General features: G+C 37.4%; 13 protein-coding genes and 2 long non-coding RNA genes across 26 annotated transcripts; 4 read left to right on the plus strand and 11 right to left on the minus strand.

Annotated features, from left to right (window-relative positions):
* Window positions 1-22,966: 22,966 nt before the first annotated feature.
* LOC120472363 (uncharacterized) lies at window positions 22,967-165,189 on the minus strand. 2 transcript variants are annotated; one of them, XR_005620956.2, is made up of 3 exons: window positions 164,973-165,189; window positions 151,208-151,313; window positions 22,967-23,161 (listed from the first exon to the last, which is right to left on the minus strand). It is a non-coding gene; the product is annotated as an uncharacterized LOC120472363 (long non-coding RNA). The 2 variants fall into 2 exon arrangements; XR_005620955.2 differs by lacking the exon at window positions 22,967-23,161 and adding an exon at window positions 78,419-78,880.
* A 13,824-nt stretch (window positions 165,190-179,013) lies between these two features.
* Window positions 179,014-203,336, minus strand: dtx2 (deltex E3 ubiquitin ligase 2). Of its 3 annotated transcripts, none has more exons than XM_039662390.2 (9): window positions 202,327-203,336; window positions 200,183-200,771; window positions 193,409-193,467; window positions 187,719-187,826; window positions 184,520-184,587; window positions 184,057-184,218; window positions 183,076-183,237; window positions 182,721-182,810; window positions 179,014-179,658 (listed from the first exon to the last, which is right to left on the minus strand). In XM_039662390.2, the coding sequence occupies exons 1-9, from the start codon at window positions 202,658-202,660 to the stop codon at window positions 179,398-179,400; spliced, it is 1,833 nt and encodes a 610-aa protein (XP_039518324.2). In that variant the 5' UTR covers window positions 202,661-203,336; the 3' UTR covers window positions 179,014-179,397. The 3 variants fall into 3 exon arrangements, with proteins under 3 accessions (XP_039518324.2, XP_039518323.2, XP_039518325.2); XM_039662389.2 differs by having other exon boundaries at window positions 187,719-187,856; window positions 202,327-203,335; XM_039662391.2 differs by lacking the exon at window positions 187,719-187,826 and having other exon boundaries at window positions 202,327-203,334.
* A 1,146-nt stretch (window positions 203,337-204,482) lies between these two features.
* Window positions 204,483-241,810, minus strand: gtf2ird1 (GTF2I repeat domain containing 1). Of its 4 annotated transcripts, none has more exons than XM_039662221.2 (27): window positions 241,410-241,810; window positions 228,398-228,524; window positions 228,172-228,313; window positions 227,114-227,293; window positions 226,816-226,999; window positions 224,944-225,239; window positions 224,702-224,797; window positions 223,092-223,175; window positions 221,734-221,917; window positions 221,183-221,208; window positions 218,495-218,618; window positions 217,497-217,540; window positions 217,297-217,377; window positions 215,932-216,018; window positions 214,263-214,313; window positions 214,114-214,179; window positions 213,774-213,957; window positions 213,600-213,661; window positions 211,062-211,127; window positions 210,601-210,868; window positions 210,456-210,484; window positions 210,307-210,354; window positions 208,914-208,991; window positions 208,614-208,806; window positions 208,484-208,521; window positions 208,272-208,387; window positions 204,483-205,599 (listed from the first exon to the last, which is right to left on the minus strand). In XM_039662221.2, exons 2-27 carry the CDS (start codon window positions 228,521-228,523, stop codon window positions 205,531-205,533), a joined length of 2,922 nt encoding a protein of 973 aa, XP_039518155.2. In that variant the 5' UTR covers window position 228,524; window positions 241,410-241,810; the 3' UTR covers window positions 204,483-205,530. The 4 variants fall into 4 exon arrangements, with proteins under 4 accessions (XP_039518155.2, XP_039518157.2, XP_039518158.2 ...); XM_039662223.2 differs by having other exon boundaries at window positions 214,114-214,176; window positions 228,398-228,527; XM_039662224.2 differs by having other exon boundaries at window positions 211,062-211,124; window positions 228,398-228,527.
* A 2,991-nt stretch (window positions 241,811-244,801) lies between these two features.
* Window positions 244,802-312,167, minus strand: clip2 (CAP-GLY domain containing linker protein 2). 3 transcript variants are annotated; one of them, XM_039661787.2, is made up of 17 exons: window positions 311,790-312,167; window positions 310,930-311,155; window positions 295,202-295,713; window positions 274,020-274,144; window positions 270,722-270,935; window positions 268,497-268,694; window positions 268,247-268,350; window positions 264,528-264,588; window positions 263,869-263,973; window positions 257,184-258,143; window positions 256,012-256,069; window positions 254,534-254,617; window positions 254,237-254,393; window positions 252,449-252,608; window positions 249,135-249,323; window positions 248,940-249,002; window positions 244,802-246,315 (listed from the first exon to the last, which is right to left on the minus strand). In XM_039661787.2, exons 2-17 carry the CDS (start codon window positions 311,042-311,044, stop codon window positions 246,304-246,306), a joined length of 3,117 nt encoding a protein of 1,038 aa, XP_039517721.2. In that variant the 5' UTR covers window positions 311,045-311,155; window positions 311,790-312,167; the 3' UTR covers window positions 244,802-246,303. The 3 variants fall into 3 exon arrangements, with proteins under 3 accessions (XP_039517721.2, XP_039517722.2, XP_039517723.2); XM_039661788.2 differs by lacking the exon at window positions 263,869-263,973 and adding an exon at window positions 259,920-259,970 and having other exon boundaries at window positions 311,790-312,166; XM_039661789.2 differs by lacking the exon at window positions 263,869-263,973 and having other exon boundaries at window positions 311,790-312,166.
* A 1,034-nt stretch (window positions 312,168-313,201) lies between these two features.
* Window positions 313,202-373,777, minus strand: rasa4 (RAS p21 protein activator 4). Of its 3 annotated transcripts, XM_039661791.2 has the most exons (21): window positions 373,278-373,777; window positions 364,046-364,102; window positions 362,284-362,397; window positions 360,391-360,452; window positions 348,972-349,104; window positions 347,191-347,272; window positions 346,979-347,113; window positions 344,132-344,223; window positions 336,938-337,055; window positions 335,857-336,010; window positions 335,662-335,726; window positions 327,842-327,954; window positions 327,555-327,747; window positions 325,315-325,452; window positions 324,551-324,695; window positions 324,104-324,276; window positions 320,777-320,914; window positions 320,470-320,605; window positions 317,022-317,142; window positions 316,727-316,785; window positions 313,202-315,246 (listed from the first exon to the last, which is right to left on the minus strand). In XM_039661791.2, exons 1-21 carry the CDS (start codon window positions 373,340-373,342, stop codon window positions 315,119-315,121), a joined length of 2,421 nt encoding a protein of 806 aa, XP_039517725.2. In that variant the 5' UTR covers window positions 373,343-373,777; the 3' UTR covers window positions 313,202-315,118. The 3 variants fall into 3 exon arrangements, with proteins under 3 accessions (XP_039517725.2, XP_088986022.1, XP_088986021.1); XM_089129896.1 differs by lacking the exons at window positions 360,391-360,452; window positions 362,284-362,397 and having other exon boundaries at window positions 373,278-373,776; XM_089129895.1 differs by lacking the exons at window positions 360,391-360,452; window positions 364,046-364,102; window positions 373,278-373,777.
* A 5,673-nt stretch (window positions 373,778-379,450) lies between these two features.
* On the minus strand, window positions 379,451-393,367 carry upk3b (uroplakin 3b). Its single transcript, XM_039661865.2, has 6 exons — window positions 392,003-393,367; window positions 388,087-388,230; window positions 384,820-385,054; window positions 380,710-380,792; window positions 380,499-380,628; window positions 379,451-380,135 (listed from the first exon to the last, which is right to left on the minus strand). The coding sequence occupies exons 1-6, from the start codon at window positions 392,064-392,066 to the stop codon at window positions 379,928-379,930; spliced, it is 864 nt and encodes a 287-aa protein (XP_039517799.2). The 5' UTR covers window positions 392,067-393,367; the 3' UTR covers window positions 379,451-379,927.
* Window positions 393,368-393,458: 91 nt separating this feature from the next.
* prkrip1 (PRKR interacting protein 1) lies at window positions 393,459-398,932 on the minus strand. The gene is made up of 6 exons (XM_039662556.2): window positions 398,763-398,932; window positions 398,554-398,632; window positions 396,560-396,660; window positions 394,588-394,673; window positions 394,418-394,479; window positions 393,459-394,157 (listed from the first exon to the last, which is right to left on the minus strand). The coding sequence occupies exons 1-6, from the start codon at window positions 398,886-398,888 to the stop codon at window positions 394,066-394,068; spliced, it is 546 nt and encodes a 181-aa protein (XP_039518490.2). The 5' UTR covers window positions 398,889-398,932; the 3' UTR covers window positions 393,459-394,065.
* Window positions 398,933-421,407: 22,475 nt separating this feature from the next.
* On the minus strand, window positions 421,408-472,400 carry vps37d (VPS37D subunit of ESCRT-I). The gene is made up of 4 exons (XM_039662098.2): window positions 471,985-472,400; window positions 455,058-455,229; window positions 432,318-432,400; window positions 421,408-422,286 (listed from the first exon to the last, which is right to left on the minus strand). The coding sequence occupies exons 1-4, from the start codon at window positions 472,150-472,152 to the stop codon at window positions 421,807-421,809; spliced, it is 903 nt and encodes a 300-aa protein (XP_039518032.1). The 5' UTR covers window positions 472,153-472,400; the 3' UTR covers window positions 421,408-421,806.
* Window positions 472,401-473,448: 1,048 nt separating this feature from the next.
* Window positions 473,449-485,952, plus strand: nup88 (nucleoporin 88). The gene is made up of 17 exons (XM_039662097.2): window positions 473,449-473,717; window positions 473,800-473,969; window positions 474,050-474,175; window positions 474,584-474,670; window positions 475,621-475,794; window positions 477,124-477,310; window positions 477,396-477,552; window positions 478,749-478,847; window positions 478,936-479,026; window positions 479,159-479,263; window positions 480,071-480,223; window positions 481,114-481,239; window positions 482,089-482,154; window positions 482,387-482,467; window positions 482,604-482,730; window positions 482,872-482,990; window positions 485,665-485,952. The coding sequence occupies exons 1-17, from the start codon at window positions 473,481-473,483 to the stop codon at window positions 485,726-485,728; spliced, it is 2,169 nt and encodes a 722-aa protein (XP_039518031.2). The 5' UTR covers window positions 473,449-473,480; the 3' UTR covers window positions 485,729-485,952.
* LOC148981615 (uncharacterized) lies at window positions 480,121-489,648 on the minus strand. The gene is made up of 3 exons (XR_016168228.1): window positions 489,514-489,648; window positions 481,088-481,213; window positions 480,121-480,259 (listed from the first exon to the last, which is right to left on the minus strand). It is a non-coding gene; the product is annotated as an uncharacterized LOC148981615 (long non-coding RNA).
* A 669-nt stretch (window positions 489,649-490,317) lies between these two features.
* On the minus strand, window positions 490,318-527,558 carry rabep1 (rabaptin, RAB GTPase binding effector protein 1). Of its 2 annotated transcripts, XM_039662055.2 has the most exons (18): window positions 527,398-527,557; window positions 526,081-526,209; window positions 522,074-522,277; window positions 519,466-519,626; window positions 519,213-519,332; window positions 518,670-518,805; window positions 514,449-514,627; window positions 513,444-513,551; window positions 510,469-510,927; window positions 506,602-506,706; window positions 506,398-506,514; window positions 504,509-504,607; window positions 503,873-504,013; window positions 502,231-502,420; window positions 496,679-496,734; window positions 495,325-495,423; window positions 494,992-495,108; window positions 490,318-492,819 (listed from the first exon to the last, which is right to left on the minus strand). In XM_039662055.2, the coding sequence occupies exons 1-18, from the start codon at window positions 527,441-527,443 to the stop codon at window positions 492,718-492,720; spliced, it is 2,568 nt and encodes an 855-aa protein (XP_039517989.2). In that variant the 5' UTR covers window positions 527,444-527,557; the 3' UTR covers window positions 490,318-492,717. The 2 variants fall into 2 exon arrangements, with proteins under 2 accessions (XP_039517989.2, XP_088986020.1); XM_089129894.1 differs by lacking the exons at window positions 490,318-492,819; window positions 494,992-495,108; window positions 495,325-495,423; window positions 496,679-496,734 and adding an exon at window positions 499,629-500,384 and having other exon boundaries at window positions 527,398-527,558.
* A 3,039-nt stretch (window positions 527,559-530,597) lies between these two features.
* scimp (SLP adaptor and CSK interacting membrane protein) lies at window positions 530,598-539,674 on the plus strand. The gene is made up of 6 exons (XM_089129897.1): window positions 530,598-531,009; window positions 531,993-532,064; window positions 532,156-532,267; window positions 536,475-536,535; window positions 536,626-536,705; window positions 539,175-539,674. Exons 3-6 carry the CDS (start codon window positions 532,156-532,158, stop codon window positions 539,375-539,377), a joined length of 456 nt encoding a protein of 151 aa, XP_088986023.1. The 5' UTR covers window positions 530,598-531,009; window positions 531,993-532,064; the 3' UTR covers window positions 539,378-539,674.
* An 80-nt stretch (window positions 539,675-539,754) lies between these two features.
* derl2 (derlin 2) lies at window positions 539,755-545,144 on the minus strand. The gene is made up of 7 exons (XM_039662038.2): window positions 544,989-545,144; window positions 544,512-544,577; window positions 543,472-543,545; window positions 543,274-543,367; window positions 541,785-541,980; window positions 541,558-541,648; window positions 539,755-540,180 (listed from the first exon to the last, which is right to left on the minus strand). The coding sequence occupies exons 1-7, from the start codon at window positions 545,079-545,081 to the stop codon at window positions 540,075-540,077; spliced, it is 720 nt and encodes a 239-aa protein (XP_039517972.2). The 5' UTR covers window positions 545,082-545,144; the 3' UTR covers window positions 539,755-540,074.
* Window positions 545,145-546,503: 1,359 nt separating this feature from the next.
* Window positions 546,504-548,715, plus strand: mis12 (MIS12 kinetochore complex component). Its single transcript, XM_039662039.2, has 2 exons — window positions 546,504-546,645; window positions 547,490-548,715. Exons 1-2 carry the CDS (start codon window positions 546,630-546,632, stop codon window positions 548,119-548,121), a joined length of 648 nt encoding a protein of 215 aa, XP_039517973.2. The 5' UTR covers window positions 546,504-546,629; the 3' UTR covers window positions 548,122-548,715.
* A 13,474-nt stretch (window positions 548,716-562,189) lies between these two features.
* Window positions 562,190-566,874, plus strand: LOC120472202 (serine/threonine-protein kinase pim-2). Its single transcript, XM_089129765.1, has 9 exons — window positions 562,190-562,214; window positions 562,455-562,631; window positions 562,744-563,022; window positions 563,442-563,618; window positions 564,396-564,490; window positions 564,622-564,672; window positions 564,890-565,271; window positions 565,377-565,556; window positions 566,226-566,874. Exons 1-9 carry the CDS (start codon window positions 562,190-562,192, stop codon window positions 566,273-566,275), a joined length of 1,416 nt encoding a protein of 471 aa, XP_088985891.1. The 3' UTR covers window positions 566,276-566,874.
* Window positions 566,875-576,716: the final 9,842 nt, after the last annotated feature.

Raw genomic sequence — 576,716 nt, forward strand, 5'->3', positions numbered from 1 at the left:
CAGGGAGGCTGGAGAGTTTGATGGGAGTTGGGGTCCTGATGAAAGCTCCAATGCAAATAAGTGTGGGTTATCATCTTCTCATTTATCACAACTAATTGATCCCTCAGCGTATTCTTGTATGGTTCCAGGAGAGACAGAGAGTGTTACACACTCAAACCCCCTGAACACAGACACAACATACTAGTACAGACATTTCATCAATTGCACTCAGAAACAAGCTCTTCATGCCTACATTTGAACATTATCTACTAAAACAGTACCAGAGAGTACCACATTGATTGTTTTATGTATGGCAATTCCATGATTTTTTGAATGGGTACAATGGCATTCTTTAAAGTAATTTGGAGTCTACAATGTTAATTTAATGTAATATGTATGTATGCAAACTGCAATTAAGTGAAAAGAGTATATTAGTTTTTTATATATATTACATACAATTTGATCTGATTGAGACTTGGATGTCTATGTGTGATTTTATAATTACGTCTTTGAAATTACTATGTACTAACAAAGATTTATAGTAAAATGATTTATATTGGAACTTGTGTATTTAAAGATATTACACGATGGAGTTGCAAGTTAGTACATTTAAAATATTTTAACATATGTAAAATATAAATAATGTTAAATAAGTGAAAAACAAAATAAGTGTACTTATTTAAGCACAACAAAACATCATTACAACAAAATAATTTAGAAATGTACTTTCCAGAAAAACTTAAATTGACTTTTACAAAGTACACTTTTTACATTCCAAAATATGATAAGAAACCCTATCATACACACGGCAAAATGCAGTGCCAGTCTGTTTTGGCGCTTTTCCACTACCAGTACCAGCTCGACTCGACTCGGCTCGGCTCGGCTCGGCTCGGCTCGACTCTGTTTCTGTTGACTCTCTTTCACTCCGTTTTCCGTTGCAGACAGTTCCGCCACAAATAGTATCCGGTCGTCATAGCAACGCCTTTCGTTCCTCGTTGCCCTATTAAGCTCTCGCTCTCCTCGTTTGACCACGGCGTATTCTTCCGCGTTGCCATAATAATAATAGTAGTAAGTTTAGTAACTATCTCTGTCCAAACTATTTAAAAATACCGGGGTTATTCTAGATACTCAATCTGGCGCGTGTAAGGATGACGCAGTGAATGGTGACGATTCACTCTGACCAATCAGCAGTCGGCATTGTTTTCACGTGACATTTTAGTATCGCCTTAGCTCGCTAAAAAAAGTACCCGAAAGCAGGTTTTTGAGCCGAACTGGTACTGTGTAGTGGAAAAGCGCCATTTTTTTTTTGCAAGTTTCAGCCCGACGCAGTTATCATTTTCACATCCTGCGCCACGTTGTTTAAAGGGTTAGTTCACCCAAAAATGAAAATTATGCCATTCATGACTCACCCTCATGTCGTTTCAAGCCCGTAAGACCTCTGTTCACCTTTGGAACACAGTTTAAGATTTACTGTAGTCCGAGGGTATTCTGTCCCTCCATTGACATGCATTGACCAAAGCAGCACTAATAAGTCAGTTTAAGTACAGTGTCTATATACGTCATTTAAGTGATGCTGCTGTGCAAGACTTTAAATGTTTAAATTGAGAACTAATTTAAATTATTTAAGGTACCATGAAACACTGCATGGAGTCTTAATTCAAGTCATAATTAAAGCAAAATTCGGGCCACTTCAACTAAGCCGTTCCAATATTAATGTAACAAGACGTCCTAAGATCAAACATTTATGCACAGACATAATTTTGCCACCTCACTCAGAAATCAAGGGGCTTCAGATATTTGATGTTAATACTTGACAAGAAGAATCCAGTTTCAGAGCTAAATAAGCTTATTATGTTAACCCTAAAATATCTGCAGTGAAGACAACCGCATCATGCCATATTCATATGTAAGAGATGATAACACAAGGTAGTTACTCTATATTTCAATAAACCAACCCTTCATTGACATACTGAGGAGGAGAGAAGCCAAAGTGACTGAGCTCATTTGCATAAGAAGCCAATTGACTGAATGCTTGACAGAAATTGCATTGAAGGAACAGACTGCGGATCGTCTTTTTATATTTGCAATGATTTATGAAATGTTATGACTCAGATGAAGACCATTCACTGCACATGTCACTCATATTACTTGTTCATAACCTCTTCCAGTTACGTAACCGTGAAGTTCCACTACACTTCCACATTCTATTTGTGTGTTACAGTTTACTAGGTTTACTAAGTTCCACCACAGATTCGTCAATTCAGACTCGTCAACTTAGTAACTTTTATTACTACATGATGATGTTGGTCTCATTGTATCACCTGTAATGGCAAAAGTAAAACAAATTATGGTACTAATTACTGCAAAAAGTTATATTTATTACTGTAATGGGTAGGGCTGTCAACTTTAGTCGTTTAGTCGACTAATCGGTCGATGCCGTCTTGGTCGACTGACATTCTTATTAGACCAGTTGCATTTTTTTTTACCAATAGAAAGAATTTTTCAATGATTTAGTCCTTGATATTTATTCCTTTATAAGCAGTTATTTATTACTGTATTCTAAATATAATTAGCCTATGTTTTGTCCCCAACTTTAAAATGCTTTAATTGAGGCTATTTTGTAACTGCGCCACATCACACACACATAAAACACTCGGGAACCGCACGTGTGGCTGGCTGCGCTGCTGCTTGCGCTCGGTAAGAGATTCATTCAGTTAGAACGCTGCTTGTTTTGGCTTTAGTCGACAAAATGTCCAGGAAATCTAAATCTTTTGTCTCGCTGCATTTTAAAACAAAGACAACAAGACTGTGGAGGTAGGCGATCGCGATGCTCCATTATGAGCGCGCAAGTCGCGCGCCTACATTTGAAATCGAACTTGAGCGCGAAAAAGACGTGAGCAGCCTTTTAACGGCTATATCATGCTGACTCAATAGACTGTGTTTTCTTAATGTTTTCGTTTTTAGTACACTTGACGCATTTGAAAATAGCCTAAATAATGCAACAAAACGAAAATAAACCTATACGCGTACAGCCTATTATTAGGATTGTTTTTAAGTTATTTGGGTTCTTTGTGTGTTGTTTAAAACGCCTTGATCGTCAGGACGAAAGTTAACCCATAGCTTTGAAAGTAAAGAAGAATATAAAGCCTGTAAAGAGCTTTTGTTGGGATTTTTCATTATGTGGTCAGGTGCGCGATTGTGACTGTTACTATAGACGAATCCGGCGAAACTACCGGAAGTAAGGGGGGCGCCATTACTGAGCTGTTGCTGGGTAGCGTTGCGCCATTGCCTCCTATTGTTTTAGTTGCAACTTGCGTCCACTGGAATAAACAGCCCGCGATTTACGACTGTCACTAACGTTACAACGTTATCCCTTGTATAATGTCGAGTGGGTAAACAGTTTCCGTTATAAATTGTTTCAATGGTGGCAGTAAAATTTCGATTTTGAAGAGAAAACATTGTGAATACCCCGGGTCGAGTGCCCCTGTCTGGTGCCGTACGGTTTACAGATTTCCTGGGCGAGTACAAGACGCGGACATTCGCGTATAATAACAATTATTTAATGACATAAGTAAAAAAAAATATAATAAATATGTGATATAGTGATCAGCAAAATCTCCTCTCTTGCTATTTTTTCTATTCAATTAACATGCTATGGTCATTAAATGGCTTTCCTGAGCTAAATGTAACGTTATGTGACATAATTGTTTTCCTGCTGTTATATTGACCTCTTTCCATGGTTTAAAAACACTAATTGGTCGATATTATGTATACTTTCTAGCTGTAATGTTACCTTACCCTTGCCTGTTGCAATGTGAAAATGAGATAAATAATGGACACAAATGAAAAACATGAATTTGTTTATTTGATTTCATTCATTTATTTATTTATTGTTGCCAAATGGACAGATCTTTTTATAGTTTCCTCGTTAGCAAACGTTAGCCTAGCTAGCTTTCCAAGCTATTTTCATAAATAACGTTAATCTGTAAGATCGTTTGTACCTTCATCTGTGACTGGAGGCCACTGCAGTCACAGATCAAACCAACAAGTCATTCTGCCTGGCTGTAGCTGTCATCGAGGGTGAGTTCGCGTTATCACCGAGGTTTGTTTACATACCGGTGCATATGTCTATGCCTGTGTAACAGCTCAGTAATGGAGTCGCCACAAGATGGCAGCCTACACAGAACGCTCGTCGGATTCGTCTATAGACCTAGGACAGAGCTCTTCATTTTTTGCAGTTAAAAATCACTTAATTTTCAAAGAATTGTATTATTATTATAGTTGTATTTATTTGTGATGTTTTTTCGTTGTTGTTTTATAAATGCTCAATGACAATTGTTTAAAAAATGTTTAATCAAAACATCACGGTTTTTTTTTTGTTGTTTTTATCGACTAATCATTGCCATGACTCGACTTTGGTCGACTAAGGATTTATTTGGTTGAATACAGCCCTAGTAATGGGTTACTAACCAGCACTGTTCTGGACAATACAAGCCTGTTCTCACGTAAATGCGTCTCTATAACACGCATTGTGTATTGTCGTGTAATTTATATGCGAAAATGAGTTTTTACGTGCATACGAGACGCAATTTTTCGCGTGCATTTAATACGCAGTTCATTTGCATGTAATACACACGCACCCCACACCACTAATTCTACCCAAACGTATAATACAAACGCCTAAACCTACCCTGACCAACCAATGCGTATCATGCACCTAACACTGTGCTACAACTAACCCTGCTGTGTATTACATATTTTAAGCCTAGCTAACAGTTGTTAGGAATTGCTGATATGTTTCAAAACGGTGCTATGTTTGAGCCAACAAGACAGCGATTAAGGCAATATAAAGTTAGATCTGGATACCTATAAACCCAACTCAGAAACCGAAAAAACCTATGATGAAAAAAATTACTTGCATGGTGTCAAAACACTCTTTGTCCAGTATCTTCACAAAATACTATCAAAACTTTCCGCAAATTTGCGGGAGACCGTCTTCTGGCAGCAAGAGAAAAAGAGCGGAAAGACAACCTGCTTTATCCTGACTAACTCCCCTGTTGTGATTGTCTATTTGTCTTTATATAGGCCTATTTTAACAGTTTGGGAATTGAATTACTGGTATATGAGTGGAAAAGTTTGCACAAATGCTTCCGAGTTGGCATGCACATAAGGGCATTTTCATGTCAGTTTTTGCCTTTATGCATTTATATGTGTTCCTCAATTTCAACATAAGAGGAAATCTAAATCTCTTGAGTGTTTTATCACACCCGTGCACTATAGAAACCCTGAAGGTTCATTTAAGCACAATTGCTTAGCTGAAGCCTCAAATCACTGTGTAAGTGAGCTTCATTTCATGTTTAAAAATAGCAACCCAATGAGCCATTTAAATGATTTTAGACATCGCAGTTTTAACTTGGAAATGAGCAAGTGATGTAACGTACTACTACAGACCTGATCAATACATCACATACACTGTTTGCAAAGAGTGCGAACAATCGGCAGGAAATTCTAATGTATAGAGATACATCTGTTTACAAGTGTGTATTTTACGCATAACATGGTTTCTCTGAACTTATCGATTCCACTAAAGATTTGTCAGACAAACGTTGGTTCAATCTTTCTCTCTATTTCATTAAACTTCATGCATTACTGAGTTTATTTCTCTAGGGATGCATAAGCCCACTGATTCAGTGAAGACTACAGTGATCTTCCTAGTCTTTTCATTTTTTAATAGGAGAATCGCAGTGTCAGGACCACATAAAAAATGACATTTATTGTACATTAATATGCCAAAACAGTGAGGCCGTTTTAACGGCAAAGTCATCCTTCCGCCCTTTAATTACTTGTGAGTTGTGGCTCACACTTAGCCATCACTTAGCTGCATATAAATCAGTAATTAATTAGTTCTGAGGGAAGTTTCCACGTCTAGACCAGTCTCTGAACAACTATGAAACTGTCAGACTAATCTTGCCATAATCTTGTTCTTATCTGTGATCGTAATATCATTTTTTTTTTCACAGTTTCCTATACTGAACTGATTTAACACATTTAGGATTATAGTCACATATTAAAGCTATTTTTATCTTGAGAAGTTTTGGGGAGTGACTGAGTAAAAGCTGTGATGCTACTAATACAACTACTTTCATACAACTACTTTTACAAAATGTTGTAGCTTTTCCAGAAATGAGAAGTGTAGCATTTTAGCATGACATTACCTGCAGGGGATTATATAACAAAACCTCCTCATCCATTTTAGAAAATATCGTTCGGATGCTTCATTTCAAATGATTAACTCACTCATTTTTATCACTCAGTAATGTGTCCTAAAGTCCCAGCATGTTATCATGTTTTTGGTGCAAAGTAAATATAAGCTACTTTTTGATTTTTGATTCCCTTATGAATTGTGTCATTTCATTACTTGTACTTAGTGTACATTTAAGTGTTAAAGTCACCATGAAATAAAAATGGACAATTCTTGAATATTGCAGTATTTATTATAAATTATTTATCTGTGCACATCTTTATTTAAAAGTCATGAGCTTTTGTACTCTTTAATTTAAAATAATTCTTCTCTGATGACCTGTATATTGGCATGAGGGCGGGACAGCCTGTCACTCACATGAGATCCACCAATAGGAAACCACAACCATGCAGTCATCCAATCAGTCCCCAAATGAACAAAATCAAGTCCCACCTACATTTTTTTTTCTTTTTCAAAAGTGTTTCACTCAAATATAGGTTACACAATGGCAGGAAATGACTTTGATATTTAACTTTTAATTAACTTTTTAAATTATTGTTTTGAGTCTCAGTCAGCACAGTCCTGGATATATCTTAGAATTTTAGCTGTTCTTTTTTTCCACAAAAAAAAAAAATGCTTTTCATTGAGTTTTTTTTAATTACGGTGTTTCCAATATTTTAACTCTGCTTTTAAATGTAATCATTCAAATGACCTTCAGAAAAAATACATTCAAATATCTTAATTAATTTTTGTAGCAAAAAAAAAAAAAAGACTGATTCAATTTTAAATCATATTTTACAAAAAATAGAAAAGAGGTAGGTAATTTAATTAGCAATCTATTTTGTCACAAGGGTAGCATTAGTTAATACTTTAAATTATGAGTGGCTTGTTGCATCATAAGTTATAGTTTCAATGTTGCATCTCCAACAATGAGGTACAGCACTCCTGCCATGACAACATGAACCATGTTGCTACAGTAAATAAGCAATTCTTAATAACTTACTGTATGTTTTATGCTCTCAAATAAATAAATAAATAGAATGAGCACTACATTTGTGTTGTAATCTAAATGCACAACCTTCTCTGCAGAGCGCAGAATAATGAGTCATTTGTAGGCCTACAATATATTCAGTGATATTTGTATTTGCATGTTTAAGAGAAAAAGAGTCATATATAGGACAACAGGACTGGAACATTAATTGCATCATGCTCTTTTTTATGCCATGCAGGCCTTGAAATTAATTGTGGCATGTACCTGGTTCATCTGAAGTGTATAATGTGTAACCAGACCCACATTTGAATTCAGAGACACTTTCAAAGTGCAGATAGAGGGCACGTCTGAATTTCACTGCTCAGGTGAGAGGTGTAGACCCGTAGGGAATGTCACTTTGTGAAAATCCTGTGGCTTATCTATGCCAACATCTGCCGGCACCCCAAGTTTGTCATCAGGGTGTACTTTTGGAGGATGTGGAGAGCAACATGAGACCTTTTATATCAACACACATGTAACAACAGGACACGAGGGCTCTCCATATGAACAGGAGAAATAATGATGGCTGGTGCTATACATGCTGCGTGATGATAGAGGCAAGAACAATTAAAAGTCCAATTACCCGCAGCACTCCCTCTGAGTTAAATTGTGGAAGCAAATTCACTTTTTCTCAAAAGAAAGGCTACGGAAAAGTGGACAAACTGAAACAAAAATATAAGAGTTATGTGCCCTAACATGCGCAGAAAATTAAATGTGGTCACATACGAGATCTGTTTTGAAAGTGGGCAAATATATTAGAAACACCGCTTGTCTTCATTTTCCGGTCATTGTCAGCAGTGTTGGGTGTAACTAATTACTAAGTAATTAGTTACTGTAATTTAATTACTTTCCCTTGAAAATGTAAAGTAAGGGATTACTCTTCATTTATCTGTAATTTAATTACAGTTACTTCTGACAATCCGATCTCACAGCGATTCGTGCATTTTATGAGGTGTCTAAATTGTACGATCGCACTCGTACAAATTCATATGAATTATTGTAAAATATGTATGAAAAAAGTGTGAAATGTCATGAGATCAGACATAAAACAATAGTGGGTTTAACATCAAAATGTATTGTCAGATGTTAAAAAGTAGCCTATGTATTTATAATGTAACCTTCTCCACCTTGGTCTGTTTAAGGATAATTCATGCAATTTTATAGTATTTATTTGAAGGAATTAAAACAGATTCATGTCTATCCTTGTATTATTCAGCTGGTTGAGATTGATATGGGATTTTGAAAGTAATTAGTAATTAAAAGTAATTAAATACTTTTTAGAGACAGTAATTAGTACAGTAATCTAATTACACTGTTGAAGAGGTAATTAGTAACTAGTAATTAATTACTTTTTTAGAGTAACTTACCCAACACTGATTGTCAGTGATAATGATGTGCTTAAACAACCCGATCTCATCCCAAGACGTCATATAACTGACGTTTTGGGACGTCTTTTGACCATACCATCCACCTTTTTAGGGCCCCCTTAAACGTCGGTAGATGAGGTTATGGGATCCTAACTCTACCCCATACCTAAACCTAACCCTAAACCTAACCCGTCACCTAACTGACGTTAAAGGTAAAGCGTCAGTTGTATGACGGCCCGGGATCGCCATCTACCGACGTTTAAGGAGGCCCTAAAAAGGCGGATATTGACGTATGGTCAAAATACGTCCCAAAACGTCAGTTATATGACTTTTTGGGATGAGACTGTGTTAGCTTAAAAGCATTAGGGTTCCCAGTCAGTCAGTCAAGTTCAACCTTATATCAGAACTGAACTGATGAACTGGGATCTCTCCTCTACGGCCAAATTTCAAGCAATCCTGAGACCCCGGCCTGGACACGTACCCAAAGTTCCCACCATTCCCTTCAGGGACCAGGTGGTGAACTTTCAAGAGCTGCCCCGGGAGGACACAGACCCAGTCCTTGCACTGCTGTGTCCCGTTCAAACTTTGCGCTTGTACATGGACTGCACACAGAGCTTTAGGACCTCAGATGACCTCTTTGTCTGCTATAGAGGCCAGCAAAAGAGAAAAGCTGTCTCTAAGCAGAGGTTGGCCCACTGGATTGTGGATGCCATAGTCTTGGCGTATCAGGCTCAAGTTCCCGACACTCAGACAGACATTTGTAGAGTGGTGGGCTGGGCGACACCTAACATGTTTGCGAGGTTTTATAATCTCCGTGTAGAGCCTGTGTTCTCCCATGTACTGGCTTCAAATTGCAAGTAAGAAGGACTGCTCTGTGTCTCGCTTGCAGTGACACTCCCCTCAAGGATAGAATATGAGTGCCTATCTTGAGCCCTGGATGGAGATCCCCCAGCATCCATGAGAGTCTAGCAATCGTGTGTATGTCCAGAAGGTCAGCCCTTGTGCTAGTCTAGGTGCCCTTGTGTTGTGATTCCCCTATAGGTGATCCCTCATGTGTATTCTTCCATGGTACGGCTTCGCTGTCAGCGAACCCGTGTCATTCCCTTGGCAGAGCTCACCATGTAGTCTCTGCTGTAATGACTTCACCCTAGCTAGGCTGGATCTACCATAGAGACCTTTAGAGAGTATGTAGCACTGCCCAAACAGTCAGTCCTTATGTGTAACCCCACATTATCCCTCCTACTGGCAGGATGTGGTCTCTGTCGTGTCCCTTTCTGTTTAGAATAGGCACGCTCTTCCCAAACCGGTCTCATCCCAAGACGTCATATAACTGACGTTTTGGGACGTCTTTTGACCATACGTCAATATTCGCCTTTTTAGGGCCCCCTTAAACGTCGGAAGATGAGGTTATGGGATCCTAACTCTAACCCAAACCTAAACCTAACCCTAAACCTAACCCGTCACCTAACTGACGTTAAAGGTAAAGCGTCAGTTGTATGACGGCCCGGGATCGCCATCTACCGACGTTTAAGGGGGCCCTAAAAAGGCGGATATTGACGTATGGTCAAAAAACGTCCCAAGACGTCAGTTATATGACTTTTTGGGATGAGACTGTGTTACTCTCCGAGTATTCTCCAAATACTGTCACATTGTTCAAAGAAGAGCAGTGATCGATGTGACTGACTGATAGGGAACCTCTAGGATTGGTTACAAGGTAGTTTGTGACGTCAAAAACACCTGTGATTTCAAAGCCTTACAAAAACCTCAAAAGCATGCAATGACTTCATTACTAGAGAGTTATCATGCTTTTAACTTTAGAATACTGTTCCAAATAATTAGTAATTCATTCCGAAGGATTTGGTAATACTTGAGTCATTACTGGTGGGTTACCTTATCTCTACTTTAGAATGAATTAAAATATTAAATTTGTTAAAAATACTAAAATATATTGTAGGAGCATACTGCTTTGGATTTGCTTGGCTAAATGCAAAAACTTTTAAATTTGTCTAATATTTCCTTGTCTAATAATGTGACTACATAGTCTATTTCAAGTTGTGAACACTCAAGAAATACTCATCATTATTCATTTTACTGCATCAGTTTGGCGGGACAGGAGGATGAGAAGAAGTTATGCTGTCAGAGGCTTCTCATCTTCTACCCAGCCTGTGTTCAGTTTCTATCACATCCACTAGATTAAACTTAGAGCTTTTGATAATACAACAATCACATTCTTTGGGCAATTGGGTAATTTTCCTGAAATTCCATCTCGGAAAATTGCTTGTCTAGTTATTAGTCTCTCAGATGCCTTCTGAGACATTTTCTACATCATATTTGTGTAATATAATATGACCCAGAATTCAGTTCTATTATGTATCTGATAATATTTCTAATGTTGCATAAGGGACAAACAGATAAATGCGATATAAATGATTTTTTTTTCTTTGGATGGAGAACATGATAGATAGGAACTAATTTCATTACAGGCGGGTGTGTCTTGAATGTCAGGCTGATAAGTGTTGTACTGGATCCAACAAGTCCATTAGGTTGAGATTTAAGCTGTAGCACAATACGCTTTCATTATGAAAATATTTTGAAGTTGTGGACAGGATCCAATGTAAGATTTTTTGAATTCTGTATAGTGTGTGAAAAACTTGTTGTGAACCTTGTTTTGTTTTCAGACAGTTGAATATAACTTTAAACAATCCTCCATATATGGCTATAGGTAAGAGCTAGACCTTGCAATTTAACAAAGCTCTGAATAAATGTGTTAGCCTATATTTTTTAACGTTACTCCGCTCTGTGTCGTGCCTAACAATGCCCCTTAGCTGTTCTAAATTAACTGTAAAACACGGCTTCATGGGGCATATTGCTTTAACAATGATGGCTACACAGCAAAATCCCCAGTGTTAAATTAACACTGAGAGTGTGGATTATATAAACTCTGAGCAGAGTGTTAAATGAACACTGAAGCAGTGTTAAAGTTAATGAGATAATTAAGTGAATAATTGAGCATTATTGAAGACACCTGATGGTAACAAGCAGAATCGCTGAAGGAGAAAAACAGAATTTTAAGTCACCATTATGGAGATCAGTGTTTGGTTTAGTTGGGCTCTTGACCCTTAATTCTTTAACTTTAGATTTTGTTTGGCTGCTGTACATGAGGTATAACAGCCAGATGAACAAATAGAAAAGGTGATCTGATGGTGATGGTTGTGTTTTAACACAATCATTTAACCTGAATCACTGAATTTATATAGATTCTAATTTCTGAGTGAGGTTTACTTTATTAATTATAGCAGCATTGACCTTGTGCAGCATAATATTCTCAATATCTACAGAATATTCAAAATAATTTCTTAAAAGCTTTTCTTATATAATTTTTTACTTCTTTACAATGTTAAGACACACAGACATCAATAATTAGCCTGTGAATCTCAAGAATGGTAAGTGTTATAAATCATGTTGCATTGCATTCTTGGTGCCACCAATCAAAACTCATTCATGGCTCCCATCATGCATTGCTGCGTGAATAAATAATGATCTTATGTTCAGAGGTGATCTTTTTGCCACCATTGCTGAGATTAGTGTGTTAATTCTTGATGTCTGTGTGTGCCTATATAAAATATTTTGGGATATTTTTTTTTTTATCATTTTTCATTGAAAACGTTAAAAATGTTATGTCCTAAAATGACCATGCTGCTAAAATCCTTAAGGTAATTTTAACTCAGAATTTATGCTCTTGACAAGTTCAACGACTCAGGTCAATTGATGATTGTGTTGAAACACAACCAACACCATCAGATCGCCTTTTTCATCTGGCTGTTATAAGTCACAGACAACAGCCAGACAAAATCTAAAGTGAAAGAATTAAGGGTCAAGAGCCCAACTAAACCAAACACTAATCTCCATAATGGTGACATAAAATGTCTGTTTTTCTCCTTCAGTGATTCTGCTTGTTAACATCAGGTGTCTTCAATGATGCTCAATCATCATTCAATTATTCACTTAATTATCTCATTAACTTTAACACTGATTCAGTGTTCGTTTAACACTCTGCTCAGAGTTTATATAATTCTCACTTCTCGGTGTTAATTTAACACTCTCAGTGTTAATTTAACACTCGGGATTTTGCTGTGTGATAGCACTGGTGTCGCGATCATGATGGTTAGAGACTCTGACGTGGTTGCTGTGACGATTGGGGACTCTGGCGTTATGGGTACCACGTGAATGTCACGTTTCTCCGCCACGACTCCCACCGTAAAAGCTGAGCCACTCAATTGTAATACCAGATCCAGCAAGGTTCTTGCAACAGGATGATTGAGCTCAGAAAGCCCCCCTCGAAAAAAGATCATGAGAGATAATTCCTCCATTTCGGCCAAATGAGTCAGCTCAACAAAGCTCTGTACATAGTCCTCAATTCAAAGTCCTAGCATAATCCTCACTGCTGGGTCCATTTGTGCTCGAGTCTTCTTTAATGTATAGGGTGAACTCAAAAACAAAGGACCAAAATGCAACAGGTTTAATAAAAGAAAAACACATAATAACAAATCCCAAACTTTTAGTATCCTAGTATTCTGTTCAATTACTTTTTGAACGAAGTCAGTGCTTGAAGTTGGAAAAACTAGTTGGTTCTACTGGTGCATATCGGCCCACTTCGATCACTGAGTTAAATAAATAAATAAAATCTATACACTCTAAAAAATGGGTTGTTTTAACCCAATTTTGGATCAAATACAGACAAACCCAAACATTGGGTTAAAAATATAATTAAAAAATGTAACCCTATTGCTGGGTTTGTCCATATTTGACGCAAAGTTGGGGTGAAACAACCCAGCATTTTTTTAGAGTGTAACTAACTCAAACTTAAAATTCAAAACGAAACCCAAAAACAGACAGATGACTAGCTATTTTATGCTTGGCATTGTCTTTGCTTATCTTTTCTTTGTTAGCTACAGTATAGCGTACTTCAAATTTACTGTAATAGGCTTCTGATTGTTTGATTCAAAGAACATAAAAGCTGGAGCACAAAAGCTAAAGATTAATGTCTCTTGCTTATATTTTCCATTATGAAAATATAAAGAAGCTTCATACAAGCCTCATACAGTGACTCTTTAGGTAGCATACAATGCAGAATTCGAATGCATTAGGTAATAAACGAAATTGCTTTGTTTTAAAGAAAACAATTCACCACAGAATCCTGTAAAAACATTTCAACATTAATAATATTAAGAAATTTTTCTTAAGCACAAAATGAATGATTTCTGAAGGAACCTCTGACACTGAAGACAGGAGTAATAATGCTGAAAATTTAGCTTTACATTTTAATATATTTAAAATTAAATTTTATATTATAAATTAAATGAATACAAATTGTATTATAAAATAATACTGTTAATCAAATAAATGCAGCCTTGGAGAACTTAAGAGACATATGTACTAACTGTATTTTATATATTAATTTCTATCTTTGCCTTCATATGTATATTGTTTACGAAAATGTGACCGTCATTATTTTTCATTTGTGTATGTGTCTGTATGTCTGTAGTGGAAATGTTGCGTTCTCAAAAAGAACATGCTGCGTTCTCAATGTGAAATTACTGAATATTTGCCATTACTAAAGGTAATCACCATGTGCATGCTGACATAAACGCACAGAATTAAAAATACAATATTATAATTGGCATAAACATATTATCTCAAATGAGCTTTTGATGTAAATTTAATCCAATATATATATATATATATATATATATATTTTTTTTTTCCATTTTTTAAATGTACTGAATTGATGGCTTATGTAAATTGGGGGTGTGCTACATCAGGATATTCATAAACTAAACACCTTAAATGATATTGCATCTAATTCATATTATTAAATATTCTTCACGCATGTGGATCTTTAGTGGAATTTCTGACTGGCAACAGCCCGAGTAATATTCAACTATAGTTCAGTAAACTAGTTATAAAAGTGATGTTTTCTGTGTTTAAAGATGAATATATGTACATGAAACAGAAAACATCACTTGCATGTGCTGTTTTATTAACACTTTTGTTTATATTATCATTTTCTTGTAGCTGAATGCATCCGTGTCTGAAATAACATGCATTTTGCTCAAAGAAAATTGTAGGTTGATTTGCTTCATTGTGTTATCCCATGGACTTGATAAAAGGCTAGGCAATTTCAACTATTCTGTATATAACAATCCCCATTTCCTGACACCAGCTGAGTGGCCTGCCACAGCCTTGGTAATCTACAATAGCATCATTATGTACAAAGAGTTTTTTCAAGCACTGCAACTGAAACTTTAGATAATAACCTTCAATTCTACTTCAACACACTATACGTGGAAACACAAAAAAAAAACGAAGATCTGCTTGAAGAAGATTTGCATGTTCGAGACAAAAAAATGGTATAACATATGATTGTAATGTATTATCTAAAAAAAATACACATTAAATCTATAGGTGAATACAAAATTCAAGGTCAAAGTCTATGGACTACATAAGCTACTTTTCTGAGTCAGGAAATTACTTAGTCTTAGAGAGCAATGGTAAAAGCAAAGTATCATGTTTTATAGATGTCAGATAATGTTACTTACATTAATATTTATGCATTTAAAGTGCAACTATGTGAGATGTTTAAGTTCATGGCATTCTACTACATGCACAATGAACACTTGCCAAACAAGTTCAGTTTTAGCATAAGAACACAGGCCCACTCTCATCCTACAATAGAGTGGCATTTGAAATGAATCATTTCACGGGGCTTTTGCTTTTCTTGGGCTTGACCTTGTGGGTTCGGTCACTTATAGAGGTCACTACTCACCATTCCTGTTTGATCTTGAACAACCAGTGTTATATTTTAAGCTAGCACGTATTTTAAGCTCTTTTCAGATATCCCTTTTATGCAAAACCATGACTGAGGAATATCTAAATGCCATTGTTGAACTGTGATGTTTAATGCCTGGGATGCTGATTACAAGATTCAGTTTAGACCATACAAACACATTTTGTCTCATGTAATGTAATGAGCTCAAAATATGAAATGAATAAAACAAAAAACTGACAGGCAAAAATCTATTTTGTTATTATGATTTCCTGGTGTTTTTAGTGCTTGGCAATATGAATAAAAACTTTGAGTATATATAACAATATGAATAAAAAAAGGTGGGGGTTGGGCGTGGGACCAGCTACTCCACCCTGTAAAAAGACTTCAGCTACGGGAACATCGATGAAAATCCTCAAGCCTTGGGAAGGAAGCCTCTGCAGCGAACCAAGCTAAAGAAAATATGACGACGTGCATGGAAAACCGCAAGGAGACTGCGTTTGAAGCGGCTTCTGACCTCAAAGCGACCCACCACCATAGCGACATGGAATGTGAGGACCATGTATGCTGGTGGAAAGACAGCAGTGATAGCAGAGGAGATGAGGAGGTACGGGACATCCCTCCTTGGTCTGGGACAGGGGCGAAAATTTCATCAAAATGTTGGGGGGGGACAATACACATAACAATTCTCAAGAGCAAATTTTGAAGGGGACACCAATAATACAGGCAAAAAAATACAGAGGAAAGCCTTACTACTATTATTAGTGTAGCATGGAGATCATTTCATTATACTTCTTAACATTTCTTTCTGGTTTAAGCCAGCGGCGAATCTGTTTACATACTCTCCTCACGCAGCGCAGCGATTTCATTTCATTCATTGACTCATTCTTTAACTATATTAAATGATATAAACCAACTAAATCACAGTGAAAGCGTTAGAATCTAAATGCACAGCGCACCCGGACTTTCTCATCAGTGTATGGCCAGCAATATTGTAATGTTTAATGACATGAAGATAGTGTCTGTTATTATTGTACTGTACAATTAAATACAATCGTTGCTGAGTCTGCGGTCTGAAAACTTTACTTCAGAGCATCCGTTAACTGAATGAATTGAGAATCTCACCTGAAAAATCCAATAACATCAGCAATTGTCATTCAAGCAGCTGATTTCTGTAAATAAATGCAAAACTAAATGTATATTGCAGCATAGGGCGAAATCAGGATCCGTCAGCACCGATTTGAGACAAAAATAATTTAAATTGTATATAAAACTACGTAAATGGCGCTCTGTGGCGCAGCAGGGTTTTGAACACGGTCCTGAGCCGTTGCTGGGCGCCGCGGACAGACGCCGAATGGCGCCGCCGGTGTGTGTACACTCATAGAGAATATTGTGTTCGAATTTTAAAGACGTGGCGCTGCGCGACGCGCCGCTACGCTTCTCGTTCGGTGTGCGACCTACTTTACTGGAGTTCCACAACTATTCAAACACTATGTTTTTCTCTCCCGCCACCGGAATGTGTGTGTCTGAGGTAAAAGGGACGGAGGCGGTGGACCAACGCACTGTGAGGCAAGGGAGGGGGGTCTCAAAATGTTTAGTACGCTTTTTTCGTAATTGCCCCGTTTGCATTTGTGTTATTTTATTTCTTAATTATTTTAAGAATATATCATTACATTATTTACAATACACATATTTTAATGGTTTTTTTGGGGGGGACAACCCTCAGATAGGGGGGGGGTTTTCCGCCTATGGTCTGGGAGAAACCAGGTGGCTCCAGTCAGGGCAGGTCAAGCTGGCGATTGGAGAGACCATACTCTACTCAGGACATCCCGAAGACTCTGCACCACACACAGAGGGAGTAGCTGTCATGCTGTCCAAGGAAGTGCAAATGGCCCTTCTCAGCTGGGAACCCATCAACTCACGGATCATCACTGCCAAATTTCAAATCACCCACAAGAAAATAAACCTCCAAGTGGTACATTGATACACTCCCACCAATGACACGGATGATGAAATAAAGGACCAATTTTACAACCAGCTATACACTATTCTACAGGCCAGGAATGACGTCATAATCTTGATGGGAGATATGAATGCAAAGATAGGGGGCAATAACAACGGCTTTGAGGCAGTAATGGGAAGAGAAGGACTAAGGGCCATGAATGAGAATGGAGAGAGTTTCGTAGCAGCTTGTGCAGACAACTTGGTCATTGGTGGTGCATTTCAACACGATGACATCCATTAAGTCACCTGGGTCTCTGCTGACCACACCACAGAAAATCATACAGACCACATCTGCATCTGCAAGTCAGAAGTTTAGACACTCTCTGCTGGATGACAGAGTCAGAAGAGGAGCAGATGCAGAATCTGAACACCACCTTCCCACAGCAAAGATCCAGCTGAAGTTAAAAGGCATGAAGCACAAGGAAGAAGGGGTTAAATTCAACACACGGTAGTTTGGGGATATAGGTACATCCATACATATGTACATCCATACATAGTGCCACTTTGTACACTCTACAAAGTGGCACTACACAATCGGTACCAAGCCCTAGAAATAGAAACCCCAAGCAAAGTGGAAGAGATGTGGAAAGGTCTAAAAACTTGTGGATAGACGCATGCAAAGAAACAACAGGGAGGAGGAAGACTGACAGCAAGCCATGACTATCCAGAGATACAGATAGCAAAGTGAGTGAGAGGAGGAAGAAAAAAAGAGGCAGTAAACAGAAATAAAACCAGAGCGACCAAGACGGCAGCACATAAAGATTATGCAACCACAAATAAAGAAGTGAAGAGAAGTGTAAGGGGAGAAAAGAAGAAATTTATTGAGGATTAAAGGCCATTGCACACTGAGTCCGAAATTCGCATCCGAAATTTCCGCATGTAAAAAAAAAAAAAAATTCGACCTCACGTTATGTCAATCACGCTTGCACACTGCCTCCGAAACTTTCGTCCGTCATAAAAAAATTCGGATTGGGTTCGATTTTCTGCGTTTTTCGCATCCACCGCCAGCATTTTGAGAGGTTTTTTTCGACAATTCAGGGCCAGGGGGAGCTCGTTACTGTCCATGGAGCTCGTTCCGCACATCATTGCACATATGCGCAGTGCTTTCAGTTTCAGTTTTCAATTCGATCAAGTGTTAATGTTCTCTTCTCTCGATTGGATTATGAAAGGAATAACCTCCCCTTTCAATCAGATTGAAATTTCAGATTGAAATTTCTGAAGGAACATTAATGTGTGATTAAGCAGCCAATTCGATAACTAATGTGTTATTTGGGTACAATCTATAACCTGTAGCCTCTACAGCTGTTCTGTCTGCCCAGCGTTTCCACTGGGCCGCGCGTGTGTGTCCATACCTTAGACATACTGACAGTCTCTGTTCAGAATCGATTGGTTCACATAAATTGATGGTCGTGTTTTTAAAATGTGGCTCCAGAATCGCAAGCAAAGCATCAAACTGTTCCACTGACATTCTGAGGTAAATTTTGAATCGCTCTGGATAAATTCGCAACTCCTTGATAAGGAGGTGCTTCCTCTCGGTGCAATTTCAGGATTGTATGGATGTAATATTTTCTCTTTCTTCTCTTTTCAATGAGAGAGGACAACAAAGTCATCCTCACTGCTTGACGAATCCATTTTGTATTTTTGCGTTTTTTCCCGCAAAGGTTTAATAAATACGCATCAGACTAAGTGTGCAAGGTTTCTGTGCGTGACGAATTTTTAGGCTGACGAACACGAAAAAATACATACGAAAATTTCATACTCCGTGTGCAATGGCCTTAGCACTAGGGCTGCAACTAACGATTATTTTGATAATCGATTAATCGGACGATTATTTTTTCGATTAATCGATTAATCGGATAAAAAATTATTTTATTTTTTGTTTATTATAACTAAATAAAACCCTAAAAAACACACTCTTTTGTGTGTTAAACAATCTACTTAATACAGACAACTTCATTATAAAGAAAAACAACAAATAAAAAATATATATATGACCATAACCTATGACAAAAAGCTATTGTGAACTAGATTAGTGGATAACTCAGCAAAACTTAGCCTAGAAATATCACAAGTGCACAATAATTTTATAAAATCTGAACATTTAGTGAAAAAAACATTCCTTAGTGGGGAACAAATAAGAGACAATAAGTGTAGCACTAACTCTGGTAAAACGTTACACATTGCTCTTTGTATTGTTGTTATACATTCATGAAAAACATCGTAAAAATCAGATGCACAGCTGTTTTAAATGTAAAGCACAGCTGTTTAGTGAGGAAGCAAAATATAATAGATAGGACAGAACAAGAAAGGCTATTAATAAGCTTTCATTGCGCAAAAGTATTATGACATGATCATGAAAGAGCTGCACAAAGTGCTTATGCGCATCGCGAGCGCTGAATGATGCGCTTGGAGCAACACGGAGTCACAGGGTGGCGCGCAGCTCTTCAGTGTCCGCCGCATTAAAGTTAAAAGCACCAAGGAAAGAGAAAGACATATTGACTGTGTATTATACAGTATCTATTCAATAGTTTATTAAGCCTTTTCTTTTAACAGTTTTAAATTTCAGTTAGGCTACTGTGAACGTGAAGAACAATTATACTGCGCCGACTTTACTATAGTGTTGTGATCTAGCAGACACTCAGTAGAAAGTGATTAAGTTACAGCAATAAAAGTCTAGCAAGTTAGAAAAACCATCATAGACCTTTATCTACGGATCAATTATAATAATAACATTGAATCATCTTGGAAAGAGATCATCATGTTAACTGTTGTAACGCGACGCGCTGTTTGAACACCGAATAGAGAATGACTGACAGCCGCAGTGGAGGGAAAAGCTTAGGTTAACTTGAATTTAATGACTTAAATATACATTTCTATCTCACATTATACTAAAGTATGGCTTCATAAAGTATACACGATTAACGTAGGTCACCTATTTTGGTTTCAAAACGGCGAATTTGCCGAAAGGTGACTGATTTTCGTGTATGCTGCATATTGATAGCGGTTTCCTGATGCCCGCAAATTAGTTCAAACTCACGGAATCAAGAGCACGCATGCGAGACAGAAGATAATGTGCTCCAAACCGTCCGTGTTGCGCGCGCGCGCGAGACAGGGTAGAGCGGCGAGGGAGAGAGACTGCGTGTGCGCCTCATGAAGACGCATGTAAAAGCGCATGTTCCATGTAAACAATCCCCGTGACGTAATCAGACCAACTAATCGATAATGACATTCGTTGACAACGATTTTCATAATCGATTATAATCGATTTTATCGATTAGTTGTTGCAGCCCTACTTAGCACTACAGGCAGAAGAAGCGGCAGGAAAGAACAACCTGAAAGACCTATACAGAACTACAAGAAACACCTAACTCGACACTGAAACCTCCACCAACATGCTCCACCACCTCATGAAAACCATCTGGGAGGAAGAAAATGTCCCATCTGACTGGAGAGATGGCCACATCGTAAAAATCCCCAAGAAAGGAGACCTCCGGCAGTGCAAAAACTAAACAGGAATAATGTTCCTTTCAACACCTGGAAAGGTGCTCAACCATATCCTGCTCGAGAGGCTCCAGAAGGGGGTCGATGAGAAACTGAGGGAAAACCAGGCTGGCTTCAGAAACAACAGATCCTGCGGAGACCAAATTGCATGCAGCATGAAGATCTTGATATCGCTGATGATCTGGCACTACTGGCTGACACACACCAACAGATGCAGAAAAAATCTGGAACACTGGAGGAAACAGCTGCTTTGCTTGGTCTCAAAATAAACGCATCAAAAACTAAGGTTCTGCGTATCAACAGCAAGAACAAGACACCCATAATCGTGGACCAAAATGCATTAGAGGGTGTAAAGAGCTTCACATACCTTGGTAGCATCATTTCAAGGGAAGGCGGCACTGAGGACAGGATCGGATAAGCAAGGACAACATTCAATATGCTAAAACGGTGCCTCAGACGCCTCCTAGAAATATACTGGCCCAACATCATCTCTAACGCCAACCTGTGGGAACTCACCAAAAAAGTCCCAATAGAAATGCAAATCCGGAGGAGGAAATGGAAGTGGATAGGCCGGGTACACGCCCAGGAGAAAGAAATCAATCCCTAAACATGCGTATCTTTATTGATTCATTCATGTTTATTTAATGATGGTAATATCACAAGCAAATAAATGGCTTTTTCCTTGCCAAAAATCAACATCTGTCATTGTTCATAGGGGTTGTGTGTGTGTTTTATGAGGTAAAATTTATTAGGTAAATAAATGTTATTTGAGAAATTCCGCAAAAGGCGTGATCTGCGAGCAGCTGACCGACACCTCCTATTGATTGTCTGCCCGGACGACGTAAAAACACAGATGAAAACCGAAAGCAGAATTAAAAACAGCACGGGTGGAGTCACTGGAATGGTAAATGGACTGCATTTATTTATCGCTTTCATAGACCTAATGGTCACCAAAGCGATTTACATATTGCCTCACATTCACCCATTCATATACCGACGGCGATGTCAGCCATGCAAGGCGCCATCCAGCTCGTCGGGAGCAGTTGGGTTAGGTGTCTTGCTCACGGTCACCTCAACACTTGGTCAGGTGGAACTGGGGATCGAACCACCAACCTTTCGGTTTGAAGACAACCTACATGAACCACTGAGCCACTGCCGCCACTAAATTTTCTCACTGTGTTGTGACAGCGTATGTCACGCGGCAACAACATGGCGCATGTAGTAGTACGTCCGGACTCATTCATACTACCCGTATTCATACTATATAGAACGTACGTTTTTAACGGTCGTGAAGTACGTTCTTATTTAAATATAGTACCTTCTTATAGTACTACACTTTCACCGAAGTCCATATCCATATCATATAAAATAATATTTATTGATCAAACTATATTTAATAAACAACAATAGCGATTTTAAAAGACATTAGGAAATAAACGCAAGCTAACAAGTCAGTCTAACTTACAATCAGCACTCTAGTAGCTATAGGATTTAAGTTAAATATATACTAAATATATATGCTAAGTTATGAAACTTTTTTTTACCCTTAACCAAAATCGATTTACTCTGGAACAAGTAATAGATTCAGACCAAATATTTGCCCATTTTATTTACCCCAAATTAATTTTATGTGATGTATAACCACTATCTACAAATGAGCCTGCGCCAAAAACCCGAAGGACTGGCCGAGATGACGCTCTCTGTGGGTACATGAGCGCTGACGGCCTAAATAACTAATTCTCGCCTAAAAAAACTACATTTCGTGACACAACAACAGTAGTAGTAGTATTTTTTAAAATGGTGGATTTGCTCGACCGCCATGACAGGCGCCCAAGCGGAGTGACACAAATGGTGAAATGGTTAGATTGCTGTTGCTGGGTGAATATCGCAAGGCTGGAAAAGGCTCTTAGCCAATCAGAATCGAGAACCAGAAAGAACTGTTGTATGTATAAATATGCATTATTTTTAAACTATTTAATGAATATTTTGTCAACAATATCTTTATTTTGTGGTTGAAGGGTTATTTTAGACCTTGGGACCTGTGATAGCACACACACGGACAAGGCTTCTGTATGATTTACAACCCAAGGAGCTCGCTGTTGGATCCCTTGATTATTTGGAAACCTCCCTGGAGATTCATCTCAGCTTGATTCAGAGCCCGTCACACAAGGTCCCGGCACATAAGTGGAGCCAAACTACCCCCTCTAGTGATCCTGCACAACACAAACAAATATGAGGAAATAACAGCTCTCTCTGACAGCTCCATCATAACACATGCATGATAGATGCTTCATTAAATCAATAATTATGATTTCAGCCATTAAACAAACACACACGGCATACTGTAATCACCTACTGCTATTTCTCTTCATTTGCTGTCAGGCATTAAACGCACAAATTTCAGCTGGCGTCAAACAGCGGGGTCTGCGCCTCCTTGATAAGACTCCCTGCCGATACAGTGTGGGAGACTGATTGAGTCTTTATCATTCATATTTCTTAGTGACAGGCTGATTGATAATCAAAGTTAAACGGTTGCATGCTTTGTGTCTCTTTTCCATATGTGCTGGTAGCATTTTGATCCTAGGTTGCTATAATGGAGAAAAAGGTTCAATCCCAAGTAGGGTTTGCCCGGAAACTGGAGCAATGCCGAGATCATGGACACGCTCTCCAGTGCGCCCTTGAGCTGGCAGGTATACCGGGGCTTGAAATGTGCTGGCTTTGATTGTAAAGTGTCTGTTAAGTGGAAGCTGAATTTGAAGTAGATTTTCTGTCAAGGCACTATTTAAAAAAAAAAAAAGAAAACTCTCCCACAGGCCTTGACTAGAACTTTCATTAAGAAATTTTTTAAGAGTTCAAGATTTCTCCCAGAAGGAAGTCTCATTGCTCGAAGGTTGCTCTTTCATTGCTTAGGAGACTTAATGAAGGTCTCGCTAGTTTTTATTTAAGGGAGATATGTGTGATTTTTGCAATGTTTTGAAAGGATACATTCTTTCCCAGTTCAAAATACATAAAGTCAAATATAAGTAAGTAAATGTAAAATGAACCATAAAAAATAGTCTATTTGGAAAGGTTATTTGTGGTTGGATTGTTTTGCTGGTATAATAGCTTTGGATGTTTATTTTTCTGTTATTATTATTTGAATTCCATTCATGGCTTTTCATCACAATCAGAAATCCCTGCTTTCTGCTGCGAATAACGGTAAATTACTAAAAGTTTCGTCTACTCTTTTATAAAAATTGCACATTGTTGACACTATAGCGGTATAAAATGTGTAGTCAGACAACAAGTTCATGCAAAACCTTGCTTCTACTACAGTAGATGCATGATAGATGAAAACAATTAGATGTAAAGGAACTGACTATAATAGATGATGTAGAGACTGTGTGTTCATGAAAAAAAAAAAAAAAAAAAAAAAAATCGAACAATTGGTGCGGTCTTGGATAGGTAGACATTAGCCGCGTTTCCACTGCTGGGCTAGGAACCCCGCAGTGCATCCCTAAACCCCGCCCCTAACACGCCTTTCTGGATCAAACGACATACAAACCCCACCCATTTCAGCAGAATTAGTGAAAGTCATGAATTTATTTATTTTTTTGTAAGTTAGGAAGATAGCATATTAACTCACCGGCCATGACTGCAGTAGTGTCCCGATTGTCTCGCGAGTCGCCGATACAATACAATACTGCGCCCGCAACTTTTTTTATTTTTCCTGAACTTGAAGCGTTGCTCGCCGAATGCTTAGCTTAGAAAGTTCAGCATCGATGTATTTTATAACGTCCTCGTTTCTTCACACGCCGTCACATTCACCTTGTACCCTTTCTTCTGCCCAAATGCTCAGAAAATCTTTGGTATCTTCAACAGACCAGTACAGGCGATTCTCCATTTTGAGCAGCGATTATTTTGCACGATATCAGACTGATCATGAAATGGCGTATGTACTGTATGACACGCCAATTTGTATTTCCATTTTTGGCGTGCTATCAACATGCATAATCGCTTTCCAGTGTGTTTATGAACGCCGTTGACTCAATGTTACATAACTATATAAATATAGGACCTATCCCAACCCCGTCCCTAAACCTACCGAGTCTATGAGTCTTCCCCTACTATCCTAAGAAAAAAAATATGGCTCCCCAAATGTAGGTCTACATTTTGCTTCGTTTCGCATTTTAACATTTTGCTTCGTTTCGCTTTGTACATACACGCGGAATCACTCGGACATTTAACGGCGTAGACATACATGCATACACGCGGATGGCTCAAAATGCAACACGCCACTTGACTTGAAAGTGGCATGTATGTTTACACAAAAGTCATGATGTTGGTGATATAAAAAAATTAAATGTGCATCTTGTTTCAGATCATAACGTTCCATAACACAGATAGACTCCGCCTTTTACTTTGAGCGCGTCTCTAGCCCGAGCTGGCCCGCTTTGGCCCAAGGTATTCAACGGGCAGTGGAAACCTTTGGCTTTGGCCCGGCAGTGGAAACGCGGCTACTGTCAGTATGGCCTGTACACATTATCCGCGTTTCCACTGCCGGGCCAGGGCCGAGACGCGCTAGTGCGTGCCAGGGCCAGTCGCGTTTCCACTGTCACTTCCGAGGCTTGATCGGGGCTTACTCGGGGCCAACAGCCAAGATTTCTGGCCCGTCTAATACCTTGGCCCAGAGCGGGCCAGCTCGGGCTAGAGGCGTGCTCAAGGTAATAGGTGGAGTTTATCGGTGTTATGGAACGTTATGATCTGAAGCAAGATGCACATTTCACTTTTTTATATCGCATAAAAAATAAAAAAAAAATAAAAAAAAATCGCTGATTGAAACGGAGAATCGCCTGTACTGGTCTGTCGAGGATACCACAGCTCTTCTGAGCATTTGGGCAGAAGAAAGGGTGCGACGTCAATTTGACGGCGTGTGAAGAAAGGAGGATGTTACAAAATACATCGATGCTGAACTTTCTAAGCTAAACATTGAGCGAGCAACGCTTCAAGTTCAGGAAAAAATAAAAAAAGTTGCGGGCGCAGTATTGTACAAGGCGATTAAAATGCACAATGGACAAAGCGGAGTTCAGAGAAGGATTTTTCCATGGTTCGACTTGATGGGTCACCGTCCCTCTGTTAGTGGCGACTCGCGAGACAGTCGGGACACTATTGCAGCCACGTCCGGTGAGTTAATATACATGTTCTCTTCCTAACTTTAAAAATAAATTAATTCATAATACCCGCTGATATGGGTTGGGTTGTATGACGTTTGATCCAGAAAGGCGTGTTAGGGGCGGGGTTTAGGGCAGCGCTGTGGGGCTACTGGCCCGGCAGTGGAAACGCAAGCCCGGTGCTTGAGGCCCGAGGCCACTGGCTCGGCTTGGCTCGGCTCGCTGTTAGCTCTGGCCCAGCCCTAGCCCAGCAGGAGAAATGCGGCTATTGTAATAGGAGTTGGAGATGTGTGGAATTAAGTCAGTCAAAGCTAGAATATATTACACAACTTTTGCCCTGTCTTCCAGTCTGGAATAGTCCACACTAGTTGCTGAAAGCCAGAGCCAGTTTGCAGATTTTGGGCAATTGAAGTTGATTTTACAGAACATATTTCACAGGATATCTGAGCACGTACATTTTTAGCTTCAGATTATGAGTCTGTTCATTTGGAGAATGTCAAACATGTTCGATTTTAGGACACATTGTTCTCATTCATCATCATTTTCCCAGCAACGCAACGTTTTACATGTTTGCGAGTTTGTTGTGTTCGGAAAGACCTAAAAGTCCTCAAACATGTGCATGACGCCCAGTTTTTCTCTGTAACTATTTACAAAGTGAGTGAGTGCTACAGCCCAAAATCTGCAAACTGGATCTCACTTTTGGAAACAAGCGTTAACTAATGTCCAGATTGTAAGGACTGGGCATAAGCCATGTTGTGTACTCCAGCTTTGGATAAAATTGGATAAATAGTGTCAGAAAAACTGATCTTTGATTTTTGGTTACAGACTTATTTGGGCAAATCTGAGCTCAGTGTGTGACACTGTTGAGATCTCTTCTGAAATCTTAAAGGCTACACATCATGCTTTTAAATCAATCCTTTTTACATAATCATACATTTGTGGTCTATATAAAGCGAAACTGCAATGCTTGGGTCTGAATTCCTCATTATTTTAGCTCCACAGGCCCCTTTTCTACCCCTTTTCTGATGTGCGTTTTGGAGCGGTCTCTTTAAATGCAAAGGAGATGTGTCATACCCCGCCCCCTCTCCAGGTCGCTGAGTTCAAACTCGGTTCAACTCCACCCCGTTCGGCCATTTTTGTAGTTTGATTAGAGATTTACAATTATATAGTGTCAAAGAACATTTTTATTCACACGTTAACAAAATGTCAACAACGGAAGACTTGTCCATCAAGCCTTACATGTTCGAGACAGAGCGAGCGAGTTGAAAAAGAAGACGTCAAACCTGCAGAACAACGTCTTCATAAGGGTGTAAATTATTGCCATGGTATGTAACTGTCTGTGTTATAAGTGAAAGTCGATTATTTCACTTGTTAAAACAAGAACACTGACAAGATAAATGACTACAGTCTAATTTTACCACTAAAAATCTGTATTGATAATATGATACGTTTAGAAAAGCATCAGAAAACACAGCAGCAAAATGACCATTGATGAAACTCAAGAACAATAATACTGCAGACGTGTAACGTTACTTCAAAACAAAAACAAAGAGAAAGGTACTGCTAAACCATGACCACCATGTGTTTTAAGAAAGTAAAGTACTTTATTTTTATTAACGATATTTTCAGCTTATCGAAATGCTCTGTCCGTCGTCTCCAAAGATAGAAGGAATTTACCTCTCATTCAGACGAAGTCGATCGGCAAATCCTTCTTTATACTGGCGGAGGTGGTTGAATTTGGAATCCATGAAAAGCTTCGGGTCACTACATCCAACAATCTAACATTATGACTTGCCCTCTCGTAACTTCTGCACCATTGAACTTGGACTACAAAATCGGAGCAAGAAATAATAATGGCGGATTGCTCGAAGTGTTGGGCCGGTAGTCAATGTCCTTATTTGGCAGTTCCGCTCCAAATACTGTTACGTAATTGTTCAAAATACGTCATAGAGAACAGAAAAATCTGAACAGGTTGAAAAATATGACCAAAACACAATATAAAGATATAAACGAAGCACCTGAAGAGAATAATTTCAACTTGTCTGTACTTATAAACACTCCAAATATACAACAAAATGCATTTAAGGCCTAAAAAATGGATTTTGCATGATATGTCCCCTTTAAAGGTGACACGTAAGAGCACAGGTCTTTTTCTCAGCAGAAGAATCTGTTTGTTCCATTTATTCTCCTCGCCGTCTAGTAAACTGAATTAAATAGAATTTGTTGTCGTTTTGCTTTCCAGCGGTCTGTTACTATTTAAAGAACATTTTCAAGACCAACAATTCTGACCAAAACTACATGCCACGAATTATTGAACAAAAACAGTGTGACCACTCTGCAACCATTTTTTGTAATTTGCAAGGCAAATATGTTCTAAATATCAAAGCTTGGATTTATTTTTATCAAATTAATATTTTTTGCTTGTGTGCCTTTTCCTCATATTTATGAGATCATTTTAACTGTTGACAGTGCCTGTTGACAGTGTTTTTCTTAATGAGTATTCACTTCCTAGATTTTAGATGAAATCTAAAAAGACGAAATGAAGGATCTGGGACTGTTTGTTTTCGTGCCAAACTAATGAATCATGCAGGGAATTTCTCAAGATGTTGAGCTTACTTTTATATAAAAAAATGTGTGTCCAATAAAAAGCCCCAACCTCCATTCACAGTGTAAAAATTCATTTGTCACAGGGTCCAGGACAAGGTTTCCAGACAGCAGTCTGCATACATAAAGAATTTTAATTATATAATTCTTTTTAAATGCCTCTAACCTGTGTCAGAAGTCGAGTAATTGACTCGATTTCAATGTAATAATGGCTAAAGAAATGCAATAATTTGTCTAACTAACCATAACCTTGTATAAGTGAAATTGAATCAGTTAGGAATGTCATAAAAAAAGGGAGAGCTGAACCGGAAAGATCAGGAGCTTTGCTTTGATGGAAGCTCTCAGAACCATGTCGTCTGAATTCAAAGTGATGTACATTTAGTCAACGCACTGCTGAATATTAAACAGACTAATCCATTGAAGTATATTTATAAGTTTCAAGCACCAATCTTACAGTTTCAACCGTGTGTCACATTTCATGAGAGTACAGAGATGCATATTTCAGTCAGTAAACTCCCACAGCCCTATATTTATAAAGCAAATGAAGGACAATAGAGAAATCTAATGATCAGATTTGAAGGGCATACGTGCTCAGGAAATCAGCCGACAGGATTCTGTCAAATCACATTACAGAAATGACACAATCACAAACATGTCTAGTTGTATCATCTTGACAGTTCTGAGAGCGGAAGACAACAGCAGCAATGGAATTATGTCTGCGTTATTCCTGGGTTATGTGGTATTGAACCCTGAATATTCCTGTGGTTTATTCTGGAAGTATATACAGTATATTTAAACATTATTCAAATGCTATTTTTATAATACTCCTATTCTTTTTTAACTATGTTTTTAAATATTCAAAATATTAATATTTTAATTAGAGAACAGGAAAAAAAAACTATTGGAAATGTTTATAATTAAAAAAAAGCGATTTTTATTTTAGAAGTTTCTATTGTCCATCACCCAGGGACATGACCATCTTTTCTAAAACTGCTAATATTTTATTTAATATGCATACAGAAACATAATTTGTAATCTAATATTTATATATATATATATATATATATATATATATATATATATATATATATATATTAGATTACAAATTATGTTAGCGCTGCATATATATATATATATATATATATATATATATATATATATATATTATGACGCCAACGCATTCTCATCCTAGGGCGTCATCTAACTGACACTTTTGCAAATAAATCCGACGCACGTGGCAACATTTAGCGTCAGTTAGATGACGTGGGTATGTTTAGGTCTGGGGTAGGGTTAGGGTTAAACCACTAGGAGGCGCATCTCATATTGATGCTAAAGGGTGCCATGTGCGTCGGATGTTGGCGGTCAAAAGCGTCAGTTAGATGATATTTATTAAATATCATATCATACAATTTATATCATGTACACTCTAAAAAATGCTGGGTTGTTTCAACCCAAATTTGGGTCAAATATGGACAAACCCAAATGTCAGGTTAAGAATGCAATAAAAACAATTTACAGTTGAAAGTTAAAGTTGAAGTTAGCTTAAAATTTAAAATTACATTTTTAACCCAACATTTGGGTTTGCCCATATTTTACCCAAATTTGGGTTAAAACAACCCAGCATTGTTTAGAGTGTAATTAAAAGAGAAATCGATAAAAACTGATCAGGCCACACACATGTAATATGTGCATAAATGCATTACAGTGAAATCGATATTCAAAGATAAATTGACAGATTCAGAATATATAACATACAAGAATATATTGTGTAAAGAAATATGTCTGACACTGCAGTTCTGCAGAGACGGTGGAAGAAGCAGCCCTGCTGTGATAGGATTTCTACATTACTCGGTAAATCAAAGATAAAATCCATGAAAAATCCAAATGTTTTGGGTAAATCTACTGTATGAGGCAGGCTGTCTTCTTTAAGGGGGGGAAAGTAGGCAGCCACCACAGACCTGATGAAGTTATTGCTCCCTTTGTCATAACAGTCTAAAGATAGTCCTGGTGAACTTCCCATGAAAATTTGGATTGTATTTTGGATTGATAAGAATTTGTTCCTGAATGAGTGACAAATGCATTCATCAAACCCACTGAGGTTTGTGATTCAAACTCAACGTAAATCAAAGATCACTCACTCGCTTCCTCCTACACTGAATATAAATCTTGAGTATTTCTTCAGTTCTGGAATTGCATTATGCTCCATGCCAGATAACACTCCTAGTTTATTATGTTATATCTGAGTAAGTTGAGTCTCCGGCGCAGTCAGCCTGGCTTCAGAGCATTAAATGATGTGCTTTAGGGATTGTGAGCTTGTGATGATGTTGCATTGGAGATGGGAGAAACAATCAATTTAGCCTTGACTAATATACAGCCTTATTCTCTGCAATAATATCTCTTATCTAAATCCGGAGGATTCATTCTTCTTAATAAGGGAAACAAAGGAAACAATGTAATAATGGAAATTCTTTCCAGCAATAATGACATTGAAGCTACTTCGATTTATTTTCATTAAAGGGAAGCTATTATGCTTTTTTTACATTTATAACTTTCTTTCTAGTGTAATGTTGCTGTTTGAACATGAAAATAAGGTCTGCAAAGTCACAAAGCACAAAGTATTCTCTATAAGCAGTGTTTCTGAACTTTCCAAAACGCCTTGATTGCCTTGAGTTTTCTTAAAGGAATGTTCACGGCACAAATCAATTGCAAATTGGTCGTGTCACGCATGTGGAGTGATGATAACTACTTTTAATGAATATGTTCGAGATCAAATTAATGCTAGATGGTTTTGCTATTTACGGGCATGGCATCTGAGGACTATTTCTCATTTTTCTCAGTTATTTTGCTTTATTTCCAGATTCAATCATATGCTCGGTCTGAAGCATGTGTGCAAGCTGACAAAATAAAAGACCTAAGCGACAATTGTATGTACAGGTATGTTCTGAATAAAATAGTGTATAGAAATTGTACTGAGTATCAGCTTACTTATTTGGCTCAAGATAAAGATTTATTGAGTCCACATGTCATGCAAACTATGCTTCTAACCACAGACTGAGAGCTGTCCTTCCAACCACACAATTTTGCCTTGCTGTTTGCGGATGTTAGTTGGAACTATATTTTCTGGAAACACAGACTCTTTGAGCTATGCTAAAAATGACGGAAATTGCGACCATAGTTGGCTAATGACGCTTTTTGGGAAACGCATCCCAGAGCGTTAATGACAGACTGGGAAGAGAGGTGCTGCAACTATTTAAAATGTGTGAAAAATATGCTGTTTTTAAAACATTCAGTCAGAAAAAAATCTATTTTAAAAGGACCCCAAAAACAAAATAAAGACTTTGTAAAAGAGGCCTATTTAAATGCAACACATCAAAAAAAGTCTCAAAATAAACGGTTGAATATACTAAATTTAGACTAAATTCTCTAAATATAATGAATAGCCCATCATTTTAACTTGTGTAAATAAATAAATAGAATGGAATGGAATGTAGTGACACATGGGATAAGTTTAGCTGGTTAGCATGGGCAGCTGCTGGTATTAGCTATAACTTCACCAGTATGGCAGTCTTCACCAGTACATTCATCTAAGGGAAAAGTCTGAAGCCACTGATTCAGGACCTGGCTCTACTAGTTAAAAAGAACAAAACAGTCCAACCCGGTCTCATCCCAAGACGTCATATAACTGACGTTTTGGGACGTCTTTTGACCATACGTCAATATTCGCCTTTTTAGGGCCCACTTAAACGTCGGTAGATGAGGTTATGGGATCCTAACTCTACCCCATACCTAAACCTAACCCTAAACCTAACCCGTCACCTAACTGACGTTAAAGGTAAAGCGTCAGTTGTATGACGGCCCCGGATCGCCATCTACCGACTTTTAAGGGGGCCCTAAAAAGGCGAATGTTGACGTATGGTCAAAATACGTCCCAAAACGTCAGTTATATGACTTTTTGGGATGAGACTGTGTTAAACAGTCATTTGAAAATGCCACTTGATCCATATCTGAGAGGTTGTTGGAGTAGGTAACATGATTTATTGATATTGCTTTTAAACAATAGTTCAAATCACAAATAGTGAGTAACTTAATTTAGACAAAATATTTCTACTTGTCTGTTTTTGCTTCGCCAGCTAAAATGATCCAAACAAAGCTGCCGCAGAATCCTTGCGACATTGAGCAACACACAGTTGTGGTGTCATTCAGCATTTTTGAAAGAATCGGTTGAATAAATGATTCAGTGAATCAGTGAACTCGTGCTTTTCTTCTTTTCTTTAAGACAAGCATTCATGAACACTAGTTTAATAGAAGTAACCATTTTGAACACTGTCTATTATTTTACCATTCATTCAAATAAATTCCACTTGCATTGTGTGACTAAACTGCAGAGATAACGGCAAAGTAAAGTGTGTCAATTGTTTTATCCTTTGATATGAATATGAATCTTTCTGGGACCACTGTTGAAAAACACAAATGTTAGGCTAGTTTTTTTTGTGAAAAAAACAAAGTTATTGCTTCAAGATCAAGCAGTTGCATACACTTCTTGCTGCTTTGAATATGAATACAGTCGTTCCTGTTTGGAAATATGTAGACCTTTAGGAACACGTAAAAACACCTAATGGCCAAAATCATTTTAGATGGCACTCTTACATCAGAAATGGTTGTCTTTAGATGAATATTTAAAACAATTACCGAAGTCAGACACACTTTCACTTGTTTAGGTTTTAAGAAAAATCCCTAAGAATCCCAGAAATTGTGTGCGGCTTGACTGCCTCCTATTTATTGTTAGTGTTCCCTTTGGTAATTAACTAGCACGCATGGCTAAGGTTAAACCATTAGCCCTAATAAGGCCCAAAATTACTTTCTATGTTTCAGACTCTACTGCCATTATTACTGTCTGATGTCATTAAGGGAATTAATTGGATGGCCCTGTGGTGTAAGAGCACATTTATCAAAGAATCCTTAACAGAGAGAACACTTTTTGGGTCTTCAACACATGCTTCAAATCCTCCAAAAGTATTTTGGTTTACACACTTCGATGCATGTTGAGATTTGTATTCCAATGTCTGAGACCTCTTTACATTTGAATTTCTGAATTTCATTATGGCTAATGGTTCACGGCCCACGTTTGGGTACTGCCTCCCATAGGTACAATTATATCTGACAAGAGACCTTTATCAGGCTGGCACAAAATAAAAATTAGCTCAGTTCTTCTGCTCAGGTCTAAATGCTGGCATAAAACACATGAGATAAGGATAATGTCAACATCCTGGATAAATATTTGTTTATTTGCTTCGTGCGGACAAAAGTGTAAACAGTCTCAGGGCTGGCCAATTTCCACCTATAATAATGGGTTGTGAAACAACAGAAGGAAAAACAGCACGGTGAATTCAAATACACTCAGCCTTGGCAGAGAAATAAATGTTACCTGTACCGCAGAGATATGAAATTACTAGCCAGAAAAATTGAGGACTGTTCAGTGGGATTAAACATGAAGTGCATTAGATGCGTTTATAATGCGGCGTCATGTATGTCTGTGTTCTCAAAATAAATTCCAAGTGAACACAGATTAAACTATGATTGTTCTTTTCTTTCTAGGATTATCTTTTCAACATAGTTCAAATCCTCATAATTCATAATCAGGTCTATTTCATTGTCAGTGGCTTGTTATATTTTTACGTAAGACTTAATCTTATTAAATAAATTGGATATTAAAGAAATGGCTTTATGCCTTTTAAAGGGATAATACAAACATAACTTTTAAAGTCCCCCTGTGGAGAAAATCAAGCTTTTAATCTTGTTTGTGTGTCTATGTGATGTTTTTAATATGCTTTAAGACAAAATATGTGCAAATTCATGTCAACAACGTTGTTGAATATTTGAAGAGTTCAGATGCAAAAGCCTCTAAATGCCATTTGAAATTTTCTTCTTTAATGATGATTTTTATCAAACTTGTATATTTAAGTTCAGTAATTTCACTTAAATAACAATTAATAGGTAATTATCATTGCCATTTAAGTGAAATCACTGAACTTAAATATACAAGCTTGATAAAAATGATCATTCTAGAAGAAAATTTCAAATGGCACTTAGAGGCTTTTGCATCTGAACTCTTCATTTTCTCTTTAAAACTGCAGTGAACCAAAGAACCAAAATCACATACCTTGTAACCAATCACGTCGACTTGTGAGTGAGTGGGGGTGGGGCCAATTTGCATGTTCATGAGTTAATAAGTCAAATGTAACAACATTTAAGTTACATTCAAGCTATTTTAAGGCATGAAGCAATTTATGATAATGAAGAATTATTTTATTTTTTTAGTTTAAATATGTCATTTTGGTGATCAAAGGTAAGTTTTAAAGGATACAATTTTTGAATTCTTTGATTATACTAAAGGGTTAATAGATTCAGTACACTCTCAGGAAAAAAGGATCAAAAGCTGTCACTGGGGCTGTACCTTTTCAAAAGGTACGCTTTTGTACCTATAGGGTGCATATTGGTACCATAATGGTACATATTAGCACCTAAATGTCCATATTAGCACCTAAATGCCCATATCAGCACCTAAAATGTACATATTAGCTCCTAAAATGTACATATTAGAACCTAAATGTACATATAAGCGCCTAAAATGGACAAAAGTTTACCTTTTGAAAAGGTACAGACCCAGTGACAGATTTTGTACCTTTTTTTCTAAGAGTGTATTATTGTCCTTGAGCTGAGTGGAGAATGTATTGATATACATGCATTGCTGTCTAAAAGAAACAATTAAGCTATTAAAGAGATATCCTATGTGATTTTACGATTGCGTCTACGAGTTGTTTGAAACATTAGATATGTATAGTATAGAACATATATTAGATATTTCCTCTAATGAGAAGAAGCTTATTAAGACAGGTGCAGTTGTCATCCATGAATTGTATTGTCTTTCTTTCTTTAATTAAACCCTCCGAGTGGAGACATCACTCTTCCGCACACATTCCCCTCAGCCTTCTAATGAGACTTTCTCAAGATTGTGAGTGTCAGATTTGGCTGTTAGACACCGAGTAAAAGTGTTGATCAAGGATGAGAGGTGTGAGGTGAAACACCGCATTTTGGGTTACTAAATTTATTAAAAAAAGAATACAACTTTAAATCGTTATCACTTCTGTGCTGTTCACTGGTTTATGGTATATGTCATATTTTAGTTTTATTGAAATATAACACTTAGTTTAAAGCTCAAACAGATAATTTAAAAAGCTGTTTTATTTAAAAAAAAAAAAGCTCCAAAAGATCGGTGTCCTCAAAAAATAGAGAAGATTTAAACAGTCTTCCTGCTCAAGTAATGTAGGGTAACACTTTATTTGAAGGGTTGTGCATAGACTGACATGACACCTTCATCATGACATGACATGTTTTATGTATGTTTATGACAATTGTCATTAAGTGTCATTGGCTCAATTATGACATTTGTAATGCAAATATGATATTTGAGATGTCTAACAACTTGACATAAACCAGGACATCATAACATCTTAAATGTCATAAACATGACATAGCAGATTAATTATCAAACTTAAGAAACCACTTAGCTTTATGGGTTATCATAAGCCTACATTAAAAGGTCATGTGGTTGGTTTTGACTTTGGCTGTCATGAAGCCATTATAACTGTCATGAATATTTTGCTTGACCTCAACTACGGTGGTACAAATTGAATATCTCATTAAAATGTTATAATGGCCTCATGACAGGCAATATCAAAATTTAATGTCATATTAACCCATAAAGCTAAGTGGTTTTTCTCACGTTTGACGTTAATCTGCTATGTCATGTTTATGACAGGTTGTGTTGTCTTAGTAATGTCAAGTTGTCATGACAAAGACACTGACAGGTTATAATTTATTGGTTTATGTCAACTTGTCATAACAAAGACATCTCAAACAATGTCATATTTACATTGAACATTTCATAATTAAGCGAATGACATTCATGTCTTGTGCAAACCCCTTCAAGTAAAGTATTATGTAGCAGAAGTGCTTTTATAAAATTGTAAAAGCACACCTTTGCTTTAACATTTTAACTGCCCCAACGAAACCATTTATTTTTGCTTTTGTTATTATTTTTTCAAAAGAAGTCGAGCATTATATTATAAATCATGTTAATTGAGCTGACTTTGTTCTGAACCTGAATATTCCTTCAACATCACTCAGTTCACACATCCAACTGCAGTGGTTAATCACTTAATGTGTGCAGAAAGCACACATGGGCACTTGTAGTGTCTTTACTTACTATAAAGAATGACAGAAGGAGTGAAAGAGATCAAAGACATGTTCGTGGATCGCTTCAAAGCAGAAAACTTCAGAGAGAGAGAGAGCGGGAAACTGTCTAACCAAGTCTGCTCTATCATTGTTGCCCATAGTAAACAAAGACCTTACCATGACAGAGGCTGCAGAACAAGCTTACCCCAATTTTAAAAGGTTAACTGTCAATAGCCACTTTTCCTTCAATAGACGAACGGTTTTAAGAACGGAGAGGAACGGTTATCATTATTAAAGCCTGGTGCAGCACGGCATGATTACAGGCGTCCATTCCTGCATATGGTCTCTGTACAATCTACTTCAGGCCCCCTAGCATGCTCTTATCTTATGTGATCTAATTCAAATCAAAAAGCAAAGTTTGTTATACTTAACTTTTTATATACTTTTTTCTGTAGCCTGACAAGTTCTTTATTGAAAAGTTTTTTTAAACAACTTCCTTTATTTGAATGTGTTAAGAGGAAACTTTATACACTGGTATGTAAGTAACATTTCTAACATCTAAATATGGATGTGTGTCTCTGAACATCAAGAATTCAGACACTTTCATACTTGCATCAAACTCAAATCATGAGTGAAATAATTCTGTGCAAGTTCTATGACAAGTTTTTAGTTCTTCAGTAGTAAAAAATGCAAGTTTCAGCATCAGAAGTAAATGGAAAAAAAAAACACTGTGAGAGAGAAGGTTCACGTTAATAAACAAGACAACATTTTGTAATGTTGGTTTGCAAGACTAATCAAAACTAAAGTCAAGTCAAAAAACTTTTAGAATTTAATTGCATTTTTGTTTTTGTTTTGGAGCTTAACAGACATGGTGACAATGAGGAGCTGCATCGATCCTATACATATACATATACATATATATATATATATATATATACACACACAAAGTATATATATATAAATATGAAGAGTTCAGCTGCAAAAGCCTCTAAGTGCCATTTGAAATTTTCTTCTAAAATTATCATTTATCAAGCTTGTATATTTAAGTTCAGTAATTTCACTTAAATGGCAATGAAGATCACCTATTAATTGTCATTTAAGTGAAATTACTGAACTTAAATATACAAGCTTGATAAAAAGGGTCATTCTAGAACAAAATTTCAAATGGCACTTAGAGGCTTTTGCATCTGAACTCTTCATATATATACAGTATATATATATATATATATATATATATATATATACTTGATATACCGTAAATAGGATTCAGTGGTTTAGTATTCAGTGTTTTGAGTTCAAGTAATAGGAACACTTTCACGTTTCATTAGTTATCATTATTTAATCTATTTACTAAAATGAACTAACTATGAGCAATACATTTGTCACACTATTTATTAATCTTTGTTAATGTTAGTTAATAAATATCCGGTTGTTCTTTCTTTGTTCATGTTCGTTCACAATGCACTAACTAATGTTAAACAAATACAACCTTGGATTTTAATAACGTATTAGTTAATATTTCTTAATATTAAGTAAGCTTAATAAATTCTGAAGAAGTGTTGTTCATTCTTAACTAATGTTAACTACTGAATCTTATTGTAAAGTGTTAGCATAAACTTACCATAACATTTATAGATTTAAAGGCTCAGTATGTAATTTTGCGAAAGAGTGTGGAATGATGGGAGTTGTCGTCTTCACCTCCATTGCCTGTGGAAATCTCACAAATCATGTTCATGGATGAGGTAATGAAACAAAGTTTTATAACCATTACATTTGATCACATGCTATTATTTTTATTCGAATGAATTAGCCACAAGTAACGTAATGTTTAATGAAATATGTAACCGGCAGAGTAAGGGCCGTATAGCAAGGTTGTCCTTCTGTGCTTGCCGTATCCCTCTTCCCCTCAGCCATGCCCCCTAGTTAGCTTGTAAGCGCTAGTTATTCGTTAGTATCAAAAGCACTTTATTTAAAACTGGCACATATGGGGAAAAACTAAGTAAAGCTTCACCACGTACGTCCTCTTTAAACTGTTCGCTGTGCTGTCGCCTATGAAAGGTATGTGTCAACACTCCATTTCAATCGAAAATCGTTCAAATTCAATCGTTTTTGTAAAAATAGGCTAAAGATTGCGTCATAACCACAGGACTTTCTGTCCCACAATAGAGACATTACCGTATAGACAGAAGGAGAAGCTCGCGGGCAATCTTTCACTGTCTATCAGGCAATCGGGGGGACATGAAGGCACAAAGTCAAGGTAGAAGCCATAAAAGCAACAGGACAAAATATTTCAACAACGTTTTTGAGAAAATAGGTGATTCAGATTTACAAGTGTCAGATTAACAACTGTCAGACTGTCGTCAAGCTCAGTTTGAGCCTGCGTAGTTGCTCAAACATCAGACTGGAAGTGCAATAATCGGGCTTTAGTCTTTTCCGTTGAAATCAATGGGGTCGCTCTGTCCATTTCTTTTACTGTCTATGGCTACCAAAGGTCTTGGCTGGAATGTAAGTGCACTCTGTCATTGCCTTTTGGGGTTTGTATGCGGGGGAGGTAACTGGAAACTTATTTCCGTCTAAGTGGAATGTTGCATCCATAGAGACAAATTGTCACTGCTGCTTTGCCTCTTGTAAATCTGATCTAATTGTTACTAATTTGTTTCCTTTATTTTTGTTATTTTGTTTGCCCGTCTGATCTGGTCTAAATCAAGCGTGCCACACAAGCCCTCAAAAGTGAAGCCAAGACGTTTCGATCGCCCCCCAGTGACCGGACCTAGTTTAGGTCATAAAACCCCACCTACTGTACCTATGTTATTCTACCACAGTCTCATCCCAAAAAGTCATATAACTGACGTCTTGGGACGTCTTTTGACCATACGTAAATATCCGCCTTTTTAGGGCCCCCTTAAACGTCGGTAGATGGCGATCCCGGGCCGTCATACAACTGACGCTTTACCTTTAACGTCAGTTAGGTGGCGGGGTAGGTTTAGGGTTAGGTTTAGGTATGGGGTAGAGTTAGGATCCGATAACCTCATCTACCAACATTTAAGGGGGCCCTAAAAAGGCGGATATTGACGTATGGTCAAAAGACGTCCCAAAACGTCAGTTATATGACGTCTTGGGATGAGACTGCGCTGGTTATTCAATAGGACGTGAGACCAAATAAACAATTCAATTACACTTCACATATCCTTTTTCTAAAGATAGTTTCTGCCATTTATTGTAGTTTCTATCACGTTGATGTAATTTCAAGTGTTTGTTTTTAAAATAAGTTTGGTTTTAGTTAGTTATGTGATGCTATAAAAACGGTGCTGTGACATCATGATTGACAGCTGTGATTGACAGGTTCTCTGTGCGAAGTAGTCACTGAAGCACCAGCGGACTTTTTTAAATAATGTTGATTATGTGGTTAGTAGTTGTATTTACCTTATTTTAACGAGGTTCTGCAATCAGCAGACATCATTGGAGAGGAACGAAGCAGACAGAGGCCACTTGTGCTTGCGTTTGATTCAGCAAGAGTGAGGGCGGGGCCTTGATTTTGCGGCTTTACTTCCTGCTCACGACTGCGCATGTCTGGTCCGGAAAACGCAAGTGCGCAGACTCAAGTTTCAAGATGTCAGCGCCATATCGAGACACTGGCGGCTTCAGTTCTCTCTGATTGAAACGACCGAAAGGGCGTCGTCCATCTTTTTTTATAGTCTATGGTCTAAACACAGGTGTGGTTGGTTTTCTTTTGTGTCCCTTTTTTTGTTGTTGTTGCAAAACTGTTATCCACTCACAGCAGTGGGCGTTTACTTCCTAGTCTTCAATGCGAGACGCCCATAAAAACCGAGCGTTTTTCAGCTAGGCTCAAAACTAGGGTAGAAAATAGCCTATTACTTATTCATTTTGATGTTTTTGAATGCAAAAACCAAGCGAACGTCATAAGTTGACCTCAGACAACAATATAAAAACAATTAAAAAGCCAGTTCATGACCCCTTTAACTGTTGCTTTAACACTTGATCTGTAATCTAATTTTAGCCGATTCCAGCAAATATGTACATCTGCGTCCGCTATCTCCATGATAGCAGTGCACACCAGGTGAGAAAGTGTGTGGCTCCTTTCTAACCATGAAAGAAACAGACTATGAAGCTCTCCGCTGGAATCCAAGTTATTCTGGCCGTGGGCGAAATATTTTGGTAGCTCTTCCTATTGCAAATTGGCTGTGGCTTTGGATTTTCAGTTACACAATGCCTGTCTAATACACAAGGCCTCGGAAGCTTATAATCATATATCCATCAAATCTGAAAATTCCATCAGCGCACAAGGCCGACCCTTCTCTTGATGCCTGACATTCAGTGTCGCACCCAACACTCGCCAGAAATAACAAAATATGTTTCTCAAAATAGTTGATTTAGAATAGCAGAGATTAGCCGTAAGCCACTGGGTAGAGATGGGAAATGGCAATAATGAAACATGACATGGCGGAGCCTGCAGACAAGGATTGTGTTCTGAAGGTTATGTCACCCTCAGCACTTCTCCACAGGCTTTTTTTGGACAAGTAAAAAACGTTATCTCATTGAGAGAGATGAATGTGCTATCGGGATGAGGATTGAATGCATGTAAATGACAGCAAAGCTTCAGATCAGGTAATGGAGCTGCTCGCTCTGGGCTGAGGAAATGTGTTGCAAAGCTGCAAATTATCTGATAGACTCACGGCTATGGAGGGAACGTGCAAAATCTACTGTTTCTACAGCCGTGATGGTCATGTCTAAGTTCCTGTGGGTGCACAGGCTGTTTTGCGACCATGGCAACCAGAGATGCTGGATTCATGATTGCAGATGCAGTCAGGAGATGACCAAGAGAATGTGTAGGTGTCTCTACATCAGAACCATGAGAATTTATGTGCAATCAAGTGAGCTATTTTATCTCCTGACGCACACTGTAAATTTATACATTTTTCTTGTAACAAATTACAGTTTTTCTGGATTACTAAAACACCATCACATTCTCCGAACCAAATTCTCAATATCCTAAACCAGTTTGTCGAATAAATCACTCTTTCTGTAAAACAAGTTCTCATGGTTAATGCTAAAACCGTATTCTGGACAAATGTGGGCAAAATAGTTTTGATTTATTTTTTAAAAATACTTCCCTTGATCTGAGCGGTACAAGACTTGGCTACTTTTCCTAACTTTGCCTCCCGAACACACACAATTTTTTTTTTGACTCAATTCATCCATAGAAATGAATGGAAAAAACTGTAATTTAGAGCATTCTAAAATAAGCCAAAATAAGACACCAGGTGACAGCAAAGTCACTTCATCTTTAGGTTTTACTCTCGTAAGAGAACTCACTGAATTTGATTTTGCAGTTGCACAACTCTTTTGAGTAATGCTTTTCAGTTAGAGTTGTTTAACCTTTATGGCTTTTGAGTTGGGTTACTGTATTTTCACAGTAAAGTGCTGAATTTACAGACATTCAATAGGCCCACTGTAGTGCACTGCATACAGTACACCATTTATTCAGCATTTATTTTATGTAATTGCAAAATGTGTTAACTTTGTTACAATACACTCTAAAATTGGGTTAAAATAACCCAGCATTTTTTAGAGCATAGGCTATACTTTTTTTCTGTTTGCTTTGGATTCTTTTGTCTCTTTTTCGTTTCATTTTTATCGTCTAATGAATGATCTGTTTATAACATTGACTCGTTGTGTGTGTGATAAAATGCACAGATAAAAATGGTCAAGGCAATTGTTTGATTCTCACAGAAGTGTCAGAGGTTTTCTGAATGTAGTTTGAATATTTGGTTTGTGTTTAAGGTTTTGAGAAAGTGGGTGTTGGTTTCAAGAAATGTCTACGCTATCTCACGGCCAATTCGTACAAATTCGACGAATGATTAAAAAGTGTCTAATTCGTAACAATTCGTACGACCTCACTCGTACGATTTGTCTAAACCCACGTGATGGGTAGGTTTAGGGGCGGGGTAAGGGGTAGGTCATTCGTACGAATTCATACGAATTGGCCAATTCATAAAATATGTATGATTTAGCAAAATCGTACTACTTCCTACGAGTGAGGTGTTACGAATTAGCCACTTTTTAATCATTCGTCGAATTCGTACGATTTGGTCGTGAGATCGGGTTGGTTTTAGCAATTCAGAAAAACTTAGGTTAGTTTCTTTATCAAGGACCGTAAGTTGCTGTGACAATTCATCAATTCTCACACACCTGTTTGCCACCCAGTTTGTTATCACAGTGTATTTAATTTAATCTTGTGTTACTGTTCAGTCGTCAGTTATTGTTTACGTTTACAGAGTTGACACTGTTACGTATGTGGAGTATTCTCTTTGAAATAAATTTTTTAACATAATACATGTTCTTACAAATTCTTACAAACGAACTATGTAGGATATACTGACAGATATGCAAATGCTACACATGCCAGAATAGCATGTTTACCATTAGCTCTTCTGTGTAGGGATAAAATAACAAATCTTAGCCATTATAGAAAGTTGCATAAGTTTAGAATGAGATATTTTTGCCATTTAGTTTAAAAAAAAAATATCTGGGGACTTTTGTCTTCTGAAAGTTACAGTATATTTCCATGTAGGCTACATGTTGTTCTTTTATCTAAAAAGATCAAGGGCAATTTGATTCCTTGTGATATATGGCCCCTTTGAATACATGCTTTGAATTAAGAATTAGGTTTCAGAATTTGTCCTCATAGGAGCAGGATTTTTCAGGACAACAGCCTTTTTTCCCTTTAGAAACAAAGGATAATCATCCACTGTTATTTATTCATAGAGGTCACTGGAGTTTGAGTTGTTCATTCAAAATCACTTTCAATGTTTGTAACAAATCTATTAAAAAGAGGAAAATGTTCAGACAACTGTAATTACTGCCATTCATTCAGAAGCAAGGATTCGGCTGGAGGACAATAGTGGATTAAATGAGGGAAAGTCTATATACAAAGCCACTCTGGTCCAGCCACTTTGTCTCTTATATAATTTCCTTTCCCAAATGATCCAAAAACTACAACCACAGTCCAAAGCCTGTATTATTAAATGAACAAGAAAAATTGCTCCCAGATCATCAACAAACAACTTCTACTGGCATTCTTTATAGTCTAGGCTCAACACAATAGCCCCAAACAATATTAACTAAACAAGACATTTTAGAAACTGTCATTGTCTATAAAGTTTGTAGACCGTTGAAAGCGAGCCTGTGTGTCTGAAAATGACAATGTTATTATTTTGTCATCAGAACACTGCAACCCAAATCCTTACATATTTCATGAATGAATGATTTTGATGGCGAGCGTAAATCCTAACCTGACTAATGTAGATTTCTATTACAGATTATAAATGGAATCCAGCTCTACTATTTATTTAATATCTTACTTTTGGCATGGGGCAATATGCACATTGTCTAACTATTTCAAAGTTATTTACTTACTAACTAAAACTATTTACAGAAAATGCTTTCAAGCTGTACCTTACACCAATATTTAAAGACAAATAATTGTCTCTCTGTAACTATTTATGTGGTTAAATACAATTAATTACACGATTTCCCCTATAATATAATTAATTAAATAAATAAATGGTTTTTATCACAATATTGAAAACGTCGCCATCATTGCCAATAGATGACATTTTCATAGCATGGAGAAAGTGAATCAAGCTTATCCCTTGAATGGCTTCTTATTTTGCAGTCTCATTCACTCTCAGCAAAGATTGCTTTTAGCTTTTGATTTTTAATACATGTCAAGAGAAATCAGGAAAATGGGCTAAATCTGCCACAAATCAACATTGCACACACACAAAATGCATACTTTCAGCTGTTTGCAACAAACAAATCAAACAAAAGAAATTGAAATGGCTCAACACAGAAAATGGTTTCAAATTCACCTGGGTAACGTGAAAGGTTGAACATAGTATGAACATTTAAATCACCATTACAAAATGGAATTCAACAGTCTTTTTCTGGCCGTGATGATATGATGCATAAAGACCATATGCTGTATTGTTTCATTTTCCATCATTGAATGAATGTACAACATGATATCACCCATTGATCTCCTGGTCAACCAAAAATCTATTGATTTTCAATCATATTTCCCGGTCAACTATATGTCGATGCATTTTCAATCATATTTCCCGGTCAACTATATTGTATGTCGGTAACTTTTCAACAACAGTGTCGATTCCAGGTCAACTATAAATCAATGACTTTTCAACACATTCAGCGATCGCCTGGTAAACCAAATATCAATGCTTAATCAATCATAAAGATAACTATAGATCAATGTTTTTCTAATATCGAAAACATCAGGTTTTCATCGACAGAGTAATGGTGATTCAACATTAATTTTGCATTGAAATTTCGATATCAACCATAATGATGATTCAGATGGAAAACAATGTTTATTCAATGTCTGGGCTGCTTGCTCTTAACTTAACAAAATACAACCAATAGTATGGTAATGTTAAGACTTACTTGTAAAAAGTCCTATTTTCGGTGGTTCGGCGATTAGAACAGGAAAATGCTCCACAATGCTCTGGCATCTTATCTGCTGCCACACAATGGAATAGGAATACGACCAGTTCAAGATGGCATCCGGATTTCTCGGTTTCCAGCGGCCAATAGGGTATCTAGTCTCTATCTATATGATTTCTATGGGCAAGACCGTTTTGTGTTTGAGCGCCCCCAAGTTTTACTGTAACTTCAGAAGCTCCAAACACGTGAGCAAAAGTGCCAATCTCATTGGTCGGATAGTTTTTGATGCGACGCATCAAACAAAAAAAAACGAACCCAAGGTGTTTTTTTTTAAATGACGCTTTTACGCATGGCGTTTTACGTGTCAGTGTGCACACTCACATTGGCGCCCTTTGTTTAGTCACAAGGCATTAAACGTTGGCGAATATAGCGCGCAAAATTCGACCCGGTGTGAACGGGCCTTAAGACTGGATCCAGTCTCTTATAAAGAGTTCAGATGCCCCAACACTATTGAATAGATGACTCCAACTCGTGTAAGGAATTCAGATGAAGCAAACTCTGAATCAACATGCAACAAAGTATATTTCCTATAGGATATAGAGAAAATATGGCAAAGGGGCTCAAAGTGTGCCAAGTGAAAATCCCAGTAACTGGAATACTCAAACTAGTGCTCTGATGATCTGTGCTACCCGCTCAGATTATACAACACCGGCCCGTCTGGCACCAACAACCATGTGTGTGTACGTACAAGGTCTATATGGGCAAAGTGTATTGTTATGTGCAACATTTTTAATATTGTATAAATGCATATACAACAATATACAGTATATGTATAATTTAATCTAGCTGTTCTTTAAAGTTGACAATATTATTATCAGAATTTGATGCAGCTCGTCATCACAAAGCCTTCTTTTTTGCCATCTACAGTACCAAATGCAACAGCAGACTTTAAAGAAATAAGACTTTCATTTGTGAATGAATATTTATTGATCCAGTATTACCTCGCATAGGGTTCTAAACTGGTTGGCTCCTTCATTTTGGCCACAGCCTTGTAATTGTGTTATCATGGAGTGGTATTGATTGTCTTTAAACCTAAAGTGCACATACAGTCACAAATTGATAATGTTGCCCTTGCATTAGGACTATTCAAAGACTGAATGGTTCTGCTTGTACCAGTAATGATAGAGGTAGTTACCGCTCTTAAATAATGTTTCCATCATACTTAGGAGCTCTACTGTTTAACTGCTGTCTCCTCCACATTATGAACTCAAGGCATTCTGGTCCATGTTCATAGGATACAGTCTTTCCTGAGGCCAATAACTTGATAAGAGCCAGCTCTTTATTTGATTGTAAGTTCTAAGATGTTCCTTAACTTTAAAATTAGATTTTAGAAAAGAACATGCTGCTTCTACTGTTGTTTTGGTTTTGTTTCTCTAACGAAAAAGTATCATGCCCTAACCTTGGAAAGATTGTGGTATTGCTATGATAAACAGATTTAATGACTTTTCTCAAAAGTCAGTTCTCTCAAAAGTTTTCTCAAAACTCCAGAAACTTGACTCAGTTTCTGGAGGGCCACTGTCCTGAGTTTGGCTCCAACCATAATTAAACACTCCTGAAACAGCTAATCAAGATCTTCAGGATTAATAGAAATATCCATGCAGGTGAGTTGGAGCAGTGCTTATTGTGATTGATTTAATTCTGTTTGACTAAAGAAATAAATACTGCCAGTTTGTGCACTAGTTCTATGGATTTTTGCAGTGATTCTTGCAGTGATTGCAATAAGTGAACATACCGTTCAGTCAAGAAACTCTATCATCATACAGGTACACCTGGCCCAATGCAGTGCCAAGCAGTGTTTTGCTAGTTTCAGCCTGACGCAGTTATCATTTTCACATCTTGCGCCATGTTGTTCAAACAGCAAATGTATTTGTGCCCATTTGTGTGCCCATGGGCGTGCTCGTCTCAAAACGACATGTGTTCTGGAGCATTGTTAGTACGTTGCTATTTTGAGGCAAGTGAAATAAACTGCACCATCGACTTTAGACCAGTTTTTTTTAATGTGCGCCTAAAGTATGGTGCAAGCGCAACTGGCTTTTAACCATTTGACTGACTTCTCAGCCAAATGGTTGACCACATTTTGAGTTTTGAGTATATTTTATTGAGAGGAGTACCTAACTTAACTCAAATTGATTGAGCCATCTCTATCATCTGGTTGAGGTATCTTATGCCAAAAAAAAATCCACTAGATTTCACAGTGTCAATCAACGGCACTTGTCACAACACTTCTTCTAACATGAATGTCAGAAACAAATAAATCACCCCAGCCATGTGAACTGTTTTTCGTGAAATTTTTCAAGCTAGCATATTTTTTTTACATATTACATTGTAATAGCCTTAACTTTACAAAATTATGTTACTTGGTGCTTTGAAAAAACTTAAGTATACTCTTAATAATTTAAACATGCTCAACCAAGCGGTTCATTTGGCACATAACCGTTAATTTTCACCCCCCTTTTTGAGAATGGACATTAACTTGGTTGTAATTCAAGTGTGCTTTGGAATAAAGACCTAAGTTTAGTCTTGTTTTAAAGAAACCACTCAGCAGATTATTGCTGAAGTAAAAGCACTTCAAAAAAATAAAAGTATGAAAAAAAGTAATGGAAGTTTTAAATTTACATTAAATCAAATATACTGTACTAAATATTTTTTTCTTTTATATCTTGGTTGTAATTCAAGTGTGCTTTGGAATAAAGACCTAAGTTTAGTCTTGTTTTAAAGAAACCACTCAGCAGATTATTGCTGAAGTAAAAGCACTTCAAAAAATAAAAGTATGAAAAAGTAATGGAAGTTTTAAATTTACATTAAATCAAATATACTGTACTAAATATTTTTTTTCTTTTATATAAAATATATATTTTACAAAATATTTTTTCCTATAAAATTACTATAAAATCAAAGCCATGTATCTAACCAAGTTGTGTTCCAAATTTGAAGTTGATATCACAAAAATTGAAGTTCCCATGAGATTTTGTTTAGGCGTAATACCAAAAATTCCATTGAATTTAATATGCATTCTGCTGTAACAAATTAATACATTTCTGTCCAAATATCACTTCTGCTACAAAATATGGAACCTTTCTGACAATGTGTTTTGTCAAGACTAGAAAAGGTTTTGATCATAAATTATGATGGGCAATGAAAAGTATGGCAAAGCATGTGTATGAATTCCAGTACCATTTATTACCATTAAGTGACATCTCAACCATTTGGTAGAGGCCGATATTTAAAAAATTATGGGATGTGTTGAAAAAAATACATTGAGTTTGGTTACTAGAAGGACATAATGGACATAAGAAGATAACTTTTTTTCTTGGTGCGGACTTCAAAAGAACGGGAAATGCGGTTCAGGTTGGTTTATTTCACTTTACACCCAAAACACACCCATTACTCATTAAGAGAATAAGGACAACCCTTTTAGACCATGCGCCAGGCCCACCGACCATTTTTCCTGTCGCTAAACTGCCAAAAGTGGATTTGGAAATGCTATAAGTGCAGGGCTCGAGCTGAATGGAGTCTGCTGATTGTGCAGTCAATGAGCTCAGCTAAACTTTTAAATAGTCTGGTCCTGTTTTGCAGTTTTGCGGTGTGCTGAGAAACCCTCCACCTCCCCAAGTTCCACCAATACAGATAATGCTATGGGTATTGTCATGTGTGAGTCATTGAATCATTTATTTAATCAATTCATTCAAAACACTGATTCATTTCTGAAAGAAAATAATGTCTGTCTTTATGAGTGAGTCGAAATACAGCATGCTTTTAAAGTGAAGCAACACGTTTTGTATTATGCCCATTGTATGGCTGCCTGGTAGGACCTTTTATTCAAAATATGTAGTATTTATATAAAAAGCACTGAATGTGATGGTTATTTTGCAAAAACTGGAGGCTAAACAAAAAGTGTAGCAACCCAGTAAATGTTAGTTCACTCTTTATCTTGAGTTTATTCAAATAGTACCTGTATTTTTATTAAGTTCACACAGCAATGCCTGCTGGTAATGCAATTTAGTCTTCAGTATGTGCATTACGATTCCAGCCTCAAAGTGGAACTCTATTCTGAGACAAGCAACACACCGCAGTGCTACTGGGACTGCTTCCTGGTGGCCTTTCAAAAATGTGATGTGAACAATTAATTATTGAGACAACTCACGATGACATATTTCATTAACATTCAAAGCATTCCCCAGTCTGCCAGTGCAGCCTGAGCTCCAGTAAGGATGGCAGGGGAAGGACACACAGCTGGAGGGAAGCCAAATCCAAAACCCAAGACAACTGTGTCTCAGTTTCATGGAAAAAGAAATTAACAAATACTAAGTCATTTCAAGGTCTATGCACTACAAATTAGACAAACACTCAAACACTCTGCGGCACAGGACAGTTGTTCTCAAAGAGGGGGTAAGCTAAACTTTGGGGGCTTTAAAACGGATGCAGGCTTATTTGTGAAGGATTTGCTTTAAGAAATGTGCAATAAGTACTGTAGCTTGACCTGGCAGGGGACCCAAGAATATAAACCACACTTAAAGATATATAAATGTCATTGTCATTGCAATAGATAACAAAAACACCAAAGCAGTGTCTCTACAAATAGATGGTTTTAAAGCTTTTTTGAAATGTGCTGTACTTTCTAAAGGTTAGATTAATGTAAAAGAAAGAAAAAATAGTTGATGTGTAAAGTTAGTTCACTATAGGCTCCACTAAAACAACACTTGAAGAGTTCAGATGCAAAAGCCTCTAAATGCCATTTGAAATTTTCTTCTTTAATGATAATTTTTCAGTTCAGTAATTTCACTTAAATAACAATTAATAGGTAATTATCATTGCCATTTAAGTGAAATTACTGAACTTAAATATACAAGCTTGATAAAAATCATCATTAAAGAAGAAAATTTCCAATGGCATTTAGAGGCTTTTGCATCTGAACTCTTCACTTATTAATGTTCAACAGTTTGTTTGTTTTTGTGTGTGTGTGTGTTTTTTTTTTTTTACATTTAAATACTTAAAACTTTTTTTCTTGTAAAGTGTGCTTGTGCTTGCTTTCTTTAAAATGTCACCTTGTTTAATGTGACATTTTGAAGCATAACTGTAGTGAGCAAATACTTTTTGAAGCCACCTTTAAAACATTGTCCAGTGAGCCAAATGTTAGAATATAAAGACTCTGGCAAGTTATTAGCTTATTTGACATTTTCAAATGCATTCATTTTCATCCTTTTCAAAAGAAGGATTGTTAAAATGAGGGACGTGTATTTATTATGCATGTTGTTTTTTCTAACCAGCATGACACTCAGTCACAAACACAGCATGAGTTCATGGATTAACACAAGATAGTCTTCAATAGTTAATTCTCCTCATAAGCATAGCAAGTTATTCTCTTAGCGTTCTTCAAATGAACAACATCAATCACAGCCGATAAACAAGGAGCAAACAACTGGAATTATTCTCTCTTCTACTTTCACTTTTTGCGTGAATATTTTAAAATTAACAATCCGTCACATATCAGAGATACTGCCGTTTTTGCCCAGACAGCAACTTTACAACTCCAACATTATACATGTCATAAAGGCATAATAAAAGTTATAGCGGGTTGACATAAAAAGTGATTCTTCTTCCTGTTCAGTAAGCAGATGTTAGTAATTCATGACCTCCGCTATAATGAACAAATCTATTGAAACCTTTGTGCTTGTGACCTTGTTCTTTCATTAGTATATTAACAATTTAACACTGCCTTAAATTACATTAACATTGCACTTTAAAGGTCTTATCTCTTTTGAAATGATAGATATAAAGATTTGACTTTTTGCAATTTTGGAGGTCATACATTTACTAATAAAATTATGGGCAGACATAGCTTTTAAAATGTTTTTTTTTTTTTCCCTATAGCTGCCGATTTAAGGGACCGTTCACACAAGAACATCAACATGCAAACTTCAGAGAAAGTAGTTAGTAGGTGTTAGTAGTATTAGAATAATTACATTTATTTATATTTATAAGACTTATAAATTTCACCATTTTATTAGAATTACAATATTATTTTAATTAATTAGTTAAAAGATACTCAACCATTAAACAAACACATTGTGTTTGTCCTGTAGGGCAGTGATAGGCTTATGTTAAATGATATGGAAATAAGATGCATATTGACAGTATACTTTTAAGGGGGCATATTATGCAAAATTCCCTTTTACATGGTTTGAACATAAATATGGTTTGGCATTGTGTACACAACCATCCTATAAATGGTAAAAATCCACCCACTCCTTTTTTATGTTCCCAATAAAACATGAACAGTCACTGCATCCGAAATTGAATCCTTCCGTACTAGACAGTATATGTAAAAACACCGAGATTCTGAAGTGCGCATTTGATGGACAACCCTAACCCTAACCCTAACCATGAGGACACAAGAGAGAATTTTTGAATGGAAGTGAATTGATGCAACTGGTGTTGGTAGGTCACATGACAGTTGGCCCATATTGATAGGACAGCATCTTGCAGTTGATGGAGATTTGTGGGATGCACATCCAGGGCACGATGATCCCATTCCACCACATCCCAAAGATTCTCTATTGGGTTGAGATCTGGTGACTGTGGCGGCCATTTTAGTACTGTGAACTCATTGTTATGTTCAAGAAACCAATTTGAAATGATCCTAGCTTTGTGACATGGTGCATTATCCTGCTGGAAGTAGCCATCAGAGGATGGGTACATGGTGTCCATAAAGGGATGCAATGCTCAGAAACAATGCTCAGGTAGGCTGTGGCATTTAAACGTTGCCCAATTGGCACTAAGGGGCCTAACGTGTGCGAAGAAAACATCCCCCACACCATTACACCACCACCACCAGCCTGCACAGTGGCGACAAGGCATGATGGATCCATGATCTCATTCTGTTTACACCAAATTCTGACTCTACCATCTGAATGTCTCAACAGAAATCGAGACTCATCAGACCAGGCAACATTTTTCCAGTCTTCAACTGTCCAATTTTTATGAGCTCTTGCAAATTGTAGCCTCTTTTTCCTATTTGTAGTGGCGATGAGTGGTACCCGGTGGGGTCTTCTGCTGTTGTAGCCCATCCGCCTCAAGGTTGTGCGTGTTGTGGCTTCACAAATGCTTTGCTGCATACCTCGGTTGTAACGAGTGGTTATTTCAGTCAAAGTTGCTCTTCTATCTGCTTGAATCAGTCGGCCCATTCTCCTCTGACCTCTAGCATCAACAAGGCATTTTCACCCACAGGACTGCCGCATACTGGGCGTTTTTTTTTTCCACACCTTTCTTTGTTAACCCTAGAAATGGTTGTGCGTGAAAATCCCAGTAACTGAGTGAGCAGATTGTGAAATACTCAGACCGACCCGTCTGGCACCAACAACCATGCCACACTCAAAATTGCTCAAATTCATTCCCATTCTGACATTCAGTTTGGAGTTCAGGAGATTGTCTTGACCAGGACCACACCCCTAAATGCATTGAAGCAACTGCAATGTGATTGGTTGATTAGATAATTGCATTAATGAGAAATTGAACAGGTGTTCCTAATCCTTTACGTGAGTGTATATATAAAAATGAACTAGATTAATAACTTTTTCACAACAAAAATTAACCATCACTGAACTTACTTAAGCTGGATTGTGATGCTATTTTCTTCTGGAAACAAACTTTGTTGCAATATTTTCCTGTTTTTGCTGTAAAGCTGCTTTGAAACAATCTGTAAAAAGCGCTATATAAATTAAGGTGACTTGATTACATAGTAAATAATAGAAAAGCAGCACAGAATGCAAAAATGTGTTCTGTGGAAAAAGCCCCATATACTGTTTCTCCTGTTTTGTTGTGTCCGGGGTGAGGCACGAGCTGTAAAGGCACAGTTCTCTTTGAGCTGAAACTTCACAGACACATTCTGGGGACACCTAAAGCCTAGTTCACACTACGTGATTTTAAGCCCGATTTATGCCCGATTTGCAAATCGTTGAGTCGCCGACAAGTCAGGGTGTTATCGCGTGCAAATCGCGGGCGATTAGCGGACGATTAACGCTCGCCAATCCGTTAGTGTGAAAGAGCCAACAACGCATCAAAGACAGCTCGCAGACAGGTCACCGAGCTCAGAAAAATATCTAGCATGCTAGATATCTCGAGCAGTCGCGCGACTCAATCTCAGTGATGTCATGAGTACAGCCAATCATAGCAACGCATGGGTTGAGGACACCAGGTAAATCTTACTTTTTCTTTTTTGCATTTTTTTTCTCAGAGCAGATCGTCGAGCAAACGGTGTGCAGCACTAGTTTCTGTCTGACGTCCATATTCGCGTGTTGTGTTCTTCTCTGCAGTTTCGCGTCATTTCTGGTTCGTTTTATTGCGTGGTTTTTCGTTACAAAACATGGTTTCTAGACCAGATAGAATCGTGTTGTCGTCAACTCGTTATTTGTTTGATTATTTTCAGGATTTAGACCGTACTATAGTACTGAAACAGCTCTCATTGAGTCACAAATGATATGCTCTTATCATCCGATCGTGGTTGTATCTCTATGCAGTGCGTTGTTAACTCGTGTAGTGAGTTACCTCCTGTTGTCGATCAATCACGTTGTGTTGTGTGGTGTGAACAGCTAAACAACTTGAACACTCATGATTTCACTGAGAGCAAGTCATGTAATGTGAACTGCACAGTTCAGCCCGACATTTTAAAATCATGTAGTGTGAACAAGGCATAAGACTATTACATCTGGTACAAACAGGCATAATAGATCCCCTTTAAAGTCACATTTTGTGTATTATGTTTTTTTCCCACTGTCTGCCATAATAAATTATCTTCATTTGAGGCTTTTCTCTGTAATTTTTGTGATCCCTGTTGGGGAAAAAATGAATTAGCCTAAGCTGGTTTCCTGGTCTGTCTGTAGTTGGTTTTAGCTTATTTAAGCTGGTTTTCCAGCATGGCCAATTTAAAGGGATAATTCACTCCCAAAAATTCTGCCATTAATTACTCACCCTCACGTCGTTACGAACACGTTTTGTTCATCTTCAAGACACAAATTAAGATATATTTGATGAAATCTGAAAGCTTCCTGTCCCTCCATTGACAGCAAGGCAACTACCACTTTGACGCTTCAAAAAGTTAAAGCCTAAACTCAACCTAAATTAAATCTGTTCATCATATACAGTAAAGCACTGTCTCTTTAGAAAATGTGAAGTAAACTGCTCAATTCACATGGATCAGTTGTACGATCTCTTTATGAAGTTTTTGAAACTTCATTGTCTATGGAGGGAAAGAAAGATCTCAGATTTCATCAAAAAGATCAGAGGATGAACGAGAGTTTTACAGTTTGAGTAATAAATGACAGAATTTTCATTTTTTGGGTGAACTATCCCTTTAAAAGTGTCCAAGTTTTTTTTTTCTTCAGGGCTGTAGATCATTTGCTTTGTTATGTAATTAGCTCTTTCCCCACCAGCATTTTTGAAGAAAGTTGCCAGCCAGCGGCAGAATTTTTGATAATTTTCACAAAAGTTTCATGAACCCCAGAATATTTTGTGGTATGAATATCTGAATATGCAATATATCAAAAGGAAGAACAGTAAAATATTGAGTATTTTCTTTGAAGCTGGCGCTAGATTACTTTATCATTTTGACCAGGAATAAAGTCTTAATTACTATTTCAGAACAATCAGGCAACATTTTAAAATGAAAAGGTCTCCAGATTAACCCACAATTCATTTTGAGAGGCATTAGCAAAACAAACACTGCTGCTTTCATGCAACGTATGCCTAAAGGACCCGAACTAAGGGAGAAAATGCACCAGGTTCTGAAACAAACGCTCCAAATGAAAATATAAGACCAGGAAACCAGCTTAGCTTTTTTTCAATATGTAATTAATTGTGATTCAGTTAATTATTCAGCATATTATGTAATTATATCATTTAAATTGATTGGCATCTCTTGATGTATCAATTAATGATTAAAGATAATTCCATTTTAAACAAGAGACTCTTGTGAATTTCTTCTTCGTCACAGATGGTTAAATGTGAATCAAGCGTATATCCATCCTCCTCAGAGGCAGTTATCTCTATCGCTCAGTGGTTCAGTAACTGTCAACTACCAACCTTGAATGACACCCTTTAAATCTCTTAGTAACAAGGCTCTACAGTACAACAAATGTCCTTTTCCACTATAGTAACATGACATAAAAACCATGATATATAGTTGACACTGTAACAGACAATAAACATTTGAGTGGGCACAGCCTTGGGTACCTGTTCTTCTGGCCCTCATTATTTTCATTTTTTTTTTTTTTTTTTTTTTGAAGGATGACTGGCAAAGAGACAGCCTGTGTTCATCTATCTCACATGGGTGTGATGTAGTGTGAGAACCTTGGTGATGGACCATATGGACCCCAGCAGGCCTGACACAGATCGTTTATCCCCACCGCACTTCATATCAAGCTGTGGAATGAACTAAAAATGCCTTTAATTATTCACTGTGATATTATGATCTTAAGTTCTTTGAAACACAAACAACTGTACTATTTTTCTGTAGTACATCAGTCTTTTATCATTGTGGTGGAATGAGGTCAGACATGTCTTTTAAAGCCTACCTACTTTTCCCCCCTGGAACCTAAAACGAGTTAGATAGTAAAGTATCCAGGTTGATCTTTTCTACACAATCAGAATAGTAACTGGGACTTTCAAGCTCCAAAAAAATGATAAAAAGGATCATAAAAGTAGTCCATATGACTTTGTGTGCTATATTCTAAATCTTCTGAAGTGGTATGAAAGCTTTGCATGAAAGAAAGAACTAAATTTGGAAGGACATATAGGGACCGATTTTCTAAACAGGTCAAATTAGCAAGAGAGCACAATTCCAACAAAAGCGGTGGAAAGTTCTGCGCGTGATCAACTGACGACGCTCAAATAAAAGAACACAGACACAGCCGGAACGTTTCCATAATGACCAACACAATCTACCAAGAGCAGCACACATTAGTGTCTGGTTTCAGACATGTTTTGGGGGCATTAAATAATGCCACGAAAACCAGTAAATTGTCTAGTGCAAATCTTAGTAAATCAATATTGAGAAAAAAAGACATGTACCACAGGAGCCTGAATGGGGGCGTTTTTAGACTTATTCTAAAACTTGCTAGTATTGTGCACAACAGGTTTTTGAGAAAAGTTTTCATTATGGTCATCATTTAGAAGCCTTAGCAATGTGTGTATCAAATATGACACAGGGTTTATGTGGAACATGTGGAAACACAGTCCAACAGCCGAGAACACGCCAAGAGAACTCAGTGTCAGAATTCCCAAGAGATTAAATAACAAACAGAATTGAAGTAGAAATGTCAAGATGTGAGGATTTGGGCTATTGAAACATTTCAACGTGATCTCATGAGAATACGTATGTATTTGTACGTAAAGTGTCGTTCTATCATACATCTATCATATAATTACGTTTTATATGCGCAGAAACGTATAATACTGGCGTATTTACAGAACTAAAACGTAAAATATTTACTTATTGACAGCACAAAAACTTAATTTATTTACGTATGAACAAATCCACCGACGTACACATTTGTACGCATCACAATTTATGCTATTATGTTTTGACTCTATTGCATTCCAAGTTTTCAGTCGCATTTATTGACATAATACTCATAAATATTAACATTTTGCTCGTTTTGCCTGCATGGTGTTAAACAATACACTATAAAACCTTAAAAATACATTCTTTAACGTAACTCGTTTAACTATTTTGTAATATAGTTTATTTACCGTGAGACACATAAAGCGTTTTCTCCTATTAAACACAACATAAATTCACAAAAGACATCAATTTTATTAGTTTGATGTAATCAAAATCTTTGGAATCCTTGTTTGCAAGAAACAACTCCTAATTCAGCCTTTTATCCAGTCGTGATCTTCGTCTCCATTCTCAGCAGCGACCGTACATGTCAAATCCCGCGCTGGTGATGAATTCAAATTCAAAAATTGCGCTCTTGATAAGCGATACATCATGTTTTACGGCAGTGATATCAAACGTTCATTGGCTCTTCCCTGTTTCGTCACAGATTGCGACATGATGGACTCAGTGACGGTTAGTTCATTTGAAATGGTGCGAAGCTGCGAACCAAAGACGGATTAACATTTTCATTGATTATTAATTTAAATTCTGCTCTGTACTTCATACAAAACTATTACAATACTGCCAGAGAGGACTGCGACTGCAACGCATCTTCATGTGAACGGCTTTTGGTATCGGTTTTGACATTTCCGCAATAAATACATTATTTTGATTTTACTTGTTTGTTTATGTTTAGGTTATGTTTTTCTTCATAATCGTAACGTTAGTTTACGTAGTTTTAACGAATTGTTATGGGTAGGTTTAGGGGTAGGAGTAGGATTGGTGGCTCAAAATATATTTTAATGCCATATTGTTAATAAAACTGCCATTTTTATCCTTTTTTATATTCTGTATAAAATGGGTGTTTAGGTTTGGGATTAGGGTTACGGGATCCTACATTTATCTATAAAATGGTAAAAAGGGAAATTATACAGATATCTTTAGGATATAGAATATACGTAAATAGTTCAAGTTTTGTAGCTGTAAAAACGTAATAATGTTACGTTTAAATGTTGCAGATACGTCCATATTATACGTTTCAGCATCTATCCAAACGTATTAAAAAGTACGTTTTCTATCTTTGCAAAAAACGTAAAATACCTGCGTATGAACAATGAGACCAGGCTGAAAATTTAAAACAGCCTTCAAAAGATAATTTGCCAAAAATAAAAATTCAGTAAATTTTCTGAATATTTTTTGTGTGTGTTCAGCAATTAAGGTTTGGCGTGAAGGTGAGTTAAATGATAAATGATTTTCATTTTGAGGTGAACTATTCTTCTCAGAGGACACCCTCATGTTTGATCTTATTAGCTTATATTAAATATCACATCTGCAAATGCAATTTTAACCCCTATTTTATAGAGTTTTTGGTTGTGTAAGCAGTCCTGTCGTTTCTTTTGATGGATACCCCACTAATGCATTATCCTCTATGACTTTGGCCTATTATTCTGCTGAGTGTTTCTGTTGTCAAATGTGTCTCATTTAAACTGTAGGGCTAATAATTAAGTTGACCCAAGCGTGAAAAGAAAAGAGAAAAGTTTCAGAAAGAGTATTTTTTTAAAGTATTTTTAATAATGAACTTGATTTCATCAAATATACTGTATTTTACATGTAAAAGTCCCTCTTTACTTCTGGAATGAACAAGCATTTTCAGAACACTATATCAGCTAAATACTTTATAGAAAAAAAATTGTTAAGCTAAGTTCAAACTAAGTTGCTAGAGTACAGCTTCTTGGAGTCACTCCAACCGATTTAAATCCAAACTGATCATGTATTTTTGATGATTCACACCGGTTTGTCTGATTAATTTATTTGTGAATAACAATAGGCTATAAAGTATCATTAGCTATCAGTTTGATGGACTGGTTCTAAAACCATAAATGTCCAATGTGATACTGATGACCTCTTTAGTCTTACCAAGCTCTGTGTTGCGGTTTCTTGGCTTTTGTTTTATATTCTGCTCTTGCAATGTGAAAAATATAGCCTTTTGCAGTCATCAATATCCCAATGAATTATCCCCAACAGCGTGTTTTTACAGGAGCATGTTAAAACTTCTTCTCCCCTTTTCTTTCATTTTAAACCCAGTTAGCATAAAGTCCCTGAATGTTCCTAAAGTAAGGAAATGCAATAGACCAGATACTCTATGTTGGCAATACTTTACATTAAAGGGATACTCCACCGGGTTTTCATATTAAACTATGTTATTCCCTTAATTAAGACGAGCTGATGCATACCTCTCTCGTCTCAGTGCGTGCACTATATCGCTCTGTATTGCCGCAAAACTATGTTAGCACTTAGCCCAGTGCATTAAATATGGGCCAAAAAGAGAAGCGACCAAACACTTCCTCGATCGTTTTCCCTATTTAAACACAGTTACTCGATTAGTGTAACTCGACCTAGGCTGGTGACACAAAATAAAACGTTGTGTTTTTCTAAGCGTTTAAAATTGATGACTATATTGTATGGCGGAATACCATAAAAAAGTGCTTTAGAGCACTTCAACTTGGCGCAATAATACCTTCACTCGAGAAAAGTCCTCTTACCGGCTCCCGCTTCCTCGCTCTCCCCCTCCCTCTTATTTCCGTCAATGCAGCCAACGTGACATGCGACAAAACGATCGAGGAAGTGTTTGGTCGCTTCTCTTTTTGGCCCATATTTAATGCACTGGGCTAAGCTAAGTGCTAACATAGTTTTGCGGCAATACAGAGCGATATAGTGCACGCACTGAGACGAGAGAGGTATGCTCAGCTCGTCTTAGTTAAGGGAATAACATAGTTTAATATGAAAACCCGGTGGAGTATCCCTTTAAGGTTGCATTTATTAAGAGTACTTAAATATGTTAATTAAAATGTTAAAAACAAAAGTTGTATCTGTTAATATTATTTAACGGCCCAGAGATAACATGACCTAACAATGCACAGTTGTGTTCTTATTAACTAAAGTTAACAAAGATGAATAAATTCTCTAACAAATGTCTTGCTCATTTTTAAAAAATATTAGTCACTGCATTAAGAAATGTTAACTAGTGTGAACTTATTGTAAAGTGCTAATACCTACATTTTTTTGTGTTAAAATAACAGAAAGTGTTTGAAATAATGTTTAAAATTCAGTAAATGGTAGACAATAGATGGTTAACCTTTGATGTACAAAAGCTCTAAAATTCCATGCATTTCTTTTTTTCTCATGATAACTATTTAATTTTCTTGAAATTTAACATTGTTAAATTTTCTCATGATCTCAAGTTGTTTTCTCATGATCTCGAATTAATTTCCTCACAAAACACGGCACTTACCCCTATCTCAAGAAAATAATAAAACTGAAAAAAAACAGCTCATTTTTTGTTGTTGTTGAACTCACCAGAAAAAGAAAAAAAAAAAACATGGTGAGAATTTTTAAGATTCTGTATGTAATATGTGCAGCAGAAAAATGCTGTCTAGATACAAAATGCAAGTGAAATCCTCCAACTAACTCTGAAAAAAAAAAAAAAACTAAATAAAGTTATAAAGTTAAAAAATAAAGTTGTGTTTGGGATTTCTTGGCAACAATCCCTCAATAAAAATGTGAGCGGATGTATGAGGTGCACCGGGTCATAAAACCTTACACCTGAACAACTTAGAGACCTCTGTGTGTTGCGATGATTGTGTCTGCAGAAGAAATCACGTCTCTGAGAGATAGTGCCTGTACCCTCAGCGGAGCTCATACAAACAAGCATCCACAGCTGTTACAACATATAAATCTGATTTAGAAGGTCGTTTGACTTCTTTTGTCGTGATTACAAGGAGCAAGAAATGCACCGCTGTGTAAAATATGTGTGAAATCAAGGCTACATCACTACCTCGTTGCCTTTTTTGATTAACCAAGCGCATCCTCGGGGCACATCTCAAAAGTGTGGCGTTGTATCTTCACTCACAGCCCCACAGCATGGAGAAAACAAGAGGGCGACTGTGGGAATGGAGAAGAGGTTTTGAAGGGAATGAGTGTGGAGCTGTGCCGTCAGTCTTTATTAGCAGTAGGCTAACGCTTCTGCACCCTGTCTGGTTTCATTACCATGACTCATTAGCTCGCACCAGGGTCACGAAAGCCAGGCGACTAGAAGGGAGGATGGAGGAACTTAGGAGGGAAGTGAGCTTTGTCACTTTGGACATTTATTGACCTGTTTTCACAGAGGGGAATAAGAAGGGAAAGAAAGCGGGATGCCCCTCACAGAAGTGGAGAAGCTCACACAGACGAGCTGTTGAAACCACAAACTGAAGTGTGACTAGTAGTTGAGGCTTTGGACTTAACCTCCATAAAAGTTAGAAACATAACATACTAATATATAAAGTATAAGAATCATATTATTTTCAGGGGGGTCCATTTCCAAACAAATTCTGATGTGGTTTGACTGAAATAGTAATGCGATTCTGACCACAGACATCTAAACTGACCAAAAACTGGACCCTGTTTTGTAACCCTTAAAGGAGTAGTTCACTTAAAAAACAAAAAAAACATGTCATCCATGATGTCCATGTATTTCTTTCTTCAGTAGAAAAGAAATTAAGGTTTTTTATGAAAACATTCGAGGTAACCAAACGGTTCAAGGTCCAAATGAGAGTTTCAGTGCAGCTTCAAAGGGCTTTAAACGACACCAGACGATGAATAAGGATCTTCTCTAGCGAAACGATTGGTCATTTCAAAACTTGATAACGAAGTTTAAGTTTATAAGCACAAATGCTTGCCTTGCTTTGTTCTGTGATGCGTGTTGGTGACTCTCCTGTTTGCACTCGTTCATCAAAATGAACAAATCTTTTTTCGAGTCATGTCGTTCCTTTCGTGGGTTGAGCCCTAGAGCCGCTGTGGTGTACTTGCACTGTCATAAATAACCATAACTCCCCTGTTACTACATAGTCTACTGAACTACTGATGATTATAATTATATGTCAAGTGTTAAACTACTTTATAATAATAAAGTAGCTTATCGCGTTTGCTGGCTTATAACGTTTTTACATTATTTGCGCTAAATCACAAGTAAATAGCCTATAGTGTAGGACTACTCTATAACTGACGTCTTGGGACGTCTTTTGACAAGGGTACCCTTAAACGTCGGTTACATGACGATCCCGGGTCATCATACAACTGACGCTTTACCTTTAACGTCGGTTAGGTGACGGGGTAGGTTTAGGTCTGGGGTAGGGTTAGGATCCGATAACATCATCTAACCGACGTTTAAGGGTACCCTAAAAAGGCAGATGTTGACGTATGGTCAAAAGACGTCCCAAGACGTCAGTTCTATGACGTCTTGGGATGAGACTGCACTGAACGGCCAATGTTATGAAATAATGCAACATACATTTAACTTTATTGATGTCATCTGACACTTTATAATGTTTACATTACAATAAAAAAGAACAATTATATGACTTTTTGGGATGAGACTGTGTTAGGCCGTTATGATTTCATTAGACATGATTATTACAATTTATCATAATAGTTAGCAAATTGTGCTCTATTACACTATTTACAATCATATATGTCCTAATAATTATGTAAGATATTGAATGTCCTCATCATAGCTGTCAACATTGAACATTGAAAATAAGGGAGTTTTCCCGGAATCCATCCCCAAAATAAGGGATTTTTTTTTTTTTGCACGATTCTCACCCACAAACTTTAAAAATAAAGCACAATCCTTAAAAGTCTAAGGTGTTCATAACTAGCCTATGTGTGAGAGAGAAAGAGACAGTGTCATTTAAAGGGAAAAAAATCTACATTTGGATTAGCATGTGTTGCTCTAGCATTTGGACAACAATTTCAACATTTAGCCTATCACACATCTTCCAAAATCCGCAAAATAGGGAAGTGGGCTGTGTTTATTTTAATTACATTTACACATTTTGTGTAGCTTTAAAGAGCCTATTAAGCCTGATGGTGGACCATCACTCAGAAGACACACTATCTTTATATCCTCCTGAGGCCCAGAACGTTTTTTTTTTTTTCAAGTTTTTTTTTCTTCTTCATGTAATCACATTGTTAAGAGCTTAAGAAACAAATGGAAAAAAAGAAAATATATTTTATTCATATATTTGAAAATCTATTTATAATAATTATTATTTGTTTAAATTACATTGATATCTGAATTTATGTAAAAACCTAGACTTTCAAACATCAAAATGTAATGTATTAATATGTATTCGAGTACAAAATTACATTCAGCTAGCCTAAACATCGTTTCCTATTTTTTATTTATTTTTTTGCCTGGAAACGCAAAGAAATTCCAGGCAAAGATACACGCCTGCCTGTCGCGTGAAAAATAGGTGTCAGTTCTATTTCTAGCATGCACGCGTTTTCTGGAGACGCGCGTGTCACGCAGGCAGCGTGCAAAAAACGGACACACCACGCAGCCAGTGTGTCTCCGGCCAGCGCGCGCGGCACCGCATCCGAGGATAAACGACTTCAAGCCGAATCTGTCCGAGCCCGTACGTCTCACACAATCAGAGAGTAAAAATACGGTATATTTTACGGGAAAATACTCAAACGGGAAGACAGCGGGAAAAGAGCTAAAATACGTGAGAAACCCGGAAAAAACGGGAGGGTTGACAGCTATGGTCCTCATGATAATCGCAGGAATCAACATCAACAGTGTCAAGATTTAATTGACATATAATCAACACAATTTGAAGTAAAGTTACAGTCATGAAGTGCACTATTAAAGTCTGTATAAGCACAGTAACTTACCTATGCCATAAGAAATTCGAACCAGACACAGGACTAACGTTGCGTGATAAATACACATCACAACACCCGAGTTCAGCTGGCAAACTAGCTCTTGTGCCAAGCTAGGCAATAAAAAATAATGAATAAAACAAAACTAAGAGAAATGACTGCTTGCTAGGAAGTCTGCTTACAGCTCTGGTAATCGAAAGCTAGCTAGACATATGTGGGAATTATTGAACTGGTCTAATTATCAACAACGGATGAATGAACAGAACCGTAAAAAAATGACATACTACAAGCCAGCGCAGTAACATACAACATAGAACACAAACAAGTTTACAAATAAGAGATATAGTCCATCAAAGTCCATCAAAAAGATCGCCAGGTTAGCGTCGCTGTTTTATCCAGTGCTGCTTTTAAGCTCGCGCCAACGAGTGATAGCCTGCCCGAGTGGGACTCTTGTCCGGTTTCTAGCACGGTCTGATTCTCTTTTCCTTTTTCTGGACATTTCTGAGTCTGACCGAGTTTTCTTGGATACGCTCAAGTGGCTTCATATGTTGTTGTTGATGTGTGTGACGTCGTTGCCGTAAAACATTTCGTGATTCTCGTGAGATTTGTCGGGGGCGCCGCTCTCAAACTTGCATTGCTGGTTTTTCCAGCGGCGTCCCGGCCAAGCTTTAGGATGATTCACCCTACTATGACTTTGTTTACCACCGAAACGACTTTAAAGCTGTTATATTAAGGTACAAATCTTGCATAGAGTGCCTTTAAAGGGTTCATGTTTGCAATGCTCTTATTTAGTCTTTGTCACTCTGCATGACAGTTCTCTGTCATACTCAAACCTTAATGATTAGCTGGTCTTGTCAGATTTACAATACAGCTTTTCTAAAATGTTTACGGGTAGGCTATATGATTATGTGAGCAGAGCAATGCGCTGAGGGAAGATAATCAGCAAATCTACCACAATCAGCGATGCCAAACATTCAGAAACTTTTGAGTACCTTCTTTTTTTCAAGAAAATGGTCTTTTTGCACCTCTGTCTGAATAGATTCACATTTATTTGGACCGTTCTCTCACTAAATCATCTGAAGTGGTTTTCCAGTATCGAGTGCTTAAGAACAAAGAAAATAAATAACAAACAACTGAAACAATAGGCTACTTTGAGTAGTAACACTGAGAAAATTCAGCTCCTGCTGGGTTGGTATGATGAAGTAAATAAGTGGCCATTCATAACAAAAGTCCATTTGTTGCATGCTGTTGTTCAGTTGTTTTCCTACGTGAATACGCACTAGATGGATTTCTTTTACCATTTCATTGATTTTTTTAAACATTTTTGTGTTTTATAATGTGTATAGAAACACCTTTGTTCAGGTGTTCAGTTGCTCTCACTGATTGTTCAGTCTGAACAACAGTCAAGTCTTATAGAAGTGCATGAATGCTAGACTAAAGAAAACTAAATGAAAAAAACAGTGTACGTCCAGATGAAATCCTGCAGGCGCCCCTTATATTTCCTGCTCTGGTAATGGCTACATACACGCAAAAGAATAATACAGTTAAGTGTGTAAGCTGCCCATTAACAAAGAGAGTCGTTCTTGACTCAACATTGGACCATTGGCAACATTGAGGTTTTGTATCCCTGAGCCTGTGACAGGTCAAGAGTTCTGCTCCCTGCTGGCTAAAAAAATGTATATGTGTGACGAGCCAATAGCGTATTTGTCAAGACCTGTCATGCCGTCAAGGTAAATGAATATCCACTCATCCAACACTGCTGAAATTTTAAATCTATTACAGTCCAGGGCACTCCTGGACAGAGTTTGAATGATACCAAAGCCTCAGAGCGGCAAATCATTGCTTATTGTTTTCTTTTCTTACAATATCAGCAAAATTATAATATTTTATCTTTAGGAATAGTTCTCTGATGATGATTATCAATGCATTTTGACTTTAATTCAGGCAGCTAAAGTTAACAACACATATATTGGGTTTTTGGTTTGCTGTGGTGGGAAACGATTCCATTAGACTAAATTTACTTATTTATTTGTCTTGTAATCTGATCTGTACTGAACTGTATGCCAGAAAGCTCTGTAAGTATCTTTGACTGGAAGGTCTCAGCCCCGCTAAAGTAATGCTCTAGTAATTCGAACACCGTTGTGGGATATAAAATGTTTACCTTTCCCATTAGTGTTTTTGGAGTTTTCATTTGTCCCAATGGTAATGAAAGCAGAAAAGTTTACAATATAATTATAGTGGATATTTTCTGAGTCTCTTGACATGCAGACTTGAACAAAAACAAGTTTTTTTTTTTTGTTTTGTTTTTTTGTCAGAGCCACCGTTTGTTCTGTAGGCTTCCCTTCAGGAGTTTCATTTTAAGAAAATCAAACGTAACAGAGCAAAGCTGTTTTGTCAATTACTGCTTGTAAGCTGTCACAACAGACATTTTTAAGAATAAAATGTCTCTTTTCCCATGAGCAGGAAACCTGGCATCTTTGCAGGCAATAGAGCATGCTTGTAGTCTCACTTCTAGTATCCACAAGTTTCCGAGGGGCGCTCCTGTAAAAAATAAAGTGGGTGAAACTTCCGGTGACGCGACGGAAGTAGCATTCCAATGCTATTTTGTGTGTTAGTTAGCGAAGATGCTAGCTGTTTTTCGGAGAATTATTTTACTATTTAAAGACGCAAATCTTTATGAGAGATGTCGTTACGGAGCTCAGGGACAATATGTGGTGTTCGCGGTTGTATGTATAACCGGACTAAACTAATCCAGTGGCTTAAACGTGATTGTTTTGAACATAAGCTGAAAACGAGTGATCCTGCCAGAGCCCGTCTCTAAACCTGCCAACGACTGTAACGTTAGTTTTCATCACCTCCCAAAAGACGACGAATCTTCCTGTGTACATTTTTTTTAATTCTTTATATTTTATAAACTCTATCAGCATGAGATTGGCTGTTCGCTACTGATGTTACACCTAAACTCAGGATCAAAGCCTGTGTTGACAGAATACCAAATGTGCCAGTAATGTATTCAAGCAGCACATTCATTTATAATTTTGAATAAACTCCAAAGCACAGTGACTAAGTGTGTATTTTTTTACTTGAATTGTTTGTCAGCTCGCACATCTGTCTGTCACCATGCCTTGATGAGTATTGATAATTAATAATGTTATTATAATACTCCCAATCAACGACTGCGGAGGGTAAAGGTACTGTTATTTCACCCTTTTTAATTTCGTTGAGGTTGTGTTCCCACATCGTTAGCTAGTTTGGATCGCTATAACTTGAATGACTGTCAACTGTTGAATGAACGAGTGTTAAGCATGTCAAGTCGCGCTTTGTTTACTTCCAACCGGAAGTCGCGCCCACTTTTGACGCAAGGCCTCATGGGGCGTAGGAAACTTGTGGATAAAGTTAATCGTATTCTGCCCATTAGACAGAAAGAGATATTTGATTGACCTGAAAAGGGACCAACCAGTTTAATTGATTTTACAATTGCCATTTGGACTGCGACAATCAGAACTATACATTTTACAAGTAGGCCTCTAATTATCCCGAAAAAAAAACAGGTCAGCAAAAACAAAAGAATGTAATTAATGACAATGCAGTTTCAGCAACAAAAGTTTTAAACTTTGCTATAGAATTCATTTACATCCATAGGTAATTACCATTTACTTCACAGAAACTACCATTCAAAGAATTAAGGTAGATACGATTTATTTGTAGTCTTTATTTATTTGTTGTCTCATATAGTTAAGTTTAGCTTTTAAGCAGCACAATTGTAGAGCATACCATTTTTAGCCTTTTCAATGAAATCCAAATGATTAAATCAATAATAATAATAAAAAAAACAATCAAGACAGAGACATCAAGAATTAACGTATGAATCTCAGCAATGGTGACAATCAGATCACATAAGCTCAATATTTATTCATGCAGCAATTCATGATGGGAGCCATGAATGAGTTTAGATTGGTGGCACCCAGAATGCACTGCAACATACTTTATAAGTGTCACCATTGTTGAGATTCACAGGTCGATACTTGATATCTGTGTGTGCCTACATATTTTTTTTGTTTTTACATAAGTTCCACTTTGTTTACTTTTTTGATATTTTGGTCATTTGGATTTCATTGAAAAGGCTAAAATGGTATGCTCTACAATGACAGTTCTACTATAATCCATAATGTAAATTTAACCCCTAAAGACCCAAGGGCATTTTTACAATTAAGTTTCCGTCTGGTTTTATTTATTAAAAAAACTTGTAAAACATCAACCCTATTGTGCACAGACAATTGACATGCCTCTTTTTTTCAAGACAAATTAGACTTTCAGCATATTTGTGTTGCATTGATGTCACCTGAATGTAAAACAAGTTATGGGACCATAAAGACAAATAAAAAAGTAAAACGGAAATTGAATCACTCAAATATTTATTGAAATCACACAAATAAAAGCTAAGCAAATTTCTTCTAGAAAACAGTTTGTTCATGTCTTTGGAGTCCTGTAACACAGGAATAAACATGATAACTTCTACAGAACCAAAACTATTGACATTTTTCCAAAAAAAAAAAAGTTTTGGCCTCATGATATTCACTGGTGCCAATCTTTTGGTTTATCCTTCAAAACAACTTTGCTGTGCGTCTCTCTCTCTCTCCTCAAAACTACTTTGCCGTGCATCTCTCTCTCTCTCTCTCTCTTTCTCTCTCTCTCTCTCTTCAAAACTACTTTGCCGTGCGTCTCTCTTTCTCTCCACAATATCAGAGCTTGGTTCATGCATTATAACGCACACCAACATGGACGACAGATTCGCCTGTCATTGGTCGACAACCTCACGCAAAGTATCAAGTGATATCCAAAATGGCAAGCAGCAAAAATGACGGAAAATTGATAAATTATGGACATCAAGTGGATAAATCTTGGATGTAAGCGTATTGGATTTATTGATACATATTTAGACATATCGAAATCGTCTTCCATTGCGTTTTCCCGTATATCTAAATGTGTTCAGTGAAAGGTAAAACTTCCGAAATCTCAGTGTAAACAATGCGTGACGTACATACGCACGCGATCACTTCCGGCGTCACGTTGGAGACGGTTCAGTTCTGTTCAGTTGGACATCTGATTCAGATCAGTTCGACGGCTGTTAACAAGAGGTAAAAACTACATAAATACTGTGTCTTAGGCCATCAATGTGTACTTACATTTACAAGTCATTAAATCATTTTTAATTTTGACTTCTCTGTGCATGCTTTTTGAGGTGGGCTCCATAGACCTGCATTATATAACTGACAGACAACAACGGTTTGACCAAACAATATCAAAATTGAAAATGCTGTGGAAACAAAGACACCTACATCTTGGATGCCCTTGAGGTAAGCTAAAACATACCAAAAATTAATTTCAAATTGAACTATCCCTTTAAGAAACAGCAGCATAGAGTTGGACTTTAAGTGGCTGAAATAAGTTGTCAAGTGTATGTTTAACATCATGACAAAACACACGCTATGGGTAATCCCTGAAAACCTGATATCCAATAATCATCTGAGCTCACTATTCTAGCAGGATGACAGCAAACATGGGGGACTGCATTGTTTTATTCGGCCATAATACCTAGGATTGCACAGCTCAGTGGATGTATTATTCATTGATGCAGTACAGTCATTTCAGATGTGCTGCATTGAGTGTGCTCAGCCCTCCTGAGTGTTTCATATTTTTGTATACCTCAGGGGCATTAGCAGGATGACACTGGATGATTAACCATTTTGGCCTGTAGATGCCAAGCTAAATGGATTCGATCAAGTTAGCTCTCGCTCCAAACTCGGTAATTAGTGCAAGGGATGGGGCACAAACCATAGTGCATGACAGCTTGTACGAGACTGCCAACACCATAGAGGCAAAATACTTTGCAGTAATTTTCCAGTTAATTGTCAGAAATTGCATCTACGAGCAATACAAATGGTAGAAAATAAGAATCATTTCACTGGATGAAATTACCTAAGATCTAAACTGTCAAACAGTAAAACAAGAACAATGGGGTATGCTTGCGGAAACATTTTATAATCTTTAGGCCTCAAAGATCCACTGTAGTACAACTGGAAACGTTGTTTATATATATATATGTATATATATGTGTGTGTGTATATATATATATATATATATATGTAAACAACGTTTACAATTGTACTACAGTGGATCTTTGAGTGGATTCTTTATATATATATATATATATATATATATATATATACACATACAGAATATATATATATATATATATATACGTATATATATACGTATATATATATATATATATATATATACACACACACTTCAGATCGACACGCAAGCCACATGATCTCAAGGACGTGCAGGATCGCTCTTCCCAGAAGAAGGTTGAGTTTGAAGTGGAGCACGCATTCCAATGACGTGATCGTCAGAGGTTATTTAAAACCGAGATTATTTGCGTGTTTGCCACACATGCTTTACAGCCAGTCACACAAAGATGTTCCCATAGTGTTATAAGCACAGCATTGATAGTAGCTTTTGATAGAAAACTCCATACAATAGCATCTAACACTGAAATGTAGCATAAATTAATTTAGCATTTCATTTTGCTATCCAAAGTCCAGTCCTCAGTGTCATATGATTCTTCAGAAATCATGCTGCCTTTGTAGTGTAATGATAATGGTATTGTAGCTCAGAAAATAAAACAAATATGTAGTACTATATGTACCTAAAACAAATTATGCCCTTAACCTTTTAAACTTTGATAAATCCAGCTATTATTTCTTTTGCAAAAGCACTCACTATAACAAGCCAATTCCTCAATAAATGTTTCCAGGCAGACTGATGTAATGTCACTCCCAAAAGTTTTGTAAAGCAAAACAATCTTATTCAAACTGCCAAATTCAGCCAATTTATTGCAATATTCATCAGATGGTCAGTTCACAGACTGTGAGCTACCTGTCAAAATTTTCCCCTCAGTATTTGATAATGGAAAATTGAAAACATTCCTTCAAGCTTACTGGAAATGTCAGAGAAACTGCAGCCTCTAAAGAATCATTTTCAGGTATTATATCTCTTATATGAATATATCCCAATTGCATGCCTCCTAACATGCTCCAAGTTACTGTAAAGGTCAAAAGACTGCTGTAGTTTAAATATGCATTTTCAGTACACTTCAAAGTGGGGCCTATTATGTGTGGGAATAGTGTCTTGATAGTGTACAGAGAGTAAAAGTACTGCACTGACATGAACATTTTAAGATTATACCCTTTGATTTGCTGGGAGAAAGTAAAATCGCTTTCACATGTTTACCCAATTATAAATTTGGTTCTATTGTATTATTTTTAGATTTGGTATATATTTTTTATATTAGGTGCAACTGTGCAGATGCAGAGTCCTCTCTGCATTTTACTCTGAATTGTGGAAAAGACAGCAAGTTAAGGTCACTAGATCATGCTAATGACTAATAAAGACAAGAGAGATAAGAATGAGAAATTCCAATATAGAGAGAGTTGCAAATACAATTACGGTGTATTTTTATTTTTTAGGACAGGAAGGGCTTTACGTTCACCAATAATCGAAGATGATACAAACAATATTTAACTACAGCAATTATTTGTTCATCAAACTTAAGGCTACTGTCAAACAGAACACCCAAATTCTTAGCAGACAACTACATAAAACATGCATAATGGTTACCATTAGCATTAATGTTTGGGACTCTTGTTACAATTATTATTATTATTTTTATTTAGGGTTTTGAAGAAATGTCTTGTATCATTAATCCATTTTAAAATTATGCTTGTAATTACTTGTTAAAGCTCAATGCTGAGGTATTTTAATGCTTCCCTGGGTAGGTATTGATGTTAAAGTAATGTGATTATTGTCCAGTTGATTGTTGTAAACACATCTATTTGAACAAATGAAAGTCACAAAGGTGTTAAACAGAATTTGGGGCAGGATTTCAAGCCACTTTTGTCTTATATTGACCTTCGCGTTGGCTTATTTATGCAACATTCAGTGCAAGGTTGAGCACCTAGTGAAGATTAATAGCCCCTTTAAATGCCTGTGGTCTTGCACTGCATGGAACAGTGTAGCACATTCTTATATTATGTGAATCCAGGGGCTCTGCATGAGCCGAATACATCTCCATATTAATCACTTTATTCTTAAGCACAGTTGATGACATTCTCAGACAAATTGGAAAAACATCTTTCATGTAGGCTATTTGAGTAAATAAAATACTTCTGCTTGATTGATGACAACTAATTGTGGCATGGCCTATGGACTTCCATAACATCAAAGTGATGTGAAATTCAATTCGATATCTGAACATTTGACAGAAAGAACAGCATTGTATGTCATAGTAACCAAAGCTCAGGGCTAGTAATCCAAGTTTGTCTGTTGAAGCTCCACAAGGAGCAAGTAATGAGCTATAACCATTGTTCCCTGGAGCAAGACACTTAACCCCTGGTTAAATAGGAATGTCCACATGATAAGTGTGCTGTAAGGCGCTAGATACAAATGTATGCCAAATGACCACCTACAGCCTACTGTGTCTCAGTCTCAGACATTCATAGAGCCTTTTTATGAAAAAGCAGAATTCATTAATTGTTCGAAATTGTTCATAAAATCATTATTACTTCAAATTACCCCATTGAATTGGCGCAACAATTTACTTTTCAAAAGTATATGGTTTTAAAAATAAAAGTAAGTGGTTTTCAAATCCTTCTGCTCATGTTTAATAAATTAAGTTCACTATGTAGCCTATCTAAAATCTTCTACAGCTCTTCTATAGTCTTGGTGTGGAGGGATGGGACTTTTTATTTTTCAGGTGACGGCTTCAGTTTCCACATTTCAGTCGGTCACACAAAAGAACAAAGTTGCTGATCATCAAATAACAGGGTCAAACAAGAAATCAGTTAAAGGGACACTCCACCCATTTGCATTAACATTTCCATTGTTAGAAATCCAGTCATACTATTAAATGGTCGTGCAACACTCTCTCATTTTCCCCTGAGAAAAGAGAAATCCGCTATTTACCGTTTTCACTTCCTCCTACAATGACGAAATACTCGTCATTTTACGTCATTGTAGGAGGAAGTTAAAACGAGGGATTTCTGTAAAGACTACAAGCACTAGTTCCCACCCTTTCAAACCCGCCCATAGGGGGTTGGACCTAATGCGCTAACAGACTTATCACAGATCAGTGCCAGTGCGTTTGATTTCACCGGCAGAAACTTTTTGAAAATATGGCCGAAGGTACTGAATACGCAGACGGGTGTATTATGGATAGGGTTGGGTACCGAAACGCGGTGCCAATAGGGAACCGGTTTCCGACGTAAACGGTAATAACCAGACCGAATAAAAACGAAAATTTCGGTGCCTGAGTCTCTGTGTCATGAGGTGCTCTAGATTACGGGAGATTTTAACTAATTTGCGGGCATCAGGGAGTCATTATCAATATGCGGAGACTCCCGGAAGGTCTGATAGTGAGTGGATTAATGAAGATGCCGAAGACAAAACGCTCCAAGGTTTGGCTGCATTTCATGTGTAAAATTACGTGTCAAGTGTGCCATCTGAAGCCCATAGAATCACGCCAATCCATTGGCTGATGGCGCGGGCGCCGGCTTAAACTATCATATTATATTAGCGCGCATTATCTGATTTCATTCTGCGAAATAATTTCCAGGCAGTTGTGTTGAGTGGAGCTCAACTCTAGTCTACATTGATGGGTGGAGTAGTGGGAGTGGCCTGCGGAGCTGAGCATTGCAATGCACTATGGGGATTGTTGTCTACAATCCACAAGCACTAAAAAGTCATTTTTTGCCTTTTATCAGCCAAGAAGGACCCAAATTAGATCCATATATGACCCACTTTCAATACATATTCATGTCTGGTGGAAATAGCCTTTAAGCTGGGAATCAAACCGTTGTAAACAATAGAAATATGGAAACATCAGTAAGCCCACAGGTTTAAAGGGATACTCCAGGCTCATGAATAGGCTCATTTTACAACTCCCCCAGAGTAAAACAGTTGGGTTTTACCGTTTTCGAATCCATTCAGCCGATTTTCTGATATTTAGAAGAAACTGTCTGGTTACTGAAATTCTTCTAAATATCAGAAAATCGGCTGAATGGATTCGAAAACGGTAAAACCCAACTGTTTAACTCTGGGGGAGTTGTAAAATGAGCCTATTTCCAAAAAAAGTGGAGTATCCCTTTAATATTCAAGACCAGGCTGCTATAGCCAAACCTTTAGTCACATGTGCCAATGCCAAATGTCAGGTTTCAATAGTGCCAGCAGAGCAAATCTTGGGTTGAGGAGAATGTGAATCATGTATTGTTCTCTGTTGAATGCATTATCACTGTCTTTCCCACATCCGTGGGAGTTATGGTGTAGAGAATGCCCAAAAAGGCTTACCCCCCAGACTTTCGAGTGCCAAGTATTAAACATGGGGGCGGATCAGAGGCCCAAGACTTGCTAGATGGGCATGTCACTACCAAGGATTACCCATAGACTGTAAAAAGTATGGACAAAGCGTCTGTGACATCACTCATAGACTCTCTGAAGAACGGGTTTCAAGCTGTTTATGGGGGGTATGGGCGGCGCCATACTGGAAAATCTTGGAAAATACAAAATACAAAAGTTTCAGAAAGGATACAGAGGTGGTATGATGCGTTGCGTCAGATCATGGCCGAGACGTCAAATTCACTCGGCGCAGCCCGTTATCAGCTGTCAATCAAAGTTAACCGCCCTTAAAAAAAAAAAAATTCACCCCCTCACAGTTGTCAGGCACGCGGAACATATTGAAGATTACAATAAAAGTCCATGGGACCAAACTGTAAACATTTATGCTGTGAAAACGGACATTATAACATGACGTCTATGGATATTTGCTCCCTTTTGGGACCGGCCTCTAGCGGATTTGAGATGTATTGCAGTTTATCGCACTTCCGATAGGCTTCATCTTTCAGATTAGAATGTTGCCGCTTGGGATTACCAAACCATTCAGGAGGACCATGTGAACCCAAACATTGTTACATCAATATACACAGCAAGATTGGTGACAGAGTGGCTGTTTTGGAGGAGCAAGTCAGGGAACGTTTTCCACCACTAGTATCACGTACTCAACCTGGTCGCTGTTCTGCAAGAGGAATGGATCAAAATCTCTTTGGCCACCGTCTCTCTATAATTCTCAAGGTGAACTGATGCTGTATCAGTCGCAAAAGGAGATCCTATACCACACTAATAAATTGTGGAATAAAATTTAGGTGATTTCTAGATTGGGTAATAAAATGTGTGTAACATATCAGAATGGCACCAAGCAGATCTCCACATCTGAATATACCCACTTCCCTACAATGTATTAGGTAAAAAGAAGAAAAAAAAAGAAAGAAAAAAAAAACACCAAAAAACAGCAGGCTATAGGAGAGTAGTATGTCTGAATTCACAGTATCCATAAAATGGTGGTTGAAAAGTACCTGGATTGGGATGACAATATTTTGTATCTAAAAAATATGTATCCAAAGGAGACTTTACTATCCCATGAGGCCTTGGGAAAGGGTTAATAAATGACGTGGAAGAAACACAAGGTCACCTGAAAATGCCAACATGGCGGAAGAAGCATGTCTGAATTCAGGGGCGTAGAATTTAGTAGGGACGTCTCTACACCAATATGCAATGACACTGATATTAGCCCGGTCTCATCCCAAGGCGTAATATACTGACGCTTTTGACATTTCGTCTACATCCAACGCACATGGACACAACACCCTTAAGTGTCAATATAAGACGCAGAAATATATGGGCAGAACCCTACCCCTACCCCAGACCTAAACCTACCATAACCGAAGCTCTGTACGTGTTATATTGATGGTAAAGGGTGCCATGTGCGTTGGATTTAGACAAAATGTCAAAAGAGTCACTATATGACGCCCTAGGATGAGAATGCATTGGATATATCTCTCGCAATAATTACAATCAAAACTTAAATATATTTATATATTGATGTCCCCGTCCCCACCAATTTCAAAATCAAACATACGCCACTGTCTGTATTGCATCTATTGCATGATATACATTCAGTATCTCAAGTAAAATGACTAAAAATATATATAATTAATGGGAGATAGATTAAGATATTTTACAAAGCTTGCAGCATACTTGTTGTGTAAAATGCTTTTAATTGCTGAATAAATATAATTTACTGAAATTAGCTAAATTTATCAAAATGATATGAATTAAAAACATTGAAAATGGCCTGATATTACATTGACCACATTATACCAAGGTAAAGTATTACTCGTTTAACACCCCTTATGAATAAATATAATTTCATTTGAACCCTTAAAAATTTGGAAGGAATCTAGGACCTTCTAACAATGTTAGGTATGTAGTTATATTCAAAAAAGATTAGTAGCCTACTACACATGTAAAACAAGATTTATCATAACAGATATCTAAACTGTACAGTTGAGTTGTATTATTTAGGTCATTTTTAAATGTTCAATAATAATAATTTTAAGAAAAATACATTTTTTCATTGGCTCCTTGGCTTGAAAGTTAAAGGGTTAAAAAGGTACACTGAGCTGTTACTATGAGTGCTTTTTGTGAAAATAATTACTTGATTGTGGAAAATAAATTAAATGGAACTAAACAATATGGTAAAATCAAGGTCATTATTATTAAAGTCCCCCTATTATGGATTTTTGAAAAAATACCTTTCATGCAGTGTGTGATGTAGTTGTATGTGAAATTAAACCGACTGCAAAGTTTAAAAGCTGAAAGTACATTATAAATAAAGTTAGTTTATCTCAAAAGAAAGAGTCGACTCTAAACCGCTCAAACGAGTTGTTTGGAATTTGGATCTATTTTCGTGAAGTAAAACTGATAATATAAAAATAAAAGGTTCTTCAAAATATGGATAAAAACTATACAGATGACACTGGGCAAAATTGAAAGAAAACACATTTGTGTTTATCGTTCCTAGCGTTTACCTCTAAAATGAGCAAATTACTTACTGTCAAAAAACATACAGATCAACCTAAAAAAGTCATGCCATCTGTACTTACAAGTTTACTAGTAGTACATATTGACATTAGTATACTACATAATGCATACTTAAAAATATATTGAACATTAGGCTTCATAAAATGAACTTGAAGCTTACTTTTTTCGTAAGGGTAGCCATTTTGTTAGCAGAATTTCAGTCATAAGCTTTATGTACAGTCATTGGAGAATAAGAGGAAGTTGGTGTGCCGTGTCGCTCAGCGGGAGGGTGTTAACTCCCACAGCGAACTCCCTGCTGTGTTAATGGTCCTTTTGACTCTAAGAGAGCATGCAATGCTTGACAATTCTGTTCAGTGTGCCAGGCTCTTGTGGCCTCAATGAGCTTCTATTCACACAGAAGAACTAACAAAATATTACAATATTATTAAAAGAAGGGCATCTATAATTGTAGAATGTATGATTAATTAAAATTATAAAATATATACAGTTTAACATTAGATTAATAAATGCTTAAAGGAGTAGTTCACTTTTAAAAAAAAACTTTTGCTGATAATTTACCCCCATGTCATCCTAGATGTCCACGTCTTTCTTTCTTCAGTCGAAAAGAAAGTTTTTGATGAAAACAGTCCAGGATTTTCTCCTTACAATGGACTTTGGGAACCAAACGGTTCAAGGTCCAAATGAGAGTCGGTGCAGCTTCAAAGGGCTTTAAACGACACCAGGCGATGAATAAGGGTCTTATCAAGGACCATTCGAGTCATGACTCGAAAAAAAAAAAGATTTGTTCATTTTGATGAACGAGTTTGAACAGGAGAGTCATGAAAGCTCATCACAGAACAGAGCAAGGCGAGCATTTGTGCTTCTAAAACTTAAACTTTTTTATTTATTTTTTAAATGACCGATCGTTTCGCAGGATTAAACCCTTATTTATCGTCTGGGTTCGTTTAAAGCCTTTTGAAGCTGCATTGAAACTCTCATTTGGACCTTGAACTGTTTGATTCTCATTGAAGTCCATTATATGGAGAAAAATCCTGGTATGTTTTCATCAAAAACCTTAATTTCTTTTCGACTGAAGAAAGAATGACATGGACATCTTGGATGACATGGAGGTGAGTAAATTATCAGCAAAAGTTTTTTTCAAAAGTGAACTATGATTATTTGAAATCTTAACATTTTTAAATTATTTAAAATATTAAAAATGTATAACGTTTTTAAGGCTCAAATTTTTCTCCCAAATTCAGTGTTTATTTCTTTGGATTGCATTTTATTAGTTTAATTAAATATTCAAAAGCATGTCTAATCAAATTCATTCATAGAACTTTAACGGTTAACAAATAATGTTGTCAATGTTGACTGTCTCTGTGGCTAAACTTGTTTTTTTTAAGAAAAGTTAAGAAATGTTTTTTTTTAAATGCATCAAAAAAACATTTTTTTTTTTATTCTTTTTATTTTACTTTAAAACTAGGCTATACATTTAAAATGTAACATTGTAAACTTTTCAATTTCTCTGAAAATCTTTATTATTGCCGTATCAGCACTTTGAATCAATCAACAATTACATTTATTTTTTGGCAAACAAAGTGCTGCACAACAGGCAGGTTTGTTAATATTGAAACATGGAAGAAAACAGCAGATGAAACCACGCCACTCTTTATTTTTGCACTTTAATATTCACTGACACTCCATGTAGTGTTTTGATTAGGTGTGCAGCCCTACATTTGATTTATTCATCCAAAATGTGTTAAATTCTGTGAAAAGTCACGTTATAAATTCCACTATAATGACTGGATTCTGCAATTTGTCTTCATAGAAAACATAGGGCCCTATACTATCGGCGGTTTCTTTTTTTTATTTTTAACAAAAAGAAAAAACACTCAGTAGATGTGACAGAACTGAACTAAAATAGAGTTCATCAGAGAAAGCTAATGGGAAACTTCCTTATCCAGGCTGATTAACACAATCCTTCAGTTTGTATTTACATTCATCTACCTCCCTTGGCATTGACTCCAAGCTGATTTTGCACTGTAGCAATGACATCTCGAGCCCGTTGTCCCTCAGAAGATCTGTGGCAGCTTCAGACTGGACCTCATGTCATGTCCACTTCCCAGCTAAGGAAACAGATAGACTACACTCAGTTCTATTCTCTTTATCAGAGCAGATTTTGTGAGATACTTCACTTCTTTGTGAAAGGCAAGCTTAAACTTTTATCCTTTTAGCATTTTTATAGGTCTTTCTTTCGGAGTGATTTATGTGGAACATTATGGCCTGTTTTTGCTGAAGCCTAGCTGAATCTCAAGTCATCTCACCCAGCTGATATATATTCTTCCTTGAAAAGTGTTAAATGAGACAGACGTTTTCAAAAAATATAGGAATTTCAGTACTTTAAAGATTAATAATTTGTTTCGCAATCAAACATTGCCTTGTTTGTTTGAGAATCCTGGCCAAAATTAGCTCAACCAATGGAGTGTTTGGGAGAGGGTTATCTGATCAATAGCAGACAGGGGAGTGTTCGGGAAACCTGTTCAAACAGTCTTTATAATTCTGTTTGGTGGTGCTTGTGGCTCAAAAATTACAGTTGAGCTCAAGCAAACATTTCCCTCTTGTCTATGCTAAAATCAAAATTTTATAAGATGTTCTTAAAGGGATACTTCACCTCTGGAAAGATGAATGTGTATCTAAAATAGGTCATTTATGTAGAAGAAATGTGAAATTAATTTTGAATTTGGAGCTTTCTAGACTGAGAAAAGCCAGAAAATCTATTCTTGGCTTATGTGGATGAAAGACAAAAACTCCCAGAATGCACGTGCTTCACTGACCTAAGATGCCACGCCTACTGGTAACAGAGTGCAGTAGTTAAACAACAAGTCTAGGCTAATAGTGAGTCTCCGTGATGAGTCTGCCCGAAAACGTGATTCGAGATCGCCCAAAATGTCCGGGATTCGGCTTTTGCGTTCTACAGTCGTCATTCATCATGTTTACTGTGGCGAGTAGGATGAGTGAGGGCCGCGGGAGAACAGTGCGAGGCCGGTGGCGTAACTTCTGTGAGACGCACCAATCTCGTATCTCTCACGGAGGTGCGGGAATTTTCTTAGCAATCTTAAAACGCACAACAACTGATCACTTGTTTAGCATTCATGTAAACACTACATTCAGATTCACGAATCGCAATGTATTCAGTTAGACTGAAACACAAGGTGTGCATGTAAACAATGAATGGTGCCTGCAGAAAGCAAAAGCTGAATCCTGGACATCGACAGCCGGACATGTCCTGGAAAAAGAGGATGGTAACCCCTACTACTCAGCTTTCTCTACAGAACAAGACTCTGCTAGCTTAGCTTCCAAAAAAGATGGCTGACACTGTGTGTTGATTCTGTGAGTGATATCCCGCCCTCTATGTGCAGGTTGAGAAAATGCGGGACAGCCCCTACTACTGACTGTAATCTTTAGCCTCTGGCCAAAAAATCCAGACTAAAATTTTTTGCCATGGGACAAGGGTTACCACAAGTGTTACCAAATGTAACCGAGACGTTCCTCTTCAGGCGGTTAGTCAATGCCACTTCGAGACCGACGAATAGGAATCCCTACCAAAGGGCCAAAGCTGCTGAACCCCATCCAGTGCACGCCTCTTGCCCCTTTTTGCCTGGAAGGATGATAGGAAAGGGCTTACATAGAGTAGATCTGTCACTGTTGTTCCATGATAACACATACAGTGAGATTATGAGGCATGCCCTTTCTGTTAGTAAGGAAAACGCTGCGGAACTCACATTCTTCCCCAAAGGAGTTATGTGTATATATATGGACTAAGGTTGTACTTCATATAAATACTTGGTGACTTAGCCCAAGAGAAAGACACAGGCTTCCATTTAGAAGCAGCCGGGGAAGAAATGCACATATCCCCGCTGGGTCACATATATTGGACCCAGCCTGGGCCCGGTTCTCAGGCTGGAGCACCAGATGCTCTGGCATTTCCAGGCAGAGGGTGTTGGAGGACTCAAAAGGTTTATCACTCTGGAGCAATAAGGGGAAGCCTCTCAGTGCTTCATCACTAGGATATCTCATTCGGAACATTGATTTTCCTATCACAGCTATGCTAGTGGTGATAGATATTAACAACAATTCATTTTTTTTCAATATCTCGATATCAATATTCAGACGATATTTTTGCAATCTTTCAAAGAAATGTGTGCAAACTGGCGAATAAGATCCAGTTGGTCTTTTGACTTGCTGCATTTGACCTATTATTGTATAGAATTGGCTTTATGCACAGCTGCACCACTTCCTGAACGTCAGCCAGCTCCTTGTTTCCGCCATTATTGGACAAACTTGATTAATCCACTGAGGTGACTACTGAGGTCAGACACACCTGGATTAATCAGTTTGTCCAATAATGGCAGAAAGGAAACAAGGAGCTGGCTGAAGTTCAGGAAGTAGTGGAGCTGTGCATAAAGCCAATTACTAGTACATAAAGATAGACATACATATTGATTTAAACATGAACCAAGTTACAGTACTAAATCTTTATTGTAATACAAGAACAGTGCTTTTTTCAGTACAATATATGTAAGTAGCAAACAGTACTCTATTAGTAATAGACATGCTTTTGAAATTACAAAACACTTCTTTGGTAAACACCAGTGTAAACTGTAAGTAACTTAAGTAGATCTGTATTTTATTTATTTATTTTTTGAGAACTGATTACTTTTATGCCTCTATATTTAAAAGATTAATATAATACTCTAATCTCTCCTACATTTTTCCAAAGTTTCCAAAGTAAAAAGCATTAAAGTATTTTCTACAGCAAGTAGAACAAGATGTACTTTTACTCAAGTATTAAATTATGTACTTCAAACAACACTGGTAATAAGTTTTGTATACTGCACTGGCTCTAAAAAACAAACCATCTCCAGGCTAAAGAAGCTGACCCACGTCTCACTGTTAGCTCTTCTGGCACGAAGCTCGTCACTTGAGGATGCCACTTACATTTAAAGGGCACCTATTATGGAAAATTCACTTTTACATGGTGTTTGAACATAAATGTGTGTTGGCAGTGTGTGAGCAAAACCACCCTATAAAAATCCACCCAGTGTTTTTTTTACAATCTCAATAAGTCATATGCACTGTCTCAGAACGAGCTGTTCTAAGATTCAGCGCTTTGTGACGTAGAATTGAGCAAGGGGTTTGATTGACAGTGTGTTTGTGGCATAGACCCCGCCCTCTGTGATCTGTACAGCATCCTCCATTGTTTCAACGACAGCCGGTAATGTCTCCTAGAATCATAAGTGTTCTGTTGTGGGATGGGATGTAATAATGGCATACATAGTAGTTTTCACTTATTTCCGACATCAGAGCCACTGAAAATAAGTTAAGTGGCTCTGAAAAAAAAAATAAGAAAAAATTTAAAAATATATATATATTTTTTTTAAATTAGAAAAATAAGTATATGTTTGAGCAAATCATTTTCTGACTGTTTTGTGAACATGGGTCAATTGAAAGCAGGTCTTGCTTCAAAGTTAATTCTCAACTGTGGATGGTCTTCTACTGTTCGCGATCCAACGACACCTCTAGCAACAGTAAGTGTTTTTCAGCAAATAGTCATTTCAGTCGATGTCAGCCAATTCAACAACAAATGTGTCTAAAGATGTTGTCGTCGTCTTCGTAGGATGTCTGTGTAGGTTAAATATAATTTAAACCTTGTTTGTATAGTGTGTAACCACACGTTTATATATATTTCTAATGATATTGTATTAAAAACTGCATATATGTTGTTGTTCTGTAAGTTAGCCATCTTCTCACATTTGCCACAGAAGCACCTGTATGACAAGTAAACATGACATACTCTGATAAAGTTTTCTACGTACAAGTGAAATTACATTTATGCGAGGGTCCTGTTACGTGTACGTAGTTTCAAAAAATTGTGCCAACGTTAGTGTGTTTGTGTGTGTGTGTGTGTGTGTGTGTTACACATCCATAATTTCAAAGGGGACGCGATTACAACTCTACAAGTACATAAATGTATCAAATAACCATACCGAGACGTCCTGGTCCATTCTCATTTGTGTTTATTCTGCTGGAGTCTCTTCGTCATCTGGGTCTGATCAGAGACTATTTATAGAGAGACTCTCTCAGCCCTTCTGCTTACCAACTGCCATAGGTATCAAGTTACGCCCTCATCCAAAGGCAGGGTGGGGATATGCAGCTCATTTGCATTTAAGGTCGTATACACCAAAACAGCTCATTTTAAAACACGCCCCAAAAATTACATTTTCAAATGGTTATAATAAATTAACTGTGGGGTATTTTGAGCTGAAACTTTACAAATACATTCTGGGGACACCCGAGACCAATATTACATCTTGTAAAAAGGGGCATAATAGGTGCCCTTTAAGGAAAACTTTTTAACTTCAGACTTCAGTTTTCCGCAAACAACACTATTTTGCCTTTTCTAGAAGCTATTTTATTAATCGTACATCTGCTTTACTCTTTACGTTTTTGAATTGTTTCTTCAACATAAGAAACGTCATAACACACAGGTAAGAACTCCGTAGTTGTATTGCAAATTAGTAGCAGGTAGTAGGGTTGGATTGTGCAAATTATGAAATATTCGATATCCCAATTTTGCATATCATCCAGACAACAATTTTGATATTATCGTCTAAACGATACATCGCCCACCTCTACTGATGACACACAACTCTACCTCTCATTCCAGCCAAATGTTCCAACGGTGGCTGCTTGCATCTCAGCCTGCATGACAGATATTTCTGTCTGGATGATGGACCACCATCTTCAACTTAAGCAAAAACAGAACAGCTTGTGGTCTCGTCCAACCCAACACTTCATCCCAACTTTTCCATTCAGCTAGGTTAATCACCCATAACTCCTTCCAGGACAGCCTTTGGAGTTGTGATTGATGATCAGATTGCTAGAACTGCCCAGTCCCGCAGATTTGCCTTATACAACATAAGAAAGATCAGACCCTTACTATCAGAGCATGCTACACAACTCCTTGTCCAAGCTCTTGTTCTATCCAAACTATTGTGATTCTCTCTTGGCAGGCATTTCAACATGTACAGTCAAACCTCTGATCCAGAATTCAAGAGTGGTATATAACTAGCCGTAGAGAGCACACATCACACCTCTCTTCATCAACATGCATTGGTTGCCAATAGCCACTCGCATCCAATTCAAGGCACTGATGTTTGCCTATAGAGAACAACCACTGGTCTGCACCCTTATACCTAAACTCACTACTTCAGACAGCATTCTGCAAGTGAACTAGCCTCGTGGTGCACTCCTAAAGTGGCACAAAATCACTTTCACAGACATTTTCCTTGACTTTTTCCTGCTAGAGGGGTCACAGGCAGTGAAGCAGTAAAGTTCTCTGTATTTTGACCGGCTAGGCATCCCCTGTAGTAATAATAACTCATAGGTACTTTTCAAAGATCTGCAGTCATGTGCTAAACCAGTGGTGGATGAAGTACCTAAAAGCCACACTTGAGTAAAAGTATAGATATCATACGAGAAACTTTGGTAGAAGTTAGTCACCGTTTACAATACTACTTCAGTAAAAGTTTTAAAGTATGTGATATTTATTGTACTTTGGTATGAAATGATTTTTTTTTAACGTAGTTAAAAATTGAAAAGTACAGGTAATTGCAAAACACAACAGGAGCAAATAAATAGTAATAAGATTGCTATATACTGTAAGTTGTAGCTGTGTAAGTCACTTGACATTTAACCTCTCCACTTTTTTCAACGCCATCAAAAAAAAACTATAGGGAAAGCAAAACAATGTCAAAATGCGAATTGGGTTGAGACTGTTATTTATTAAACGTAAATTAAACAAAAGAACAACACAAAGACGAGCACCTGGAAAACCAAGTTGACTCCTTCACGTTCATTTTGGCGTCCATTTAAATACGGGTGGAAACTTGATTGGCAGCGGAGTTTACATCACGCCATTGATAGAGATCGACAGCTCACTAAACATATTTAGACATAGGTAAAACTTCCGAAATCTCTGTGTAAGCAATGCGTGACGTAGAGATCACTTCCGGCGTAACGTTGGACACGGTTCAGTTCGGTTCAGTTGGACATCTGATTCAGATCAGTTCGACATAGCTGTTAACAAGAGGTAAAAACTATATAAATACGGTTCATTTTCTCACACAAACCGCTCGTTTCGTGTCTTAGGCCATCAGTGTGTACTTACATTCACGAGTCATTGAATCATGTTTAATTTTGAGTTCTCTGTGCATGCTCTTTGAGGTGGACCCCCTAAACCTGCATTATATGACTGACAGACAACTACGGTCATTTTTCTACCCTCATTACCCAAATAGCCATTTTACGGTTATTAAGGTCTTGAGGTCTGTTCTTCAGAAGAAATGTTCTGTTTGGAACAAAATTAGGGTGAGTAAATGACAGAATTTTCATTTTTGCGTACGCTACTCAAAATATCCATTTAAGGCAAACTGTCACCTGAATTTGAAAACTGACAAAACCTCAACACCTCTAGCAGGAAGGCTGTATTACAAACTTTATTAAATGAAGTGGAAAAACTCTCAGTGAAACCAGAGTTGTTACAGGCTTGACATTGATTAGAGTATGATAAATTGCTGGAGCTTTTATTACCGGTGGCCTTCTCAGATGTTACTGCAGTATTTAGCAATGATTTAAAGCAAATCTGTCAAAGCAAAGGTCAAAGGTTGCCACAATAATCACCAACTATCCTGTTCTAGGTTCTGAAAGCATGCTTGCTGTAATGTCTGGAAACAAATGTATCACCGTGTAAGAACACAAAGCCGTTTCTTACTATATCTTACATGCAGTGGATACAAATAGCTCACACAAAACAAAATTATTCTTAGGGTTGGGGTTGCTGTAATCACTAAGCTTGTCTTAATTCACCCCTAATGATCTAATGTAATGACATTCATACATTTTCTAAATATGAATTATATCTACAGTTCATGTTTACTGGAATACATGTGTAATATATTCACTACGCTAGCAAATTCAGACTATTAAAATGTTTTTAATGATTAAGAAAAAAGCGTTTCTTTTCCATTTAATTGAAAGAAAAGGAAGCTCCAAAGTGGAGCATATTTCATAATGCTCTGGTGCTCTAGGGTTCAGCTGTCTTTTTGAGTGAAGACAAAGATTACAGTGCAAGACATCGTACAAACACAATGATTATATTGTTCTATATAGACTACCCTCATTCTATCATTCAATAATGACCTGGCCATGCCTCTGCCACCCTATTTAGTTGATTAGAAATGAATCTCTTTAGACTGTCAAAACGTACTAGTTACCAATGGGACACTAGACAAGACTTTTGTTTATGCCTATAAGTGAGAAAAATAGCCAGGCAGCAAGAGCCAGAAAGAGCAGAATCCATACATTTCCTAAGATAATCTGAAATTGCCTCTGAAGAGGCAGAAGCCAAAATTCATTCTGATCTCCCCAAGAGCCTGACTGGCTGCTGGGACCATGACACTACACGATTTTGACAAGTTGCCAAATGAAAGCGTGCAGAATGTCACAAGAGAATGAGGCGGTCTGACAGTGCAATAGACAGCAGTTGTCAGACCGCTTTCAGACCCCACCTCTCAAACACTTCAATAAAGCCATCAGGGTCCCGAAGGGTGTTTTTTTCTCTTTAATACACGGCTCTCTGCGGTACCTGATGCCGGTTAGTTAATGGCACCATTAGCCTATGTGTGAGAGTCAAATATTTAAGGAGACTGTGGTCCATGGCAACATGCTGGTGCTACTTTCATGTCTCTCATATCACTCTGCTCTCTCTTTTCCCATATCAATGCTAATTAGAATAGCCAATCCTAAAATGTGGCACTCATCTCCAAATGGTAACCATCACTGGAGGGTTTCAGAATAAATATGGTGAATATAATGTGTTTGATTGTTGCCACATACAGTAGGCTTATTGGGGAAACTTGCCACTACGTACCTACATTTTTGCAAAACTCTAAAAACCTATACGTACAATTCACTGCCTCAACCTTAGTAATTGACTAATGAAGGGGCTGCCTGCTTGGGGACCCGAACTCTGGGGTGGAAGCCACTTTTTTGTGTGCACAAAATTTACAAAAATTATATATTGAGCGAATACATCATAAATCAATTTCCCAAACCGCGTTTTTGTCTTATCCCGAATCAATATGGTGCACCTATAATCAGTGTTTATATTTGGACTATTTTAGGCTGTTCGTGTTAACTGCTGCAGAGTAGCACAGTACCTGCGTGACTCGTCATAGACATAAGGGAGAAGTAGCTCCGGCTGGAGTGCCAAAAGTTATGGACTGGTGCTTTAAAATTCAACTGATTTTTTTTTATGATGTAAATGCGTTGGCGATCATGCAGGACAGCTTTCAAGAAATGTGTCTTTGCCGTTAGCCCTTAAATATATTAGCTTACGTGGTCCCACTTTATATTAAGTGGCTTTACGTACTATGTACTTACATTGAACAATAAGTACAATATATTTTTGTGTTCCTGTTGTATTGTAAAACACGTTTGCTGCTATTGAGGTGTGATAAGGGTAAGGTTAGGGACAGGTGTGGTGGTATGGGTCAGTTTAAGCGTAGGTGAAGGTGTGAGGGGAGGGTCAACTATGTAATTACAAGTGTAATTACATAAAGTAATTATAGCTGTAATTACATGCTGGCATTTTTAAAATATAAGTACAATGTAAAAACATGTATGCACACAATAAGTCCATTGTATCAAATAATTAATTTCAATGTAAGTACATAGTACTTAAAGCCACTTAATATAAAGTGGGACCGCTTACGTTAAAAAAATAGCGCGTCAGGTGCGAGTGATTTCAATGTTAAATCAATGCAAAGACACGTGACGTGCGTATTACAAATTTGTGCGACGTTAATGAGCCGTAGAGCATGGTGCGGTAGACGCGAATACACCTCATTCGTGCGAATGCCGCGAATTGTGCGTCTGGCACATTAACCGCGTTACGTGCGAATGATTTAATTAGTGCTATTTGTGCATTCACCCGTTTGACACAAATTCGCGCCTGCCGCCGTGTTCAAAAATCTGAACTTTGGTGTCAATTCGCTCCACGTTAACCAATCAGGAGCCTAGCTGCTTGCAACCAACATACATGTGCATAAGTTCATATCTGGACGTGAGAAAAAAAAAGAAAGAAAAAAAAAAAAATCACAGGACAGGTGGTTACAAGACAGGTTAATAACTTTTGAAGGCTGGCTCTATTTATCATCAAAAGAAAAATAAATGACAGATTAGGTGGATGAGGGCGAGGGTGATCCTCACTCTGATGCAGGACAACAGGCCATCAAACTGGGCGCGGGAAAGGCGGAAATACCACTGACAGCGTTCGTCCTCCAGACGCAGCTCCTGGAGCGAGCAAATAGTGACACTCACCAAACGGTTCGCCTCCGAAGGGTCCGGTGGACACAAATATGCCGACGATGATCCCCACGCCGCTGTTCTGCTCTCCGGAGCCAATACAGAGCGGCGACTCTCTCGATGAATGCTCGATCAACATAAAAAAGATGGCCGCCAACGGGTTTCGATTCTGACGTGCGTAAATTTCGCTTCAAACTTTTGTTTTTGCAAGCGTCAATTCCACTCGACACGTGTAAAATCAAAAATTTTAAGCGAAATAGATTTAAAGTGTTCAACTAGACGGGGTAGGCACGCTATTCGTCTGGCGTGAACGCAGAGTAAGTATTTAATTACTGAAGTCAAAGGTAAAGCTGTGTGTTTGTGGAGAACAGATACTGTAGCGGTGTTCAAGGTGGCCTTTTTGAATTGCCATTCCAAGACTAAACTAAAAAATAAAAAAGTGACAGATGCAGAGTGGGCACGGACATCTGAAGCGTTGCTAGCTAAGCTGCAAAAGCAGCAAGGACTTTATATTACCAAGCTTCACGGATCCAGGGATGCAGCAGGCAAGAGCAGCTTTGAGATATCCCACAAAATCACTAAAAACAGTAAGTCATTCTCTGATGGTGATTTTATCATGCCCTGAGCTAATATGCCCTGAGAAAAAAGACGCATTTGCGAATGTGTCCCTCACCACGCAAACCGTAAAGAGACGATTCGAGGACATCATGGAGAATCTGGAGCGTCGGCTCTAAAACAAAGCAGACAATTTTTACTTTTTCTCCTTGGCTCTGGGCGAGAGCTGTGATGTCAACGACACAGCCCAGTTACTTATCTGTACTTACTTTGAGATGACAGAGGAGCTGGCTATGCAGTCAATGAAAGGGACTACGACGGGGAGTGATTTGTTCACAGAGCCTACATACAGAGATACATTTATCCATAGACTAAAATGGGACAAACTGAAAAGTGTTACAACCGATGGCTGTCCAAATCTGACAGGGAAAAAAGTTGGACTTTTGAAGCAGATGCAAGATAAAGTGACTGAAATAAACCCAGAAAAGAAATTGATATTTTTGCATTATTCATCAGGAGGTGATGTGCAAGTCAGTGTTAAAAGTCAACCATGTTATTGATGTTGTAACTAAAATAGTTAACTTCATCAGGGCAAGAGCACTGAATCATAATACAGTTTGTTGCACTTTTGGAGGAGTAGAACCTGAAATAGTGACATAGGCTACCACAAAACTGTCAGATGTAGGGTTGGGTACCGAAACTCGTGCCAATAGGGAACCGGTTCCGACGTAAATGGTAGTAACGAAAATTCCGGTGCCTGACTTTTTTCTACCGCCCCCTGGTGTTCTAGCATCAACTTGCGTGACGTCAGAGCCACTGCTAGCAAGGGCATTAAGATGCCGAAGCTCCAAAGTTTAGCTGCATTTCACATATAATGCAGCAGACTCTGCGACATGCAACAAATGCCTTAAATCAGTAGCATGCAAGGGAGGTAACACTTTTATTAAAACATCTGACGAGGTAACACTTTTTTTAATAAAACATCTGACGAGACATGAGTGTACTTAAAAGCCGAACAATGCACTGTGTTTGAAAACCCAAGAGACAAAGAGGCAAGCACTGACTTTAACAACAGCAGCTAGCGTTGGCCTCGCCGCCGGACAAATTGAAGAGAGTCCCACTCCCAGCTTTGGCAGTGTGGTGGTGGACACAGATGATGATAACAGCAGCCGTTCCTCTACGGGTAAGTCTAGTAATTTAATACCAACTGCAAATCTTGCATATCAAGTAGGCTAGCAAGCACCATTGCCATTCAATGGTGTGACAACGTGTGCAAATGTTTTTGTTTGTTTTTTCGAAATGTTAAACACCTCTATATACGAGGCTATACTGTGTGTGTTAAATATTTCTGCTCAGTGTAAAAGTTATTGATACAAGTATCAGATATTTCTCTGCTTAAAGTAAAAGTCATAATGTGTGAAGATAAAATGTTGATCTTATTTTACATCAGTATTAAACGGTGCAATTTTTCATTTAATCAGATACGTTGTTGTTCGAGGCTACAGCCTACTCAATCCAAGGCAAATCCTATTTATCGAGTGGGAAGGGGAAGTGGGGGAGAATTGTTATGACCCGTTGAGCCGAATAGGCAGAATAGAGTTAGGTGTATATTATCATATTATAAACAATTTTGACAGTGGTGGAGGAAGTACTGAATCTCAGTACTTAAGTAAAAGTACAAATACCCAGATAAATATTTACTTTAGTAAACGTAGAAGTAACACAATGACAACCATACTTAAGTAAAAAGTAAAAAGTACTTTATTTTAAATGTACTTTAAGTATTAAAAGTAAAAGTACTTGCATAACAATTTATTATCTTAATGTCTATTTTCGAATGATTAATAAAACATTTAATTCTAACTCATTCAACCTAATAGCCTACTCCTATAATGATGTTCAATGATGATGGAAAAAAATGTCACCATTTCTGAAACAAGCTTGCAATTAGGCAATATACACATCATGCTTATCCTTACTATATGTTAATAACTATGTTTGGCAGTAAACGAGATTCATTTATGGTGTAATTCTGAACCTCTTGGCTTGCCATAATCCTAACCAAACCAAACATATATTACACACGGTGTGTTTCCTATGCACGTAAAAACAAATTTTCGCGTATGAGTTGCACGATAAACACACTGCGTGTGAGACGCATTTAGTGTGACCGGGTTGATATACTGTATCTATGGCAACCAAACGTCACTGGTGAGACAAACGTGCAACGAACGGACGGTCAGATTACGTTTTGGCAGGGGAAAAACTGATCAGAAAATGTAACGAAAATGTAACAGAAGTTGTAGAAATGTAGTGGAGTAGAAAGTATAATAATTGCTGCAAAATGTAACGAAGTAAAAGTAAAAAGTAGGCACAATTTATTGTACTTAAGTAAAGTAAAGATACGTGAAAAATGTACTTAAGTAAAGTAACGAAGTATTCGTTACATTTCACCACTGAATTTTGATAGTAATTTGTTTTATTCATGGATTTTAAGTTACAACAGTGACTCCTTTCACCATCCAAGAAGGCTGCACTAACCAAAGAGAAGGTGCAGGAAATCCACAGGGCAGTCACTAAATTTGTGGTGATGCATCCATTTTCCACGGTGGAATAACCATCTTTCAGGTGAAAATCTGGGCTATAATAGAATTTCCTTGATGCATGTGAATGCCACCTCTGTATCATGAAGACATTCTGTGTACAAGACTAACATATATCTTTTTTTTTTTTTTTATAAGGGAGATAAGCACTGCCCTCAATCATTGATACCAACCATCCAGGGATGACATGTCTGACATGTACATACCCGCGTGGTATTCTGTTATAAAACATAATGCCATCCAGGAGCTGGCACAGGTCAGCATATTGCAATTACTTGCGATGGATGGACCACTATCTAACAGTGACTGTCCATTACATTTACAAAGGCAGCATCCAGCAGAAAGTGCTCAGCACTGAAGCTGTGTATGAGTCCCAGACAGGGCCAGTGGTGGCACAGGAAATCCACTACATTCTTGAGGACTTCAACTTGACAAAAAAAATCATAGCTGCCACAGTAGACAACGCTTACAACAAGCATGTTGCCCTGAGAAACCTGATTTTTTTTAAAGTTGGGTGCTTTGCCCACACACTCAACCTGGCAGCACAGAAGGTGTACGGCATCCAAGCTGTGACTAGGTAATGTGCAAAGATTCACGCAGTGGTGGTTTGGCTGTAAATTGTCCTGAGAGAAACAGCGACTCCTCAGTAAAAAAAATATAAATACAACATGAAAAGTAATACTTTTAAATATAACCAGTTTATTGTAAATCAAATGTCTGTGCTTTAGATTTGCCAGAGCACAATATTATCCTGGATGTGAGGACTTTCTGGAATTCTCTATACCTCATGGTGGAGCAGTTTGTGGAGCAGTCCCTTGCAATCAAAGCAGCTTGCTTCGATCAAAGGCTAAGGAGGCTAATGGAGAGGGACAGGTGAGGTGATGGACAAGAGGGTCACTTGCAACAATCTAAATTTACCCGTTCTTAACCCTCAGGTGCTCTTCGTTTCGGAGTCACACTTGTTATCCTCCCCGTCAAAAGTGACCGGACATCTAAAAATTAAATTTCCTCCATCCCAATAAAACCAATGCAATTTATTTTTGTTCTATAATATTTATTCTTTGTAATTCAGTTTGAGACAATTTGATTGAATTTATTAATATTTATGCAATATTTATGGTCTATTTTGCCATGGAAAAATATATATATTTTTCTATATATGTATATATATTTTTTTTTTCAAAAAATTATTAATGTAGTATTTTAGTTTAATATAGAGTCTAGGCCTTCAGAAAAAAAAAATGAAGAAAATTAGGACCATCTGGTTACAGTATAGAGAAAAAGCGTAGAATCATGGTGTAACTACTAGATGGCATGTACAGTTCTCTATGGAGAAGCATGTGAATTCCCCAGATGTTTATGAACACATTTTTAGTTTTTTTGGTGGATTTGAATATATAGTTGAAACAATCTCAAAAACGATTTTTTTATTAAGAAAATGTAAAAAAAAAAAAAAAAATTTTTTTTGATTTTTTGTGTTTTTGTCAACTTCCCATTCATTTCCTATGGGGGTCATTTTTGACCAAAGACCACAAGTGTGACTATTTTTTTTAAGACCACTTGGCATGCTCAGATCATGACCTCAATTTTTTTATGTGTTCATATACATAATACCATAAAAGTCACCAAGTTTCGTAACACTCCGATGAAGCTGTGATTTTTAAAAATTCAAAACATACTTTTTGTAATCAAAATTTATTGGTGTGTATGTGTATAAAAGTGTGTTTGTATGTGTGGGTGGGTTTGTCTGTTTTGCACTCTAGATGTTGTAGAGTGTCACCCCTTTCCTGCGGTGTACTTTTTTTTTTAGAATTGTGGACGATTTGTAGATTGCACATACAAAAATTCAGAGAATTTTTTTTTTTTTTGTCAATTTCCCATTCATTTCCTATGGGTCGGTCATTTTTGACCGAAGACCACAAGTGTGACTATTTTTTTTACGACCACTTAGCATGCTCAGATCATGACCTCAATTTTTTTTTTGTATTCACATACATAATGCCATAAAAGTCACCAAGTTTCAAAACATTCCGATGAAGCTGCATGTGATTTTTATAAATTCCAAACAGAAAATTTTTCAGTCAGAAATGACCGAAGAGCACCTGAGGGTTAACATTGTTTATTTTTCACAGACTAGACAGGCTTACATAGAGTGATTTCGAGAAGGCAGAGGAATTCATGAAAATATTGTACACCTCAACCCTCTGCATGTTAAGTGACAAGTCCCCCACATGCAGCCAAATCATCCCAATCCTGACAAAGTCGAAGGCACATGCACACTATTCAACCTCCGATGATGACAATGTCTTTGTGGCTGCTATAAAAGAGAAGGTCTGGGGAGATGTCGGAAAAAGAGACCAGGTACTATCCATTTGCATGTTCACAAAGAAAGAAGGCAAACTACACCATTTTCATTATTAGACACTAAACCATGTTTTCATTACAGGATCAAGACATTCAGAACTTCCTTCGGGAGGCCACATTGATGGGCCCTCGCTTTAAAGGCAGGCTGGAAGTTGTAGAAGCTTGGGATAGGCTTGGGAAAGCAGTGAATGACAATGCCACAGCAGCTCAGCTCTGCACTGATTGCTCAACTTTGTGTCCATCCATTCCCATGTTACAGTTTCTGTAACTAAGGATAATTTAATGCTGTTTTATGGGCACTTTGTGTCCACAGCTTCCAATAGAGGAGGACCCTCATCTGATTGAGGCAGGTGAAGAGGAGGACCAAGCAGGCAGACGTGCAAGTTCAAACATTTACTATCTATCTACTGTGTGTACAATGAATAGTTTTTTTTTTTTTTGTGCTATACTGAACTTGTTCTTATGTACAAGATGTCAGCCTTGGGACCAGTTGTTTGTGGATGAAGACCGAGAACTTCATACAACTCAGACCACAAGCAGTGCCCTCTCCATCACAGAGCAGGTCCAGAAAGAGATCTTCAAAGGCCTGCCAGCCATCCCATCTGAACAACACCCTGTGGCCTGGTGGGGGTAAGAGCCCCCTCTGAGAGGGTTTTCTCATGTGCTGGGCATGCTCACCAAAGCTTCTTTAAATGTGCAATGCTGTGTAATATCATGTTATATCTTTGTTTCTAATTTAATATTGAAAGTGTTGCACTGTTCAGTTCAGGTCATTATGAAGAGAAGAGAAGATGAGATTAGATCACCCTGGTAGTAATCTCCAGTATTATTGCATTGTTAAATATTGTTATATTTGATATTATGTAAATGTAAATTTTTATTTTATATTGGTTTATTTATTATTACCATATGCTACTTGTATTTATATTGTTTAAAGATTTAAGTTAATAATAAAAGGGTATTATTTTTTTATTTTTTATTTTTTTTGACAAAGCGTGTGCGGTATCGAATAAAACCCAACCCTAGTCAGATGGCTCTGCCTGGGCAAGGTGCTTAAAAGGGTATGGGACTAGAGAGCAGAAATTCAGAAATGCAGGGACACACTAGAGCTCTCAGATGCAGACTGGATGGCAGATCTGGCTTTTGTTGTTGTTCTTACCCACATGCCAACACTGAAACACCGTCAGCTTATCACCTCCACAGGTACTCATCCATGTTAGGGGCACTGCATGGTGAGTTTAAGACGATTTGAAGACTTCAAAACAGTTGAAAATGAAATCCATATGATTTCTTCTCTCTTCACTTGCAGTGTGGATAATGCACCCATGATGTTCAGCTTAAACTCATTGATCTGCAGTCTGATAACCTTTTGGCAGAACACTTTGGGGCTGTTTACACCTGGCCACTTCATGCGTTTTCTCAGATCGGATAGCTATCTGATTTATCAAAACGATTCCATCTACACCTGGTCACAGAAATGTGTTTTTGCAAAACGGATATAAATCCGATCTTCAATTCCCACGCTATATGCGGATTTAATTAAGTGCATGTCACCGAAAGCAACAGAAATGAGCTGCATTTTATTGATCATCGGCTAATTTTAAAATCAGCAAAGACGGTGATAAGAGAGAGCGGCAACAGAACTGGTAAGATCATTCCGTTTCTTTACTTTTAATGAAGATGGTAGTGTTAAAGGGTTAGTTCACCCAAAAATGAAAATTAAGTCATTAATTACTCACCCCCATGCTGTTCCAACCCCGTAAGACCTTCGTTCGTCTTCGGAACACAAATAAAGATATTTTTGATTTAATCTGAGAGCTGTATCACTCTTCCATTGGCTTCCTAAGGGACTGGCTCTTGACGGCCCATAAAGTCATTAAAGAAAATGTTTAAATGTTCCATGTGCCTACAGCGGCTCAATTATAAGTTTATCAAGCGACGAGACTACTTTTTGTGCGAAAAAAACATAAATAACGGCTTTATTTGACTATTCCATTACTTCCTTATTGGCGCATGCGCGAGAACTGAGACGAGGACGATCTCCTTCGACTTGTTACCGGCTGCTCACCGCTTAGGAGTTTTACCGCCCCCTACCGTATAAGATGATGTGCTGTTATAGCTGGAAGTGCAAAACTTTGTTTACAAGCGGAGGAAGATGCGCGCTGTACATACGCTTTTCAATTAGCGTATTTTCCGCACTACAAGGTGCACTTAAAAGCCTTTAATCTTCTCAAAAAACGACAGTGTGCCTTATTATCATCTTATACGGTAGGGGGCGGTAAAACTCCTAAGCGGTGTCTATGTTAATGCGACACTCCTTCGCACAAAAAGTAGTCTCGTCGCTTGATAAACTTATAATTGAGCCGCTGTAGGCACATGGAACATTTAAACATTTTCTTTAATGACTTTATGGGCCGTCAAGAGCCAGTCCCTTAGGAAGCCAATGGAAGAGTGATACAGCTCTCAGATTCAATCAAAAATATCTTTATTTGTGTTCCGAAGATGAACGAAGGTCTTACGGGGTTGGAACAGCATGGGGGTGAGTAATTAATGACTTAATTTTCATTTTTGGGTGAACTAACCCTTTAAATCATCTGCGACTTACTTTCACTTTGATTTGCGATAGATTGCGGCGCGTTGGCTTGATAGGCGTTCAGCTGCTCATCTGAGGTGATGCGTGATGAGTAGCGTAGTCATATCTGACTAAAATAGCATGACATATAGCCTATAACACGCTTTCACGCGTTTATTTTTTAGCATTTTTGGGAGTAGTAACATTTACATATGTGGTTTCAAGAACCAGATGCATTTACACTTGTCCAGTTTCGTCTGGAATGCGGCCACAAATACATGATTTTAAAATGTCGGGCTGAACTGTGCGATTCACACTACATGACTTGCGAACCGGAAATGAAACGGCACACGCACCAATACCCAGCGAAGAAGACGAAGAACACAACACGCGAATATGGACGTCAGACAGAACTGTTTGCGTGATGATTTCCTCTTTAAAAAAAAAAAATAGAAAAAAGGAAAAATAAGATCTACCCAGTGACCTCAACCCATGCCTTGCTCTGATTGGATGTAGCTCATGACATCACTGAGGTTGAGTCGTGCGACAGCTCTGGATCTAATGGGATCGGCGATGTGTCTGCAAGGAGTCTGCGAGCATCTTTGATGCGTTGTTGACTCTTTCACACGAACAGATCGGCGAGCGTTCATTGGCTGCTAATCCCCCGCGATTCACACATGATAACACCCTGACCTGTCGGCAAGCTCAACGATTTGCAAATTGGATTTAAAATCATGCAGTGTGAACTACTGTAGGCATTAGCTTCCATGGGAAAACAATGTTGGGCTACAGGGTGATATGACTGCTGGCAGTAGGTGCTTAACCCTCACCCCTCAAGAGAGAATCAAGCTTGGGTGGAACAAATCACTGCGACTACACACAAATGTGCATTTAACCCCCTTGGGAGTTAAGTGTGCTAAAATCAAACGCCGTATTGTGTCAATCTGAAAGAATCATACAAGAACAGCCATGAATGCATCTCTAGAACTCCCCCGAGAGCCGAACGCACTCGCGCAAATGCTAACTGCTATCCCTCAGGAGAGAACAGGAAATACTAAGCTCATTACCTGTCTCTGTAGATTTTTTTGCCAATGCTCATCCAAGTGAGTTCAACTCAACTGAGCATTTTTATTAGCCTGGGTTTCCCCATGCTGCCTTGCCGCAGCACGATTTTATTCACGCTGCTAGGCAGTCTGGATATCATGAACCAAAATTTCCCCTGAGATAGGGAACCAATCACAGAACGGGGAGGGAGCAGCAAGATGATGATGACGTATATGCGACACACCGAAGCAGTTTGTTTATATCAGTGGACGCGAAGTTACCTTTTTGAAACAGCCTAATGTTTGACATTAAACATATCGGCTCAACTGATTTGCAGAGGGGGTTGATTTTACTTCATATAACGTTAGCTGTTTTTGCATGTGTTTTAACCAACCCGGTCTCATCCCAAATCGTCATATAACTGACGTTTTGGGACGTCTTTTGACCATACGTCAATATTCGCCTTTTTAGGGCCCCCTTAAACGTCGGTAGATGAGGTTATGGGATCCTAACTCTACCCCAGACCTAAACCTAACCCTAAACCTAACCCGTCACCTAACTGACGTTAAAGGTAAAGCGTCAGTTGTATGACGGCCCGGGATCGCCATCTACCGACGTTTAAGGAGGCCCTAAAAAGGCGGATATTGACGTATGGTCAAAATACGTCCCAAAACGTCAGTTATATGACGATTTGGGATGAGACTGTGTTATTTTAACAGCTAACATTAGATTGTGTTGCTATGGATGCAGTTGTTCACTCCGGTAATATAATCTTTTTTAATGAATAAACTCCTTTTTAAATCAATATTTTGTGCCAAATTATTGATTTATTTGGTAGGTAGCCATGTTATAAATGGGAAAATGTATAGCAAGGCGGTTGTTAGAAAATACAACCCCTTCAGGCTGATTCAAGACCCCTCCGCTTCGCGTTAGAGTTCGCAGGGTTGTATTCGCTATAGACCATTTTGCAAGATGTAAACAACACTGGTCCAGAAGCACTTCCTGTTTCAGTTTTTTAACACTACATAAAAGCTGGGATAAAATACAACCAACAGAACATATAAAACTGAATCAAAAAGTTAAACAAACATCTTTAAGATGTTTTCTTTACATGTGAAATAAAGAAAACAGTTAAAAAACGGAAACAGGAAGTGTTTCTGGACCAGTGTTGTTTACATCTTGTAAAATGGTCTATAACAACCGTCTTGCTATACATTATACCTTACTTTTATTTATTTATTTCTATGAGGGCTGACAAGACAAGTGTGTTTAAACAATGTGGTACAGCAACCAAACCAGTAGCACTACCATTTTTGCAGTGCTGAAAGCGGACATTTCACTGATGTAATGACGCAATGACGTGCACTTGCTAGCCTGTTCCATTTACGTGTTCTCCAAATGCAAAAGAGGAGCCTCGTCTAGCCTCTGAAGGAAATGACTTGGAAAGACCCGTCCTGCTGAGGAAGTATCCTTGACGTTGAGAAACACGTTTTGAGTATACATAAATCTCCTAAATCTCTGACCCATCGTCGTCTTCCTCGTTTCATTTTCTGTCGCTCTACACACATCATCTGGTATCATATTGACCCGATTGGCTATGAGCTACATACAGGCGCATTTGATAAACAGGTAACACTTTAGAATACGGTTCCTTCGTTAATGAATAACTACACAAGAACTAATGAGTAACACAATATTAACAATCTAGTAACTATTATTAACTAACAAGAAACTCTGATTAACGAACTAGTAAGTAATAGCGCACATATGAAAGTGGTAGTTCACTATTAACTAATCAATAACTACTATTTTTTTAATACTTCCCAGAGAACTACTGAAAAAGTTTATTAACAATCTAGTAACTACTATTAACTAAAAGAAATTCTTATTAACGAATTAGTAAGTAATAGCTCACAGATAAAAGTATTACTAGATACTTCTGTGGGAATTACTAATTATTTGGATTCGTATTATAAAGTGAAGATCATTGGAACTAACTAGTAATGACTCAAGTGTTACTAAAGACATTTTCTAAAAGTATACTAAAGTTCACCAAAAATCTCAAACGTTTGCACAAATCATGACTAGCTCATGTAACACTTGAGTCATTACTAGTTAGTTCCATCTTCACTTTATAATACGGATCCAAATAATTAGTAATTCCCACAGAAGTATCTAGTAATACTTTCATCTGTGCGCTATTACTTACTAATTCATTAATAAGAATTTATTTTAGTTAATAGTAGTTACTAGATTGTTAATAAACTTTTTTCAGTAGTTCTCTGGGAAGTATTAAAAAATAGTTAGTGATTAGTTAATAGTGAACTACCACTTTCGTCTGTGCGCTATTACTTACTAGTTCGTTAATCAGAGTTTCTTGTTAGTTAATAATAGTTACTAGATTGTTAATATTGTGTTACTCATTAGTTCTTGTGTAGTTATTCATTAACGAAGGAACCGTATTCTAAAGTGTTACCGATAAACATTCGTAGCACCCAATAATACGGCTCTGGGCATTCGTAAACCACGCCTCAAATACGAGAAAATGAACATGTGGTTTATGCCGAGTTCAGACTGCATGATTTTAGCCACGATTTTGGCTCGCCGACAGGTTTTGAGAAATCGCCGACAAATGCCCGAAATCACAGGCAAATCGGCGCTCGTTCACGCGAGTGACAATCACGCAGTGTGAATGAACAAAGACGCGAACTGAGAGAATCACCGACGAGTCGCCGACGCCCGTGAGATATTTGGCATGCTAAATATCTGGACCTGTCGGCGATTCAAAATCCTGCTGTGTGAAAAGTGTTTTGACTGAAAACTACATCGGCGATCACCGGCAGCCAGTGAGAGAGCAAGATACAGAGCAGCAGGGAGTTCGGGGAGGAGTTAGAGATCACATATCAACATGATATGGCATTGTTTCAACAAAAAAAGCTTCTTCTCGGTCTATTTGGACACAATAAATGGAAGAAAAATTAGTAGAAATTTGGCAGGAGCACTCGTGTCTGTTTCACCAGCTGTACCACAACCGGGTCGAAAAAAAAGTCTCACGTGAGAACTCCGGTCTTGCACGTGTGGTGTCGCGCGTTGTTTCCTTTTCATATCTCACGCGTGTTTGTTGTGAAATGTAGTTTGCGTGCAGCGTGCTAGACAGAGTCTGTCGGCGATTTTTCTAAAGTCATGCAGTGTGAAACCTTCTGTCGCCGATCCATCGTCCAGTGTGAACACAGCAGCGACTGAATGCTGGCCAAGATAGTCATGCAGTGTGAAAAGAGCAGCGACCTGACTACTTTGAAAATCGTGCAGTCTGAAAGAGCCATTACAGACCACGTCTCATTCTTAATGATACGTGGTCTGGCGTTAGCCAGGCTACATTTTTAAAAAACTCAAAATGTGCGCATTCAGCTCCCTCAAGAACTAACGCGTGTGATCCTCACCCTTGAACAGAGTGAACCAGATGCACACGCTTCCTGAGAACACTTGTTGGAGTGTTTCTTCATGATATTCACATGTCCCCAAACAAACATTGTCGCGTTTAAACACATGCTTCAGACACAGCCATGCTGGAGGCGTTACCATTCCATACCATTACCACAGGAATCGGTCCCATGAAACAAAGCATTGTTGCTTCATCAAATGCATTTTAATCTAATGTTGGATTAAAAATGCCTCTTTTCTTTTTTATGAATCGTTTACTACAAAAATAAAAATTAGCACATTGATGAGACAAGTAGTGACACCTGCTTTGTAAACAAATTGTTCTTTATGAATTGGGTTGTTTCGATGACTCGTTTCTTCCGGTTCTAAGAAGCAGTCTGAATGATTCGCCTTCAGAAATTCACATTCACTGTTCCACGAAAGAAACATTTTTGGAGCATTTTAAGTTAATTATTTCTTTGAAAAGCTCAGCTCAGAGAGAGCACCAAAGGGTGAACACAGCCAAACAACAGTGCACTGTTTCAGCAGACGTCTTTCATTCTCAGAGGGTCACGCATGGAAATAACAGGGGCATATTTCTCCGAATGGAAAACATTGCACGCAGATTTACAGCTTACTCTGCCTCACCCATCAAGGTCCTGCTTTGCCTCATCAATCAAAGCAGCCATCCATTGGCATTGGGAGTTATAATACTTCATTCGTTTCACTCTCCTTGCCCCATCTAGGAGAAGGTACATGGCTTTAAATTTGAAGTCCTACCATTAAATGCCCTACACCTCAGAACTGCCCGACCCTTTGCTCATCTGCTGAAAGGGCTGTTTTATAGTCATCCAGACCCATTATGTTCAGCATTGACTTTACAGTTACTATATAAGCATGTGAAACATAGACAGTCAGCATTTAAAACTGAAGCAATCTTGTTTTACTAGAAAACCAGCTTAGATTGCATTAGCAAGTTATTAACAATAACAATATGTCTACAACATAAAACATAATATGGGGATTCTTCTCTAGGTTACTTCAGTTAAGTCTTATATAAGATACTCTAAACCAGTCAATTATTCTTTATTTTACACAAGTCTGCATGATATGATCACCAAAAAAATTAACAGGCTTGATAGTTCAAAACATCAGCCAGATTATGATATCAAGATAACTTGATGCAGTTTCACATCATGTTGCCACTATAAAGCTGATTAATTTTTTTTTTTTTTTTTTTTTACATGTTATAAAATAGAGATGAAATGGTATTTTGGTAAACACCATAAATTGTTGTCTTTATAAAAGCTGAGTTGTTAGTCTCCTAAAGGCATCATGAGCTAAAAAAATGCACTAATAAATAGGGAAGGTTTCTGAAAAGTGGAAAATAAGGGAGAAATGGACTTGAACTGGTAAAATTATGATCATGATTGTTGCCAAGTTGGATTTGTTTGGATTAGATAAATGTTTTCCTGGACCAAAAAACTAATGATCCAGAGGAAAAAAACAAACAAACAAAAAAAACACATTTTAAAGTTAGGGTTTCATATACAAATGACAATTTCAATGGGCATTCTAGTTAAGATAACTATAGTAGTGCATGGCAATTTGTAACTATTTACGAATTGGCAAATTGGATTCCCATTAGGGGTGTAACGATATTCGAACTGAACAACCGCGATAGAGAACTCACGATTCGAATCGCAATACTCTCATTGCGGACCGAACAATGCAAAAACTGCCTTATGTTCAGTTTACATGTTTTCATACAATGTGTTGTGTGTTGATTATTATATCCAAAAAATAAATAGTATCTGAATTTAGGTTAAAAGTCTAGGCTACAACCTTTAATGTTATAGTAATGTGCGGCTCCCTATATAGTTTACAGCATAAGCAGATTTATTTTTTAATCCTTGTGAAACAGGGGAAGACAATTTTTTTCATTCAACCACTATTTAAAAAAAAAAAAAAAAAAAAAAAAGCAATTTTAGCTTTCTAAACCGAACCAAACCGTCAACACTGTGGGAAAACCGAACCGTCAGTTTTATGTATCGTTACACCCCTAATTCCCATTATGAATTCATATAAAATCGCCCCCTTGTAACATAGTTGTGTTTTCCTATGATATCATAAGTTACTGTACCCTTTACTGGATGAGTTTTTAAGCAAACTGTTCCTTCAATAGCTCAACACCTCAAACTTAAAGAAATTCATCTTTAAAACTCGTTTCTAATAATTTATTTATACAGCCTTGAAGTTATCTTTCCATTCTCTTTTTTATCTTGTTTGTCACTGTCAGATATGTCCTTATCTTTGAAGAGGTCTAAAGGCTAACCTGCATCCCTGACTGTTTTCTACACTGAAGCTGAGGATGAAGTTGGGGTCTATGGTGTTCAATGAAGCTTCAAGTTGAGCACTAGCGAGAGATTTCTCAAACTAGAGACTCTGATGTAGTTGTGAGCCTGGATTATCCTCTTCTCTGTCTGACCTGGTTAGATCCAGTTTGCTTTCTTCTTTCAAGTGCATGCAATAGCCTTTATCCCTCGAAAGAACAAACATCTGATGAATTTACAGAGAAATGCGTTTCCTTTTGGCCATTTTTAAAATCAGAATTTGACTTGCAAGTACAGGATACCGATATTTCACAGTATTCCACATTTCATTATGCAGAACAAGAAGCATTTTCATCTGTACTAACAAAGAGAAAGTTACCAAATTATGTTTTAACTAGAGTTATTTCAGAGCAACTATCAAAGGCCCCATATACAACAATTTCAGCATTTTACATATCAGTACAACCAGACAGTTTTAATTATAGACTTATACATGCCAGCTTATTAATATTGAAATATTGGTAATAACATTTAAACTGACAGTATAACATTCTACTCATTAATAGGTCAACTCATATTCTCGAAAGCTCAAAGTGAGTGACAGCAATATATAATTGTGAAGAGCACAAAATTAAATTGCATCTAATGATGGTTTGCCACGTTTTTGTAACCAAGGATATGTGCTATTTTGTAAAAAGAAGCACTCTGCAGTTACAGAGCGAACGGAAGAGTTCTCATATTTTTTATCCCTAACCTGTATGTCCTTTTCTCTTCTGCAAAACACAAATGAAGACATTCCTATGCATCAACACGGCTATTTGATTTGCAATCAAGCTCTGCTCATTTCATTCATAAGCTTTACACTGATTCACTTCACACACTCATTATTGTGTAGTGAATTTAGAGGTTTATGTATAATATTATGCTATCCCTGACTCACCTCTTATCCAGCAAACACAAGGGGTGAATGGTTCTGCCGAATATTCTTCCTATTATTTGGTAGAAATCATTATTCATTTTGAAGCCATTATCCATGCCTTTCCGAACAAGGTATTTGGCTTCAGGCACATCTCTACACACTATTAAACACTAGTCAGTGGACATTTCACTTTGAATGTGCCGTGAAAAATGCCACAGACAAGATGGTTTCCATGCATAGGTGTATCCCATCAACACAAATTCTTATACTTAAGAATTATAATAATTTATTTGATCAGGATAAACCCCTTGAGATGCAACATCTCGTTTTCGAGGGGGTCCTAAAGTACATCACAGCCATCACAAAAGAACACGAATCAAATAAACAAACAAAAACAACAACAATTACACTTATTTGACAAACAACTGCATACAGAACCACAAAAAAACACAAAAAAACAACAACAACAAAAACGAGATATGCAGAACTTTATAACCACTAGATCAAATTGGCAGAAATACATTGTATATACAGTACAGTAGTATATATATATATAAGCATTCTGTGTCAGCATCATACATTACAAGAGCAGTTAGTCATAAAATAAGAAGACAAATTATGCTTAAACATCCCAAATGAAGTGATGGATCTAATATTGGAAGGTAAATTATTCCAGTCTAAAGTGGCTTTAAACATAAAAACTCTTTTGCCAACTGTCTTCTTGGCTCGGGGGACAAACAAATAAAGCTGAACGGAGTGCAAATGATAATTTGAAGTATTAAGAACAAAATACCGTTTTAAATAAGAAGGGTAATTGAAGTGGATAATTTTAAATATTAGTTGAAGCCAATGGATTTGTCTTCTTGTATTTAAAGTTTAAAATTTAAATTAAAAAATAAATTAAAAATAAATTAATTTGAAACAATTGACAGACAAATTCCCATGACCGCAATCATGCTTTCTCGGTTTCTCTCTGAAATAAACGTTTCATGGAAGGAATGAAACAAAAGAGAGGAAATGGAACTCCAAAAACTTAGCAAATGCATTAAACGTCATTTTATGGAAGTTCTAACCTAATTTTTAGACTTATCTAATAGCATAAAACATAACAGTTTCACTTTATTTGGATGGTCCCTTTAACCCATTCAGTTGACTAAGAAACGTTGCACCTAAATCTCTACTAACTCTCACTAGAGTGTTGGTAGAGTATTAGTAGACTGGTAGGGTTAGGGATAGAATAAGTTGACATGTAGTTGCAAAGTTACTTATAGTCTCTCTGTTGGAGGAGCATCACAAAGTGTTGGCAGATATTAAACAGACAGTCTATTAATACTCCCAATGAGAGTTAGTTGACATGTAGTCACAAAGTTACTTATAGTCAACAGAATGTTTAAAAGGGACCATCCAAATAAAGTGTTACCATCCTAACATTTCTGTCCTGTTGTGTCAATTTACACAGACCATGAATTTTAAATATCCATTGAAATTCTCCCTAAATGTTAATCTTCTGCTATCATGTCGTTATTTCCTAGAAATGGGCTTCAATAGCTTGTATAGACCATTTCACAAGATGTAAACAACACTGGCCCAGAAGCACTTCCTGTTTCAGTTTGTAACTGTTTTCTTTATTTCACATGTAAAGAAAACATCTTAAAGATGTTTAACTTTTTGATTCAGTTTTAAATGTTCTGTTGGTTGTATTTAATCCCAGCTTTTATGTAGTGTTAAAAAACTGAAACAGGAAGTGCTTCTGGACCAGTGTTGTTTACATCTTGTGAAATGGTCTATACTGTAAAAAAAAAAAAAAAAAAAAAAAAAGATGGATGGATGGCGCACCTTCCATTGTAGAAAAGTAAAGCTGCCAATGCCCCAAGATGACGCTGACATCTTGCGCTAATTACATTGTTCGGTGCCTGAGTCTGCACAGTAGTGGGCGTGAAGTGGAGCCGCTGTATCAAGGTCCCACCCACACTCCCACAAAATCAATCACAAGCACACGCCCCTGAACTTTTTTTAAGTAGCCTGACTGCTCCAATTTTGATGTCTGCTGATTGTAGTACAACAGAAGGCATGTTTAAATAAGGGTAAATACACCTCCCGAAAAAAAAGCCTGTTGGTGCCTCCGTGAATACTTCACTCAAATAAGCCGTCAATCATTTTATTGCATCAAATAATTAACTAAAACCAAAATTATTTAAAAAAATTAACACTTGAAGTTACATCAGCATGATAAAAACTGCCTAAAATGACAAATCATCTTTGGAAAAAAAAAAAAAGTGTAATTTGATTATTTATTTTGGCTTATGTCCTAATTGTTCACATGGAGAAGGCGGGGTTTATGACCTATACTGCATCCAGCCACCTTGGGGCGATCAAAATGCTTTGGCTTTAAGGCCCTTGCAAACTGAGGGCCCTATCTTGCACCCGGCACAAATGACTTTATACAGTGACGCATTTATCATTCTTATTTTGCACCCACGTTTTGCACCGGCTTTTTTCCTCCAAAGACACACGTCGGTAAACTAGGATATAACCTTGCGCTCCCTGGGCGGGTCGGCGCAAAGAACCCCTGGTGCTATTAAAGCTAATTTGGGTGGGTTTGTCCCATCCCCAATGTCCCATCTCTTTCTTTTACAGCCCTGACGAGAACATCGATCTCCTCGGCTATAAACTGATGCTGAAGCGCGCGTGGTAAATGCGCCGTTAAAATAGAATTGTGCCATGGAAAAAGCGCACCTTGTTCATCATACTCTTGAAGGGAATGTGATATGACGCTGTTATTGGTTTGTTTCCGTTACGCCCAAACCACACCTATGAATAATGAAGCTACTTCAGACTAACCCCTTTTAAACTTGCGCCCGGCGCAAGAGTCATTTATCCCGCTGGTAAAATAGCAACAGCGCCCAAGACCCACCCACAAAGTTACTTGCGCTTTGCGCTTGCTACTTGCATTTCAGATCGTTAAAATATGGCCCAGAGTCCGAAATTCGCGTCCGAAACTGTCGTCCTTCATTAAAAAAATTCGGATCGGGTTCGATTTTCTGTGTGTTTCGCATCCACAGCCAGCATTTTGAGAGGTTTTTTGACAATTCAGGGCCGGGGGGAGCTCGCTCCGCACATCATTGCACATGTGTAGTCCTTTCAGTTTCGGTTTTCAATTCAATCAAGTGTTTATATGTTCTCTCTATCGGATTAGAAAAGGAATAAACCTCCCCTTTCAATCAGATCGAAATTTCGGATCGATTAAGGTGTGATTGAGCAGCCAATTCGATAACTAATATATTATTTGGGTACAATATATAACCTGTAGCCTATACAGCTGTTCTGTCTGCCCAACTGCTTCCATTAACAGAACTTGGTGGTCTGCTTTTTAATATGTGGCTCCAGAATCGCTAGCAAAGCATCAAACTGTTCCACTGACATTCTGAGGTAAATTTAGAATCGCTCGGGATAAATTTGCAACTCCTTGATAAGGAGGTGGAACTATCCTTCGTCTCGGCGCAGTTTCAGGATTGGATGGACCCAATATTTCTCTCTCTTTCTTCTCTTTTCAATAAGAGAGAGGGCAACAAAATCATCCTCAGTGCTTGACGAATACATTTTGTATTTTTGTGCGTTTTTTTACGCAAAGATAAATGATAATAAATATGGATCTGACTCAGTGTGCAAGGTTTCTGTGCTTGACGAGTTTTTAGGCTGACAAACCAGCGCAGTCTCATCCCAAGACGTCATACAACTGACGCTTTTGACCATACGTCAACATCTGCCGTTTTAGGGTACCCTTTAACGTCATTAGATGACACTATCTAATCCTAATCCTACCCCAGACCTAAACCTACCCACGTCATCTAACTGACGTTAAAGGTAAAGCGTCAGTTGGATGAAGCCCCAGGATCGTCATCTAACTGACGTTAAAGAGTACCCTAAAACGTTGGATGTTGACGTATGGTCAAAAGCGTCAGTTAGTTGACGTCTTGGGATGAGACTGTGTTAGACGAACACGAAAAAAAACGCATACGAAATTTTCACCAGCACACCTGGTCCATCCTGTTATACTTTGCATTGTAAAAATGTCATGTAACAGGCTGGACAAATTTCCTTAGATGACATATAACCAGTGTTGGGTGTAACTAATTACTAAGTAATTAGTTACTGTAGTTTAATTACTTTTCCCTTGAAAATATAAAGTAAGGGATTACTCTTCATTTATCAGTAATTTAATTACAGTTACTTCTGATGTAATTGAGGTAGCCTACCGTGTATAGATCAATCCGATCTCACAGCGATTCGTATGCATTTTATGAGGCGTCTAAATTGTACGACCGCACTCGTACAAATTCGCATGAATTATTGTAAAATATGTATGAAAAAAGTATGAAATGTCATGAGATCAGACATTAAAACAATAGTGGGTTTAACATCAAAATCTATTGTCTGATGTTAAAAAGTATGTTTTTATAATGCAACCTTCTCCACCTTGGTCTGTTTAGGGATAATTCATGCAATTTTATGGTATTTATTCGAAAGAATTAAAACAGATTCATGTCTATCTATCCTTGTATTATTCAGCTGGTTGAGATTGATATGGGATTTTGAAAGTAATTAGTAATTAAAAGTAATTAAATACCTTTTAGAGAGAGTAATTAGTACAGTAATCTAATTACAGTGTTGAAGAGGTAATTAGTAACTAGTAATTAATTACTTTTTTTAGAGTAACTTACCCAACACTGCATATAACATATATGGTCAGGATTAACCTTTTCCCCCAATCCTACTACCCCCATCAATAAAACTGGCAAAAAGAACTAATACAAAAACTCTTGTGACACTCATCTCATCTATAGTGATTCTGAATACTTCACTAAAGTATATAATAATGATAGTCTTGGGCTAGAGCTCTGGAATCAAGGCTAGCTTAAGGTTGAAGTATTAACTCAGCTTAAGCACCCTGAGGGCAAACTCTATCAAAAAGTAGGACGGCTAAACTCTATACAGAAGTGAGTGTCGCCTAGACTGGGCTCTTATCCCAGGTGTCAAATATAGAGACATCACTGCACAAAACAATGTTGAACCGTGCATCTCCGAAACCGTCAGCGGACGTATGACGCCGTACCGTCTTCCAGTGTTTGACACGATTTGCAGTCCTAGTTTCTCCTGAAGGACAAATGCATCATTGGCAGAGGAAACTTTTTGACATTTCCCTCAGGTACACAGATTTACACATCAGCATTTTCAACTGCTATTTTAAGTCCTATTGAATACATGTATAGGAGATATGTCTCATAAAAAGAGATGTACTGTATGTGCGAAGGACCTTCAGATCATATATTTTCACGAGACACCTTAGGTAAAACATGTTGATGCTGACAGAAAATGGTTAAAAAGTATCCTATTAACTGGTATACAATTGCGTACACAATGCTGAAATTAATAACTACACTAAATTCTCATTAGTAGCATAATTCTTACGTAACATCGGAAATTCTGATTCATTCTAATGATTCAGTTCGGACTAAACGGCCCTTACCTAGTCCAAGGATTAAGAAGATAGGTAAAGTAATTCAAAATAGAGGTGTTAAACAAATTGACTCGGGTAATCCAATAAACACAAAAGAAACCATGTGCAAAACACAAACAATACTGAACAAAGAACAGATTAAAATGAGGAGCTTAAATACACAATAATCAACTCAAAGATTAACAGATGTGATTGTTATATGAATACTCATGACAACTAATGACTGGCGGGGAAAAAAGGAACACAGCAAACTAACATAAAAGCACATGAAAGAAAACAGGGAGAATGTGATTCAGTATTCTAGTTTTTTACATGTATTATAGTTGTGTAGTTTTTGTAAATGTTTATTCACTGAAGAAACCTGTAATTGATTAAAAGTTTACACATTATTTTAAGGAGACAGTTACATTGTACTTACTCCAATAGATTCTGAGTAATATTAATTAACTTACTAAAGAGTTATAGGGTTAGGTTTAAGTTACCAAACGTCATGTTTCCCACATACATTGTACCCTATACTTATTATTACAATAACTAAGTACCATAAGTGGCACCATTTTAATTATACTTTTTGTTAGCAGCCTACTGTTTTTTTTTTTCAGAAATAATAATAATAATAATAACCATAAAATTATATTCATTTCTCTTATTTATATTACTGACCAACCCCTGCCATTATCAATCATTTATTGCATTTTCTAGCAGGGCACACACATGGTAAAAAAAGAGCAAACTCAGCTGTTTTCCCATAGTAGAGAAATATGAGCTATATCATGTTATATCCTCTTTTCCACATTACTTGCTGTTTGTTAACAATAAATTATTCTCTGCTTCTTAGTGATCTATTAAGTCTTGCAACACCATTAATTTAACATTGAAATGGATATTAAAGAGCAAAAAATATAATTCTTAAATGATTTATCATACCCGCATGGCTTGCAAACTGTAAGCCATGTTCAGCATCTGATTTCAATAATCAGGCGAATCAGAAACTGCTTAGTTACATTTCTCATCCATTAGATAAACATGCAATGTTAATTGCATTTTTTAAATTTAAATTTTTAGTTTTAGAGAATTATTTTTTCTGCAATGGTCTGATTTTAATAGTAAGCTTAACTTTTTTCAACAATAAAACCAATGCTGTCAACAGAATATAGCCCAGTCGCCCACCTATGATTTTCACAACAGATCTGATAATTGACCTATGGCTAAGCCACGCCCTCAAACGCGATGAGCCAATCACAGTGTGCAGCTAACCCAATACACAGACATTCTTTGCTTCCACGTCCATTGAAATCAAGGGGGTAATCCATCAGCCGGAAGTTGAAGCCTCGCGGGAGCCGCCTTTATAGCAGAACTTCACCTGCTGTTAGCATCCCATTGACTCCCATTCATTTTGGTGTCACTTTGACAACGAATAACTTTACATCTGAGGCGTCCAAAGACTTAATTTGTCCATTATTATTTCGAAAAGAAACACGACAATGTATAAAATGCTCCATTACTTTGGATCTTACGTTACTGCCCCGTAGAAGCCATTTTTGTACAAATAGGCTAAAGATTGCGTCATAACCACAGGACTTTCTGTTGCACAATAGAGACATTACCGTATAGACAGGAGGAGAAGCTCACAGGCAATCTTCCACTGTCTATCAGGCAATCGGGGAGACTTAAAGGCACAAAGCCAAGGTAGAAGCCCATAAATAGAGAGTCCATAAAAACAAAAGGACAAAATATTTCAACAATGTTGAGGAATTATAGGTGATTTAGATATGTCTGGGCACAGCTTCTAGAAGATATTCAACTGTCAGACTGTCACGCTCAGTTTGAGCCTGCGCAGTCGCTCAGACATCAGACAGGAAGTGCAATAATCAGGCTTCAGACTTCTCAGTTGAAATCAATGGGGGTCGCTCTGCTAAAGCAGATTTATTCCAAAACGCCAAGGTACTAGCCATGCACTAGATGAATCAGCATTAGCCATGGTGCTAACTTACATTAACTCACCAAGTCACTTGCCCTATTCGGCACTGGTTTTCTTGACACCACAACTTGACAACACAACAATCGTTACTTCCGGTTAGTGCATTATAGACGCGGAAGATATTTTATCACAATTTTTCTCAAAATATCGTTAATGGCTAAATGTATATTACTCCAGATCAGAAAATCTAGTTGTTTTATCATCAACATACACTATGCTATATAGGGGTGTCCAACCTGCATGTTGCTCTTTAAAGAGCACCTATCATGGATTTTTGAAAATGACTGTTCATATAGTGTGGAATTTAGCTCTAAGGGAATGAAAACATCCTGCAAAGATGTATATCTGAAAGTGCACCGTATATAAAGCTATTGTCTTTCAAAAGTGAGAGTCGACTCTGAGCTGTGTTTTACATTGCAAAGACAGTTCAGCCACTTGTTTTCATTGTCCAGGGTCGAGCATGTGAAGAATCAGTGGTCAGAGTTCATATTTGCAACGATACCACAACAGTATAGCCCGAACCTTGTGTTCTCATCATTTTAATGGCGAATCATTCGCAAGCCGGTTGTTCCTGAAGGAGGGCTCAGTATCCAGTGTATATGGATCAGGTTCGTCCTCCTCCGAATCACAATCTGTAAGTAATATTAATAATGTTTGCTGTTATTTTTTCTGTAGCATGCACAATATAGTTATAGTTATACTCCGCGCAGCTTCTAAGCGAGGTAAAGTTAGTTTTGTTTTTGATATTCACCAGACATTCATTGAAAAATGGCAATTACCTCCTAAACGACTTAGCCAAATATGACTTCACTCTATATAATAAGCACTGCCCCTCAAAAGCCGCCGCAATGCGAGTTTCGCGGGGAAAGCTCGCTCTTGGACACGCGAGTAAGGGACCGTGTGGAAAGTGCACTTTTTCTGACACGTTTGTTCAAACACTATATACAATTTTCAACACTTGACAAGCTATAATCCTGGTTATGGGCGTTCCGTTGCCGACAGTCTCTGCCTACTGTTTACCAATAAAAACTGACTGGGTCATTTGACCAATCGCCGCAGATTCGCATCACTCAAAGGAGGTGTTTGGGAAAATGAATCGTCCAACGACTCATTTGGGAGTCGTTAAGCAAATCAGTTAAAAATAAATGCATATTATAAGACAAAGTGTTTATCCTTGCATGTGCGTTAAACTGTTTTTAGGAACTCTTATCTCTTGAACGTTATCTTTAAAAACGTAGCGATAGGCTAACGTTAGACTAACATTAGAAAGCGTTAACGTTAGCTTCTAGCTGTGTTGTACATCATGTCACTTAGCTTCATTAACATATCTGTAAGTAACTGATATAACAAACGTTAACAATGTTGTGCTGAAAGATTAATGTAAATACTGTAGCACCAAACGGTGATGGCAACTATATGCGGTTTGGTTTATCACGTTTACACTTTGACCTGTTCATCGACCTTCTCAACAATAAAATTAATATAACCCTCCAATGCATAGTTAAGGCCCTTTAGGTCACTTTGAGATGATATATAATCTTTCTGTCTTCAAAAATCACCAATTGCCTCCTGTGAAATGTTATGCCATAGCGCCTGTCCACGAACGTTGACTGTTTGTCGGAGTGAGTGAAGGGGGCGTGGCTTAGCCATAGGTCAATTGCCCTAAATGGGTGAAACTGGTAAAAATCACTAACTTAAACAATACCACTTGGTCATGGTCACAATGAAATTAATTTCATATGAAAATAAAATGATCTGTGAAAGATCCAGTGAGCACTCAGCTCATTCATATCAAAATTGCACATTCATGTCTGTGACCTTCATAAGATCTTCACCATTTGATTACTAATAGAACACATACATTTCTTGATTTGATTCAATTCTCATTTTGATTACCCTATATCGATTCTTAAATCCCAAGAATTGATCTTTTAGTCAATGCTATTTTCAGTTGATGAATGAACACAACATTATTGCACGCCTCCCATCCAATAAATAGCACACTCAAAAAAAAAAAAAAAAGATATACTTCATTGAAACAATTCCTTTTGATTTAACATCATTGTATCAGGTTTCTGGTTCATGTGATTGCTTAATGTTAAATTGACTCGAAAGAGTAACTCGACTCAAATCGATGTTTTCATTTTGAAATAAATCTCATTCATTTACAAGCTATATCAGAAATCCATCTTACTTACAGCCATATAAATATCAGCAACTGCACCAAATAGCATATTTTTGCTCAGTTTGGGCCTCTGAATACCTCAAGTATGAGCTTCATATTCTCCCATGAGCCATAAAAGCCTGACATATCAAATATGACACTCAAACTTTTATTTAGAAAGCTTCAATAAAAGTTATTTCATATGTCAGGCTACAATGTAGATAACACTTTAGTTTAGGGTCCAATTCTCACTATTAAGTTTCTTATTAGCATGCATATTATTAGGATATTGGCTGTTTATTGGCACATATTAATGCCTTATTCTGAATGACCACATCGCTTAATCATACAACTACCTTACTAATATTAATAACCAGTAATTAGGAGTTTATTGAGGAAAAAGTCATAGTTAATAGTGATAATCCGGTCCAAATATAAAGTGTGACCACGTTAATTCTAATAACTGACTAGTATGTGTTATTTGAGCTTGTCGAGGGCATTTTGTAGACCAAAGGGCTAAACATGTGTAAATAGAAAAACACACTGTAAAAAATATTTTCAAGATTTGTTATAACAACATATTTTCTTTTGTCAAATCAACTTTATAATAATCTATTTAGTTGAGATAACTTATTATTTTGAGTTTCTGGTGGTTAAATTAATCTACTTCATTGCATTAACTCACTTTTTCCAGTTCAATCAACTTGAAATTTTAAGGCAACCCAGGTTACTTACTTTTTTAAGTTAAACCAACAATATTTTTTTACAGTGTAGTAATCATAACATTTTTTCTTTTGTCAAATCAACTTAAATAATTTATTTAGTTCAGATAACATATAATTTTGAGTTTCTGATGGTTAAATGAATCTCCTTCGTTGTATTAACTCACTTTTTCCAGTTCAATCAACTTAAAATTTTAAGGCAACCAGGTTACTTACTTTAAGTTAAACCAACAATATTTTTTTTACAGTGCACGGTAAAACTTTGAACCGTTTAGTGGCACTAGACCCCAAAGTTGTTCGGATTAATGTCCTGATGCTTCGCATTCAGCATGCTATGAATTTTATTTTTTAACTTTTAACCGCACGGTTCAATCGGCTGCATCAGACTCCCAGCCAGAAGTAGAATAAGAAGAAAAGTAACACAATTAGCTTCCTGCACAAGTCAATTCGCTTGGTCCCTAATTAATGTCCATGTACATTGTCAATCAATCCTAAGTCACACTAACACCTACAGACATTCACCCCACTTCAAAAGGACTAACACTCCATAAGGAGAGCTGACATGTTTCTTTTATCAAAGCTCCAATTAACTTATTTACTGGCAGGTCATTACTTAGAAGTTCATTAGCACGAGATAAAACCGATTTCTTTGTTGCGAACACCACGATTGTCTGTTAACAGGCATTTGTCAAGTGGTTTGGCAGCTCCATACCATCATGACACGACATTAAACCCATTTCTTGTGACAGAGGCATCTGCTAGTCTGCATATTAATAACAGCTAATTATTCAGAGACCTGCTGCCGTATTTCCGGTCTTCTCTGATTCTTTGACTCATTTCCTAGATCTAATTAAGGCGACGCAAAAATGCCATTGGCGCTTCTGGGGTGTAAACAAATCATTAGAACAATCCAAATCAACATTTCTTGTGACAGATGCCACAACAAAGTTTCAACAGTGTTACATTTTGTTTCACATCAGTACAAAGAGCATACTCAAAATGTCCGTATTAGAAAATAATGGACGAGCAATATGAAACCTGAATACATGCAATTCCTCAAACCACTTTCTTACTAGAAAAAAAAAAAAACTACACATGTTTTTGCTTAGGCGCATGAAGAGATATAACCTCACTTTGAGAACTGCATCATGGGTAATTAGCAGGCAAATGTGAATACAGGAGAACTGGTTTAAATTATTAAAAACAGCATTGGATATCATGTGTGCACCACCACATTTGAATATTGTGGTGTGAAAAGGTTTGTGGCATGGATATTAACCGTTTCTTTCGTTTGCCATTTTATTAATACAGATTATAATACAATGTTAAAAAAATAAAGGAGTTGTTTACTCACCCCCATGTCATCTAAGATGTCCATGTCATTCTTTCTTCAGTCGAAAAGAATTTAAGGTCTTTGATGAAAACGTTCCAGGAATTTTCTCCATATAATGGACTTCAATGGGAACCAAACGGTTCAAGGTCCAAAAGACAGTTTCTGTGCAAACGGCTAACTGTTCAAAGGGCTTTAACGATTCCAGACGATGAATAAGGGTCTCATCAAGCGAAACGACCGCTAATTAAACAAAAAAAATAACAAAGTTTAAGTTTTATAAGCTCAAATGCTCACCTTGCTCTGTTCTGTGATGCACGTTTGTGACTCTCCTATTCGAACTCATTCATCAAAATGAACAAATCTTTTCCCAAGTCAACTTGTTCATTTCATTCGTTGAATGAACCAAATGACATGAAAAAAGATTTGTTCATTTTTATAAACGAGTTCAAACAGGAGAGTCACAAACGCGCATCACAGAACAGAGCAAGGCGACCATTTGAGCTTATAAAACTTAAACTTTGTTTTTTTTTGTTTAATTAGCGGTCGTTTCGCTTGATGAGACCCTTATTCATCGTCTGGAATCGTTAAAGCCCTTTGAACAGTTTGCAGTTTGCACTAAAACTGTCTTTTGAACCTTGAACCGTTTGGTTCCCATTGAAGTCCATTATATGGAGAAAAATCCTGGAACGTTTTCATCAAAAACCTTAATTTCTTTTCGACTGAAGAAAAAATGACATGGACATCTTGGATGACATGGGGGTGAGTAAATTTTCAGCAAAAGTTTTTTTTTTAAAGTGAACTACTCCTTTAACAAATGGATAAACAGCCATATTCAAAGGTTGCATATTGAACAAAAACGTACATTTTTGTACATTTACATACATGCTAAAATGTACATTGATTAAATACAATAAAACACACCATTTTATAACTTCAAACACATGCCCTCTCTCAAAAATCCACAAACATGTCAGCAAAACCAAAAATGCGCATAGGTTCATAAACAGAGAACATTTCAGACTGCAGCTTTCTGATTGGCTAAAAAGTGCTTATCGACTCCTGCCTCTTTTCGCTGTTTACATTAGCGGTGTGTGATTTCTCTATTTCAGTTACATCTGACACCCTTGAGCTTCTAATCTCTTTCTTTTTCTTCTACATGTCGATATTAGTGGCTATTATATTTAACAAAATAACGGACAACTATAACATAAATGTGCAAGGCTGTCATTTGTTACAATATTGTTTTAATCTATTATCGTAATCACAAACAGACTGGTTTTTAGCACAAATAGTTTTCCGTTTAATGCGCTTTGTTATTCTTACTGTAGTTATTTACCTGTTGCGGCTAATAAATCAGAAGTCTCACACATTCGTGGAAAATAGCTTATACTTCTGCTTTGCATATGTAGCCTATTATTTTTCTACACAGAAGAAATGCCTAAAGGTATGTGAAATGGCAAAAATATGAAACCTGCAGCCACACAACAGTGTGTCTATACATTGAAACCTACTCCTGTCCATAGAGATTCCTCTGAGAATTTTGCCAAGTGAACACACACACACACATACATATATACAGTGGTGATTTATGGTAATCACTAATGTCAGTTTTAGGACACATGGCTGTTCCTCTCAAGCAACTGAACTGCATCATGGTGGCAAACGTGTTCGCTTTCAGAACTATTTGTTTCTCTTCAGAGTCTGCACATTGACACAAGCTATATCAAATGCACACATCTATGGGATTGCCTGTATCATTCAACCCTGTCTTGGCCAGATCTCAGCCTCTTATCTCTGGGAGATATATGGTGTTATTCCCGAGAAGGGAAATGAAGCTCCAAAAACTCACTGTGCTCCCATGAGTAATTTTCAAGCCAGTAAAGTCCATGCTAAAAATTCAGTGGAGAAGAGGGCCTTTTATTGTTGGGTACTGGTGTTTTCTTCAAAGCACATGACCATAGGTCCCATCTACTGCATGGGTTTCTCTTAAAACTCCTTATGAGATATACAAATATTCACAAATGAGTCAATTACTCACATACAGTATAGAGTTAAGGATACACAGTGATCATTTCCCATGTTTTTGTTCCTATAAGAAAAGTCAGTGGGTCCAATGTTGTTTAGACCCTACATTAGAGCCTTCACTGTCAACATGAGTAAATTACATTTTTGGGTGAACTCCTCTATAAAAGACCTTAATGTTTACTGTCATTTATATACAGTGCCCTCCACTTACATATGCACCCTTGATGAATATGAGCAAAGACTCCTGTCTTTGAAGATTTAGTGAATATAAATCGCCATTGTTTATCCTTTTGATCTTTCATTCCAAAAATGTACAAAATTCTAACCTTTCATTGAAGTAAAACAATTGAAAGTGTGTGTGTGGGCGGGGGGACTCACATTATGAAACATGTTTTCCTCAAGTTCACTTTGGCCACAATTATTGCTACCCAATTAATGCAACACCCATTTCCCAAGATAACAGCTCTGTTATATACATTCCACACGTCTCTAGTGCATTACGGCTCCGACACAGCCACTCTAGTCAAACACTCTTGTGTTTATCGTAGAAAAAAAAGGGTTCATTGGGGTTATATATTTGAAGCATACACTCTTAGAAAAAAGGGTTCATTCAGGTTCTATATATGTAGCATATGGGTTCTTTACTCAACTCCAAAGAACCTTTTATACTAAAAAAGATTCTATAATGACAAGAAAGAACCCTTTTGGCACAAAGCAGTGGCGCAAAAAGTGGGTTTGCGCTATATGCGGTGCAGCATCATGGGGGGCGCCAAAGCGATAGTAAAACAAAAAAATTATATATCTGATGTTGTGCATTTCTAAATCATTTCTGAATTTCCTCAATGTTATATAAAATTTTAGAGGACTAACAAGGCGCCTTTGTGGAGAAAGGGGCGGGGTAATATCGCGAACGGGCAGGGGTGCTGTGAGTGCTGAGCAAGCAACATTTTATCTGGGTTTTTTTAAAAATCTTTTTAAAGACCAAAATTTTATCTTTTTAGAATTTTGGGGGGACTAAAAATAGAAAAAGAAAGAGGGAAAAGGAGATGGCATGTCAATTGATGCGACAGCAGCTAAATAAGTGCATGGTGAACGCCAACAGGTAGGATTTAAAGTGTGACATCTACAGTAGGCATACAGGCTATTTCTCTGGCTGTCGGGACTACCAGGAGATTTCCGGTGGGCCGACGTGCTTTTTTGGCCGATACGTCTCATACTTTTTTTTTTTTTTGTCTTAACAGCCGATAAAATTCGTACATCGGCGGCCCATTCGTTTTTTGTTTTATTTTGTTTTGCTTAATTGGCGGCGCTGGGTTAGTGCCGGTGTAATGCATTGGTCAAAAAAAAAGTTAAACTGTTGTAGTAACTTAAAGGGGACATATCATGCAAAATCCACTTTTTTAGCCCTTAAAGGCATTTTGTTGTATATTTGGAGTGTTAGTACAGAAAAGATGAAATTATTCTCTTCAGGTGCTTCGTTTATATATCTTTATATTCTGTTTTGGTCATATTTTTCAACCTGTTCAGATTTTTCTGTTCTCTATGACGTTTTTTGAACAATTACATCACAGTATTTGCAGCGGAACTGCCAAATAAGGACATCGACTACCGGTCCAACACTTCGAGCAATCCGCCATTATCATTTCTCACTTTGATTTTGTAGTCCAAGCTCAATGATGCAGAAGTTACGAGAGGGCAAGTCAAAATGTTCGGTTGTTGGATGTAGCACTATAGTGACTTGAAGCACTTCAAGGACTCCCACTTCAACAACCTCCGCCAGTATAAAGAAGGGTTTGCCGATCGACTTCGTCTGAATGAGGGGTCAATTCCTTCTATCATTTAGCTGCTGTGTTTTCTGATGCTTTTCTACACGCAAGTTATTACAGATTTTTAGTGGTAAGATTGGACCGTAGTCATTTATCTTGTCAGTGTGCTTGTTTTAACAATAGAAATAGTTGACTTTCACTAATAACACAACATAGTTAACTTAACATTACATACCACTGCATACATATGAAGACATTGTTCTGCAGGTTCGTCGTCGTCTTTTTCAACTCGCTCGCTCTGGCTCGAATATGTAAGGCTTGAAGTCTTCCGTTGTTGACATTTTGTTAACGAGTGACTAAAAATTTTCTTTGAAGCTATAGTATATAATCGTATATCTCTTATCAAACTACAATAATGGCCGAACGCGGGGAGTTGAACAGACCGAACCATTATCGTAGAGTTCGGTCTGTTCAACTCCCCGCGTTCGGCCATTATTGTAGTTTGTATGAAAGCGACCTGGAAAGCTGGCGGGGAAAGACGCAACTCCATTTTATTTAAAGGGGCCGCTTTGAAACGGGTCGCTCACAGAGGAGCTGTAATAATGAGGAATTCAGACCCAAGCATTGCAGTTATGATTTATATAGACCACAAATGTATGATTTATAAGTAAAAATGAATGATTTAAAAGCATGATATGTACCCTTTAATACCACATTTTAATCATGCTGATTTTTGGAGGAGAAAAACTAAAATGGCACTCTTCGTGTGATACTGATTAACTACATAAAATGATATAAATATATACATTTTCTAACCCCCATATCTTGAATTTTGTTATCATTCACATGCATTTATAAATACATTTTAGGGTCTTTTCAATAATATCAAATATTTAATCCAGAAAGGACAAAACAAATGATAATGATTGAACCCAAAAGGTTCCATATAGAACCCTTATTGTTGAACCCTTAAAAGGGTTTATTTTTAACCTTTTAGGGGATCCAAATACGTAGCACTGATAGAACCTTTTCTTCTAAGAATGTAGGGTTCATTGCTCAATTCCAAAGAACATTTTATGCTTTTTGGTACAAAGGTTCTTCATAGGCTATTATTCATTCATTATTCTGCAGCATTTTGTAGTTGTAATTCAATTATTGTTTATTAAACTGTTGTAGTAACTTAGTATCACATTTTAATCATGCTGATTTTTGGAGGAGAAAAACTGAAATGGCACTCTTCCTGTGATATTGATTAACTACATAAAATGATAGAAATATATTAGGGCTGTGCAAAGGTTAATTGCGATTAATCGCATCCAAAATAAAAGTCTGTTTTACATAATATATTTGTGTGTGCTGTATATAATTATTTTGTATATATAAATACCTATGCATGCATGTATATATTTAAGAATTATTTGCGCTTAAATTCTGTAAATTTATATAAATACATAATCTATATTATATAAATATAAATATTTTATATAGGAATAACACATTTTCTTAAACATATACATGCATGTGTGTGTATTTATATATACAAAATAATTATATACAGCACACACAAATATACTATGTAAACACAGACTTTTATTTTGGATGCGATTAATCGCAATTAACTTTTGCACAGCCCTAAAATATATACATTTTATAAACCCCATATCTTGACATTTGTGATCATTCACAAATACATTTAGGGTCTTGATGTTTGTCAATAATATGAAATATTTAATCCGGAAAGGACAAGACAAATGATAATGATTGAACCCAAAAGGTTCCATATAGAACCTTTTCCTGGTTATCTTATTGAACCCTTTAGGGTTCTGTATAGAACCTTTTATGGGTTCCAAATACGTTGCGCTGATAGAACCTTTTCTTCTAAGAGTGTACTAGCCGCCACGCTTCACATTTCAGAAGCATCCCAGAAGCGACACTCCGCAGTCCGCACTGCTTTGCCAAAGATATGTTTCTAGCAAGCAGAACACCGCGTCCAAGCCGCACAGGTAAATTACAAAAGTTAATTATGTATTTTAAATGACTTAAACACCGTTACAAAGCTCTTATCCTTGCTGTTCATAACTGAACTTTAACTTTGTCTGTACGCTACAGCACAACAAAGTGCATAACATTAAACACATCAATAAACACAATTAAACTGGACAAAACATAACTATTTAGCCCATGTTGGAACCCCAAAAATGAACAAAAAACACAAAAAAAATCTAGAAAAACAACGTCAGACAGTCAAATCTTGTTATCTAGCGAATCCAGCTGCTTCGCTTCTGAAATACTCTTGGTGTGAGTTGGCACCATGCAGAACAAAACCTCGTCAGAGCCGTAATACGCCGCAGATGTGTGCATTGTAGATAAGGGGTGAGCCTTTTTTTTATAATGCCTGATGAGTTTGGAGAACACCTGACGAGAGATCAGAGACCGTTCCTCTATGTTGGATTCCCAGATCCATGTTGGTGCTTCTCTTCAGTTCATCCATTTACATTTATTCATTCATCCCACTCATCTTCTATAGGATGGTCATGGCTGAAGCATGTAATGCATTTTTGTGTTAATTTTGATGTTTGTTTTGGATTGTTGTCCTGATGGAAGATCCAACCAGAGCCCATTATAAGATTTCTAGCAGAGCCAGTCAGGTTTTGATTTTTTATCTGTTGGTATTGGCTAGAATCCATGATAATCTTGATGTATCTGATCAAGATTTGCAAGACCTCCAGCAGAAAAACAGGCCCACAACATTAAAGATTCACATCTGGTGGGTTTGCTGCCAAAAAGCTATTTTTTAGTTGGATCTGACCGTATGAACCTCATCTCATTTGAAGTTCGAGCCGTGTCTGAGAACTGAATATGCTGGAGTTTGTATTTTGATGAGCAGGGAGGATTTTTCTTGAAACCCTCCCACACAAATTGTGGAAAAGTAGGTACCGTTTGATATTTTTTTAGGCTTTCTGTCCCCCAAGACTCAACTAATCGCTGCAATTCTCCATTTGTGATCCTTGGAGTCTTTGGCCACTCGAACTATCCTCCTCACCGTACATTAAGATAATATAGACACGCGTCCTCTTCCAGGATTTGTAACATCTTTAGTACAATAGAACTTCTTAATTATTGCCCTGATGGTGGAAATGAAGATTTTCAATGGTTTGTTTATTTACTTACAGACACTTTCTACTGTATTTTGTGAAGCTCAACAATCTATTGCTGCACATCATAACTTTATTATTTGTATTTACTAATTATGACGAATGATTAAGGGAATTTGGCATTTGTGTTAGAAATTTTAATCATATATCATATTTATACTCACGTGGAACAGGAAGTCGTGGCTAGGCAATTTCATGTTCCTAGTCACCATGGTGTGCTTAACAAAATGTAAATATGGATAGGAATATATCAGATATACTCGTGATAATTTTATAGTGGTGGCAATAATGGTTTCCCGCATTGGCGAGGCCAAGAGCCGTGAGAGAACAGTCGAAAAAACTGCATGCAATTTTTAATATTATAATTTGTAATCCATTTTATCCATTGAATCCATTCAATCCATAGCAAAAAAGCTATCATATGACCTCAGAAGTCTTGGAATATAGCATGCAACATTGTTATAATTTCTTCAATGGTGCTTTTCCCTTGAGAAAAAGAAGTGTGCTTAACTGTATTGAATGTGCACGTAGCACGTTTTCAGAAAACTGTACTTGCAGATCATATATTCTACTCTTCCTTTAAACATGCTTGCATTCACCCAAAGCAAAAAAGTCAGATAATATATAGAGCTCTATAAGAACTCCAACTAATTCTCAGATGCTCTGAATTAATTCATCATGCAGCAGCTCCTGATATAAATGCAATTTGTTTTGCAGGGGTAATGTTCCTTACTGCAAATTTATCATGCCAAACTCCAGGACAGTTTGTTCAGCTCTTCCAAGATCTCCATATTTCATCTGCAGGCCCATTTTAGATGCCAGGATCAATGTTAAGAGAAATAATTTTTAATATGTTATTAATTATTTGGTTAATTTAAATCCCTTCATCACTGACTGATAGAAAAGTTCAGATATTGATTGACCTATAGAAATCTTTTCTCAAAACATGACAGTTCTACATGGCCTCATTATTTAAATTAAATTGCACACGAGTATGAGCATGTGTAATGAGTACATGATTATCATTCATCACAGACTATAGCGTGTGTAGTTGTTGAACTAGTTCTTGCGTAAAGTCATGCCTCGGCTTGCATGATTGCTGTTGATACTGTCAGTCCATTTAAAGGTTAAGTAATCATTTTCCCTCATTAAAAGGTTTTACATATGAAGAATATGTTCAAAATGATGTACACTCCCACACGCACAACCAGTCATATCAGTAGATTAATAAAGTATTTTTTAATTGTACATAGAGCAGGTTGCTTAATGGATGTAGTATATTTTTTCTCAATAACATCCCTATTATCAGTACATTTTTGCATCAGTTAATCTAATTTTTGTGTAATAGTGCCTCCACACCACTAGGTGTCAGTACAAAAAGAAGACCACTACCATATCAGCCAGCAGAACAAACTATGAGTGTACTGTGTAATGGGTGGATCTTTAAACATTTACCTAGTTAGTTAGAGTAAGTTGATTGTGTGTTTGCAACTCTTTTTTTTGCATTGAAAATATTTTGGCAGCCGCCAAAATGAATCTTTGTCCCGCCGAAGATTAATTTGCTCAAATAATGTGAAGATACCTGCCCTTCTGCAGTACCAGTACTCGCTGATATTCAGCTGCTTAAAAAGGCTCATGTGAGTGTTTGTGTAAGCACTTTGTGAAGAGCGTCAAAGGTTTTCTATTTACAAAGCGTTTTTGCAGCGTTGTAGCCAATCACGGACATATCTGTTGAGCATGTGAACGCAATGGCCAATCAGATTTAAGTTAGTCAGTTTTGCTTGCATATTAAAGCGAACACAAAGCTATTTGAAATACATGTCAGCTATATGTATAGCTATATTTTTTACCTCAGAAAAGTAAACTTTTCCAAGAATTCTTTGGAAACAGATGAAGAAAATTATATATTTCCTAGACAAGCTAAGGGAGTATACTAAACATTTCAAAAAGAATGAAAGCTATAGATTAGCACATTAGCATCGCTTTTCCTCTCAATGGTAGTTGCTTGTTTACTGCAGGTGAATGTGATTTGAAAAACATCAATTTTGAAATGTTGCTAAGGTTTAAAAGTTACCTTTACCAAGGATTACAAAATATATGAACCCAGTGTAAAGCAGATTGTGCTTTTTTTATTCTTGCTACAATATTAGCAAACATTTTATGTTAGGCAGCTAAAGTCGCAACCCTGCGACTATCCTCTATGGCCCAGTCCACACTACTGCGTTTTCGTTTAAAAATGGAGAATTAAAACGAATACGATCTCCATCCACACCAGCGTTTTGTCTGCGTATTAGAATTGATCTCCGTCCACACTAAAACGACTGAAAACGCGGATCACGTGACCATTCACCAACACTGGGCATGCGCGCGCCGGTGTAAACAGTGGTTGGCGAATCAGGGAAGGACACGTCATGACTGATGACACCCAATCATAGAGCCGAGCGTGAGCCTCTGCGTCATCGTTTGTAAACTCCTCCGTTTTGTCTCGTCCACACTAAAACGCCCTCCAGAGTTTCAAAACGCAAAACGCAGCTGCAGCGTTTCTAAACTTCTCCATTTTAGGTCTTCGTTTTTCCCGTTTTAGTGTGGACGGGAGGTGCAAACGTAGCAAAAGGTCTAACGCAGTAGTGTGGACGGGGCCCTATACCCCTTTTGCGCCGATGTCACAGTTACTTCACAGCGCTAACTGGAGGCAAAACAAAGTAAAAACTGGAGGCGGCCAATGCAAACCAGCAGCGATTTGGCTACATAATAAGGAGCTTAAATTGCTTTTATTATTATTAAATATCATCTTATTGTGTTGTTTGGTGCAAGTATCAATGAAAAATGAATATGCTGTATCTGGACTTTTTATTTCTAGAAAATATTCACACCTTAAATCGCACTCTTTACATTGTCGTCGTCTCGGTGCTGGCTCGGCAGAACTGCAGATCGTACACACAAGTCTTGTACAGGACCATTCAGCATATAGTTATAGGCATCTAAAGATTTATACGCCCTCAGTTTTTCTTTACGATCGGTTTCTCTATAAGGTAGGAATAGAAGTCAGGCCACTCAACCGAGGTAACGTAACGTTAATCCTGTCAGATCGTCCATGCGTGAGTGAGCTTCTAAAGGCTACGGGTCGGCCAATCTGGTTCGGTCCGTTAAAATTAACTTTTGAAAATAACACTCGCGGCCCTGGACACTGAGTGACCTTACACATCAAGATAAAATCCGATTTTCTTCAGTCATTGTTAAAAAACAAGCTAATAAAGCTTGCTAACTAGCGTTAGTGAAGCGACCAGAGGGATCGTTCTGCCTCCACCTAAGCTCCGCCCACATAAAAATGTCACCATGTTTACCAAGTGAAAAGGGGTCTATAGTTGGAGTGAGATTTTGATGACGTAACCTGAATAGGGCTGCAACGATTCGTCGACGTTGTCGACAAAAATCGATAATAGAAATAGTCGACAATGAATTTCATTGTCGAATTGTCGCCAGACATGTTTTTTTTTTCGACCGAGCACATTCGCTTCTCTGCTGAGCGATAATGGCAGTGTCCAACGCAGCAGCTGCACATACCAAAACATCTAAAGTTTGAGAGCATTTTAGCCTGGATACGGTGAATAAAAAGGTTGCCTGTATCATGAAAAGCAGTCCTTGCTATCACGGCAGCACCTCGGTGATGCACGAACATTTAAAAAGAAAGCACGTCGGACAGTTGAATAAAATGGAGTTTGACTCGCCTCGGTAAGATTTACTGTATTTTATCCAATTTAAGGCGAATTTAAAAGCCTTCAATCTCCTCAAAAAACGACAGTGTGCCTTATAATCCGGATCTTCTTATATATGGACCAATTAGTTAACAACGCCCCGCGTTATTAAATTTGCTCGCGAACTCGCGCTCGTGTCCATCTTATGCCTGCTTTGTTACACGGCCAGTTCAACCTCGTATAAATCAGGTTATGTGTGTCTCCCGCTCACGAGCGCTTACTCTTAACAGACACACTGTCCCCGGCGCTACTCGGGCGTCACAGAACGTTCATAAAGCGTTCCCCGTTCATAGTAACCGGGTCGTCTCACTCTCATTCATAACAGCCAGCTGTTGCTGACGGGCCGCCGCAATATATGAGTCCAGGCTGCGAAAGTTACGTGCACGCCCCAGCGCGCTCACACTAGCTAATAAACGCCTCACCAGCTCCGGCGCCGCGCACTACATTCCCTTTAGCACATCTAGTTGATGCATAACGCAAAGTCGCAAACCCAGTCAAACGTGTGACTGCAGTATCTTATGCGCCTCATAATCCGGTGCGCCCTATATATGAAAAATGTTCTAAAATAGGTCATTTATTGAAGGTGCGCCTTAAAGTGCGGAAAATAGGGCAAATAACATTAAGTCAATACGTTTTGTTTTGGATCACGAGTAGTAAAGTTATTTTGCAACAGATTGACCACTGAATGTATCTCACAAAATGCACTTAATATTTTTGTTTACTGTTTTATTGCTGCTAATGTGCCTGCCCCTGGTTTAGCTACAGGAAGAAAATGTTTACTTGATATTAATTTATTTTTTCTTGTAAAACAAATGTGCCTGGCCTTTATAAAAATGATAGAGTTTCTCTATTTATATATTTATGTCTATACTGACCAAGCACTCTGCCTAATTGGTTTTAGACAGGGCATTTTTTATTTACTTTTAGTATGAATCGGCCTATCAGCAGCAAAGTTCAATAAAATATGCATTTTTCATTGAAGTACCCCCTTCTTTCTTGTGTTTACTATCATTTTCCACAGAATTAAAGCAATTCATGCTAAATTTTAGAAAAATTTTATAATTATCCGATTAGTCGACTAATCGTTTCAATAGTCGGTGACTAGTCGACTATTAAAATAGTCGTTAGTTGCAGCCCTAAAGCTGAATTACCAGCGCATTCTCATCCCAAGGCGTCATCTAACTGACAATTTTGACCATGCTTCAATATCCGATGCTTTAGGCACCCTTTTAGATGACGCTATCCTAGGACGTCATCTAACTGACGCTTTACCTTTAGGTTTAGGTCTAGGGTAGGGTTAGGGTTAGACCACTAGGAAAGCGTCTTCTAACTGATGCTAAAGGGTGCCTAAAGCGTCGTATATAGAAGCATGGTCAAAATGAGAATGGGCTGAAATTACACACACCTTGCCAACAATTTAACAATAAATAAATATAAGAGTATAACAATTCAGTGAATAAATTCCCATTCAATAAGAAACTTGTGCTCTCTCCTGCTAGTGCACATTTGACTCTGATTTTCTATTTATTTACCTTTTAAATCTGAGATGTGAGCAAATCTGGCATTAGCGGTGTAGCTTTTGTACATTTAATTTGTGAGAAGTGGTGTAATGGTGATTTAAATTAAAATCTTTCATGAATCATTGCAGATTTCAACCGGGATAATTTTCGCGCAAGTTAAATTCACAACTTTGTATGGAAACAAAGGTATGGTATAGATTGTGTTAGACCAAAGAAATTAGTTAGTTAATTTAGCAACCCTATAGTTTATTTTACAACATTTATGTGCTTGTTTCTTATCAGCACTCCTCTTTATATTATTTTTGGAGAAAGAGACATGAATGCCCAAAGACATAAGGCCCAGCTTGATCCCAATGTTGGAAGTGACTTGAGCAGATAACGAAAGATCTGACAGCTCTAATTTGAAAAGACCTTAAGCTCAACAGGTGGGATATGGCATGTTTTTCAGCTAATCTGGATCACAGGAGCACGGCCACGGGCAATACATTTCTCCAAATGAGGCTGTGACCTTTAGTTACAGTGAGAAGATAACACATTGATTGACTTGTTCGATGATCTTAGCACAAGCTTAGAGCTCTGTCGGTGTGTTAGCAATAAAAGAGGACATTTTTTCTCACATATTGTCTTCAATTTATTTTTAGTCAGACTCAGAACATAACAGACTGATTGACCAATTTCCATGAATACAACTAATAATATAACTAGTTATTTAGCGCTAAATAACTAGTTTAGCTATTAAATAACTAATTAGCTGGAGTTACTTGTTATTTTCATTGCAAGCTATCTCAGCCCAAAACTGACAGTTAACTTGGAGTGTGAACCGCGGTAGCACGTTATCCAAATAAACTTGGGAAATTAACTGGATCGTGCTTAGTTAGTTAGAAAAGATAGTATTGAAAACTAAGAGGATTTGGTGGGAAAAGACAATGAACTATTATGGACTATATGGAGGCAAAGAAGATATTTGAGAAAAGATTGATTTGTTTGCTTTAGGATACGACAAACTGACGAATCATGCACAATAAGACTAAGAACATAGTGTAGACAGTACATTTTGATTGATTAATTCTGCATTCCATCTACATTCATTCTAAATCTGCATTCAGTAAATAATGCACTACCATCAACACCACAAAACTGGAAAAAAATAAAATTTCTACCAAGCAGGTTTCCCAAAACATGCCTTCATGTTTCAAAACTCACACCATTAGTTGAGCTAAAATCAACATAGGCTTATTGGGAGAAAAAAAAAAAAGGGCTGCAACTAAATTATTTCCATTAATCTGATTAAAAATCTAAAAAGTATTATACATTATAAGTATTCTACAGTATTAATATTTGTTAATTAAAATGTAATTTTAATACATTTGGAATAAACCATGCTATTCCAAATCCTGCCCAATGCTGTCCTCCAAAACAATAAAGCCTATATGAAAACAATATGTATAGTGAATGTGTAGGCTAAGCTCTATATTACAAGAGCATAACCTACATATACATTGATGATGATGATGATGATGATGATGATGATGATGATGATGATGATGTGGAAAACTGTATAGGCAGGCGACGAACATGCTGGCACACAAATTCCACATGTGCACTCCTGATGTTAAAATCTCACTCTTCAAAACCTATTGCACTTCACAGCCCATCTGTGGTGTAATTTTAGTGAGTCAAAAATGAAAAAAAAAAAAAAAAAAAAATCTTCACGTGGCTTATAATGATGTGCTGAGAATTGTGCTTAAAATTCCTAGGTGGAGTAGTGCCAGTGAAATATTTGTTCGCTTTTGGTGATAATTTACTCACCCCCATGCCATCCAAGATGTCCATGTCATTCTTTCTTCAGTCGAAAAGGGATTAATGTTTTTGATGAAAACATTCCAGGATTTTCTCCATATAATGGACTTCAATGGGACCAAACGGTTCAAGGTCCAAATGAGAGTTTCAGTGCAGCTTCAAAGGGCCTTAAACGATACCAGGTGATGAATAAGGGTCTTATCAAGCGAAACGATCGCTCATTTAAAAAATAAATAAAAAAAGTTTAAGTTTTATAAGTTCAAATGAGCGTTTGTGACTCTCCTGTTCAAACTCGTTCATCAAAATGAACGAATCTTTTTTCGAGTCATGACTCGAAGGGTCCTAGACAAGACCCTTATTCATCATCTGGTGTCATTTAAAGCCCTTTGAAGCTGCACTGAATCTCTCATTTTGACCTTGAACCATTTGGTTCCCAATGATATCCATTATAAGGAGAAAATCCTGGAATGTTTTCATCAGAAACCTTAATTTCTTTTCAACTGAAGAAAGAAAGATGTGGACATCTTGGATGACATGGGGGTGAGTAAATTATCAGCAAAAGTTTTTTTTTTTTAAAAGTGAACTACTCTTTTGTGATACTTTCGAATGCAACATTTAATTTCCGAACTGCTGCGAGATACATAAATTGTTGGCACATTCACGTTAATCCGTTTCAGATGAAATGGGGTGCATTTTTGTGCCGCTCACATTTCACTTGGAAAATATTGCAAAACAATATCATTTTGGAGAAATGCTGTCACATGCACATCTTTACATTGAGCCTGGATTGGCTAAATTTGCAAACAAACAGGACAATGCTCAAAGCACCACTGTTCACACTTTTCAGAAAAATCAACCTATGAATGGTTTGCTTATAACAATCTCTGTCTATATTAAACTGAAAAGAAAGTTTTTTAACATTGAAAAACATCAGCTTTAAATGATAAAAAAGTGCAGATTCTCATTTGTATGATTTCTTGCACATCCCATTTCTTCACCCTATTAGTTTTGATATTGGCAGAGCCCTTCCCCCAGGGTTAGCTTTCAAGGTTAGCTCAAACGTTAGCGTAACGGCTAACAGGGAGACCAGAGGCTGTTTTGTGTGACTATAAGTCAATGAAAGAGATGCCTCAGTACGCATAAACTTTTGTGCAGAAACAGCTCATTACTTAATAAACTGACTGACTCTCTGCTCGTTTTCAACACAATTGCACTTAAATTGGAGTGAGATGTCAAATATAGGTTAGGTTACAATCTAGGTGCAAAAGCATCTTTGTTTATTAATGGCCATTTACAAGTAACCATATTCAGACAAAATGACATTTTTACAAGCAAAGTTTAAAACATAAATATTTCATTATATTATATTATATATATCAAGGTCAAATTTATGTACACAGCACAGTAAAACAACATGAATGCTCAACCCGGTCTCATCCCAAATCGTCATATAACTGACGTTTTGGGACGTCTTTTGACCATACGTCAATATTCGCCTTTTTAGGGCCCCCTTAAACGTCGGTAGATGAGGTTATGGGATCCTAACTCTACCCCATACCTAAACTTAACCCTAAACCTAACCCGTCACCTAACTGACGTTAAAGGTAAACCGTCAGTTGTATGACGGCCCGGGATCGCCATCTACCGACGTTTAAGGGGGCCCTAAAAAGGCGGATATTGACGTATGGTCAAAATACGTCCCAAAACGTCAGTTATATGACTTTTTGGGATGAGACTGTGTTAGAATGCTGGCCAAAGTACTACACAAAAGACTATCATCATACAATAAAATTGAAATACTAATACAATATATCAGAAGAAAATCATCAGAACAACATACATCTACATATATAATGGATGTTTTAACACTGCCCTACTTCTTTCTACTACCTTTAACACCACTGCTCAGCACAGTACAGTTGAATAAAGTATAATGAAATAAAATAAAAAAAACATTGTAGCATATTGACCCTTAAAGTGATAGTTCACCCAAAAATGAAGTTGTTCCAAACCTGTGTCAACATTTACATTTTTTGGGTGTCTATCCCTTTAAGATTAATTGCAACCAACATGATGGGTCTTTCAGTTGTTTTCAATTATATTATAGTATATCCATTTTTCCATTATATTATAAGGATGTTTGTTTTAGTAATGCCTGATTTTTTCGCTCCTAAAATCGAGAAATGGACTTCTATTTTCTGCTGTTTGTGACATTAAATATAAGAAAATCACTAGTAAGTAGTTTGGAAAGGTGTGTATTTTTATGGTTGTATCAACCAATCAATCTTGTGGTTCCATCATTAGTCACATGACATTTACAGCTCAGGTGAGTACATGGCTCAAAACAGCCATTTGCAAACACTGCTAAGATATCAGATTTCAAATCAGGGTGTCCTGCGCCAGCCATTGAGATGAATGAGAGTGCAAATATCAGTGTTGTAGTACTCGAGACTCGGACTCGTCTCGGACTCGGTCTCGAGACCATATTTTAATGGTCTTGGTCTTGTCATGGACTCGTGTCCATTTGGACTCGGAATTGACTCGTACTCGAACATTTTTTTTTTAGGACTCGGAATTATTCCCGAGTCCACTCGAGTTCAATTAAAAATATTTTTCATGATGATTAATGTATGTTAATAAAATATTTCTTTAAATTGATTGACACATCCAGTGATTGGTGATTTTCTAGTGCGCAACTGCGCATGACAAATTGTAATAAAATTACTTTTAACACCACCTACTATGTGGCCTTTTTACCCTAAACTGATCATATTTTTTTAACTCCAAGTAAATTCAGTAAAAAAAAAAAAAAAGGATTTCTCTAAGTAAATAAAAGTAAATTAGGTAATCAACCCTCACTGCCCAGACAGCAAACTGACATTGAATCAACGTGGAAACGACATCTCTCATGACATTGAAACAACGTTGATTTGCTCATCGAATTAACGTTGAACCAACGTCAGACGCGGCATTCTTCAAAGCTAAATTAAATCGAAAATTGGTTTGCTTTCATAACGTTGAAACAACGCGTTGATTTCAAGTTGATTTTCCGTTAGTTTTGAAAGAATGACGCATCTGACGTTGGTTCAACGTTAATTCGATGAGCAAAACAATGTCAGATCAATGTTGTTTCGATGTCATATTTCCACGTTGATTCAATGTCAGTTTGCTATCTGGGTGGTCTCGGTCTTGACTCGGACTCGACCGTCTCTGGTCCCGGACTCGACTCGGACTCGACTCTCTATGGACTCGTTCTTGACTCGGACTCGACTCTCTCTGGTCTCGGTGTCGTCTCGGACTCGAGTGAGGTGGTCTCGACTACAACACTGGCAAATATAAAGCTTTATCCATGGTATTATAGACCTCCTTCATTTCAATGACACCAGAACCATTTAGTTTGAGACAGTTTCTCTTTTTTAAAGATACAGATGCAGAGATTGTGATTTTCACCTTTAAAAAAAAAAAATCTCAAAATCTCTTCGGTAGCAGTCATGTTCTCCAATACAGATTCTCTCACTAAGCACCACAGACACTTTACAGACGTAATTCAGAATTTCCCTCAACAGAGCAAAGGTTTTGTTTTGACAAATGTATATGAGCAGCTGGCAAAGGCTCACTTCCTGTGCAAGAGCGCAAGCTTTGTTAATGTCCAGAAGGGAGTGTGGCAGCATTGACAACTCTGTGACAGCGGCTGAGTCACCTTGTCGTTCATCATCGGAAGTAATGTTTGGACACGAATGTTTAGACAGCGCACGGCTATTGCTGACACACGGCCGGTGATGATTATGCTGTTTATGTACCACTGCTTTCCAATGCAACCGCTGGGCAGCGTAAAGATGAGGGAGTCTGAGATAAATGTAGTGTTTTTTCCCCCACCGCAGATTGCATTATAATGCAAACTCTACTGCAAAAATACACGAAAAACAAATAAATAAAAGGCCGAGCTTCATTTAATTTCGCATCATTTCCACATCCATCAATCAAAAGTCAAGCAACCACAAAGAGAATCTACTTTGAGTACAGTCACATCAAATCAGAATGACGATTTACAGTGGACTGTTGTGTGTGAAATACTCCCAAAAGCAAAGTCAAATGTACCATCACACTGTGAGCTGAACAAAAGAGAAGGGAGGGCTTCCGTCATAAAAATCTATTTTCATTGCGGTTTTGTTCCACATGATCAAATACAAACACGATCATATAACGCATGTACTGACAACTATAAAGCCCACCAGCACTTAAGGACTTACATCCCTGTCCCTGAAGCAAAAACAAAACGAAAATAACAACTTTATTCAACAGTTTGTGGAACCTGGAAGCCATGCACTGTGTTTATAACATGAAAAGTGTCAGAGACTGACAAGGAAGAGAAAATTAATTTATTTTAATAAATTATTTGAAATTAATTTTAATACTTACAAGAGGTAAAAACGATATAAATACTGTTCGTCTTCACACAAACCGCTCGTTTCGTGTCTTAGGCCATCAATGTGTACTTGACGTCATTAAATCATGTTTAATTTGGACTTCTCTGTGCATGCTCTTTGAGGTGGTGACCATAGACCTGCATTATATGACTGACAGACGAGAACGGTTTGACCTAAAAATATCAAAATTGAAAATACTGTGGAAACAAAGACACCTACATCTTGGATGCCCTTGAGGTAAGCTAAAACATGCCAAACATTAATTTCAAAGTGAACTATCCCTTTAAGGTTGAACCACTGTAGTCACGTGCACTGACGATACTGACGATTTCATCAAAAATATCTTTGTGTTCCGAGGATGAATGGGTCTGGGTCAACATTGGGGTGAGTAATAAGGACAGGAATTTCATTTTTGGTTCTGATAAACCTAAAATGAACTAACCCTTTAAGTTTAAGTGCAGCTTACGGATAAGGATTTTTCTAATTATATTCACAATTTTGCTTCATCTTAATGTATCTTGTTTTAGTGATATTTTTTTCTGGAAAATGGAATAAAAAATTGTATTTATTTTTTTGTTTATTTGAAAAGTGACAATGTACACTGACCAACATTCAGAACAAAATGTAAGCGTACGAATTCATGTAAGTGTAAAATTTTTACCTTTTTACACTACCATTCAAATGTTTGGGGGAGGTGAGATTTTTTAGTAACACTCTACAATAATGTTCCATTAATGCTATAAGTAATATTAACTAACAATGAGCAATACATTTATTACAGTACGTATTAATCTCTGTTAACATTAATTAATACTAACACAATTGTTCATTGTTTGTTTAGGATCATTAGATAATGTTAACAGATGGGTTAGCATGTAGTTAATGAATGTCAACAAACAAAACCTTAGTATTACCGATTGTGTTTGACAGAATTTATTTGTTCAAAATACCATAGAATCAGTAGTATTATTACAATTTAAAATAAATTGGAAAATGAATAACATTGCGTTTTAGAAATGTAACACTTTCAGCAGTCATTACTCTCTTATGGAATGTAGTTGGGCTTTTTTCAGAAAAAGGGGATTTTTAAATATTATTAATGTATATAACATTATTAAAATAACATCATACACATCGATTAGTTACATTAATATCATGTATAATAATCATAGAAAAACCTAATGGAATTAGTCTATTTTCCATACACAGTTTGTGTGCACCAACAGCATGTCACAGCTTAAGTTGGAACATTCGACACATTTGTTTTAAGATGTGTTGTTGTTCAGCCCATTGAGAGCAATATGACAGTCATTGCATTATTTGAGCATCAAACATCAGATTTCCTCCAAATCAGGTGGATTTATTTTTGCATTTCATGATGTTGATAACAGCATTATCTGTGGCAGGGGATTAAAAGATATACGACACTTGGAGGAGAAAGAGCAATAGTGTTTTATACCGTAAAAGTATATCATGTTATCTAAAGCCTTTCATCCGAGCAGGATGTTGCTCTTTCTGCCTGGTGAGATTGCTGCTTTGCAAAGTTTAATCTCAAAAAGCCATGACACATTTAAAGCTTGACCACTTAAGCTTGTCTTTGTCCAAGTAGTCAGACCTAGAAAAAAAAACTCTCTCTGCCTCCACATCTAGGCTATATAAGGCATGACACATTTAATGACACTCCCCGAATTTTCCTTTCGGTTTTGTTCCCCTATGCCTTCATTTAATAGCTTTATTAAACCAACGATCAATAAGTTAATTTAATTGGCATTCACAGCTTGAGGTGTTAATGGGCTGGTCAGGGTGATCAACATGACAGCTGTTTCGATGAGCTGTTTCTGTCCCCTTCTGCAGATTTTCCCAGTTAAACCTCACTGTGGATTCCCATAATGCTCAGCTCCTTAATTTATGATTGCACTCATATGGAGCACCTACCTGCAATTATACAGAGCAAATCCTCTATTTAAAAAGATTAGGGACTTAATTTGATTCACAGACCTGATTATGGGAAATATGCAGGCATAGAGTAACTAGGAATGAAGACAAATTTCAGCAGAAAATGTTATGCAATGCCATAACCACATCAGTCTATTACTTAGTCCTTATACTTTATAAAGAATCCCAATTTCTTCAGCAAAAGTTGCTACCGTGATGTTATACTGGTTCGAGAGCTGGATTCAAATGCGGAGAAAAAGAGCTGACGAGAGCTGGATTCAAATGCGGATTAGGGGCTGTATACACAACACCGAAAACCTTTTAATTCATTTTGGCCATTCATTTACACAACAAGGGTGTTTTGGTGGTCTGAAATCGTAAGCTTTTGGAAACGGGTTTTAAAGTGCAAGAATACCATACCGTTATTATTACCGTTTAAACTACAAAAACGTGAATTTGTGAAAATGGTGACTTCATGCGCGTGCATATTATGTGTTCAGTCTATAGGCGCGTAGGGTTTCTTTACAAAGTGACTTAACCAACTACTGGCCTGGCATGAAATGAACACTGAAAACACTGGGGTTAAACTATACAAAGGGTAACATTTTAACAAGATACCGAACAGGGGGAAACAATTAACAAAAGGACTACAAACATGGCACAAGGAAGAGGAAACGTGTAACACTATTGTTGTGGGTCATTGCTTATTTGGCCAAGATATCTATAATATCCATGATATCATAGACAACATTATTTACAACAGAACACAACGCTGAATAAAGTCATAGTTTTTGTTATTTTTGGACCAAAATTTATTTTCAGTTCTTCAAAACAATCAAACTTTGATGATGTTTTTATTTAATTTCTGGACAAGGACAGTATACCGTACATACATCTTCAATGGAGGGACAGAAAACTCTCGGACTAAATCTAAAATGTCTTAAAGGGGTGATGAACTGAGAAATCAAATTTTCCTTGAGCGTTTGACATCTAAGAGGTCATCGTATTATAAGAATATCCTGTAAGTTTCAGAACTGAAAACGTGCTTGTTAGTCCAATAAAAGCTTTTATTGACACCAGGCTCGGCAAACGACTTGTTTTTCAAAGCGGTGAACTATGACGTCAAAGAGGATAAAACACCACCGCCACAGAAGAAGATCAACGGCTACTTCAACACGGCCGGTTTAGCCCCGCCCACCGATTTGCGCATTATACGCAGAGCTAAAGATCATAGATGCCTACCTCGTGATGACAAACCGGATCGAATCAAATACGGATGCCATTTTACAATATTAGACGTTTCCAAAACAATTTCCCCCAAGTGCACTGACAAGTGAGTTGAAACTCATTATAATATGCAAAACTGTTATCCACTCACAGCAGTGGGCCAAGTCTTCAGAGCGCTATGCCCGTAAAAACCCAGCGTTTTTCAGCTAAGCACGAAACTAGGGTACAAAATAGTCTATTACTTATGACGTTGGCTTGGTTTTTGCATTCAAAAACATCAAAATGTGACCGTAGACAACAATATAATAAAATTTAAAAAGCCAGTTCATGACCCCTTTAAACTGTGTTTTAAAGATCTTACGGGCTTTGAATTACATGAGGTCGAGTCATTGACAATTTCCGTTTTTGGGTGAACTAACCCTTTAAGAATGTTTCATAAATTTGGCCTGTGTCCCTCCTTTAATGTACCGAAAGTCCATGCAATTTTTGATTTATCATCTACCTGTAAGTCAGTAAAAAAAAATGCTTTACAAAAGTAATAGTAGGCCAACACACTTCTGAACTAACTGCAACTATCATTTCAGTAACAAATGATATATTGAGCTAGCACACAGAATTCAGAAGCATGATGGTATGTTTTTTTATGCATGTATTCAGAACTCAATCAGCTGAATTTGGTGTATTCCCATTATTTTCAGTGAGGGGGGTAAACGATATAATGAGAGTTTGCAAACTGATTTACATGGGCTGCAGTCCTGGGGTCATTGAGCTGTAATGTGATTTTACAGCAGTATTCTGTAGGTGTATGACTATGATAACCACATCAACTAGACCTGTGTTTGGTGGGCGACCAATTGTCTGTGGTTCTGGATTTTAATCCGTTTGCTTAGATTATCATTTAAAAGCAGATCCAATCTTGCTTTAATCCCTCCGTCCACTTCTGCTAATGTTCAGAGATGACGGACTGCACACTCCTCCTGTCACCGTCAATAGAATCTGTAAGTTCTTTTAAAGTAGAGTGAGCTTTTGCTGTAATTCTTTTTAAATCTCAGACTACCTTTCCTCTCAGTCCATCTTTCTTAGTTAGGAGAGCAGCAGAGAGACAGAAGAAATATAACCAAGGAATTCTCCTGTTTCCAAATTCAATTACATGTTCTTAACTAGGAACAAAGAGACAAGCGATAAAAGCTTTTTCTCCAATACATTTGCATGACCAGCAATGCATGATACTACACTTTGTAATTGGCTTGATTTGAATTTCTGCCGCATCATATACTGGCTATCCACCAAACTCAAACCACAATGATGCTCTTCAAGTGTATTAAACCTCAAACATGGACAAACAGTGAGAGTGTAAGAGAGAATGCAAAATCATCCACAGGCTGTGATTTAAAAAAAAATAAAAAATACATACATATATATATATAAATTTGAATCACATCTGGAGAGGAAACAGTATAAAGAAGCATTATAAAGTGCCTGAGGCCATTGATTTTCAATGAGGGATGGTGAGCAACCTTTGGTCATGTGCTGCTGTAAACAAAGAAAATTCTGTTATCATTTACTCAGCTTCATCATGTTCCAAAAATGGCGCACTGCAGTTGTCATCTGCCGCTTTAAATGCTCAAGCTCTTTAAGGGCGTTTTCACACCTGAAAGTCCGCACCAAGGTCCGAACCAAAGTAGACGTTTTGATACATTTTATACTTTCAGAAAGTTTTGGTTTGGCTTCACACTGCAATTTTGCGAGCGTACTAAAGAACTTTACATGACATACTTGCGTTCTGTCATCATCTATGTGGGCTGCATCTTGACATTGATTGGTCTAGTAAATGGACGTGCATTTGACGTCAGCGTGTTGTCAATTCGCCGGGTAACTTTGACAACATGAACGTACAGATGCATATCGTTGCAACTATATTGTTATTTTTATGGCATAATTACCTGTAGCACCAACTATACACAAGGCTAGTTCAAATTCACCAAAAGAAAGTCCTCGTCGCACGTACATTTTATCGTCGCCGGCAGGAAAGGAGAAGAATGCAAGTTGACTTCTCATTATGTCATCAGACCATACTTCAATTAAAAACCTCGTCTCCTCATCTCCCCGTGTGCTACCATGGCTAATTTTTCCCGCCACCTTCTGTTTTTTCGGCTTTTTGGGAACCACCAGAACTTCCTGTAAAAGGTCTGAAAGTCTGAACCATACAGAAATGCTTTCACACTATAAAAGGACCAAACCTTTTTTTCCAGTTTGATCCGGACCGACCTCTTTTCGTCGGACCAAATTTCATCTGTTTGGTCCGTGGTCTGGGGGAGGTTTCACACCTGTAATTTTGATTCGGACCAAACTGAAAAGTCCGAAAGTCCGGACCAAACAAGTTAGGTGTGAAAGGGCCCTAAAGCAGTATGGATTCTGATTGGCTGTCATTGTTATTGCTCCTCAGCTGAAACAAAGCATTCAGAAAGTGATTCCAACAATATCACTTCTCTGTGCCATTAGCGTTCAAATTGTAGAGTGGCTATTCCTTTATATTTAGAATAACTATATCTATAAATAGCTCTAAAAATCATAGTTATAGTCCTTGGTGTGAACGGGACTTGATACTATGATTAAACCACTCAGTTCATGTTAAGTCTTTATTTACTCCTAAAGCTTTAAAATGTTACACTTTCAGATGGATAGACAAAAATTATGAGAACATTAAAAACATCTTCATTTGTATTCCGAAGATGAACGAAAGTCTTATGGGTTTGGAACGACATGAGTGTAATTCATGACAGAATTTTAATTTAATTTGAATTGTTCGTGTATCAAACTTGCAAACACACTGATTCATTAAAGTTAAATATGAGGAAGGGGATTATAGGAAAGAATGTTTGAATATTTCATCATTCAGCCATAAAGCAGCAGATGCAATAAAATGTGTTAAAAATACAGAGATGCATCATTTGGTAACACGCTACTTAATGTGGCTTTGTTACTGGAAGAGCGAAGCAGTTGAAATATTGAGTAACACTACTTGAAGGGGTGTGCATAAGACGGACATGACACCTTCACAGTCATGACATGATGTCATGAATGTGAAGGAGGTTTTATACAGGTTTGACAACGGTCATTAAGTATCATTCGCTCAATTATGGTATTTTTAATGCAAATATGACATTGTTTGAGATGTCTTTATGACACCTTGACAAACCAATATATCAGAACCTGTCAGTGTCTGTCATGACAACTTGACCTGCCATGAGGCCATAATAACGTTAATGACAAATTCGATTTGTACCACTGTAGTTGAGGTCAAGAAAAATATTCATGACACCGTTATAATGGCCTCATTGACAGTTATGACAATGTCAAAGCCAACCGACGGTTTAATATGACAGTTTAACTCTCTGATGGTCTTCGTTTAGGAGTCATGTCCTGAGCCTTCCAGGTCAGAAGTGACCGGACACCTAAAAATGAAGTTTACTCCATCCCAGTAAAAACCAATGCAATTTATTTTTGTTCTATAATATTTATTCTTTTTAATTTAGCATTTTGAGACAATTTGATTGAATTTATTAATATTTATGCAATATTTATGGTCTATTTTTGCCTTGGAAATTTTTTTTTTTTACATATATATTATTATTAATTTTTTTAAATATTAATGCAGTATTTTAGTTTAATATAGAGTCTAGGTCTTCAGAAAAAAAAATTGGAAGAAAATTCGCACCATCTGGTTACAGTATAGAGAAAAAGTATAGAACCATGGTGTAACCACTAGATGGCATGTACAGCCGTCTATGGAGAGGCATCTGAATTCCCCAGCTAAAAACAATTCCCCGGGGGGGGGGGGGGGGGGGGGGGGGGGGGTATATTTGAAACAATCTCAAAAATGATTTCTTATGGTTTAGATTAGAAATAGTGATAAAAAAAGTGTTTCCCATTAATTTCCTATGTGGGTCATTTCTGACCGTAGACCAAAATTGTGACTTTTTTTTTTTTACGACCACTTAGCATACTTGGATCATGACCTCATTTTTTTTTTTTTTGTATTCACATAACAAATGCCAGAAAAGTCACCAAGTATCATAACATTCCGATGAAGCTGTAATTTTTTTTAAATTCAAAAAGTTGTTATGACAAAGACAATGACAATATTTGTCATATTGTCAATGGCATATTTGCATCACATATGTCATAATTGAGTGAATGCCACTAAATGACAGTTATCATAAACATGCATAAAACCATGAGGTCATGTCATGGTTATGAAGGTATCATGTCAGTCTTATGCACACCCCTTCAAGTAAAGTGTTACCAAACTTTTGTCAGTCACAGTATTTTCCACAATAATCCAAAAGGCAAAGAAAAAATCCTGTTAGTCTTGTCGAAAAGACCTTGTTGACTTCCAGGTCACTACACCGCTCTATACTTCCCCCATTAGTGGCAATGTTGCTAGCAATTTTTAAAAAGTTTCTAAAAGTGTAACTTACAACTTTAAATTAAATAATAATGAGTAGTTTGTAGCTACGTGTTACAAGCTAGTAGTTATGAACTTGAGTCTTTTTTCCACCCACAGTGAGGTAGGCTATTTTTTAGCTTAAAAGTCTATCATTATAATAATGTCCACTTTTATAACATGAATTATAATAAAAGTATGGTATGAATAAATTATATTAAGTATAACACGAGTAGAAATTCTGTCTTGTTCTTTTTGAATGGGGCACTTGAGTCTTACTAATGGTGCTGTGAGGGTTTAAGGAGTCACGATTGCCGACAGCTCCCTCAAACGGAATCATTCAGCGAGACAGTATTTGTAATGAAGACACAGTTTTGACATGCTCAATCTGTCCGTGGACACATGGCACACTAACATGGGAGCTGTAAAATAGGAAGTGAGAGGAGATCAGGCCTGGATATTATAAGAAACCCAGGACCAAGGTCTTCATGTTGTCACTGTGAACGATGCTGAGACCAGGAGAATTTGACATCCCCTTAGAAACTTTCAGCATAGAACCTTAATGCGTTTGGACAGTCACAGATGTGTCCTTGGTCGCTGGAGATTCAGTGACTTTCCTCGCCTGGCATTCAATTGGATAGTGTCCATCCAGTGAGACGTGAAGCATGCGGGTGACTCGGCTCGGCTCAAATCCTCAAGACCTCTCTCTCCTTGAATCTCACCTGACGGCAAGTTGGCAAGAAACAATATTACCTTCTGCTTGTTTATTCCTTGGGTGATTTATCAAACCCTCCTCAATCTGTTGGCTAGGCCATATTAACAGCAGTTAAATTAGCATAGGTAAGTGAGGTGAGGCAGCTGCACACCATTCAAAAGACTATTTATTTAGTATGGTTATTACCAGAGCACTTTATATTGTATCCAGAACACTAAGTAAATGCGAGGGTTTAATAATATGAAAATAAAACAAAAACCATACTGACTTCTAAATGATGTTACAATAACGCTGTTGAATTACACTACTGTTTCAAAAGCTAGAATTGAGCAAGGGGGTTTATTGACAGTGTGGTTGTGGCATAGACCCCTTCCTCGGTGATCTGTACACCATCCTCCATTGTTAAGCGAATCATTTTCTGACTGTTTAGTGGACGAGGGTCAATTCAAAGCAGGTCTTGCTTCAAAGTTAATCCTCAAGTGTGGATCGTCGTCTACTGTTTGCGTATCCAACGTCACCTTCAGTAACAGTATTTTATGATTTTTGAGCAAATAGTTATTTCAGTCAAATGCGTCTAAAGTTGTCGTCGTCGTAGGATGTCTGTGTATGTAAATTAAACCTTGTTTGTATAGTGTGTAACCACACGTTTAAAAATATATCGAGATTTTTAAAGATACTGTATTATTAAACTGCATATATGTTGTTGTTCTTTAAGTTAGCCATCTTCTCGCATTTGCCACAGAAGCATCTGCATGACAACAGGTCCCTCACATAAATGTAATTTCGCTTCTACATAGCAAACTATCACAGTATGCGCATGTAGTTTCAAAAAAATTGCGCCAACGTTAGTGTTTGTGTGTGTGTGTTGCACATCCATAATTTCAAAGGTGACGCGATTACAACTCTATAAGTACATAAATGTATCAAATAACCATACCGAGACGTCCTTGTCCATTCTCATTTGTGTTTATTCTGCCAGAGTCTCTTCGTCATCTGGGTCTGATCAGAGACTATTTATATATTCCCATTCAAACATGTACGGCTGAATTCAAACATTCAAAACGACATTCAAAACAGCGGGTCTCTCACTCTCTCAGCCCTTCTGCTTACCGACTGCCATAGGTATGCAAGTGATGCCCTCATCCAAAGGCAGGGCAGGGATATGCATCTCATTTGCATTTAAGGTCGTATACACCAAAACAGGTCATTTTTAAACATGCCCCAAAAAGGACATTTTCAAATGGTTATAATAAATTAACGGTGGGGTATTTTGAGCTGAAACTTCACAAATACATTCTGGGGACACCCGAGACCAATATTACATCTTGTAAAAAGGGGCATAACAGGTGCCCTTTAAGATCACTAAATTCGAGGCTTCTGGTCATTCCTAGGATAAGTCCACTAAAGGAAGGAAACCGTTCTCACATTTAGCTCCTAAACTCTGGAATAGCCTTCCTGACATTGTTCGAGGCTCAGATTCGCTCTCACAGTTTAAAACTAGATTAAAGACGCATCTCTTTAGCCAAGCATTCACATAATGCTTACCTTTTATTACTCTGCTGAATCAGATCGAATACATTTAATATTATGAACAGCAGCTATGCTAATTATTTCCCATTTGCTTTTCTGCTGAAAAAAATGGCGTTCGTCAGCTCCAGTTTGTATTCAGCCTCTCATGGAGACTTCAGATGCCCAAACACCTGCGATGAGACGACTAAACGCCTGTGAGGAGACAACTCGACGCCGGCGATATGTTATGCCCTAAATTACTACATGATTAACTAAATGTATTTTTCCATGTACATTTCTGAAATGCACTTTCTGTAAAGCTGCTCTGAAACAATATGTATTGTGAAAAGCGCTATACAAATGAATTTGAATCGAATTGAATCTGAAGCTTTGCCATCACAGGAATACACTGCATTTTAAAATATATTAAAATAGAACATTGCACTAATTTTTCACAATATCACTTTTACTGTGTTTTTTTTTTTTTTTAAATGGTCTTGGTGAGCATGAGAGACTTGTTTTAAAAACATTAAAAATGTTACAGACCCTTACTCCTTACATGAATTAAAAGCAAACAAATAATTGTATTGAGTATTTTTGTTTTATGTATGTTTTATTTTCCAGTAAATATATAATAGTGTATCTTCATTTCATACCTTTTCTCAGCAAGCATTTATAAGTAAACTAATCGAACTAATGGGAATTTAATCAGTATATTAATTCATTGAATTTAAACATGCAGCCCTGGCTTTTTCATACAATACAGGCATATCTGTTGCCAGCTAGTTTGCAGTTTCACCAGACAGATGGTCAAATCAACAGAGAACAGCTCTGACCGGTCCGGTGCAAAACCAATCAACATAACATCCTTTAAGGGTAATCTAAATGAGGAGTTTAGTGAGAAAAGAGCAGTAGAGATGGCTGAAAATTAAGCATAACATTATGAAAGTTCCCATTGGGAAGCTAAATTACTGCTGAAGTATTGCTCTCGAATGACTGAATGAAGAACTTAACCCCTTTTCCATCTCTCACATGAAGCACAGAAGTCCCCCTATATAGCCTATACTTTTCATCATCACTGCTTATGTTCAAACTACAATTATAAAGATCATTGAACCATGACCAACCATCAAGTTCAAAGGGGTTGAAATTTTTGCACTGCCTATTTTTCTATTAATAGCTCAAATTTTATATAACATTCAGTGTATCAGTAAGAGCGCCACCTGCCGGACCTATGAATTTCCAGGCACAATACCCTTTATATGCACCCTTCCTTTATTAAATGTCATGAAATTTTTGACGTCTCACTTTAAATTCTGTTTTTATATCTCAGGGTGACTGACATGACTGTGTAAAAGTATAGGTGGAGCTTTTGAAATGTCTACAAGAATCACAACAGAGTCAGGATTTGGCACTATTACTACAAAAGCAAAAAGTCAATGTGAGGCACAGAAAGAGCTGGTGTGGATCTGGAACCTGATGAAAAACTTTAGATTTATAAAGTGTGAAATATTCTGTTGGTGTGAAAAACTGTTGGACAGCGATAGCTTAGTTTCTGGCATGATATAATAATATTCTCTCAGTGTCCACTGAGAGTCATTATGTTCACATGCAATATATTCCCTACAAAACAAGTTATTTCACTGTAGTTAATATTGAAGAGTTATGTCCTTGAGGGCTCCTTGAGTAATGGTTAGGCGATGTGGATCTTGTGAGGCAGGTGTCAAAGTAATTACATCAAACATCTTCATATCGCATAGTAAGTTTTGCTCAACTACCACTGCCATAAATATACGTGCACACATCAAGCATTTCTATGTTTGCTCTCTGTGCTTCTGTGTATTTCGCCTTCTCGACATGAAAGTGGCTTATGTATTTTATACAGTACCATCGGGAGATCTTCATGCAGGGCCAATTTATTGATGTCAGAAGGTCTCGGTTTGCTCCTCTCATAAATTCATCATTGTTTTATTCTGTGTGCACTTTCTGGTACAGCTTAAGTGCTTTTGAACTGTAAAACACGGCAACATCTTTTGACATCAATATTGCATTTTCTCCACAGAAGAAGCTGGGTACTTTACAACATTTCAACTTGGGCATCAAATTGCAAAATAAGGAGTAAATAAAAAAATAAAAACAGAAAGAGAGAAGCGCGTGGAAGCATGTTTCTGCCACAGAATTGTTCTTTTTTTATTAAACTCTGGCCTGGTTTCACAGACAGGGCTTATATTAAGCCAGGATAGGCCTTAGTTCATTTAGAGCGATTATAAACGTGCCTTAGAAAAAAGACAAAACATTGGCACTAAAATATTTTGAGATATGTCAGTGCAAGTAGCCGTCAGTTAGAAAAGCTCAGAGTTGCAACTTTTTAACTCACAATTTGAACTTTATAATTGGTTAAAAAGTTTATAGCTCTCAATTCTGACTTTTCTTGGGATTTCACACTGTAATCTGAAGGGAAAAGTCTGTACGCTGAAGGAAAATTTCTATATCTCAAAATTCTGACTTTATAAACAAGTAAAAAGTCCAGCTTCCAGCAAGGTAAAGCTTCCATTAGAGAGACTGTAGAAATGAAATACAAACTGCTGAGACTACAGGAGTTTATGAATCATGACCGATTGTTAAATCTGGTTTCATGCTATGAAAATCGTGGCACATCACAGTTATGGAAGCATGTTTCCGCCACTGAATAAAAAAAAAGATTAAATAAAATAATTGCGACTTTTTATCTCACAATTGCGAGATATAAAGTTGCAATTCTGAGAAATAAAGTCGCAATTCTGAGAAAAACATACAGAATTGCGACTTTTTTTGCGAGTTTACATTTCACAATTATGTTTCGCAACACATAATTGCGAGTTTATATCTTGAAGTTTACATCTTTTTTCAGAATTGTGAGACAGCCTATAAACTCGCAATTGTGAGACTAACTGAAAAAACCCTCAGAATAGTTTATATCTCACAATTCTGACTTTATTTCGCAATTCTGAGAAATAGTCACAATTGCAAGATGTAAACTCGCAATTCTGAGAAAAAAAAAGTCAGAATTGGGAGATAAAAAGTCGCAATTATCTTTTTTATTTTTCATTCAGTGGCGGAAACAAGCTTCCATACACCGTAGCCTAACAAGATATTCTCAAGATTAACATGCCAGATTTAGTACCTCACGGGATTTCAAGGGGAAGCGGTTACAAACAAAATCAATACATTGTCACGGCAACTTTCTGTATCAATAATTATTCTTTGTAGCAAGAAAAAAAACAAAAAAAAAACAGCTGTGCTGTTGCCATATTTCGACCAGCCGTTCCTCCATCTCCGTTACCCACCCGACCCGTAAAGTTGCTTATTGTTTTGCGATCGCCATTTCAAAAGTTCAGTCACTTCCGTCTCCTTGTAGATTTCTCTCATTGGCTGTTGTGGAAGTACTGATGTCAACATAATCATCTTGAATTAAAGGGATAGTACACCCAAAAATGAAATTCTATCATCGTTTTTTACTCACCCTCAAGTTGTTCCAAACCACTATGTGCTTATTTGTTCTGCTGAACACAAAGGAAGATATTTGGAAGAATGTCTTAATCAAACAGATCGGAAAAAATACATACTATGGTAGTCAATGGGATTGAGATCTGTTTGATTAAAACATTCTTCCAAATATCTTCCTTTGTGTTCAGCAGAACAAATAAGCACATAGTGGTTTGGAACAACTTGAGGGTGAGTAAATGATGAAAGAATTTTCATTTTTGGGTGAACTATCCCTTTAAAAACCTAAATGGCAAACATGTTTGTTATTGTCAGGGCGGCTCCGGTGTGTTTTATAGAGCAATACGATTAAAAATGGAGACTCTTGTTTATCTGGATTTTCTTCTGGGGAACGATTTAACCCTTGTGCCTCATTGTAAAAAATGTACACATAGCTCCATACAGGGGAAAAAAATTTCCACATCAAAAAACTGTCATAAAAATTAAGCTTGGGCGCAAAGACTTAAGTTTGGTATCATTTTAAAGTCCCTTGGCAGATTATTGCTGAAGTAAAATTAATAAGTCAATCCAAGTTTAAAAAAAAAAAAAAAAAATTTAGGAAAATTATTTATTAACATTAAATGATGTATAAAATATATAAATTTTATAAAAACAAGTTGAACTCAAAGCCATTAATATAAATAAGTTGTGCTCCAAATTTGAGGTTGATGTCTCCAAAAAAAATGAGCTTTCGATTTTTCGATTCTGAGAGGGAGTATTTTGTGAACCTAGTGCAAAAAGATTTTAGGAAGGAAATAGCGGTGAAAGAGTAAAATTTAAAATTTAAAAGACCAAAAATGTCCCTAAGGAGGCACAAGAGGTTTAATGTCAAAGTCTATAATCTGATTTTACACCAGTGCCATATTATTCAATCCATGCTATAATTTGTCATAATTTTTTTCCTACGTTATTTTAGGAAAAACATCAAAGATAAAGTTGATAGATATTTTTCTTTTCTTTCATTTTTTTTTTTTATACCGAGAACTTCATGAAAGAGCAACCTCCGAGCAATAAAACGTTCCTCTGGGAGTACAGAAGCAAACCTGGCATAGGAAATTAAACTTTTCGAAGGAAAGTGCAGAGTCATTCATCCAGTGCTGGTAAACACTTTTACTTTGGGGATTGTGAAGGTCTTCTCATGCATCAGTTGGGTTGTAATATTTCTTGAAACGATCGCAGTTTGTTTAAGTGCTTCCCCCAAGATGTTAAGAACACATCACGGGACTCATGTTGTGAAAAATGCCTAATTTCAGAAAAGCAATCTGTGACCAGCTGGAACGTTTAAAAGCATTTCATGGACATTAAACTCAGAACCTGTTAGAACACTTTGCCTTTAAACTTGTTTTACAACTTTTCCATAAATACTGCGCAAAAAGAAGCAACATTACGATCATTTTCTCAGTGAATTTTAATGACTAAATTACACCTAGCAGAAAGTGACAGCTGACAGTTAATTAACTGACAAAATATTATGAACTATAAACACTGTTGTGATTAATTCTAGTAGGTCTTGACAATTTTGACTGGACGTACTCATTAGAATAATTAAATCCTTTTTAGCAGATGTCTGTCTGATTTACAATGACAAACTGATGTACCATGTGTCAAGCCATGACTATTTCAGTTTAAAGAATTTAGGTTTTATCAAAAAGAGAGTTCTTGTCATTTCAATCTCAGTGGCATAACAAGTCATTATTCCTTCTTCACACATTGAATCATTGCGGTTTGCAGTTTTCATGCTTCACACATTTTACTTCCAAAACCAGTGCTTAAATTGTGATCCACAGATATTGAAGGGGGGCTGTGGCCTAAACAAAATAAATTAAAATGTTTCTCATAACATCAGTTTGAAATATATTCAAACTAATATTGCATTCATTATAGTGAGGTGAGATTCAACTGTATTCATTTAATTATGTCTAATGATTTCAGTCAGGTGAAAATTATCTGTCTCTTCCTAAAAGCATCGATGAAAGAAAAAAAAAGGTGAGCAAAACACGACATCAACCTCATTAATTACCTGATTTAATTACAACTAAGAGAAATATAGCTAATCTTCCAAATACCCTGAGCTCTCAAACAAGGGCAATGTTTCTGACGCAGTTTGCCTCAACGTGCTTCAGAAATTATGCTAATATCCTGATTTGGTGCTCAAGAAACATACAATGGCTGTTTGGATTTAAATAGGCAAATACTTGACTGGATCAGGACATGAATGGACTAGACGGAAATATTATATGGAATGAAATGGACTGGTTATGATTATGTTTCTAGCATGTTATGTATTTGGGAACAGTACTTTTAAGCCTAATCGATGGAGTGTGAAGCTTTTCATTGCTTAAAAAAAAACCACAATGTACGAAGGCACATTGTGGACATATTCCAGGATGACAATGTCAAGATTCATCAGGCTAAAACTGAGAAAGAATGGATACACCTCATGATGGAAATCAACATTGTGATGTTATTTCCATCAAGAAGTGCATACATTTTTGGTTAGGATCTTGTAAAACGATTCTTCATGCTCCCTCTCAACCATTCTTTCACAATTTGAGCCTAATGAATCTTGACATTGTCAGCCTGGAATATGGCCATGATGGGTCTTCCTACATGTAAGTACTATACACACTCCATCAATCATACAACATGCTAGAAACACAATCACAGCAATAATATATTCATACAAACACACACTGACCCTAAACGATTGGACGGAAGTGTATATTTTTTCTCCACTAAAAAAAAAGCCCCAAAAGAATCCAAAGTATCAAGCTCTGAATTAACTAAAGAAATAGAAAGTCATTCTATAACACAATTTCCATGTTTCAAGCGAGTTCTATGACTTAGTCATTTGTGTAGTCCAATGCATTTAACATCACAAAAGAGAAAATTACTTCATCGCGACATGCAAGTTGTTTCGCAGTCTAATTCTTTCAGCTTTTTGCAAGCTTATCATAATGACCAAAAAAATGACAATGGCCAATCAAATTATAATCTTGCCTATGAAAAGAACCCAATTTCCCCCCCAAAAAAATGTCCAATGCTCAAAAGAGAGCTATTAATATGTTCCATCTAAATAGTTTGAAGGCATAAAAGAATGGTTGGCCATTGTTTTTTTTTAAATCAATTTTAGACATAAACAAACGGAGTTTAAGAATAGAATAGATAGACTTTTTTTTTGCTACGAACAACCAAGAAACAAGAAATGTCCCAGACTAAATACACAATCGAGTGATAAATGTCAGGCTGTTTGTTCTAAAGCACCTGTAAATAGTTCCCTGCAGGTGAACGGCTAGGTTTTACAATGACTGATAACGGAAAGCATGTCCTCGAGCTCCTCTCTGCTGTCGAGTAAAGCGGCATCATCGAAATCTACAAGAAGGGTGTGCAACCCAACAAACAACAAGACCAGAAAAGCAGGGCAAAGGACAACACATTTGGAGAACTGAGACCACATAGTGAGCCGAATGATGTTTGCGTGGGAGAGAGGTTAGTACAAGAGCTACAAAAACAATAGGCCGATCTGTACATGCAAAACTGCAAAGGGAACCATAAGAAGTAAAAAAAAAACTCTTTTACAAGCATTTGATTGTTTTTTCAGATGAAATATGGCCTTTCATTCACTCTACCACCACTTTCTGAGGTGTTATAAAGCAAACACACAGAGTCAATGAACTTGAGAAGGTTGTTCCTACCTGTCATACCTCTTTAATGTACCCAAGATTCGTAGCGGCTCGGCACACTCTCCTGTGTTCATTTTTAGAGATGTTGTTTACAACGAGATGTTCTGATGATTAAAACCTGCAGGAATAAAAACAGACACGTTCCCTTAGAGTAAAAAAAAAAAGGTAGGCTCAGGCAAAGCAGGTCATATAAACATTATATAGGTATTCATAATGTACGTTATATCTTTTCATGAATATTTGTAACCAAAGATAAAATGCATTATAATATTACATAATATATATTGTCGTGTTTTTATTATACTTTCTAAAGTTTGAATGAATGCATAAGTAATGCATTATAACTGGTTACAATTCATGAGATTATAAAAGTCCAAAAAAAGAGATCGTAAAACGGAAACATGACCGGAGATTACACAAAAGCATGTTGGGGTGGATAGAGCTAATGCAGGAGAAAGAGTTCAGAAGAGACGCTGAAGTCCTGCTTTCTTCTCGGCAGGTAATGGCGGGCATACACTGTGCGATGTCTGTGCGATTTCAGCAAGGTACCTACTCGCACTCAACAAGTAAATCGCATGCGATGCAAAGCCAAAGTTTAGGATTTATGTGCTCACGCTGTATCGAGCTGCGAATTCACTGCTCACACTATACGTGTAATATCTGTGATAACCCCCTGGATTGCGCCTATTTACGTGTATGTATCCAGAGATATTGTCAAAACAACCATCTGCTATCAGTATCAAGATGATTTAGCATTTTCAATTTATGCATTTAATTATTATTAGTATTATTGTATTATCATTATTACTAATTTTATTATTAAATTGATCCGCTATAATAATTAATTTGCCACGCAATATTTTCACAGCACATAACCGCCGTGCTGTGAGGATAATAAAATATTACATAATCTTACTCCTCATTAAAAATTGTCTAAAACATTTAGGTCGATTACAATGAATTATAGGCATATAAAATAACTATTAACAGTCTATAATATGTCCGAACGTTGCCATAATTAATCATCAATGAAAATTAAAAACAGGTTTATTTCAAAAACATTGTTTGACAAATTAATAAGGTGTTACATCGCAGGTGGCTTGGAAGACGGTGGGTATTATCCATTTTGCAACACGAACTGGAGGTAAGCAACAGTAATTTGTAGCTAGTTTGAACTACAGAACTTAAAGATCTCCCTCTTCGTATTTATTTTAATTTTATTTTTGCTGCAGATGAAATGGTTAAACTTCTGTTTTCGCGCAGGTGCAGTGAGGGAAAAAAACACTGAGTTTAGGGCAATCGGTTCGTAGCTTTGCTTCAACTGTGCGATATAGTCACGAGGAGCGACCAAAATTTCTGACATGCCAGAAATTCATCCGACACCTGCCAGACCGGGGCTAGTAATTTAGCATGCTAATTCAGGTTAATATCTCGGCAGCACAATAACTTGTAATTTTTTTTTAATGACATCATCAACCTTATTTCTTCTCATTCTTTTGATGCGTATAGCTCATTTTTTGGATATTTTAACACAGTCTCATCCCAAATCGTCATATAACTGACGTTTTGGGACGTATTTTGACCATACGTCAATATCCGCCTTTTTAGGGCCCCCTTAAACGTCGGTAGATGGCGATCCCGGGCCGTCATACAACTGACGCTTTACCTTTAACGTCAGTTAGGTGACGGGTTAGGTTTAGGGTTAGGTTTAGGTATGGGGTAGAGTTAGGATCCCATAACCTCATCTACCGACGTTTAAGGGGGCCCTAAAAAGGCGAATATTGACGTATGGTCAAAAGACGTCCCAAAACGTCAGTTATATGACGATTTGGGATGAGACCGGGTTGGATATTTTAACCTCAATTTTTACACATGGCACCTTTAATAATTTGTTAAAGCATAAAAAAAGATCTAACTCTTGTCTTTACATATGATCTAATTAAACAATAATTTGGTTAATTTCAGTGACAATGAATGAAGAACTCTATTAATATACTAACAATGTAGAAACTACAACAAAACAAATAGTTTGCAAATAATTTGCAAGTACTTTTAAAGTACTTAAGCATTACCTTTAATATTTAGGGGTGTTACTGAACACAGATTCGCAGAGATTGTTAGTAAATTGTTAGTATTTTTTTTTTTTTTTGATAAAAAGAATTTATCAAAAGGTGAGTATATGTAAAAACAACAAATGAGAAGATGGGAAAGGATCAATGCACATTGCACCACAACAACCAGACAAACACCAGTATGTTGCTAAATACTTGAAGTAAGGAAAATGCTTACAGGTTTCTTATGGCAACACACAGGAATCAGGAGCAGACAATGGAGTGTGTAACTCGCAGGCTTATATGTGTTGCTAACTGATGAAGGTGATTGGTGGCAGGTGTGGGTCCGGTCTCATCCCAAGGCGTCATATTGACCATTTCACAAGATGTAAACAACACTGGTCCAGAAGCACTTCCTGTTTCAGTTTGTAACTGTTTTCTTTATTTCACGTGTAAAGAAAACATCTTAAAGATGTTTGTTTAACTTTTTGATTCAGTTTAAAATGTTCTGTTGGTTGTATTTTATCCCAGCTTTTATGTAGTGTTAAAAAACTGAAACAGGAAGTGCTTCTGGACCAGTGTTGTTTACATCTTGTGAAATGGTCTATAGGTCATTGATATCAGATATAGAGACTAGATGCCCCAGGGTTCTCAAGTTTGAGCAAAAGCTTGGAGTGAGATCACACGCGGTTAGGGGAGGAGCCATAATGAAGCCCCGCCCCACCCATCCCCGCCCCCAATTTTACCCATTGTTCATAATTAACCAGAACAAACTGAAATTATAACAATTAGTAAATCTGATCAATGACAGAACAATTCATCACATCAAATATACTCTTTAATGCAGTATTACAAATATAGATAACCAAAAATATAACAAATTGCTCCAAACAGTTTCAAACAAATCTTTAAAAAATGCATTTTGATTTTTGAATGCGTCTTCTAGACGAATGATTTATTGTGTGGTGGCACATTGAGAACAAATGGACAGATTAGAGTGCACCACTTCTTCCACTGTCTCCTCCTCTAATCTGGCAACGTTTTTAGGGGGCTTACCCTTTGGTGCCCAAAATGACAAAATATCTTTCTGCTTTTTTCCTGACATCTTTGAAAAATACAAATGCAACATTATGACAATGATTAAATATTACCCAGCAATCTGCTGTAATACATCCTTAATGTAACTAAAGACTATTAATATTACAGTATAATATAATTTAAAATAAAATCAGTAAATCTTCATTCCTTTCCATACCCACTAACAGTTCTCTTAGTTTCAGATAACGTAAGATAGCCAAACTGAGCCTGGTAGTTGTAGAGTTTTTGACTGCATCAATAATAATGTACGATGGGCTATATATTAAATGTTCTAGCCTAAAAATGTTAGACGAGCTTCTTCCAACGTACCTTCTTCTCCATCACGACACGTGTTCGCGCGATGTTGTTGGTTACCTAGTAACGAACGTAAGGTGGCCGAGGATGTTCCGTCCATTTCCGTGTGTTCGCGCTACTGAATGACATGTCATTGTAGAGATCAGTGGTGCACGCAGCGCGCATATATGTTGCCTAGTAACGAACGCAATCTGGCGGAGATACGCGCTGGCGGCAGGAAACTTCACTTTGTTTGCCTGCGCCTCGTATACAACGTTAGAAAGCTTTCAGCCAGGACAACTTGGTTGGCATTGCCTTTTCAGCGTGAGAAATACACAGTGTGGCATGTGAGCATGTGAACCGGTCGAAATGCGTGTGTCTCACGGCCAATGCGTGAGACTTGAACCCTGATGCCCTAGTATTGGCCGCTGGGCACTGAGAAATCCGGCCGCCATCTTGAACTGGTCGTATTCCTGTTTCGCATAGCAGCAGTAGATGCCAGAGCACTGTGCAGCATATTCCTGCTCCAATCGGCAGACTATCTCTCGGGAATTACTTTTCACAAGTAAGGTTTAAGATTTAACATTACCGTACAATTGGTAGTATTTTGTGATTAAAATGTCCCATGTGTCCTGTATCACACAGTAGCTACATTTATGACCTTTGCAGCTAAAAAAACCCATGTAAAAATCAGTTCGGTATTCAGTAATATATGATTCATTAAATACGCTGACAGCTGCCAAACAGATTACACTGAGTGGAGCAGATGACCAGTTTAAGATGGCGGCCCCACAGCTCGTCCGTGCCAATAGGCAGTAGTGGTCGATAGTAACACAGTCTCATCCCAAGACGTCATATAACTGACGCTTTTGACCATACGTCAACATTCGCCTTTTTAGGGTACCCTTAAACGTCGGTTAGATGACGATCCTTGGGCGTCATCCAACTGACGCTTTACCTTTAACGTCAGTTAGGTGACAGGGTAGGTTTAGGTCTGGGGTAGGGTTAGGATTAGATACCCTAAAAAGGCGAATGTTGACGTATGGTCAAAAGCGTCAGTTGTATGACGTTTTGGGATGAGACTGCGCTGTCGATAGGGCGTCTATCTATATGTCTATGATATAGGTGACGCTTTTGAAATTGTATCTACATCTGACGCACATGGCACCCTTTAGCGTCAATATGAAACGCAGATATTAGACCAATAGGCGCCTCCTATTGGTCTAACCCTAACACTACCCCAGACCTAAACCTACCCATAACCGAAGCGTGTTATATTGACGTGAAAGGGTGCCATGTGCGTCGAATTTAGATGCAATTTCAATAGCGCCACCTATATGACACCCTGGGATGAGAATGCGTTGTAATGGCATAGTGTGTGCAGGTTGGAGCCAGGGAGGATGCTGGGAGATGTAGTGCTGGAGACCGTTACAAGGAGAAGGGACAATGGGTCTCATTTATGAAACATTCGTAAATATGAGAGTGATTTGCACGTAAAGAGACCTTCCTGAAAACTTTTCTCCTGATTCACAGACACTTCGTAAACGTTAGATGTGATAGTGAAATGTGTGTGTGTTGAATTCCAACCAGTCGTAAATGGGATGTGCGTGCACGTTCATTCTCAATTACCATAAATCGCGCCCATTATATCCAACCGACATCTATATAGAGGCATATAATAACATGAATGCGAATGAAAAAGATTTCTCGGATGCAGAAATTGAAGTTTTATTATCAGAAGTTCATTCAAAACGCCACATTTTATTTTCAAGCGTACATAGTGGCGTATCAGGTCCTAAAAAAAAGAAAGCTTGGCAGCATATTACAGATGGAGTTAAAGGGTTAGTTCACCCAAAAATGAAAATTAAGTCATTAATTACTCACCCCCATGCTGTACCAACCCCGTAAGACCTTCGTTCATCTTCGGAACACAAATAAAGATATTTTTGATTGAATCTGAGGGCTGTATCACTCTTCCATAGACAGCCTGAGGGACTGCCTCTTGACGGCCCAGAAAGTCATTAAAAGAAAAGGTTTAATTATTCCATGTGCCTACAGTGGCTCAACTATAACTTTATCAAGCGTCGAGACTACTTTTTGTGCGAAAAAAAAACGTAAATAACGACTTTATTCGACTTTCCATTACTTCCTTATGGGCGCATGCGCGAGAACTGAGACGAGACCGTTCTTCTTCGACTACTTTTTGTTACCGGCTGCTCACCGCTTAGGAGTTTTACCGCCCCCTACCGTATAAGATGACGTACTGATATAGCCGGAGGCGCAAAACGTTCGGTTTACAAGCAGTACGTCATCTTATACGGTAGGGGGCGGTAAAACTCCTAAGCGGTGAGCAGCCGGTAACAAAAAGTAGTCGAAGAAGAACGGTCTCGTCTTGTCTCGTCTCAGTTCTCGCGCATGCGCCCATAAGGAAGTGATGGAAAGTCGAATAAAGTCGTTATTTACGTTTTTTTTTCGCACAAAAAGTAGTCTCGTCGCTTGATAAAGTTATAGTTGAGCCACTGTAGGCACATGGAATATTTAAACCTTTTCTTTTAATGACTTTCTGGCCCGTCAAGAGGCAGTCCCTCAGGCTGTCTATGGAAGAGTGATACAGCCCTCAGATTCAATCAAAAATATCTTTATTTGTGCTCTGAAGATGAACGAAGGTCTTACGGGGTTGGTACAGCATGGGGGTGAGTAATTAATGACTTAATTTTCATTTTTGGGTGAACTAACCCTTTAATGGAGTTTCATCTGTTAATCGAACAGTCCCAAAAGTGAGAAGAAATTGGTTCAACATTAAGCTTTACTATATAAAATTGTTTTTTTTTCAAAATGCTGTATAAATATGTACCCATTGGTGAATTAAAATGCAGCCTTTATTAATGAGCAAAACGTTCGGATGTGAAGCGCACCATTTATACGTGGCTGGAGTGTAGATTTCTTACGTACCAACTAACATTTGGAAAATACGAACATTTTAATGAATCCGAAAATTTACGCCAGAACCACTTTACACACGATTTACACAAAAATTTGTTCTGCTCGTGTTTCATGAATGAGATCCAATAAGAGTATTTTATTGGACGGAAATCTGTATTTCCAGTGCATTTTCTTGGACGAGAAAGTACATTTAAAAGGGCGAATATCTACTAAGTCTTTTTTTTTTTGGCCAAATTTTAGACATCACAGATGGAAGCTAATAGACTTGGACACACTCTTTACCTGTTCAACAAGCTTTTAAGAATTTGTTACACATCCTCAGTCGGATCATGCACTCGGGGGGCAGATTTATCCATGTCTCCCTCTCTCCATGTTTGATTCAGTTAGCACATCTGGCTCAAGGAAGTGTGCGGATTATTTGGAAGTATTTGATCCGGCTGGAGTAGTCAGTACAGTGACAGGCACTAGTGCTTCTGCACACTTCACATATTTCAGCTTATCAGCAGTGGGACACACGTGGCTTTACAGTGCAGGAGTCAAGCTGATGATTCATGGGCTATACAAAGGCAGTATTTTGCTTTAGAGACGTATTAAAGAAAGGAAAATGGACAGAGACAGCAAGACGTCACTGAAAAGAAGAGTACGGTCGCAGGATCTCTCCACCAAACCAACACTAAACAGTATAAACTACAAAAGGATGGAAATTCAGGCTGAAATACAAATGTGAAACTTCAAAGGATATTGAACAAACATACTGGATCAAAACTAGAATAAAATGTAACCGATTTGCATTTATTTCCTTAAAAGGACACATTCATTTAATCAAAAGTGAAAAGTCAAACATTAAAAATGTCACACGTTAATAAATAATTTCCATTTCAAATAAATGCTGTTCTTTTGAACCATCTATCCTTTGAAGAATCTTAAAAAAAAAAAAAAAAAAAAAAATCATAATTATAAAATGTTTATTGGTCATATTAGAATGATTTCTGAAGGATCGTATTCCACTCAACAATAAAGTAATGAGGCTGAAATAAAAAAAATAAAAAATACGTACAGACCCTAATGTTGTCAAAAATATTGATATTTCGATATGTAACTAACGATACAAATATCTGAAACCGTTCCAGTAGACCTAATACACTTGATACACTGGATTGACTGCAATTTGTCCAGAATGCTAGGCTTTTGATAGGACTAGCAAGAGGTCGCACATTACTCCTGTGCTTAATGGTGTGTTCACGTGCTATGGAAAAGATGATATTTTCCACTTGTGAACTGGTATTTACCAGTGTGTTGCGTTCAAGTGCTTTTGTTGTTGTAATGTGGTAAAAAGATGGAGATCCAGACCTGTTATTTAGCTAAAACTTTAGATCGCTTAAGTCATCTGCTACAGAAAGAAAATGATTTATCAAAACTCAAACGGAGCATAATATAATGTATATTTTCTAGATCACGAAAACTACATATTTTTACCATTCACGACTCATCTCGACAATTCGTGCATCAAAATATTCTACGAGCTGCCCAGTGGAAAATACCAACACAGTCTCATGAAGATACGCATCTATACCACGAGTGTCATTTCTCGTGGCATTTATACGCCAAAAGTGTTTTTTTCGTGTATATGGTACGCACTAAAAAACCCTGGGTTAGGTTTAGGGGGGAGGGGGGTGGGGAGTTCGTGCGTATTATACGCAAAAAAGTGCGCATCATATGTACGCGTTTTTGGCGTATAAATGCCACGAGAAATGACATTCGTGCCATAGATACGAACTTTCATGAGATCGGGCTGAAAATACCACACGTGGGGGGTGTTCGTGTGCATTTTCCACGTTGGCTTTTGATATTTACCATAATTACCATAGCACGTGAACATTAGGCCCTTCATTTGCTTCCTATTGGTTTCATTTTAAAATTGTAGTCATTATTTACAGAGCCTTGCATGGTCAAACACACTCTTACTTCCAGGATCTTATACATGCAAACACCCCTGGTCAATCTCTAAGCACCAGTTCTGCCCTAAAAATAACAACTTGCTCAACTTCATGGCTGAGAGAATACATGATTTCACTTACTAATTAAACTGCGTTAAAATACAGGATAAATAAAACTCTTTTGGATAAATGGATAAATACTTATCTGCTTCATGGCACTAATAGTGTCAAGATCAAGGGTTTGATGGGCAGAGAACACAAACATTTACTGGCAAAAATGCATATCAATTCCCAATGGATAAAAATGTCTGCAATGCAAATGCATTAAAGGGCACACAATGTTATTGAGCTATAGGAGATTGATTGTCTCTGGACAAAAAAGGGTTGAAGTTTCACTCAATTATGTCAACTGGAACATCTTATTACACTAATGAGATCTAGAAAATGGCTCAGCTGGATGTAAACTGCTAGATGTAAATGCGTGAAATAAATTTTCATCGTTTCATCAATGCGTTTAGCACAGCGAAGCTTTATAGCCTATCTGCAGTAATACCCCAGGGCGGGAGTTTTGTTATTAGTTTATGATGAGACAATCTTCAGATATCCGCAATAAATTTGGTGGCCCAACTTCATTTACTGAGACGTTAATACAAGAATTGGTTCTCAGTTTTGATATTATTCTCAAACAAATGTTTGCAAGACCTTACAGCTCTTTAATGCAATCACAAATAATGACCACTGAACACCATATACAAACACAGCTCTACTCATCTAGTCACCGATAACTACCAGAGAGTAAATAATTCTCACAAGACCAACGAGTCTAAATATCTCAGTTTCTATGGAGATTTCCAGAGACAAACGAGAGCACGTGTGCTGGTAAGTATAGGCACAGTGTGTATGCAAATGTGAGTGAGCATTTGATTTGTAATGATGAATTAGGGGCCTTCGTTGCTCATGCTGATTCAAGGCAATGCATACGGCGGAATAGAGCAAAGAGCTTCTGAAATCAATAAGCTCCTAACCACCGAATGAGCAAAACTCTTGTGGAACTCGTTTCTCACCCTCAAGTTGTTAATGAACCACTCAAAAGCCGAACAGCGCTTTTAGAGTCTAAGGTGCGTGATAAGAAACGAGGGCCTGGAGTTCCTTCTCCGCAGTCCTGATTGGATTTGATTTGCCACTTTTTCAAAATACTCCAGCCGTTATAGCTTGCACGCACGCATAAATCACGCTCGCAAGGTGTGGAAATGCTACTTTGCATCGCGAAGCAATGCATTTTCTGGAAACGTAGAGAGCGTCTGAGTCATCCATTACTACAGTGCTCCGTCTGGGGAGCATAAGTCAATTACTCGGTTTAAATTTTGAAAGCTTGTTCATTGGAAGGGAAGTCGCTACCTGCCACAGCGTTAAATTCTCCCCAATAACCACGCTGGACTGGCGAAGAAGCCAGCATGTTTGATTAATGACTTAATATTTTATTAATACTATTTTCCCCTTTCCAAATGGAACTTGCAGGGGGGGGGGAATGAATCTTGTCGGAGCATGAGAAAACAAAACAGGCCCCGAGGAGTGCTTAAGATTGCAGGATTGAAGCGTGTCAGCACCGTGTCCCACTCTAACCCCGTTTGCTCTCGTAGCGGATGGGAGGGGGGCGGGGGCGCGGAGTTGTTTGCTTGAAAACACAAGCCCAACCATCCACTGTTGATTTGCCATCTCTCAACAGAAGCACTATCTGCAGACGCAGTGAGAGAGAACTTGCCTCTATCTCTCTCCCATGTTGATGAAGCAACCAGAAAAGAACTGTGAGAAAGGTCAAGACCACATTTCAGCTGGAATGAATGAGCCAATGGAAGTTCTTCTCAACTTCCGAATTTCCATGATGTCCTATTGTGAGGATGACAGTGGATCCAGTTCGGAGCCACTTAAGATTTCATTCATGCTGTTTCGAGCACAAGGTACGGACCAAGTATTTTCCAAGGCAATTCACCAAGACACAAGACTGAGGATATTTGGCTGTTGCTGCAATCTAAAGGGTTATTGGCCAGAATCCATTAGCCATCCATTCTTCAAGACACATTATCTAAGTGTTTTAGATGGACTTTTGCACTGTCTATATTCAGTGAAGCTCAATGTTTCCACTGTGTTCCATCAGGGACACGCTTCAAGTCTAAGACACATTTAGCAATGGGACACATACTTGCGGTCTACTCAAAGAGGGGAAAAAAATATATCTATTTTATTACGCCTACATTAATCCAGATTTTGTTTAAAGAGTAACTAAACACTAAACCAACTTTTTTTAGTAAATGATCTGTAAGAATGGATCTTTATTAATACACTCTCAGAAAAAAGGTACAAAAGCGGTCACTGGTGCTGTACCTTTTCAAATGGTAAATTTTTGTCCATTTCAGGTGCTAATATGTACATTTTAAGTGTTAACATGTACAATTTAGGTGCTAATATTTACATTTTAGGTGTTAATATGTACATTTTAGGTGCTAATAAGTACATTTTAGGTGCTAATATGTATATTTTAAGTGTTGATATGTACATTTTGGGTGCTAATATGTCCATTTCAGGAGCTAATGTCCATTTTAGGTGGTAATATGTACATTTTAGGTGTTAATATGTACATTGTAGGTAGGTGCTAATATGTACGTTAAGTGTTAATATGTACATTTTAGGTGTTGATATGTACAGTACATTTTAGGTGCTAATATGTCCATTTCAGGAGCTAATATGTCCATTTTAGGTCCTAATATGTACATTTTAGGTGGCAATATGTACATTTTAGGTGCTAATATGTCCATTTCATGAGCTAATATGTCCATTTCAGGAGCTAATATGTCCATTTTAGGTCCTAATATGTACATTTTAGGTGTTAATATATCCATTTTAGTTGGTGATATGTACATTTTAGGTGTTAATATGTACATGTTAGGTGTTAATATGTGCATTTTAGGTGCTAATAAGTACATTTTAGGTGTTAATATGTGCATTTTAGGTGCTAATATGTACATTTCAGGAACTAATGTCCATTTTAGGTCCTAATATGTACATTTTAGGTGGCAATATGTACATTTCATGAGCTAATATGTCCATTTTAGTTGGTAATATGTACATTTAAGGTGGTAATATATCCATTTTTGTTGGTAATATGTACATTTTAGGTACTAATATGTACATTTTAGGTGTTAATATGTACATTTTAGGTGCTAATATGTACCACTAAGGTACCAATATGCAGCCTTCGGGTACAAAAGTGTACCTTTTGAAAAGGTACAGCCCCAGTGAACGCTTTTGTACCTTTTTTTTCTGAGAGTGTACCAGTCATTGATTCGAGTAACTTTTTTGACATTTGTGTATAAAGTGTTTTATTTCTACAATATATGGTGTAAAAACTTCTTAGTGCTGCCCTCTTCAGGTTGAACGGTGGCTACTGCAGTTGAATTTTCCTATTGGATGTTCCACACTTCATGAGGTACGCAGGTTTCTGCTCACCACGCGAGCTACGCCCTTGGCAGTAAAAAAAACAGATTGTTTCGTCAAAACCATGGAGCGAGTCAGGAGTTAGAATTGCAAGTATTGAAAACGATCAGGATAGAGCGTTTTAGCATCTATTTCATCCCCTCTATTTCCGCTGGGGTCTGCCCCCTTTTTCAGCATTTTTCAAATATTGCCAGTGGGTGGAGTCAGGCTCTGACCAGGGGTTTAGTTACCCTTTAAACAAAAACGAATCGGCCATGGCACGAGCGCAACTGGCTTCTAAAGGGAATGGCAGATGAGACTCTGTTTGGTTTATTGCACGTTACGCCCAAAACACACCCATTACTCATTAAGAGAATAGAGACAACCCTTTTAGACCATGTGCAGACGCTGACCATTTTCCTGTCATTAAACTAGCAAAAGTGGATACACTTGCGCCTCACAATTTAGACCATGCGCTTAGATCGTTAAAATAGGGCCCATGACTTATATGTTCATGATTGTACAACTTGCTTTAAATTTTATTATTACTATGCTGATGTATTATCTTTTTTGTATACTTTGTAAAGCACTTTGGTCACCTCAAGTTGTATTTAAACAGTGCTATATAAAGATGATATGCGCATAGACGCGTCTATAATGCATCACATGCTGTTGTGGCATAATGGTTAGAGTCAAACTGGTAACCCAAAGGTTGCAGGTTTGATTCTCAATGACAGCAAGAAATGACTGAAGTGCCCTTGAGCAAAGCACCTAAACCCCAATCGCTTCCCGGGGGCACAGCAAAAATGCCGGCCCACTGTTTCGAGATTATGTATCCACAGTTTGCAGTCTGTGTTCACTACTCACTACTCCTAATGTGTGTGCTCTAACTTGGATGGGTTAATGCAGAGAACAAATCCTGAGTGTGGGAAAGTTAGTCACTTTAACATGAGTAAACCGGCATCATTGTTATTGAATTCCTTCATTTCCACAGTCCAAAACTACAACACAAAAACAATGATTTCAAATTCATCCTTTTGGGAGAGCGTCTTCAAAAACTGGACGAAAACACTGTCTCGGTATGGATGGAAGGCTAAAAAGTAACAGAGAAAAAGGTGCATTTTCAAATGTGTCCAGATTAATGTAGACGTAACGGACTCTGGCCTGGGATCAGATCTTAAATGTCCGTGTAGGACATGGAATGCAAATGTTGAGTGGCTGCCCTGAAGAATATGAGCTGGGTGGCAATTTGTTTCCTTTCATGAACCCACTCATAATAATTGTATGGAAAGCATGTGGCACACAGAAGAATGAAAGGGCATTGCATATTTATTTATTTATTTATTTTTTGGGGAAAAACTAAGTGCAATCTGCTGGATCTTTTCCTCATTCATTCAAGACATGATGAACGGTCGTCGTGATCCTCTCTAGAGATCAGAGTATTCATTTCAGCTCATTGTGTTGTGAAACTGCATCACGCTTTTGATACTAACATCTTAATGACTGTTCAATGTGCTGTAATCAGTCTATTTGGCAGTTTGCTCAGTAAACCTGTCAGTGTATGATACTGGGTTATCCATCAGGGTGCTATTTACTCCAAAATAGAAATTAGTGTTAAATAAAGCAATAAGTCATGAGAGGTTATTGTTTGTAAAACATCTTGAACCCTTAAACCCAGAACAGAAACATTACAGTGCAAACCTGAGCGGCTTATTGCTTTTATGAAATGCTACCAAAAGACACCAGCAGCAGTTAATCACAACTGTGCTGATATTCAGACCAACGGCAAGTGTGATATTATACAACTTTTAAATTAACAAGAAGTTAATATGAAGTAACTTACATTCTAAGCACAGTTACTTTGTCTATTTGTTCTCTGTAAACAAACAACAACAAAAAATAGCTCCAAATGGGAGTTTAAAATAATTTGGAAAATAATAACAAAGTATAGGCAAGTATAAAACAAAACTAATTAAAAAAAAAAACACCTAAAAAAACACTTACCTACTTTCATGCTTGTGGCTGCGTGAGGCACGTCGAAGCTGACTCAGACAACAGGAATTTGATATAAAAAGAAACGCACCAAAACTACAACTCAGTGTTGACGAGTACTAACCGTGAAAAGAGAACACTGAGGATGTATGAGAACACAGATGATATATGAAGACAATGTGACAACAGCTGAACGTGGTGAGTGATGATGATGATGATCCCTGGCAGGTGCGGGTAATGGTGAAGCGCGAGTTTACGTGTGAACCGGAGAGGATGATGGGACATGAACAGGTGACCGTGGCACCTTAAAATTTGAATAAATGTAAAAAAATTTAATACAAAATATCAACAAAACTATAGTATTGTCACCGTCCCGGGACGCCTAACTTTACTTCACTATATTTCTATTAAATCCTAATCTAATTATGACAAATTACATATCGTTGAAAACGTTTAAGACTAAATAGATATTCTACCCTTGTTTTGTGTTACAAATTATGTAGGAAGAGTAATTGATGAATTTATGACAAGAGTGCACCTCAAAAAATCTGCATCATAACAGGAGTTCTGACCTTTGTCACAAAAAGTCGATGCACCCACTTTTAATCATTGAAACTTCTATTTTTTATGCTAAAAGTTCATAATAAAACATATAATGTAGTATTTTTCCATAAAAAAAAATATAGTATAATATTATTTTTTATTATATCACATATTTTAGTAGTTATCATAAATTAGGTATCATTTGAAAGCTTATAAACTCAGAATTCATCGTGTGAAAACCGTTTTACAATTTAACGTTGCGACAGTACTTATTTTATCAGGCTCCTCCCCTTTTGGACATCATTATGTTTCATAATTTATGATCAAAACCTTTTCTAATCTTTACAAAACACATATTGTCAGAAAGCTCTGAGTTTCAAGGTTCCAAATTTTGTGACAGAACTGATATTTGGACATAAATGTATAGACATAATGTATTTGGACATAAATGTAACTTTAAAGGAGAACTCCGGCGAACAATGAACCTTTGGTCTAATAAAACATCGGTACATAGTCAACCGCTCTCTGACATTTGTTTTCATGATAATCGAATGTGAGAGTTTTATCTCTAAAAACTGTTTAGCGTATAATGCTAGTAATGGGGGCATTGACTAAGTAAAAAGAAAGCGCTAGTTTGTACCACTAGAGATTTAGACTTTATAACTTGCAATTGCGAAAAAAAAAGTCAGAATTGCGAGACAAAAGTCAAAATTCGCAATTCTGAGAAAAAAAACAACGCAATCTCCCGGCAATTCGTATGAATTTTACAATGTGGCTAATGCAAACAAATTCATAAGAACTCACTCATACAAATTTGTCCAATTTTTGCTAAATTGTAGGCCTACATATTTTACGTGTTTTCCAATTCGTATGAATTCGTACGAATGACCTACCACTGACCCCGCCCCATCACATGGGTTAAGACAAATCGTACGAATTTTTACGAGTGAGATTGTACAAATTCGTATGAATTGGCCACCTTTTAATCACTCGTATGAATTTGTATGAATAGGTCGTGAAATTGCGTTGGAAAAAAGTCAGAATCGCGAGAGAAACAGAAACTGAGAAAAAAGTTAGTATTTTGAAATTAAAAGTCCACAGTTTTTAACTTTTAGGTGGGATAAGACTTTATAGCCTACGATTGAAAAGTGAAATTACTCAAGTGAAGTCTTAACCCAAGGATAAAGGTGTAGTATAAAAAGTCCTTATAGTGGGGATAATCTTAAAGTGTAAAAAGCCCTATAGTGGGGATAATCCAATGCATGGTTTCAATTCCACGGAAAAGAAAGGCAACATAAAGAACCAGGTAACAGCTCTCAATTATACTGAATATTGCTATTCATCCATCACTGCTTGCTGAAGGGCAGCATATTGATGGGTGCTGTCATTATTACCGTTTCATCTTCGCGCAGACAGAAACTCAATGGACAGCATTGGCAAGAAGGACAGAGACACTTAAAGACACAAACCCACACTTTCTCACCCGTGCATACCAACTGGTTATACAGTGCTTGTACATGACTGAATACTTGTAATCTTAGATGCATCATGTATGCAGATCAAAGCCTGCCTTAAATCAGGCTCATTTTAGTCTGGGGTGAAGGCCACCAATCACTGCTGTCAATTTAAACCAACCGCTGATCACAACTGTTATCCATCATTGTCATTGTAAAGATCCCAGTCTCTTACTTTTACCCATTAAAGTAGAGGAACAAGTGAACGCCTGTGTTTGGAATACAGAATCCTGTCCATTTTCCAAATGCCAGAGATCGATAGGCAATTCGATGGATGGCTTCAGGAATACGAAGATCCCACCATGAGAACCCTTAGCTCAATCTAACAGGACTTGTGTAAATCAGGTTAACATCAACCTGAGGCAAGAAGACATGTGAGTAGACAGAACATCCCTGTCTGTAGCCGGAGGATAGTTGTGTTACTATGACAACAACTCTTGTTAATTCTCTGTCTGATTTTCTGTAAAATGCTGTTCAGGCTTCAAATCAAACAGCATTTCAAAAAACAGCATTTATATATTAATGCAGCAGCATGTGCATCGAATTTAGAGTGATGACGGGCATGAGTATGCACACTTGTGTATCTCTAAAGAACTTTTACACTGACAGTGGTTTGCAGTTGTACAGTGACCCAAAGAGATGAATTTTCATGATTTCTGGCGACATGCTAACAGACACTGCTGGCGATGTGAAGAATGCAAGTGATATTCGATGCGATGCGAGCATATGCAAATTTGTGTGAACCAAATAAATCTTTTTCATCAGTGTCAACAATGATTGGCCGATGGCACCACAAGAACACTCACAGTCCAAGGAAAATTTTCACTTTTTTTTATTATAAACGAAGGCTGCACTACAAATACAGGATTTGATCAAAAACAGTAATATATTGTAAAATATTCATGCATTTTAAAAAACGTTTTTTTTTTCTTTTTTAATATATTTTAAAATGTCATTTACTCTTGTGATGGCAAAGCTTAATTTTCAGCATCACATGATCCTTCATAAATCATTCTAATAAGCTGATTTGCAGTTTAAGAGTTGAAGTGCTTTTTTTCAGGATACTTTGACAAATAGAAAGTTGAAAATAACATGATTAATTTGAAATATAAATCTTTTATTACATTATAAACATATTTACTGTGATTTTTGATCAATTTAATGCATCCTGATTGAACTAAAGCATTTTTTCAGGGGAACAATTTCAAGTCTACAAGGAAAATCAGGACAGGCGGAGTTAAAATGTATATTTACAAAATGGAGGAGTTAATAAATTTGACTTGTATCTTTCTTTGTTTTCATACAATAAAATGCTGTATTTCCATGTAAAAGAATGATAACTACTAAGTTTACCCGTTTGGGTTAGGATATTCAATTAGAAAAGATGTATTTAAGTATTTATCTGGAATTTATTCGTTTGAGAAAAGTGGGCGTTACATCCCAGAAAAGGAAATACGGTTGGATGAGTTGAAAAAATAAAGTCTGTTCAGAGATATTGCAAATTATTGCACTTTGATGAAAAGTTACAGAGGAAATTGTTTTGCAATGATATTTCACCGCACAATATGACCACAAGCTATGGTAATTTTTGATTTCATGTTGACTTTTCAGCCGCAGCATATGTCTTCAGGTCAGCCATTCTGAAAAATCCTTGAATGCCAGTAAATGAATTAGGCTACTCACAAAAAAAGAGAGAGAAAAAGGGCATGGTGCAATGTAAGAACATCAGCACTCAGTCTCTTAGACATCAAAACTCCCCGAGCTACATTCTACACATCTCACAATTAATTACATGTCATCTCATCAAACTTTGAGAGACAATGGAGCCTGCATTCATTAGCTGACGATGATGAACTAATAGCGGCGTGACTGCGAGAGAGAAAGTGAGTTGCATAGTCCCACACCAGAACAAAGGCCACTGCGAAATGTGCAATTAGGCCGTGGGAATTGTGAACACACTGTGTGTGATCAGCCGTTTGGGCGAGTGGAGTGCCAACACCTCCAGATGAGACGTGACACACTGATTAATGGTGAGTGCCACTGAGCTCAGGAGATAGATGGACCGGGGTTTGGTTTGACTTCACACCACTACTGCATGCCACAGATTAATGCTCGTCCTACTCTGGGATCTCGGTTTAGTTAGGCGCAAGCTCTTAAAAAAAACATGGATTGACAAATTAATATGTCACCAGAACAAATAACGTTGATCTATATGTTTGTCTTACCTGTTATAGAAAGTGTCATTTTACGCAATCTTTGCTGTCTGGTCATGATCAAAGATATAAAGAAAGTCTATCTATCACAACTAACTAGAGTAGCCTATCAATTTAACTCGTTATAGAGATCAAACGTCCCCCAAAGGCTCGTTAAAAAACACACACCAATCGGATTTTGGAGTCCGTAAGATTTTTTTTACACTTTTATTCAGCAAGAAAGCATTACATCGATCAAAAATAAACAAAAAACAAAAACAAAACATGATGTGACTAGAATTGCCATCCCAGTTTTGAGTGGCTATGGCAGGAGTTATTCGTCAAATATTAAAATTGCTCAGCATTCGTAAATATTTAGAAATTTGAAAATATTTTTGTACAAAACTATGGGTAAAACACCCCCTTTCTTACCAACCAGTTTGCTTCATAGATCAACTGTGCGAAATTAACAGAATATAGTTTTTAATCTCTAAAAGTAAAAGGCATAATGTATTAACATGCATATATCTTAATATTTATTTCAGGAAAGTCCAAAATTGACAAATTTCTATCAGTGAGCTAACTGTGCTAGCTGGCTAGCTAATGCTCACTTGAGGTAATTTGTTTTGTTCAAATATGTAGTTATACTGGATTAGCCTATGTGTAAACAAAGGATTTGATTGACAGAAATATATTCTTATAAATTATGATAAATTATAAATAAACTATGCCCCCTGAGGGGCGTTTTACCCCCCAGCGTGGGTGTTTTCAACGCGTCGCATTCTCATCCCAAGGCGTCATATACAACACTTTTGCCAAAGCGTAGACATCCAACACACATGGCACCCTTGAGCGTCAAATGAGACGCTTATGGTAGGTTTAGGTATGGGATACAGTTAGGGTTAGACCACTAGGAGGCGCCTTCTGGCCCATATGTGTCTCATTTGACGCTAAATGGTGCCATCCCAGATAGCAAACTGACATTGAATCAATGTGGAAATATGACATCGAAACAACGTTGATCTGACATAGTTTTGCTCATCGAATTAACGTTGAACCAACGTCAGACGCGTCATTCTTTCAAAACTAACGGAAAATCAACTTGAAATCAACGCGTTGTTTCAACGTTATGAAAGCAAACCAATTTTCGATTTCATTTAGCTTTGAAGAATGCCGCGTCTGACGTTGGTTCAACGTTAATTCGATGAGCAAATCAACGTTGTTTCAATGTCATGAGAGACGTCGTTTCCACGTTGATTCAATGTCAGTTTGCTGTCTGGGATGTGCGTTGGATGTCTTTGGCAAAAGCGTGGTATATGACGCATTGGGATGAGAACGGGCACATGTTTTACCTGACTCCAATCTATGGTTATTTTGCGAAAAATAGGTTTACCCCACTGAAGGATCATGTGACACTGAAGGGGCTTCTGAAAATTCAGTTTTGCCAGCTTTATCTAGGCTATATTAAAAATCTTCGCCACGCCAAAATTGGGCCATTCCACCGAATGGGTGACATTTGCTTGTTGTAGGCTAACTCATCAAAAATAAACTTTATTTTTTATCCTTTTCAACTTTGAATCTAATACTACACATATTTAACTATTCAAAATGCATTGGTCAATGTTAACCAACTTTATTTATGTATTTATTTTTTTTACAAAGTTTAAGCAGAAGACGGGCGCATGTTTTCTCAATCCTGTTACCGAAAATCATGTGTCATTTAAAAAGCAAGTTTAAAAGCATGTCAATTAATTCCTATGTTTTCCCCACAAGAGTGTTTATTTTAAAGAAATTGTTGGTTCTATATATGTTCAAAAAAGTAATATTTGTGCCAATAAAAACACTATTAAAGCAAGGTGTATTTTGATAAAACACACACACACACACACACACACAAAGCCTTTTTTTTTCATTAGAAGGCTTTTTTTTTTCATTTTAAAAAAGACAGAAGCCTCGAATTTATATATATTTAAAATTAATTCATTAAATAATTGTATAAATTATGGGTGGTAATTAATTAGTGGTTTAATTTTTTTTTAGAAAAAGAAAAAAAAAATAGTAACAGGACTGAAAGTAACAGGATTGAGTTTTTAAGCAAAAAGCTATCAAATATATGGCATATGTCCACATAGCATTGATGCTAGCGTGAGGACACTGAGCCATTTCTAGTGCCTTACCAAAAGTTCATATTTTTTTTAAATAAAAAACTTAAATCTACACTCTAAAAAATGCTGGGTTGTTTTAACCCAATTTTGGGTCAAATATGGACAAACCCGAAATGTTGGGTTAAAAATGTAATGTAAAAATTTAACCCAACGGCTGGGTTAGTCCATATTTGACCCAAAGTTGGGTTAAAACAACCCAGCATTTTTTAGAGTGTAAGAAAAAGTTTAGGTAACAGGACCGTAAATTGAGATTGACCTTCTCAAGGTACAATTTCATCAAATGTAAACAGAAATGAAAATAAGAGGACTGACTTATAGTCGCCCCATTGCCTTCAGAAGATGATGCAACTTACTGTTGAAAATGTGTCTTGTGGAATAGTCTACGTTTAGCAGAGGGGGTGGGGGGGGTGGTGTGATAGAGTAACAGGACTGAGTGAAAATCCAGGGACATGACTAAAATGTGTATTTTACCTTAAATTTTTTTTTTTCCTTTTTTCATTTTAAAGCGGTGGATGTAAAGTCACACAACAATGCGAGAAAAATCCGAATTCTGAAGGATTTTAATCATAATATTTCATGGTAAAGTTTAGAGATAGAGAGTTGGGACATGAAGAAAATGCTATTTTTTAGTGTTCTGTGTCGGTTTTATTAATGATTTTAATTATACGTTTTAAATTTGTAGTTAGCTTAATGTGCATGACATTTTGGTTAATAATAAAATGTATTTTAGAGTTAATTTCCTTGTAATTGTATACATATAATGTCATGGGGACAGAAATGTCACCCTTTCGGTAGAATGTCTCACTCTAAAATTGGGTTTGCGCTGATGCTAACTAAATAAATCTGACATCGCCAAACGACATAACGCTACAAGCATCTACAGAGGCGGCAGCCAATGAGCGTTGGGATTCTCTACATTTAGTGAAACAATTTTGAACCTTATGCTAACCTTAATGTAACATTCCATCACTGTTATGATAGCCTTAGGATAACGTTCCAGCAACGTTTTGCTAGCCTTAAGATAACGTTCCAGCAACGTTTTGCTAGCCTTAAGGTAACGTTCCAGCAACATCATGATAGCCTTCAGATAACGTTTCAGCAACGTTGTGCTAACCGAACGATAACATTGCGCTAGCCTTGAGATAACGTACCAGCAATGTTATACTAACCTTAAGATAACGTTCCAGCAACGTTATGCTAACCTTAAGATAATATACCAACAACGTTAAGCTATAACATCTCAGCAACATTATGCTAACGTTCCAGCAACGTTATGCTAACCTTAAGATGACGTTCCAGCAACATTATACTAGCGTTCCAGCAACGTTATGCTAACGTTCCAGAAACGTTATGCTAACCTTAGGATAACGTTCCAGCAACATTATGTTAACGTTCCAGAAACGTTATGCTAACCTTAAGATAATGTTCCAACAACGTTTTGCTAACGTTCCAGCAACGTTTTTTCTAAACTTAAGATAACGTTCCAACAACATTATGCTTACGTTCCAGCAACGTTTTGCAAACATTAAGTGACTGTTCCAGCAACGTTAAGCAAACTGGACATTTCCACATTTTTAGAACATTTCAAATCAACGTTCCAACAACCAAAATGGAACGTTAGAAAAACGTTCTCAGAACCTAACTTTGTAAGCTGGGATGTCATTTAGGCATTTAGAGTGTATATTCAGATGTCTCTAAAACAAAATTTACTTCTGTTAAAAAAGTGATAAATTTGCACCGAATGCATCTTGTTTGCAAGTTGTTTAAATGACTTTTGAACATCTCTAATTTTAAAGCAACTGTTTACATTTCTGTTCAGACTCAGAAATAAGCGAACACTCTACCGCAGACACGATTATCACATTCATTTGCTAACTTAACCTAATTAATATTTAAGAGCCATCAATTTGCCATGTCATGATATCACAATCACTTCAGTGTGCTACCTAATTTTAAAATAAAATTGACGCCCATGGTCATGGTTACATCAGAGCAACATTAATTAAACCAAGCGATATTTAGCTTATTTCCATGCAAAATGTAATATGAAAGTAAACAGGGAGAACATCTTAATAAGAATAATTCTTTTCATTTCTTCCAGAAACTTCAGCAAGAGCCCATTTTAGGAGAAGATGAGCCTGTGGGCATGCGGCGGGACACACTTCAGTGGAGGAAATTCATCACAGCACCCTTCGCTCCTTGTTTTAATTACACACAACAAACAGCATAGATGTTTCCTAATAAGATGGAGTCAGAGAGGGTCTCATTACCAGTTCTGAAGGAGAAAGTGGGAGCGCTTTCATAAGCAAAAGAGAGGATTTCTCATGCATACAGAGGAAGCGAGTACAATAAACTGAGTAAATCAGTACCAAAATGAGCAGGCTTGAGAGGTGCTGTGTTTTTAGAATATTTGTTCAGTGTGCAGCGGCAATACATTTTTATTAGAGTATTGGTTCATCTACATCATATATTTGTGTGATTCAAAGGCAATGCCAATGAAACATTTTTGGACACCTAAAGGCATAATTCATCCAAAAATGTAAATGTTGAGTTCCTCACTCTCACGTTGCTCCAAATATATCTTTTTTCTAGAAGACATTAAAGTAGTTCACTTTAAAAAAAAAAAAAAAAAAACTTTTGCTGATAATTTACTCACCCCCATGCCATCCAAGATGTCCTTTCTTCAGTCGAAAATAAATTAAGGTTTTTGATGAAAACATTCCAGGATTTTCTCCATATAATGAACTTCAATGGGAACCAAACGGTTCAAGGTCCAAATGAGAATTTCATTGCAGCTTTGAAGGGCTTTAAACGACACCAGACGATGAATAAGGGCCTTATCTAGCGAAACGATCGGTCATTTCAAAAATAAATTAAAAAGTTTAAGTTTTATAAGCACGTTGCAGCCCATTCTCACCCCCAAGGCGTCACTTAACTGACAAGCATTTGACCATGCTTCAATATCTGACGCTTTAGGCGCCCTTTAGCGTCAGTTAGATGACGCCCTAGGATCGCGTGTACCCTACCCCCACCCCACACCTAAACCTAACCGCGTCCTCTAACTGACGCTTTCCTTTAGCGTCAGTTAGATGACGGCGTAGGATCGCGTCATGTAAGTGACGCTAAAGGGCGCCTAAAACGTCAAATATTGAAGCATGGTCAAAGGTGACGCCTTGGGGTGAGAATGCGTTGGCACAAATGCTCGCCTTGCTCTCTTCTGTGATGAGCGTACGTGACTCTCCTGTTCAAACTCGTTCATCAAAATGAACAAATCCTAGATAAGACCCTTATTCATCATCTGGTGTTGTTTAAAGCCCTTGCACTGAAACTCTCATTTGGACCTTGAACCGTTTGGTTCCCATTGAAGTCCATTACTGTATATGGAGAATGATTTCATCAAAAACCTTAATTTCTTTTCTACTGAAGAAAGAAAGACATGGACATCTTGGATGACATGGGGGTGAGTAAATTATCAGCAAAGTTTTTTTTTTTATAAGTGAACTACTCTGTTTTTGGACCCTATTGACTTTCATTATATGGACACAAACAGTTCTTCATATCTTCATATCACTAACATGGAAATATTCCCAAAAAGTTGTTCCAAACCTGTATGAATTTCTTTCTTCTGCTGAACACAAAAGAAGGTTGAAGACTATGGGTAACCAAACAGTTGATGGACCCCACTGAAGTCAATGGGGTCCATCAACTGTTTGGTTATCGACATTCTTCAAAATATCTTCTTTTGTGTTCTTTGTTCAGCAGAAGAAATAAATTCATACAGGTTTGGAACAACTTGATGGTGAGTAATAATGACATATAATTGCTATAAACGTCACGCAGTCGCAGTATCTGTGGTTATTGTGGCTCAGTAGTAACAAGGACAATATTTCAAAGGAGTTGCATTGATCTGAATCAACACACCGGAGAACAAGTGTGTTATCATTTTGTTTGATCTTCACATTTGCATTAAGCATCTTCTAACAGCCTTACCACTTACCAGCGATAGAGTATTCTTACCTACAATCAAAGGCCTCTTATTTATCACGCGCGTTTTCTCAAAGTCAGTTCATTTTGAGCATTTACGCAGTCAAATGAAACCCTCGGCAAGTTTGCAGCTGCTGTGGGCGCATATCCGCTATTCAAAAGCAGAGAAAATAAGAAACATGGTAAATGATTCTAAACAGAACACATCTGATCCGCTGAGCAACCAACACGATTGTGACAGTTTTCAGCTTTAATTTCATGAGGGAAGAACAGAACCTCACTCTACAGGTGAAAAGCATTTTTCTTCATGAAGCAGAAGAACAACAGCAGCTCTGGGATGCGGATGTCCTGCAGATCACATGGAGCAACACTGCCCTCTACTGACTGAACGATAGACTCCGGCTGGGAGGATTCGTTCACGTTCAGCTAAAATCAGGTACAAATAGGAGATAATATGGTGAAAGCTTGACTGTTTGTCAAGGTCACGTTTCTTCCCCAAATCTTCATGAGAAAGGTATATTTTATGTGTGTATATACACTACAGTTCAAAAGTGGGAGTATATATATTTGAAAGAAGTCACCAAGGCTGCTTTTATTTAGTCAAAAATACAGTGAAAATATTGTGATTATAGTAATATTGCATAATAATAATATAATTAAATATATTAACAGGTTAAAAATAACAGTAACAATTACAATAAGCCTTATTGGTTAACTACTTGAATTATGAACAATAATTACAGCATTAATTAATCAGTTAATATTTCAACATTTAATACATTATCAAAAACAAAGGTTGTATTTGTTAATATTAGATAATGCACTGAACTAACATGAAGAAAAAATGAATAGCTGGATTATTTACTAACATAAACAAAGATTAATAAATACTGACAAATGCATAGCTCATTGTTAGTTCATGTTAAATAATAATACATTTACTGTTGACTAATGAACCTTATTGTAAAGTGTTACCATATATATATTTTTTCAAATGTCATTTATTCCAGTGATGCAAAGCTGAATTTTCAGCATCATTACTCTCCAGTCTTCAGTGTCACATGATCCTTCAGAAATCATTCTTACAAGCTGATTTTCTTATTGAGAAACCTTTCTTAAAGGGACAGTTCACTTTGAAATTAATTTTTGATGTGTTTTATCTTACCTCAAGGGCATCCAAGATGTAGGTGTCTTTGTTTCGGCAGTATTTTCAATTTTGATAGTTTTAGTTCAAACCGTTCTTGTCTGTCAGTCATATAATGCAGGTCTATGGTCACCACCTCAAAGAGAAGTCCAAATTAAACATGATTTAATGACTCGTAAATGTAAGTACACATTGATGGCCTAAGACACGAAACGAGTGGTTTGTGTGAGAAAACGAACAGTATTTAGTGATCTGAAGGCACGGGCGCTTCTCTCTGCGCATGCGCCGGAAGTGATCTCTCGCGCGCCGCGTATACGTCACTCGTTGTGTTTACACAGAGATTTCGGAAGTTTTACCTTTCACTGTGAAGATCTAAATATCAAAATCGTCTTCAATTGTGATTTCCTTTATATCTATGTTTATAAAATCCGAAATCTCTGTGTAAACTCAATTAGTGATGTACATGCATGAGAGATCACTTCCGGCGCATGTGCAGAGAGAAATACAATATATAAATACTGTTTGTTTACTCACACAAACCGCTCATTTCGTGTCTTAGGCCCTCAATGTGTACTTACATTTACGAGTCATTAAATCATGTTTAATTTTGACTTCTCTGCGCGTGCTCTTTGAGGTGGTGACCATAGACCTCCATTATATGAATGACAGACAAGAACGGTTTGACCTAAAAATATCAAAATTGAAAATACTGTGGAAACAAAGACACCTACATCTTGGATGCCCTTGAGGTAAGCTAAAACATACCAAAAATTTATTTCAAAGTGAACTATCCCTTTAATATGAACGCTGTAAAACAGTTGTGCGGCTTAATATTTTTGTAGAAAGCATTATATATTTATTTTCAGGATTCTCTGATGAATAGAAAGTTTGGAAGAGCAGCATTTATTCAAAATAGAAATATTTTATAACACTCTAAATGTATTAAGTGTTTTACAGCAGAGTTCTCATTAACAAGTAACAGAAACCAAAAAGTATTGTTATATGGAGTAGTTTATTGCTGATTAGAAGTTGAATATATATTTATATATACACTTGCATACATTGTAAAACCAAAAATCCCATTCTGTGAAGTAAGAGAAGATGAATGAATGTCTACAGACTTGCAGTGGTAATGAACTGTAACTTAATCAAACACTGCTGATTGTCTCTGTGGCACCATCTAATACTGCAACCCAATAATAATAATGTGAGATTGCATTTCTACACCTATTCTCAGGATCTGGACTAGAATTAAATAAGCAATGACATTTTTAAAAAAAGCATTACATAGTGTTGCTGAGCTTTTAAAAGTCTTGCATTTTTAAATAGCTAAAATGTATGTATAGTCTAAAGAATAAAAATGGTTCATTGCAATAGAAACCTATAGATGCTTAATTCCACAACTGAATAATAAAAGGTAAATCGGTAGCTTTAAAGGGATAGCTCAATTTGAAATTAATTTTTGATATGTTTTAGCTTACCTAAAGGGCATTCAAGATGTAGGTGTCTTTGTTTCCGCAGAATTTTCAATTTTGATATTTTTAGGTCAAACTGTTCTTGTCTGTCATTCATATAATGCAGGTCTATGGTCACCACCTCAAAGAGCACGCACAGAGAAGTCCAAATTAAACATGATTTAATGACTCATAAATGTAAGGACACATTGATGGCCTAAGACAAGAAACGAGCGGTTTGTGTGAGAAAACGAACAGTATTTATATCGTTTTTACCTCTTGTAACCACAGCCAGGTCCAAGTGATCTCACACAAACAGGTTTTCTCACACAAACCGCTCGTTTCATGTCTTAGGCCATCAATGTGTACTTACATTCACGAGTCATTAAATCATGTTTAATTTTGACTTCTCTGTGCGTGCTCTTTGAGGTGGTGACCATAGACCTGCATTATATGAATGACAGACAAGAACGGTTTGACCTAAAAATATCAAAATTGAAAATACTGTGGAAACAAAGACACCTACATCTTGGATGCCCTCGAGGTAAGCTAAAACATACCAAAAATGTATTTCAAAATGAACTATCCCTTTAATCTCACAATTCTGACTTTTTTACTCACAATTGCTAGTTTACAGCTCGAATTTGACTTTTTCCCACTCAGAATTCTGTGATATAAACTCGCCATTGCGAGAAAAAAAGTTACTTTTTTTTTTAACTCGCAATTCTGGCTTTATAACGTGCATTTGCAAGTTTATATTTTTTGTGTGTGAGAAATTTTTTTTTATAATTGTGAGAATTTTTTAAAAAATTCTGTTGTGGAAATAAGCTTCCATAGGAACCTTGACAAAAATTAAAACCCTTATGTTCAAAAAAAAAAAAAAATAGCAGCAAGTGAATGCCATCATCAAATCTGTCAGATTAAAAACCTCATAGCTGCAAATTGTGAAAAAAAAGTTCCTTGAATTTCTGAAGCAGTACATTTTACAGTACCAGTGAAGACATGATTTGCATTGATGTGCAAATCTTTGTTTTCATTGATGCTTTTAAATTAATAGTGTATCGATTCCCAGCAATAGAATGAGCATCATTGTGTTCTACTGTAATGCAGTGCGTCATGAAGGACATCACGGCCCTATGATGAATCATATTTTGAGATGAATGAGGCGTCAGAGAGCGAGTCTCCACTTGGCTCGAGATTCAGGGGTCAATCTAAGATGGAGCCATTCGTGCAGAACCATCTATAGCTGCCTTACAATACGGTGAAAGTACAGATGACCACGAAGCCAGGGACCCCATCTAATATTCTAGACTCAGCCAGATGAAGGAAGTTGCCGCCAACCCTTGCCCTTTCATCCGAACCTCTCGCCAAAACATCATAACTCTAGTTTTCCCTTTTTCGTCAAGCTTTGTTAGATCTACAGTGGATGGAATGGTCAGTTTCACATGCCTGAACTATGAGCCCCTTGGCTCTGAGCGTCTCGTTTCAGGCAGTCCTCCGTCACGCCCTGTGAAGCCAGTTCTGAGAGCACATTGTCCAGGTAGTTGGGGTCGGGGTAGCCGTGGCCGGAGACGTTGGACATCATCTCCGTCTTGTGGTGGATCTCGTTCCAGATGACGGTGTCAGGCTCCCCTGTGGTGCTGGAAGTCCCCACGGTGAAGATGAGGCGTCGTGTCCACGCCACCTTCAGCAGCTCCAGCACCTGAAAACCACATCATCAAGACCCTCAGATTTACAGGAAACACAGTTGCTGGTTTTCTCACAGAGAGAAACGCAAACCAGAGCATTGAGTGCTCTGATTTGCATTTAAAGGGACAGACAAAGGGTGTGTGTTTGCTCACCCTTAACAAGTGACAACTTTTTTTTTGATCAGTCTTTTTATTGTATTTTATTTATACAACAAACAACAACTTAACAACCAAGAACCCACCCACCCACATCACACTACAGGTATGATAGCAAAAAAACAAAACAAACAAAACAACATCATACAATGTCATTAGAGTCCATTTGTTCGATTAATGTAAGAACAGGTTGCCAGATATTACTGAATTTAATGTTATTACCCTGCAAATTATAGCGAATTTGCTCAAGTGTTAAATAGTGCATAACATCATTAATCCAATGTTTAAATACAGGTAAGATAATGCGTCTGGCTAAGAGAGTTACAAATGCTATCACGGAACAAGTGACAACTTTAACATGCTATGTATTAATACATTCGGGGTATTTTCAGCTAAAACTTTACATACACACTTTGGAAGATCCAATAAAAAGAAATGAAAGAGGAGGAGGTATATCAAGTTCTGTTGATGGGTCTCCTGTATCTGCAGTTGCCATGTTATCTTTTGAATGGCTGTAGCGAAGTTAGAGGAGGTTGAACATAGACTCGCAGTACTTTTTCTGCTTGGCACGCCGACAGGATGGGGCGTAGTAGCATCGATAATTCCATTTTTTAATTCGAAGTGTGAAATTGTGACTTAATTTCGGTCAATTTCAAATCGAAATATTGACACCCTTAATATATACATATATATATATATATATATATATATACACTACCGGTCAAAAGTTTTAGATCGGTAAGATTTTAAAAAAGATTGATAAAAAAAAAAAAAAAACAGTATATTGTGAAATATTATTATAATTTTAAACAGCGGTTTTCTATGTGAACATATAGTGAAGTGTAATTTATTCCTGTGATCAAAGCTGAATTTACAACATCATTACTGTTGCTGATTACACATCAGTTTTCAGTGTCACATGATTCTTCAGAAATCATTCTAATATGCTGATTTTATGCTAAAAAAAAAAAAATATATTCTTTTCAATGTTGAAAACAGTCGTGTAGCATTTTTTCCCCCAAAATGATGAATAGAAAGTTCAAAAGAACAGCATTTATTTAAAATATAATCTTTTTATAACATTATAAATGTCTTTACTGTAACTTTTGATCAATTGAACTCATCCTTGATGAATAAAAGTATTTTCTAATTTCTTTCCCCCAAAAATAAAAACATAAAATTCTTACTGACCCCAAACTTTTGAATGGTAGTGATTAATGTTACAAAAGCTTTCCATTTCAGATCAATTCTGTTCTTTGGAACTTTCTATTCATCAAAGAATCCTGAAATAAAAATGTAAAAAACTGCTTTCAACATGGATAATAATCATAAATGTTTCTTGAGCATCATATTATAATAATTTCTGTAGGATCATGTGACACTGAAGACTGGAGTAATGATGCTGTAAATTCAGCTTTGATCACAGGAATAAATTATATTCACATAGAAAACCGCTGTTTTAAATTGTAATATTTTACAATATTACTGTTTTTTTTTTGTTTTTTTTTATCAAATAATTGCAGCCTTGGTGAGCAGAAGAGACTTCTTTTAAAAATACATATACATATTAGTGGTGTTATTAGCTGTATATATTAGTGGTGTAACGGTAAATGTATTCGTATTGAACCGTCTCGGTTGGAGGCCTCCAGTTCGGTACACATACAAACCGAGCGATTCCTTGGACCATTTTTCCTGCCGACAAAATTCGCACTGGTGCGGCCACCAAAACGTTGCACAATATCAAATGGCAAGCATAATGAAAGTGGAACGAAACTGCGCTACTCGTTATGTGCTTCACGGACCGTTTATCATTTCGGACCAGCAACATCTGTGCAGCGCGAGCCGATCTCGATCAAGCAACACTGTTACCACACAGCGCTAAGAGATCCAGTAAAGAAAGTTTCAAGATGTAGGAAAACTCAAACTTGTTTAAAAATATTTTTTCTTTTAAAAAATAGGACATTTCTCTGGCATTTCTTTCTTTCTGCTGTGTGTACGTATGAAACATTTCCCTGTGCAATTTTATAATTTCTTTTTTTTTTACAGCACTGACCAACAGAAAGATGATTGGTTTGAAAGTGACTTCTAAGTGAGTGTTGCTTCCTGCAACACTTGACCATTTACAGTGAACGCACCTTTTTTTTGAGACAATGAGGTTTTAATTAATAGCATTGTGGTGCATGTGTGTGAATGGTAGCAGGGAAAACCATTGCTTGTCAAGTCATATTTATTTATATAGTGCTTTTTACAATACAGATTGTTTCAAAGCAGCTTTACAGAGATAACAGGAAAATAAAGTTTGTTTCCAGAAGAAAATAGCATCAGTCTAGCTCGAATAAGTTGATGAACAGTGATGTTTAGTTAATTTATATATATATATATATATATGAAGAGTTCAGATGCAAAACCCTCTAAATCCCATTTGAAATTTTCTTCTTTAATGATGATTTTTATCAAACTTGTATATTTAAGTTCAGTAATTTCACTTAAATAACAATTAATAGGTAATTATCATTGCAATTTAAGTGAAATCACTGAACTTAAATATACAAGCTTGATAAAAATTTCAAATGGCACTTAGAGGCTTTTGCATCTGGAGAAAACCGTGATGTCATCATCCAACTCATATAATGGTGTCAATGCAAGCAGATCAAAATTATTGTTGAAAATTAAATTAAATGTTAAATTTAACGTCCCCAAGTAAGCAAGCCAAAAGCCAATGGCAACAAAGGTGAAAAAAGGCACCAGTGGCAAGGAACTGAAACTCCACCTTGTTTAACACACGGCGCTGGAATGGATGATTCATCAACTGAACGGTACTTAAACAGGTTTAATGTGTGAAAGTGGCAAATGATTTCATATTGTGACAAATGACAATGGCATGAATCTTTATTTGAACTGGGTCAATTCACTCTCTTACCTTTCTGCCTTTGTCATTGTCAGGAAGGAAACAGAAGCGCGGGAATCCTCTGCACGTATACGGCTGTCCTGGGTTTGGGTGCTCAGGGCCCTGCAGACAAAGAGTGCATTAGAATATTGAGTGCTTGGTGCAGGCCAAGGCAAGGACAAAACCATCAGCACACAGAGTCAGTTAACTTATGCCCCCAATAAATGCAGATGGAGGCCGACGTCAGTCTGCTGGATGAAAACATTTGGCTGGTTCTTAAGGACCTCAAGCACTTATTCTAAAAGTTGAAAGCACTTTTCTTATTGGGGAATCATGGAGCAAATAAATATAAAACAGTCCAGCACTACATTGGTTTGCCAAAACAGACCTGTATTCCGGGCGGGATGTTGTAAATGATTTGTATAGTGCCGCAGTCTGGGTGTCCAGGCAAAGACTGAGGAATACTATAGATATCCATGTTGCCCTTTGGTTGGGTGCCGGTCTTCTCTCCATAAATTGTCTTACATGAGGGGCACTGCAGGCTCCCGTCCTATGGTGTGACAACGAGAGAGAAAATGGGTGCAACAATCTTTTTAATGTGAAAATAAGTATTTTGAGCTAATAAAATCAATTCTTTTAATTTCATGCACCTATTTTGTCATCTCAGAGTAATTCCAGGAATGCATGACGTACACTACCATTGAACATTTTGGGGTCAGTATTTATTTATTTATTTATTTTGAAGAAATAATACTTTTATTCCGGATGAATTGATCATTAGTGACAGTAAAGGCATTTATAAATGTTACTTCTTTCAAATCAATGCTGTTCTTTTGAGCTTTTTATTTTATTAAAGAATTTGGAAAAAAATTATCATGTTTTCCATTAAAATATTAAGCATCAAAAGTGTTTTCAACATTGATAATAATAAGAAATCAGCATATTAGAATGATTTCTGAAGGATCATACAACACGGAAGACTGATGATCCTGATGAACTCAGCTTTGCCATCACAGGAATAAATTACATTTTAAAATATATTAACATAGAAAACAATGTTGCTATCTTTACTGTATTATTATGATCAAACAAGTGCAACCTTGGTGAGAAAAAGAGACATCTTTATAAAAAATAAAAAAAAAACACTTGGCATTGGAACCACCAAACATTCGAATGGTAGTGTAGAATAGAATGCTGTTAAATTAATACTTCACCCAAAAAATAAAAATTCTGAAAATATTTTTTTTTTCAAACCCATGTTTTTGGGTGTATTGCAATTTCTGTCATCCATTCTTGTAATTACCCTAAAATACATATTAAATAGTTGTATACAATTGACAGTTAAAAGTGCTGATAAGATATTGCACACCTTGGTTCCATTGTTGTACATGGCCAGCATGCAGGGCATGTGGAAGGTGTGTCCACATTTAGTGAATTTGCCCACAGTGTTGGGCTGAAGAGTCTGAGAGCACTCAGCTGGGACCTCATAACCAGACGGGCAGGCCAGGCGCTCCATACAGATAATACAGTCCTGAAAGCACACAGCCAGATGTCACACATCTCATAGGGCAGGGCATTAAACATATGGGTGAATGTCATCAAAATGTGTCCAGGTCATGTTATATTTTGCATACAGAAATTCAAATCTATTTTAGGACCATTACAGTTTTTCACATTGTTACATAAAGGTGCTTAATTGTTATGAAAATATGTAAAAATGGTCATAAAACAGTCTTCATTATCTTTAACTAATATATTTACTAAAATATAATATTCTTTTAACTCCGGGGTGAGAAAAATGTACAGATTTATGCAAGTACATAAAAATATACCTCATCTGGAACCACAGGCACTTCCTCCATGTATTTCTTGATGACTTCCTCTGGTTTCTGAGCCGGAGCTAAGGACATACACAAAACACATTTTAAAATATATGACGACATGAAGATTACATTTTCTTAGAGTCAATGAAAGCTTTTTGAAAGAGAATAAAAGAGTTTTGTGGCTTGTAATCCTTGTCTGCCTGTTCAACTGATCAATTGTAAATTATTCATGTACTACATACATTTTTGGCCAATCAAATGCTCTCTATAATGAACCTGTCTCTGAAGTCAGCATATGCATTTATATATATATATATATATATACACTACCAGTCAAAAGTTTTAGATCGGTAAGATTTTTCATGTATTTAAAAGAAGTCTCTTCTGCTCACCAAGGCTGCAATTATTTGATAAAAAATATAGTAAAAAAAACAGTAATATTGTGAAATATTATTACAATTTAAAACAACGGTTTTCAATGTGAATATATAGTAAAGTGTAATTTATTCCTGTGATCAAAGCTGAACTTACAGCATCATTACTCCAGTCTTCAGTGTCACATGATCCTACAGAAATTATTATAATATGATGCTCAAGAAACATTTATGATTATTATCCATGTTGAAAACAGTTTTTTTACATTTTTATTTCAGGATTCTTTGATGAATAGAAAGTTCCAAAGAACAGAATTGATCTGAAATGGAAAGCTTTTGTAACATTAATCACTATCATTCAAAAGTTTGTGGTCAGAAATTAGAAAATACTTTTATTCATCAAGGATGAGTTAAATTGATCAAAAGTTACAGTAAAGACATTTATAATGTTAGAAAAGATTATATTTTAAATAAATGCTGCTCTTTTGAACTTTCTATTCATCATAGAATTTTGGGGGAAAAATGGTACACGACTGTTTTCAACATTGAAAATAATAATTTATGTTTTTTGAGCATAAAATCAGCATGTTAGAATGATTTCTGAAGGATCCTGTGACACTGAAAACTGATGTGTAATCAGCAACAGCAATGATGTTGAAAATTCCGCTTTCAAATTACATTTTAAAATATATTACAATAGAAAACAGTCATTTTAAATTGTCATAATATTTCACAATATTACTGTTTGTCATTTTTTTTTTCATCAAATAAAGCAGCCTTGGTGAGCAGAAGAGACTTAATTTAAAAAAAAAAATATATATATATATATATATTTGTGAATTTCTGTAGACAGTTAAATTATTATTATTTTTTATATAAATTCCTATTACATCATTAATGCAGCGAACCTGGCAGAAGTAGAATGCTACATTTGTTATGGTTTCTAAATGAACAAATACATTACGGAAATTGTTTTTTCTGAGAAGCAGTTAGAGATGCTAAGGCATTAGTATCCTTGTCTATTACCAAGCCACAACCAAATACCTAATGCATTAATACTTGCTCTTGACCTCCTGAGTCACAGTTCATTGTTATGCATTATCACACACTGATTATATGCAGACACATATAAGCTCATGTATACACATTTAACTATTAACATTTTTTGGTTACAGAGTAGGTCGGTTTTGCTTTGCATGTGAATACCGTCAGTTCGTTTTAATATTATATCAAGGCAATTTTCGCAATTTACTATTGTAAACAGAAGTGTGCAGCATATGTGCCTAAATACGGAGTCTCTAAGGGGACATGTTGATGGAAACATCATGTTGAGAAACTTTAGATTCTGTCGCAAAAGTCCTGCGTTCCCCTGAGAAACTTTGCATTCTCTCTTAAAGGCATTAAAATATAGTTTTTCCTCCCACCTCATCATATATTCCTTAACCAATTTTGCGACAGAATGCAAAACGTTTGAAAGAACGCAAAAGCTTTGAAATATAACTTTCCTCCAATCACCATGTCCCTTTTGGGGCTCCGTACCTAAAACCCCCTTATTACGGTAAAATCTTGCAGCGTGAGATTTACAATTTATCAAAATAAAATGTACAGATCTTAGCTAAATAAATTTGCTAAATAGTTATTTTCGAAATATTCTTATATTTTAAGTCTCAACAGCGTATTGTTCTAATGAAAATAATTTTGTTCCATTTTATAATTAAATGTAATAATAATAATAAAATGATAGTTTATTAGTCTAGTAACATATATAGAATTCAATTAATGTGATCGTGCATCAGCCATCTAACAAAGGCTTTGAAAGTCGCTCATCCAATCAGAATTTAGAGTCAGAACTGTTCGTTAAAGAGATACTCCACTTTTTTTGGAAAAAGACTTTTACAAATCCCCAAGAGTTTTACCGTTTTCGAATTCATTCAGCCGATTTTCTGATGTTTAGAAGAATATCTGTAACCAGACAGTTTCTGGTCTCATTGACTTCCAAGTCAATGAGACCAGAAACTGTCTGGTTACAGATATTCTTCTAAATATCAGAAAATCGGCTGAATGGATTAGAAAACGGTAAAACTCAACGATTTAACTCTGGGGAAGTGGTAAAATGAGCCTGTTTCCAAAAAAAAAAAAAAGTGGAGTGTCCCTTTAAATATGGCCTCTTTTAATAAATCAATGTTTGATACTTATTCAGCATTTAACATACCATATAAAAGCACACAATGTCCGTATTATAAAACCTTAGTGTTAGTTTTTAGTTTTCAGACAACACTTAAATAGTTCAATACGGAAAATGTGTTTAGGATGTTTTAGTAAGCCGATATTAAAGCAGTAAACTAACAGCGCTTGTGAGTGTCAGTCTGAACCTAATATCATCTTCTGTATGAAAAGCATTAACCACAACACAGGTTATTTAGGGTTAGAGAAAGTGAAAAAAAGACCAGGGAACAACTTGTTATTCGATAAACCCCCCCAGCAGACATCTGTCTGCAGTGTCCCACGGGTGAGCAGGCAGGTGTCAAGCTGAATACCATCAATAGTACATTCATTATGTGATCGAGAGGATGGAAGCAAGACAGCGTGACAGCATAAACAAGAAATGGGTGAAAACGTGACGGCAGAAGCAAACGATAAACAGCAAAACATAAACATCCCGCAATGGCTAGACGGAGCATGTCGGAATGAAGCTACAGTGCTAACCCCCTGGGGAAAATATAATTTTGAAAGGAGAATGGTAAGGAAAAGAGCAATTAAACAAAAAGGACAGCAGAAGTTTGCAGGCCAGTGGAGGGCAGGTTCGGTCGGGCTGGTTGGCGGTGCTTAACTACCTGTCCTGGACTGTCTCTTTGCCCTCTTAACGGAGCTGGCCTGGCCTTTGGTGGGCCTGCTGGAGCCACGCTGGGAGAAGGGGGCGGTCATGAAGCGAACTCCCAGTCCTGCGGCAGACATCAAAATGGAAGCCATGCCTGGAACGGCCGGAGGCCATGTGGAGACATGCAGGAGGAAGGGAGGAGGAGGAGTGAAGGAAAGGAAGAGTAATGAGCCAAGAGTGGAGAGGCCAACCACAAGTGGGGCATGCTCTGATGAAGTCAAGAAAAGTTTAGGGTCCTACTCACTTCTGCATCTGATGCAGAGGAAATAATATCGGGGACAAAAACGTCCATCTATAGATGCTGACTACAATCCTACCTGTTATTAATATTCGTCTAGGGCTAAATGAAGTACACGGGATCCAATTCGCTTTGGAGACTAACTGTGATCCAATCACTCAAATTACCTTCAGAGGAGACATGGGACACATTGGTCTCACAGAGTCAGACTTTTAACTATTTGCATAACGTCTGGTCCATTTTGACAGGAAGAGACCATCTGATTGACATCTGATGACCAAACACAAAACGTGTTGCTTTTAGGCATCCATTACAACATAATAAAACAGCGTGACGAAAAAAGCTGCAAGCAAGCAATGCTTCCGGATACATACACACCAAGACATATGACCAAACCTAAGCATTGCGTTGTTAAACATTTAGGTCTGGTTCCACAGACAAGGTTTAGTCTAAGCCAGGATTAGGCTTTAGTTAAAGGAGTAGTTCACTTCAAAAAAAAAAAAAAAAAAAACTTTTGCTGATAAGTTACTCACCCCAATGTCATCCAAGATATCCATGTCATTTTTTTTCAGTCGAACATTCCAGGACTTTTCTCCATATAATGGACTCCAAAGGTCCAAAAGACAGTTTCAGTGCAAACTGCAAACTGTTCAAAGGGCTTTAAACGATTACAGACGATGAATAAGGGTCTTATCAAGCGAAACAATTGCTCATTTAAAAAAATAAATAAATAAAGTTTAAGTTTTACAAGTTAAAATGGTCGCCTTCTGTGATGCGCAATTATGACTCTCCTGTTCGAAATCGTTTATCAAAACATACAAATCTTTTTTCGTGTAATTTGGTTCATTCAATAAACGAAATGAACGAGTTGAATCAGAAAAAGATTTGCTCATTTTGATGAACGAGTTCGAATAGGAGAGTCATGCATCACACCCTAACCCTAACAGAGCAAGGCGACCATTTGAGTTTATAAAATTTTATAATTAAAAACTTGAGTTTATTTTTTTTTTTAAATGAGCGATCGTTTCGCTTGATAAGATAAGACCCTTATTCATCATCTGAAATCGTTTAAAGACCTTTGCACTGAAACGGTCTTTTGGACCTTGAACCATTTGGTTCCCATTGAAGTCCATTATATGGAGAAAAATCCTGGAATGTTTTCATCAAAATCCTTAATTTCTTTTCGACTGAAGAAAGAATGACATGGACCTCTTGGATGACATGGGGGTGAGTAAATTATCAGCAAAAGTTTTTTTTAGAAGTTAACTACTCTTTTAAATAAAGAGCTTTAAGTAGCTTTTATAAACGTGTATTAGGAAGAAAAAAACGTTACTGGAGAGCATCATGAGGCAAAACAATGACACTGACATAGTCCGGTACTAGCCTTAAAGGGTTAGTTCACCCAAAAATGAAAATTCTGTCAGTTTTTACTCACTCTCATGTTGTTCCAACCCCGTAAGACCTTCGTTATAAGATATTAAGATCGCTCCTCCATACTAGTCCATAGGCTTCTTGAGGGACTGGCTCTTGCTGGCATCGAAAAGTCATTAAAGGACATCGTTAAAATAGTCCAAGTGACTACAGTGGCTCAATCTTAAGTTTATCAAATGACGAGAACACTTTTTGTGCGCAAAAACAAACAAAAATAAAGACTTTATTTCAACTATTCCTTTATTTCTCCCTCTGCGCGAGTCAGGTTACTTGTTTTATAGCGTAAGCTTCTGTTATTGTACGTCACACGCATCACACACATGACCAGCGTCGGCCAATAGTGAGCCTACGTGTGACGTAGCTCTACGCAATCACACTATGTTAACTGACTACAGGCCCATGGAGAAGGAAGTGAATAGTTGAAATAAAGTCGTTATTTTTGTTTGTTTTTGCGCACAAAAAGTGTTCTCGTCGTTTGATAAAGTTAAAATTGAGCCACTGTAGTCACTTGGACTATTTTAACAATGTCTTTAATGACTTTTCGGTGCCAGCAATAGTCATTCCCTCAAGAAGCCTATGGACTAGTATGCAGGAGCGATCTTACGGGGTTGGAACAACATGAGGGTGAGTAAATACTGACAGAATTTTAATTTTTGAGTGAACTAACCCTTTAAGCCTCGTCTGTGAAACCAGGCACCCTAGAAGTCAATAATATTATCGCGTAAAACTCATCTTTGATGATCATTGATCACAATTTCTTCATGCCTTAAAATAGCTTAAATATAACACTGCACCTTACTTCATTTGAATATGCAAATTAGCCCCCGCCTCTACTCAAAACAGATCGGACTACCTCCACTCAGTCAACTATAGTGGAAATATTCAGCCATATAAGCATATGCTAAGCAACCTCAAATGAAAGCAAGAGCACCCTCAGTTGATACTGTAATCATATAATTTTGACAAAACAGATTTGGTAAATGCACCAGTGCGTATTTGTGTTGGCGTTCTAGAAACCGTCCGATGTTTCTAATTACAACGTGTTTTTACAGCGGTGAACAAAGTGGCCAATCAGAGGAGTTTATTCAGTCAGAATTCACTCACTAGTCAAAAATCTTGCACTCCCGCGAAACCTCTTATTAAGTGTAGACAATTATAAAGATGATATTCATTGTGCAATGTAGACAACTTATTAATCAGTTCCTTTATTATAATGGAACTGATTACAAGAGGATTTTTTTGGACTTCTCTGAATAAATAGTGCATACTTTTTACTTTTACTTCGTTACATTTGGCAGCAATTATTATACTTTCTACTCCACTACATTTCTACAACTTCTGTTACATTTTCTGATCAGTTTTTCCCCTGTCCGTTCGTTGCACGTTTGTCTCACCAGTGACGTTTGGTTGCCATAGATATATCAACCCGGTCACACTAAATGCGTCTCGCACGCAGTGTGTTTATCGTGCAATTTATACGCGGAAATTAGTTTTTATGTGCATAGGAAACGCACCGTGTGTATTATACGTTTGGTTAGGATTATGGCAAGCCAAGAGGTTCAGAATTACACCATAAATTAATCGCGATTACTGCCAAATAGGGATGGGACGATAACCGGTTTCACTATAAACAGTGATAAAATGTACTGACGGTTAGTATTATCGTTTAAAATTTAATTATCATTAAAACCGTGTTTGATTATCGCGATTTTGATAACTCACTGAATCCTGTCGGCCAGTCTGACGCAGGCGCGCAGCACGCAATATTTTTTTAAATTACTATTCGAGAAGGAATGGCGGAAGGCAGTGACCGTGCTCAGGAGGTTTTTCAGCCTTTTAAGAGGACCAAATCTGAGGTGTGGTCATATTTTGGGTTTTACAAAAGTCCTGAAGGAAACTTGATCGAGGATGGTCACCTTGTCTGCCGAACAAAAAGTCACTACAATAGAAACTTCAAATCTGCCGAGTCGTCTTGTGTGATCATCACCCGAACGCAAGGCAAGTTAACTTTGACCTCAATACCAAAACTACGTCTGGGAAACTATTGGGCACGAAATGTTGTTTTGAGTTGAAACATTTTATGTCACTCACTTGAAATAGACGTCAAGCTTCCGCGAAGAAAAGTTCGTAACTTTGAGCCAAAGACGAACGAACAACTTCAAACAAGACTATTATTAAGAGTGATATTTTAAGGGATAGTAAAGTATAGATACATCACGTATTAAACCGATTTTATTTTTACCACATAATTACGGGGACATATTGAATTGATAATGAGATTAGCTAATGTTTTAAATCTTACCTGTTTATGAATTTATTTTGTAAAACAATCGTCCAGACAAGATATATCGCACCAATATTATCAAACTATGTAAAAAATAAATCAACTCTGATTTCATTTTTGCAATACAATCAAAAACCGGAGACGCAAGACGGCAAGTTGTATTTGAATGAAACAAGAGCGCACGTCCGTTGTGAATGTTATGGATGTGCGCTGTGTAATAATGCGTTGCTATTGACGACGGGCATTATAAAGAAGCAAATGCCATAGAATAGAATCTTGCTTAAAAAACTGCATAGAGAGACTTGTTTTATTTGTTGTTTGTTGATTTTCAATTATAAAATGACATGTTTTCATTGTGAGCATCAGTTCTTTTTGAGCACTTTCATAAATTTTTAACAAAAACCGTGATAATATTGATAATCACGATTATTTTGGACACTATAATCGTGATATGAAATTTTCATACCGTCCCATCCCTACTGCCAAACATAGTTATTAATATATAGTAAGGATAAGCATGATGTGCATATTGCCTAATTGCAAGCATGTTTCAGAAATGGTGACAACAATTTTTTTTTTTCCATAATTCTTGAACATCATTATAGGAGTATTAGGTGGAACGAGTTAGAATTAAATGTTTTATTAATCATTAGAAAAAATGGACATTAAGAGAATAAATTGTTATGCAAGTACTTTTACTTTTAATACTTAAAAGTACATTTAAAATCAGGTACTTTTTACTTAAGTATGGTTGTCATTGTGTTACTTGTACTTTTACTTAAGTAAATAATGATCTGTTTATTTGTACTTTTACTTAAGTACTGAGATTCAGTACTTCCTCCACCACTGTAGATGACTGACAGACAAGAACGGTTTGACCTAAAAATATATCAAAATTGAAAATACTGCGGAAACAAAGACACATACCATACCAAAAATTAATTTCAAAGTGAACTATCCCTTTAACTTCGACAGTTACCTCTGACGACATAACACTGTAAATTGTAATATGGACTCATGCACTTTCTGTAAAGCTGCTTTGAAATGATGTGTATTTAAATAAACGTGAATTGAATTGAATGAATTTATATATAAACACGGTTACGGTGTATTCAGATTCAGTATTTGTTTTTAGCATATAGTTGTTTTGCATTGATCACTTCATTCAAAACCCACCCAAAAATCTCCTCACCTTCACTCTAGTGAAAATTATGTTAGAGATGTCACTTGGCTCCAGATATGTCTATATGTTCCCCAAATGCCTCATTCATCTTGGTGCTGCAGCTGTCAGCAACAAGAACAACAGATATTCAACATCCCCAGACACGCACCATTAGCCTGAAACTTGTTGAAAGGCGAGCGCTTTTAAGACACACCAACACAAAACCCACAAGCTGGTGACTCAGTGAAGCCGCTAATGTCATAAGCTGATTTGTGACAAGCAGCCGACAAAAGACAAAAACAGGGTGGAAACGCAAGTCGGTGGCATGAATCTACTTGTGACATTCACTGAAGGATGCTAAAGCTAACTTCACTTACTCACTGCTCTGGGAAATAATTGAGTGGTTCAAACTGACACTCCCAAGAAACAGTTCAGCTGCTACTGCAGCATCAAACACCTTTCTGCAATGAGGAGGAGACCCCAGTGCATCACTGGAAGGATTTCCTCCTGTGTGGCGTGCGAGGACCGTACCTGCCAGCGCCGAGTTTACAATACTGGATCCGTTCATGTGTAGAGGGATGGTTGGGATGCTGTGGAGACAGAAATACACACTTTAATGCATGAGAACAAGAGCGTTTGACAATGGCCTTAACTCCCATTACAGGTGTCATTTTTTTTTTCTTATACAAAAGAGAAAGCAAATTTGAGTGGTCGAGATTGTTGTAGATGACCTAGTTAAGATAAAACGAAAGCAAGATACTTTCCAAGGAAATCCCCTGGCTTTCTCAAGCTGTCATGGTGTAATTCATGCTATGCCATCTGATCTGACTTTTTCATAAACACTCCCGAGTTTGGGGAGTCAGTAAGATGAAGAGTCAGTAAGATGAAGTAAGAAGTATTTGAAATGAATACTTTTAATCAGCAAAAAATTATTTAATTGATCAAAAGTGACGGCAAAGACACTGTTCCTTTTTTCAAAATTGTCTGATTAATAGAAAGTTTACACACAAATATTAAGCAGCAGAACTGTTTTCTACATTGCAGATAACAATGATTCTTGAGCATCAGCATATTAGAATGGTATCTGAAGGATCATGTGACACAGAAGACTGCAGTAATGATGCTGAGTGAAAATTTCACTTTGCTATCACATAAATATTACATTTTAAAGGGGTTATGAATTGAGAAGCCAAATTCCTTGATCTTTTGACATATGAAAACCAAAAACAGTCCAAAAACAGAAACCAAGCTCCGAAAGACAGACGCAAACACAGGATTACTCTGACAGTAAGAAAGAGATAAAGATGCCTCTGACTGATTACAAAATATTATGAAGAGCCAAGTTGAGGAAAAACATTTCCACATTCTTTGCATTGCCTTCATTGTGATCCGAAGCATGGATGAACTTTATTTTTAAAGGAGTAGTTCACTTTTTAAAAAAAACTTTTGCTGATAATTTACTCACCCCCTTGTCATCCAAGATGTCCATGTCATTCTTTCTTCAGTCAAAAAGAAATTAAGGTTTTTTGATGAAAACATCCCAGGATTTTTCTCCATATAATGGACTTCAATGGGAACCAAACAGTTCAAGGTCCAAAAGACAGTTTCAGTACAAACTGCAAACTGTTCAAAGGGCTTTAAACGATTCCAGACAATGAATAAGGGTCTTATGAAGCGAAACGATTGCTCATTAAAAAAAAAAAAGCAAAGTTTAAGTTTTATAAGCTCAAATGGTCGCCTTGCTCTGTTCTGTGATGCGCGTTCGTGACTCTCCTGTTCGAACTCGTTCATCAAAATGAACGAATCTTTTCCTGAGTCAATTCGTTCATTTTGTTCATTGAATGAACCAAATGACACGGAAAAAAAATATTCATTTTGAGGAACGAGTTCGAACAGGAGAGTCATGAACGCGCATCACAGAACAGAGCAAGGCGACCATTTGTGCTTATAAAACTTACACTTTGTTATTTTTTTTTTAAAATGAGCGATCGTTTCGCTTGATAAGACACTTATTCATCATCTTGAATCGTTTAAAGCCCTTTGAACAGTTTGCAGTTCGCACTGAAACTTTCTTTTGGACCTTGAACCATTTGGTTACCAGTAAAGTCCATTATATGGAGAAAAATCCTGGAATGTTTTCATCAAAAACCTTAATTTCTTTTCGACTGAAGAAAGAAAGACATGGACATCTTGGATGACATAGGGGTGAGTAAATTATCAGCAATTTTTTTTTTAAAGTGAACTACTCCTTTAACTAAAGTCCCTGTAAAGTCAAATTTAAGTATGTGTTCTGAGTCTGTCATACCACAGAAAAATGTGTTATTAGCCACCCAGCCAAATTCGAATGATAAAAAAAGCCGAAAAGTACATAAAATAAGCTTTCAAAATCATGAAAAAATGAGCAGATTCTCTGCTCTCAAACGCTGGGGGCGTGTCCGCTGGCTGCGCTGAAACCACGCCCACTAGCGGGAAAGCTGTTGACGGTGATATTAGCTGATTAGCTTTTGGAGACGGGAGGATGAACACTGAGGTGGCAGATAGTCGTTTCGGCCCCGTTCACCAGTAACAGCGGATTATCAGTGAATCCCAGTTGTCTCTGAGGAAAGTTTATAAAACGATCCAGAGTAAAACGATCACTACAGAGGTACAGAGGCTCTTCATCAAGGTATAAGCTCTCTAAAAAACCTCTTCTTGATGTGATCGTTTTTAGGGGAATTTAAATGAAGATACCGATCTGTTTTGTACATGATCGCATCCAGGTAGTAGCCCATGCATGTCCGTGTCGAAGGCATAGCTAGCTAGAAAACTCTAGGCTCAGCTGTAGTAACTAATAGTACTGACAGACACTCGCGATTGAGCGGTGAATGCGAGATCAGACTCTGTGCGTCATCAAATAGGGGGGTGTCCAGCAGCTCATGGGCTCCAGTGCGTCATCGAGCCCTGTTTTAGCCCCGCCTAATTAATCCGTAAAATTGCAATGGTGAAAAACTGTTTAACGGTCTAACTCCACATTTCAGTACTTCACAGTTCACAGTCTTTGTAATATGTTTTAGCAATACATATGTAACATTTATAATGTGTTTAGAACTTTTTTGTAGAATTGCCTTTACAGGGACTTAGTACCAAGGCAAGTGACTTTATTTGCCACAACCAAGACTTATAAAGCATATGAAATACACATACATGTTTCATCTATGTAATGAGATAAAGACCTTGCTGTAGCGTCTTTGTTTCAACACTAAATTAATGTCATTAAAAAAATACTTCCTAAAATATTATAATAAAATACAACACCACCTCACAAATGTATAAGATATATAAAAATGAGTAATTACCATGCTGTTGCAGACTGGAGTATCCTTGGTATTTATTTGATGTCTGATTTGGGACGTGTAGGCTATAGCGAACATCGCACAGTTTCAAAACAATTCCAAATGTGTAATAAAAAAAATGCAGTTCATGACCGCTTTAAAATATATTAAAACATATGTTGAGACCTAAATTGAGACGTAAGAGACTTTCAAAACGAGACAATTACAGATCCCAAACTTTTGGGGCAGTGTAGAATAGATGCATATAATAATCTACACTACCTCAAAAGAAGATGACAAAAAGAATAATGAATGCACAAAAATTAATCCAATCAAAATGCATTTCCATTTTTGCAAATATGTTTCACTGGTTGATTTGATCGTACAATGTTTTCAGCAACAGTTTTGCTTAACCAATTTCCCACAATGACAAGTGTTCTGCAAACTGGGTCGTGGATATAGAGTAAATCCCTCCTATTTTATCCATATGACACAGATGTTTCTGCTACTTACATAACTGCATTTACAGCTTTATCTCAGTAGTGGCGTTACAATTCGCAACAATTACAGCTCACAGTACACTCCCACAGTCATCTGAGAAGCGCATGACACAGTCGGGTGTGATGAGGCCATATGCCAGGAATTATTCAGCTCTTCACTCGGTGTAAAACTAACCACCATAAACTGTGCATGAAAAATTAAGCACCGAAATGTAAACTTAAGTTTAAGAGTTTATTCAAATCATCATATCTGGAGATGTAACGTCACTTTGTCCATATGAGGAGTATATAAGGAGTGAGAAAAAAACAAATGTCTAAAATTTCCTGGTTCCCCTTTCAACCTAGTTTACCAGAAGAGAACAATGACTCAAATCTGGGTCTTGCCCTTTCAGTCAGCACAGACATGCTCTCCTCCATGTGTCCTAAAGCAGACCTCTACTCCTGTAGATCCAGACAGACGAGAGGATATGACACCATTACACAGAGGAAAAGACAATTATAGTAGGGGGACAAAAGGGAGGATGATCCTTATTCCTCTTGAAGCAAAATTAGTCCTTAGACTGAGAGAGGAAATTATCATGCTATCATAAGTTATGCTTATGCCAAAAGTGCATAAATTCAAAAAATGCACATAGGTTTATGCGCTCAATTGAGTTGGATAAACTTTGTATCTGATAAGAAAACATGCGCATGAACTATGATGGAAACACCTTTACCGAATAAATCCCTCGATGCGCATCAAAAAATGCATGGCTTTGCGATGGTACGGCACTGAAATTATACTAAACCACTCACCAAAGCGGTTTAGCATAATTACCTTCCACAACAGTCTCCACGACAATTTGCATATTTTAAAAAACTCAAAACAGACGTCACATCCCAAACCGCACATCAATTGACTTTATGCACAGCTGCACTACTTCCTGAACTTAAGCCAGCTCCTTGTTTCTTGTATGCCATTATTGGCCAAACTTGATTAATTCAGGTGTGACTGACCTCAGTAGTCACGGCAACAATAATCAGACACACCTGAATTAATCAAGTTTGTCCAATAATGGCATACAGGAAACAAGGAGCTGGCTTAAAGGGTTTGTTTACCCAAAAATGAAAATTAAGTCATTAATTACTCACCCCCATGCTGTACCAACCCCGTAAGACCTTCGTTCATCTTCGGAACACAAATGAAGATATTTTTGATTAAATTTGAGAGCTGTATAACTACCACATTGGCTGCCTAAGGGACTGCCTCTTGACGGCTCAGAAAGTCAATGAAGAAAATGTTTAAATATTCCATGTGACTACAGTGGCTCAACTATAAGTTTATCAAGCGACGAGAATACTTTTTGTGCGAAAAAACAAACAAAAATAACGAGTTTATTCGACTATTTATTTTCTTCCTTGTTGGCCTGAAACGAGACTTCCTTAGATTTCCACGACGCATGCGCGAAAACTGAACTGAAGTAGTTGAAGCAGAGATCGCAATTCTCGCGCGTGCGTCGTGGAAATATAGTTTCAGGCCAACAAGGAAGAAAAGGAATAGTCGAATAAACTCGTTATTTTAGTTTGTTTTTTCGCACAAAAAGTATTCTCGTCGCTTGATAAACTTATAGTTGAGTCACGGTAGTCACTTGGAATATTTAAACATTTTCTTCATTGACTTTCTGGGCCGTCAAGAGGCAGTCCCTTTGGCAGCCAATGTGGTAGTGAGACAGCTCTCAAATTTAATCAAAAATATCTTCATTTGTGTTCCGAAGACGAACGAAGGTCTTACGGGGTTGGTACAGCATGGGGGTGAGTAATTAATGACTTAATTTTCATTTTTGGGTGAACTAACCCTTTAAGTTGAGGAAGTAGTGCAGCTATGCATAAAGTCAATTGGCTGCTGACCGCATTTCCGCAAGCAAAGGTTACCATATTTTACTTTTAACCAAAATAGCACCATTTATTGTTGAAAGTGAGAAAAAATACATTTTATTTAATGTTGCTTGAGTTAAATGTAGCCTGTGTCACAATGAAACACCCCTCTCCTGAAAATGGTTTGAGTAGGCTATTTTTTGTTGTACCTAACGCAAAGTCAAAACGGCAGTGCTTCGCGCGAGTTCGCGGTCAGCAGCGAAAGAGAGTGACAGATTATGGAGTGCGTGAATTGACGCGGTAAGACCATAGACAATAAAAGAAAAAGTGACAGATTGCTGATTGAAGCAATCGATTGCCTAAAATCGTCCTGTAAATTATCTAATGAGGCCTTATCAGATGCAGGAGGACTGAGAGAATATTTCATGTCATTTACAGCAGCTGTCATGTCCGACTAAAACTACTCCAACATATTGAAGATAGGATGGAATTTGCTTCTGCAGAGTGGCAGCCTTAAATGTTGGACAGCTCATGGGAATGGGGTTGTTTCATGACAATTTTCTCTTTTTTTTTCATTGGTTGTTGCGTTAAATTGCATCCAGATACAATAGTGCTATTTTCTGATTGGCTTTTGTGTAGCTCGACTAACAACGAACATAGAACGCGCTTGATACCTGCCAGTCCAAAGAAGACATTTTGGGCGCTGCAGCATATTAAATATATTATAAATCATTTTTCCGCGTGAATATACAATGTGTGGCGAGAGTGTGTGACAAAAGACCGAAAAGAGTGACTGTCATGCTCAATGCGTGACACTTGAGGGCCAAATATTTTTACTCATTTTCAAGTTGGTCACACAAACTCAGACTTCTGTGTGAACTGTGCTTCAATCCACTATTGACAAAGGCCTTTTTTACACGTGAAATTTAACTCTTCTTCTCCAGAACACGAAAGAAGATATTTTAAAGAATGTTGGTATAGCTTTCACTATATAAACAATCAGACATTTCTCAAAGCATCTTCTTATGAAAATCACAGGTTTGGAATGACACTAGGGTCAGAATTGATGGCAAAATTGTCATTTTAGGCCAAATCATCCCTTTAAAATGGGTAAAGGTTAAGTTTGGTTCTTGCCTGGTTATTACACAATAATTACATACTATGTCATGAAGAGGAAGAACTATAAAATAAAATGCTTTTTTTTTGTAAGTACTGCAGAAAATAATTTTGGCTCGGTTATTTTTCAAAATTATGCCACGAATGGATTCACAGAATGACTGAGCTTACGACTACAAAAAATATATGAGAACGGACACAATGGCAGGAAGGAGAAGACCACAGTAGATGATGAAATACAACCTTTTTTGACCTTCGGTGTCATTTGAAATATGTGGGTCAAACATCTTGTTTCCTTATGACCAAAAGCCATTAAGTATTTTTAAACTGCTCTCTGTAGGAGAACTTCCATGCTTGTGTGCAAAGTCCTTGAAAATATGGCTAAAATACATCTCTCTTTCCCTTATGGGAAACTATGGTGGTACCATGACAGATTGAAAGTATCAGATGGCAATTACAGAAGTATTTTAAAAAAATATGATAACCTGCATTTTCCACTTTTGAACTAGGCCCAGTAGTCTTACCTTAAGCCATTTGCGTGATGACCAAAAGCCTGCGGCTGTCCTGTGGGATGAGCCACTGAGGTGGGGGTGCTCCATGGGCTGTTCCATAACAGGTTCCCCATCGAGAGAGGTCTTCTGGGGTAGGGCGAGTAGGCTGAAGAGGAGCTGGTTCCAGGAAGTCTTCCAAGTTGCGTCTGAAGGCTTGGTCTGCTGGCTTGCCCCGCGGAGAAGGAATGTCGTGACCGGCTCAGCATGGGTCCGGCGGTGCTGCTATTGCTCACGCACTGGTGACAGGTACAGGCCGGGCCCGAGTGAATAACGGACCCAGACGTGAGAGGATACGGCATGCTGCCTTGCCGCCTGACGCGCCGCCTGAAGCTAGAAGTCTTGTTGACTTGCTCTAGAGCGGTGAGGTCCACAATGTAGTTGTAGCCCTGTGGGCTCAAGTCAGCTGTGGCCTGTCCTGCCTGGTAGCTGTGCTCCAGCAAAATGGAGGTTCGGATCTCGTACGCCGTCCACCCTCCCTCATCATTGGCCCACTCCCAGAGAACGCCACTGCCCAGGGCAGAAGACTGCGGGAACAGGGATCGCCGAACGGTGCGCATCTTTCCTACAGAGGGTTCAACAAAAAAAAAAATTACAGTAATTATCATTCCAGAGAACATTTCTCAATCATAAAAAGTGCTTCTCTTCTAAAAACATATGCAAGAAAGAGCTGTTATTTCATCCAGCAAATACGCTGTGCATCCTGTCGAAATCTGTACGCTTATTTCCTGAGATTATTTTGGCACCTCTTTCCTGTTCTTTTCCATTGAGACCACAGGTGTCGAAAGTCATTCAAACATCCCTCCAAAACAAGCCTAATCTCCAGCTAACAGACCAAACGCCCATGTGTCCTACCGCAGTGTTAAACAGCAGGCTTAATGACCTGTTGTCAAGAATGAAGCATACATATCATACATTCGGAGCAACTGAATTAGTTTCAGCCAGCATTCACAGTTCACATTAAGCTTATTTCGCTCTGTAGATTATGGAAGCACTGGTAACACATTTACTTAATCCAAATGAGCAATAAGCATACATTCTTAACACGCCGTTAAAGTGAAGTACTGTGGCGGCACTAGATGGTAAAACCATCACTTAATGGGTCATTAATAAAGACGTCCAAGATATATTAAATCCAGTCTAAAATGTTAATTAGATTGAAGTCCTTAAAAACTTACCAGATAATAATGCAAATTAGATCTTTTGAAAAGAAAAGGTTTCTGGAGAAACAAACAAAAAAAAAAAACGTTTGATATATGACCCTAAAAGTGTCAAGTGTAAAAGTAAACCAAAAATAACTTAGGCCTATACCATAAATACTTACGAGAGTAGACAAAAAATAGCAAAATATATACTCATCACATACTATCATACACATATTTTTTATAAAAAAATAATACTTTTATACAGCAAGAACACATCAAATGGATCAATACTTACAGTAAAGACATTAATAATATTACAAAAGTTTTCTACTTCAAATAAGCGCTGTTCTTTTGAACTTTCTATTCAACAAATAATCCTGTAATAAAATGTATCACAGTTTCCACAAAAAATATTAAGCAGCACAATGGTTTTCAACATCGATTATAACAAGAAATGTGAGTAACAGCTGCTGAAATTTCAGCTTTACGATTAAATAAATTCATTTTAATTAAATAAATTACGTTTTTAAAATATATTCAAACAAAGTTATTTTGTAATAATAGTTCACAATTGTACTGTTTTTACAAATATCACAACTTGTTTTGAAAGTAGTCAGGACGTTTATTTCCTATATGATGTCTATGGTTTATTTAACGTTAGGCGTGTCGTTTTTTAACGTTTGACGTTTTCACAAACTGAACCAATCTTCTGGTACAAGTTATTATCATGTTATTTAATGAGATATTCTATAACAGAGTTAAGTGTTAACAAAAAAGTACCATGTTTTTGATTATGATTATGTACTGGAGTTTGATATGACTGGAGTTCTAGACGCTAGCTACACTGATATGGTAACGATTCATATTCAGTAGCTAGGTTACTATTAACGTACTGTACCATGAGCATGATTAATTTTTTATAAGTCACCATAAGTAGCCTAGTTTAGTGAACGGGCTGTGTGAGGTCCCACTCACCGGTGTCCTGTCTGAACTGTTTGAGGTTGGGGATGTCGATGATGTAGGCAGACAGGCTGGGGTCCGCCTGAGCCAGACAGATGCTGATGTTGTTGCTGCTGCTGCTGGGGGTCGATGCTCCTCTCTGATGTTGGAGACACTGCTCGATAAAGCTGCTCACCTGTCCAGTGTAAGGCCTCCAGAAGCCCAGATCATCCTGCCATTCCCAAACCACCGCCATCGGCTGAGCCTGTCCTGGCATCCCAGAGGATGAGGAGGAGGAGGATGGCGATGCGAAAGATGGTCCGTTTCTAGACCCACTCCCTCCGGAATGAAAACTGGAGCCTGTTGCCATTTTGTCAGATAGAAAAGATCCCAACCGACGAAATAAGCTGGAGTATAAAGCAATGTGACGAGTTGGCCCGGCTAACAACAACAACAACACCCTTTCAGTTTCAGTTGCACTTGATTTACAGCCAGATAGCCCGCTAACTAGTCGTATTCTGAAAGATATTAACCTATGTCGCCACTACAGTGTTTTATCCAGTAGAACACGTTAATTCAACCGCAGATTTGAGTAAAAACCACTGACGTCGCATCATCTTGTTCGGTTGCTAGTCGCAGCTTCAGACTAACGTTAGCCGCGTCGCTATTTTCTTCGCCATTCAGTGCGTTATTGTACGGCTACCAGCCTCATAAACCACTATCAGATAATATAACAGCTGCTATTTTGTTGACAGCAGACTGAAGTTGTCAGGTGGCTTATAGAAGCACACTGATGGACATGTTTTTTTTAAAGTACGCAAGGGTTGTATAGTTACTTGCTCGCCTGCTGTGTGTTTGTGTCGCTGGTGGTGGATTCCCATAGATACACACTCTGTGAAGCCTGACACAAAACACTCCCCTATGGTTTTTGTTTTTACATTTCCCCTTTCATTTTACAGGTTTAAAATAAATTAAAGTGGCTATTTGTTTTAAATTATTAGCATTTCCCAGTGCTAGATGAAGTTTACTTGCTCTGGACGTTATCATATTTTGTCTCTGTTAGTTAGTGTCCGCATTACCGACTTTTATTTTGAAAGTAGTTATGGTAAGCCAATGTGACAATCGGCAAAATAAAAGTCCCTCTGTATATTTATTATAAACAAGTACAAATACACGCAATTTGCAATATACTAGTTTGTCCGAAACTGAAAATGATGCCATCATTCACTGGTATTTTTTTCTTTCCAATTTGCAGTCAACATATATTCGTCAGGATGAATTCGGATCAGGGAGCTGAACTGTCTGGAGAACTAGACGAGTCTGAGTTGTGAATCAGTTTTTGTGAGTTGAATCAACTGAAAAGATTCAACTCAAATGAATCGATTTCGTACGTTAGGGCGTTCAGTAAGTAATGTTGTTTATAATAATGCTTCCACTATTAAAATTATGTCACGCTGAACAGGGAAAATTATTCGCATCAATAACAAATGACGATTTTGGGGTGAATTATCCACTTAACCCCATATCATTCTGCTTATTAAATTTAAATAATTGCTTGAATTTCAAGTTAATAGTAAAAACTACTCTAGCAAAGGTACCAGCAGTGATTCAACTTTCATCTCCTTATGAAACACTGCAGACATGAACAGGATGTTTGAAAATGTGGGATTCAATTTAAGATATTCCACTGGTTTCACGGGCAATGATTAAGTTTAGTCCCAGACAAAAGCCGTTTTAACTGAAAGCAACTTGCACTGACAAACCTTAAAATATGCCTGTCAGTGCCATTGTTTTGTCTCAAGATGCACACTAGTAATGTGTTTCCCCCCTTAGGCGCGTTTATAAGCTACTTAAATGTCTTAATGAACTTAGACCTAATCCTGGCTTAAGTCTAGTATGCGAAACCGGGCGTAAAAGTGGTAAAATTGTAATTAAAAGTAAAAATTTCTGCGTCGTTGAAAATGCGATGTTTTCATCAATGCGATCTTTTGCCCAGCAGGTAGTGCTAATGTGTTCGTAACGTTATTCTTTCTTCATCATTCGTCTATTTTCCATCTTAAAGTTATCATATATCAGAATTCTTTAACTACTATGCACTAAGGGCAGGCATCCTTAATACACACGTAGAAAGGTGTTCACTGCATTACATTATCGTGATAAAAAAGTAAAACAAACAAACAAGCATAAACAAATGCAAGGCAACACATTTTATTTGAAAGGCCTAAATGGCATTAGGGTACAGCATATACATACTGGCGATTCCAGAGACAGTCATTACAGGATAACATTATAGCATTCTTTCCTTTACAAACAATACATTCATGATGTTTTCTCTGTGAAATATCTCACTTTGCCTTACTTTAACGAACTAGAGTAACTTACAAAGCTAAAATGATACAAAAAAAAAGTCTCTCAATTGAATATAAGTTAGTGCTATCATGTTAGGGTTCTCCAACTTGACGTACTGAAACCTGAAGCAGAAGTTTCTCTCTGAATACATACAGTAGCTAGCTGTTTTTAGCATCATTAGTCGTGTTATTCAGTACTTTATGCTCTATACTGAATGTGGTAGTTTACATTCCCTGCATATACAAGTTTTTATTTAAATAAATAAATAAATAATAATACAAACATTTGCAAGGCATGAGATCCAGACAACTACACGCGTCATACAGTAAGTACATATTGTACGAGCTCTCGGCACCAAACAAGGCTGTGTATCCCAACAGTGATTATTATTTGGGAAAAAAAAATAATACTAAAAAATAAAAATCCCAAATCTCATTCTTACTGCTCTTTACGAGATGGTTATTTAATCATGATTGTGTCCAGGATCTGCTGTCACAAATCCAGGTGGCAAAGCAATATAGTTCATCTGATACTCAAATAACGGCTACTCCTTTTACAAACAACCTCTTAGAGAGGAATAGTCACCCTCATGTCATTCCAAACCTGCATGTTGTTCTTTTTTCAGTTAAAAAGCATTGAGGTTTGGACTGGCAGGAGGATGAGTACTATTCCTCTTAAGTAATAGAGCACTGGCCGATTGATTTACTGCTGTGTTTTTCCATCATTAGCACTTCATTGCATCCAGCAGTACACACTCTTTAACACACAGGTGTCTCCATGCGTGAGCCGCCCGATCTGCCACAGCTCTGGGGAAAGCTGAATTTAGCATTCAGAAACATTTAAAAAGATCCCGTAATGGTGAAAGTCTTCCGTACGGCATCAGAAAGTTATTTAGTATTTGACTTTGCCAGGAACTTGAACATTCACTCCGCTATAGTCCACCATGTACATGGGCCATTGCTGGAAAAAAAGAAAAGAAAAAGGAGGAGGGCATTTTAATAGCGAAAGTAGCAATTTTTGAAGGTTGACATGAAAGTTTAATAATACAATTGACCCAATTTATGGTCTTAAAGGGATAGTTCACCCAAAAATTTTAATTCTGTCATCATCCACTCACCCATAGTTGTTCTAAATGTACACATATAATAAATACTATGAAAGTTAGAAGTCCAAAATATACTCTTTTGTGTTCAACAGAAGAAATAAACTCAGGTTTACAACAACTAAGGGTGAGTGAATGATGACACAATTTTTGGGTAAACATTTTTTTCCCTTTAAGAAAAATTCATGTGTTTGTTTTAACAGCCTTTAATTATTTTTTTTTAAACTATTTCTTAAATGACTTTTCAGTTCATCTAGGATGCACAGGGAATTGTTGACACTACCATTCAGATCCAACAGTAATATTGTGAAATATTGTTACAATTTAAAATAACTTTTTCTCTTTTAATATATATATATATATAAACTGCATTTATGTGATCAAAAATACAGTAAAAACAGTATTATTGTGAAATAGTATTATAATTTAAAATAACGGTTTTATATTTTAAAAATGCAATTTATTCCTGTGATTGCAAAGCTGAATTATCAGCAGTCAGGTTTTTTCTTTTAGAAATCATTCTAATATGCGGATTTGCTGCTCAAGAAATATTTCTTAATATTATAAATGTTTAAAAAAGTTGTGCTGCTTAATATTTTTAGTGGAAACCATGATTTTTTTCAGAATTATTAGAATTTTTACATTTGTGCATGTGTATTGGGGCCAAAAAGTATTCAGTCAGCCACTGATTGTGCAAGTTCTCCTACTTAGAATAATAAGAGCGGTCTGTAATTTTCATCATAGGTACACTTCAGCTATGAGAGACAAAATGAGAAAAAAAAAACATTCAGGAAATCACATTGTAGGATTTTTAAAGAATTTATTTATAAATTATGGTGGAAAATAAGTATTTGGTTGATAACAAAAGTTCAACTCAATAGTTTGTAACATAACCTTTGTTGGCAATGACAGAGGTCAAACATTTCCTGTAAGTCTTCTCCAGGTTTGCACACACTGCATCTGGTATTCTGGCCCATTCCTCCATACAGATCTCCTCTAGAGCAGTGATGTTTCGGGGCTGTCGCTAGGCAACACGGACTTTCAACTCCCTCCACAAATTTTCTATGGGGTTGAGGTCTGGAGACTGGCTAGGCCACTCCAGGACCTTGAAATGCTTTTTACGGAGACACTCCTTCGTTGCCCGGGCGGTGTGTTTGGGATTGTCATGCTGGAAGATCCAGCCACGTTTCATCTTCAAGGCTCTCACTGATGGAACGAGGTTTTGGCTTAAAATCTCACGATACATGGCCCGTTCATTCTTCCCTCAACATGGATCAGTTTTCCTGTCCACTTTGCAGAAAAACAGCCCCAAAGCATGATGTTTCCTCCCCCATGCTTCACACCATGTAGCTATGGTGTTCTTGGGATGCAACTCTTCATTCTTCTTCCTCCAAACACGACAAGTTGAGTTTTTACAAAAAGTTCTATTTTGGTTTCATCTCACTACATGATATTCTCCCAATCCTGTTCTGGATCATCCACATGCTCTCTGGCAAACTTCAGACAGGCCTAGACATGTACTGGCTTAAGCAAGGGGGACAAGGGGGACATGTCTGGCACTGCAGGATTAGAGTCCCTCTCGGTGTAGTGTGTTACTTATGGTAGGCTTTGTTTGTTTTTTTTGGTCCCAGCTCTCTGCAGGTCATTCATCAGGTCGCTCCGTGTAGTTCTGGGGTTTTTGCTTACCATTCTTATGATCAGTTTGACCCCAGATCGAGGGAGATTATCAGTGGTCTTGTATGTCTTCCATTTTCTTACAATTGCTCCCACAGTTGATTTTTCACACCAAGCTGCTTGCCTATTGTAGATTCAATCTTCCCAGCCTGGTGCAGGGCTACAATTTTCTTCCTGTTGTCCTTCGACGGCTCTTTGGTCATGGCCATGGTTGAGTTTGGAGTGTGACTGTATGAGGCTGTGGACAGGTGTGTTTTGGACAGATAACTGATTCAAACAGGTGCCAATAATACAGGTAACGAGTGGAGGACAGAAGAGCTTCTTAAAGAAGAAGTTACAGGTCTGTGAGAGCCAGAAATCTTGCTGGTTTGTGGGTGACCAAATCCTTATTTTTGACCATAATTTACAAATAAATTCTTTAAAAATCCTACAACGTGATTTCCAGGATTTTTTTTTCCTCATTTTGTCTCTCATAGTTGAAGTGTTACTTTGATGAAAATTACAGACCTCTCTCATTATACTAAGTAGGAGAACTTGCACAATCAGAGGCTGACTAAATACTTTTTGTCAATTTTGAATCTACCCGACACCAAACTTTTATACAGTAGTATAATGTTAAACTACAGAAATTACTATTTAGTCTGGCTCCATTCTGTCCATAACACCCACTTTCCAAAATACAATTACTTCCTGTCTGATAAAATCGAGTCCCACCCTACATTTCTTCCTCATTGAATATCCTGTTCAACAAAATGTTGCATTCTGAAAGTAACCTGGGTTTAAAATGCCTTTTATGATGACAAAGTATTTTTAAAAAGTGTAAATGGAAAAGCGCTCCTGTAATGTGTTTGCATACCATGACAGGGATCTGATTGGTTGATAGTGCCGAGTCTGTTCTAGTGGCCATGGATGCTTGACTGTTGTCAAGTACTCGTTTACGTTTGCGTCGATTCGTAGACACTTCTTTACCTTCTGCAAAAGAAAATGTAAGCATTTGCACACATTTCTAGACATTAAATTTTTTTTCAAAAGTACATAAAATGTTTAATAACAAATAAAGGCTCTTACCTTTATTACAAGTTTGAGTACACAACTCTGTGAAAGGCCTAAACAAAGACAATATCAATCAGGTCAAACAACACCTGCAAGCATTCTTCATCCAACATAATCACTATAATCACATCCGGCAAGCACTTACTGTAGGGGGGTTTTGATATTGAAAGTAATTTCATCTTGGACCTGCAGGATTTTTTCCAACCGAACTATGTCATAAGTATTGGGATTCCTGAAAGGGATATCATCCGGAAGTCCACACACCTCCAGCGAGCCTGGATTGGCACGGATTAACTTGTACGGAACAATGACTGAGCGATCTAAATCTAAAGCTTCACCTGAACACAACAGACAACACATTCACATATGAAGCACTGGAATATTTTCAAAAGGACAAAAACACATTTGCACAAAAGAATAAATCAGTTTTTAATGATCAACGTACCATATTTCTTATTGAAGAGCTCTTTGACTTGTTCCCTTAATATCACTTTCTCTCCCATTCGGTTGACCTCATCTTCTTCTGTTGGACAGTGATACAAGAAGTGTAAGGATTTTTAATATAAGTTCACTGACAGATTTAACATTAAAATAACCTGTTATGATTGACAGACAATCAGATTCAAGCTTGAGGCAAGACTTTTATTTTTTCAAAGGAAATACCTTGGATATGGGTTATTTTATAATTTAAAAATAAATATATATATATTTAAGAAACATTTTTATTATGCAAAAGTGAAAAGGTTGCTGTTATTTTTTAACTTTATATTTATCAAAGAATCCTGGGGAAAAAAAATTATTACAGATTCAAAAAACAAAAAAGAAACATTGATAATAACAAAAAATGTTTCTTGAGCAGCAAATCAGCATATTAGAATGATTTCTGAAGGATCATGTGACACTGAAGACTGGAGTAATGATGCTGAAAATTGAACTTTGAATCACAGGAATAAATTACTTTTTTTTAAATGTATATTAAAATAGAAAACAATTATTTAAAATTCTAATAATATTTCACAATAGTACTGTTTAACTATATTTATCAAATACATGCAACTTTGGTGTGCATAAGAGATTTTTTCAAAAGCATTAAAAAAATATGTTTGTATGGTAATATATTTGCAAGTGCAGTAGTAAATTTGCAAGTAAAATCAAGTAAATATATATATATATATATATATATATATATATATATATACAGTATATATATATTGTAAATAATTATTTATATTTAATATATTTATATATATAAATATATTAGTGCTGTCAAATGATTAATCGCATCCAAAATAAAAGTTTGTGTTTACATTATTTATGTGGGTGCACTGTGTATAATTATTTTATATACATAAATACACACACATGCTTGTATATATTGAAGAAATATTTTCATGTATATACTTATATATAATTTCTATTATATATAAATATCAATATTTTATATATAAATAATATTTTTCTTAAATATACATGCATGTGTGTGTATTTATATATATAAAATAATTATACACCGTGCACCCACATATATTATGTAAACACAAACATATATTTATTAGATATTTATATATTTAAAGACAAACATAAATAACATTTATTTTGGATGCGATTAATCACGATTAATCGTTTGACAGCCCTAATATATATATATATACACTGTATATATAAAAGCTGAATGATTGTGATAGCTGAGCAGCCCAACAAAAATAGAAATGGGACATCAACTGACAGTTCTAGATCTAGTTTTGTTGCACCACAACGCTCTGGACGTCCAGAGTAGACCTGAAGTGCAATAAATAACTACAACACATAGCACATAGTAAATGATTCTGTATTCTCACCGCTTATTGGGGTGTAACCTTTCTTTAATATGGTTATTCTTCGTGGTGCTGGCAAAATAAAAATGATTTGATTGTAATTTCCATGAGTAATTCAGCAAAAATATAGACACTTTTAAATAAAGATGTGCTATTAAATTTCGACTGCTTACCTGGCTTGGGAATAAGCCCTTGGAAAGGCCTGAAAAGATAGAAAAGACTTTGTAATTCTTAAACAAACCCAACATATTGCACAAATGAATCCATGTTCACTTTTTTAGTTTGAAAGCTTTTCAAAAACTTGGCGCAGTGCTTCACCGTGTAATGCTGAAAGAGATCTTGTCAGCCACCGCTAATATCCTCTCTAGATTCTGTGAGCCGAAGGTACAGGGTTTTCTGAAGGGGATGCCAGGGGGCAAGCCCTCGATAATCACTGAGCCAGGGTTACTCTTGATCCTCTTGTAAGGCACTTGCACAGGATACTTAATGCCCAGTGCCTCGCCGTATTTCCTGTTGAACAGGTCTTGGACCTGCTCTCGCAGTGTGTTGGCCAAGTCGATACGGGAGAGCTTGGCCTCTAAACTGTCTGAGGGCAGAACAATGGTAGAAAAGCCAACGGTTTAGTGATAGCATATTGGGAATGACGTTTTAAACATGAACTGGGATCCAAAAGACAGACACGTGGCACAAGGATAAACTGAATCTTTTCATTCAGTCCGGATGCAATTAAGTCTCAAACTTACTATGTACAACACCTGATAACTTAATCACGGTGATACCTGAGAATCCCGGTCTTTTGGAGGCAGGTCCTGGGTCATCTGATTGGTCTTTAGAGTCGGTTTCTGCTGAAAATTTCATCAAAAGGAGCATTATAGTAGATTAGTAAGTGATATTTTGGATAAAACAAGGAATACACACCAAATGAATAGTTCTAACTAATCAAAATGACCATATATAGGACAATTGGTCTGTAAAATAAAATAAAATTAGGACTATCACTAACGATTATTTTGACGATTAATCGAGTAATCAGTTTTTTTGTGGAACTAAAAATAGACCAAAGTGAAAAATAGCCATTAAAATGACTTAAAATACATAATAACAACGAGGCAATAATTATATGATTGTATTAAACAATACTGTTAAAATACAGTAATTACATAATATAAACATGATCAACTTACAGTAAGTCCATTATATATTATAACACATGCCTACAGAGGGCGCCAACGGCCTGGTGTGGAAGTTCCTTTACAGCAGTTCAAATCCTTGTTTAATATTGCCGTTATTATCAATTAAAAAACATTTAACCAAAATTTACATTTAATCTTTAATATTTGGCCAATTATTTGCGATAAAAATGCTACAGCCATGGTCATTTATTAAAAAAGAACATGTGGATATCAAAAAATGCAAACTGGGCTGATAATTTACTCACCCCCATGTCATCCAAGATGTCCATGTCATTCTTTCTTCAGTCGAAAAAAAATTAAGGTTTTTGATGAAAACATTCCAGAATTTTTCTAAATATGATGGACTTCAGTGGGAACCAAACGGTTCAAGGTCCAAAAGAAAGTTTCAATGCAAACTGTTCAAAGGGCTTTAAATGATTTCAGATGATGACTAAGGGTCTTATCAAGCGAAACGATCGCTCATTTAAAAAGTTATAAGCTCAAATGGTCGCCTTGCTCTGTTCTGTGATGCGCGTTCGTGATTTTCCTGTTCGAACTCGTTTATCAAAATTAACAAATCTTTTTTCGTGTCATTTGGTTCATTCAACGAACGAAATGAACGAATAGACTCTGGAAAAGATTAGTTTATTTTGATGAACGAGTTCAAATACAAGAGTCACAAATGCGCATCAAAGAACAGAGCAAGGCGACCATTTGAGCTTATAAAACTTTTTTTTTTTAAATGAGCGATCATTTCGCTTGATAAGACCCTTATTCATCGTATGAAATCGTTTAAAGCCCTTTAAACAGTTTGCACTGAAACTGTCTTTTGGACCTTGAACCGTTTGGTTCCCATTGAAGTCCATTATATGGAGAAAAATCCTGGAATGTTTTCATCAAAAACCTTCATTTCTTTTCGACTGAAGAAAGAAAGACATGGACATCTTGGATGACATGGGGGTGAGTAAATTATCAGCAAAAGTTTTATTAAAAAAGTGAACTACTCCTTTAATTTTGAAATCGCGATGAACAACAGTTCAAATTTTTAGAAACATATTGATGTATTCTCCTGTGTTGGCGTAGATTTATAAATGTTACAAATCTGGTGAAATGACGCACAATTCATTCCCAGATCAACATTATAAGCAACCCAAACATATTCATAGATGGAGTGTGTTAACTGAGCTGCTGAGTCGCGCTCCACGCATGTAAATGATAACAGTCCAACACTTTGCATGAAACAAAGCCAAAACAAAGAGTTTGTGTGGAGCAGCATTTACTGAGAATAGACCTTATTCAGAGCAACGCCATGACAGGTATGAAAGTGAGGCTGTGAGGGATAGACTTACTGTGTTTCCAATGGCATCCGCTCTAAAAAGCTGAATAAAGCGGCTAGATTACTTATAATTTTCCAAAGCTTACATTGTCGGGAGTTTTTTGTAAACTGACATTTCTTTGAAAGATATTTTTCCAGTGTTTCATGAGCAGAACAATCCGAAAACACATTAAATAACAGTACAGCCCATTGAAGAGATGCAAGTCTATCCCTCACAGCCTCGCTTTCATTCTCATTAAAAATCAAAGATGGCGCTGCCGTGAATAAGGCGTATAGAAGAAACTCGTAACCTGCAGAGCCTTCTAAATAAGGAGCCGCGCTTCACCCGGTAACACGCAGCGCATATATATTGAATTGAATGGCAGCCTTTGTGATTCACAATAGCACTATTCTATGTTTTGATTTTTAAATTGTTAAAATATTCATGGATTCTCGTCTGTGGAATACACCACTTCTGTTTTTTTTATATATAAATAAAAAATAAAAAAATAAAAATAAAAATAATAATTATATATGTACGTATATATATATATATATGAAGAGTTCAGATGCAAAAGCCTCTAAATGCCATTTGAAATTTTCTTCTTGAATGATGATTTTTATCAAACTTGTATATTTAAGTTCAGTAATTTCACTTAAATAACAATTAATAGGTAATCTTCATTGCCATTTAAGTGAGATCACTGAACTTAAATATGCAAGTTTGATAAAAATCATCATTCAAGAAGAAAATTTCAAATGGCATTTAGAGGCTTTTGCATCTGAACTCTTCATATATATATATATAGTAAAAAAAAATGTTAGTTTACCTGAATCAGAGGTCGTCTTAGAGGCACCTTCATTTTTTACTTGTTCTGTCAACAATTCTGGCCTGACAAACACATAAAAAAAGGCACATTGTCAAGCAGCTTTCTGAAACATCGTAGCGTAGTGTTTTGTGTCTTTTTTAATGTGTAATTTGAATGTGTTCTGAATGACTATACCTCTTTATAACAAATGTAATCTGACTACTGGCAGCAAGAATCTTTCGGAGTTTTGCTGCCCCAAAACAGTTCGGCCTTCGAAAAGTCATCCCTTCTGGCAGCCCAGTGACATACAGGTCATCCGGGTACATCTGGAACTTGGAGTATGGCACTTTAGCCGGTTCAGGCAGACCGAGAGTCTCACCTACAATGAGACAGATAGATGATTTGACAAACTATTATGAATTCTGCAATCTATTATTGGTGTATATTTTAAGCCAGAGGAATCTGTAACTGGCAGATTTGCAGGCTGCCGCCACAGTTGATTGTAAATGATACGGTGAGTAAGTCCATGACTCACTGTACTTGGAGCTGAAAAGGCTCTCGACTTGCTTTCGCAGCTGAAGGATCATCTCTCCGATGTCTTCTGGGGAAAACGGAGGACAATCACACCAACAGCCCATAATATCTGAAGACAAACCTGAGTGATTGTTCAAAATGGAGTTTTACCTTCAACAGCTCTCTTGAGCCCTTGTGGTGTAGACTTCGGCGTTAAATCTTCTGCAGAGATATAAACAGAATGATATTACCATCAGCGTAGCACATGGGAAGTATTCCTCTGTGTATGATTTTATCAAAAACACATTCTTCTTTGCTGGAGATGTTTTGATGATTCAACTCACCTTTGGTTTACTCCAGTGACCATTTGTGTAATGCAAACTTCAACATAATAAATCCAGTGTTATTAATTATGAGTCAAAATACTTAATCTGTGAGTCAATATGTACGCTTCAACAACACCAGGTTTCTACACCTGACTCGTGTGCAAATTATTTATTTTTTTTAATGGTAATTTGCGAATTAATTATTGTTTGAAAATCTTTAAATATATTAAAAAAATAAAATGTAATTCTATTTATATCATTATATATAAAACATTAAATATTAAATACATTTTGTATGAAGCACACTTTGTGTCAATAAATTTCCATGACTTTTCCATAGTAAAAAAAATAATAATAATTTAGATTCAGACTGATTCGCTAATTAATCATTCAGACCAATTTGTGATCCGATTCATAGAAAAGAACTAGCATTTCTATTGTTAACTAAAAATTTAAAATCTTTTTTTATTCATTTAATTTAAATGAAATATAAATATTAGATTAAACTAAACAGAAAAACTTAAATAAACTAAACTGATAAAGCTTAATAGAATTATACTATATAAAAAAATAAAAAATGGCAAAAGCAGACAACAAAATTATTAAAACTTGAAAGAATATTAGAACGAAAACTAAAAGACATAAATAGAATATTAGTATAAAAATAATAAAATAGCACTGAAAAGATCCAAATCAAATGCAAGTTTTAATCTACAAAAGAGCTATAAGTGACATCATATTCTACAACATAAGGAGTTTTTTTTTTCTAGGCCAGGCAAAAGACTTTAAAATTCCCTAATTTTCCATAACCAATGAAACCTGTTAATACACATGACAGTGGTTAAGCGTTCATATCAACTCACAGTATATTTCTATATATTAGGGGCACTAACACTGGGAGTCTATTTCGGGAGTTCTATTGGATGTGGGTTTACTGTAGTGGGAGAACTAGCACAGCATGGGGAACAGGTTTCACATCGGATCTGACTAGGGCTGGGACAACTGTTTGGGTTAAGTCTGGGGGTTTTGGGTTTGGTGTTAAAATAAGAAATGTAAAACTCTTGTCTTACCATATTTCAACCTATGTTATTATCACTGGTAAAAATGTTGTTGTTTTTTTGTACATTAACTGCCGCTATCCTGTTTCGATCTTCACAGAGGTTCGTACTCATGTACAATTCCTTTTGAGAGATTCGGACATGGTTTCTCCACACAACGCAGTGGCTAAATCAGCATTTAATATCTCTGTGTTAAGCATAAGCTCTTACAAGAATGGACTTGACGGTTAGTTGGACTGACATGTACATGTGCATATAAAGATTATGAGACGGGCATTAAAGCTTGTAGGAGGGCAGGTATAGAAGGGATGGAGGGATTTGTAACTGGATGAGAGATTGGAGAGGCTTTGATATGTCATATGTTTGGGATTATCAATGTACCACTGGAGGCAAGAGAAAAAAGATGGAAATGGAACTACATTCAGATTTAAGGTAAGAAGGCTAGTATGCTGTTACCGGCTTCAGGCTCCTTGGGATGACAGAGGTCAGGGGTCACCCGCTCCGCCTGAGGCTCACTTGGCTCCTCTGTAGAAGCACTGGACTCTGAGAGTAGAGGATGAGAGAAAGGCGGATATGGATGTAAATTTAAAAATAAAATGCCACTCAAAATGCATTCAATTTAGATAATATGATTTGTTCACTTGAATTTGAACTGTAAAAAGTAGAAAAAGTTAGGGTGATAAAATTGGTTAATTTTTTTTTTAGAAAACATTGATAACTTGTGTACTATGAGGCAAGTGAAAAAGAAAAATATGCTCACCAACACTACGTTTATTTGGTCAAAAATACCGTAATATACATTTTTAATAATATTACAATTTTGAACAACAATTTTTTATTTTAATTTATTTTTAAATTATTTAATTTCTGAGATGGCAATGCTGAATTTTCAGCATTTTCTTCAGCGTAACATTAAATTCTAATATGCTGATTGGGTGCTAAAAAAAAGCATTTCTTATTATTATTATCAATGTTGAAATCAGTTGTGCTGATTAATATTTTTGTGGAAACCATGATTCATTTTTTAATTAAACACAATACATTTTGCTGTCACGTTTGATCAATTTTAGTGCATCCTTGCTATAAAAAAAAAAATACACATTTCTTTTAAAAAAAACAACATATTTTTGAATGGTATATTTTGTATAAACCAGCGACATTCATTAAGAAAGTAAATAGGTCCCAATTTGATTTCAGGATGTTTTTACATTCAACATTATGCAGCATTCACAATCGTTCCATAATACGACATATTTCCAAGTGAAATAGGATACACTAAAAAACAGAAAAAACAGTCTGGAATTGATTTTATATATCAAGGATTGATTGGGTTTGATTGACACGTGTTTGGAATTCGATTCAGAGTGGTTTCAGAGATGGAGAACATATTATATTTAGCCAGAATGATGTTTTTCAACACTGTTAATGTAGCACTTGAGCTCAAATTTTCAGTTTATATATGATGTTCCTTCAGTGTTTAGCCAATAAATGTGCCATGTAATGCAAAATGCCCTGTCTGTCCTCAAATGCTCAGATCACTGCACAGCAGGGTGGAAAATGAGAGCAAATATTTTTAAATCAGAAGGCAACCATCAAAGACAAACTTCCTCTCTGTGAGTAAGTGGAATATGCTAATGCATTCATATCCAGTAGACCTAGCGGGATTTCATGCGTTCAACTCAAAACTTTATTTAAATTTCTGCACAGATGCTTGTTGTCAACTGACAAACGCCAAAAAGAGAGAAAAAAACTTGAGGTGCCAAGGCCGAAATATAAAAAAAAAACTCAGTGTGAGCCTTCTGTGGGACTGGGAGCCCATACCTGGCACTGTCACCTGGATAATTTCACCATCTGGGGGTTCTGTTTTGATCTTTTTCAAAGGCATCAGGTCTCCAGATGGCCCTGGAAAATAAATCCTAATGAATTATTTTGAATTTTACAGATATAATAAATTACAGATTCATAAAACTACAGTGCAGAAGCCAAAAAAGTTGTATTAAAACAATGAGCAGAAGATCTACCTGCTTCACACTCAGCCAAAGGACTGACACAGGAGCTTGTCGATCTGAGAGAAAAAAATAAATAAATAACAAGATTTTCATCCTTATTAGTGTCTTTTCTACTTTCTTCTTAATAACAGGGGAAAACAATGATGCCCCCAAATTAAATTTCTTGGCCTAAAGCAGAACTTTTGACACACTAGTTTTTGAAGACCTTTTAGCCTATACATTTTTTAAAATTAAATAAATATCTGCAGAAAACCAAGAATTAAGGCCCACTCATGCAAGAACGATAAATGTAAAAGAATAGCAAAGTCTACACCAACACTATAACAAAAACAGCACAGAGAAATGATATCAGTGGAATCACTTCCACAAAGGTTTTATTTCCCCAGGCTGATGAACGATAAAACATTGTCAGCCAATCAGAATCCATCCTCCTTCTAAGTGCCAGAGCATTTAAAGCAGCAGATGATAAAACTGTTTATCATGCTTATAATAAACAGAACGATATTGTTCATTGGTGTTGATGCTAATGTATGCTAACGTTATTAGAGTCATTATTCTAGGTATAAACAGGCCTTTACTCATTAACACTAACTCATTTTTTTTCTTTATAATATAAGCACAGCCTAACCTCTCTCACTGTCTGTGTGCATGGGAAGACGTACATGATTGCAATGTGTCCGAAAAGCGCTTTTTATTAATAAACCAATATCCATGACAGTTATTGCTTATAAGGAAAATGTATGCAAATACGGTTGCTTTGTTTTAATAGGGAAAATGTATGAATAACTTTAAATTAATTCATTTATTCGTTCAATATATTTAATTTACTGTAACATTTTTGGGGTATTTTTATCAATGTCAAAGTTACCAGATCTGTTTCAGTAGTTTTGGTTCATATTTTTAGTCAAAACGTTCTGTCAGTGTATCATTACAGGAAAATACAAATGCAAACTATCTAAGAACATAGCAATACTGTTCTTCTGTGGTGACAGAGCAAGGTAAATTGATACCTGCTACTGTGAGTATTGCTGACCAGCTCTAGGTAAGAGCTTGGCATCCTGAGGCCATCTGGGAAACCGTCCTCGAGGCCGACACCATCCTGTTTGCCCTCCTCCTTAGCTACTTTTCCTGCAGCTTACAAACAAAATGTGAAAAGACAAGTTTAACATACACATACTGTATATTACATAAAAAACTTGCCATTTTTTCAACTTGATTATCACTTTTGGGGTAGAGATAGGGTAAAAAATAGCTCCTTAAGATAACAACAACTCAGCATGTGCTACCCATACTCAAAGTGTTACCCATAACTTTGTACCCTTTCTGAACTGTAAGAGAAACAGTTCAGAAAGGTTCCAAAGTTATATGGTAACACTTTATTTTACAGTGTCATTGTTACACATTGTTATGTAGTTACAAAAGTAATAACTACAAATTATGCATAATTACATGAAACTAACCCTAAACCAAATCAAACCCTAATCCTAACCCTTTAGTAAGTACATGTAGTTACTTAATATAACTCGGTACTTAAAGCTGCAGTCCGCAGTTTTTCCCTCTTTGTCGCCATCTCTGTTCAAAATCTGCACTTGCAGTCATTCAGGGAATTATCAACTTTACGTTGTACTTTGACACGACACAGCGTGGATGAACACAATGTTTGAGGAGAGTGTGTGTGTCTGTCACCGCGCCGGTGTCGATACAGTCATTCAAATCACAGATTATTTTTCTTTTTGGAAGTATGAACAACATAAGAATTTTCACTGGAAAATGTCATCTGAACTAGTATGAAACATCCACCTTTTCATCCAACATCCAACAATCGCTTATAAGTTATCATATGACGCAAAATGGAGCAAATTATACTTTGTTCTCAAAATTTTAATGTCAACAACGTGAGCATTGCGTGACTACATGTAATGTCCTTTCGATATGCATCCTTGTTTTCGCATGGGTCCGGTTGCAGTCTCTTTTTTTCTGTAGCCGCCCCAAAGTCTGAATGAAATCTCTTGCATTTTACAACGGTTGTTTGAACCTTTCTGGATCCGCAATCAAACTGATAAGTTTAATTATAAATCTCCACCTCCAGGATCCTCACACACAATATAGCTTATACTAGCTTCTGTTAAATTCCCATAGAGTCAGGCAGATTTTTATTTTTAAAAACCAGTTCTTTCATGGATCCAGGATAATATGCATCCTGATAAAGTTCCCTTGGCCTTTGGAATTAAAATATCCCCACATCATCACACACCTTCCACCACACCTAGAGATTGGCATGGGGTACTTTCCATAAGATCATCTTTCAATGCAAATCAAACCAGCTATTAGGCTAACTGAAGTAAAACCATGCCAATCTCTAGGTGTGGTGGAAGGTGTGTGATGATGTGGGGATATTTCAATTCCAAAGGCCAATTATCCTGGATCCATGAAATAACTGGCTTTTAAAAATAAAAATCTGTCTGACTCTATGGGAATTTAACATAGGGGTGCCCTGACTTATGCACCCTGTATTTTAAGGAAACACATTTATTTATTTATGATACATTATTCATTCACAAAGAAAATTTGTGTCCTTAAAGGTTGGAGTTTTCCTCATTTTTCTAATTAAGGCATTAAGATCAATATCCAAAAGATGTTTTTTTTTATTCCTCTTTTTAGGCAACTTTAGCATGGGTGCCAAAACTTATTCACACCACTGTATATCTTATACTAGCCGAGACTCCTTCTTTGTGTACAGATATGACGTAATGACTCAATATAGCTTATACTAGCCGAGACTCTTCTTTGTGTACAGATGTGACATAATGACTGAATATAGCTTATACTAGCCGAGACTCTTCTTTATGTGTACAGATGTGACGTAATGACTCAATATAGCTTATACTAGCCGAGACTCTTCTTTGTGTACAGATGTGACATAATGACTGAATATAGCTTATACTAGCCGAGACTCTTCTTTATGTGTACAGATGTGACGTAATGACTCAATATACTGTAGCTTATTCTAACCGAGACTTATCTTTATGTACAGATGTGGCGTAATGACTCAATATATCTTATACTAGCCGAGACTCTTCTTTATGTGTACAGATGTGGCGTAATGACTCAATATAGCTTATACTAGCCGAGACTTTTCTTTATGTGTACAGATGTGGCGTAATGACTCAATATAGCTTATACTAGCCGAGACTCTTCTTTATGTGTACAGATGTGACGTAATGACTCAATATAGCTTATACTAGCCGAGACTCTTCTTTATGTGTACAGATGTGGCGTAATGACTCAATATAGCTTATACTAGCCGAGACTTTTCTTTATGTGTACAGATGTGGCGTAATGACTCAATATACTAGCCGAGACTCTTCTTTATGCGTACAGATGTGACGTAATGACGCAAACACATGCTCCAATCTCCCACGGAAATCCACCAGTACCACTGGAATTAAATACATTATTACAAGCTTACCGCTTTGAATCGAGCTAAGGCAAGCAGAGAGTTTTGAACACTGGCTGGTTATGTACTTGCTCAAATATGTATTTTGGATAGTTTTTAACCCCCCAAAAAGTTATGGACTGCAGCTTTAAATGTATAATTACAGTGTAACAACATCACCTTAAAGTGCAACCAAGTTATGTTATAACAATGCTATCACAATGTAATAAGTCAGATGGATTCTGGTTCAGGAAATACCTACCAGTAAAGATCCGCTCATCAAACATTCTAAGAAAAGAAAAAAGAAAATTGTTAGTTCCTGTAAGGCCAGCTTAAACATATTAAAAATCTGAAATGCTGTCTACGTATGTCTGGTGCCGAACAGCAGGAGATTTCCTCATTATGCCAAATCAGCGGCTCCACGCTGGCTCATGTATGGCAGTGGTTACAACCAGCATGACGCTCCACTTTGGATGCCTAGTGCTGCTCAGCCAGATGGCAAAGACGGCTAGACTTTCTCTTTTTTTCAGATGAAGCCAATTAAAAACTTAGTATATCCAGTATCAATATCTGGATTCATTTTCAATGAGCCCCACAGTTAATTACAAGACCAAAAATGAAAGGTTATCAGTAATTCAATCTCTGACACCGCCATCACAAGTTGAAATTGGACGAGCTACAAATCACACTGCCGCTGTAGCAGTTTAACTATGTTGGTGATGTACTTAATTGAGCAGCTATGTCACGTAAGGAAATCTCCTTAGGTCAAGATTAGTTCTCAAAATAAAGGTATGCTCAGATGGAGTCTCGAACCTTCTGACAACGAAGCGGACAGCATGCCTTTCCTCCAGGATCCGTTTGAGTTTAGGCACACCGTAAGTGCATGGTCTCTTGAAGGGAATCTTGTCTGGAATTCCAATGATCTCCACCGCCTCAGGATCACAGGCGATTTTCCGGTACGGCACAGGAACCATGTGATCCAGGCCTAATGCCTCAGCTAAAATGAATTAATTATGTGATGAGTTAAAGCTGAGGCATGTAATGTCTGCGCTGCCGGTGTTCCAAAACAGAACTGAAAAATTGTTTTTAAAACCATTTTTAAACAATCGCCCAACTGCCATTGGTCAGCCAAAAAGGTGATCCCACCCTAAACGCACACCATTGGTTGAGCCAATTTTGCTTTGCTGGCTGTTTTTTTATATAGCACCACAGAGACTAAGCTACTAATCAAGCTACTAATGGTTCTCTGCATATTAAGCTGTGATAAGAGAGAATATAAGAACCCTATAAGGATGCAGTATCATCTTTGATTTCTAAGGCCTATAAACTATCAACGCGATCAAAACTTTGCTGAAAAACCTGTTGTACAAAATCTACTACATGTCTTCTGTCATCTGATTGACAGTTCATATCGTCACTCGTCTCTCTTCAGGTTGTGGTTCACGTCATTTTGCTGTGAAATCTCTACTGTTTGTTACAAAGTAAAATGTAAGACATGTTATACTAGTAATTTTTCAATATGAACACTGGAAAACTTGCTGACTAAAGGAACTTAGGTTTACTTGATTATCCATACATACAAGGTAAAATGAGTATCAAATATGATACATCAGACTTTTGAGGAATTGCATTGCATTATATGATTTGCCCCCACAATGAACTATAGAGTTTTTTTTTTTTTTATCATAAAATTATAATAATAATTGTATATTATTGATATTTGTATGTGTAACTGATATTTGTGCATTACTAGCCTGCTATACTATTATAAAGATATCAATGATTTATATTTAAACAAGCTATTCGATTTTCATCTTATATTTTGGTCATATAAATATAAACAGCTGCACCAAATAGTATATTCTTGCTCATAAAATGTAGGTAATTTTTCCTCCTCAATTATGAGCTCCAAATTATCCTATATCATACTATAAGAGCCATAAAAATCTGATGCATCAAATATGGACTCAACAAAAAAAACTTGTATGCAAACTGGATTGAGTCAAGGTTCAATAAAAAGTTCCATTTCAGAAAAAAAAGATTATTCCATATTTCAAACTTTTAAGGGTTAAAAAGTACACACATCAGCTCTACACACTTTCTCAATCAATATGCATTTATTGCAATTATTGTATAGTGGTATGGCTGTGAATTGTGCACTGAGAGCTCACCATATCTGCTGTTGAAGAGGATCTGAACACATTCTCGAAGGGTGTTGATATCCTCAGTCTCCCTGATGAACGAGTCCCATTTTTCTGTGCATGTAATACAAAACAAAACTCTATCATGTAACAATCTTTTCCTAACTGTTGACATTTTCTGAAATGTTTTTGGGTGCATTGAGGTTTCCCTCTGTTCGTTTTGATATAGGAGACAATTAAGGCAGGTCCTGACACTCTGCAGTGACTGAAGATTTCACGCTGATCTTTAGAGAGGAACAGACTTCGGTAGCCCAGGTGACCTGGCCAAACTCCCATTACTAATGCTCACTCTGCCAAAACCAGCCCTCTTTATGTCTCATTCGCCGGGAGCCATATCTAAACAAATGCCACCGATATATAAAAGAATACTTTGTGGATCGTTAGATACGATTGATTTATTTACAGGGAGTGTAAATTATACATTCACTGTGTTTTCTTACAGGAGGGAATTCTGCTGTTGTTTAATCACTGAATCACTCCAAACCCATATGCTGTTATTTTCTGAAGAATCGTCATGCTGCTTTTTTTTTTAAAAACTAAAAAACAGTTTATAAGTAAGCATGTCAATATGTCAAGCTTAAAAAAAAAGACTAATTTGCTAACACACCGTATATACCCTCTATCAACTCTCTGAAATGAACTAACAAAAATGTTTTATTACACTTATTTGTCTTACATACACCAAACTTAACAGTTTTATTCTGTATTCTGAAAGTTTGAAACTGGCTTTACCCAATGTTCAGATTTATTTTCTAGAAATGTATGCAAATGAGTGCATTCGATAATGCCTCATTTGTATTTACCTGCAATGTCTTGCTTTAAAAAGGATGGTGATCTTGTGTCATTTACGTCTGTTACCTATATATGAAGAGTTCAGATGCAAAAGCCACTAAATGCCATTTGAAATGTTCTTCTTTAATGATGATTTTTAACAAACTTGTATATTTAAGTTCAGTAATTTCACTTAAATGGAAATGATAATTATCTATTAATTGTTATTTAAGTGAAATTACTGAACTTAAATATACAAGTTTGATGAAAATCATCATTAAAGATGAAAATTTCAAATGGCATTTAGAGGCTTTTGCATCTGAACTCTTCATATATATAATTATGGACTTCAATGGCATGTTAATTTGAGCTCTATAGTGAAGAGGAACATTATTGGGGAATAATAACAAAACAATTATTTTCCATTGTCACATGTAAAGTTATCATGGCTTCAGAAGACTTTGAACATGGTGATTTTTGTCCTGTCTTTTCAGAACACAATGAAATATTGATATAAGAAACTACATTAACATTCCCCAAAAATTCTCCTTTTATGTGCCACTGAAAATATAGCATCATACAAGTTTTAGAATAGCATGAGGCTGAATAAATAATGGCAGAACCTTGATTTTTAGGTGAACTATCACTTTGTAGTGTTGTGAAGATTCCTTGTCTTTGTATTTTGGGGTGGAAACTAACTATTCTAGCTCTATTAGACGCACTGCTTGGGACCCCATAAAACCCACTGAAATGAAGGCCAGCTTGTCCTTGGCCAGACGCTGTAATGGCGAGTACAGTCTGTCGCCCACCTGATTTTTCATGCACTATGGAGAACAGAAGGCGCTTGGAGACATGGATGCTGGGAGGGCTCTGGGTAAGATCCGCTGCCAGCCCTATTCGCTCGCCTGGAAGAGCAAATAAAAAAGGAGAATATCCACATGGTTCAGCATCTACACGTGAGATATCACTCATCATAAGTGCAACAGTGATTCATTTCCATAGAAAGGTAGTGGAAGCCAGTGTATATAGAAAGACAACAGGAGGCTCTAACCATTGTCAGCACATTCCTTGGCCTGAACCGCTTTCTCCTCAGCGGACGCCCACATGCCCAGCCGCTCTTTACCAACGCAGTGCAGTGATGTGGGCTTCAGGTCCAGCTTGCTGTCTGGGTGGGGCTGGGAGGACATGGGCATGCCGTACAGGAAGCTGGAGAGCATGGAGTTGCTAGCAGACACTTCCTGCATGGAGGGTTTGACGGAGGCGTGGTTGCTTACGGTCTTTGAGGTCGAAGATTGATGGTTGACTTCCGGACAGGATTTGACATCCCGAGAGGGTTCCTCTGGTGTTCTATTAAAATACATACAAAATTCACACCAATGAACCTCATTTAGTAACATAAAACTTTTTTTTTTATGAAAACAGCCATTCATATGATTAATTTCAAAATACAACCCGCCTGACAATAGATTCAGTTATTATAATGTAAAACAAACACACACACACACATATATACGTATACTTTCTTTATTACAAAACCCATAAAAGACAAATCATGCATGTCTAGATTATATATATATATATATATATATATAAAATGCAATGCATACAGTAAAGATTTTTACATAATTACAAAACAAATCTATCAATAAATGCTGTTTGTTTGAACTTTCTTTTTATCAAATAATTCTGTATAGTGGTTTTCACAAATATAATAAGCCGTTTCCAAAATTTAATAATAATAAATGTTATTATTAAACAATAGATTCAGTTATTATAATGTAAAACAAACACACACACACACATATATATACTTTCTTTATTACAAAACCCATAAAAGACAAATCATGCATGTCTAGATTATATATAGACCATTTCACAAGATGTAAACAAGACTGGTCCAGAAGCACTTCCTGTTTCAGTTTGTAACCGTTTTCTTTATTTCACATGTAAAGAAAACATCTTAAAGATGTGTGTTTAACTTTTTGATTCAGTTTTATATGTTCTGTTGGTTGTATTTTATCCCAGCTTTTATGTAGTGTTAAAAAACTGAAACAGGAAGTGCTTCTGGACCAGTGTTGTTTACATCTTGTGAAATGGTGGTCAATATATATATAAAAAATGCAATGCATACAGTAAAGATTTTTACATAATTACAAAACAAATCTATCAATAAATGCTGTTTGTTTGAACTTTCTTTTTATCAAATAATTCTGTATAGTGGTTTTCACAAATATAATAAGCCGTTTCCAAAATGTAATAATAATAAATGTTTCTTGATCTCCCAAACAGTATATTAGAATGATTTCTGAAGGATCATGTGACACTGGATATTGGAGTAATGAAGATGAAAATTCAGCTTTACCATCACAGGAATAAATTAAAAATGTTAAAATTATGTAAAAATCTTTACTGTCACTTTTTAACAATTTGGTGCATCCTAGATTAATATAAAAAAATCTAACTTTAGACTATGTAGATTATTTCCATTTTTTCAGCATGTTTTGACATTTTACTTTTTCATTCCTCTTGTTATTTTTGTTGCTTTTATCCATGTCCGTGTTCTCTGACAGCAATAACAACCTCTAACATCTAAAATGGTAAGAGACACCTGACCAAAACAGAAAAGAAATTCACATACCCTGCGAAAAGAAAGTTAAAGGTGGGGTGTGTGATTTTCTTTTTTGACAATTTTTTCAAAATCACTTGAAATCCTATTTCAAAGAAGGTAGGACCTTTTGAGTTGTATATTTTCAAAATCTGTCGGCTGTTTTGCAAATCCTAAACCCTACCTTTAAATCGCCATAGTTTGAATTTTTTATGTAGTTCAAAGTTTTTTTCCATTTAATTTTACAATCTTTTGTGCAGAAAAAAACAGGCATTTGCATTCTTTCCACTGTAAAATAAAATCAACTAGAAGACTGACCTTTTGACTACGAAGCGGATGCGGTTGCTCTGCTCTAAGATCTTCATTAAGGTCTTGGTGTCATATTCCGAAGGCTTTCTCAAAGTCACACCATCAGGCAGGCCGTAGACAACCACTGAGCTGGGATCTTTGAGAATCCAGTCATAAGGCACAGGGACCAGGCTGCTCTTCCCAACAGCCTCACCTGAAACATTACATTTAAGTGGATAATGATGGTTTTGCTTTTGTGCCAAATACTGTACATCCATTTTTTTGCGTTTCATCCCATAAAAATGTGAAGAAACTAGTATCAACTTACTATAAAGCACGCTGAACACCTCCTCCACCATCTTCCTTAGGACGAAGATGTTGGAATGAGTGTCTGTTAAGGCTCTCTGTCTGCCCTGCTGCCCGCAGTCTTTGCCAGTCCTGCTGCAGTCTACATCAGGAGCTTTGGCGTGGGAGTTCATGGAAGTTAATGCTTGCAGACAGGACACTTCTGTGGAAAATAAATCTGTTATTTCTTGAGGAAACAGCACAAATAGCCTCGAAACACCTGTACTGTTATATGCGGATTGCATACACGACTGTTCAAATCTTTCATAATCAAAAATACAGTACAGTAGAAACAGTAATATTCTGAAATATGATTGCAATTTAAAATATTTTTTATTAAAATTATATTATCTTTTGTAACATTATAAACATCTTTACTGTTACATTTGATCAATGTAATGCATCCCAAATTGCAAAATAAAAGAACTAAATTCCTTCAAAAAAAAAAAAAAAAAAACTAAAATATCTCACTGACCCTAAACATTTGAACAGCAGAATAGGTTATAAATCTTCATGACAATATTGCCTCTGCAGTGGTAAAAATATCATATAAGAACGATGCAGATTTTTATATATTTATTTTATTCATGCCCTGAGGATGGTCTTTTGACCAAAAGCTTGGTGTTTAAATTTGCGTGTGTGCGGACTAATTTTCTAGTCTTGTCTGTCTGGCACCTTGTTGTATCGTGAGTGCGGTGAAACTCCTTCAATTCAAATATATTTATTTTATAAATTATGTGTTGACTTTTGAGATTATTCAAATGTGTTTTTTTTTTACAGTAAAACATTTATCTGATTTGACATTCCAACTGTTTCATTCTGATGGCAAGACCAAACATATGAAAATAAACGTTCATTCTATAATAGTTACATTTTTCAATGAATCAAGTGTGCTGAACCGTGGTCTATACGGATCACGGATTAACTACGACCCTAACGGTTACATTTTAATTGCCAAGACAATTTGCCATGGAAACCATTTTTCTATAGAATAACATACACATGTATTAAGGGTCAATTTTGGATTTCATGTTGACTCACTGCAGAACTTGTGAAAGTCCGTCTGTATTTCCTTTCTGGAGTTTAGGAAGATTCTTCCCTTCTCTGTTCCCACGGCGATCACGCTGTCCTCGTGCACAGTGACACAGGCCACCTCAGCATTCAGTTTAGACATGGCAGTGCACTGCAAAACACGCTTTGATTCAAGTCATCCAGCACAAATAAACTGCATAATACTCTCACTGTAAGTATCTTTAAACAGTCTTACCACAGAGTCCAGAGCAGACACCAGGCTGGTGAGGATCTCTTGTCTGGCTGACACTTGGGGAACTTTGAGCTCTGGCCGAGAGTTGGTCCTCATCCCATCACAGCCCAGCTTCCGTATCTGTGCCATTCTTCTGAGGGAAAGACACACCACATCAAACATAAACTTAATTACTCACTAAATAACACATAACAACAGTTGTGCCAAAAGTTGTTCAAAAACAGATACCATATTTAATTTGACAAATAAATTGATGCCGTAAGTAAGTGACAGATGTACAATCTACAAAATAACGGTCAAAACAAAGCATCTCTTGCTATTGAGTTGACATGTACAGTAGGATACACAGAAAAACAAATAGTCAGTGTAGTCAGATTCACAAACATATGACTCATGTCAGTTATCCTTTTAATTTGCAGATTTGGTGCACATTATTATTATCAAGGTTCTGCTGCTTCACAATATTCTGAAAAACGTGATTAAAAATAAGGATTCTTTGATGAATCGACAAGTTTTTAAACGGAAATCTTTTGTAACATCATAATTATAAGTCTTTAGCTACATTTAGGCACAACAAGTTGCTAATTTTTATATTTTCTTATAGCATGCCTATAGGAAACTCTTTGCACATATTAAAACCTGAATTTTTTTAAAAAAAAAGCTTTTAAGGAAATTTTAAGGTTTTGTGGTTTGTTTGTTTATTTATGTAATTATCATTAGCCTTTTCTGGGTTTGTGTCATATATTGAAATGAACTGTATGAACAAGAGGTCCTACAACAGATGGGATGGCCGCCATCTGACCGTCATCAAATCTGTCTGATTATATTTAAAGACAGACGCAGCAAAGTAGAAGAACTGTGGCAACTTCTGCGTCCTACCTGCAAACTGTCTGTAAATATTGTAAATAGCGTACCAAGGATTGATTTAAGAGAAGCGGGGGTTGATTGCGATTTCACTTTTTTCATTTTAAATAGTGTGTAATGTTGCTGTTGGTACATGAACAGTATCTGCAAAGTTGCTGTGCTGAAAGTTCAACGTAAGCAGAGATATCGTCTTTTAAAAAGCAGGAAGTTTAATGCCTACAAAAATGACTCGAATGAGACTACAGCTGGGTTTTAGACGTCACCCATACATTTACATCAACCCTCCTTCCGGAATATGCAGAAAAGGGGGCATGGCCATATTTCTGCGGCTTTGTCAGAGGAAGAGTTGTAGCCATGTCGTCAAAAGTGTGTTATGTTCACCCAGCTGTCATGTTGTCTGTCTTCGGGCTTCCTACAGATGCTGTAGTTCGTCAACAATGGCTAAAATTAATGTTTGATTATGTTCCTGAAAATTATAATCGTAATTTAGCTCTCTGTGCTGCGCATTTTACTTAAGACAGCTTCCAGAATCTCCACGAACTCAATGCCGGATTCAACAAGAAACTGTTATTAAAACATGAGGCAAACTTTAAAACCAGGGGCAGCAATTGTTGGGCCACAACCTCTAAGTAAGACTTAAAGGGTTAGTTCACCCAAAAATGAAAATTCTGTCAGTATTTACTCACCCTCATGTTGTTCCAACCCCGTAAGACCTTCGTTCATCTTCGGAACACAAATTAAGATACAGATATTAAGATCGCTCCTGCACACTAGTCCATATAGGCTTCTTGGGGGACTGGCTCTTGCTGTCCCCGCAAAAGTCATCAAAGACATCGTTAAAATAGTCCAAGTGACTACAGGGGCTCAATCTTAAGTTTATCAAACAACGAGAACACTTTTGTGCGCAAAAAAACAACAAAAATAACGACTTTATTTCAACTATTCTTTTATTTCTCCCTCTGCGCGAGTCAGGTTACTAGTTTAATAGCGTAAGCTTCTGTTATTGTACGTCACACAGCATCACACACACATGACCAGCGTCGGCCAATAGTGAGCCTACGTGTGACGTAGCTCTACGCAATCACACTACGTTAACTGACTACAGGCCCATGGAGAAGGAAGTGAATAGTTGAAATAAAGTCGTTATTTTTGTTGTTTTTTTGCGCACAAAAGTGTTCTCGTCATTTGATAAACTTAAGATTGAGCCCCTGTAGTCACTTGGACTATTTTAACGATGTCTTTGATGACTTTTCGGGGACAGCAAGAGCCAGTCCCTCAAGAAGCCTATGGACTAGTATGCAGGAGCGATCTTAATATCTTAAATATCTTAATTTGTGTTCCGAAGATGAACGAAGGTCTTACGGGGTTGGAACAACATGAGGGTGAGTAAATACTGACAGAATTTTCATTTTTGGGTGAACTAACCCTTTAATCATTTTAAATGTATTTGCATGTATAATTTCAGACGTAGTGTTTTAGTTTTATCAAGGACGTAAACAAATGTCAGCGCTGGCTTTAGTAGCCACTTAGTTATGCTATTTCGTGTATCTATGACAAATGCGTATAAACATTTTGGACTTGAATTTGTAACTATGTACTATTTTCCATGTATACTTTATGATGTCATTTTTTTATTTGATCAAGAACGTAAACCAATGCCAACGCTGTTTGTTTATAGTAACGTTAGCCAGTTAGTTCGATGCTATTTTGTGTGTATAAGACAAACGTGTATAAAGTTAAAAAAATTATATGTAATCGCGAATAGATAAACGGTTGTTCATTACATCGATAAAACAATAACTTTTAAAAACATTTATTCAGTTATAATAAATGTTTAATCAGGAGAAAACCGTATCTCAAAAGCTAACAAGCAGCAGTAGCATTTTCAAGTAACAACGTATCGAAATTCTTATAATAATAGTAGAATAGAATAGAATAATAATATTTTTTTTTTTTTAAATTGAAAGTACATTGCCGCTTTCTGGGTCTGATTCTGGCTCATACTGATACTGCAGTATCGACACCATTATTTACATGCACATGCAACTTTCGCCCGTAAAGGTAATGGGCGTGAAGTTTCCGGACAACGTGCACTACACAGTTTAGCCAATCACAACACACCGGCCCAAAGTAACCAATCTGAGCCCACTGCCTGTTTCTGAGGGAGTGGTTTCATAGTCAACCGGTCGTTCAAATGACACAGGAGAAAGAGGCTTACAATAAAGGGGAAATTTATGAAAAATAAGGCTTAAAAATTATTTTATTGCACCCCATAAACACAATCACGCAAAGAAAAAAAGCAGTAAACCACCCCTTTAATATATAAGCCAGTGTTCCCCAACCCTGTTCCTGGCGGCACACCAACACTGCATGTATTCTTTAGGCGTTTCTCAATGTCAAGGAAGGATCCTCGGAAGCCGGAATTTCGAGGATGCTACGTCATCGACGTCCGTCGAAGGACTGTTCCAATGTCGAGGATCCTCAGAATTTCAACCAAGGACTGAGTCCTTCGTTTGGAAAATATCCCATACACAGGAAAGGATGCGTAGCCTTCGCGCTCTTAAATCACCCACAATCCTATGCGCAGCTTTGCTGTCTTGTTCAAAAACTAAAAAATGTCGACCGTTAGCGGAGTCGGAGTGATAACGGCAATATGCTTTCAAATGTAAGAAAGTATTATTTCAGTTTAGCCATTTATTTGATGTTTGTTAAACTATTTAACATATCGGCTCAAATTTGCTGAGGGGATTTAAAGCTGTTCCCTTTTACTGGTGATTATAACTTTTTAATTTTTACTTCATATAACGTTATAGCCTTTTTTTGTTGGTCACATATTTTACAATTGCATGTTTTAACAGCTAGATTATGTTGCTATGGAGGTAGTTCTGTTCACTCCGGTAATCGTTTTTGAAAGAATAAACTCGTTTTTAAATAAATATTTAGTGTTAAATTATTGATTTATTTGGTAGGTATATATGGGAAAATAGCGAGGCGGTTGCGAATAACCCCTTCAGGCTGATTAAGACCCCTCTGCTTTAGAGTTTGCGGGGTTGAATTCACTAAAACAACTGCCTGGTTATACATTATCCCTTATACTTTATTTATTTATTTCTATGAGGACTGACAAGAAAAAAATAACGACTGTCAAGTGTATTTAAACAGTGCAGTACACCAGCACTATGATTTTTGCAGCGCCGAAGCGGACCTTTCACTGATGTAATGACGCAATGACGTGCACTTGCTAGCCTGTTCCATTTACATGTTCTCCGATATGCTAAAGAGGACCCTTGCCTAGCCTCTGAAGGAAATGACTTGGAAGGACCCGTCCTGCCAAGGAAGTATCCTTGACATTGAGAAACACCTTGTGTCTCCCTTATCAAACACACCTGATTCAACCCATCAGCTCATAATCAGGTGGGTTAATGAGCTGATGGGTTGAATCGGGTGTGTTTGATTGGGGAGACAAAGAAAACACGCAGTGTTGGTGTGCCACCAGGAACAGGGTTGGGAAACACTGATATAAGCTATATCATGGCATTGTTTTGAAAAACATCTTCACTTTACAGCACTTTAGTTTTTTTAGCCCAAACAACATAGGGCTTCATTCTACTGCAGTTTCCAAGTAGACTTCTGTATAGTACTGTATGCATACTAGATGTATATGAATTGAGAGTTTTAGTCCCAAAAGTCCCAAAATCAAAAAATCTAAATCAAAACAAAATTGGGTCACTGAGCACAAAACAAAGCATCTGCAATGGCCATCCCAGTCCCTGACCTGAATCAAATGAGTGGGCAGAACTGAAGAAGAGAAGCACCGACATGGATCTGGGAATATGAAGGATCTGGAGAGATTCTGAATGGATGAATGGTCTCTGACCTCTTGTCAGATGTTCTCCAAAACTCATCAGGCAGTAATTACCCCTTAGCAGATTAATAGTGTTATAATTATGTGCAAAAACAAACCTTTTTTAATAAACTAAAAAGAGTAGAAAGGTTTCAAGTTCCCCAGTAACTTTTTAAAATATTTTCGGCTGTACAAAACGTATTGAAGGATGGAAAAACCTATAAGAAGCTTTGGGAAGTGATAGTAATACCCTCTCCTGTGCTAATACACCAAAATCCGTCACACACATGTGAAAGTAGCTAATTACGATAAGCCTTTGTCAACCAATTAAAGCTAGCTCAGATTATTGCCTTAAAACCCTTCATCCTTAATTTGTTCTCCTTGGAAGCAAGACAGCGCCTGGAAGCATGAGACCCCTAAAGTGAAGTACTTTACCCGGCCCTCTCGACAGACGCCCCCTGACGCCTCCAATCTCGATTTCAGACACGTCGTCTCTAAACTACAGTGCTGTAAACTTAAGTACGGACGAGACTGGGTTTAAATATGAGCGCTAACGAAAGACAGTTTAAAGATGAAAAACAAACAAAAACAAATGTGAGCTGCAAAACAAAATGTGAGCTGTAAAACAAATAAATAAATCAAGAACACAATCCTAATTCCGGGCCTTGTGTTCACATGGCAACCACAATCCGTTTCCTTGGAAACTAATCTCGAGGCATGTGAACAATGCAGCTCTGGCCTTTAATCTCTCCAGACACTGGGAGCCATTATCCCAGCCTCCGGGCAAAGCCAAAACCACAGACTGCACAGAGAGAGAGCCCAGTACTACTATTAGTCGTCTGAAAACCTCCTATAAATCCTGCTACAAGGCAAAGCCGGATGCCTCGGCCTGAGTGTAATATTACGTACAACACTGAAATGGCAACAGCAGCACCTTCCCAGATAGATGTCTGTTAAAGATCACTTCATCTGGAACCCAGATAGTACAAGTCTATTTGATAATGTTTTACATCTGGAAGACATATTTTTAACAGTGTTTGCTCATCTGCAAGACGTCTATAGGACGTTTCCTGTCAGATGTCAAATAGACGTTTAGAAGATGTCTTTAAGATGTAATGATTTAGAATGTATGTTAAACTGACAACTTCTAAACAAACGTCTATTTGACATCTGACAGGAAACGTCCTATAGACGTCTTGCAGATGAGCAAACACTCAAAAAAAATATGTCTTCCAGATGTAAAACATTACATCAAATAGACTTGTGCTATCTGGGAAAGCATCTGCTGTTTACTAACATCTGATATACATCTTTAAGATGTCAGTTAAACATACATTCTAAATCATTACATCTTAAAGACATCTTCTAAACGTCAATTTGACATCTGACAGAAAACGTCCTATAGACGTATTGCAGATGAGCAAACACACAAAAATGTCTTCCAGATGTAAACGCACTAGGGATGCAATGAATATTCGGCCACCAAAAGAATTTTATCACCGAAACAATACGGCCGAAATGTTGTGATGACGCAAACAGAAACCGCGACCTGCACGTGTTTGTCTGAAGCAACATGTCTGCGGAGTCAGAGCCCGTCTATCGGAGAGCCTTGGCACTTCCTATTAGACCCATTGTGTATCACCTTGGTTGCAGTTCCTTTAGAATTCCACTGGAGGTGATCGAGGGCGAGTGAAGAATGAATGGGAGTCTATGGAGCTAAACGGCTAAATGTGTCTCTTTCTCCTGCTTGTCGTTGAATCAACATAGATTTTATCGTTGATTCCGCAAGTTCAATATAGGCTACGTCCACATTAATCCGGATTGATTTTAAAACGGGGTTTTCGTTTAAAAACGCTCTCCGTCCACACTAGCGTTTTCAGGCATTTTCCGATGTTTCAGTGTGGATGAGAAACTTCTAAATTCACTTTACTGCGCATGCGTGAAACTTCACAAAAGCTCACTGAGATGATACAGACGGGAAAATAAATAATAATGTTATCGCACAATAACAGGATAATTTTATTTAGCAAAATATCTCACCATCACTGATGCGTCCAGGTCGCATTCAGTCACCATATGTTTGGTCTAAAACGCAAGGACAGCAGGTCTGTTTTGCCGCAGGACAGCAAATGTAAGTACGTTTATCTGTCATCTTTGCAGTACTGTGCTATGAAGAATAGCACATATTAAGTAACATAGAAAGTAACATATTTTAGCAACAGTGTAAAAATGAATAACATAATAGGCACAATACAGATAAACATGAATATCTATTGGTACTACATGGATCACATGACTAAACTTACGTCATCGTTTTGAAATACCTCCGGTTTCACTGTCCACACTGCAACGCGAAAACGGCGTTTTCAAAGTTATCCACTTTGGAGAGCGTTTTCCAAACGATACGTTTTTGTTGACTTAAAACGCTGTCTCAGTGTGGACGGAAGGCCAAAACGGAGAGAAAAATATACGTTTTCAAACGAAAACGTATTAGTGTGGAGTGTGGACATGGCCATAGATTATAGGCCAAAAGTCGAATGACGAGTACTTATGTCCTTTCGATTTCTTACAGGTTCGGCCGTTGTTGGCTGGAACAAGCTAGCATTCTGCTATTGTGTGACGTCATCACATTTTTAACGGATTTTTAGAACAGATAAGTGAACTTAAAAATGCAATTTTCAGCTGAGTGTATTATCTTAGCCCTCCCTTTTGAATGCAACTTTCAAATTACATCCTGAGAAAAGTGGATTTCAGGGGGGTAAACCCCATAAACTCCCATTCATTCTGCACTCGACAGCAAACGCCCCCGCATGGACAGAGACGTGTTACTGCAGCCAGTCCAAAAACCAGAAGTAACCGGCCAGTGCCAATTCTCTTCAATTAGACATTCTCTGGAGGTGTGGACGTATTTCAGTATATGTGAACCTGTGAGGAGACGGAAGCCTTGTTTATACTTTTGCCTGCCTCCGCAGCGCGAGTCTCCTCAGACAGCACTCGCACCTCTCCAAACGGTTGAAAGCTGATAAACCGCTAACACTTGTATTTAGAGTCAACCACTTGTGATCAAACTGACCAAAACACATCTTGACTTATGAACTTCTTATGCATTTTGCCTACTCATTTACAAGACAATGAGCCATAGGGGCCTGAAAACGTCTTTCATAGTGTGTTTTTGAAAACAATACCGTTTTGGGACCCTATTTTAACAATCTGAAACACAAGTATCAATCGCTGTTGCTATTTTACCGGCAGGATAAATGACTCTTGGGCCCGACGCAAGTTTAAAAGGGGTTGGTCTGAAGTAGTCTCATTATTCATAGGTGTGGTTTGGGCGTAACGTGAAATAAACCAATCAGGGGTGTGTTTCCCGTACAATTTTATGCGTTTCCCGATTTATTACTTCCAAATGTCATGAAATATAGAAACGATGCTTCTAACCACAGGTCGAGAGCTGTCGTTCAAACCACCCAACTTTGCGATGCTGTTCCCAAATATTCGTTGGAACGATGGTTTCGGGAAACACCGACTCGTTGAAGTATGCTGATAACGACGGAACTTGCGACCATAGTTGGCAAACGATGGCGGAGCGTTCACAGCCGAGGAGACCGACGTTCTTGACAGGGCAGTGAAAGACAGAGAAGTGACGTTATATGGGGATCGAGAAACCAACCAAATCAGCGTCGGTTAAACATTATATAAATATGTTTCTTGCCACTATTGGGCAAACCGGTCTGATCCTTCAGTACTACAATTAGCCTTAAAAAAAATGGGTAATTAGGTTTTTTTCATCTTCATGTAAACCACAATGATTTCCCTCGTGTGTTAATATTTTTCCTTGTTGTAATGTATGATTAGCAAAAAATAAAAACTGCTGCATCTGTGTTGATGAGAGAATCAAAGTGTATGCGCGTTGTGCACCGTGCACCGCTACATTATGGCCAAGCATGCGCGCTTAAAATAGCATTATGAACAACACGCACCGCGCCACTGACTTTAGACCAGGTTTTTTGTGGTCAGTGGCGCAATTGTTTTCTGAAACTGTAAAATAGCACCAGGGAATGTTTTTGCGCCGAAACACGCCTCCTTTTTGCGCCGATCCGCCCAGAGAGCACAAGTTCATTTCCTAGTTTACCAAAGTGCATCTGTGGAGGGAAAAAGCCTGCTTTGCGCGGGTGCAAAATAAGAATGAGACATGTGTTAGTGTATAAAGTCACTTGCGCCGGGTGCAAGATAGAGCTCATCGTCTCTGTGTAAGCAACACAAAAAGTAACATGGATGCATACGGTGTTTCTTTACAGAACGTTACAATCATTACAAAGTAATAGCGCCAACTACTGGCCTGACAGCGTTTTTAGTCAGTTTTGCGGATCTGTGGGGTCGCTTTGACAATGCTTCGGTCTGTACGCGAAAAACACAAAGGAAAAACTTTCCGTTTTTAGTACATCCATCGTTGTAATGTGAAAGTTGTTTAGTGAATGTGTATGACTTTCTTTCTTCTGTGGAACACAAAAGAGTATATTTGGAAGAATAGTAACCAAACAGTATTGGTTACCATTGACTTCCATGAATTTCGCAGACTATGATGATGCGTTTCCTCAGTTATTAACATCATAAATCCAGTTTTTCCTCGTTTGCAAAGTCATAGAAATACTATCATGGATTTTTTCTTTTGCTATTGGGGAAAATTTACACAAAATTCATGATTGGGTGAAATATCCCTTTAAGATTTTGAGTTAATATTGAATCTTACCCGCCTTATATTAATAACTATGATTGCCACAGCAAATGATTTTGTATGACAAGGGTCACGGCCATTTAACAGCTTCCTCTTGACACTTTTATGTTTAACTAAACCCTTTGAAGACAAATAAATTGTTGAAACTTCCTCATTGAACAGGCTTATCCTATCTGCAAGAGAAAACACACCTATTTGACACATTAAGCTTCATCTATAAATGACTTGTTTTGTTCTCTACACTAAGCTTTCTTCGCAGAAGTCAAAAGACATGAGTTAACTATAACAAATATGTTTTTATAAGATGAAAAAAAAAAAAAACTGAAAAAAAAAAATAACTGGTGACACTCCTAAAAGAAATTGCAGGAAAAGTAGGATCCGGACTGACATGCTTAAATGCTCAGATTAATGACTTCCTCCTTGTTAGGAGCCCACCCTGCCAAAATACTTCTTTTTTTTCATTCACGCTATCTGGAATCATCGGCTTTCGGGGAAGCATAATGTAGCTGCACTTTTACTTCTTGAATTACTGCCTGTTTGGTGCTTAAAGATATTACCGGCATCTCAAGAAAGGGTAACGTGGGTTTTATGAGCGGTTTTGCCCTAAGAGGCTTGTGGTTCTGCCATTGATACACAATACTTCTGCTAATAGCCTTTACACAGATTCATGCTCACAGATCCCTTCAGAAACATAACTGTATCTAAATCGTTCAGCTCAGGGGCTGATAATTGACTTTTAATTGGTCCTAACTCCTTTCACCCTGGACATTTTCCCCAAGGCTACACAAACATGTTGCATCGTGCAAACACAAAGAAATGCGGCCTGCTGCCTGCATGGGAACATATTGTCCAGACAGAAAAGACTTAGTTACGACTTACTTTTTGTAGTCGTAATACATTTTGTAAAAATGTATTACTGTCAACTGTCAGGAGATAATTTAGCTAATATGGGAAATTGTTGAATGAAAGACCCGTTTCAAAGGAATATGATCATTTCAATATTAAGAGCTAAAGTTTTTTAAAGCATTGACAAATGTCAATATTTAAACCAATTCATCTTTAAAAAAGTACTGAAATCATTCAACTTTGATATGATACAAAATTAATGCCATATTGGATTCATATGCAAATTCATGTCCATAAAATATGGCACTTTTTGTCAGACTCAATAGTTCTCAACTAGTGATTTGCAGGTCTGTTGAAGTAAAACAATACTAAAATGCAACTACTAACCATATAATCATGTAAACTTAGGCTCAATCCCAATTCACCCCTTGGCCCTACCCCTTGTTTTCGAGTGTACCCTTGGCCCTTAAAGGGGTCATGAACTGGCAATGTCAAAAGCTCAAGAAAAATTTGATTTCTCAATTCATCACCCTTTTAAAACAGAGTTACAGGGGCCAAGGGGTTGAAATATTCCCCTACGAACTGGAACAACCCTTCATAAATCCGATACATTATCAGTCGTCCTCGATGGCTCTGTCGTTACACAGTTTTTACAGGATTTCTCCATGACAACGACTGATAATCAGCGCAGCTGCTCTTAGCTTTGAGGAAACATGATGATTATAACATTCCTTCCTCAAAATGTATGACTTTTCTGATTCGGAAAGGTAATTTATTATACCATTTCTTAATTTAAATGACTATAGTATTATTATAAGAGTAAATAAAGTGCGCTAAATTTAAATGTTTAATCATTTGCGAAGCCATCTCGCCGGTGATTTGCGATGCATTCTGTGAGCTTTCTCGTAGCCCCCAGTTTGGAGTGTGCCTCTAAAAAAATCTCCATTTTGAGGGCTATGTAGCCCTACCCCTTTCGCCCTACCCCTCGATCTCAACAAGAATCGGGACACTCTACCCCTAGACGTGAACGAGCAAAATGGAGGGGTATTGCCAACGGGTGAATTGGGATTGAGCCTTACGATTACAAAAACATTGGGCTTAACATCATCTTAATGGGCCCAAAAAACTAGTTCTGCTATTTAGCATAATATCCAACATATGGGACTTAATGGATTGAAAGACCTATTTCATCAGAATGCAATCGAACATTTTGAGTTGGGAATCAACCAGGTTTTCACACCAATTTCATAGTAGCTAGAGCTTACAAAAAGTGCTGAAATCATGATATTTTATGATGATACCTTGGTACTGAATGTTTGCCATATAGCATTGTAAGGTCAAATAAGCTTAGCTTAGCTATAGTTAGGAATTCGAAATAAATTTACCACAAGAACCAATGAGGTTTGCTCTCATGCATCAAGCAGGTTTGGTTGAGCTTCAATGAGTGAATATTGAATAACTGCCTAAATTGAATCTGTTCATCATAAAGCAATGGAGTCTCAACAGAAAATTTGGACTAAACCACTCAGTTCATATGGATCAGTTTTATGATATCTTTATGAACAATTTGAAGCTAAAAGTGGTAGTTGTGTAGCTTTCAATGGAGGGTCAAAAAACTCTCAGATTTCATTAAAAAGATCTTTATTTGTGCTCCGAAGATGAACGAAAGTCTTAAGGGTTTGAACGTCATGAGGGTGCGTATTTAATGACAGAATTTGATTTTTGGGTGAAATATTCCTTTAATTCATGGAAAAATGGATATGGAATGTTTTTTTTCCATACAGTTTAATCTCAGCCTACTTCATAATTTCCCTTAATGCACTTCATGGCAATATATAACACTCAATATTTGATAATTTAGTTGTGTTCACTAAACAATCGAGGTATTGTGTCAGATATAACATCTGGGTGAAGAAAAACCACAGAGACAGCTACTGTTATTCAGTGCTTGACAATGAGGCCCAATCCGACATAAAGTCATTCTGGGATAGTTCATGTTTCAGTTAGAGACTCATAGTGGGACAACAGCATGACATAAATCATAAACTCTCATGAATGGATCTGACAGTCGAGAAGTCCTTCGAGGAAAACTGAGCAAGTTTAGAGACATGTGATATTATTGCTCAGCCGCAAACTTAACGTTACTGGGACACATCCAGTTACGCATAATCCACTAAAGCAGCCTTCATATTAGACATAGATTAGCACCAACTGATATGTGGATTTGACATTGTAAACATGACCTTCTCGGGTCGAAAAACGTGTCCGTGACCACGCCAACGACGATTTTCATCAAACTGTACGAAATAAACACGACTAACTGTATTGTATCACCCTGCCAACAATGCAACTCGCTAGCACTCAAACTGTGTTGCCATTTTTACAATACAAACAAAACAAGAGAATTACAGCTATTGTTAGACAAAAAAGCGGAACGCAAAAGAAAACACAAAAACGCGGAACGCTTATCTAACAGTTACCGCGTATTATAACGAGTATTACTTTCAGAAAAGCGTATAAAACATTGCGTTGAGTGCCATACATTCGCGTTAGCATGGTAGCAAGTATGCTAACACTCCTAGCCATCCTCCTCCCCCTAAATTATAATCTGTAATTTCACTTTTTCAACATCCATAAAAAGTCACGTGCTCAAGAACGATCCTCGTAAATGTTTTTTCACGTATACGTATACAGAATTATCTTTAATCCGTATCAAGTTTAATTACCTTTTGCTGTCAATCCCGGATAGGTTTATTCTCCGTTTAATCCAACAGTGAGAGCTGAATTCCCATCTAAAGAACGGCGATAGCGACTTTATTAAATGTCATAATCTCGAATGGTTTGTAGTCTGTTGAAATGCAATCGACGTGCTTTATTTGATCAATATGCCCCGTTTTCTTTCTGTTTTCTTTAACAGAGGAGTGTGTCCCCTTTCCCCTTTCTTTGTTCTGTAATCCAGTAAAATTGAAAGTCATTCGCCTCCGCTAATCCCAGCCCAACTCAACAACAGCATCTATTGGCTGTCATTTACATACAGGATTAAAGAACCGCTGGACCAGCAACACTCGCCGACACTCACAGGACTAATGTGAGCAACTAACTCTTTTGACATTGTGACTGTAACGTGTCTATTTTTCTCTATGCCCCTCGCCACAGCCCCCCTTGTGTTATTGTTGCTTTATTTTAAGATTAACTAGACCGTTGCGAATAAACGCAAACGGTTTGACTGACAACCTGTACCCTGATTTACAGATGAGTTTTGGAATAAAACAGACTCCATGAAACTGTAAATACGGTTCTTATCATACGATGAAGATAAGGTGGACATATCCATGATGCCCTCAGATGCCCTGTGCAATGAATCTTTAATATTACGAAGAGCTGATTTTGAGAGATTTTAGAGATGTGGACTTTTTTTAGCATGTAATTGCATGCTATCATTAAAGAGTAAATGATTCAATGAATGGCATTGTAATTTTATCGTGTGTTTTTTTTTTTTTTTTTTTTTTTTGATACAAACACACACACAGATATACATAGTATATGAATAAAACGAATACAAATAACACAATAAAGTTGCAATGCCATTCATCTAATCATTTATTCTATAATTATAGCATGTAGGCTATGGAAGAAAAAAATCATAACCCTCAGCTAAAGTTCTAATAAAATTAATATTTTAGTAGAATTATTATTAGCTATTTACTATTAGGTATCTAAGTACCAAAGGTGGTGGAACCATGCTATTTTTTTTTTTTTAATATTTTTTTAAGAAAAAAGGTGATTTTTTATCAAGAAACATTAATAAAGGTTACTAAATGTTGTTCCATTTTATTACTTATTGTTAGTTAATACATTAACTAATGTTAGCAAATAAAACCTTTTTTTTTTATCCATGATGCCTTCAGATGCCCTGTGCAATGAATCTTAAATATTAGGAAGAGCTGATTTTGAGAGATTTTTTAAGATTTGGACTTTATTTTGGTCAATTTTATAACATGCAATTTAATTATGCATGCTATAATTAAAGAGTAAATGATTAAATGAATGGTATTCTATTAGGTATCTAAGTACCAAAAGTGCTGGAACCATGTTATATATTTTTTCAGCATTTATTAATCTTAGTCAATATTGATCTAAAAATTTACGACATTTTTTAAGATCAAAAGTTTTTTGTGTTATGAATAATTTTCATCAAGAAACATTAATAAAGGTTATTAAATGTTGTTCCAATGTATTGCTCATTATGCATTAACTAAACCTTATTGTAAAATGTAAACAATATCAGAGACCCAAAACTGGGATGGTTCCAAACACACATATTGGTTTAACGCTAGGTGGCGCTTTAAGAATATTATTTAAATTTTTTTTTCAATAATTCTGGAACTGTATAAACATTCTCTGAATGCCCAGGTCACGACAAAGAATGTTTCAGATTTAATTTTGATCTTTAAAGTAGTTAAATTAAAAAAAGTTATTTTCTAAGAATTAAATCAATGTAGTTTCTGGGTGTGGCCACTGTTATGTTCACAAAGTGCAACCTTAAAAATGAGAGTATACTGACCAAATTTCAACCAGTCGTGCTCATAGGATCCAACAAACAAAAACAGTTTTACATTTCATTTATAGCATTATAAATTCATTCATTTAATACAACATTGATATAGGCCTATTGGCTACACATTTCCAATGTAGTATTAATGTAGGACTAATACTATTAATTTCGCATGTGACAAGATATTAAGGCACCATGATGCAGAATTTGACCACAAACTGCTGTCCAAGAACAAAGACCATGAGGCGCAGAGGAACAGCTTCAGTTCACACAGGTTGGCTGATTTGAAAAGAGTTTATAATGTTATAGCTCCCTCTAACGGCATAGCAGTGTAATGCGTTATCCATCAACTCTATAATTCTGTAGTGGCTGGTCAAGTAGAATATATGTTGAAAATCATATTCTTGCTTGTCTTGCAGACATGTATACTCACTTGGACCTAATACACTGCCCATGAGTAAGCTACTTTTTTTCTTTTCTTTTTTTTTTCTCGGATATTGCCTTACACAACATAAAGGCCAATTAGACTTGAACGTTTACACACATCTTCCAAACGATTTGAGGAATGAAGATTCCTTTGATAACTTTTTACTAAGCATGTCTCTTGATGAAATATGGGATGACACCCCACCACGCCACCATTTAAACGACACCAGACGATGAATAAAGGTCTTATCTAGGACCCTTCGAGTCATGACTCTAAAGAAAGATTTGTTCATTTTGATGAACAAGTTTGAACAGGAGAGTCACAAACGCTCATCACAGAACAGAGCAAGGCGACCATTTGAGCTTATAAACCTTAAATGTTTTAATTTATTTTTAAAATGACCAATCGTTTCGCTAGATAAGACCCTTATTCACCGCCTGGTGTCGTTTAAAGCCCTTCGAAGCTGCACTGAAACTCTCATTTGGACCCTGAACCATTTGGTTCCCATTGAAGTCCATTATATGGAGAAAAATCCTGGATTGGTTTTATCAAAAACCTTAATTTCTTTCCGATGAGTAAACTATCAGCAAATCTTTTTTTTATATAAAGTGAACTACTTCTTTAAACAAATTAAATGAACCAGTGAGAGTATATTTTGTCATAAATTTCACTTTTTTTTTTTTACATATGTGAGCTGGATTAAAATTGACACTGAATAACACCATTTTTAATTTGAATAATCTTTCCAAAAGATACTAGAAAATTATTTTCAAATTTATTTTCTGAAACATTTCACTAGTAAATACTGACACCTTTTAATGATTTACATTTAGGATTGGTTGTAACATTTTAAGAATAAATCAGCAATTGAAAATTCTATATTTGTTGACTACTAACCTGGTTATTGCTGCATCCTGACATGGTACTGTAGTAAAATGACTTTTTAAGATCAACAGTAACCTTTATAAAAATGCTGAATTCAAAAGTATGACATTTTTAGTTACAAATATCACCATTTGATTTTTTTTTTTTTTTTTTTACATTATGTATATGGTGTGTAGTGGTGATTTATGTACAAACCCCTCCCTTTGAAAATGAAAGGAAACCATTTGTTACAAATAATACACAACAAAGTGTTTCTTTAGTTAATGTTTAATTACTGATTCTTGGAAACCATTACAGCAAGTGGCGAATGAAAAGTTTCCCAACAGATAAAAGGCATTTTTATCGAATCCAGCTGCAATCTAAAGCAATTTCAACTGCAAAACTTGGGGCCAGCCCTATCATTTTCCCTATTCTTATTGAAAACAAATGCTTTCTTACTTCTAATGGCAATCACATAAGTATAAAGTTGCTTTATGAACAAACTTGACCTAATTGCACAGTGTTTCTGTTTCATCCACATGATTTTTCAAAGGAGAGAATCAATTCTGGAATACCATTGAGCAGATTTGTGTTTGTACTGTTAAATCAGATTTGTTTTTAGTTCATAACGCAAAGATCTGTTTAGACAAACAGAAATCTGATCAGAGAGAGAAATGCCAAACAGTCTTTTGTTCTTTTAAGGGGAGGCACTACAGGTGATCCTTTCCTTTTATCAAAACTAACTCACTTGCATATGAGAAAAATATTAAAAATGCACTTTTGTCAAAAGGTTCTTTCCATCAAACATTTAATAAAAAGTTGTGTGCTGTGCATGTAAATAAACATGCTTCTTGCTCTTTTATTGAGATCAAATGAAATCAAAAAGCTAAATGTGTGTTGAGTGGCAAAACAGGATTATTGTATTTGCTATATGGGCAATAAGTCACTTATGCATGTAGTACCTCCCCTTAAGATAGTCCAATTACAACTCACCACCAATCAAAGACAAGCCAATCAAATGACTCAAAACGAAAAACGAAAGCTGTTGGTTCATTGATCATTTGAATTGAACTACAGGTTGGGAGTTGTATATTTTATAATATAACAGAGGTATGCACTAATATTGACTGAAACTGCAATACTGGTTCTTGAAGCTTGCACCTTAACTTCCTAATTCGTTGCTGAATACTGTATAATTCATACATTAAACCTTATGTCTTGATAAAAAGAAGGAAAATCAACACAAGAATGAGCAGGTATGGAACAAGGGAGCCTGTCGGTTTTATTTACTTGTTTGCTACAGAATCTAGTGACCAGACCAAGTCCTTCAAACCTTACGCTGAGAGTTTATCACTTTAAAAAAGGTGAAAAGCATAGATGGCAAATAAATTAAACAGTAAAAATTGAGGCCAAAAATGTTTTCTAAACGGCAACTGGTTACAACCAACTGGGAGTATAGCAGGGTTTTGTTTGTTTTCCTGACCAACACTCACTCGTTTGTTAAGTCAGACATCGTTGTCCATCTCGGAGGTAGTCTACAGGATCGGTGTGTTTGTCCGTGTTGTACCATCGACCTTAAAACCACTTCCATATAGCATCTCGGATAATTCTAGATATTCTTCAATTTGTGGTTTCTGTTTGTTCATTTATAAAGTTGTTGTTTTGGTGTTAACTGTAAGATGTCCAGTGAAGCATTAGTCCAAAGATCTAGGCTTCTTCTTTCCCATTACACCTCCATTCTTCCCTAAACATCCATGAACTGTTTTAGCCCTCATCAGTGTTCTTCCTAGAAAGAGAAATAAAGTTTAGTCATGATAAAAAAAATATTAGGATTCTCCATTATTATTTGAGCAGAGTAAAAAGAAATCTATTGTTGGTAGTTTAAAGGAGTAGTTCACTTTTTTTTTAAAAACTTTTGCTGATAATTTACTCACCCCCATGTCATCCAAGATGTCAATGTCTTTCTTTCTTCAGTCGAAAAGAAATTAAGATTTTTGACGAAAACATTCAAGGATTTTCTCCATATAATGGACTTCAATGGGAACCAAATGGTTTAAGGTCCAAAAGACACTTTCAGTACAAACTGCAAACTGTTCAAAGGGCTTTAAACGATTCCAGACGATGAATAAGGGTCTTATCAAGCGTAACGATCGCTCATTTAATAAATAAATAACAATGTTTAAGTTTTATAAGCTCAAATGGTCGTCTTGCTCTGTACTGTGATGTGCGTTCGTGACTTTCCTGTTCGAACTCGTTTATCAAAATGAACAAATCTTTTTCTGAGTCAATTCGTTCATTTCGTTCGTTGAATCAACCAAATGACACGAAAAAAGATTTGTTCATTTTGAAAAAACGAGTTCGAACAGGAGAGTCACATAAACGCGCATCGCAGAACAGAGCAAGGCGAGCATTTGAGCTTATAAAACTTAAACTTCGTTATTTTTTTTTTTAAAATGAGCAATCGTTTCACTTGGTAAGACCCTTATTCATCGCCTGGAATCGTTTAAAGCCCTTTGAACAGTTTGTAGTTTGCACTGAATCTGTCTTTTGGACCTTGAACCGTTTGGTTCCCATTGAAGTCCATTATATGGAGAAAAATGCTGGAATGTTTTCATCAAAAACCTTCATTTCTCTTCGACTGAAGTAAGAAAGACATGGACATCTTGGATGATATGGGGGTGAGAAAATTATCAGTAAAAGTTTTTTAAAAAAGTGAACTACAAAGGGGGCGCTGCTGAGCACATTCAGAGCGTTAAAATACTAAATGGGACGGCCTACGGACTCGTACACTCGGCGAGCATGCGCAATTTAAAGGAGTAGTTCACTTTGCTGATAATTTACTCACCCCCATGTCATCCAAGATGTCCATGTCTTTCTTTCTTCAGTCGAAAAGAAATTAAGGTTTTGATGAAAACAGTCCAGGATTTTTCTTCATATAATGGATTTAATTGGGTGCCAAACGGTTCAAGGTCCAAAAGACAGTTTCAGTGCAAACTGTTCAAAGGGGTTTAAACGATTCCAGACGATGAATAAGGGTCTTATCTAGCGAAACGATCGCTCATTTAAAAAATAAACAAATTTTAAGTTTTATAAGTTCAAATGCACACCTTGCTCTGTTCTGTGATGCACGTTTGTGACTCTCCTGTTCGAACTTGTTCATCAAAATGAACAAATCTTTTTCCGAGTCAATTCATTCATTTCGTTAAATGAATGAATTGACTCGGAAAAAGATTTGTTCATTTTGATGAACAAGTTCGAACAGGAGAGTCACACAGAACAGAGCAAGGCAAGCATTTGAGCAAACAAAACTAAAACTTTATTATTATTTTTTTTTAAATGAGCGATCGTTTCGCTTGATAAGACGCTTATTCATCGTCTGGAATCATTTAAAGCCTTTTCAACAGTTTGCAGTTTGTACTGAAACTGTCTTTTGGACCTTAAACCGTTTGGTGCCCATTAAAGTCCATTATATGGAGAAAAATCCTGGATTGTTTTCATCAAAAACTTTCATTTCTTTTCGACTGAAGAAAGAAAGACATCTTGGATGACATGGTTTTTTTTTTAAAAGTGAACTACTCCTTTAAGTCCATGAGACCGAAAGTCCGTATGAAGTGCGCCATTTGGGACAGGGCCTCAGGGAATGTTTACACGACAACAATATGCTTAAAACGGAGATGTTTTTTTGCCCACTGACAACACAGTCAAAACAATTCACACAGATCTGCGAAAGCGACTAAAACTAGTAGCCTCTAAGTATACACGACACTGTTTTCAACTAAAAACGTAAAACTTTTAATGTGTTTTGGGCGTTCATTTTCACGACAACAGTGTTTTAGAGCCATCTAATGGCCTGGCAGCACAATACAACGTCTTTTTAGCGGATCCGTGTGAATGAGGATCGTTTTGACGATGGTGTCGTCTGGAAAAGGAACCCAAAGGAAAACAGCATATCGTTGTAGTGTAAACGTAAGCTTAGTTTACACTTTCTATGCTTTGAGCTGTTTATGACGTAAGTAGACTCCGCTGTGAAGCAATCAGTGAGGTTGTGCTGAATACGCCAACATTACTGCAGTGTCAGCCCTTGTGCGAAGCCCTTCTCTGGATGAAGACCAACTCAGGGAAAGATCTGTGATTCTACCTGCACGAGTCCACCGAGAAAAGACACCAACAAGACACGGCAGGCTGAACGAAGTATCCTTTTCTTTTCTCCCTTTCTACTTTCTTGTTTGCCTTTGCAGTCAGTCACAACTCAGTGTTCTGGCTTTGACTGACTGAAACCTTCCAACATTTAGAAAAACACAAATACACCTGGCATTGTATGTTGGCTCCTCATCAAACTGCTTTTGTTCCTCTCACTCTGGATAAAAAAAATGTAAGCTAAATGCATTTACAAGTGTAAATCTAATTAACCTCTTGTGTGAAGGAAGTGTCTTCTTGATGAATTCCATTTGCAGAATTTGCACTAGCATGTGCCTGTGAAGATGAAGAAAGAGTGAAACCATTTCAATAGTTATTACTGTTGGAGTTTGTTAGTGTACAAATTATAAATGGGGACAAAACCTGCTTGTAGTTGAAGAAACACCAGTAGTAGGTGGAGGTGTTTACCTGGTTCTTGTCTGGGCGAGTACGCATGGCCTGCACGAGCTGGTCCACGTGTTGGTTGTGTTCCAAAGCGTTCCTCAGGGCATCTTCTGTGCTCAGCAGCCTTTGACGCAGACGAGACACCTCTGTGTCTGAAGCAGACGGGTCCATCATAGAGTATCGGCGATGGTCTGGAGACGACCTTTCCCGACTCTGAAATAAGGAAATTGTACGAATTAAAAGGGATGATTAATATATCAGTGCACATATCAAGTGTAAATGGGAAAAAAGTGAGCTGAAAACTAGTGACTGTAAAGATGCTTACATTGTTACAAAAAATCTATTTAAAATAAATGATACCTTCAGTTCATCAAATAATCCTGAAAATTTTCATGTTTCCACAAAAATAATACTCAATTAGACATGTTTCTCGAGCGGCAAATCAGCATATTAGAATGATTTCTAAAAGATTGTGCGATACTGAAGACTGGAGTGATTGCCGTCACAATAATAAATTGCATTATAAAATATATTAATTAAAATGGAAAACGGGTTAAAACTTACATTTTTAAAAATCGTACATTTTAATTTAAGGGTGCTTTCACACTGGCAGTTTAGATTGAAACGGGACACGGTTCGCATGACAAATTGCTAACGTGAAAGCTGTCGTGCGCACCGGGGTACCAAACCTGAGACTTCCTGAAGAATGAGTTCTGAGTTTGGTTGCACTCGACATTCACGTGAATGTTAAAGCAACACGGACTCGGGTGTGCACTTGTTCAGGAAGAAAAGTAACCTGCGCATACCTTTTAGCCAATGGCGATATATTTAGTTCAATAAAACACACGTAAGGGATGGTAGTATTGATGATTTACCTTGGATACGAGCGAGAGTGAGCCTGCAGTGTAATTGCACATAGCGAGTGCAATAAAGGCAGAAAAATCTCCTCTAAAGATTCCGTTTGCAAGCAACAGAAAGCTTCCTTCATGTGACACGCATACAGTAAACCCAAGTGTAGTTTACTGCGCATAATAGCTTGAGATTAAGAAAAAACACAGTATATTGACCGTGTTCTGTTTTCTATCATGCGGAGTGCACATTTGTAATGTAAGATGAACGTAAGTGCACCAGGGTTCGATAGAATCAAGTTAAAGGAGTTCACTTTAGTTCACTTAAAAAAAAAAAAAACTTTGCTGATAATTTACTCACCCCCATGTCGTCCAAGATGTCCATGTCTTTCTTTCTTCAGACGAAAAAAAATTAAGGTTTTTGATGAAAACATTCCAGGATTTTGGACTTCATTGGGTACCAAACGGTTCAAGGTCCAAAAGACACTTTCAGTGCAGCTTCAAAGGGCTTTAAACGACACCAGACGATGAATAAGGATCTTATCTATCGTTCATTTAAAAAATAAATAAAAAAGTTTCAGTTTTATAAGCACAAATGCTCGCTTTGCTCTGTTCTGTGATGCGCATTCGTGACTCTCCTGTTCGAACTCGTACATCAAAATGAACGAATCTTTTTTCGAGTCATTTGGTTCATTCAACAAATGAAATGAACGAAATGACTCGAAAAAAGATTTGTTCATTTTGATAAACAAGTTAGAACAGGAGAGTCACACAGAACAGCGCAAGGTGAGCATTTGTGCTTATAAAACTGAAACTTTTTGTATTTATTTTTTAAATGACCGATCGTTTCGCTAGATAGGACCCTTATTCATCATCTGGTGTCGTCTAAAGCCCTTGTACGTTGGCCCAGTAGTGCACAACACAACTAAATTTAAAAAGGAAATTCACAACACAAATTCACAACACAACGGAAATGAGCCACAACAACACAACGGAAAAACTACAACACAACGAAATAAAGCCACAGCACAACGGAAATGCTTCTGACCACTAGAGGGCTCTCGGAACGCGGTAAAGTTAGTTTTCCTTGCTATTGTTCTATAGTCGGTACTAGCCTTAATATACCAATACCACGATTAGTTTAAAAGAATGTAACCATTGTATATCGACATAAAATATACTTCAAAATCACCTACATGAATTATAGCTGCGTATTTATACACGAGAATGATTTGACGCGCTACCACAGCGCATGATCCCTAAGGGAACGTTTCACCAAGTGGTTAAAACGTACAATTTATTATAATATAATTTGAAAAATATAAATAAAAACCATTACAGGAAGGTATTGGCACAATTTCACCTGTAATAAGTCAGGCTGGTTACTGGGAACCTACCAGCTTTGGGACATGAAAAAAATCTTTAGGTGAATTGCAGTAGTCCTAATGTTTTTATAAAAAAACAAATTGTGTACTGTGCATGCAGGGAGCTATTGGCACAATTTTGTTGTAAGTCAGTCTGCTTAATAGGAGCTACAACCTTTGAAACATGATAAAAGAAAAAAAAGTTTATTATATAACAGAAATTTCCTAAAAAAGATTTGTGTAATATAAATAAATGAAGGGAGGTATGGGGGGGGGGGAAATCAGCTGTAGTAAGTCAGACTACTACCAGTCCAATCAAGCTTTGGATTTTGAACATGTCTGTTTTTGAATGTTAAAAGTGATTTTAATTCAAACAAATTATATGTATTAAAAACTTGGAGGATTTGGCAGACGTTCCCTTTAGGGATCATGTGATGTGGAAGCGTGTCAAAGTTATATGCACGTAGGTGATTAAAAATTAATATTGTCGATGTACAATACATCCTGTTAAAAACTAATTGTGGTGTTGATATATTTTTTAGACTGCTGGTGACTATAGGCAAGGAAAACTAACTTTACCGCGCTCCGACAGCCCTCTAGTGGTTGGTAGCATTTCCGTTGTGTTGCGGCTTTATTTAGTTGTGTTGTACATTTTCCGCTGTGTTGTGGCTCAATTCCGTTGTGTTGTGGATTCATTTAGTTGTGCTGTGGCTTAATTCTGTTTTGTTGTGAACTTGTGTTTGCTTTTTAAGTGTCATTGTATTGTGCAGTACTACTGGGCCACCGTACCTTTGAAGCTGCATTGAAACTCTCTTTTGGACCTTGAACCGTTTGGCACCCAATGAAATCCATTATATGGAAAAAATCCTGGAATGTTTTCATCAAAAACATAAATTTCTTTTTGACCGAAGAAAGAAAGACATGGACATCTTGGATGACATGGGGGTGAGTAAATTATCAGCAAAAGTTTTTTTTTTTTTAAACTGAACTACTCCTAAGTGTATAACCAGACCAACGCTGTTTGGACTGCAGCAAACATGTCCAGTGTGAAAGCTCTCTAAAAGTGTCAATGGCATTAGATGTTTGCCAACAGCTGCAGTCTCTGGTTTCTGCCCATGTCTCTCACCAGCAGCAAAAGTTTCTCCCGCAGCGTTTTAATGTCATCCTGTAGTTTCTGCTCCTTCATCCTCCACTCCGCTCTGTGAACTTCACGGCTAATGTCCCGGTCCACTCCTGCAGAGTGGCGCGGAGATTCCAGCAATAACACCCGAAGCTCATTTAGGCTCCTGATACGCATTCCCATTCACACACACAGGAAAAGACAACATATTGCATAAAACTAAATATTTATATTTAAAAAAAAATGTTAGACATTAAACCAATGCACCAATGCAAAAAAAATGTCTATATATCCTAATCATTTGTCAACAACGTATTCTTTACCTCGATGAGCTCATTGTTTCTGCCTTGAATGAATACATTATTAACTAACTGTGTGATTTGTATATGTACATAAAAGAAAATACATAACTACATATGTAGTTATATATGTACAAATACATATGTACATATATGAAATACATAACTTGGACAGTCACCTCTGATAACAGATCACTCTAAATTGTAATGTAGACTAGAGCCAGACCGATATATCGGCAGGCCGATATTATCGGCCGATATTAGGCATTTTACAAATTATCGGTATCGGCAGTTATAATGGCCGATAAATTAATATTTCAAAAATAAAATAAAAATGGATGAAACACGCTTCAACCATGTCATGTTGGAGTGTTGAGTTGTATAAGTTTGTCCACCAAAGGGCACTCTACACCATCTCTGGCCTGTTTACACTCGTTTATAACGCGCAACACATTCTAGCAAACCACAAAGCTAGCTAATGCCACTATCATCAGTGGAATTTAATGAGTTTTGTTGATTAATTAATGAGCTTTGGTGGCTCCACTGTTCTGTTGCGACGATAAAAGAAATGAATTTCTTTTTAAAATGCATTATCATATTATTTTAATTAAAACTCATACATAACTACAAATAACTAATGTTAGGGAAATCTGTTAATGTTTTGTTATGCGTTCCTGAAAAAAATATCGGCCGATATATCGGATTTTAAAAGCAACAAATATTTGTATCGGTATCGGCCTTCAGAATCCTTTATCGGTCGGGCTCTAATGTAGACGCGCATTATCTGTAAAGCTGCTTTGAATCAATGTGTATTGTGAAAACCTCCATACAAATAAATGTTATAATGTGAATTAAAAAATTAAACGGTGGATTTATTGAAACATACGTTATAATGAAGACAACAGGTGAAGTAAAACAATGAATATGGTATTTGAATATTTAGCAAAAAAAAAAAAATCTAGCTACGAACATCAAATGGTACTTGAGGTAATGTTACATGAGATCGTTTACAATTGTTTTGTTGGGATTGTTTTATTGACACAAAGTAGTTAGATGTATAATTCGTACTATAAATAGTAGAAAAGAGAACGAGCAGAACCGCACGGTTTGAACTGAGGATGATACAGCAAACAGGATATTCACTGTCAGCATGTCCCATTGACTGAAAAGGCTTAATGATGTTTAGGTCACAGTTTTAATCAACGTAATTGTCTTTAACTTAAATTGCTCTTGAGTGGATTACAATCAGCGATGGTCCATGGGTAACCATTTATCCTGGTGTATTGGAAAGCAATACAATCCAGATGATGGTTGCTCATGACAGGGATAAAACAGAAGGTGGACTGCTAATTTCAAGTACATACTAGTTTCAAGTTTCAAGACTATCAAAGAATATTAACTGAGATGATAATTTTCCAGATGGTTCATGTTGTCATTATCATGTGTTTTTAAAAAAAACTCACACCTGTCATTAAGTCCATGTAATGCTCTTTACCTCTCTTTCTTCAGAAGCTCCTGGCTAATAATCACCAGCTGGCCTGATGCATCATGGGATTTCTTGGTCATGGACTCCAGCTCCGCCTCCAAACGAGTCTTCTCCCTAAAGAATCCTTCAGCCGCATTCTCTCCCAAACGAACCTTTTCCTCCAAAGCTACACAAAAGAAGCAGTTGATTTTATAGTTAGAAAGAGAACAAAATACCACTAACATCATCCTATGTTATCTTAAATATTTATGTTATAAAAAAAATATAATGAGAATGTCAAATGTCACTCTTTAATTTGATGATTACCAGTTATTTGGGTCTTTAGGGCGTCTACTTGGGTTGTTAGAGTGGAGACTTCTTTTTCCCTTTTTGTGAGTTTCTCCAGAGTTTCTAATAGAAAGAATGAAGTTATAAACACAGGCATAGAAAACATTTTTCACATTCTGAAATGCCTGAGTGAAAATGTTTATTATTACCATGGTGATTCACTCTGTTTTTCGTTATAGCAACTACGGTATAATTACAGATTAAAAGAAAAATTAAACATTATACCAGAAGGATTTAGTAAACCACTGTCAACTTAGTTATGTACACTAATGTTCAAGTTTTGGTTTTCGTTCCTTGATGAAAGACATACATACTTTTAATCAGTTATGATGCATTAAAGTGATCAAATGTGACAGTTAAGACATTGAAAATGTTATAAAAGATTTATATTTCAAATAAATGCTGTCTTTTTGAAATTTAAATTGATCAAAGTGATCAAATCTTTTAGAACATTATAAATGTCTTAACTATTTCAAATAAATGCTGTCCTTTTGAAATTTCTATTCATCTAGTAAAAATATTAAAGGGCTGATGAACTGAGAAATCAAATTTTCCTCGAGCTTTTGACATCTAAGAGGTCATCATATTATAAGAATATCCTGTAAGTTTCAGAACTGAAAACGTTCTTGTTAGTCCAATAAAAGCTTTTGTTGACACCAGCCTCAGCAAACGAAAGTGGGGAACTATGACGTCAGAGAGGATAAAACACCACCCCCGCAGAAGAAGATCAGCGCCTACTTCAACACGGCCGGTTTAGCCCCGCCCACCGATTCGCGCATTACACGCATAGCTAAAGAACATAGGCCTACCTCGTGATGACAAACCGGATCAAGCTACCAAGCAATACAAAATACTGTGCAGTGCCTGGTTGTGGAAGAAGACAGTCGCTGCATAAGCGAGTGAGTTGAAACTCATTATAATATGCAAAACTGTTATCCACTCACAGCAGTGGGCGTTTACTTACAAGTCTTCAGTGCGAGACGCCCATAAAAAACCGAGCGTTTTTCAGCTAGGCTCAAAACTAGGGTAGAAAATAGCCTATTACTTATTCATTTTGATGTTTTTGAATGTAAAAACCAAGCGAACGTCATAAGTTGACCTCAGACAACAATATAAAAAAATTTAAAAAGCCAGTTCATGACCCCTTTAAGCAGCACAACATTGATAACAATAAGAAATGTTTCTTAAGCACCAAATCAGCAAATTGATGAATGATTTCTGATAGATCATGTGACACTCAAATAAAAAAATATATATTAACAGTTATTTTAAATTGTGATTTCATATTACTGTTTTTACAGCGTTTTTGCTCAAAAAAATGCAGCCTTGTAAGAATCTTGGCAATCAAACTGACCATCGGATCAATCTCAACAACCCCAAACCTTTGAACAGTAGTGTACATTATTTGTACATTAGTTACAAGATACAACATCATTTGTCATAATTTGTACACGTACCTTCCATATTCTGTTTCAGTTTAATCTTCTCTTCAGAGTTGTCATTATTTTCGATCATCTGGATGGTGAGAAAATATTGAAAAAAAAACATATTTAAGTTTACCCCAGTCAACAATTTCCAAAGTTTGAACAGGATTCATTTTGTAATCTGTGCTATAATTTGGAACTAATATGATAGGATTTCAATGTGATCACATAAGGATCATCTAGGGCCAGTTGTTCAAAGGTAAGCTGATTGGATTTTGGTTATCGGATTGGATCAAATCTTGAAAATGGGTTGTTCAAAAGGGAAAGAAGGAATCTGAAATCAGATTAGAGCAGGGAATCCAATCCTAGTTTTAATCTGGATCAAACCTTCAGTTTGTGTTGTTCAAAACTTGTCAGTGGTATTTGGATAACTTTGATCCAAAAAAAAAAAAAAACAAAAAACAGGATTATCCTGATCCCAACAGGGGGTAGGATTTCAAGGTGGATTTCAGGAAGAAAATGTAGTAAAACTTTAAAATTGGTCAAATAATACATTTGTATCATTTAGTGTATATACTTTTATTTATATTTTGCACTTGACTTGTGTAACCATTGTAACAGTGATAAAGTAGACATAGGCTAACAATTAAACTATTCAGTATAGTAAAGTAAAAATAAACTAAAAATTATCTTGTCCCCATTTGTGTTTTGTCTCAAAATAAGAAACACTTACAGTGACCCCATGTTGGCTCTTCTACCTGTTTTTTACATAGCTGGTAGCCCACATTGTAATATGTTGTCCCATTTAGAGCACTGGTAATCTTGAAAACTGTGCATCTGGATCAGGGTGATCCAGTCCAATGTTGCTTTGAAAAACCGGCATAAAAGTAAGACAGATTACCTGATCCTGGATAGGAAAAAAATGGGATTTCCAAATCCGAATCATTTTGATCCAGATTAAATGTTTTGAACAACTGGCCCCTAAGTATCAAATAAGATCCCAATGGATCCTAATGGAAATTTCACACTATATTTTTCAGGTTTATCCAGTAGGATCTTCATGTTTATTAATTCCATTTGGATCCTTTCGGACTGGTTTCAAAGATTAGATTTTTATTTAATCTACAAGATAGCATTAATTACAACTCTACCCTTTTTTAATGATTAAAAATGATAAAATGTGTACTGTCCCAGAGGTCACTGACATTAACATCCTGGGTGTTGTGATCCGCCTCCACAGCTTGCAGTCGGTTCTCAGTGACCCTCAGCTTCTCCTGCAGAGAGAGGATCTCTGCTCGGCTCTGAGCCTCAGCCTTCTGCAGGGCTTCATAATCGACCATCTTCTTCTCAACCAGCTCCAGCTGCTCTTTAAGAAGTAGGGTGTCATTTTTATGCTCTTCATGGGACTTATCCATCTCGCTGATCCTAAACTCTGCCTTTTGGAGCTTCTCTAAAACCTCCTTGAGCTCCAGAGTATGCTGGTTGCTTTTGGTTTCCACCTGGATCTTCCAGTTCTGCTCGCTCTCCTCTAGCTGGTCCCGCAGATCCTGAAGTCGGGCACGTAGGTCTTCGCGCTCTTTGGCCATCACGGCGGCATCAATCTCATGCTTGGCCTTCAAGTTTTCTAGCTCCAGTTGATGCTCCATTTTTAAGCTCTCCAGAGCGGCCCTCATCTCAGGTGTGGTTCCTTCACCCTCTCCGTTTTCACTGGCTCCACGATCTCCCGTTACTGAGGATTTTAGTTCCTCCAGAGCACGTTGATGGTCTCCAACCAAAGCGTCAAGCTTGGCTTTCCAGTTGTCCATCATCTCCATGTTTTCACGAGTGGCCTGCTGAAGTCTTTGCTTCAGGTCAGAGATCTCTTGGCCCTGACGATCTGTGGTGGCTTTAAGGCGTTCAACTTCTTTCTGGCTGGTGCTCAGGGACGCCTCATACCTCTCGCGCAACTGGCTGCTCTCTTCGCGGCGTTCGCGGCCTGCGGAGAGAAGCTGTTCCCGCAAGACCAGAGTCTCCGAGTTTAAGCCTAGCCCGCAGTCTCCAGCATCTGTGCCTGGGCCGGAGGAGCTTCTCTGAAGCCGAACCTGGAGCTCCTCGACCTCAGCCTTGCGCAGGGCCAGTTCCTCTTCCAGCTGCATAACGCGACTCTTCTCCTCAACTGTAGTTTGCTAGAGGACAGAGAGAGGGTCATAAATCTTGCGTCATAAACCGTTATTATGCCAAAGCCTCCAGTTCTTCTGCTGAGTGGCAACTCTCAAAGGATTTAGTGATTTTTCAATAAGACCTTTGACCTTAGTCTTAGGATTTAATTAGTGATTCTAAACGCAGCAAACTTTTTGGAAAAATCATTTTAATGACAAAATAGTGATGAAAATAACATTATAAACTTGCACTCTGACATTATTTGAATGACAATTACAAATTTTCATTATTAAAGTAAAAAGGTAAATCTGTAATATTGCAATGAAAGTAATTTTAGTCCAGACAACAATTTTTTCCCTTTAAATACAATATATTTCCATGATGCACAGTTACAAATGAACTTTACAAATTTTGCATTACAGTAATGAGATTTTTTAGAGTATATCAGACTACTGAGAACTGTGTATTATAATACTACTAATAATTATAATTATTATGATTGTTATTATTATTATTATTATTATAGAGGGAATGCATTGATGTCACTTTCCCCCCCGCATAACCCCCCTCAGCCTGACTGAGTGGCAAAAGATCTGCTGCGTGACTGGATTTAATAGGGGAAACTGCGAAAATGCGACAAAAACAAACATTTTTTATCAATTTAAACTAAATGTTGGACTCAGTATTGTTCCTTACAACTTACTAAAGATCCAGTGATCCATGGATATTGACATGCACACTGTAAAAACCTGATGAGTTAGTTCAACTCAAACCGTTTGAGGAAACCGATTGCCTTAAATCATTTAATTTTATTAACTCAAACAATTTAAGCATAAGAAAATATTTGATTTTGATTCCAAGTAACTCAATAACTTATTGTTAAGATAACTTGGGTAAATAAAGTTAATATATACCTCCGATTTTTGTCAAATCTAGATTGTAGAGTCAATCGCAAAGCTCTTTCCCACTTTATACGTGTTGTGTTTGTTTTTCGCCGCATTCACGCTGAAAACAAATACAGCTGCTCAGTCTTTTTGCCACTCACTGTGGGTAACTGCAGGCACTCCGGCCGACGGTGACGTCACACACATACCCTCTATACTGGAAGCAGATAATAAGGAAGTATTTTTTCCAATTAAATTTAAAAACAAAAAAAATATTAATATTGTCTATCTGTAAAAGCCAATGTTTAAATATTGTGCATTCCTAAATAAAAATTGTAATGCTGCTGATAATCCGAATGAAATCTCTTAGAGAGTTGCCAACTAGAGATTTGCAACTGGAAGGCATGAGAAGCAAACAAAGCATTCTGCTTGGCCTGCAAACATTTCAGTGAACGACCATTTCTTGAAAAATGGCTCTCGCATGTGCAAAAAAGCAGATATAGTGCAACCTAAGAAACTACACCAGCATTCTTGTTGAATTCAAGGCCAAGCAAGCGTTCCTCAATCTGTCCATCAAGAAGCAGCCAGGCAAATATGAAATGGCACAGCACACAGCAAGTCCAAAGGAACACAGGCAATTACAACTATGATTCAAACTATGTTCAAAGAAAATATATATTTCAAGATGTTTTTCATTTCATAGAGCACACCAAATATAATGTTAGTCATTGTGGAGTCATCTGGAAATGTGATATTTCCAAGGAAAGAGGTTATCAGAGATCAGATAATACTACAAGAGTTCATGAAGTCTCAAACCACAAGTGAGAAGTGAGAGGAGCACGCATCTAAATATAATGTTCATCTTTAAAGAAGAAGGTCACTCTAAAACCACACAGTATGTTACTCCCTTTATATCACCTTGACACTCTTGCCCAGCCTCATGGGTGCTGGCTGGAACCTGCCTCTGACCTGTTAATGATAAATGTGAAATCCTTTTGATTAGAGTGCCTGGACTGTGCCGGATTCACTCACCATCATTCACAATGACAGCCAAAACTACACTTTTACATTTACTGAAGTAAATGTGTCTGGTGCTTGTCCACGCAAAACTACCACCACATTGCTAGGCCCTTGCTAGGGTGTTTATGGTGGTTAGAGCCCGTTCTCATCCCAAAGCGCCATATAAGACGCTTTTGCAAAAGCGTAAATATCCAACGCACATGGCACCCTTTAACGTGAAATGAGACGCAGATATATTTGGGCAGAAGGCGCCCCCTAGTGGTCTAACCCTTACCCTACACCATACCTAAACTTAACCATTAACCGAAGCGTCTCATTAGACGTTAAAGGGTGCCATGTGCGTTGGATATTTACGCTTTTGCAAAAGCGTCCTATATGGCGCTTTGGGATGAGAACGTGTTGGTGGTTACTAGGGCATTTGTGTTTCTGTGTGTTTGCTAAAGCATTGGTAACTAGTTGCTAGTGCATTGCTAGTCACTTACCGCTCTGAATCGGTTCAAGGAACGAAAACAAAAACAACTACATTTTAACAGGAACATACAAAAAAATTAAATCAAGTTTAAAAATTCTGAACAGAAACACTTATTTGAAATTACGACTAACTGGTTAATAACGGTATTTTATCGTTCGGTTCAAGAATTTAATTTGGCATCATTCAACAAATCATGAATTCAAATAGTACGGCCACTATGCAAATGTGACGTTGGATGCGTATCCAACGTGAGTGAAATGACCGCGCTCGGCTGTAAATTCATCTCATGTAAGTCGCAAGGCAACGTAATGGCATTAGCTGTAGGATCGCAGAGTTTTTCCGAGGATAAGTCATCAATGGCAGGTTATATCCAGCGCTGGTTAGTGTAGAGCCACTACTATTTAGGAAATAATAATATTTTTTTAAGCCCTGCTTACTTGAGTGTTAATGATGTTGTTGTTGGTAGCTAGGGCATTCCTATGTGGTTGCTAGAACATTTTTAGTTATTTCAGGTGATCACTAGGTTGTTACTAGGAAGTTTCTATGGTATTCTGGGTGGTTACCACGGCATTGCTACAAGGTTGCTAGCATCTTCTGGGTGGTCGCTAGGCATTGCCTGGTGGCTGTTAGCAACTCTGGTTGGAAGCAAGTGTGTTGTGAGGGTGTTCTGGGCGTTTACAAGAGCATTGCTAGTTGGTAGCTAGGGTGTGTTTTACTTTGTAGCAGCTAGGCCATCGTTAGGCAGTTGTGAGGGTGTTCTGGGTGTTTTCTATTGTGTCCTGAATGCTCACTTGGATGTAGCCAAGTAATGGATGTAGTTGTTAAGGTGTTTTGGGTGTTCACTAAGTTCTTACTAGGGAGTTCTTGGTGGTCACTATGGTGTTGTTAGGGTATTGGTAGTGGTCACTAGGGTGTTACTAGGGTTCTGATAGGGTGTTGGTAGTGGTCACTAGGGCATTTCTTGGGAATTCTGGGTGGTCAATAGAGCATTGCTAGGCAGTTGTGAGGGTTTCTGGGTGTTTTGTATAGTGTTCTATGTGCCTGGTTGGATGCATCTAGGTAGTTGCTAAGGTGTTTTGGATGTTCACTAGGTTCTTACGAGGGTGTTTTGAGTGGTCACTAGGGGATTGCTAGGCAGTTGTGAGGGTTTCTGGGTGTTTTGTATGGTGTTCTATGTGCTTGGTTGGATGTATCTAGGTAGTTGCTAAGGTGTTTTGGATGTTCACTAGGTTCTTACAAGGGTGTTTTGAGTGGTCACTAGGGCATTGCAAGGCAGTTGTGAGTGTTTCTGGGTGTTTTGTATGGTGTTTTATGTGCTTGGTTGGATGTATCTACAGTAGGTAGTTGCTAAAATGTGTTGGGTGTTCACTAAGTTCTTACGAGGGTGTTTTGAGTGGTCACTAGGGGATTGCTAGGAAGTTGTGAGGGTTTCTGGGTGTTTTGTATGGTGTTCTATGTGCCTGGTTGGATGTATCTAGGTAGTTGCTAAGGTGTTTTGGATGTTCACTAGGTTCTTACGAGGGTGTTTTGAGTGGTCACTAGGGCATTGCAAGGCAGTTGTGAGGGTTTCTGGGTGTTTTGTATGGTGTTCTATGTGCCTGGTTGGATGTATCTAGGTAGTTGCTAAGGTGTTTTGGATGTTCACTAGGTTCTTACGAGGGTGTTTTGAGTGGTCACTAGGGCATTGCTAGGCAGTTTTGAGAGTTTCTCTGTGTTTTTTTTATATGGTGTTCTTTGCACTTGTTTGGATGTAGCTAGGTAGTTGCTAAGGTGTTTTAAGGTGTTCACTAGGTTCTTACAAGGGTGTTTTGAGTGGTCACTAGGGCATTGCAAGGCAGTTGTGAGGGTTTCTGGGTGTTTTGTATGGTGTTCTATGTGCTTGGTTGGATGTATCTACACTAGGTAGCAGTGTTGTAGTCGAGACCACCTCACTCGAGTCCGAGTCGAGACCGAGACCAGAGAGAGTCGAGTCCGAGACCAGTGAGGGTTGATTACCTAATTTACTTTTATTTACTTAGAGAAATCCATTTTTTTTTTACTGAATTTACTTAGAGTTTAAAAAATATGATCAGTTTAGGGTAAAAAGGCCACATAGTAGGTGGTGTTAAAAGTAATTTTATTACAATTTGTCATGCGCAGTTGCGCACTAGAAAATCACTAATCACTGGGCGTGTCAATCAATTTAAAGAAATATTTTATTAACATACATTAATAATCATGAAAAATATTTTGAATTGAACTCGAGTGGACTTGGGAATAAGTCCGAGTCTTAAAAAAAATGTTTTCCGAGTACGAGTCAATTCCGAGTGCAAATGCACACGAGTCCATGACAAGACCAAGACCATTAAAATATGGTCCCGAGACCGAGTCCGAGACGAGTCCGAGTCTCGAGTACTACAACACTGGTAGGTAGTTGCTAAAGTGTTTTGGGTGTTCACTAAGTTCTTACAAGGGTGTTTTGAGTGGTAACTAGGGGATTGCTAGGGTGTTCTGGGTGTTTTGTATGGTGTTTTTTGCACTTGCTTGGATGTAGCTAGTCAGGTGCCACAGTATTCTGAGTGGTCACTAGTCTATAACTAAGGTGTTTTGGGCAGTCACCAGGGCGTTGCTAGGATGTTCTGGGTGGTCACCAGGGTGTTGCTATAGTGGTTCCACCACACGTTTCTAAGACATTCCTGTCTACAGCACAAGGACTAATAAGAGGAACAGGGAAAAAAAATGCATGACCAATGATAACAGTGATGCCTTAGCATTAATTATAGAAAAACGAGGGGTACAAATACAACGTTGATGTGTCAGGGTGAGTTTTATAACAACCCCACAGCCTGGAGTCTATATTTCACAATATAAAAAAATTAAAAATGAAGGCTGATGTGGGGAAGTGAAATCAGAAGATAACGTCTCAACTCCACCAGAGGGTCTCGGGCAGATGCTTAGAGAACAAGAAAAGGATAGCCATGAAAAAATTGTTTGCAAATGAAAGGTGAAAGCAGTTGCTGGCTGTCAGGAGCAGTGCTGCCCCACAAGAGACAGACTAAGATCTCCAACATCTCCAACATAGCTGGAGTAAAATCCAATTAATTCAAGAATCTAAATGCAAAAACAATGTGTGAGATTAAATTTGATCCAAATCTACCAAAAGATTGAAATATCGGACCTTTTCTGATTCAGTTGCTTAGACAAAATATATCGAATCAGTTGCACAAATTAACTTCCAACAGCCCTAACAAACAAGTCAGCTTTTTGTGAATGATGGAGATCCTGGTCAGTCAAGCACAAGCAGTGGAGGCCCATAGACATGAGCTTTAAAAAAAAGTGGCAGAAACATGACAATGGGAGAGATGGCTACAGTGTTTCCTCTCCCTGCATGTTTACCATATTTTCCTCTAACTCTTTCTGAAGCCGCTCTGCTTTGGACTTTTCCAAATGCAGACACTGCTCGAGCTGCCGAATACGGGCATGCTCCAGTTTGGTCTGAGTCTAAAGAGAGAAAAAAAGGGGGGAAATAAAAAGACACGAGAGAAAGAGAGAAAAAAGACACACATAGGTAGCAGAGAAAAAGATTAACAGGTCTTTGCTATGCACCAATCATAATACCAAAGTGTGAAGAGGTTTAAAGCCAGGAAAGAGTGTTTTTAAATTCAGCATGACAGTATAGGGCTGGATGGAAGGACATGCGTTTAAAATGATATTTAAATGTTTATGTTAAATGTTTAAATGTAAATATTTTGATGTTAGTCAGATTGGACACAATATTTATTTTTTTTTTACAAATGAAAAGTAGTGTGTTCAGCATTTCGTACAGTCACCAGGTCATAGATCATGTCTGATATTCAAAACGCAAGATTATTGAGGACTGAAAATATTTGGAAAGACATTATAAATGTTTTAGCAATTATATAACTCAGTAACAGCATCATTTTTCTTTTCTACGAATCAATTATCTAAGAAATCCTCCAATTTAACAAAAAAAAAACCAAACAAACAAATAACACACCATCTTCTAGTAAAGTAGTAGTAAAAATGGAAGATACCTCCAGGTCTCCTTTGGTAATGGACTCTTCCTCGACTCTGAACTGAAGATCTTCCACTTTCCTGTCATAACACATAATAACCACCAGGTGTCAGGACATTATTCACTTTTTTGTTTGTTTTACTGGCAGATAAAGAAGTATTGGACTTTAGGCTGACACCTATTGGTGTGCATGCACCATCACACAAAAACAAAAGTGTTTATTTTTTTGTGAACAGTAGGCTGTGATGTATCAGTGTATTAGTAAGCTGTGTCGCCCTGGTTATCTAGCAAAGAGCACAATTATATATCTCATCATATACTGCAGGTTGTAATTAAGAGAACATAAGAACAGTAATAAACATTTTGTTGCATGTCAAATTAAACTCTATTACCAATGTATAAAACCATGTACAAATTCATGGATAATGATTAGCCAAATAAATAATCCCTCTGAATATTACACCTTTTCCTTGCAGTTTATATTCATAATTAAAAAAAAGTAACGTTTTTGTTATTGTCCAGTAGGAAATACTTTATTTCTATTTGAAACATAGTATGTATATTACTTCTGAATCAGCTCCTCACTGGATCACACTGTCTTTACAATATTTTTGGAGAACTCTATGATCAACCTTTTTGACTTGAAAGCATTGAAGGCCCAACACATTTTTTTTAAAGGCCTCTCAATACAAGGTAAGATATTTTTGCCAATACTTCTGTTACAATTACGAAAAAGCTGCTTGTTTTTAATATTTGCTTAATAATTGTTTTATAAATACATAAATTGGAATGCAGTCAGAACCAACAGTTGTGTGTGCAATGTATTTTTTAACATTTTAAGATTAATTCAAGTTTAATGAATAAATTAAGACCATTTCATTGTATTAATAATAACATTAGAATTAATTGCATATAATAATATATTTCACATGAATAATGTGAAGTCACCCAGTGGTCCCCTTGGATGTTTGCCAAGGCCCCTGATTTAGAACCACTGATACAGACATTTTCTTTAAATATCAGAGGGAAACAGACATAATGAAACTGCTGTTATTTATCTTTGTCTAGAGGACATCTTAAGAAAAAAGTGCCCCAGCTTACCCCACTCTCATCTGCTCTTCAGTTTTTTGGGTTTAAAAAAAAATAAAAATAAAAATACTTTGTTCACCTTTAAAGGGGGGGTGAAACACTCAGTTTCATTCAATCTCATGTTAAACTTAAGTACCAATAGAGTAATAAAGCATCCATCATATCTCCAAAAAGGCTTAAGTTTTATTACATTTATAAAAGAAAGATAGGCTGTACCGAGTCTTTCCGGAAAATGCCGAGCGGGTGGAGGCGTGCCGTGTGGGTGGTGTTTTCAGAACGCCATGTCATGCTCGAGTTTTAGAACATTTGTGTGCATCTACTCGTAGTTTGTGAAGACATGATTTGGTTTTACAATAAACAAACAGACACCTACAGTAGCCACCTAAACAAATGTATTTAAAACCAAGCGTGCCGCACAAGCCCTCAAAACTGAAGCCAAAACGATTAAAACTCGACCGCCCCCCTGTGACCGGTCCTAGTATAGCTCATAACCCCCGCCTCCCCATGTTATTCAATGGGACGCGAGACCAAATAAACAATTCAATTACACTTCACATATCCTTTTTCCGCAGATAGTTTCTGTCATTTACTGTAGTTTCTATCATGTTGATGTAATTTCAAGTGTTCGTTTTTAAAATAAATTTGTTTTTAGTTAGTTATGTGATGATAAAAACGGTGTTCTGCCATCATGATTGACAGGTTCTCTGTGCGAGGTAGTCACTGAAGCACCAGCGGACTTTTTTTAATAATGTTGATTATGTGGTTAGTAGTTGTATTTACCTTATTTTAACGAGGTTCTGCAATCAGCAGACATCATTGGAGAAGAACGAAGCAGACAGAGGCCACTTAATGAAAGTGCGGGGCGTTTGATTCAGCGAGAATGAGGGCGCGGCCTTGATTTCACGGCTTTACTTCCTGCTCACGACTGCGCATGTCTGGTCCCGAAACAAGCAAGTGCGCAGACTCAAGTTCCAAGATGTCAGCGTCATATCGAGACACTGGTGGCTTCAGTTCTCTCCGATGGAAAAGAGCGAAGGGGCGTCGTCCATCTTTTTTTACAGTATATGATTTAAACAAACACACACCATACATCGCATGCTCCAGCGGTTCCAACGCAAGACCGTTAACCTTTAGTGTTGGGACTGCTCCATCCTTGAGAACTAAACGATTACTGTAGCAAATCCGGCTTCGAATTGAGCCTTGTTTATAAAAAAAAATCATCCTCGAAATGCATGGAACAAACAAGAACACTTGCACAACTGTGTTGATGTTCTGGAAAAACAAACTCCATCCACTGGTCCATTAACGCTTGATTCTTTGGGAATCTGTGCAGTGTTGTATTGCCTTGGCAACCGAAAACACACTTCTTTGGTGACATATTACAGCGCAGCCGATGCACAGCGCTTTGATGGTCATAGGTTACGGCTATCGCTCATCAGCTGCGCGTGCCCTTCCGAGAGAAGTGCCCTTACGACCATATAAGGAAATTCCGCCGCATCCGACGTCAAACGCGCCCATACTCGAAAAAAAACTTTCCGAAACTTGTGACAACCAGGAAGGAGTATTTTGAGAACAGAAATACTCAATGAAACATATTACTTAATTTTTGAAACTTTGTCCATGTTTAGCATGGGAATCCAACTCACTATGCATGAAATAGCATTTCACCCCCCCCCCCCCCCCCATTAAGTGAAGAACAATGACTCAATAACACTAAGTTGATAACAACAGCAAATGTCAGGATACTACAATATGATGTGAGGTTTAAAGGGTACCTATTACGAATTTTTGAAAATTGCCCTTCATGTAGTGTTTAACATAGATCTAAGTGAACGAAAACATCCTGCAAAGTTTTAAACATGAAAGTTTATCGTATACAAAGTTATTGTCTCTCAAAAGTAAGAGTCGACTCTGAGTCGCTGATATGAATCGTTCGCAGAATAATGCTTTTCCTTTGTCTAGTTGACGTCAACTTGACAAGTTATTTGAATAAGAAACGCCCACTTATCGCGCTCGGAGACGCCAGGGAAAACCGGAAAACAATCATGTTGACAAGACGCTGTGTTTTGAAGTGCGACGCAAAAGCGAACTTGCCAAATGAGGAGCATTTGAAGACTAAGTGGCTGCCTGCAGTTCATATATACAAGTATACCACACAAGTATAGCCCAAACCGTGTTCTGTGTTCGTCATTTTGAAGATGATTGCTTCACAAACCTAAACGCTAAAGTATGGATTCGCGAGCCGGCTCTAACGAGCTGAGGATCTGAATCGGGTGTGTTAAATAAGGGAGACATACACAATATGCAGAGCAGTGGGTCGCGAGGACTGGAGTTGAGAACCCATTTAAGGTGATAGGCGTTCCGTTTTCGACAATCTCTGCACAGAGAATACCAATCACAACTGACTAGGTCATCTGACCAATCACCGCAGATTAGCGTCACGCAAAGGCGGGTTTTGGAAAAAGGACTCGCTAAACGATTCATATGGGAGTCGGTGAGCAAATCAGGTAAAAATAAATGCATATTATAAGACAACAAAAGTGTTTTTTGTCATTGCATGCTTGTAAAACTGTTGTTGGGGACTCCCAGAACAATATTAGGAACATTTTAAATGCCATAATAGGTACCCTTTAAAAAAAAAACCTCTACCTTCTCTCTTCTTCAAGCTGATTGGCCAATTCCATTTTGTCTTTCTGAGTGCCTGCCAGCACAGCTCGGACTTGCTGTAGGTTGCTCTCTGCCTCCGTTGCATACTGAATGAGATAAGAGAAAAGGTCATTTGTTCGTGAGAAATTCATATGAATGTGCTGTTAAATGGAGTGTATAAGTTTGCATCTGCGAGTAAGTGTAGTAAATGAAATGCTCGTGTAAGTGTTGTGTTTATATGTGTGAGTCACACCTGCAGATGTCCGGCCTTCAGCGCCGCCAGCTCTTTTTCCACCTCGCAGATACGGCTGGTTGCCTTGGCGACCTCGGCCCGCTCCAGGTCTCTCTCGGCCAGGAGCTGCTCTATGTGCTGCTGTTTCTCCTTCAGGGCCTCCTGCAGAGCCGTGGTCCCAGAGATCTTCCGTGCGTACCTCGACGACGTCTCGGTCAACTGCGCGACAAAAAGGCAAAACGTTTTGTTCAAATTTGTTTATTTTTTTCTTCATTGGAATGCTACGAAACTTGATAACGGAAAAAAAAAAAAAATCATGGACATGATTTGAACAGGTTGAGGAAAATAGTCACACGGTCACGATTTTCATCTAGTGAAAATTTTTGGTACTGCGGCCAAACTAAATCTTACTGAAAGCTTATTTTTTGAGATACCAGGCTCAAATTTTGAACAACTTCTTTATGGCTTTGATTTTCTCACAGTTTTAGAGTAAAACAAAACGCAGTAGTTCAGTGCGCCGGCATCATAAAATTTAAATAAAGACAACATTTCTTTTTTTTTTATTAGATTTTAAATTTTGACAATAAACACGCCAAAAAGAAACAGAACAAACAACAACCTATCTACCAATCCCACCCACCAACCCCGCGGTCTCTTTGGGGTACAAAATGGACAGATAAGTCAACAGAAAAACAGTCACAGGAATGATAAAACATTAAAAATAAAAAATAATAATAAATAAAAATAAAAAATAGAGAAATGGGATAAAGTGTTAAAGTGTTCAAACTGAGTCCTGAACATTGCTTTGCGCAATATACTTGGAGACCTTATCAGCGGCTGTTGTCCAAATTTTTAGTGTTGAGATTTGAGCCAAGTTCACCCGAGCTGTGGATATTTCTAACGTTATAATGTCCTGAAGTTGAAACAACCACTTGAATATATCCAAGGTATGTGGTGGGAGCCAGTGTTGAGCTAAGAGTTTTTTTGCAGACGTTAAACCGGTCAGGTAGACAATTTTTTGCAGCTTAGAGAAGTCAAACTCAGAGTCATCATTCAGCAATAATACAGAGGTTATCACCGGAATCAGATATTCAATGATTTTCGATAAGATAAAGACAACATTTCTATTGCAAACCCCTCCATGTTACGGTTGTTGTTTTTGGCGTATGCCTATTGCTTATCAACGCAACATCATAGCTAGGGGTAGGAATCTCTAGGCACCTCACGATTCGATTCCGATTCAGAAGGCTGTGATTCGATGCTAAAGCGATTATTGATTATTTTAATCTTTTTGTGTGTGTGTGTGAGAGAGAGAGAGACTATAAATAATTTGCATTAAAGTACAATACTTTGTACAATAAATATTTTGCTCCACAGTGTGGACATGAATAATTTTAGATCAGATTCCAATCAGATAGGCAAATAATATAATTGAATAAAAGGCCTAAAGCATTCAAGATTTACTTAAGATTTTGAAAATATACACAACTCAAAAGGTCCTACCTTCTTTCATCCAACCCTGACTCCACCCATTCGAAGAACATGGACGCGCAATCATGCACTACTCTCTCTCTCTCTCTCTCTCTCTCTCTGTACCAGGGCGACTTGCACTTACCGTGACTACGGTAAGTGCAAGGGGGACATTCGTGGGAAGGGGGTATGGTATGACCGTTTGATTGACACATTTTCTGTCCAATGATTCTAGGTGGTCTTGGAAATGATTGGCTGGAGTTTTGAGTCCTGCCTGTTCCACAGATGATTAAATTGCTTAATTTTCATTTCAGTGCTCCTAACTCAGTGGCTGTAAGTGGGTTAGGAATAGAATTAAGTGATTTTGAAAAAAAAAATGGTCAAAAAAGAAAATCACATACCCCATTTTTAATTTGATCGAGTTAAATTTAACTTTCAGGTCTATGCTCAAAAAGTGAATAAATGGATTATAAATACAGCGTAAATATAATTTAGTACCATAAAAATCCCCTAAAAATACAAAATATTAAATAAAAAACATAAATAATGAATTTCAATGAATTAAAAATAAAAATAATTATTTCAGTCATTTTTGAACGACATGTGAAGAGCACCAGAGGTTCTTATCAAAAGAAAAAAATGCATAATATTACCCCAGGACAAAAATAAAGTGATTGTGACATTATGACAGTGGCATCAGGAAGCAACGCTGCAAAATGTCAAGACATTTGTGATTTGCACTGGCACTTTCTTCATGACGTTTTAAAGTGTCTTACCAGGCCAGTGCGGCTGGGTCGCCCCCCTACGCTGGAGGCCACAGAGCTGACAGAGCTGATGGAGGAGCTGGAGGGGCTGTGAGCCAGAGACGACACACCCATGGCCATACGCTTGCTCTTCTTAGCTTTAGCCGGACTGGTGGATGGGAAGCCAATCCGGATCACCTTGTGGATCGGAGCAAAGAGGCCAAACTTGGGTGGGCACTGAAAATATCTAAGGAGAGACGGAGAGAATACGGATGTGAGGGAGGAAATGCAGTATATTCAAAGGTAACATATAGAACATTAGAACATTAAAGTGTCATGCTTTAGCTTGGTCGTTCACACCTCCGAGTTGAAAAAGTCTCAAGAAATGGACGTGTAAAGCTGTGGAAAAGTGGAAGAGTAGAAGGTGGGAAAAGGGGAAACAACAACCAATAAAACACAGACCTGCAACACGGCTTTCATCATAAATTAATGCTGTCTCTTAGAAAATGTTTTTTATCATCTAAACTGAACAGGCAGATGTCCAGCCAGTCAAGCCATTATAAAAACAAACTATATAATCTACTAAATCCAGCCTTGGGCCAAATGTCAACAATTAAAGAGTATCCATGAAGCAGTTTATTCCTGTTTGGCACTCAACCATCCCCGTTCTTTAGTGAAAAGACAGATGAGGTTTAACCTCGGCTCAGCATGTGAATCATTACATGTGCAGGTCACCTGGCCTGTATTCTAATACAAATAGTCCACATGAAACTGCACTCACAACCCATTTTTCTTCAGTAATTATTTCCCTAATAAACTATTTAAGATGGGAGTTTGTCCATCAGGAATTGTTTGGATTGTGAACAGAATGCAGAGCAAATAACTAGATGCTGAAAGATGTTTGGGCAATCAAAATGAACACACGTTAAGGAATGCAATAATTTTTTTCAGTTTAACGCGTTAAAAACGTTTAGCGCGATCATCACAGCATCCGTTTATTCCCATCATTCATTGGGTGCGCTAGATCACACTATCATTCATTCAACTGCTATTATACCATGGTCTGGGTGAATACTCGATTCTGATTGGCTGCAGGGTGTCCGTTAAAAAGTGATAGAGGACACCTAGTAAAGTAGTTCTGGTGAAACTGCCTGTTTACCATTCGAAATTAATAAATAAATGCGCTGCCTACAACAGCTGTGAGTAACCATAGCAACAGGCAGTCAAAGTATCCGTTAACAATTTGCTCTATCAAAACAAACATCTAACGTTAGTTAGATACATAGCCTACTAATACAACAATGAGGGACTTCGTTATTTCTTTTAACATTTATGGAGAATATGACAACTTTGACGACTGGGATGCAGCTGAAGAAAGAAAAAATGTACATAAAACGGAGAAACGTCGCAAAGAAAATGACACCGCTGCTGCTCTGAATGAGACCCTGCGGGAGTTTTACGCAGCAGACAACCGGCAGGAGGAGAGTACAGCGTTTCAAGACTAAGAAGCCTGTTTGATTAATTGTTTTATGTGTAATTAAAAAAAATAATAACTATGCCTACCTTTGTGTTTCATGAAAAAAAATGCATTTTTGAACCTGAAGGGTGAACCTGACTATAAATTATAAATTAGCAAATTATAAATTATGCTTTAATTGTTGTATTAAAATGTATTCTTTCTAGTATATTTCCTTTCTGGGGAGCAAATGTTATACATTTTTCTCCCAAACGAGTGAATGTTTTACCATTATGTTTTGGTACACTTAACTGATAATAAGCAGCTCAGACTCTCTTCAGCCTTGATGGGAGCTCTTATTTATGCCGTAACAGTGAAAATAATAGGAAAAAAGGGATTTGGTTTGTGTTTGAGTGTTAAAACATACACGAGTCATTGAAGCCAATAGTTTAAGGCACCATTTCTTTGCTAAAGTCTTACTCCAGTTGCAGGTTAAGGAACCACTGCCTTTATTGGAGATTGACTAAGTTGTTGTTCTGGACAAACTGGCGCCCAGCAACCCAAATCTGTGACCTGGAAGGTCATGATGTGCCTCTGAGTGTCAGATGCATAATCGATGGAGATATGCTTCCATCTATCTGTATTTGTGTGGAAAATTACTGTGTTTATCTATCTCTTAGCCAATGAGAATCATTCAACGTGTAAGCAATGACGTAAATGGTATAACTGTTGTGATCTTTGAAACTGTATGGGGCGGCCTACGAACTTCTGTGTGAGTCTTGAAGCTGACTTCTGCTGATGAAACTGCCGACTATGTTCAGTAAACTTTTCTTTGATTTTTTTTATAATTCTGACTCTTCACTCTTCATATCTGGTTCTGGGTCTTTGACTGTTCACCCAACACAACGGATTGCACTTGATCCGGGATCTATACGGACCTCACCCCACGGTTCGGCAAGCATGTAATTCACTGATTAACTGCTAAGTTTAACCATCATAAAGTGAAAGTTTATGATTTGGACGTGTTTTGTCTTGCCAATTTATACATTCAAACGATTTAAAACCGGAAGAGGCGTCGTAAATCAGGACTGGAGCACTGTTTCTGCCTCAACACCAGCAGTGCATGCACAGAGAGAGAGAGAGAGAGAGAGAGAGAGAGAGAGAAAGAGAGAGAGAGAGAGAGAGAAAGAGAGAGAGGCACGTTTCAGACAGCGCTCGAACACCGAATTGATTCTTCTTTATTAGGGGTGCAACGGATGTGTGTCAGTATATTCGGGCCATGCATTCGGTCTTAAAGTGACAGCAGACTAATATTCCTGCTGTTGTACGTGTCAAAGTTGATTAAAAAACAAAAATGAACCAATTTTTAATTTCTACAGTGACCAAACAGTTTTATTTTCCATTTAGGCAGCTTGTAGGATAAGTGTGCCACTGTAGTGCAAGTACCAAGCAGCATCTCCAGGTGCTCCCTTGAGAACCAGACCTAAAAAGTTATGCGTTTATGTTGTTTCTACATTAATTTGGAGATTAACTGTGAAATTATTACAATATAAAAATATATTAAAAACGTTAATGTTAGGATTTTTTTTTTTATGGATTGACAGCACGAAAGATTAAAAAAAAAATGTAAAAAAATTTCTTAGGAATAACATGTATATATAAATTGCTGAATAATACTGGGATGTATTAAGAAAATAAATCAGGTCCTTTTTGATTTCATGTTATAGGTCGCACTACAACCGAGATGTATTAACATACTAAACAGTCGACAAACCTATTTTAAAAAGGCATGAAATAAAGAGACCTATTAGTGTTGGAAGGCCATTGAGGGTGCTGCTAAAGACAGGACATGTTAGCGGAAGACAAATGATGTACCTGGTTCCTGCTACAGCTCCATCGTTTTTCCCTAACGGCTCGTCCAGCTCCACTCCACACCACTCGCCCTTGGCAAAGTCAGTCTCCCCAACATAACGCACTACTCCAGTTTTAGTGCCGCCAACCTGAGAAGAGAGCAAAGGAGATTCAGTGGTACATAGTGGCAATATTGACACAACACTCAACAGAAAAAGACAAAAAAATATATATATATTTTTTTACATATATGGAATATTGATCAGTCAGGGTATCCTATTAGATTAGAAAGGTTAAAGGGGTGATGAACTGAGAAATCAAATTTTCCTTGAGCTTTTGACATCTAAGAGGTCATCATATTATAAGAATATTCTGTAAGTTTCAGAACTGAAAACGTCCTTGTTAGTCCAATAAATGCTTTTATTGACACCAGCCTCAGCAAACGACTCGTTTTTCAAAGTGGGGAACTATGACGTCAGAGAGGATAAAACACCACCGCCGCAGAAGAAGATCAACTCCTACTTCAACACGGCCTGTTTAGCCCTGCCCACCGATTCGCGCATTACGCGCATAGCTAAATAACATAGATTCCTACCTTGTGATGACAAACCGGATCGAACTAACGAGCTATACAAAATATTGTGCAGTGCCTGGTTGTGGAAGACAGTCTCTGCATAAGCTTCCTCTGGATTCCAATAAGAATACATGGTTAAACTTTATTTTTAATGACGTTCCAGCTGATGAGGTAAAACATTGTCCGTCTGTTCGCTTCATTTCACTGAAGATTGTTTTGTAAACAAGACTGGATTTTAGGGATGTCCCGATACCACTTTTTCACTTCCGATACCGATGCCGCAGCTTTGGCTTTTGCCGATACCGATATTAATCCGATATTTTTATTTTATTTTTAAAGTAATAAAAAATATAGCAATTTTCTCAATTAGCCCCTTAAAATATACCTCCAGTGTATATATATATATATATATATATATATATATATATATAAAAGAAAATGCAAGTACTTCAGTACTTAAAGCTATAGCTACCAACAGGTTTAAAGTTAAAACAATTTAAACAGCCGCATTCTACATTGTAAATACCAGTACAGTTTTTTTTTAAAGCAAGTTGAATTTCTATAATTGTGTGTTAAACTCATTATCACTCTGGTGTGTGTTAAACACAATCTACAGACAGCTTCATAATAAAGATAAACAACAAATCCCCAAAATATATGATCATAATCAATGACAAAAAATGCTATTATAAACTAGATTAGTGAATAATAAATATTGCTCTTTGTATTGTTGTAAAATACATCCATGAAAAACAATATAACAAAAATTTAAAAGATAATTATTTTAGATATAGCCAAAGACTACTAAAAAATTGAGACATGTTTTAAGTGTATAGCACAGCTATTTAATGAGGCAGCAACATTAATAATTATTAATGTTAATAAGCTTTAATTGCGTCACTGCATTATGATATAAGACTCCAACACAGTGCGGCACAAAGCGCTTGAAACCACGTGGAGTTACAGCAGCACGCAGCCGAGTATGCACCCTATGCATGCTGCGCGTCGAGTCCGCTTTGAAAAGTTCAAAGCATAAAGGAAATACATAGTGATGGACAGTGTATTAAGCAGTATCTATCTATGCAATAGTTTATTGAGCCTTTTCTTTAAACAGTTTTAAATTTCAGTTACTGTGCGCGTGAAGAACAATAGTGCTCTGCCTCTAACTCTAGTGTTGTGATCTAACCGACAGCGTCCGACACATGGTAGAAAGTAACACGTTTAAGTTACAGCAATAAAGTCCAGCAAGATAATGTTGTTTTATGCGAAAATATAGACCCTAATCTACAGATAAAGTATAATAGTATAAACATTGAATCATCTTGAAGATAGTTTCATCATTTACTGTAACCGAACGCGATGCGTTGTTTGAGTGTTGAATGGAGAATAACTGACAGCCGCGAGAGGAAAACGTTTACGTGATCCTGAATTTAATGACTTATATATTAATTTCTCTCTGACATAATGGCTTCAGAACACTTATAATAGAGTGCACGAAAGCGTCATGGTACTTTAGAATGTTTTTGTGCCTTCTGTGGGGCTTCACAATAACATAATAGTATACGCACAATATCGGATTTGGATCGGCCTCGTCTGATCGATACCCGATCCCGCAAAGATGGCTGGATCGGAGCTGATACCGATCCTGAGTATCGGATCGGGACATCCCTACTGGATTTGCAGACCGATTAAGAGTAAAGAACGGTGCTGTGCAGTCTATGGATCTGAAAGGAATTGTGCAACACACGGACTCTGGGTTGAATCATTCCGGTTGCCATTTTACAACATTGGACGTTTTCAAAACAATTTCCCCCACAGCTCTGACGAGTGAGTTGAAACTCATTATAATATGCAAAACTGTTATCCACTCACAGCAGTGGGCGTTTACTTCCAAGTCTTCAGTGCGAGACGCCCATAAAAACAGAGCGCTTTTAGGTAGGCTCAAAACATGGGTACAAAATAGTCTATTACTTATTCATTCTGATGTTTTTGAATGCAAAAACCAAGCGAACGTCATAAGTTCACCTCAGACAACAATATAATAAAATTTAAAAAGCCAGTTCATGACCCCTTTAATTTAATTATATCTATTTATATTTAATATACATTAATTATATATAACTACATATATACACACAGATATACATACCCCCCCCCACACACACACACACACAAAAACACACATACATATAAATCATATACTGCGAAGTTTGAAAATAGAAAAGGGTATATTTTGGAACCATTAGGAGGTCAGGAATATGAGTTGGCATGTTACTCTTAAAATGTCCTAATATTTGTCTACCACAGCTAAATGTCTGCCTATCAACAAAAAAAAATTCAAGTCTAGGAAAGTAGATACTAGTCTCGCTGCATGTCAGCAGAGTAGAGTAGTAAACTCTGCCAGCTGGTGCTGAGATGTAACTGGGAATGACTGTTGTGCTGGTTGAACTGGCCTACATTCATCAACCCGGGACTGGGGGAAAAAAGGAGGTCAGAGACTATTCATTAGTGATGGCACCAATACACATAAGAAAGCATATTGTATGCTTCATTTACAAGGAAGTTTATGTCACACATTCTGTGTGCTTCAGAAGCAATCGTTCATATTAATGTAATAAATAACGTCTCTCTCATATAAACGTGTACACACAACACAAGCAACCAAAGCAACTACACTGAAAGTTGTGAGAACTGCTGTAATAAAAGGCTCTGGTTCCAAGCAGGTCACAAATGAATTCATAGCTTTACTCCTAAATTATGCATGACATGACATATAGGAACATAGACGTAATTACACTCTCAAAGCCTCATTGTTTCCTAGTCACAATCTGAGATTTCCGAACGCTCTCTGTAATCAACCCCAGGAAAAACAAAGAAAAAATACATTGTTCTGTAAAATTATTTCACTAATTTCGGTCATTATTACAAGAGTTTTTTCGGTCTTATTATTAAGAGTTTATGTGAGATTAACCAGTTTCACCCAAGTTAAAGATCCTGTTAAATTTAGATAAAAATCATAGATTGATGTTGCAGTATTTGCAATCCATTAATGAACTATTCTGGCCAAATAATGCACTAAAAATCTCAACTGGCCCACAAATCACAACAATACTGGCTTTAATCTAGAGCCAGACCGATATTATCGGCCGATATTAGGCATTTTCCAAAATATCGGTATCGGCAGTTATAATGGCCGATAAATGAATATTTCAAAAATAAAATAAAAACGGACAAAACACGCTTCAATCATCTCTCCTTGGCCTGTTATATTGAAAATGTATGTTTTACAACTTGCAGTATGACGTTATCCATTGCTAAACACAAAGCTAGCTATACCACTATCATCAGTGGAAGACCACTAACGTTAACATTAATGAGCTTGGAAACCACAATGAAGTTTTTCTGCCTAAATAAAGTAATGATTACTATATTTATAACTAGCATATCTCTAGTTACCGTCCCTGCATTGTAAAATATAAGTTAGACTTGCGAGGAGTGAACATGTAGCCATAGAGTTGATACAAAAAGTATCAAACGTATCTTGTGCATAAAAGTTAGCTTTTCTTTTACACGTGTGTGAAATCCAACGACGCCAAGTGTGCGTTGCAGACTGTCGTTCTGAAATGGATTTAGAATCGCTAAATAGTAGGTTTTAGAAGGCAGGCAGCAACTGATGATTGAAAATGTTTTGATGTAGCTTGATGGAAAGAATTTAAAAAGTGCAGGTAAAGGGATAAGCAAGCTGACATTATAAGGTAGCTTATAAGGCAATGTAGGGAGTCGGGACTAAATATTATTTTATTTATTAGAACTTTAATATATTTTGATGTTCCTCTGTTCAGTTCCTCTGTACAAATAACTATGTTAGGGAAATCTGTTAATGTTTTGTTGCGCGTTTCTGAAAAAAATAAATAAAAAAAATATCGGCCGATATATCGGAATATCGGATTTTAAAACCCAAAAATGTTTGTATCGGTATCGGCCTTCAAAATCCTTTAACGATCAGGCTCTACTTTAATCACTTTAATGTACTGCTGTTGACAAAAAAAAAAAATTATTTTTCATTTTAAAGAATAACTCATGATGCATTTTAACCATCAAATAAACCCTCCACAAAACAATGATTTGAATGCATCAGAAATGCATTTGCTTTGTGCAGCTCTTCTGTATTTCTGTAGATCATACATTATAGGTAAATTTCACATTTTAGTAACATGTAACTTTACATCTTGACCTAAAATTATCATGATAAAGAAGAATTCAAATGGTCCTAGTACGGAACCTTGAGGCACGTTTCTTTAAAGGATTTAATTTGTGTTCCTTATCAACCAGTCTACCAAAAGATTTTCCAGTAATGCTTAGTCATATGACACAGCAAAACAGAACACGAGAAAGCAGCGAACAATTCATCCATCCAAATGTAAAATCCTAGAGCTAAATTGAATAGCAACAGATAAAACAAAGAATTAATGAAAGTCATACTTGGGGATAAAAAGCATGAATTGCTTTGGAACAAAACTAAACACATCTACAATCATACCTCCCAGCCAAAGATATAAAACAGCTTTTCTTGAGGGTCTGAGGCATTTTTCCATTCCCAGAGAGTGTGATGGAAGAGAAATGAAAAGAGTGGCCCATAAATTCATGAACACATGCTTACACGTGTGCCCTACAGTTGTCCCTACTCTTACGTTTTAATCTGTCTCTACTTAAATGAAATGAAAAGCCAAAGCAGTCAGTTTGCGGAAACCCTAGTCTCCGCTCAGACAGAATGCCCCATGTTCCACCCACAATCTGTTCACGTACTGTCTGGTGCATATTGCAGACTAGTACTGCAAGTGCAGAACGAATTTCAGCAGTTCTGATATGATTGGCTGGCCTCTACGCACCACTGGAAGTCAGTTTGTATGATTTCACTTGCATGGATACAAAAGGTCTTAACACATTTTTATAGTCATTTTCCATTTTTGCCAAACTGTTTACCGAGACTACTGGGCTATACTATTATTTGAGTGTTTCCCTCCCACTCTCCATTCTTTATTATTGTTTAAAAGATTTCAAATGAATCTACCCCTAAATGGCACATAAAAACCAAATTAACTATGGTTGGTTGCTTAACTTGCTTTACATTTTGGTCAGTCAGTCTTATCTTGTCTAAGTGGGCAGTTCAAAAAGCTGGAGTGTGGATCAGTTGGATCACACAGTGAGGCAATAATCGTTCTGAAAATGTAAAAAAAAAAACTGTACTTTCATATTAAAACTGTAATATAATACTGATGAAATAAAAGGCCAATTAAATGTACAATTCCATAAAAGTTGGGACACTGTACAAATTGTGAATAAAAACAGAATGCAATGATGTGGAAGTTTCAAATTTCAATATTATATTTAGAATACAACATAGATGACATATCAAATGTTGAAAGTGAGACATTTTGAATTGCCATGCCAAATATTGGCTCCTTTTGGATTTCATGAGAGCTACAAATTCCAAAAAAGTTGGGACAGGTAGCAATAAGAGGCCAGAAAATTTAAATGTACATTTAAGGAACAGCTGGAGGACCAATTTGCAACTTATTAGGTCAATTGGCAACATGATTGGGTTCAGAACGCTCAGTTCAGAAGCCTGCATCTCTGATGGTATGGGGTTGCATGAGCACGTGTGGCATGGGCAGCTTACACATCTTGAAAGGCACCATCAATGCTGAAAGGTATATCCAAGTTCTAGAACAACATATGCTCCCATCCAGACATCATCTCTTTCAGGGAAGACCTTGTATTTTCCAACAAGACAATGCCAAACCACATACTGCATCAATTACAACATCATGGCTGCGTAGAAGAAGGATCCGGGTACTGAAATGGCCAGCCTGCAGTCCAGATCTTTCACCCATAGAAAACATTTGGCGCATCATAAAGAGGAAGATGCAACAAAGAAGACCTAAGACAGTTGAGCAGCTAGAAGCCTTTATTAGACAAGAATGGGACAACATTCCTATTCCTAAACTTGAGCAACTTGTCTCCTCAGTCCCCAGACCTTTGCAGACTGTTATTAAAAGAAGAGGGGATGCCACACAGTGGTAAAAATGGCCTTGTCCCAACTTTTTTGAGATGTGTTGATGCCATGAAATTTAAAATCAACTTATGTTTCCCTTAAAATTATGCATTTTCTCAGTTTAAACCTTTGATATGTCATCTATGTTGTATTCTAAATATAATATTGAAATTTGAAACTTCCACATCATTGCCCTCTGTTTTTATTCACAATTTGTACAGTGTCCCAACTTTTATGGAATTCGGTTTGTATATTTAAATACATGAAATGCAAGTTCAATAATGTATATTTTAGTTAATCATAAACACTTGACAGTATTGATAGTACACTTATTTAAAAGACAGAAGTTTTTATGAAATTACATAAAGTTACATTTAAGTCCTACTTAAGTGGCTCAAAAACACTCTAGTTAAGCTAAGCTAATTGGATTTAACATGCATCACATGCACTGTAAATAGCGTGGAATAAAGTGTCCAAACTATTACATTCAAGTGTATTATTTCAGTAAAAAGTGCTCCTGTTAAAAGTATTCTAAAGTGTACTTAATAATAATATTATAATTATAAGTACTTAATAATAATGTACTTAATAATAATAATGTAACTGGAATTTGAACCAAAACTATCAAATTTCTTAGGATTCCTATCCATGCCTATATAAGAGCCCAAAGAAATGTGTCCACATCAGCATTTATTCACGTGAAAAGCAAAATTCCTTTTCTTTTTCTTTTTTTTTTTTTTTTTAGCGGTCAAGTTTATGGGACCTCACCATTTTTCTTCAACACACAAATCATGCGTCAATTTAAGAAAAGTTTATAAATTAAGTAGAGCTGTTTATGTTTTCACAGGTTCATCAAGTGATGTTTTGAGCACTGCGAGACATTCTGCTCCTGAAACATCTGCGGTTTGGCATTAGAAAGGAGAGGATCCGGAGAATATATCCAGACAGACACATCACATTCTACCGCCAGTGAACGAGTCTGTGTTTGTGCAACTGACGTGGCAGATGAGCCACAGTTCGCTCAAGCGTGGATAAGGTGATAACACAAACATTCCTGAGGGAACGTTCCAGATGTGCAATATTTACTTTACCATGTCGTCTCACTGACGTCTCAAACCAAAACAGCAGCAATTTATGAGGGTAAAAACATATGTCAGGTGCGCGTCTGGCAAAAGCTTCTAAGTCACATTATGGCTTTGAGTAGCTATTTTCTAATAGACCTTCTGGGAGTGAGAAGAAGAACTATAAATTCAGTAGAATACACAAGCACAGCATAGAGATGAGCGGTGAGGAGTGGAGAAAGCTGACTCAGACCAACTCACTCGCAACACTGCAGATCCACGATCAGTCAGCTTAAGCCTTAACTTGGCAGTGGCTTGATCCACCTTAAGCCTAGTTCACACTACGTGATTTTAAGCCCGATTTAAGCCCGATTTGCAAATCGTTGAGTCGCTGACAAGTCAGGGTGTTATCGCGTGCAAATCGCGGGCGATTAGCGGACGATTAACGCTCGCCAATCCGTTAGTGTGAAAGAGCCAACAACGCATCAAAGACAGCTCGCAGACAGGTCACCGAGCTCAGAAAAATATCTAGCCTGCTAGATATCTCGAGCAGTCGCGCGACTCAATCTCAGTGATGTCATGAGTACAGCCAATCATAGCAACGCATGGGTTGAGGACACCAGGTAATCTTACTTTTTCTTTTTTGCATTTTTTTTCTCAGAGCAGATCGTCGAGCAAACAGTGTGCAGCACTAGTTTCTGTCTGACGTCCATATTCGCGTGTTATGTTCTTCTCTGTAGTTTCGCGTCATTTCTGGTTCGTTTTATTGCGTGGTTTTTCGTTACAAAACATGGTTTCTAGACCAGATAGAATCGTGTTGTTGTCAACTCGTTATTTGTTTGATTATTTTCAGGATTTAGACCGTACTATAGTACTGAAACAGCTCTCATTGAGTCACAAATGATATGCTCTTATCATCCGATCGTGGTTGTATCTCTATGCAGTGCGTTGTTAACTCGTGTAGTGAGTTACCTCCTGTTGTGGATCAATCACGTTGTGTTGTGTGGTGTGAACAGCTAAACAACTTGAACACTCCTGATTTCACTGAGAGCAAGTCATGTAATGTGAACTGCACAGTTCAGCCCAACATTTTAAAATCATGTAGTGTGAACTAGGCTTTACAGGTCTTTCGACAGACTGTCTGAACTGACTAAGACACATTCAGAAGTCTGCTCAATAACACCAGCGTAAAGAACCCCTCTACACATCGTGCTACAAATATAACACTATGACCGCCAAAATATATCCATCCATCCATCCATTTACCCAATTTTTTTTTTTTTGTCCAAAAAGGACATCTTCCAGGACTTTTCTAGAGTTTCAATAGCTAACTGATCTCAGAAGGGATGTAGAAGAGATGGCAAATCGATGGCAGTTTGAATTTTTAACTTTTTTCATGCAAACTTTTTATTTTTAAGTTGCAAGCCAGTGCCAGCATTTAGGTTTATGTGAACAAAATAATGGACCCTTTTCACATTTCCGGGGGTTCTCAGAAGCGGAAGTCATCATAGTTGGGTAAACTTCAATAGTGGTGAATGGGTGTATTTTATATAAAATATATTTTTTTCTATAAATTTGCTATAAAAGCAAAAGAAAAAAATCCATGAAACATTTCCACAACTTTCCAAAAGAGGGGAAAATTAACAAGAAATTGATTACAGCAGTCAGAAGAGAGGAAGATGTCAAATTTCCAATCACTCCCTCAGCAGCTTATTAGAAACACCCTCGCAGAATTATTATTTTTTTTTTTTGTAATTTACTGGCAATAACAAAAAGTAAAGCAATATAAACTTAAAGGTTCTCTAAGCGATGTGGGGCCAAAACATTTTTTGTCACATACATCAAACGTCTCCTCACTATCGGCTAGCTGCCTGTCCCCTAAACACACTGTAAAAAAACGCGGTCTCTGTAGACACCACAGGCTCCACAAACGGCAACAAAAACAATCATGTCTCACCCGGACCACGAAACCTAACAAACAGTGTTCCAGCCAATCACTGGCAAGAAGTATTTGAGGGTGGGTCTGGGGGTTATTGCGTGTGCACATGAAGGGGGTGTGTGTGTGAAGGAGATAGAAGCATGAGAGGGAAGTTTGAAAAATGGCCGACACACGACCAAATAGACGTCGTTCTGAAGAACAAATTAAAAAGAAGAAGGAGTCGGATAAAGAACGTGCAAAGTTCTGAATTTACATCGGTAGCAAAGCTTTTGAACGATGGCGAGAACTCCGGCGGCAGAAGGGCTTCCAGTCCGACGTCAGGTTGCTCTGTTTTTGCTGGACAGGTGGGTAACGTTAAATTGTTTTTTTTTTCTTCTAAATTGACGCTTTATGTTCGCCAAACCCACACAAGGATATAATTAGCTAGAACTATGCACGTTCACAATTATTTCAGGAAACACGGAAGGGAGGGGGAGGAGATGAGATGCGGCGGAGGGAGGGTCTAGCTAGCCTCCGATTTGTTTGAAAATATTCCGAACATCAACAACACCCAGGATCGCTCAGAGAACCTTTAAAAAAATGAAATTATTATTATTAAAAAAAATTGCGATGTTGACAACTGTGGAAACGTGCCATTGTGAAAATGGTGCATTAGAGGAGTCTGGCATCCATTAAGCACAGGTAGCAACTAGTGTTGTCAAAATATTCGGTACTTCGGTACCAAGTCGGTACTAAAAAATTTTAAATGTCACGGTACCAAGTACCGGTGGTAGAGTACGCGTCAAATCCAGTTCTGGATGCGTCCTCTTCATGAAAGCGCTTAAACATGGCGATCGGCGGCGCTGCTGATATGGTGTCTGTGTATATTAAACTGCAAAAAGACTAAATATGAACCCTGCATGTTCTGCTTGTCTCTGTGTGAATGAACGGCGCAGAAGCACGGTTTTATTTAACATTACCTCACACACACACACACACACTGAAGCAAGAGTGACGCGTGCGCTGTTTTCAGTCTCTGCTGCCTCACGATATGATGACATGATTCATTATTCGATTCAATTCATCTCCGAGAGTCACTTCATGAACATTTTACCGTTTCATTTGAGAAAAAACTATCGTCATATCATACACGGACACAAAGGCAAAGGTCTTTAAGGCAACCCGTCAAAATAAAAGTTTGGTTTAACTTAATATATATATTAATAATTATATCAGGCTACTGTACAATAGATTTAATTACGTCTGCATTTTTTAAAAATACTACTACTAATAATAATAAGTGCATAGAAGGTTGCTTATTTTTCACTTGAATTTTTTCAATATTTCTCAATATCATCAATATTTTTGTTTAAACAGCATGTAGCCTTCAATTATTTTTTTTTGTTCAAATAGTTAAATAAACTGGAAAAGTTTTTCAGATTTTATTGTGGTACCAAAATTGATACAGAGAACCGTAACATTTTAATGGTATAGGTCCCGACTACTGGAATTTTGGTACTGTCACATCCCTAGTAGCAACAAATATTTTGTTCCATATTTGGCCTTAGTATTAAGATGTGATTTGGTCGACCGGTGTTCTGTCGATTTTTGCTGCCTTGTCGAAAAATGCTACCGTAGCGCGAATTGATCACAGAATGCCGATTAAAGTCGTATGAAATACAATTATAATACAATTCTAAGTTATGAGTAGCTACTGTATACTGTAGACTACTGTTTTTACTTTTAAAACGGTGTGAAAAGTAAAAATTATAATAAAATATATATTCATCTTTGACTTGTCAAAGTACACCTTTCCTCATAGTAACTGAAAATTTCAGTTATTCTTTTTCAGCTGGCTGACCGTACAAATATTCATATGGTAGTAAGCATTTTTTAAAGGGAAATTATATATTATAACAGGAAAATGTACCTTTTGTAAAAAAAGAAAAAAAAATCTGAGTCTGCACATGCGCATAACCGGTAAGTAGCAAATCTCGATGGGTAGCATGAATTGTCAGAACACCGGGTCACAAGTAGACGAGGGAGACACACCCGTTTACACCTGGTGTTTTAATGCGTCTCTTTTGTCCCCCTTCAACCACTTCTGTCCTGATTTCTTCGAGGGGAGGGTCTTGTTTACGATGGCAAAACAGGTGAATGCATTTTCGACTACCTCTGGAAGTGGTCTACTGGACAAGCTCAAAAGATCCCATGTACACCTGTATTTACTGACATCCACTGTGATCCGAACAACCAAAACACACCTCAATACCAGGAGTAAACAGGGCCCATTGTGACATTTACATGCGGAGCAAAAGGGTTTTTGAAAAGAAAAATGTGGGACATGTACTTGGTTCAATCCACTGGTTGTTGCGAGAAAAATCCAGCATATGTGACCAGAGACAAATGAGAGTGTTGTTTCAACAGAAGATTGAGTTTTCTAAATTGAGACATTTTGATTTCATTATGAGATAAAACAAAAATAAAACAACATACATTGATGAATCATTCACAATAAGATCTATAACATAACAATAAGATCTATAAAACAAGATAAGGTGAATTTTCATTACATATAAACTTGAAGGCATTTTAGGTTATACAGAGCGACTAAAAGTGCTTTAGCTTTACATAAGAGATTGTCTGGACCAACAGATGCTCTCTACCAGGAAAAGTGCTTCCTGTCCAGATAAAAATAAATGCTCACTATTAGTAAAAATGAACCCTATTGCAGATCCAAAAATCTGTACAAGTGCAACTAAAAAGGATTATATTTGCATTGGGTTTTTTTTCCTGCTTAAAGTGGTGCATTTTGAGTCTAATAATTTGGAAGGATTTTAAGGTATGAGTTACGAGGTGAAAGTGCTACAAGGCAATGTCAAAGTGGTCGATTGAGTCATGGTCCTAGGCTCTGGCTCACTTATTGCTGATACATGAGCATCGTTTTTACACATGTGCGTTTGTAACTGTTTTGAGAGCAAACAATGGAAAAGCACTGACTTTGAGAGGTCCTTCATGGACTAAAGCACAGTCATGGTAATACGATATCAGTTGTGTGTGTGTGTGTGGGGGGGGGGGGGGGTTGGGGGGGGACAACAACAACAGGGAACTGACATCTATCTAAAGCACTTCAGTTATACTGTTATACCGTACACTGGGATACTACTTAACAGATAGAGTGTGTTGAAATTATATTTAAAATCTAGCAAGCTAAATATTTTTTGTACACAATTCTAAAGATTTAACCAGTGAGTTCAACAACACTAATATACTAGATTAAATTCATCCCATGTTCTATAAACAGCTTCTGTAGTAGATGTTTGATGGCTACAGTCAATAACTTCGACTTGGCTCAGCTCAACAAAAAGGCAGTTATACAGTAAATTAGCCCCAGTGGGACAGTCATAATTTATGTACAAATTTGAACGGAGATTAATCATCTTGTGAAATAACAGCAACAACAGTAGCAAGGCTAGAAGCCATTTCCAAAAGCTATATATGATATATAGCTTTTGGAATATATCAATTGTTACACATTGTTTGTAAGAAATACTCTTCAGCTCCTACTAAAGAGCATTTCACGTGGGTACAAGCTGGAGAAGATCAGGCTGGCACTCGAGCTTAGACAATCAAGTGACCATTTTTTCAGAAATTAGAGTTGTTCTGATTCCGATACTAGTATCGTAAATGCCGCCGAGGCGCCGATACCAATAAAAATTCTGGAATCGGTACCAGCGAGTACTTCTATCCGCTATCCTTCTGATACCATTTTATTTAACAAAATTGTTTATTGATCTTCAGTTATAAAGAGATTATTTTCTTATATTATTCATATAATCTTTTTAGATTCCTAGATTTTTTTGTTGCACTTTTTTATATATATATATATATATATATATATATATATATATAGTTATTTTATAAATCTAAAATACAGTATTAGATGTGTAGCTGCATGTAGATGCTTCTTTTTCACTTAAGATAAATATTGCTACGAAATAATAATAATAATACATTTTATTTATAATGCGCTTTGCTAAAACCCAAAGCGCTACAAACAATAAAACAAGCAAAATACAAGAACAAAAGAAATACAAAATAATCATTATTACAGTACACAATACACGTCAATAAAATACTAATCATAAATGTAAAATGTAATTCAGATAATAAAAATACTCTAGTTCGCTCTATGTATTTGTTCATGTTAAATTTAGTAAGTTTGAAGCACACCATAATAATTCTATCAATTCATACAGTGCTAGAATGAATTGCAGCTAAATAGATACTGTACACACCCAGGTATCGGATCGGTATTCGGTATCGGCCGATACCCTGAGTCCAGGTATCGGAATCGGTATCGGGAAGAGAAAAAGGGTAACGGAGCATCTCTATCCGAAATGCTGGTGTCAAGGTTCAGACCAGCAGGAAGTGGAAGGCAGACGATTGCGTCGACAATGATATCGCCAACCTGAGGCACCAAGAGTTTGTTGGGAGAGCCCAGCAGGGAAGAAGGGGTCTTGGCTGGGGTGCGGCATGCAATTTCTGGTCAAAAGCATCTATAAAAGAGCGGAAAAAGCTAGTGATTATAGAAGTGACAAGATTGGAAGCGGAAAGACTTCTTGTGAAATCTGTTGGCCTAGGCAAACAAGGCCAGTGGACAAAGTCGGCCAACATCCTACCAAGGTCAGTCAGTTGGAGTAGGGGTGTGCGATATGACGATTTTTAATCGTGGACGATTAAAATGTCTCCACGATCTGCTTTTGAAGAAATATCATAGTATCGTGTTACATTGCATTCTATCAGTTCAGTTCTGGCGCCTCCGTCTCTCAACTGTACAACGCGACGTAGCCTACACATGATCACACGTTAATGAACAGGTACGGGACACTGCAATTCACAAAAGTTCATTATTTGCATAAGCCTTGCCGGTTAAACATTTAATTCACGCGCTGATGCGCTGTTCTAACGTGCGCTTTCCTGACCGCATACACCCGACGCTCACAGGCACTAGAAGTCTGTCAAACAGCGCCTGAGAGACAACTGGACTCGAGTTATCTCTCGAGTCTTATTATGCTAATACTGTTAAATACACACAATGTTTACATAAACAGGCTATGTCTAAAGTGAAAGCAAACATTTGAGAGAATATCTGGTGTAAGATGCGTCTATATTAAACGCGTCGCGTGCTGGTCTAAAAGCAACAGGAATAAATAGTACTGCCGCAAGTCCTTAAAGGGATAGTTCACCAAAAAATAAAAAATAATAATAATCTGTCATTATTTACTCACTCTAATGTTGTTACAAACCTGTATTAATTTCTTTCTTGTGCTGAACACAAAAGAACGATTTTTTTTTTATGTGGGTAACCAAACAGTTGCTGGACCCCATTAACTTCCAGCAGAGAACCTATAAAAAAAACTATAAGGAGACCAGCAACTGTTCGGTTACCCACATTATTCAAAATAACTTTTATTTTCAACAGAAGAAAGAAACTTATTCTGGTTTAAAACATCTTGGGAGAGTAAATTAAGACCATTTTCATTTTTGAGGGAACTATCCCTTTAGTGTTAATAAAACAAAAACAAAAAAACACAAGGAGAAAATCACTCACTGACTGAGAACTTTAATAGTAGCTTTAATAAGAATCAATTTATTCAGTGAAGTCTCTGTAGTGTTTTAATTTCATATTTGTTTAATTTAATTACTTTATTCAATGCTACTGCTAAGTACACCTAGTGCATCTGAAAAATAAAGCACTATTTATTTAATTTGAATATTAATTTGTGTAATGTTTATCTTGTCTTATTTTTTTAATAACAAAGAAAATAATGACAAAGATTTTTATCTTCGCCACTGGCCTAAATGTATGCCTTTCTTTTTTCTTTTGTTACCTAAGGCTTTGTTTTTAACATAAGGACATTAGTTTGGCTGTAATGAACAGCCACTTGCAAAATATTAAAACCAACTTGAAAAAGAATCGTGATAAAAAATCGTGATCGTGATTTTCCTAAAAAAAACGTGATATGATATTTTTTCCATATCGCCCACCCCTAAGTTGGAGCAACCTTTGGAGAATTCCCCAAGAGTTTCAAGTTAAGTTTCATTATACGAGCCACTTATGACACTCTTCCTAGCCTAGTCAACTTGGCACGGTGGTTTTTGGGTTGAATAAATCTGTGGCCTGTGCGATTCGGCTCAGGGAACCCTCCATCACATTCTGTGTGGGTGCAAAACTGCTTTGGCTCAGGGCCGCTACAGGTGGCACCATGACCAAGTGCTAAGGAAGTTGGCAGAATGCACAGAAAGAGCAAGGGCATTGGCAAACAAGAGGCTCTATAGCCTTAAGAGCCAGCCTGTCCAATTTGTAAGAGAAGGACAGGTAGTGCTGAAATTCACTACTAAGCAAAAAAGCATCCTGGCCAGTGGCAGGGACTGGGCATTACGGGCAGACCTGTACAGATAACTGCAGTTCCCCACTTCCATCACGCAAACCTCATTGAGACTGGACCTTGTGTGGGGTCAGAGACGAGAAAGTGGGTGGTGATAGTGGAACTGACACTGCCCTGAGAGGAAGCAGTAGAGGAGGCAAACGAGCGGAAAAAAAAATCACAGTACGCCGAACTGGTAGTGGAATGCCAGGGAAAGGGATGGAGAGAAACAACTTACCCAGTGGAGGAAGGCTGCCATGGCTTTGTTTCCCAGTCAACCAGTCGGATCTGGCGAGGTCGGGAAAGCTGTAAAAGATATTGCCGAAGAGGAAGGAAGCTTTTGGCTATGGCTGAGGAGGAATGACAAGAGCTGGGGTGCTGAGAAGCCTCAAGGCATAAGGACCTGAGATCTAAGTCCAGCTGCAGGAAGTGGCAGGGGACGTCCTTGCCCACTGGCGCAACACCCTGAGATGTTCTGGGACTAAAGGGGTGAAACATCGGTAAAGGGTGGCTCCCAGCTGATGACCCAGTGGCTAGCAATTTGGCACCGGTGGAGGTGAATCGGGCAGTAATGCACAGCAGGTTTACCATCAACCTAATTCTAATCACACAATAAACATTGAAATCAAATTTAAATCTGCTAGTTTTAAGAAAAATCAGCCTCTGGGAAATCAGCCTCTATGACTCTGTGTCTAAGGGGATCATCCCTGATGTGTTTAGCACTGAACAAACCAATCAGGTGTCAGTCGGGATTGAAGCAGGCAGACAAATAGATAGCTAAGATCAATGGCTGATGGTTTATGGAGCAGTAATACCATCTGATTAAGAATATTGACTGCTTGAAAAGCTTTAGGACTACGCAACACTAAATGGATAGCAATTTGACCCCTAGCCAATCAACTGCATACTCAAGCAGACAGCTATTGGGCAGCATCTGTTACCTAACATGAGAAAGCTAACACAAGAGAAGCCACATATTAGTTGTTCACAGCCAGATATGAACAATAGTTTACTTTATACACAACATTTAGGGACAGGCAAATCTGTAATTGATAATAGCCAGCCCGTTCTCATCCTTTGACAAAACGGCGCTATACTACGCACATGGAACCCTTTATCGTTAATATAACACGCGAACCCAAGTCGTCACAAATCCTTGAGCGTAACACTACCCCACACCTAAACCTACCCATCACAGTGCGTGTTATCTTAACGATAACGGGTGCCATGCGTGTAGTATATAGCGGCGTTTTGTCATATAGCGTTCTATATGACGCTAAAGGATGAGAACGCGTTGTAATAGCATACTGAAATGCACCCGCAAGCAAATAAAAAGAATGGTTAAATAATTGGACTCTAGCTCTGTTCCCTATATGATTCTGAATCACTGAATATATATAACTGTAATATCAATTCAAAGAAATATAAAAGGTTTTCCCCAACAAAAGGTATTTCATCAGATTCTCAATCAACTGTAGAGCATGCAAGTCATTTACAGGCTTCAACATCCATGTCAGTAGTTTCATGAGGTTGGATCGAACAAAGATTTGCAAGATAGACAACAAAAATGCAACCCACACGGGAAACAAGATTAATCCTATGGCAGTGCATTATGCATCAGCAGATTCAGCACACAATTTGAACTTTTACACATTAAAACCCACTGGACTGGAAAGAGTCAGTGGACCAGTGGAAGGCAGGGCACTTCTGAAAACAGATGCTGAGTTTACAGAGTTGGATTTGACCAATTTTAAAATTTTAATTAAAATTTATTGTAAAAAATGTATTACTTTTCAATTATTATTGTACTTTTATTTTCATTCATTGATCCTTACACAACCTTTTAGAGGAATAGTGCTGGAACCTATCCGAGTTTCTTATTGTACTTTACACATTGGTATTCTTTTTGTCATGTTTTTTACTTCTTTTGTACACAGCATTCATAGTTAAAGACTTTATTGTCATTGCACTGCTGTGCAAAACAATGCAATTTATAAATATTCCTTTGACTTAGTATTCACAGAATTAATTTTTGGTGTATGTACTAAATTAATGGCAGTGTCTTAGATTCTGTGCTTCTTTTCCTTTCCCTATTTAATTAGAATTCACCTACAGCCTATTCATAGCATAAGATAGTCAGTCTTTTGTTTAAAAAGGTCTGTAAAACACCAAAACCACAAAACACAGTCACTCCAAATTATTGTTTACAATCCTCAAATACAATGTACACAATTTGGCGATTTATATGGCAATATTTTATTTTTGGGCCTGTAATTATTTGATTTTGAAAAGTATTTATATTTCATTCATATTTTATATAGATTCTTAATCAATCATTTTCCCAGTTGTTCTAAATAAAGGGAGAAAAATAATCAAATTTTTGATACTTTAAAAACTAAGAAAGAAATAAAGAAAATAAATTGAAAGAAAAGAAAATATATTTTCCATCTGGTCAATATATAAACTATAAATTGATTTAATTACTAAGTACTATATCATGATATATATCGTTATCAGGGTATGAGATGATTTTGGCGCCTAGCCCTAGTACACAATACACAATACTTAAAAAAAATACCCTAAAATGCCTCGATTGTAGTCTTGAGTTGTCTTCTGGGAACGTACCCCTCACAACATTTCTCATTGAAACAATTCCCACCCAAAGGCATGTATACGCAAAAAAATGGACATGGCATGGTTGAATTGTGTTAGTAGTGTGTTGAAACTCGCAGTTATAGTAAGCAGAATAACATTAAACAAAAAACACTAGAAGCGGTTGACCAATCACAACACACTGGTTCAGCTGACCAGTCAGAGAGCACATTGCACTTCTCAGAATGAGGAGCTTCATAGAAACAAAAACTATACAGTTTTTCACAGTGACATGAAAAATAATGTGTTTTCTGAACACTCAAGCATGAACACCTATTTTATTTGACCCCCAAAACAAAATAAAGACGTCAAAAAAGGGCATTATAGGTCCTTTTTAATCAAGAGACATTTAGCCAGAGTGCTGTTTTCCTGAACATGGCTGTGGTTGCAAATTTAGAACAGTTCAATAAACAAGTTAATATCAAGAAAGTCAGTAAGCATTTTGATTTTTGCCTTCCTCGCAGAAGGCAAACTGACACCACTCTGCTTCGCTAACAATAACACTTCACTGCTAAGATGAGTGACACAAACAACATACTAAACATCAGCACTCAGCCAATCAACTCTTTGAATCAGAACTATTATCTTAAGAAAATGCTATCAGAGATGAACAGCAGACATTTCAACAGAGCACTTCGACTCTACTCTTCCCTTTCATGGCAAGTCAGCTTTACTTAGCGGCCATATTTGCCACTCCTTCGGGCAGCTATTTTGGGTACGCTGCCAAACTCATATTTAAATAACATACTTTAAATCGGAAATAAAATCTGACATTAACAGTCCCATAAACGTTGTTTCTTGTGCTCCAAAATTTCAGGTTGGTCCAGCCAATGCACATGAGCAGTTCCCAGCAAAAACTATAGCTATACCAAGACGCTTAAAAGTACAATGCAAAATATGGCAGAATAAGCCATGCCTTCTAAATAAAAGAGTCAATCATCAATTGGTAAAGTCATTGCGACAACTATAGCTGATATTAGATGCTCCGGTGTGTACTTAGGACTGCACATGAGCATTGACTGGACCAATCAGATATATAATCTTTTTTAAAGTTTCCTGAGCCTAAAGACCCTTTCCGAATGGAGCTTGTACACTGAACACAAACACTTTTGTGTAACTAAATCTAATTAGACAGCTCATTTCATTGCGTGCTGACGGGGAAAAATAGACACACTGGTCGAAAAAAGCTTGCTTTGTTGCGCTGCAATTGATCACGCAAGGTGTGAACAGCTCCATAGGGATCTATTGCAAATATGGCTGCCAACTGCCAAGTGAACTGGCATTCAGCTTCTGATGGCATCTGCAGTGATGTGATGACTTTACCAATTTGTGATTGGTTCTGTGCGATCACAATAGCGATATTTCATCAAAATTGTGCAGACATTGTCAATAGTGTAGCGATGTTTGAAGCACAGCTCACCCAACATAAGTCACTTTATAACCAAGCAGCTTTCTGGTCATCACGGCAAATTCACCTGACCAACTTCAACACAAGCAACAATCTGCTTGTGGAACTTTTTTACCCTCGGGCAAAACTCCAGAGCGCACGGATTCCAATTGAAATGACTGAATTTCGCCAGAGTAATGGTAAATATGGCCGAACATTCATTCCACCATACTGCGCGTTACACTTTCTCCTGTTCATAGAAATGAGTGATCCGTCTTGGATTCTGTGATGCGATCTGGGAAAACCCACCACATGGTGGAATTTGACATATTACAAGTTGAGACCATATTAAAGCTGGGTTCAAGCCCTTTCCAAATCTGTTTTTATTTCTTTTATCGTTTGTCTGTAACAAAAGTTATAGTTATCTGAAGTTGGCTGATCGCTATGATTTTCAGAAATGGAATTTTGAGAAAAACAGGTTTAATTGAAGGTCACGTCCTGCTAGCGGGACGACTGGCGTTCCCTTTTTTATATCACATATTTAAGTAATCATCATAGATTAGGTTCCATTTAAAAGCTTACGAACTCAAAATTCAACCTGTGAAAACCGTTTTGAAATCGGACGATTGAGAGGCGAGCAAGGTCTTTTAAACGAGCAGCTTAAAACTCTGTTGTTCTCTTGTGCTCCGCATCACACCACACGATAACGCTGGATAAAAATAAATAAATAAAAACTTGCGGGCTGTTGTAGTTCACCCAGGACTGGACTTTATTCTGTTATGTGGTTTATTTTGATAGGTGAACTGTCTTTGTAGTGTTAAGAGAAGGAGAGCTAAACGGGAGATATTGTTTTTTTGCCCATCCGCTCCACCTGTGTGTTCTTAAAAAGAAACAGTCTTTTCAGCTGGACATTATAAATCGCTATTTTTCTGCACTAAACTAGTGAATTTTCCCAAGATATATTCAAGATGTTATGGAATAATAATTCAATAAAAACACAATTTTGACAAAAAACTGACATTCAATCTATATTTAGACTTTACTGAAAACGTACCAGCGCGACATCCGACGGGTTTTCCCAGATCGCATCACATATAGACTTTCAAAAAAAAAAAAATCAACACTCACCAGCACTCGATCTCCGACCTTAAGGTCCTTCTCTCCCCCTTTCTTCACAGATCCACTGTCAGACATGTTGGATCCTGACTCATTGCCGGTTTTGATTGAGCTGTTGAGCATGCCTTCTCTGAGCGGCATGACCACCCGCTGACCGGATGCTCCCGCACCACCCTGCAGTTGTGTGTTCTGCTGCTCGTCACCCCCATCCCCGGCGGGTTGCCGCATGAGTTTGGAAGGCCGGGTGAAGATGCCCTGCAAAGCCTGGCACTCAAAGTAACGCACTCCATTCACAGAGCCATCATTTTTTCCAACCAGGTCATTCAGCACCACTCCAGCCCACTGTCCCGGGGAAAACTGGGTCTCTCCAAGATAGGCGATGACTCCTAGCTTGACTCCATTCACCCAGACACGTTCACCGACCACAAAGTCCCCGGCCACCTCGTCACCCACCTCAGAGGCTTTGGAGGACTTGTCGGAGGCGTTGCTGCTTGGGGTGGGAGTCATCTGCTTGTAGGGGCAACCTGTGGATAAACAGCAAAAAAAAAAAGGAATATTACACGCTCAATAAAACAAAGCTTCAATCAACATAATCACAACTGCCAAAGAACTGCCTCTGAGTTGTTGTTTTTTTTTTTCATTTTATTTATTAAAATAATCACATTTTTGTGTACAATAATGGACTTACAATGGAGGTATATGGAGAGCGACAGTCTGGAGTTCTGTGTTGCTCAAAGTTTTTAAAGTATTTCTATTCTTTCTGCCATCCAAAAAAATGGGTTTTATATGAGATGTAAAGTTGTCCAAACCATCCTCAACTTTTCTTTTTTTAATATTTCAAAATGTATTTTATTCCTGTGATTGCAAAGCTGAATTTTCTGTATCATTACTCTTCATTGTCACGATCCTTCAGAACAAAAAAATATGCTCAAGAAACATTTATTATTATTCTAGGAAAGAATTCAAATTTTGAACAGTAATGTATGTGAATAACAATTAGTGCTGTGGTACAATAGTAAAACACTGATGTACAACAAAAGTACCATGGTATTAACATTTGTACCATAATGCTGTTTGTCACAACATGTTTTCTGTAAGGGACCCGAAAGATTTAGGGCGTTTTCACACCTAAAAGTTCCGATCCGAACCAAAGTTCAAGTTCTGATACATTTTAAACTTTCAGAAAGGTTTGGTTTAGGTTTCACACTGCAATTATGCGAACTCACTAAAGAGCTTTACATGACATAGTAACGTTCTGTCATCATCTATGTGGGCTGCCTCTTGACATTGATTGGTTTAGTAAATGGACGTGCGTCTGACGTCAGCATGTTGTCAATTCGCCGGGTAACTTTGACAACATGAACGTACAGATGCATATCGTTGCAACTATATTGTTATTCTTATGGCATAATTACCTGCAACACCAACTATACAAAGTGGCTAGTTCAAATTCGCCAAATGAATGTCCTCGTCACGCAAACATTTTATCGCCGCTGGCAGGAAAGGAGAAGAATGCAAGTTGACTTCTCATTATGTCATCAGACCACACTTCAATTAAAAACCTCGTCTCCTCATCTCCCCATGTGCTACATGGCTCATTTTTCCCGCCACCTTCTGTTTTTTCGGCTTTTTGGGAACCACCAGAACTTCCTGTAAAAGGTCTGAAAGTCCGAAACAAACAGAAATGCTTTCACACTATAAACAAACCAAACCTTTTTTCCAGTTTGATCCGGACGGAGACTACCTCTTTTCATCAGACCAAATTTCATCTGTTTGGTCCGAACGGTGGTCTGAGAAGGCTTCATATCTGTAATTTTGATTCGGACCAAACTGAAAAGTCCGAAAGTCCGGACCAAACAAGGTAGATGTGAAAGGGCACTTAAATCCCTGCCCTATAATATTCAATGAAAATCTTAAAACATAAATCACACACACAAAAATCCATTTCACAACACATTTACTTATGTTATGTGACATTTCAGAAGGAACAAGTATGTTTACTTGGTTTTTAGATTTACAATTGTAAGTTGACGTTATTGACTTGAAAGTTGGAGATAGATAAGTCCACGAAAGTAACCCGAGGGATTAGGGGTGTCACGATTTCGATATTAAATCGAAATCGATCGAAATTAATTCAATGGTATCGAAATCGAAATAAAAAATGGTATCGTCGATACTGCCACGCCCCATGTCGCGCCCGTGATGGAAAGTTCGGATCGTTTTATTGTTCAATCTCGTTCATCAAAATTAACTAAACTTTTTTTCTAGTCATTTCAGGGGCTTTAAATGTTATACTATTAAGTTATGTTACTTGTTTTTGTTATATTTTAAATTTGGCAATGGTGTAGTGTACATTGTGAACAAATTTATATTGCATAATGCATAAATGTGTAGTCTAAAAATTGCATAGCAATCTGCGCTTTACATTTTTTTTTTTAAATCGAGAATCGAATCGAAGATATCGAATCGATAACTTAATCGAATCGAGGATTTGGAGAATCGTGACACCCCTACGAGGGATATCGAAAAACATCCATTTAGAGATTTTACAGCATTCTCAGTATTTCACAACATATGTTGTCAACACTTGTTACACGGCTCATTTAACGCATAGCATCAAATGAGTACTTTCATCATTTCACTCATGTCTGGATGTCACTGCAGACTTCACGCAAGGCTGAGCAGCATGCTAATTTACGAACGAATCTGGGTCAGTGGGATTTGCAGTGAAATAGTTTATGAACCGGAGTATCTCTGCACATGTGCCGCTTTTGACACATGCCGCTTACCTGATACCGTTTGAAGGATCCAGTGATGATGTGTGAGCCACGGCTCATTTAGCATGTGTTCAGTCAGTCTTTCATACCTCAGTGTATGTGTGTTGGGTGGTATTGGTGCAGGGGGAGGGGGATAATAATGGCCGCTGTTGTCTCAATTGCTCCAACATGTTGTTTGACTCTTAAACATGGTGGTTAAAGATCTCTGATATGAGGCTCATCAGTCAAAAAAACATGATTTAATTTGCTGTTGTTTAGCAATGGTGTGTAAAAATGCTGGGACGGTTTGCCTCCTTAGAGCTGACAGGACTGTCTACGTCGAAAATTTTGGATGTTATTCAAATAGTATTGAGGTCAGCAGTTTACCACACAGAGGCAGACGTGTAAATGTCATCTGTAACGGAAATATATAAACAAATCTTTTTGCAGAAAATAGGCTAGAATACGAAAACTAGTGGTGAGTGGCAGCTCAACTGTATTTGCTTAAAGCACAAGAACAAACATCATTGGTTCTCACGGGTCAAGCAAGCATGTTTAAGCTTCCATTTACCATAATTGATGTGCTCTATTTGTAAGGATAATCAATGTTTCTATGTGAATAAAAGCTTAAATTAAATGTTCATCATATACAGTGGTTGTCTCTCTTATTCAAATGGATTACTTCCACTTTCAGTCAGTTTCCGTCAATCGAGGGACAAAAATCTCTGAAGTTATAGTCACTGTGGGTCAGGCAAAACAAGGAGAAGAGGCACTATTATTATAAACAAAACGAAGAAGATAATTCACAAGATTAACCATAAGGAAGATCATAGGAGAAACACAAGTGAACAAAGTGAGGGCTACACAGGGCAAACTAATGATGAAAACAAGGAGCAGGTGTTTGTTAATCAATGAACCAATGAGTAACCAAAATATGGGTAGTATGAATGAAATTCGGACATGCTACATCAACCATGTTGTTACTGTTACATGGACTACCAGCATCAGTTGTGACAGTTAAGTGACACATTGGACAGTAAAGTGACCATCAAATGCGCACTTCAGAATCTTGGCAGAAGTAATGGGGCTGCGTTCGAGTCCACTTTTAGACACGCACTTGCGAATTTCCCTAAGCACTTCGCCTCGGGGGAATCCCTGCCGCCATTTTGAAGTGCGTTCCACTTCGTGAAGTGAACGAGGGAAGTTTATATGGACGGACCCTAGTTCCCTCGATTTTAACAGAGGGTGCAAGTCATACTTCATATGTACACATCAGGCAGCTCTATGTATACACGATTGTGACGTCACCTCAGATCTCGTCTTATCACCACCACCACCACCACAAACAACTCTATGAAATATTAATTATAATTGTTTTAAAATTTAAAACAAACCAAACACACCTATATAGATTTGGATGCTGCTTTAAACAAATTCTTAAAGAAAAAAAATATATAAATCATCAACTCCATAGCTGATTCCAAGTGATCAAGGCGGGGATAGGACGTTCCATTTCCGCCAGTAGTGGGCGGGCACTCGTGTAACGTAAGCAATGTCATACATCCGAGTGAACGAGACGGAGGGAAGTTAGCGAGTGAAGGGCATGACAATTTTGGACTGGAACGCAGCCCAGGTCATCTGGGGACTTTTCGCCTACATACTACTCTTTTAGCACACTATATAGTATTCGATTTCGGACACAGCACATGCATGAGACCAAAACTTCTTGACAGTAATTTTTGACAAAAATGTTGGATATTTGGATAAACTATCCTTTTTAGAATAACACAATTTCATAACAAAATTGTTCACTTGGATTGGTGTTTTTAATTCTTTAGCATGCATTGTGGAATATTTCAGTTCCCACGATCATTTCGATTTAATTTTAGCGAGTGAAGAAAGCTTGCATCCTTCTGCTCTGACAATATTCCCTAACTCTAAAGCCCTTTTTGCACGGGATTAGTATTACCTGGGGACCACATATCAATTTGAAATTACCCACCCACGTCTGAATTTCGTGTGGCGCATTTGCACGGGATAAGCGAAGCCTGTGATTTTACTCGAATTTACTGACTTATCTCCCGGATATGATATCATTAGGCTATAGCTTTGAAATGTCTTGTCGTTATTATGTCTAGCTGTATATAATAAACAGAAGAATTGTCCCTACCATATCCTGCTAAACATGTCATTCCATCTAATCGTTCTTTTTGTTTTTGCTATTCTGATGGTACAGCTTTCTCTTTCTGCAAATTGTATAGTTGTACTAGCGATATGACCCCGCACCCAAAATAATATCAAAACACTCCAAATCAGCCTCTATTCTCCACGAAAAATGGATAAAAAAGGCGCAGATGAAACAAAAACCTTGAAAAAATGATATACGATCCGGCCAAATCACAGAGATGTCGATTCGCACGGGACTAATATTATCACAGGACCTCGGTGTTCGGAGAAATATACTAGGTAATTTGCGGGGGAATTTTTACTTTACAAATTACAGACATGGCCGATTCGCACGGGATTAAGATCACAGACAAACTCCGCAATTATTACAAATTACTACAGGTCACCAGATAATACTAATCCCGTGCGAATAGGGCTTAAGATGTGTTTTTCCCACAGGACAATGCTCCATGTCACACAATTAGGCCAATCAAGGTGTGGATGGAGGACAACCAGATAAAGACCCTGTCTTGGCCAGCCCAAACTAAACCCCACTGAAAACCTCCGGAATGTGATCAAGCCGAAGATGGAAGGTCACAAGCCATTAAAGAAAGCAGAGCTGTTTGAAATTTTGCGCCAGTGGCCAGTTGCATAAACTGCTAAGACTAGTCTTAAAAGTTAGTCATCTTTTTTTTTTTCAAAACTGGTCCTAACTTTTTAAGCCAGTTGCACAAAGGTAGATCGGTCTAATATGAATTGTAAAAGTAAGACTGATTACCTCTTGTTGGTCAGACACAGTCTTAAAGGGTTAGTTCACCCAAAAATGAAAATTAAGTCATTAATTACTCACCCCCATGCTGTACCAACCCCGTAAGACCTTCGTTCGTCTTCGGAACACAAATGAAGATATTTTTGATTAAATTTGAGAGCTGTCTCACTACCACATTGGCTGCCTAAGGGACTGCCTCTTGACGGCCCAGAAAGTCAATGAAGAAAAGGTTTAAATATCCCAAGTGACTACCGTGGCTCAACTATGTTTATCAAGTGACGTGAATACTTTTTGTGCGAAAAAACAAACAAAAATAAAGAGTTTATTCGACTATTTCTTTTCTTCCTTGTAGGCCAGAAACGAGACTTCCTTAGATTTCCACGACGCATGCGCGAGAATTGCGATCTGCTTACACTACTTCAGATCGCAATTCTCGCGCATGCGCCGTGGAAATATAAGGAAGTCTCGTTTCAGGCCAACAAGGAAGAAAAGGAATAGTCGAATAAACTCGTCGTTATTTTTGTTTGTTTTTTCGCACAAAAAGTATTCTCGTCGCTTGATAAACTTATAGTTGAGCCACTGTAGTCACCTGGAATATTTAAACATTTTCTTCATTGACTTTCTGGGCCGTCAAGAGCCAGTCCCTTTGGCAGACAATGTGGTAGTTATACAGCTCTCAAATTTAATCAAAAATATCTTCATTTGTGTTCCGAAGACGAACGAAGGTCTTACGGGGTTGGTACAGCATGGGGGTGAGTAATTAATGACTTAATTTTCATTTTTGGGTGAACTAACCCTTTAACATAGTGGTTAAGTTTTTGCAACTGGCCACAGGAGTGGCGTGAAGTCACCCAACATCAATGTGAAAGACTGGTAGAGAGCATGCCAAGAAGCATGAAAGCTGTGATTGCATTAAAGGCTCTAAATGAAATTTGGAAAAAATGTTGTCAGTTGTTCATTGAATAAAACAAAAATGTGCATTTTACTCAAACGCATAGGCTACATACAGTATAAAGGGAAACTGCTCCATTTGCAGTGGTCTCTTATTTTTTTCCAGAGCTGTATTTAAACTCAGAAAGTTTGACACTTTTTTTCACGTGCTGCTCCATTGTTTCACTAGCTGATGACCCATTACATTCCAAATGTCCATTGCACATTAGCGCAGCAGTAAAGCACACTCAGTAAAAAACAAGCGGAAAGAGTGTGTCTGTGCATGTGCCGGGACTCAAAATAGGAGCACACGAGCACTACGCTATGTTAGGGAAAACTAGGCCCATTCAGGAAGTCCCGGCCCATTGCGGGGCTTGAGCAGAAGCTCTGGTGCATTGCTTGCCCATGTGGCTGCGTTGCTACGGTAACAGTAGATCAGCGAGGGGGGGAAAAAGAAAAAGGAGTGATACAGGAAGAAGAGAAGAACACAAGCCTCACTTCACCATTGTGCCTGCACTCCTCCTCCCACCATCTCAATCCCACCATTCAGCAGCACAAGCTAGCTAACACAATGACCCCGGCTCAGCCTTTAACCACCCCCTGGACACACACACACACACACACTTCTTTCTCAGAAGCTCTTTGTGGTGTCTTGATAACTCCTCCACCTCTAAGACTCTCTCTCTTTTTCTCAGTTCAAATTGGAAATGTATCTCCAGATAAAAACAAACTTGGATTCATAATTGGATTCATAATAACTTTTTATAGGCCTTTTTTTTCTTATCCCATTTAATATTCAAGTACAAACTTAATTAAGTGTAATTTAAATAGAATTTATAAGTTGATTCTCAGTAAAAAGCGTAACACTGCTCTGCTTATACTTGAGCATCCTGAACCCAAACCCAGCAACATTGGTCCAAGCAATGGTTTGCCTTTAAGGTGGGACTAGTTATTTTATTGACCAATGATAGACAAGAGGAATGTTCATAAAACTAGGTTAAAACAAGTTTTTGCTATTCTACTTGAAATGATAACACAATTTGAATAAAGCCTGGGCCACATTGTGTGTTTTGGCTACTTAGACAGGAAGGTATCATTTGACTGACATGTGAAATGACCAATCATTATTTTATCTTTTTACATAATGTTATATTGACATGCACAGATTTGTCAATATGAACACTGATGTCAAATTAAAATCTCATGGAAGAGGTTGAACTGAAGGATGAACTCTATACAATAATTGTTTTTCTTGTTCTATCAATTTCATCCCTCAGTTTTCTCACCGCTATGAGAAATATGTCTACACCACATATCTGATTCTCATCTGTTAAGTCAAGCTTTTATCATGAGAAGAAAGTGCAGAATTGGCACGTTCGCTTTTATATCATATCTAAAATAAAATATGGCAAGAAAAAGCTTACTTTATGCAGCTAACTTTACTTATCAAACAATTCAGGGAGTAGCATCCCGAAATTCAATCTTGTTTATGCAAGCCTCAAATCCCCCTCAAAGTGATGAGATAGCTCTGGGTGATAGTATGTTGGAAAAGATCAGTCTAAATCAAATAATTTTGTCCAAATTGACCTTTTTCTGGTGAACTGATGAAGATGTGTCTCTGACTTGCTAATTTTGGTTGTGGCCAGCCAATCAGATTGAAAGCTATTAGCCAGCTATTAGACTATTCAGTCTCTGTCATCCATTAGACAGTATGTAAATGATCCAGTGGTAGTCCATCTGAGGCTGAGAGAAACTGAGAGAAACAGAGAGAAACTAGATTAAGAAACAGAATAAAGGACTATGTGGCACCATTTTAAAGCATTCTTAAAAATTTAATACAAAATGAGTTGGCCTAAAAACATTTTTAAAGCTACTGAAGTGATGTCTTGTGTCTGAATAAATATGCTACTCATTTCCTGTGCCTGGCCTGCACATGTAAGAAATCTTCAGGGAAAACGTTTGCGGAGTGTACAGAGCCACAGTCTGTGGGCGGCTGACATCCCATTTTACATGACCAGAGAATCATGCATGGATTTAATAAAATAAAATACATTAAACAAAAAAAACAAAAAATTAAAGGAATATTAAGTGCACAAAATTAGTGCTCAATTTTGAACTTAACATTCAAATGTGGTGAGAAATTAAGTGTTTTTATTTATTTTTTTAGATGTTGTATTGTCTAGTGTTTATGTATTTTTTGGTTACCATTTTTAAAATAATTTGTCTCAATTCAAGAATATTGATGTGATTATGTTATTGTGGTGGCTCCAGCAGCTGCTATCCCAGGCACCTTAGCTCAATGCCTGGATCATGTGCTGTGGTTGAGTGGCTCAACCTTCACCATAGGAGAGGCTAATGAGGACATCACTGCTCAACCACACACCCCAGCCAGCATCGTCATCACATCGACTGGATCCGTTCCAGAGTCTCGTCCCGTCGAAACCAGCCGTCCAAAATCTCGTCCCGCTGAAACCAGCCGTCCAAAATCTCATCCCACCGAGACCACCCTCCTAGAGTCCCCTGTTCCTGTCCTCGTCCAGAATCCAGAGGAAGTAGATTTAATAGACTTCGACACCAATATACCTTGTCTTCCTCCATATATTTAGGAGCCTGAGCTTCACGTCAGCCCTGCCGAGCCCAAGCTTCACGTCAGACCTGCCAAGCCTGAGTCTTCTGTCCCCGAGCACGAGTCTTCGGTCTCCTAACCTGACTCTGTCCCCGAGCCAGAATCGGTGTCTGAATTCCTACCCAGCCTCCCTCTCCTAGAAGACCCCGAGCCTGAGTCTTCTGTCCCCGAGCCTGAGTCTTATGTCCCCGAGCTTGAGTCTTATGTCCCCAAGCCTGAGTCTTCTGTCCCCGAGCTAAAAGTCTTCTGTCCCCGAGCTTGAGTCTTATGTCCCCAAGCCCGATTCTTCTGTAATAAGCTTGAGTCTTATGTCCCCGAGCCTGAGTCTTCCATCCACGAGCTGGAGTCTTCTGTCCCCGAGCATGAGTCTTCTGTCCCCAAGCTTGAGTCTTATGTCCCCGAGCCCGAGTCTTCTGTCCCCGAGCCAGAGTCTTCTGTCCCCGAGCATGAGTCTTCTGTCCCCAAGCTTGAGTCTTATGTCCCCGAGCTTGAGTCTTCTGTCCCCGAGCATGAGTCTTCTGTCCCCAAGCTTGAGTCTTATGTCCTCGAGCCTGAGTCTTCTGTCCCTGAGCTTGTGTCTTCTGTCCCCGAGCCAGAGTCTTCTGTCCCCGAGCTTGAGTCTTCTGTCCCCGAGCCTGAGTCTTTTGTCCCCGAGCCTGAGTCTTCTGTCCCCGAGCCTGAGTCTTCAGTCACGGAGCCTGTTTTTTTTGTCCCCGAGCCTGAGTCTTCTGTCCCCGAGCCTGAGTCTTCTGTCCCCGAGCCTGAGTCTTCTGTCCCCGATCCAGAGTCTTATGTCCCCGGGCCTGAGTCTTATGTCCCCGAGCCCGAGTCTTCTGTCCCCGAGCCAGAGTCTTCTGTCCCCGAGCATGAGTCTTCTGTCCCCAAGCTTGAGTCTTATGTCCCCGAGCTTGAGTCTTCTGTCCCCGAGCATGAGTCTTCTGTCCCCAAGCTTGAGTCTTATGTCCTCGAGCCTGAGTCTTCTGTCCCTGAGCTTGAGTCTTCTGTCCCCGAGCCAGAGTCTTCTGTCCCCGAGCTTGAGTCTTCTGTCCCCGAGCCTGAGTCTTTTGTCCCCGAGCCTGAGTCTTCTGTCCCCGAGCCTGAGTCTTCAGTCACGGAGCCTGTTTTTTTTGTCCCCGAGCCTGAGTCTTCTGTCCCCGAGCCTGAGTCTTCTGTCCCCGAGCCTGAGTCTTCTGTCCCCGATCCAGAGTCTTATGTCCCCGGGCCTGAGTCTTATGTCCCCGAGCCTGAGTCTTCAGTCGCCGAGCCTGAGTCTTCTGTCCCAGAGCCTGAGTCTTCTGTCCCTGAGCGTGAGTCTTCTGTCCCCGAGCCAGAGTCTTCTGTCCCCGAGCCCGAGTCTTCTGTCCCTGAGCTTGAGTCTTATGTCCCCAAGCCCGATTCTTCTGTCCCCAAGCCTGAGTCTGTCCCTGAGCCAGAATTGGTGTCTGAATTCCCACCCAGCCTCCCTCTCCCACCTCCTCCCATCTGCCACCTCTCAACCTTTTTTTCCACCACTTCTTGTCAGCTCCTCAGCTCCTTCAGGGAGGTGGAGTAGCCGTGGATCTGCCAGCCGTCAGCTCCAACCTGGTCGGTGGATCCCAGGTCTCCGCCTCCAACCTCTGTAACCAGGACTTTACCTCGGCCCGTCGATCCATTAGCTCCACCTTGGCTCCTACCTCCCTTAGCTCCACCGTGGCACATCAGTTCATCAGTTCCGCCAGGCTCCCTCTTCCCCCGGATCCACCTTGGTCGCTTGTCGACCTTCCCTCACCTCTGTACTGCACTTCTCTGGCTACACTTCATCCCTTCATCCCCCAGCTACGTTGGACTCCTCACTCCCTTCATTTTCTCCTCGATCCTCACTCCCCCTGTCTCCACTGTGCCCTTCTTTTTCCCCGTCTGCACCTCAGAGCCGGCAGCTTTGCCATGTGCCGCAGGATCATGGGCTCTCTGTTGTATTTAGTGTGTGTGTACTTCTGCCTGTCTGTACCAGTTTAAATTATATTGTTGCAAGTAAACGCTTTGCTTTGGAACTTTGGGACACCTCATCTCCTTCTGCCTGCACCACCCCCCGACAAGTATACTGGATGACCTCAAAATTTCATCTCAATTCAAAAAGATTATTGAACAGAAAAAAACATGCCATCTGTAATAAATGCAATAAATGGCCTGTCACACTCTATGCCATTTAAGGGTATAGCCTAGAATATTTTTATGCCCTAACAGTTGTTAGCACCATTAAATACTTTAACATTCAGATTTTGTTTTGTTCTCTTAAATTTTATGATGAAATATCAACCACCCAGATGTTTAATAATCTGGTCAGTAACTGTGATATGAGACATTTTGCCATTTAGCACCTGCTCCTCATTTATGATAATGAAAGTGAATGTTACTCAGGGCCTTTCATTCATGCCCAATATTGAAATAAGTCAAGGTAAGTGATAATGGCTTCAAGTTAAAAACATACACACACAGCTCATACAAAGATTTCTGATGTGTCTTTATGAAACCTCGTTAAAAAAAGTATTAGCTGAATAACTTTGAAGTGCATTTTTGCATTCACATTTTTGTCACAAGCACACACTCTTCTTCTTTGGTCTCAGAGAACAGCCAGATAAATATGATCAAGTCTAGTGCATTTCGCTCGTATAACAGACGGGTAGTGTAATACCACAGGACACAACACATTATTTACCATAGTATACATTTAAAAAAAAACAGACAGGTTACCACGTTTCAACAACACAATCATAAATATCATGAACTGCTTTTGTTTAAATGTACAATACATGTTGTTAGTACAGACCAAAAGGCTGGTATAAAAAGATTTTTTGCGTAAAATGCCTTTGTAAACTTGTTTTTAGGAATCAGATGTATGATGACTTCTTTATTTGAGCAGCAGTACAACACCTGATTTTCACTGCACTTCCTGTATGTGTGTGTGTTCTACGAACAAAGCATTCCAGTCTGCTTGAACCATGGCACTCTTCTGGCTGACACACAAACTAATGTAAATAACATGGTCTGGTCTCGTCGTGGCTGGATGTGAGGTCGGCCACATCACTGAGGCAGGGATTAGCTCACTGTGATTTATGTAACAAATGTCTGTGTCACCAGTGTCAGCGCTTGTCATCTGACTCAAAATATAATTAAGCACATTTATCACCATAAACCACAACTCAGATCAAATTGTCAAGAATTAAAGTGATTTACACCCATTGCTCTTCTCAAATGGTCTACCATTTTGTATAAAGCTCACATCTAGATGAAGAGTAATCAAATTATGCTACACTATTGTTCTACAATTGTAGAACTACAGATTATTTAATGGTTTTAAATAGGTTTAAATATATACCAATATTTTTTAATCATATTTTGAACGAGCAAAGTTCAAAAGCGCATACATTAAGGTATCCTAGTTGGTTTATTGCAGCATCATGAAAACATTTCTATAGAACCTGGAATGTTCCATTTAACATTCAACAGGCATACATAAATACAAAAGAACAAAATTGTATATGAAATAAACAGTGCTTTAAAGGTAGGTCTAACAATAGTTTTCAGGTACATAAAGAAAGTTATCAAATGTAAAAATATTTTGTTGACTGTATAAATTAAATATAAATTAATCCTTATCCTTAAATCCTTAAAGGGTTAGTTCACCCAAAAATGAAAATTAAGTCATTAATTACTCACCCCCATGCTGTACCAACCCCGTAAGACCTTCGTTCGTCTTCGGAACACAAATGAAGATATTTTTGATTAAATTTGAGAGCTGTATAACTACCACATTGGCTCCTAAGGGACTGCCTCTTGACGGCCCAGAAAGTCAATGAAGAAAATGTTTAAATATCCCAAGTGACTACCGTGGCTCAACTATATGTTTATCAAGCGACGCGAATACTTTTTGTGCGAAAAAACAAACAAAAATAACGAGTTTATTCGACTATTTCTTTTCTTCCTTGTAGGCCAGAAACGAGATTTCCTTAGATTTCCACGACGCATGCGCGAGACTTGCGATCTGCTTACACCAGCTTACACTACTTCAGATCGCAAGTCTCGCGCATGCGTCGTGGAAATCTAAGGAAATCTCGTTTCTGGCCTACAAGGAAGAAAAGAAATAGTCGAATAAACTCGTTATTTTTGTTTGTTTTTTCGCACAAAAAAAAGTATTCCCGTCGCTTGATAAACATATAGTTGAGCCACGGTAGTCACTTGGGATATTTAAACATTTTCTTCATTGACTTTTTGGGCCGTCAAGAGGCAGTCCCTTAGGAGCCAATGTGGTAGTTATACAGCTCTCAAATTTAATCAAAAATATCTTCATTTGTGTTCCGAAGACGAACGAAGGTCTTACGGGGTTGGTACAGCATGGGGGTGAGTAATTAATTACTTAATTTTCATTTTTGGGTGAACTAACCCTTTAATCCTTATTAAAGTTACAAAAGTTATTGGTTCGGGTTAAGAGTAGTGAGTGATTATTTGGACTTTTGTTGGTTAATTAACTGATTAACTTTAAAACATACAGCAGCGCAACAGGTATATTAGGCTGCAGTCACTTTACGAGCTGCACAGATCCAATTTACTGATTCACAAGCATTTTATTTCTCAACTGTTTACGCTCATTTAAGATGTAACTAACTATGTTTACATGGATACAAGGATTTGTGTGCTTTGGATGTGTGATCACACTAAAATGATCACGCAGTGAATAAAATTGATAATCTTTTGTGTCTTCTTGCGCTTGAATATTTAAATTTGAAAGGTTTAAAAACATGATGAAAGGATAAACTTTCATGACAATGTGGGACTGGCCCGATACGAACCATAGTTCTGTTGATTGTCCTGAGCGTCAGTCATGCTGGCCACGGCCAGTCCTAATCTGCTTTTCTATTTTAATATATTTAAAAATGTTATTTATTCCTGTGATTGCAAAGCTGAATTTCCAGCATTTTTTTTTCTGTCACTTTTGATCACTTGTATAGTGGTGTGAATAAGTGTTGGCACCCATGCTAAAGTTGCCTAAAAAGAGGAATAAAAAATCATCTTTTAAATATTGATCTTAATGCCTTGGCATGATTGGCATGGGGTACTTTCCATAAGATCATTTTTCAAACCAGCTATTAGGCTAACTGAAGTAAAACCATGTTAATCTCTAGGTGTGGTGGAAGGTGTGTGATGATGTGGGGATATTTTAATTCCAAAGGCCAAGGGAACTTTATCAGGATGCATATTATCCTGGATCCATGAAATAACTGGCTTTTAAAAATAAAAATCTGCCTGACTCTATGGGAATTTAACATAGGGGTGCCCTGACTTATGCACCCTGTATTTTAAGGAAAAACATTTATTTATTTATGATACATTATTCATTCACAAAGAAAATTGGTGTCCTTAAAGGTTGGAGTTTTCCTCATTTTTCTAATTAAGGCATTAAGATCAATACCCAAAAGATGATTTTTTATTCCTCTTTTTAGGCAACTTTAGCATGGGTGCCAACACTTATTCACACCACTGTATGTGTCATTGCTAAATAGAGGTATTAAAATAATTGTACTGTCCTCAAATTTTTTGAATGGTAGTGTAGACAGTAGGAAAAATGCACTTCAGCTTCTCTAGTTCAATTTCAGAAAAAAATTGAAAATTGAAAATTTAAATCACACCACTGCAAATCTGACGGTACTTGTGGTGGTGCTACAATACAGCGATGGTATCAGATGATAAAACAATGGTATTTTGATATACCATTGTAGTGAATTATACATATGCTCATATACCATGGTTTTCCACATAAACATGCCTAAAAAAAAGAATCATGATAGTATTTTAATGGTAACAAGCCGGAATCTGCAACCATAGAATTAAGGAGATAGTAACACAGATCTCTGCAGAAGTTCACTTCCTTTAATAATTTCATGAATTATTTAGGCTTGTTCATTATAGGCTGGTACACTTAGCTTTGTTTAATGCATTTTCTCATGCTCAAATCGACCCTTCCCCCATTCATAAAAATACATTTTAAAAAATCAATGGAGAACAGAGTAGATATTAACTATAAATAAAACTATTAAAGTCATATTTAATAGCTGAAATAAAAGCTAAAAATAAAATAAAATATAAATATTAGATCAAACTTTTTTTTAAAAGTGGCTTTGGCAAATAATTAGAAAACTTAAACTGAAATAAAAATAAATTAAAGCTAAATAGAAATAGTGAAAAATAAACTAATAGAAATGACAACACTAAACCTAAATAAAATAAAATTACTACAAATTAAACTTAGATTTGGAAAATGAATTTCTAAAAGTTAGAAATATAATAAGAAAAGCCAATTAAAAAAAAATCAATAAATAATATAATAGCATATATAAATAATACTAAAACTGGTGCAGAAATAACTGAAGATTATGTCTGGTCCTAGTGACAGGTAATATGATGAGACATATTATTGCTCGTAGAGGGTCCGACTCCGGACTAAAAGAAGCTGACTTACTGTCTTTTTGAGCCGCAGGACTGGTTGATGGGCCAGCAGTTGTTCGTCCCACTGGACTGGAGTGTTTAGGACCCCTGCCAGGGATCTTCAAGCCACTGGACTTTAGCATGTTCATTATGTCCACTGGAGAAACTTCAAGTTTCGCAGCTTATTTAGGGTTATCTTTATATAATCGAGGCACTAAATGTGAGGATGGCGGATATCCTTCTCCATTCTACCTGTGGGACTGAAAACAACCATAATGAGCATTCAACACAAACAGTGAGGCAAAGGCCAATACACAGATCATATTGACTGGGTGCAATTTGCTAAATGAATGGCCTTGCATGGCCCATGTCAGTTCATTAACAAGGATACTAGCTGAGCCACAGCATCAATAATGTGATGCTTCAGGGGCAAAGGAGGACACACAAAAAAACACATTTTATTGTTTGAATGAAGCTGTAACAATGTAATCGACACTGACAGACTGTAAACGCGTTGTTTTCGCTAATGCAATATTTTCTAAGTGATAAATCAGTAATCTAGCAAGGTCACTCTAGCATATCTGTGAAATGAAACCCATTATCCAGTGAGGTCGGCAGTTTCGACATGCTGTCACCACAGCTGCCTTCCAAACCCCAAATTAACTCCGTTAAAAACTCAGTACGTGAATTCCACTTAAAAACAGAGATTAATAGAGCATAAACCGAATAATGTGTCCTAAAAGAGACGGAAGTTTATTGTACTAGCTCATTTCTGCGCCGTAGACTCTGCTGCTCTATTGTTTTGGCTCTTCACTGCGGCGCGCTCTCGACCCTCTTCACACGCCCCTGTCAAGCAACACAAACGAGACCCGTTCTCACAAACAGCACTATTACCTTATGAAGTCCAAATCCTGTGAATTAAAAAGAAGTCGGTGCCGGCGAACTTCAGATGAATCTGTGCAGGGAATCAGGGATGGCTCAGTCGGCTTCCCGGCATGAGATTTGTCAGCGTCTGCCACTCCCTTCGCTCCGCTCCGCTCCGCTCTCGCTCTCGCTCTCTCTCCCTCTCCCTCCCTCTCTCTCTCTCTCCCACACGGATGCGAAAAATATGGATGCTGAGCTAAAGCTGCCAGTGGGAGTGAGACAGGATGCGAGGTTCACAGGCACCGGCACATTTTAGGAAAGCTCTTTTATTTACACACACGAAAGTGTGTCAGTGGTGAGCAAATGGTTCTTGAATAGAATAGATGAGGCTCGTTAAGCAGGAGGGGTAAAAGCCTTCAGACAGGGGGCCGTTTAGAGATGTCCGGTTCGCGAATCGTTCATTTGAGTCGAATCTTTTCAATGAATTTGAACAAAACCGGTATTTTCGGACATTGTTTACGAAATTCCGAATTCGACTGATGAGCGAAATAAATTATAGTAGCGATCACACTGGAAATGTTTACGACTTGGCTGTATGACAGTTTTTGTTGTTGTTGTTGTTGTTGTTGTTGTTGTTGTTGTTGTTGTTGTTGTTTTCCAAAACAAATGCGACCCAGAGCTGGTTTAAATAAATAAATAAAATAAAATGTAATTACACCGAGCAAAAATCAAGACATGTAAATTATTTAGAGTTGTTTCATGTAAATTCTATTTGTTTCTAAGTCGTCACCATGTTTTTATAAACTGAATCTTGGCTGCAACAAATTCCGGAAACTCAAAAAAAAAAAAACTGTCCAGCTGCTGTGGAATTTATGTATTTCCGGTCATGGATTAAATGAATGAATAAAGACCAAAACTGCCCACAACACAGCCACATTATATTTAGATTAAAAAATGATTTTTTTAAAAAGATTCAATTAAATAGGCCTATTAGATGTGCTGTTTTATTTTTTTTTTATTGCAAGGAAATAAAAAGGGAGAAAGAAAAAAAAAAACATCATCTCAATCAGTCAGAAAGATATCATAGATATTATAATATAAATATAAAAAACGAGAAATCTCAGCAAGACAGACATAAAAAAAAATGTTATTTATTTATTTGTTTGTTTCTTGCAACCCTGAAATGAAACAAGTCTAAATAGCCTGCCTTTAAATATCTACAGTTAAATTGTTTGTGTGATACATAAAAAAATATTAACATTAAAACTAAACAGATTTTTACTTTTGAAAGAGGTTAAGATTTTCAAGAGTCCCATTGATATTCCTCAATTGTAAAAAAAAAAGAGAACATATTTACATGCATTTAGCAGACACTTTTATTCAAAGCAGCTTATAAAAGAGGAACAAAAGCAATTTGCCATAGAAAAAAAAGTCGAGAGATGTTTTAATTGTCATGCCGTTTTTATTGATTGCTGCATGAACATTTCCACAAACATGTTCTTGATCACGAGGAAAATAAAACAGGCTTAAATGGCCTTAAAATAGGTGAGGAAAAGGTCGGAAAAGTAGAACAAGATGAAGACCAAGCAATATTACTGTATAACCAACTCCATTTCAAAAGGAAAAAAAAAATCATCAGCTGGTCAGTTATTAAATTCCTCATAATCAAAAATTCTTGCATGCTACTCCCATTTCAAAATAAGCATCAACACAGAGCTACTACCTAAATAAATTCCTCCAACCAGACTCTCCTCTTTAGCATGTGAAATAATAGTGCCTGTCTTTAATAGCCTAGTACAGAAGGGAGTGGAACACAATAATGTGTTTCCATCAAAAGAAAACACAGGGAGAGGAAAACAGACTGAGAGAGGTGGAGAAAGAAAGAGAAAATAACAGAGCGCTGGTCATGTTTCAAACGACTACTGAAGGGAAACAGGAAGCACATTCTTTCTTGTAAACATAAGGCACCACTTTAACTGACTCAAGCTGTAAATGCAAAAGTCTCAAACTAAGAAATGAATAATACATGAACGCACAATTGAATTAATAAACACAAATAATAATAATAATGTGATCCAAATGTTTAAGTAAATAATATACTCAATTCATAATTGACATACTGTCCCTGGACTTGATTGCATGCTCAGTGATTATATTAAATCATTTTTCATATACCATATAAAAACAATTCCAGTTGTATTTCCTAAACAAAGACTATCCAAAGCCATAAACACTTACTTCCATGGAACACAAAAGAGGTATTTTGCAGAATGTGCAAGATTATTTATTAACACAGTTATATTTCTTAATGCAACTGGGAAAAAAGACAAGAGATCATACAGGTTTCAAGCAATATGAAGGTGACGGTGCATGAAAACAGAGAATTGTGAATTTATTTACTAGATCCTTGATGGTTAAATCAAACAATTAAAGTTTGAACTTACATTATGCATTGTGTTTGCTAGATTTGTGTAGTGCACATAATTAAATACGACTGGAGAAGATTTTTTTAAAACACCATCCAATAGAAAAGTTCATGATAATCCTCTACAACTAGTTTCAACAGTCTTGTATTTACAAGCACTGCTATACCGTGTCCGAATTCAGCATTCGAATGAGTAACACTGTATTGCCACCTAGTGGGGAATTACTATCACCACTACTATCGATATTTTTTCATAATAAAAAAAAAACACTGTGAACATTTTCCACGTTTTTGTGTTACACTGTTTTTGTGGAATGCACAATGCATACTTGTTTAGGGTACATATCATAAAAAGACAGAACATCAATACATCCAAAACATGACACATGATACGAACAAGGTATTGAGACAGCAGGAATGGCAGTGTTGTATGGCATTTAGATCCAAGATCTATATATTTAAAAAAAAAAAAATCAAAATCAAATCATCTTTAAAATCTATAAAACATTAAGAAAACTGATTTAAATGTAAAAATTGTACAAAGGAAGAGCTGACATGCATACGATTAAATTCAAATCAAAGTTAAAACAAATATACCATGTCTGAATGCATGTAAAAACCTGTAAAAATGCCAACAAGACACTGTTGTTAAGTTGCCAACCTACTGGAATCATTGCAGTAAGTTAAAACAATGCTGAAATTCAGCTTACCTTAATACCAAATACACACCACGACTATCCTTAATAAAGGGATTGTGATCACAGCCCTCTAAATATCCATTTATGCACCAAAAATCGGTTCAAACGTTCAAGAACACGTGAACTAATCCAACTTACAGCTCTTTTTTAGATTTCTTGTTCTGAATCCTGCGTTGATGTGCTCAGTGACTGAATGACACTGTGAATTATGAATGCAAAGCAAAAAGTCCTTTTGTTTACGTTTGTAATTCCAAGAAAAAGTTTTTATTCTTCAGTCTTTCCTCTTCCTCCACCGCCGCATGTGCATTATGTAGGTCTTGGAGAATACTGAAGAGATTTGATAGTCCATCTGCTTTTTTCTGGTCTGTAAGATCAATGATAACAAAATGGTTCACTAAATGGAAATTACAGTTGTTTATATATCATTATAGTATTTAAAATTTCATTTTAGGTGTTTAAGTCCCCCTGTAGTCAATAATTGTATCGCTTAAAACTCATCTTTGATCACCAAAATGACATATTTAAAGGTTTTTTATTTCTTTGTGCCTTAAAGGGATACTCCACTTTTTTTGGAAATAGGCTAATTTTACCACTCCCCCAGAGTTAAACAGTTGGGTTTTACCGTTTTCGAATGTATTCAGACGAATTTTTGATATTTAGAAGAATATCAGTAAACAGACAGTTTCTGGTCTCATTGACTTCCATAGTATATATTTTTTTCCTATTATGGAAGTCAATGAGACCAGAAACTGTCTGGTTACTGATATTCTTCTGAATATCAGAAAATCGGCTGAATGGCTTTGAAAACGGTAAAACTCAACTGTTTAACTCTCGGGAAGTGGTAAAATGAGCCTATTTCCAAAAAAAGTGGAGTATCCCTTTAAAATAGCTTGATTTTACCTCTACACCCGTGCCTCAGCCCTTAGCCCCGCCTCCACTCACTCACTCACACCAGCTCAGAGATCGATTTTTATTTCAGTTTTAATCATTTTAGCAACGCAGTTTGTTACTAATAATAGCCAAGTAATAATTCACATTTCACAAAAACAATTAACATCGAGACACAAATATTACCAAAATTACTTTAAGAGGACTTTAAGAGAGGACTTTAAACACCTTTAAGAGAGCTGTTTTTTGACATTGAATGCATGTAAACCCATTCTGGGAGACCTCCAAAACAAAATTAGAAAACTTTAAAATAGCATAATAGGGGCACTTTAAGTTTTTCATCTAATATTTAAACTTAAAGGGTCCTGAAACCACAAACCAAGATTTTAACAGAGGTATGTGTGTTGAACACCATTGAAGACAATGTTAGCATCTGTTAGATTTAATAGCAGGGTTAAAATGGTTAAATTTTAGTTTTTTTTGTTTTTTTTGTTTTTTCGTAACCAGACAGTAACCAGAATATCAGTAACCAGACAGTTTCTGGTCTCATTGACTTCCATAGTAGGAAAAAAAATATATATAATGGAAGTCAATGAGACCAGAAACTGTCTGGTTACTGATATTCTTCTAAATATAAAAAAAAATTGTCTGAATACATTAGAAAACAGTAAAACCCAACTGTAAAATGAGCCTATTCCCAAAAAAAGTGGAATATCCCTTTAAGTGACCGTCGATATGCATGGGATATTGCCGAAGGCAGTGATGGCCAGACCACACCCACTCCTCTCCCTTCTTCTCACAGCTATCCACGCCCATTTAAGTTGCATTTTTCAAAAAGATTGTGAGCTAGATTTGAGCTGAAAGAGGGGGATTTCATGACCCTTTAATGATAACATCGCTGAAAGAAATGCAGAAAGGGGTAAAAGCCACTGTGTCCGGCAGGCTTGATAACTTACCTCTTACTGAATCTGCTTCCTGAACTCCCTGCTGCTCTCTCAACTTAAAATACTTATCTCTGCAAAAAAGTACAAAACTTTTAACTTACATAATTTATAGATGGCCTGGATCTATAGGTCATTTGCATGGATTTTACACAAATGTAGAAGTTATTACCAAGCTGACGTGCATGTTGAACTGCTATGTATAAATGACTTCTATTTGAATTATTATTGCATTGAATTATGTACTTGAATCAATCATTTCAGCTGTCATAACAAAATACGCAGGCGCATTATGTTAATGCAACATTACCGCATGGCATCCTGGACACTACTGAGATGTTGATAGATGAGCTGAGCCTCCAAGTCTGGGTCCAGAGGATCATACCACTCCTGCAGAGTTACTCCATGTCTGGTTTTATCACAGCCTTGGTCTATGAACAAAGAGTTCATCAGTGCAGTTTAGTAAGATTTAAAAAAAAATATATATATTAATTTTATTTTGAAAGGATGCATTAAATTGATCAAAAGTGACTGTAAAGACGTTTAAGATAAGTCTATAATTGTCATGTAGCAGTGGAAATTAATAAAGAGAGCAGCGAAAGGGATTCTTAAAACAGCAGTAATCAACAGGAGAAACAAAAGGACAGCATAACAGCTTGCATTAACACAAGAACATTAACCGACAAACCAAAGATAGGTCCTTCTCAAACAGAAGGCTGCGTCCATTTTGAGGACCAGACCTTTTGAGGCTTCTTAGGCTGGAATCCTCCTCAGCAATGAACACTAGAATGAGACAGTCTACTCTAGTAAGTGCGTATGGCGACGTCAGACATCTTCCTTCCCCCATGGTCACGGCATACAAATACTATCTTTATATTAAAAATCTTTATATTAACGAAAACCATCTGTGTTCTCCCAGTAGCTTACATTTAGAGCCAGGCCGATATTATCGGCCGATATTAGGCATTTTCCAATCTATCGGTATCGGCAGTTATAATGGCCGATAAATGAATATTTCAAAAATAAAATAAAAATGGACGAAATGCGCTTCTACCATGTCATGAGTGTATGTCAGAGGGCACTCTACACCATCCCTGTTGGCAACACTCGTTTATAACGCGCCACACATCCTGCAAACTGCTGATAGTGTTTTGTTGCGCGCTTCTGAAAATAAATAAATAAAAATATCGGCCGATATATCGGAATATCGGATTTTAAAACCAACAAATATTTGTATTGGTATCGGCCTTAAAAATCCTTTATCGGTCGGGCTCTACTTACATTATATACAGTTTAGCGTTAAGTGATTAATTGACACCCCAAAAAAAACAATGGCATGTAAGCCTTCATCTCCACAAACATTATTTTTGTCTTACATTACATAATGAGCTCAGTGCCGACTCGTTTTTTCCGACGGTTCTTCTTTTCGGGAATTGGAATGTGTGCAAAGGATTGTGGGTGATTGAAGGACGAGAAGGCTCCGCTCGATGCATCCTTCAGAATGAGCTGAATGAAGGACACAAAACGAAGGCTGATTTCCAAGGATCTACAGCCTAAAGGCTGATTTATACCTCTGCTTCGGACCTACGCCGGAGCCTCTGCAATGTAGACTACGCGTTTGTTTTTTTATTTATAGTTCTGCATCACTGTCCGCATTGACGTGCAATTACACATGCAGGGGGAGCGTGTGAAACCCGGGGAGCGGTTCAAGCAAACCACAGCGCTTGCGATACGCGTAAAAATGACGCGTTGTTACATTTTTGGAGAGGTGCACGTCAGGGTACACACGCTACACACAGACTACGACGTAGCTACGCCGTGAGTTTGACGCAGAAGTATAAATTGGGATTTACTAAGGGTTTACACGACAACAATATACTTAAAACGGAGAAGTTTTTCCTTTGAGTTTTCCATGTACAGGCGACACCATTGTCAAAGCGATCCTCATTCACACACGCTAAAATGACTAAAAACGGTGTATTCTGCTGGCAGGCCATTAGATGGCGACGAAACACTATAGACTGAACATGTAATACGCACTTCCATGACTTGTGATTTTTATTGTTTAAATGGAGACCGTTTTTTTAAAACTTGCACTTTGAAACCCTTTTCAAAAGATTGCGTTTTTCAGCCACCCTAAGGCTGTGTGTCCACCAAAGCGTTTTTAGCCAGCTGAAAACGCTAGACGCTCTGCTGAAGACGCCGTGCTTTGGGCGCTTGAGAGCGTTTTGGCAGCGCAGCGTTTCTTCCGTTGAGACGTTTCGCTGCTATGATACATAATATCCAAAGCAGTTTGAATGTTGACAGTGGGTCGGTGTGGTATTAGTCCCACCCCTCCTCCACTGTGATTGGACGGCTGGGTAAAAAGTGACAGTGATGAGCGCTGCGTTTTATCCAAAGTTGAACATTTTTCAACTCCCAGGGACCAGTAAAAACGCCGGGCGCTCGGCGCTTTAGCGTGAAAAAATGCTCAGCGCCTCGGTACGCCCATGGCCTTTAAAAAAACGGGGCGCTCCCATTGAAAACAATTGAAAACATATGCCAGGCGCGTGGAAAAACGCTTTGGTGGACACACGGCCTAAGACTTTGTTTACACGGAAACGATTTTGAAGAGAAAACGCAAAATTGGTGTCGCGTTATCACTTTTTATTCTGCGTTTAGACAAGCGTTTTGGGTGGGAAATCCGTGTGCATATGGTGACGCAAAAGTGTGTGAAATTCAATGTAGTATGCACTCCAGGCGGCTAGGTGGCGAAGTGGAGCACTGCCACACAACAACACCAAATCTGTGCGCCTGCGTACAATCTTCACTGTCAAACAGACTTTTGCGTTTTTACCCTTGACACAGGAACGCGACGGTGGACCGTTTTTAAGATTTCCACTCCGGAGGGTGGTTTCACTTTTTTGCGCTTTTAAGCCCCAAAAATGCCGTCGCAGTGTAAACGAAAGGCACATCCGATAAAATATTTTTACGTTTTCACCCGCGAGCGTTCTCGTGTAAACAGGGCCTTAATGCTGTGTAAATGAACGTCCAAAACGCATAAAACTTTTTTTCGTTTTTAGTTGAAAACGATGTTGTGTAAAGAGCCCCTGAGATGCAGTCTTCTGTTTGAGAGGCACCCAATATTACAAGAAACAGGTGGCAAACATAATCAGTAGCTATGGAAACTAACAAGACAATCAGAAACCAAGGGAACTAATGAGACCGAAAATTAAACCCAAGAAACTAGAGGTGTGTTCAACTTGAAGCAGCGCTGCACGGACTAATCTTTGTATGACATCAAAGTAGCACACCTTTCTATTATATCTTTCTAATCATCTTTCTATCTATAAGATTTCTATTTCAAATAAATCCTGTTCTTTTAAACTTTTTATTCATCAGAGAATCCTAAATGTCATGGTTTTTACAAAAATATTAAGCAGCATAACCATTTTCAACATTAAAATTAAAAATAGGAAATGTTTATTGAGCGGCAAATCAGGATATAAGAATGATTTCTGAAGGATCACGTGACACTGAAGACTGAAAGACTGAACTTTTCCAACACAGGAACAAATAGCATTTCAAAGTATATTCAAATAGAAAACAGTTATTTTAAATTGTAACATTATTTCACAATATTACTGTTTTCCTACTGTATTTTTAATCAAATAAATGCAGCCTTACTGAGCATAAGAGACTTCCTTCAAAAACATCTTACCAACCCCAAACAGATCACAAGCCTGGCTTGCTTGTACATCATCTAATATTTGCAGTACCTGATTTCTCCTTCTGATGGCAGCAGCTCCATCTGTCTGCTTTATAGATGCCAGGATGATAGCAGCTCATAGTGTTTGTGTTGTGACTGCAGGCTTTCCTCAAAGCTGACAGCCAGTGATTCAACTCATTTACACTCTACAGTCACACAGAGAGACAAAGAGTACAAAACAATGAAACAATGAGACATCAAATAACCCGTTTTTGTAGGGCCCATTCTTACAATCTCAACAACAACAAACATATCTGAGTCAGTGTCTATGAATAGCCACATTCACGTTTTATTTGTGAATCCAGAGCAATACTAACTTTGCAGTCGAGGTACAGGGTTTCCTGCTGGCCCGAGTCTTCGCTTGAGATAATCTGCATGACGTTGGCATTCCCGAAGCACTTCTCCTCCACCTTCTCTACCGCCCGGATCTTTGGCAGCGAAATAGATGAGCTCTTCTAAAGATGGAGAAACCAGAGCCTGCTTAACATAACTTATACTGTATATATGGGTGTTTCTATAGACTTTTTTTGCCACAGCTCATATTTCACCTAAATCATGCTCTTCACTGACGTTAGCTATGTTTCCGTCCTTCTATTTTGGGATATCGCATAAATAATGCTAGAATGAAACGCTAAGATGCGCATTCATTGGATGAGCATTAAAAAAATTGTATCTGATAAGAAGACACAAATCTCAAGGAAACACAAAAACCTCATGTGACTTTGCCTAAACAGTGGATGTGATCACATGGGACAGCATCTGACACACAAGGCTACGGATCAACCCTGAAGGACTTGAGACCCTGGGCTTGATTCCATGTCCAGACTATAAAACCTGAAGACTGTGTGTGTGTGTGTGGAGGACAGCACAAACATCCTGCAAGGATGCACCCCTAGCAAGAGCTTTGGAGGACACAACACTTCTAGTTGAGTGGCCCCTAACTCTTAGAGGTGAAGCCATTCCGCGTGCCTCATAGGAAAGGGAGACTGTGTCAGTGATCCAATGAAAGATTCCCTGTTTTGTCACATCATTCCATTTATTTTGGCCACCAAAGCAGACAGAAGCTGAGAGGACTTACACCACTGGCCTGAGCCGCGGATATACTGTGGATCCTCAAAGCATTGGACCACACATAGCAAATGCAGCCTTTCTTGCTCTTGTGTCGGGCGGAGGGAAGAAAGCCTGCAAGACTGGTAGCTGACCAGCCATAGGAGAAACTTTTGGAACATAGTCTGCTCTGGGGTGCAGTATAGCTCTGAAACCTGGAGCAAAGTCTAAGCAGGAAGTGGCTACTGTATACAACAAGTTAAAAGCGCTTTATAAATGAAGGTGACTTGACTTGAGAAGCGTTCACTTGAGGTGCGTTCACACCAGACACGAAAAGCGTCAATGCAAAGACACGCTACAAGCATAAAAAATTCCTACGGCGCGGTAGAAGCAAATACGCGCGTCAAGTTTGCACGAATTGAGCGTCTGGTGCGTTAAGCGCAAATTATTTAGTTAGTGCTATTTGTGCATTCACATGTTTGATGCGAATTCGCATCTGCCTCCCGAGTTGAATAATCTGAACTTTGGCGTCAAATTCGCGCCATGTTAAACGATCAGGAGGCTAGCTGCTTGCTTACGTGGTGAAGTATCTGGATGCTTCAATAAATTATTTTGTAATACAGTATGACTAAATGCCTGGTGTGGTTCTAATGTGCAACAAAGCAAATATTTTATCACTCAAAACTTTATTTCAATAATCAAGACATGTTCATTTTCTATTGAATGTTATTTATTCCATATCTAGATTATATGAAATATTATTATGATGTAAAGACAATCAATATATGTGCATAAGTTTGTGTCTGGACATGAGAGAGAAAAAAAATCACAGGACAGGTTAATAACTTTTGGAGTAGAGGCCTGCATTTCAGCCCGAGCCCGATGGGCCCTGACTTATTTACACTCCTCGGGCCGGGCTTCGGGCAAATTTTAACGTAATAGTTCACACGCGGGCCGGGCCTCGGGCCTGTTTTAGGCTTATCTTTTTTATAGCCTATTTTAGATATTACTTAAAATAAAATATGAGAAGATGACTATTGAAAAGCAAACATAGAAAGACGTTTTATAACCTATCGTACTGATAGGTTCATTCATGCTGATCATTCTGATGAGCTGTCGGACACGTGCCGGGCTAGGGCCTAGATTTGAGGCCCGTGCAGGGCTCTATTTTGGAGGCTGGCTCTATTTATCCTCAAAACAAAAATAAATGGATGAGGGCAAGGGTGATCCTCGCTCTGATGTATTACAACAGGTCATCAAACTGGGCGCGGGACAGGCGGAAGTACCGCTGACAGCGGCCGTCATGTAGGCGCAGCTCCTGGAGCGAGCAAATGGTGAAACTCGCCAAACGGTTTGCCTCCAAAGGGTCCAGTGGACACAAATACGGCAACGATGATCCCCACGCCACCGTTCTGCTCTCCAGAGCAAATACAGAGTGGTGACTCTCTCGATGAATGCTCGGTCGACATAAAAAATGGCCGCCAACGGATTTCCATTCTGACGCGCGCGTAAATTTCGCTTCAAACTTTTGTTTTTACGCGCGTCAGTTTCACTCTTGACGCACAAATTAACACAAAGTGGTCAAGCATCAAACTAGATGTGGTAGACGCGAATTTGACACGCTATTCGCGTCCGGTGTGAACGCACAGTCATACTCATACAAATATTAGTAAGTGAGTAACTTTAAGAATCAGCATTTTTTCAGCTCAAACGTTCTTCTACTATTGCTTCCAAGACCAATGCTAAGTCCCAAGAAACTTGTGACCAACAGATAGACCTCAGCCATCTGGCATCTCGCAAGAGCCGAGATACCAGAGGATGTCTCCCAGTAGAAGCTCCATCCAAAGGTATGTGGCTAGCTGAAATGGCAGCCACATATACCTTTATTATAGTTGTGTCCAACCCGGTGAAAAGCGTTCTTGAAGGAACTCCAGCACTGAACCAACAGGACAGTTGACTGGGTTCAGGTGGCGCTTCTCACACCAAAATACAAAGAATCTCCATTTTAGGGAATACAGCTTCCTTGTTGTAGGGGCTCTATCATTGACATTGATCAGCGAACACAAACACAAGCTCAACCGAACCTGCTTGACGCACGAAAACGTAACACGTGAGAATGAACCTCGCTCAAGTGTGGTGCGTAACACACAAAAATGAACCTGACTGGTTTTAATGAAGATCAAATGTGCTGGATAAACACAGAAAAATTAACCTCATTGGTTCTCAAACATCAAGTGAACATGCTTGAGCTTCTGTTTACCACAACGGATGTGTGAGTTAATAATTGTTAATGTGTGAATACAAGATTTATCATATAAAGCGATTGAGTCTTCAGAAAATTTGGACTAAACTGTTCAATTGATATCGATAAGTCTTACAATCTCTTTATGAACTTTTTGAAGCGTCAAAGTGGTACAGTAGTTGCGTAGCTGTCGATGAAGGGACAGAGAGCTCTCAGATTTAATCAAAATGACCTTCATTTGTGTTCTGAAGATGAAAAAAGTCTCACGGGTTTGGAACGACGTGAGGGTGAGTATTTAATGACAGAATTTTTGGTTGAACTATCCCTTTAAAATCAAGCCATCAGTTCTACCTACCTTAGAGTGTTGCGTCCGCGAGTAGGACAGAGTGTCTTTACTGAGCGTGACATAGTACTTCTTAAAGGGTGATGTCATGGGCATACACTTGTCCTTGGTCCTGTGGAGTAAGAGGAAGCCTTCTTTCTCCATAGTGCCACACTGTAAGCTCATTCGTGTCTGAAGCTCAAGATCTGATTTAAATATAAAGCAAAGAGAAAGACAAGTGAATAAAATTAGGGTCTTGACTGTCTGCTCCATCTCGACTCTTAGGGGTCTGTTCATTTTTGGATGAATTACACGATTAAACCTGCTGCTTCAACAAGAATATTAAAAAAGATGAAGAAAAAAAAAAACGGAGATTAATTATCTAAAGATTGATCAGATATGACAGGTATGACTGAGTCTCCAGCCATGCATGGGGGTCCACTCAATTTTTCATCTAATGACTAATTTAGAGCAGCTCACCCTCTGACTCGTGGCAGTTGACCAGTTTTGTGATGAAGTCTTTGAGCTGGGTGATGCCTTGCTGTATGGCTGGCTGCAAACAGACCATCCATGGCTCTTTAGAGCAATATGCGAGAGTGTCCATATTCCCAATAGTCTGCACAGCCTGAGGAAACACACGAGGAAGTCACAATGACGAATTATGTTAACCATAATTAGGTCTATGAATCTATGCAGGTCACAATCCATGACTATACTGTGACCTAAATAGTTAATGTTATTGTGACAGTGAGTGCAAAACCTTATTTTCAATTAACTGAAAGGATCTGAGCTTGATTTGTATTACGTTAAAGATGTTAATGATACTCTTTTCAGCTAATATGTTACTAGTAGGGCTGTGCAAAAGTTAATTGCGATTAATCGCATCCAAAATAAAAGTCTGTGTTTACATAATATATTTGTGTGTGCTGTATACAATTAATTTGTATATATAAATACCTATGCATGCATGTATATATTTAAGAATTATTTGCACTGAAATTCTGTATATATTTATAAATACATAATCTATATTATATAAATATTTTATATATGAATAACACATTTTCTTAAATATATGCATGCATGTGTGTGTATTTATATATACAAAATAATTATATACAGCACACACAAATATATTATGTAAACACAGACTTTTATTTTGGATGCGATTAATCGCAATTAATTTTTGCACAGCCCTAGTTACTAGTATTCACAACAATGGTTTCCTTGAAAACTGGTCATACTTTGGCAAGTAGCAGGAGTGTACGGCTCGTACGGGCATCAGCATGTTTCTCACGCAGGTGGAATAATTTTGGAGACATGATGGCAGGTGAGATGAACCGCAGACACAGGAAGCTGGTCACAGCAATGAACTTCACCTTCTGAGGAAAAATATACAACCAGGTGATTAAAAAAAAACTATGATCTAAATGTTTTACCATTATAATTGCATTTTCTCAAACCTTATTAAATGATTATGTGATCATTTGTCAAATTGTTAAATTTAAGACACTAGGGACTAGGGCTGTTACCAATCAAATGAAACCAGTATCCTACTAAATCCATCTTTGAATGCATGAATGCATTATCCTTCAATTACAATTTCATAAATGTTACGAGAATAATTTTAAATAGTTTTAAATTAGGGCTGTGCAAAGATTAATTGCGATTAATCGCATCCAAAATAAAAGTTTTTGTTTACATAATATATGTGTATGCTGTGTATAATTATTTTGTATACAGTATTTAAATACATATGCATGCATCATGCATGTATATATAAGTATTATTTACACATAAATAATGTATATATATATATATATATATATATATATATATATATATATATAAATAATACATAATCTATATTATATATAAATATAAATATTTTATATATGAATAACACATTTTCTTAAATATATACAAAATAATTATACACAGCACACACAAATATATTATGTAAACACACACTTTTATTTTGGATGCGATTAATCACAATTAATCTTTGCACAGCCCTATTTTAAATATAAAATTTAAAAAATGTAATTATTTAATTTTAAATATGAAACTAAAACCATCAGTAGATCGCTGTCGTAATGAGTGAGTCATTAGCTGTGTCTCATTTTGAAGGCGTCCCATTTGTTGGATGCATACATCATCAAGGATGTCTCATTTCCGAAAAGTATCCATTATAAAATTGACCGTTATTCCTTGTGAAGTGTACTTTTTTTTTAATGACTTTGGAATATACTTTACTAAAATGAGGCAGCCTCTATGACTTATGCGGCCAACAAATGCGACCTCCGGAATACAAAGCCTTTGAAATGAGACACAGCAGTTGAATATTTGTTCAAATTGGCTGATTCAGTCTTTATGAGTGAGTCAGTGAATTATCCACTCAACCGATGTTTTTCAAATTGGCTCATTTACTCAGGAATGAAGCAAGTGACTGTCTTTATGAGTGAGTCAGTGAATTATTCACTCAATCGATTTGTTCAAATTGTCTGATTCATTCAAGGGTTAGTTCACCCAAAAATGAAAATTCTGTCAGTATTTACTCACCCTCATGTTGTTCCAAATGTGTTTATTTGTTCTGCTGAACACAAAGGAAGATATTTGGAAAAATGTTTTAATCAAACAGATCTCATTCCCCATTGACTACCATAGTATGTATTTTTTCCTACTATGGTAGTCAATGGGGAATGAGATCTGTTTGATTAAAACATTCTTCCAAATATCGTCCTTTGTGTTCAGCATAACAAATAAACACATAGAGGTTTGGAACAACATGAGGGTGAGTAAATACTGACAGAATTTTCATTTTTGGGTGAACTAACCCTTTCAGGAATGAAGCAAGTGCCTGTCTTTATGAGTGAGCCACTGAATTATTCACTTAACTGATGCGGATTCATTCAGCACTGCTGTTTGTTGCTAAATTCTCTTATTTCCAAAACTGTATGCCTTTTTTTGTATGTGGAATGGAAAAGCCGATATTTTAGACGATTACTCTTTTGAATACAAGTTAAAGGGGTCTAAAACAAAACCGGACACCGCTGACTCTATTTATTGTATGGATACAAAACAGAGACATTTGTTTAAAAAAAAAAACCCAGCTTTTTTTGTTCTGCAGATGCAAGAAAGTCATTCAGTCACACAGGTCTGGAATGACATAAGGGTGAGAAAATGATGACATTATTTATATGTATCAGTGAACTATCCCTTTAATGTCTTATTTTAAAATGGTCCAAAATAGTCCACCACAGTTTGCGTGATATTCGAAAGTTTGAACCTGTCCTTCCTGTCCTTGTAAGCTATGGATTTTATTTTTGGACACTTTTATTTTTACCAGGCAAAAATGGGATGGTATAACAGTTAACTGTTGGGACACTAGGACACACCTTATGAATCCAGAATGTCCCGGTTGACCCTTAAATAATGGTATATAACCCCTAAATAATGTTTATGGAAAATGAATATCACTGACCCGGTACTCTGGGTCAGGGAAGCGTTTCTGCACTCTGAGGTAGAGTTGATGGAAAGCCTGACAGATGAGCAGCGGGCAGTAGGAGGCCGACTGCAGGATGGAGGTGAGCAGCTCGGACAGGTACGACTGCAGGAGGCTGGAGCTCTGCTGAATAATATCAGACTCAGTTTGCTGACGGTGCAAACCTGCACACCTGTAATACCAGAAGACCCAGAAACAAATTCTAAGAAATTGACTTTTTGAAGCATAAAAATGTCAAATATAACCATTAGTCACAGTTGTCTTACCCTGCCTCTTTCAGTTCTACTTTACTGGGGTCCAGCTCCACATATTTCTTTTCTTCAAATATTCGGTTTATTATGGGGCCCAGAAGCCTGTGCAGATACTGCATCCCAGCCACCTGCAGTGAAAAAAATGAAGACAATATTGCACATAATCAAATCATGAAAGCTGGAATAAAATATAATAAAACATAATAAAGTTAAATTGAACAATAAACCCAAATTAACCCTATTTTATTTCTCAATGCATGTTCCTGGTCTTGAATATTTATTCATCAATATGTTTATGTGTGTCTTTGCAATCTTTTCTCTAAATGTAAGATGGTCCCTTTCTGTCTATGTGGGCAGTTCTTGGCCAGAATAAATAACGTGGACCAAACATTATGCTGCAAGTCAAAAGTCTGGCTTTCATATTCACTTTAAATTAGTTAAAAGATTTCTGAACACATGCAACACAAATTAGGGTGACCAGACTTCCTTGTTTTCCGGGAACAGTCTCGGTTTTTGCCATATAACAGGGGTCTGTTATGCACACAACTCTAAATGTTCACAAATGCAGTAATTTCCACATACACATCTTAACTACAAGAGTGATAGTACTCCCTAATATGAATAATAATTAAAAAAAAAAAAACTAAATTACAATTGCATCAATTACATTTGTAGAAAGCCCAAACTTTATGCACAAAATGAACTTAAAATTCAAAATAATGAGCCTAATTTGGGATACACAACCATATATATTTTTTTAAAGTTTAAAAAAGTTGTATTTACAGTATACAGTATATTCACTGAACTGTATACTATACAAAGTAAAAATATTAAATACTATTAGAAAACTACAGTGGTGTGAATAAGTGTTTGCCCCCATGCTAAAGTTGCCTAAAAAGAGGAATAAAAAAATCATCCTTTTGGATATTGATCTTAATGCCTTAATTAGAAAAATGAGGAAAACTCCAACCTTTAAGGACACAAATTTTCTTTGTGAATGAATAATGTATCATAAATTAATAAATGTTTTTCCTCAAAATACAGGGTGCATAAGTCAGGGCACCCCTATGTTAAATTCCCATAGAGTCAGGCAGATTTCTTTTTTGAAAAGCCAGTTATTTCATGTATCCAGGATAATATGCATCCTGATATGATCCTGTCATGAAACTGCACATGGAACAAGGACAGGGGTGATCCAAATGCAGGCTTTATTAAAGAGGAGAATCCAGAGACCGGTACAAGGAAACAGGCAGGGGTCAAAACCAGGTAAGCAGTCCAGATCAGCAATAAAACAATGCAGGGATTAGACAAACGGGAAGACCAGATACAGGCAGAGAGTCCAGGAACCATGAAACTAGCTAGGAAAACACTCGAAGCAGTCAGACATACGCAAACACAAACAATACTGAGCACCGAACAAAGGGGAAACTCGGGCTTAAGACAGGTGAACTAAACAAGATGATAAAACACAGGTGCATGAAATAAACCATAATCAGTCCAGGGTAAAACATGAATGAAACAATAAACTAGGAAGGAGTGCCCCCCAGAGGCTCAAGCGGGCACTCCAGCCGCAGATCATCACATAACCCCCCCTCTAAGGAGCGGCTTCCAGACGCTCCTAGAACAATCCAGGCGGGGGGCAGAGTGAAGGTGATCCCGGGGGAGGGACGGAGGGCCAGGCCCGTGCAGGGGAACGGGACCCGGACACAGGCAAGGCGGGCCTGGGCCGTGGAGCGTGGGTGACCAGGTTGGAGCAGGACGTGATGGCGGCCAGGGCGGAGCAGGGCGTGATGGCGGCCAGGGCGGAGCAGGGCGTAATGGCGGCCAGGGCGGAGCCGGACGTGATGGCGGCCAGGGCGGAGCAGGACGTGATGGCGGCCAGGGCGGAGCAGGCTCAGGCAGAGACGAGGGCGGAGCAGACTCAGGTGCGGTCCATGTCAGTGTCGCCTCCATGGCCTCCGCAGAGTACCTAGTGCCCCCCCCAAAAAAATACTTGGGAAAATTCACGGGAGGAACCTCTGGGTGGTAAACGGGTTCAGGAAAGGTCTCCCGGAGCTTGAAGGGCGCAGTCAAGGTGATGCGCAGAGGCGGGGCCGGCAGGGCGAGGCGCAGAGGCGGGGCCGGCAGGGCGAGGCGCAGAGGCGGGGCCGGCAGGGCGAGGCGCAGAGGCGGGGCCGGCAGGGCGAGGCGCAGAGGCGGGGCCGGCAGGGCGAGGCGCAGAGGCGGGGCCGGCAGGGCGAGGCGCAGAGGCGGGGCCGGCAGGGCGAGGCGCAGAGGCGGGGCCGGCAGGGCGAGGCGCAGAGGCGGGGCCGGCAGGGCGAGGCGCAGAGGCGGGGCCGGCAGGGCGAGGCGCAGAGGCGGGGCCGGCAGAGCGAGGCGCAGAGGCGGGGCCGGCAGAGCGAGGAGTCTGGGCACGCTCACCGGGGCCTGGCGAACCAAACGAGTCCTCCTTCTCCTCCTCCTGCGGCGGCGCGTCACAGGGCTAGACACACTCGCTGGGCTGGACAACTCACTCACTTGAACTGGAGATGCAGCGCTCACTTGAAGAGGAGATGCAGCGCTCACTTGAAGAGGAGATGCAGCGCTCACTTGAAGAGGAGATGCAGCGCTCACTTGAAGAGGAGATGCAGCGCTCACTTGAAGAGGAGATTCAGCGCTCACTTGAAGAGGAGATTCAGCGCTCACTTGAAGAGGAGATGCAGCGCTCACTTGAAGAGGAGATTCAGCGCTCACTTGAAGAGGAGATTCAGCGCTCACTTGAAGAGGAGATGCAGCGCTCACTTGAAGAGGAGATGCAGCGCTCACTTGAAGAGGAGATTCACTCACTTGACTCGATTTGGACCTGGACACACTTGACTCACTTGATTTGGACCAGGACACACTTGACTCACTTGATTTGGACCTGGACACACTTGACTCACTTGATTTGGACCTGGACACACTTGACTCACTTGATTTGGACCTGGACACACTTGACTCACTTGACTCGGCCGTTGACTCACTTGACTCGGCCGTTGACTCACTTGACTCGGCCGTTGACTCACTTGACTCGGCCGTTGACTCACTTGACTCGGCCGTTGACTCACTTGACTCGGCTGGCACGCGCTCAGTGGAAAACTCTTGAGGCAGGAATGCAACGGAGCTCACGTGAAGTGTTAGAACAACAGGATTCACATGTCGCGTGGATTCGGGGGACTCCTCACCAAGTGCTGGTTCAACTGGGCTTTTATGTAGCGCAAACTCGGCGGAGCACGTGTGAAGCGCTGGTTCACCGGGAGACTCTAGATGCATGGATTCAGTGGGTACCTTGTAAAATGCCGAATCGTCGGGTCCTCTGTGAAGCAAAAGTTCCAAAAAATCCACAGTAAAAAGCGAACCGCTCATGGAAAGGGCCAGATCAATATATTGGGAAAGAGTCCAGCTTGGACTCGGAAACGGTATATCAGAGCCGAGCGGTTCAGACAGTCCTCCCCGAAAGAATATCATTAAACAAAAATCATCCAAGTAGGACTGATGAGAGAGCTTCAAAAAATCCATCACAAAAACCTTTAGAGGACGTTCTCCTTGGCGGAGGCATACGATCTGTGCTGTGGGATCCATTGCAAGGTCCGTGTTCCTCTCAGCCGCTGGATCAGTAGTGGCTCAGTATTCTGTCATGAAACTGCACATGGAACAAGGACAGGGGTGATCCAAATGCAGGCTTTATTAAAGAGGAGAATCCAGAGACCGGTACAAGGAAACAGGCAGGGGTCAAAACCAGGTAAGCAGTCCAGATCAGCAATAAAACAATGCAGGGATTAGACAAACGGGAAGACCAGATACAGGCAGAGAGTCCAGGAACCATGAAACTAGCTAGGAAAACACTCGAAGCAGTCAGACATACGCAAACACAAACAATACTGAGCACCGAACAAAGGGGAAACTCGGGCTTAAGACAGGTGAACTAAACAAGATGATAAAACACAGGTGCATGAAATAAACCATAATCAGTCCAGGGTAAAACATGAATGAAACAATAAACTAGGAAGGAGTGCCCCCCAGAGGCTCAAGCGGGCACTCCAGCCGCAGATCATCACATAACCCCCCCTCTAAGGAGCGGCTTCCAGACGCTCCTAGAACAATCCAGGCGGGGGGCAGAGTGAAGGTGATCCCGGGGGAGGGACGGAGGGCCAGGCCCGTGCAGGGGAACGGGACCCGGACACAGGCAAGGCGGGCCTGGGCCGTGGAGCGTGGGTGACCAGGTTGGAGCAGGACGTGATGGCGGCCAGGGCGGAGCAGGGCGTGATGGCGGCCAGGGCGGAGCAGGGCGTAATGGCGGCCAGGGCGGAGCCGGACGTGATGGCGGCCAGGGCGGAGCAGGACGTGATGGCGGCCAGGGCGGAGCAGGCTCAGGCAGAGACGAGGGCGGAGCAGACTCAGGTGCGGTCCATGTCAGTGTCGCCTCCATGGCCTCCGCAGAGTACCTAGTGCCCCCCCCAAAAAAATACTTGGGAAAATTCACGGGAGGAACCTCTGGGTGGTAAACGGGTTCAGGAAAGGTCTCCCGGAGCTTGAAGGGCGCAGTCAAGGTGATGCGCAGAGGCGGGGCCGGCAGGGCGAGGCGCAGAGGCGGGGCCGGCAGGGCGAGGCGCAGAGGCGGGGCCGGCAGGGCGAGGCGCAGAGGCGGGGCCGGCAGGGCGAGGCGCAGAGGCGGGGCCGGCAGGGCGAGGCGCAGAGGCGGGGCCGGCAGGGCGAGGCGCAGAGGCGGGGCCGGCAGGGCGAGGCGCAGAGGCGGGGCCGGCAGAGCGAGGCACAGAGGCGGGGCCGGCAGAGCGAGGAGTCTGGGCACGCTCACCGGGGCCTGGCCAACCAAACGAGTCCTCCTTCTCCTCCTCCTGCGGCGGCGCGTCACAGGGCTAGACACACTCGCTGGGCTGGACAACTCACTCACTTGAACTGGAGATGCAGCGCTCACTTGAAGAGGAGATGCAGCGCTCACTTGAAGAGGAGATGCAGCGCTCACTTGAAGAGGAGATGCAGCGCTCACTTGAAGAGGAGATGCAGCGCTCACTTGAAGAGGAGATTCAGCGCTCACTTGAAGAGGAGATTCAGCGCTCACTTGAAGAGGAGATGCAGCGCTCACTTGAAGAGGAGATTCAGCGCTCACTTGAAGAGGAGATTCAGCGCTCACTTGAAGAGGAGATGCAGCGCTCACTTGAAGAGGAGATGCAGCGCTCACTTGAAGAGGAGATTCACTCACTTGACTCGATTTGGACCTGGACACACTTGACTCACTTGATTTGGACCAGGACACACTTGACTCACTTGATTTGGACCTGGACACACTTGACTCACTTGATTTGGACCTGGACACACTTGACTCACTTGATTTGGACCTGGACACACTTGACTCACTTGACTCGGCCGTTGACTCACTTGACTCGGCCGTTGACTCACTTGACTCGGCCGTTGACTCACTTGACTCGGCCGTTGACTCACTTGACTCGGCCGTTGACTCACTTGACTCGGCTGGCACGCGCTCAGTGGAAAACTCTTGAGGCAGGAATGCAACGGAGCTCACGTGAAGTGTTAGAACAACAGGATTCACATGTCGCGTGGATTCGGGGGACTCCTCACCAAGTGCTGGTTCAACTGGGCTTTTATGTAGCGCAAACTCGGCGGAGCACGTGTGAAGCGCTGGTTCACCGGGAGACTCTAGATGCGTGGATTCAGTGGGTACCTTGTAAAATGCCGAATCGTCGGGTCCTCTGTGAAGCAAAAGTTCCAAAAAATCCACAGTAAAAAGCGAACCGCTCATGGAAAGGGCCAGATCAATATATTGGGAAAGAGTCCAGCTTGGACTCGGAAACGGTATATCAGAGCCGAGCGGTTCAGACAGTCCTCCCCGAAAGAATATCATTAAACAAAAATCATCCAAGTAGGACTGATGAGAGAGCTTCAAAAAATCCATCACAAAAACCTTTAGAGGACGTTCTCCTTGGCGGAGGCATACGATCTGTGCTGTGGGATCCATTGCAAGGTCCGTGTTCCTCTCAGCCGCTGGATCAGTAGTGGCTCAGTATTCTGTCATGAAACTGCACATGGAACAAGGACAGGGGTGATCCAAATGCAGGCTTTATTAAAGAGGAGAATCCAGAGACCGGTACAAGGAAACAGGCAGGGGTCAAAACCAGGTAAGCAGTCCAGATCAGCAATAAAACAATGCAGGGATTAGACAAACGGGAAGACCAGATACAGGCAGAGAGTCCAGGAACCATGAAACTAGCTAGGAAAACACTCGAAGCAGTCAGACATACGCAAACACAAACAATACTGAGCACCGAACAAAGGGGAAACTCGGGCTTAAGACAGGTGAACTAAACAAGATGATAAAACACAGGTGCATGAAATAAACCATAATCAGTCCAGGGTAAAACATGAATGAAACAATAAACTAGGAAGGAGTGCCCCCCAGAGGCTCAAGCGGGCACTCCAGCCGCAGATCATCACAGATCCCTTGGCCTTTTAAATTAAAATATCCCCACATCATCACACACCTTCCACCACACCTAGAGATTGGCATGGTTTTACTTCAGTTAGCCTAATAGCTGGTTTGATTTGCATTGAAAGATGATCTTTTGGAAAGTACCCCATGCCAATCTCTAGGTGTGGTGGAAGGTGTGTGATGATGTGGGGATATTTTAATTCCAAAGGCCAAGGGAATTTTATCAGGATGCATATTATCCTGGATCCATGAAATAACTGGCTTTTAAAAATAAAAATCTGCCTGACTCTATGGGAATTTAACATAGGGGTGCCGTGACTTATGTTATGCACCCTGTATTTTAAGGAAAAACATTTATTTATTTATGATACATTATTCATTCACATCTTTCCTCTTCTTCACATCTTTCCTTTCAACATTATTCCTCTTTTTAGGCAACTTTAGCATGCGGGCAAACACTTATTCACACCACTGTATATAGTACAGTATATTAAATACTATTAGAAAAAGTTTTCATTTGTCATATCTTCTCATATTTATTTTGTTTTACTTTTTTTTTTTTTTTTTTTTTTACAATTTTTTTATAATAAAATACTGTTTTGCAATGGTTTCTATTTACTGCTTTTAACAGTGTGATTTTGGTGAATTTAATTGTATTAAAACCAGTTAGAATTATTATGTCCCAAAAACTTCTTAATAGTTCTTAATTATAATAATAGTGTTCTGCATGTGTTTGTTCCTCTGTTTTTTGTTGGCTCTAATCCTTCTATGGTGGTTTGTTAGGTTTGCTTAGTTCTGTTTTCGTAGTTTACTAGTTCTCATGCTTTGTATATTTCAGTCATTATTACTGTATTATTAGTAAAACTCTCCCTAGAGTTACCCCCAGCTTTACAGCATATGAAACAGTATATGAAACCCACAACAATTAAAAAAAAAAAATGTTGTAACGGTTTGCTGGTGTGGCTGTAGTAATGCGCACGTCTATAGAAAAATAACAGGAAAAACTCTTGATTACAATATAACTCGCAAACCCAGGAGAACTTGGGAATCATGAAAGAAAACAACCACATAACTGAGAGGAACTAAGAGCTTAAATGCACAGAACTAACAACAGCAGTGTGGAAACTAATGATAAGGAAACAAACTAGCAGAACAAATTCAGCCAAAGTGTAACAGAAACCAAAACAGAACAAAATGAACCAAACATACTCCGGACAAATTCTCCCTCTTTGTTTGTTTGGTTTTTTGTGAGATTTCAATTATATTTTGACCACTGAACTAGGAAATGTCCCAAGTTTCCATTTCAGAAATCTGGTCACCCTAACACATGTATATTAATAAGTATATTTACCTTCAAAAATGATTCCATAGACTTGGATGCTAATGAGTTACTGCGGAAGAGTGTGTTGGGTTCAGCTGGAAGACAACAACAACAACATCATTCCATCAATTGGCATCACAGTGCACATCCGATGTAGAAAGGTTTTTGCTAACACGGGTGTTACCAAAGCACACACATATGTGTATATGTTTCATATCTGCTTACTAGTCTTATCCAGCTCCAGTTTGAACAGAACATCCAAGAACTCCTTGACAAGCCCTTGACCCAAAAACAGCTTCACCAGATTATTAGCCACTTCCTGTCTGCTCTCAGCTGTAGTGGTCTCATCAATCAGCATGATGAAATCAGGCCAGTTTCCCTACAATTAACACAGTCATTTCAGTCAAATGAGGTTATGCATAAAAGAGCTTTAAATATATAAACCACTGAGAGCTAAAACAATAACCCATTTATCACAGTGAACATGCTTTTGGTGTTTGTTTTCATTTGCAACATCTTTCTTTATACCCAAAATTAGGGATGCACGATATATATCGGCCAGCATATCGGTATCGGCCGATATATGTTCATTTTTAATGTTATCGTTATCGGCCTGGTAAGAAAATGTGGCCGATGTATTGAAACCGATAAATAATGTATTATTCCCTTCAGCTGAGACACTCATTGAGAATTGTTTATGTTTTTGAATTTCTTGAAATATGATTGAAATCTCTTCAAAAAATGAAAATCTGGTTCGGGACAACATGTGCAACGCAAATCTGTCATATCGGCTATACAACACTATAATGAGAACATCATTATAATTGTGCGCTTGGGACGTGGATTTAATTGTGAGACTTTTGTTTTTGTAATCAGGCTCTCAAAATTAGATAAAAATTTGGATTTAAGTTTATCGGCCGATATATCGGTTATCGGCTTTCAAATATAAAGAATTATCGGTATCGGCCAAAATTTTCATATCGGTGCATCCCTACCCAAAATATATGGAAAAAGAGAACATTTTACAGAATATTATCATACTGGTTTGAAACAACACACTGTAAGGATGAGTAAATGATGTGAGATTTTTTAGGTGACCTGTCTCTTTAACATTTGCAGGCACGAGTAGAGTATCCATCACATGCATACAAATGAGATCAGATAACAACGAGTGCTGCATTTCGCAATCCATACACCGAATTATGTCTTGTTATCTTGTTATGAGGAATATGCCATGTGAATTCGAGAGATAATGCACAGGCATATTCCCTGAGATAAGGCTCAGTCCAAATGGCATCAGACTCACGTTGAGCTGAGAGCCGACCGACTGGCTGAGTAGCTCTGTGAGTGGCTTGTAATGGCTGGATGGCAACACAACCTCATCTCGAAGCCGTAGCTGAAGCCGCAGAGAACCCAGAGTTCCTCTAGGAAAGAAGAAGAGAAACGCACTTACTGACATACTGTACAGCTCCTCTTTTTTCCAATTAAAATGTGATTTTACCCATAAAATGTCCATAGTTTTACATAACATTACTCATGAGGAAGAAAACACAGTGAAAATTTTCCAGGAAGTAAAGCACAGCATGGGAGACAAACAATATTAGGCCGAATGACTCCATTAAGGACCCTGTTCTGTTCAGCGATACGTAAAAAGACAAACAGTAAATGTTATTACTGTAAATGTGGGTGGCTGTGTTTTATAACTCTGTCATGATGGAACAGAAAATGAGGACACCTTGGCAACCCAACTGAAAAACGCAATATTGAGGCAAGCATTGAGAGACAACTTGGCTTCAGAAATGAATGAAGTAAAAATGGCTCACGGCTACGGCTGTACAAACTCTATACAAGCTCTGCTCGCAAACCCTGAACACGTAGGCAGCATCCGAATGGTCTTAAAAACTCAAAAATGACTCATTTGAAACACTCTATAAGCAGAATAACTACACAAATAAAACAATCCACAGTTTTATCTAGAAGCAATTCAACTGATTTCAATATAGACTCTAACTGTATGATGATTAGGTAATGGTAAAATACTCAATTTTACATATTACATACTAATATTAGGTAGCAGTTTATTAATCAGTTTAATTAATCCATTAATATTAAAGGGATAGTTAACTTTGAAATTATTTTTTGGTATGTTTTAGCTTACCTCAAGGGCACCCATGATGTAGGTGTCTTTGTTTCCGTAATAGTTTCAATTTTGAAATTATAGGTCAAACCGTTCTTGTCTGTCAGTCATATAATGGAGGTCTATGGTCACCACCTCAAAGAGCACGCGCAGAGAAGTTCAAATTAAACATGATTTAATGACTCTTAAATGTACGTACTAGGGCTGGGACTCGATCGAAATTAATCGCATTTAAATTGCATAAATATTTGAACTGAGAACAGTGAGAAGATTTTTTTTTCACATGGATTTTTAGTATACCATTGAATAATGACTGAATACATAAGCTTAAAGGATTAGTTCACTTTTGAAAAAACTTTTGCTGATAATTTACTCACCCCCATGTCATCCAAGATGTCCATGTCTTTCTTTCCTCAGTCGAAAAGAAATTTAGGTTTTTGGTGAAAACATTACAGGATTTTTCTCCATATAATGGACTTCAATGGGAACCAGATGGTTCAAGGTCCAAAAGACAGTTAATAACAGTTTCAGATGCAGCTTCAAATGTCTTTAAACGATATCAGACGATGAATAAGGGTCTTATCATGCGAAACGATCGGTTATTTCAAAACTTATTCCAAAAATGTAACTTTTCTATGGACAAATGCTAGCCTTGCTCTATTCTGTGAGGCGCGTTTGCAACGTCACGTATTACGTAATTACGTTCAAAAGGTCACGGGCGACGTAGCCGAAAGTACAGAGTCAGTGTTTACAAGTTGAACGCATAGGTTAAACGTGCAAACTAGCTCAAACACCGTTAACAAAAAAAGGAATTAAAAGGAAAAACAACGATGTCGGACGATTTTGATTCTGTACTTCCGGCTACGTCGCCCGTGACCTTTTGAACGTAATTACGTATTACGTGACGTTACAAACGCGCCTCAGAGAATATAGCAAGGCTAGCATTTGTCCTTAGAAAAGTTACATTTTTGGAATAAGCTTTGAAATAACCGATCGTTTCGCATGATAAGACCCTTATTCATTGTCTGGTGTCGTTTAAAGACATTTGAAGCTGCATCTGAAACTGTTATTAACACTATCTTTTGGACCTTGAACCATTGAAGTCCATTATATGGAGAAAAATCCTGGAATGTTTTCATCAAAAACCTAAATTTCTTTTCGACTGAGGAAAGAAAGACATGGGCATCTTGGATGACATGGGGGTGAGTAAATTATAGCAAAAGTTTTTTCAAAAGTGAACTAATCCTTTAAGCAACAAAATATTGTTTATTTTTGTTCAACCAAGTCCAGCAGACCCTTTTACAGTTGGTAAACATGGTGATGTTTTTTTGTGGGCGGAGCTTAGGTGGAGGCAGAAATATCCATCTGGCCGCTTCACTAACGCTAGTTAGCAAGCTTTATTAGCTTGTTTTTTAACAATGACTGAAGAAAATCCGATATTATCTTAATGTGTTAGGTGACTCAGTGTCCAGGATCGCGATTGTTATTTCCAAAAGTTATTTTTAACGGACGGAACCAGATTGGCCGACCTGTAGCCGCCTACACGCTCACTCAATGCATGGACGATCTGACAGGATTAATGTTACGTTACCTCGGGTGAGTGGCCTGACTTCTACACCTACCTTATAGAGAAACCGATCGTAAATAGAAACTGAGGGCATATAAATCTTTAGATGCCTATATGGTCCTGTACAAGACTTGTGTGTACGATCCGCAGTTCTGCCGAGCCAGCGCCGAGACCACGACAATGTAAAGAGTGACATTACAGTGCGATTTTAATGATGTGAATATTTTCTAGAAATAAAAGTTCCAGAGACAGCATATTCATTTTTCATCAATTCTTGCACCAAACAACACAACAAGATGACATTTAATAATAGTAACAATTATTTAAGCTCCTTTTTATGTAGCCGAATCTGTGCTGTTTTGCATTGGCCGCCTCCAGTTTTCACTTTGTTTTGCCTCCAGCTAGCGCCGTGACGTAACTGTGACGTCAGCGCAAAAGGGGTCTATATGTTTTGCGTTGAGGTGAAAGTTGAGGGTCGATGTTACATGCGAATTCCTTGTTGCATAGCTTGCACACAACCATGCTCTTAATGACGCTTCCATCCGTTCGTTTTTATAACAAAATTTCCCATCCACGGGACCAACCAAAGCAGTCTCGTCAGCTTCTTTGTTCATGTTCACTGTGGTTTGTTGTTTAGTTGTCTGAAGCATAGACTGTAAAAAAAAGTCATGAACGCTAGTTGGTGCTCCAGTATATTCGGTCCGCCGAAACTAATCCAGTGAGAAATGTTCCGCGGTGCAAAAATAAGTGCGATTAAAATGCATTAATTTTTTTGTGTAATTAATTAATCTTAATTAACGCGTTAAAGTCCCGGCTCTAGTAAGTACACATTGATGGCCTAAGACACGAAACGAGCGGTTTGTGTGAAAAAACAAACAGTATTTATATAGTTTTTACCTCTTGTAACAACAGCCACGTCCAACTGATCTGAGGGCGTGAGTGCTTCGGTCTGCGCAAGCGCCGGAAAGCACCGGAAGTGATAAAAACGATACAAATACTGTTCGTTTTCTCACACAAACCGCTCGTTTCGTGTCTTGGGCCATCAATGTGTACTTACTTTTTTTTGGTACACTTTCCCTTTAAGTTTATGACCATTTATGACCAACAGACAACATGAAGGTCCTCGATGATGGATTTTTTTGTAACTTTCAAAACAGTTTTATGGAGTTTTTGGATTTTTAGTAAGATGTCTCATCAGCTGGAATAAACAATCGGAAAGTTGTTAAACTAGAGTACAATCAGTTGAACACACTATATACTTTGATTTCTCACAGCCTCATTTTCATTCCTGTTAATTTAAATATGGCACTACCTTGTTTATGAATCATCTTAGATAACTTTTTATTTTCGAAAAATATAGAAAAATAGATTTTTCATGATGTGACTTTTTGCAATGGAGATGATATTAGCATTAATTTTATGTAACTTATACATTCAGTCACTCCATACGCCACATGCTCTCTCACTGTAAAGATGGGAAATACTCGAGGGAAGGTGAGAATTGGAAGAGAGTGTGAGTGTGTGTGTTTGTGTGTGGCGAGCGCCAACATAACAGCCAGTCACTGAACAGCAGGCAACAGATGGTGGGCCGTCAAAAATCCAATCAGGAAGAAGACGGTGAGGGAGTGAAAAGAGGAGAAAGAGAAAATAAACAAAAACAACAACAGCTTGATTTGTTCACTGAGATGAGAGTGGATCACCCACGAGATTATAGGAGCTTAATGGAAAACTTTTCATCAGGATGACATCAGAATGAATAAAAAACATTAAAATTCTTACGCAAAAATCACTAATTACTTCTGGGGTATGCTCACGAAATATAAAAATAAGTTCATAACAATATCCCAGCTGATGCAAATATATATAGGGACATGATTAGTCAGAGATGATTATCAAACAGTGCTTTTTTATTGGATGAGGCCAAAAACCTAGAGTCAAATAATCCTTTGTTCAGGATTGGCCGTGACATTTTAATTCCCATCCTGTTTTTTTTTTTTTTTTTTTAAATCTGGTCAGAGTAGAAAAAAAGCAAAAACTGTTTAGAAGGAACAGATGGTTGTGCATCAGCATATTTAAGGCAGGCGAAATCTGCCAATTTTGAAAATAAAATTGCGATAACCTATTATATCATAACGTTTAGAATATTTACATTATTTACATAATGTAAAACAGTGATAGTATTTCACAATATTACGGTTTTATTGTGTTTTTGATCAAATACATGCAACCTAGGTAAGAAAGCATAAGAAAACAAACAAACTTAAAAAATCTTACCAAACCCAAACTTTTGAATGGCAATGTAGATTTGGGTTCATTTTTAATTTGTAATAACTGCGTTTTGCAATGAATTGTCATTGTCAGATTAGATTCACAATGCAAAGACACATTTTTACCATCCTGTAAACCACTGTAAAGCATTTTGATAAAAGACTTTTACAAAATTAACCATGTTCTGTTTGAGGTCTTAGAGAGCCCAAGGTCCTTTGAATAGCCCAAACAAATTGAAGTATTATATTAAAACTCAAAAACTTTTCCCAATCATTAATAAATTAAATTTTAAACTATAATTTGAAGTTATAGTTAATATTAAGTCAAATTAATCAAAATGAATGTACATGGAATGTGTTACATTACTTTTGGTTTAGTGGCTTAATAATATCTGTTTAGATTAGGTAAAAGGATTAAATAACAAATTGCAAGCATTTGCAGAGAAAAAAAGAAGTTAAAGTGATACAGTAGTCCACTCACAAATGAAAATGTCATAATTTACTCACACTCATGTTGTTCCAATTGTGTATGACTTTCTTTCTGCTTTGTAACATAAAGGAGATATTTAAAAGAATGTTGGTTTTGACTTCTACTGGTCAAAAAAATATAATGCAAGTAAATGGGAACCAAACATATTTGGTTACCAACAATCTTCAAAATGTTTTTTTTTTTATGTTATGTTCCAAGGAAGAAAAAAAAAAAGTCAAACAGGTTTGGAACGACAATGAGGGCGAGTAAATGATGAATTATCATTTTTTTTAGGTAAACCAATCCTATAATTTTAGAATAATTTTTACACTTAAAATCCCTGCATGGGACTCCCAAACTTTAAAAAAAAAAGTTTTGCTGATAATTTACTCACCCCCATGTCATCCAAGATGTCAATGTCTTTCTTTCTTCAGTCGAAAAGAAATGAAGGTTTTTGATGAAAACATTCCAGGATTTTTCTCCATATAATGGACTTCAATGGGAACCAAACGGTTCAAGGTCCAAAAGAAAGTTTCAGTGCAAACTGCAAACTGTTCAAAGGGCTTTAAATAATTTCAAATGATGAATAAGGGCCTTATCAAGCGAAACGATCTCTCATTTAAAAAAAACAACAACAAAGTTTAAGTTTTATAAGCTCAAATGGTCGCCTTGCTCTGTTCTGTGATGCATGAGACTCCTATTCGAACTCTTTTATCAAAATTAACAAATCTTTTTTCATGTCATTTGGTTCATTCAATGAACGAAATGAACAAGATGACTCTGGAAAAGATTTGTTCATTTCGTTTTGTCTTTTTTCTTTAAATGAGACCCTTCATAAGACCCTTATTCATCGTCTGGAATCGTTTAAAGCCCTTTGAACAGTTTGTAGTTTGCACTGAAACTGTCTTTTGGACCTTGAACCGTTTGGTTCCCATTGAAGTCCATTATATGGAGAAAAATGCTGGAATGTTTTCATCAAAAACCTTAATTTCTTTTCGACTGAAGAAAGAATGACATGGACATCTTGGATGACATGGGGGGGTGAGTAAATTATCAGCAAAAGTTTTTTTTAAAAGTCAACTACTCCTTTAAGGACAATGAAGTCAATCTGTGACCCCAAACAAGTCCATCTCGGCAGTACATGAGGGTTAATCCTGAAATCATGCATAGTCAGTCCATGTATGCCCTAAATACAATTTAATCGTACCTTTAAGAAGAAACGATTATGGAACGGTCCAACAATTTTTAGCAATATTAAAAAAAAAAGACTGTACTTATGACGCTCAAATGCTGAAAACGTTTTTCTTTATCTGCCTCCAACATTTACACAATATTACACCTTGTCTACATAACACTGTGTGCTCAAGGTGCTCAAGCCATCTGTGTATGTGGAGCTTGAACTACATTTGCACAGTAAGTTCAATCAAGTCAAGCATATAAATAAATGAACGACTGTACGAATGTCAGCGACTCCTTAGCTCATGTGGACACACTGACACGGCGTGTACCCGAAAACACCTCCTGCCTTAATCTACCTACAACCTCGCACAAGCTCTCAGATGACGCATAGCTTTTGTCATCACCCAACCGAATCCCCCGTACTGGAGTTTTTACATAAGCCTTTCCATCCCACTCCTCCTGCCAGCTTGAGATATAATCCCCACTGTCAATCCACGTGGCCAAATGATCTCTTATGGGTGGAGAGGAGCACCGGGTGGAGGGGGAGACGGAGCGAATGAACAGAAAAAAATCCCAGGATTTAGGCAGGGAAAGGATTAGTACTTCCTGTCAACACATGGACCAGAACACACAAGCGTAACGCCGTGAGATCCTGAGGGAAGAGTGCGTAACAATCCTCCAATGTTAGCTCAGACTAATTCCCAGGAACAGACTAGGGAAAGTTGCACTTTTTCCCTTGTATTTTATTGTCCTTGTTCCATTTGCTTAACGTTCTCTTCCACAGGCAACCGTCAAAGGTGAAAACTTGTTGCTGTGGCAACCAAACTTTAAGGTTTTACTTAGGCGATGTACATATTTGCCACAATTCAAAATACACTCACTCATATTCACTGTGTTTAGATTTGTCAGGCCCTAGGCGAAACCAACCCTCCTCTTGCTGGGCAGACTGAAGCTTGTTGATGTTGAACAGGACCTGAAGGAAAACAGAGGCCGCATATATCAATCGCCATGACAATTAGCTGTCAAAGCAACTGAAGCTAAACACAGCAATTGGAACATTTCTTATTGGGTGGTGTGTCAAACAGGCACAGACGTAATGTTATTAAACAGTGACTATGCTTGAATTATTGTGTTAACTTTGGGATTATGCTGAATTGACATGTTAAAAAAATGAAATAAAAAAATACATACACATACAAATCACTGCAGTTTCCACCTGAAATGAGCACTATAGGCAGTAAAACAGCAAGTGCTTTTTAGGTCTTTTCATACAAAATTATGATTACGGGGAAGATTATCAATTAATAAAGACGTATTTTCATTTCCTTGCACAATATTATATTATGACAGGCTCAAAACACATTTTACCACACTGCATGATTTGTACGCTAATACATTTTGACGTTTGCACAACATAACCAGCTCCATATGTTTGGTTCCCTTTCGAATGGGAACTCTCACTCTCATGGTATTTGGGCCCTTGTATATGAAATAACTATATATTAATCTAACCTTAAGCTGTGCGCTTATTGGTCGAAAACCTCTTTTTTATTACAATGTAAAAATATTAAATTATCTTGTCATTTAAAGGGACAGTTCACCCCAAAAAATGTAAATAATCCATGATTTACTCACCCTCAAGTCAACATACAATAGGTGTATATAAATTGTTTGTCTAAGAAAAATATTCAAAGTAGATTTCTAGCTTGCGGCCAAACGCAATCTACTTGAAGTTGCGTAGTGTGTCATGTGGTGTAGTGTAAATATCAGCAGTATGTCCCATTACTCGCATAAGTTGCGCTTTAGACTTAAGTGGATATCCATATGTTAGTTTGGCCGGAGGCTTAGTTATTTTACTTTATTAAGTTTTAAATGCGAATATTTTTCTTAGACGAACGCATCGCTTCACTTCAGAAGGCCGTGGAGCACTTTTATGATGGATAGATGCACATGTCAAAGAACCAGGACATTTTTTAATATAACTCCGATTGTATTCATCTGAAAAAACAATGGGCTCTATCTTGCACCGGATGCAAGTGACTTTGTATGCTGACGCATGTCTCATTCCTATTTTGCACCCGCGCAAAGCAGGCTTTTTTATGGAAGCTTGTTTCCGCCACAGAATAAAAAAAGAAAAAAATAATTGCGACTTTTTATCTCACAATTGCGAGATATGAAGTCAGAATTGAGAGAAATGAAGTCGCAATTGCGAGATAAAAAGTCAGAATTGCGAGATATAAAGTCAGAATTGCGTGATATAGTCGCAATTCTGAGAAAAAAAGACAGAAGTGTGACTTTTAATCTCACAATTCTGACATTTTTCTCACAATTACGAGTTTACATCTCGCAATTCTGACTAATTTATATGTTTATATGTCGAAATTCTGACATTTTTTCTCAGAATTGTGAGATATAAACTCGCAATTGCGAGTTATCAGGCCAATTCTAAGGGGAAAAAAAGACTAACTTTTACCCCCTCAGAACAGTTTAAATATCACAATTCTGACTTTATAACAAACAATTGCGACTTTATATCACGCAATACTGACTTTATATCTCGCAATTCTGACTTTATATCACGCAATTCTGACTTATATCTCGCAATTCTGACTTTACATCTCGCAATTCTGACTTTATTTCTCACAATTGCGAGATGTAAAGTCAGAATTGCGAGATATAAAGTCAGAATTGCGAGATATAAAGTCAGTATTGCGTGATATAAAGTCGCAATTGTTTGTTATAAAGTCAGAATTGTGATATTTAAACTGTTCTGAGGGGGTAAAAGTTAGTCTTTTTTTTGTCTTTTGTAAACTCGCAATTGTGAGAAAAAGTCCGAATTGTGAGATAAAAAGTCGCAATTACCTTTTTTATTTTTCATTCTGTGGTGGAAACAAGCTTCCATAATTTTTCCTCCAAAGACGCACGTTGGTAAACTAGGAATTGAACTTGAACTCCCCGGGCGGGTCGGCGCAAAAAGGAGGCGTGTTTCGGCGCAATTCCCTAGTGCTATTTTGCAGTTCCAGAAAACATTTGTGCCACTGACCACAAAAAACCTGGTCTAAACAAAGTCAGTGGCGCTTTGCACATTGTTCATAATGCTATTTTAAGCATGCATGCTTGGCCATAATGTAGCGGGTGCACAACGTCATGCAACATGCGCACCTGCTCTTAAAGGGTATGTTGGATGACGCTCTGATTGGTTTATTTCACGTTACGCCCAAACCACACCTATGAATAATGAAGCTATTTCAGACCAACCCCTTTTAAGCGCAAGAGTCATTTATCCCGCCGGTAAAATAGCAACAGCGCCCAAGACCCACCCACAAAGTTACTTGCGCTTCGCGCTTGATACTTGTGTTTCAGATCGTTAAAATAGGGCCCTATGTCATTTGCACCTAGGATGACTTGAGGGTGTGTAAATCGTGGGCTAATTTTCATTTCTGGGTGAATTATCCCTTTAAGTAACTCATGATGAGATTACAAAGTTTTGAAGGTGAATATTATCAGTGAATAACAACTTAAAAGAGCTGTATGACAATTTAAACAAAAAAAGTGCTCCACGTTAAGTACATCAGATGAGTGTTGCATATTTCTTGTAAAAAATAATATTAAACATGTCTTACTAATTAAACGCGTAATTTGTGTTTTATTCTAAACTAAGACAAAGGTCAGCTTCAGAGCATGAGGAAATACTCTAGGATTTGCTAATGTCTATTCTGTGCAGTCACCTTTCCAAGGAAGTCGTTTCTGCTGACCAGATCCCAGTCCCACACCTCCACACTCAAAAGGCTGTCAGCCAACGCCTCGTCCAGCTCAAACTCAAAACTCTCGTTCCAGCGTGGGTAACAGGACTTCTTAACAACCTGGAGGAAGCAGGCTCATGGAAATCAGTAACAGACAGTCAGTTCTAAATCAGAAACTTACAGAGAAACACCCTTACCGCACTCTCATGGGTTTTGCCATTGTACCTCACTCTAACAAAAGGATCAGAGGCCCCGTTGCGATCCTTTTTTGCAAGATCTCTAAAAACAAAGCCGAAAGTGCATGAAGCTATTAGACACAAATCCAAATCTAGCTTATGAAGATACAATCTCTAAAGCCTTATTCCAACAGTCTGAGGCCCAGTCCACACTACTGCGTTTTCGTTTAAAAACGGAGAATTAAAACGAAAACGATCTCCGTCCACACTAGCGTTTTACCTGCGTATTAGAATTTATCTCCGTCCACACTAAAAACGACTGAAAACGTGGATCACGTGACCATTCACCAACACTGGGCATGCGCGCGCCGGTGTAAACAGTGGTTGGCGAATCAGGGAAGGACACGTCATGACTGATGACACCCAGTCATAGAGCCGAGCGTGAGCCTCTGCGTCATCGTTTGTAAACTCCTCCGTTTTGTCTCGTCCACACTAAAACGCCCTCCGGAGATTCAAAACGCAAAACGCAGCTGCAGCGTTTCCAAACTTCTCCGTTTTAGGTCTTCGTTTTTCCCGTTTTAGTGTGGACGGGAGGTGCAAACGTAGCAAAAGGTCTCCGTTTTTAAACGAAAACGCAGTAGTGTGGACGGGGCCTGATTCACTGAAATAAATGTTGTTTTCAATTCAAAATGTGTTGAACACATTGTCCCAGCATTAACTTCAAATTGTTAAGCCAGGTTTTTGTCAAGTAATTCTGAGGTATCTAGTTCTATATTTCACATCATTTATATTTTGTAGATCTAAAAAAACTTCTTTTGCTTTCCCCATGAAAAGAGACACCAGTGATTTTGCCAAGAGATCTCTCGAATTTATTTATAATATTTATAAGACATAGGAGGAAGAGAAACAGAGGTCTTCATTCTGCATCGTTACCATCTCTTCCTGCTTTTCGGACAAAAGGGACTCAGTTTAAATACTACTGACCAAGAAAAAACTGCATCACCATAGTAACACATGCATTACCACAAGAACATGTGGTTCCAATTAACAATGGAATGTATATCCATTCCCAGTGGAAACTATACATTGCATAAACTTTCAGTCTCACTCCAACATACATTCACTTCAAAGTCTCCTAAAGTCTCTCTCTCTCCCACATCTTCAAAACATTATAATCACAAAATGCAAAGATTACAAATGATAATGTGTGTATACATGTAATAAAACAGATACATTTTATGAATATTAATAAAAAATAATAATAGTATTAAAAACAACATTAAATGAAGTGATTTTGAGTCTTCAATTTGAACAAGGATAATTCAGGGTTTTTGTGACACTTTCAATGCTTATTATCTACCCAAATGAATTTTGGTTGCGTTGACGATTATCGCAAGTGCATTCTTTCGCCAATGCGGATGGACTGATTTGTCTAAGAATACAACAAAAACTTTTTGTGTCATCATAACATGATGCACATTATGCATCTTGTCAGTAGTATTTTAAAAACAACAAGTAAATGAAATATACTAACACATTTTTTGTGTTATTTTGTGTATTGCTCTTTAATATATAGTTAAGATCAACTAATGGATTGCGATCTGAAAAGTCATTAAAAAGTAAACAAGAATTTAGCAATATCTGAAAAAGCATAATAGGGGAATAATCAGCATAATAATCAGAACCAGAACTTTCATTTATTATTTTTTTTATTTACGATTCTAATCCATGAATTGATCAAGTGCATTGATATAGACTACTAATAACGAGTTTCCTGTCACGGATCATTAGCTGCTCCTCACCTTGCCTCTAGGACTTGGCAGCACAGTTTCCGTGGGATATCTCCATCTCCCAGCACAGAGATCTGGAGGTGAATCTCCCCTTGCACCTCCTCATCAGGGTCAATCTCTGTTAAATTCATCCATCCATCAACACCTAAACAAAAAATGGCAAGAAAATGAGAATTTATATATCATCCATTGACGTTGAAATAAATCATTTAGTGTTGGAGAGTTATGGTGGGATAAGTTGAAGAACAGGGGCTTGGTCTAGTGCACAGTGGGAGAGAACAGGATTAAGAGCGGTATTATTATGGCTTCTGTATTCCAGTATCCGCAAACACACACAGTTGGGATGAAAATTGAATAGATCATGTCCCTCTTCAACTCTAGCTTTAAGAGGCTTACGGTAATAGAATTAATGGCCTTGCTGTATTTCTACAGAATAAGCTTATGGTAGACCAAAAGTATTTCCGGACATGTTGGATGTTCAATAATTGTGTTAAAATGTGAACAGACTGAGATTAAAGCTATTATTCAATGAAAATCTGCTCGGGTGTAGCTCTTAACACTCCATTCTGCTGTGTAGGAATCGGTCAGGTGACACTGACTGTAAGATTTCAGAGTTTTAGAGAAAGAAATGCTGGGTCCCATGCTTTGGTAACCTTCTGTATTTAGGAATTCGAGGGCTACTGTTAGACTGTTTTTAGTATTTTGCTGAAATCTTCACTCAAGGACGATCAAACCACTCTGATTTTGCAGAGGCTAAGTCTAAAATTGTAAAACTAGTTATTTTGGCTTCAGTGATGTGCACATAAAGCTTGTTTATTCCTGTGGCCTACTAGGTCGTTTTTTCCCCTCGATTAGTATTCCAGCGTATCACTCGTCAAGGTCCATTTTCCTTTATTGCTCTGGTGAGTTGCCCAAAAATAAATTCAGTCCGCCAAGAACAACTATTGCATTTAGCTGAATGTTGATGCTTTCAATATATTTTGTGGAACTGAACGTGATTATAGCATCTGATCATTTTTTTGTTTGAAGTTCAGTGAAATTTGTATCTTAAATACAATATACTGACTGATTAAAAACATGGATTTAAAGCAGACATCAAGTATTTCAGGAAAATGCTGTTTGTTGTTTCAAGATATTGCTCAAAAGAAATATGTTGAAAAGAAAATGGAATGCAAAATCACTATAATAAGCAGCAAATAGTCTGAGATGGCCCATTCTTCAGTTCAGTCATTCAACTTCTGAAATTAAATGACAAAACATGACATGCATGCAGATGAATTTGTACCCAAACAAATGGCACAAAAGAAATCCATTTAGGAAACTGAACCAAAAGCTAAAGTGAACCACAAAAAAAAACTAAACAGCTCAACATTTTCTAGAAGCAATCTTTCTACAGATACAGTATTCATACAATAAGTGATGAAACACCCGTTAGAAAGCTTTGACTGACAGTCTCTTGACAGTTAAAGGTCTGCCTCATGAATATGTTCAAAAACAGTGCACCCGGCCTCCCTCCACACACACACACACACGGCCAACCTTTAAAGAGTCAAGGTCTCTGCTTCAAACAGATGCAGAGCCACTAGCCAAAATTCTTTACAATGGAGTGCATTTTTCCTTCACCTGCACACACAAAATGTTTAGAAAGCAAAAACAAAAAGTAAATAATAATAACAAGATTTTTTTGATTTTCTTCATAAAATGAGTGCCCTGTGTAAACGTTGCTTCCAAGATGCTAAATTGTAATGGGTGGTTTGCCAGGTGTCACAAATGGCCAGTTGCAGTAACAACAAATATGATTTGAGCGGGATCTATTAGCAGCAGTTATTTTATTAAAGGCAAACTGAATAAAACAAAAACCTGTTCAATTTCTCATTAATGCAATTTATCTAATCAACCAATCACATGGCAGTTGCTTCAATGCATTTAGGGGTGTGGTCCTGGTCAAGAAAATCTCCTGAACTCCAAACTGAATGTCAGTATGGGATAGAAAGGTGATTTAAGCAATTTTGAGCGTGGCATGGTTGTTGGTGCCAGACGGGCCGGTCTGAGTATTTCACAATCTGCTCAGTTACCCCTTTTCCACCAAAAAAAAAGAACTGGTTCGGAACTGGTGCTGGTTCAAAGTTGGTTCGGAGTTGGTTCAACTTGTGAACCGCTTCAGAACCTATTTGTTTTTCCACTGACTAGAGCGCCAGGGAACAACGTCGTTACGTCACTGTGTACGTCGCCATACGTCTTAGCTAGAAACGCTTGCAAATACAACATTACTTTGGGATTATCTCTAACTCGTGTACCAGCTTTAAAAACAATTAAAATATGTAAGTCTTTTAATCTTTTCGTTTGATATGAATTTTTTTTCTGATAAGTTATGTACCCCTGTAATTGTGTCTTTTTTTTCTTTCCATTTATTTGTTCTATATTGTGACTGTTTTCTTCTTTGCTTATAATGTCTTCAATAAAAAATTACAAAAATAGAAACGCTTGCGTTAACTTCAAGCATAACAATTACAAAGGCGGACTCCATCGTGTTTCTGCAAATGTTTCTCTTGGCTTTGCGATCCTTTATTATGGTCAGAAAAGATGTTTAGAATGCATCTAAACGCCCCCGACGTAAGCATGACGTGGTAAAAGAACGGTTCTAGTCCAGCAAAGAGTTGGAGCCGCTTTGGAACCAGTTCCCCTGGCCGAGAACCGGCTCTTTGGCTGTCGAAACACAAAGAACTGGTTCGCGCACAGGCACCGGCTCCGAACCGGCTCTCAAAATGCTTTGGTGGAAAAGGGGCTTTACTGGGATTTTCACGCACAACCATTTCTAGGGTTTACAAAGAATGGTGTGAAAAGGGAAAAACATCCAGTAATGCCACAGTCCTGTGGGCGAAAATGCCTTGTTGATGCTAGAGGTCAGAGGGGAATGGTAGAGTCAGAATTTGGTGTAAACAGAATGAGATCATGGATCCATCATGCCTTGTTACCACTGTGCAGGCTGGGGGTGTTGGTGTAATGGTGTGGGGGATGTTTTCTTGGCACACTTTAGGCCTCTTAGTGCCAATTGGGCATTGTTTAAATGCCACGGCCAACCTGAGCATTGTTTCTGACCATGTCCATCCCTTTATGGCCATCATGTACCCATGTACCCTTTACAATGGGATTTACCCGTCAAAGTTTATCATTTGAATCGATCTCCCATGCGTTTTTGTTTGTTTGCATCTTTTATCCACACTAGTTCACTGTCTGATATTTTTTGTAAGTGTAGACAAAGCTTTCATGCAGGATCTGGGTGCTTGCTGTGAGAAAAAATCAATTGATAAACGCATATGGCAAAGGAAGTGCATTCAAACTCGCTTCAGCGCGTATTTATGTGAGACAGTGAGAGGCGCGCGCACGCGAAGGGACGTGCGATTTGTCCGCGAGTCAGAATTCAGTACAACACCCGTTTTAATACCGAAAAGACTCGTGTTTTTCTTTTACACTACGCTGAACGGTCAGTTAAGTAAGCGAGTGCCATTGACGGAAGCAGTGACCAGAAGTGTTCCAGCCCACCACAGACAAACCGGAAATTCCATTTCCGTTTTGGTGCAACTAGCGAATTGCGTCACACCGGTGCAACGAAGGCTGTCGCAAGTTGAAGGACCCTTCTAATGAGGCCTGCTCTCAGTGTTGCCAAGTCCGAGGTTTTCCCCCAGAATCAGGCTACTTTTAAGTTGTTGCTCCAGAAAAACATTTTTTCCGCGGGTTGATTTCCACCCCCGTAAGTAGGATTTTGACGCTCCAACATCCCCAAAACATGCATCAGACGCACAATCTAGTGGAGAATTCGGTCGCCCGATGGAGAAAACTTTTATTGCACAGATCTGGCAACATGCCTAACGTCCTTCTTTCCTCGGGCCACAAAGGATAGAACAAGCCGATTTCGAACACAGCAATGGTCTCAAAATGATTTGTTCATGTTTTTTATTCAATGTGACATCACAGTGGTACAGGTCACATCTAGTGAGGCACTCTGCTCTTCTCTGAGTGAGTTCCGCCATGTTTATCTCCTCGCTAGGGCTGCTAGTGTAACAAGAATATCTCGGCGGCTACGTGTTAAACAATGTAAAATTTCTATTATTGAAGACTTTCAAGTTTTAGAACCCAAGTGCAGTTTATTGATACTCCTCAAAAGCAAGTCAAACATAAAATAAAGGCATGGCATGAAACTCAAAACAAAAGCATGGACATGGACGTGGTGCTCACAAACAGTGGTTACAGGGAAACAATACTTGACAAAGACATATGGCAAATATGAAGGCTTAAATACACAAGACTAATAACTGAACAAGACACACCTGTGCACAATGAAACAATGAACCAATGACAACACAGAAGAACACATGGCAGGATCACATGAGGGCCTGGGAATCCCATGACACGACGCTGACATAACTGTGACAAGAGACGTGAAATAAAAATAAAAACTACCCGTGACATAGACGCAGTGAGATTGCACACATTTGTGGCAAATGGTGGCTTTCATTTAAAGTCCCTCTGTAGTCAATCATTTTATCCCTCAAAACTCATCTTTGATCAAAGTCGTTTCCTAAAAAATATACTATTCATGCCTTAAAATAACTTGAATTTAACTCTACACCCTTGCTTTATTTAGTATTTGTGAATTAGCCCCGCCTCCACTCAATCACACCAGCTCACTCGTTGACGATCACATGTTGACGTGATTGGTTACAAGGTAGTTTGTGGCGTCAGAAACACCAGCATTTTCAAACCACGTTTTTTGGTTCACTGAGTTTCAAATTAGTTTAAAATTAGCATTCTCCCTTTTTTTTCTTTAGAAAGAAGATCCACATAATTAAAATGCAGGGGGGGAATGCAGATAAAGTGATTTAACTAATATCCTCAGTGATTGCACATTCTTCAACACATCTCCTTTCTAAGAATGTCATAATTAGGTCTATATGCCAACCTGCATAATACGCCAACATTCTGCTGTCAGCTAATTACACACCATCTCGCACTGCTATCTCTGTAGTTAGACTATGATTTGACTTATAGCTAACTTGAATGTTCACACCCTGTCAAATCAAAGGAAACTTGAGCACATGGCTATTTTTGTGCTCTGCAGAACATGTCCTTTCGCTAAATGCAGTTCTAGAGCCCTCCGAGAAAAAGGTTATGTGAGGCCATTGGTTCGTTAGGGGTGAGGGTGGGAAGAGGACAGACAAAGAGAGGGAAAGAGCCCGCATAAAGACTCATTCACAAGTCAATGAAGGCCGACTTGTGTTATAGTTACAACCACTTCTTCTGGAAGCATTTTACAAACTCTGTGGCTCATTTTTATTATATCATGCCTGGTAAAGACATGTACACTGGTACTGGTCAAAAGTTTGGAACAATTTTGCGTTTTTTTATGTTTTGTTTAAAGGGGTGATGAACTGAGAATTCAAATTTTCCTTGAGCTTTTGACTTCTAAGAGGTCATCATATTATAAGAATATTGTGTAAGTTTTAGAACTGAAAACGTCTTTGTTAGTCCAATAAAAGCTTTTATTGACACCAGCCTCAGCAAACGACTCAGTTTTTAAAGTGGGGAACTATGGCGTCAAAGAGGATAAAACACCACCCCCGTTTAAGAAGATCAACGCCTACTTCAACACGGCCGGTTTAGCCCCTCCCACCAATTCGCGCATTACACGCATAGCTAAATAACATAGGCCTACCTCGTGATGACAAACCGAATCGAGCTACCGAACAATAAATATGCACTGACGAGTGAAACTCATTATAATATGCAAAACTGTTATCCACTCACAGCAGTGGGCGTTTACTTCCAAGTCTTCAGTGCGAGACGCCCATAAAAACTGAGCGGTTTTCAGCTAGGCTCAAAGCTAGGATACAAAATAGCCTATTACTTATTCATTTTGATGTTTTTTTATGTAAAAACCAACCGAACGTCATAAGTTGACCTCAGACAACAATATAAAAAAAATTAAAAAGCCAATTCATGACCCCTTTAAGAAGTCTCTTATGCTCACAAAGGCTGCATTTATTTGTATCAAAAATACAGTAACAATTGCTTTATTTTGAAATAATTGCACAACTGAAAATAACTGTTTTCTTTGGAAATACATAAAAAAAAATATAATATATTCTTGTGATGACAAAGCTGAATTTTCAGCTTTCAGTGTCACATGATCCTTCAGAAATCATTCTAATATGCTGATTTGGAGCTCAATTATTAGTTCTCATTATTATCAATGTTAATATTAGTTTTCATCATTGAAAATAATATGAAATGTTTAAAATCAGCATATTACCATGAAAAAAAATATAATATATATAATATAAAATTATATTATAATATATATTATAAAATAAATAGAATATAATATATATATATATATCTGTCAAAATACTAAATTCAGTACATTTAGTAAATTTAATTTTAAAATGTATAAACTTAGAAAACAGTTATTTAAATTATATTACTATATAATCAATTATATTATTAATTATTTAAATTATATATAATAATAAAATAAATTATATTATTATATAATATTACTGATATGTTTTCAAAATATTGCATATTACTGATTTTATTGTATTTTTGATTGAATAAATGCAGCCTAAGATATGCAGCATAAGAGACTTCTTTCAGAAACATAAAACAAATGATATTTCAAACTTTTGCACGTTAGTGTAATACGAGGAACTGTTGCGAGCTAGATTCGAACCAACATTACTCACATAAGAACCACAGCTCAATATGTTAAGAACTGCACTAAGCTACAACACTGACAGAGCTGCTGCAGTCCTGAAATGGGGCCAGGGTTGCTGGGCAACATTTAAAAATCTCGCAATCATCATTAGGCTATTGTTAATGCTAACAAGCAGAGTTGCTTATCTAAACAATCATTATTATACCCTTTCTATCTAAGACTCCAACACAGTGAACAAAACAATGTTAATGAATGATATAGCTTTTCTATTCCATTATGGATAGCCATCGTTGTGACTAGTCATCAACACGTCATGGGGGTATATGAGTGATGCTTTGTTCCATTTTGTGTCATGATAATGGATAACCCTGCCGTGTCCTTGCCCCTCAGGCCCAATAGACAGGAGTTACAAGCCTAGACAACCACAATGACTCACCAGCACTCAAAACATCACCTCACAGGAACCCCACCAGATTGTGTGCTCGTATACATGAGGGAGTTTGTTGAGTTTGTACAACTATGTTGATTTAAAGTCATCTCATGCAAAATTTTCCTTATCAGTATCGTTGCCTTATTTCAAATAACAAAAATTCATTTGCTTGAGAAACATTGTGAGCAAAACAATGTAAGATATTAAAGGTCAGAATTATTAAGTAGTGCAAATTAGTGTGAGCGCAAATTAAAGGGATACTTCACCTCTGGAAAGATGAATGTGTATTTAAAATGGGTCATTTTTGTAGAATAAATGTGAAATTATTTTTGAATTTGGAGCTTTCTAGACTGAGAAAAGCCAGAAAATGTATTTTTGGCTTATGTGGATGAAAGACAACAACTCCCAGAATGCACTTGCTTCGCTGCCCTAGGAGGCCACGCCTACTGGTAACAGAGCGCAGTAGTTAAACAACAAATCTAGGCTACTAGTGAGTCTCCGTGATGAGTCTGCCCGAAAATGTGTTTCGAGATCGCCCAAAATGTTCGGGATTCAGCTTTTGCGTTCTACAGTCGCCATTCATCATGTTTACTGTGGCGAGCAGGACGAGACACGGGCCGCGGGAGAACGGCGCGAGGCCGGTGGCGTGATTACCAATGAGCGACACCTGTGAGACGCACCGGTCTCGTATCTCTCACGGAGGTGCAGGAATTTCCTTAGCAATGTTAAAACGCACAACAACCGATCACTTGTTTAGCATTCATGTAAACATTACATTCAGATTCACCAATGAAATTAATTCTGTTAGATTGAAACAAAAGGTGTGCATGTAAACAATGAATGGCAACATCCGGGAAAAACATCTGGGAAAAAGAGGATGGTAACCCCTACTACTCGGCTTTCTCCACAAAACAAGAGCCAGCTAGCTTAGCTTCCAAAAAAAGATGGCTGACACTATGTGTTCATTCTGTGAATGAGATCCACCCTCTATGGGCGGGTTGAGAACATGCGGGACAGCCTCTACTACTGACTGTAGTCTTTAGCCTCTGGCCAAAAAATCCTCCGGTGATGCAAAATGACGATTTTTGCATCAGCGGAGGATTTTTTCCAGACAAAAAATACATAAATCTCTCGTCTCAGGGGGATATGAGGGTGGAAAGCATGGTAATTTGAAAGTACTACAGGTTTTCTTCTAATACAAAGCTTAATGCTAAATCCTGAAGTATCCCTGTAAAGAACAGACACACCCGGATCATTTCCATGAAGACCAAAGCAATCTACCAAGAGCAGCGCAAATTAGCGTCTGGTTTGAGACAAGCTTTTTTTTTTATTTGTCCGTTAAATAATGGTGCAAATACCAGTAAATTGACCAGCGCAAAACTTACTAAATCACCTTGCATAATTCATTTAAATACTTTCCTCCCATAAAGTTTGCATCTGAAAGGGAAACTCCTTCAAATGCATATGCAGTAAAGTCCGGCGCAAAAATGACCATGTCCTCAACTTTTTAGCGCTATATTTTCACTGCGTCTCTTAAGTAAATCCTGACAGTAGTTTTTTAACACAAAGAGAGTTTGCACTGGCATAAGCTGTTAGTAAATCTGGCCCTAAACCTTGTTAGCAGAGAACATGACTAATTCTGCTACTTAGCCCGTGTGACCAAAGTTAAGTCTCCAGAGTTTTTTCCAGAGTCTAGTGTATTTTCCAATTGTTTTCATTGGGAGCGCCACGTTTTTTAAAGCGGCAGCAGCGTGACGAGGTGTTGGTCGTCTATTTCATACTGAGTGCTGAATGCTTAGCATTTTTTTATCCGGTTGCAGGGAGTTGAAGAATGTTTAACTTTGGAGGAGTTAAACATTCTTTAGGAGGAGGGATGGGACAAATAACACACAGACCAACCGTCACATCCTGCTTATACAACAATTACAAACGGCAACAAAAAGAACATATCTCCATCCAAAACTAGTATATGGGGGCGTATAATAAGTAAAAAGAAATCGCTAGTTAATACCACTAACAAGGCTTAAAGGGATACTCCACTTTTTTTTGGAAATAGGCTCATTTAACCACTCCCCCAGAGTTAAACAGTTGAGTTTTACCGTTTTCAAATCCATTCGGCCGATTTTCTGATATTTAGAAGAATATCAGTAACCAGACAGTAGGCGTTTCTCAATGTCAAGGAAGGATCCTCGGAAGCCGGAATTTCGAGGATGCTACGTCATCGATGTCCGTCGAAGTACTGTTCCAATGTCGAGGATCCTCAGAATTTCAACCAAGGACTGAGTCCTTCGTTCGGAAAAAATATCCCATACACAGGAAAGGATGCATATGTGTAGCCTTCGCGCTCTTAAATCACCCACAATCCTATGCGCAGCTTTGCTATCTTGTTCAAAAACTAAAAAATGTCGACCGTTAGCGGAGTCGGAGTGATAACGGCAATATCTTTCAAATGTAAGCAAGTATAATTTCAGTTTAGCCATTTATTTAATGTTTGTTAAACTATTTAACATATCGGCTCAAATTTGCTGAGGGGATTTAAAGCTGTTCCCTTTTACTGGTGATTAACTTTTTAATTTTTACTTCATAGCCTTTTTTGTTGGTCACACATATTTTATATTTTACACATATTTTATGTGTTTTAACAGCTAACGTTAGATCATGTTGCTATGGAGGTTCTGTTAACCCCGGTAATATAATCGTTTTTGAATGAATAAACTCCTTTTTAAATCAATATTTTGTGTCAAATTATTGATTTATTTGGTAGGTAGCCATGTTATAAGTGGGAAAATGTATAGCGAGGCGGTTGTTACAGCGAATACAACCGGCTGATCAAGACCCCTCTGCTTTAGAGTTTGCGGGGTTGTATTCACTATAACAACCGCCTGGTTATACATTATCCCTTTATTTATTTATTTCTATGAGGACTGACAAGACAAAATAAGGACTGTCAAGTGTATTTAAACAGTGCGGTACACCAGCACTATGATTTTTGCAGCGCCGAAGCGGACCTTTCACTGATGTAAAGACGCAATGACGTGCACTTGCTAGCCTGTTCCATTTACATGTTCTCCGAACGCTAAAGAGGACCCTTGCCTAGCCTCTGAAGGAAATGACTTGGAAGGACCCGTCCTGCAAAGGAAGTATCCTTGACATTGAGAAACACCTACTATCTGGTCTCGTTGACTTCCATAGTAGGAAAAAAATATACTATGGAAGTCAATGAGACCAGAAACTGTCTGGTTACAGATATTCTTCTAAATATCAAAAAAATCGACTGAATACTTTCGAAAACGGTAAGACCCAACTGTTTAACTATGGGGGAGTGGTAAAATGAGCCTATTTCCAAAAAAAGTGGAGTATCCCTTTAAAATAGCCCCACACTAACACAGTAACATAATAACTAGAGCCAGAGCAAGTATTGTGTCGACATTTTTATATTCAGAAGCAAACTATTTGCAAAATCAGATACTAACAGTCCCGTATCATAGCACATATAGGGCCAGATTTCCTAAACAGGGCAAATTAGTGTGAGCGCAATCCCAAAAAAAAACACAGATGGGAGAGGAAATTTCTGCATGTGATCTACTGATGATCTACTGACAAACGAAAGAACACAGACACAGCCAGATCATTTCCATAAAGACCAACGCAATGTATGGTTTGAAGACATGCTTTTATTGTCCATAAAATAATGGCGCAGTAAATTGACTAGCAACAAACCTTAGTAAATCACCTTGCATGATTCATTTAAAAACTCTCCTCCCATAAAATTTGGAGTCTGGAAGGGAAACTCCAACAAATGCATATGCAGTAATGCCAGACGCAAAACAAAAATAACTGTCCTCGACCTTTTCAGCACTAATTTTTCACTCCATGTCTTTAGTAAATCCTAACGCCAAGAGAGGGTTTGCACTGGCACAAGCTGTTAGTGAACCCGGCCCATATTGTCTCCACTGAGCTAAACACTTTGGTGGACAAATGGCCTTAGTTAGGGGTTGATTAAATCTGATCTCTAACCTTAGTATTAAAAATAGATGTAGCAGTTTTTAACTAAAAATGACTTGAGGAAGTTTATGGCTTATCACATTCACATGACACGCAAGTGTAGTTTCACATCCTCATTTATGATTGTGTGTGACTAAGGGTCAGACTTGATTATTTGTCACAACTTTCTTGCAACACTCGTCTTACAATCTGTTGACATTGAGAAATGTCTTGTTGGATACTGATATTGATTTCCCATTTCACCACAGCGACTGAATAAAGACTGTAAAAAACTCTCTTACCTTGAGGTTTAGCAGTGAGAACCTCCCTACTGATTGACACCTTCCCAATGACATCATCTCGGCTGTGAACAGAACAGTTTTTGAGACTGTTGGTTTCTACTGAGCAGACATAAGGGTCTCACTTTATATTAGGTGTCTTAAACTACTATGGACTAACATTTAAATTAATAATTTGATAAAATGCACTTATTGTGTGCATTCATGTACATGTTTTTAAATTGCACTTACTCTTTTTAAAAAAAAAAAAAAATCCTGCATATCATTACAGCTTAATTTCTGTAATTACAATTAACCCACCCACCAAACCTGTCCCTAACCTTAGCCAGCAAGTAAGTTGGAATAATTGTAGTATTAGTTAGACTAACAGCAGCAAGTGTTTTGCAATACCGCATGAACACAAAACAAATGTCACACCCTTTTCCACCAAAGCATTTTCGGACCCAGCTCAGAGCCAAATCGCAAATCGCAAAAAAATCGCGAACCAGTTCTTTGTGTTTCAACAGCCAAAAAAACGGTTCTCGGCCAAGAAATTTGGTTCCAAAGTGGCACCAACTCTTTGCTGGACTAGAACCGTTGTTTTACCACGTCATGCTAACGTTGGGCTAAAACATATGGCGACATACAGTGGCATGACAATGTTTTTCGCTGGGCTCTCTAGTCAGTGGAGAAACAAACAGGGTTCTGAGAAGTTTCGCAAGTTGAACCAACTTTGAACCAGCACCAGTTCCAAAACAGATCTTTTTTGGTGGAAATGAGGTAACATTGTACCTAATAATTTTTTTAAATACATAGTAGTTAATGACACCTAATATAAAGTGTGATTGTCTTACATGAATCAGTTATAATGCTGTAACAATTTATCATGTTAATTATGTCAGTAGTTGAAGGTGAAGTTGAAAATAATTCGTTTTCTACATTTTATGAAGATAATGCCCACACAAAAGACACTTAAAGGTGAACTCAGGCACTTAATGAACCTTTGGTCTAATAAAACATTGGTACCTAGTCAACCGTTCTCTGAGATTTGTTTTCATGATAATTGAATGTAAAGAGTTTATTCTCTAAAAACTGTATAGATTATAATGCTAGTATATGTGGTTCGAGTTGTCGAGACTGTTTTCCGATGCCTGTAAACACGAAGTGGACTGTCTTTATAAAGTATCTTTTTATTAAACTGTCTGTACACTTACAAAGTTCTCAATGCTTCATTTTGCATGTAGGGTCCATTATTATGCTACCGTGTTAGTGTGGGGCTATTTTGAGCCTTGTTAGTGGTATTAACAAAGGATTTCTTTTTACTTATTATATACCCCCATATACTAGCGTTATAAGTTTTTAGAGATAAAACTCTTTGATTATCATGAAAACAAATCTCAGAGAACGGTTGACTAGGTACCGATGTGTTATTAGACCAAAGGTTCATTTTGCGCCGGAGTTCTCCTTTAAATGATTGCTAGCGTGTTGTGAGAGGAGTCTCACAACACGCTAGCAATCCGAAATCACATACTAAGTAGGAAAGTAGAATGTACTTTTTAATGGTTGCAAAGAAAATTTAAATGTAGTACCTACTTAGTACTATACAGTATACTCTGAATAAGGGTAGTATGAAATTTGGACATGGGTGATATACAGTGTAACAACAGTATTCATCATTTCATTAGCTTGTGCATTCCCATTTCCATTTTTATGGTTGAGCACCAGGCGCAATGTCGGACTGCTCAAACAGACATAGCAATGTTTTGAAAGCGGCACATTAGGAGAAGTCAACCTTAACGAATGGCTTAATCATAGATGACTCAGCACATCAAACTTTAACAGGAAAAACGTATTTTAACAAAAAAATATATCACACACTTCACCTTTAACCATGTAAGTATGTATGAAGGTTCAGACCTGAGAGAGTCCTCATCCAGCACATAAAAAGACACTGTCCGAAAGTAGGGAGAAAGATGGACAGTGTATTCTTCGCCCCAAAACGGAGACAGTGTCTTCCATATTGTTGCTGTCCTGAGAGATAGATTAAAAAATAAATGTGAAAAGTTGTAAATTATGTACAAAATAAAATAAAATAAAATAAAATTTTATGGTATGCCTATCAATGGCAACTTTCATCCTTTGACATTTTGGACATGAAATGTGTAACTCATTCAATACAAATCAATTCAATTGTTGAGTCTGAAACATAATATATCTGTAAAGTCGCAATTGTGTGTTTTAAAGTCAGAATTGCGTGATATAAAGTTGTAATTGCATGTTATAAATAGAGAATTGTGAGATACAAACTCGCAATTTTGACTTCATAACTTGCTATCTCGCGATTCTGACTTTGTATCTCACAATTCTGAGAAATAAAGATAAAAATAAAGATAAAAGTTTCAATTATCTTTTAAAATGTTTCATTCTGTGGTGGAAACAAGCTTCCATAGTTTTCTGTCATTGAATTTAAGCTGACATAAAATAAAAAACAAAAATTAGATGAAAAAAATTTACTTAAGAAACAAAAATAAGACTTAAATTTAATTAAAGCTAAAACGAAAAATTGAAAAAAAATAAAATAAAAACAAGACAAATGGGGAAAAAATGTATCAAACTTCCTAAAATTAAAATGAAAACCGAACATATAAAAATAAAAGTAAATTCAAAATATTAATAAATACTATAATAGTATATACTAAAATCACACTGGTCGTACTAACATACGTCATCTTGAAATAAATGGGATGTCTGGCAAAGACCTCTATATTGGTATAAAAAAAAGACATTGATTTCTATTTAAACTTTAACAAAGCCAGACAGCAGTTTTTCTTTAACTGCAGTGATAGACAGCTGGTTCGCATACAAAAGTCAATATCAAATCAGAAATTCTAAGCAAAGATAAGCATTTTGTCAATCGTCTAATGCAAGTGTGCTTTGTATATCACATTTTCAATCAACAGACTCACAAGGCTTATTATCCTGACGAAACAAACATCAGACTACGATCCATACTTAACATTTATTTACCTTCAGATTTGGCCTACCAGGGGGAAAAATGTGACTTATTGACCAAAGAAATCATTGTGGCTCAGCGAACAGTCAGTAACATTCACAGTATAACTGAAGTAAATAAGTTATTTTTATAGACCCTGGAAATAAAGTGAGTCACAAAAGGGACGGTAGAGTGAATAACAAATAAAAGAATATAATAAACTTTACAAGTTCAGTTAAAAATGTCACTTCTCTCACTGTGGTAGTGGTTTATTGTTTTTGTGCATATAAAATGGATTTTCATTTCATTTTCAGAGCACCAGGAATCAATATGCCCACACTGTACTGACGGTCACAGCTATATATATTTTGCGTTTTGAACCTCCACCTTAAACTCAAATCAGAGGAGAGGTTTGTTTAGTGTGATCTTTATAAAGCTGCCAACTGCCAAGTGTGGAAGTATAACCACACCACAATCTATGGTGCAGGAGGGCTTTCAATTATGTGGCACAAATTAAATTAGTTCTGCTTCACAGAAAATTTCATTTCTAACCTGTTCAGTTTATGATAATTTACTTATTATAGGCTGTATAGGAACACAGACCAATATTAGATCACCGAACACTTGTGCTCCAATTGAAATGTGCAGAGTGTGTGTGTGTGTGGGGGGGGGGGGGGTCATACCTACCGAATTATCGCCTCATTATCAATTTTCACGATGCAGTATGGATCACTGCTTCCAGTTCTGCAAGTCAAATGAACAATAATGTTATTGCATACTGGCAAAAACTCAATAGTTATTAATCTCATGATCACACATGATTGGTTTACGCAATCACAAATTTTAATTGCAAGTTAAAATGATGCGGTTGCTCTCTCAGATCGAAAACCAGGCTTATTTAAATATATAAAGATAGTCTTTATAGTTTGCATGCCATGGATAAATGAAAAATGTATCTTCTTATCATATTCTTTTATTCATAAGTTTTTAATTATGGCAGAGAAGGATTTTATGGCCTTATTTCAATCCACAAAGTTCAACAAAGAATGTCCCCGGTGTACTGGAGCTTTGAAGAAACTTATATGAAAGAATTGTATTAATCTTTCACTTGAAACAACCTTTATCAATCCAACCATGAAATCAATGAGATTCCAGAGGGAAGTCATTTATGGGGTAAATGATAAGACTGTCCAAGATATATACCGGTAAAGAAATATATATTTAAATCTAGCTTAAAGCATGTGCCAAATTAATGTAAGTCTTTGTATTCATGTTGGTTTATATATATATATATATATATATATTTTTTTTTTTTTTAAGTGTGTATAAAATATATACCTTTATGAACACTTTTTAATACAAATATCATGAATTAGTCATTCATAAAAATAATGACATTTTAAATCCTGAATAAACTGTGTCCTAAAAGGATCATAAAAAATGACATCATATTTTAAGAGACTTATTGACATTGACACAATTATAAGACAAAATTCTTTTCTATGATGTCATTTCCTGCTTTATGTTTTTTCCTGTCTTTTTCTCCACATAACTTCACTGGTCACACAACATGACTTTGATTCGCCATTAAAAATAAATATTTCGAATATATTAACAAAACTGCTTCAATGCTCTTTTTTTTTCTGAGAAGTAAAAAATGGTGCCAAACTCCTTGCAGCTCATTTCCTAACTTTATCCCGCACATACTGATTAAGGACATTTCTATGGAATGAAAGTGAAAACGTGGCTTTCTCCAGGTATTATAAGCTCCTCCTTGTAAGTAGTACACTTTAGATTTCACGAGTTCACACTTACATATAATTAGAGTGGATAAGACTAAATGCATATTTGGCGTGCTGTCCGGGGGGAGGGCTCCGAGCTCGGAGTTTGGCCTAAACCCAGAGTACAGAGTACAGAGAAGTGTGGAGAAGGGGCGGTGGAGGGATGCTGCTAAACTATCAATGGATTGAGGTGAGATTGCTGAATCTATATACACCTCATTTCATTGATTGCCGAGTTCCCTCCACTCTTGTTAATTACTTTGTTAATAAAACATCATTTAAATTACAAGTACAATCATATTTTCCTGTTCTTTGTCCAACAACAAAACAATCATTTTTTGTGTGTATATAACATTTCCATTATTTTAAAATGAGAGAACTTCCATTTTCATTCCGACATCGACTGCCTGTCTCAGATGAGCGGAGAATTGATAGAGCATTTGTAGAGATGTCTCTGCTGTCACTGTGAGGATATTGAAATTCCTCCGTGGAGGTAATGACTGCTCTGGGCAACTTTGAGTGTGTGTGTGTGTGTGTGTGTGCGGAGAGAGGAGAATGAGTGCATCATGTGGTGATTCATCTTCGCCTGTTGTTATCAGTGTAATAGGGAAACCTGTGGCTGTCAGAATCAGGTGCTACATCAAACAGCACTGAGACTTGGCAGTTAAACCACATACTATCATCCTCGTGCCACCTGCAGGAGGAGGATAGAGATGATGACAACAGAAGGAAGAGAAGAGATTCCTCTCTCGTTCTCTCGGCTTCTCTTATCTTCTGTAACCATGTTGTTCTGTTTGGGGACTGAAAGACCCCAGAGACATTTCACTAGTTAAACACATACAGTACTTGAAATTGAAAGTTGTCATGAAATCTATTTTGTAAATGCATGTTATTCGGATTTATTCACCCAAGTTCACTGAAACCAAAAGAAATCCGTAAAAGCGCTGCCTACATTCTTCGAGAATCCGTTTCACTCGGATATATATCACAACAGGGATAAAGAGACTAACGCAACTTCCATTTCACGTCGACTTTAAACTCGGATGTAGATTGCAAGGTCCGTTTTAACGTGACTTTAAAAATCAGGCTGTTACTTCTTGACTTTGCGATAAAAATATTACCGCAATTAATCATGCACCTCCATAAAAAGGACATTTTCAAACATATTATGGCGTAAGATGCTGAAAAACAAAAACGCGGTGATCACTAAGGGTGTGTTTGTTCACACTTTTAGCTCAGTTACTTTTGGGTCAGGACTCGGGATCAAAAAAAGAAAACGATACATTTAGTCCACTAGACTTAGTCTTCATTATTAGGACTGAACCCAAAGATACAAAAACAACAACAACAAAACTATTTTATGATGTATATTTTATAACAGAATTGAATAAACGTCGAAAATAATTCTGTGCTCTGAACTAAATGCACTCGTATGTGTTTAGGGGTGAGCGGGGCACAACCTAACGTGGGGCTAGTTGTAACACGCTTGTTTTAAATGCTTCCACACATGCAAGGATAACGAAACTTAGTGTATTTACTAGTTGCCATTTCAACACTTTAAAAATGGAGAATTTTTTTTGCCAAAATTGAGAAATCTTGAGATGGTCCTCACTGCAGAACACGAAATCCAGGGGGAGGAGTTGGATCCAGATACTCACACCTTATACTTAATCCTACTTATCTCCGCCCCCTGATCCCTAACCCCACCCCTAATCCTACCCATCTCCGCCCCCTGATCCCTAACCCCATCCCTAATCCTACCCATCTTCACCCCCTGATCCCAAAACCCACCCCTAATCCTACCCATCTCCGCCCCCAGATCTCTAACCCCATCCCTAATCCTACCCATCTCCGCCCCCTGATCCCTAACCCCATCCCTAATCCTACCCATCTCCGCCCCCTGATCCCTAACCCCATCCCTAATCCTACCCATCTCCGCCCCCTGATCCCAAAACCCATCCCTAATCCTACCCATCTCCGCCCCCTGATCCCTAACCCCATCCCTAATCCTACCCATCTCCGCCCCCTGATCCCTAACCCCACCCCTAATCCTACCCATCTCTGCCCCCTGATCCCTAACCCCATCCCTAATCCTACCCATCTCCGCCCCCTGATCCCTAACCCCACCCCTAATCCTACCCATCTCCACCCCCTAATCCCTATCCCCATCCATAATCCTACCCATCTCCGCCCCCTGATCCCTTACCCCATCCCTAATCCTACCCATCTCTGCCCCCTGATCCCTAACCCCACCCCTAATACTACCTATCTCACCCCCGGATCCCTAACCCCACCCCTAATCCTACCCATCTCTGCCCCCTGATCCCTAACCCCACCCCCTAATCTTACCCATTTCTGCCCCCTGATCCCTAACCCCACCCCTAATACTACCTATCTCACCCCCGGATCCCTAACCCTAACCCCTAATCCTACCCACCTCTCCCTCCTGATCCCTAACCCCACCCCTAATCCTATCCATCTCTGCCCCCTGATCCCTAACCCCACCCCTAATACTACCCATCTCCGCCCCCGATCCCTAACCCCACCCTTAATCTTATCAATCTCCGCCCCCTGATCCCTAACCCCACCCCCTAATTCTACCCATCTCCGCCCCTTAGATCTGATTCGAACTCCGCCCCCTGGATCGTGTACTGCAATGAGGTGCTATACTGGAAATCTTTGGAGGATATCACTGAACATTTATTTAACCATAGCAAAATTTCTTGAGTCAATTTTTCTTCTCTGTTTTTTGTGTTTATCTTAAGAGTATATATCTGTTATTTGACAGTTTAAATCATAGTTGCACAGGTGTGGAAAGTAATAACACTAGCGTTACAATGTGCCTCTATCAGAACTATGCTTCTATTCTATACTTTTATGAATTCTATTGAGAAACCATGAAAAAAAGGTTCAGAAATTAATAATTATTATCATGTTTTGACCTATGCTGTATAGCTATGTTTTGCTGTGTGTTTGTTGTCAAACTTAAAAATGTATTTATTTTCAATTATTAAAAATGCCATTATTTTATATGAAAAAGTTAATAATTGTATTTTATTGAGTAAAAATTTTAGTTTGTCTTGTATATTTTTTGGATTAGATCACGATAACATTTTAACCTTTTATCTGGTCATGTTACAATGTGCCCCTCACATGTTACAACATTTCACTTCCATTCTTTTGTGGAAAATATACAGTCAAGTATACACTGACTGTATTCATAAATAATCAAAACCACATAATTGTGCTAGACGAGAGAAATTAATGCGAGAAAACATAAATACGCAGTCTGAACCTTAAGTAGGTTTACACAAAGAATATTTGAGTGTTAGGTTGTGCCCCGCTCTTCCCTAGGGATGGTATATTTTTACCAGCTGAAAACACACGAAGAGCTTATAAAATATGTCAAGTCTAAACAGTGGCAGGAATTCCTCCGTTACACACACAAATGAAGATCTGCCGCAAGGTGACAGCGTTTCCTGTACTGAACTGTAATTGGCAACGTAGCTCCTATGATGGGATAAACCAGGTATGCTTGAGCATTCAGTCCTTTTAGGGTCCCATCTTGTGACATCACGTCCTGTTTTTGGTTTGCTGCATGTGTACAATGGAAATATTCTGTATAATCAGTATATAATGTAATTCATTTGATTTGAATTGTTAATTGATTGATTACACACACATCTTTGGTATCTGGGATCTAAGACATAACATTAAAGTCATCTCAAGAGAACACAAGGGTTAAGTGGGTTCTGTGTCACAAATACATGAATCTGTCTTGACAGAGTCCAGGCCCGTGTTACAACGGAAGCTCTTTAACAAGATACACACTCATCTGTCTGCATGTTGTACACTAGCCAACTGTACAGTTTATCTGTAACTGACTAATACTGAGCTCGATCATTCTGAACACAAATCTAACTGACAATTGAAATCTAAGAAACTACAAGAATATGAAGAATTATGCTCTCAGATTACAACTAGGCTTAGTGCTGCACCATTAATCAAAATACAATTAAAATCCCGATATGGCATACATAACAAAGGCGTGTCCCAAACTTATTGTGAACCACTTAAAATGACTGTTGTTGTTATTGTTATATTATTTTTCTTTCTATTACTTTATATTTTAATATTTTGTTTATTTTTTTATAATAATAATAACAGCACACAAATGCATTTTTTATGAAAAATAATAATAATCTTCTGCCCTAATAATGCCTATATAAACAAAATAAATTGCAGATATACACTTTAAAAATAAGGAAGTTGGATTAAGTTTAAGTGGTTGGTTAAGTTTTTTTTTTTTGTTTTTTTTTAAGCAATGATTATTGACAACTGTAACATGTATGTTCAGTTTTGGTTTCGTTTTCACTCTGTTCCCTGTTTTACTTGTCTTTGACCGAGTTTTGTTCCCTAGTTAGTTTCCTTGGTTGTTAATTAATCCTGCACCCGTTTCTGTTCTGGTTAATTGTCTCTCCCTATAGGGTAGGCTACAACGGGGTTAAATGAGCACCGAGGAAAAAGGCGCCTTTGATTTTATTTTCCTCTAAACCACTAGATGGCACAAAAACTTGCCGCAAATCACACTTTCCAAAACATCCGCTTTTCAAGATGCACGGAAATTTGCCTGATCCTTGATGTGACCATGGGCAGCAGCACAAAGTTGATTTCCAAAACTGTCTATGTTTATGAACGCCGTTGACTTAACGTTATTACTGTATACACTCACCGGCCACTTTATTAGGTACACCTGTCCAACTGCTCGTTAACACTTAATTTCTAAGCAGCCAATCACATGGCGGCAACTCAGTGCATTTAGGCATGTAGACATGGTCAAGACAATCTCCTGCAGTTCAAACCGAGCATCAGTATGGGGAAGAAAGGTGATTTGAGTGACTTGAAAAGAAAAAAACATCCAGTGAGCGGCAGTTCTGTGGGCGGAAATGCCTTGTTGATGCCAGAGGTCAGAGGAGAATGGCCAGACTGGTTCGAGCTGATAGAAGGGCAACAGTGACTCAAATAACCACCCGTTACAACCAAGGTGGGCAGAAGAGCATCTCTAAACCCACAGTACGTCGAACTTTGAGGCAGATGGGCTACAGCAGCAGAAGACCACACCGGGTGCCACTCCTTTCAGCTAAGAACAGGAAACTGAGGCTACAATTTGCACAAGCTCATCGAAATTGGACAATAGAAGATTGGAAAAACGTTGCCTGGTCTGATGAGTCTCGATTTCTGCTGCGACATTCGGATGGTAGGGTCAGAATTTGGCGTCTACAACATGAAAGCATGGATCCATCCTGCCTTGTATCAACGGTTCAGGCTGGTGGTGGTGGTGTCATGGTGTGGGGAATATTTTCTTGGCACTCTTTGGGCCCCTTGGTACCAATTGAGCATCGTTGCAACGCCACAGCCTACCTGAGTATTGTTGCTGACCATGTCCATCCCTTTATGACCACAATGTACCCAACTTCGGATGGCTACTTTCAGCAGGATAATGCACCATGTCATAAAGCTGGAATCATCTCAGACTGGTTTCTTGAACATGACAATGAGTTCGCTGTACTCAAATGGCCTCCACAGTCACCAGATCTCAATCCAATAGAGCATCTTTGGGATGTGGTGGAACGGGAGATTCGCATCATGGATGTGCAGCCGACAAATCTGCGGCAACTGTGTGATGCCATCATGTCAATATGGACCAAACTCCCTGAGGAATGCTTCCAGCACCTTGTTGAATCTATGCCACGAAGAATTGAGGCAGTTCTGAAGGCAAAAGGGGGTCCAACCCGTTACTAGCATGGGGTACCTAATAAAGTGGCCGGTGAGTGTATATAAATATATGACTTACCTCAACCCCGTCCCTAAACCTAACCGTCACTGGGGTTAATGGCATTTATGACTGTTCCCTTACCATCCTAGGGAAAAAAAATATCGCTCCCCAGATGTAGATGTACATTTTGCTTTGTTTCGCGCGGACATTTGACGGCGTGTACAGACGCGGAATCACTCGGACGTTAATGGTGTAGACATACACACGGATAGCTCAAAATGCGTAGAGATAACACTTGACTCGAAAGTGGCGTGTATGTTTACGCAAAAGTCATGATGTCATGTTGCTTATCTTTTCTTTTTTTGCGTTTTTTCTCAGAACAAATCATTGCGCAAGCAGTTTGCAGCACTAGTTTCTGTCTGACGTCCATATTCGAGTGTTGTGTTCTTCGTCTTCTTCGCTGGGTATTGGTGCGTGTGCAGTTTCGCGTCATTTCCGGTTCGTTTTATCACGTGATTTTTCATGACAAAACGTGGTTTGTAGACAAGATATAATCATTGGGTGACAGAGTTGTTGTCAACTCGTGTAGTGCGTTACCTCCTGTTGCGGATCAATCACATTGTGTCGTGTGGTGTGAACAGCTCAACAACATGAACACTCCTGATTTTACAGCGAGCAAGGCTAGTGTGAACCACACAGTTCAGCCTGACGTTTTAAAACCGTGTAGTCTGAACTAGGCTTAAGCGGAAAACTCAAAGGAAAAACTTCTCCGTTCAAGCATACATGGCGTACCCTTAGTTTCCTCAATTCTATGTTCAGTCTCGTTTGTGTTGTTCATGGTTGTATAATCTTTCTCCAGAGTTTTCCTGTGCCCGTTTAATTATTAAAGACTGTTTGTTTGTTTTTAATCTTGATCGTCGTGCGCTTCATTGTAGCCACGCACTACTGTCCTGACAGCAACAATATCAACAATATCTGATTGCACTTTCTATTTATAATAATCTTATAAAAGTCCCAATCAGTGAACATTTATCTCACAAAACAAGTGATCATATTCCCTTTTCCCAGGTGCTGATTACTCACCAGCTGCTGCATTATAATTAGCATATCTTAAACAAGTCCAAAATCTACAAATCTTTCCAGAGCCTTGCAATCATTTAAAGAAAGGGTCATACTATTTACTAAAGCTCAGTCAGGGCATGTGTACATAAAGAGGGATGGTTTGGAGAACGTGTACAATCTCTCAATCTCCCCACAGCGTCAATACAAACACTCCACGTAACATCTGCTCCGACGGTTTGGCCCCCGACTAGTTCAGTAGTAATTTAATTTAATCTTACAAGGAAGAGAAATCAGTAACTCAGGAAAAGAAGGGCAGCGAATCACATTTTCATTGCATTGACAAGACCACGCTATTGAAATGTTAATGCGGATGCCCTTTCTAGCCAATAAAGTCATTTCCTCGCAGAATGTGGGAGAGCTGTCCTTTCCACATAAGCAAGCTGTCGTCATTTGGGCTGTTATGGTCAAAATCATGTGAGTTTCCAACCTCATACCAGACAAACGAGTGCCACATGAATTCACAATGGAATTCTGCCAATTTCAAACAGGGAACCAATTAACAAGCTTAACTCATTAATACTGCTCATTAATGGTTTGAAAAGAGTGCGTATACAGGGGTTTGCTTCCAAAATTACGATATATATATATATATACAGAGAGAGGGAGAGAGAGAGAGAGAGAGAGAGAGAGAGAATTTTGAGATGTGGTTGATCCACTGATGAGTAATAACTACCAATAATATTGATTGAGAGAAATGCACTATATGTTTCTGTAGTGTAATAATTATTTATATATACAGGGATCATCAGTAACACATTACACAATAAAACAGCTTTTTAAATGTCATTCATTTAAACTAAAACCATAATTTAGATATTTATATCACACATTTTTTATATGATAAATGCTCATTCATTGTAATGCAGAACAGGTTATCATTTTGTAGGCTATAATACACTTTCATTTTGTTTATATAGAATAGGATATGTTTATTAAAATGCCAGAACGGTTCTTTAAAAATCCCTAAATCCTGTTTGTTTTATACATATCATTGTGGGGGGAAAAGTGTAAAGCAAAATTATTTCTAATGTAATATTTTCTTGCTTTTTTTAAACTTAAATTATCTCTAATAAGGTAGGCTATCTGTGAATTTATTATTTGCTATATCTGTCAAATCCCACACTGGTTTTTAGTATATCATGTACACTCTTGCACATATATTTTCCTTATATAAATACATATATCTTCCTATATATTTCTGTGTAAATCATCGTATAATTTCTAAGTCATCAACACTTACATGTCCTTGATTGGCAGGTTCTTTCCTTCCACAATCCTGATGAATAGTGTGCTTCGTTTAGCCATGCTGACATTCAGTGACTATATCGCGCGCCGTCACTTCTTATTCCTTCAACAACACGCATGCTTAATAAGCGTTGCAGAAATGATAATAAGCGTTTCTATCTATAAAGCTTCTCATATGTAAAGCCTGTGCTGCGAAACGGCACCGCCGGTCAGTCCAGCGGTCGTCTACACAATCCACGCGTTACACACAGGCGGGTTTAATCTTTGTGGGTTGTTTGTGTGGAGGAGGAGTGACTGACTGACTAGAACAAACACTAGAAGAGAGACGGTTAGGCAGACGCGACGCGACTAAACTACAACGCTCCTTTTAGAATAATCGAAACTGATTTTAAAGTAAGCGGCTTTGTTGAATATTGTACTTTTGTTGTGTCGCGTCAGGTGGAGACGAGGTGTGGCGCGACGACGCGACGGGTAAATTGAATTCTCCGTGTGAGGGGAAGAGGCGTCGATCATCTCAACCTCGAGAAAGAGATACCTGAGATAAGCAAACAATTGTCTTGGTAGACTATTAGATACTAAACACATGAAAAACTATTAGGGTTACACTTTTTATTCCCTGTTTTAAAGTCAATATTTGTTTAGACGTGTATCTTGAAGGCTTGGCTACTAAAAGCTGTTAAATGTTAAAGCGTAAGGGGGCGTGTCAAGGGGGGGGGGGGTCCGTGGACGTTTTTGGAAAAAAAACTGTAAAACAAATTAAACAAAAATTGTAAGATTAAAATGAATTATTTTTTTCTATTCAATTCAATTATAAAAAAAGATTAACATTTATATTTGATAAAAATAAATTATTAAATAAAATAAAAATAAAATGTATTAGCCTATAATAGTAGCTACACCGTATATTATTAGAAAAAAAAACTCAATAAATTACATATTTTCCAAATAATATTGGATACACACATATATTTCACTGTATAAATTGGATAGGCCTACATTTGATCTGCCTTTTAAATCTTAGGTTTGGGGTACCTTGCATGAGAATGACCAAATATTGGGGTCTGTGGCATAAAAAATTGAAAACCAGGATAAAATATACAGTTATTTGAACACACATGGGTAAGTTTTCACAATGGTTTTTAAATAATTATTCGAAAATGTTCTAGAGCTGCACACTTCACACGTGAAATCTATAGGCTACCCTAATAAAAATGACAACTTGTCCCGACTTGACATTTACGGTCCACTATAATCCATCCCTTATCTTGTTGACAATTCTCAGATTGTATGTCAGTGTGGCTTTATTGTGCTCACTGTTTAAATATATGATGTTGGAGGAGAGAATTCAGAAGAAAAAAAATGCTCCAATTTAAGTGGGATTGAAATGGATGTAAATCAACATGTAAAACCACTGCCAATAAAACACTCATTGCGAGTTTTTTGCCTACAATCGTGCATTTAAATATTTGAGGACAGCCGTCCACTTGTCCTTCATTTCTCTAAATGTCTGTCTGGCATTGCTCTTTACTGGGGAATGAGCCCACAGGGAAATGGCTTTTTTCTAACAATTCAATGGTATTTATTTACGCAGTATCGAAAACATTCAAAGGGGTGATTCAGAATAGCCGAGAGCTGCAGTTTTTATTATGACTGATAAGCTCATGATGTAACCAAATAACCCCAGTCTGTTTTAATAATGGTAAGAGACTCCACACTTACTGAAATGACTCACAAAAACAAGCAAAACTGAAAGAAAATATCTCTCTAAGCTCACCAGTCGTAATTGTTTTTGAAAATTGAAAGCCTCGCTGAATGCATGCAGTTGAATAAACAAGGTTTAAAAAAAGACTCCTTGATTATTGTCTTTGATGGAAATGGACTCTCACACAATGTCAGCCCAATGCACTAATAGATTCTGATTTAGGCTACAAGAATGCTGTCAACATCCGGGAAAAGATCAAGAAGTGCGCCCTCATCATGGAAAAAGGAAGATGATTCATAACAGAGTTGCTTTTCAGACAGACAAATTGACCACCTCTACTTATGAAAGGGAAGTTCATGCCATAAGGAATCTTGATTCTAAAACATTCTCAGACAACGCAGGTAAAATGCCAAAAGCTGTTTAGGCTCCAGTGAGGTTTTCCATCAAATTATGTGTTTTTACAAAATATAGGCATTCTAATGCGTGAGTGTGGGCACGGGTGACTCACTGATCCAGGAATATAGACGTGAGATCCTGCACCTTTAGAGCTGTGACCAGAGGAGGGGATACACTGTGTGGGCTTCTTGTGACTCACCGATTTATCCAAGAGTTACCAGAGCACAACCCTCTTTATAGTGTGTTTGAATGTAAGCCGCCATTTAGCTGAGGCTTTTCTTGTGGGATATGAGGCTCATGAGAAAACAGAACTATTTTGTGAGATTATTTTGTATGAATTTGTATGGAAACGTAGGGGTTTTATTAAAAACAGCAAGAAAGGCCACCTATAATCTCACCCCTAAACTTAACCATAGGTCATAGATCATACGAAAGCGCAAGAATGAGATTTGACGAATCCACCGCTAAATGACCAAAATGTAAAACACAGAAACTGCCATTAGAGTGTGTTCCATTGCAATATTTAAGGGATATTTCACCCAAAAATTAAAATTCGGTCCTCATTTATCTTTAAGTTGTTCCAGACCTGTACGAATTTGTTTCTTCTGCTGAAAACAAAAGAAGATATATTGTCTTTCAAAAGTAAGAGTCAACTCTGAGTCAGTGAAATGAATTGTTTTACAAACGAGTCATAAGCCGTTTTGTTGTGACATCAAGACGAAATATTAGCATATTACCCACCCGCTTGTTGCATGCGCAGACTCCAGCGATAACTTGACCTCAAAACGGCAGCTGATTCCTGTGAACACTGGATATCATCATGTCGAGAAGACGCTGTGCTCTACAATGTGAAGGGAAAGCCAGTTTTTTTTTTTCACTGCCCAAAGACGACCATTAGAAAAATCAGTGGTTAAAGTCGGTGTCAAACGGAAGTTGAGATTGACATTTTTTTCCTTGTTGTGACGTATATCCGAGTGAAAAAAATGTAGGGCATGGCTTGATTTCGTGCTTTGGGAATTGATTGGACCGTTGGAGGTTGGGCGTTGCAAACAAAATGGAGGCAGATTTGAATGCAGATTCGATTCTCTTAGAGGCGGTGCACCGATAGCCACAAACCCAAACAAACCCACACATATACCTGTCTATATTAACAATTATCCAGTTGAAATTGTCAACAAGGTAGCCATATTTCAGACTCCCTCTTATGGTCCTTCCATATAAGGCACATCAGATGCTTTATTTCTTGAGGTGTCTCAAAAAATATGGTACGTCCCTTAACATTCAACAGAACTTTAACCGCTGTCCAATTGAGAGTATACTGACAGGTAACATTGTAGTGTGGTTTGGCAGGGCTACTTCACGTGACCTTAAATGAGACCTCATCTAAAATGATTGGGGTTCCACTTGCACCGCTTCAAAATATTTACTGGAAATGCAGCACTAAGAAGGCACTAGGTATTATGCAGGATTGTAGTCATCCAGCACACAATCTCTTCCGTCAGGGAAACGCACACATCACGTTTCAGGGATAGTTTTTAACCTCAGGTAATAAGGCTACTAAATCTGAAGGAGGTTTGAGGTTTGAGCTTAGTTCGTTTACTGTGCTTGGATGCTTTAATGTTATTTATAATTTGTATTATTGACTGATGAGGAGAGAGTGCCAAGGCACATTGTATTTCATTGCTGTGGTACTCTGTACTAATATCCATATGACGATAAACTTGAACTGAACTGAATTATTACTGAAATGGTTCTGCCGAAAAACCAATCAGAGCGATGCAGGAGATGACGTATGCAGAGTGGCAGCCGGCAGAGAAACATCTCCGAGTGTTGTTCTTTGCTCGGTTTTTAACAAAAAGGAAACGTTCAAATCGCTTAAAACTGACGCGATAGCTGATTCGAACGAGTGATGTTCGACAGCGGCATCCATCTTTGTAATGTAGGCTACAAAATCTGCTTCAAAATCCCAGCTCTGTCGTCATCATGTAAAGCCCGCCCCAACATTTCTGATTAGTGCCGTGATTTCGGCGGATTGGAAATGGGCTTGAATGAGCTCTTTGTCAGACTAACTTTCAGAGCAAATCTAAATTTGCCGGAAGTTGTCTGGGTTTTCCCAGGCTACACCCCCCTCACAGTTTTCATGAAGGTTAAAATTAGCTATATAGACCAAAACCAATTTTTGTTCCAGGCTGCAAAACATATTTCTTTCTGCCGTAAATAACTTTACATCTGAGTCGTTTAAAGACTCTTCTTGATTTTTTGTCGTTTTTTTCTTTTTACAGACAAGTCATTAAGAACAAGTTCTTATTTACAATGGCGGCCTGACAAGAGGAATAACCACTTAGGGAAAGGAAATGGGGCTAAAATAAATACAGTACATTAGAAAGAGATACAGGTTAACAATTACATTAAATACAATTTAAAAACAACACAGCAGACAACACAAAATGATTATCTAAAGAAGCAACTGCATGTGTCCGTGAACGGATGATATAATAGTTTTAAAAGATGAAATTAGTGTATCTAGTTTGAGAATATTTTGCAGAGCATTCCAGTCGCGAGCGGCAGCAGATTAAAAAAAATTAAGACCAAATGTAGAGTTAGTTTTGGGAATACATAATTGAAGACGAAGTGAGGACCGGGTGTTGTATGTGACAGGCTTTGGCTGCAGCAGGTGACCCAAGTAAGGAGGTGAGCGGCCGAGAAGGGTCTTATAAATGAAAGTGAACCAGTGAATTTTGCAGCAATTGTGAAGGGAGGGCCAGTTGACAGATGAATATAAAGTGCAGTGGTCTGTATTGAAAGGAGCATTTAGAAAGTATTGGTAAAGAGTGTCAAGAGTTGATAGAATGGACTTGCAAGCAACCCTGTATATAGTGTCTCCATAGTCTAACATAGGTAGAATGCTCATTTGAATAAGAGCAAGTTAGGCAGAAGTGGTGAAGGAAGAGCAGTTTCTGTAAAGGAAACTAATTTTGGCCTTCACCATAGATTGCAGCTTTGATATGTGGTGAAAGAAAGTGAAGTTTCCAACCAGATGCCCAAGTATTTATATGCAGTGACTTGTTCTAGAATAGCCCCCTTACAAGCGGTGATTTTAAGGGATGGAGGAGGCGTACCCGCATAATGTCAAGGGTCATAAAGTTGCTCCTGCTGCTAGCTCATGGACACCTCACACTCACCATCTCTGCAAGCTACGGAAGGGAATGATTCAGATCCCTCTTGGCTGTCAAGACAGGTTGCTCACGTCACATATACATAGTCAAGCTCAGTTTGAGCCTGTGCAGTCGCTCAGCCATCAGGAAGGGAGTGCTTCTAATTGACTTCACTTTTCTCCCTTGAAGTATGGGGTCGCTGTGTCCATTTCTTTTACTGTCTATGGTTGTTTTGGCAATGGGCGGTTTCTTTTTCGACACACGCACTGTACGCGTTAGACCAATCAACGAAATTAGGGATTTTGATTCATCTGACGAGTCGTTTGAGAATCATTGAAAATGTGGTGGTGTGCAAATGAATATTATGAGAAAATGAAAGCTTGCTTTACCTTTGATGCATGTAAACCTGTTGTAGGAGACTTCAAAACAACATTAGGGGACTTTAAAATTACACAACGGAGCACTTTAAAAAAAAAAAACACATATAAATTATGTAGCCCCGCCCCTTTTCAGCGTTGCGCTCGTTCCGGTCTGTATTTCCACAGCGATCTTGCAGAACTGCTCGTAAAAAAATTCCCGTTCGACATTTGTTAAGACATCTGCTTTAATGCTCATGATAAACATTACAATGCTCATGATAACTTTTGTTAACTCTACAATAAGTAAATCCACTTCACTAGCTAATTAATTACTCCTCAACAGCAATGCCATAGAAATATACAGAACCGGAAGTTCAAAGACAATATTCTATGACGGCGACCATGTTTCTCAAGGTCTATAAACAACAAAAAAGCTTGATTTTTACCACAGGGGGGACTTTAACATGAACTAACTCTACAGCATTATTAATCTTAGTCTCAACATTTACTAATACATTTATTTATTTATTTATTTATTTATTTATTTATTTATTTATAATTATATACACACAATTGAGACTCTATTGTATAGTTACCATATCAATTTAAAAGGAACAAATTCCTGGTTTGTGTTGATAAAAAAAAAAGCCTATGTGAACCCTAAAACAATGAAGGTTAGGAAAAACTGCACCATTAAAATCCCAGTGAATTATGACCGTCTCAGTTCCACATCTGCTTGGTTACTAAACATCGCCATCTAGTGAATTTGCATGTTGTAGTCAGTCTGTTCTTTTGATCACTTACAATACTGAAGCCAAAAGAGTTTACAAAAGATAATGGCTAAAATATCAACTTTCAACATGAATATTCTGGTTTGATATTATACACAAAACAGTTCTACGGGGAATAGTTATGATGTGAGTGTAATGAAGTTCCTTTATTTTTGCCTAGTGGCATATTGAAAGAGGAAATACTGCATAGTAATTTAGCTTCCCTTGGAACAGGCTATTTTCAATGATGGTCTCTATGGAGCTCACAGCTTCTGTGTCTGTATTCCAGATTTGGGCAGAGTCTCCGATGTGGAATAATTTTTCCCTTCCGACATGAAACCTGGGTTGTCGTAGGGGTGTGCTCGCCCCCTCAGGCTGTGAATGTCATAACGGGGGATACGGATTGAGTTCATGGCTCTCATGGGAGTTGTCCCTTGGCCTTGGCTTTGGGAGATGTCTTTCCTGCCACAGCTGGATGGACAAGATTCAGACGTTAGGAAAATAAATTGCACTGGGATTAGACATTACATTCAATTATATATTGAGTATGGAAACTTGTTTCTGCCACAGAAAATAAAAAAAGGTAATTGCTTTTTTTCTCCCAATTGCGAGTTTACATCTTGCAATTCTGAATTGCGGGATATAAAGTTGCAATTGTGTGTTGTAAAGTCAGATTTGTAAGATATAAACACACAATTGCATGTTATAAGGTCGGAATTGCGAGATATAAAGTCGTATTTATGGGTTTATGTCATTGGAAAGTGTGATTCAAGTGTCTATATTTTGGGACCACTGTATTTTTGAGGTGGACATGATTTAAATGATAATACGTACCAGGCTACGCATAGCATGATGAAGAAAAGGAGTAAAAGCAAAGCCGCAGCCACACATAGGATGGTAGTAATGACAACCATGGCACCAGATCTCGCACTTAGACCTTCATTAATGGTTTGAGGGTTTTTATCTGTATGAACAGATTATTAAGATATTAATTACTACAATAGCAGAGTGGTTATTCAAATGATTTGATATTATGAATTCTTACTTGTCATAAGAGGAATGCTATCAGACCAATCTGATGACCTAACAACAGTATTCTGGTTCACATCGATAAGAAGATACTTGAAACTGAAAAACAAAAAAGTGAAAAACAGTTGCGATACTTTGAAACGGCAGTCTTCTTACAAACTACAGTATTTTAAATAAGGAAATCATTGCAGAAGAATACCAGCATTTTAGAAGTATTATACTTTTGTAGAATATTACAAATACTGCATTATGTTAGGGATTTTTCAATGACTCTTTTCTTCAGGTTACATTGTTACACCAGTAGGTGGCGACACATGACTGTCTTTATGAGTGAATCGTTGAATTATTCACTCAATGTTTAGTTCCATCTCCGCACTTATTAATTCAAGAACGAATTAAACTATTGTATTTTGATTAGAAAATGGCAAAAGTTGACTTCCTTTAAAACTATTTTCGGCTTAAGGAAACAAACAGGCAATGTTGTGTCTTAATCAAATTTACTTTTTTTAAGCTGTTGTATAATAGAAATCTTAGACTTGCAATCGTTCTGTAGATCTGAATATCGTCACAGCAGTGCAGATATTCAGCAATGGCACTCGTTCATGGGATATTGATCAAATAAATCCATCATCAATTTATGATTAAAGGTTTTAACAACATCAGAAAAATTAGTCACATTTACCATTCCTCAGAGAAATTTCATGCGTGAAATCAAGTAATTACAATAGGCATATGTTCGGCATTTCCAGAGAGCGTACAGATTTTGCTTGTGTCCAAGTTGATCAAATTCCCCATGTTGACCAACAGAAAGCTGCCTGGTTTGAAAGTGATTTCTCTCATGATTTGATACAATACTGACACTACTGAATCTAGCCTAAATTTCGCTAATGTGGTCACATTTCTACACATCTACCAATGTTAAAATAATTTTCATGGGCGAAATCCATAGGGATTCACGGCAATGGGAATTTCATGCGAGGGTGAAAAATCTCCCCATGCAGATTTCGCATCAGGTTCAGTTTGTCATGCAGATTCTTCACGTTGACCAACAGAAAGCTTCTTTATTTGAAAGTGACTTTTGTGTGAGCTATGATTTATTCATCGTTACACTATTGACAATATACACTCACCTAAAGGATTATTAGGAACACCATACTAATACTGTGTTTGACCCCCTTTCGCCTACAGAACTGCCTTAATTCTACGTGGCATTGATTCAACAAGGTGCTGAAAGCATTCTTTAGAAATGTCGGCCCATATTCTATTCTATGTTGGCCCTTATGGGATAGCATCTTGCAGTTGATGGAGATTTGTGGGATGCACGTCCAGGGCACGATGATCCTGTTCCACCACATCCCAAAAATACTCTATTGGTTTGAGATGTGGTGACTGTGGGGGCTATTTTAGTACAGTGAACTCATTGTCATGTTCAAGAAACCAATTTGAAATGATTCAAGCTTTGTGACATGGTGCATTATCCTGCTGGAAGTAGCCATCAGAGGATGGGTAAATGGTGGCCATAAAGGGATGGACATGGTCAGAAACAATGCTCAGGTAGGCCGTGGCATTTAAACAATGCCCAACTGGCACTAAGGGGCCTAAAGTGTGCCAAGAATACATCCCCCCACACCATTACACCACCACCACCAGCCTGCACAGTGGCGACAAGGCATGATGGATCCATGATCTCATTCTGTTTACGCCAAATTCTGCCTCTACCATCTGAATGTCTCAACAGAAATTGAGACTCATCAGACCAGGCAACATTTTTCACAGTCTTCAACTGTCCAATTTTGGTGAGCTCTTGCAAATTGTAGCCTCTTTTTCCTTTTTGTAGTGGCGATGAGTGGTACCCAGTGGGGTATTCTGCTGTTGTAGCCCATTTGCCTCAAGGTTGTGTGTGTTGTCTTCAAAAATGCTTTGCTGCATACCTCGGTTGTAACGAGTGGTTATTTCAGTCAAAGTTGCTCTTCTATCAGCTTGAATCAGTCGGCCCATTCTCCTCTGACCTCTAGCATCAACAAGGCATTTTCGCCCACAGGACTGCCGCATACTGGATGTTTTTTTCCTTTTCACACCATTCTTTGTAAACCCTAGAAATGGTTGTGCGTGAAAACCCCAGTAACTGAGCAGATCAAAATTGCTTAAAGGGTTAGTTCACCCAAAAATGAAAATTAAGTCATTAATTACTCACCCCCATGCTGTTCCAACCCCGTAAGACCTTCGTTCGTCTTCGGAACACAAATGAAGATATTTTTGATTAAATTTGAGAGCTGTATAACTACCACATTGGCTCCTAAGGGACTGCCTCTTGACGGCCCAAAAAGTCAATGAAGAAAATGTTTAAATATCCCAAGTGACTACCGTGGCTCAACTATATGTTTATCAAGCGACGCGAATACTTTTTGTGCGAAAAAACAAACAAAAATAACGAGTTTATTCGACTATTTTTTTCTTCCTTGTAGGCCAGAACGAGACTTCCTTATAGATTTCCACGACGCATGCGCGAGAATTGCGATCTGAAGTAGTGTAAGCTGGTGTACGCAGATCGCAAATCTCGCGCATGCGTCGTGGAAATCTATAAGGAAGTCTCGTTCTGGCCTACAAGGAAGAAAAAAATCGTCGAATAAACTCGTTATTTTTGTTTGTTTTTTCGCACAAAAAGTATTCGCGTCGCTTGATAAACATATAGGCCTAGTTGAGCCACGGTAGTCACTTGGGATATTTAAACATTTTCTTCATTGACTTTCTGGGCCGTCAAGAGGCAGTCCCTTATGCCTAGTTCACACTACATGATTTTAAAATGTCGGGCTGAACTGTGCAGTTCACACTACATGACTTGCTCTCAGTGAAATCATGAGTGTTCAAGTTGTTTAGCTGTTCACACCACACAACACAACGTGATTGATCCACAACAGGAGGTAACTCACTACACGAGTTAACAACGCACTACATAGAGATACAACCACGATCGGATGATAAGAGCATATCATTTGTGACTCAATGAGAGCTGTTTCAGTACTATAGTACGGTCTAAATCCTGAAAATAATCAACCAAATAACGAGTTGACAACAACACGATTCTATCTGGTCTAGAAACCATGTTTTGTAACGAAAAACCACGCAATAAAACGAACCAGAAATGACGCGAAACTGCAGAGAAGAACATAACACGCGAATATGGACGTCAGACAGAAACTAGTGCTGCACACTGTTTGCTCGACGATATGCTCTGAGAAAAAAAAAATGCAAAAAAGAAAAAGTAAGATTTACCTGGTGTCCTCAACCCATGCGTTGCTATGATTGGCTGTACTCATGACATCACTGAGATTGAGTCGCGCGACTGCGCGAGATATCTAGCATGCTAGATATTTTTCTGAGCTCGGTGACCTGTCTGCGAGGTGTCTGCGAGCTGTCTTTGATGCGTTGTTGGCTCTTTCACACTAACTGATTGGCGAGCGTTAATCGTCCGCTAATCGCCCGCGATTTGCACGCGATAACACCCTGACTTGTCGGCGACTCAACGATTTGCAAATCGGGCTTAAATCGGGCTTAAAATCACGTAGTGTGAACTAGGCTTTAGGAGCCAATGTGGTAGTTATACAGCTCTCAAATTTAATCAAAAATATCTTCATTTGTGTTCCGAAGACGAACGAAGGTCTTACGGGGTTGGTACAGCATGGGGTGAGTAATTAATGACTTAATTTTCATTTTTGGGTGAACTAACCCTTTAAATCTCCTTTCTTTCCCATTCTGACATTCAGTTTGGAGTTCAGGAGATTGTTTTGACACCCCTAAATGCAACTGCAATGTAATTGGTTGATTAGATAATTGCATTAATATGAAATTGAACAAGTGTTCCTAATAGACAGAGCCTTTTTCCCTAAATTTTTCTTATGTCACTGTGTTTTGTCTATGCTACTCACAGTAAAAGCAGTTTTTTTACAGTCGAGCTAAATGTAGTTAAGTAATGACGACGTGACATTGATAGGAGAGTTTTGTTGGCTTTTGTAATCTTAAATCCTGGAAAATAATGGAGTCAACATGAATTGTCTTTAGAATTTCCAATGGGTTTTAAGAAATGTAAAATGAAGTCTGATGTTCACATTGCATTAAAAGGTCCTACCTAACTTTGGATCCATCAGGTAATATTCCATTACAGTTGGGTGTTGTACATTTCCCCTCTTTTCCGACTCGGAAGTACAAATCATTGGAGGAACCATCACAGGGGAAGATTTCCAGACGTCCAACTCTAGTCACAAAGAAGTTCTTCGATGATTGGTCAAACGCTGTTGGGTAGGGTGACACGCTGAGGATGTCGGACGGTGAGTTTTGAAGTTGAGCATCAAAGGTGCTGATCGCTAAAGGTGAAAGAGGTTTGATAATTTAAACAGATCGAAGCATTTGCATTCGATATTCAGAGACCTGCAACATTTTAGAACAATGACCCCCGGTTTCACAGACAAGGCTTAAAGGAGTTCACTTTAAAAAAAAACTTTTGCTGATAATTTACTCACCCCCATGTCATCCAAGATGTCCATGTCTTTCTTTCTTCAGTCGAACAGAAATTAAGGTTTTTGATGAAAACATTTCAGGATTTTTCTCCATTTAATGCACTTTACTGGGAACCAAACGGTTCAAGGTCCAAAAGAGAGTTTCAGTGCAGCTTCAAAGGGCTTTAAACGACACCAGACGATGAACGAGAACGAAATGACTCAGAAAAAAGATTTGTTTATTTTGATGAACGAGTGAAGATGACGAACAGGAGAGTCACGATCGTGCATCACAGAACAGAGCATGTGTGCTTATAAAACTTAAACATTTGTATTTATTTTTGAAATGGCCGATCGTTTCGCTAGTTAAGACACTTATTCATCGTCTGGTGTCGTTTAAAGCCCTTTGAAGCTGCACTGAAACTCTCATTTGGATCTTGAACCATTTGAGCCCCAGTAATGTGCATTACTGTATATGGAGAAAAATCCTGGAATGTTTTCATCAAAAATCTTAATTTCTTTTCGACTGAAGAAAAAATTACATGGACATCTTGGATGACATCTTGGGGTGAGTAAATTATCAGCAAAAGTTTTTTTTAAAAGTGAACTAATATAAGTCTAGTCCCAGACTAAAATGCAAGTTTGAGCTGTATTAACTGACAGAAACTTTCTCTGACAAATCTTAAAATATGGCATTGCCATTGTTTTGTCTCAAGATTCACACCAGTAATGTTTTTTTTTTTTTATTTGCATATTTATAAAATTAACTTAAATGTCATAATTTAACTCCTGGCTTAATCTAAGGCTAAGCCATGTCTGCGAAATGAAACCAAGATTAAAATCAAGTTTAAAAAATCAAGATCAAGAAAATCAAGAAAACCAAGTTTAAAATCACGCACATCTGGGCTCAACATTATGGACAGCCAGTGCTATGTTCATATGAATAAATATAGTAGTACTGGGCAACGATTAATTGCGATTAATCGCATCCAAAATAAAAGTTTGTGTTTACATTATATATGTGTGCGTATAATTATTTTGTACATATAAATACACACACATGCAAGTACATATTTAAAAAAAAATGTGTTATTTGTATTTAAAATATGTCTGTTAATCACGTAAATATTTGTATTTATATATGATATGAATTATGTTTAAACTGTTAAATCGTTAAATTTTCAACAGTGAAAATGAGAAATGCCACTTGAGCAGCAAATTCAGTGTAAAAACGATCCTTCAGAAATCATTCTAATAAACTGATTTGGTGCTTATGTAGCATTTCTTATCAATGTTGAAAATTGAAGTTGTGAAACAACAATTGGAACGTGTTTTTCTTTTCTTTCGTTACATTATATGTCTTCTTTACTGTCACTTTTGATCAAATTAATGCATGCTAAAACAACAATTCCAATATATATATTATATTACGTGTGTGTTTGTGTGTGTGTGTGTGTGTGTGTGTGTTAACATTCTACATGTCTACAAGTTGGCAGAGGAAGAGAAAATCTGTGTTATTTCCTGCACACAAAATTTACGGAAGCCCTGAATCACAACCTAAAAAAAAATCTGGCATTTCGAGATTCAAGTTGAAAAATTTCAAGATTAAATTCGAAACATTTCGAGAGACGAGAGTACGAGAATACAGTCTTCCGTAGAAGCTGCGCATGTGTGCTTGCCATTGTCTCACATTGCCGCACACACAGGCATTCATAATGGCCAGTAGCGAGTTTCACACTGTGTGTGTGTGTGTGTGTGTTTTGTTTCATCAAAGGAAATTCAACAGTCAGGTACCAATCTACTAGCAGTAGGCTACTATTATAGAACGTTATAAAATATACTGCGCCGGAATAGACTTTAGCCTATAGAAAAACCAACACGGAAAACGCTTTTCAGACTGGATGGAGAAATCCAGCTTTATGAATGAATGAATGAATGAGGCATTTATATAGCGCTTTCATATGTCTACTAAGCCTACACTCAAAGTACTTTACAATCATATCAGAGAATCTCTCCTCAACCATTAGTGGTTATTAAATCTTAGGAAATCACAGGATCCGGACAAATGATTGGATACAGAATGATGCACTTAAAATGTATTCAGAACGTATTTACAGTGAAGAGACAGAACGGTTACTGTTGTGTTCTCGACCCAAATAGTGTTGACTACAAGCACGAAAACATCTCAGAAACACTGCCACTAGCACATGTGGAGAATTTTGTTGAAAGCCCAGATAAAAGTAAAAAGCTACTATTTTGTGTTAGTTCATGGCAGTTCGACACAAGTGCATTTCTTTACACAAACACACACACTCTGAGCCAGTGGATGCACACTGTTATGAATGCACACACTTCTATGGAAGACTGTAGCCTATTATCGTAACTATCGTATTTTGACTATATTCTCGAAACGTTTCAACTTTATTCTCGAAACGTTTCGACATTAATCTCGAAACGTTTCGACATTAATCTCGAAACGTTTCAACTTTAATCTCGAAACTTTAATCTTTAGTCGAAGATTAGTCGAAAACTTTAGTCGAAACGTTTCGAGATTAAAGGTTCATTAAACGTTTCGACTTTAATCTCGAAACGTTTCGACTTTAATCTCGAAACGTTTCGACGTTAATCTCGAAACGTTTCGGCGTTAATCTCGAAACGTTTCGACGTTAATCTCGAAACGTTTCGACGTTAATCTCGAAACATTTCGTCTTTAATCTCGAAATATTTCGAAATTAATCTCGAAACATTTTGACGTTAATCTCGAAACATTTCGTCTTTAATCTTGAAATGCTAGATTTTTTTTTTGGTTTTTTTTTATGTTGCGGTTAGGGCTTCCGTACTAAATAAAAAAAATCAATTAAATGATTGAACCCTGACCTTAATTTGTAAAGATATTTTACCTGAAGTCAGAGCAGCTACCAGCCATATCTCACAGCCAACGCATGGCCCTTCAAAAACACAAAACGGCTCCTTCAGTATTACCGTATTGCTGGTGATTTTGCCTTGTAAATCAGGTGAGAGCTGGGGCTTGAATAACGACTGACCTGTAGACAGAAAAAGAATCATTTAAAGCGCAATTTTAAATAACCACATTTATTCTATCCCAGAATAATAGCAGGTTCAGCCCTAATTCACATGCACTTGTCATAGGACAATGAATTGCGTTACACCTAACAACCCCAAATATTCACAGTGACAGGTGTATTGATTGAAAAACTGGGCAAGGAACAGAACATACAGGCTCAGTCTTGCCTTTCTTGTGTGTTTGCCTTCTCCTGAGACTCTATCTAGAATTTCTATGACTTGTATGAACATGACACGTGAGAAGCAGGTGTGTCCAGCTCCTGGAAGGCCACTGCCCTGCAGAGTTTAGCTACAGCTTGAAACAAGTTTCTAGTATGCCCAAGGCATTGATTAGCTGGTTCGGGTGTGTTTAATTGGGGTTGTATCTGAACTCTGCAGGACAGTGGCCCTCCAGGAGCAGAATTGCACACCAATGCGAAAGGCTTCAATATCACTCTACAAAGGTTCAGTGGGTACCTATACAGAATCTTAGGGGTTTTTTTTTATTTTAAAGAACCTTTTATGCCAAAAAAAGGTTCCATATATGATCCATTAAATCATTGCATAGTAGTTTCACGTTAAATGTTTTTCCCCATTTTTTTAAGTGGTAAAGTATGCTTACGAGCTGTTTAATTCATACCATTTTACCATAAATAATAAATAAATGAGTGAAAATCCATAAAATCCATAAAATAATCCCATGATGGAAACCCCTAAAAGATTATATGAATTATACTATATTATATTATATTATGAACTAAAAGAGTCTTTAATATCTGAATTAGGTAATTTGAAAAAGTGTTCATATGACTTGCTATACAGTAATTAATGATACTTAAACAGATAGATCACCCAAAAATGAAAATTCTGTCATCATTTAATCACCCTCCAAAACTTGTTCCGAAACTGTATGAATTTCTTTCTTGTGCTACAATGTTACAATATAAAACAAAGTATATTTGTTGTGTGATCTGCATACACTCTATGTTGCACAATGGGGGAGGAAAGGGATTATAACGAGTATGCTGGGCAGGGGTGTGAGCTTCTGGGCAGGACTGGCCATCCTTCACCAGGGGATGTTACACAAGATGCTAAATAACTGAATATCTTAAAACACACTGTAAAAAATTTCTAACCTCCCAACTCAACATTTTCTAGTGACAGGTCAAGTCTAAATTTTTCAATTGGCCCAAGTGAAATTCTGCAAATTGATCAAATTAAATTAGCAGATTCTCACTTGGGCCAATTAAAAAATTTAGATGTGACACTAGAACATTTTGAGTTGGGAGGTTAGAAATGTTTTATAGTGCACTCAACACCCCCAAAGAATATATATTTCAAATGTATGGTCTTTTTTCCTTCTCTGTCTTTACCTTTTTTTCTTGTCTATTCTTAATAGTTATTTTTCTGTTTATGGTCTTTTTCCTTATTTTTCTTTACCTTTTTTTTTCTCTATTCTTATATTTATCAATCTGGGGTTTTTTTGGGGGGGGGGGGGGGGGTCAATATGTATATTTTGTAAAAAAAATTCTATATATTTCTGCGATTTTTTTTTTTTTTTACTTTAAAAGATATTCTGAAGAATGTCAGTATAACCAAACAATTGATGAAACCCATTGGCTTTGATGGTATTTTTTTTTTTTTTTCATACTGTGGATGTCAATGGGGCCCATCAACTGTTTGACTACAACATACTGTATCTTCATTTGTGTTCATCAGAATAAAATTCATACAGGTTTGGAACAACTTCAGGGGGAGTAAATGATGACAGAATTGTTCATTTTGGTGAAATAACCCTATTTTTAATAGTTGTTTAATTTAAAAAAAAGTATACCTTGCAGAATCTGCAAAATGTTAATAGATTTAACAAAATAAGAGGCATCATAAAATGTTAAAAACTACTCTGAATAAACTAACAGATCCAACTAACAGATGTTAACATAGCACAAGATCACCAGCTGTTGTGGCCTGGATGTACACCAGTGGGCACTCTAACCCCAACCCTCTAGTTCATCGTTATTCTGTCCCGGACCACACTTCCCACAATCCTCTGCCTGGGCTCGTCTCTCTTGATTGTTCTCATTATCTTGTCAGTCCCTGCCTATATAAGCCTGGTTCATTCATTGTGAAGTATTGTATGTGTCTGTACTGCATTTCTTGTTGCTTGTGTCTTGATCTTTGTTTTGATGCTGGATATTTCCGGTTTTGATCTGTGGTGTGTGCCTTGGACTCGGCCTAAGTTTGGACTGTTTACCCTGTGCTTTTGACTATGATTGTGGATTATCCTTTCAATTAACTTGTGTTTGGATCCTCAACCTTGCGTCTCTGTGGAGTTTCATGACAATAGCTGATTTTTTAAAAAAAAAAATGAAATACACTTGATTCTTAATACTGTTGGTCACTTACTTTGTTAAAACCAATTAACATTTTGCAGAATCTGCAAATATTAAACAAATATTAAGTATATTCAGCCAATTTGTATGTCCCTATTTATCATATTATAAATTTTGTATGTATTGCTTATTAGGAATATTGGCAATACAGTCCTTTTCCCCATGTACATACTATGTACTTATTATAGCAATTGGGCAATAACTGGGTAAAACAAGGTCTGTATGAAAATGTAAAATGTAATTATTCATATTTTATATAAAATATACTTTTTTTTTTCCAAAACCTGGTGGACTCTAACACTGCAAGAAAATCAAAGACAAAACTCTTTAGTTGTGTTTCGAATTTTAGGATGATATCTCAAAAAAACAAGCTTTCGGTAAGATTTTGTTACTGCCCATATAAGGGCGCCTCCATTTCCATGTATTTTAGGTGACCTGAACCATTATTTCCACAATTTTCACACAATTTATGATGTAGACATCCTATTCAGACGTAGTGAGGGAAGTTTGGCATATTTTGATATGAATTCAACCTCAATAATAACATAACAAGAACACGCATGTGCGCTATAGCTCGTTGCCACATCACAAATGGTGAATCCTTATTTTTTTTTTCTTTATATTTAAAACATTTTTAGATCCTTTATTTTCTTAAAAAAAAAAAAAAAAAAAGCAATGGATGTTATCTTTTGAACTATTGGCATTAAAACAAACTGAGGTTTCTACCATTCTTTAGTGTTAATCACTATTTCAAAATAAAGGTCTTTCACCAAATATGAAAAATACAGATTGTAAGCTTTCAAATTATATATAGTTTGTCAATACTAATTTAGGTTTAGTATTGGATATTACTGTTTTAAATATGGAATTGCTAACTTTTGCTAACTAAATTCATTCCTTATGTGGGTCAAATTCACCCGTAAGTAAAAGGATTTATTGCTATTTTTATGACAACAACAAAAACTTGAAATGGGTGTACATTCCCATTTCAAGTGTGAAAGCCTCAGATGAACTTCAGTTGAGTTTAAAATATATTAATCTCAGGTCATAATGGCCAGAGGAGAGGAGTATGGGTTAAACAGCATGATTAGAGAATAAATTAAGTGTATTTGTGATATAATGCTAAAACCAGATGTGGGGTTTTAGATTATAGTCCAATTCTCACTATTAACTAATAGTTATGACTTTTGCTTCAATAAAATCCCAATTACTGATAATTAATAGTTAGTAACCTTATGTTACCTTGCTAGTTTAGGTATGTGGTAGGATTAATACGGTCATGCATTAATATGTACTAATAAACAGCCAATATTCTTATGCATGCTAATAAGTCAAACATTGATAATTAAAATGCACTTACCTTCTCCGGTCCACATCCAGATAGACAGCAATGACATCAAGCGGATCATTGCATTTATGTTCATCTTGTAACAAGGATGCAGATAGTTTCTAACAATTAAAATCCAGAGTAGAATCACATCAACTGGTGTCTGGAAGGCAATAATCAGCCTGGCAGATACGAATCAACTCGTATAAAAAGAATATGAAGGGAGTGGAGTTTCTCATGAGGGTGTGTGAATCCAGGTAGAAACTGGGAGGTACTTTGGGCACAAAAAAAAAGTGCTTTGAAATTCCAAAGTCTTATTATTGTTCATTTGTAAGCTTTGAAAAATGCTTGAATCATTATAATGCTTTCTGCTTACATATTTTTGATTTGACAGTGCCACAATTACAGTCTCAAGGTACCCACAATTGTGTAGTTACATCATGTAACCAACAAATCTGGTGCTTGAATGAATGGAAAATAAAGCCGTCGGACGAATGGCTGTTAGAATGAGTAATGTTAAAGTTAACAAACCCCATTTCCACAAAACAATCAAATGACGTGCGTCGACATATCCAAAAACAGGGGCGTGGAGTTTACTCATACAATATATTAATAATAAGACAAGCAGTTCTTAATTCCTTATGTCTTGAGGGAATAACTTAGGCATGAAAAAAAAAAAGTATTTACACAATCATATTGGTTTTCGTTGACAAACTAAGCATATTCTGCAACCCCAGAAACTGTAATAATATACAAAATTGTGTTTGAGGTAAAACCAGCTCAACCAGACCAGATTAGTCATGAAGCATATTAACTTGCTTATAGTCAAAAGTAATTTACATTTTCTCTAAAGTTCTCTTTCTGTTAAACGCCCCACACGTGAATGTGTAAAACTCAGAATATATATTTGCAAAGACTAGACTTGTGAGTTGAAATCACGACACAGTAATAATACAATATCCATAATTTCATAGTGGTGAATTAGATTATGAACTATGGCTATTAACAGAATTGAGAGAATAATGTAGCGCTGCTCTTTTCATAAATGAACCTTGTTGTCATGTATACAACATTCCTTAAATACATGACAACAAGGTTCATACGAACTAATGAACTGCTAGTCCTTTAATTTGTCATAAATATTTTGTTAATGCTGAGATTATTGCGCATTTAGATGAAACATTAGAAATTAGAGAACATGCGTGGCATTTTAAATGGGCATGTGCGTACATTTTATAAAAAATAAAGTAAACCATTATATATATTATTACAATGTGTCTCCATAAATGAGGTCAGAGGAAAAAAAAAAAAAAAAGTCTTACTCATTGCCACATTGTTGTTTGATCAAAAATACCGGTAGTTAAAACAGTAATATTGTAAGATATTACATTTTAAAATAACTGTCTATTTTAAAATGTAATTGATTCCAGTAATTGCAAAGCTGAATTACTAGCAGCCATTTTCAGTTTCATTAAACTCCAAACACAGCTATTCCCCTTGAGGTTTATTTAAAAAAAATACATATTTACAACAAAATAAGTAAATCCAGGTAAAATTATTAGTAACACTTTACTCAAAGCCTTTATGTATAATGCCCTATAAATGTATTCATAGTGCACATTATAATGAACTAAATCTTTTCAAAAATAATTGTAACCAAAGTATTGTTTATCGTGTTTTTCAATGCATCATCCTTTCTTAAGGCGTGTTCAATGAATATATAAGTATTAGAATATTATAATAACTGAGATTACAATTATTAAAAAGATTAAGATCCATTACAAGCATAACTAATGGTTTAAAACACTTTTAAAATGCATTATATTTGAAGGCTTCAAGTAAAGTGTTCCCAAATTATTTTATCGACACTCCAGTGAAGAAAAACATGCAGCTTTTCAAAGGTCCAAGTCAAGTGTTGAACATTAGACCATATCAACCTCAAGTGTTTAACATCAACCATAAAGGATGCCAGAGCACTTCTGAAACATTTCAAACAGTGTTGCAGGAACACGATCTGATATTTGTTCTCTGTTTGAGGTGTTTTTGGCATCACATGGTAAATAATATATGCTGGATATTTCCAGTCCTTCGTTCGTTCACCTCTTCCCCATGATGAAGCTGGGCACTTCTGCATCATCATCTCGTTCCTCTGCTTCGGAAGCCGAAGATGGCGACGACGACTCAGAGCCTGCTGACACAAACACCGCTTAGATGAAAGATGAGTCCATCAAAAACAGCAATAATAAATACAGTGGCTATATTAAATATTCACATTCATGATGTTACAACACTGAAGCATAGAGGATTTATTTGGCTTTTTTCCAAATCAATTAACTGTTAACTATTATTAATATTCATATTTTAGCTAAAAAAAAAATAAATAAAAAAAAAATCAGTAATACCACAGAACATGACCATGGGAGGGAACTTTATTTTATTATCTCTAACCTTCTTTCTGGCTCTCCATCTTGGCTTTCTTTGCCATCAACTTCTTTTGCTTCAACTTTTCCCTAAATGAGACAAATTGAACAATTGAGATTTAGAAACACAAGAAAGAAATTAAGAGCTTTGTAGAGATTATAGAATCTGAATCAAACACAAGATGGTGTTTGGCAAACCTCTTCTTTCTTCGTTTGGCTGTTCTTTCCACAGCAGCCTGTTGGTTTTCTTTCACCTTCGCAATATATTCTTCATCCAGCTTTTGCTGCACACATGAAACAAATTAAATGTGAACCAGTATTAGTTACACTCCATCTTGAAATATATATCTTTTTACTCTTGAAAACAGACCCTATAAATAGTCAAAGGAGTAGTTCACTTTTAAAAAAAACTTTGCTGATAATTTACTCACCCCCATGTCATCCAAGATGTCCATGTCATTCTTTCTTCAGTCGAAAAGAAATTAAGATTTTTGATGAAAACATTCCAGGATTTTCTCCATATAATGGACTTCAATGGGAACCAAACGGTTCAAGGTCCAAAAGACAGTTTCAGTGCAAACTGCAAACTGTTCAAAGGGCTTTAAACGATTCCAGACGATTAATAAGGGTCTTATCAAGCGAAACGATCGCTCATTTAAAAAACAAAACAAAAAAAGAAGTTTAGGTTTTATAAGCTCAAATGGTCGCCTTGCTCTGTTCTGTGATTTGTGTTCGTGACTCTCCCATTCAAACTAGTTTTTTTTTCAAAATGAACGAATCTTTTCCCGAGTCAACTCGTTCATTTCGTTCCTTGAATGAACCAAATGACACGAAAAAAGATTTGTTCATTTTGATAAACGAGTTCGAACAAGAGAGTCACGAATGCGCATCACAGAACAGAACAAGGCGACCATTTGAGCTTATGAAACTTAAACTCTTTTTTTTTTTTTAAATGAGTGATCGTTTCGCTTGGTAAGACCCTTATTCATCGTCTGAAATTGTTTAAAGCCCATTGAACCGTTTGGTTCCCATTGAAGTCCATTATATGGAGAAAAATCCTGGAATGTTTTCATCAAAAACCTTAATTTCTTTTCAACTGAAGAAAGAAAGACATGGACATCTTGGATGACATGGGGGTGAGTAAATTATCAGCAAAAATTTTTTTAAAAGTGAACTACTCCTTTAACATTTTATGGTAACACTTTATTTTACAGTGTCTGTGTTAAATGTACTTAACATAATAACATGCAACTAACCCTCAACAAAATCCTAATCCTACCCTAACCCTATAGTAAGTACATGTAGTTACTTAATATTACTCAGTACTTAAACACATAATTACACTAACAATGCCACCTTAAAATAAAATGTAACCCATTTTATTTTAATAGAGTGGTTTAAAGTCTTCTGAAGAGACACGATCGCTTTATATAACGAAGAACAGATTTAATTTAGTCTTTTATTCACATACAAACATTACACTGGCAAACTCAAATCAATATTGATCGTCACAGCAACAGCACAATGTGCATCCTCTGAACCCAGAGCTTGAGAGAAGAGCAGATCCACCGCTACTGACGCCACACCCAAATTCAGTTATTTAATCCACTACAAATAACGGGTAGAACTGCATTCCATCTCTGCATATGTTTGGGTTGCTTATAATGTTCATCTAGGTACACACTACGCACTGTGTGCCATTTCACCAGATTCATAACTTAATTTATAAATCTAAGCCAACACAGTTTACTGATTACTCGATTAATCGCTAAAATAATCGACAAGTTACTCGATTACCAAAAGAATTGTTACCGACATCCCTAGTGTAAACCGAACTAGTGTATGACATGCATACACGGTAAAGCAATTTCAAGCTAATAATCATATGCTGTAGTGGCTTTCCAATAAGCCAGGGCAAGGTAGTAAGATGTTCCTCATTCATAGTTTGGAAAAAAACAATGTCCACACAAAAATATAATTTAGGCTACAGATTTAAAAGCCCATTGAACCATTTGTTCCCATCACTTGTCCCCCTTGAAACAACCTCGTAAGTTAAACATCATGTGATATTGAAAAGGTGACCAACATCTACACCACTGGTCCACACCGCCATCTAGTGGTTGAACAATTTATTTTGGCTTCTTTGTGCATTGGCCAAAAACATCTCTACCTTGTCAGATATTCGCTCCAGGAAGTCTTGTCTCTGATACTCTCGACGGCGCAGATGTCTATACACATGGAATTCACCACTGCCTGCGCCAGCACTGGAACCTGACAAAATTAAAGATAACAGCACTCACTAAATACACATGTACAGCCCTGAAGAGTGGTGGGGCAGAGTTAAATGGAAATAAATGACAAAATAAATCAATTCTGTTATCCTGACATTATTTGTGTGGGCAGAAATTCTGGGAATGTTGGAATCAATAGAGAGTAAATAGTATATACTAGACAAAATATGAATCTATATAAAAACTTAGTAGGGACGAGCAGAGCCGGACAGTATCGGAGTACATTTACTTGAGTACAGTACTTAAGTACAATTTTGAGGGATCTGTACTTTACTCGAGTATCATTTTTGGGAAGTACTCATGAGTACATTTGAGAGGGAAATATTGTACTCTTTACATCCACTACATTTCTGTCCATAAGCATGAGTAGTACAAGTTACTACTTCTAAAAAAAAAAAAAACCCTCAATTTGTTGTTTCCCTCTCAAACGTGATTGGATTGTGCAAGCGCCACTGATTGGGACAGACTATCAGCAATCACCTGCAGCTTTCCGTCAAAGTCAACTCCATGGTCAGATTTAGATAAGAGACGAAACCATGGATAAAGACGGAGCAGGTCTTCATCCAGCAGGTCCAATGTGCCAACCGTCGCCCCACCTCGCCAGACTATTTCAATTTTCTGAATATTCTGACATTGTCTTAAATGTTAAATAAAGCAACATGGTAAAAAGATTGATTTTACTTCCAATTCCTTTTACATTCTCAAAGGTATTGACATGAACATTTTTCATAACTCCATGTAGGACGTTTCTGTACATGAATGTAAACACTGTGGCAGTAGTAATGCAATTTTTAGAAAATGTACACTTGCACTCTTGATACTCAAGTACTTTTAAAAACAAGTACTGCAGTACTTTTACCCAAGTAGACATCTGACTGTAGTACTTGTACTTGAGTCAAAATTAGCAAGGGGTATCTGTTTACTCAAGTAAGTTATAAAGCTGTGTACTCTGTCTGCCTCTGGGGATGAGTCACAATTGTACAATACTTGATCAATATTTTTTTTTTTAAATATTTTAATCTGAAGACAGCTGAGCACCAATGGTATGAGTTTGGGAATGGTCTACCTGTTGGTACAGCCAATGGCAATATGGGGAAATATTGTGGAAGTGGTTTAAAAAGAATACTTTGAAAATGCACTACCTAAATAACGTTACTCTGAAAGTGAATTTTGAAGCTGACTTATTCAGCTTCTCCACATCACTATGCGATGATGATATCCACAGCGAAACATACAGGCACCTAGTTTCTGATTCAAGACCGAATGATTCTTATTATGAGCGGTTCTTTTTTTAGTGAATCAAAACACTTGAATTAAACACGCTTGTGAAACACTCAGATTGTTCCTGAATTCATTTCACTCACTAAACTGGAATTGGTTATTATTATTACTTTTAGCCACATATGACTGACCCAAGAATGCGAATATGGAATACTGTACTGACCTTACAATTCATGAGATGTAGGCTATATGTTTGTCAAGAATTTATGTAATTGAAAATGAATTATGTTACCACAACCAGACGTTTATAATGCATTTAAGACCCATAATTGGGCATTAGTAAAAATACACTTATACACAAATACACCACAAAATACGCAAGAATAGTTTTAAGTTTAAAAGTGTATTTTACGACAGACATATCGACCCTGCTGAAATCTGTAGTTATCTCATTTGGAAATATTTTTTGAGAACACAAACGTTACACGCAAAAGTACGTTTTTTCTATAAATATTTCTAACTCAAAAGTACTAAAATAATCATTAATAGTCCTATTATAAATACAGGGCATCTGAGTCTTTCAGGGGATTCGAATCTTTACATGTCTTACAATCCATGGCTAGATCTGAGAGAGTAAACAAACGGCACAAACCCATCACATCCCGCACAAACTCTGGTGGAGCGCGAGGATTCCAGTCCTTGGGTCTCTCTGGGATGGGTGCAGGTTTATCCTTTAAAAAAAACACACAATATGTACTGTTTGGGGTGCAATATAAACAGTTCGGTAGCATCATTAAGTTACTAACGTTTCATACTCCAGGGGAAGCCGCTAGTTTGATGTAAGTTAAAGCTTTAACTCACAGGATTTCGCATCAATCTCTCCAACTTCAAGCGCTGCTCCTCAGCTGGAGTTTTGGCGATAATAAGAGGCTGAGACTCTTTTCTAGGAGCTTTCCCTGAACGGGCATCCTTCTTCTCCTCCGCCATGATCCTTCCAGTTTTTTCTTCGAGGCAGGTTTGAGTTCTTCTTCTGTTCATTTGAGTCATATCACATATCTGAGTCCACATACTGCCACCTATTGGACTGAGGTGGTTCTCTATCGTTTTTAAGGATGAAATAAATAGCACGTCTACACGTGCAAACGACTGGATGTAAATATAATTGTGTATTGGTAATATAAATAAAGTCTCAATCAGAGTTATTATATCAAATAAACATGTAATAGGCTTATACAAGAAATTAAATGATGTTATGAATGATCTCCACGTGAGACGTACGTTTCTGTGATTATTTCTATAAAATGTTTTTTGTAAATTAAATGTAATGTACTCTGGGTTTCCCCATGCTGGCTTCCCACAGCATGATTTTATTCACGCTGAAAGGCAGTATACCATGGTCCAGATTTTCGTCTCATTTAGGGAACCAATCACAGAACAGGGAGGGAGCAGCAAGACGATGACAACATCTATGCGACAAACGAAGCAGTTTGTTTATTTCTATGGATTCAACATGGCAGCAGACGCGAAGCTACCTTTTGATGCAGCCTTAGATATTGTTCTAAGTAGTTTAATACAAGTTTATTTTGAAAAAAGAGCAGCTTTTGGCGTTAAACTTCGGAAGACCCCAGTCGTTATTGTTGTCTCACCATTAATCGCCCTAATGGAGGACCAGGTACGGAAGGCAGTCAACCTTGGAATGTCTGCCGCTCACCTGTGTCCCGACTCCGAGAAAGAAAATGCGATAAAGAATTGTCGATACCAACTTCTGTTTGGCAGTCCCGAGGCCTGGATGAGCGCAAAGTGGCAAGACATGTTAGCCACGGAGTTGTATTGTACCAACCTGCTAGGCATCGTCAGCGAAGTCCATTTAACTTAAGTTATAAATCATCTATCATCTATGTTAAACTGTACTTAATATTTGTGTTTTGTCTTTCTATTTGAAACGATTGGCTATCTACGTACAGGTGCATTTGATAGACATTCTTAGCACCCAATAAACGGCACCGGGCATTCGTAAGCCATGCCTCAAATACGAGAAAATGTGGTTCTCAGACCCAAGTCTTAAGGAGAATTGAGTCTGGCGTTTGCCAGGCTAGTAATGTAATTGAGTCCCAAGAAATTCTATACAGATATTACTATTAGCTATTACTTACTAATTAGTTAATTAGTAAGAGTTTCTTTTAGTTATAGTTACTAGATTTTTAATAAACTTTTTCAGTAGTTCTCTGGGAAGTATTAAAAAAATAGAAGTTATTGATTAGTAGTGAACTACCACTTTTGTCTGTGCGCTACTACTTACTAGTTCGTTAATCAGAGTTTCTTGTTAGTTAATAATAGTTAGATTGTTAATATTGTGTTACTCATTGGTTCTTGTGTAGTTATTCATTAACGAAGGAACCGTATTCTAAAGTGTTACCCACTTCGGTAAATGCAAGGATTTTGTGTTTGTATTTTTTCCCCACACCAAGCCACGCCCCACAATAAGCCCCTCCCCCACAACCCAAGCCCCGCCCCCCAACATATCACTTTAAGCTGAACTCAAAAGTTGGCAGCCCTGCCTAATACAGATAATTCTTTTCGAGATTGATTGATTGACTTCAGCTTCCACAACACTGCAAAGCATCAGCACCACAAAGAAGGCGAGCCAGAGAGGACGAGTTTTACGAGACTTGATTAGAGAAGACATGGGACTGCAGAGGCGAGGTGAGTAGGAAGAGGATGGACAGGCTGTTTTCTCTTCTTGACAGAATGATTGAGAATTTGTTTATTTACACACACACACACACACACACACACACATATATATATATATATATAGACACACACTCTAAAATTTCTGGGTTGTTTTAACCCAACTTTGGGTCAAACGTTGGGTTAAAAAATGTTATTAAAAAAATGTAACCCAATGGCTGGCTTGTCCATATTTGACCATGGAAACCATGGTCTCCTTAGTATAGGTTTATAGGAGCAAAAGAAACCATGCCACAATGTGGATGTTTTCTATGCTACTAGTTTAAATCAAGTATGTATTGATACACCTGATGGTGACATGAACTTAGTTTTCCATTTGATGGAGCACTGTATCATCATCATGAAATAAAACCTTCAAAATCCACATTTAGATGGAGTTTGTTTTAAACCTATATTCTCCATCTGTTTGCAACTGTAGATTTCTTCTAAATTCACCAATTTAGATTTCAAAATTTCAGGGGGAAAAACTCTTGATGTATGTAAGTCATTAACTTTAATAATAAGAATTTTAGGCCATACAAATTTATTGATATAACGTCTTAAATTGATATGCTCATTCATTCATTGTCACGATACAATTTTTCTCGATAAAACGATATCAAGTTAGAGTCAATATCGTCAATACTTGATATCAATATCGAGTTGGATAATTGTTCGATAATGTTTATGTACCAATGTACCAATAGATGGGGTAAAAATTACACAGTGTAGCTTTAAAATGGCGAATAAAATGTAATGTAAAATAATATTAAAAGTGTATACAATGCAATTTATCTCTTAACCTTGCCAAGGCACACCATTTCTACACATTTAAAGACTTTACAGTGTTGTTGAATTGATCAAACACACACACACACACACACACACACACACAGAGACAAAAAAATATTTTCATGTGTCAGACGGAGTTGACAAATGTCAATTTTGATAAAAAGTGTTTAAATAAAAAACCTGTTCCTTTTCATGGTATGAGACCCGTGTTTATGAAGATATCAAATTCAGATTAATGTTGTATCAAATTAAATTGTAGGTTTATTTCATGCAGTATCATTTTCACTTGCATATTCCTTTCATTCAAAATACTTCCAGCATCATCCAGGACTGGAAAATATTTTTTCTCCCAACATGTCGTGTGAGGCAACAGGCCCATTAGACAATCCACAGAGGCCAAATAGTCACCATATGATTCACCACTGTCAACCCGAAAACACTAACATGTTCTGACAATAACATGTCGCCGAATAACGTCTTTTTCTCTTTTGTGGGAGGAAGTGAAGACAGTGTAGTGTTTTTTGAACATGAGATCTCAGCAGACAGGGGCTGTTTTTATTTTATAGTTATCATTGCAGTGAAATTTTCAGCAGAATTCAACCATAGCAGTCTCTCACATCTCCACTCGGCTGTGCTTGCCAGATCTGCCGCTGTTGATTTTCCGATTATAATCACAAACGGTTTGCGTAGGGTAATTCCTCAAACATGCTGGAGCGAGCTGGCATCATGATATTACCCCCATACAGCATTTGCCTCTTCTTTTTTCTCCTAATCTGTATTTTTTTGTTGTTTAACAGAAAAATAACAGGTTAAACTTTATTTAGATGGTCCACTTTAGACATTATTCTTTCAATAAGTAACTTTGCAACTTAAAGGAGTAGTTCACTTTTATAAAAAAAAAAAAACTTTTGCTGATTTATTTACTCACCCCCATGTCATCCAAGATGTCCATGTACATAATGCACTTTACTGGTAACAGATCAAGGTCCAAAAGACAGTTTCAGTGCAAACTGCAAACTGTTCCAAGGGCTTTAAACGATCCCAGACGATGAATATGGGTCTTATCAAGCGAAACGATATGTTCATTTAAAAAAAAAATTAACAAACTTTAAGTTTTGTAAGCTAAAATGGTCGCCTTGCTCTGTTCTGTGATGCGCGTTCATGATTCTCCTGTTTGAACTCGTTCATCAAAATGAACAAATCTTTTTGTTTTTTGGTTCATTCAACGAACAAAATGAACGAATTGACTCGGAAAAAGATTTGTTCATTTTGATGAACAAGTTTGAACAGGAGAGTCAACAACATGCATTATATGGAAAAAAATCCTGGAATGTTTTCGTCAAAAACCTTAATTTCTTTTCGACTGAAGAAAGAAAGACATGGACATCTTGGGTGACATGGGGGTGAGTAAATTATCAGAAATTTTTTTTTTTATTTTTTTTTTTTAAGTGAACTACTCCTTTAAACCAACTCTCATTAGAGTATTAGTAGGGTTTGGGTTCAGTTGACAGTTGCAAAGTTACAGAGTTTGTTGACATAGTTACAAAGTTACTTATAGCTATTAGAATAAGTGGGCTTTCGAAATAAAGTGTTACCATAACATATATCTAAAATTATGGCAAGAATTCACTAGGTGAATAGCGTAAAAAGTTTAATTGAAATCACCAGTTGAGTATGACAAGTTCCTCAAGTGGTTAAATATGCAATTGAGGCATTATCTAATTAAATATGCACTAATATGCATACATTTCCATAAAAGATATCTGAACATTGATAAAGCAAGGCTCACTATTCTTGTTTCATTTTGTTTACATTTAGATTAAAAGGTTTTTACAGAGGAGATTTACGAATAGAACATTATATAAATTAGGCAAATGATAAACTACATATAACCTCCAGAATATAAATTGGAATACACCTGTAAAGTTTGACATATAAGCGAAGATGACGATGGAGATTTATGACTGAAAAAAGAGAGTGAAGAAACTGCCTTAAAGGATATTGTAATGGAAATCTACAGACAAATACAGAGTGTGATTGATTGTTTTTTTCCCACTGGAAGAAGACAAATAACCCAAAATCTCAAAATTGACTAGTGCACGAATAAAAAAATGGTTTTCCTGTAGAATCTTGCCTTAAATATCAGTTTATTTTTTCTAAACCCATTGCCAAAAATACTATTGTTTTCAGCATAAACCTCCCTATAATTATAATTGGGTTTCAATTAGGTCAGTATGCATTTGTTTTGTGTGTTTGTTAGCATTCAGTGAGAGGTTGAATCCAGCCTGAGCCAGTTGAGTGCATTGCAGTCTTGATTCATAAATGCCCTTGAACCTTAATTTGTAAAGCACGTTCTCACATTATATGTGTGACTCAAACCAATCCTGCTCTCATAAAAGCTCATAGTGTCACTTCTTAGGACTAGCATGTCACTGCCTGTGAGTTGACTAGCCTTCAGGGAAAGTGCGTCCGCTCTATAGAATGATGTGCCCTTATTGAATCATGAAGCATGCTAACACAATTAGACAGTAATCATGTAACACTACACACATTATGTGTACTCTAACATGTGCAAGCTATATGTGAGGATATCAAAACAGTACAATGTGAAGATGGCACAAGGTTGGCACAAATACTAGACTGAAGCAGTGGAAGTCTTGCCTTTCAGGTGAAATATAGCCTTTGTTACAGAGCTATTGGCTCTTTGTTCACTCTTTATTACTGCATTAGCTGGACCAAATAGTTTTTTAGAGTGAGCTGAACTAAAGAATCTTTATGCAATGCCATAACGACCACATTTGAAAGGTCATTCAAAATCAAGTCTTGATTTTTTTAAGTTATATAGAATAGGTTTTCCTGCTTGAATGCTTAAAAAAGCACAATGTTTTTCACATATTTACATTGTTGCAGCACCTTTCTTCCCAGTCTGTCAGTAAAGCTGTTTAGTTCCTGCCTCTATGAAGCCCCTCCTTCCTAGAAGTGCAATGTGCTCTGATTGGTTGCCTGAAATAGTGTTTTGTGATTGGTCAGCCACTTCCAGCGCTAACATCCATCAGCCTCATTCATTCAAATTTCAGACTGATCTCATGAAGTAGCGTGTGTATGACACGCCAATTCGTATTTCCATTTTTGGCGTGCTATCAAGACGCATAATCGCCTTTCAGCGTGTTTATGAACGCCGTTGACTTAACGTTATATAAATATATGACTTACCTCAACCCCGCCCCTAAACCTAACCGTCACTGGGGTTAATGGCATTTATGACTGTTCCCTTACCATCCTAGGTAAAAAAAAGATATGACTTACCTCAACCCCATCCCTAAACTTAACCGTCATTGGGGTTAGTGGCATTTATGACTGGAGATTTGACTGCGTGTGTACAGACACGCGGAATGACGCGGACGTTAATGGCGTAGACATATACGCATACGCGCGGATAGCTCAAAATGCGTAGAGATGACACGCCATCTGACTCGAAAGTGGCGTATATGTTTACGCAAAAGTCATGATGTCATGTTGCAAATTGACATAATTTCTTGCATTACAGGCAGAACCCTTGCAGCCTTGAGGCCTTGATCACTTGTGGGTAAATTAAGTGTGAGCATGCTGCGATTTGCAATATAATAATAAATAATAATACATTTTATTTAAATTGCGCTTTTCAAACAAATACAGCATGAGCATAAAAACAATTAAGAAAAAGTAGCTTTGAACAAATGTGTCTTAATCAACCCTTTGAATTGTCCCAACGTTGGCATACTTTTGATTGTGGAAGGAGGTGGGGGCTTTGCAGGAAAAAGCTCTTTCCCCCATGGTCTTGAGCTTGCACAAAGGCTGATGTAATAAGAGGGAATTTGCAGAACGGAGAGAACGTGATGGAGTATAAGGGCTAATTAGATCACGTGTTTTCTGGAGTGATCCCATGTAGTGCCTTGTATGTTAGAATGAGAATTGTGAAATCAATTCTCGACTTTACGGGAAGCCAGTGCAACTGTGAAAGGACGAGTGAGCACACAGGCAGCAGAGTTCTGTATAAACTGTAGCCTGTTTAAAAAATTTGCTGGAAAGCCAGAGAACAAGGCATTACAAGTAGTAATGAAGGTATGTGAGCCTTTCTGTGTCTACAAAGGAGAGAAATGGTCTGAGTCTAGCAATATTTCTCAGATGGTAAAAAGCAGTTTTAGAGACCTGTTTTATTTGTGCTTCAAAACTCAACTGAGAGTCAAAAATAACACCAAGATTCCTGCTAGTCAACAATCAGACTATCCTGCTCAGTCTTACGAATAGCCACCACTGTACCAATCAGCATCAGTTCCGTTTTTGAACCGTTTAGCTTGAGGAAGTTGTTCTGCATCCATGTGCTGATCTCTGCTAGACAACTATTAATGAGCTTTGAGCGTCCGGATTTGTGGTGATGTAAATCTGTGTATCGTCCGAATAACAGTGATACCCAAGGTCATATTTAGAGATGATCTGCCCAAGTGGAAGTATGTAAATATTTTAAATAAAATGAACCTTGAGGAACTCCCTGTCGCACAGGCATGGTATCCGATTTATAAATGCCCATGGCTATGGTCTACAGATCTGCCTGAAGGGTATATATGAGGACACTCTTAGAAGAAAAGGTTCTATCCACAAGTTTCCTACGCCCCATGAGGCCTTGCGTCAAAAGTGGGCGCGACTTCCGGTTGGAAGTAAACAAAGCGCGACTTGACATGCTTGACACTCGTTCATTCAACAGTTGACAGTCATTCAAGTTATAGCGATCCAAACTAGCTAACGATGTGGGAACACAACCTCAACGAAATTAAAAAGGGTGAAATAACAGTACCTTTACCCTCCGCAGTAGTTGATTGGGAGTATTATAATAACATTATTAATAATCAATACTCATCAATGCATGGTGACAGACAGTTGTGCGAGCTGACAAACAATTAAAATAAAAAATACACACTTAGTCATTGTGCTTTGGAGTTTATTCAAAATTATAAATGAATGTGCTGCTTGAATACATTAACTGGCACATTTGGTATTCTGTCAACACAGGCTTTGATCCTGAGTTTAGGTGTAACATCAGTAGAGAACATCCAAACACATGCTGATAGAGTTTATAGAACATTAAGAATTTAAACAAATGTACACAGGAAGATTCGTCGTCTTTTAGGAGGTGATGGAAACAACAGTCGTTGGCAGGATCACTCTGATTTCGTTTTCAGCTTATGTTCAAAACAATCCCGTTTAAGCCACTAAATTAGTTTAGTCCGGCTATACATACAACCGCGAACAGCACATGTTGTCCCTGAGCTCCGTAACGACATCTCTCATAAAGATTTGCGTCTTTAAATAGTAAAATAATTCTCCGAAAAACAGCTAGCCTCTCCACTAACTTACACACAAAATACCATTGGAATGCTACTTCCGCCGCGTCACCGGAAGTTTCACCCACTTTATTTTTTACAGGAGCGCCCCTCGGAAACTTGTGGATAAGCGCTACGTATTTGGAACCCCTAAAAGGTTCTATACAGAAGCATTTTATGTAGTTAATCAATATCACACGAAGAGTGCCATTTCAGTTTTTCTCCTCCAAAAATCAGCATGATTAAAATGTGATATTAAGTTACTACAACAGTTTAATAAACAATAATTTTACAACTACAAAATGTTGCAGGTAATGTAATATATGAATGAATAATAGCCTATAAAGGGTTCTTTCTTGTTATTATAGAACCTTTTTTTGCATAAAAGGTTCTTTGGAGTTGAGTGAAGAACCCTATGCTTCATATATAGAACCCCATTGAACCCTTTTTTCTAAGAGTGTAGTCTCGCTTCCTCTGTCAAAATGGAGGCGTCATTGGTCTTGTCCACTTGACGAAGTTGAACTCAACTGAAATAGCGAGGCTAGAGGAGTTAAACGTAAGTTGTAAACATTAACAATGGCGTCATGCTCAAACAGCAACATCACACACTAAATATGAAATAAAATCGGACCTAGCTGTGTGAATCCTCAAACATTGTTCAAAAACCGCAGCATTTCATCTAAACAGAGACAATAGTATGGAGCTATCGCATCCGATATGACTCAGTGGTTTGTGATGAATGGTATTGTCATTCTTCCTTCTCTCTACATTTCTTCCTCTCTAACACACTCATATATGCAGCTTGTCAAATTTACAACCTGGACCACTGCGGTTAGTCGATTCAGTTGATAAAAGCAGTGCAGGATCAAAGGTGTCTATATATCATCCCTCTTCTCATTTTCTCATTACCTTCCAGCTGATACTGCATTCAGCAGTCTGCCTACCCAACATCCATCAAAACAAGGAACCATTTTTACTGTTTGTATTTAAGGCTTTTCACAAAGCCCATCCTGAGGATAGTGAGATGATGAGCTCTCATTTTAATATTTCATCAACCAGTAAACATCAAGCCGGTTCATACACATTTGAAACAAAATCCTTTGAATTTAAAGGCTTATAGGTTTTAGGACACAGGACACAGTAAGGATAATCAGAGGTTTCAAAGTGGCAGAGACCAATCTGAAGATACTCAACCTTTTGTTGTGATGCAACCTCCTTAGCCATGTTAAAATCACTGCAACACTAGAGGGGCTTAATGCTTTTATAAAATGGAGGCAACTGCAATATGATAAGATACAAATTCACTAAAGGTTGTGCACTTTACATAATATATTTATATTTAGTTTACTTATAACAATTGTGTTTTTTGACTTGAAATGGTTTTTTTTTCCTGAATGCAGTTGTCTAAACACAAACCATTTATGTTAAGTAAAACATTCTTACATCCACAGGGTGATGCGAGCCAACTGTCATTTTGCCCAAACTTAATTTGATTGTGTTCAATCTGCTTAAATATATGTACAACTTATACTCACTCTGTTTGTGTTGAATTACAAACTAGGCGGCGCTTTTAGTTCCCAGCATGCTTTGCATATAGTTGAATAAAGAGAGAAAAAAATGTTCAAATTAAGTGTTATTTTATGGGGTTTTTTTGAGAAATTTAGAAAAGGGGAAGACTTGATAGTGTGTAATTGTGTTTAATGTTAAATTACATTGGAATTATTCAACTATTTAAATTACCGTTGTAGATCATTTTGGAGCATTTTATTTGGCTGTCGACTGATTTAATTATTTTTTATTGCTTTGATTGAAGGAGCATGTAAATCTTAGCATTTGAGATGCTAATAAGTGCTACTGCAACTAGCAATAGCTAGCTACCAATTTAATTATGTGTCATTGAAATAAATTAAATATTGATGGATGAATGAATGTAAAAAATACCTGAATCATGTCAGGAAGCTTTTATAAAATTCATGTTGAAACTAGGCTACTTAAATTGGGTCACTTAAAATTATAATTCCGTGATGTTGAAGTTACATGAACAAATCCAGGTATGTTGAACCTGTTGATGAAAATAAATAAATAATTAAAGCCAACATATCATTTTTTTTGAGTGTGCTAAATAAATAAAATGCAGTAATGTTCATTTGTATGTATACTGACATTTAGAGTTTAACATCAATGTATTATAAATGAACATAAATTGACAAAGAGAAATTGTATATTTTTAGTATAATAGCATTAATCTACTGTGCACTATTTTTCTTTTTTTAAGTTTGGGGTCAGTGAAATTTTGGGATGCATGCAATTCAAGGATGCATTAAATTGATCAAGGTTGCTGAAAAGACATTTATTAAAATAGTTATATTTTAAATAAATGCTGATCTTTTGAACCTATATTAATCAAATAATCCTGAAAAAAAATGTTTCAGTTTCCACAAAAATTTTCAACATTGATAATATTAAGCAATGTGTCTTGAGCAGCAAATCAGCATATTAAAATTACTGTATTTCTGAAGGTTCATAAAGACTGGAGTAACGATGCTGAAAATTCACTTCTGCATAACATCAATAATGATGTTTTTGAAATTTTGAAATTTATTCAAATAGAAAGTTATTTTACATTGTAATATTTCAAATAATATTATAATATTATACTGTATTTTTAATGTGAATTTGGTGCAAAACAAAGCAGACAGTGAGAAAATTGAAAATGCCATCAGTGCAATACATTCTTAAAGAATTCTTAATGATTTTTTTTTAAATGTAGCTTAAATTCACCCAATATTATGAAGTGTGCATTGTAAAATCTTGCTTTCCAAATGAGTCTCTCAAAACATGATTGCCATGAGATAACATGACATAGTCCTTCGTTTCATCCTCAGCATTAAATCAGGAGATCAGCCCATCCAGAAACAAGCTGAGCCCTGATTTGAACCATTTGACCAAAACAAACAGCCTAAAGGGGGACGCTCTGAGAGCAAAAGAAGGTCAGAGCCCTTCTTCTCTACTCCAGGGGGCACTGCATCAGTAACCATCCAGAATACAATGAAAAACACCAACTAAAAGCCTTTGATATTTAGGAGAAGATTACAGAACGATTAGGTAAAACATTACACTTGCCCCAAAACCGCAGTTTTGAATGCACACCAGATGGTCTGGGCGTCATTTGGTCTTGACGTCCACTTTCCAACGGCCCCTGTACACAATAATGTGTGTGTTTGTCTGCAAGAGCAGTCATTTCATGGAGAGTTCAGCATTCATAAAGCAGCGACACAATACACTGGCTTCACACTGATCAAATAATGTTGTGTTGAAATTTATAATAATGCTGCTGTGACTAAAATTTACCACAGGACGTCAAAAGGCCCGAGAACACATCATTTGATGTTTCTCAGAGCTGTCATCTGGCTGAACAAAGCAGTTCTGTTCATGAGAAAGCATCCATCTTCCTTTTTTATGCAAAGCACACTGTGAAATCTGTCTGTGCCTTGGCAAACAGAGTGATTGAATCACAATAATGCCAAGATGCATTTATGGTTATGGGCTTATGGAATTAAGCAAACTCAGTCATTTACATATTGAAAACAGTAACCCTTTACAATAAGGTTTAATGGTTAGCATTATTTTATTTTATTTAACCTTTATTTTACCAGGAAAGTCCCATTGAGGTTAAAAACCCTCTTTTTCAAGGGAGTCCTAGCCAAGAGGCAGCAAAAACACAATCAATTACATTTATAAAAGGTTATACAACACAAATAATTCAAAACATTTACAATTTAAACAGGTCATTTCAGGTTCTCTCAATCTGGACTTAAAAGCATTTAAGTTCAGGTATTTTCAAGTCTTTTTGCAAAAAATTCCACGCAGAAGGGGCGGAGTAAACAAAAGCCCTTCTGTACGGGCAAATGGAACAAAGAGCAGCAAGTGATCATCTGATCGTAATGAATAAGAACCAACACTTCTCCATGTGATTAGGTTGGCAACAGACCAAGCATGGCCTTATAGATAAAAATATGCCAATGCCCTGATCTCCTGTTGGTCAACGATGGCCATCCCACTCTGGAATATAATTCACAATAAATTAGTGCATTAATTAGTGTAATAATTAATTTCCCACCTCGTACGGATAAACTTCCCAGGAGGACTTGAACAGCAAAAGTTCTCAATGCTTCGTTTTGCATGTAGGGACCCTCATTATGTTACTGTGTTAGTGTGGGGCTATTTTGAGCCTTGTTAGTGGTATAAACTAGCGATTTCTTTTTACTTAGTCAATGCCCCCATTACTAGCGTTATACGCTAAACAGTTTTTAGAGATAAAACTCTTTACATTCGATTATGATGAAATCAAATCTCAGAGAACGGTTGACTAGGTACCGATGTTTTATTAGACCAAAGGTTCATTTTGCGCCGGAGTTCTCCTTTAAGAGCCCTCAGAAACGCTGCCAGAAGCTGCAGTGTCTAATTATACATCCCATTTGCTGCAGGCCTTAACAGAAAAAGGTTGTTTTACTAGATGCTTGTCATGAAGTCATTGTCATGAAGGGTTTTAATGATTTTGAGACTGCAGAAGTCATTAAAAGTTGCGTTTTCAGATGATTTTGGAGAAACCATTTGAAACATTTGTTGTGTTGAGCTATTTACTTTTGTTTGATTTGTTCATTCATTGCAAACAGTGGAAAATCTGTAATTGTTTCCAATATACCTGATTTGCAATGGAGGTTAAATAATTAGGATTATAACTTTTTATATATATAATACCTATATATTTCTGTGTATGTATTTATGTATGTGTGTGTATTGTATATAGTCCGATTGGAACACTTTTTGCCATTGAGGTGACTGAGAAAAAGTTTCCCAATCAATATATATATATAAAGAATCACTGTTTCCAAACTAAATATTAACCATCTGTTCTCAACATTATACTAATAATAATGTTTTTGAACAGCAAATCAACATTTTACAAAGATTTCATTACAAAGAGTAATGATGTAGAAAATTCAGCTTTGCAGTCACAGGAATACATTGCATTTTAAATTATATTAAATTAGAAAAGTTATTTAAAATTGTTATCATACATCACTGTTTTTGTACAACATTTAAAAATCTTACTGACCCTAAATTTTTTAACCATAGTATGTGATGATGAAATGAATATGATATACATTTTCAAAAGGTAATGTCTTAAATATAACAAAACATTTTTTTTGTACAAAAAGCATGAAAATATGGCAAAATTTTGAAGCCCTTGAGCGTTTTCTTGACTGACATTTGTTGTGTTTACACCCGATTGAAATCTGCAGCCTGAAATCGACCACATGAAATCAGTAAATAACAGAGACACCTTGTTTATGTGTTGACAACATTCCTCCTACCTCCTTAATGGAAAACACGGATCTTCTCCATGATAAGCGCATGCTAGAACAAGCTATTCCACAGCACAAATAAAACCCTGCAGACTCATAAATGAACTCTGGCTTTTAAGAGTCAAATCATCCCCCTGCGTGTCTTGTCCAGTGTTGTGGAATGGAAATGAAGATATGTTGGCATTTCAGGATTTGAGGGTCTCTGAGGAGGGGAAATAGGATCAGGGATATCATGTTCAAGGTCACCTTAATAGATGTGTCGATGATGGGTTGACAGATGTGGACTCTGTCTGACCTTGTGTACCGACGCTGCTAACTACTATGACGGGATGTCTGAAAGGGTCACGGACTCAGAAAAGAGACTTTGAGTTCTTAGAAACCACTGTGCCTCTAGGCTTCATGCTAATTCTTGAACAGTGATGTCATACTCATGTAGATGATCTACTTAGTGAGGCTGCATGGGTTCACCACAGCATCTGGACAACAGGGCTCTGATAAAAAAAAATATTAATAATTATAATTTAAAAAACACATCTTTTGGGAAATTCCATTTCTTTATACTGCAGCTATTTCTGACCCCACAACTGACACAACATTCTCAAGGTAATCTTGAATATTTGGATAATTTAAAATATATATATTTTCATTAAAACCAACTCGATCTGATGAGAATCACAAAATCAAAATTGACAATTCTTTTTTTTTTATGGAACACTGCAGTAGCTATATTTTTTATAAATGAGTAACCCATGCACGTCGTCATTACTGTTTTTTAAATTAATCTTTATTTATAAGCCATCTTTATAAGCCATCTTAATTCAAAATAGCTTCCCTCTTGTCTTTCCTCTTCTCTGATGACGTGCTTACTGGCAACCTATCACTCACATGACATCACTGTAATAGCATACCACAATCTTCCAATCAAATCAACCCAATCATTTCAATGGACAAAATGTCATGCCCTACTTTTTTTTTTTTTTTTTTGATTAAGCCATTTCACTTTTATTTACATCGCAATAGGGGAAAAATCGCAAATTATGTTTCATGACGACTTTTTATGAGGTACCGATTTTATATTAATTACTATTGATGTGTATGAAAACAAATTTCATACAAATTTTAATTTCAAACCGGGGAAGGTTGTAACAATTCCAATCTGTCCAATCAGGAACTAGTTACAAATCCCCTGATTCACTTCGCACATGCTCAGTTTAGTCCTTATTCCACATGTAATAAAGTAGAGCCCTGTGGCATGTTAGAGTGGCAAAAACAATTTGAGTGAAATGGTGGGCGGGGCTAAACCGGCCGTGTTGAAGTAGGTGTTGATCTTCTTCTGCGGGGGTTGTGTTTTATCCTCTTTGTTATCATAGTTCCCCACTTTGAAAATGAGTCGTTTGCTCAGGCTGGTGTCAATAAAAGCTTTTATTGGACTAACAAGGACGTTTTTTAGTTCTGAAACTTACAGGATATTCTTATAATATGATGACCACTTAGATATCAAAAGCTCAAGGAAAATTGGATTTCTTAGTTCATCACCTCTATAAATTTTATTTTGGCCAATACTGGCAGTAATACACAAGCTTACACACAAACAATGTTTTGTGTTCAAGTTAAATTTATAGTGGTCAATTATGATTAAGAGTGACACACACACAGACACACATATCAGTTATATTAAAAAGTCAGTGTTGAATAAAAAGCTTTCAAAATCCTATTTTTTTTTGTTTTGTCAAAATCCTTATTTCATTATGTTACATATGATCTCATAATGTTACATCTCACAACTAACCCAGACTATGGGGTGAATTGTAACATTTCACTCCTCGTGTTTGGAACTAAACCATGCATTTTCTGTTTGTGTTGCAAAAATAAAGGTTATGTCATTTGATAGCAGACACTTGAACACACTGGCTTAAAAGTACTCTAAGACATTGACAGAAAGGTCAATAATGTTACAACCATCCCCGGTCTCCCCCTGTACGAAAACATGAGATTTTACAAATTCATACAAATTAGCCATTTATCTGGCAAAGTGTAAAATACTTTTTAAATATAAAATACTTCTAAAATATATAAAAAGGGATTTATGTGAGTAGGTTATGCATCATCAGCAGCATATCTTACATTCTCAAAGCAGCGTTTCTGTGTATCTAATGGCAGCAGCAAGTCCATACTTGCTCAGCAGCAGCAGCGTATCAGATCTTGTCCGCCAAAACCAAATACGTTAACATTGCTATATTCATTATCATGCTAAAATAGCATTTTAAGTTTTCTTTTCCATTTTTGGACAGTGGTATTACCCTGACATTTTGACTTTCGAAAAAATGTCAATGAATTTTATTTCAGAAATAATCATGCTCATCATTAAAGAGATGAATTGCATTTTTAATGTATGTATTAATAGATCTAGACAAGTGCAAACACAGTGCAGGGTAGGTCTTGGCACTTGCAGAATTAAATAGTTTTAGTGAATTCCACTCATGTCAGAAACAGGTGAAGGTTAGTAAATTCGAAGAGAAAAACACGTAATTTCTGCTATGCACCTCTCGCTGATCCCTACAGAGTGATATATAGTGTAGGCACATACCTTCCCACCCTTGTAATGATTCATAACGTAACATATTTTCCCAGAGCTGTTTAAAATACAATACAAGCACTGAAAATGAATGCAGAACTTTCTGGCCTGGACATAAAAACCTAACAAATAAACAGTGTTTGATGTCCACATTGGGTTTTCCATAACAGGATTTCCATAATCCTTTATTCTTAGATAGGATTTTCATTGGTGCTGAGCACATTACTAAAAATGGATTTTGTGCTAAGCCACGTTTATTTGTAACCCTACTTAACTGTAGCTGCAGTCTGTAGCATTGTTTTAGTTAAAAGTTATCCAAAATACATATTTAAGAAAATACATAACCAGCCAGTGTTTAAAACGATCTGCTTGACTCAGCTTGATTCTAATTGGTAAGCTTGGTATAATGTTTTTAATTCCAGGAGAACTAGATTGGAGATTGGAGCATGTGTTTAAGTCATTACGTCACACATAAAGAAGAGTCTCGGCTAGTATAAGCTATATTGAGTTATTACGTCACATCTGTACTCATAAAGAAGAGTCTCGGCTAGTATAAGCTATATTGAGTCATTGCGTCAAATCTGTACACATAAAGAAGAGTCTCGGCTAGTATAAGCTATATTGAGTCATTACGTCACATCTGTACTCATAAAGAAGAGTCTCGGCTAGTATAATCTATATTGAGTCATTACGTCAAATCTGTACACATAAAAAAGAGTCTCGGCTAGTATAAGCTATATTGAGTCATTGCGTCAAATCTGTACACATAAAGAAGAGTCTCGGCTAGTATAAGCTATATTGAGTCATTACGTCACATCTGTACTCATAAAGAAGAGTCTCGGCTAGTATAAGCTATATTGAGTCATTGCGTCAAATCTGTACACATAAAGAAGAGTCTCGGCTAGTATAAGCTATATTGAGTCATTACGTCACATCTGTAGTCATAAAGAAGAGTCTCGGCTAGTATAAGCTATATTGAGTCATTGCGTCAAATCTGTACACATAAAGAAGAGTCTCGGCTAGTATAAGCTATATTGAGTCATTGCGTCAAATCTGTACAAATAAAGAAGAGTCTCGGCTAGTATAAGCTATATTGAGTCATTACGTCACATCTGTACTCATAAAGAAGAGTCTCGGCTAGTATAAGCTATATTGAGTCATTACGTCACATCTGTACACATAAAGAAGGAGTCTCGGCTAGTATAAGCTATATTGAGTCATTACGTCACATCTGTACTCATAAAGAAGAGTCTCGGCTAGTATAAGCTATATTGAGTCATTACGTCACATCTGTACTCATAAAGAAGAGTCTCGGCTAGTAAAAGCTATATTGAGTCATTACGTCACATCTGTACTCATAAAGAAGAGTCTCGGCTAGTATAAGCTATATTGAGTCATTACGTCACATCTGTACTCATAAAGAAGAGTCTCGGCTAGTATAAGCTATATTGAGTCATTGCGTCAAATCTGTACACATAAAGAAGAGTCTCGGCTAGTATAAGCTATATTGAGTCATTACGTCACATCTGTACTCATAAAGAAGAGTCTCGGCTAGTATAAGCTATATTGAGTCATTACGTCACATCTGTACTCATAAAGAAGAGTCTCGGCTAGTATAAGCTATATTGAGTCATTACGTCACATCTGTACTCATAAAGAAGAGTCTCGGCTAGTATAAGCTATATTGAGTCATTGCGTCAAATCTGTACACATAAAGAAGAGTCTCGGCTAGTATAAGCTATATTGAGTCATTACGTCACATCCGTACACATAAAGAAGAGTCTCGGCTAGTATAAGCTATATTGAGTCATTACGTCACATCTGTACTCATAAAGAAGAGTCTCGGCTAGTATAAGCTATATTGAGTCATTACGTCACATCTGTACTCATAAAGAAGAGTCTCGGCTAGTATAAGCTATATTGAGTCATTACGTCACATCTGTACTCATAAAGAAGAGTCTCGGCTAGTATAAGCTATATTGAGTCATTACGTCACATCTGTACTCATAAAGAAGAGTCTCGGCTAGTATAAGCTATATTGAGTCATTACGTCACATCTGTACTCATAAAGAAGAGTCTCGGCTAGTATAAGCTATATTGAGTCATTGCGTCAAATCTGTACACATAAAGAAGAGTCTCGGCTAGTATAAGCTATATTGAGTCATTACGTCACATCCGTACACATAAAGAAGAGTCTCGGCTAGTATAAGCTATATTGAGTCATTACGTCACATCTGTACTCATAAAGAAGAGTCTCGGCTAGTATAAGCTATATTGAGTCATTACGTCACATCTGTACTCATAAAGAAGAGTCTCGGCTAGTATAAGCTATATTGAGTCATTACGTCACATCTGTACTCATAAAGAAGAGTCTCGGCTAGTATAAGCTATATTGAGTCATTGCGTCAAATCTGTACACATAAAGAAGAGTCTCGGCTAGTATAAGCTATATTGAGTCATTACGTCACATCTGTACTCATAAAGAAGAGTCTCGGCTAGTATAAGCTATATTGAGTCATTACGTCACATCTGTACTCATAAAGAAGAGTATCGGCTAGTATAAGCTATATTGAGTCATTACGCCACATCTGTACTCATAAAGAAGAGTCTCGGCTAGTATAAGCTTTATTGAGTCATTACGCCACATCTGTACTCATAAAGAAGGAGTCTCGGCTAGTATAAGCTATATTGAGTCATTACGTCACATCTGTACTCATAAAGAAGAGTCTCGGCTAGTATAAGCTATATTGAGGCTGACGTTGTTAACATAAACAATTTGAGAACAAAGTATTATTTGCACGGTTTTGCGTGTTATGATAACTTATATGCGATTGTTAGATTTAATCAGTGTGATTTACTGCAATGTCAGAACCAGAAAAAAGGTGGATGTTTCTTACTAGTTCAGATGACATTTTCCGGTGAAAATTCTTATGTTGGTCATACTTCCAAAAAGAATAATCTGTGATTCTGAATGACAATATCGACACCGGCGCGATGACAGACACACACACTCTCCTCAAACATTGTGTTCATCCACGCTGTGTCGTGTCGAAGTACAACTTACGTAAAGTTGATAATTACGCAAATGACTGCAATTGCAGATTTCGAACAGAGATGGCGACAAAGATAGCTTAGACAACAGCGTGTCCATGTATTCTGACTACAGACACCACTGCAATGGCTGAAAAAACCTGAAACAACAAAGTGTTGGCAAAGTTTGGGCTTTCAAAGACTTCAGCTCCAGCTGTGTAAATAATAAATAAACCGTCTGAACCGTTCTCATTATAAAACGAGTCTTGCACAGACAAACATACATAATCAGTTCATCTATTTACACTTGTACATCTTTTTTCTTTTGTATTACTTGGAAGAAAAATCCCTAATAAAACAAAACTTGTCTGATGACAGAAAAAATAATAACGGGGAATCTCACGAAAACATGTCTGGGTCACATTTCACCCTGAAATAAAAAGAAAAAAAATACTGCACTTTATTTTCCTTTGAGAAAAGTAATATTTTTGCATTGTGATATTAGTTTTATGTACAGTTTACATGATTCTCATTACTGTAATGAGTCCGAAATTCACAATATTCTCAAATATTTTTTTTCAACGAATTTTACTTCTAGCATACATAACAGAACATTACAGTACACCATATAACTTTAATGAGAATTATTGGAATTTTTTTATTAATTTTCATTAAAATAATGTCACAACCCATATATACACTCACCTAAAGGATTATTAGGAACACCATACTAATACTGTGTTTGACCCCCTTTCGCCTACAGAACTGCCTTAATTCTACATGGCATTGATTCAACAAGGTGCTGAAAGCATTATTTAGAAATGTCGGCCCATACTGATAGGATAGCATCTTGCAGTTGATGGAGATTTGTGGGATTCACATCCAGGGCACGAAGCTTCCGTTCCACCACATCCCAAAGATGCTCTATTGGGTTGAGATCTGGTGACTGTGGGAGCCATTTTAGGTCAGTAAACTCACTGTCATGTTCAAGAAACCAATTTGAAATGAATCGGGCTTTGTGACATGGTGCATTATCCTGCTGGAAGTAGCCATCAGATGATAGGTATAAAGGGATGGACATGGTCAGAAACAATGCTCAGGTTGGACATGGCATTTAAACGATGGCCAATTGGCACTAAGGGGCCTAAAGTGTGCCAAGTAAACGTCCCTTACACCACCACCACCACCAGCCTGCACAGTGGTAACAAGGCATGATGGATCCATGTTCTCATTCTGTTAACGCCAAATTCTGACTCTACCATCTGAATGTCTCAACAGAAATCGAGACTCATCAGACCAGGCAACATTTTTCCAGCCTTCAACTGTCCAGTTTTGGTGAGCTCTTGCAAACTGTAGGCTCTTTTTCTATTTGTAGTGGAGATGAGTGGTACCCGGTGGGCTTTTCTGCTGTCTTCAATTTGGAGTTCTGGAGATTGTCTTGACCAGGACCACATGCCTGAATGCATTGAAGCAACTGCCATGCGATTGATTGACATTAGATAATTGCATTAATGAGATATTAAACAGGTGTTCCAAATAATCCTTTAGGTGAGTAGTGTGTATTATGGTTCTTTTCTTAATTAAAGAACAACATAAATAAAGTGGTTTTAGAAAAAAAACAAGCTTCTAACTCCACCTGGAGCGTGTTATTTGTTTAGCAAAAATCCACTACTCCCGGTTCATCGGGTCCAATCACCCAATCCAATTTTACGGCAATTCGTACGAATTTTACGATGTGGCTAATTCGTAACAATTCGTATGACCTCACTCGTATGAATTAGTACGTTTTTTGCTAAATCGCACATATTTTATGAGTTGGCCAATTCGTATGAATTCATACGAATGACCTACCCCTGACCCCGCCCCTAAACCTGCCCAACACGTGGGTTTAGCCAAATCGTACAAATTTGTACGAGTGAGGTCGTATGAATTAGTACGAATTAACCACTTTTTGATCACTTGTACGAATTCGTACAAATTGGTCGTGAGATAGCGTTAAATCACCGCGGTTTGGTGGGGGTGAGATCTGACTGTCAATCAAAGGTCGTGCACAAGCCACCCCTCGCACAATTTAAAATCGGATCTGCATTTTGAAAGGTGGAGATTTACGTGATTTAATTGGGGTCAAGCTGGATGCAGAGCTTGCAACATTTATTTTTGACAGGTAATTGTGCTTTATCAACCAGTTACTTAGTGTCTTACAGTCTTATGTTACGTTAGTAATCTAAGTAGCCTTTGTTTGCCCAAATGTCTTGGAATGGAAAGCTCTTACGTTAGCACTTGTTGGGCAGGTTCGTTAGCTTTGTTTGCACTGAAATCCGTGTGAACGTGACGTTAGGTGTATAAATGTGTCCAGATGAAGGAATAAAGTTCTGCTTTTTGGAAGAATGTTGATGGATGCTGATGAGAGGGGCGCGTTCATTGAAAAGCTGATACGCACTGACGAGCACGAACTCTGTGGGAGGGTATTCGTTGAGAATGTTGAGGGGCATGAGAGTTGTAAACATTCAAAATTTTGCCTAAGTCCCCTCAATCTTGAAGACTGCAGCTTTAATTATTTCATTCATTTGATGTTGGGGCGAAACCTGACCAGATTTTTGATGTTCTTGACAGACTGTTTTTATTTTACCCAATATACTATCAATACAACTTAAAAAAAATGTAAAAGAAAACTTTTACAAAGATTTATACTCATACTCATGTAACTTTAATTGTTGAATCTTAGGTAATTTCATTGTTTCAAGAAAGATTCTTCGTGTAAAGTAGCGCAGTGGAATGCAAAAACACGTTGTGTGTGAACAGATATTTACAGTAAATTCAAGACCAACACCAAGGAAATATTGGTTTAAAATAAACATCATGATTAGACTTTATTTAACACCCATTAACATTACAAAAAGGTGCCATTTCACAAGTCCCTCAGCGGTCCCAAAGACCTTCCAGTCAAAAAACAGTATCTCATGAAACAGGGCACTTCCCTCATACACACAGCAGCTAAACTCCTGCCACGTCCCGACTAAACCCACACAAATACAAAACACAACCAAGTTAAACGAACAAGCAACAACGACAAGCAACATTAACAAATACTTTATGGCTTTCTGCTATCCTCCCTTTTTGGGTACATGAATGTTTGATTGAGGGCTGCACGATTAACCGCAATTTCCATGTTATCGCACTTAAATTGATTTGGCTCGCGATTATCATTGTCATTGTCACTGCGCCGCGTGTCATTGATGTATGGCTCTGTAAGCACTGTGAGTTTGAGTCACTTATAACATTTTTTAATGTATTTAAGAAAGCATTTATGGCCCATGAACATTTAATAACATGCTTTTACTCCAAACTCACTTCATGTTGAGCGTTCTTCTGAGATGATATGACTTCTTACACAGAATAAGGCAGGCGTGTGTTGATTAGTCATGTTTAATCAATCAAAGCAATTCAATCTTCTGTTTATTCATAGACATATACACCAGACGTCACCTTGGCTACGGCAGTTCATTGGAACGAATGCGTCAATAGAGCCGCCATCTTGAAACTCCCCCTCCAAATGCATCAGCGTCAATGTAGACACAGGTCTAACGGAAATAAAATCCCCATAAATCATCATGAATGCGATTTTTCCCGTTTTTTTGGTTCGTTCCAACGGCAGAGATAGCAGCATTACCTACTTCCTATGACAAGACCACTGTTCCAAGATGGCGGCTGTTGTGACGCATGCATAGAACCCCAAGGTGACGTCTAGTGTATGCTGTTTATTCAGCTACAGCGATGATGCCCGATCGTACTTCTGCGGCGGGGCATATTTGGCGTGTCTGAGAGCGCCCTCTGGTGTTCAGGTGGAGCTGGAATTTGCTGCACTGACAAGCCGCGCATGAAATAATTGCAGCCTTTGGAAAATCGCGTGTGGTTTCATTGCGATTAATTGTGTAGCCCTAGTTTGATTTCATGGCAGCATCAGTATTATATATCGACTCGATGAAGGCTTCACGTGGTCTTTGCGTAAATTGTGGACTTTTGCTTTCACGTCAAATTCGCGGTGCTGAGCGTTATCGACACGGAGGCTCGGACTGATGGGGACTGGGCCTGTACAGCTGTTGCAATCGAACCGGCCTCACCGGCCAGCCGGGTAACTGTCCTATTACTCTCAGGCCAACGGGCTGGCCGGGGCAGGAGTGAGGAGCGCCAGGCCCTGAGACCTGCGGGTGGCATGAGCGCGAGTCCAGAGGAGGAAGGACTGAAGCCGAGGAAGGGGAAAGAGGCAGCAGGATGGCCGGGGTCAGACCGTATCTGAGCTGGAAGACACGAGGAGGGCCGTGGTGAGCGCTGATGCCGTTGGGACGGGAATCCTTCTGTTCCTCCTCCCTCTTCTCCTCCTCCCGTTTCTTCGCTTTCCTGTCGGGTCTGTTGAACTCCTGGAGCTTCTCGGTTTGAGCGCGGCGGATATGGTACGTCTTCCTGTGGCTTTGAAAAGAATCAAGGAATTCCTCCAGGGGCACGTGGCCCTCCATGAATCTCTCCAGCAACTCCTGTGAAGGTCAAATGACAAATAAACAGGTTTTAGAGGGCGGGAAGTCAAGCCGGATTCATAACAAGTGTGACGCAGTTGTCTTTTTGACTCATCATGTTCCAAGACAAATGTCAAAGCCCAGCTGCATAAAACAAGTTATTTTTACACCTAATATGAACCTTAAAATGACTTTTAGTGGCATAATCTCAAGCAGTCTGATTAAAGCTTAAACCATTAAAAACTTCAAAAAGTAATGCTGGTCTTTGCAGGTTTAAAATGGTCTAGCTCTAGGGAAACCAGAATGTAAATATTTTCATAATTCAACAGCACATTCGTATGTTGGTTAATGTTTTTAAATCTTTTTTAGTACTTATATTCTGATTTGTTTTTATTTTAAAATTATTCTTATATAAGGCTGCAAGACCAACCTCAGTGTTTTAGAAACCCAATCAAATTGCATATAATAATAATAATAATAATTATTGATAAAATGATAAAAAGAGACCGAAATATACTAGTGTTGTAAATTATAATTGTATTTTAAAATGAAAATGAATATTAGATCATTATAATAATAATTTTATTTTACACTAAATGTGGCAATGCTAATATTTAGACCATTATGTCTTAAATTCTTCACTATCAAAGGTTCAAAACCTAAAGCTTTTAACATTTTCAAGCTTTTATTTTTGCAGCCTTTGAACTGCACTGAATAGAAAGAGTTGCACATTTCAGTTTTAAGTTCGGCCTATTTATTTATTTATTTATTTATTTGAATTTTTTTCGTGAACCTCATCATGACCAGCATAAAAGTTCCCAAATCCTCTCTAAAACCATAAAAAGGTTTTTTTTTTTTACATTGTAGAGTTTAACGCACAAACATGATGTCTGCTCAAACGAATCGCAGGATAAATTTAACATGAGCTCATGTGTCTACTGAAGCCTCTGGTGGAAGGGGCAGGTGTCTGCACTCTGTCTGTCTCAGTACGGGGGATTGAATAATTAACAAGTCTCGTCTGCAAAAACCCACCGCCTAAATGCACTCGCAGACAGAACAATAAAGTCTTTTAAGACACTGCCCTTGGCAAAGTACACATCAGTATAGGACAAAAACTTGCAATGTGTGACTCAAATAAATGAATAAATAAGGATCCGCAATAAGATGTCCTACCGCATCTATGTCCCACTGGCATTTTAGAATTGCAGATAAAGCTACCATTCCACAAATATAAAGTAAAAGGATCCAAAAGCTATTGCATGAATACAAATATAAGTCTTCTAAATTCCTCTTGTCCTTTTAGAAAATATAAATATTTTAATAAAGTTCGAGAAAGCACGTTCAGATAATTAACACGGGTGAAGAGCACTCAGCAATCAATGACATGAGGCATTGACAGTTTAGCAGCATCCCTCCACCACCCCTTCTCCAGTCTTCTAGTCCTAACCATTTACATACACTGGGGGAGTACTCTGGGTTCGGGACAAATTTCGAGCTCGGAGGCCTCCTACCTGCTAAAAACGCATTAAACTACACTACCTCTAATAGACCCCTTTTGCGCTGACGTCACAGTTACGTCACGGCGCTAGCTGGAGGCAAAACAAAGAGAAAACTGGAGGCGGCCAATACAAACCAGCACAGATTCGGCTACATAATAAGGAGCTTAAATTATTGTTACTATTATTAAATGTCATCTTGTTGTGTTGTTTGGTGCAAGAATTGGTGAAAAATGAATATGCTGTATCTGGAATTTTTATTTCTATAAAGTATTCACATCATTAAAATCGCACTGTAATGTCACTCTTTATATTGTTGTCGTCTCGGCGCTGGCTCGGCAGAACTGTGGATCATAGACACAAGTCTTGTACAGGACCATATAGGCATCTAAAGATTTTCGTTGATGATCGGTTTCTCTATAAGGTAGGTGTAGAAGTCAGGCCACTCACCCGAGGTAACGTAACATTAATCCTGTCAGGTCGTCCATGCATTGAGTGAGCGTGTAGACGGCTACGGGTCGGCCAATCTGGTTCCGTCCGTTAAAGATAACTTTTGGAAATAACAATCGGGGTCCTGGACACTGAGTGACCTTACACATTAAGATAAAATCGGATTTTCTACAGTCATTGTTAAAAAACAAGCTAACAATCCTTGCTAACTAGCGTTAGTGAAGCGGCCAGAGGGATCGTTCTGCCTCCACCTAATCTCCGCCTACAAAAAAACGTCACCATGTTTACCAACTGAAAAGGGGTCTATTGTATGCAAGTGTGAATCTCGTGAAAAGTGATTTGTACATTTTCAGAAGTAAAACTTAATACCGTCGTCATTCGTTTACTTAGATGTTCTGACTGTTTTTAGCATGTTAACATGAGGTTGCTATGGGTGATCTAGGAAGTGTTGTAACTGTTTACTAGATCTAAAACTTTAAAACTTTATGCTATTTTAAATAAAGCAAAATTTTTAATTTAGAAAATTAAAACTAAAATAAATAAAGAATTATATATACAATGTAATATACAATACACACACTCACAGCTTTACTAGGTACATGGTTTTGTAGCAACTCATTTAGGCATGTAGACATGGCATCAAGATGATCTTCTGAAGTTCAAACTGAGCAAAAGAAAGGATTTAAGTGACTTTGAACAGGGTTGTTTGTGCCAGATTAGCTGGTGTGAGTATTTCAGAAACTGCCGATCTACTGGGATTTTCACACACAACAAATCTCTAGGGTTTACAGAGAATGGTCCAAGAAAGAGAAGGTATCCAGTGAGTTGCAGTTGTGTGGGTAAAAATTACATGTTGATGCCAGAGGTCAGAGGAGAATAGCCAGACTGATTTATGCTGATAGAAAGGCAACAGTAACTCAAATAACCATTCATTACAATCGAGGTCTGCAGAAGAGCATCTCTGAACGCACAACACATCAAATCTTGAAGCAGATGGGCTACAGCAGCAGAAGACACACTGGTGCCAGTCCTGTCAGATGAGAGCAGGAATCTAAGGCCTCATCCACATTACTACGTTTTCGTTTAAAAACGGAGAATTAAAAAGAATACAATCTCCGTCCACACCAGCGTTTTATCTGCGTATTAGAATTGATCCATCCACATTAAAATGACCGAAAACGCGGATCACGTGACCATTCACTAGGGCTGGGGTAAATGATTATTAACTAAACGATTAGTTGGGCGATTATTTTATCGTTTAGTCGACTAATCTAATGACAAATTGGACGACTAATATAAAGAATATTTTTTCTGCTGCTCAATTAATAAAAAAACAATATCTCAAATAAATACTAGCATACTGAATCAAGATACTATAAGCTGGCTAACGTTATGTATTTGAACACCATCATAACTCTACAACCGCCAAAACTGTGTTATTAAAATATTTTTTACAAACATTTTTTATCATAGAGAATGTTTAAATATTAATATCAGCTGAGGAGGGAAGCGGAGTCGGAGGCGGAGTTCACCTACTGATCAGAGCGCGTACTGACACGGAGTAAAGCCTTGTTTATACTCGACACGTCCGCACGAGCGCGGATGTGCGCACGGCAAAAATGACCCGTTAGGTGCGCAAGACCAGGAAGACTGTGGCTGGCTTTGTGTACGCCTTTTTTTGTCACAGCGCGCCCGGCGCCGCGTCCGGGAACCGCTTCAAGCCGAATCTGCCCGAGCTTGTACGTCTCACCACACCGGCACCCAGTTTGCGCGTCTAAATTGCGAAGTTTTTTTTCTTAAGGGTTTGTTTACTGTGTGTGATTCATTTAATGGATAGCACATTCACTTCTAGTTGTTTTGTAACATCTGCAATGTTTCGGTCTCCCACGTGTGTGTGGCAAGCTGTACCGCCGGGAACATACAAAAAATAATAAATAAAGAAGCAATTTCAATTTTGACGTCGAATCATCGACGTCATCGACGCGCCGCTACAGCACTACCATTCACCAACACTGGGCATGCGCGTGCCAGTGTAAACGGTTGCTGACGAATCAGGGAAGGACACGTCATGACTGATGACACCCAATCATAGAGCCGAGCGTGAGCCTATGAGTCATCGCTTCTAAAGTCCTCCGTTTTGTCCCGTCTACACTAAAATGCTAGCCTGACTTCGTTATACTCATATACTTCTTTATACCTGAAACTGCTCCATGGGGCTTTGATTATGAGGCGTGTCTTAACCGAACCAGGAAAAAAAAAACTCAGCACTCAAGTGGATAGTCGGTAGACCTACGACCAATCAGAGCAACGCAGTAAGTCAACTACTTTGCATAGCACAGTTGTCAACTACAGAACTTACTTATTTTAGAAGTTAAATAACGAGTGTTGCTTCTTTTACTTGATCCTCCATGAGTGCGACCAAAGGAGAAACCACAACGACCACAGGATTTTCATTACGTCCCAATCTTCTTAACGACCGTCAGAGCCAGCTGATAAGTTACACTTTCGCCGAATCATGTAGGAAGGACGGCAAAAATATCTTTCCGATCGACAAATGCCTTGATTGCAGTTTTCTGTTTGTCTATTAACATGAATGCGCTGTCGATTTATTTCACAACAGACGCGACAGCGGAATCTATAATACATCTCAATTCTCCAGCTGCAGTCATCTTTGAAGGAAACCAGTTAAGCGCTCTTTGATAACGTGATGATTACGTCCCTGCAGATCACCTGTCCATCATCGTATAAAGCCCGCCCTGGCAATTTGATTGGCCTGAACGTTATTTGCCTGATCATAAGTACTCCTCAATGGATCGAGTCCAGACTGAACTTCCCGACCAAAAAATGTTGTGGGCGGAGTTCGGGCTGGCATCCAGGCTACTAAAACGCCCTCCGGAGATTCAAAACGCAAAACATAGCTGCAGCGTTCCTAAACTTCTCCGTTTTAGGTCTTTCGTTTTTTCCGTTTTTGTCTGGACGGGAGGTGCAAACGTAGCAAAAGGTCTCCGCTTTTAAACGAAAACGCAGTAGTGTGGACGGGGCCTGAGGGTACAATTCCCACAGGCTAACCAAAATTGGATAACAGAAGATTGGAAGAACGTTGCCTGATCTGATGAGTCTCAATTTCTGCTGTGGTATTCAGATGAAAGGTCAGAATTTGGTCTAAACACCATGAAAGCATGGATCCATCCTGCCTTATATCAACGGTTCAAGCTACTGCTGGTGTAATGGTCTGGGTATATTTTCCTGGCACACTTTTGGCCCTTTAGTACCAGTTGAGCATCGTTTAAACACCACAGAGTATTGTTGCTGACCATGACCACAGTGTACCCATCTTCTACCCAGTGTGCCCTACTTCTAGTTCCAGCAGGATAAAATCATCATGTCACAAAGCTCAGATCATATCAAACTGTTTTATTGAACATGACAATGAGTTCACCATCCTCAAATGACTTCACAGTGTCCAGATCTCGATCCAATAGAGCATTCATATTCAAATGGTGGGCCGCAGTCCGAGTCCAGACCAATACGTACTGAACAGCATTAAACAATATCAATAAAATCATTTTAGTCAGCTTTCAAACGGGATCGAAACCAGCGCAATGTCTCGCTCTCTATAAGTACAGACAAAAAGAGGGATAAATCTGAAGTCAAGGTCTCTGTCATCATTTGGATGATGTCTATGATGACTATGATGAGTTGGCTCAGGTTTTGGAGCGCTATTGGGCTGTTTGGGAAGAGAACAAAGCTTTCCTATCAGAGCAAAAGACTGAAAAGAGTTTTTGGAAGATGTGGAGAAGATGCAAACTGCATTTTGTGGCAAACATTACATCACATCTTAATGAGCTCAACATTGAGCTGGAGGGATAGAACAACACAATATATGATTTGATAATAACGGACCGGAATTTCCAGAAGAAATTAGTGATTTTCAAGACTGATCTCCAAGGTGAACTTGTCCACTTCCCCAAACTTTTGGAGCAAACCCAGGGAGAGAAATATATGACCTACCATGCAAGCTTCATACAGAACCTAAATTTGATGATTTTGTTCTTGAAGGAAAATGCTGGTAATCATACAGAACCCCTTCTTGGTCAAAAAATAAGTTTCCAGAGGAAGCAAAACAGATCTTCAGATGGGCAAATGTTGCATTCACTACAAAAGAAGTTGACTGAACTGCAAGAAAGTGTGGCTTTGAAAGAGCAGGTTGGTATTTGTGACCCTGCCACTTTGTGGCGAAATATGGTGCCGGCAGGTGATTTCCGTTCTAACTAAAGTGATATTACACATCCTGACCATGTTTGGTTCCACATACTGACTCAGCATTCTCAACTCTTTACATTATTAACACCTAGAACCACACCAAGCTTAGCAATGAACAGCTGCACCACTGTCTTAGAATTGCACTCACACCATTTTTCCCCACAGTTCAAAGTATTGGTAGGAGAAAAAAAGTGTAATTTTTCTCATCAGTCATTGATGCGAGGTACAGAGTGAGTGGTGCATGCATGGAAAAAAGTCTGTGCAGTCAGATTTTTCCCTCTATTGGACTCCTTCTTTGTTCTCTAATATATGTGCACTTACTATTATTTATTCAATTTAATGAAATGCCCAATGCATCTACAACAGTAACTTTTTTGCATACAGATTACTATGCAGCCACTTTTGCTCAGATATGCTGTCGTCACAAATGTGCAGTATATTTTTGTAAGTGTACCTATTTGTTAAATACTTTTAGTTTTACTGTAATTTCCTATTTTTTTTTCTTGATGCAGCAAGAACAGCAAGTACAGCCTGTACAATTATGTCCTTGAAATGCATCTCTTTTAAAAAATGTAATAATAGTCCTGAAAACAACTGATCTCAAATAATAGTACGGACAAATACGGTCTTTACTATGCTGTACTATAACAATATCTGGACTTTTCCCACTAAGGACTTTTGTGTAACTGGATGTTCTCAAATTATAATTGAATACCCCTGCAATCGAGCACCTTTGGGATGAAAAAAACTTTGTTTTTGGCCCAAATTCCCATTTCAATCCAAGTCTATGGGATTTTTTTCACTCGTTTAAATGTCTGGCAGGCAAAAGTCAAATAAAAATGGTCATAGCCAACCCGATCTCACGACCAAATCGTACGAATGCGACGAATGATTAAAAAGTGGCTAATTCGTAACAATTTATGCGACCTCACTCGTACGAATTAGTACGATTTTGCTAAATCGTACATATTTTACGAATTGGCCAATTCGTATGAATTCGTACGAATGACCTACCCCTTACCCCGCCCCTAAACCTACCTATCATGTGGGTTTAGACAAATCGTACAAATTCGTACGAGTGAGGTCGTACAAATTAGACACTTTTTAATCATTCGTCGAATTCGTACGAATTGGTCGTGAGATAGCGTAGTCATAGCACATCTTTCTAAACAAACAAACATGGCAAACACTACATTACAAGTTATTACTTAGGGTCAGGGGGTTGTTGAAATCGCTCAAGCATGAGCAACAGTAATGATGCCTTACCTCAGTGGGGTTTCCAAGTGTAATCAAAAGTAAAATTACTATTGCATGAACACTAAGTATCCCAAACAATGTTTTTAAATCATGTCTGTTTGTCTTAATGGTCTTAAAGTGTTTTGTGTGTTCTCCTGCTGTTTATTAACTCTTTATAACTCCTCAATCAAGGCATCATTAAAATTTTATAGTTTCATATAAGAGCAGTCTGAACGGTTGCTGTCAGTCCTTTTCCTGACTAATAGAATATGCAAGTCCTGTGGGAATCCACAGCTTTAAACACACGTGTCAGTCTGATACTTTATCTGGCACGGCCCGGGTCCTTCTGAAGGCTGGCTCTCCGTACAGCTTACTTACGACGGAGTGAGATCATCAATCATGACGGCAGGGGCATTAATGACAAAGTCACAGAGCTATCGATCGGGCCTGTGTGAGGTGGAAGACACAGTGCTTGTTTACAGCTTAGGGATGGATAATCCAACGTAGCTCAATCAGACACAGCTGTGGGTGGCTGAGACAACAACAAGAGAACACATCTAAGAAGTATTTTCCAATGGCACATGTTGTGCTGAGCTGTTTTAAGCCCTTTGTTGAATAGTCTATGATGCTAACATATCACGTAATGATTAGCCATGTTCAATTTGTGGAGAAATCGTTCCACCGAGTCAATTTTTTTTCCCATGAATCCATTCAAACGCATAGTTTTGAGTCAACAACTCGCTAACTCATTGATCTGCATGTGAAACAGGTTTAATAAATAGCCTTTTACTAAAACACAAAGAAACTATTTTTTTGCCTTGCTTTTTGTTAATTATAGTTAATTATCATTGTTACGAAAGATTTCTTTTCATCAAAAAAAACCTGAAAAAATGCATCATGGTTTCCTCAAAAAACCAAATATGCATATTAAAATGATTTTTGAAGGATCATGTGACACCGAAGACTAACAAGTCAGCATTGCCATCACAGGAAAAGGTAACATTTTAAAATATATTAAAATAGAAAACAACTCATCTAAGTTGTAATGATATTTCTCAATAATACATATTATTTTACTGTATTTTTACTCAAATAAATAGACTTTTTTCATAAAACAAACAATTCTCACAAACCCCGAACTTTTGAACAGTAGTAATTTGCAACAAATACCTGAATCCTTTTTTTTTTTTTTACCTAAATAATAGAAACTGTTCAAAGGAATCGATATGTGCAAACAAGCCTGATTTCCCAACACTAGTAATGAACGTTAACAAGGAACATGAGCTCATGGATGAAAAACAGGGATACACAGACATTGTAAGGCAAAATGTAATTATATCCATACAAACAGATGAAACCATTTTCATGCTTCTGAGACCGCGAGGGCTGATATTAGAACAACTGTTGTATTCATATTGAACAATTTGTACAGTCTATTACTTCAAACTTGTCCTGTTCCTGTGCTACAGCTCAAATAAAGCAACCTCTTGAGTACTATTACTTTAAGAAATCAGAAATGCATTTTTTGCCTGGTGGGCAAAAACAAAAAAGAAGTATCATACACTGTAAAACATATTGTTGGTTCAACTTAAAAAAGTAAGTAACCTGGTTGCCTTAAAATTTTAAGTTGACTGAACTGGAAAAACTGAGTTAATACAATTAAGGAGATTGATTTAATCATCAGAAACTCACAATAATAAGTTATCTCAACTAAATAAATTATTTAAGTTGATTTGACAAAAGAAAGAAATGTGATAACAAATCTTGAAAATATTTTTTTTTTTACAGTTTATATTGAAGAAGGGAATAATATTGAGACTTGTATAGTATGACTTGGGCCAATACGCAACCAATCTAGCAAATGCATGATGACATTACACTAAAATTCACCTAGAACACTGTAAAAAAATATTGTTGGTTTAACTTAAAAAAGGAAGTAACCTGCTTGAACTGGAAAAAGTGAGTTAATACAATGGAGATTAATTTTTAAGTTATCTAAACTAAATAAATTATTTAAGTTGATTTGACAAAAGAAAATATGTTGTGATAACAAATCTTGAAAATATTTTTTTTTACAGTGTATAGGTTTAGTTATACACTGTATATCAACAGTAGCAGGAAAAATAATCTTACACCATGTGAGGAGAAATGTTCTTAATGAAATGTTGGGAGTGCTGGTTTTCCACTTCTGGGACAAACCACAGTACTGGAGACATGACATCAGCTCTGATGTGTTAGCCTCATCTCTTATTTATGACACACAGGCTGTCGATGCTTTAAATCATTGATTAGATCACAGATCCATCTTTGTAAGTAGTGTAGAGGTTAGTGGATTTTTAGAGTGGATTTTCACCTTCACGTCACCCTTATATTCAGAGCGGTTCAGTGTAAACAAGGATAGTGTCATGTAGAGTAAAGACTTTCTGCACTTTTGTCAGGCTTTCACTCTGCTTTGTTCTGGTTCAGTGAACAGGGCATGTTCATTCAAAAGTGCATTCAATGCTAAAAAACAACATGTCAAAATTTTACTGTACTGAGGGGACTGAGCATAAAAGACACAGAAAGAGTTTCTGGAGATATAGAGGATTTAAAGGACTTTTAAATCACCTCAGACTGTTCTTCGGCACGTGCGACCTCCTCCTGGAGCAGATTGTGGGCAGTCTGAGGGCTGTGCTTCTCTGTGAAGGCCTCTGGAAAAACCAAAAAGATTTCATCTCAGTCAGTTTCAATTCTCAACATGACACTGCGAGGAGTGAAAGTTATGAGTGAAAGTTATTTCTATAGATATCATTGTGACTCTGTAGCACCCCAGTTGCCCCACTGCTAGATCCACAGCCCCACGACAACACATGTGAAAGACAACACAAAATAATGTAGATAATAAATAGACAACCTCCTGTTATATAGAGTGAGTGAATCATACTTTTGAGACAGCTGTTTTCAGTTCATTGGTTGAACAAATTCCCAAAAAGGACTCAATCACTCACTACCGAGTTATCATCTCATTTACCAAAATGAGCCGTTATCGATATCTGCAGGGGGAAAATGCTTTGACGGTAAGTGGCGCTTACAGAGAAACAGAAATACAGCAGCACAAAATGGCAGCGGCATGCACATTTCCATTTCTAACACTAAAGATGATGATACACCGGGCAACTTTTGAGCAATGTTGCTAGCCAATCTTGCCAAATGATTGTTTCTTGAGCAATTTCCCATTGAAAATGGGCAATACATGTCTATCTGGATGATTTTGATCGTTTAGATCGGCCCTGTGTCTCATCTGGTTGCCCGTTGATGCCAACATTGCCCAGCAACATTGCTCAAAAAGTTGCCCTGTGTATCATCACCTTAAGAGTAGAGAGACAAGAGAGCCGGTTCCGGATTCTTCCTCTGCTATTCACTCAAAAAAAATAATCTGTTGAACAAACTTAAATAAATTAAGGAAAGGTTTTCCACAAAATTGAATTAAATTTTTCCAACAAACTTAAATTAGTTTGAAATAATTTGTTGTAATCTTGTTGTATGAATTTAAATGAATTTAGTCATTCCTACTAGATAAAGTTTTGTCAGGTTAACTACATTTAGTTTTGTCCTGCCTTAATTCACCAACATTATAATTTTACTTATTTTGACTCTATGGTCACTTCTAATGATAGACACTTTTAAACTATTTTTTACATAGTAATATTATATTACTTGTGCAGGACTGTGAGTGAGGTTTACGCATAGTGCATACTGACTACCCACAGCCTGAAGAGGAGGTTTAAAGCACATATAGTGTAATATAGAGTGTGAACACAATACTGACCTAAACACAGTCACCACTTTTCTGCATAATGGTAACCACAAAATTCAAAAACATTACAGAAAGTACTCTAAGTTTCTAACATAACTGAATAAAACACTAACATTAACTAACATCTTTCCATTTACTGAAAACTTTTCCCATAAATTGACCCTCTTAATGCAGTCCCTTGCAAAGCATGCTGGGAACTACAGATCCACTGCCCAGTTAGATGTCAACAACAATGATTCATGTAGATTTCACACAAATGAATTAGGTTGATTGAACACAAATAAATTAAGTTGTGACAATATTAAACAATCATGTTACTTTTGCTTATTTTAATTAATTATTTTAACAAAAGGCCAAAATTCATCTTTTTGAGTGACATCCGTTTAAGACGAACGAAAAATATTCATGTTGACTCAATTTTAAAAAAAATTTGGTAAACCAAATTTTTAAAAGATTACATTGATTACATTTAATGAAATTAAGCTGGAATCACTTCTATGAAGGATTGTGTTGTATATGCTCATTTTAATTAATGAAACTGAACAAAGAGAACTAAAATCCTTTTTTTGACTGTTCACTGTCCATAATGCTGTAAACCTGAGCGCCAGCTCTGAGCATGTGACCAAAGGCATCAATCTCATTAGTTGGCCAGTTTCATTGCAGTGAGATGGAAAACTAAACACCTCCTCATAAAACTGAACTCTCCCCCAAAAATACCAGTAATCCATTTCAACATGACATTTGCGTGAACACACATCTATACGCATTTTGAGCTATCCACGTGGATGCGTGTATGTTTACGTCGTTGAATGTCCGAGTGGTTCCGCGTGTATGTACACGCCGTTAAATCTCCGAGCGAAACGAAGCAAAATGTAGATCTACATCTGGGGAGCGAAATTATTTTTCCTAGGATGGTAGGGGAAGACTCATAAATGCTATTAACCCCAGTGACGGGTAGGTTTAGGGATTTATATACAGTATTGTAAAACGGCATTCATAAACACACTGAAAAGCGTTTAAGCGTGTTGATAGCATGCCAAAAATGGAAATACGAATTGGCGTGTCATACACACGCCATTTCATGAGATCAGTCTGTACATTTAAAGGTAGGGTAGGCAATTTCAGAGAGGCTAGCAATAGCAAACTAGCTTTGAAAGCATAAGAACGCACCCTTCCTTTAGAGCGCTCTCTAAAGCCGCACCTCTTCCAAAACACATGAACACACACACACACAGCAGAGACTGCAAAGCTTAACGAGAGATGGCATTAAACTACCTTGAGTCTCAAAGTAGAGCTGGGTTTCGATTCAAATTTCAAGAATCGATTCGATTCCGATTCTCAAGATCTTGAATCGATTATCATTATTCGATTCGATCCGATCTTCTAGATTTAGATAATTGTTTTTGAAAAAAGTATTTTTTTCCAGCTGTTTACCTGAATTACAGGACTGTAGTTATGCAACATATTGATACTATTATTATAGACATTCAACTGCAAATTAATGTATTATTGATTGTTGTAAAGAACAATCCCCCTTCCGTGTTGATACAACTGCTTTCACTAACTTGCACTGGTGTAGACGACAGAGGACGCAGAGGTAGGCTATTTTAGCAGGAGGATTGCAAGTAACCGCAGGAACCGTGATATTAAAGGGTTAGTTCACCCAAAAATGAAAATTAAGTCATTAATTACTCACCCCCATGCTGTACCAACCCCGTAAGACCTTCGTTCGTCTTCGGAACACAAATAAAGATATTTTTGATTAAATTTGAGAGCTGTATAACTACCACATTGGCTCCTAAGGGACTGCCTCTTGACGGCCCAGAAAGTCAATGAAGAAAATGTTTAAATATCCCAAGTGACTACCATGACTCAACTATATGTTTATCAAGCGACGAGAATACTTTTTGTGCGAAAAAACAAACAAAAATAACGAGTTTATTCGACTATTCCTTTTCTTCCTTGTAGGCCAGAAACGAGACTTCCTTAGATTTCCATGACGCATGCGCGAGAATTGCGATCTGCTTACACTACTTCAGAGCTACTTCAGTTCAGTTCTCGCGCATGCGTCGTGGAAATCTAAGGAAGTCTCGTTTCTGGCCTACAAGGAAGAAAAGGAATAGTCGAATAAACTCGTTATTTTTGTTTGTTTTTTCGCACAAAAAGTATTCTCGTCGCTTGATAAACATATAGTTGAGTCACGGTAGTCACTTGGGATATTTAAACATTTTCTTCATTGACTTTCTGGGCCGTCAAGAGGCAGTCCCTTAGGAGCCAATGTGGTAGTTATACAGCTCTCAAATTTAATCAAAAATATCTTTATTTGTGTTCCGAAGACGAACGAAGGTCTTACGGGGTTGGTACAGCATGGGGGTGAGTAATTAATGACTTAATTTTCATTTTTGGGTGAACTAACCCTTTAACGTTTTTTATAAGGCTATACCCTTCTTGTTTAGAACTTCTTCATGCATGTGTATTGAATGTTAGACAAGTTCATAATGATAACGAGACCGTTTATCGTGGTGATGTGTAGCCTAGGCTTCGCACAGACAGTGAATGAAAGATATTGGCAGAGCGCGTGCGATTACCTGCGTCTGTCTTTGAAGTCATATGTATTCGTGGAAAGCTTGCCGTGCCGTGTCAAAGGAACGCGAAATAGTCGTCGAATCATCCTTTTAACGTTCACGTTACGGGTATTTACATTTACCAAAAATGCGCGTCAGTAGCAGCGCTGATCAGCATCCCACAGCACGAGGAAGCCGCGGGGATATAAATCAATGCCATTTGCCCATGCGACGCATTGCTGCTCAGCTGAGTGGAACTCAAAGTTAAAATAATTAACACCTTGAAGTTGTTTCATTACATCTATTACATTGAATCTGCTTTTTTTGAACGTGTTCGTTGAATGAACGGTTTAATGAATCAAAGTCCATTGTCGTAACAATGTGCGCGCTAAGTGAAAGCTTTTAATGCGCACATCTACGAGTCGCGGCAAGTTAAAGTTCACGGGGAAAATGTAGGCCTATTAATAAATCGATTCTCTGAGTTACGAATCGATCTTTAGAAATTAATACGAAAATCGATTCAGAATTGGTAAATCGTTTTTTTCAACACAGCACTATCTCAAAGCACATAACGTTACAATAATAATCAGTCCCTCCAGGATTTCGCGGGCCTTTTTTGTGATTGTTGCGGCCTAAAATGCCTGATGTTGCGGCCGCTTTTTTAAAAAGTTGCGATAAAAGTTGCGATGTTCTTCTGCATGTTTTTATAGGTTAAAACGGCAAAGATAGATAGATTTTTACTTAAAATGCCCATATTATGATTTTTGGCTTTTCCCCTTTCCTTTATTGTGTTATATTTTTTTGTGCATGTTATAGGTTTACTAAGAGAGAAAAGTCCAAAGTCCACCCCAAAGGGACTATGTCCCACAGAAAACACTGTTCATCATCTGCATCTGCTCTATTGTAGTCCAGAATTGACTTAAGAGACAAAGTCACACACTTTGAACAAACTAACTAACCATTAGTAACCATAAAAGGCAAAACAAACGATTTAAAGACACAGCAAAACCTAACAAACTAAGCTTCTTTTTTTTTTTTAAACAAGATCTGCACCTGCAAAAAAGTCAATGTGCAGAACCTCACAAACATTAAGCAGCATTTATGTTGAAAGATGCCAATACTAATAAAGTGCAAAATACAGTTTTAGGAATAGCCACTAAAGTTAAATGGTGGAAAAACCAAATGTTTGATAATGTATTTTAATATAGCTAATATAATATCATATAGCCGCATATCCAATAAAGCTGTTCTCATTTGCTTTTTTTTTTTTTTGTCAGATAATAGAACGAGTCGGCTAGCTATTTTTAATGTGTAAAATTTTCTGAATTGAGAGAGTTCGGGAACTGGGTGAACTAATGCACTGTGATAGTGAGTAGCCTATTACAAGTGATAAACACAAGAAAAGAAAGGAAAATAAAATGGTCAAACTCAATTCGTTAAATATAAAACAAAAGAGAAGCAGATAAGTGATAAGTCCGTGGAAACAACACTGCTCATTCGCGTCTGTCAGCTGCCGTGCTGCTCCTCTACTGCAGCCGTTCACTGAACAGGGACGCAGAGAGAGGTGTGACGGCAGGGAGAAAGCAAACCTCGCGCTCGCAGGATTGTGCTGGCAACATTTGGTTACTGAGGTTTGTCCAAAAAGCCGCTAGATTTTTCTCTAGTCGCTTTTTTATATCACTAATTATAGCGACAAAGACTAAGTTGGCAACATTGGCCTTTTCTTTTATTTTTGTAGGTAGCCTAAATGTGAGACGTTGGCAGTCCACATCTGCTGCGTCTTCTGAACAAAACAAGTGAGTTTGCTGACGTATGACGACGCTTTGCAGGAGACCGCGGCGCGATGATTCGTCAAAGTTGCAGAAAAGTTGCGGTGATTTTTCAAAATTGCAAGGCGCACTGAATTCACGTGGATTTGTTGAAGTTGCGTTAATAGTTGCGATCGCGACATCGCGAAATCCTGGAGGGACTGAATAATGAATTTAACTTAAAGTGACTTGCACCACCTGACTGCTGCAGATTCATTTCGGCGATGATAGTGTTGTCAATTCTAGGATAGCTCAGAGTAGAATGTCACGGGTTGCCATGACAATTTTGTTTTTGTCAAAAGATAAAAAAAAATTATAACAATAAACACTGGTCAACTTACATTATTTCAATCTGAACCAAAATCCAAACTAAAAAGGAATTACCAATAAAATTATGCAAAGCATAACAGTCCAATGGCAATGAAAGGGAAAAAGACAACAATATACCATAGTTTTGAGTAACTTTACACAACACATACATCATTACATTGTTTTCATAACATAGCATAGATCATATTACGATAACAATATCATTGGAATCACTTTCAGAACAATTTTTTCAAGCTGATAAATGATAAAAACATTGTCAGCCAATCAGAATCAACCCAGTTTAAAGAGCTTGATAATTTACAGTGACAGATGACATAACCGCAGTGTGCGCTTAGAATACACAGAGTTAACAGGTTCCTCACTACGCTGTCAGTCTGTCAAGAATTGTAACACATTTGAGCGTGAAACCATGCATGAGATTTAAGAGATCTGTTTTTCGCATAACGCTATCATTTGACTAAATAAAGGTCTGAAATATAGTATGACTACACTTTTAAAAATTAAGCTTTTTATTGGCATCTATGAATCCATTAAGAGCCTTTAACATCCATGGAAACTTTTTATTCCACAAAAGGTTCTTTAAAGTAGAAACATGTTCACTGAAAGGTTCTTTGGGGAACCAAAAATGGTTCTTCTATTGCTGTTGAAATCCCCTTTATTTTAATGAGGCCATATTATACCCTTTTAGAGTGTCTTGATTTTGTTTTTAGGGTCTATTACAATAGGTTTACATTCTTCACGGTTAAAACAAAAGAAAAAATTTCACATTCTTTACATTGTTGCAGCACCTCTCTTTTCAATATATCATTAACGCTATAGTCTCTCAGCCTGGTAATACCAGACTCTGCTACTTCACTTTGCTTCGTAGACAGAGTCTTGAATGGCATAATAGAGAACTTTTTTCTCTTTCGCTAGGCGGCACTTCTCTGAAGATTTAAATCATTGGTTACCCGTAAGCCAATCAGATAAGTTTATTTATGACGTATGTTATGTGCCGACACAGCCGTATCGAACCACCGACATCATGCATCGAACTCAAATCTATGATCAAACTTCCACTGTAAAGCTTCGGGCGTTTGCCACTGGCTCTGATGTCTAGTGGTTAAACGTGATATATAATTCGTCTTGTGTATATCTAACGGGCGATATTTGGTCTCATTAATCTGCAATTTGTTCCTTGGCAAATTGTTTTGGCTAAGGGCAAAGTAAAGTTTCATAACTTTATAATTTAAGCTATTTTAACGATGTAGCCTGCTGTAGATGTCTATGGTTTTTTTTGATGTTGATGTATGCCCAAGCAATACCATGGATCAAATGTATGAAATCTGGGGTGCGTTTCCCCAAAGCATCGTTTGCCAACTATGGTCGCAAGTTCCATCGTTATCAATATCAGCATAGTTCAACGAGTCGTTGTTTCGACTCGCAAACAGCATCGCAAAGTTGTATGGTTTGAACGACAGCTCTCGACCTGTGGTTAGAGGCATCGTTTCTATATTGCATCACATTTGAAGGTAATAAATCCTTATCTTGAGCAAAATAAGCAAGCTGACATTCAGTACAACCGGTGTCTTTTATTTAGAATACATACAGATGTAATTTACGTCTTTTAGTTTGTCAAAAGATTGGAAGTAACGTGTTTGAAGAGTGCGCATGTGCGAACCTGCTCTACTATGTAAGAACGAGCCAAATAATGAGTCTGGTAATAAAGCAAAACAACTGAGAACAATTAGAAATATTCCTCAGATGACATGTCTGTAATTTATATAAAACAGATCTAACGTTAATTGGATCTCAAACAGTTCCCTTAAAAGTATTATTACTCCACCACGTGCGAAACCAACGTGGTTGAACCATACTTTGCGACAGTGGGTTTCGGGAAACAGTCGTGACTAGCTAGTTGATTTTTCCAACGATGCATCGTACTATGGTAGTGAATCAGCAAACTACGTCGTTGTACGGGAAACGCACCCCAGAACGGTAACTTAACTTATGGTTACATAAAATAAAACAGTGAGAATGCATAACGTTACCTCTACATTCACATTGTGTACATTCACTGTTACATAAGTGGGCAAAATGAGTTAACAAGTTCAATCTTTCCTGGGCTAAAATCACTTCTCGAAAAGATGTGCACAGACAGCGTCATGCATGCCTGCTCTATTCGCCGGGAAAATAACCTGGAGAAAGTTACAGATATTATAGTAATGTGCAAAATATGTGAGTGGCAACCATTTTTATTTGTTTTGTTGAAAAGTGTAATGGTTATATATATAAAAACTGGGTTATCCATCCCCACAGATCGTCTGAAAACACGAAATCTCCCCTCGGCCCACCGTCTATGTAGCTAAACACTTGATGATGCGAGCAAAATACCGGAGTGAACATGGATGTAAACGACTTTTGCAGATTATTGCAGGTTACGCATCCACGGTACAATAACGGCCTCTAAACTTATTTTTGCTAGAAAAGACCAGAAGGACTGGAAACGAAAGGTGCATTCATGCATCCCGTGACTTGTTTTCCATTTCCGCGGTCGTTTCGGTTTTCGATTTCTCTGACCTACAATGTAAAACTCGGCGCTTAGCGTCTACATCATGGCTCTCAGCCCGCCCTCTGTTCGTTGATTGGTCGGCCGTCCGAAGACCTGTGGAAAACTGAAAGATAGGCTGCTATCTCAGACTGACTACAGGAGAGAAATGAAATTAGCGAAATTAGGAAGTCTGACGTAGTCAGGCTAATAGTCTCTAGCCCCTCCTTCTGAAAAGCTCAGTGTGTTCTGATTGGTTAGCTGGACCAGTGTGTTGTTACTGGTTCGAGTGCTTCGAGAAATGTCACTTACCTTACCATAACCACGAGTTTCAACACACTAATGCAACTTAAAGAGCCCCTATCATAGCATTTGAAATGTTCCTATTTTTGTTTTAGGAGTTCCCAAAAACAGTTTAACATGCATGCAAGGATAAAAAACACTTTATTTGTCTTGTAATATGCATTTATTTTTAACTGATTTGCTCACCGACTCCCAAATGATTCGTACGACTCATTTTTCCAAACCACTCCTTTGCGTGACGCTAATCGGCGGTGATTGGTCAGATAACAGACCCAGTCAGTTATTGTTTGTTAGCATAATAAACATATTGATAAAGCACTGCAGTACTACAAGACGCTCTATTCTTTATGACAACTCCAATAACAGCGACAAACATTTCACATATTTAAAAAAAAAATTGACATTGGAGACCTAGAAGCCACGCTGAGCGTAACTTACACACACACACACACATACTGCCTCACGCCCGACGCAACAAAACTGTTTAAAACCCATAAAAGCAACTATTTCTAATAATACTTACAGGTTGTGATTCGAAGGAGGAAGCTGATCCATATACACTGGGTAAGTAAGTTACTGAGCCCTCCTTCAGGAACAACCGCTTGCGAATCCACATTTGAATTCATTTATGTTTTTGAACTAACATTATTCGTCAATAAAATGATGAGAACACAATCGGGCTATACTGTTGTGGTATCGTTGCAAATATGAACTCTAACCACCGATTCTTCACATGCTCGTCCCTGGTAAATGAAAACAAAGTGGCTGAACTATCTTTGCATTGTAGAACACAGCGTCTTATCGACATGATGCTATGATGAAGTATTTGAATGTGTAGACTTCAAGTTTACACTTCCGTCTGCGCGCGCAGTAACTGGGCGTGGCCAGTATGTCTCTACGTCACGATGTAACAGCTAATGACTCGTTTCAAAAACAATTCATTTCATAGACTCAGAGTCAACTCTCACTTTTGAAAGACAATAACTTTATATACGGTGCACTTTCAGATATAAATCTTTGCAGGATGTTTTCATTCCCTTAGAGCTATATTCCACACCATATGAACAGTCATTTTCAAAAAACCATGATAGGGGCTCTTTAAACAGGCCTTTCCCAGAAGAAAACTCAAGACTACAAGGGGGAGTTCTGAAACAGTGCACACCGATATAGAGAATAACACCTTTTAGAATGATTTTTTGCTTTGTAACTTTTCAGACCTTTAAAAAAGCATAATAGGTCCTCTTTTAAAAATGTACTTTTGGTGCATGTTGTAATAAATAGAACATTCATGTATTAAAAGAAAAACTTAAGCTGACAGTGTCCCGCTACACAAACAGATCTCCCAGGGGCTGGTAACTGTGCCAACAGGACAAAAGACCGCCACAACAGTGTGTGAAAACATATCATGAGTGTGTTCAGCTGTGAAGAAGCACCACTGCTTGAGTCTTTGTGTGAAGTGCAGGACTGATGCTGCACTCAGGTCTCTTTACAGTGTTATTGCAGTGCCCTGAGGGTGAGGGTGCCTGCAATCACTTTCTGTTAGCTCATGTCCACTGACGAGAGTGAGGGGCTCGGGACCTATAAGTGTTGTGCTGGGGTTGCTATGGCAACCGGCAATTATGCTAATGTGCAGATGTGTTGAGACCACAGGGGATGTGAAAAGCTGAGCTAGTGGCCATCGAGGTCATAGATAGGTCAAGGAAATGACACCATTTGCGCCCAAACAAACATCTATTACAGCCAGGACGCAAATGCTCTTGTTAAAATTACTGTGGAGGCACCATGGTACAATGTATCATATGGTAATTATAATGGTACTGAATGATTATCATAATCTCCAGCATGGTATCCCAAAACTGTTATAAACTAATTTGGAAAAAAAATTGAAAGTACTACAGTAAAAAGTTATTAACTCTACCATTTATAAAGTGAAACATTACAGTACATCATTTAATTTGAAAAAGTATGAATTGCTTAATTAATAATGGTATGCTTCAATAGAAGAATGGCATTACCATGCCAATGGTTTAGAATGACACAATTATTACATATAAATTTGTGCTGGTAACATGGCAACACCATAATACCACGTCCAAATAGCCATGGTAATACCATTCATCTACTGAAGCATACCATTATTATACCATTGCCATTCCATTCTATATAATCTATTTAAGTTTCTCCCACTGACTCTTATATGATGAGCTTCATCCTTAATTCATCTCGTCACTACAATGTATTGATGCCAACACTCTCTCAGATCAGTCAGGCAAACGCCTTGCCAATAACTCACAAAAAAGCCTTTTATATGTCCTGCTCGCAGAACATGAATGATCAACAGCCCACTATGTCACATGCATTCATGTGTATCTGTACGTTGTGGCCCTGTGACTGCTGAGGCATGTAAGCGTGAGCGAGGGGGGAGTGGCACACCACGTGCATGACCCCGGAGACCCACGCGATGAAACGGTAATGGAAGGCGACATACAGCCAAACAAACACTTGGGGAGCAGCTGTGGGTGACCTACATACTGGGGAGAAACCATGTAGATGTGCTGCGGGGCGTCCGGTCCACGGCAAGAAGACCACTTGAGTCAGTGATGTGACCTGGGGCTTCTGGATTTAGCAGTCCCAATGGCTACTAATGGTTATGAAGCTAAAAATCCATTGCTATTATTGTAACATGTCAGATCACTGTCCTCAGCTTGAAGTGGTCACATGGATCCAAAAACAGAAACAAAGGCAAATACAACCGATTAGATGCATGAATGAAATGGCCAATCAGAGAAAGAAAATCATCATTCATCTAAGCTGACCTTCATAGATCAATAGACAAAGAGACAGGTTCTGCCCCACCACCCTCTCCGTGAATACATAATGCTAATTGATTTCATTGACTGAACACAATTGTTTTGTTCCAAACAAAAGGTCTTTTGAGGTCAGGTTTAGAATTCTTTTAGCATTTTTAAAAGAAATGCATTGTATTGAGTGTCTCCGGAAGGGGAAATTACATAATTTCTAAGAATATACTTAGATGAAAAGCATGTTTTTGGTCACTTAATTGCATGTTAATTTCAATTAAATGTAAATACTATAGTTGAATGTATATAAAATGCAATGAGTTGAACTTCCACTTAAGTAGAATATGTAATTTGATAATTACTTCTGTCTTATAATCAAGCACATATGCTTTGATGTGTTAGTCATCAACACGTCAAAATAAGTGTACTTCTTTAATGATTTAACTACTTAACTACTTTAACTACTTTAAAGTCTTTAATTTAATGTTAATTTGAAGAACAAATTCAATACAATTAAGCACACTTTTTCACAAAGGAATCCTTAAGTGCTGGAGCAATAACATATTTTTGTATTCATATTCAAATTTCTGATCTAGCCAAGTCAGAAGTGTGACAAATGAAAACAGCATAATCTATTCAAGCCGCACTGCATGCTGGGTACCTTCATAGTGCATTTGCACTATAGAAATACAGTATGATATTGTAGATTTTACAAGACATTTCCAAGAGTGCAGTTAGATAGAAGAGAACACCTACTGTGGAATTACTGCCAAAGTAATGGAATTAATAACCTGGAATGTAATGTAATTTAATATTTAAAAAAATAACAGTATATTTAAAATAACAGTATCTTTTAATATTTTGAATTAGCTTTTATTATATTTTCAGTTCATTTGATATGTGCTTTTGTCATTTTTACTATTATAATACTTAGAAGTAGTTTTTATTGTTATTTTCAGTTGATTTTAATTTTAGTTGAACTTTAAGTAATTTTATGTGCTTTTCTATGTAACATTAATTTATTTTTATTTTAGTTTTAGTTTCAGTCATTTTAGTACTTCAGCTTTTCATCTGGTATTTATATTTAACATTATATATATATATATATATATATATATATATATATATTTGACAATAACAATATCAATACGTCTTTCCACAGTTGAAACGTTGATAGAGCAAATCAATGTGACATGATACGGATTTCGATAAGTTGTACTCTATCTTTAACACACTTTCAGATGCTCATTCATATTTATTTCGCACTATAACTGCTATTATTAAGCCGGAAGAGAGATCTTGTGCTGCTGCTTCTCTTGAGCTGCGCCAGAGCGATCTCACGCCACAGCGCCAAAACGTTATTTATGTTTTTGAATTTCTAAAGAAAATGGACGTAATTTGAAAATTGAGACTTTGTTTCATTTCAATAGTAACAAAGGACAAAGATTATTGGGATTTTTTGGATGCGTGCAGCCGCTATACAATGTCCCATTCATTCAAATGAAACAGGATGACTAATCGATTCTTGAGATTTAAGAATCGATATCGGTTCGTAAAATGAGAATCGATTAATATCGAGAAATCGATATTTATTACCCAGCCCTACATTTAAAGCGAGCCGAAGCAAGCCATAACGGACCGTACCATGCAGTGGAAACGCACCATAAGTGAGCCGAGCCAAACCAAGCCGTACCGTACCATGCAGTGGAAAAGCGCCAAAGCGTGCCGTTCGGAACCGAATCGTATCGTACCATGCAGTGGAAAAGCGCCATAACACCGCCTCTGTAGTGATCATTTTATAAACTTTCGTCAGAGATAACTGATAATCCGCTGTTACTGGTGAAAGGGGCCGAACCGACTACCTCCCGCCTCGGCCTTCATCCTCCCGTCCCGAAAGCAGTATCACCTAATATCACCGTCGGCAGCTTTCCTGCGAGTGGGCGTGGTTTCAGCACAGCCAGCGGACACGTCCCCAGCGTTTGAGAGTAGAGAATACTGATATTTTTTCAAGATTTTGATAGATTTTTTTTGTACTTGCCGGCTTTTTTTAATCATTCAAATTGGGCTGGGTGGCTAATTTTTCTGTGGTGTGAAACAAACTCAGAACACATACTTAATTTTGACTTTATAGGGACTTTAATAATATATATCTTTTTTTGTCATGCCAAAGCCTTTTGTAGTGAATTGAAACCTAATTATTTGTATCTAACTAGGTGAGATTCCAAATTATTATGTAAAATATGCATGAGCATGCCTCAAAGCACAAGATATTAGCTCAAGCTTGTGAATGATTAATTGAGGATAAATGAAAAATAAGAAAACAGATTCTCCAAGTCTTGAGCAGTGAAATGGACCTAGCATGCAAGACTCAGTGGACCAGTAAATTTTTCAACGCTACACACCCTGTCAACCCGAGTCACACGTTGATGGGTTGAACTCATTACTATGCACGGAAGGAAAGGGCTATTTACACAAGGACTTCTGTCAGTGTAAAGCAACCTTGAAACGCAACACTTTTTGTTGGTGGTGCAAGCTAATGCTGCTGTGTCATCACATCATTCATTCATTCAAGAATATTTTCCTTTTCTATAACTCATAATACGGTGTACTGCCACAATGATGAACGGTATACAAGTACAAGAGTGACAACTGTTTGGAATAATTGATTATCTGAAATTAATCCCGCAGTTTAGTTCACGTTGGCTTCGTTTAATGGAATTCTTGGCACAGCTAATTTTAATAGGCTTGATAAATGTGTGAGCATATACACGTGGAAAGTTGAAACGCTCTCTTCTCTGCAAGCGTGTGCGCACACACTCCCTCACTTCCTGTCAAAATAACAGAACGGTGGGTGTTCTTTTGTGGTCTTTACAGATAAATACCACCGGCTGCTTTCCTGTCATCAGAATGAAAGGAATGACTTCAGACGGCGTATGTGCCCCGTTGGGTTTGCACGCGAAAACCTGCACATCACATCCTCTAAAAAGGCTAGTTCAACCAAATCTGTATCAATCAGTTTGCTGTAAAACACAAAAGAAAAAAAAGGGGGGAAAACTGCATGACAGGCATCAAAATGAGCCATAAAAGCAGTCCATGTGACTAATGCACTATATTCAAAGTCATTATTCACTGATTTGGGAGAAAGTCATAGAGATTTGGAACATTAGGTGGAGTTCTCACACTTCTCTTTGAAAGCTCCTGCTCAGCAAAATTCTGTTCAAGTGTCACTTCTGATGTAGAATTAGAGGGGAAAGTACACCAGCGCCCTTCTGAAGAATGTACTCGTGGAGGCCTTTTGTTCAGGTTTTCCTCGGGTCAAAACAGACAATGTGAGGACGCCACGCAAGCCCAAACACAGGGATACAGGTGCCTGAGGAGACCTTTCTGGGTAATTAAATGCTTGACAGATAGGTCAACACATGTTTTCTTCAAAAAAGAAAAATGCCTACACACTCAACAACACACAGACTCAACAACACTAATGTCTTTTGCACAAAATTGCACAATTTTGCATGACCACTAATGACACTAACAAAAAAAGTACTACCACATTATGTTTTTTTGAACATGTATCATATCATTGGAGCTTCTAAAAGTGTATATATATATATATATATATATATACATTTACATTATATATATATATATATATCATTACATAGACTGCGATCAAAAGTTTGGGTTGAATAAGAATTAAATTTTTTAAAAATGAATACTTTTCTTCAGCAAGGACACATTAAATTATTTACTGTCACTTTTGATCATTGTTTTTGATCATTGCAAAATTAAATTTCCAATAAATATAATTTGTATTGTATTTGCTATTCACTTTATATAAACGTCTCTAACTCTACAAGTAATTGCTGTTCTGAACTGTTATTCGTCAAAGAATCCTGAAAATTAAAATGTCAGTTTTAACAAAAATATTAAGCAGCGTCTTTGCCATCAAAGGAATAAATTCTATTTTAAAAAATACATTCAAATAGAAAAGAGTTGGTGAGCATAAGAGAATTCCTTGAGAAGCATTAAAAAAGATTTATTGACCACAAACCTTTGAACGGAAGTGTATGTGACGCAGCAGACGCACAGTCTATTAATACATTATTATATTACACACGTTCGTTAAATATCGTACAGTACTTCTGCTAAACAAGACAGACATAAAGCATATTTAAATATCTGTCCCTGTATAGGTCATCCATATAGTAAACGTGTTTCAAATCATAGCTTTTACTATATCACCACACGAAAACTGATGCAGCAACAGGTATTCGATACAATATTACAAAAATGGATCATGAAAATGAAAATTCTGTCAGTAATTACTCACCCTCATGTTGTTCCTTCGTTCACCTTCGTTCATCTTCAGAACACGAATTAAGATGTTTTTCATGAAATCTGAGAGCTGAATCACTCCTCCATACTATAAAGACATCGTTAAAATAGTCTGAGTGACTACAGTGGCTCAATCATATCTTTATCAAGCGACGAGAATACTTTTTGTGCGCAAAAACAAACAAAAATAACGACTTTATTTCAACTATTCACTTCCTTCTCTATGGGCCATTAGTCAGTTAACGTAGTGTGATAATGTAGAGCTACGTCACACGAAGGCTCACTATTGGCTGACGCTGGTCATGTGTGTGATGCGTGTGACGTACAATAACAGAAGCTTATGTTATTAAACTAGTAACCTGACTCGAGACAAAGAGAGAAATAAATGAATAGTTGAAATAAAGTCGTTTTTGCGCACAAAAGGTGTTCTCGTCATTTGATAAACTTAAGATTGAGCCACTGTAGTCACTTGGACTATTTTAACGATGTCTTTAATAACTTTTCGAGGCCAGCAAGTTTCAATCCCTCAAGAAGCCTATGGACTAGTATGCAGGAGTGATCCAGCTCTCAGATTTAATCAAACATATCTTAATTCATGTTCCGAAGACAAAAGAAGGTCTTACGGGGTTGGAACAACATGAGGGTGAGTAAATACTGACAGAATTTTCATTTTTGGATGAACTAACACTTTAATATTGTCTAATACCTAGTATATCAAGGTATTACCATTGAACATTCCCATATTACATTTTATGCTTATAAGTCATATCTGTTATGCAAATATTTAGCTATTTCCCTAATATTCAGCAGTGCATTTAGTTTTCCTCCCATTCAATGTCACTGAGCTTAAGCCAATGTGAAAGAGTAATGTCAACATAATGTATCAAGTTTATTTTTTTCTAAGGGCTTTTGGCATGGAGTTCCCAGTTTGGGTTGGATTCTCAGGAGATTGATTTCAAAAGAGGCCCCTTTCCCCACTGAGTGATTAAGGCCTCATGTGTGTGGTAGCTCAATAGACCTAATCCAGCTTTGATAACTGCCCCCTGCATTCAAACACAGAGAGACGGCCAGAGCAACTTCACATCCTGTTAATTACCAACTCCTCCATCAGAAAGTACTATGCATTCTTACAACGTTCCCCGGCCTCTTCGGCTCCCCCGACATGCCTCTTTGCCCTGTGATTTACAGGCACTTTGAGACAAAGATGCCCTTTCTCACTCGCAATTACGGCTAACCCCCCTCGGGAGTTTTTTTTTTGTAAAAGGTGGAGTGGTTGACAACCAGTTTGGTGAGAGTTCTGTGTGTATGTGTTGAGAGGTCAATGATGCGGTTGTAGTGTTTGTAAAAGGTCATCAGTTCGGGCCTCGGGGAAGCAGTGTCGTTACGCTAGGTTAACAACAAAAGGGCACTCATGGTGCTCTTTGCTTTTCAAGCAGGATGGATAGTGGGTCATATACCAGCGCCGTGTCACCCTCCAGAAAATGTACAGGTCAAGAATGTGCCATTGACCAAATGCGAGGGGGAACAGAAGGATTAGAAGCTTCAATGCCGAAAGCGTTAGAAGCAAATGGGAAAGCTTGAAACCACCCAACATGTTAGCGACGGGACTTTTATCATCAAGTTACCCTGAATTCCTATCAAGAAACTAGTTGTGCACCTTCCAGAGCCAAATTCTTCTCTTAAGGTCTGTCGCTGGCACAGCGTATTACACAAGAACTCACAAGTCTCTGAGCCACAACTTTGGTCTCAGCTGATGGAGCAATCCAAGGGTTTTTCATTCTTGCTTTTGGCTCTGACGAAATGAGAATCAGATGTTTGCTGTTGGGGGGGAACAATCTCTCCCACCCATCCGGCTGCAGCTGGAGGCACTGGTACATGTGCACTTCATGGTGACAGGAAGGTGAACATTCCACCCTCCTTCCGTCACTGGCCGGCAGCTGCAAGGGCGAAGAAAAAAAGGTCCTGTGAAACAGCGTTTCTCGAGTGGACCGCTGCCCGTGTGGCCATGGAGATGGGAATTTCCTGTACAAGCTCTGTCAGAGCGTGTAAACGGACTAGCAGATATCTCCGCTGATCTTTTGTTGCTCTGTCGGACAGCTAAGGAACCCCACCGTCTCCTCCTCTTTTCTGCCCGCTCACGACAGTTCAATTTCCTGCTGGCATTTCACTCCGGCAACTTTTTTCATCAATCTCTCTCAAGACTTCGGTTCCCAGACGCTGCCCGGGCTCTCGGGTGAAGGGGTGGGTACGGCGGTTGAGACGTTCTGACTATCATATGAATCTCTGCCTTTTCTTTGAAAGGCACTGGAGGTGGGGTCTCAAACAAAAGCCCTTTCAAAGGGATCTGCATCACTAGTTAGGCTGCACAATGGTGAGAAGGGGGCCAAAAAAGTCAACAAATAATTCATATCAGCTTCTTTGGTCAAAGGGCAGGAATGTAGGCCCTAAAGTACAGTGGGTGGGTTGATGTTGTGGGCTACAACGGAAATATACAACCTCACCGAACATGAATTAATGCAAAAAGAAGGAAAAACCTAATCTCGTAGTCTGTAAAGCCACCGCATGCCTAAATCATTTATGCACACAGCAGGTTGCGAGGGTGAATACACCAAACAGGCCAAGAGCGATGGCGGAGCAACAATTCCAGAGAAAGACTTCAAGAGTCTTCCTCTGAGGTCCCAGCTGGGCTACTTCATTTAAGCAGTTTCCCATGCAAACATCACAACAGATACCTGTTGTTAGACTTGGCCTAAACACACAGAAAAGCAAATTTACTAAACATTTTCGCCAATTTGTGTGGAATTTCACAAACAACCTACATTCCAAGATGCTAAATACACTTAAAATTGAGCTGCAACAAGTTTGCAAGCTCATTCACTGTTTTTCTTTAAAGGGATACTCCACTTTTTTTTGGAACCAGGCTCATTTTACAACTCCCCCAGAGTTAAACAGTTGAGTTTACCGTTTTCGAATCCATTCAGCCGATTTTCTGATATTTAGAAGAAGACAGTTTCTGGTCTCATTGACTTCCATTTTTTTCCTACTATGGAAGTCAATGAGACCAGAAACTGTCTGGTTACTGATATTCTTCTAAATATCAGAAAATCGTTTGAATGCATTCGAGAACGGTAATACTCAACTGTTTAACTCTGGAGTAGTAAAATGAGCCTATTTCTAAAAAAAAGTGGAGTATCCCTTTAAGAGCAAAACCATGGCTCAATTGTAGCCTATTTAAAATAGTCTCATTATAGATCTTATTCACAAAGCTCAAAGCTATTTGCCAGTTGAAATTAAAGATGTGCCTGTTTTACATCACGTTCCACGCACAATTTCATTTTAATGAGATGCTTGCGTACAACTTCTATTAATTATAGCAGCTCTCATTCAACAAATGATGATGAAGCATATTTTTCCCCCTGATAACCAAGTTGGGCCAGTTGCTAACCCTGCATTAATTTTCACTGGTACAATGAATTATCTATTTTTATTTACATTTTTTAATTCATTTCATGGCCCTGTAAACCCAGCAAGCTTTCACTTTTGCATGATATCTGCTTAAGTAAAACTGGAAGGTATGTTACATAACTTTTCATTAAGCACAGTTTACCTGGAACAAATTTCTCCCACAGGAATTACAGTGAAGTCTTCTATTGTAAGTGCCTTACTATAAACATGTTTTTGTTTGTTTTCCCAAACCAAAGTAAAACTAAAGTCTAAGTTATCCCCTTCAAATTAATTGTCCTTAGTTTAATAAACATTCAGAACACCGTGACTATTTAACCATCGAAAACAGTCAACACTCAAATCCCGACCGAGTATCCTTATGAACTCTGAAGCCTAAAATAATAAAGAAAACAATAATAAACGATGATTTCTAAACCACAAGCGCTCTGTTGTACAAGCAGATAATTGACATGCGATGTCAGCCGGCCAATAAAAAAGATGGGGCGTGAGAAACTATCATGCTGAGCGTTCAGCCAAGAGAGGAAGACGAAAGAAGAACATAATAATATTTCTCTTATTCTGGCCACGCTGAGAGAAAAGGAAAACAAGTCACTGTGAACCCACGAGGAACTGTTTGGGAAGTGAAACCAGAGCACCTTAAGTACGTCTGGTCCAGATGAGGGCAGTTATTCCTGGCTGGTGTTGAAAAGAGGTGGGAAAGCCAGGTGGGGACCTTGTTGCCCCAGACCACCCCTATGGGACCTGACCCTAAAACTCCACCCTGGCGAGGGTGCGATGGAAGGTAAAGCCGCTCCAGCGCTGGGGATATCGCAGCTGGACGGATCCAAGCATAGGTCAACCATTGTCAACCATTCTCGCCTTGAATAAGTGAGGAGCTCCGGATGTCAGGGTGTGTTATTATGGAACAATGTTGCCTGGTGATATTGAAATATTAGCACCAGAAGCACACGACAGCAGTGTCCTGATGCTATTCTTAAACTACTTAGTCAACAGCTGGTGTATCATCAGGTATCAGTCATCAGATTAGCGACAAGCTAAAATGAATGTGCCTAACATTGCTTTAATCTGGGGAGGAGCACAGAATACTTTTTCCCTGAAATGCGTTCTGTCTGGACACATTTGGGTTGAGCTCACAATTTAAACAAAGCCTTACCAGAGAGGCAGCACAAAAAAGCAGGGTGGGCCGGAGTATGTGACAGGAGCAGTTCTGTAATCACTCCACGCTCACCATATTAGAAGATCGGAACTATTATATAACATGGGTAGAGCAGGGCAATATGGCAAGGGGGTAATCCGTCAGCCGGAAGTTGAAGCCTCGCGGGTGCCGCCATTGTAGCAGAACTTCACCTGCTGTTAGCATCCCATTGACTCCCATTCATTTTGGCGTCACTTTTAGGGCGAATAACTTTACATTTGAGGCGTCAGCAAAACGCCAGCAACCAATCGGAATATAGACGCCCTTCACGCTGGCTGATTCCGGAGAAACATGAATGTAAACTTTCGTTCCTACCAAAACATTAGCTCTGAGAAAATGGAAGAGAAGCTATTCATCGCCGTTGCTGCTTTTCCTACTGGTTTCGTATCATTTATGACGTTGCTTCCTTTTAGGGACCGCATGAGCGCAACTTTTATTTGAAATATTTATGAATGCTCATTTTAAAACGGGAATGCAATTAATTTGCTCACGGTGACACCGATTTGACCGCAATAATAATAATAATAATAATAATAATAATAGTTAACTATTTTTTTCCTGACCAAATGTGACCAAAACGGTTATAAAAATGCTGTCATTAAAAAAAGGTTTCTTCAATGTATTGCTTGTTTTTTTCTGTTTATTACATTTCATGTTGTGACACTTCTATTCTCCCTGCAACGTCAGAGCATTCAAAGCGTCAACAAGCTTCCCCGTACTTTTTGACAAGCGTCGTTGACAGGGCGGCCAAAGCTTTATTAGCCGTGTTTCCACCGCAGGAACCTTCCCCAGGAACTAGAGACTTTGGGGTGGCACTCGGTGTGTTTACACCGCAGGAACCAGGGTCTAAATGAAGTTCCGGGTAAAAATCCCCCCCCAGAAAGTCCCTGTTGGTGAGGTAGTAGTTTTTTAGAGTTCAGGAACTTTCGGGGTGGGAGCTGTGCGCTGAACATGCTGATTGGTTCTTACCACACTATTCCCGATGGCGCGCATTCGTCCCATCCATCTCACGGTCAATGTACGCTGATAACAAACGTTTACTTTTATATCTAGCATTACGAGCTTTCTTAATACGCTTTGGGTGCTCGTCTCTTTTCTGCCATTACCTCGTTAGTAAACCAATCGCACACAAAAGCAGCAAAGCTTGAATCTCCGATCGGTCCCCAAGCGGTCTGGGAGAAAAAATGTTCCTGTGAAAAAAGTTCCTGGGACAAATAGTTCCTGGTAATTGCAGTGGAAACGCGGCTTTTGGCGCTCAAATCGGCGGCAGTGTGAATGTACAGAAAAGAAACAAAGACAATGTATAAAATTCTCCATTACTTTGTATCTTACGTTACGGCCCCGTAGATGTCGTTTTTGTAAAAATAGGCTAAAGATTGCGTCATAACCACAGGACTTTCTGTCACACAATAGAGACCGTATAGGTAGGAGGAGAAGCTCGCAGGCAATCTTTTACTGTCTATGAGGCAATCGGGGGGACACGGAGGCACAAAGCCAAGGTAGAAGCCCATAAATAGAGAGTCCATAAAAGCAACGGGACAAAATATTTCAACGTTTTTGAAGAATTAGGTGATTCAGATTTATCTGGGCACAGCTACTAGAAGATTTTCAACTGTCAGACCGTCGTCAAGCTCAGTTTGAGCCTGCGCAGTCGCTCAGACATCAGACAGGAAGTGCAATAATCGGGCTTCAGACTTTTCCGTTGAAATCAATGGGGTCGCTGTGTCCATTTCTTTTACTGTCTATGCAATATGGCCAAAAATAGGATCACAATATTTGCATATGATTAGATATCGTAATATTAATTTCATACCGTTAATGTAGAAGGAAGAGGATTTTGCATGTTTGTTTTATCTCAAGTTAACTTGCCCGGTTTGTCCTGAAGACCTTTGAGTCTCAGTGTGTATTTAATAACAGCTTTTATCAGATAAAATGACGAAATGCTTGATGAAGTTCATGTGGACTGTCCTCATATAGTATGACAGCCGATGCTGAAAACACAACAAGCGTCATGCATACTTAAGTGTGTGTAGTGGATGAAACTGTTCAAGTGTATCAATATTGTCAATTGTCTTTTTCTGATAAATATCGATACAGATTTATCACCCACCCATGAGAAGCAAAACATCCAATCTGTATTGAACCATGAGGAAAATGAGGGATGCTTGGAGTAATTTCACAGAATCACTTTCACACAAGTTAAAACCCTAAACTTTGACTCACCGAGTCGGCTTTGCTTTTCCCTGCAGGCAGTGGTCAGCTTTGCCAGCTCCTCGTACTTTGCAGCCAATCGCAGCTTGCCGTTTTGAAGATGAGGGCGATTCGAAAGGCTGTCTTCTGCAAGACTCCGATTGGTTACTAACAAGGTTTCCCTGTCCAGCTCGAGTTCCTGGAACTGAACACAAATTTCAATTATTCGTCACTCAAAAAAAAAAAAAAAAAACTGGAACAACAAAGACTGCATCTTTACTCCATTAAAAACACAAATCAATTGAGTCTACAACCTAAAGAATGACCAATGTGTGTTAATCAGTAATGAGTATCACGGGCACAAAACATTAACATGTCTACTACTGTACATCAAAGTCCATTGTGTATTCAATCTTGAAGGGAGTTCACACTGACAGAGCTTAAATCACAGAAGGTCACCAAGTACTAACTTTCCAGCTAAACTGCTGTACCCACTGTATCAGGTGACGGATCAAGCAAGCCAGTTGCTTTCAGCTTTTTGATGCCAAGGACCCCCAAATATGATAAGGGACCTGCTTTCAAAATTTAAAGGCAGCTACATATGTACTGTACATTTATATTGTGTGTGTGCACAAATAGCGAATTTCATATTATAAAGTCAAAATTAAGTGGTTAAAATATTACTAGAAACTAGAAAAAAAAAAGGTAAAGTTTGATGACTTGACAAAGCATGGCCTAAAAGTATGAAATAGTTTTAAAAGTTTGAGGTTTGAATGTTTTATTTTAAGAGAAAAGCAGAAAGAAGGTCGGATGAAGACCTACCTCCCAGACAGACCATATTAGTCCACTTCAGACCTCATTAGACCCCAAGAAACCATATCAAACCAGTTAAATTCCTAATAAACCTTTTCAGACCAATCAGATCTGAGAGACTGAGCACTAATATTACTAAGATCCACAAGAAAACAAATCAGACCACATGTTTTTAGGCCTCGCTACCATGTTTCTTAAAGGTGCTGTATGTAATTTTTGACTACTAAAGCATACAGATACCATAATACAGTATGTTTGCAGAAATTTAGGAAACATGCTAAGTTTTATATTTGTTTATCTGAGAAAAAAAATGCTACAGACAGTTATTTTACCTGTCTTAGGAATACCTGTTTTTGTTTTGGTCTTTCTGATCCCACCCACTGGTAATTTACCCAATAGTATTTTGAAATCAGTGGTTGCCAGTTGGTGGAAAACACAGCTAATTGAGAGCCATGGAAGCCAGCAAATGATATGGGTCAGAGATTACAGATTCTAACCAACCTAAAAAGCCTAAGCCTCCATCTAATAATTGTAGCACATTAGAACATATTAAAACGCGGATAAATCAACTCATCAACTTACAAGTGTGTAAGTCAAATTGCATTCCATTGTCAATTGCGCTCTCTCCTTTTAGTTGTGTGTCCTCAATCTGGCAACCCGCATGAGTGTCAAGTCAGAGGAGGATGGGGTGCGGGAAACAAATGTCTCCAGTATTTTGAATTCGGACTGCAGTACCCATTTAAACTGTTATCTGTCAATATTACATACTGCACCTTTAGGTGTGTGGTCACGTTTGTCATTGCTCGGCGAAATTTTAAATTTAAAGGCTGTCATTCCAATCGGAACACGTTCAATTAGAAGGTTCAAGTGAGAGCTCAAATTTTACATTTGTTCTAATTTTCAGGTTAGTCACATGAATCCACCACACTGACCAACAGAAAGCTGCTTGGGTTGAAAGTGAGTTCTATGTGAGCTGTGCTTTATATCCTGCTACACTGTTGACACTATTGGAAAAAAACTTTTTTTTGTGAAATTGTATCTAAATCTAATGTAAATACTAAATGTTTTGTAGGCATTGCTAGCATAATTTTAAATGTTTTAACAGACAACACGTTTTGGCATGTTCCCGTGTTGCTTGTCACGGTTGCATCATTTACAAGAGATAGCTGGAAGAGAAAGCTTTTATTTCTTGTGGTATTTATCACATTGTGGCCAGATTTACTAAACAGGGCAAATTAGCATTAGAACGCAATTCCAAAAAAGCGTAGATGGGAGTGGAAAGTTCAGCATGTCATCTACCGACAACATGCAAATGAAAGTAGCTGGAACATTTCCATAAAGACCAAGGCAATCTACCAAGAGCAGTGTAAATTAGCATCTTGTTTAAGGTATGCTTTTTTTAACATTACATAATGGCGCAAATACTAGTAAATTGAAATACTCTCCTCCCATAAATTTTGCATCTGAAAGGGAAACTCCAACAAATGCATATGAAATAAGTTCAGCCACAAAAATAACTGTAAAGATTACAATTTTTACATAACTACTGAAGAAGCAATTTCCACAACTGTGGCATTTTTTACTAATTTGGAGCAGATGAACCTTAATTTCAATGTAATCCTGTATGAGGCTGTTAAGAATGCAGCTCCTCATTCAAGATGGCCATCAAGGTCAAACCACAGAAGTCAGGAATGCAAGAACCCAGAGAACTCACAATTTTATTCAGGAATTATGAGCCGAACAGAGTGAGTGTGAAAAAATGCAACTCAATACATCAGATTCCTCAGGGGTCATATGAGGTTAGCTTAATATGCCAGGCACAGAATCCATGAACGTGTTCAAGTGAGATTGAAGGAAATCAAAGAAAGAGAAAATAATAGCCTCCAGCTTTTTACTAATGGGACTGAAGACTTTAGCTAATATGTTTGATTTGTAGAGGAAAGCTCCTTATGTTTCATCTGAATAGTGAGATCTGGGAATGGCTTGGGCAAGGGCTCATATTCGTCTGTGAACAAAGAAATTCAACATTTAGCTTTAAGGCTGGGTAAAAAACAACAACTAATTAATCATAATCTTCACATCAATTAATCAAATAACTCTTAAGAACTGGTTCTTTTTTAAACTTAAATTAAAAAAATAAATAAAAGTGACATGTGAAGGCCAAGTCTGGTAACCCATACTCCATACTACTGTACATACTAACAACCAACATACTCTTTGGTTATATACTCATAACCAACTGCATCCTAACCCATCCAAATTAGTGCGCACACATTACTTAGTGAGAAGTGAACACACATACACACACACTGCAAAGCGTAGACACACACACACCCGGAGCAGTGGGTAGCCATTTTTCCTGTGGCGCCCAGGGAGCGATTGGGGGTTTAGGTGCCTTGCTTAAAGGGTTAGTTCACCCAAAAATGAAAATTCTGTCAGTATTTACTCACCCTCATGTTGTTTCAAACCTCTATGTGTTTATTTGTTCTGCTGAACACAAAGGAAGATATTTGGAAGAATGTTTTAATCAAACAGATTTCATTCCCCATTGACTACCATAGTAGGAAAAAATACATACAATGGTAGTCAATGGGGAATGAAATCTGTTTGATTAAAACATTCTTCCAAATACCCACAACCTTTGGGTTACCAGTCCGACTCCCAAACCTTTAGGCCACGACTGCCCCCAAAGAATCTAAGAATAGACATTTAATAATTTAATAATATAAAATTAAAATGTATAATAAAAACACTGTGATGCAATTCATGAACAAATGACTCTTAAATGAACTGGTTCTTTTTAGAGAATAAAAACATACAGCATGGCCAAAGTAGTCCAATTCATGTACAACTGACTCGTTTGAACCGGTTCATTTAGTGAGTAAAAAACACACTGCACAACCAGTGCAGTTCGATTAAAAACAAATGAGTTATTTTTGAGTTATATATTATTATTCAAAAAGACACAAGAGATTGACCGTTTTAATCAGACTGGTGGATCTTTCATTAAATTAACTTACTGAATCAGTTATGCAGTTAGCAGTTATGGAATCAAGTTATCATTACTTACAGTGATTTTAATATATAGGATAACTGTTTTACTCAAAAGGCAATTGAAAGCTTACTTTAAACTCTTATTTGTTTGGTTGTGTTCATTATTATATCTGTTCAATAAAATCAATTGAACTGCATAGTTTGGGCCACAGAGTTAGAAGGTTATAGCAGTGACTGTGAGAGAAGTTTCTTCATACAAGCAAAATGTATATTTTAAAATATAATCAAACTGAATCAATTCCAAAATTGATTGAGGGCTTGTGAATTGGGAAATGTATAACCAGTCTTACTAAGATTCTGCTTAATTCATATTTTAGGAGTGATTTTATCTCAAGGGAAAGGCCCAATACATGACAACCACAAGTAATATGAGATAAAAAATACATGATGGCATCACAAACAGCAACATTTCGGAGGTAAAGACCTCACTCACCACAATTTAATTCTTTCTGAGCGCCACTAAATATTGACATTCAGCTATTTTTCTGTAAATGCAAGTTGACGATTTCCAGATGAAAGCGACGGAGCATTCTTTCAGTGATTTGCCATTGAAAAGGGGACAGCCTGGAGCGCCAGTGGAGACAATGCTCGATTAAGCAACCGCCTCAGTCTACCACGTCTTGCTTAATTACAATAAAACAAGGTTCCATGATGAAATAATCCTTTTGGAACGGCTGCTGGACAACTCTGTCCACATGTCTTTTAAAAAAAAGCACCATTATTCGCTCAGACCGTCCTGCATGGCATGGCCCAAGACCACTCTCTAACCATAGAGGGAAAAGGAGAGACAAGTCCAAACCAATGTCCTCATGGAAAGCATTCGCAAAGGCACCAGACATCAGTCAAAACCACAGACCCCTACTTTCACTGTAAGTGAGGGTTTGGGTCATATCAGAACTTAATATTTCTCCTCCTGTAGCTGCAATGAATATTAACTGCCAGTTTTATGCATTTCAAAACTTGTGGAACATTATGAAGACTGAGTGTGCTTAGTCAAGCATATAAGAGGATTAATGATTCATTCGCTCACCGAATACGAGAATTTTGCCTTCCTACTTAATGCTTTGTGAGACCCTCAAACATGGTGGTGATATTCCCACTGGTGGCACATCTATCTTCTGAAGACGATGAAACTGGAATACTTGAGCTGCTTAGAATAACTCAAAAGAGCATACTTGATCAGAACATGGTTAAGGTTATGTGAGGTTCTTTTTGTTCATAAATAACAACATTTTTAAGGTCAATTGCTTGGTTCAACTATCGACATAATTGCTATTTACACGGGGACGTTCCATCAACGCCTCAAGAGAGTGGCTGATGGTTGTATGTTTCTCTTTAGAGACAACCTCCGGAATGGTGGAGGACATAACGAGCAGATAATAATTTTCTAATTAAAGGATTATTATATACAGTATAAGCAATGTAAATATTCAGAACTAATCCCTCATCAAATTGCAGATGGAAAATGCCAGGCAGTTTTTTTGATCACATAATGCTAAGTGATTGCAAAATACACGCATCAATTCTGCTTGACGAATCGAGCCGTGAATAGTAAAATGCAAACACGAAATGTCTATGCTGTCCTAGTTTGACATCTTTCCATTTTTTTTAGGCCTAAGATTTAGAGTTTGGTCCAAAGGGTCAAGTGTTCGTTGGTTTTCACACCATTGGGCCCTGCTAGTACATGTCATTTTTTCAACAAAAAGCAAATTTTTCTTGATGGATTACTAAATAAAAAAGTATAGTATATATTCAGAATATATATATTTTTTATTTTAAGTAAATATATTTAATTATTAGAGATTTTACCAGTGCCCAATTCAAAGCATTAAATACACTTGGATAGCCACTAAGGGCATTTTCAGACCTTTAGATCGTTTGCTTGGTTCCGAAACCAAGCAAACGTTGATTCGTTTTGCTGTGCTTTCACAAGGCAACATTTCAAGTGTATCATTATGTTTATGCAAGTCACATGTGAATAAAACTGTTCTCTCATTGGCCAGAGCGCACCTTGGGTCCAGGATTCTGCTAATAGTGTCAACCATCAAGATTGATTGACAAGAGAATGGGAATCAAGCCTTCATCGGAACAGTATTCCCGCAACTTTGTTGCAATTACACGACAATTTAAGGTAAACAGGCACTCTTTGATTTGCAATGTCCCGTCCAAAAGAATCAGACACATTTTCCATTTGTTCATCCACTGGGTATTGCTATCTCACCACAACCAAAGCACTCCAGAGTAGGGTTGGGAATCTAAAATCAATTCCAATTCCAGAATCAGACACTTCAGGTCAGGAATTGGATACTTAAAATTTCGATTCTGCTTATCGATTCCTGTGTGCTCATATTTTATGCGCATATTTTAATGTGATTGTAAACTATTCAAGCACAAGAAGACAAAAAAAGAGAACTCAATTTGGCAATTATGCAGTTTTCTTTGATTCACACACATCCAAATCAAGTCTCCTCTCATACAGAGTGTAAATAATGAATTGAGTTGACTTTCACATTTTCTCGCGCTTGAACAGACCAATATACACAAAATTGTGTCAAAATATCCTCATAAACACAGTCGGTTTTGTCTTAAGTGAACGTAAACAGAAAGAAATGGCTTGTCTATGACTATATTGAATTTGTACATGGATTTGTAAAGTGACAGCCGCCTAATAAACCTGCTACTGTCTGTCATTAATGTTATATAAAATCCCTCACTGATCTTGACTGAATAACTTTTGCAACTTGGAATTGAAACTGGGAATTGAGAAGAATCGGATCAGACAAGCAGAATTGGAATCGCTCCAATTAAAATGATACCACACAGAGTTCATTACAATCAGGCCAATTGTTTCTGTCCGACTCAGAGTGTGCAATTGCAGTGTTCATATATGCCCAAATGAACCCAAATAAAGGAAAAAAAAACAGGTTCTGAAACAAAATGCTGCATACAAGCCTAGTGTGAAAACACCCTTAGGGCCCTATCATACTTTCAGCGAAATGCAGTGCCAAGCGTAAGGCAAGAGTTTTATTGCTAGTTTCAGCCTGACGCAGTTATCATTTTCACATCATGTGCCAAGTTGTTTAAACAGCAAATGCATTTGCGGCCATGGCCGTGCTGATCTAAAACGAGGTGTGTTCAGGCGCACTGTTGGCGGGTTGCTATTTTGAGTCAACAGAAACAGACCGCGCCATTGACCAATAAAAACCTGGTCTAAAGTCAATGGCACAGTATTTAAAGTCCCCATGAACCGGAAGTTGCAAACGATTTTTCTCCAGTGCTGTGACGTATTTCCAAGTGAAACGGAATATTGAACAGAGGGCAGGGTTTTACTCTAGCGCTCCTCCTCTCCATCTCTCGCTCATAGCAAACTAACGGTTTGAGGGGAGTGGTTAAGCGTTTCCCCACCCAAACTGTGAAACCTACGTCATCAGAAAAAGAAACCGTTCCAGACCGGAAGTAACTTTTCAGATTTTGATTAAAGATTACCAAGGTAAAAAATTTTTTTTATATATATTTACTTGCACGGATTAATTGTTCACCACAAGACTAGTAATATGCCCTAACAAAGTAAATAGGTTCAATTTTGATTTCACGGGGACTTTAAAGAGCGCGTTAGTAATGCGCGCCTATAGGCTGGTCCACAACACACAAATACTCTGCTTATTACACACACAGGGCAGAAACAGTACACAAACATGCCAAATAAAAATAAAAGGATTACATTGTAAAAGATTAATGCTGTATACATAAAGATATGGTGGAATCCAGCTTGTCCCGTAGATTGCGGCTCAGGAAGGGAGGGGAAATTACACTCTGATTGTTTTTTTGCACGCTACGCCCCAAAACACACCCATTACTCATTTATATAATAGAGACAACCCTTTTACACCATGCACCGAGTGCGCCGACCATTTTCCCTGTCGTTAAACTAGCAAAATAGGATTCGCCCTGCGCTTTAGACCATGCGCTTAGATCTTTAAAATAAGGTCCTTAGACTCACTAGCGATTAGTAAAGTGTTTGGGACTGAGTTTCATCATTGTCATGAATAATACAACTGCCATTGAGAGGAATGGGAATTCTAATGGATGGCTCAAACCAGGTTGGTTAGGCCTGAAACAGACCTGTGAATCATCTAGTTATGCAAATTTGCATTCCAAAATGTGTCAACACCATGTATGTATAAATTATATTCTTAGCATTCTGAGGCGTCATTAGTGTGTCTTTTCTATGGTAAGTTCTTTTTCAGATCAACTACAACTATATTGCCCCTTCGAATACTGAACTCTGCTACCGCTATGCAAGAATGCACAGTAAGTATGTACAACGGGACCACTCGAATGCAATATGCTGGCCAAGTATTCATGTCTGCATAGTGTTGAGTTTCCTACCATTTGTCTTTGGATTTAGGAGTTGGTTGTGTTTAAGATTAGGAATCGAGTTAAAGCTGTGATTGTTTGATAATGGATGTAGATCCAGGAACCTGTACCACTTGGGAAAATCATGTGGTGCAATTTAAACCACAAACTAAAACATGATTGATGTTACTTGTTTGATGACAGGACCAAGCAGAGGAAGACTACAAGCTCCCAGCTCTCATTAACTGTTTCACATTACTCTAGCCCACTCCATCCAGGCAAGCATTTCCATGGTTTCACAGCAAACAAAGAGAACACTATCTTTCCAAAGAGTCACTTAAACTTTCGGAATCTATTTAAAGATGATGCAGATGTTGTCGACCACTAAATGAGGGTCTGATCAGTGAAGGATCGTTTAAATTCCTTCAGAGCCATTTTGGTGTTCTTGACAAGATGATAGAGGATTTGGCTAATGAATTGGATATGGGTTGTCACAGATTTTCCTACAGTGCATTCATGATCCAAAGTGAGTCTTTGGCAGAGATGGCGTTCTTCTTATCTCTCCTGCAAACCTAATCTGTTTGCATTTAACACCCAGAAATTACACTCACTCTGATGCTCTGCTTAACAATTATGACTGCTCAGCGGGACTTAGTATTCATGTCATCTTTTTTAACTACACATGGAGGCAAAAGTATGAATATTTATCTTGTATTCGAAATTAGATAAACATATCCCAAAACATGCTGTGCTACATATGCATAGCTGTTAATGTTTATTTAGATGACATGTCTGTTTTCTTGTGATTTGCTAAAAAAAAAAAATTATAAAACCAAATAGGACAATAGAAGCTTCTAACTCTAATTTTTTTTTTTTTGTCACACTTTAAGGACCCACTGAAATTGCTTAATGAGTGCAGTTTTATTTCTTGTGTTGTCAAACTTCTTATTTGAATAGGAAATATCTCAAGACTTATCAAAGGGTTCGTCCTTCTTACAGCAAAAAAGCCGGACAAGAACCATGGTTGCGTTCAAAATCGCATACTGTAATTATTTTGAACAAGTAAATACTTTACGGCTAATAAAGAAGCATGTTCTATATATTATGAATGTGTATGGTATGAAGGTAATCTGGATGTACTATATTCACAATGATGTCATTATCATGTGACCTATCACTAGCCGCGTTTCCATTACAGATTTGTGCAAATCTTATACGATATTTTCTAAATGTCGCTCAAAAACTAATGCGATTGACGGCGTTTCCATTAACCAATGTTACGCGAATGTAATTTTTTCCTCTAGCGATAAGTCATACCAATAATAATGGCGACGGATGTTGGTAGGTTTACATATATCCCAGCCACTTAACTGCACTAACCATTGTTTTTAATCGAAGGAGATGTAAGCATTTTATCCATAGCAAGGAAAGCCCCTTATAATTGGGTGTTTCTCCCTCATTGAGTGAGGTGCCCTTGAGCAAGGCATAAACCCCCAATCGCCAAAGAAAAATTTGCTTCAATGTATTGATTGTGTCATTTCTTTGTGGTTTAGTTTTCTCGTAATTCTTTTGTCTTTTATGAGTTTAATAAAGAACTGTCTCATCTTCTGTCCATCTCAGGTGACCTGTAAATGTGCAAAAACTGTTTCCATAGCAGTTTTGCGAAATATCACTTTTTCGAATTGTCTGAAAAAACACCTCATGAGGGAGTGAAACCTTTTTTGCGTTATTTGGGAGTTTTTGTGAAAATGACGTGTTTCCATTGGACGTATTTTCAATACGCAATTTCAAGGGTAATGGAAACGCAGCTACTATCATTTACAAATCCTCTCCCGTTGCCTAATGGGATAGTAAATCGTATGCACACTTTTGAATCTCGCCGAAAGAAATAGGTAATCCGGGTAATTTTTTGACTACCCTTTTATGAGTACAATGAATTCAGACATACTTCTTTTGGCACATACTGTTTTTCATCTATATAGTACAGTAGGGTAATATGCGATTTCAGACGCAGCCCAGGGGTGCGTTTCCTGAAAGCATCGTTAGCCAACTATGGTCGCAAATTGGTCGCGATTTCCATTGATCTCTATTGGTAACGACGGAACTTGCGACCATAGTTGGCTAACGATGCTTTCGGGAAATGCACCCCAGGATAGTTAGTTGCAGGTGGTATTAGGGGAGGGGCATATTTATTTGAAAGATCATTTGATTGGACAAAAATCTGTATAGTACAACATGACTCATTAAGTATATTAGACGGAAAAACTAAATTTAAGAAATCATATGTTTTAGTAACTAACTGGAATAAGTTAAAACTGAAACGGAAAAAAAAAACTTAAAGTTACATAATATATATATATATATGTATATATATATTAAAAGAATATTAATAAAAAAACATCTAAAAACAAAAAAATACGTAAACTAAAATTAAAATAAAACCTGAAAATATAAAAAGCTAATTCAAAATATGAATAAATACTAAAATAACACTAATTATGTCATTATTAATGTTGTTCCAGACCTGTTTGATTTTTTTCTTTCTTTTGTGAAAGAGAAATTTAGCAGAATGTGCTGGCAGCTCTTTTACATTCAATGGAAGCGAATGGTGGCGGAGGATGTAAAGCTCCATAAATGACCAAAAGGTACCGGAAAATAACCACAACCATAAATGTCATGCTATATTCTAAATAATCTAAAGCCATATAGCTTTCTGTTAAAACACCTTTTCTTTAAATGCGTCATAGTACAATTGAAAACAGTGACACCACCATTGGATCTCACTTGTCTTGTAAACAATCACAACGCAAAGTTTAAACGTGCAAGGCAAGCATGAAATTTAAGAATACTAACTTAAATTTTGGTATGTTTCTCATAGACTTTTGGTGGTATTGGGGGAGGGGCATATTTATTCTACAGATCATTTGATTGGACAAAAATCTGTATAGTACAACATGACTCATTAATATAAATAATAGATGTTATTTCAGTATTATCTATATAGTATTTATACATATTTTGAATGCGCTTTTATTAAATACAGCTATTTAACTTAAATTTACGTTTATGAAAATTGTAATCTTAGCAATTGTAGTACTTAAAGGGTTAGTTCACCCAAAATTGAAAATTCTGTCAATATTTACTCACCCTCATGTTGCTCCAACCCCGTAAGACCTTCGTTCATCTTCGGAACACAAATTAAGATATTTAAGATATTAAGATCGCTCCTGTATACTAGTCCATAGGCTTCTTGAGGGAATGACTCTTGCTGTCCTCGAAAAGTCATTAAAGGACATCATTAAAATAGTCCAAGTGACTACAGGGGCTCAATCTTAAGTTTATCAAACGACGAGAACACTTTTGTGCGCAAAAAAACAACAAAAATAACGACTTTATTTCAACTATTCGTTTATTTCTCCCTCTGCACGGGTCAGGTTACTAGTTTTATAGCGTAAGCTTCTGTTATTGTACGTCACACGCATCACACACATGACCAGCGTCGGCCAATAGTGAGCCTTCGTGTGACGTAGCTCTACGTTATCACACTACGTTAACTGACTACAGGCCCATGGAGAAGGAAGTGAATATTTGAAATAAAGTCGTTATTTTTGTTGTTTTTTTGCGCACAAAAGTGTTCTCGTCGTTTGATAAACTTAAGATTGAGCCCCTGCAGTCACTTGGACTATTTTAACGATGTCTTTAATGACTTTTCGGGGACAGCAAGAGCCAGTCCCTCAAGAAGCCTACGGACTGTATGCAGGAGCGATCTTAATATCTTAAATATCTTAATTTGTGTTCCGAAGACGAACGAAGGTCTTACGGGGTTGGAACAACATGAGGGTGAGTAAATACTGACAGAATTTTCATTTTTTGGGTGAACTAAGCCTTTAAACTTGCACTTATTTCAGTTAGTTGCCAAAAACAACATTTCTAAATTCCATTTAAGTTTCATTAAGGTGATGTGCGCACTAGGTAGGCAGCTCACTGGGTTTTGACACAGAGCTAATAAATCCTGCCAGGACATCTCTTTTAAACTTAATGCAGTTTGTCACCTAGACCTAGATAGAACATATTAATCTGAGCATTTGCAACTCCAACAAAGGATGTGGCTTATCATAGCAAGGATGTGGCTCAGCCAGCAAAGACACATGCTCTTTCACATTTCACAGACCTATGATCTATCTTTTAGTGACTAGGAGCTCTTTACTTCTCTGGTTAGTATTCCATACTGCTGAGTCTGCCGCATGCGTCATAAGTCACCCAGAGCCAATAACTGTCCAAGTCCAGCCCCCGCTGGTGTGCGTGTCTTTCACACTTGTGGTTGGATAAAGCACATTTTTAAGACGGACGGCACAGCAGGGTCTTTGGCCCCTCTCCAAAAGAAGGAACAAATTTCTCCAGTATCTCTGTTCTTTGCCCATTTCCTCACTCTCTTGCTGATAAATGCAAAAGTAATACTCCCAGACATCCAGAGAGCGCTTTTCCCTAAACAGGAATTGACACAGACTATCCATTTCCGCTTGCAGCTGCCTGTGTGTCTGTTTATACACTGTGCAGATGCAGGACCTCTGGAGACCATGTGGGCTGGGTGATACAATGGTCATAAAACAAATGACAAATCAAATGCCAGCAGCCACAAACTGGAAAATACCTTACAGGAAGAGTTCATTAGTCATTTCAAAAAATTAAGCTTCTGCCATTATTTACTGTGTAATTATAAACCCGTATGACTGTCTTTCTTCCAATAAACAAAAAAAGAAAACTTTTGAGGAATGGGGAGATTGGGGACTGTAACCTTTTCAATTTAAAAGCTACACTGTGTGATTTTTTACCCCCATCTAGCGGTGAAAAGGTATATGACCATCCATTGAAGATTAGTTTCTGTTCCTCTCAATTCCGATTTCGTTTTAACTCCTACGGTGGCCAATGTAGTCCAAGATTAACATGGCTTCCAGTTCGACCTCGTCCATGAGTGTAAACTTAAACGTAAACGTGAAAGGCGAAGCTTGAATTAATGGGAATGTCCCTCTTTGGCTAATGTACTTTCAAGATGGAGGGGCAACATGGCAACTGACATTAGAACCCCTTACCCGTATGTATTTTCAATGGCATATTATACACTCACGAGAATACTTTATTACTTGAAGTAAATATACATTAATGAGCACATATATTTTTGAAATAACTAAGTGTTTTTAGCTAAGAATAAACTAAAAGATTTACACAGTGTAGCTTTAAGGACATAAAAGCATCATAAAAAGTAACTCGAGAACCAAACTAACAGTGAAAAGATCCGAATCAAACGAACAATTCATTCACAAATGTATGTTTCGCTCACCAAGACTGCATTTATTTGATCTAAAATACATTAAAACATTAATATTGTAACAATCGCAACTGAGTTTCTTTATTTTTTAGTTATTTATTTTAAAATGTAACTTATTCCTGGTGGCAAATCATTAATCCAGTCTTCAGTGTCACATGATCCTTAGAAATCATTCTAATATGCTGATTTGGTGCTCAAGAAGCATTTATTATTAATAATAATTGAACTGTAGCTCTATAAATGTCTTTACTGTCACTTTTGATCAATTTAATGCATCCTTGCTGAATAAAAGTATTCATTTCTTTAAAACAATTGTACCGACCCCAAACTTATGAATGGTTGCCTACTTAACTTGTGATTTGATTTTATAAAATTTGTATTTAAAGTATTCAAATATTTAAGCAATGCAAAAAAAAAAAAAAAGTACTAATCCTAATCTATTATTAAATCACAAGCAGATTTTACATGTGTCCTGTCTGCTACTGGTCGACAAACAGATGATGACCTTGCCTTAAACTCACTGGTTGAGCCAATGAGATTTAACATCAACGCTTGAGATGTTTTCCACATGAAAGCAATGCAAAGCAGCAAAGATAAGAATCTATATGATTAATGATGGCTGTACACATTGAGCATGCAGCGTAAGCACAATACATTAAGACCATCTGTTTGGTCCAATATAGTTCAGCTTGGTCAATAAACCATGAATGACCAAAGAGCTGCTGTTGCTGATGAATTCAAGGAGTCTAATGAGCACATAAAGTTAACCATAAAGGCCATCTCATTGCTATTCATAGGAAAGAGCACAGCCTGGTATTACAGAGCCTTTTCCATTTAGTAAAACCACCACAATCTCTTGTTAGAGAGTGACACTCATGCATACAAGAGCATTGACTGTATCTAGAGCACTAGACCATTGTGACCCCTTCCTTTGCGGTTGCCCTTGGAGACCTCGGTGTGTTAATGAATTCACCTGTTTGTGAAGGGAATAGTGATGGGTCTCACCGATCACAAGTCGTTTGGAGTTTGACCTCGACGACCCTAGCATATCTCTCTCTCTCTCTATATATATATATATATATATATAATTTGTTTTATACATAAATAACACATTTTTCTTAAATATATGTATGTGTGTGCATTTATATATACAAAATAATCATACACAGTTCACACACATATATTATGTAAACACAAACTTGTATTTTGGATGTGATTAATCATGATTAATCGTTTCACAGCCCTAATTTACACACACACACACACACACACACACACACACACGTAGTATATTAGACACAAAAACTAAATGTAAGAAATCGTATGTTTTAATAACTAACTGAAATAAGTTGAAGTTGAAATATTAAATCACTAAAAAAAACAATTACACACACACACACACACACACACACACATATATATATATTATATATTACGATAAAATATATCAAATTTTATTATAAATAAAATTATAATATTTTATAATTTTATAAATTATATAAATTATATAATTATATAAATGTATAAATTATAAAAATTATAATATTTTATTATACATAAAATTTTATTTATTAGATAATTTTTTTTTTAAATAGACAAACAAACTAAAATTTAAATAAACCTGAATATAAAAAGCTTAGGCTATTAAAAATATTAATAAATACTAAAATAACACTAATTATGTCATTATTCATGTTGTTCCAGACCTGTATGATTTTTTCTTTCTTTTGTGAAACATGAAAAGAGAAATTTAGCAGAATGTGCCGGCTGCTCTTTTACGAGCAAATGGTGACGGAGGATGTAAAGCTCCATAAATGACCAAAAGGTACCGGAAAATAACCATAACCATAAATGTCATGCTATATTCTTAGTCATCTAAAGCCATACAGCTTTCTGTTAAAAAAAAATTAAATTCTTTAAATGCGTCATATAGCCTACAGTACATTTGAAAACAGTGACGCCACCATTGGATCTCAGTTGTCTTGTAAACAATCACAACGCAAAGTTTAAATGAGATTTAAGAATACTAACTTAAATTTCGGCATGTTTCTCGTCTGTAGACTTGCATTTTTTTTCATCCTCTGTCCTCATTCATAGCCAGGACATCTCCTGTTGCGTTTCACATTTAAAATAAAGTAATACAGGTTTAGCATGAAATCAGGAGCCAAACCCTTTAATTTATGTGTATCATATTTTATGAAGACTGAGATTGTATTTATGACCTAGTACAAACATATTTGTCCTTATATTTCAAACAACATGCCCAGGCTTCCTGCAGGCACGCAGCGATCAGGTATCAGACTACAGCAATCTAAGTCTCAGATGTCATATATCCCAGTCTACTACAGTGACACCAGATCAGTCCTAAATGAGAAATGATTTTCTAAGCTGGAAATGAATTATGCACCTTATAGCTCTCAAATAACCTCGCTATGTCTCAATACATTATCATCTATGAGAGAAATCGTATAGCCTAAACATGGCGAGCCAGAAAATATACACAACCATACAAAAATATGTTTATAATGCACATTGAACACTGATTGCATTTACAATACAAGATTTATGCCATGTTTAAAATGCAATATGTAAGAGATAATGTACTCTCAGATGGTCATTATTGTGACTGTCAGCCAATATGAAAGATGGGGGTGGGGTGGGGGTCTATACATAAATGTATAAATAAATGGACATGAAATATTAATTTGAGATTTTAGAAAGTAGCTTTCAGATGCAGCTTCAACTAAGTCAAATATTCCATAACATCTGTTAAGAAAAAAACAAAATAGTTCATTGGAAAATTTCAACATAACAATACTAATTTAATAATCCGCAACTTTATGTAGCGTACTGTTATGTTGATGTACACTACACAACAGTGAAATATCATCATTGTACATAATGCATAAAATATTTCATACATTAATGATGCGATTGACTCATAGGTATTCTTTAGACCTGCGTATGAAAAACTGGCTTTTATTTCAAGTGTGTAAAAAAACGCATTTTGTCAACAGTTTAGTTGCAAAACTACAACGGAAAATGAAATATGTCCAGCATATTACTTAAATTAGTTACTTTTAATGTAAAAACTTTAATTTTTTTTACAATTTCCAAAGAAAAACAAATGTTCTGTAGGCTACAAAAGATGTATTAGATCAAGTATGAGTCTTTGTATAGCTCGTCTGCAGTGCAATGGTCTGCAGTGCTGTAAACGGTACACAGGATGAATGTATGTGATGATGGCGTGTAATGCATACATGCTACACAAATCACTCGACTGTAGATGAATGGAATAACGTTACCACACAGTTTTGGTCAAATGTACATCAGTTGTTCAGAGAGAGAAATGACAAACGTGCAAAAATACAGTATAAAGCTCTAAAAAGAGTATGTGAAACGAAGAAATACCTTTTCACTGAGTCGCACGATCTGATTAATTTTTTCTTCATCTTGAAGGAGCTCCCGTAGTTCACTGCTATTGAGGACCCTGTACCCATCTGGGTAAGAGTTCACGTCCCTTGTCTGGGACATTCTTGTCCCCGTGAGGCGCACTAAACAACTCCGTTTGCCAGCCATTTAACTTCCATTTTGCTCACGCTCGGCGCCAAATGTACGCGAACACGGGAGTGGTGCTGGAGAAGCTCTCGTCGGCATGAAGGAGCACCACGGACTGTGTTAGCGAAGACAATGCGCTGAGAGACTATAGCACACGTTTACAGATTCACTCAGTTCCACATTCCACCGCGAGGAGGCGCTGCGCCGCAGCAGTTACAACGCCATACATACTGTATAATACAGAAACCATTCTGCAGAGATAGTATAGTGCGATTCTTCATACAAAAAATAAACGACTATAACTGATCCAAGTTCTTTTTATCTTATGCAGAGGGCTATTCATTTATTTTACTCGTTATAAACGCATCAATTTCCAAATATTCAGATTTTTTAGTGTCGTTGATGGGTCAAAATCCTTTGAGACTTCACAATTTCCCAAATAAAAAGCTGAGATTTTCAATTTAACTTCATATTTGTTGTTTTAAGGAGACATTAGGCTGTTAGAAATGCATGTTGGTCACTTTTTATAAATTAATTGCAAGTACGAGCAAACCACAAAATAATCCACCCTGTCATGGACAATTTCAAAGTGGAGTAAAATACATTTTCATTGCATAGCCTGATGATTATAAAATGTCGTTTTTTCAGTAAGACATTTAGTTCCTTTTTCAACAATGCATTTTAGTTAATGGGAAAAGTCTTTTTTTGATAATAGTAAATTTACTGCAAAATATTTGTTTCCCTATAAAATATGCGACATGAAATCTGACAACAGAAAGGTTAACCAAAACTAAAACTACATCGTTTTCATTACTTGAAATACATAAATAAATAAACGATAAAATACTAATTAAATAATACATTTAAAATAATATTATTAATTATATCTATTTTGCATAACAACTTATATCAGTTTAGTCAGCATTCAAAATTTACAATTATTTTTATGGAATATTGCAGTGTGTATTATTAACGATTTACCATGCACATTATTCTTATTCTTAAATTCACGTTCCCTCATAATCTTTAATGGTTGTTTTGTTTTCTCTGGGATGGTCATTTTACGCACATATTACAGTAAACAACAATCAAAATATAAAAAAAGCCATTTTGGTCATTATCGCAAACTAAACAGAGTATGTAGAATATAATAATATTATTTATAATGTTTAAATATAAAGTCTATATGTCCAAATTAATATATTCTTCTCTTTTCAGTGTAGGCTAAAATTACAACACTCCGTAATAAACTACAAACCCCGCGATTCAACAGAAAAGGTCTAGTCGTGTAGCGTGATCCTATTGGTGGATTTCTATGACGTCTTTATTCTACGACAAGACAGAAAAACATGGCGTCGTTCGCGGGAGATCGCTGGAGGGAAGCGCTCAAGAACCACGATATCTTTAATAAATTACAAGAGAGCCTTCATTTAGAGCCTCGAGGGACTAGCAAAAGAATAGCCAAGAACCTAACGTTTTGTCTGAACGGCGACCTTTTTACATGGGATACTGTTGAGAGTGTGTTTTACACCACAAACCTGCGACAGCTGAACGCTGACGGCGACACAGACACTTCTAAATACCAGGTAAGCTAAGCGTCTTTAAACAGTGTCTCTCTTGTGTAGTCATTCCACGGACAGCGTGTAATAGTGACCGATCTCTCCGCAGACTCTGCTGTGCATCAACCCGCCGCTGTTTGAGGTTTGTCAGGTTCTCGTCAGCCCGACGCAGTATCATGTGGCTCTCATCGGTCAGCGTGGAGCAACTATACTGGAACTGCCGCAGCGCTGGGGAAAGAGGTCCGAGTTTGAGGGTGGACGCCTCCAGATCAACTGCAAGTGAGTGAACTTCAGCTTTAGGAGAGCCGCATTCATTCCTCCATCTGGTCCTTTGGTTTTATATGTTTTCTTCTTCACAGAACGATTCCAGTGGCTGAACGCTTCTTCACCAGTTCTGCTTCTGTGACACTCCGACAAGCTGCCTGGTATCCCAGTGAAACGGAGGAGCCTCATCTAGTTTTACTGACCTCAGATAACACCATCAGGTATCTGAAATAAATGACTGACAGCCGTGTTAAAGAGATAGTTATAGTTCACCCCAAAATTAAAGTTTGTCATCATTTACTCACCGCCAGGTTGTTCCAATCCTGTATGAGTTTATCATTGAAAACAAAAGAAGAAGTCAGTAACTAAACAGGTGACGGCACCCATTGACTTCCATTGGGGGTTTTCTTCAATGGATGCTGTCAATTGTCTGGTTATCAATATTCTTCAAAAAATATTAATGTGTTCAACTGAAGTAACTCATACAGGAGGTTTGGAACCACTTGAGGGTGAGTAAATGATGACAACATTAGAATTTTATGGCTGAACTATCCCTTTAAAGATGTCTTTAACAATAGAATTACTGTTATTATTGTTCTGGGGTTGTTTAAAGACTGTTTTCCCTCCAGATTTTATCATCTTAAGGAGCCGCAGTCCCCTGCCAAAGTTTTATCTGTGTCTCAGTTGGATGAGGACAGCAATGTTCATACAAGAGGGTAAGATTGTTCTATCTCTTTTCTATCAAACAACAATTTCACTGCTATATTATTCATTTTTTCAGAAGGTTTTAACAGACGCTGTGAGTATTCTACTTGGATTATTGTTAGCTAAAACTAAAGCCGTTTGACATCAAATAAACATTGACTGAAATAAAATAAAATGTTGAACACAACTTATTTTCTGACTTAAAAAAACGTTATAGGCAGGTTGGTAACACTAATAATAATGTTTCATAATTTTGGTCAATGCATTAACCAACAGTGAGCTAAGCATTTGTTACAGTATGTGTTACCTTTGTTAACAATAGTTAATAAAAATACAATTATTCATTGTTATTTTATGTTAGCTCAGATCCATTCAGTATTAGCTGATACTTTATTTTAATAATGTATTAGTTAATGGCGAAATGAATACATTTTATAGAAGTATTTTCATTTCATGTAAACTAATGTAGTTAATTAACAAATTAATGCTTATTGTAAAGTGTTACTGACATATTTTGGGGGAAAAAACTATAAAAAGACTAAATGTTTAACAAAATTACTAAAAGTAAAATGAAAACAGCAAATATAAAATTTAATTCAAAATATTAACAAAAACTATGGTAACACTTTATTTTACAGTGTCCTTTTTATGTTACATGTAGTTACTGTATTAATAATAACTAATAATTATGCATAATTACATGCAACTAACTCTAAACTCCTAGTCCTAACCCTTTAGTAAGTAAATGTTGTTAATTATTATTACTCAGTCAGTACTTAAATATATAATTACACTGTAACATGGACAACTTAAAATAAAGTGCAACCAAAACTATAATATAGATTAAAATAATAAAAAATATAAACTGCATAATATGAAAAATGATATATAACACTGGGTTCAATCTAAAAATGAGATATTAAGATATAAATGTACTGATAAAGACACTGTTTTCGTGCAGACGTTCCTATGCAGCGTCTCTGGGAGAGACGGCTGTGGCGTTTGACTTCGGACCGCTGGCGGATTCTCCTCGCCTGAGCAGTTTGCGTTTGAAGGCAGAGCTGCAGGTGTATCCATTGTACATACTGTACGGGAATGGAGAGACATTTTTGTCTTATATCTCTCTCACACACAGGTAACAATCACATGTTTATAGCTGTGCCATGATGCCCTTAATTAAACAATACTCATTGGCAAATACAGGGTTACCACACAGTTTGGAAAAATATGGAATTTGATTTCCAGGTGTGGTTAAGGTTGGAAAAAAGAAAACCGAGTATATGGAAACATATGTCCATATTTTTCAGACCATATTTAACATTTATGAACAAAAAAATTGTTCATAAATGGACAAAATGTTCATTATTTTCAGAGTTATATTTGGTATAATGATGTATTAATTTCTTATGAATAATCTCTAAGGTCATCTATAAATATTTTTATTTTTTTAAATTTGAGTCTGGAAAAGTAGAATTTTGAAATGGAAAATATGTAGTAACCCTGTCGAGAAGTGAAAATGTAAATTGATCTGTACAACTGTAGTACAGTATACTGATATGTATATAATAGGTAATATTATTAAACCAAAAATGTGTCCAATAAAATAGTTTATAATCAGAACACAGTTTAAAATCAGGAGGAAATAAAAAGGCTTTTAGTGCATTTTAAGACTGTTCTGAAATTTTCCAGTGGTGTTATTGCTAACTAAAACTATTAAATCATTTTAGAATGAAATTATAATTTTCATTAGTATATAATACAATTATAATAAAAATAAATAAATATTAGATGAAAAACTTGAACTTAAAAAAAATTATTAAAATGAAAATTATGAAATGTTGTCTTGGCAGCTAACTGAAATAAAATAAGTGTAGGTCGAAGGACTAAAAATACTAAAACTGAAATATAAAGCTGAATAGAAATGTAAAATTACAAAAATATAAAATCAAAAGGTAATTCAAAATAATAATATAGAATACTAAATGTAATACAAACATGTATCTCTATTTTGGATTACCATGATGTGAACAAAAGTAAACGCAATATGTATTTTAAATATACACATCAAGATAGTATTTATTAGTACGGACGTTTTGAAAATGTGTGTGTCTTTAATGCTAATTCCAACATTTACTATGTACATTATTATACATTATTTAAATCAAAATTTGTATCTGTTCATATTATTCAATGGACTTGTTAACATGTACTAACAACGAATGTTACTGCTGTGTGTATGTGTGTGTATATATATATATATATATTTATATATTCACCTTTTAAAAATATTCCTGATATTCACCCAGATGCCTCATTTCCTGAATTTTTTTTTTTAAGTTTCTGCATGCATATTTTGTTGATATAAACATCTTTTTCTTATTCCTTGTCTCAATGAATGATTTCTTAATGTGTAGCCTAGCCTGTCAGATAGATTTGCTCGATTAATCTTCAGTCTTTCTCCTAGTATCAGTAATTTAGGGAAGCCGATGGGCCCATTACCCATGTACCCCGCGGCGGAAGATAACTACGGCTATGATGCGTGTGCTGTGCTCTGCCTGCCTTGTGTGCCCAACATCCTGGTTATTGCCACTGAATCAGGAATGCTGTACCACTGTGTGGTGCTGGAGGCAGAGGAAGAAGAGTATGGCGGAGTAAGACAGAATTCAGTCCAACCAATCTTACAAATGCAACTTTTACAGTGTGAGAGATGCTGAGCCCCTGTGCGTGTGCATTCAGGCTGTAGAGAGATGGTCCAGAGGCTCAGAGACCGTGCCTTCACTTTATGTGTTCGAGTGTGTGGAGCTGGAACTGACGCTCAAACTGCCTGCTGGAGAGGAGGACGAGGAGGAGATTACGGAGTCAGACTTCACCTGTCCAATCAGATTACACAGAGGTAAGGAGGTCACACAAGCACTCACCATACATATATGCTACATACCAATTCGAATACTTGTATTATGCCATAAAGATATGTAGTTTTCTGGTAGTGAGAATAAAATTGCTTTTCACCATGTACTACTATGTCATAAAATTGCATCTTGACACCACAAACCTTTTTGTCAAAATGTCAAAATCCACTGAAACTAGTTCAGAAAATTCCCATTCCAATTTTTCCCATTCCAATTTTTAGAATAATTAAGTATTAAAATAGCATTTTTAATAAAAAAAAAAGTTCTATTATTCACCAAGGTAACTTGATCACAATTACAGTAACAACATAAAGTCACAGATGATCATTTCACTTTATGACAATTTATAATTCTGCACATCCATTTTAACTGTGAATTATAAGAAAGGTTTCTCAAAACATTTGATTTTATAACCTCTTTAGGTAAAAAGAATTATGTAACAACACGTTAACTTTAAGTTTAGCTTTACAATGTGAAATACACACACACACACACACACATATATATATATATATATATATTAGAGCTGCACGATTCTGGATTTTTTTGTGTCTAAAACAGATTAAGGTTCTCCCACTGTTTTAAAATATTTAATTTCAATGATTTAAAAAAAAATGTTCTTGAATGATTCAACGACTCGCTTGTTTCATTACTGGATGAATCAGTGTTTTTTCAACAAAACTCTTGAATAAATGTCATTTCTCGCACTCGCCACCTACTGGTGTAACAATGTAATTGACGCAGTATCTGAAACGTTGTTACTTTTTTTTTTAAACGTTGTTAAGGTGATTTAGGCCGGATTCACATATAGCGCCTAAAAACGCGTTGAAAACGCTGGGTGCGCCACATTCTGCTTTTTCCAAAGCGCTAGCGTGGTTGCACTCCAGTTGGTTCTTGTCATGTGTCCTACTGTGCGCTTATGGCATTCTGAAAAGTTGAGATGTTTTTATCTCGATGCAGCGCGGACGTGCTTGGAAAGAACGACCGTGTCCTTTCCATTATGAGCGTGCATACCACGCTGGTTTTCCTGCTTAATACTTTTGTGATCAATTTTTTTTCAAGTTTCTTTGATGAATAGAAAATTCAAAAGAACAGCATTTCTCTTTTGTAACATAATAAACGTCTTTACTGTCATCTTTAGTGCATCCTTGCTGAATAAACATATTAATTTCTGTTTCAGATCCTCTGTGTCAGCACAGGTATCACTGCACCCATGAGGCGGGTGTGCATAGTGTAGGACTCACCTGGTTCAAAAAACTCCACAAGTTTCTGGAGTCTGGTGAGCACATTTACTTGCACTGAATTATTTCCATTCACAGCACTGAATTGGAGTGTTTGAGGAACGCTGTATATTGTATTTTGTGCAGATGAGGAGGATAAAGACAGTCTGCAGGAGCTGGCGGCAGAACAGCGCTGTATAGTGGAGCACATCCTGTGTACCAGACCTCTCGCTAACAGGTTGAGTTAACATTTTAGTGCTATGGATCTCTTGTGAAACGTTTGAACAAACCTTTAGAGATGCTGAGTAAGTGTTGTAGATTACTGGTGCTTATTTAAATTCTCCGCTCGTTCCATGTCTCTCTCTCTCAGTTTGCCGGCTCCTGTTCGTGGGTTTTGGATAGTGTCAGACCTGTCCCTTGGAGCCACCATGATCTGCATCACGAGTACCTACGAGTGTCTTCTGCTCCCTCTACTGTATGTGACGAGCACTTTCTGCTTCTTTCCAGATTTGTTAGATCAGGTTTCCCAAGCAGGCTTCGTGAGGGAACTGTAGGGGGTTCTTGAGTTGATGAAAAGCTAATAATTAATTCTATTGTGTCAAATGAAAATAAATAATTGGGGCTACATGACAATACATCTGTAATGTCAGATGTTATTTCAGAGTTTCTTTTTTTTCTACAGTACAATTGTACTTCACAACTAGTGTTATTTTACTATCATGATATGCTATTATAGTTCTTATTCATATTTTAAATTAGTTTTTAGATTCTCAAGTTTCATTTGATTTTTAAAGCTTTAGTAATTTTGACATTTGTGTAAATGTCATTATAATTTTTATTGTATTTTATGTTTTATTTATTTTAGTCTGTTAAGTTAAAGCAAATGAAAATATATAGTCTTTCCTTAGCAGCAAGTTGAAATAAAATAAGTTTGTTTTAGTCTATTTGATTTTCCTTTTAATATTCATTTAAGTGATGAAAATGTTTAGTGTGGTTTAGGTTTTAGTTAATAATAGTAATAACAACCCTGTTTACAAAAGAATAATTTAATACATCTCTGTCCTTTTTTATAATTAGAGTTAAAACGCACTAATAATAATAGTTGTTATTCGACATCAGGGACTGTGAATATGCAAATTTGTTGTTTAATTAGTAAAACATATAGAAATCTCGGAGTACATCAAGTAAATATTTTGCAACTAAACTGTTCAACTGACAAAAAAGTTTGGGAACCCCTGTGTTAGATTTTAATTTAACAGTTTCTTTTTCAATCTCCACGTAGAAGCTCTATTCGTCCCCCATCCCCTCCGTTGCTCTGCTCTCATCCGGGGGCGGGGTCAGACAGCTCTCCTCTGCGTGGATTGGCTGAAGACTCTTTTGAACAGCATATTCGCAACATCTTGGCACGCAGCTCCACCAATCCATTAATGCTAAGGTAAAGTGTGACCGCTTCGATTTACTTTTTATAGACCTTGCCAAAAAAACAAAAACCCACCTTAACTCTTTATGGTACGTCGTTGCCATATGGCAACAATTAATTTCAACTCATTTCCTTCTTATTCAGAAAAAGAAATTACTCTAACCTAATTTCCAAACATCTCTTTTCAAGGGGGATTTTTTTCAAGCATCTTTGATAAGTAAATTAGATATTTTTATTCACAATTCAACTTTGTCGAACATATTTTTTCATATGGCCGTATGGCAGCGCTGTACCACAGTAATTATTTCCCATTGGGATTTTTTATAGATGGTAGCATCAACAATATGATTGTATTTATTCGTTTATTTAAAGTGTTTATTGTAGTATAGTTGTATTTATGTATAAATAACAAATTTATTTCTTCTTTTCAGAAAAATGATTACAGCAAAATTTTACAAAAAGGGTAATAGTTTGCCGAATGATAGGGATTAAATGATAGGGATCTACTTATTTTTGGTTTGCATGAGTTCCATGCATAAAAGAAATGTGCAATTAAATAAAAAAGAAAATCCTAATTTTATAGAAAAACTACATTTTTGATCTACATTGAAGTAGGTCTTTTTTCAGGAATCTTTTTTGACTTGTATGTTTTGAAGCTATTTTGTGTAATAAAAACGTATTTGAAAAATATTTGATGGTTAGAACATAATGCGTACCATAGAGGGTTAAGCTCAAACCAGCTTAAGATTTTTAACATGGTTCTAAATGATTGGTTATCTGGACTATCAGCTGAAAGAACTGGTTTTGACCTAGTAGATGATCCTGGTCTTGCCCAGTAGGGCTGGTAAGACTACCTTGAACCAGCTATAAACCACCTACCGTTAACATGTTTGCGTGTGTTTCAGGGCGGGGGATAAGGACTCGTCTCCTCCTCCATCAGAATGTCTACAGCTGTTGAGTCGAGCCACACAGGTGTTCAGAGAGGAGTATATCCTCAAACTGGGCCTGGCTCATGAAGAAATGCAGAGAAGGTACAAGATAAACATTTTCCAAAGCTGTTATTTTGAACCAGATCTTCTTTTGCCATTTATATATATATATATATATATATATATATGCAAAGTAATATAGATAACTAAATCAAACAAGCAAGTTTAAGAGCCAGTATGTAGTCTGATTTAACATGTATTGACCTAATTAAAAAATGTTATGAATATGAATTCAAACAGCATTAATATAAAAAAAAAAAAAAACAGATTTGTATTCAACAGGGATGCATTCGATTGATCAAAAGTGACATTAAACAAAAGATTTACAAAAGATTTATATTTTTTTTAAAAAAAGTGTTCTTTTAAAGAATAATAAATCCTGATGTATTAAGCAGCACAACTGTTTTGAACATTAATGATTATAAGAAACGTTTCTCAGGGACCATATCAACATATTAGAATGATTTCTGATGGATCATGTGACATCAAATATTTGCTAAAAAAAATGTAGCTTGCTATTACAGAAATGCGTTAAATTTAAGATGTATTAAAATGGAAACGGTGATTTTAAACTAAGAATATTTCACAATTTTTATATATATATATATATATATATATATATTTGATCAAATAAATGCAGCCTTGGTGAATATAACTTCAAAAACATAAACAAAAAAGCACTGTAGTGTTTCCAAAATGCTCTAGTTTAATTCTGAAGTAGAATAAACTCAGTAGTGTATAAGTCAATATAATTGATGATATTGATGATATTGATGAATCCATGATATAAACAGTTTAATCAGTTTCTTCTTTAGTAGTGTATGATTGTAATCCGTTTAGTTAAATACAGCTGTTGTATTAACAGTTAGTTTTCTGATTCTTCCCTTGTAGAGTAAAGCTCCTGACTGGACAGAAGAATAAGCAGCTGGATGATCTTGCTCTTTGTAGAGAGGAGAGGTGACCGCAGCACTGCCCGTTTTACACGAATCACAACCACACGTACAGAAACACATTTAACTCTTTTGAGTCACAGAACTAAATGTATGAGTACCACATAGATACGAGGATGTTATTTCTGAGTGTGGTAAACAGCTGAAACATACGAGTGGGCTGAGAACAGGAGAGTCATTAAAGCTGTGGTTTACTGCGGTAGATGCACTGTGCTAAAGTTATGTGAAATGTGTTGTAGGAAAACCCTAAGGGAGGCTGCAGAGCGACTGGCTGATAAATATGAAGATGCCAAGTACCGTCAGGAAGCCATCATGAACAGGTTCACTTCCCTGTGAATTTAGTTGAATAGAACACAATTGATAATAGGAATGTTTAACGAAACTTCCTCCTCAGTTAAAAAAAAAAAAAAGCATTATTAAACCTCAGCTGCTAAAACCATTTGTTCGTGTGTGTAGAGTTAAACAGGTTTTGGGAAGTCTGCGCAGTCAACTTCCTGTGCTGTCAGACAGCGAGAAGGACATGAGGAAGGAACTGCACACCATCCACGATCAGCTCCGTCACCTTGACAACGGCATTAAACAGGTCCGTCCTGTCTCTGTTATTCCTTAATCTATTTACTCTGCTTCACAGTCTATCCTAGTTAAAACCGTGTTTATTTTGGCTTCATTTCTGTTGCCATGAGCGGTTTCCCCAGTGTCATTGTGTGCTGTAATGTGTTATCAGGTGAACATGAAAAAGGAATATCAGAAGAAGCAGATGAATACAGAAGCATCCCCAGCTCGCTCCAGCATCGCACTCAACGCCCACCAGAGGAAGTGTGTCCAGGGAGTGCTGAAAGAACAGTACGTACTATTCACTATTTAGATCTGTGGCATTTGCCGAGGTCTATTTTTGGTCTATAGCCCTATTCGCACGGGATACGTATTATCCGGTGACTTCTAGTCATTTGTAATAAATGCGGAGTTTGTATGTGATCTTAACCACTTAACTGTCACCGTCCCACAGGTGGGACGTTTGCCACTATATTTTTAAAACAATAATATCTTAGTAAATACCTTAAATAATATTGACAAACTATATATCATTTGAAAGCTTACAATCTCTAGTTTCTATATTTGGTGACTGATTTTCAAAATATATTACAGAGGAGCCCTAATTTATCAATATAAAACAAGAATATTTTAATACTCATAAGGCGTGTTCAGACCTTTATTTTAAAATAGCAGTAAACATGAAAAATCATGAAAAAATGGTAGAAACCTCAGTTTGTTTTCATGGCAAAAGTTCAAAAGATAGAATCCATTCAATTATTTTGGAAAAAAAAGGTCTGAAAAGTTTGAAATATCAAGAAAAAAATAATAAATTCACCATTTGTGACGTGGCAGCTAGCTATGACTTACATGCGTGTTCTTTGTATGTGTTTCTTAGAGGTTCAATTCATATCAAAATCTGCCAAACTTCCCATACTACTTCTGAATAGGATCTCTACTTCAGAAATTGTATGAAAATTGTGAAAATAATGGTTCATATCACTCAAAACACGAATGGAAATGCAGGCGCCCTTATATGGGCAGTAATGGAGTCTGATTGTGCCCTAGGGAAAAAGTTTGGTACTGCGCTCAAACAAAATCTTACTGAAAGCTCATTTTTTGAGATATCAACCTAAAATTTGAAACACAACTTGTTCAGATTTTTGGCTTTGATCTTTCTGCCATTTTAGAGTAGCCCAGGTTTTGAAAATATATATTTTATGTAAAATATGAAAAATATATATTTTTACATTGTACATTTCCATAAACTCAAACTTCTATAACTTTTTTTTTGTTTCACTTTCTTAATTTATTTCACTTCTACAAAAATCTGCCAAATGTCTTCTTTAAAACAAGACCAATCATATGTCTATATTCCAAAGCATTCTTGAATTACAACTATTTAAGTTCGAAATGTGCATTTTCATGTCTATTCAAAAAAGGGGGGGTGACAGTTAACAGGTTAATCCCGTGGGAATCGGCCATGTCTAATTTGTAAAGTAAAAATTCCCCCCCAAATGACCTACCATATTCGCCGAACACCGAGGTCCTGTGATAATATCAGTTCCGTCCATCTGTGATTTGGCGGGTTGTTTATCATTTTTTTATCAAGGTTTTGTTTCATGATTGCCTTTTTATCCATCTTTCGCAAAGAAAGGAGGCTGTATTGGAGTGTTTTGATAGTATTTTGGGCGCTGGCTCATATCGCTATACACCATACAGCTACTAAATTTGCAGAAAGAGAAAGCTGAAAATCATCAAAAAAGCAAAAACAAAAAGAATTAAAGCTGCAAGCAGCAATGAAAAGGGCCCTCCCGCCTGTGCTGTCGCCACCCGGCGGTTTTAGGAAGACAGAGCACGAGGGGCAGTATGTAATGATTATAAATATAGGAGGACTATGTCAAATGATTCGTATTTGCACACTTCCTGCTACCAGCAGGTAGCACTATTGCTATAACCAAATATGAGCATGGTCATGTGTTCAGGACAGGACTCTTATCAAACATGTGAAGTTTGGGGCAGATCGGACATTTGTATGCCTGAGTTACTGCAGGCCGTCTGTGGTTGCCTAGCAACATCGGAACTGCAAGCAATATTGAACTATATGACATATTCAATGCACAAATCACCGAAAAGCTAAAATTGGGTGTACATTTGTCAGGCCGCCAAGGGCACACCCTTCAACGAAAACTCAAGATCTTCGCAATTTAACGTCACAAAGACCAAATTTGAAGAGGATCTAATCAAAACTGTAGGAGGAGTTTGTTAAAGTACAACATCAGGAAAATACGAAAAATGCACAAAATCTAGGAGGAAGTTCAAAATAGCTGACTTCCTGATGTGTTTAGGGCTATGCTCCAAGAGACTTTTTTGTAGGTATTGGGTCATTACATGTATGTACCAAATTTCATACCTGTACATGAAACGTAGAGCCGGGGCAAAATGTGGGGGCAATAATTTAAAGAATTTGCCCCACCCAAGTTTGAAAACCATATCACACGAAAATTTTCACCACTTCTGAAGCGTGTGCAAAGTTTCATGAGTTTTCGAGCATGTTTTGGCCCTCTAAAAAGCGATTCTTTTAAGAGAAGAAGAATAATAATAAACAGAGCAAAAACAATAGGGTCCTCTCACCATCAGTGCTTGGGTCCTAATGATTAGATGGAGATGGGTGACATATGTAGTAGGAGCATGCAGTAAGGAACATTATTCTGTTTTTGTCATGATATATCATACAGCGAGACCTATAAAGACAAGACATTTCCAAGCAATAGCCTATTGATGTCATATCCATAAGTCAGTAAGTTTGAGTAAAATCACAGGCTTCGGATATGCCTTTATGAATGCGCCACAGAAATCCCTATGTGGGGGGTAATTTCTAAATCACATGTGGTTGCCAAATAGCACTAATCCGAATACGAAAAAACGTATGCGACTTGGTGTGCAATAGTGCAGTGATCCTGACTTTCTTTCTTGTATCCTGTAGGGGAGAGCACATCGCTGGAATGATGAAGCAAATCAAGGACATTAAGAACCATTTCAGCTTCTGATCATCAGCAATCAACAGTCCTCAAAGGCCAATCTATTATCATCATATAGCAGACAATGACTTTACAGTAGAACCCAAAAGCATCTCCATCGACCCTGCCTGCCCTGAGCGAATTAAAGAATTGCATTTGACCAGACATTTTTTGTATAAACTAGGTTGTCTATTTTTATAAGTGCTATGTACATGTACACATCTCCTTGACAATAAAGGGTTTTGTGCATTGAAGTGACTCTTTCCTGTGTATGTGTTGCTGTGAGAGTTTATCAGCTGTGAGACAGCAGCATTGGACATCGGCGTTATTTCCTGAACTGAGACAATGGCTTATCTGAAGAGGTCATGATGGATACGAAGACTTTTCCCTCTTTTCCTTCCCTCCGCTAATCACTAGGCGGAATGTGACGAGGCGGGAAAAGATCATGTCAAGAACAAGGAGCTTGTATACTGAAGTCGGAAGAATGTCCTGGGTTTAATACATGTTGAGCTTTATCAACAGTTATCTGCTGTTTACAACCAACATTCATTTTGACTGGTCAATTGGTAACAAGAAAATATTTGGAATTTACAATAAAGTCTATGAGGCAAACCTATAAGAAATCAAAATTTTAAGATAAAAAACATAAGTTAAAATGATGACGGTTATGTCTTAATCTAAACCGTCTGTGAAACCGGGCTTTGCCTTGGTATCCCAATTTTGACTTGGGCTTCGATGTTGAGTCAGGCCTTAGTTCAATTAGGACACTTAAGTAGCTTTTATAAATGTGCCTTAAAATCTGATGTGCATTGAGGAAGAAAAAAAAAACAATGGCACTGATATATTTTAACTAAGATACATCTGTAAGTTGCTTTGTTCAGACAGTACAAACATGCATTTTAGTCAAGGACTAGACTTGAGCTTTTTTTTTTTTTTTTTGGTGAAACCGGTGTTCTGCCAATTTTTGCTGTCTTGTCGAAAAATGCTACCGTAGCGCGAATTGATCACAGAATGCCGATTAAAGTCGTATGAAATACAATTATAATACAATTCTAAGTTATGAGTAGCTACTGTATACTGTAGACTACTGTTTTTATTTTTAAAACGGTGTGAAAAGTAAAAATTATCATAAAATATTCATCTTTGACTTGTCAAAGCACCTTTCCTCATAGTAACCGAAACTTTCAGTCATTCCTTTTCAGCTGGCTGACCGTACAAATATTCATATGATAGTAAGCATTTTTTTTAAAGGGAAATTATACATTATAACAGGAAAATGTACCTTTTGTAAAAAAAAAAAAAAAAAAAAAAAAACGGAGCCTGCACATGCGCATAACCGGTAAGTAGCAAATCTCGATGGAAGAATTGTCAGAACACCGGCCATATGTTAATTATGAGGCAAGTCGTAATTTTGAGAGCCAATTGACATAGTCATTTGCAGTCATAATCATAGATATCCTAGCCTGACTTCGTTATACTCTTTTTCTAATAAGACCAAAAAATTTCCGACCAAAAAATGTTGTGGGTTGAGTTCGGGCTGGCATAGATACAGTCGGTTGGTCTGGGAACGCCCCCGGGAACGCCCCGTCACGTGGTGTGAACATTGCCTTGGCGCTCATTGAAATACATGGGACAATCATGCCGAAGAGTTGCTGTGTCGTTTTCTGTACCACCCATAAACTAACAAATTATAAATTGAAGTTCTACAGCCTTTCTTACATACATACAGAACCGGATAGGAGGACAAAATGGCCAAATTAATCATATCAATCTTATTAGATTACTGTGTGAGTAGAGGTCCCTGTGTGATAGTAGTATATGTTTAACTCGTATTAGCAGTAAGGGTAAAATCTTTCCGTGGCAGGGACAGCTGCCACAGAGACCTGTCACTCCAGAGTGACAGGCGCATATAGCGGTGGCAGGTCGAGTGACAGGCGCATCTGGCGGTGGCAGGTCAGGTGACAGCTGCCACTAGCGGTGACGGGTGGAGTGACAGGTCTCTGTGGCAGCTGTCCCTGCCACGGAAAGATTTTACTCCCTCTCCGTATTAGGCAGTGAGCCAGATTTGTCTGACGTTACATCCCTTACGAAAAATAACTATAGAAATCCTATGGCTATTATTCTATAGTAGTGTATAATACTTCTGTGATGTTCTTTAATACCTCTATACTTCTAGGCTATGTCCCAAAATACTATAGAATTCCTATAGGAATATTAACGTTACTATAATATTTTGTCCTAAAATACTACAAGATTCCTTTAGTTGTTTTTCATAAGGGATGTCTCTCAGTCACATTAGCGTTATCAGCTGAAGGTTATCAGAATCAGACTGCAGTCTGTGAGAATTCGGATAACTGTCAGCAAAGTCCCATGCAATTTCGTAGCTACTAACTGATCACCGTTTTACAAAAGGATTAATAGTTTGCAGTGAAGCAAACGTACAATTGGTAAGTGACATGGTTTTATGGACTTATAGTAACTTATACGCAAGTTGATTGAGTAATAGGCTTTGCCGGTAGCTTCCGCGATGTCTTACCTGAAGATTCAACCAGATATAATAGTCTGGAAACGACACCTCCGGCCATTTGGTTGGGTCATTGACCCAGTTTTTAATTAAATAAGGGCAATCATAACCTATTACAGTTAATTTTGCAATGTAACGTTCCCGGTCGGCAGGCATAAATGACTCGCAATATGACATGACATTTTTGTCATTCAAATACGATGGTGGCGCTGCTTTCCCCCACGCCGACCACGCCCCCCAACTATGACGCGTTGCTGACTGTATGCACCTGGCGGCCACATAGTCACACCCAGCTCGCTCACTCGTTGTGTTTTAATAGTGCATGTACATTTTAAATAACCATAACTTGCTCAATTTTTCGATTTTCAAACGGTTTGTTATAAACGTCAGAGATGTAGTTATGACACTGCATACTTATGAATAATAAGTGTATACATAAATAATCATCCAGTTAGTTATATTATTCAAACTCGTTTATCAAAATGAACAAATCTTTTTCCGAGTCAATTTGTTCATTTTGTTTGTTGAATGAACCAAATGACACGCAAAAAAAAAAAGATTTGTTCATTTTGATGAACGAGTTCGAACTGGAGAGTCACGTGCATCACAGAACAGAGCAAGGTGACCATTGGGCTTATAAAACTTGAACTTTGTCATCTTTTTTTTTTTTTTAAATGAATGAGCAATCGTTTCGCTTGATAAGACACTTATTCATCGTCTGGAATCGTTTAAAGGTAGCCTGGCTGCGCCCTCCTACGCACTTCCGCTCAATTTCATTTTACTTGGAAATGAAATGAACTAGAGTCTGGTTGAACCGGAGCAGTTTCACGTGGAGCATTTGGAGATTTTTAGAGATCAGAGATTCAATGAACAACATCTCAACACTAAATGATGAAGACCGCTTTGTAGACGCCTGTCTCAAAAACAAGCTGGTGCATTTCGACGATATGGGAAAATAAAAGCTTGGGCAATTATTTGAAGTTTATGGTATTCGTTTTGTTCATATTACACTTTTATTGTTAGTGAATTAATTTGACAGACAGCATTTGCTGATGTTGATCAAGCTAGCGCCGGAATTCACCGTGAGACACACGCAATTGACACTTAGCAAGCAGGTTAGTTAAGATCTCAGATTCTGTCAATTTTATTACGCAATTCAAAGAATAAATACCGTTTTGGCGCTTGTACATGTTACACCACAGATCCCTAGCGCACGTGAACTGATCGTCTCTACTAGCTAATGGAAAAAGGACATGAACTCTGTTTAAAGATACAGTATGCTACAACTTACCAAAATGTGTTCCTCATGCATAATGTCGACCAATCATTTTTTGAACCCTTCCCTGAACTGAAATGTAGTAATGGGCTGTATTTCCACACGACTGACATCAGGTTCAAGTACACACAAGCCGGCGCAAGCGCGACTCACTCGTGTACTGCAGTTTGGCTGGTGGTTATGTTGCCCGCCCGCATACCGCCTCCCATGGCCGGAACTGGTATTACGACACCTGCCGGGCCGGGGCTAGTAATTTAACATGCTAATTCAGGTTAATATCTCGACAGCACTATAACTTGTCAGTTTTTTAATGACATCATTGCACTTATTTCTTCTCATTCTTTTGATGCGTGTAGCTCATTTTTCGGATATTGTTACCTCAATTATTACATATGGCACCTTTAAAACCCTTTGAACAGTTTGCACTGAAACTCTCATTTGGACCTTGAACCGTTTGGTTCCCAATGAAGTGTGTTATATGGAGAAAAATCCTGCAATGTTTTCATCAAAAACCTTAATTTCTTTTCGACTGAAGAAAGAATGACGTGGACATCTTGGATGACATTATCAGCAAAAGTTTTTTTTTTTTTAAAAAGTGAACTACTCCTTTAAGTCATTGTCATTGAGATTTTGTTCCACTTGTCAGTTTTCTACTTCTTATCTTATGAATGTCAAAATTTTCTTAAAAATTAGTCTTAATTATAATTTTGTCTTAATAATGATTTACCAAAGTATAATGCAAAGTCTTGAAAACCTTATATGTTATTTACATGATATTATGATTTACGTGATCTTAAATCTACTGACTAAAAATCCATATAAAACTTGTTTCAATTTGTTTTATTATATAGATATATACAGGGATATGTACACAGTACAGTATATAAATTTGCCAGGGTTTCTGAATTTGCAACACAGCATGCAAAAAAAAAACAAAAAAAAAAACTTACTGTTATTGTGAATAAATCTTCAGCAGAAATGACTGTCACGAATTATAAATTATACTGACCGAAAAAAAATTCAATAAAAATGGTAGTTTCCTAGCCCCAAATTTGTTATTAGAGTTCCAACGGTGTCTTCTAAAGAAAGAGATGTAGTTCCTATTGTGATGTCAAAACTATGCTCCTGTTGTTCTAGTAAAACATGAAACAATTGAAACAGCAACTTTACTTGTGTTTGCAATGTGAAGACGGCACGGGACGTGTGAGCGTTATGAAGTGAAACTGACGGGTAATAAAATGAACACCACCACAACACACATGGTCTTAATATAATGCACATATCCACACAGAAGAGCTTCATCATCATCATCATCATCATCAGTCCATGTACAGATCACAACAGCAGCACTGGTCATACTATAGTAGCGTTGGTAAAGTTCTGTGTACTCATCAGGTGGAGTTGTTAAAGTGGTCGGCTTCGCTCAGGAAACTTAATTCATTGCATTTGTTGATTAAAAAAACCTGGAATACTTGGACTGAATTTGTTTTTCCATTCTCAGATATCACTGATAACCGTTTCTTTTTTTAATGACAAAATTAGCAGACATAATGTTACACGTGCAGGTACAGGGCTTTTTTTTTTATATGGATTTTGACATGTATTTTTGTTAAACCAATGTTTTTGATAACAGACTTTGTTAAAGGGGTAGTTCACCCAAAAATCTAAATTCTGTCATTAATTACTCTCCCTCATGTCGATCCAAACCCGTAAGACTTTCATTCATCTTCAGAAAACAAATGAAGGTATTTTTGATGAAATCTAAGACCTTTCTCTCTTCATTAACATTAGCAATCACATCACTTCATGTAATTGAGGTTACAATCGCATGGATTACTGTAATGTCTTCACTACCTTTCTGGGGCTTGAAAGTTGTGTAGCTGTCAATGGAAGGACAGAAATATCTCAGATTTCATCAAAAAGATCATTTGTGTTCAGAAGATGAATAAATAACAGGCTTGGAACGGAATATTTATTTTTGGGTGAATTCACTCTCTAATTTGAACTAAAATACACTATTACCATTTAATTATTATTATTAATTAAAAACCAAAAAAACATGCCAAAATCAAATGGCACTTTTGGTCTTTTTTGCCATTTAACTGAACTGGACATAAATTATGCACTCTTGTTTCCTGTAGTTCGCATCCAAAAAAAAAATAAAATAAAATAAAATAAAAAACAGCAGCCAGAAAAAGACTTAGAAAATCATTAGCCCTTTTCCATGTTCTTTTGATTTTGATTTAAACCATCCAAATATGACGCTTTGAATATTTAAGCTCAACATGATCAACTTTGGTTCTATATGAAATTCTGTTTACGCTGCACGCCAGACATACATACATTACTGTACCGCTTCATGTGGTACACAAAACACAGGATTCGGTTTAAGACGCCACTTGTAAATCATTAAGCATAGTGTGCTTTCATTAATACACAGACAGCAGAATGATGGGTAACCACCTTCTAAAACGGTGTTGTCGCCTCATACTTGACGCAAATCCATCAAATATCAAAAATCAGACCGAATGTAAACTGTAAATATCATCAGATGTGTCCGCGATATCCAAAGAAAACAGAAAAATAAGCAAAAGCATCAGTCCGTTCCAACAAAAGTAGCAGTAAGCAATTGTCAAATTGTTAGGAGGAGGTAAAAAAAAAAAGATTTGGGAATATGGAGGATTGCCTTTAGTCTTTAGACTGACGTTGAGGATAAACGATACGACAGAGCCTGTGAAATGATTGGTGGATGAGGAGAGAAACGGCGTCGCTTGTGAAAACGTAGGAGGCGGGAATCGAAAAGTCTCGTGTATTAACTTAACTAACGCAATATACACATAATCTGTATACAAGTATGTACAAAACACTTCAGGAAAACTGAAGTTTCACTGTTTCCTTCATAGGTCACTGCTTGGAAGAGAAGTAGAGCGGTGTCAGAAGAGAGACGGGAACTTTGGTAGGGTCTGGGAACGGGACAGTCACATTAGTTGATTATCCGCCGAGCTCCTCGTGGTATTACAAGACACGAAGCATTCCCTCGGACTCTCGCTGTGCTCTTGAGGACGCGTGTTCAAGCTGGACGATAGCAGTAGTAGGTCGGTATCAGTAGTGTTGCTCCAAGACCTGCACGCTCGGGCCGAAGATCTGAGGTACAGGTGGAGCGTGTGGAGAGTGCATGTGTTTAGATGTGCACGATGGAGTCGTGAAGAGGAAGTGACATCATGTCTCGGGAAGCTGGCTGATGTCTGTAAAGTTGGTGTCGTTGAGAATGGCACGGATCCGCTCTAACGAGTCCGCTTGACGGATGCGCTCCAGTTGCACCTGCAGGGGAACAAAAGCATTGTATTTGAAAAGTGAAAGTTAAAAAGAACCGCATTATTTAGAAATATATATTTTTTGTAACATTATAAATGTCACTTTTGTTCAAGTGAATGCTTCCATGCTGATTAAAAATAGTAAACTGCAAATATCTTACTGACTTACACACATTCGTATTTAAAATTGAAGCTAAAACTAACAAAATAATAAATTACTAAATCACTTTTGAATTGGACAAATAAATATATAAACTATTAATTAATTTAATTATTTAAAAATGTTGAAATCAAGTCACATTGCTACTCCGAATCCTACAAAATGTTTTATACTAATTTTGGGATATTGCATGAAATAATCAGGAATTTACGGACAAAAATTGCACTAAAGAGGACTTTTTTTACTTATATATTTACTTTACTATTGCACTTTTTTTTTTTTTTTTTTTTTTTACATTTTCGCCTTTCTTTAGCGTGTAATTTTGCAGTTTGGGCATGAAAAAGGTTTGAAAAGTAACAAAATACAAAGTCACTCCAAAGGGTTAGGGTTTCTGAACACCCTGAAACGTCTCAGCCGACCAATCAGAGCACATTGTGCTTTTTCGGAAGGATGAGCTTCATAGAGACAGGAAATAAACAGGGCTGCGTTTCCCAAAAGCATTGTGGCCCTGTCCCAAATGGCACACTTCATATGTACTTTTGGTCTTGTGGACTTACAATGGCTGCCGAGTGGGCGTGTCCGTTAAGTCCGTGAGACCGCAGGGTGTCCCATTTGTCATCTAAGGTCTCAGAAGGGTGCTCGGGGGCGGTCGATTTGCACCCTCAAAGCGGCGTTACGTCTCGAAAGTGCGGACTCAGAAGAAGACTGCGAGTGCAAAGGGTGCCATTTGGGACAGGGCCATAAGCCTAAGTAGATCGTAGTGAACATTGGTGGCAATGGTCTCACAATGCTTTTGGGAAACGCAGCCCTGAGCGTCACTGACAAACTGGGAAAAGAGGTGCAGCAACAATGTAAAATATGTAAAGGTGTTTTTTGAGCATCAAAACCTATTCTAGACCAAAAACTAAATCTTTGAAGACTTTGTAAAAGCATAATATGGCCTCTTTAAAACATATTTATTAGTGCCGTCAAACGATTAAAATATTTAAATCGCGATTAATCGCATTAATGCCACAGTTAACTCGTGATTAATCGCACATTTAAATCTATTCTAAATGTCTCTTGAATTCTTTTTGTCCCATTATTTTTTTCTCAATTTATCGCTCTTATCAACATGGAAAAGTGGGTCAGCTTGCTTTTCGCAATTGTTTTTTGGTTTTTTAAACAACGTTGGCATATACTGTGTTCAATTTCACACTAACATTCTCTCTCGGAGCAAATAATCTCACACAATGTAACACTGTCCATCAATAAAAGGGTGAAGTAAAGGCGGAGAAGTCGCAGCTGTGTGTGTGTGCTTGGCCATCATCAAGTGGTATTTCAGACTGGACGTGCTGCGATGATAATAGCTCAATTCACAACGACAAAACACACAGATCACTTTGGTCTTGTCAATGGAATTTGGCAACTTTTAAAAGTAAAATTTCCATTCAGAATCTTATTGGGGCATCTCGCGCTCGTCATCCACTCAAAACGTAATATTAACCTACTATTTGGCCGGCTCGCAAGCCTAAACAAGTGTGTGCTGCCTGTTGTTTTGTTTCCGGTCTAGCTAGATGCGCTTGCGCTTTGGCCAAAAAGCAACAAAACATCTTCACGCGGCGCAAGCCATTGAAATGAATAGGTTTTATAGCGCCGCGTCCTGTTGCAAAAGCATGTGAAAAAAACGACAAAGTCTGCTAGGACAAAAAGACCGTTAATCGCACGATAAAAAATGTCCGCCGTTAAAATGGATTTGCGTTAACGCCGTTAATAACGCATTTAACTGACAGCCCTAATATGCATGTTTTTTTTTTTTCATAATTATTTAGTAAGACAACGTACTTCACTATGAAGGAAACATTTACTGAATAAATTCCTACATATGAATCCATTTTTTGCCTCAAGTCATGTGATAACTCTCTAGGAGCAGAAAATGTGTTGCTCTGGCCAAAACTGCCATCATCATCTCCCAGAACAGTCTTAACCTGCTGTGTTGTGCTTCTAGCACTCCATGTTCTACCAGTGAAATGTGTTTACCTGAAGGGTCTGGGACAGCTTGACGAAATCTCTCTGGACCTGCTCGCTGACGTCCAGCTCTGTCTGAAGTCTCTGTGCCTTGTCTTTCTCTTCAAACGCCTGAGTCTCCAAAGCACTCTACAACGCACACATTTTGTCAGGTTTACTTTAGAATTCATGAACATTTAATCTTTTGTTTGATGCACATCCTGTTGTTTGCATGGACTCCTGCTTATATGATTAACTGATTCATCACATGCACAGGAAGCACTGAGTAGACTAGGAAGTTTTTTTTTTATGAGAAACATAACTCAAAACTCTGGCAGAGCGCAGTGGTCACATTAGATTTCACACCTTGCTGCCAAGGGCATCTTTCAACTGTTCCTCCAGACTGTTCTTCAGGCCCTGGACGTTCTCCAGCATCTGTCTCTGCTCCGCCAAGCTGCTCTCCAGCTGTTGTAAAGATCAACAGTCAGTCAACAAGTGCAGAAGCCACACAACAAACACTCAATCTGGATCTACAATCTGAAGAGCACCACAGGAACATTTCTCAACACCCAAATAGCACTCCTAGTAACTCGTTTGCAAACACTCAATCTACTTCAGTCCAAACGTACATTACTAAAACTCGTTTAGGTCAGATTTAAAAGTTGTGTTTGTTGCACTGTGAACCAAAATGAACAACTGTATTTTTATTAACAAAGATGAATAAATATTGTAATAACTCTATTGCTCAATGTTATAGGTCATGGTAAGAAATTAGACCTTACTGTAAAGTGTTACCAAAATAAATAAAAATTAATGCATTTTTAGTAATTTTGTGTGCTTTTGTCGTTTTATTAGTTTAAAAAAAAATCTAAATTCAAATTAAAAACTAAAAATATTAATAATACTAAAAATAAAACTAGCCCCCCCCAATTCTGGTTAATATAATATAAAGAAAGAAAAACAAAACAAAACTCCATTCTGATTACTACTGCAACAAAGAGACAATAACTTTTTGGTATAATAAAAATATGTATACATAATCTTTTTTAATAAAAAAAAAAAAAAGTATGAAAAAGCTCCTATTATAATATAGTTAGAAAAATGCAAATATTATGCATAAATAGTAGGGCTGTCAACCGATTAATCCCAATTAATCGCATCCAAATTAAAAGTTTGTGTTAACATAATTTATGTGGGTGCACTGTGTATAATTATTTATATATATATATATATATATATATATATATATATACAGACACACACACACACACACACGTTTGTATATATTTAAGAAATATTTTCATGTATATACTGTATATAGATTTATATATAATTTACATTATATAAATATAAATATTTTATATAGAAATAATATCTTTTTCTTAAATATACATGCATGTGTGTGTATTTATATATACAAAATAATTATACACAGTGCACCCACAAATATTATGTAAACACAAACTTTTATTTTGGATGCAATTAATAGCGATTAATCGTTTGACAGCCCTAATAAATACCACAGAGTTTAAAAAATATCAATTATTTCATTTATTAATATTATTTATTATAACTAAATACAATACAGAATTTTGGGGGGAATTTTCCCTTTTGATTTTAAGATCCATTATATCTTGGACATGACATGTTCTTAACCGGTTTTGTGACATTCAAGCGCAAAGACTAAAAATCATTAGTACGCCTTAAACTCCTGCCCTACCTGTTCCTTCTCACTCTTCACTCGTTCCAGTTCCGTTTTCAAGCTGGAAAAAGATGCTATAGGATGGAAGAAAGACAAGAACAGAAAAGAAACAGTGTCACATGCTGTTGCTGTGTTGTGTATTAGTCAGACACATGTAGTCAATGCATGGCCAGTTCTCCTATAACAAGGCGGGAGTTCAGTAACAAGAGGAATTATTTGCTCAAAGATCCGCTTGTTAGCGCTGCCTGAGCCACAATGAAAATTGAAAAACTGTGACTAGTCAATTAATTAAGCATGACTCGCAAAAAATGACAAATACTACATGCCAAGCATGGCGTACTGTATTCTGCACTGTGTCACAAGCCCTAATAAGGTTGCCACTGAACAGTGCCAATACAACATTTTCAGTAGTAAAAACAGCTGAGGTACTGTTTCAATAAAATGTAGCATTTTCAAATACTTTAACAAGTAACAAAGCACCACAACACCATGTTTAAAAAAATGAGGTTGAGGTAACAATGTCCTCACTCTCTTAAGTTCTGTTGAATTGAACTTCAAAAAAAAATTTTTTTAAAACACATCTCTGCATTTTCTTCTAGAAAAATATTTAGTAAAATACTGTCATTTATTTCCTTGTCTTTTACTTAAATACTGTAAAGTAGACATGTGACAAACAATATATCGTGATAATGAACATGTACAATATTGTTATTGTGGGCACTGGAAAATCCTGTGAACAATTTCTTATTATGAATTATTTCGATTGTTTTGCTGTTTGATGCGTCAATGTAAACAACAACAACAACACGGATGAGAAGCATGGTGGAACCAGTGATGGAGATGTGCTGAATGTGAATATGCACATATTCACTCTCTGACAGTAGACGGCGATGATGGAAGAGCAGAAATGCCGCCGTTACCCCGGTAACCCCCGTAAACAAAGCAGCTGTACTACTTTCTGTTTCTGAACAATAATGTTTCAAACACCCAATGGACTACTTGCACAACTACTTCCGCGTTCTACTTATTACATACCGGAAGTTTCCGGTTAGAGTGTTCATCGCACGTCCATGCATGAGAATGAAGATTATCACTACGTTTTATGGTTGCCAATTGATTTAAACAATGAATAATTATCTTTGTATTAATTATCTTGAGCCTGCTGAAATGTTCCAGTAAATATATTTCCTTCTATTCCATTCTGAATAATAAATAGGCTAAATATAATTTATCCACTAACCTGCAGTCTAATGTCTTCTCATTAACATTTTTTTTTCTCTTAGCCTACTTATATTCTATACTCGAGTTTACATTTTTTAATGAATTTGACTAATAAAAAGTATTTATTGTGTGCATTGGTGCTTTATTCCTGTCTTTTTAAAATAAGAGAAAGAATGAATGAAAGAATGAATGATCACGAGGTGACTACGATCCGAACGCACGCAGCGTAGAGGAGAATGACAGTCAACTTCCCTGAATATTAATTAAGCATTTTGGGCATTTCGTAAATTTTTCACTGTCAATCGTTTTACCATTGTAAATAGTAAAACGATTGACATTGAAAAATTGAAGAAAAAAATATATATTTTTACAGCCGCAGCCTTCTCGAATTGGCTTGTTTTGGATTAAACTTCATGTTCTGATTTTTCCGATTCATGTTCAGTTTTGAAAATTCTATACACAGTAAATATCAGAATATCCCTTCTTCTGTCAATAAAAATGTCCAAAATATAAAATCTTATTACAGACATTCATTTTAGGTGGCGTTTGTTCAACTCATTGACCGCAGTACATTGAAAGTAAACATAACCGGAAATAAGTGATATGTACTGTTTCCAAACGGAAGTGCGTCGCGAAGTTCAGTGCAAGTGGTCCATTCAGATGCATGTATTCGCAATGGTGTTCATTAATTAATTTTTACTTGAATACTTAAAGACTTAATAGGCTATTTATTTTCAAAATTCAACATTTTTACATTTTAATCTGGACTAACATATCCAAGCAAAGGTATAATTTGAAAATATTCTGATGTTAACATTAGTTAATTTATTAGTAACTTAATTCAATACAGTGATAAAAGCTTAATCACCCTGTAGCCCAAGACTGGTTGCCCACTGAAGCTAAGCGGGGCTGAGCCTGGTTAGTACCTAGATGGGAGACCTTCTGAGAAAAACCAGGTTGCTGCTGGAAGAGGTGTTAGTGAGGCCAGCAGGGGGTGCTCACCCTGTGGTCTGTGTGGGTCCTAATGCCCCAGTAAAGTGATGGGGATACTAAACTGTCAAAGAGCACCGTCCTTCGGATGAGATGTTAAACCGAGGTCCTGACTCTCTGTGGTCATTAAAAATCCCAGGATGTCTTTTGAAAGAGTAGGGGTGTAACCCCGGCATCCTGGCCAAATTTGCCCAGTGGCCTCTGTCCATCATGGCCTCCTAATCATCCCCATATATACCAATTGGCTTCATCACTGTCTCCTCTCCACCAGTAAGCTGGTGTGTGGTGAGCGTTCTGGCGCACTATGGCAGCCTTCGCATCATCCAGGTGGATGCTACACACTGGTGGTGGTTGAGGAGATTCCCCTCTCTATGCAAGCGCTATATAAATGTAATGAATTATTATTATTATTGTTATTAATCAATTATTATTATATGAAAATTTGATACCGGCACATGCATACTGTATATAAATTAGAGTGTTTTCAACTTGTATTTAGTGTAAATTATAACCCACTAAATTATAAGTGGGAGGGGTGGGGGACAGCAAAATTAATAAAAATTTATTTATTTTCTGGATTACAGTACATCACCAAATGCTCTTGCTCTGATGGATAAGATTACATCCCACTATAACCTGTTTCACTTGGAAAAGCGTCACATTATGGAAGTAAAAAAAAATTCTACTGCTCAAAAGTTTGGGCTTAGTTAAAAAAAAAATGTCTGAAAAAATTATTTTCTGTTCTTTTGAACTTTCAATGAATCCTGAAACAATACATCAGTGTCCACAAAATATTAAGCAAGTGTTTTCAACATTAATAATATTAAGAAATGTTTTTGTGCAGCAAATCAGCATATTAGAATGATTTCTGAAGGATCACGTGACACTGAAAATTCACTCTGCCATCACAGGAATAAGTGAGTTTAAAATACATAAAAATATAAAACGGTAATTTTAAATAGTAATAATATTTCACAATATTACTGTTTCTACTGTATTTATTCATTAAAACAAAATCCTAACAAACTCAAAACTTCAATGGTACTGTATGCTTCATGTCGACTTCACCCTTAAACCTGACTCAATTACTTACTTCTTGTTTTCAAAAAGTCCAACTTGACCATAAATAAACTGCTTTAAATCCCAAGCAACTTAACAAGAGTTTCAGAGTCGCTTCCACAACAGAGAAATATGCAGAAAACATTTCAAATGCACAGTGTTAGGTGATGCATTTCTATCAAGTTATGCACATTTGTAGGAGCACGACCACATTCCAGTCAAATGCAGAGACTAACCCAAGGTCACATGAAGTTATATTGTATTAGTACAGTACACTACACAGCTAAATTAAGTAGTATGAAGTGAAAAGGATGTGAATGAGCACACACACACACACACAGCGCTAATGGGTTTTGGGGGGAGGTGTGTTAGGATGGCATCGGTGGATCCACTAAAGACAGACACGACCTAGACAAACATACAGTCAGGCAAAGATTCATACCTTCCAGGATGTCTGAACACAAGTCACCAATGCAGGGAGAAGTGGAGGAGAAAAAGACAGTATTGAAATGCAAAATATGAGAGGTAAATAAGTAGATAAATTGAGTTTCGCAACCCTTGAAGCTAAAAGCCACAATGTAAGCCAGTGTAAACCTTCAGAGCAGTTTAATCAGAACAATCTTATATCACGGTATGAGTCATTTGTTATCACGGTAGTTGTACATTTCCTAATGTACTTATTATTTTGGCTTGAAATTCAAATTGTAAAAGTGCATAACTATATATATATGTAAGCAATAAGGTACGAGAGGCTGTGCAGTATCGTGAATAAGTAACGGCAGAAGGGCGTTGTTAGGCACGACGCGAAGCGGAGTAACCCCTTCAGCCATTACTTATTCACGATACAGCACTTGCCTCGAGTACATTATTACTTTTCTAAAACGGTTCCCACGCAATCAAAATATTAAAGTAAAAAAAATATCTATTAGTGCAACTTTCATATAGTAAAATCACTAAAAGCCTTCCTTACGCTTGAAAAAAAATAGTCCCTGACCGTGACCAGCAACAACGCTCCAATGTGTAATATGCATGAAAGCTCAAATAAAAACAACAGGAACTGCAGTGTTGCGCAGTGATAAATAGAACCGTTGGGTGAAGCGGTCATAGCCGTGTTTTATCATGAATAAAGCACAGCTATTGACCAATCAGAATCAAGGATTGGAACTAACCATTTTATAAATATATATACACATCAGGCCAGTCAAGATCCTCCACACCGAACTCACCCATTCATGTCTTTATGGACCTTGCTTTGTGTACTGGGGAACAGTCATGCAGGAATAGAAAAGGGCCTTCCACAAACTGTTCCCACAAATGGCGCTTTTCCACTGCTGGTACGGCTCGGTTCGCTTCGCTTTTCCACTGCGTGGTACGACTCGGCGCGGCACGGTTCGCTTTAGCTCGGTTGCTTTTCCACTGCAGTTAGTACCGCTTTAAAGTGGGTGGGATTATAGACTGATCTATAACAGCGGTGGCTGTTACTGGCTATCTAAATCTAGCGGGTTTGGTTTCCTGTCGATGTCTATTGGTCGCAAACACAATGACTGGTAGTGACGATTCTGTCTGACCAATCAGTGATCTGCAGTGTTTAAGGTCACATTTTAGTACCGGTACGGTATGCTTGGAACCTCAACAGACGAGGTACCATTTAAAGGGAGCCGTACCATAAATGAGCCGAGCTGAACCAAGCCGTACCCTACCATGCAGTGGAAAAGCGCCAAAGCGTCCCGTACCGAACCGTGCAGTGGAAAAGGGCCAAAAGTTGGAAGCATAGCATGGTCCTTAAAGGGATACTCCACTTTTTTTGGAAATAGGCTCATTTTACCACTCTCCCAGAGTTAAACAGTTGAGTTTTACCATTTTCGAATCCATCCAGCCAATTTTCTGATATTTAGAAGAATATCAGTAACCAGACATTTTCTGGTCTCGTTGACTTCCATAGTAGAAAAAATATATACTATGGAAGTCAATGAGACCAGAAACTGTCTGGTTACTGATATTCTTCTAAATATAAAAAAAATCGGCTGAATACATTCGAAAACTGTTTAACTCTGGGGGAGTGGTAAAATGAGCCTATTTCCAAAAAAAGTGGAGTATCCCTTTAATGTCTTGGTATACTGATGTTTTAATCCACTGAGCTCTTCAGAACGACCCATTTTTTCCACAAATGTTTGTAAATGCAGACTGCATGGCAGGCGCAATTGGTCCAATCGAAACACTTGAATTCCCAGTACTTTTGCTAATATACACAATTACAGCGCCTAGACGTAAGATTTTTATGACTATTCAAATCTACTCACCGATCTCTTCTTTACATCCCTCTATCTCCAGCTGTAGTGTGTCCTCTAGGTTTTCTTTCAGACACTGCTCTGCCTGAATCTGCTCCTTCAGGAACAGAATTTCAGCCTTCAGTTTCTCCTCCAAATGCTCCGCCGCCGTGCATGCAGAAACAATGTCCTCCCTGTACTGCAACACCAGCTTCTGAAGTTCCTGTGTGGAAAAATTGAAAACATTAAACATTAAAAAAAAAAAGACTATAAAAACTTAAAGCTTTTAAGGATCATTCTAGATTTCATTTATACAGTCAGCAAAGAATATTCAGTGTTATTTTACATTTGATTACTTTCATCAGTTATGTACCGGAAAACCTGTTAGACCAACCTGAAAAGAAGTTTATTTAATTTGAAAATATGTTCTATTGTATTTATTTGTGTTATTGCTTATAATTGTATTATTTGTTCTTATTTTTTTAATGATTGTTTACTTAATCTTAACAATAATTTCATTTTATATACGCTAGTCCTTAATTAATATTATATAGGCTAGTTTTTGCTGTAGTAACAAAATTGGAATCGAGAACTGTGAAATTTGGAAAAATTGTGAAAATTGGAAAGCTGGTATTTGAAATGTGGGGTAACACTTTACTTTGAGTATGAAGGAAGTTTTATGCATGTTTTCTGACAACTGTCATTAAGTGATTTCGCTCAATAATGACATTTTGAATGCAAATATGACATTGTTTGAGATCATAACCTGTTAGTGTCTTTGTCATGACAACTTGACATAAAATGAAGTTAAACTGTCATGTGGTTGGCTTTGACATTGGCCGTCATGAGGTCATCATAAGTGTGTCATGAATATTTTTCGTGACCTCACCTACAGTTGAATTTGTCATTAAAAGTTACAATGGCCTCATGACAGCCAGTGTCAACACCAACCACCTGACAGTTTAATGTAATGTTAACCAATAAAGCTAGGGAGTTTCTTAAGTTTGATTATTAATCTGCTTTGTCATGTTTACGACAGGTTGTGTTGTCTTAGTAATTTCAAGTTGTCATGACATAGACACTGACAGGTTATGATGTATTGGTATATGTCAAGGTGTCATAACAAAGACAATGTCATATTTGCATAAAAATTGTCATAACTGAGCAAATGACACTTAATGACAGTTGTCACAAACATGCATAAAACTTCCTTCATATTCATAACATATCGTGAGCTTAGAATTATAAGGTTCTATCTCCGTTTCGGTTAGTTCTGAGATATTGAGCATAAACGTTTTTACATCCCAGCTGGCAAAACTGTCATGTAGTATAATCTTCTATTATAGCTTTATCTATTAATCTTTTTTTTACAAAAAATAACACCACACAGGCATTAATAAACACCTAATGGATCAGATTATGTCAAAAACTCAATTTTGACCAAAAGTGGAGATGGAACCTTATAATTCTAAGCTCACGATATGTCAAGTCATGATTATGAAAGTGTCATGTTAGTCTTATGCACATAACCTTATTTATGAAAACAATAACCATTTTAATGAATTAATTAATTTATTACTTTTTTGTGTAGTGGGGAAGGTAAATATTTTAACCACTGGCCCAACCTTAAATCCTTAACGGTATACCCTGGCAACTGTCATACGTGCTGTAGTACCTGTACAGTGGTCGGCATGTGAAAGTCCTCTTGCTGCTGCAGCGTCATGTGAAGTCTCTGTTTACCCTGAAGACTCTCATTATCTTTCTGCAGTCTTTTCAGCTCTTCAGACACCTGCTCTCTGGACTGTAGCAGCACAGCCTGGACACACACACACACACACCACTTAACCTAGAAAACCCACTGCAAGCCACAAATGTTTTCTGAAGCAAATATCCATTTAAAGTGGAAAACGATCCATTATAAAAGAGGATTTTCAATGAAAACTGCCAATAAAAACATCAATGTGACCCTGAGAGATTCACTGCGCATTCCTCAGGTAATAACCAACCGACAGAACCCTTTCCAGAGCGATTTATTCTGGGGATCATGTCACACCAGAATTAAGTTCATAACTTTAATAGTGCAACTTCAGATTTCAACCAGATGTGCCTCAATAAAGAACATATTGCAGCCAATAGTGGATGCCAAAAGACACTTTAGAGCATTAGTACCTGAAGAAATTGGAAATCTGTCTAGATCTATACCAAGAGGTTCTACATTAGATGGAAAAAACTAAGCATATGCTCTCTCAAGTCCTCAAGCAAACACGTGAATGTTTTAGTGTAGTGTGTAAGTGAGTGTATTCGGTCATACCATCTGTTCCTGGGTGTTCCTCTTGGCCTGGCTGAAGGCCTGTTGGAGAGCGCTTACGAGAGACTCAGACTCCTTAACCTTCTGCTTCAACTCTAAGATCTGTGAGCCAGACAAATGAAAATTACTGAAGTCGTTTGTCTTGGAAGAGCAGTCTGTGCATTCTTCCCATTTAAACAGTAGTCAGCAAAGCAATATCGCCTCGTAAGGTAGACACTAGTGTTAAAAAAGGGTTGATAAAAAATAATCTTATTCTCACCAAGGCTGCATTCATTTGAACACAAATACAATAAAGACGGTACTGTTGTGAAATATTACTACAATTAAAAAAAAAAAAAACTATTTTAATACGTTTTTTTAAATGTAATTTATTCCTGTGATGCAAAGCTGAATTTTCAGCATCGTAACTCCAGACTTCAGTGTCACATGATCCTTCAGAAATCAGTCTAATATGCTGATTTTCTGCTCAACAAACATTTCTTATTAATACTCATGTTTGAAACATTTGTATTGCTTGATAATTGTTGGCGTCAATCGCGACACTTTTTTTCTGGATTCTTTAAAGAATAAATTCTGTTCTTTTTGATGTGAGGAACCATTTTAAAGAGCAACTAAACACTAAACCAACTTTTTTTAGTTGATGATCCTTTACCCTTTAGTGTCACGGGCCCACCGTTGGGCCCAAATCCATAACATTTTTAAAACAGTATTATCCTAAACCTAAACTAATCTTGACAAACTATATATAATTTGAAAGCTTAGAATCTCTAGTTTTCATATTTGGTGATTGATTTTCAAAATATATTACAGAGGAGCCGTAATTTATCAATTTGCAACAAGAATATTTTAGACCTTTATTTTGAAATTGTGATGAACATGAAAAATCATGAAAGAAGGGTAGAAACCTGTTTGTTTTCATGCCAAGAGTTCAAAAGAAAGCCTCCATTCAATTATTTTATAATTATAATAATTATTATTTCATATGGAAATGGAGGCGCCCTTATGTGGGCAGTAATGGAGTCTGGTTGTGCCCTAGTGAAAAAGTTTGGTACTGCGCCCAAACAAAATCTCACTGAAAGCTCATTTTTTGAGATATCAACCTAAAATTTGAAACACAACTTACTCAGATTTTATGGTTTTGATTTTTTAGCAGTTTTAGAGTCGCCAGGTTTTGAAAACATATATTTTATATAAAATATAAATAATAAAATTTTTTATATTGTACATTTTCATAAACTCAAACTTCTATAACTTTTTTCCGTTTCACATTCTTAATTTATTTCACTTCTACAAAAATCTGTCAAATGTCTTCTTTAAAACCAATTTTACGTCTATTCCAAAGAATTCTTGAATTACAACCATTTAAGTTCGAAATGTGCATTTTCATCTATATTCAAAAAAGGGGGAGGTGACACTTAAGGGGTTAATACCAGTCATTGATTCGAGAAACTTTTTTGACATTTGTTTATAAAGTGTTCTATTTCTACAATATATGGTGTAAAAACGTCTTAGTGCTGCCCTCTTCAGGTTGAACGGTGGCTACTGCAGTTGAATTTTCCTATTGGATGTTCCGCACTTCGTGACATACGCAGGTTTCAGCTCACCACGCGAGCTACGCCCTTCGCAGTATAAAAACCATCTTGTGTCGTCAAAACCACTGTAGGGAGTCAGGAATTGGAATTGTGAGTATTGAAAACGACCAGGATAGAGTGTTCCCCTCTATCTCCGCTGGGGTCAGCCCACTTTTTCAGCATTTTCAAACATTGCCAGTGGGTGGAGTCAGGCTCTGACCAGGGGTTTAGTTACCCTTTAAAGATTACAGCAGTTTCCTCACAGCATATGATGCGCCAATGTGATCCCATCCATGTTTACATCAGAGAGATCAGCTTTACCTTGGCAGTCGTTTCCTCATTGGCCTGTTTGATAGAGTCCTCTAACTCCTGCCTCTCATTCATGGTCCGTTCCAGCTGATCGTTCGCCTGCCGCAACATGACCTGAAGCTTTTTAACCTGAAGGAACCAGAGGAAGTTCACTATGTAATAATTACTACAGAAAGGGGACGTGTACGTGATTTTAAATGGAACAAAAAGTCAAACCTGTTCTCTTGTATCGGCTTCTTGTCCCTGCATGACCTGCAGCTGTTTCTCATAATTAGAGCACATATCACATCGGCGCCCCAACTTCCTTCCAGCGTTCTTCAACTAAAGAGAAACCACACCAAAAACAAACATAAAATGTGTTATGAAAGGTTGGCATATTTGCTGATCCATTAAAAACAAATCGCATGCTACATTGTCATGTGAACTTGTTACATTGCATGTTTGATTCAGCAAGCAGTTTCAAGCATCCTCTCACACTTGATCACCTAAAGTTCACAAATCTTCATCACACTGATTCAAACAAGTAGCTAACTTCTGAGCTTGTGACATTGTTTAACAACTTACAAGAACCAGCTCAAGAGTCATTTGTCATTTGAATTGAACTATACTACTGGATGTGCTTTGTTTTTGATTCACCAAAAATAACCAGCTCGAAAGATTCATACGTTTATGAAATGAATGTCCTGACAGGAAGAGCGTGCGCAAGACTATCCCACGTTTTAAAAATGTCAAAGTGCAGTGCCCTAAATACGCACTAAACCCACACTATTGAGGCTAAGAATATTAGGGCTGTCGCGGTAACCGCAATATTGTAGTACCGCGCTTCTGACAAGTCAACCGCAGAGGATTGCACGTAACCGCAGCAACCGCGATATTCACGTTTTTTTTTTATAAGGCTATACCCTTCTTGTTTTGAACTTAATGCATGTGTATTGAATGTTAAACAAGTTCATAACGATAACAAGACTGTTTATCATGGTGATGTGTAGCCTACAGGCTTCACATAGACAGTGAATGAAAGAGATCGGCAGAGCGCGTCACGCGCTGCGCGTGCAATTACCTGCGTCTGTCTTTGAAGTCGTGAAAAGCTTGTCGTGTCAAAGGGAAGCGAAACATTTGTCGAATCATCATTTTAACGTTCTCTTCACGGGTATTTTCCCATAAATCCGCGTCAGCAGCAGCGCTGTTCAACATCCCACAACACAAGGAAGCCGAAATAAAATCAGTGAGTCACGCATTGAATCAATGGGTCTCTAATAAGTGAAGCATCAGCTTCAGCATTGCCTATGCGACGCATTGCTGCTCCGCTGAGCCTTGAAAAGTTGAATCTCAAAGTTAAAAATAAATAACATCTTGTTGAATCAGCTTTTTTAAACGTGTTCGTTGAATGAACGGTTCAATGACTCGCTCAAAGTCCGTTGTCATAACAATATGCGCGCTGAGTGAAAGTCTTTCAATGCGCATATACTGTAGACGCTGTTTAGTTTCGGTTACATTGGTTACTGAAAATGTCCTCGTTTTTGTCCACATCGTAAACATTATTTATATAGCAACAAAAACATATAATTAATTAATTAAATAAATAAATAAATAAATAAATGGCGGTAATACCGCATATCGCGCTATTGAGCCACTCAACATTACCGCAAGGGAAATTCCATAACCGCGACAGCCCTAAAGAATATCCCATCATGCATTATGTTTGGCGACTCATGTGCCCCGAAATTGTGAGATGTTGAGGAAAACATTCCACTGCAAGTTAAATTAATCAGATATTACATATACCCTACTCATCCTTGCACCAATAATATGTGGAACAACACTTTATGTTTTACTACTAAATTAAATTTATTTTGTACAAAATTTGCAACTGCTTTTTATCACTTAATTATTAGCTAAGCACTGTTGTCTTCTGTTAGTTACATAGTGACTACTGAACAGACATTTAGAAGTTTATTTTAAAAAGCAAAGTATTGAAAATTAAAATTAAGCTCTGTAAACACCTGGGTTTTTTTTAGCAAGACTATAAGTGTGTCACATTGGGCAATCAAAAGTTCTACACACTTGCCGTCTTCACGCCTACTTGAACACTTGGGCTAAATACAGGAAATATGTCATGCAAGTAGGCAAAGACCGCAGTGTGGGTTTTTTGGACAGGGCAGAACTACACTGGTTGGGTTGGATTTCTGAATTACTAAAAAACAACCAGCTCAAACCAGTCATTTTTGGTGAATGAAACCCACATACTAGTTGTGCTTTGTTTCTGATTCACCAAAAAGGACCAGCCAAGAATAGTAATTTGTTTGCGCTTTGTTTCGTATTCCCTAAAAAGAAACAGCTCAAAAGACTAGGGCTGGGTATTGAGACAAATTTCACAATTCGATTCCGATTCACAAGCTTGCAATTCAATTTGATTTCGATTACGATTCGATTCAATATCGATTATTTTGGATATCAGTTACAATAAATGGTCATTTTTCTCAATTTACATCGTCATTTTACACCGTGGGCTAAAGTACCAGGAAGATTATGTAAATTAGTCTGGTGACGTTGAACTACGTGCAACTGCTCCTCCCAGTCTGCGCGTTTGTTTCAAGTTTTAAGTATGGAGGAGATTCAAGCTTTTGTGTGCGATCTATTCGTTTACTAAGGAGGTAATTAAAGGGATAGTTCACTTTGAAATTAATTTTTGATATGTTTTATCTTACCTCAAGGGCATCCAAGATGTAGGTGTCTTTATTTCCACAGCATTTTCAATTTTGACATTTTTCTGTCAAACCGTTGTTGTCTATCAGTCATACACTGGAGGCTAAGGGGGTCCACCAAAAAGCATGCACAGAGAAGTCAAAATTAAACATGATTTAATGACTCGTAAATGTAAGTACACATTGATGGCCTAAGACACGAAACGAGCGGTTTTTGTGAGAAAACGAACAGTATTTATATAGTTTTTACCTCGTGTAATCACAGTGACGTCCAAGTGATCTGAATCCGTTGTTCAATGTCCAACTGAACCGTACTGAATCAGTTCAATGTTACGCCGGAAGTGATCGCTTGCGTGTGACGTCACTCAATATTTACACGGAGATTTCGGAAGTTTTACCTTTCACTAAACATATTTATATATACCGAAATCGTCTTCCATTGCGGTTTCCCGTATATCTAAATATGTTTAGTGAAAGGTAAAACTTCCGAAATCTCTGTATAAACAAAGAGTGACGTAGGCGTGCAAGCGATCACTTGCGGCGCATGCGCAGACCGAAGCGCCCGTGCCGTCAGATCATTTTGTCATGACTATGATTACAAGAGGTAAAACGATATAAATACTGTTCGTTTTCTCACACAAACCGCTCGTTTCGTGTCTTAGGCCATCAATGTGTACTTACATTTACGAGTCATTAAATCATGTTTATTTTAACTTCTTTATGCATGCTTTTTGAGGTGGACCGATTGAGGACCCCCTTCACCTCCAGTGTATGACTGACAGACAAGAATGGTTTGACTGAAAATGTCAAAATTGAAAATACTGTGGAAACAAAGACACCTACATCTCGGATGCCCTTGAGGTAAGCTAAAACATATCAAAAATTAATTTCAAAGTGAACTATCTCTTTAACAAAATGGCAGAAAAGAGACGAGCACTAATACTAAAGCGTATTCAGAAAGCTCGTAATGCTAGATATAAAAGTAGACAACGTTTGTTATCAGCTATAGCGGACATTGACCGTGAGATGGATGGGACGAACGGGTGCCATCGAGCAGAAAGAACAAGATTGGTAAGAACCAAGAAGCTTAACCAATCAGCAAGTTCCTGAACTCTGAAAAAGTACTACCTCCCCAGCAGGGACTTTCTGGGAGGGGGATTTTTACCCAGAAATTCATTTAGACCCTGGTTCCTGCGGAATGACACCGAATACCACCCTAAAGTACCTAGTTCCTGGGGAAAGTTCCTACGGTGGAAACGCGGCTTAAGATCGCAACATATTTTCACTAACATGGCTACTGTACAGAAAACAAAACAGGGCTCAAACTAGACCACTCAGTCATCGAAAATGAATAAACAAACAAAAACAGCAATCTGACCTCTTGCTGCAGCAGATTCCACTCGCTCTCGCTGACCATTCGGTAGCCAGTCGGAGGCAGGTAAGTCGTATCGGTCATATGAGAGATGCTGGACAGGAGTGATGCGGTCTCCTCCTGCTCTGGGGTCATGGCCTTAATGGCCTTCTCCTGGTCCTTGGTGAGAAGAAAATGTCCAGGGTGGAGGGATGATAAGGAGGAGTTGTCCATGCCATCAAAGCCCACACAGTCTGCCCCCACTAGAGGACCAAAGTCTGACTCGTCCAGCTGGCTGGCGGACTTGGCCTTGTTGTTGTGTCCGCCCAGACCGTGAGGCTGTAAGGTCCCTCCTGAAGAACCCAGACTGTCTGTGGACTGAACCCTCCGAAGCCCTTCTTTATAAGGGTCAGAGCCGTCCGGGAGGCCCGGGGTGTCTGCGTCCAGAGAGTGCAAAGAGCTGTGGATACTATGGCTGAGGTGGGACTGAGATCAGAAAGAGAAAACAAGATCCCATGACTCAAAAGCCCTGAAAGATGCTTTAAGTAGTGAAGATAAAGAACTTGTTACTTGATGCACCAACAATTTGGTGACTGAAAACGAATTTGACTAAACGAATTAGTCTATTTTGTGCAAACAACGTGGATAAGCTATAAGAGGTAAATCCACTAGTACACAAGGGCTGTGGACAATATAATTTTTATTTTGGTGAACTTTTTTGGACGTTACCTTTCATGTAATGTTATATATGGCTGTTTGTGAATGTAAAAGGTCTAAGATAAAAGTGCACAATAAATGCAGCTGTTGTCTCCCAAAGAAAATACCGATTCAGAAACGAACTGCCTAAAACAAGTCATCAGTAATTCCATTATTACTTCCTGCACAAACCTACTTAAGTTTGTAAAAAAAATTGCATAATGCCAAATTTAATCCTCAACTGTAGTTGTAGCTAAAGCCTGGAAGTTTAGATTGTGTTGTTGACATGTTGATAAGACACTATCGCGGTTACGTTCAAATGACATTGCTGTGCTGCGCGGTCACAAAAGTTTATCATGTGCATGCGTTTTTAAACATTGCTGTTTAAAAAAATAATAATTCTCTCAACTGTTGATGCACAATAAGCAGTGATAGGGTGACCACCCGTCCCGCTTTGCGTTGTACTGCACAGCATTTTTACCCCTTGTCCCACACGTCGCATATTGAGGAAATGTCCCGCATTTTCATCTGTCTATTGGTTTTTAATTGTAATATTAAGAAAACATGCATGCCTTCTTTTGCCTTTTTGAAAGCATTTTATTTAATATTTTTGCAGCGTAGTTTCAGCTATATTTAACAGCGCTTCGTCATAAGTATACAACAGTACAAATTTTACAAATAAGTACAAATTTTTGTATATTTTGTCCAATGGTTAAAAAAAATGTAGTAAACACGGTCACTAGTAGGTTGTGACGGCTGTCAATCAAAATGTAGACTGGTGATTCGTTCCATGTGTTCCCTGTCAGAAAACAAATGGATAATTCTGTATTTTTCTTTTTTTTACAGAATTTATCTGTTGTTGTTTAACCTATTGCCTGCTGTGGTTGTTTTAATTCACATCATTTCTAAAATTATGAAAGGTTTTGGTTTTTAATATATTCTTAATATATAAGACTGTCTATCTAATTTCATGTTGTTTTATATTTTATTTGTTCATTGTTTATTTTGGTCAGAACTGTTTCTAAAATAGTTATCTGCATGATGACCACTGCCTTTGGGCTCAGTGATATTGAATTTAAATGATATGTAAAATAAAGATTTTTTTTTTTTCTGGAAGGGACTAAAGAACAGAAAATTCTTATCAGCTGAAAGGCAGAATATAAATGTTTTTATTAAGTTATATAGGCATTATATAACAGTTTTAGGGTGTGTTTTAGTGTTGGTAACATGTCCCACATTATCCCACACAAACTTATAATCGTCCCACATTTGGTTTGTTTGATGGTGGTCACCCTAAGCAGTGAAAGAGAACTTATGTTGTCTTAAAGACGTGTACACATAAAGGCCACTGAGAGTAGAGCACATAATTACAAACTTAATTATTTTTGGAACTTAATTGGGCTTGAAAGGTTAAATACCTTATGAAAATGTGTCAAAATGTCTGTTCTTGCAAGTATCATCTTAAGCACTGTTGTTCATGTCTTAAGTGAACATAAACAGTTGAAAAAGAAAACCCGCGAATGAATATATTGGGTCTTAACGTGACAGAAGCCTAATGTTTATGTCATTAATGTTAACAAAAGAAAAAAAAAATCTTAAAAATAAAAATCTCTCACTGCTCTTGACTGAATCACTTTGTTATATATATATATATATATATATATATATATATTAGGGATGCACGATATAGCGGCCAGCATATCGGTATCGGCCGATATATGTTCATGTTTAATGTTATCGTTATCGGCCTGGTAAGAAAATTTGGCCGATATGTTAAAGCTAATAAATAATGTATTATTCCCTTCAGCTGAGACACTTGTTGAGAACTGTTTATGTTTTTGAATTTTTTGAAATATGATTGAAATCTTTTCAAAAAATAAAAAAATCTGGTTCGGCACAACATGTGCAACGCAAATCTGTCATATCGGCTATACAACACTATAATGAGAACATCATTATAATTGTGCGCTTGGGACGTGGATTTAATTGTGAGACTTTTGTTTTTGTAATCAGACTCTCAAAATTACATAAAAATTTGGATTTAAGTTTATCGGCCGATATATCGGTTTTCAAATATAAAGAATTATTGGTATCGGCCAAAATTTTCATATCGGTGCATCCCTAATATATATATATATATATATATATATATACACACACACACACACACAGCATTTTAGCAATAACTGTAATCAGAGCTGTAAAGCTGTCCCTTACATTATTACAGTAACTAAAGTTACCTTTAAATGAATTAAAGGCACTTTTAGTTCTAGCTTTAGTGAGGTTTACAGAAGTGACATGGATACCTCTTCTATTGAGAGTCCAAGCAGAGAGTCCTCCACTGCGTCTGCATGCGTCCCATCATCCTCACTTGCCTCTTTAGCCTGACTCAATCTCTCTTTCTCATCCTCCTCCTGGTAAAATGTAGGCATAAATGTCAGAATAACACTGAACTACCCAGATGCAACACATATATAACCATCACAGATTGAAAGTTTATAATTTGGACGTGTAGGCTATTGTCTTGGCAATTTACACATTTAAACAATTTGAATCGTGGAAGAAGAGCCGAAAACCAGGACTCGCGTTATCTGTGCGCACAGCCCCCATCCACACACACTCGAAGCACACAGAGAGAGAGGAGCGTCAGGCAGCGCTCGAATACAGAATTGAGACCTCTTTCACGTTACCTTGCCAGACACAAACACAAATTGTCAAAACACCCATCTAAATGGCCGTCTCGAAAAGTATTCTCTCCTTACAGATAAAATACATCATATGTGAACGGATGTTTGTCAGTTTTTTTTTTTTCGGTCTGTGCAGTCAGTCTTAAAGTGACAGCACACACTTAATATTGTATATATATACCGTTTTCTTTGTCATTGATATTAATAAAACACCAAAATACAGCTTTAACAAAGATGAAACTATATTTAATTTATACAGTGAACAAATAGTTCAACAAATTTATATGTAGGCTTAATTATTAATTTCTGTACCTGAATACTAGCCTACTGTTAGACTTCGTAAACTTTGTTATTTAGTATTCATCTCTGCTTGTAATTTGTGTATTTGTTCTTATTTATTTAATGACTGTTCACTTGTTTTAAATAACGTGTGAACTCTATCATTCAGGCTAGTAGTTTTTAATGTAGTCGAAAATCTTCAAGTGAGCTTTAAGTTATAAATGAAAAGCAAAGTTATTATAAAACGTACCTTAAACTGCAGTATGAGATGGTTAAAAACAAAACTGCTAAAATCACAAAGTACCAGTGGCCCGATTAAACAAATGTCTATAGTGTTTCTAATACCTGGTCCCTCTTCTTCATCTCCTCCACCTGCCGCAGCTGCTCGGAGGACAGCACGCTCTCAATGCGCTGCATGTCTTGCATCAGTAGACGCTGTGACTCCAGGAACTGGTCGTTGGCACGCTGCCAAGTGTGTTTCAGCTGATTGTGCTGCTGCCGCTCCAACTCCAGCAGGTGAACCACTGAAACAAACCAATTCAATCAGCTGAAATTAACTGACTTGGTACTAAATATATAAAGCCCCCTGGCCTGCAAGTACAAGCATTTTACTTCCATTTGAGAGTGAAAATAACTGCGTATTGCAAACAAAAAAAACAAAAAAAGTCACGCCTGTACGAGTGAGATCTGATCTGCACAAACTCATGCATTGTGTATAAATTCACACTGTGATAAACAGAAGTTGAATACCGTATAAGTCAATGTGCAGAAGTTTATTGGTATGTAGAAGAGCATTCACACAGGATGCATTCGTTCTCGCGAATGTTTCATATCCCTTGTTTTCCGAGCAAATAACACCATTGAATGATGAATTTTATTTTATTTTATTTTTTAAATGATCCATTTTAAAAAGACAGCATGTCATGTTATAAAGTTTAACTCTTAAAAACAAGTCTTGTGACCTTGCATTGTTTTTGAACGATGCACATTCTGTGTGTGTATTATATAAAGCAATATCCCTGAAAGTCGTATTAGGAGGCACATTCAAGATAGTGATATATACACTCACCGGCCACTTTATTAGGTACCCCATGTTAGTAACGGGTTGGACCCCCTTTTGCCTTCAGAACTGCCTCAATTCTTCGTGGCATAGATTCAACAAGGTGCTGGAAGCATTCCTCAGGGAGTTTGGTCCATATTGACATGATGGCATCACACAGTTGCCGCAGATTTGTCGGCTGCGCATCCATGATGCGAATCTCCCGTTCCACCACATCCCAAAGATGCTCTATTGGATTGAGATCTGGTGACTGTGGGGGCCATTTGAGTACAGCGAACTCATTGTCATGTTCAAGAAACCAGTCTGAGATGATTCCAGCTTTATGACATGGCGCATTATCCTGCTGAAAGTAGCCATCAGAAGTTGGGTACATTGTGGTCATAAAGGGATGGACATGGTCAGCAACAATACTCAGGTAGGCTGTGGCGTTGCAACGGTGCTCAATTGGTACCAAGGGGCCCAAAGAGTGCCAAGAAAATATTCCCCACACCAGGACACCACCACCACCAGCCTGAACCGTTGATACAAGGCAGGATGGATCCATGCTTTCATGTTGTAGACGCCAAATTCTGACCCTACCATCCGAATGTCGCAGCAGAAATCGAGACTCATCAGACCAGGCAACGTTTTTCCAATCTTCTATTGTCCAATTTCGATGAGCTTGTGCAAATTGTAGCCTCAGTTTCCTGTTCTTAGCTGAAAGGAGTGGCACCCGGTGTGGTCTTCTGCTGCTGTAGCCCATCTGCCTCAAAGTTCGACGTACTGTGCGTTCAGAGATGCTCTTCTGCCCACCTTGGTTGTAACGGGTGGTTATTTGAGTCACTGTTGCCCTTCTATCAGCTCGAACCAGTCTGGCCATTCTCCTCTGACCTCTGGCATCAACAAGGCATTTCCGCCCACAGAACTGCCGCTCACTGGATGTTTTTTCTTTTTCGGACCATTCTCTGTAAACCCTAGAGATGGTTGTGCGTGAAAATCCCAGTAGATTAGCAGTTTCTGAAATACTCAGACCAGCCCTTCTGGCACCAACAATCATGCCACGTTCAAAGTCACTCAAATCACCTTTCTTCCCCATACTGATGCTCGGTTTGAACTGCAGGAGATTGTCTTGACCATGTCTACATGCCTAAATGCACTGAGTTGCCGCCATGTGATTGGCTGCTTAGAAATTAAGTGTTAACGAGCAGTTGGACAGGTGTACCTAATAAAGTGGCCGGTGAGTGTAGATGGTACCAATAATTACGAATTTGGGGACAGTAAGAATTTATGTTACGACAAAAACAGTAATTGCGTGAAAAATCAATACAATTTATAATAACCGTTTTCTATTGTAATTTATATTATAATGTGTCAATTATTCCTTTGGTGGCAAAGCTGACCTTTCAGAAGTCTTCAGTCAGTCACAAGATCCTTCAGAAATCATACTAATATGCTGATTTGTTGCTCAGGAAACATTTCTTATTATCAATGTTGAAAACTGTTGTGATGCATAATATTTTTGTGGAAACCATTATAAGATTTCCCCCATGAATATTTGATGAAAAGGAAGAAAAGCATTTGTTGGAAATAAAGTCTTTTGTAGCATTATAAATGACTTTACTGACACTACCGATCAATGTATTAGTTGAATGTGTGCTTGCTGAATAAAATAGGTATTTTTTTTTAAATAAAAAAATAAAATTGTACAAAATTTTTGAAATGTAGCATTTAGTCGCTTTTCAGCTTAATTAAAATAGAATAGAAAATAATAGCAGGGCTCAAACCTGAAGCACACGCCTTTAACACAGCATGCGATCACGACTTCAGTTCTCTTTGGCGGATTATTAGGTTTGAATAGTCAAAATTCGATGTAAAAATGCACGTCCTGGCGAGTATTCATGTAAACACGGTCGGGTATGTCTTTATTGAACGTAAACCGTATGTAAAAATAAATACTATGTGTTCCAATGTATTAGCTACGTGCAGGTCTTAAAGGGCCGGACCAGCAGCATAATATTCTGTGTGATTAATGTTAATCCGACAAATTGGAAAAAGAAAATAGACAATCACCCAAAGCTTGACTGAATATATGCAATCTATTCATTAAAAATCAGTCTATAGTTAATTTATAGAGTGACGACTGTATTTTTTCAGCTACAGCAGGTCTATTTAATAGTAGCATTCAAAAAATTAATTAAGCACTGTTTATTTTATTTGACTCATAGTATTTGTCATAATGTTAGTAATTTTCTTATTTTTAATAACAAAGATTTAAAAAAATCAAATTAATTATCAATATTGTAATTATAAAATGGCTTTTAAAAAAGTATTAAATGACTCATATGCTGAAATAAGATTTTGGTCATCCACACCTGTTCAGAATTGTGAAAGGTTAGCGAATGTTAGCATGATTGATAATAATGTCAATGTTGCAAACATTTTTGTAAGGACGCAAAACACTGGCATGTAATTATTATAATTTTATTCAATAAAAGGGAGAGAATGGTCAAAAAAGCAGGGCGAGCGAGTTAATTTAAAAAAAAAATTATAAAACAATGAATTGTAAGTTCTGTCCTATTTTTCCAATTACTTTTTCTGTTTAAGTTTTTTTCCCCCGTGGTATAGATTCAGTTTCGGTATCGAGGTATTTCTGTCTGGTTTCGTATCGAAGTCACAATTTTGGCATCGTGACAACACCAGTATGATCTTCATTCTATTCATCAGGATAAGTGTCCATGTTTTATCAACAGTCTATTCATAATGTGTATTTACCATGGTAACTGTAGTTCCAGTAAACTTAACCCAAAATATCTTATTTTCTATATTTTTAATGACTGTGGTGGCTTATGCCAACTTAATAACTTTATTTAAACTAGTTTAGCACTGCTATTTAATAGCCTTACCTTATCCTGTTTATTCATCAGCGTTAGTGATATTCTGACAATTTATGTGTGTATGTGAAGTGCTTGTGTCAACCATTTTGATAAATAAATTCGCTTGGTTCAAATTCCTAAGAATTTGGGTCACAGCTTAAATGACCATGGCAAAATGTGGGCGCCATGGCTAAACCCGTCGAAAACCACTGAAATATCTCTAATACCAGAGAAATATCTCTATAAAGTACAAATTGAGATCGGTTGCACTTTAGTTTACAGTATGTGCCTACAGTGTACCTGCCGCAAAAGTACAGAGTATTGTAAGGTAACTACATGGCTTAAGGTGAGTTTTAGGGGTAGATTCAGGGATGGAAGTTAGTTAATGTCATTACTACAATATGGACATAGTATGCTCATGCGAAACAGGACTAAACTTGAAATAAAGTGCTACCAGTAAATAAATCAATCGATTGGGCCCTTAAATATTTGGCGGTGCACTTTGGGGGTCACAATAGCACCTTAACCAAAATGTAAACAGACACTGTACAAAGTATGATGTAACCTACACGAAATAGCCAGCCAATCAAGATGATAACAAGAAAATGACAGAATAGAGAATTACAACTTTTCAGAAATGTTTTGTTCGCATACCTTCATGGAGTTCTTTCCGAAGTTTCTCTGCATCCTCTTGAAGGACAGATTTCTGGGTGTTGAGGACAGCAACATACATCTCTAAGTCTGTACGGCATGATTTCTCAGCCTCCAGGACGTGATTGAGCTCCTTCACCTGGGAAATAACCAAGCACACGTTTCAAACTTCATTTTTCATGATGAAAAGTAAAAGCATCCATAAACAGAAGCATAATCTTGACATTTCAGTCAAAAATATGGCTTAAAAATAAAAAATTGGGGAAAAATCTTTCGACTTTACGGACACTGGCTCATTGACTTCCGCTAACTTTTACAAGACTTGATTGATTAATGACTCATTCCTGAAGCCATCATATAGTCAATATCGATAGTCATAATCATAAGTAAAGGCTTTAATCCAGATGCAACCTTGATTCATTTGGCCAGGTGTGAATTTGCCTATTCATGAGGTCATGGCATAACCACAAGAAATGCATCACGTCTAATTATAAATGTGAACAAAACAGTCTGTCTCTCAGTTCCACTTTTCTATGCACGTCTAACCTTGGCAGCCTCAAGTTCCTTGACTCGATCTTCTGAGCTCGACAGTTTGGCCTTCAGGGCTGCGATCTCGCTCTCCATTGGCATCACCACTGAACGCAACTTCTCTGCGTCCTCCTGAGCCTAGAATGACACAACAAACTCCAGCTTGATTAACAGACCAACATAATGCAAACACTGGCTTTGAGTCACGATTCCGAGACTAAAAAACAGGAACTAAAATCATGAAGTAGACGGATTAAAAAGCAAACCAGACCTTCTTCATCTCGTTCTCTAAATTCTCCTCCTCCTGTCCCTCAGTAAGACGCCGGCGTAGGTCAGCCACCTCCCGCTCCATCCCATCGCGGTACTGGGTCCAGTGAGCGCGTTCCTGCTCCAACTTCTGCTGGAACTGCAACTTAAATTCCCGCTCTGCATCTGAACACGCACGTCAAGATAAGGATGTGTGCATCAAAACGATGTTCACAGCATATCTTGCTAATCTTCCAAATATAGTTTATTTATGACGTTTATGATTCAACAAGAATCTGAACCCATGGAGGTACTGCAGCAAGTCCTGCGTTTCTAGAAGAATGTTCATTTATTGAAGGGGTCATATGAGGCTTTTTAATATTTTCCTTTCCCTTTAGTGTAATGGATCTGTTTGTGCATGTACACGATCTGCGAACACTCATCAAGGCCTGCCTAAAATGCCTTTAACGAAGTCCATATTTTACTTCCTCTATGCCCGTCCATAGGCAAACGCAAAAAAGAGGATTAGGCTACAGTGAATAGCAAAAATGCTGTGTAGATGCAAAAGCAAAACCTATTTCTTTGGACGTCCAAAAATAGAAAGAAAGGAAATAGGAATCAGTGGTTAAGATTTATTTATAAGAAGTTCCTGAGAAGTTCAACACAAAAGTTAACTTGTGCAAAGCACATTCCACTGAAAACTGAACTGTATTTTATCTGTATTTTTTTTTTGTACAAATTATTTTAATTTGTTACATGAAGATGACAAATTACATTTATAACATCATATCTGAAAGGTAAGAGAGTTAAAAAAAAAAAACGCACAACGTCATTCTTTGCAAGCCAAACTGATCGTCCGTATTTTTAGAAACTGTCATTGGCCCGCAATGATGCGGTAATACCGACAACATTATTAACTGTGTGGTTATATTTGCTTTAGAAGCCTTGAATGCTGAAACTCACAATTATGGCAAGGGGCGTTACATTTCAGACACATGCTTCATGTGTTTGGGCAATCACAACGCACTGGGTGAGCTGGCCAATCAGAGCACTCTGAGGCTTTGTAGTAATCAGCATATATCAGACAGACTGGGAATAGAGGAGCAGTAGTGATGTACATTATGTACTGTAATGTGATTGAGCAAAAAAATTTTCGACTTATACAAGCACATAACTAAAAAAGACGTTTTTTTATTTAAGATCCTCATCCTAAGACACGAAATGAGCGGTTTGTTTGAGAAAACGAACAGTATTTATATAGTTTTTACCTATTATAACCACAGTCATAAAAAAACGATATAAACACTGTTCGTTTCCTCGCACAAACCGCTCGTTTCGTGTCTTAGGCCATCAATGTGTACATTTACGAGTCATAAAATCATGTTTAATTTAGACTTCTCTGTGCATGCTCTTTGAGGAGGACCCCATATACCTCCATTATATGACTGACAGACAAGAACGGTTTGACCTAAAAAATATCAAAATTGAAAATACTGTGGAAACAAAAACATCTACATCTTGGATGGCCTTGAGGTAAGCTAAAACATACCAAAAATTAATTTCAAAGTTAGAGCCAGACCGATATATCGGCAGACCGATATTATCTGCCGATATTAGGCATTTTCCAAACTATCGGTATCGGCAGTTATAATGGGCGATAAATGAATATTTCAAAGATAAAATAAAAATGGACGAAACACGCTTGAACCATGTCATCAGTGTTGGAGTTGTATAGTTTGTCCACCAGAGGGCACTCTACACTGTCCCTGTTGGCAACACTCGTTGAGTTGGTCACGAGACATACATTGCTTGAATAACAATTAAAAGAACATCCTCATCAGTTCTCTTAACTCAAATAAACATGACAAAATTTGTGACTATCATGTCAAGTTTTGCTGCTGTTAAATAAGCCGAGAGTGAAGCAGAATTAGATAGTAATAATTACGTTACGTTGTTGCAGTGTAGGCTAGTTGACTGACTGTCCTTTTAACTTTTGACAACGTGACTGAAGTATTTCTTTAATAGCACGTGACAGTTATAGCAGTGAGATGCATCATCTCTCCTAGGCCTGTTATATTGAAAATGTATGTTTTACAATTTGCAGTATGACGCAATCCATTGCTAAATTATGGCTCATCATAGACTAGCCAACCACAAAGCTAGCTAATGCCACTACCATCAGTCTGTTCTGTTGTGACAAAAAAAGAAACAAGTTTCTTTTTAAAATGCATTATCATATTATTTTAGTTAAAACTCATAAATAACTACAAATAACTAATGTTAGGGAAATCTGTTAATGTTTTGTTAATAAATAATAAATAAATAAAAATATCGGCCGATATATCGGATTTTAAAACCCCAAAATTTTTCAATATTTCAAATATATCGGTATCGGCCTTTAAACTCCTTTATCGGTCGGGCTCTATTCAAAGTGAACTATCCTTTTAAATTGTGCTATTTATGTATTGCTTGTAAAATTTAGCCATATTAGTTTTGTAAAGCAGTTCAGTCAACCTCATGGTAGTGACAAATGATTTAGTTAACGTTTCAAATAGCAGAAATAGCGCAATAAATAAAACTTCCAGGTATCGGTTTTCAGACATATAGCATAGAAATAATCAGTATCCGATTACCTTTCATAATAGCCTGCAGTGAGGCCACCTCCTCCTGCCACTGCTGCTTGACCTGGTCGATGGCTTCCTGCTTCGTGCTCTCAGAGACGGTGGCCACCGCTTTAATGGTCTCCATCTCTGCTCTAGCTTCGGCCAGCTGGTCCTGCATCTTGCTCACGTCTGCCTGGGCCTTCTCCAGTATAGCAGTCTGCTTCTTCAGCTCCTCTGAGAGATTTACAGGACAATCACAAAGGTTTATGTAAAGAAGCCTTCACTCCTGCACTGTGTCCTAAATATATGATCTTTAACTAACTTAACTGGATCCTGTTTGGACCTATATTTATTGCTGTTCCTCTTGTGATCTGATCACCTGACATTTATACCAGGTGTAAAAGGAGCCATGTGTTCAGATCCCTGGTAACATTGTTTGAAACTTATCTGGTTTCTTATTTTCGTCCTGCCCCAGAACAGATTAACAATGATGAAACAATGATCTATGACAGCTAAACTGTTTGCTTGTTCAGTCTGTGTGCATCCAAGCGCAATGTGTAATGGATTTAAGTACTGTACACGTCTATAGAGCAGGTAAGAACTGGTTTGAGAAAAAGTCAGCGAGTGTAAAACCCACATTTTTTTTCTTTTTAAAAGGTGCAGTATGCAATTTCTGAGAAACACTGTTTTCTAAAATTAAGCTTTGCTTTATTTTTCTTCGCTTCTGCTATGATAGAGACATCTACTCATGCATTGCATGTTCATGCAATGAAGGGAGGGGTGTGTTTGTTTGGGTTGATTGATTTCAGATATCAACAACAGTGTTCAACAATGATTCTAAGAAACCACTTACTGCAGCTCTAAACCCCACAAAAGGCAACACTTATTTCCTAGAAAGTGTTCAGTAAGTGAAACACTTTTAATATACATATATACTACAAAAAGAAGGCATAAAGTAAACACATTGGAGACCTTCAAATGTTAGTGGAAGATGTTCATAACTAATGTGATGAACTACACTCTGGTTACTCTGCAAGGACACCTATGTAAACTTCATACAGCCAAAAACTAAATCAAATAAACAAAAACAAAAACAAATGATATTTACTTTTGTTTGATTTTTAATAAGACAAAAATAAACAACCAAAAAAAAAAACACTTTAGTGGCATTTATTTAAAGATGCAATTGATGTTAAAGGGGTCATGAACTGGTTTTTAAATTTTTTTATATTGTTGTCGGAGGTCAAATTATGACGTTCGCTTGGTTTTTACATTGAAAAACATCAAAATGAATAAGTAATAGGCTATTTTCTAACCTAGTTTTGAGCCTAGCTCAAAAACGCTCAGTTTTTATGGGCGTCTCGCATTGAAGAATTGGAAGTAAACGCCCACTGCTGTGAGTGGATTAGGGCTGCAACAACTAATCGATAAAATCGATTATAATCGATTATGAAAATCGTTGTCAACGAATGTCATTATCGATTAGTTGGTCTGATTACGTCACGGGGATTGTTTACATGGAACATGCGCTTCTTACATGCGCTTCATGAGGCGCACATGCAGTCTCTCTCCCTCGCCGCTCTACCCTGTCTCGCTCGCGCAACACGGACGGTTTGGAGCACATTATCTTCTGTCTCGCATGCGCGCTCTTGATTCCGTGAGTTTGAACTAATTTGCGGGCATCAGGAAACCGCTATCAATATGCAGCATACACGAAAATCATTCACCTTTCGGTAAATTCGCCGTTTTAAAACCAAAATAGGTGACCTACGTTGATCGTGTATACTTTATGAAGCCATACTATAGTATAATGTGAGATAGAAATGTATATTTAAGTCATTAAATTCAAGTTAACCTAAGCTTTTCCCTCCACTGCGGCTGTCAGTCATTCTCTATTCGGTGTTCAAACAGCGCGTCGCGTTACAACAGTTAACATGGTGATCTCTTTCCAAGATGATTCATGTTATTATTATAATTGATCCGTAGATAAAGGTCTATGATGGTTTTTCTATCTTGCTAGACTTTTATTGCAGTAAACTTAATCACTTTCTACTGAGTGTCTGTTAGATCACAACACTATAGTAGAGTCGGCGCAGTATAATTGTTCTTCACGTGCACAGTAGCCTAACTGAAATTTAAAACTGTTAAAAGAAAAGGCTTAATAAACTATTGCATAGATACTGTATAATACACACAGTCAGTATGTCTTTCTCTTTCCTTGGTGCTTTTAACTTTAATGCGGCGGACACTGAAGAGCTGCGCGCCGCCCTGTGACTCCGTGTTGCTTCAAGTGCATCATTCAGCGCTCGCGATGCGCATAAGCACTTTGTGCAGCTCTTTCATGATCATATCATAATACTTTTGCGCAATGAAAGCTTATTAATAGCCTTTCTTGTTCTGTCCTATCTATTATATTTTGCTTCCTCACTAAACAGCTGTGCTTTACATTTAAAACAGTTGTGCATCTGATTTTTACGATGTTTTTCATGAATGTATAACAACAATACAAAGAGCAATGTGTACGTTTTACCAGAGTTAGTGCTACACTTATTGTCTCTTATTTGTTCCCCACTAAGGAATGTTTTTTTCACTAAATGTTCAGATTTTATAAAATTATTGTGCACTTGTGATATTTCTAGGCTAAGTTTTGCTGAGTTATCCACTAATCTAGTTTACAATAGCATTTTTGTCATAGGTTATGGTCATATATATTTTTTTTATTTGTTGTTTTTCTTTATAATGAAGTTGTCTGTATTAAGTAGATTGTTTAACACACAAAAGAGTGTGGTTTTTAGGGTTTTATTTTGTTATAATAAACAAAAAAATGGAATATAATTTTTTAATCCGATTAATCGATTAATCGAAAAAATAATCGTCCGATTAATCGATTATCAAAATAATCGTTAGTTGCAGCCCTAGAGTGGATAACAGTTTTGCATATTATAATGAGTTTCAACTCACTCGTCGGTAGGGTTGGGTATCGTTTGAATTTGAACGATTCTGATTCTGATTCCGATTCCGTTTTCCTTGTTTCGATTCCGGTTCCTAACGATTCTCGATTCCGATTCTTTTAAGAGGCAGGGTCAAAAAAGTTTAGCTAACCTTGCTAACCAACGGCCTTTCTGAAGGAAATACTCCTTCTGTAAAAATACTCCTTTTGTCACAAATTTTGCATTTTGCCGAGATTTCGTTATTTTTAGAAAAGTGAAGCCACACTTTGGATCGCCGACGTAAGGTACTCATGTTCGACTCGCGTGGTTATGCCAACACTTCCGGTAGACGCTTCTTCGTTGGTGTTGTTCAGCGGTTTCTTCTTCCGCTCGGCGGACTGTGAATATCGAAACTAAGAATCGAAATTTTAACTTTTGAACGATTCCGGGAAAAACGAAAAGTTAGTCTCGGTTCCAATCGATACTCGATTCTCGATACCCAACCCTACTCGTCGGTGCATGTGGGGGAAATTGTTTTGAAAACTTCCAACATTGTAAAATGGCAACCGGAATGATTCGCCCATACATGTTCGACCCAGAGTCCGATCCCGAATTGCAGGACAATGAACCAACAACACCTCAAATGTGACAGCGTCGTAAGTTATTGTAAATTGTTTATGCTACTTCTAATCTATCTTATTGCTCGGTAGCTCGATCCGGTTTGTCATCACGAGGTAGGCCTATGTTATTTAGCTATGCGTGTAATGTGTGAATCGGTGGGAGGGGCTAAACCGTGTTGAAGTAGGCGTTGCTCTTCTTCTGCGGGGGTGGCGTTTTATCCTCTTTGACGTCATAGTTCCCCACTTTAAAAAAAACGAGTCGTTTGCTAAGCCTGGTGTCAATAAAAGCTTTTATTGGACTAAAAAGGACGTTTACAGTTCTGAAACTAACAGGATATTCTAATAAAATGATGACCTCTTAGATGTCAAAAGCTCAAGGAAAATTTGATTTCTCAGTTCATCACCCCTTTAAGAAATTCAGACCCTTTCAGATTCAGTTTTCTGTCTCTTACTGGTTCATCAGCAGTTATTGTAAACAATATATTACCTTCTTTAGACAGATAAAGTTCCTTAAACTTGGCCCGCTTCTGGTTGAACTCCATCTCCAGCTGTTGTTTGAGCTTCAGGAAGTCGGTTCGATCCTGCTCTTGCTCGGCCGCGCGCTGCTCCAGAACTCCTGCCAAAACAACACATCGTCCATCGGTCCCACACTTTCACAAGCATCTACACCTCCAACCTCTGAATGGCACTTTGGCTGTGTAAACTACAGCCAAGAGTAAAATATATAAGTAAATAATGCGTCATAATGGGACATTTTCAATGGCAAAAAGAGAGACTGAGAAAACAATGCTTGCTTGGCTTGCCAAGTCCAAGCCATTACAGCCACATACAGGTCAGTCAACCCCAAGTCTGTCCTGACAGGTCACAAATCTCTATCATTGGGTTTTACTGTTATTAGGCCTAAATACAAGATTTTACATTTGCAGCAAAGTCTTTGGAATTGTAAAAGACGACTACACCCAAAGCAACCTCGAGGGACTTTAGGGATGACAGATGGTTGTTATCCATCTCTGAACTTAACCTACAGCAAAAAACAAACAAACAAACAAACAAACAAACAAACAAACAAATGTAGCTCAACTGGATCAAGGCACAAGCACATGCATAGATTTACATTAAAATAACTGCAGGTTATGGAGCTCAAATAATGGAATTATTATGTTTTTCCATAAGTCACAAACTTATGTGTAATATTGTGGCTAAAATGCTAAAGAATAAGTATGCAACATATTCAACTTCATATACAATTAAATATGTCCCAATAATGGCATGTTCTAATAAACTTTTTTTTTTGTCAGTGCAGTGCAAGGTAATGCTTGTTGCATATACATCAATCCATGATTAAAATGTGCATCAAACCACCATATTAAAGCAACTACACGCAAACAATGTTATCAACTGAGCAACATTACAAACAAGGACCTGTAGACATGATATTAAATCACTTCAAATACATAAAAAACACAAACCACATTGTCCTGATAGTTAAAAACACTGTCACTCCAGCTGTCATCTGCTGATCACTGGATGCAACATCATCATGTTGACCATAAACACTTTTCTGTGTACCGAAAGATTAGCATAGCAAATGTTTTGTGCAAGAAGAGTTCTCTCAGAAGCTTCGACACGTATCAAGCATTAAAGCATAATTTGAGAACGTTTTATTTAATATGCATAGAGGTGTAGGCTATCTGTCAGCCGGTTGACTGTTGCTGGCTAATCCGTGGACGAACAGGCCGCAGGCCTACAACAAGCACAGCTAAATCAGCATAATAAACCTCTCTTTGTGGAGAAAGACGCTTACCGTCAGGTTGAGGCGGCCGGGTGGATCCCGAGGCCTGGTCGGCCATGGTTTCCCGGGGCTGAGTTTAGAAAAGCGGCTCTCTGAACGGAAAGTGAGAAGCGCCCAGCAGAACAGGCTAATAGAGACAGAGCAACGTCATTGTAGAAATAACACGCACTGCGCATGCGCATACCAAATGGGCGGAGCTATCTTGACATTTCACCTGCGTTATTATTTCCATTTATTTATTTTATAAATGCAATTTTTATTTATACTTTGTGTACTGTATATGTGTCTAATTTATCATTGATTACATATATTAGTAGAATTTGTAATATACATTACAGTTTTTCTTGCCTTGGTCCATTTCTCAAATCATCCTTAGGCCTAATATTTGAAAAGAAGTGCATTCTCAAAACAATTCGTACACATCAGCAACCACACATTGGATTACCTGCATAAGCCTGTAACCAACTCAAAATCTTTATTTCATCTCTCAAATGTAAGTATTTATGTCAATGAACATTTCAGTGCCATCAGAAGTCCTTGTGTCTTTGTTCACAAACAAGATGTCAAAATGTCATAGTCGTGTTGTCAATAAAACACTGCACTCTGGTGTAAACTATGGCAACAGTTTGGGTGACAGTTGCTGTATTGAAATCAAATGTACAAAGCCACGCTTGTCATATTTCAAATGTAGGCTACAGATTTACACAATACTTTATGTGAGTTATTGATCGAAAGAGACTGGATAGGATCCACAGTTACACATTTACTAGTGGTCTGACAAAAACAAAACAAAAAACATTACAATATTACTGTGATATAGAAAAGAAAAAGAAATAGGGGCACAAAGGCCCTACAAAGCAAACACAGGAAAGATCTCTTAGGCTGAACTTTGCTTTTGCATGCAGCACTGAATATGCTAGCCAATTGAAGATGCAACTTTGAGCTATTTCAGAGAACTGGTTTCTCATTGTTTGATCTACATTCTTTTCATTAGTGAAAGTCAAGATTCACCTGCACAATTCATCAATTCATGGCACATATACAAAAAGTCTAATAGAAATGTGTAGAAATTATGCTTGACAGTTTATGATAACTAGATTTTGCATTTACAATGAACTAATGACTAGATTTGTTAAGGGGTAAGACTATTGCACAGAGAACTATTTAATACATTTTGAACAACATGGCATTAGCAACTGATAATTTAGGAAATAGCAGACAACTGTACAGGATCAATTGCATGAGTGTACCAAAGCAATTGCAACTTGTTCAAAAGAATGAGAAACTGCTTTTATGATGTGCATAATAACTAGATGATGTGGAGGTTGAACAAGTTTTGAGAATTTCATTTCTGATCTGAGAAATGCACCAGAGCGACTGAGAAAAACTGGAAAAAATAAACACCCAGATAATACAAAAATGCACTTAAAAATGTATTCATAAATAACAACTCACAAATCATCCGGGAAATTTAACACAGCACATGCAGCCTCAATAAAAGCAACCAACCAACCAAACTGAAAGAAATATCGATAGATAGATAGATAGATAGATAGATAGATAGATAGATAGATAGATAGATAGATAGATAGATAGATAGATAGATAGATAGATAGATAGATAGATAGATAGATAGATAGTTCAGTACTGTCAGATTGATTATTCGTGATTGATTATGTCTACTATAACATAAAAGTGTTTATATAGTGTGTGTGTGTGTGTGTGTTTTGTACTTTGGGCACGTACCCGTGCCAGCTTGAGGACGACTTTAGAGTCGTTAGGCCCTAACTCAAGATGCTGACGGAGAGTGCTTGTAAATCGCCCACATGCTTGACCGATGCTAACCGTAGCATCACTACTGTCTTAAGCGAAAGTGGCCACAGCTCAGCCGACTGAAGCGGGTCGAAGGAGGGGCTCTTTGAGTGCCCTAAGCACCGTTGATAGGTCCCAAGAGGGTATGGTACGAGGTTGAGGCAGGTTGAGCCTCCTTGACCCTTTCAGTAGGCTAAGCGAACAACCAGGTTGCTTCTACCCATTGATTGGCCGGCCACAGGACCACAGGAGACATGCTGCTATGGCTGCCACATAGTCTTTGAGCAGACTGATCTCATGAAGTAGCGTGTGTATGACACGCCAATTCGTATTTCCGTTTTTTGCGTGCTATCAAGACGCATAATCGCTTTTCAGCGAGTTTATGAACGCCGTTGACTTAACGTTATTACTGTATATATAAATATATGACTTACCTCAACCCCGTCCCTAAACCTAACCGTCACTGGGGTTAATGGCATTTATGACTGTTCCCTTACCATCCTAGGAAAAAAAAAGATCGCTCCCCAGATGTAGATGTACATTTTGCTTCGTTTCGCGCGGACATTTGACGGCGTGTACAGACACGCGGAATCACTAGGATGTTAATGGCGTAGTCATACACGTGGATACACGCGGATAGTTCAAAATGCGTAGAGATAACACGCCACTTGACTCGAAAGTGGCGTGCATGTTTACGCAAAAGTCATGATGTCATGTTGCTTTGAGAGTTGAGGGGGTGCGACCCATGCCCATTAGCTCCAGTATATGGCCGTATTTTTTTTTTTTTTTATTTTGTTCGCTATAACAACGTTCAATTAGCCTGGTCCTACCAGACTCTCGCACATTTCATTTGTACATAGAGTCTGGCATCGCTCCATTAACTTCCTTGTAGGATCTGTTGTGATCTGCTCAGAGTCACTCTGGATCTGCTATACGCAATCATTGATGTTTGACGTTTGCCGCAGAAGCACTGGAGTGTTAGGCTGGCTGTATTTGCTTGATTGCACAGGAGAAGAATCAGCGCTTTCCGCTGCAGGGCTGGTCAACTGCGAGAAGGCCTTCGTGATTTGTGAAAATCATTGCTGAAGGAGAATAAATCTGAATCCTATGGTGAGATGCATGGGCTGCTTATTTATATGCTCATCTTGGCGGGAGGTGCCCCTATTGGTTTGCACAGATACGTCACATCACCATAGGCTCGTGCCGTTCCCACTGCTCAGCCAATAAGTGCGCGCAGATCACTGCACTGTTATGGCTGTGCAGGAGCACTGGGTTATTTTATAAAAGGCTTCAATAATGGACTTTCTATAAAGCTGCATTTGAAACAGCTTACAAATACAAAACAGAAACAAATAAATTTGAATTAAATTTAATTAAATCTTAGCGGACGCAATACGATTAAACGTTTCGAAAGTGAACCTCGGTCTATACCACTATAAATAAAAAAACGAATAAAGCCCTGGATACAGAGTCCACACCTCCTACACCATATTCTAATCGACACCCATCATTAAGATTACAGCGAATTAAATGCCTGGATTCAGTTCTCTAAAGAATAGCAGAAGTACTATTCCGTCTCTCTCAAGACTTCAACTCCCCTAACCATAGTCAATGTACTACTGACTAACACACTTCTGAGTCACACAGCCGACCTACAGCTTATGTGGAAGAAGGGTTGGTGGGTGGGAACTAGGCAGAGAAGAACTCTTAAGAACTCGATCTATTTAAAATTTCCAGATGTCTGTGACACATCTGTAATCCCCACTTTACAGAATATGTGTAAGGCTGATGTGATCTATACAACAGACAAAGGTAATTAACGTTTTATCTTATTATTTTGATTATCACAAAAATATGAGAATAGACATAGAATAGCTGTGCACTCAAAGTGTGCAACACTTTATTTTGGTAGTCTACATTAGACATTGTACTAAGTAACTTATGTCAGCAGTTATTAGAGTGTTGACTGTCTATTTAATATCTGCTAAATACGTTATTGTGATGGTCCACCAACAGACATTCTACTGACTATAAGTAACTTTGCAAATATGTGAATGTAACCCGAACCCTAACGGCTAACCTAACAGTCTACTATTGATCTAATGACAGTTATCATTTACAAAGTTACTTCTGAATCAAAATAAAGTGTAACCCGTGTACATTACTGCAGTTTTATTATCAAATAAAGAGTAAAATGCAAGTTAATAGCATTATCAGTGTGATTTAGAATACATAAATATATTAAGTTTGTGTTTATCAGTTCATTAAGTTAAATTAATTCATTAATAATATGGTTAAGACCATGAGTTTATTCTGAGATCTATTAAGTCGATATGTTTTGCATTCTATTTCCGCACAATATAATTACTGATATAACATTTTGGCTTAGTTTAATGTAAACCTTCATGATCGAGTGTGAATCAAAATGGATATAATTAAATTTATAAATAACTGTTTATGTTAGTTATTGTTTGTGAAGAGACTGTGCATAACTAATACAATACATTAAGATGAGGTCAGTGGAGTGAAACTCACTAAGCCAGTGCTAAGAAAAGAATGATGCAGGAAGTTGGTTAATCATGTGTAAAACTTGTGCCTTTGCAGGATGGGTGCTGTGAGCATGATAGAGCTAGAAGAGAATGTTGTATTCATGTCATAGATTGAGATAAATCTGAAACATTACATATAACAACACTGTATTCATTCCCACATTTGGATTCGTTTTCTGCCATAACAAATAGATTGTAAAAGCAAAAGCATATTAAAACTAGGTTAACACTCTCTACCAAACACAGCTGACTGGAAAACAAGAAACTTCAAGCATGTGCCTGAACACTGCTGAAAAGGAGAAGTAACTGGAGTTTAAAGTATGTTGTTCATTTTAATGTGAAACTAAATGCCCTTTATCTGTTAATGATATCACTGAATCTGAACATTTTTCTTTGTTTCATTTCACAGATGGAGTTTTTACGTCAATACTTCTGGACCATATTACTGCTGGCCATCATTCTGGTGTCTTTGGTGATTGTACTAATTTTCATTTTCATCAATATTTGCATCAAAACGAGAGGTAAATAAAACCTGACAACTCTACAGAGGTTCTGTTCAGCCACACTACAATGTAAATATGTAGAGCATTTAATGAGAGCATGGTTAGCCACAAATTTGTTGTGAGAACTATGCAGAAAAAAGGTACAAAAGCTGTCACTGGGATGGAATCCCTTTAAAACGTTTCTAATATGTAACATTTATTTGGGACCAATACTTTTGAGGTACTGATATGCACTCTTTAAAGGTACCTTTTGAAAGGATACACTCTTAGAAGAAAAGGTTCTATATAGAACCTTAAAAGGTTCTATCAGCGCTACATATTTGGAACCCCTAAAAGGTTCTATACACTCTAAAAAAAAAGGGTTCCTCTCCGGGGTTCTTTTGTATAGAACCCTGGGGTTCCGTACTTGGCCAATAGAACCTTTTTCCAAAAAAATGGTTCTATATAGAACCATTTTGGAGTTCCATATATGAAGCGGGGGATGGAACCATTTCTGCTTCTAAATACAACCATTCCTTCTAAAAGTGTACCGCCCCCAATGTACCTTTTTTTCTGAGAGTGAATGAAGAACTATGATAATGATAATATAAAACAGTAAAACTTTTTTACAACAATTTTACAAACAAAAAATTTTACAACAATTTAAAAGAACTGTTTTCTATTTGAATGCACTTTAAAATGTAAATTGTTCATGTGACTGTAAAGCTGATTTTTTTAGCAGCAATTACTCTTTGTCTTCAGTGTCACATGATCCTTCAGAAAAATATCAAATATGCTGATTTGGTGCTCAAGAAATATTTCTTATAATTATCCATGCTGAAAATGATTGTAATGCTTAATATTTTGTACAAATCATCATGACTAGTTTGTTGAATATTTATGTGAAATAGACATCTTTTGTAACATTATAAATGGCTTTACTTCACTGATAAAAATGATTCTGATGAAATAAATACTACAGAAAAAAAGTCATTTCTACCTGAATAAGTTTGTTCAGGCAAGAATTCTATTTCAGGCAAGACTTCTATTTTTATTTTTTTAAGAATTTTATTTTTTTTTTCAGGCAAGAATTCTATTTTTGTACTCAATTTAAGCTAAATATCAACTTTATAAAATTAAGTAAAACCTACTCAACTTTCTGATACTGCACTGTAAAAAAATATTGTTGGTTGAACTTAAAAAAAGTAAGTAACCTGGATTGCCTTAAAATTTTAAGTTGATTGAACTGGAAAAAGTGAGTTAATACAATGAAGGAGAATGATTTAATCATCAGAAACTCAAAATTATATGTTATCTGAACTAAATAAATTATTTAAGTTGATTTGACAAAAGGAAAAATGTTGTGATTACTACACTGTAAAAAAATATTGTTGGTTTAACTTAAAAAAGTAAGTAACCTGGGTTGCTTTAAAAATTTAAGTTGATTGAACTGGAAAAAGTGTGTTAATACAATGAAGGATATTAATTTAATCATCAGAAACTCAAAATAATAAGTTATCTCAACTAAATAAATTATTATAAAGTTGATTAGACAAAAGAAAATATGTTGTGATAACAAATCTTGAAAATATTTTTTTACAGTGTGGTGTTCCCCATCATGAATAATTAATAACTTGAAAAAGATGAATAACCATTCCAGACTTACTAATAAGCCGGCAAAATAATCGACGATTAGTCGACTAATCGTTCAAATAATCGTTAGATTAATCGATTATCAAAATAATCGTTTGTTGCAGCTAGGGGTGTGCGATATGACGATTTTTAATCGTGGACGATTAAAATGTCTCCACGATCTGCTTTTGAAGAAATATCGTAGTATCGTGTTACAGTGCATTCTATCAGTTCAGTTCTGGCGCCCCGTCTCAACTGTACAACGCGACGTAGCCTACACATCACACGTTAATGAATAGGTACGGGACACTGCAATTCACAAAAGTTCGTTATTTGCATAAGCCTTGCCGGTTAAACATTTAATTCACGCGCTGATGCGCTGTTCTAACGTGCGCTTTCCTGACCGCATATACCCACGACAATCACATGCAGGCACTAGAAGCCTGTCAAACAGCGCCTGTACTGGACTAAGTTATCTTTCGAGTCTTATTATGCTAATACTGTTAAATACACACAATATGTACATAAACAGGCTATGTCTAAAGTGAAAGCAAACATTTGAGAGAATATCTGGTGTAATATGCGTCTATATTAAACACGTCGCGTGCTGGTCTAAAAGCGACAGGAATAAATAGTACTGCCGCATGTCCTTAAAGGGATAGTTCACAAAAAAAAAAAAAAAAAAAAATCTGTCATTATTTACTCATTCTAATGTTGTTACAAACCTTTATTAATTTCTTTCTTGTGCTGAACACAAAAGACGTTTTTTTTAATGTGGGTAACCAAACAGTTGCTGGTCCCCATTAACTTACAGGAGAGAACCTATAAAAAAACTATAGGGGGACCAGCAACTGTTCAGTTACCCACATTATTCAAAATAACTTTTATTTTCAACAGAAGAAAGAACTTTAATAGTAGCTTTAATAAGAATCAATTCATTCAGTGAAGTCTCTGTAGTGTTTTAATTTCATATTTGTTTAATTTAATTACTTTCTTCAATGCTACTGCTAAATACACCTAGTGCATCTGAAAAATAAAGCACTATTTATTTAATTTGAATATTAATTTGTGTAATGTTTATCTTGTCTTATTTTTTTAATAACAAAGAAAATAATGACAAAGATTTTTATCTTCGCCACTGGCCTAAATGTATGCCTTTGATACCTAAGGCTTTGTTTTTAACATAAGGACATTAGTTTGGGTGTAATGAACAGCCACTTGCAAAATATTAAAACCAACTTGAAAAAGAATCGTGATAAAAAATCGTGATCGTGATTTTCCTAAAAAAATCGTGATATGATATTTTTTCCATATCGCCCACCCCTAGTTGCAGCCCTATTCATTGCTGTATTTACAGTGTTTTATAATTGCTTTGTTATTTGTAACTTGCTGTTTTGTGACATCTGGAGTTTATTTTCTACTCAAAAATGATATTCATACTCAAAAATGATTCATTGAATGTTACCGGTATTGTGTAGGCCTACCAAGTATTGAGATCTCTGTGGTGTGTGTATGTTGTCTTGTCCACACATTACGTAATGTATTATTACTTAGATTTTCTAAGTAAAAATGTATCTTTAATAGCATGGCTTAATTCAATGGTGTATTGTTTGAGTAAAATGTAGCAAATTTACCAAGCAAAGTAAAAATTACTCAAACTTTTATTGGCCAAGTTAAAGTTACTTACATCATTTTACTTTTTTCTATATGTAAAATTAAAACTTGCAGAACAAAATGAAGTAAATTGTGTGTATTTTTTGTTCAGTAGAATGTATCCATGCTGAATAAAAAGCATTAATTTCCTCAACTGTAAAATCCAACAGTGATTCGAACTAAAACTTTTTAGTTAACTTTACTTAATGTCTTAACTTAATTGTAAAATTCTAGTAAATTGTACTATTCAACTATTATACTTTGTTTACTCAGAAAACCCAAGTTAAGATGAATTGATTGGTTTGAGTGCAGTTTTTGAGGCGGGGGAATTCATAATGGACTGTACACTCCTGACTCATTTCCTCCACTTCTGCCGTTAATTTTCTCTGTTTGCATTTACTCATTTCCCAAAGTTATCTTAAACTGCAATACAACTGAACATTTTTAGAGAACATCACATAAGTTGAGTTCATGAATTGATGTTGAATTTCCTCAAATATTTGTATCATTATGGTGATTAGTGTTCCCTTTGGTTGGGCACTTGGAATCATTATTTTCTAAGTAAAGTCACTTTAATACTCAAATAAAATAAGCCTAGAACAAAAGTAAAAGACTCTCAGCCCCTCACGGACAACTGCTGTCACATCTACTAAAACAAACAAAAAACAAAATAAATCCAGGCCTGGCCTCTCTCCATCTCCACTGTCCTCCCTCAGCCCTCGGCCTGCTCGCCACAGTTAGTTAATATAATAATGTAGTTTTAAGGAACTCAGAAATTATAGATAATAGATGTTTGAAACTAGACTTAACACATTTCACACTAGACTTAACCTCACTGAAAAACTGTCTGAGCGACCACTTCCTTATTATAACAGTTAGACTGTTATGTACCACTGTTTGATTCATTTTTATTTAACATTTTTCATGTCAATCCTTAAATTTTTGTTTGCTCTTTTTCTAGCTAATTTGTACAGTATAGAAGCAAATCCATTTCATTACGATGACACAAATTTGGAAAAACAGTAAGTCTGTAAAGGTCATTTAAGTCCAGATCTTCATTATACTGAATAAAAATGTATTCAGACTAAAATAAATGACTTTTTCCATTACAGGGAAAACAAAGTTCATCACATAAACCTGAATGAGAAACCACCCTTACCTCCCAGAGATCAATTCATGTCCATGGAATCTGGTCAGTTTGTTTTTTATAGATGCGTTAATTTACTTCACTCTTTAGCCCTGCAATAACACACAGCTTTTGTTATGTCTGAACTCAAGATAATGCTCGTTGTTATGGGAAGAAGGAGGCAGGAAGAAATAAATAAACAAATACAAAACGAAAGTAAAAGCAGGAGTCACATATAATAAAAAAGAAACAAAACAAAGTCCAGGCCTGTCCTCTCTCATCCTTCACTGTCATCGCTCCTCCTTTTATGCTTCCGCTCCTCCGCGAGAGATACGAGACCGGTGCGTCGTGCAGGTGTCGCTCATTATCAATCACGCCACCGGCCTCACGCCATTCTCTCACGGCCCTCGGCCTCGCCCTGCTCGTCACATTCATCCCTTTCAGAATCTTAGTGATGAACTGTTCCAGGATCAACCGACGATGTGGGCTCTGCTTGAAACCACTGGCGGCAAGCGTTGTGGTGCTGCTGGGCTATAATGAATGGCCGGCCGCTCTCCCCCAGCTCAACGGACTGAAGATGTTGCTCTGGGGTGTGGCCAACTTTCTGTAAAATGGGGTACTTGACGTCACCATTTACCAGGAGGTTCTGCATGGGAAGCTGTTGGGCGACAACCTGGGCTTTACTGGACAACATCAGGATGATGCACACTGCTATTGTGTGCGCAGCCATTCACATGCCACATGGGGAGCAATGAACACTTTTTCTGGAGTCAACGCCTCCTTGGCCCGGAGGAGCAGGCGGAAGTGTTCCTCTTGCTCCATTATCATGTCCAAGAGGGCCTAATGAAGTTCTCCTTCCAGGTTGTCAGCACCGACAAACGCAGACAATCACCAGATTATATATATTCACTTCTCAGACATTCCACGACCAGACAAGTGCCAATTCAGCATGTTCAATCAAGCTCTAACACACTTATCTGACAAAGTGTCTGTTGCCATCTGTCAGAGTGAATTGGCCCTAATATGTTTGAACTCAAGGGAAGGAGAAGTCAATTTCGGCAAGAGGACTTTGCCGAAGATTTATGTGAAAGGAGTAGTTCACTTTTGAAAAAACTTTTGCTGATAATTTACTCACCCCCATGTCATCCAAGATGTCCATGCCTTTCTTTCTTCAGTCGAAAAGAAATTCAGGTTTTTGATGAAAACATTCCAGCATTTTTCTCCATATAATGGACTTCAGTGGGAACCAAACGGTTCAAGGTCCGAAAGACACTTTCAGTGCAAACTGTTCAAAGGGCTTTAAACGATTCCAGACGATGAATAAGGGTCTTATCAAGCGAAACGATTGCTCATTTAATAAATAAATAACAAAGTTTAAGTTTTATAAGCTCAAATGCTCTGTTCTGATGCACGTTTGAGACTCTCCTGTTCGAACTCGTTCAGCAAAATGAACAAATCTTTTTCCAAGTCAATTCGTTCGCTTCATTCGCTGAATGATCCAAATGACTCGGAAAAAGATTAGTTCATTTTGATGAATGAGTTCAAAAAGGAGAGTCACAAACGTGCATCACAGAACATTTGAGCTTATAAAACTTAAACTTTGTTATTTATTTATTAAATGAGGGATCATTTCACTTGATAAGACCCTTATTCGTCGTCTGGAATCGTTTAAAGCCCTTTGAACAGTTTGCATTTTGCACTGAAACTGTCTTTTGGACCTTGAACCGTTTGGTTCCCACTGAAGAGCATTATATGGAGAAAAGTCCTGGAATGTTTTCATCAAAAATCCTAATTTCTTTGCGACTGAAGAAAGAATGACATGGGGGTGAGTAAATGATCAGCAAAAGTTTTTTTCAAAAGTGAACTTCTCCTTTAACTCTTTAAGTTTTGTGGCTCTTAGTACACATAAATTACATGCTAGGGTACTCCTAAATGTTGGGAGAAAAACATCTTTTAACATATACACATTTTAAATCGAGTTTTTCCTTTCCAGAAAAACTGATAAAAAAAATTGATTACTTATGTTTCACTTGTTATGTATTCAATTGTTTATCCAATCAAATGCTTTCTAGAATGAGAATGGCCTTCCTTCAATAACACCCGCCTCTGACTAACAATTGTTTATTGTGGCCAGTTCATGACCATGCCAAAAAGAATCAACTCACACACCACGCTCTCCCAGCTGATTAAATGCCGAGACCGTTATAGCAATCCAAAGTCTATACTTTCAAAAAAAAATTATTGTAAACAGGAGATAAAGTTAAACTTTTCGGCTGATTTACGGCAAAGAGCAGAAATGTTTGTTAACTTGACCTCCTGTTTACAAGAAAACATTTTAAATTGCTGACTTTAGCACTTTTGGATTGATTTATATCTATTTTCTTTTCATGACAAAAAAAAAAAGAAAAAATTTTCAATATTTAACAGGGAAAAAAAAAAACTTATGCTTTCATACTTCTTTCTCTCAGCATATTGCAGTAAGCAAAAACCCTCTGCAAAAGAAATGTAACCGGTTTGATATGTTCAAATTTCCAGTGGATAGTTATGAGAATGTGGAGCCCGTGCCGGACTATATTGAGGTTGAGGAAACAACACCTCCTGCACCCCAAAAACCCATCTTCATGCCAGACTACACGCCAGACGAGAAAAATAGCCAAGATCAAGACAGCGAGGATTACGATGACGTTGACAGCCCTGCTAACTGCGACAGTGATGAAGATTATGATGACGTAAAGTAAAAGATGTAAATCGACAGTGGCTCTACCTACAGCTGAGACACATGATATGAGAAGGCCTAGAAACATATTTCCTACAAAGTACTACTCTATAATATTTAAACAGAAGTACTAATAGCAAGTAACCTGCGTTTACTTTCATTTATGTAAAGCGATCTTTCACTTCCCATTAGAAATCCAATTTATCTTCCGAAAACGTCATTTTCTGTTGAAGTACAATATTGCTTGGAAGTGGTTGTGCAAAGTAGTGGATGGAACTTTATCGTAATGCCTATAAATGATATTTGCACTAACAAGTTTCATGACTGATTTTACAGTGTGCATTTTTCTTTTATCCCTGTAAATCTGTGAACTTGAACTTGAACACAATCAAGCAGTACTCAAACTTTGTACATACATTTATTCTTAAAAAAAGAAAAGAAAACAAGTAAAATGGTGACGATCAATAGATATTTCTCTTTCACAGCTGCTCGATTTGTGATCACTGTTGTGCAGGGCAGCAACATGGCAAAAGTCAGTTCTTTTTAAACCCATGCCCACAGTCAGAGGAGCATTATGGGACACAAACTGCAAGTGTCCCTTTTTGCTCGATGAGTAGAGCTCACGTTCTTTTGTACACAAGAGAAACAAGTAGAAAATATATTTTCTTTCTCTTGCTCTCAGAGATGTCCATTAATCGGCAGGCACACGGGTGCTGAGACTAGCCTCCTAGTCGCTGACCCTCACCCCAGGCAAAGCCTCCTGGACGCTCCTCAGGGAGAGGGTTGTAGTTGGCATCTTCCTCGGGTGTATCAAAGAGCATCTTACTGGAAAGGTTGAAAAAAAGGGGGGTTTTACTTCAAAGTAAAGTCAAATATTAACTAGAGGTTTTTATTTGATTGTTTTTGGGATTGAAAAAAGGATAAAAATGGCACACCAATCAACAGTTTGAGATCGGCACAATATTATATTTTTGAAAAGAGTCTCTTTTCTTCACCGCAGCAGCATTTATTTGTTGAAAAAATACAATAAAAACTCATTTTAAAATTAAACTTTAAAAATGTATTAAAATAGAAATTTTATAAAAATGTAAAAATTTGAGTTTTGTATTTTTTAATTAATGTAAATTAAATTAATAATAATTTATTTAATTTATTGCTCTGATGCCAAAGCTGAATTTTCAGCATCATTAGTGTCACATGATCAGTGTCACATGATCTTTCAGAAATCATTCCAAAATGATGATTTTCTGCTCAAGAAACATGTCTGCTAAAGAAATTTTATAAAAATATTAAAATTTATTTTAAAGTTTAATATAAAAATATGAGTTTATTGTATTTTTTAATTAATTTAAATTAAATTAATAATCATTTAGTTAATTTATTGCTCTGATGCCAAAGCTGAATTTTCAGCATCATTAGTGTCACATGATCAGGGTCACATGATCTTTCAGAAATCATTCCAAAATGATGATTTTCTGCTCAAGAAACATTTCTTCTTATTATTATTATTATGAACGATATTATCAACATTTTTGTGGGAACAATGACACCATTCAAACATTTAAGGTAATATTAAAAAGAGAGAGAGAAATTAATACATTTATTCATTAAGGGTGCATTACATTTATCAAAAGTCACAGTGAAGACATTTTATAATGTTACAAAAGATTTCTATTTAATAAATGCATTAATAAATGCAAATAAGTGCTGTTCATTGACCTGTCAATTCATCAAAGAATCGTGAAAAAAAAAAAGCATCACCATTTCCACAATAATGTTAAGCCGCAAAACTGTTCTCAACATTGATAATAATAATAATAACTTCTGTTATTATTTCTGAAGGGTCATGTGACACTGAAGACTGGAGAAATGATGCTGAAAATTCAGCTTTGAATCACAGGATTCAAATGAAATTTTTAAATCTATTCAAATAGAAAACAGTTCTTTTAATTTGTAATAAAAATACAGTAAAAACAGTAATATAGTGAAATACTGATTAAATAAACGCAGCCTTGGTGAGTATAAGAGACTTCTTTCAAAAAGCAATTTTAAATGTTAATGTTCCAAAACTTTTGACAGGATATATCATCGTCTTTATTTATTTGAGCATCTGGGCTCTGCAAATTTCCATATAGTAACAAGGTTCTTAGTTATATATATATATCGAAAGCCCCTTGACATTGCGAAGACATCATTACTTACAGGAAAGAGGGAGTCCTCAGCCATCTGCCGCCACCTGGTTGGTTGGGAAACACGTCCTCTAGAAAGTAGTACACGTGTCCCACTGCAATGCCTTAAATTAAAATGACAGAACATATAAACTTCATATTAAAAACTGAATTGATAATGAATAAAATTTGACCTGTTTGTAGTCAAAACGTGTCAGCACAAGAAAAGTGAATAAATCTAACAAATCAGTAATTTTCTACCTAAAAGGTCCACAATGATGGAGTTCCCTAGCAGCAGAGAGAATCCCATGAGCACCCAAGGGAGGAAGGGCGCCTGGAAGTTCAAAAGGCCAAAGAAATTCATGCGCACGTTTGGGTTCCTCCTGCTCCAGATATACACCAACATGATGGTAAAAGCCTGACCTAAGAACACAAGATTCACAAACGTGCCAAATATCTGCACAACTATTAAGAAAATCATTCGTATTTGAGCAAAATGTAACCCAAAGGCAAGGTTTATGTTCAGAAGTCTTGAAATAAGGGAATATTGTGTGTATATTTAACACGTTTTAGCTGATGTTTCATCACAAGATTAGACTAAAGGCAAAATGAGGTCAAACAGATCATCTTTCATGGATGTTTCTATATTAGTTTCTATATTAGGTTAGAGTAAGGGAAAACTCATTTTGCATTATGCAACCTTTTTACATATAATCTAAGCATATTACGATATTATGTTAATAAATAAACGCCTAAATTGGAACATTGTCTTCTATGCAATATGTATGCTCAACTATTACACTTATTTTATTCAATTCATAACCTTTTATTTACACTTATTTTTCCAATGAAATCCAATCTTTTTTCAGTCTATTTTAATCAAACGATCTTAAATGATTTGAACCTTTTCTGTTTACTTTTTTTTATTATGCCTATGTACACTTAAAGGATTTGGTACAGAAACAATATTCATGCTGGTCAATTTAAAAATGTATTTCACATTGATGTTTTTTAAGTAGAAAGACTGAAGTTTGACTGCGACACTTTATTCTTCTGGAAACAAACTTTGTTGCATTATGTATCTCTGTAAAATTGCTTTGAAACAAACTGTATTGTAAAATACATTATAAATAAAGGTCACTTGACTTGTTGAAATAGTATGTTCTTGTAAAATGCGCTCCAATAATCTTCAAAATAGTCTTTGGCAGTAGCTAAGGCTATTCTTAAGGCCTGTTCCCACCAAGTAACTATAAAGATAAATGAGAAATATAATAGCGTACACACGTGCGGTTGATATTGTTCAGTTCATTCTATAAGTGCATGCAGTAGTTTTTAGTTTAAAGCAGGACGTATTCTAATTGGCTGTCAATGTTTTTATTGTTCATTAGCTAAAAATAATTGTTGTGAAAGTGATTCCAACAATATCACTCCTCTGTGGCATTACTTTTTTAGTTGTGGTTTTGGACTCGGCTATTCTTTATATTTATCCTTACTGTGAACAGGCCTTGATGGCGATGGTGAGTTACTTTACCACAAATTACATTTTCTACAAATTGTAAAAATAGCTTTTTCAGGTAAGTCCTTATCAAACAAGAGCTCACCATGTAAAATCATGCATCCCTGTGTAGAGCATTTCGAATGATCATTGTGAATAAAATGTGCTAATTAAATACATAAACTACATTTTCGACATCAATTGCTGTTCAACACAGATAAATGTGTTTCTCTTTTGAGAAAACGTGAAGGATACAGTCATGAGAAGGCCACCGAAGAGGAACATAAAGACAAAATCAGCGGTTCTCCCTCTGAAGGATCCCTCCTCCAGCATCCGACAGTACCGGTACCTGTGAGACTCCAGTTAAGGAAACTCAGACTTATCCATTTCACACACTGCCACCTTCACAATCTACTGATTTACTATCAATATATTATGTTTTAATAAGGATACAAAAATATCATGTTGAATAAGAAGTTGAACCCAACCGGACCAAAAAACAAAAAGTTGGTTATTATCCGCCATACCTATGAACACACACACACACACAAAATTAGAATCACACACTGCAATATTAACCCTATAATTATTAACCTAACTGTATCATATCCGATACATGAATTTCCAAGGCAGAAGTTGATAATTATTACCATTATCAACAAAAGTATCACCATTTCCACCAAAATGCACAACTGTTCTCAACCATGATAATAATAATAAGAAGAAATGTAATCACATGCTGCAATATTAGCCCTATAAATATGAATTTCCAAGGCTTCTAAATTATCCAAATCAAAACTCACAATCAACTAAGCCTACATGCCTTGTCATCTGATTGATAGTTCATACTTTTTCAGTAAGTAAAAAGCCTTTTAGTATGATCCTAAAAACACCCCTTCAGGTTGTGATGTAGGTGTTGCTGTAAAATCTCTGAACTTTTACTGGACTGTTTAGTCTAATCTTTAGAAAAATAACATGTTAAAAATATGAGTATCAAATTTGTTGCAACAGGCTTTTTGAGGACTCTCTCAATCATCATTGTATTGCATTATGTTTTGGCATCCTCATATCCACAATACAATCTCCAGAGCTTTGAGCATACATCCAAGCATTTAAATATCATGCAACTAAGACAGAGATATAGAGCGAACATGTATCATATTTATTTGCAGCTTATAATGAGTCAGTTAAACAGATCTTACTGAATTATGTACATTACAACTAAAGAAATTGCATATTTTTGTTTAGTGTGGGCCTCTGAATAAAAGTATGATATTCTCAGTATGTCATACGATATGGGCCATAAAAGCCTGATGTATCAAAGAGTACACAGACCATAAAACAGACATGGAAACTTTTTTTTATTATTATTCTAAAAGGTTCAATTAACTGTTCTGTTTTTTTTCTGACTAGGATTGTATGTCAGGCTTTACATGAATACAAATAAAAAGAGGCACAAAACTCTTCAAAGAAACACAGCTGATGACACTTGCCTGATAATTCCTCAATATTAAATCTGGGTTGTAGTAAAGCTGGAAAGGTGTGATGAGTTCTAATTGCTGTGAACACAAAGTCAACCACAGTCAGATACGAATGACATGCTGTAGGTTAACAAACAGTGTACTGTTGCATTGATAGCAGCTACTACACTCAAATAATAACTGATATCAAAAGTAAAGTTACTTTTAGCAGCTCGTTTGAGGTAAGTCAGCTAAATTAATGTAACTTAAACACAGGAATTAAGATATGAAAGGCAGAAAGGTCAACTGGAAACCAAACTAAGTGATATGTAAACCTAGAGCCATTACACTTAACATAAATACACATTTTAAAGACGGGTTTACGTAAACGTGTCCCAATAACACCACAGCCAGTCTGCCACAGGATACCAGCTGTGTTTCAACTGCATAGGGACGAGGCCACGGATGACAATAGCGCTCAAGACCCTAATATTCGTCCAATTTACTTACCACGGCTGCTGTAGTGAGTACGCAGGCGGTGGTATAAGCTCTAGTAACCACAGGAATCTGTAAATATTCCTGTCGGATTGTCTGGTATGCCATTTTTTGGAGGGACAACGCGGCTTCCGGCACCTTCTTGACACGTCATCACCTGGGTAAGCAAATGAGGAGGCGGTTTTAGTTTGTGATGTTTCCAATTGGTCAGCGCTTTGTGAATTCACTGCTCGGATTGGTCGTCTAAAGTGTCGATCATCGTGTTATCCCGGTCATTTGAAAAATGGCATATTTTGATTGGTTGGGAAAGATCGTCAATAAAAGTATGTAAATATTGTAGTGTTTGTTTACATTTGCCACCTTTGGACTCCATATTCATCATGCTTTATATGCATAGGTTATGGAAACTAAACAAATATTATTCATAAACAAGACTTTAGGATATATTTTAGGATCGACTGGTTTAACATAGGTTTAAAGTTTTTAGACATTAAATCAATCAGGTAATATATATATATAGTGAATGTGATTAAATTCTTGGTATAAATGTAACGGTAACACTTTACTTGAAGGGGTGTGCATAAGAACATGACACCTTCATAATGTTATGAATGTGAAGGAAGTTGTATGCATGTTTGTGACAACTGTCATTGTCATTCGCTCAGTTATGACATTTTTAATGCAACTATGACATTGTATGAGATGTCTTTGTTATGACACCTTGACATTACTAAGACAACACAACCACCTGTCATAAATATGTCATGACATAGCAGATTTCAATGATCAGCGTTACTGGTTAACATTACATTACTGTAAACTGTCAGGTGGTTGGTGTTGACATTGGCTGTCATGAAGCCATTATAACTTTTTAATGACAAATTCAATTAGTACCACTGTACGTGAGGTCAAGCAAAATATTCATGACACTGTGTGACACAATGTCAAAGCCAACCACATGACAGTTTAACTTAAGTTTATGTCAAGTTGTCATGACAAAGACACTGACAGGTATGTATGGTGTTATGGTTTATGTCAAGATGTCAAAGACATCTCAAACAATGTCATATTTGCATTCAAAATGTCATTATTGAGCAAAAGACACTTAATGACAGATGTCATAAACATACATAAACCCTTATTAATATTCAAGACATATGTCATGTCATGGTTATGAAAGTGTCAAGGCTTATGCAAACCCCTTCAAGTAAAGTGTTACCACTGTAACTTTTATTATTCATATTTTTGGCATGATTAATACTGCTTCTGATATAATATATAATAAATATATATAATTTTGCTTCAAATCAAAGTTTGTAATGTTGTGATTCAACTGGTTCGGTTGTTTATCGAAGACCTTTTATAAATCCCTATGAAAAAAATGCTTCACAAACCAATGGCTCATGGGTTTTTAACTTTTTATTATTATTACTCTTTATTTCAGACCTCTGGGTCCATATCAAACAAACAAAGAAGAACAAGAACAATACATACAGATATTATATATTGTTTAATAAAAAGGTCAAGTCGAAAATCTTCTGTTGACACCTTCACCGCTGTGCTCCCAATCAGCAGGGGGCGACGCTGCACTTTCCAACGCGATTTCACTGAGTGACGCACGCACGAAGAAGGTTTAACTGAGCGCGGGCTGTAGAGATGGCAGAGAGCAGAGGTAACACGGATAAGCTTATTTATGTTATTTTATCTGTAATTCTTGGATGTTAGAAAGTATTTAGTCAATTTTACATGTAGATACATGTTATTGTCATGGTTTCATACGGCTAGTTCTTTAATATTTTGAGAAACATCAGTAATTTAGCCCTTTGAAACTACGACAATGCTACAAGCAATCTTTCACACACACACACACACACACACACACACACACACACACACACATATATATATATATATATATATATATATATATATATATATAAATGTGTGTGTGTACAGTACCGTTCAAAAGTTTGGAAACATTACTATTTATGTTTTGAAGTGCATAAGAAGTGCCTTATTTTCACCAAGGCTGTTTTTAAAAATACAGGAAAATAAACGGTAATTATATTGTTAAACATATAATTAATTTAGTTGATGCAAAGATAATAAAAGTATTAATTAAAAAAAATTTACAGACTCCAAACTTTTGTATCAACGTATTAATCATCAAATAATTTTGAAAAAAGTCTAATAGGTTTTTAAAAATATTAAGCAGCACCAACTTGAATCAGCATATTAGACTGATTTCTGAAGGATCATGTGACTCAAAGACTGAAGTAATGATGCTGATGAAAATGCAGCTTTGCATCACAGAAATAAATGATAAAGTTTAGTAAATTATATTAAAATAGATAGATAAAGTAAATAACAATATTACTTGTTTTTCCTGTATTTTAAATACAGGCTTGATGAGCAAACATTAAAAATAATAATGCATCCAAACTTTTGACCGGCACTGTACATCTATAAAATGTATGTATTTGTGGCCTTCAGTAACTTGTCTCTCTTATCACTAGTTTCAGTGGGATCTGAATCCCTCCAGCTGTATGAAGCGCAGTTTTTCGGCTTCACCCCGGAGACCTGCACACTACGAGTTCGTGATGCCTTTCGAGACTCTCTCAATCACATATTGGTCGCAGTCGAGTCCGTGTTTGTGAAAAGATTGTGTCCGGGCCGTGACCCCCCAGCAGAGCTCCGACTGACAGCCAGAGAGTGCACCCAAAAACTGCGACAGTTTTTACAGGAGCGCTTCGAAGTCATGTTTCAGCGCATGAAGGGGATGCTGGTGGACCGCGTCCTCTCCGTTCCTCAAAACGTCCTTCTGCCCGATGACCAGCTGCACCAGAAGCACCCAGCAGGCAAAGAAGAGCTCACCAAGCTGCAGGACTCGGTCGCGAAACTGCTGCAGGCTTATGAAGCCGAGGTGTGCGCCAAGCAAGCGCTTCTCGCTGAGCTTGAGGAGCAGAAGGAAACGCAGAAACAGATCGATGAAGTGTTGAGATGGATCGAGGAACTGGGTCTTTCGTGGAGGCGAGAGGGAATGGGAAGTGTCCAAGACAGCGTCCGACACATGGTGGAGACTGTGGGCCAACTGCAGGACGTCGTAGGAAAGATTAGAAAGCAAAATAAAGGACTGGATGAGGTTTGATGCTTTATATGTAACATCTGAACAAGAGCTGTGGTGTAATAGCACGATCCATCCACCAGGGGGAGGCAGCGCGCAATCTGTTCGGGGCAATGACATTAACATACATGTGCCACAATCAGTCCAGCTTCAAAGCAATGCATGTGTAATCAGGCGATTTTCCTCAGACATTTGAAATGCGGTCCATCTCTTCTTCCTCAAAGTCGCTGGGTTTTCTCATTTACGATTCAGTGCCTTTGATGTTCAGTACAGTTAGATCTGCGTTAGATTAACCCAAATGTCCCACAGGCCCAAACTGATGTGTCCAACAGCCTGACTGGCTTTACACTTTACAGCAAGTTCTTTGAGGATATATTTTAAGGTATTTTCCTTGACGTTCAGAGGAGAATTGGCTTGTGCAGGACCTCATCGCCGCCACAGGAAGACCCAAAGTTTGTTCACAGTCTCAATCTTAAACATAGTACTTGGATTGAGTTGCAAGTGCAAATATAGTACTTGGATTGTTTTGGCCATGACTGTAAATAACAATAAAAATATTTTTGTGTTTGTATTGTGATGTATTTTTTACACAAATAAAATCAGTATACTGAAACACCATTTTTTTATTTTTATTATAATGGAATAGTTTGTGTGTGTGTGTGTATGTATGCGTATATATATATATACTGTATATACATGTATATATATAATGGAATATAGTTTGTGTGTATGTATGCGTATATATATATATACATACATTACAGTATATATATACATATATATATATATATGTTCATGTTTACATAATATATGTGGGTGCACTGTGTATTTTGTATATATAAATACACACACACATGTATGTATATTTAAGAAAAAAATATTATTTATATATAATATATTTATATATAGTCTAAATTATATATAAATCTATATACAGTATATACATGAAAATATTTCTTAAATATATACAAGCATGAGTGTGTATTTATATATATAAAATAATTATACACGGTGCACCCACATATATTATGTAAACACAAACTTTTATTTTTGGGTGCGATCAATCGCGTTTGACAGCCCTAATATATATATATATATATATAGCATTCTTAAAGCAATATAACTTTTAAATATATTCTCTCAAAAAAATAGTTTTTAATCAATTACAATTGCGGTATTATTAACACGTCCTCTTGTTGTGCCAAAACCTTGGTGTTATTTTTTTTTTTCAAGGAAGTTAAATTTTGAAGATTTTTATTTTATGACACAAAATTATGTCAGAAGTTTATATTTTACACTGTCAGTAAAAATCTTCATAACACTGTTATTTTTAGTATTAGGCCTATTGAAATACTATGTTTATATTTTTAGTTTTTTTTTTTTGTTGTTGTTATTTTAGTGCATCAAGTTGAACTATGTGAAAATCAGAAATGTTGCCTTGGCAGTTAGGCTACAATAAAATACATTTACATCTTTTAAATATTTTATGAATTGTATTTTTTTTTTTGTATATATATATATCTTTTTTTCTATTACATTTAAAAAGTGAAGAAAAAATCAGTGGATGACATTTAAGTACACGTCTCTTAATATCGTCAGGAAAGGCCATTTTTCAAGTTTTAAGAAATCAAGATAAAGATGAAATAAGATTTGTTGGGAGTGTTCACCTTTACACCCAATGCAAGATGGAAACCCAATGACAATGCTATTCTCATGTAAAAATGAATCACATCTCTGGATTTGCTGGAAGGCATATGCACCTAAACAAGGGCTGAGAGACAGACACAGTGGATTAGAAGAGGGAGACCCCCACAACCTGCCCGGCTCTACGTCTGCCCCTTTCATCACTCATTAAAGACGTATCCAGACCAGCTGGGGCCATCCACGGAAAAGTCAAGCTTGATGGAGGCGTCACAATCCGGACAGCCTCAATCCCCCCTGCCAAGTCAGATTAGCAGGGTCTAGCAATAAAGACCCCTTATCTCCACACAACCACGCACTGAAAAACTGGAGTCAAAAACCCCTGCTTGAGCCTGAAGATACAGAAGTGATGAGTTATGAGAGAACAGCAGAGTGGAACGCAACTAAATTTAATAAGGTTACGTCAGAGATCTTCACGATTAAGAGACAGATTGACAACATTCGCACGCAACGAAACCAACGAATGGTATCTAATATCACAAAACACTGAAAGATTGTATTTGTGTTCACCTTGACCAGTATTATTAGAGATTCTGCTGCTGGTTTCCAAGCTACACGCATATTTTAAAGGGGTGATGAACTGAGAAATCAAATTTTCCTTGAGCTTTTAACATCTAAGAGGTCATCATATTATAAGAATATCCTGTAAGTTTCAGAACTGAAAACGTCCTTGTTAGTCCAATAAAAGCTTTTATTGACACCAGCCTCAGCAAACGACTCGTTTATCAAAGTGGGGAACTATGACGTCAAAGACGATAAAACACCTCCCCCGCAGAAGAAGATCAACGACTACTGCCGGTTTAGCCCCGCCCACCGATACGCGGATTACACGCACTAAATAACATACAGGTAGGCCTTGTGATAACAAACTAGACCGAGCTATCAAGCAATACAAAATATTGTGCAGTACCTGGTTGTGGAAGACGACAGTCGCTGCATAAGCTTCCTCTGGATTCCAATAGGAATGCATGGTTAAACTTTATTTTTAATGATGTTCCACTGATGAGGTAAAACATCTGCGAACGTCCGTCTGTCAACTTCATTTCACTGAGGATTGTTTTGTAAACAAGACTGGATTTGCAGACCGATTAAGAGTAAAGAACGGTGCTGTGCCGTCTATATTGGATCTGACAGGAATTGTGCAACATGGACTCTGGGTCGAACATTGGGCGAATCATTCCCATATGAATCATCAGTTCTGAGCTAGGCTCAAAACTAGGGTAGAAAATAGCCTATTGCTTATTCATTTTGATGTTTTTGAATCCAAAAACCAAGCGAACGTCATAAGTTCACCACAGCCATATAATAAAATGTAAAAAGCTACTTTAACTGTCTTAACCTTTAACTATTGCCATCTGAAACCAATAACTTTATTTGACATAATGTGCCTATCTTCTTAACAGTCAGTAGCTAATTAGCATAAAATAGTTAGCCTATGAAAAAAAATCTAACTTTGGAGGTAAATTCATTTTTTAAACTTAACTCCTAGCAACATCAGAAAGTACTGCAGTGAACAATAAATAAAATATGCGCTACCGCCTTGAGAATCCCCCATTACTCTCCGAAAGACTCTCCACCAGAGGCAAACATGCTTGAGCGTATGAAGTTCAAAGCTCTTTTTTTTTATCCTCTCGTGGTACAAATGGGGAAAGCGAAAAAAAAGACTCTATTTCATTTCACTCAACTTGGTGAACACCAAATCGTCCCTCCTGGTTTATGCATAGACCTACCAGATAATTTGTGCAAGGATTTGCGAGATATAATGTATCTTAAAATTAATAAAAAAAATTTAAAGGTAAAATTAGACTGTGAGAGACGTCAATACGGCCAAGTGGCTCATGCGGGCAATCAATAGACTCTTGAAAGCCCTGCTTGCAACAGCTAATCTACTCCTGCACAGTCAGAATTAATCAATTCTGCATACAGATTATCCATTTTAAAGCCAGCTCAGGGTTTTTTCTTTTAAAAAAAAGGCTATCAAATAAATCTATATGAACTGACGCATTCATCGGATTTATTTATTTATTTTATACCATTTAATTCATTGGGTAAAGGGCTTCCTATGCAGCCAAATATATAAAATTAAATGTGACTGCATGATGTTGTTGATGTAGAGTGCTCTTTTCGCATTCACCTCAAGTGTTTTTGTTCAAATCTTTGATACAAACAGCCCACTTCTGTCCCTATTGCATTGCATCACACCATCGATGCAAGATCATTCTTTGCTTTGGGGATGTTTGAATCATCTGAGGCAGGGCCTCAAAGTTACGGGAAACGAAACCTTATGGCACTATCGATTTCCTCACAGAAGGTAAAGTATCATATCTGAGCTAAAAATAGTCCTTCTCTGGCCAAACATCAAGGTTGCTTACTGAAGGTGTGTTTTTCAAAAGGTTCATAAACCATGTTTTTGTTAAACACTTCTTACAAAATTCTGTGATTTTTGCGAATGATAAACCAAGCTTTAGGTTGGCACACTGGAGGTGTTTGCTAAGGCAGTCATGACTTTTTGCTCATGCTTATTGGGATAGTTCTGAATTTCATTCTTCTCCAGAACACACACACACACACAAAGGTATTTTGAAGAATGTCAGAAACCAAACAGTTTTGGTGACCATTGACATATGAAAAAAAAAAAAACAAGTGTAACATTTCTCTAATATTTAAAAAATCTTTTTAATATTCAACAATATTGATCTGCCTTAATTAAGGTGGATGCAATTTTCTTCTAGAAACAAACTTTGTTGTATTATATTCATGTTATCACTGTGAAGCTGCATTGATAGTGTTGTAAAAAGCGCTATATAAATAAAGATGACTTGACCTGACATGTTCCACAGAAGAAAGAAAGTCATGCAGTTTTGGAAAAACAGGGGGGTGAGTAAAGGATGACAGGATTTTCATAAGGTTAGAGATTTGAACTAACTTGCACCCTTAGAACTTCAGTACAGTTAGACAAACATAAGTGACATGACCTCAAATCATGTCACGTATTAAGAGGTGGTGTGTGGTTACTTTTTTTACGATTGCTGCGGTTACTTTTCTTACGACTTACGATTTCAACCTAGGCTTCTTGCATGTTTTGCGACACGTTCAATGTGAAATGTCTATAGTGGTGCTAAAAGCGTGTTCAGATTTACCCGCAACAGAATGTGAATTTGTCAATAATGTTTGATTTTACAAAGTTGTTGTACATATCGCGGCAGTTCTGAAACAAAATGTCCGGCGAATGGCGCTAAAAGACTAAAACACAATGTGTGAACCTATTTGCCATTTGAACAGTGCATCAGATTCAAAGGGGAGGGGTTTCATTTAAACAAAGCCTATTGAGAGATACTGTAGGCTGCATCCGAAATGCCATACTTACCTATTAGGCAAAAACTGTATGTGACAAAAGAATATCCGAATTCATAGTACTCAGTAAAGAGTAGGCATAAAGTTGTTTTTTATTCAGTTTCTTGTCTTGGTGACATCATAAGGTCAACATGTGAACTTGACATCTGATTGTCTGGAACTCATCGAAGTCTGAAATGGGACATTTAATTTGGGATATTTACACATTTAACCTCATCTGGAATGCAGCATAAACCTCTCTACTTAACCGTCAGACTCTGACGTCCACTATGTTTGAACACTTTCTAACTGGAAAAAGTAGATCACCCGTGTATAAATACTCCTTTCAACATATATGGTTTGGAACACACTAATTTCTAATACTATTTAGGAATTGTAATTGGGATGCAGCAAAGGTTTTTTCGACTTGGCCTAACAACTACCTAGCACACCCTAAAAACTGCACTGTAAAAAATGATTGTGATTTTAATGGTAAAAGACTGAGTTTCTTTACTACACACTCACCTAAAGGATTATTAGGAACACCATACTAATACTGTGTTTAACCCCCTTTCGCCTTCAGAACTCTATGTGTCATTGATTCAACAAGGTGCTGAAAGCATTATTTAGAAATGTTGGCCCATATTGACAGGATAGCATCTTGCAGTTGATGGAGATTTGTGGGATGCACATCCAGGGCACGAAGCTCCCGTTCCACCACATTCCAAAGATGCTCTATAGGGTTGAGATCTGGTGACTGTGGGGGCCATTTTAGTACAGTGAACTCATTGTCATGTTCAAGAAACCAATTTGAAATGATTCGAGCTTTGTGACATTGTGCATCAGAGGATGGTTACATGGTGGCCATAAAGGGATGGACATGGTCAGAAACAATGCTCAGGTAGGTCGTGGCATTTAAACGATGCCAAATTGGCACTAAGGGACCTAAAGTGTGCAAAGAAAACATCCCCCACAACATTACACCACCACCACCAGCCTGCACAAGTGGTAAGGTATGATGGACCGATGTTCTCATTCTGAACCATCTGAACAGAAATTGAGACTCATCAGATCAGGCAATAATTTTCCAGTCTTCAACTGTCCAATTTTAGTGAGCTCTTGCAAATTGTCGCCTCTTTTTCCTCTTTGTAGTGGAGATGAGTGGTACCCGGTGGGGTCTTCTGCTGTTGTAGCCCATCCGCCTCAAGGTTGTGGGTGTTGTGACTTCACAAATGCTTTGCTGCATACCTCATACCTGCATACCAATAAAATTCAATATAAATTCTTGGTATTGTACTGGACTCTACGATCGGAAGTTATCGATTAGTTACCTTAGACCTTCACTGGAAATACCACCGTGCATAGAGCCCATTGTTTAATTTTTTTATTAGTTGTATCCTTTGTAAGCCACTGACTAATCAGATCACTGCATTCTGTACCAATATTAATAAGAAGAGAGCTGGTTAGTTATGATGAGCATGTGACTTGGCATCAAAACATGATTAAAAAAGGTATCATGTTTTTTTATCTTTACTTTGAAGGTGAACTGAAGTATGCAAATGTATGACTTACGAAAAATAGGAAAATACGAAATAATAGGAAAACTCAGAGAAATTTTTGGTGGTATAAGCTACAGATCAGCCACGGTGCAGAAAAAAAGTGTACAGCAATGAAGGGGTGACACTCTAAAACATCAAGAGTGCAAATAAGACCCCCCCCCCCCCCCAAAAAAAAAAATAAATAAATAAATAAATAAATAAATAAATTCAAAATACAAAAGAGACTCTTGCTCAAATGCAAGACACACACACACACACACAGAGAGAGAGAGAGAGAGAGAGAGAGAGAGAGAGAGAGAGAGAGAGAGAGAGAGAGAGACTTTGACTTTTAAATTACATTTTATTTTACATGATCGACTTAAAATACTCAATTCTTCTTTCAAAGAATACCTTCCAACTCAAAGAAATGAAAGAAAAAAAAATAAAAAAAATAATTAAAAAATAAAAGGGGGAAAAAAAGAAAAAAATATATACATATATATACATACATATACACATACACACACACATACATATATATATATATACATACATATACATATATATATATATACATACATACATACACTTCAATCCTTATGCAACTCCAAAGCTTATCTGATAGCCTTGCCCTTCATCGGGCTTACACAACAGGCCTTCTGTTCCCCACATCAAAAAAAATTTCTCAATATCATTTACCATTTCATAGTAAGCAAATTCCAGCATCAAACGTCCCATAACCAATCCTTTAAGCATAAGCACTGGATCGACTCCTCTTAAATTGAGAGTCTTATTTTTTCTAGTTAACCAAATTGCCATCTTCGCTTTACCAAAAATAAAATTCAATAATACTACTTTTTGTTTATTTTTAGCACTATATTTTGGTCCAAATATAAATAAACCATTAGTAAACAAAAAACCTAAACTCTGACATACATCTTTTAACAAACAAAAAAGTTCTCTTAATCTTGAACATTCAACAAAAAGGTGATTAACTGTTTCAGATTCCCCACAAAAACTACAATCAACACTATGTAAAGGATCCAGATGTGCTTTGTATCTGTTTGTGGCTATTCCCCAATGTACAATCCGCCACTGTAAGTCACCTAGTCTTTTTTCGATGGGCTTCTTATACAGGGACCTCCAACTACTTCTCGGGGAAGAGCCTGGCTCAAGAAATCCAGTCCATTTTGACTCCATCACTTTGTCCAGAGCCCTTAAATTAAGAACTTTAACACAAATAAGATACAGGGCTTTCTTAGAAAGAAGTTCAAACTTTCCAAGCTCAGGTGTTCTAAAAGTTAGTAAACACCCTTCAGTTTCCTCCCAATCTCCCACTTCAGCAGTCACACGCAATTCAGGGAACAGTCCATCAAAACTCTCCAGGTGTAATGGTTGAAGACTAAAAAGGTTCTTTATCTCTTCCAGCAGTCTTTGGAGAATTCGAAGAGACCGGATGTCTGTTCTAAGATGCAGCTCTTCCACTGTAATCCACTGGTTGCCATCTTTTAAATGTCCAATTTTACATATGCCGGCTTTTATCAAATTAGTGCGAAGAGTACCTGAATTCAGAAGCTCAATTGACAAAAGTCCATTAAAAAATAAAGGCTCTTCCAGGTTCCAGACGTTTACTCTTCCCACAGACAGAAACTGCCACACTTGTAAAGCAGAAGCATAAAAAGGTGTAAGTCCATTAAGGTCCATATTCTTTAAGTCCATTAAAAACAGATGTCGGTCAAGACCCAGACGGCCAACCCTCTTCAAGAGGGCACATGCCACTTCCATCCAGTTCTGGTCTCGATGATACAGAAACCTCTGGACAGTCTTTAGACGAAATGCCGCATACCTGGACTTAAGGTTGATTAAGCCTTGACCTCCTTCCTGGACTGGTAGATACAATACAGCTTCTTTCAGCCAGTGCCTTCCAGACCAGAAAAAATTAACAAGAAGTCTCTGAATGTCCACAAAAAAATCCATTGGTGGCTCTAAAACATTAAGCCTGTGCCACAGGGTGGATGCCACTAGATTGTTAATCACCAGCACTCTTCCCCTGTATGATAGTTGAGGTAGCAACCAGCTCCATTTAGATAACTTAGCACAAACTTTATCCTTTACATTCTCCCAATTCTTTTTTTGAAACTCTTCATTACCTAAATAAATCCCTAAAAATTTTAGTCCAAATTTTCCCCATTTTACATTTTCAGAAATAAAAGGTAAAACCTCTGTTGAATGTCCGTTACACCACAATGCTTCAGTTTTACTCCAGTTTAACTTAGCAGATGATGCTTTTTCATATAAACAAAGGCAGTTCTTGATTTTGTTTACATCTGCTTGGGTCTTAACAAAAACAGTAATGTCATCTGCATAAGCCGTCAACTTAATTGTATTATAAATACTGTTTCCAACACAAACACCAGACACATTTTTTCTTAATAAACACAACAAAGGTTCAACTGCTAGTGCATACAACTGACCAGACAGAGGACATCCCTGTCTGATTCCCCTTTGCATTCGTATTGGCGAACTTAAGTCTCCTCCAATTTTCACTAAACATGAAGCATTTTTATACAAAATTTTAATCCAAGAAAGAAAAACATCACCACACCCAAAAGCTTTTAAAGTTTTAAATAAATAATCATGATCTACACGATCAAATGCCTTCTCTTGGTCTAATGATAGAAGGCCTAGATTGATTCCATTTAGTTTACAATAATCTAGTAAATCTCTAACCAGAAATATGTTATCATAAATAGTTCTATCTGGGATACAATATGATTGATCCTTATGAATAATATCACTCAAAACACACTTCAACCTATTCACCAAAACCTTTGCCAATATTTTATAGTCATTAGTGAGGATAGAAACAGGTCTCCAGTTCTTTAAGAGACTAATGTCTCCTTTTTTTGGAATAAGAGCAAGGACAGCCCTCTGACAGCTCTTAGGAAGTTTTTGTTCTTCATAACATTTCTGAACAACCTCGTAAAAGTCTTCACCTATAATTCCCCACATGACTTTATAGAATTCCACCGGCAGACCATCAATACCTGGTGCACGACCGGGCTTCATCTGTTGCACAGCTTCAGTCAGTTCTTGAAAAGAAAAAATACTGTCCAAACTTGCACGTTGTTCACCACCAATAGTTGGAAGATTTTCTAACAAGTCCAAAGTACTCTGTGAGTCACACATATCAGCTCTAAAAAGATCTGAATAAAAGTCCACAGCAATTTTCCTCATCTTTTTTGGGTCAGATGTTTTAGACCCATCTGGGGATGTCAGACAATGCATCACACTCTGTTTTTTTGAGACTTTTTCAAGATTAAAAAAATACGCAGTTGGTGCATCCATGTCATTAACTGACAAAAACCGTGACCTTATTAGTGCACCTTTTGTTTGCACTTGTAATAGAGACTTAAGAGAAACCCTCTTCTCACACAAATTCTCGGCCATCACTGTATCTGGTTGCTGCACCATATTAGATGTAATTTGTGCTATTTCCTTCTCTAATTCACTGATTTTTTGCTTAGTCTTTATGGTAGAGAAAGAAGAAAACTGCTGACAAAAGATTTTAATTTGTGTTTTACCCAATTCCCACCACTGAATTAAATTTTCGTATTCCCCTTTCTGAGAAACCCAAGACTCCCAAAAAAAATTAAATCTCTCAAAAAAGTCCTTCTCCTGTAACAAACGAACATTCAATTTCCAATAAGGACTTTTGCACTGAGTCTGTGACAAAGTCAAATTACACGTAACAAAATGATGGTCTGAAAAACAAACAGGTACAATATTTGCAGCCACAATCCTATTATTAGTTTTTTTACAAACATAAAATCGATCTAATCTAGCTGCACTTATTCTCTCTTGTAAAACTTTAATCCAAGTATACTGCTTAACTTTTACATTCCTCACTCTCCAAACGTCCAACAAATCATTTTGAATGAGAATATTTTTTAAAAAAGCAGGGGATTCGTAATCTGGTTCAGTATGATTCCTATCCATGGTAAAATCAACTGTATTATTCCAGTCACCTCCTAATATTAGAAAGTCATCTGTATTTACACTTTTCAAATAATCACTCAGTTTCTTTAATAGAATTATTCTATCTGCACTTCTGTTTGGGGCATAAATATTAACAAACACAAAATTGTGTTCATCGATTTTTGCCTTAACAACAAGAAGGCGACCTTTTTCTAATTCTACCTTTGACAAAATATCCGTGTTTAGGTTAGATGAAAAAAGAATGGCTACCCCAGCACTTAGATTCGTACCATGGCTTAAAGAGTAACTGCCCTCCCAACACAATCCCCAATCTGTCTCATTATCCTCATCACTATGAGTTTCTTGTAAAAAAGTTACATGTGAATCCTTGAGCTTAAGAAACTCATTTAATAAACCTTGTTTTTCTCTATTCCTTGCCCCATTTACATTTAAAGAACTGATTCTTAAAATATGCATATTAAAGAGGGGGGGAAATAACAAGAAAGAAAACAGACAGAGAAGAAAATAGATGAGAGCAGCACCCGAAACCATGTGAACCTATTTGTTATGTTTCCTTCCTCGTAAACTTTTACGAACTACTGTGGCCAGTTTTTTCAACCGAAATCTTTTTTGTTTTGATAGGACATCACAACCTACACTTTTCTGAACATACATGACTGACTTCAAAAATTTAACAGCATCAGGAAAAAACTTCATAACATCCACTTTCTGCCCTTTTGTCCGATCCAGAAAATCATTAATTTCTTCCGCAGTATACAAGTCTCCAGATGATTGGCTCAACTCAAATTCAGAAACCTCTGAAGCACTATCACTATCACATCTTGATTCATCAACACACAAGTTATCCTCCATCTCAACAAACTGTAAACCACTTCCACTTGCCTTTTCAATTTCCATATCATTGCAACAGGTAAGACTGTGATCTGCTCCTTCTGAAACACCCAGCACTATCGGCAAAGAAGGTTCACTCACCTCTGGTCTTGACACTGACTCCTTGTCAGACTCATGCACTTCTAAAGCCGGTGTGTTCTCCAGAGGTTGATCCAAACATCCACTGATAGTTGGGCTTTCATCCTCAGTCTCATCAATTTGATTTTCGGTTTGTAATCTTAGTTTTTTATTCTTAGGTTGCACACTCGTTTCTTTAACCAATGTAGGTCTTTTTTCATTTTTTTCGCTAGTTTTTTCGCAAACAGAGTGATTAGTCATTTCCTTATTTACAGTCTCAACAGTTATTGTCTCCCCATTTTGCTTTTTGTGAGGACAAAGTAATTTCTTGTGACCTAAGTCCCCACATTCAAAACACCGCATACTTTCCGTGGTTGCAAAGATCATGTAAGAACTTTCACCGTGTTGTACACGAAAGGAAATTTCCAAATACTTCGTCGGTGCGTTCAAAAACATGAAAACCTGTCTCCGAAAGGACGTCACGTGCTTCAGCTCTTTATTCTTACAGCCGAGCGGAACAGTTTTAATTTCACTCGCAAATTTTCCAAAGCGATTTAGTTCTTTTAAGATCGCATCATTTGCTATGAACGGAGGCGCGTTCGAGATTATGACACGCGTCGCAGGAGAGCGCAAAGGTGTCACCTGCACAAAAGTGTCCGATATCTCAATCCCAGTCTCCACGAGCACGTTCACTAACTTTTCTTCCTCCAAAAACACAACAACGGCCTTGTTCATTCTAGACGCCGAAATTATCTTTTCATGGCCAACAACATTTCCCATGGCCATAAGAACATCTTCCACCGTGCAAACTTGATCAGGAAAGCACTTGCATCCATTTCCAATGGAACAAACTGGCGTTCCCACATTGAGAGGTGATGCCATGTTTAAATTCCACAAATGGATGCAAATACTGGCTACGAAAAGCAACTGTTCTGATCAGTTTACTTTACACATTAATAAATGACTAAGGTGAGAAAAAAGCCATAAAGTGTAGGGAAAAAAAAGAAAAAGCTTAAAGATCAATCAAACTTCCCTCTCACACCTCACCACACCAAACACGCACATGCGCACGAGAGAGAGAGAGAGAGAGAGAGAGAGAGAGAGAGAGAGAGAGAGAGAGAGAGAGAGAGAGAGAGAGAGAAAATTAACTTAATTAGCATTATTTTATGTTTATTTCTGTTCGATCATAATTGCTGTTCCCTTCTGAAGTTTTTATTACTTACTGAAATAAAATGAATAAAAATACCAATTTATTATACAGGCAAAATGTCTGTATAAAGTGTTTTGAATTATCACTAACCATCCCTTATTTTGTTCAATTATTTAAATGACCAAATACTGAGTAACAAAAATGTTTGCATTGTGTTCCCTTTCTAACCAAATGCTAGCCTATAGTTTGATTGATTTAAATCATAATGCAAAACCTGATATGTATCTAAAAAAATAAAAATAAAGTAGTCTTTTAGAATATCTAAATGTATATCTAAATAAAAAAAACGAATAAGATAGAGAAATCATGTCTAAAACAACAAAAGAAATCAAAAAGTCTTACCATGTATTTATATAGGAAGCTATATATAGATATAATATATAATTATATCTATATAATTATATCTATATAATAGGCAGCCTACAGGCTGGTACAGGACATTGCACACATGTAACTATTTTTTTAAAGCCACTAGATGGCGCTCTTCTAGTTGAAAATTTTTAACAGGCTGGCACTGTATTTTGATGTGAAATGTTGCATATATTGTTTTTTTTTAAAATAAATAAATATATTCTAATTAAAAAATGATAGAATTAATGCAAAGTATCATAAAAAGCTCAAAAACTTCTTAATAATAATCAGAAAATAGAACAAAACTATATTTCAATGGTTATCCTTGGAAAAAAAAAAATAAAGTTAAACTTTAAGGCTTCGTCCATTTTTGACCAGGAAGTGTTACCCATTTACAAAGAAGCCCAGAGGAGTATTTATGTCCGGATAGTTTTATTTGTTTTGATGACATTTTCGCTTGTACATCGGGATGTTTTCAAGTAAATGTAAATGAATTGATGACGACTTCAGGTCTGCGTACGATGATGATTCGAATTTTAGTTGCTATAACGACGCGTGTTGGTTTATGAATTTGTTTGTTTACACTCAAACATCGCAATCTTTTGCTCGAGAGACGAGGCGAATTCAGAGAGTTTTGACGAGTATTTTCTGTGCAGATTTCGAAGCTGTTTGGAGACTTCCTGAGAAAAAAACTGATCATCTAGGAGGACTAGATCGGAGGATCCTTTCCCTTTTTCCCTCTCTTTTTTTTTTTTTTTAACATTTAACAGTTACCTTATTTCTGTGGAGGCTTCTATCTAATTGTTATTATCTGGGAGTTAAACTAGGAGTTTGTTGTTTTATGTAATTTTTTATTTAATTTATTTGTTTTTTTAATTATTTTTTTTGTTTTATTTATTTATTATTTTTATTTATTTATTTTGGTAGTATTTGGAGGGTTGTACTGTGTTATTTTTTTTGTATTGTATTTTGTAATTAACTTCTTGTTTCTATTGCAGGTTGAAGGACATTGATGGCTCAGAAGAGTGAAAGACGAGGTGAGTGCTCTACTTTTCATTTGTTTATGTTATGGTATGATGATGATGGACTAAATTAATGTGCAGAAACTTGAGATAACTTATTTGATCCGCCAAATTTCTGATCAAATGATCACGTGTATTTGATTCCTTATTGCATGTAAAATAAACCTTTCAATTTTGAGCAACTATATAGGAGCAATTTATAACATTGATTATTATCAAAACATTACTAACTATGTGATGTCTGAAATATTCTAGGCTCAGGCAGCTCCAGATCCGGGAGAGCTGCTTCCACTCAGACGGCTGGTCTGGAGGTTTGGAGACTCAGTTCTGACGGTTCAGCTCCTCTGTCTTCTGAGTTTTCTGGTTCTGTGTTCACAGGTCAGGATCATCGGAAGAGGCAGAGCGGCAGCAAGCAGAACCCAGATGGTGGATGTGCGTCCACTTCTATTATAACAATATACTTATAACAAGTGACCTCTGACATTGATTATTTATATTATTTAATAAAAAACAACAACTGTTTTTGATATTTGAAATATTCCAGTGTCAGGCCGCTCCAGATCCCGTCAGAGAGTCGGAGAGTTGAGTCTCAGCAGCAGGGGGTCATACATCGTTGAGTGGAGGTGGAGTGGCTTGGGATCGGACGGCCCAAGAGAACAGGAGGACAGTTGTGGCCTCTGGAGTTTGTCCGGGTCCGACAGCCTCCGAGAGATGATGTGTCCTCCGCTGCCAGGTCAGGTTCCTTTGGAGCCAGCAGTGACTGCTAATGGCCTGATAGCTCAGGGTGCCGTGGAGGCGTCTCCTGCCAACAAGAGCTCAACCGGTGAGATTGAAATAGGAGTGAGGGGTGTAAAGTGTACTGATTTTGCTATTTTATGCATAAGACTGCTTCAAGTATTTAACAGGTTAATCTCTAGTCATATTTACCGTTGCTCAGCATAATTTAGCTAACGTTAAAATGTTCTTTTTGTTTCCATAATGTTTGCAAAATTATTAAACAGAATGTTTCCGTAACATTTGCAATTGCAAGAATTCTTTTTAATACTCAATACTAAATATTGTGAAATAAGAGTTTGGGACATTTATGCAGGCATTAAGCAGAAGCAGGGCCGTCGTATAATATTTGCATTACTTGGATTTGTAACATTACAGATAAGAATGGAACAGTAACGTGTAATTTTGTCATTGTTTAATTTGAGGTCAGAGATGTTGTCTTTTCAATATTTTTTTTCTACATTTCAGAATATAGAGAGAAGAAAGGACTTTGTGGTTTCTTCAGGAGGGTGTGGAAGGCTATGAAACATCATTTCGGCTGCTGTTGTCACTGCAGTGCTGTGAATGTTGTGGAGCCTTTCATCCCTCCACCAGATCTGGACCCAGAGCCTGACCCAGATCACTCAGCCGTCAAGCACAATCATGGTAAATCTACAGTCATTATTTCTTGATCATTATTTTAAACAGTATTGTTGTCTTGAATTCCACTAAAAATATATTAAGGCTTGTTTTCTGAGAATAATATTATTCCCCATATTATTGTCATAAAAGGTAACTACAGGGGTTAAGATTGGGTTTAGGTGAAGGTGCGTATCAAGTACCCAGTTATTGTAATAACTTTAATAAGTACATGGGGAACAGGACTGTGAAATAAAGTGCTACCCCCAGATAGCAAACTGACATTGAATCAACGTGGAAATATGACATCGAAACAACGTTGATCTGACATTGTTTTGCTAATCGAATTAACGTTGAACCAACGTCAGACGCGTCATTCTTTCAAAACTAACGGAAAATCAACTTGAAATCAACGCGTTGTTTCAACGTTATGAAAGCAAACCAATTTTCGATTTTCATTTAGCTTTGAAGAATACCGCGTCTGACGTTGGTTCAACGTTAATTCGATGAGCAAAATCAACGTTGTTTCAATGTCATGAGAGACATTGTTTCCACGTTGATTCAATGTCAGTTTGCTATCTGGGACCGGTAACACTTTATTTTAAGGTGACGTAGTTACAAATTAGTACATCATCTACTTACTAAAGTACAGTAAATTATGCATACTTAACTAATCCTAACCTTAACTCTATTGTAAGTACATGTAGTCAATTCATATTACTTATCTGAGTCAGTAACCTTTTATTGTTATTTTCAAAGGATCTAGCGAGCTTATTTATTTATAATATTGTTTCTGTTTTTCAGAGTCCTTTGCTTCTCTCTTCGAGGTTGGAGAGATGATTGGATCCGGGGGATTTGGCAGGGTGTTCGAGGGAATGCGGAAACTTGATGGCAAAAAGGTAAATATTACCGAACTGCAGAAACATTTTTGCAAGTACAATTTACAGATCGTGGTTTGATACCTAGTGCAAGGTCAGGTGCCTGAATACTGTTACTGTTAATGAAACATTTTTTGTTTGTTTTTTTGCAGGTTGCCATCAAGCAGATCAGCAAGACTGACAACAATCGTTATCTTGCTATAGTAAGTTGTTGAATGTGTATTTAGTTGTTTAAGTGCTGATTACTGTAGTCAATACACCTGTAGGAAGCATTCGCTGTACATGTTACAGACAAGTAAGCCTAGACGCACCAACTAACTTTAAGCTGAAAAGGCTCTGTATCTACAGAGGTCAAAGAAAAGTACATTAAAAAAATGAGATTTGTACCCATCTAATCTTCTCTCTTCTACTTTTCTCTAGCCTGGGCATCCCGAACCTCTCGTAACAGAAGTGGCGCTGCTTCTAATGATGAGGCAAGAACCCAGAAGCCCCCACGTCATACAGCTGTACGAGTGGTTTGAACACCCTCGAAAATTCACTCTCGTCATGGAGTACCCCGAACCTTGTGAGAGCTTGCTGGCCTTAATGCACCGTAGCTTTGAACTTGATGAACCAACGGCACGGCTCATCATGAGACAGGCTGTGCTGGCAGTACAACACTGCATCGAACATGGCGTCTTTCATAACGACATTCATCCGGGAAACTTCCTGATCAACAAAAACACGCTAGAGCTCAAGCTGGTTGACTTTGGGTGCGGTCAGCTTCTTAGTAGTGACGGCTACGAGAGCAGAGTATACCTTGGTGAGCATTTTGGCAGTGTGGAAACCTGAATGTAGTGACCTACTGATTATTTGACACTTTGGAAAAACAAAAAAGCTCAACAACTTGCGAATGTCTTGCTTACAGGATTAAGAACTTACTACCCACCTGAAGTGTTCACGGATAGGAGATTCCACGCCGTCCCAACAAATGCCTGGGCTCTAGGAGTGTTGTTATATGAGATGACGAACGCATGTCCTCCTTTTGTCAGTAGAAAGGAACTCACACGGGGCAAAGTTGTATTTGTGAACCCCAACTTATCCAAAGGTGAGTGAATAATATTGAAATCTTTGATAAGCACACACATAAAGCAAAGGCTCTGTACAGAAACAGTTAAAGGTGAAGTAAGATTTTTCTGAACCAGTAAGAGTTGCCTTTGTGATGTTTGAGGCGTGAAGCATGCATCCCTTTGATGCAGAAACTCTATACTTCATCTTTAAAGTAAAGATAAAGAACATGTTACCTTACATTAATCATGTTTAGATGCCAAGTCACATGATCATCATGACTAACCAGCTCTCTTCTTATTAATATTGGTACAGAATGCCGTGATCTGATTAGCCAGTCCCTTACAAAGGATCCAACTAAACGGCCGACGTTAGATCAGATCTTACAGCATAAATGGCTCAGAGAATGATCTTCTTGTAGATTGGACAAGTTCAGGAGATTTCAGGTGTGAGGAAGTAGAACAGTCAGACAGAGTAGGATTGTTCTCATTTATCACTTATCTATTTTCAAATATGTGGAGTGATCAGAGTTTATTTTAATGTTGTTGTCATAGTCTAGTCACTTTCTTTTATATAGCGCTTTATACAGTACAGATTGTTTCATGATATTAAACAGGAAAATAACAGAATCAGTGATGCAAACAGAATTCAATTCTGCTGTAAAAACTTTTATGTGTTGACATGTTCTTATAATCTTTGTTTTGGACAGGAAATAACAAACTTGCTGTCCTTGGTGGAGGGCTTGAGCTCGTGACGTGACCCGAAGCTCGAAATCCAACTCGCCAGGGAACTCACGCCGCCACACCAGAGAGCTCAGAGCCTGGCAACACGGGGGATCTTGCGGACAGTAAATCAATCAAGAATAATTTGGGATGTGCGGAGTGGAGCGGTTCAAAAGCCACACCAGGCCGCTCCGCTTATTATCGCTCGGCGCTTAACGCAGTTTGCTTCGCGCTCCACTCAAATCGAAATTTGTAAATTTGTATTTCAAAGAACTAAAGACCAACAACAACATTTTCCAAACAGAAATGTTTCATTTCAAATTAGATATTAGGACTAGCCTATGTAAGAACAGGAATGTAGCCTACACAAAAAGTCCTGTAAAATTAAACGAATAAATGGGCCTAATAATATGAATTTAAAATTGTATAAACAAAAATATACATAAAAGTTTTAAAAGTAAATTAACTAAAGGCCAGAATTTTGATAACTGAACTTTTTCTCAACACGCACGATAAAAATTTAAATTATAGCCATTGTACATACAAACTACTGTAAAATTAAACGAATTTGGACCAGTTTGGCATCGAACAACCAGCCGAACGACTTTTAAAAAAACTTTTGCTGATAATTTACTCACCCCCATGTCATGTCATCCAAGATGTCCATGTCTTTCTTTCTTCAGTCGAAAAAAAATTAAGGTTTTTTGCTTTAAACGATTCCAGACGAATAAGGGTCTTATCAAGTGAAACGATAGCTCATTTAATAAATAAATAACAAAGTTTAAGTTTTATAAGCTCGAATGCTCGCCTTGCTCTGTTCTTTAACGCACATTGTGACTCTCCTGTTTGAACTCAAAATGAACGAATCTTTTTCCGAGTCATTTGGTTCATTCAACGAACGAAACGAACGAATTGACTTGGAAAAAGATTCGTTCATTTTGATGCATTTTGATGTGAGCATTTGAGCTTATAAAACTTAAACTTTGTTATTTTTTTTAAATGAGCGATCGTTTCGCTTGATAAGACCCTTATTCATCATCTGGAATTGTTTAAAGCCCTTTTAACAGTTTGCATTTTGCAGTGAAAATGTCTTTTGGACCTTGAACCGTTTGGTTCCCATTGAAGTCCATTATATGAAGAAAAATGCTGGAATGTTTTAATCAAAAACCTTAATTTCTTTTCGACTGAAGAAAGAAAGACATGGACATCTTGGATGACATGGGGGTGAGTAAATTATCAGCAAAAGTTTTTTTTAAAAGTGAACTACTTTAAAAAAGATATCACAGTTTCTGTATAATATAATATAATATAATATAATATAATATAATATAAAGTTAAATATAAAGTTGTCTCCCGAAGAGGGGGGGTGGAGGTGGGAAAAAAAAATTAAACGAATAAATGGGCCTAATAATATAACCAAAAATGATATAAACAAAAATGTAAAAATATATACATAAATGTTTAAAAGTAATTAATTATTAGGTCAGATTAAAATAAGCCTAACTGAACTTTTGTGCAGCGCACGCTATTAAAATTTAAATTGGCTTAGGCCTAAATCAGTTGTACACAAAAAAAGCTGTAAAATTAAACGAATCAATGCGCCTAATTATATAAATAAAAATTTGGCTATAGGCCTACATCAAAGTGTTAAATTAAAGAGTAAATTAACTATTAGGCCACCAGACTTATATCTATCTGAACTTTTGCGCAGAGAGCGCGTGGATAACAGTTTAAATTGGATCTTGGACAGATCTCGCTCTTATACAGAAATATAATATAATATAAAATAATATAATATAATATAAAGTTGTCCCCTGAAGGTGGGAGGGTGGGTGGAGGTGGGAAAAAAATTAAACGAATAAATGGGCCTAATAATATAACCAAAAATGATATAAACAAAAATGTAAAATAGATATATACATAAATGTTTAAAAGTTATTAATTATTAGGTCAGATTAAAATAAGCCTAACTGAACTTTTGTGCAGGGCACCCTATTAAAATTTAAATTGGCTTAGGCCTAAATCAGTTGTACACAAAAAAAAGCTGTAAAATTAAACAAATCAATGGGCCTAATTATATAAATAAAAATTTGGCTATAGGCCTACATCAAAGTGTTAAATTAAAGAGTAAATTAACTATTAGGCCACCAGACTTATATCTATCTGAACTTTTGCGCAGAGAGCGCGTGGATAACAGTTTAAATTGGATCTTGGACAGATCTCGCTCTTATACAGAAATATAATATAATATAATATAATTTAATATAAATAAAGTTGTCCCCCGAAGAGGGGGGGTGGAGGTGGGGAAAAAAAATTTAACGAATAAATGGGCCTAATAATATAACCAAAAATGATATAAACAAAAATGTAAAAAAGATATATACATAAATGTTTAAAAGTTATTAATTATTAGGTCAGATTTCGATAAGCCTAACTGAACTTTTGTGCAGCGCACACTATTAAAATTTAAATTGGCTTAGGCCTAAATCAGTTGTACACAAAAAAAGCTGTAAAATTAAACAAATCAATGCGCCTAATTATATAAATAAAATTTGGCTATAGGCCTACATCAAAGTGTTAAATTAAAGAGTAAATTAACTATTAGGCCACCAGACTTATATCTATCTGAACTTTTGCGCAGAGAGCGCGTGGATAACAGTTTAAATTGGATCTTGGACAGATCTCGCTCTTATACAGAAATATAATATAATATAATATAATATAATATAATATAATATAAATAAAGTTGTCCCCCGAAGAGGGGGGGTGGAGGTGGGAAAAAAAAAATTAAACGAATAAATGGGCCTAATAATATAACCAAAAATAAATATAAACAAAAATGTAAAAAAGATATATACATAAATGTTTAAAAGTTATTAATTATTAGGTCAGATTTCGTTAAGCCTAACTGAACTTTTGTGCAGCGCACCCTATTAAAATTTAAATTGGCTTAGGCCTAAATCATTTGTACACAAAAAAAGCTGTAAAATTAAATGAATCAATGCGCCTAATTATATAAATAAAAATTTGGCTATAGGCCTACATCAAAGTGTTAAATTAAAGAGTAAATTAACTATTAGGCCACCAGACTTATATCTATCTGAACTTTTGCACAGAGAGCGCGTGGATAACAGTTTAAATTGGCTCAAACTTAAAAAAAGAGAAAATAATCGCTTTCCATATTTGGCCTATAGAGCGACGCTCTGTCCAAGATCCGCCCACTCGTGTCTTTCTTTCTTCAGTCGAAAAGAAATTAAGGTTTTTTGCTTTAAACGATTCCAGACGAATAAGGGTCTTATCAAGTGAAACGATCGCTCATGTAATAAATAAATAACAAACTAAGTTTTATAAGCTCGAATGCTCACCTTGCTCTGTTCTTTGACGCACATTGTGACTCTCCTGTTCGAACTCAAAATGAACAAATCTTTTTCCGAGTCATTTGGTTCATTCAACGAACGAAACGAACGAATTGACTTGGAAAAAGATTCGTTCATTTTGATGCATTTTGATGTGAGCATTGGAGCTTATAAAACTTAAACTTTGTTATATTTTTTTTAAATGAGGGATCGTTTCGCTTGATAATACCCTTATTCATCATCTGGAATTGTTTAAAGCCCTTTGAACAGTTTGCATTTTGCACTGAAAATGTCTTTTGGACCTTGAACCGTTTGGTTCCCATTGAAGTGCATTATATGGAGAAAAATGCTTGAATGTTTTCATCAAAAACCTTAATTTCTTTTCGACTGAAGAAAGAAAGACATGGACATTTTGAATGACATGGGGGTGAGTAAATTATCACTACTCCTTTAAAAAAGATATCACAGTTTCTGTATAATATAATATAATATAATATATAATATAATATAAATAAAGTTGTCCCCCGAAGAGGGGGGGTGGAGGTGGGGAAAAAAAAATTAAACGAATAAATGGGCCTAATAATATAACCAAAAATGATATAAACAAAAATGTAAAAAAGATATATACATAAATGTTTAAAAGTAATTAATTATTAGGTCAGATTTCGATAAGCCTAACTGAACTTTTGTGCAGCGCACACTATTAAAATTTAAATTGGCTTAGGCCTAAATCAGTTGTACACAAAAAAAAAGTAAATAAAAATTTGGCTATAGGCCTACATCAAAGTGTTAAATTAAAGAGTAAATTAACTATTAGGCCACCAGACTTATATCTATCTGAACTTTTGAGCAGAGAAAGCGTGGATAACAGTTTAAATTGGCTCAAACTTAAAAAAAGAGAAAAGAATTGCTTTCCCTATCTAGCCTGTAGAGCGACGCTCCGTCCTTTTAAAAATGCCGCTCTGCGCTCTGTCCAAGATCCGCCCGCTCGTGCTCCCCGCTCGCACGCGCTTCACTCCGCTCACATTCTCTGGATCCTAAAGTTAAGCCAAAGGGTGCTGTACAAACACACTGTAGGGTTACAAATGTATTAAAATCTAGATTTCCCATACCAAAGAAGTGTAGTAGTGTGAATTATTTTAACTAAGGTAAATGTCACAAATCTGTCCTGATCTTTCTATTGCAAGTTAAATTGATACCATCACTTTGTGTTTATTAGGTTACCACCACAAGGGCTGGAGAAAGAGGGGACTGTGTTATTCCTCTCAGAAAAAGTCAATTTAGATGCTCTGTATTTTCAGTGTTAGCCACAAGGGAATGAAACTCCATCAATAATTAGAAGACTGGATATACATATGGTTATTTTAAGTTTCATCTAAAGAAAAAAAATGTCAGTCTTGAAGCTTATTTGAAGAGTTCACAGATTCTATCATCATTATTTACTCCAAAGTCATATGCCTACCACTATTTTTACAGTGGGACACAGTTTTGGGATTGCCTGGTCCAACCAGACTCTCGTACATTTCATTTGTACAGAGAGTCGGGCTTCTATCGTTGAGAAACGTTTACTTCCTTGTAGGCGGGTTCTCTGTTAAAGTTTAAAACTATTGGATCTGCCTAGAGTCACTCAGGATCTCCCATAGCCAATCGCTAACGTGTGGTCGGCCGGAAACAACAAGTCCGAATGATCAGACTCACCAGCAATATACTGTAATAATTATACGCTATTACTTCACAGCCATTTATTGTAAAAATAAATGCAGTACATGTATGTGATTATTACAATTTGCAATACACTCTAAAATGTGTAATGTACACATTTTAGTAAAAACAACACACAGGAAATTACTACAGTAAAAACACAGGCAGTTATATGCTGGTGAACATTTATTTTCAAAAAAAATGTAGGTGTAGGTGACGCTTTTGACATGGCACCCTTTAGCGTCAACATGCTTCGGTTATGAGTAGGTTTAGGTCTGGTGTAGTGTTAGGGTTAGACCACTATGAGGCGCCTTCTAGCCCATATGGTCCTTCTCAAAAAATTAGTATATTGTGATAAAGTTCATTATTTTCCATAATGTAATGATAAAAATTAAACTTTCATATATTTTAGATTCATTGCACACCAACTGAAATATTTCAGGCCTTTTATTGTTTTAATACGGATGATTTTGACATACAGCTAATGAAAACCCAAATTTCCTATCTCAAAAAAAATTAGCATATTCCATCCGACCAATAAAAGAAGTGTTTTTAATACAAAAAAAAGTCAACCTTCAAATAATTCTGTTCAGTTATGCACTCAATACTTGGTCGGGACTCAATACTTGCGGCGTGGCATGGAGGCAATCAGCCTGTGGCACTGCTGAGGTGTTATGGAGGCCCAGGATGCTTCGATAGCGGCCTTAAGCTCATCCACAGTGTTGGGTCTTGAAAAAGTGCCTGGATGACCTTCTTTGATCAGGGTTGGAGCAGAACTCTGTAGGTAGATGTCCAGGAACAGGATTGGACACCCCATGCCCTAAACACTCTCAGATTTTTTATTTTTTTTGCAAAAAATGTAGCGGTATAACATTTCACTGGGGCAGAATCCCTTAAAAGTATACACTTTGTACCGTATTTACCCATTATTTTATAGTAGTACCTTAAGGGTACATAAAATGCATTACTTAAGACAAATTGTCCTTTTATGGGTACTGCCCTGTGGCAACCGGTTATAGCTCTAAAGGTACAATTTTTGCATATTGTTTTTTAGTAAAGTGATGGTTCACCCGAAAAATACTGTCATCATTTATTCACCCTCATGTTGTGCCAAACCTGTATGACTGTAAAAAAAATTTGGTTCACTCTCTTTTGAAAAAAGGTACAAAAGCTTTCACTGGGGCATTACCCTTTCAAAAGGTACACCTTTGCACCTAAAGAGTGCATATGTACATCGAAGGTACATAGTGGTACCAAAAGTATACAAATAAGTAAATGGCACACATTAGAACGTTTTTAAAAGGTACCTTCCGAGTGACCAACGCATTCTCATCCCAAAGCGCCATATACAACGCTTTTGCAAAAGCGTAAATATCCAACGCACATGGCACCCTTTAACGTCTAATGAGACGCTTCGGTTATGGTTAAGTTTAGGTATGGTGTAGGGTAAGGGTTAGACCACTAGGGGGCGCCTTCTGCCCAAATATATCTGCGTCTCATTTGCCGTTAAAGGGTGCCATGTGCGTTGGATATTTACGCTTTTGCAAAAGCGCGTACCATTTTTTTTCTGAGAGCGTTGCAACAACAGATATTTGGCAAGCGTTCTCACGTATTCGCAAATCATTCTGTCGTATAATGCGTGGAACTGAATCTTTTTTTCCTTGCAGTGTTTTCTGTTGCATCAGCACCTGTAACACAGTGTTGGTAAAGCTGAGAAATGGTTTACGTCTTGCAAGCAGCTTTATTAATCCCCAAAAATCTGGGTGAGGAGCATTTTCACAGTGTGCCCATCCCTTGGCCTTCTGGCCACGAACAACAGGAGTGCGTTGTGGGTGGGAGAGGAGTCTTGGCATATTCTGGGGGACAGCTGGTGACAGACTGTTTGTTCTTCTTTAGGACGACAGCCTGGCTCAGTCAGGGAGAGGTCACCTTCTCCACGCCTTACCAAGCTCCGAGAAGCCTGAAATTCAGATTTGCTTTTCTAAACTGTTCTCCGTGTTTCTCTGCCTCTAAATATAACACATTGGCACCGGTTACGAAATACGTGCAGAGACGACCTGATCTTTAGCTGTTGGCACAAACACTGGATGAACTGATATCTTATCTACCGACATAAGCGGATTAAGATGGAAGACATACAAAAATATTTTGTCTGAGTCTAAACGACAACAGACATGATGATTAAATGACATTTCTATCTCCTCATTGTTTTGGCATGAGATCTGTTGAAAAGTGTAGCTGGTCACCAGCATGTGTTTTGGATGTTGTATGGTGCCTAGCATTATATGCTGGTGTGCTGGTACCCTCATTATAGGATAACTAGACTAATCAGCAGTGATGGTTAAACCCAAGTGGCAACTTTGAATTCTCTCTGAATCCAACACGGAAGTGACTTAAACTGCAATTCATTGACTGGCCACTAGAGGCAGGCTCCAAAAGACAGTCAATCCCATAGACTCCCCATAATAAAATGGCCACCTTTATAGCCGAAAAAAAATGTTTACAGCCTGGTGCAAAGAGGGTTTTTTGTCTATATAGCGAATTTTGCCCTTCATGACAACTGTGAGGGGGGTGGATTTTTTTATAGCTCATCGGTTTAAATTATATGGGCTATATGCACGCATAAGTTCCGCATTTGACGTAAGGATGCTCGTCCATTTCCGCCGATTGTTTAGATTAAAGCGGAGGAAAACGGGATTATGGCAGAGTCTTCAATATTTACTGTCCTCCCGTCTTTGAAACGAAACGTACATACGTTTAGATGTAATTTTATATATAGTTATGTTTATTTAATATAATTTTAAAAAGAAGCATAAACACAACGAGGGGTGTCTGTTTTATCTGTTTTTGTGACTAACGTTTCATTAGTATAACCATGGAGTATAAAATTCAATATAAATTCTCGGTATTGCATTGGACTCTATGATCGGCGGAAGTTATCGAGCGTCCTTAATCCTTCACCGGAAATGACGCCGTGCATAGAGCCCATTAAGCCTTAAAGTTCTGCATAATTAAGGGGTGGCCACTTGAGTGACAAGTAGATTGCCGCTGATGTCGCTGATGTCTGTGGTTACGTTACCCAACCCAATCTCACGGCAATTTGTACGAATTTTACGAGGTGGCTAATTCGTAACAATTTGTACGACTTCACTCATGCGAATTAGTAAGATTTTTGCTAAATCGTACATATTTTACGAGTTTCCCAATCCGTATGAATTCGTACGAATGACCTACCCCTGACCCCGCCTCTAAACCTACCCATCACGTGGGTTTAGACAAATCGTACAAATTCGTACGAGTGAGGTCGTACGAATTAGCCACCTTTTAATCACTCGTACAAATTCGTACGAATTGGTCGTGAGATAGCGTTGTACTACCTAATTCCAGGCGCTGATTTTGGCCTCTCTGCCATGTTTGTGCTTTTTTCTGGATTATTTCATACAACGATTAAATAATATGGCTTAATTGTGCTAACAAATTGTTAAAGAAGTCTGGGCTACTCTAAAATAATTTAATTTATTAATTTATTTAAAATAATTATTTATAATTTTATTTAAAACTTTACTTCACTCCAGAATCCGTCAGATTGGGATTAGCTGTATGAAACCAGACTGTATAAAACATTGTTTTACGAAACGTCATATAATGTTACGCCTGAGTTTTAAATAGCGTAACATTTACTAACCCAGACTATTGGAAGTGTTTGTTTTAATTCTTGACATGTCCTCAAAAATATGCGTAGGAAATAGGCCTGCATACCAGAGACTGTACAAAACCTGGCACCTCAGCTCCACCCACGGCCCGCCTCTTTTCCCATTTTCGGTTATCCGTGAGTGACGCGCTGTCAAGATGTTGACGGCCCACTTTGGGCTTCAAAAATGCTCTTCAGAAGCCTACAGGTGATGTCACGGACACTACGTCCATTGTTTTATACAGTGTATAGTTAAACCTTTGGACTTATGCCAAACCGTGTCTGAGGGTACGTTTACACAATAGCGATGTTCTGTTCACACGGATCCGCGAAAATGACGGAAAAATGGAGTATTGTTCTAGGCCAGTAGTTGGCGATGTCACTTACGCGCCTATAGACTGAATTTGAAACAAGAAACACTACACGCCTATACACTTAATACGCATAGCATATGGCGTCACTGCTTTCACAAATTCATATTTTTGTGGTAACAAATTGTTTTCAAATAGTGGATGCCATGACCATCACCGATCCTCCCCATGCTTCACTCTGAGCAGCAACAGTCCAGGTTTTAGGGGCTTCTCCACACCGTAACTCCTATACGGATGTGGGAAAGACTGTGAAGGTGGACTCATCAGCCTACAACTCCCGTACAGCCTACAACAGTTTTTACAACTCCCCCAGAGTTAAAAAGTTGAGCTTTACCATTTTTGAATCCATTCAGCTGGTTTTCTGATATTTAGAAGAATATCAGTAACCAGACCGTTTCTGGTCCCATTGACTTCCATAGTAGGAAAAAAAATATAATATGGAAGTCAATGAGACCAGAAACTGTCTGGTTACTGATATTCTTCTAAATATCAGAAAATCGGCTGAATGGATTCAAAAATGGTAAAACCCAACTGTTTAACTCTGGGGGAGTTGTAAAATAAGCCAATTTCCGAAAAAAGTGGAGTATCCCTTTAAGGTCAGAACAGGTTTGGTGGTATGGGTCGGTTTAAGGCCCCGTCCACACTACTGCGTTTTCGTTTAAAAACGGAGACCTTTTGCTACGTTTGCACCTCCCGTCCACACTAAAACGGGAAAAACGAAGACCTAAAACGGAGAAGTTTAGAAACGCTGCAGCTGCGTTTTGCGTTTTGAAACTCCGGAGGGCGTTTTAGTGTGGACGAGACAAAACGGAGGAGTTTACAAACGATGACGCAGAGGCTCACGCTCGGCTCTATGATTGGGTGTCATCAGTCATGACGTGTCCTTCCCTGATTCGCCAACCACTGTTTACACCGGCGCGCGCATGCCCAGTGTTGGTGAATGGTCACGTGATCTGTGTTTTCAGTCGTTTTAATGTGGACGGAGATCAATTCTAATACGCAGACAAAACGCTGGTGTGGACGGAGATCGTATTCGTTTTAATTCTCCGTTTTTAAACGAAAACGCAGTAGTGTGGACGGGGCCTAAGGGTCAGTTAAGGTGTAGGAATTGGGTTATATTAGTATAATTATAGATGGAATTACAGATATCAATTACAGCTGTAATTACATGCAGGTATTTTTTAACTAAAGTTCATACATGTTTATGTAAACAGCAATGTATCAAATTATTAATTTAACTAATTTGACATAATAGCTAAAAACATACAAAGTGGGTCCACTGGTTTTAACAACAGGATACTGAATTTTGTCACCAAGACTGCATTTATTTCAACGCATTCTCATCCTAGGGTGTCATCT

The sequence above is a fragment of the Pimephales promelas genome, chromosome 4, assembly GCF_988280905.1.
Source record: "Pimephales promelas chromosome 4, fPimPro1.hap1.1, whole genome shotgun sequence".
In the NCBI taxonomy this organism is placed as follows: domain Eukaryota; kingdom Metazoa; phylum Chordata; class Actinopteri; order Cypriniformes; family Leuciscidae; genus Pimephales; species Pimephales promelas.

Excerpts from the sequence above, each read along its gene's own strand:
- vps37d (XM_039662098.2), bottom strand. The coding sequence starts at position 472,152 with ATGGCTGGCAAACGGAGTTGTTTAGTGCGCCTCACGGGGACAAGAATG. Across the intron at positions 455,230-471,984 it reads TCGTGCGACTCAGTGAAAAG|TTCCAGGAACTCGAGCTGGA; the intron begins GTATTTCTTCGT and ends ATTTGTGTTCAG. Across the intron at positions 432,401-455,057 it reads GGAAAAGCAAAGCCGACTCG|AGGCCTTCACAGAGAAGCAC; the intron begins GTGAGTCAAAGT and ends TGGTTTTTCCAG.
- prkrip1 (XM_039662556.2), bottom strand. The coding sequence starts at position 398,888 with ATGGCGGAGGAGAAGAAGGATGCCCGTTCAGGGAAAGCTCCTAGAAAA. Across the intron at positions 394,674-396,559 it reads TGGAGCGAATATCTGACAAG|CAAAAGCTGGATGAAGAATA; the intron begins GTAGAGATGTTT and ends TCATGTGTGCAG. Across the intron at positions 394,480-394,587 it reads GCCAAACGAAGAAAGAAGAG|GGAAAAGTTGAAGCAAAAGA; the intron begins GTTTGCCAAACA and ends TGTCTCATTTAG.
- gtf2ird1 (XM_039662221.2), bottom strand. The coding sequence starts at position 228,523 with ATGGCACAGATACGGAAGCTGGGCTGTGATGGGATGAGGACCAACTCT. Across the intron at positions 221,918-223,091 it reads CCTCTTCAACAGCAGATATG|CTGAGGCATTAGGCCTGGAT; the intron begins GTGAGCTCTCAG and ends AATTCATTTTAG. Across the intron at positions 217,378-217,496 it reads TTTGGCTGAGTGTGAAGCAG|GGCCATCTGGAGACCTGATG; the intron begins GTAGATCTTCTG and ends TTTATTTTCCAG.
- nup88 (XM_039662097.2), top strand. The coding sequence starts at position 473,481 with ATGGCGTCGTTCGCGGGAGATCGCTGGAGGGAAGCGCTCAAGAACCAC. Across the intron at positions 477,553-478,748 it reads TCCAATCAGATTACACAGAG|ATCCTCTGTGTCAGCACAGG; the intron begins GTAAGGAGGTCA and ends TTTCTGTTTCAG. Across the intron at positions 481,240-482,088 it reads CATGAAGAAATGCAGAGAAG|AGTAAAGCTCCTGACTGGAC; the intron begins GTACAAGATAAA and ends CTTCCCTTGTAG.
- rabep1 (XM_039662055.2), bottom strand. The coding sequence starts at position 527,443 with ATGGCCGACCAGGCCTCGGGATCCACCCGGCCGCCTCAACCTGACG. Across the intron at positions 510,928-513,443 it reads TTGGACTCTCAATAGAAGAG|TCCCACCTCAGCCATAGTAT; the intron begins GTATCCATGTCA and ends TTCTGATCTCAG. Across the intron at positions 492,820-494,991 it reads AGCTGTCCCAGACCCTTCAG|GTGCAACTGGAGCGCATCCG; the intron begins GTAAACACATTT and ends GTTCCCCTGCAG.
- rasa4 (XM_039661791.2), bottom strand. The coding sequence starts at position 373,342 with ATGGCTAAACGAAGCACACTATTCATCAGGATTGTGGAAGGAAAGAAC. Across the intron at positions 344,224-346,978 it reads GAAACGACTTCCTTGGAAAG|GTCCTGTTCAACATCAACAA; the intron begins GTGACTGCACAG and ends GTTTTCCTTCAG. Across the intron at positions 335,727-335,856 it reads ACTGGAGCTGGATAAGACTA|CTGAACCCAACACACTCTTC; the intron begins GTAAGCAGATAT and ends GTTGTCTTCCAG.
- upk3b (XM_039661865.2), bottom strand. The coding sequence starts at position 392,066 with ATGAACATAAATGCAATGATCCGCTTGATGTCATTGCTGTCTATCTGG. Across the intron at positions 388,231-392,002 it reads CTGGATGTGGACCGGAGAAG|GTCAGTCGTTATTCAAGCCC; the intron begins GTAAGTGCATTT and ends TTCTGTCTACAG. Across the intron at positions 385,055-388,086 it reads GGTAGCTGCTCTGACTTCAG|CGATCAGCACCTTTGATGCT; the intron begins GTAAAATATCTT and ends TTTCACCTTTAG.
- dtx2 (XM_039662389.2), bottom strand. The coding sequence starts at position 202,660 with ATGGCAACAGGCTCCAGTTTTCATTCCGGAGGGAGTGGGTCTAGAAAC. Across the intron at positions 187,857-193,408 it reads TGTAAACTCGGCGCTGGCAG|GCATGGCTTCCATTTTGATG; the intron begins GTACGGTCCTCG and ends CGGCCGTTCCAG. Across the intron at positions 183,238-184,056 it reads TGTACAACAATGGAACCAAG|GACGGGAGCCTGCAGTGCCC; the intron begins GTGTGCAATATC and ends GTCACACCATAG.
- scimp (XM_089129897.1), top strand. The coding sequence starts at position 532,156 with ATGGAGTTTTTACGTCAATACTTCTGGACCATATTACTGCTGGCCATC. Across the intron at positions 536,536-536,625 it reads GACACAAATTTGGAAAAACA|GGAAAACAAAGTTCATCACA; the intron begins GTAAGTCTGTAA and ends TTTCCATTACAG. Across the intron at positions 536,706-539,174 it reads ATTCATGTCCATGGAATCTG|TGGATAGTTATGAGAATGTG; the intron begins GTCAGTTTGTTT and ends TCAAATTTCCAG.
- clip2 (XM_039661787.2), bottom strand. The coding sequence starts at position 311,044 with ATGAACATGCTAAAGTCCAGTGGCTTGAAGATCCCTGGCAGGGGTCCT. Across the intron at positions 256,070-257,183 it reads ACAACACCCAGGATGTTAAT|ATGATCGAAAATAATGACAA; the intron begins GTCAGTGACCTC and ends CTCACCATCCAG. Across the intron at positions 249,324-252,448 it reads GGGAGAAACTTTTGCTGCTG|AGTCGGGAAAGGTCGTCTCC; the intron begins GTGAGAGACATG and ends TCCTTATTTCAG.
- derl2 (XM_039662038.2), bottom strand. The coding sequence starts at position 545,081 with ATGGCATACCAGACAATCCGACAGGAATATTTACAGATTCCTGTGGTT. Across the intron at positions 544,578-544,988 it reads TACTCACTACAGCAGCCGTG|CAATTAGAACTCATCACACC; the intron begins GTAAGTAAATTG and ends TTGTGTTCACAG. Across the intron at positions 541,981-543,273 it reads TCGGTGGCCTTCTCATGACT|ATATTTGGCACGTTTGTGAA; the intron begins GTATCCTTCACG and ends ATAGTTGTGCAG.
- LOC120472202 (XM_089129765.1), top strand. The coding sequence starts at position 562,190 with ATGGCTCAGAAGAGTGAAAGACGAG. Across the intron at positions 563,023-563,441 it reads TGCCAACAAGAGCTCAACCG|AATATAGAGAGAAGAAAGGA; the intron begins GTGAGATTGAAA and ends TCTACATTTCAG. Across the intron at positions 565,272-565,376 it reads CGAGAGCAGAGTATACCTTG|GATTAAGAACTTACTACCCA; the intron begins GTGAGCATTTTG and ends TCTTGCTTACAG.